This window comes from Nomascus leucogenys, chromosome 14 (genome assembly GCF_006542625.1).
Source record: "Nomascus leucogenys isolate Asia chromosome 14, Asia_NLE_v1, whole genome shotgun sequence".
NCBI classification, from domain to species: Eukaryota; Metazoa; Chordata; class Mammalia; order Primates; family Hylobatidae; genus Nomascus; species Nomascus leucogenys.
In genome coordinates, this window is record NC_044394.1 from 26,244,648 (window position 1) to 26,821,363 (window position 576,716).

The window sequence follows — 576,716 nt, forward strand, 5'->3', positions numbered from 1 at the left end:
GTATAGCATGTAATGGCTACATGCTCTGTTTAGTGCAGTTAAAGAACAGACGATTTTAAGTAGGGGAAATGGAGATAGCACAGGCAAAAAAATGTAGCTGTTTTCAGGAAACACATCAGTGATGGTACTGTTAGTGTTGCTAATAGCACTGAAACTATGAATTATTCTATCATTCCTTGTGTTCTTGAGAATCAGGATTCTTGGTGTAAAAGAAAGAAGATACAAATGTGATATAGAAGAGGGTAAGTAAAAACGCTGAGTCCTGAATTTGAATTGGAAGTGTGTGTCTGCACCAATTTTTGAGATGCTTTATCTTTAAAAACTAGATATACATTTCCAAGACCTGTCTACTGAAAAGGCCTAAAAGCATTGATCACCCTAGAAGCAATAAGCATCCCTAGCACCTAGATTGTTGTCTTGAAATACCGTCTCTCATACTGGTTGGGAAATGGCCTCTAACCTGATCCCCTAAGGGCCCTGCTGCTGCCCGGCCCTTCTCTAGAGATCCCCAAGAAATCCACACATTAACACATTAATACATAGTACTGTAGGCGGGCATTCAGGACCTTTCTCCAGCCCTGTGGCTGGTGTCCATTCTGACTAGTTGGTTTCCATACCCACAGCCATGTCGCTTCCAACTGAATATCCTCCCACCCTCATCATCATGAACATAAATATCATTTATTGAACAAAATGTACAGAACATCCTCTATATGCTAGATACTTACACTTGTCATGCAGCATGCTAGGATAGGTTGGGGATGGGTAGGACATAGAGCCTGGGAGAAGGCTGCAGTGGGAGAGCCATCATTGGAAAAGGCGGACTCTCTCTTAGCTGGGAAGACTAGAAGTCTTCACACCCAGTCCTAGGGAGAGTGGCCAAACTCCACACAGGCAATGGCACGCAAAGGATGGGGGTGGTAGCGTCTGACTTTGGGAACTCTGGGCAATTGTCATGGTGACAGGGGTCTCCCTGGAGTCTGACAAATTGGAAGTAAGGGCACCTGGAAGAGGAGTCCAGCAGTGGAGATGCCAGGTGAGAGGACAGCACAAGCTTCGGCAGGCCAGCTCCCTACTGGGTCAAGTCCTCAAAATGCCAGCTCCAGGAGGCAAAGGGAATCTTAGATGTTAGATCCTCAAAAGTCAAGGACCCTGACATGCTGCCCAAGGAAACTGTGTCTGGATAATGCTGCCCATGTCAAGAGTTAGGTTATCTGGCTTATGTCTAGCTTGGGATGCCTAGTGCAAGATAAAAATTCAATTTCTATATTTTACTTACCACTGGGAATATTTCTGTGTTCTACTTATTGCTATGAATATTTCTATTGTCTACTTACCACTTTGGAGACAGTATTATTATGCTTATTGGGGCAGACAGTAATAATAACACTACCATTTATTGCACATACCACATGCCACATACTGTTCTAGGTACTTTTTTTTTTTTTTGAGATGGAGTTTGCCCTGTCACCCAAGCTGGAGTGCAGTGGCACAATCTCAGCTCACTGCAAGCTCTGACTCCCAGGTTCATGCCATTCTCCTGCCTCAGCCTCCCGAGTTGCTGGGACTACAGGCACCTGCCACCATGCCCAGCTAATTTTTTGTATTTTTAGTAGAGGCGGGATTTCACCATGTTGGCCAGGATGGTCTCCATCTCCTGACCTCGTGATCTGCCCGCCTCAGCCTCCCAAAGTGCTGGGATGACAGGCGTGAGCCACCACGCCCGGCCTGTTCTAGATACTTAATGGAATGTATTTCATCCTAGATACTTAACGAACTGTATCTTATTTTATCCTTACAACAGCTCTTTGAACTAGGTATTCTTCTTTGCATTTACAGAAGAGGAAACTGAGCCTGGCTCAGTAATATTTGCCCAAGGTCACATAGTTGATAAATAACAAAGTCAGGATTCCTGCCATTATGTCACATTGTTCCAGTAAGGTGTTGAACTCTTAATGAGTATCACTTAAATAATGGCTGAGCTGGTCTGCTTCTTTTAGTTAGCAAAACTGGGATCACAGCCCATTTCTCAGAATCTGTTGCTAGAATGACAAGACCATGCTGCCCTCTATCAGTTTCAATGACTGCAGTCACCTGTCATTGTATATCATAAACATTCTAGCCCACACATGTATACACAAAAATTGGTGCAAAAATATGAACCCAATTTGTGGTAGTATCAGTCACTTCTTCTATAACCTGTCTTTTAAAAACAATTTTTCTTCCAGAGAAGTAAAAGAGTGGCTGGGTGCAGTGGCTTATGCCTGTAATCCCCACACTTTGGGAGGCCGTGGCAGGAGGATTGCTTGAGTCCAGAAATTTGAAACCAGCCCAGGCAACATACTGAGTCCCAATCTCTAAAAAAAAAAAAAAAAATTAGCTAGGTATGGTGATGTGTGCCTGTAGTCCCACCTATTTGGGAGGTTGAGGTGGGAGGATCATTTGAGCTGGGGAAGTCAAAACTGCAGTGAACCATGATTGCATCACTACACTCCAGCCTGGGAGACAGAGGAAGACCCTGTCTCAAATATATATATATATATGATACAATCATATACATAATGATACATATACAAAATGTATTTTTATTATATATTATATATTTTATTATATGCTATATATAATATATGTAATAAAAATTCCTTCTGAACCAGTTTTGTGGAAAAAATAAATAAATAAATAAAATTTAAAAAGAGTGGAAAAACCCAAATCGCTTCCTTACTTCTTCTTTTTTTACTTTTTGTAGAGACAGGAGTCTCACTATTTTGCCCTGGCTGTTCTCAAATTCCTGGCTCAGACAATCCGCCCACCTCAGCCTCCCAACGTACTGAGATTACAGGCATGAGTCACCGCACCAGGTCAAAATGGGATTTGAGGCTGTACCCAGTTTAATTCCACAGTCTATCCATCAATTACAGTCTATACACTCCTTCAAAAAATAAATAAAACATTTCCAGTTAAATTCTGACCCTTTTCTAAAGTCTCAAAGGATTTTAAAAGTAGATAGGATTTTTAAAATGTATGTTTTGGCCGGGTATGGTGGCTCATGCCTGTAATCCCAGCACTTTGGGAGACTGAGGCGGGTGGATCACCTGAGGTCAGGAGTTCAAGACCAGCCTGGCCAACATGATGAAACCCCATCTCTACTAAAAATATAAAAATTAACCAGGCGTGGTGGTGGGCGCATGTGATCCCAGCTACTCTGGAGGCTGAGGCAGGAGGATAGCTTGAGCCCCGGAGACAGAGGTTGCAAGTGCACTCCGGCCTGGGCAACAGAACAAGACTCCTTCTTGAAAAACAAATGAAATAAAATAAAATAAAACATATGTTTTTATCATTTTTTCCTCCTGGTTATAGTTGGTGGATGTCAAATCACCGGTACTCTGGAATTGGTTTAATATGATCTGATTGCACTATTTGCTCCCCACAGTCCTTTTTTTGTGGCCACTTACTCTAAAGTATGATAATTTCATAGATTAAGATTTACTGAGTTGTATTTTGAGCCAGTTGGCAAATTATTCGTTTTAATCCATCTAGTTAGATAATTAGCATTTTAAAGTTTTTTTTTTTTTGTAATTGCTACTTCAAACTTTTTGGATCTTGACAGTTATTCACCTTCCTAGCAAAAAACTGTTTCACATTTTGATATATTTTAATTAAAAATACCTATATCCTATTTACAAGAGACACAAATAAAACAAAATGCCAGCCGGGGGCGGTGGCTCACGCCTGTAATCCCAGCACTTTGGGAGGCCAAACCGGGTGGATCACTTGAGGTCAGGAGTTTGAGACCAGCCTGGATAACGTGGTGAAACCCTGTCTCTACTAAAAATACAAAAATTTTAGCCCGGCATGGTGGCACATGCCTATAATCCCAGCTACTTGAGAGTCTGAGGCAGGAGAATTGCTTGAACTCTGGAAGTGGAGGTTGCAGTGGGCTGAGATAGTGCCATTGCCCTGCAGCCTGGGTGACAGACCGAGACTCTGTCTCAAAAACAAAACAAAACAACAACAACAACAAAAAACAAAAATTAGCCAGGCGTGGTGGCGGGCGCCCAAAATCCCAGCTACTCAGGAGGCTGAGGCAGGAGAATTGCTTGAACTCTGGAAGTGGAGGTTGCAGTGGGCTGAAATAGTGCCATTGCACTCCAGTCGGAGTGACAGACCGAGAATCTGTCTCAAAAACAAAACAAACAAACAAACAAAAAATTAGCTGGGCGTGGTGGCGGGCACCCCAAATCCCAGCTACTCGGGAGGCTGAGGCAGGAGAATCACTTGAACCCGGGAGGCGGAGGTTGCAGTGAGCCGATCGTGCCATTGCACTTTAGCCTGGGTGACAAAGCGAGACTCGGTTTCAAAATAAAAAAAAAAAAAGGCAAGGAAAAAGTTAAAAATAAAGGGATGGAAAAAGATTCAGTAGGAAAATACTAATGAAAAGGCAGATACAGCACTTTTATACTCATTAGTCTACTTGGATAATATTCAATATAGCAGCATTACAGTATCATCCGTAGATAGCTGTTTTATGGACTAAGTAATCCGAGAAAAAACAACAACAACAACAAAAAAAACAGGTAATAGAGAGGATTTTCTAAGCCCACTGTATGACCCTTGCCTTATCCCTACCCCATTGGCTATTGCATCCTGCACAATTCAATAGGCTCTCAGTTCCAGTTTCCCCAGTATTTTTACATACACTTCCAATAGACGCTGGACACATCCAGAGTCCATTCTTCAAGTCTTTCCTTCAAAATCCAGCACTGAATAAAACCAACTACACCTGCAACTTGGGCTCAATGCACCTTAAAGTCAACACCTTAATCTTCGCCCATGCCCAGTGATACCTCAGCTTGGCCTTGGCCCCTCGCAAGCCTGCCCACATGAACTCCAGCTGGATTCCATCACAGACCTGAACTCAGGCCGAATCTCCACCTAGTGAGAGGCTTCTCAGGATCCTGGGTCTCAACAGTCTGTTGAGACCTCCAACCCTGAACTCTGGCCTCAGCACCTGGGCTCTGAGCTTTTTCTCCTCTGTGCATGATTTAAGAGCCCACCCAACTGTGGTAGTTCTTCCTCCTTTCCCCCTCAACTCCAATTACATGTATACCCAGGCTTACTTTTCCTAAATACATATTATGCTGAATGTTACCCTCTTATTCTGTGGTAAGCACTCAGTCACCAACTCTAGTTGGTTGTTTTTTGTTTTTTGAGACAGAGTCTCACACTGTCGCCCAGGCTGGAGTGCAGTGGTGCAATCTCGGCTCACTACAAGCTCTGCCTCCCAGGTTCACGCCATTCTCCTGGCTGAGCTTCCCGAGTAGCTGGGACTACAGGCGCCTGCCACCATGCCCAGCTAATTCTTTGTATTTTTAGTAGAGACGGGGTTTCACCGTGTTAGCCAGGATGGTCTCGATTTCCTGACCTCGTGATCCGCCTCCCTCGGCCTCCCAAAGCACTGGGATTACAGGCGTGAGCCACCACGCCCGGCCCCACCAACTCTAGTTTTTTTGTTTTTTTTTTTAAGTCTTGACTATGATCCACGGTTAAAATATATATATATATATATATTTTACATTGTGACAAGGTATAAAGTTTTCCCTAAATAATACTTAATCCCTTACCATGTGGCAATGCAATCTGATTATTTTCTTTTTTATTCTATTTTTACAAGTCAGCTACTAAATTGATTTCATTAACCACTAAGGGGTCCAGACCCTCAATTTAAAAACACTTGATCTAGAGAGACTCCTCCCTCGCCCCAACACTTTGTTGGTATGTTGTTGATCAGAACCAGGTCAGATATATGAAAGCATATCTAAAGCAATCACTGCCTTGTTTCCTGGATTTTCTAAGAAGGCATCCCTAACTATAGGACAACAGTTCCCAGGGTGTAAAAGATATACTTTCAGTACTATTGTTGTTGGAAATGGTGGAGACTTATTTAAAGCCTTCTAGAAAATATTCACAATTCGAAATCTTATTAAAGAACGCAGGATTGAAAGTGAGGCAACCCGGGTCCTTGTCTCATCCTGCCACTGATCAACGGGAGATAAATCACCCAGCCTCTCTGAACCAAGGGGTCTCGATCTAGAGGATTGTATATAAATCTGATGATGATTCATTCACTCATTGATTTGATCATTCATTTGACAAATGCTTTAGTAACTATGTACCAGGAAGGTAGAGACCTGGCCGTCACTGCTCATCTGACAATTCAAGCTGAGAGAGCCCCAAATTTATCACCCATTGTATGTTATCATACGCCCGGGTTCTTCGTCAAATTCATGATTCATCATTCACCACAGGGGAATAAGCTGCTTCCTATAAGCGCATTACCCAGAAAAATTATGTTCATTTATATAAACCATTTAATAAAAATCTCTCTAAGATGTTTAAATACTATATTGTACCTAATTTCATTAATGGTTTAATTAATTATAACAGGAGCCTACTTTTATTTAAATTTTATGAATTCTTATGCAAGTTTAATTTTAAATGTCCAAAATGTAATTTTTGCTCTAATTGCTTCTACTTTTTTGCGTGGTGGGGGCGGGGTGGGGGCGGTGGACAGAGTCTTGCTCTGTCGCCCAGGCTGGAGTGCAGTGGTGTGATCTTGGCTCACTGCAACCTCTGCCTCCCGGGTTCAAGCAATTCTCATGCTTCAGCCTCCCGAGTAGCTGGGATTATGGGCATGCACCACCTCACCCGGCTAATTCTTGTGTTTTTAGTAGAGACAGGGATTTGCCATGTTGGCCAGGCTGGTCTCAAACTCCTGACCTCAAGTGATTCACTCACCTTAGCCTCCCAAACATTTTATTTTCTTCTCCACCATTTGTTAACTCCTTTGGTTGAACTGTAACACCACCAGATGAGTTCTCACAGTAAATGGTAAGAATATTACTAAAAGCCATTCCTACAGCAACACAGGCAGTGATAGTTTAACTTTACACAAGAAAGATTGTGAACTACATAAACTATCACACAAAACCCAAATCAGATGTAGCCCCCAATCCCCAATTCAGCATTATCTCAAAAATGTCCACAGCCATGCCAGTGCCACTTGATAAGAGGGTATGTGTGATGGAGGAGGAGCCAGGGTGGCGAGACCACAGTCTTAACTGATGGCCAGTTTTACAGAGATACACGGCTGCAAGAACACATCACGAGGGAGACCCACTCCCAAGCTTTGGAAGGAGCTTGGACAAGTCAAGGGGCCCTTGCTTTACTAGCTTCATGGTAAATCTGCTCCTACACATATCATTTATTGAATGAAGGAGTGAATATGGTGAGGCAATCATAAGCATGGCTCCAGAGTTAAATGAATCTGTGTTTTATTTTTAATTCCACCATTTACTAGCTGTTAGCAAATTATTTTCTTTGTGCCTCAGTTTTTCAATCTGTGAAAAGGGGATAATAATATTTATCACATAGGGCTGTTCTGAATTATTAAAAGATGTAATATATAAAGTGTGTTAAAAATAAGAGCAATACTTATGTGGAGAGGATGATGATGACTGTGCTGTATCAAACATGATAAATTCTCAAGGGCTGTTGAGGGGTTAAATAGTTTTTGATGCTATAATAAATGTTCCCAAACAACTGTGACTTTTGAGTTCCTTTGACTTGGTTTTTGTTTCCAAAATTTTCAAGATTCTGCAATAAAATCTGGCAGAAAAATGACTTAAAGAAGTTTCTAGGCTGGGTACAGTGGCTCACACCTGTAATCCCAGCACTTTGGGAGGCCGAGGCAGGAGGATCACTTGAGGCCAGGAGTTCGAGAACAGCCTTGGGCAACACAGCAAGACCTTGTCCCTATTAAAAATTAAAAAAAAAAAAAAAGCCAGGTATGTTGGTGTGCACCTGTAGTCCCAGCTATTCTGGAGGCTGAGGTGAGAGAATCACCTTAGCCCGGGAAGCTGAGGCTGCAGGGAGCCACAATCACACCACTGCACTCCAGCCTGGGCAACAGAGCGAGACCCTGCCTGCCCTGCTCATCCCCCCCATTAAAAAAATATTCTATTTTGAGCAAAGAAGTACCACAAACAAACAAGAAGTCAAGGCAGAAAAAATGGCAAAACTTCAGAAAATATTTTCATATTCCCAGGATCCAGCGATACAACTACAGTTGACCCTTGAACAATGAGAGACTTCAGACACCAACCCCCAGCACAGTTGATAATCTGTGTATAACTTTTGACTCTCCCAAAATTTAGCTATTAATAGACTACTGTTAACCAGAAGCCTTATCTATAACATAGTCGATTAACACAAATTTTGTATGTTATATGCATTATATACTGTCTTCTTACAATAAAGTAAGCTAGTGAAAAGAAAATGTTACTAAGAAAATCATAAGGTGGCTGGGCACGGTGGCTCACGCCTGTAGGCCGAAGTGGGTGGATCACTTGAGAGCAGGTGTTCGAGACCAGTCTGGTTAACGTGGTGAAACCCCGTCTCTACTAAAAGTACAAAAATTAGCTGGGCATGGTGGTGCACACCTGTAATCCCAGCTACTTGGGTGGCTGAGGCATGAGAATTGCTTGAACCCGGCAGGCAGAGGTTACACTGAGCTGAGATATTGCCACCGCACTCCAGCCTGGGCGACAGAGTGAGAGTCTGTCTCAAAAAAAAAAAAAGAAAAGAAAACTGTAAGGAAGAGAAAGTTTACTATTCATTAAGTGGAAGCAGATCTTCATAAAGTTCTTCATCCTTGTCATTTTCATGTTGAGTGGGCTGAGAGGAGCAGGAAGAGGAGGAGTTGGTCTTGTTGTCTCAGGGGTGGCAATTTTATGAGTTTTTTCAAATTGTTGCAAATCTTTAAAAAATTTTCCAATATATTGATTGAAACAAATAGGCATCTAAATAGACCAGCATAGTTCCAACCTGTGCTGTTCAAGAGCCAACTGTAAGTTTCATGCTATTGTCAATTAATTCCAACAGCTGTGATTTCCCTTAGCTTGCTCTCTGCTCTGTGGCCTCCTATCCATCTTGTATCAACTAGAGTCCTTTGCACAATGTTAGCTCTAATTTCTATGAATTTTCCTATTCTATGTCCCTTTGTAAAACCTTCCTTTGTTTTGCATGACCAAAAGGTATGGTAGCAGGAAAAGCTTAGGATGGGAGAAACATTCTACCACCACTTCTCGGCTCTGTGTAGAGTGGCTTCCTCACTTCCCTCTCAGAGTTTTGCTCGTGTTTGGAAGTGGCCAGATGCTACACTGAGGCATCTTGGAGTGCTAGCACCCCTGAATGCCTGCTCATTGGTCCAGATACTCCGAGCCCTGCCCCAAAAAGTTTTTTAGAAAGGAGAGTTGTAGATGTTCCTTATTGATAAATATATATATGATTTATTATAAATATGTAATATTTATTATACTATAAAAATTTTATTTATAGACTACAAATTATTATATATGTAGTATATATATTTCAGTGTCCAGTAGATAAATAAGTTTACTGTTTTGAGAAGCTGAAGAAGTGACATTTACTATTAATGTTCTGTTTCTAGAAGCACAGATGAAAATCTTTGCTTTGGAGAAAAGTTGCCAAAACAAAACCCACAAAATGCAAATGACACACAGGAATCCATCAATTGTTCTTGGAGACAACTGTGAAGACAACTGCAGGCAGTTGTAAAGCATCTGAAGGTTTAAAATATCCAGCCTTCCATTCAGGGACGTAAGTTAGGAGTATCATTAGCAGGACTATGTGCTTTTAGAGTGAGAGACTTTAACAAGTTTTTTTTGCTTTTCTAATTGCCAGTGTAGACTGGAGTGTCTCTGAAAGTGATGGTTCTTGGAAGATGTATTTTTGTTAAAGCATTTGCTCATGGGAGATTGTAAGACTAGACCGTAGGCAGGATTATGTGTAGGTCTGAACTAGTCTTCCTCCTGTGCTAAGAGAAAAGCTCCTTCCTCCTATGCTAGTGAAAAGGACTTAGACTGGTTTGGCCGGGTACTGTATGGAATATACTGTAGCGTGGGGTGAGAGTGCGGCATCCCACACGTGGCATTATTTGAGACTGAACAATCGGCTTTGGAAATATTATCTTGGCCATATGGAGCCAGACTGTGTTTGAGAGTATCCTAAATACATAAAGAACTCTCACAACCCATAAGAAGAAGACAAGCAACCCAAATTTTTTTTTAAAAAATGGGCAAACGATTTCAAAAAACTTTTTTTTTTGAGACTGAGTCTCGCTCTGTCGCCCAGGCTGGAGTGCAGTGGCACGATCTGGGCTCACTGCAAGCTCCGCCTCCCAGGTTCATGCCATTCTCCTGCCTCAGCCTCCTGAGTAGCTGGGACTACAGGTGCCCACCACCACGCCCGGCTAATTTTTTGTATTTTTAGTAGAGACGAGGTTTCACCGTGTTAGCCAGGATGGTCTTGATCTCCTGATGTCATGATCTGCCCGCCTTGGCCTCCCAAAGTGCTGGGATTACAGGCATGAGCCACCGTGCCCAGTCTGAAAAACATTTTATAGAGAAAATATAGAGATAGCCAATAAGCACATGAAAAGATACTTTACATCATTAGTCATTAGGGAAATGTAAATTTAAATTACAATAAAATTCTACCACACTTACTAGAATAGCTAAAATGAAAACTGACCATATTAAGTATCAAGACGGATCTGGATTAACTGGTACTTTTGTACATTGCTAGTGGGAATGTAAAATGATACAACTACTTTGGAAAACTTGGCAGTTTCTTAAAAATTAAATATACATCTACCACATGACCCAGCCATTCTACTTCCATGTATTCACCCAAGAGTAATGAAAGTATGAGCCATATAAATAAAGGCATATACAACAATACTCATAGCAGCTTTATTTGTAACGGCCCAAAGCTGGAAACAATTCAAATGTCTCTTGATAGTTGAATAGATAAGCAAATTATGGCATACCCATAAAATTGGATGCTAGTTAGCAATGAAAAGGAATGAACTATTTAAAAATGAGCTACTTATAAAATTTTTTTCTAGAGACAAGCTCTCCCTGTATTGCCCAGGCTAGTTGCAAACTTCTGGCCTCAAGGGATCCTCTTGCCTCAGCCTCTCGAATTTCTGGGAGTACAGGCGTGAGCCACTATGCCCAGCCAGGAATGAACTATTGACAGACGTAATAACATGAATGAATCTCAAAATAACTATGCTGAGTGAAAAAACACAGACAAAATGAGTATATACTATATAATTCTGTTTATAGAAAATTATATAAAATGCAAATTAATCTATATTGAAAGAAAGCAGATCAGTAGTTGCCTGGGGATGGGGGTGAGGGCAGGAGAGAGGGGTTACTAAGAGGTATGAAAAAACTTTTGAGGGTGATGAATATGTACATTATCTTGATTTAGTAATGTTATCTCAGGCTACACTGAACATAAGTAAAAATATTTCAAACTGTACACTTTAAATATGTGCTTGTTTAAGGCTGAGCATGGTGGTTCACGCCTTTATTTATTTATTGAGACAGAGTCAGAGTCTCTTTCTGTCACCCAGGCTGGAGTGTAGTGGCATGATCTTGGCTCACTGCAACCTCTGCCTCCCAGGTTCAAGTGATTCTCTTGCCTCATCCTCCTAAGTAGCTGAGACTACAGGCTCCTGCCAGTACCCCTGGCTAATTTTTGTATTTTTAGTAGAGATAATGTTTCACCATGTTGGCCAGGCTGGTCTCTAACCACTGACCTCGTGATCCACCTGCCTCAGCCTCCCAAAGTGCTGGGATTACAGGTGTGAGCCACCGCGCCCGGCTGGCTCACACATCTAATCCTAGCACTTTGGGAGGCTGAGGTAGGAGAATTGCTTGGGCCCGGGAGTTGAAGACCAGCCTAGGCAACAAAATGAGACTCTGTCTCTACAAAAACATCAAACAATTAGCCAGTCACCATGGTGCATACCTATGGTCCCAGCTACATGAGAGACTGAGGCAGGAAGATCACTTGAGCCCCGGAGGTGGTGCCTGCAGTGAGCCATGTTCATGCCACTGCACTCCTGCCTGGGTGACAGAGCAAGAGCCTGTTTCAAAAAAAAAAAAAGTGCTGTTTGTTATATATCAATAATACCTGAGTAGACAGCGTGTTCAGTGGTCCTACAGATCTGTCTCTTACTTCAGCAGTGTTTGGACGCAAAAGACCTGGGGACTCATAAATAAATAAATAAAATAAAAAAAAGAATATCCGAGTAAAGCTGTTAAAAATAGTGTATTTCCCTTTGGGAGGTCGAGGCAGGCGGATCACCTGAGGTCAGGAGTTCATGATCAGCCTGGCCAACATGGAAAAACCCCATCTCTACAAAAAATAGGAAAATTAGGCTGGGCACGGTGGCTCACGCCTGTAATCCCAGCACTTTGGGAGGCTGAGGTAGGCGGATCACGAGATCAGGAGATCGAGACCATCCTGGCTAACACGGTGAAACCTCGTCTCTATTAAAAATAAAAAAAAAAAAATTAGCCGGGCGAGGTGGCGGGTGCCTGTAGTTCCAGCTACTGGGGAAGCTCAGCCAAGAGAATGGCGTGAACCTGGGAGGCAGAGCTTGTAGTGAGCCGAGATTGTGCCACTGCACTCCAGCCTGGGTGAAAGAGTGAGACTCCTTTTCAAAAAAAAAAAAAAAAGGAAAATTAGCTGGGCATCATGGCACGTGCCTGTAATCCCAGCTACTCGGCAGGCTGAGGCAGGAGAATTGCTTGAACCTGGGAGGTCGAGGTTGCAGTGAGCTGAGATCGCACCACTGTACTCCAGCCTTGGTGACAGAGCGAGACTCCATCTCAAAAAACAAAACAAAACAAAAAAACAAAACAAAACAAAACTATGTAGAATATTTCCAACTTTACTTTCTCTTAAAAAAATTTTTCTTGGCCTGGCATGATGGCTCATTCCTGTAATCCCAGCACTTTAGGAGGCTGAGGCACAAGGATCAGTTAGAGCCAGGAGTTTAAGACTAGCCTGGACAACATAATAAAACCTTGTCTCTACAATATATATATATATTTTATTTTTTTAAGGTTTTGTTTTGTTTTTTTAGGTCTAACACATACAGTATTCAGTTTCCTCTTAACCAGATCCTATAAAAGGCCCACAGCCACTCCAGTGCTTCCATAGACAGGGAGACTAGAAAGAAGTGGAAGTAGCAGAAGTCTTAACTGATTGCTCTTTAAGTATTAAAATTTGGGGGGGAAGCCAAGGCCAGAGGATCACTCAGCCCAGGAGTTCGAGGCCAGCCTGGGCAACACAAAGAGGCTCTATCTTTATAAAAAGTAATTTAACAAAATTAATCGAGTGCAGGTGCAGGTGAGCCTTTAGTCTCAGCTGCTTAGGAGGTTGAGGCAGGAGGATCACTTGAGCCCAAGAGTTCCAGGCTTCTATAAGCTCTGATTACACCACTGCACTCCAGCCTGCAAGACAGAGCAAGACCCAGTCTCTAAAGTGAGAAAGAAAGATAAAAAGACAAAATATTTACAAATTTTACAAAAACATACGCTCATTTGTATACACGGCAAGGGCTTTTTCCAGGGTCTTGGAGGAGGCCTATGTGAGTGCGGGACCGATGCAGATGAACTCCTAAGCACTCCCTGGGTTTGGAGGAGGGAGGGATGAGGGTATAGACCCAGCAGTGGAATGGACTTCTCAGCTCCATAGGCTCAGAGCTGTAGTTTGGACATTAAGCTGCATGGCCTTGTTCTGAGGTCACAAGCTAGTGAGGCCCTAGGATGTGTCCATTACACAAGGAATGGGGCAAGTTTTGAAAGGGCAGTGGCACCATCCTCTGCAGTTTATGGCTGATCACCAACACAGACCTGCCCCGTCGCTCAGGAGATGGGCTCATGTGCTCAGGCAAGGAGCGTAAGACAAGACACACAGATTCTATTACTGTGCTGCTGTGGCTACTACTTGCTGATTTGTGACTTGAGGCAGATCATATAATCTCTAGGTGTTGGTTTCAACACTAGTAAAATGAGAATCACAAGAATTACCTATTTGTGGGTAATTATTCTCCATGGAAATAATTTGAATCCTTGTTCTGAAATTTGGCTGATCTCTTCCATTATCTAAAGTTCCTTTTGCAGCTGGAGAAATAGTGAAGTGAAAGAGGATTAGATAGCACGGGCAGGGGACCCCAGGTGGAGGGGCCACTGGTGCCCTCTGCTCAGGCCGGAGGAGAACTCACTGAGCCTTCGAAGGAGCCTGTGCAAGTGAGGGCCCTGAAGCTTACGCCTTGTTTGCTTCAAGTAAAATCTGCCTCTGTCTGGAAGCCTTCTATTATAATTTTTTTACATTTTTTGAAATTACTATTTATTGGGTCCTACTTTGTGCCAGCCACATATATGCATGTTAGTTTTTCTCAACATTAGAAACACATGGAAAGCTTCAAAAAATATACCAACCTAAGACCAATTAAGGCCAAATCTGTAGGGGTGGGGCTTGAGTATCTGTAGTTTTTAAGAGCCCCCAGATGATTCTAACGTGCAACCGGAGTTGAAACTCTCAGCGCACAATGCTACCTTACATGTTAGCTTCTTAACGCCTTACACAAACCTGGAAAATAGGTCCTCTTATCCGTATTCAAGCATATGAATAAACTGAGGATCAGAGAGGTTAAATATTTTACTCAAGAGGAAATCACAGAGTCATAATTCAAACCCACACAATTTGACTTCACAGGCTGCTTTGCTATACCAGTTCCAATCTTTATGTGCCTCTCCAAGAAAGAACAAACTTTTTCATTCAAAGGCAAAATGCAGTGATGAACAAAATATCATAAACTTTTCATGGCAAATGGGACCTCCTTAATTTTAGTCCTTTAAGAGACAAAAGAATAGGCCAGGAGAGGTGGCTCACACTTCATCTGAGTCTAGGAGTTTGAGACCAGCCTGGGCAACATGGCAAAACGCCATCTCTATGTCTCTACGACAAACACAAAAAATTAGCTGGGCATGGTGGCACAGACCTGTAGTCACAGCTACTCGGGAGGCTGAGGTGGGAGGATCACCTGAGCCCAGGAATTCCAAGCTGCAGTGAGCTGTGATGGCGCCACTGCACTCCAGCCTGGATGACAGGAGTGGGAACGTGTTTCAAAAAAGATAATAAACTAAAAAATAAAAAAAGAGAGAAACAATAGAATAAAGCCATATTCCAGAGTTTAGTTCTAAGTTGGATGAGTCCTTTGTATCCAACAAAACTTCTGATGATCTGCATTGAAGAGAATCTTGTTGCTGATGAAACTCCTAAGTACCATCTGGGATTGGAATGGGTCCTGGTGGGATACGGCCTCGGATCTCCTGGATACCAGGTAATTAGAAGTCACACAGAATACAGGGCCTCAAGCCTACCTCATGTACCCCTCACATTAGTCCTAAATCCCATGTCTTCTTTTTTCTTGGATTCATTTTTCACGTTGCTAGACTTCAACCCCAAATAATTATTTCAGTAAAGATCTGTGGATGGTACAATTTCAGAATCTTTGGATATACAAAAATAAACATATTTTGCACTCTCACTTGAAAGACAGTTTTTCTCAGTCTGATTTTTCCTCAGATTGTTGTCTTCCAGCAATGATGCCAATGAGAAACCTGATGCCACACTGATTCCCATTCCTTTGAGCTTAACCTGTTTATCTCTTTGGAAGCTTTTAGGATTTTACCTTCGTGTCCAGTGTTCTAACATTTCACCATATGTCCAGGTGTTGGTTTCCATTTCATTCATCTTGGTTAACATTTCCAGTGAGAAGACTTGTATCTTTCTGGAATTTGGAGAAATATTACTTCTATCATTGCTTTAATGATTTCTCCTCTAAATTCTCTCCTTTCTTTCTTTTTTTGTTTTTTTGAGACAGAGTCTCACTCTGTCGCCCAGGCTGGAGTGCAGTGGCACAAACTCGGCTCACTGCAAACTCCGCCTCCCAGGTTCAAGCAATTCTTGTGCCTCAGCCTCCCAAGTAGCTGGGATTACAGGCATGTGCCACCATGCCTGACTAATTTTTGTATTTTTGTAGAGATGGGCTTTCACCATGTTGGCCAGGCGGGCCTCAAACTCCGGACCTCAAGTGATCCTCCCTCCTCAGCCTCCCAAAGTGATAGGATTATAGGCATGAGCCATTGAGCCCGGCCCATTTTTACTTATCTAACCCCTCAGTGAATCTCTATGAGGAATGTCCAGGGCTCATCCCACTCACTTTTCTTACCAGTTGATTCTAGAGTTGGGATGACACTGAGCTCCTACCTGGATTGCTGTCTTCTGCAAGTGTTTTGGACTGTGGTTTCCTTCAGTACTGTTCCTATATATCTGATCCTGTTAGATATCTATCTCTCAGGCACGTTGCAACATTCCTGTAAAGCCCTTTCTTGCTTTTTAAGCTGTTATAAATTGGGATCTGTGTGTGTGTGTGTGTGTGTGTGTGTGTATGTAGCATGTAGAAATGTCAACAGTCCTGGGGAATATAGTAGGTATTCAATAAGTACTGTATATTTTGAATTCATAAAAAATGAATGTATGGGCTGGACACAGTGGCTCACACCTATATCTCAGCACTTTGGGAGGCTGAGGCAGGAGGATCACTCGAGCCCAGGAGTTTGAGACCAGCCTAGGCAACATAGTGAGACCTCCCCATCTTTATTTTATTAAAAAAAAAAAAAGGGAGAGAAATAGAAGAGGAAGAAGAAGAAGAAGAGGAAGAAGAAGAAGGAGAAGAAGAAAGGAATAAAGGGGAAAAAGGCATCTATAAGGAACTTATAAAAAATTTACAAGAAAAAACATTAAAAAGTGAGCAAAGGACATGAACACTTTTCAAAAGAAGACATACAGACAGCCAACAATCAAACAATCACACAAAAAAAGCTCAACATCACTGATCATTAGAGAAATGCAAATCAAAACCATAATGAGATACCATTTCTCCCCAGTCAGAATGGCTATTACCAAAAAGTCAAAAAATAGGCCAGGTGCAGTGGTTCATGCCTCTAATCCCAGCACTTTGGGAGGCCAAGGCGGGTGGATCACCTGAGGTCAGGAGTTTGAGACCAGCATGGCCAACATGGTGAAACCCTCTCTCTACTAAAAATAGAAAAATTAGCTGGGTGTGGTGGCAGGCCCCTGTAATCTCAGCTATTTGGGAGGCTGAGGCAGGAGAACCGCTTGAATCGGGGAGGTGGAGGTTGCAGTGAGCTGAGATCGTGCCATTGCACTCCAGCCTGGGCGACAGAGCAAGAATCTGTCACAAAAAAACAGTCAAAAAATAACTGATGCTGGTGAGATTAAAAAGAAAAAGGAACACTTATACACTGTTGGTGGGAGTGTAAATTAGTTCAACCATTGTGGAAGACAGTGTGGTAATTCCTCAAAGATGTAAAAACAGAAATATCATTCAACCCAGCAATCCCATTACTGTGTATATACCCAAAGGAATATAAATTGTTCTATTATAAAGACACATGCACGCATATGTTCATTGCAGCAATATTCACAATAGCAAAGACACAGAATCAACCTAAGTGCCCATCAGTGGTAGACTGGATAAAGAAAATGTGGCGCATATACACCCTGCAATACTATGCAGCCATAACAAAGAATGAGATTATGTACTTTGCAGGAACATAGATGGAGCTGGAAGCTATTATCCTTAGCAAACTCATGCAGGAACAGAAAACCAAATACCGCATGTTCTCACTTATAAGTGGGAGCTAAATGATGAGAACACATGGACACATAGAGGGTAACATCACACACTGGGGCTTATCCAAGGGTGGAGGTGGGAAGAGGAAGAAGATCAGGAAAAGTAAATAATGGGTAATAGGCTTAATACCTGACTGATGAAATAATCCACACAACAAATCTCCATGGTGGCAGGAGGGGGGTAATCCCAGCACTTTGGGAGACCGAGGTGGGAGGATCACTTGGGGCCAGGAGTTCAAGACCAGCCTGGCCAACATGGCAAAACCCCTCTCTACTAAAAATACAAAAAATTAGCTGAGCATGTTGGTGCACCCTTGTAGTCCCAGGTACTCGGGAGGCTGAGGCACAAGAATCGCTTGAACTCAGGAGGCGGAGTTTACAGTGAGCCGAGATGGCGCCACTGCACTCCAGCCTGGGCGACAGAGTAAGACCGTCTCAAAACACACACACACACACACACACACACACACACACACACACACACACACAACTCATGACACAAGTTTACCTATGTAACAAACCTGCACATGTACCCCTGAACTTACAAGTTAAAAATAAATAAATAAATGGTAAAAGAAAAAAAGAATGAATGCGTATACGTGTTACGTGTGTTTTTTCTGTTGTTCTTCTTGTCTGTATATCATTCCTATTTCTACTTCTTCTTATTTATTTATTTATTTGAGACAAGGTCTCACTCTTTCACCCAGGGTGGAACACAGTGGCGTGATCATGGCTCACTGTAGCCTCTACCTCCTGGGCTCAGGCGATCCTCCTGCCTCAGCATCCAGAGTAGCTGGGAACACAGGTGCATGCCACTATGCCCAGCTGGTTTTTTAATTATTTGTAGAGACAAAGTCTCACTGTGCTACCCAGGCTGCTCCTGAACTCCTGGGCTCAAGCGATCCGCCCACCTTGGCCTCTCAAAGTGCTGGGATTGCAGGCATGAACTACTGTACCTAGCCCATTCCTATGTCTTTTGAAGAATGTATCCTCCTTTCCCCCAACATGTGCTTCTGGTAGGGTTATCAAATAAACCCAGGCCCTGAGACCACATGTATGGACCGGTGACCCAATCCTAACCAAATGGGAATATCTTATTTTCGTGGCTATATTTACCAATACAAAACAGAATAGGTAACCCGACATGGTCCATTAAGTCTCCTTCTGTAGGAGAGTGAATGAAGTCAACACACAGATAAGCTGAGCCAGAGTTGTGGAGGATGAGGGATGCAGATAGACAAACAGAAACCTGGAGGGCAATTGCATTTGAGCCACTAGATATGGTAGCCAAGTTCACCTTTTAACTTTCCAGGGACATAGGTCAAACAACTGCCTTTTGCGCTTAAGCTTATTTGAGCTGGGACTCTATAACTTACAACTAGAAGAGTCCTGACTAATACAATGTCTAAAGAAAGACTATTTCAACTTTGAGGAGGATTGGTAAGCATTGTAATCTCACAGCTCTGAAAAGCAGTGTACCTTCAGTATTGTCCAGGAGAATGGCTGTCACAGACATAATCCTGTAGTGGAAATGGAATCACTAAGTCTTTAAGGTCAGCCAGCTAATTTCCCTTGATCTAATTCCCAGGGCATCAAGAAGCTTCTGATTATAAATTGCCTACCCAGGTAGAACTGCCTAGAAAGAGAGTAAGCAATCAACAAGAATATCCAGTATACTCAATACTTGTTTTGTTCATTGTTAAGCAATAAGTTGTCAATGCTCTAAAATCAGATCACTTTGGTGAATGCTAATATTGAATTTTCTGAACCTAGAAAGGCCTCGAGCCAACATAATCTAGTGGTTAAAATATAGATTCTAGCGCCAGACTGCTTGGAGTTGAATCACAGCTCTGCTACTAGCTGTGTAACTTGGGTTGAGTTTTTTAACCTATCTGTTTCTTATTTTCTCATCTATAAAATGGGACTATAATAGTAATTACTTCATAGGGTTGTTAAATGAGAATTACATGCGTTAATACCGATAAAGGAATTAAAACATAGTAAATACTGTATAAGTACTTGAAAAAATAAAATAAATATACCTATGGTGAGGTGAGGAAGGTGAGGAAGGTGAGGAAGAGACCTGGAATGTGGTATCCACTCCAGGGAGACTGAATGACTGCCTCTCCAATACATGAAGAAGTTTAGAACCTATTTCAATTATTGGCTTACATTTCTAAGTGATGGGCTGAATTCTAAACTTCTAGAGGACAGGAATGTGCCATACTCATCTTTATGTTTCTAATGCCTGGGACTCGATAGGCCCAAAGAGACAGAAAGTACCCTGTTCATGAAATCCAAAGATAGGGGTTGAATCTTCACTATACTGCCTACTATTTTTCCTAGATCAATTTGGTTAACCTCCCTGACCCTCATTTCCTGCAGCAGCAGTAAAATGAGAATAATAATACCTCTCTCCATTATTGTGGAAGTGGCTGGGATGTAGTACATGTTCAATCAATATGGGTTTCCTTCCAATGTTAAAGTTTATAGTTATATAAATATTTTTCATATTATTCAAATAAAGGAGACTATATTCATTTAAGCATTCTATGACAAAGTACCTTTGCAGAGCTTATAAAGTCAGCTGTTAGCATCATGACAATAATGCTTTAAGAAAATACATAAAAGGCTGGGCGCGGTGGCTCATGCCTGTAATCCCAGCACTTTAGGAGGCCGAGGCAGGCAGATCACCTGAGGCCAGGAGTTCAAGACCAGCCTGACCAACATGGCGAAACCCCATCTCTACTAAAAATACAAAAAATTAGCCGAGTGTGGTGGTGCATGCCTGGAGTCTCAGCTACTCAGTAGGCTGAGGCAGGAGAATCACTTGAACCCAGGAGGCGGAGGTTGCAGTGAGCCAAGATCACACCACTGCACTCCAGCCTGGGCAACAGAGCAAGACTCCGTCTCAAAAAGAAAATACATAAAACATAAATGTGTGACTTTTTAGGGAAATGATTTCACTTTCTGAATCCTTGGCCAGGACTTTTAACTTTAAATGAGATAGAATCAGCTGAGATACTGGTTGGTATACTAGTTATTAAAAATCTTCCTTACAGGGGCATAGGAAAATAAATTCAAATGTATTCACTTCTTTATACATTCAAAATCTATTTTGATGAGCATCTATTATGAGCTAGGCACTTTGCTAGAGATTAACTACGCATTTTCTATGTTGAATCTGCAATGAACATAATTTGCATCTTCTTTAGCTTTAGTTCTTAACAGATGACATGTTCAAATTTCTTCAGATGCTGATTACTCATTCATTCATTCAATATACATTGAGATCTGTTCTATCCCAGTCACTCTGCTAGATGCTGGGGACATAATAGCAAACAGACAGATAAGGCCCCAGCCACCATGGAGCTTACATTTCCATTGGGGGAAGGGAAGGGAAAGAAGTAAAATAATTACAAACTGCCATGAGTACAAGAAGGGACACAAAAAAGGAAGGAAGATGTACAATAGCAGGGGAGGGAGCAAGGAATGTTCCATCAGGGTGCTTAGGGAAGGTCTCAAGGGCAGGGACGATCCCGGTTCACTGCTACGAAGGGCATGTAGAACATGCCTGGAACACTAGGCACTCAATAAATGAGTAAGGAGATAACACATAAGCTGAAACCCAAGATTGGCAACCATTCAAGGAGAAGAGCATTCCAGCCAGAGAAAACAGCACGTACAAAATCTCTGAAGTGGAGAAGAACTTGGAATGTTTGAGGACTTGAAAGAGATCAGTGTGGCTGGAGCAAAGTGATCAAGGAGGGACAAGAGTAGGAAAAGATGAGGTTGGAAAAATTGACAAGGACCAGCCAGATTATGCCGGGCCTCAGAAGCAATGGTAAGGAGTTTGTAGTTTATATAATTTTTTAAAAAATAAACAGAATAATTCTAGTAACATGGGTATAACTAAAGGGAAATATATTCACTAACCCAGACACTACAGATGCTTTTATTTTTTTTCAAGTTAATCAACCTCTTTATTTGAAGAGAGGGCAAAATAAATAAAAATGTTTGTCTTTCACTTCTGGCTCAGATTTGGCATTTCTTTTTTTTAAGTTTTATTTTAAGTTCAGGGATACATGTGCAGTTTTGTTACATAGGTAAGCTTGTATCATGGGGGTTTGTTGTACAGGTAATTTCATCACCCAGGTATTAAGCCTAGTACCTATTAGTTATTTTTCCTGATCCTCTTCCTCCTCCCACCCTCCACCCTCTGATAGGCCCCAGTGTGTGTTGTTCCCCTCTGTGTGTCCATGTGTTCTCATACAGGTGCTCCTTGATTTCCAATGGACGTAAGTTCCAGTAAAACCATCTTAATTTGGGGCCAGGCACGGTGGCTCACGCCTATAATCCCAGCACTTTGGGAGGCCAAGGTGGGCAGATCACGAAGTCAGGAAATTGAGACCATCCTGGCTAATACAGTGAAACCCCATCTCTACTAAAACTACAAAAAAAAAAAAAATTAGCCGAGCATGGTGGCGGGCACCTGTAGTCCCAGCTACTCGGGAGGCTGAGGCAGGAGAATGGCATGAACCCGGGAGGCAGAGCTTGCAGTGAGCTGAGATCGTGCCACTGCACTCCAGCCTGGGCAACAGAGCGAGACTCAGTCTCAAAAAAAAAAAAAAAGAAAAAAAAACATCTTAAGTTGTAAGTCAAAAATGCATTTAATACACTTAACCTACCAAACATCATAGCCTAGCTTAGCCTACCTTAAACATGCTCAGAACACTTACATTAGTCCAACATTACATTAGTTGTGTAAAATCATCTAACACAAAGCCTATTTTACAATAAAGTGTTGGATATCTCATATAACTTACTGAATAATGCACTGAAAGTGAAAAACAGAATGGCTGTATTGGCACTTGAAGTATGGTTTCAACTGCATGCATATTGCTTTCGCACCATTGGAAAGTCAAAAAATCGTTAAGTTGAACCATTGTAAGTTGAGGACTGTCTGTATATTTCTATGACTCGTGACTGAAGTTGACAAGAGAAGGATCATGAAGATGTACTTGATGGAATTCCAGGCATGTTAGCATAGTTCTTAGTAGGTCTTAAAATGGAAATAAAACTCAAGGCTTTATTCTGAGAAATTCTTCAAGCCTCTTTGTTAAATTCACATCAGCACTAGAAAAGTACACAAGCATAGATTTAAACAACTTTTAATCCAATTCAAAAGGGAGGTATGATAAGATCCTTAGGATTTGGGTTGTGGAAATAAAGTATTAATAATACTCTCTCTTGAGCGGGTACAGTGGCTCATGCCTGTAATCCCAGCACTTTGGGAGGCCAAGGAGGGCGGATCATGAGGTCAGGAGTTCAAGACCAGCCTGACCAACATGGTGAAACCCTGTCTCTACTAAAAATACAAAAATCAGCCTGGCATGGTGGTGAGCACATGTAATTCCAGCTACTCAGGAGGCTGAGGCAGGAGAATCACTGGAACCCAGGAGGCAGAGGTTGTAGTGAGCCGAGATCACACCACTGAACTCCAGCCTAGGCAACAGAGTGAGACTCTGTCTGAGGAAAAAAAAAAAAAAACTAGGCTGGACGCGGTGGCTTATGTCTGTAATCCCAGTACTTTGGGAGGCTGAGGTGAGCAGATCACAAGGTGAAGAGATCGAGACCATCCTGGCCAACATGATGAAACCCCATCTCTAATAAAAATACAAAAATTAGCTGGGTGTGGTGGCATATGCCTGTAGTCCCAGCTACTCGGGAGGCTGAGGCAGAAGAATTGCTTGAACCCAGGAGGTGGAGGTTGCAGTGAGCCGATATTGCGCCACTGCACTCAGCCTGGCGACAGAGTGAGACTCCGTCTCAAAAAAATTAGCCGGGCGTGGTGGCGGGCGCCTGTAGTCCCAGCTACTCGGAGAGGCTGAGGCAGGAGAATGGCGTGAGCCTGGGAGGCGGAGCTTGCAGTGAGCCGAGATTGCACCACTGCAATCCAGCCTGGGCGACAGAACGAGACTCCATCTCAAAAAAAAAAAAAAAATAATAATAATAATAATAATAATACTCTCTCTTTAATTGTCTTTAGGGGCACTTCATAGAGCCACACACTTAGATAACCTTTCATAAATATCCCCAAATTGCATTCCCTACCTCAGTTTATGGACACATAAACTGAAACAGGAAAAAGAACAAACTGGGGTAGGTTGAGTATACATTTTTTCCTTCACCTCTGTTGACCCTATCTGTATTTCTTCCACTATCAAAGGCAGCAAACAAAGGGAATAAATAAAGCCCTTCTATGACAGGTAGGACTGTTAGCCCAGAATGATTTGGGGCCACAAAAGCAGGTTGAATTACTCTGACTGGAGGGTGACAACCAATCTGATCTGACCCTTCATCTTTTTCCATCCTCCAAATCATAAAAATCTAAACATATAACTGCAATAAAATACGAACACCATTTGGAATTACTGTGATAATTGTTATAGAGATTAACATTTTAATTGAAAACTTCCTATGTGTAAAAATAGCTTAAACAGGATGTCTTAGTTCATTTTCTGTTTCTGTAACAGAATACCATAGACTGGGTAATTTATAAAGAAAAGAAATTTATTTGACTCATGGTTCTAGAGACTGGGAAGTCCAAGAGCATAGCACAAGCATCTGACAATGGTCATCCCATGGAGAAGAGTGGAAGGCAGAAGCGAGCACATTAGACAGAGAGACAAGATGGGAGCCAAACTTACCCTTTTAGCAGGAGCCCACTCCCATGACAATGAACCTATTCTTACAATAATGGCACTAATCCATTCATGAGGGCTCTTTAATCACCTCTTAAGGGCCCCACCTCTTATTTAATAATATCATAATGGCAATTAAGTTTCCAGCACATGAACTTTGGGGGGCCTATTCAAACCATAGCACAAGAGATAAGAGGAAATATCAGATGCGAACTAGTTCATTCAAAACGAATTAGTAGTTTTTGCTTTTAAAAAATTCAAATCAATTGCACTTTTTGGTATTACTCTGTAACAAACACTTAAAATACATTATATCATGTTATCCTCACAGCAACCCTTGAGGTCAGTTTTAATATTTCCATTTTGTAAAGGAGTCTTAGGTTATTTACCCAAAGTCACACAAATGATATCGTTATAATAATAATGGCAAAGTCAGAATCAAACCCAAGCTGACAATTTTTCATCATTTTATAATAGACATAACACCCTCAGTAATTATTTTACATCACCATTATCTGAAATTAGACAGCTCATCAAGGGCTCTAAATCGGATGCTTAACAGCAACCATCTTGTTTTGAAAACCATCCCAATATGTTTGTATAGCATTTGTCACAAAGTGTTTTCATTGGATCTTTATCACATCCTCTGAGGTAGGCAGGTAGATGTTATAGAATAGGAAATTGAGGTGCTGAGAGAGGCAGTCACTGCCCCAGGGTAAGGCCAAGTTGGATTCTCACAGCTCATCATCTCTATGTTGAGGAACCTCTGTTGTGCTGTGAGTTGTGTGCGTCTACATCAGGGCCCCACACTGGGCTAGAAGCTCTTTGAGGGCTGGTCCTGCCTATGTCCTGTTTGTGACCCGGATGCCTAGCCTAGTGCTGAGAGCCCATATAGAGTTATTTCACTCCATAAACATCTAAACAGCTTTATCAAGGTGTAAATAAATATGAAATAATATGAAATATGTATATTGGTCTCTGCCCCTGGGTCCTGACGTAGAGCTCTTAAAACTCTTGTCAATAGGGACACTAGGAGAATCTTTTGTTTTAATATTCAGATATATTTTTTTTGAGACAGAGTCTTGCTCTGTTGCCCAGGCTGGAGTACAGTGGCACCATCTTGGCTCACCACAACCTCCGCCTACTGGGTTCAAGCAATTCTCCTGCCTCAGCCTCCCAAGTAGCTGGGATTACAGGTGCCTGCCACCAGGCCCAGCTAATTTTTGCATTTTCAGTAGAGACACGGTTTCACCATGTTGGCCAGGCTGGTCTTGAACTCCTAGCCTCAAGCGATCTGCCCACCTCCGCCTCCCAAGGTGCTGGAACTATAGGCGGGACCACTGCACCCGGCCTTGTCTATACTTAATTTCTATTTTCTCTCCTCTCTCGAACCCACTCTAATCAAGTCTTCCTTCCACTGTTTCACTGAAACTGCACTTATGGAAATCACCAATGACCTCCATGCGGTCAAATCTAAAGGACAAATCTCAGTTCTTGTCTTGTTCTGCCTATCAGTAGCATTTGTCTTATTGGTTGGTCTCTTTTTCTTTTATGAGACAGAGTCTCACTCTCTCATCCAGGCTGGAGTGCGTGGCATGATCTCGACTCACTGCAAGCTCCGCCTCCCAGTTTCACGCCATTCTCCTGCCTCAGCCTCTCACGTAGCTGAGACTACATGCGCCCGCCACTATGCCCGGCTAATTTTTTTTTTGTTGTTGTTGTTGTTGTTGTTTTTGTATTTTTTTTTTTTGTATTTTTAGTAGAGATGGGGTTTCACCGTGTTAGCCAGGATGATCTCAGCCTCCTGACCTTGTGATCTGCCCGCCTCAGCTTCCCAAAGTGCTGGGATTACAGACGTGAGCCACCGTGCCCAGCCTGAGACCCTTTCTTCACCTTGTCTCCAAGACACCACCCTCCATGGTTCTCCTCATACCTCAATTGCATTCCTTCTCTGCATTCTTTGTTGAGGTCTCCTTTACTTTCCCAAGCTTTAAAAACTGGTGTACCTGGGTCACATTCCATAGACCTTTTCTATTCTCTGTCTACATATTCTCACTCCTTGCTGTTCTCAACCAGTCCATGACTTTAAATAACATTTATATGTTATTGTCTCCCAAATTCATATATCTAGCTGTCTTAGTCTGTTTTTGCTGCTATAACAAAATATCATGGACTGGGTAATTTATAAATAATAGAAATTTATTTCTCACAATTTTGGGAGCTGGGAAGTCCAAGATCAAGTTGCTGAAAGATTCAGTGTATGATAAAGGGCTCTATCTCTGCTCCCAAGATGCTGTCTTGTTGCTGTGTCCTTTACAAGAGACAAATGCTGTGTCCTTACATGGCAGAAGAGATGAAAGGGCCAGGCAGCTTTTACAAGGACATTAATCCCATTCAAGAGGTCAGGGCCCTCATGATCTAATCACCTCCCAAAGACCCCACCTCTTAATACCATCTCCTCGGGGTTTCAGTTCCACACGTATGAATTTTGGAGGGACACATACATTCAGACAATAGCACTAGCCCAACTTCTTACCCAAATTCTAGAAATATGCATTTATCCAGCAGGCTATGTGACATCCCCACGTGGATGTCTACGGACATCTAAACAAGCCAAAAACAAAACTCCTGATCTTCTGAAGAGCCTCATATTGCTCTTCATTCAGCTCACCATTTCATAAGAGTAGTAACTCCATTCTTCCACTTGCTCAGGCCCAAATCTGGGAATCATTCTTGGCTCTTACTCCTCCTCTCACGTCCCACATGCACACCATTAGAACACCCAGTGAGCCATTCCTGCAAAACTTATTCATAGTCGCACTGCTTCTTATTACCTCTTGCTCTGCCAGTTTAGTCCAAACCACCATCATTGCTTGTCTGAATCATTGCGATAGCCTCACAATTGATGCTCCACTTCTATCCATGGCCCCCTCACTCGATTTTTTACCCAGTGAAGTGATACTTTTAATATTCAAGTTAGATCATGTTCGTTTTCTGTTTAAAACTCTCCTGTGGTTTCCCATTCTACTCAGGATGAAATAAGCTCTTCTATGATGTGTCTATATCACCACGATCTCCACCCCCTCTTATCTCATTTCCTATAGCTCTCCATTGTTCACCCTACTCTGTCCATAATGGTATCCTTGCTATTCCTCAGTTACGCCAAGCACACCCCATCTCAGAATCTTTGTACTTCTAATATTCTCCAGACATTCACAGGTAATACCCTAACTTCCTTAATAGCTAGGCCTTTCCTAACATCTTCGAATACCTTGATTTATTATTCTTCATAGCATTATTTTATAATATTTCATTTTTAAATAATTATAGAGTCATATGTAGTTGTAAGAAATTATACAAAGATTCTGTGTACCCTTTACTCAGTTTCCCACAATGGTCACATTTTACAAAACTGTAGTAAACTATCACGAGCAAGAAATTGACATTGCTGGCCGGGCGCGGTTGCTCACACCTGTAATCCCAGCACTTTGGGAGGCCGAGGCGGGCAGATCACGAGGTCAGGAGATCGAGACCATGCTGGCTAACAAGGTGAAACCCCGTCTCTACTAAAAATACAAAAACAAATTAGCTGGGCGTGGTGGCGGGCGCCCGTAGTCTCAACTACTCGGGAGGCTGAGGCAGGATGGCGTGAACCCGGGAGGCGGGGCTTGCAGTGAACCGAGATCGCGCCACTGCACTCCAGCCTTGGGCGACAGAGCGAGACTGTCTCAAAAAAAAAAAAAAAAAAAAAAAGAAATTGACATTGCTACAGTCAAGATACAGAGTATTTCCACAGTTCCACTACCCCAGAATCCTTCATGCTGCCCTTTCATAGCCACACTCACTTCCCTTCAACCCCCATCCCCTCCTTAACCCCTGACAACCACTAATCCGTTTTCTATTTCTATCGTTTTGTTACTTCAAGAATGTTACATAGCACAGGCAAGTGGCTCACTTTGGTAATCCCGGCACTTTGGGAGGCGGAGGTGGGCGGATCACTTGAGGTCAGGAATTCAAGACTAGCCTGGCCCACACGGTGAAATCTCATCTCTACTAAAAATACAAAAATTAGCCGGGCATGGTGGCACGTGCCTGTAATCCTAGCTACTCGGGAGGTTGAGGCAGGAGAATCGCTTCAACCTGGGAGGCGGAGGTTGCAGTGAGCAGAGATCACACCGCTGCACTCCAGCCTGGGCGACAGAGCAAGATCCGTCTCAAAACAACAACAACAACAACAACAACCACAACAACCACAACAACACAGATTCCTGGGGTCCATCTCCAGAGTTATTGATTCAGTAGGTCTGGGGTAAGGGTCAAGAATCTGAATTTCTGACTAGTTCCCTGATGATGCTGATGCTGCTGATTCATGGACCACACTTTGAAAATAACTGTCTTAGAACATCTTAAAATTTCCCTCCTCATCTTCACCTGCCTGATTTATTACTTAACCTTTAGTCCTTCCCTCATCTCAATACATGGTGTTCCATGGCACACGGTACTTACCTTATCACCTATCATACTCTACTGTAAAATCTTATTTAAATGTTTCTTGCACACCAGACTGTATCCTCCACACCTAGCACAGAGTCTGGCACAGAATAGGCACTCAATTTATATGATGACTGAAGAAATTCCTTAATTTTGACACTTTAACAGATTCAACTGAAGCAATATCTGTACAGCCATAGGATATTTAGAAGGAAATGCTCCTATGTACTAGAAATAAAAAATGAAAACATCAAGGCAAGGATCTCTTGATTGATAGGTTTAAGGAAAAATACATCAAGGATTTTTTAGTTAAGATTTACTGGGAAGTTTTTGTGTTTATTGCAATTCATTTCAACCAAAACACCAGACTGAAATAATGATGGACAACAAAGGTCAAGAATGCAAGCTGATTTAAAAAAAACAACAAAAAAACTTGACCTTTTTTTTTCAATAATTGCTTCAAAGTCTGTATTTTGTTCTTCTAAAAGTGCACTCTTGCTGGGCATGATGGCTCACACCTGTAATCCCAGCACTTTGGGAGGCCAAGGCGGGTGGATTACTTGAGGTCAGAAGTTTGAGACCAGCCTGGCCAACTTGGTGAAACTCCGTCTCTACTAAAAATACAAAAATTTGTCAGGCGTGGTGGCAGGTGCCTGTAATCCCAGCTACTTGGGAGCCTGAGGCAGGCAAATCACTTAAACCCGGGAGGCAGAGGTTGCAGTGAGCTGAGATTGCACCATTGCACTCCAGCCTGTGCAATGGAGCAATATTCTGTATCAAAAAAAAAAAAAAAAAGTGCACTCTTTGCCTTCAGACTAAACACCCTAAACCACAAGACTATCTAACACAGCCAAGCCTTGAAAACAACTCTTGACTCACATCTGGCCAGATGTTGAAATCCAAACATATTTGCTTGTAGAGGTCTACAAACCATAGTCTAAAATTTCAAAACAAAGAAAAAAACTCTAGAAACCTGAAGTTTTTCATAAGTTCGTGGCAAACTCATTTAGCAGCAAAATCTGACCTGAACAGATGTGTACCTGTTTCTAGCCTTTATCCTACTTATGTTTAATACCAATGCATTTTTTGCATGCATATTTTGGTTTGATTACAAGATTCTGCTCCAGATCCTGCTGGGCTGTTACAGAATATATGGGATATGCGTTATATTCCTGTCTAAAATCCTGATAACTCTCAGTTCTGAAACACATCTGGCAAGAAAGAATTTGGATACAGTATTATGTGCCTATGCTAAGAATGAGATATGAATTTCTCTTAATCTCTGTTATTTATCTACTCTACTCTAAATATTTATCCAAATTATACCCTCTGTTATCTTATTGTTTTGTGTGTGAAAATTGGTCTTGAGAGTAGTTTTCTTCATTTTATCTATTTTAATATCAGTTAAATGTGTTGGAAATTCAATGTTCCTATTCATTTGTTAGACTTTCTTTTTAAATCAGGTTATAGGAAATTCTATACTTCTTTGGGATCCTCGTGGCTCACTTCCATCAGATGAATCATCGTCATCCTCATATGAATCATCGCCAGAACAATTTCAAAGCATAGAACTAAAAAATTTATCTAGTGGATAACATTATTTTGGAATGCATTTGGAAGATTAATGTCACATTTAAAAGCCATTGACATTTGGTAGTCTCAACAGATGAAAGCCGAATTTTTGCAGATTAAGATGTGAAGGGGGAATGACAAACTCAAATTATTGCAAAGAGCAAAAAAAAAAAAAAAACCCACCTAAAATATATTTAGGAATGAACTAAACAAGAAATGTATGGATCTATGTGAAGAAAATGCTACTGGGAAACTTTAAAAGAAAACTTGGGTAAATGGAGGACCACGTTTTCAGCTGGCATATTTAGTTTCAAAACAAAGAAAAGTCAGTCAGGTGAGCTTAAATTGAAAGAGGGGTTTATTTTATTTTATTTTGTTTGTTTTTTGAGACGGAGTCTTGCTCTGCCACCCAGGCAGGAGTACAGTGGTGCGATCTCGGCTGACTGCAACCTCCGCCTCCTGGGTTCAAGAGACTCTTCCGCCTCAGCCTCTCGAGTAGCTGGGATTACAGGCGCGTGCCACCACGCCCGGCTAATTTTTGTATTTTTAGTAGAGAGACAGGGTTTTGCCATGTTGGCCAGGCTGGTTTCGAACTCCTGACCTGAGGTGATCCCCCTGCCTCGGCCTCTCAAGGTGCTGGGATTATAAGCATGAGCCACCACGTCTGGCCAAAAAGGGGTCTATTTGAAGGAGGAGGGGGGGTACCTTGTGGAGATCCCTAAGAGTGGACAGGGCAGTAGAGCCTTAGTAGTGGCAAGCTAGGACCTGGAAAGCCCCAGAACCATGGGCAGGTAATCCATCATACCCCTCTGGGGCCACAAGACTTCACAACTGCTTCTCTGTGAATCTGCTTCTTTCTGCAGCCTTGCTTTCTCTGTACTACATACATGTAGATCAAACATCTCTCCCTCCTTTTCCCTTACTTTCTAGGTCAAGAGACCAGTTAAAACTATGTAACTGCACATTTCCAGGAAAGAGAATCTGATTGGACCAGGTTGAATCAGTTTTCTACCTGCCTCTATTCCAATCAGCTATGGCAAGGGAGAAGCGGGTTAATAAAGGATAAGGATGCCAACTGCGACGTGGGGAAGTGGTGGAGCAAACTGACTGGCATGTGCATTATAAATAGATGAGCAGTTCCATATTGTGGAGAGGCAACAGGACAAGAGGACAGGCTCTGGGGTCAAACTGCCTGGCTTTGACTTTTGACCTTGCCACTTATTAGCAGCTTCACTTTGGACAAATTATTCAATTTCTTTTTCTTTTCTTTTTTTTTTTTCTTTAGATAGAGTCTCACTCTGTCACCCAGGCTGGAGTGCAGTGGCGTGATTTCAGCTCACTGCAAGCTCTGCCTCCCAGGTTCACGCCATTCTCCTGCCTCAGCCTCCCGAGTAGCTGGGACTACAGGCCCACCACGCCCGGCTAATTTTTTGTATTTTTAGTAGAGATGGGGTTGCACCGTGTTAGCCAGGATGGTCTTGATCTCCTGACCTCGTGATCTGCCTGCCTTGGCCTCCCAAAGTGCTGGGATTACAGGCGTGAGCCACGGCGCCTGGCCAAATTATTCAATTTCTTTATGCCTTGGTTACCCCATCTGTAACATGAAGGTGATAATAGTTGTGTGGATTAAATAACACAACACTTTGTAGAAACTACATAAGTATTTATTACTTTGATAAAGATGTCCGTTTCCCCTAAATTAGTCAATAAAAGTACTGCAATCGCAATCAAAATTACCATTTTTTTTTTTTAAGACAGAGTTTCGCTCTTGTTGCCCAGGCTGGAGTGCAATGGTGTGATCTCAGCTCACCGCCACTTCCACCTCCCGGGTTCAAGCGATTCTCTTGCCTCAGCCTCCCGAGTAGGTGGGATTACAGGCATGTGCCACCATGCCCAGCTAATTTTGTATTTTTAGTAGAGACGGGGGGCATTTCTCCATGTTGGTTAGGCTAGTCTGGAACTCCCGACCTCAGGTAATCCGCCCGCCTCGGCCTCCCAAAGTGCTAGGATTACAGGCATGAGCCACCACGCCCGGCCACAATTGTTTTTTAATTTGACAAAGTTTAAAGTTACCATGGAAGAAATAATATATCTCTGGAGAGGATGGCAGGGATATGCTCTGCCATCCTGGGAAGAGCACACAGATTTATACATTATTGGTAATGTTCTAGGTTAGATTGAGGTTGGCTTCATATTATTATGCTTTTAAACTTACATATATTACAAAATTATATTTTATGTGTATTAAATATATTTTTAAGGACAATTCTTAAAGACTAGTAAGCAGAGATTTATCCCATCAGAAATTTTTAAATAATCTAAAGGTATGTTAAAACAGTATTACTGCCCAGCAATAGATAAATCAATGAAGCAGAAAAAGTACATATGTACATTTAGTACAGTCATCCCATGATATCTGTGTGTGACTGTTTCCAGGAACCCCCGTGGATAACAAGTCCATGACATAAAATGCAGTACTTGCATACAACCTACCCACATCCATACTCCTGTATACTTTAAATCACTCTAGATTACTTATAATACCTAATGCAATGTAAATGCATAGCATTTGTGCTGGGATTACAGGCATGAGCCACTGCACCCGGCAAATTATTTTTTTTTAAACTCTAAAAATGCTAGAAGAAAATACAGGTAACCATGACATCAAAGCTAGAAACAAAGGAAATGACTCATTAGACATATCTACATAAAAATTAAAAACTTCCTTCAGTAAAAAAAAAAAAAAAATCATAGGTGGTATTAAAAGATGAATTTAAAAAACAGGAAAAATATCTGTAAATATCTCAATCATAGGTTAATATTTCTAATATACAAAAAGCACTTGTAATTCCTAAAATGTGAATATTTCATTTTAAAAATATTTCTAATATACAAAAAGCACTTGTAATTTCTAAAATGTGAATATTTCATTTTAAAAATAGGCAGAAGTCATGAACTAGCAATTCACAAAAATAGAGCCAATAATTATATGAAAGATGTTCAGTTTTACACGTAGGCAACAAAATGCAAATTAAAACGAGTCTTTTTTAAAGAGATGAAGATCACGAAGAATGACAATATCTAAGATTAGCAAGGAGATGCAGACAGCATATTCATTCTCATACTGTTAATGGAAAAGTAGTAAACAGGTTTCTAGGGGAGCGTCTGGTAATATCATTTAGAGTTTTACAAAAGTGCATTTTCCTTTATCCAGTAATTTTATTGCTATGAATTTATTGTAAAAAAAATCAGATTTACATATAAGAATATTCATCTAGGATTGTAGACCTGAAAAGCTGTCAATACCTGAAAAGTCCAACAACTTGGGGACTGGTTGAACAAATTATGATATCCATACAACCATTAAAAATGATTCTGTAGGCTGGACCCGGTGGCTCATGCCCACAATCCCAGCACTTTGGGAGCCTGAGGTGGGAGGATCACTTGAGCCCGGGAGTTCAAGACCAGCCTGGGCAACAAGACAAGACCCCATCTCTTAGAAAATATATAAATATAAATATATATATGTAATCTATTTTACCTGTAAAGACATTACTGGGAGATAACGCGCTTACGTTTTTCTATTTTAAAAAAACCAAACACCTTTACGTGTATGTATTAAAACTCTAAATTTATGTAGCAATATGTTAATAGTAGTATCCACGGTGGCAAGAATGAGAGTTGAAGCTTCTTTTATAAACATGTAGGTACTATTGAACTACTGCTGCTATTACAGGGAGCAGGCATTTTTTAAAAACACTATTCTTCTTACAGTCAGGAAATACAGGACACTATTACTTCGCGGGGGAAGACGGGCACTGGGAAGAGTACACGCCGGCGAAGGCAGGTGAAGACAGGGCTCGCTGACGCCCCCGGTCGCCCGCGCCTCTGCCCACAGCTCTCCGAGGAGCCCAGCGACCGGAAACACGCTACGCCGGGCCTCAGGAATTCTGGGCATCGGACGGACAGCTCGTGACCTCAGAAGGAGGAAAACGGTCACCTTCTGAACTCCTTTTTCCTGTATCAGAACATTTCTCATTCACCTGAGCGCGGCGTTTCTATCCTGAGATGTTGGGAGGAGGTTCGAGGTGGGCGGGGTGACGGTTTTCTCTTGGAAATGAAAAACAGCCTTTCCTGCTACCCCCGCCCGCTCACACAAGCAAGGCTTGGAGTCTGCCCCGCGGAAAGCCGTTTCTATGGGTGACGACGTATGGCAACGCGTCTAAGGGAACGTCGGCGAGCGGACTATTGTGTTCCCAAAGTCGCCCTGAAAGGAGGACAGAAGTTCGGGGGAGCGGGGGGCGTAAAGGCGAGGCACGATCTGATTGGCCCGCGGCCGCGCAACGATGGGGCGGGACGGGGCAGAAGTACGGGCGTGCAGGGGCGCAGGGGCGTCCCGGCGCGCTGGCTAGTCTCTCTCACGCCCTTGAGGGTGCGCAGGTCTCTAAACTGGGCGGAGCAAGGGAAGTGATGTGTGACCTCCGGAAGGACGCGCGTAAATCCTCACCCATAAGTAATGAGTCGCCGTAGTCAAGCGAGGTCCTCCTACGATACCAATCCCGTGGCGGATGTGGCACTGCCGAACCCGAGGAATGAGAAAGGAGGCCCGGCAGGAAGTTCGGGTCAGCTGTCGGCGGCTCCCGGCGTAGCCTAGGGCGGATAGGGATTGACTCCCCGGAACATCCCGGGGTAAAGACCTCGCAGAACAGCGAAACATTAGAAAACATAAAAAGGAGCAAAAACTCAGCACTAAACCACTGATCAGAGTTAACTGCTGTTAACATTTTAGTGTTTCCTTTCTGTTCTTTTTTCCTATCTTACAAATACTGAATCACTAAACAATGCATTTGTTAGACGAACAAAAACCACCCTGTGGCTTTATCTGTGGAGTAGGACTATGGGAGACTTTCACTTTGTTAGATATTTCTGGGATTACAGGCGTGAACCACCGCGCCCAGCCGAAAAGCTAAAGATATTGAAAAGAAACAAAGGAGTACATCATGAATATTTTTTTCGTATCACTGAGTATTTTATAACTGCATCATTGATTTTAAAAGAATTCATGGCTTTGAAAACTAATATTCTACAAAGTAGCTTTTGATTTAACGTGAGATTTTATATATGTGCTTATCTTGGTTCTCTATGAAACCCCACTGAAATAAGAAAATGTAAACACCAGCAAGGACTAAGAATGAGAAAGAGACAATAGTGGATGGAAAAAATTGGCAACTACTTAGTGGAGGAAGGAAAGGGAATCCAAGAAGGCTGACTGCAGAGGGGAGTGTCAATTAGAAGTAAAGCAATTTATGGCTGGGCGCAGTGGCTCACGCCTATAATCCCAGCATTTTGGGAGCCAGAGGCAGGCGGATTGCTTGAGCTCAGGAGTTTGAGACCAGCCTGGGCAACATGGCGAAACCCTGTCTCCACCAAAAATACAAAAAATTAGCACATGGTGGTGTGTGCCTATAGTCCCAGTTGCTCTGGGGGGCTGAGGTGGGAGGATCGCTTGAGCTGGAGGTTGCAGTGAGCTGAGATTGTGCCACTGCACTCCAGCCTGGGTGACAAAGCGAGACCCCATCTCAAAAAAAAAAAAAAAAAAAAAAATAAAGCAATTTATATTTCAGAACTCCAAAGAGGCTCACAGAGGTACCACATCAGTGGCAGGGTGTGTAAGGGAGGATCAGGGGGTTGATTGAAAATCTGGCTGGTCGCGGTGGCTCACGCCTGTAATCCCAGCACTTGGGAGGCCGAAGCAGGTGGATTACCTGAGGTCAGGAGTTCAATACCAGCCTGACCAACATGGCGACACATAGTCTCTACTAAAAATAGCCGGGTTTGGTGGTGCGTGCCTGTAGTCCCAGCTGCTCGGGAGGCTGAGGCACGAAAATTGCCTGAACTCGGGAGGTGGAGGTTGTGGTGAGCCAAAATTGCACCATTGTACTCCAGCCTGGACGACAGAGTGAGACTCTGTCTCAAAAATATATATATATATTTTATTTTTTCACAGTTCTGTAGGCTATAAATCTGCATCAGAGTGCCAGCATGGATGGTTTCTGGTGAAGGCTGTTTTCTTGCCTTGCAGACATCCACCTTCTCACTGTGTCTTCACTTGAGTGAGCTCTCTGGTGGCCCTTTTTATAAAGATACTAATCCTGGCTGGGTGCAGTGGCTCACGCCTGTAATCCCAGCACTTTGGGAAGCCAAGGCAGGAGGATCACAAGGTCAGGAGATCGAGACCATCCTGGCTAACACAGTGAAACACCATCTCTACTAAAAATACAAAAAATTAGCCAGGCGTGGTGGGCCTGTAGTCCCAGCTATTCGGGAGGCTGAGGCAGGAGAATGGCTTGAACCCGGGAGGCAGAGCTTGTGGTGAGCTGAAATCATGCCACTGCACTCCCAGCCTGGGTGACAGAGTGAGACTCCATCTAAAAAAAAAAAAAAAAAAAAAAAGATGCTAATTCTATTGGATCAGAGCCCCACCCTTATGACTTTATTTAACCTACAACAAAGACCCTATTTCCAAATACAATCATATTGGGGGCTGGGTATTGTCTTAGATTTTATTTAGCTCATGTTTCTGCAGACTGTATATTCTTTTCTTGTAATTTTTTATTTATTTTTATTTTTCATTATTTTTATTTATTTATTTATTTTTTTGAGATGGAGTCTTGCTCTGTTGCCCAGGCTGGAGTGCAGTGGTGCAATCTCGGCCCACTGCAAGCTCCACCTCCCAGGTTCACACCATTCTCCTGCCTCAGCCTCCCAAGTAGCTGGAACTACAGGCGCCTGCCACCACACCCAGCTAATTTTTTTGTATTTTTAGTAGAGACGGGGTTTCACCATGTCAGCCAGGATGGTCTCGTTCTCCTGATCTTGTGATCCACCTACCTCGGCCTCCCAAAGTGCTGGGATTATAGGCATGAGCCACCGCACCTGGCATTTTTTTTTTTTTTTTTGAGATGGAGTTTAGCTCTTGTTGCCCAGGCTGGAGTGCAATGGCGCAATGTCGGCTCACTGCATCCTCCACCTCCTGGGTTCAAGTGATTGTCCTGCCTCAGCCTCCTGAGTAGCTAGGATCACAAGCACCTGCCACCAAGCCTAGCTAAATGTTTTTGTATTTTTAGTGGAGACAGGGTTCCGTCATGTTGACCAGGCTGTCTTGAATTCCTGACCACGGGTGATCCACCTGCCTTGGCCTCCCAAAGTGCTGGGGTTACAGGCATGAGCCACCAAGCCCCCATGCCTGGCCTGCAGGCTGTATATTCATCAGCCACACTGGCATCTGCTTCTGGTGAGAACCTCAGGAAGCTTCTACTCTTGGTAGAAGGTGAAGGGAAGCCAGTGTGTCGCATGGCAAGAGGGGGAACAAGAGGAAAGGAGGTGCCAGGCTCTTTTTAACAAACAGTTCTCACAGAGATTAAGAGTGAGAACTCATTACTACTGCAAGGATAGCACCAAGCCATTCACAAGAGATCTGCCCCCATTGCTCAAATACCTCCCACTGGGACTCACCTCCAGTGTTGGGAATCAAGTTTCAACATGAGATTTGGTGAAGAGAAATATCCAAACTATATTGGGATTCAGCAGGTGAATTGGGGGGTGGGGGCACAGACTTTCAATCCATAGCAGTTATTTTTGGTGACCTACCATTTTCATTTTTAGAGAAACAATTGTTTTTCACTTATACTTAGCTAACTTTTCTGATATGAATAAAATTGCATATTTGTAATAACGAGTATGAGTGACATACACAGATTTAGGAACAAACACAAACTTTCCTGGTAAGCAAAAACTCAACTGGTGAGAGCAGAAGTGCATGGGCCTATTAAGAAGTAGCGTACAAATTTACTATAGCCTGCAATGTGCTGCATGTTCTATATGAATTTGCTTTACAGAGGGAATAAGCAAGATTGATTAATCCAGGGTTAGACAAGTGGCCTCTAAAGTGAGCTTCTATTGCTCCACTATTTTTCCAAACTTCCAGGGTAGAAACTCTCATAGATATATGTGTACTTGGATATAGGAGTAAATTCATAGGATAAATTTCTAGCTTTGTACCTTTCTTTCATTTGATTAAACATTATGAAATATGTACTATATGATGAGCCCTGTTCTAAACCCTCAGGATTCAAAGATGAGTAAGACATGGTTCCTGCTCTTGAAAATTTCACTATAGTAGTATAATTCTCAAAGCTGCTCAAAGACACAATGACTACATATGGACATGTTAACAACAGGGCTACTAACTACAGTGTATACGTATAAGTCACCTGGGTGCCTGTAGAAATACTTATTCCCACTTTACTTCTGTGAACCTCCTCCCTAAAACCCAGATCTAATCACAAGAAAAAGACAAATTCCAATAAAGGAGAATCCTACCTGACCAGGGCTTCTCAAAACTGTAAATATCATCAAAAACAAGGAAAGTTTGAGATAATGGCATCATCCAAAGGAACCTAAGACAACATGCCACCTAAATGTAAACATGGTACCCTGGACAGGATCCTGGAACATAAAAAGGATGCTAGGTAAAAAGGCAATCTGAATAAACTATAAACTTTAGTTAATAATAATTTATCAATATTGGTGCATTAATTGTAATGAATGTTCCATGAATGTAAGATGTTAATAGTAAGGGAAACTGCAGTGGGTAGGGAAGGATATGGGAATTATACTCTCTGTTCAATTTTTCTGTAATTCTAAAATTGTTCTAAAAAATAAAGTTTGGCTGGATACAGTAGCTCACACCTATAATCCCAGCACTTTGGGAGGCCAAGTTGGGCAGATCACCTAAGGTCAGGAATTTGAGACCAGCCCGGCCAACATGGTGAAACCCTGTACCTACTAAAAATACAAAAATCAGTGGGGCGAGGGGGCAGGCATCTGCAATCCCAGCTACTCAGAAGGCTATGGCAGGAGGATCGCTTGAATTCAGGAGGTGGAAGTTGTAGTGAGGTGAGATCGTACCACTCCACTCCAGCCTAGGTGGCAGAGTGAGACTCCATCTCAAAAAATAATAATAAATAATAACATTTACTAGCCAGGCATAGTGGTGCTCACCTATCATCCCAGCTACTTGGGAGGCTGAGGTGGGAGGATCACTTGAGCCCAAGAGTTTGAGGCCAGCCTGGGCAACATAGTGAAAACCTGTCTCAAAAAAAAATTAATTTAAAATTAAAAAATTAAGTTTATTAATTTAAAAGTATGTGTATTCTTGTGCTCCACCTCTGGATTCAATAAGTCAGAGATGACTGGAACTCTAAATTATTGATAATGTGAGTCATTATGAGGTAGGGAATTCACACAGCACTTTGAGAAATACTGCAGATTTAGAGTAACGTAAGGTTCCACAGAAATTGGAGGTCCTAATGAATAACAATATGAGTGTGTTAGCAATAGTGACTTATTCAGGCTGTCTCAAGTGGTGGAGATTTATTACAAGACTGTGTGAGTCAGTAAGAGACAAGAATCCCACAGAAATTCTTGAGCAGTAATCAAAGCACAGACAAGTCCCATGGAGACAGAAATCACAGGATCCATCTCTAAAACCAGATTATTTTGGTAATTCCTCAGTTGCAGTTTGGAGACTCTTTAAGAGTGGTACTCCACCTTTAACATGATTCGGCTGTTCTCTTGATCTCTACTTCCCTTGGGGGCATTTCCCCCTACTTCTCTAATTGCGAACTAAATTTTCTTCACATTTCCCAGTTCTGATGGCCAAACTCAGAAAGAATCCTACTTCTTTGTCATCATTTGTCACCTCCTGCTTGGGCAGCTTAGCTGCCCTTGGTCCACTGCAAAGCAGAAGAGGAATGCAAGATAATATGGAATAAAACTTTCATACTCAAGAAATAGCCCAGCCACTCTGCTTGGCTGGAAGTGTGCCCAGAGCAGTTTCTCATAGATTTGAGGGTGTGGCAGGCGTTCCAACATTTCCTGACTAATACTTGAAAGAGAAAGATACAACCTGAGGGTTGAGGGCTAATCATCTTTGTGCCAGTTATGCTAGTGATTTAGTCATTGAACACAGTAATTTCCAAAATACCTACTGAATCAGAATATCTAGGGCAGGTATCTAGGAATCTCTAAATTTATGAAGTGATAGAATTATTTTCCGTGTGAGCTTGGAAGAGAATTGAAGGGTTTTTGTTTTTGTTGACATTCTCTTTCTTTTTTTATTTTTGTTTTTGAGACGGTGTCTCGCTCTGTCATCCAGGCTGGAGTCCAGTGGCACGATCTTGGCTCACTGCAACCTCCGCCTCCCTGGTTCAAGCAATTCTCTTGCCTCAGCCTCCTGAGTAGCTGGGACTACAGGCATGTGCCACCACACCTGGCTAATTTTTTTTTTTTTTAGAGACAGGGTTTCGCCATGTTGGCTAGGCTGGTCTTGAACTCCTGACCTCAGGCAGTTCACCTGCCTCAACCTCCCAAAGTGCTGGGGTTACAGGCCTGAGCCACCGTGCCCGGCCTATTGATATTCTCTCTTCAAGTGACCATAGTGTTAAATATTTTTAAAAGCCTTCATTTCCAATTTTACGTTAGTATTATTGTTATAGAGAATAGAAATAAAAATTGCTGGAGTAATATAAATTTAAATTGTTTTAAATTTATAAATGTATAGTTTTTGTAAAAAAATTACATTTATAAATTTATTTGAAGAGTTTACTATGAAGTCAATAATTAAAAGCTAGTTAAATGTAAGCATTTCTTTAATGCTTTGGTTTCTAGTTTTCTGTCTAGGAGGTAATATGCCCAAGATTCTTTTTGAAAGTATCTGGCCAGTGTAGGACAACAAGACAATCTTTCAAGGCTCCAGACTAGTTAACTGTTTCTCTGCTTTGCATTGACTCAAATTCTCAAGAGCAAGACTGTGGTAAAATACAAAGGGAGAAACTAAACACACGAAAAGCAAAAGCAGGAGAGAGAAGAGGCTAGAAAGGAATGTTGAAGGAAGCAAACCATGTGCAGGGTAGGCTAATGATTCTGTAGTAAGAAATGCCCTCCAATTCTCAGGGACTTAGAACAGAGATTTCTTTCCCATTTCTGCTACATTGGGACACTTGGTCATCATGGCAGAGAGAAAGCAGAACATAGCGAACCACTGGCTCTCCAAACTCATGCCAGGGAGTTGACACACATCCTGTTCACTCATATTTTACTGGTCAAAGCAAATTACATGACTGATTTCTTCAGGAAGGGGATATATAATCCCCGTTTAGGAGAGGCACCACAGAAAGGGTACCAAATATGAGCCAGTAGTAGACAGAATACCTCATAAAGACCACAGTCTTATATGGGATTATTTAAAATTACATTTAACCTTATTTCAGCATGACTACTTTGACCAAATTATTTGCTGTCCCCAGCTTCGGCATAGGACATAAGAAAGTGAAATAATATCAAGTGCTACTGCTGCCACTGTTGTATGAATATAAGAGGGTAGTTTTGTGCCAACCTGTCCTTGAGATATTCGCTCTTATCTCATTGGCTCAACTTGAAGCGTGTTCCCTTTACTGAGGGGAATATTAGGCACTGATTTGCTTAGACAAATGAGCAAAAATCTCTGTGAACACATTTTTCTACAGCTAGAACAATTTCCCCTTGATAGAATTTCATTGACTTTTGAGATAGGAAGTCATGTGGTGTCATCTGGGGCTTCTGCTTTATAAATGCTAAACATTTCTAGTATGATGTTAGTTCAGTCTTATGGACATTGTGGCTGTGTCTCCCAACTAGTGTTGCAGCCATGTGAGTATAGGATAGGGGAGACTGAGTTCTTATTTTCAGAGATTACCTCTGATTTGCTTATTTAATCAGGCAATGCTATGGCTCTTCTCACAATAATTGCCAGGTCTAAGCAAATCGGTGCCTACTATTCCCCTGGCTAAAGGGGAATATGCCCAAATTGAGCCAGTGAGATATGAGAGGTTACCTGGGGGACTCTGAAAAAGAAGGTCCTGAATCCTTCTGAGAGAGCCACCAGGTAGATAACCACCCATCATGGTTTGCCTGGGACTGCAACATTTCCCTGAACATAGAAATTTCAGTGCAAAATCCAGGACAGTCTGGGCAAACTGTGATAATTTGTCACAATAGCTACCAGAAGTGAACCCTTTCTTTCCTTCTGGGCAGTGTTATGTGCAGATGTGAAGCTTGTGACTTCTGAGGACATTTTGCCATAAAGAAGGAAGCTAGTCTTATAATGAAGTTGACAGAGCAGTAAGCTACTAGAAAAATGAAATTGGGTACAATATTAGGCCATTCTTTTGTTGCTATAAACAAATACTTGAGACTGGGTAATTTATGAAGAAAAGAAGTTTAATTGGCTCATGGTTCTGCAGGTTTCACAGGATGCATGGTGCCAGTATCTGCTCAGCTTCTGGGGAGGCCTCAGGGAGCTTTTACTCATGGTGAAAAGCAAAGAGGGAGCAGGCATGTCACACATCAAAAGCAGGAACAAGAGGGAGTGGCAGGGTGGGGAGTTCTACACACTTAAACAACCGGATCTTGTGAGTTATCACTCACTATTGCAAAGACAGCACCAAGCCGTGAGGAATCCACTTCCATGACCAAACACCTCCCCTCCCACCAGGCCCCATCTCCAACATGTGGGTTACATCTCAACATGAGATTTGCACGGGGACAAATACCCAAACTATATCAGGTACATTATGACCTTAAAAATGCCCCGAATCAGGTCGGGTGTGGGGGCTCATGCCTGTAATCCCAGCACTTTGGGAGGCTGAGGCAGGCGATCATCTGAGGTCAGGAGATCGAGACCATCCTGGCTAACACAGTGAAACCCCATCTCTACTAAAAATACAAAAATTAGCTGGGCATAGTGGCGGGCATCTGTAATCCCAGCTACTCGGGAGGCTGAGACAGGAGAATCGCTTGAACCTGGGAAGCGGAGCTTGCAGTGAGCCGAGATCGAGCCATTGCACTCCAGCCTGGGCAACAGTGCAAGACTCCGTCTCAAAAAAGAAAAATTCCCCTGAATCAAATTAGCTCTAAAGCTTCCTTTACCTCTGGTCTTTTCAGTTAAATAAGCATATATATATATATCTTCTTTTTTGTTTATGCTAATTTGAATTTAGTTTCTGCTACTTACAACATAAGGATTTCTTAAGGACACAGTCTTGGGGCAGAAAACACTAGTTGACCCTCGAAATCATTCTTCCTCTTTCAATGGTAACAGAATCCTCAACTTTTAAGTGGATATAACTGCCCAGAATATAAATACATCTCCAAGTCTTTCTTGTGGCAAGTTGTAGCCTTGTGAGTATGTTCTGGCCAAAAAGATATAAGCAGAAATATTATGTACAGCTTTCAGGACGTGTCCTTAAAAGCACACAGAGGAATTGTGTGCTTTCTCCTTTATTCTTCCTTGTTCCTGAGATGGCTGGAGCTATGTCACAATCATTTTAGATCATGAGAGAATTAGGAAGAAATCAAGGTCACGCATGGCAGAACATCAGAAAGAAAGAACTTGGGTTTCTGACACAATGAAGCACCATATCCAACTTGGGGCACTTACTTCCTACTTTATGTAAGAGAAAAATAGACATATATGATGTAAGCTACTGTTATTCTAGGGTTTTCTTTTTTCATCATTCAAAGCTGAGCCAAATCCTAGCTAACACTAAACCTTATATATGTTTCATTATGTACTTTATTTTTTAAAAATTTTTTAGACAGGGTTTCAGTCTGTCACCCCGGCTGGAGTGCAGTGGCACCATCATGGCTCACTGCAGCCTCGACCTCCCAGGCTCAAGCGATCCTCCTGCCTCAGTCTCCTAAATAGCTGGGACTACAAGTGCACACCACCATGCCCAGTTAATTTTCTTTCTTTCTTTTTTTTTTATAGAGACAGGGTTTCACCAAGTTACCCAGCTGGTCTCGAACTCCTGAGCTCAAGCAATCTGCCTGCCTCAGCCTCCCAAAGTGATGGAATTACAGACATGAGCTACTGCACCTAGCCTCACGATGTACTGTTTGTTGTTATTGTTGTTGTTTGAGACAGAGTTTCGCCCTTGTCGCCCAGGCTGGAGTGCAATGGTGTGATCTTGGCTCACTGCAACCTCCGCCTCCCAAGTTCAAGTGATTCTCCAGCCTCAGCCTCCCGGATAGTTGGTATTACAGGCATGCGCCACCATGCCCGGCTAATTTTGTATTTTTAGTAGAGATGGGGTTTCTCCATGTTGGTCAGGCTGGTCTCCAACTCCCGACCTCAGGTGATCCGCCTGCCTCGGCCTCCCAAAGTGCTGGGATTACAGGCGTGAGCCACCACACCTGGCCCTCACGATGTGCTTTCTTATAAGTCAAACTCTACCATGTAACTTATGAATCGTAAATGAATCCCACTCCAAATTTCTGAATTATTCCAGTTTTTATGTGACATTTTTGATGTGATAAATGAGCATTAGCAGTAAATGTGCTATACTGCAAGAGAAACACAAAAAATGGGAGAATGAACATGAATGTATTTTTTTTCTAATATATTGAGTGTGGGAGTCGTAAACCTTCCAATTATTAAAAGGGTCAATGATGGATCCAGTAGTTTAGATTATAATGTTAATATTTGGGCCTGGAAATATCTTTTTAAATTATTTATATTCAATCAGCTTTAAAATACTGTAAAACTAGAAAACTGTAATTCAAATTATCTTCTTGTAACATCACTGCTCTAGGAAGTTTCTAGTTCCAAGTAAGCTGGAGTGAGTAAATCCCAACCTATCTCTCCTACTGAATGTTGCTATTAACCTGGAAAGAATGCATGGCTCCCGAACTTGAGGACTCTGAAAAGTAAATCGAAACAGAAAGGTTGGAGAAGAAGGCATGAATATGAAGTGCCACTGAAGAGAGCTTACCATTTTTTCACCTCTGATATTCCTAGTCTGGACTTGTGCAGCCCAAAAGCCTAAAGTCCAAATCAGTGTGGACAGAAAGAGCTCCAGGAGAAGGCTTCTAGATCTGGCTTGAGGTGTGGGAAAAGAGTTTACTAATATACAGACAAAGTGGGGGAAATCTCATGTGCTTTGTTTTTTGTTTTGTTTTGTTTTTCTTTTCTCCATTCTCTCGCACCCAAACCTCGAGTAATCCTATAAAAGCAGAAGTGGAAGTGACAGCAATGGTAAGAGGAGCAGGCAGGTGCCTAAAACTTTGAGAAAAGAGAACTTTCCTCTCTGATCAGAGGTGCTGTGTTCCCAAAAATCAGAGTAGCGTAAATGGCAAACCCCCACTGCTTTCTTTTTTCATCTCTGTCTTCCCACTGCCTCGCTCCAGACATAAGCATAGTTACAGGAAGTGAACAGAAAAGTAGTGTATGTACTTGGCTGGGCACAGCGGCCCATTCCTATAATCCCAGCACTTTGGAGGCCGAGGTGGGAGGATCACTTGAGCCCATGAGTTCGAGACCAGCCTGGGCAACACAGTGAGACACTGTCTCTACAAAAAATACAAAAATTAGTTGGGTGTGGTGGTGCGTGCCTGTAGTCCCAGCTACTCAGGAGGCTGAGTTGGGAGGATCTCTTGAGCCCAGGAGGTCAAGGCTGCAATGAGCTGAGATTACACACCTCAGCCTGGGCAACAGAGAGAGACTCTGTCTCAAAAAATAAAATAAAAAACAAAACCCAAGTTTTCTGATCAGAGAACTACAAAAGGGAACCCCAAGGAATTGGGATAAAACTAGGAAATTGAGTAGAGGAAGGAGCAAAAGTTTATGATTTCTGAGGTAACTCCCAAGCTGTACATGTGTGGATCTGATCCTCAACACTGTACCACAGGCTGTGAGAACTGAACTACACAGTTCCTGCCTCAGACCTTGACTGACCTCTGGGTGGAGAACATTCAGGACTGATCCAAATAACACTGCAAAGCCTTTAAAAACAGAACTGATATTAAAATTACAACCTAGAGAAGTCTAATTGGAGTTTACAGTCTAATCCCAACCTGATTGATTATGGCTAACACAAAAATATCAACATTCACTCCAGGATTTAAACAAAACCTCTAGTCTCGTAGCATAATATTCAAAATTTCCAGGATACAATCTAAAATTACTCAGCATTTGAGAAACCAGAAAAATCTAAACTGGGAAAAGATAATTGATAGACACTAACACTAAGATGACACAGATGTTGCATTATCTAACAAAGACATTAAAGTAGGTGTTATAAAAATATTCCAAAACATCCTTGAAATAAATGAAAACATAGAAAAAGAAAGTCTTGGCAAAGATTTCCTTTTTTTTTTTTTGAGACAGAATTTTACTCTTGTTGCCCAGGCTGGAGTGCAATGGTGCAGTCTCAGCTCACTGCAACGTCCACCTCCCAGGTTCAAGCAATACTCCTGCCTCAGCCTCCCAAGTAGTTGGGATTACAGGCACCCGCCACCATGCCCAGCTAATTTTTGTATTTTTAGTAGAGATGGGGTTTCACCATGTTTGTCAGGTTAGTCTCAAACTCCTGACCTCAGGTGAGGCCACCCATCTCAGCCTCCCAAAGTGCTGGGATTACAGGCGTGAGCCACCACACTTGGCCACAATTTCCTATTTCTACTGTATTCAGTTTTTCCATTTGAGAACTGAAAAATACAATAGCCAAAATTTAAATCCCACTGGATGGGCTCAGGACAGAATGGAGATGGCAGAGGAAAGAGTCACCTAGAAGGTACATAATAGAAATTACTGATATGAACAACTGAGAGAAAAAATTATTTTAAAAATAGGAAGAACAGAGCCTTGGGGATCTGTAGGATAGTACTAAAATGCCTCATGTATATTATTAGAGTCCCAGAGAGGAGAATGACTGTGATGTAGAAAAAGGTGTTTGGCCAGGCACGGTGGCCCATGCCTGTAATCCCAGCACTTTGGGAGGCCAAGGTGGGAGGATCACCTGAGGTCAGGAGTTTGAGACCAGCCTGGCCAACATGGTTGAAACCCTGTCTCTACTAAAAATATAAAATTAGCTAGGTGTCATGACACACGTCTGTAATACCAGCTACTTGGGAGGCTGAGGCAGGAGAATCACTTGAACTCGGGAAGCAGAGGTTACAGTGAGCCATGATCATGCCTGTTGGGAGCTGAAAAGGACAAAGGGATCATGACCACTGGAGGCTATATGATCAAACAGCAAAGTTTATCATGAATGCAGGATGTGCGCAAACTCATGACAGTGCCTGCCGCCAGGAGGTTTGCTGAGGGCAATCACTCCCTGGCACCGGGCTCCTTGAGGTTATCTACTGGGACAGCTAGAGCCTATTGTTCAAGGAATTCGGTCTTGCAAGCCTACTCTAGACTGAGCAGCTGACCTCTTCTTCCACACGCCCCCTTCGCTCTATCTCTTTTGACTAATAAATATGGAGGGCTGTGTAAAGTTCAGGACCCTTGTCCACTAGAGGCAAGATGCCCCCTGACCCCTTCTTCCAAACATAATCTTTTGTCTTTGTCTTTATTCCCACGTTCGCCCCCCTTTGTTCAGTCCACCATGGATTGAGATCAGTTACAATGCCACTGCATTCCAGCCTAGGTGACAGTGAGACTCCGTCTCAAAAAAAAAGAAAAAAGAAAAAGGCATTTCAAGAAATAATGCTTGAAAACTTCTCAAATTTGTTGAAAGACACAAACATACAGATTCAAGAATCCCAACAAATCCCAAAAGGATAAACCCAAAGAAATCCATCCTCAGACACGTCATAATCAAACTGCTGGATAACTAAACACACATGAAAAGACTTTTTTTTTTTAAGAGACAAGGTCTCACTCTGTTGCCCAGGCTCATTGCAGCCTCAACCTCCTGGTCTGAAGAGATCTTCCAGCCAAAGCCTCTTGAGCAGCTGGGACTACAGGTGGATGCCATCATGCCTGCATAATTTTGTACATTTTTCTTTTTTTTGTAGAGAGAGGGTCTCACTATGCTGCACAGGAAACTCCTGACCTCAAGTAATCCTCCCACCTCAGTCTCCTAAAGTGCTGGAATTACAGGTGTGAGCTACTGCGCCCAGCCAAAAAACTCTTGAAAGAGATTTTTTCCAGGAATCTAGAGGGGAAAAAATGCATTACATAGGGGAAAAACGAAGATGGATTTTTTTTATAAGAAATCATGAAGACCAGGAGAGGCAAAGAATTTATAAAGTGCTGAAAGATTTTAATATTCCCCTCAATTTTATAGCCAACAAAAATCCTTCAGAATTGAGGTGAAATAAAACAATCTCAGATGAAATAAAATTAAGAGAATTTGTGGCAAGAAGGCCTGTGCTTAAAAAAAATAAGTGCTAAAGGAAGTTTTCAGGCAAAAGGGAAATGATACTAAAAGGGAACTTAGAACATTAGGAATAAAGAGGCTGGGCACGGTGGCCCACACCTATAATCCCAGCGCTTTGGGAAGCTTAGGCAGACAGATCACTTGAGATAGCAGTTCAAGACCAGCTTGTCCAACATGGTGAAACCCCATCTTTACTAAAAATACAAAAATTAGCTGGGCATGGTGGTGCATGCTACTCGGAGGCTGACGTGGGAGAATCACTTCAACCCAGGAGGCCAAGGTTGCAGTGAGCCAAGATCACACCACTGCACTTCAGCTGGGGCAACAGAGTGAGACCCTGTCTCAAAAAAAAAAAAAATGAAAAGCAACAGAAATGGTAAATATATAGGTAAATATAATGAATTATTCTTCTACGCTTGTAGTTCTTTAAAATATGTTTGATGGTTAAAAGCAAAAATTATAACAATGTCTGATAGGGTTTTCAGTGATTACAGATGTCATACATAAGACAGCAATAAGATATGGAGGGGAACTATACAATGGTAACGTTTTTAAATCTCACTTATAGTGGTAATATATTAATTTTAAGTAGACATTGAAAAGTTATATATGTTGCAATCCCTTGAGCAATCATTTAAAAATTGGACAAAGACATATAGTAAAAATGTCAATACATAGATTAAAATGGAATACTAGGCCAGGCACGGTGGCTCACGCCTTTAATTCCAGCACTTTCAGAGGCCAAGGTGGACAGATCACTTGAGGTCAGGAGTTCAAGACCAGCCTGGCCAATATGGTGAAACCCCATCTCTATTAAAAATACAAAATTAGCCAGGCGTGGTGGCACACACTTGTAATCCCAGCTACTCCGGAGGCTGAGGCTGGAGAATCACTTGAACCCAGGAGGCGGAGGTTGCAGTGAACTGAGACCGTGCCATTGCACTCCAGCCTGGGCAAAAAGAGTAAAACTTCTTCTCAAAAAAAAAAAGGAATACTACAAAATGCTGAAATAAAACACAGAAGAATGCAGGACAGGAGAAACAAAGGAATGGAAAACAGAGGAACCAAACAGAAAACAAATAATAAAATGGTTGACTGAAACCCATATATCAGTAGTTATATTAAGTGTAAATTACCTCAGTGCACCAACTAAAAACAGAGATTATCTAAATGAACCTCAAAAAACCCATGACCCAATATGCACTGTTATAAGAAAGTTATGTCACATATGATATAGAGATTAAATGTAAAAGAATGGAAAAAGATATAACATGCAAACTCTAATCAAAAGAAAACTTGGATGGCTATATGGATATAGGACAAGATAAACTTCAGAGCAAAGAAAGTGACCAGGGATAAAGAAAGTCATTTCATAGCAATAAAGGAGTCCATTCATTAAGAGGACATAAGAATTCTAATTGTTTATGCACCTAACAATGGAGCTTCAAAATACATTAAGCAAAGCCTATAAGAAGTAAAAGAATAGACAAATCCACAATTATTATTGGAGAATTCCACACTCCAGTCTTGCAAATAGATAAAAGAGACAGAAAATAAACAAAAACATAGAAGATATAGATATGGAAGAATTAAACTTCAAGGCCTAATACAATATAACACTTCACCCATCAACAGCAGAATACATATTCTTTTTAAGGGCACAAGGAGGATTAACAAAGATAGACGATGTACTGGATCATAAAACAAACAATAACCAATTAAAAAGAACAGAAAATAATACAAACTGTTGTCTGACCATAATGAAATTAGAAATCAATAACAGAAACAAGATAACAAGAAAATCTCCAAACAGTTGGATATTAAACAATGCACTTTTAAATAATCCATGGATCAAAGACGAAGTCTAAAAGAAAATTAGGAAATGTTTTGAAGTTTTTTTAAAAAAGAAAATACAACATATCAAAACTATGAGATGCAGCTAAAGCAGTGTTTAGAGGAAATTTTATAGCATTAAATGCTTATATTAGGCCAGGCAGGGTGGCTCATGTCTGTAATCCTAGCACTTTGGGGAGGCCCAGATGGGCGGATCGCTTGACCTCATGAGTTTGAGACCAGCCTGGGCAACATGGCAAAACCCCATCTCTACAAGAAATACAAAAATTAGCCAGGCGTGGTGGTGCATGCCTGTGGTCCCAGCTACTCAAGAAGCTGGGGTGGTAGGATGCCTTGAGCCCAGGAGGCAGAGGTTGCAGTGAGCCGAGATTGTGCCACTGCACTCCAGCCTGGGGGACAGAGCAAGACTGTCTCAAAAGTAATAATAATAATAATAATAATAATAATAATAATAGTAAATGCTTATATTAGAAAAGAAAGCTGTCAAATCAATTACGTCAGTTTTCATCTTATGAAAACTAGGAAAAGGAAGAGCAAAATAATCCCAAAGCAAGCAGAAGAAACGAAATAATAAAACTAAGAGCATAAAAATCAATTAAATTGGAAACAGAAAAATACAGAAAAATCGGCCGGGTGCGGTGGCTCACGCTTGTAATCCCAGCACTTTGGGAGGCCGAGGCGGGTGGATCATGAGGTCAGGAGATCGAGACCACGGTGAAACCCCGTCTCTACTAAAAATACACAAAAAATTAGCCGGGCGTGGTGGCGGGTGCCTGTAGTCCCAGCTACTCGGAGAGGCTGAGGCAGGAGAATGGCGTGAACCCGGGAGGCGGAGCTTGCAGTGAGCCGAGATCGCGCTACTGCATTCCAGCCTGGGCGACAGAGCGAGACTCCGTCTCAAAAAAAAAAAAAAAAATAGAGAAAAATTAAAAATCCAAAAGTTGATTTTTTGAAATGATCAATAAAATTGACAAACTTTTAGCAAGACTGACAAAGAGATAATACAAATTACCTATATCCAGATTGAAAGAGGCCATATCACTACAAACTCTACAGACATTAAAAGGATAATAAGAGAACAATATAAACAACTTTAGACACATAAACCGAATACACATAAACTCAACAACTTAGAAGGAGTGGACCAATTCCTCACAAACCACTGTTAAAAGAAAAACTTCAGCCAAATTAAATTTAAAGGTGTTTAATTGAGCAAGGAATGATTCGCGAATTGGGCAGCCCTCAAAATCACAGCAGATTAAGAGAGACTCCAGCGCAGCCATGTAGTGGAAGAAGATTTATGGACAGAAAAAAGAAAGTAAAGTACAGAAAATGGAAGCGAGGTACAGAAACAGCTGGATTGGTTACAGTTCAGCGTTTGCCTTATTGGAACACGGTTTGAACAGTTGGCTACATTTGATTGGCCAAAACTCAGTGACTGGCACAGGTGTGGGCTATGGTCGGTTTATACCTCCACTTGTTATGCTTCACGATGTATAGAAAAACCTTTAGGTCGAACTTAAATATTCAAGGAGGCAGCTTTAGGCTAAACTTGATTTAACACCACAAACTACTAAAATTCACCCAAAATGAAATAGGAAGGGATGAAGAGGGAAGGAGCCCCACCTCATTTTATGACGCCATCATTAGGCTGATATTAAAATCAAAGACATTATAGAAAAGAAAGCTACCCATTAATGTACCTTAATGACAGAAAAATCTTCAATAAAATTTAATTCAGTAACAAAAAATTGACTACATCATGACCAAGCAAGGATTATTTTGGGAATGTAAGACTGGTTCCATATTTGAAAATCAATGTCGGCTGGGCACAGTGGCTCACGCCTGTAATCCCAGCACTTTGGAAGGCTGAGGTGGGTGGATCACCTGAGGTCAGGAGTTTGAGATCAGCCTGGCCAATACGGTGAAACTCCGTCTCTACTAAAAATACAAAAATTAGCCAGGCGTGGTCGTGGGCACCTGTAATCCCAGCTGCTCAAGAGGCTGAGGCAGGAGAATCGCTTGAACCCAGGAGGAAGAGGTTGCGTGAGCCCAGATCTTGTCATTGCACTCCAGCCTGGGAAACATGAGCAAAACTCCCTCTCAAAAAAAAAAAAAAAAGAGAGAGAAAAGAAAATCAATGTCATCTACCATCTTAACCGCCTAAGGAAGGAAAACTACATGACTGTTAATTGATACATAATTACCAATTGTGTATCAATTGAGAAAAATAGAAAAAGGTAAATGCCAATTTATGATTGGAAGGAAATAAAACCTCTCAGCAGACTACGGGTAGGGACTTCCCTCAACATGATAGAGGGTATCTTCAAAAAAAACCTACAGCTAACATTATCCTTAGTGACGAAAGCCTGAATGCTTTCCCCCTAAGATTAGGAACAAGGCACAGCTGTCTACTCTCACCACTCCTACTCAGCATGGTTATGGAAGTCCTAGCCAGTTAGCAAGATAAAGAAAGAAAAGGCACACAGATTAGAAAGAAGAAAACAACAACAACAACAACAAAACCTTTCTTTATTCGCAGATGACATGGTTGTTTACAAAGAAAATCCTAAATAATCTGTCAAAAAAAAATCTAGGACAAATAAGTGAGTTTAGCAAGGTTGTAGGATACAAGTTCAATGTACAAAAATCAATTGTGTTTTTTATTAAATTTTTTTAATTTAAAATGTTTAAGTGTTTAGTTATTTTTTAAAGCCAGGGTCTCACTCTGTTGCCCAGGATGGAGTGCAGTGGTGCAATTATAGCTCACTGCAGTCTCCAACTCCTGAGCTCAAGTGATCATTCCACCTCAGACTTCCAAGGAGCTGGGACTACAGGCATCCACCACCATGCCTGGATAATTTTTTTATTTTTTGTAAAGACAGGATCTGGCTATATAGCTCACTGCAGTCTCTAACTCCTGGCCTCAAGGGCTCCTACCACCTTGGCCTCCCAAAGTGCTGGTATTACAGGTGTGAGCTTGAGGCCAGGGGTTCAAGACCAGCCTGGGCAACACAGCAAGAATGTCTCTACAAAAAATTAAAAATTAAAAAAATTTTTAAAAAAGAAAATTCCAGGAGAATCAGTGAATATGATTCCAAACTGAGGGACTAGGTAATATAATAGAAGACTTTGAGACAGATAGTTTTTAGGTTTAGGAGTAGGTCAGAGACTTAATGACAAGGATGCCCATCTGGGTGACACAGGGAGCAGCCAGACGCTGAAGGACAATGTGAAACAAGCAAATCTCTGGGTACTCGAGACCAGCCTGGCCAACATGGAGAAACCCCATCTCTACTAAACATACAAAAAATTAGCCGGGCATGGTGGCACATGCCTGTAATCCCAGCTACTCAGGAGGCTGAGGCAGGAGGATCGCTTGAACTTGGGAGGCAGAGCTTGCAGTGATCCCAGATAGCACCACTGCACTCCAGCCTGGGCGACAAGAGGGAAAATCCGTCTCAAAAAAACAAAACAAAACAGTTGTTATGATTGTGGAACATGCAGTGGAAGCGAGATGTAACTTCTTTATAATAATAGCCTATGTGCACATTTTAAATGAAAAGCATGTATGGTTTTTATAATTATTTTCCTTTTTTCTATATTTGTTCTGATTATATTTGTTGAAATGTAAAAATAAAAATCAGCAATTGATATAGAATACATGAGAATCAAAGGAAAATCTGATGGTGTTTCTGATGCCTCTTGAGCATTTCGAGATGTTTGAATAGATGTCTGAATTTTCATTTACAAAGTTAGATTATTATTCCAAAAATAGATTAGATTATTATTCCAAGAATAGATTAGAGAAATATTATATTTTCAAAATACAGTATTTCTAGTAATTTGAAGTTTCTGGGTGAGTTTTTACAGTGCTTGAGGAAAGAATACATTACACGAGTCATAAAGGTTTACAGCATTAGCAAGCAAGTGAAAGCATCTTCATCTTATTGCTTCCATGCATGTGTTTTAAACAAACTGTCCTTATTTGATTAGTCATATTTGGAATCAAAATTTAGACAGCTCATTGCTAGACAGCAAATGTAGACCAGAGACCTTTTTTGTACAATTGAATGACACCAGAGCAGATTATTTTATCTATAGACCAAAAACAGCAACACCACCCTTTGCAGGCTGAGTTTGTTTGTGACAGGGTCTCGCTCTGTCACCGAGGCTGGAGTGCACTGGCACCATCTCGGCTCACTGCATCCTCCACCTCCCAGGTTCAAGCGATTCTCCTGCCTCAGGCTCCTGAGTAGCTAGGATTACAGGTGTGAGCCACTGAGCCTGGCCCAGGCTGAGCTTTTCTTTCCCTTTTCTGCACTAGCAAAGAGGGAAAAAAGGTTGTTTTTTATTTGTTTGTTTTTGAGACGGAGTCTTGCTCTGTCGCCCAGGCTGGAGTGCAGTAGCGCGATCTCAGGTCACTGCAAACTCCACCTCCCGGGTTCACGCCATTCTCCTGCCTCAGCCTGCTGAGTAGCTGGGACTACAGGTGCCTGCCACCACGCCCAGCTAATTTTTTTTTTTTTTTTTTTTTTTTTTTTTTTAAGTAGAGACAGGGTTTTACCATGTTAGCCAGGATGGTCTTGATCTCCTGACCTTGTGATCCGCCCGCCTCTGCCTCCCAAAGTGCTGGGATTACAGGCATGAGCCACTGTGCCTGGCCAAAAAAGGTATTTTATTTGTTGATGTTAAAGTATGATTCAAGACATATGCAAACTTCCCTTTATATTATCTCTACATATTAATAAAAATCTTTAAAATTAATAGCAGATATTGCAATTTGTAAAAGCATCAAATATTATGTCTTTACTCCGGTGATTTTAAATTATAGTTTCCCTGAATACTCAAATATTTAGCACAGATAGCTCCATGGAGATGACAAAATGCAGCTCAAACACAATTCAATTCCTTTATTCTCCAGTGTGTGTGATCTGTTTCCATGGAAATTACATGCTGACCAGGAATTGTAAAAATACTATATGCAAACATATCTTAGAAGCAGACCCTTTTAGAGAATTATTGTGATTTACTTTGAGTCACTCCATTGAAACTGTTCAAATAATAGAAAATAAAACTGTATTTTTCTTCAGCAGAGACCCTTCTGCAATTTCCCTTAGCGCCATATGTTAATCTAATAGCATTGGAGATTATGGAGACTTTAATTTGCCTTTTGGTTAGAGTAAAATTAAATCTTAATGATTTAGGTAAATTTATTCATCCAAAAAAGATTAAGAACTTAGTCTAAGCACAGTGTTGTTCAGGGTACTAAAAAGAACACAGAGCCATATACCAATACCATAATGGTGTAAAATGAGATGACTATGGTAAAGCTGATGATCAGTGTGCTCTGGGAGTGTGAAGGAGGGTGGGAGATAAAGGAAGTCTTCTTGCATGACATGATATTTGAACTGGGTCTTGAAAATGAGAACCTGAGGCTGGGCATGGTGGCTCACGCCTATAATCCTAGCACTTTGGGAGGCTGAGGCAGGCGGATCTCTTGAGGTCAAGAGTTCAAGACCAGCCTGGCCAACATGGCGAAACCTCATCTCTTTTAAAAATACAAAAATTGGCCAGGCATAGTGGCACATGCCTGTAATCCCAGCCACTTGGGAGGCTGAGGTACAAGAATTGCTTGAACCCAGGAGGTGGCAGCTACAGTGAACCGTGATCGCCCCACTGCACTCTAGCCTGGACATTTGAGTGAGATTCTGTCTCAAATAAAAAACAAAACAAAAAAAAAAGAGCTTGAGTAGAAGATACTTCCTGGTGAGGGAAACCATCTGAGCAAAGGCATGGAGGTGGGAAAACCAAAGGCATGTTTGCGGAATGCTGAGAAATCCAACTGGCTGATGTGTAAAGGACACTGTGGGAGATAAGATGAAAATTCAAAGCCTGTGGCTAGGCCTTGAATGCCATGCTAATTTGGACATTATGCTCAAGAGCAGTATTGTTCTATTAGGGGATTATAATCTGGACTGTCAGAAGTTGAATATTAAGTGACAAAAAAGTAAGGAAAGGAAATAGATCAGTACATTGAGAAGAGTGGCCCTGAAAGGAGGAAGAAAATGAGAAATAGCTTGAAGGAATAGCTGCCTTGAAAAATGGTTTATTTGAGACATATGGTGGCTTAAAAATATGTCCACAAATTTTTTTAAATTCCTTTCTTTAAGAGGCAGTGATGAGTTCTGCTCCTTTGAATGTGGGCTGAATGTGGCAACTCACTACTAGCAAATAGAATGAGGCAGAAGTGACAGTGTGCCACTTCTGAGACTAGGTCATAAAAGGCACTGGGACTTCCTTCTTGCTTGCTTTCTCGGATCACTCGCTCTGGGGAAGCCAGCTGCCATGTTGTGAGGATGCTCAACCTTGGAAGTGGATTCTCCAGCCCCAGTAAAGCCTTTTGATGATGACAGCCCTGGGTGACATCTTGATTGCAGCCCCGTGAAAGATGCAGAGCTGGAACCACCAGAAGCTAAGCTGATCTCCTATTCCTGACCTACAGAAACCATGAGGTCATGTGTTTGTTGTTGGATCTACTAAACTTTGAGGTAATTTTTGATGCAGTAATAGATAACTAATGCAGGAGGTTGGAAAAGGAGGGTCTTTTTTTTTTTGACAGAGTTTTGCTCTTGTTGCCCAGGCTGGAGTGCAGTGGCGTGATCTTGGCTCACTGCAACCTCCACCTCCCGGGTTCAAGTGATTTTCCTGCCTCAGCCTCCTGAGTAGCTGGGATTACAGGTACACACGACCACACCCAGCTAATTTTTGTATTTTTAGTAGAGGCAGGGTTTCACCATGTTGGCCAGGCTGATCTCGAACTCCTGACCTCAGGTGATCTACCCGCCTCAGCCTCCCAAAGTGCTGGGGTTAGAGGCGTGAGCCACCGCACCCAGCTGTAAAAGGAGAGTCTTAAACATGCTTGTGGATTGAAAAGAAGGAGCCAGTGGAGACCAAGAGTGAAGATCACACAAGGAGAGGGGAAATCATAGTTAGGTCAAATTCTGGAGGAAGTTTCTAGGGGGTAGGATCATCAGTAAAGGGTGAAGTTATTTTTGGAAGGGAAGAGTGAGGATCAGAAAAATTTTCAGATTGGAAAAATGGAAGGTGATATCAAGTTCTTGGTTCCTTCATCAAAGGAGGAGATCAGGTCTTCTGCTGAGATAAAGGAACCTCTGGGATCAAGAGCTCCGAGAGAGCAGGAAAAATTGGAAGAGCTACTGTGTGATATCACATAGACAATCAGATAAAGCAAAGAACACAATTCTCTCCAGCTAGGCTTAGCACCCTGGGAGAGTAAGCTGAGAAAGTAGACAGTGGAGCTTACCCAGGGGTGGGGATTGATAAGGCAGATAGGAAAGATCGAGTGGGCAGAGGATTCCGAGATGCTAATGTAATTAAAGTGGCTGGGCATGACGTCTAGACAGGGTACAAGGGCACCCAAAATTATAAGAGGAGTAATGAACTGAGAATATAAAAGGGCGGAACTTCCACAGCAACTATAATCTGTATGACACATCTCACGCTTCATTCATAAACTCCCTTAGTATCATGAACTTTTTTAGCATGTATGCCCAGTTGCCCCAGTGAGATAATAAACTCGGGGTAATGACCCGAGTTTATACATTTTGTACCCTCTCAGAAGCTAGCAGTTTGCTTCATAAGGATTCATGTATTTGTTAAATCAATGAATAAAATCATACTAGCATTGCGTGTGTATGTTCTACTGTTTTTTTCTTCCTTCACAATAAGCATCTGATTGAAGATAAAGATATGCTCCTGTTAGATAGTTAAAGTATTCCATCCTTGCCTCTAAGAGCCAGGGTTTCTGGATGTTTTTAAGAAGTATTATATAATTATTTAAAAAGGAACAATACACGATTGGCTAAAGACAATAAGCCTAATTATGCCTATGTGAAGCAACCTTGAAATGAACCTTTGGTGATTTCTTTTCAATCTGACAAAAACAGAATAAAAGTGAAAAGGTTTAGAGGGAAATAGGAGACCAGCATTATCCTGGAAAATCAGGGGAAGTGGAGGCCTCTATTTAGAGGAATCTTGCAGAAGCTTAGATCCGCAGTGGGGGCTCTGAGAGGAGTGTCTGGTTTTTGAAGATTACTAGTACAAATGGCTCCTTAGCCTGAGTGGACATCGATGTATCCTTTACCTGGCACACTCTTCTGTCATTGCTTCCCTGGAAAAAGTAGACCTGTTAAAGTCTATTAAGAAAAAATTGAAAATAAGCTTTTAAACTACTAGATAGAGTCATTGACTGTAATGATATACAGGTAGTCCTTTCAATTTTACCACCTGCTCTTCTATGTATTATACATTCACACTCCAACCCACCTTTCATTCAGTTCAGATTTTTCTATATCAGCTGATGAATTGATATTTTGAACTACAGTATGGTGATACAGCCAAAAGTTTCAGTTCAATTTAGGCAGTCACTACCCTTGGTGATGGGTTTGTTTATGCAATTATTTGAATGTTTGATTGCATTTTGCTCCTATTTTATTCATAAAGTGAAGGGAAGTCAGCAGGCACAATGGCTCATGCCTGTAATCCCAGCACTTTGGGAGGCTGAGGCAGGCGGATCACGAGAGGTCAGGAGTTCTAGACCAGCCTGGCCAACATGGTGAAAACCCATCTCTACTAAAAATGCAAAAATTAGCTAGGTGTGGTGGCGGGCACCTGTAATCCCAGCTACTCAGGAGGCTAAGACAGGAATATCACTTGAACCTGAGAGGCGGAGGTTGCAGTGAGCTGAGGTCACACCACTGCCCTCCAGCCTGGGTGACAGAGGGAGACTCTATCTCAAAAAAAAAAAGAAAAGAAAAGAAAAAGAAAGAAAGAAAGAAAAAACTAAAAACCAAAGGGCTGATACCAATGATGGCAAGTTTTTTTTTTTTTTTTTTTTTGGATTTTTTCACCAGGGTGCAATGCGCAATTGTATGCGCCTCCAGTTCACCATTCTCCTAGCTTGAGTATGGATACAGGCCCCCCACCCGCTAATTTTTTTTTTTTTTAGTAGAATTCCCGTTCTCTCTGACCTTCCCCCCCCTCCATCTTCCTCCCCCCCTATTTTTTTACACTTAGTATGATTGAGACAAAGATAGAAATCATTTGACTATTAAAAAGAAACAGAATTCAGCTACAATCAGATGCTGATTGTCCTCATTGAAAAGGAAAAAAAAATCAACAGAAGAACACATATAAAGTGCTGGGATTAAATTACCAAAAATTGTACCTGAAACTGAGGTATAATCAGAAATTCTATGCTGGACATTGTGGCTCACAACTGTAATCCCAGCACTTTGGTAGGCAGAGTTAGGAAGATCATTTGAGCTCAGGAGTTGGAGAGCAGCCCGGGCAACATGGCAAAAACCTGCCTTTACAAAAAAATACAAAAACTAGCTGAGCATGGTGGCATGAGCCTGTATTCCCAGCTACTTGAGAGACTGAGTGGGAGGAGGGCTTGAGCCCAGTCGGAGGTTGCAGTGAGCCAAGATCATGTCACTGCACTCTAGCCTGGGCAACAGAGTCTCAAAAACCCTGTCAAAAAAAAAAAAAAAAAAGTTGAACCCTCAAGGCTACTTCCAAACACAATACCTTAATCATATTCAAGAGAATAACGATTTTTGCATGTTGGCACAACAGAGATTTCCATAATGTAACTTTAGACAGCTGTTCTCTCTTAATTAGTTTAGTAGGCCAAATATAAAAGAGTTTGTTTATACAAACATTTTACAGGAAGTTGTGAAATCATGACACTGTGTTGTTGTATGATTGATAAGGTCTTTATGCATTTATTTTGAAGCACAAAAGACTCTATATGTGGATGTCACAATGGGCAACTTCTTTTCTTCAGTGCCTCCATCAAATCCATAGAAAAGAGGTGTGTTCAGCAAACCTGGATATTTCCATAGAGATGTAGGGCAGAAAATGCCAGGATAAATTTTACAAATCAACTAAACTGATAGTGCCATAAATAAGAATGGAGAAATGAAAATTACATATTTCTCAAGTCTCATACCAAATCCAAGTGATGCTTTTTAAGTGCTTTAAAGATATCCCACTGGAAAATAGATCATGGTTTTATTTGCCTTCTTCCAATTAGAAAGGTTGCTGCTTCATTCTGTATATTGGTCCCCAGAGAGCTTACGATGGTGAGAGCATGGAAGGCAAAAGAAATACTCATCATCTGGAAAGCAGCTCAAAGTAGATGTTGTACAACGGAGCTCAGGCAAAGTCACAGCATCGTAGATAAATGAGCAGGCTTTACTGGGAAACTTATAAGCTGGGGGTCTGCAAGAGAAGGCATGGGTGATATGCTGGGACCAGGGCTGTTACAGTAGGTAGCTAGTGAGGTATGGGCAGGGCAGGAGAGGGCTCCCCTCACACACACACCAGGAGTGTCCATCGACCATCACGTGATGGTCAGGCAATTGTTAACTGTCTTTCTAAAGTAATAATTGCTCACAGCCACCACCAGGGAAAGGCAGTCTCCTAATAACTAGAAAATGCTTGACCTATAATCTCAGCTACTCGGGAGGCTGAGGCAGGAGAATCGCTTGAACCCAGGAGGTGGAGGTTGCAGTGAGCTGAGAGGGTGCCACTACACTCCAGCCTGGGGAACTGAGTGAGATTCCGTCTCAAAAAAGAAGAGAAAGAAAGAAAGAAGAAAGAAAGAAAGAAAGAAAGAAAGAAAGAAAGAAAGAAAGAAAGAAAGAGAGAAAGAAAGAGAGAAAAGAAAAAGAAAGAAAGAAAAGAGAGAGAGAGAGAAAGAAAGAAAAAAAGAAAAGAAAAGAAAAGAAAAGAAAAGAAAAAAGAAAAGAAAAGAAAAGAAAAGAAAATGCCTGAAGGCTGGGCATGGTGGCTCATGCCTGTAATCCCAGCACTTTGGGAGCCTGAGGTGGACTGATCACTTGAGCCCAGGAGTTCAAGACCAGCCTGGGCAATATGGCAAAATCCCACCTCTACAAAAAAATACAAAAATTAGCCGGACATGGTGATACACACCTATATTCCCAGCTACTCGGGAGGCTGAGGTGGGAGGATTGCTTGAGCCTGGGAGGCCAAGGTTACAGTGAGCCGAGATGGCACCACTGCACTCCAGCCTGGGTGACAGAATGAGACCCTGACAAAAAAAAAAAAAAAAAAAAAAAAAAGAAAGGAAAGGAGAGGAGAGGAGAGGAGAGGAGAGGAGAGGAGAGGAGAGGAAAGAAACTGGTGATCAGCAGCTTCCCGATAAGATCTCAGGAGTGGGAAGAAACGACATAAGACCCTGGAAGCATGCCAACATATAAAACCCCAAGTCAAGAGTTTAAACAGGCCAGGCGCGGTGGCTCACGCCTGTAATCCCAGCACTTTGGGAGACCGAGGCAGGCGGATCACGAGGTCAGGAGATCGAGACCATCCTGGCTAATATGGTGAAACCCCGTCTCTACTAAAAAATCAAAAAAAAAAAAAAAATAGCCAGGCGTGGTGGCGGGCGCCTGTAATCCCAGCTACTCAGGAGGCTGAGGCAGGAGAATAGCGTGAACCAGGGAGGCAGAGCTTGCAGTGAGCCGAGATCGCGCCACTGCACTCCAGCCTGGGCGACAGAGCGAGACTCCGTCTCAAGAAAAAAGAGTTTAAACAGTGCACTTGGTCTCTCAAGTCGCCTGCTTGGCCCTCTTCCAAGTGTACTTTCCTTCCTTTAGTTCCCGCTCTAAAGCTTAATAAACGTTCACTTCTGCTCTAAAACTTGCCACAATCTCTCCTTCGGCCTTATGCCCCTCATTCGAATTCTTTTCTTCTGAGAAGGCAAGAATTTATTCTGCGAAGGCAAGCAGATGTTGTACAACGGAGCTCAGGCAAAGTCACAGCATCGTAGATGCAGATCTGCAGGGAACTACCATCACTAACAGGGTGTTCTGTTGGATGGGTCATAGTGAGCATTCCAGGCACATCCCTCCCCTTTTGTTCTCTCTTTCTCAAGACCAAAACTTGAACATTCTTATCCGTGGGGTCCACATAGACAATGTGGCATCAGGCTGTCTGGATGTAGATGCCAAGAGTCAGGATTATCTGAGAAGGCCAGTTGCCTCTTATCTGGAAGTCTTGGGTGCCCATTGGAAGTTGCAGCCCTTCCAGCGGGGAGGGAGAAAGTCATGGGAAGCTGAGTTTGGAATAAATAGGAAGGCACTGGGTTACAGCTGTTTCCCCGTTCTGGAAGCCCAGAGTCATCTTCAGACTCTACTGTTTCACCACTGGCACTGGTCAGTGGCATCATCTTTTAATATAAAAAGCCATAAAGGGGCCCGGTGTGATAGCTGATGCCTGTAATCCCAGCACTTTGGGAGACCGAAGCAGGAGAGAATCACTTGAGCTCAGGGGCCTGAGACCAGCCTGGGCAACATGGCGAGACTTCCATCTCTATAAAAAAATATAAAAAGTTAGCAAGGCGTGATAGCGGGCGCCTATAATCCCAGGTACTCGGAGGTTATCTTACCACTGCACTCCAGCCTGGGCAACAGAGTGAGACCCTATCTCAAAATAAAAAAAAAAAAGGCCATAAAATTTAGGATTCTATTTCTATGAGCATTTTAAGATGCCTTCTTCTTGTTCGCAGCTCCTAGGACCTTTTATTTTATTCTAGTTTAAGCAAAATTTAAATATTTTTAAAGTTGGCAGTTAAAATCACGAGGTCAGGAGTTCCAGACTAGCCTGGCCAATATGGTGAAACCCCGTTTCTACTAAAAATACAAAAATTAGCCGGGTATGATGGCGGACGCCTATAATCCCAGCTACTAGGGAGGCTGTAGAAGAATCGCTTGAACCCAGGAGGCGGAGGTTGCAGTGAGCCGAGATCATGCCACTGCGCTCCAGCCTGGGCGACAGAGAGAGGCTCCGTCTAAAAAAAAAAAAAAAAAAAAAAAAAAGAATTTTAAATATTCGTGCCTTCTGGCCTCGGCGATCTTTGGAGGCTGCCACTAACTCATTGCCACCTGCTGGAGAAGAGAAGAAGTGCAGCCGGACACCTGCCGCCTTGTCAGGCCTGTGCCGCCGCCTCCGCAGCCCGAAATCATCCCGCCCTCCAAGGCACCGCCCTGGTGCTCCAGGTGAAGGCTGAAGAACTGTATGTGCGGTGGGCTCGGGCAGAGGCGGGTCCCTGCCCTTTCCATTCCTGTGGAGTGTGGTGTGTGCGACCTGCACCCATCCCTTTGCTGTGGGGGTGGGCATCCCGGCGAGCCGCAAAACAGCAGGCGGACTCCCCTGCTGGAGAGAAGCCGGGGAAGTGCAATGGTAAGAGGAGCAGCGGCTACACCTGCTGCTGTGAGGATCTGAGCAGGGTGTGTGTGTGTGTGTGTGTGTGTGTGTGTGTGTGTGTGTGTGTGTTTTAATTACACTTTAAGTTCTGGGATACATGTGCGGAACCTGCAGGTTTGTTACATAGGTATACCTGTGCCATGGTGGTTTGCTGCACCCATCAACCTGTCATCTGCATTAGGTATTTGTCCTAATGCTATCCCTCCACTAGACCCCACCCCCCGACAGGCCCCCGTGTGGATGTCCCCCTCCCTGTGTCCATGTGTTCTTATTGTTCAACTCTCACATATGGGTGAGAACATGCAGTGTTTGGTTTTCTGTTCCTGTGTTAGTTTGCTGAGAATGATTGTTTCCAGCTTCATCCATGTCCCTGCAAAGGACACGAATTCATCCTTTTTTATGGCTGCTGTTTTTTTGTTTTGTTTTGTTCTGTTTTGTTTTTTGAGATGGAGTCTCGCTCTGTCGCCCAGGCTGGAATACAGTGATGCAATCTCAGCTCACTGCAACCTCCGCCTCCAGGGTTCAAGTGATTCTCCTACCTCAGCCTCCCAAGTAGTTGGGATTACAGGCGCCCGCCACCACGCCCGGCTAATTTTTTTTTTTTTTTTTGTAGAGGCAGGGTCTTACTTTGTTGCCAAGGCTTGTCTTGAACTCCTGGTCTTGAACTCCTGGCGGGGGTACTCCGCCTGCCTCAGCCTCCCAAAGTGCTGGGATTATGAGCCATGTTGCCCAGCCTGGAGCAGCTTTGATGTGTTTCTACAGTGTGTGAACAGGTGAAGTTTACTTATTTAGGCTAATGTCATATGACCCTAGGAATAAAAATTAGAGAAAGCTATTTGCAAGCCTGCTCTTGTAGGTATAAAATTAGGCCTATAAGCAAGAGATTTGAAAACTCATTCACCACAGACCACTGACATTTTTCATGGCTCCAAGAAAGTATTTAGATGTATTAAATACCTAAGTATTTAACTGTTGTTTGTTTCAAGAATATCACTCGGGCTGCTGGGCGTGGTGGCTCACGCCTGTAATCCCAGCACTTTGGGAAGCCAAAGTGGGCGGTTCACTTCAGGTCAGAAGTTAGAGGCCAGCCTGGCCAATGTGGCAAAACCCTGTCTCTACTAAAAATACAAAAATTAGCCCCACGTGGTGGCTGCGCATCTGTAATCCCAGCTACTTGGGAGGCTGAGGCAGGAGAATCGCTTGAACCTGGGAGGTGGAGGTTGCAGTAGGGGAACCTGCTAGGGGAAATTGTTTTTCCAATCCATCCACTTATTTTCTTCCCAACTGAATCCTAGTTCAGGGAACCACACTCTCTCCCCTGGATCTGCCTCTCCCTACCCTGAGTGGTCTCTGCTTCCAGGCTTGCCAGCATCTAAGCCATTCGACAGCAACTATAATGATCATTATAAAATGCAGATCTGAGTATGTCTTTGCCCTGCTTGAAAATCCTTCAATGGCTTGGTGTGGTAGTGCACACCTGTAATCCCTACTATTTGGGAGGATGAGGTGGGAGGATGGCTTGAGCCCAGGAGATGGAGGCTGCAGTGAGCTGTGATTGCCACTGCACTCCAGCCTGGGTGACAGAGTGAGGACATGTCTAAAAGAGAAAGAGAGAGCATGAGAGAGAGGTGGGAAGGGTGGGGAGAAGAAAGAAAGGGGGGGGAGAGAGAGAGAGAAAGGTGAGAGAAAGAAAGAAAAAAGAAAGGGAGGGACGGAGAGAAGGAGGAAGGCAGGTAGGCAGGAAGGAAGGAAGGAAAAGAGGGAGGGAGGGAAGAAAGAGGAAGGGAAAAAAAAGGAATAAAAGGAAGGGATCCTTTTATTGTTTTGGAGTCCAAACCCTCTAATAAGTTTATGGGGCCACTCCCGGGCTGGCCCAGCCTCTTCTTTTAACCTGGTCTTGTGCCATGCAGCGTCTCTTTCTCAAGCACTATCTCTTCTGGGCCTTCATACACACCCCATTCCCTCATGCAGTCACTATTGGAGGAAATGGCTTTTTTCTTCTTCTTCTTCTTCAGGCCTCAGCTTCCTTTTGGAAGAGGCCCCTAGCCTCCCTGAGACTGGCTGGGTTCTGCTTCACTCTCACAGCCCAGCCCAGCCTAGCCCAGTCCCATGGACCATTCACAGCCCATGAGAAGTTGGGTCCTCTCTCCACCCCCTTACACTTCAGGCTCCCTGAGGGCAGGACCGGGTCTTGTTGACTTTTGTATCCCAGTGTCTAGTGGGCCTGGTCCATAATAGGTGTTTAGGAACTAGGAACCTATTCATCAGTGAGAACACATGGACATAGGGAGGGGAACAACACACACTGGGGCCTGTCGGGGGCGCTGGGGGAGGGAGGGGCTTCATACCTAGGTGATGGGTTGATGGGTGCTACAAACCACCATGGCACACATTTACCTCTGTAACAAACCTGCATGTTCTGCACATGTATCCCAGAACCTAAAATTAATTTTTTTAAAAATAACCTGTTCACGTTGCATGAATAAGTGGCATATTTGAAACATTTTTAATTCCCAAGAAAAAATATGTATGCCATCAATTTTATGGACTAAATTAGAATCAAATTCTTTAAAAGTAGGTTTTCTGATAAAGGAGAAATTCCCAATTTACTGTCATGGTTTGATTTAAAAAAAAAAACTGATGTGATAAATGAAATTAAAATGTTCAGCCAGGCGTGGTGGCTCATGCCTGTAATCCCAGCACTTTAGGAGGGCAAGGCAGGAGGATCACTTGAGCCCAGGAGTTCAAGACCAGCCTGGGCAAAATAGGGAGACCTTGTCTCTACAAAAAATAAAAAATAAAATGTCCCCCCAAATCTGTTATAAATGAGATAAGACCCATGAGAATCATTCAACTCTTTCTTTTCATAGACCTGACTTTCTCAATAGAATATATATTACTTAAGAATGAGAGTTTTTATAAGACCAAAGTACTATTCTGAAAAATAGGCCGGGCACGGTGGCTCACGCCTGTAATCCCAGCAGTTTGGGAGGCCGAGGCGGATGGATCATGAGGTCAGGAGTTTGAGACCAGCCTGGCCAACATAGTGAAACCCTGTCTCTACTGAAAATACAAAAAATTAGCTGGGTGTGGTGGTGGGTGACTGTAATCCCAGCTACTTGGGAGGCTGAGGCAGTAGAATCACTTGAATCCAGGAGGCAGAGGTTGCAGTGAGCCGAAATCATGCCACTGTAGTCCAGCCTGAGCAACAGCGCGAGGCTCTGTCTCAAAAAAAAAAGAAAATAGAATTACTGGATTAAGTTCTGCACATGCTTTTGAATAATGTTTTTTGGGTTTTTTGGGGTTTTTTTTTGAGATGGAGCTTCACGCTTGTCACCCAGGCTGGAGTGCAATGGCACGATCTTGGCTCACTGCAACCTCTGGTGTTCAAGTGATTCTCCTGCCTCAGCCTCCTGAGCAGCTGGGATTATAGACGCGCACGACCATGCCCGGCTAATTTTTGTATTTTTAGTAGAGGCGGGGTTTCACCATGTTGGCCAGGCTGGTCTCAAACTCCTGACCTCAGGTGATCCGCCCGCCTCAGCCTCCCAAAGTGCTGGGATTACAGACGTGAGCCACTGTGCCTGGCTTGAATAATGTTAAAAAGGGATTTTGAATAATGCTGCTAGAAGGACTCTAGGAATGTAATACAACTTTAAAAAACAAAACAAACACAAACTTCTATAATTTGCATTCTCCCACATCTCTTCATTTGTAAAATGTATTACACTGAAACAAAACACATGAGATACACAAATCAGATTTAATTTTCAATTAGAATAAAATTCCTGATCTATTCTCTGGGTAAAACTTATTAATCCCCAAAAGTTCTCTTTAAAATGAACTGTTTGTATAGCCATTCCCTAAAAACAAAAGTACTGCATTTGACTTCAGGAGAGCTAAGTGCGAGTGCCAATTCTTCCATTTATTAGTTGGTGACTGCAGGGGACATAAGACCTACCCAGGATCTGCTCTCACTTTGCTCCTTCTCTGGAGCACCCCAGTCTTGCTCAAGTATCTCCCCATCCCATACCTATGAGAAGCTGACCCCACCCCCAGCACCATAGGTAATCCGCCCTCCCTCCAGTGATTTGGGCAGAAATGGGCATTAGTTATTATAAGTTGAGATTCCAATTAATAATACTAATATTGAAAAAATTACTCACCTGTTCCACATCCCCACATTCTAATCTATTAAAACAGGGATGATGCTCTTGGCTCTATTTAACATAATCACCGTAAAATGCTTTTTTATTTCACAAAATGGAATATATTCAGAAGATGGTATTGTGTCAAAAAGAAATAGAAGTAAGTGGACTAGCTTGGGACATTTCCTATAAACTGTTATTGTTGTATTTGCAAATTATGGAAGCTATTTTCTTTTAAAAACTATTTCAAATGTGTGCATTCAAATGAGTGTCAGGTACTTTGAATTAGTCACATTGTGAATTTCTGCATATATTCATTCAGTCATCCTCCTATGCACCAGGCACTACAGTAGTTGCTACGGTACAGTAATTCGCAAGATGGTTGTAAGATGTAGCAGGGACTCCTCTTAGGGGCCTGCCATGCACTTTCTCCAAAGCATGGAAATAAAGGAAAAGTTTTCGTTATTGCAGGGGAAATTCCAGGCACCTAGTCCTGAGAAGTAAATGAGCAACTTGATAAGCAAGAAGGTAATAGTAGCTTAAAACAATAGCCAAGAAAGTTCAAATTCCGGGATGTTTTGTTCCCTATAGAACCTAAAGATAACTCTTCTCCTCCCTGGCTGTCTGAGGGTAGGCCACCATCATGAATGACACGGTAACTATCCTAACTAGAAAGTTCATGACTACTTCAGAGGAAACAGATGCTCATTGATGTCCTTCATCCCAGGAAGGCAACAGTGCCTAAGACAGAAATTCGGGAAAAACTAGCCAGAATGTACAAGACCACACTGGAGGTCATCTTTGTATTTGGATTCAGAACTCATGCTGGTGGTGGCTTTGTCATGATTCATGATTCCTTTGATTATGTAAAGTAAAATGAACCCAAACATACCAAACATAGACTTGCAAGACATGGCCTGTACGAGAAGAAAAAGACCTCAAGAAAGCAACAAAAGGAATGCTAGAACAGAATAGAGAAAGTCAGGGGTACTGCAAAGGCCAATGTTGGTGCTGGCAAAAAGCCGAAGGAGTAAAGATACTGCAAGGATGTTATCTGCGGCCATTGAGGATTTTTCACAATAAGATTAATAAGGATGGGTGCAGTGGCTCATGCCTGTAATCCCAGCACTTTGGGAGGCCAAGGCGGGTGGATCACAAGGTCAGGAGTTCAAGATCAGCCTGGCCAACATGGTGAAACCCCACCTCTACTAAAAATATAAAAATTAGCTTGGTGTGGTGGCATGTGCCTGTAATTCCAGCTACTCGGGAAGCTGAGGCAGGAGAATGGCATGAACTTGGGACGTGGAAGTTGCAGTGAGCCGAGATCCGCCTGGGCACAGAGAAAGACTCTGTCTCGAAAAAATAAATAAATAAATAAAAAGAGGCTGGGCGTGGTGGCTCATGCCTGTAATCTCAATGTTACAGGAAAGGGGTTCCCATCCAGACCCCAAGAGAGTGTTCTTGGATCTTGCGCAAGAAAGAATTCAGGGCAAGTTCACAGTGCAAAGCAAAAGCAAGTTTAATAGGAAAGTAAAGGAATAAAAGAACGGCTACTCCACAGACAGGGCAGCTCCAACGGCTGCTGGTTGCCCATTTTTATGGTTATTTCTTAATAATATTCTAAACAAGGGGTGGATTATTCATGCCTCCCTTTTTTAGAGCATATAGGATAACTTCCTGACGTTGCCATGGCATTTGTAAACTGCCATGGCGCTGGTGGGAGTGTAGCAGTGAAGACGGCCAGAGGTTACTCTTGTGGCCATCTTGGTTTTGGTGGGTTTTAGCCGGCTTCTTTACCGCAAACTGTTTTATCAGCAAGGTCTTTATGACCTGTATCTTGTGCTGACCTTGTATCTCATCCTGTGACTTACAGAATGCCTTAACCGTCTGGAAATACAGCCCAGTAGGTCTCAGCCTAATTTCTCCTAGCTCCTTTTCAAGATGGAGTTGCTCTGGTTTCACACACCTCTGACACCAGCATGTTGGGAGGCTGAGGTGGGCGGATCACCTGAGGTCAGGAGTTTGAGACCAGCCTGATCAACACGGTGAAACCCCGTCTCTACTAAAAATACAAAAATTAGCTGAGTGTGCTGGTGTGCACCTGTAATCCCAACTACGTGGGAGGCTGAGGCAGGAGAATTGTCTGAACCCGGGAGGTGGAGATTGCAGTGAGCCAACATTGCAACACTGCACTCCAGCCTGGGCGACAGAGTGAGACTCTGCCAAAAGAAAGAAGAAAGAAAGAAAGAGAGAGAGAAAGAAAGAGAGAGAGAGAGAGAGAGAGAGAGAAAGAGAGAGAGAGGAAAGAAACAAAGAAGAAAGAAAGAAAGAGATAAAGAAAGAAAGAAAGAAAGAAGAAAGAAAGAAAGAAAGAAAGAAAAGAAAAGAAAGAAAGAAAGACAGACGGAAGGAAGGAAGGAAGGGAGGGAGGGAGGGAGGGAGGGAGGGAGAGAAACTAAAGATAACCTCCTAACATAGATCCCTGAGTTGTTTTTCAGAAACATGGATGCCCAGCAAATGAATCCACTGGCACCTAGACCTCAGGTAAGGGGGAACTGAGGACTCAACTCTGACTGCCATTTTTTTTCTGAAGTTCTTTCTGAGGGGCCTGGAGGAAGTCACGCTCATGAGCCAGAGCTAATGTTCTTTTCACCTGACCCCAAATTTTTAGACAAACCTTTGCCATCGTAACCAATTGCAAATCAGAAAATCTTTGAATCTCTGACCTGTAACCTGCCCCATGCCCCACCACGCACTTTGAGATGTCCTGCCTTTTTAGGTCAAACCAGCATATAGCCTCCATGTATTGATTTATGACCTTGCCTGTAATCTCTGCCTCTGCCTTTAAAAACTCTTGCCAAGGCGGTTGTATCACCTGAGGTCAGGAGTTCGAGACCAGCCTGGCCAACATGGCAAAACCCTGTCTCTACTAAAAATACAAAAATTAGCCGGGCTTGGTGGCGGGAGCCTGTAATCCCAACTACTAGGGAGGCTAAGGCAGGAGAATTGCTTGAACCTGGGAGACGGAGATTGCAGTGAGCCAAGATCACGCCACTGCACTCCAGCCTGGGCAACAGACCAAGACTCCATCTCAAAAACTAAATAAATATAAAAACCCTTACTTGCAAGCCACTGGGGAGGTCAGGTCTTAAGTATGAGCTGCCTGATTCTTCTTGCTTACTGCCCTGCAAAGATAAATACTGTTCTTTTTCCTATTGCAAACTGCAGAGTGAATGTTTGGCTTTACTGAGCCAGGTGAGCGGACCCCAGTTCAGTCCTGTACCAGGCACGGGTCCCTGCCCTCATGGAGCTGCAACTGCCAATGATCTGTTGCAGTGCCCAAAACAGACTTACCCAGAGGCAGGTTCTGGGCAATGCAAAAACACCAATCTCGTTCTTTTATTGCTAGGTTGTTTTTTTTTTTCCTAAGCCAATACTATTAGTTTGGTTACATATCTTATTCACTAGGCTTGTTATCAAATTACTTATGTTACTTTTTTAAAATTAACCTGTTCTCAGCCAGGTGTGGTGGCTAACACCTGTAAATCCAGCACTTTGGGAAGCCGAGGCGGGATGATCATTTGAGCTCAGGAATTCAAGACCAGTCTGGGCAACATGGCAAAACTCTGTCACTACTAAAAATACAAAAATTAGCCGGGTGTGGTGGCACATGCCTGTAATTCCAGCGATTCGGGAGGCTGAGGCAGGAGAATCACTCGAATCTGGGAGGTGGAGGTTGCAGTGAGCCGAGACTGCGCTACTGCACTCAGGCCTGGGCGACAGAGCAAGATCCGTGATCCGTCTCAAAAAAAAAGAAAGAAAGAAATTGTAATCTGGAAGGATGGTTAGAACCATTCTTTTGAGGGTGCCATCACTACTTAAAAACATGCATGTTGAAGTTCTGTTTAAAAACTCACATTATTTTTTAGTCCCAGGTTAAGAGTGTGGCATTACTTTACAATGAACCACCTTCAGATGTGGCAGTGATTGCCCTTGCCCCCTATTATTCTGTTGTTGTCATTGTGAGATATTCATTTTAAACACCTAGAGAAGGGAAAATTAATCATGCTTTAAAATCAGATAAAGCATTAATGGTCGTGAAATTTTAATACTAATTCTCAGTTTTTAGTTTTCACACAGATGAACCTTTCTTATTTAGAGATAAACCTAGGGAAAGATTTAATGAGCAATTGATATTAAAAAGTTGAAATCACATGTAAGCTCTAATTTTTTCACATGAAAGCAATTTTGCTTTCCACGTCTTTTTTTTTTTTTTTTTTTTTTTTTTTTTTTTTTTTTGAGACAGAGTCTCACTCTGTTGCCCAGGCTGGAGTGCAGTGGCGCTATCTCGGCTCACTGCAAGCTCCGCCTCTGGGGTTCACACCATTCTCCTGCCCCAGCCTCCTGAGTAGCTGGGACTACAGGTGCCCGCCACCATGCCCAGCTAATTTTTTGTATTTTTAGTAGAGACGGGGTTTCACCATGTTAGCCAGGATGGTCTCGATCTCCTGACCTCATGATTCACCCGCCTCGGCCTCCCAAAGTGCTGGGATTACAGGCATGAGCCACCACACCCGGCTCCACATCTTTTTATTTGAAAGAATTGAGTCTCATATTTGTCAGATAAATTGCTGCCTAAATGATCTAAGATGATTTTCACATTCTTGTGTGGAAATCAAATTTTGCAAGGTTGTAGAATTAACTTAGAAGTGACAAAAGTGTGTTCTTTCTTTCAGGAGGGCTTGCTAATTGAAGTTGAAGCATCAGATGTCCTGAAAGCACTCAAACTCATCAGGTAACAAAAGCCCAGACAATGGAAATGAAGCAAAGCAAGTTAGTTCTTGAAATGAAACTCTGGAAATCCCAACTTGGGCAAATAAAGAGGCAGAAAAAAAAAAAAAAAAAACTAGAAAAAGAAAAAATCACAAAATAAAAGGCACTTAGGAAGGGAATTTTTTTGTTTAAGTATTTATTTAGTTTTTTCCATTATAAGCATTGTGTAGATTGTGCTATGGTTTTGAAATTGTAAAAATATGTCTGTTTGTTGTATGTCTCTTCTTTCAGTACTTGAAAATGTAAAAAAGAACATTTTCTTGCCTGTATCTTACATGTGCAGGATTACAAGCTCAGATGCTGACTGGGCCAGTCCCAAAAGAGGCTCTGCAAAGTGGGGAACCCCCCACTTTGCAGAGCCTCTTTTGGGACCCTGAAAGGGTTAGCTGCCTCTGTACTCCAGACTTTTTTTTTTTGAGTCAGGGTCTTGCCCTGTCACCCAGGCTGGAGTGCAGTGGCATGAATCATGGCTTACTGCAACCTCCACCTCCGGGGCTCAAGCATTCCTCCCACCTCAGCCTCCTGAGTAGCTGGGACTACAGGCACATGCCACCACGCCTGGCTAATTTTTGTATTTTTGGTAGAGACATGGTCTCACTATGTTGTCCAGGTTGGTCTCAAACTCCAGGCCTCAAATAAACCTCCTGCCTTGGCCTCCCAAAATTTTGGGATTCCAGATGTGAGCCACTGTGTCCAGCCAGACTCCATTTTTTACCCACAAAGTGTGGGCCCAGTGCTGCTAGACATTTGGGTATTCCAGAAAACACTGTCCTGGTTTGGGGTCCCCCAAAAGCTGACCCTGAGACCAGGGTTGGGTACAAGGATTTATTTGGGAGGTGATGGCAGGGAGCTCAGTGATGGGGTGAGGCAGTGACGTGGCCATCTGCTATCTGCCAATCTCTGAGGGGGCAGAGAGAGGAAATTGCCTTATCTTTTCAAAAGAAGTATTTTGAGGTTTCAGTTATTAACAGGAAATGTAGTTAAAGCTTCATAGTAACTGCTTACAGACAGCGGGAAAAATTATTGTTATTATTACTATTATTATTATTATTATTATTTTGAGACGGAGTCTCACTCTCTTGCCCGGGCTGGAGTGCAGTGGCGTGATCTCAGCTCACTGCAACCTCCCCTCCCAGGTTCAAGCGATTCTCCTGCCTCAGCCTCCAGAGTAGCTGGGATTGCAGGCACCCGCCACCACACACAACTAATTTTTGTATTTTTAGTAGAGACGAGGTTTTGCCATGTTGGCCAGGCTGGTCTCAAATTCCTGACCTCAGGTGATCCACCCACCTCAGCCTCCCAAAGTGCTAGGATTATAGGCATGGGCCATCTCACCCCACCTAGTGCTCTTCTTGAAACACTCTCTCCTTGGCCCCCCGGACACCACTGCTGGTGTCCTTCCCTGCTGCTTCTTCTCAGCCTCCTTTGCTGGACCCTCTTGCTCTCTGTGGCCCGTCAACACTGCAGTGGCCTGGGGCTCAGCCTTCTGACCTCTTCTTTCTACACACATTCCTTATATGCTCTTGTCCAAACTAGGACTGTCTTTGTTTACATATATTTCAATGACTCCCAAATTGAGTATCTCCAGTCCAGACCTCCCTTCTGAATTCCAGACTCATAAATCCAACTGCCAGTTCAAAGTTTCCACTTGGGTTCCTCCAGGAAGCATCTTCGTTAGCATGTCTATGGCAGAGCTTTGATTACTACCCACCCCAGCTTAGTTTGGATTCCCCCAAAGGCAGACTCTGAGACAAGGAGATCCGTAGGGAATTTGGGGGTTGGGGGAGATGGGTAGGTTGTTTGTAAAGATGGCCTTAGCATTCTTTCCTTCTCATATGACATTTCCTTTGCAATGTGACTTTGACTTCCCTGCCATCAAGAAGTGGAATTTGTCTCTTCACCCTTTGAATCTGGCCTAGCACCTGAGCCCTGCTTTGATGAAAAGAATGCAGTAGGAGCAGCACTGTGGACCCCATGAAGCTTCTCAGTGTCCATTTTCGTCCCTTTGGAACACTGCCCAAGACTGCCACGTGAAGAATCCCAGTCTAGCCTGGTGGAGGAGGAGAGGGTAGTGGGACTACATGAGCCAACCCATCTGAGGCCTTTTAAATCAGCCAGCTGACAGCTAGCATCTACCATCTACCAGTGGAGGGCATCTTAAACTTGCCAGCCCCAGTCAAGCCACCATATTATTGTAGCCACTGAGTGAGCCCAGGCAAGACCAGCAGAAGATTTGTCGCCCAGTTGAGTCCAGCCCAAATTGTTGACCCACAGAATCATGAGCAAAAATAACGACCATTGTAAACCACTAAATTTTGGGGGTGGCTTATTATGCAGCAGAAACTAAATTATACAGGAGGTTATCCCAGGAAGCACAAGTGAGGAAATAAGGGAAGTAAGACAGAGAAAGGAGGAGAGTTAATAAGGGGTACTCTAAGGAGCAGGTTATTACTGTGGGCAATTGAAGCTAAATCCTGCTGGATACCCTCTGAAGAGTCCTGTAGAAGGCATCTTAGAACAGTCTCTCCACAGAAAGAGAAACCAGATTACTCACCCAATAATTCCTTACCCTACACCTCACTGGCCAATGGTTCCCTGGGGGATTTAGGTCCCCAGCACTTCCTTTTTTTTTTTTTTTTTTTTGAGATGGAGTCTCACTCTTGTTATCCAGGCTGGAGTGCAATGGTGTGATCTCGGCTCACGGCAACCTCTGCCTTCTGGGTTCAAGCAATTCTCCTGCCTCAGCTTCCTGAGTAGCTGGGATTACAGGCATGCATCACCATTCCCAGCTAATTTTTTGTAGTTTTAGTAAAGAGGGGGTTTCTCCATGTTGGTCAGGCTTATCTCGAACTCCTGACCTCAGGTGATCTGCCTGCCTTGGCTTCCCAAAGTGCTGGGATTACAGGCATGAGCCACCGCGCCTGCCCTGGTCCCCAGCACTTCTGATCTGCTGTGCAGCCAAGCTGAACAAGGTCCCTGGCAATGGAGAGATCTTGCAGGCAGGGAAGTAGAGGAATGAGGGTGAACTTGAGGTGGAAGCCATCAGTATTTACGGGAACTATCCACCCTGGCTGCAAGTAAACTCAGAGGTAGGCCAGGAGGATGCAGGACAGGACATCACAGCATCTGCTAACTTCCCAAACCCATTTCTTCACCAATTCAGTAAGTGGCAACACCATCCTCCAATTGCTCCCCACAAAAACTTCATCCTTGGATGCATTAATTTCTTCCACACTCCACATTCAAATCCTTTTAGTGTTACCTTTGAAACATATCCAGAATCCAAATATTTCTACCTCCTCCACTACAACTCTGGTCCAAGCCACCAGCAACTCTCACTTGGATTATTGGATTATTGCAACCACCTATTTATTATTTTTTTATGAGACAGAGTCTTGCTCTGTCATCCAGACTGGAGTGCAATGATGAGAGCATGGCTCACTGTAGCCTCAACTTCCTAGGCTCAAGCAATCCTCCCACCTCAGCTTCCCAAGTAGCTGGGACTACAGGTATGCGCCACCGCACCTCGCTAATTTTTTAATTTTTTTTTTTTTTTTTTAGATGGAGTCTCACTCTGTTGCCCAGGCTGGAGCACAGTGGTGCAATCTCAGCTCACTGCAACCTCTGCCTCCCACGTTCAAGCGATTCTCCTGTCTCAGCCTCCCAGGTAGCTGCGACTACAGGTGTGATCCACCACGCCCTGCTAATTTTCGTATTTTTAGTAGAGACTGGTTTCGCCATGTTGGCCAGGTTGGTCTCGAACTCCTGACCTCAAGTGATCTGCCTACCTCGGCCTCCCAAAGTGCTGGGATTACAGGCATGAACCACCGTGCCTGGCCTAAATTTATTTTTTGTAGAAATGTGGTCTCACTATGTTGCCCAGGCTAGTCTTGAACTCTTGGGCTCAAGCAATCCTCCTGCCTCAACCTCCCGAAGTGCTGGGATTACAGGCGTGAGCCACTGTGTCTGGTCCAGAATGACCATTTAAAACCCAAGTCCCTCCTCAGTTTTCAACCCTCCCAAAGCTCCCTATCTCACCCAGAATAAAATGCAAAATCTTTACTGTGTCCTAGAAGGCCCCATAGAATCTGCTGTTTTTCTGACTTCACATTTTGCAACTCTCTCCATGTCTCACTGCCCTGGCCTCCCTGGTTTCACTGTAATTCAAAACCCCAGGCCCAGGGTACTTGCTGTTCCTCTATCTAAGATGCCTCCCCCAGTTATCCACAGAATACAGCCCTAACTTCCTTCTAGCCTTGACTCAAATGTCCGCTTATTAGAGAGGCCTTCCTGACTCTAACCAGGCAAACTCTCTCCCAGTTACTCTTCACCCCTTTACCTTGCTTTATTTTTCTTTATTAAACAACTGACATTATTTTTATACTGCTTATCTCCAATCCTCCCCCAACTGGAATGTAAGTTTTATGAGAATAGGGGCTCTCTTTTTTGTTTGCTGATGTATTCTCAGTACCTAGATGAAGTTTTTGTTAATTTAATGAATTAGTATGTATTGTGGGACAGTCTGATGATTTTATATGGATTATTTATAAGTTAGTGCTCTGGTTAAAATAAAATAATTAAAAGCCTCCAATAAAACATTCCATACTTTAGTCCAGGCGTGGTGGCTCATGCCTGTAATCCCAGCACTTTGGGAGGCCAAGGCAGATCACCTGAGGTCAGGAGTTCGAGACCAGCCTGGCCAATATGGTGAAATCCCGTCTCCACTAAAAATACAAAAATTAGCTGAGCATGGTGGTGGGTGCCTGCAATCTCAGCTACTCAGGAGGCTAAAGCAGGAGAATCACTTGAACCTGGGAGGCAGAGGTTGCAGTGAGCCAAGATCGTGCCATTACACTCTACCCTGGACAAAAAGAGCGAGGCTCTGTCTCAAAACAAACAAACAAAAAAACAAAAACAAAAACGAAACAACAACAACAAACATTCCACACTTTAAAGAAGAATACTGGCCGGGTGCGGTGGCTCACGCCTGTAATCCCAGAACTTTGGGAGGCTGAGGCAGGTAGATCACGAGGTCAAGAGATCGAGACCATCCTGGCTAATATGGTGAAACCCCATCTGTACTAAAAATAAAAAAAACTAGCCAGGCGTGGTGGCGGGTGCCACCAGCTACTCAGGAGGCTGAGGCAGGAGAATGGCGTGAACCCAGGAGGCGGAGCTTGCAGTGAGCCAAGATCACGCCACTGTACTCCAGCCTGGGCAACAGAGCAAGACTCTGTCTCAAAAAAAAAAAAAAAAAAAAGAGTGCTTAAGTGTAAAGTTGGTAGGGAATAGTCTTGTGTTATGTTCTTATGAAGATTAAAGTAACAATACCAGAAAAAGGTTATTCTAGGCAATGGCTCATGCCTGTAATCCCAGCATTTTGGGAGGCTGAGGATCACTTGAGCCCAGGAGTTCAAGACCAGCCTGGGCAACATAGAGAGACCTCATCTCTACTAGTAATTTTAAAAATTAGCCAGATGTGGCCAGGCCAAGGTGGGTAGATCACAAGGTCAGGAGTTCAAGACCAGCCTGGGCAACATAGAGAGACCTCATCTCTACCAGTAATTTTAAAAATTAGCCAGATGTGGCCAGGCTGAGGTGGGTAGATCACAAGGTCAGGAGTTCAAGACCAGCCTGGCCAATATGGTGACACTTCATCTCTACTAAAAAAACATACACTAGCCAGGCATGGTGATGCATGCCTGTAATACCAGCTACTTGGGAGGCTGAGGCAGAATAATTGCTTGAACCCAGGAGGCAGAGGTTGCAGCAAGCTGAGATCATAACACTGCACTCCAGCCTGGGTGACACAGCAAGACTCCACCTCAAAAAAAAAAAAAATGAGCCAGATGTGGTGGTGTGCACGTGTGGTCCCAGCTGTTTGGGAGGTTGAGGTGGAAGGATCACTTGAGCCCAGGAGGGTGAGGCTGCAGTCAGCTGCGACTGTGCCACTGCATTCCAGCCTGCGTGACAGAGCAAGACCCTGTCTCAAAAAAAAAAAAAAAAAAAAGAAAAGAAAAAAGTCACTCTGATAGCTGTGTTGTTGAGATGTTTGCTGAAACAGTGTGCTTGATTATTATGGATTTATGTATTGGTCATTCACTCAAAAACATGGATTAAGCCCATCCTATATACTGGGCTCTGGGCCAGTCCTGGGGATAGAAAGTTGAAAGATAAAATCTGGCCTTCAGTGATACAACATCACAACAATTGTGACCGAACCCTGAGGAGTTCTGAGCTAGCAGTGTGTATGAGGGGCCAGGCAGTCAGGGCTGCCACTCTCAGAGTGAGGTTAGAAATGCCAGAAAGATGCATCCTGGAGGCAGCAATGGGAGAGAAAATGCAGAAGCCCCTCAGACTCAGTCAGGGGGCAAAGGGGAGCTCCACTCAGACAAGGGGCATGAGGTTTGTGGGTGGCTGGAGTGTCACCTACCAGTGAGAAAATTATTGCCTCAGAAATGGATTGAAATTCTGTATGTAAATCCTGTTCATCCAGAACTTATCCCCATTTTCTCTGAGTTCCTAGGTTCCTGACAGTTTGCTCTTTGAACTTTTTTGCTTATTAGTTTTGTTAGATCTTTTAACTGCTTTCTGCTCACTCCTGAACTACAGAATGCCTTGATCATAGATATTGTCATAGCATTGAAATGCTTGCTGTAACATGAGTTGAAATGCAGTGGTGGTAATACTGTTATACAGTTATGCTCAGACAACTGTTAGCACAATTGTAATCTGTATCTCTGCTTCTCTTCCTTTCCTCTACTCGACAGGAGTTTGAGACAAGCCAGGGCAACGTGACAAAACTCCGTCTCTACAAAAAATACAAAAATTAGCCAGACTTGATGATGTGCAGCTGTAATCCCAGCTACTTGGGAGGCTGAGGTGAGAGGATCGCTTGAGCCTAGGAGGTCGAGGCTGCAGTGAGCCATGATTGCACCACTGCACTCCAGCCTGGGCAGCAGGGCAAGACAGGAAGAAATAAATGCATGTTTGTTGAATATGCATGATCAGGACCCCCTTCATGAATATTCACAGCTCCTCCTACAACCTGTTGAATGCGTAAACTTGGCCAACTTCAGTATAAATCCCTTGCCAACCTCTTCTCCTTCAAAGAGTTTGCTTTTAGTTTTTCAGCCAGAGGCGAAATCCTCTTCTTAAGAAATAAAGTTCTCCTTTCCAGGGCTGCCACTCTCAGAGTGAGGTTAGAGATGCCGGAATTTCTCATGATTTTTTAGCTGACAGTCTCTATCACTGTGAAGAGTGAGTGATCAGCTCCGTTTGTCCAAATCAGTCACTATCTGTGGGTGTGCAGCTATTCCTTGATGCCTAGGGGTCCACAAAGAAGGAGTTGTTCCCATCAGATGACTAGGAGCAGCCCTGGGTCAATTCTTTTATATAGACCTTAAGTCCACACAGCTTCCATACAATCAAGATTTTTCCTCCTCTAGGGATACTCATGGGATTAACAAATTACAGCTATAAATTACTGTTCTCTAGTAAGTCACAGCATTATCTGGGAGGACCTTTTTCAGAGATATTCCATATAATTACAAAGTTAGGTGGAAAACCCTTGTCCAAATGCCATACCAGCATGCTGTATGATGGCATGCTTGGAGAGCAGGAAAGAACCTGTTCGTTGAATCAGCCTCAAGGGAGGGGACAACTCATGACTAATGTCCTGATGGCCAATTGTGTTGCCCCAGGAAAGTGCGTACAAAGGGTCAGAAGCCTCTCCAACCTGAGCAAGGTGTCTGCTGTTTACTAGCAAAATCCTCTGTGTCCACCCTGAAAGATGTGTCCTTTTTTTTTTTTTTTTTTTTTTTGAGATGGAGTCTCGTTCTGTCACCCAGGCTGGAGTGCAGTGGCGCGGTCTCAGCTCACTGCAACCTTCACCTCCCAGGTTAAAGCGATTCTCCTGCCTCAGCTTCCCAAGTAACTGTGATTACAGGCATGTGCTACCATGCCCAGATAGTTTTTGTATTTTTAGTAAAGACTGGGTTTCACCAGGTTGGCCAGGCTGGTCTTGAATTCCTGACCTCAAGTGATCCCGCACCTCGCCCTCCCAAAGTGCTGGGATTACAGGCGTGAGCCACCACACCTGGCCTCTCTCCCTATGTTTTGTCCCTCCTTCTCCACTGTCTACCTCCTTTTACCCAAAGCAAACCAATCCTCCCAACAAAAGTAATTGAAAGCCTATCCCCTTTTTTCTGTGTCTTGCAAATTTTTCATCCTTAGGCTTCTATGGAAAATCACTGTCTTTTCTTGAGCCCTAAACCAGTTACTGCTGACTCTGCAGAGAGGTTTCCTAAGCTCAAGTCTTGCTTGCTTCCCCCACAATCCCCACCCCCTGAAAGGAGGTAAGCTTGGATCTTTGGGCGGCAGTGAGACCTCCATTGACGTTGGCTTTCTCCCATAGCATAAACTCAAACACACCTCCACGCTGAGGATGCATTTCTTCTGAAACCCCACATCTGAGCTACGCATAGAAGTCTTACTCCTGTGAACACACTTTTTTCACTTTATTACCTTACATTCACCCTCCCACTGCCTGGGTCACATTAGCTCTCTGACCTTGACTGACAACAAAGGCATCCCTTCATCCCTTGCCCAAATCTACAAGTATCATCTCGACACTGGGGGCAACGGTGGTTTGGGGAGTTTGGGCTTATTCTCTCTCTACCCTGCCCTACTATAAACTGAGGGTTTTTTGTTTGTTGTTGTTTTTTTTAAAATTGAGACAGGGTCTTGCTCTGTCGCCCAGGCTGGGGTGTGGTGGTGCAATCTCTGCTCACTGCAGCCTCAACCTCCTGGGTTCAAGCAATCCTCCGCCTCAGTCTCCTGAGTAGCTGGGACCACAGACACACACCACTAGGTGTGGCTAATTTTTTTTTTTTTTTGTAGAGACGGCGGCGGGGGTGGGGGTGGCTCGCCGTGTTGCCCAGGCTGGTCTCGAACTCCTGGATGTGATCTTCCCACTTCAGCCTCCCGAAGTGCTAGGATTACAGGTGTGAGCCACGGCGCCGGCCTGTGTGTACTTTAACTTGGAGCAAATGACCCTTCATTCTCTGCCCTACTTGCCTCGGCAATCACATTCCTACAGTCACTCTTCACTCTAGCCACACTGGCTGCATCGGCCAGAGAGGAAGCAGGGAAGGCAGCTGGGAGTCAGCCGCAGGGGCCCCAAGCAGGCATTTTCCAAGTGGGGTCACACACCCGGGGCGGGAGGGGAGCAACATGCCCCATTTGCTGCAGAAAGAAACTGCAATTCAAAACTGAAATAGGTAGAACATTGATACTAACTTTATCTAAAAAAGAAATAAAGCTTTACCAAGATTTAATATGTGGTTTGTCACTGGCTGCTCACATGATCCAGTCTCAGTCGGATGGCAGATGGCCAAGTGCCACGCGGGGACAGGGCCCTTCGCTTTCTTTGCATGGAATTTGGCCATGCCCCTCAGGTTGTGTGTGCCCTGTGAGTCGCTTCACAGATCATATTAGCAGCTTTCCAAAACCAATCCTGACAAAACAGACAAGCGGCTTTAAAAGAAAATCCTGCAGAGAAACCTCAGACTGAAGATAATACTATTAACACAGCACAAGGAAACAAGAAAACGCAAGAATGCTTCTCTGTACCTGGTACAAGCTCTTAATCAGCCATATTAGGAGGGAAAACAATGGTGATCTAACCAATTCTTAGTTTGGACTAAGCCAACAAATTCAAAATTATCAAGAAGATTATTGAAATAAGGATTTACATTCACTATAATTAACAACAAACCTCACCATATGTGAATACTGGATCCTGAGCACGGAGCCTGGTGGAGTCTCTTTTTCGCATGACAGACACTCAAGCCCAGCATTGAGATACACTCAGCGTAGGACAAATCCTTCAAGTTGTTTCGTCACAAAGTGTTAAACCAACATTTTCAAAAACAAAGAAACATAGGCCAGGTGCAGTGGCTCATGCCTGTAATCCCAACACTTTGGGAGGCCAAGGCAGGAGGATGGTTTGAGTTCAGGAGTCCAAGACCAGCCTGGGCAACATAGTGAGACCCTGTCTCTACAAAAAAAATTAAAAATTAGCAGGTGCAGTGGCTTGCAGGAGTGGTCCCAGCTACTCACCAGGCTGAGGTGGGAGGATCACTTGAACCCAGGAGGTTGAGACTGCAGTGATTCTACACTGTACTCCAGCCTGCGTGACAAAGCAAGACCCTGTCTGGAACAAACAACGAAACCAAAACCAAACCAAAACAAGAAGCATATATGTTTCCCAGACCTAGAAACAATGACACCTAATAGCAATGAGCATACCTAACATTCAGATCCTTTTTTTTTTTTTTTTTTTTTTAGTTGGAGTCTCTGTTGCCCAGGCTGGAGTGCAGTGGTGCAATCTCGGCTCACTGCCTCCGCCTCCTGGGTTCAAGCATTTCTCCTGCCTCAGCCTACTGAGTAGCTGGGATTACAGGTGCCCACCACCACGCCCGGCTAATTTTTGTATTTTCAGTAGAGATGAGGTCTCACCTTGTTGGCCAGGCTGGTCTCAAACTCCTGGCCTCAAGTGATCCACCTGCCTCGGCCTCCCAAAGTGTTGGGATTACAGGTGTGAGCCACCGTCCCCAGCTGGATCCTAATTTCTGAACACCATTTTCCATTAAAAGGCTTCAGGGTCTGTCAAATAAATGGCCAATGCCAGGGCTGGGGCAGAGAAAGTACAAGATGATCCTTGGATTTCTTCTTGTTCCAGAAAGTAAGAAAGTGCACAAAGACTGAGGGAAAGATGTAAATAAAACACACAAACCAGCTTGTAGGGGCTCCCACTGGCCAAATTTAGAACAATTTGAGCATAATTTAAAAATTTTAATGATGGTAACACATTATAACACATTGCATAAATGAAGAATTTGTGCATCATGGTGATACCTCACATAAAAGAGACTGGGAAGCTCTTCTTTACAGAGACTATCAGCTAATATAGAACACATAATAGAACTAGAAAATGACCATTTTGCAACCCCCAGCATAATAACTTATTCAGGTGAAGACCATCAAGGAATACTAAAACTGTTAGGTAAAATGTGTTGGGGAACAGGATGTTCACACCGTGTCAAGTAACCCCCTGACACTACCAGGTTATTTAAGCATCAAGGGATACAGGTGCCTTTACAATGGAGAGAACTGATGGATAGCCCTTTAACCAACTGATCAAATTTAGTATCAATAATAATGCAACAAAGTGACATTCTGTGCCTCCCCACTTAATGTCATACAAAGTACACATATTAGTTAGGTAGTATTCCTGCCCACAATGTTTAACCAGAATCCAATCAAAGCAAACAATTAGAGAAATCTAAATTATATGCCAGGCTACAGATGACTGGCCTTGACTCTTACAAAGTAACAATGAAATGAAAGACAAAAAAGGCAGAGAGCTGTCTAGACAAAATAGACTAAAGAGATATCAAAACTAAATGCACCCACCAATTTGGGAAGCTGAGGTAACCTGGAGTTCAAGACCAGCCTAGGCAACATGGCAAAACCTGTCTCTGCAAAAAGTACAAAAATTAGCCAGGCATGGTGGTGGCGCATGCCTGTAGTCCCAGCTACTCAGGAGGCTGAGGAAGGAGGATCACTGAGCCCAGGAGGTGGAGGTTACAGTGAGCCACGATCCTGCTGCTACACTCTAGCCTGGGTGACAGAGTGAGACTCTGTCTCAAAACAAAAAAACCAAGAAAACAAAATCTCATTCAAGTCTGGTGGAAAGAGAAGTCCTGAAATGTGGTGATGAGCAAGGAACAACAAAAAACAATTAATTGTACATTAATGTCATTGACATTATCTTCAGCGGACTGTTCTATATTAGTGAACATTTTTTTAAAATGCACTGACTTTGTCAGGCTTCCGCCTATCCTATTTTGATTCCTGTTTTTGTTTCCCATGAAGTGTTACAGTTCCTCAACCACACACTCTCTTGGCATGGTTTTCAGGAACATAACTTTTAGGGTTAGCAAAAGGATGCTGTGGGTTTTTTTATCCATCTGAGCATTATTATAGTGCAACAAGATAACTTATTTTCATAATGAAGTATATACCATCTTCTTTTTATTAGCATTCAAGATGAATGAATATCGTTATTTTTTTGAGAAAGGCTCCTTTATGATTTCTTTCTATTATACAATGTTAATGTCTTGTTTTGCATTTTTTCCTCATAGAGGATATTTTTTGTCTTGGAAAAAGTGAGCATTCTTCTAAGAGAAGTAAATGATGGACCTCACTGTACATCACAGACACATGTAGCTGGTGGAAATTCAGAAATGCTACTTCACACAGTATATTTAATGATGGGTTGGGTATACCTCTTAAATTAGGAATTGTGTTCTGCTGCATTTAATAGAAACCCACTTTCTGCCCGTGGCCGCCACCAGGAAGCATCATTAAAATCTCTCTTCCCACTGCTGTCATGTCTAAGTCAGTCTCCTAAAGAGCCAAGCAGCTGTGGCAGCTCTTCACTGGAGGGCTGAGCTTTGAAACGACTGATAAGAGGCTGAGGAGCCATTCTAAGCAATGGGGAACGCTCACAGGCTGTGTGGTCATGAGAGATCCCAACACCATGCGCTTCAGGGACTTTGGGTTTGTCACCTATGCCACTGTGGAGGAAGTGGATGCAGCCATGAATGCAAGGCCACACAAGGTGGATGGGAGAGCTGTGGAACCAAAGAGGGCTGTCTCAAGAGAAGGTTCTCATAGACCAGGTGCTACTCAGCTGTGAAAAAGTTATTTCTTGGTGGCATTAAAGAAGACACTGAAAAACATCACCTAAGAGACAGTAGGATAAATGTGAACACTGCTAGATAACTGGTATTAAGGGGTTATTCTTTTTTGTATTATTCTTTTTTGTATCTGTGATGATGGTATTAGAGCTGTGTAACAAGGGAAAGTTTTTATCATTTAAAGATCTATACTGAAATATTTATACATGAAATATGTCTGTGATTTGCTTTGAAACAACTAGGGACTAGAAAGTGGGAATATAGAAGAAATAAACTTAATTGTGAGTTGATAATTCTTGACATTAGGTGATGGGCACATCTAGAAGATATAACTACAAAACACCTTCCTACAAAGCTAAAGCCTCATTTATATTTTTCTTGAACATATATAAGTGTTGAAAAGGAAGAAACAAAAAAAACGAGGTCTCTCTTCCATCACCTACTCCCAGGCTCTTAGAGGCAAACTCTATTAACATTTTTATTTTCTGGTATATCTTTTCAGAGTTAGATATAAGCATGCATTTTATGCCTTGACTTTTTTTTTTCTTTTTTTTTTTTTTTTCTTAGACAGAGTCTTGCTCTGTTGCCCAGGCTGTAGTGCAGTGGCACAATCTCGGCTCACTGCAACCTCGGCCTCCCAGGTTCAAGCGATTCTCCTGCCTCAGCCTCCAGAGTAGCTAGGACTACAGGCGCCTGCCACCATGCCTGGCTAATTTTTGTACTTTTAGTAGAGATGGGGTTTCACCATATTGGCCAGGCTGGTCTCAAACTCCTGACCTTGTGATCCGCCTGCCTCGGCCTCCCAAAGTGCTGGGATTACAGGCGTGAGCCAACACACACACCTATGCCTTGACTTTTAATAGTTATATACTAATTTTTTTCCTTCTCAATTTTTTATCTCCTTCTCTTATTGACATTTATAATTTGCCAAAGACCACAGTCTTAGTTGTTACAAAAATGAAAAAATAATTAGAGTAAGTAGATATCTAAATATTAGTATATCTGCTTTCTTAACTAGAAAATTTTACAATCCATAGTTTTATTTTTCATTTATTCAATCTATATTAATTGTAAAATAGAATCTGAGTATCTTTTTTTCTTTTTTTTTTTTTTTTGAGACAAGATCTCACTCTGTTGCCCAGGCTGGTCTTGAACTCCTGGACTCAAGTGATTTTCCCACCTCAGCCTTCCAAAGTGCTGAGATTACAGGTGTAGGCCACTGCATCTGGTCAGAAATATGGTCAGAATATTGGATTATTATTTTTTTCTTTTTTTTAGACAGAGTCTTGCTCTGTTGCCCAGGCTGGAGTGCAGTGGCATGATCTCAGCTCACTGGAACCTCTGCCTCTCAGGTTCAAGTGATTCTCCTGTCTCAGCCTCCTGGGTAGCTGGGATTACAGGTGCCCACCACCATACCCCGTTAATTTTTGTATTTTTGTAGAGACAGGGTTTTGCCATGTTGGTCAGGCTGGTCTCAAACTCCTGACCTCAAGTAATCCGCCTGCCTCAGTGCTGGGATTACAAGTGTGAGCCACCGTGCCTGGCAGAATATTGGAATTTTTAAGTAAAAATTTAAAAACACACTATATACTGTGACCCTGATTATTATTTCCTCCCTTAAAAACAAACAAAGTTGCTATACTATAAAGGTTATTCCTGGCCAGACACAGTGGCTCGCGCCTGTAATCCTAACACTTTGATAAACCAAGGCAGAAGGATCACTTGAGTCCAGGAGTTTGAGACCAGCCTGGGCAACATAGCGAGACACTGTCTCTAAATTAAATTTAAATTTAAATTAAAAATTTTAAAAAGTTATTCCTATAACTTTTCTAAAAATATAGGTAAGTTAGTAAACCACAGCCACATCAGGACTACATATAAGTGACAAGAAATGAGACTATCTAAAGAATTTAGGACAAAGTAATAACTTTGACACTATAATATTATAGTCTAAATATTGTCAAATTGACAAAAACTTCATTTCACAATAACTTTCTCCCTTCTAAACAACCACTAAAACACACATATACACATATGTGATAGTTGAGAAGGGCATACATTTTTCTTTGAAGCAATGAGGTAATTTTTATAAAGTTATTTTTTACTTTTTTTTGAAATGGGATTTTCACTCTTATTGCCCAGGCTGGAGTGCAGTGGCACAATCTCGGCTCACTGCAACCTCCGCCTCCCAGGTTCAAGCGACTCTCCTTCCTCAGCCTCCCAAGTGGCTGGGATTATAGGCACATGCCACCACACTTGGCTAATTTTTTTGTATTTTAAGTAGAGACGGGGTTTCACCATGTTGGCCAGGCTGGTCTCAAACTCCTGACCTCAGGTGATCCGCCTGCCTCAGCCTCCCAAAGTTCTGGGATTACAGGCATGAGCCGCTGCACCCGGCTTGAAGTTAATGATTTTGTATTGCCTAGGTCCAAATGTTGGAATCTTTGCTATTCTCAAGTGACTAGAATTAACTTGAGAAATACTAAGAGAAAAATACCAGATATCCTTAAAGGCACGCTTATTTGTTTTATTATGTAGACTAACTCAAAAGAGTAAAAGAATAATTGCGGTGGCTCACACCTGTAATCCCAGCACTTTGGGAGGCCAAGGCAGGTGGATCACGAGGTAAGGAGTTCAAGACCAGCCTGGCCAAGATGATGAAATCCCGTCTCTACTAAAACTACAAAAATTAGCCAGGCGCTGTGGCAGGCACCTGTAATCCCAGCTACTTGGGAGGTGGAGGCAGGAGAATCGCTTGGACCTGGGCGGCAGGGATTGCAGTGAGCCGAGATCGCTCCACTGCACTCCAGACTAGGCGACAGAGCGAGACTCCGTCTGAAAAAAAAAAAAAAAAATTGCTAAATTTTCCATCACATATGTATTTTATTTTTGAGTCAGGGTCTCACTTTGTTACCTAGGTTGGAGTGGTGTGATCAGGGCTCACTGCAGCCTCAACCACCTGGGCTCAACCAATCCTTCCGCCTTAGCTTCCCGAGTATCTGGGACTACTCGGTGCATGACACCCCGCCTGGCTAACTTTTGTATTTTTTGTAGAGACAGGGTTTCACCATGTTGCCCAGGCTGATCTTCAACTCCTGACCTCAAGTGAGCCACCTTCCTCTGCCTCCGAAAGTGCTGAGATTACAGGCATGAGCCACCGCATCCAGACTTCCATCATATTTATAGATACATAAATACGTGTGTGTTTGTGTATGTGTAAAATAACTTAATCCTCCAATAAGTCCCCAGGCCATTTTTTCTGCGGAAGTAAGTGTGAAGTCATAGGGTACCCAGTAATATTACGAAAGAAAAAAAGAGCATAACCTTTTTCTTGATGTTAGGTTACTCTTGCATAAAGGAAAATCCCATAAGTAAAAAGAATTCTGGAGCCAATTCAGATGATACAAATGTAAAAAATTTTCAGTTACCTAACACCTCAAAACACGTTTGATTTAACCAATTGACTTCTGACCATCACTGTGTAATGTGACCTGCTACAGTAATCTTTCAGCTATCCATTTGATGGCTTTTTTTTTTTTTTTTTTGAGATGGAGTCTCACTCTGTCGCCCAGGCTGGAATGCAGTGGCACCATCTCTGCTCACTGCAAGCTCCGCCTCCTGGGTTCACGCCATTCTCATGCCTCAGCCTCCCAAGTAGCTGGGACTACAGGCACCCGCCACCACGCCCGGCGAATTTTTTGTATTTTTAGTAGAGACGGGGTTTCACCGTGTTAGCCGGGATGGTCTTGATCTCCTGACATCGTGATCTGCCCGCCTCGGCCTCCCAAAGTGAACAGTGATATGCATAGAATGATTTGAAACTGTCAGTGTCTCTCTCTCTTTTTTTAACTTTGGTTCTGTGTTTACCAGATCCTAACAAAGTTTGGTTTGTGTTTAACTTTGGTTCTGTGTTTACAGATCCTGTCTAACAAAGTGCTTCAAAAGTTATTTCTAACCAAATAATATTTAAATCACAGTGCATCTCATTTAAGTACAAGTATTTTAAGTTAATAGTTTCCTCAGGAATATTCTGTCTTCTGACACCATCATTTGAATATCACAGTTTGCAAAGAACTTTCCATATATGATTTCATCCAGTCCTTCCTACAGCCACTCAAGATAGGTACTATTCCCATTTTTTTTAAAGGTAAGAAAACGAGATTGATCCTGAAGCCAAGTGTTTCGAGACCAAAGCCCACACTCTCCTCATGAAATCGAGAAGGGACAGGCTGTGGAGTAAACCCTTGAAAGCAAGTAATGTTTTAAGTACTATTACAATATGTAGATTGTTTCACAGGCTCCCAGTGAGCTAGGAGGGAAATGTTTTTAATCCCATGTGTACTCATTCTGAAATAGCTGTAAGTATATAAAAACCATATTCATCTACACACTCATTCAAACCTTTATTAAGTACCTACCATATGTACAGTCCTGTGCCAAATATTAAGGGAATACAAAGATGAATTTTTAAATGGTGCCAAATCCCAAGGAGTTTACAGTATAATAATAGTAAAAAGTAATTTAACATGAACTGTAGGAAGAAAATTACAAGTAAACATTTGCCCCTGATGGAGAAAAATGACCTTATTTTTAAATTTAAAGCATAAATTGCCAGTTTGGAAACCCTGCTATTACATAGCCCTATATTAGTTCATCCTTTTAAAATGATGCTGATTGTTTTTAGAAAAGAAAATGTCTTATGCTATATTATCTTTATGATTGGCTTCAAATTTTAAAACAAAAATTTGAGAGAGATAAAGTGTGTTGGCAATAATATGTAAAAAGTTGAACACAACTGGGTCTAGCAGTGAAGAGTTAAATCTGAATTACTTTGGAGACTTGACTTAGCCAAGTTATTATGCACAATTTCATCATATAAAAAACAGGGATACTTGCCCCTAATTTAGATTATAATTCACACATGCCATAATTACTTCCATCTGTAATAATACATAGGGTTAAAAAAGCTAGTATAAAAACTTTCCTAATAATTTACATATCAAAAATAATTTGGACTAGAACTAAGGATAAAAAGAAAAAGGGATGAGGGTGTAGACAATTTAACAGTAAACTCTCAGTGCAAAAATAAATGTAAATTTGCAAGTATCCATTTTTTTCTATACTTTTAAAAACGGCTTAGAGCAGCAAAACAAGTTAGAGGATTTATTCTGTGAAATGTATTGCAGAGAAAAAGAATGGGCAAATAGTATGATTAAAAATACTTATTGATTCACACTTTCCAAAATTTTTAAAAAGTAAATCACCAAAGACCAATACTTCTCTCTGATTTCAATACTAAGCCATTTTTTCCAGTAAAATTGATGAAATAATGTATATTTTTATAACTAATCAGTTTGTGACAGCTGTGGTTCTCACTTTTTAAAAATACAAAATCATAGTTGCAAACAGATAATACACAATGATTTTAAAACTGAATAGGCAAAGCCTTACTCTAACTGATCAAATGACCAATCAGCTGGATTCAGGCTTTTCAGGCTACAGATGACTTTGATCAACAGCCCTGCACATATCAGAGGCGTCTCCACAGATGTTCTAAACACAAATGCGGCTACTGACACCCTGACGCTGCAAACAACAGCAAGGGGATAGAGAGGAGACCTTGATTCAGTGTGATTCTTCAACAGATTTCTCTTCTTCACTTTCTTCATTGGCTTCATCTTTTTCCTTGTAAGAATCCTGGCTGTTGGTATCAATAAAATAATTTTCTTCCCCATTCTCTCTTTCTTCTATTTTTTCTTCCTCATTAAAGCTAGGGGAAGAAATTTATCAGTCTTTCAAAGGAAAAATGAGTTGGTTTAAAGGTAAACAAACCCTCTGCAAGTATGGCACCGTGTAGCCTGTCTTCCTTAAGTGTATGAATTCCAATTTGTTACCAAGACAACTCAAAAAAAAGAAAGAAAACGCTATAAAAGTGCCCACTGAGAAATTTAATATTCCTGAAGACTAATTTATTTCAAAATTTGAGTGATTAGTTCTTTAAACTTCATTTGAAAGCATGCTATTATTTTTGTTACTTATGTCAGTAAGAAATCTGTTATTCTGCTTTAAAAATAAAATACTTCATGTGAACGTTAATGTGTCAAATATGTTAAAATATCAGTGTGTTGGCAGGGCACGGTGGCTCACGCTTGTAATCCTAGCACTTTGGGAGGCCGAGGGGGGCGGATCACGAGGTCAGGAAATAGAGACCACGGTGAAACCCCGTCTCTACTAAAAATACAAAAAAAATTAGCCGGGCGTGGTGGTGGGCGCCTGTAGTCCCAGCTACTTGGAGAGGCTGAGGCAGGAGAATGGCGTGAACCTGGGAGGCGGAGCTTGCAGTGAGCCGAGATTGCGCCACTGCACTCCAGCCTGGGCGACAGAGCGAGACTCCGTCTCAAAAAAAAAAAAAAAAAAAAATCAGTGTGTTTTACAACAGTTCACATGTCTTTTACTATTGGGTAAAAATCTTTTTAAAACAATAGAACAAAAAATATATATAGTATAAAATTGTGCTTTTCTGCAGGTAATAATTTTTTCAAAGGTAAGCCATTCAGACATCTTATATATGTTACCTTCCTTTGTCTTCAGTGACACTTTTCGTCTCTTGACTGTTGAAGTACTCAAATACTTTTCCACTTTGGCCTTTCTTTGAAACAAACTCATCAGATATTCCTAGTGCTTTTAGGGTATTAGAATAATGCTTTTCTGCTGCCATTCTTGCATTTTTCTATAGGAAAAACAAACCTTTTTAGACGAGAACAGAAGACTTTAAATTTTCATCAAAAATATATGGATTAGGCCGGGCACAGTGGCTCACGCCTGTAATCCCAGCACTTTGGGAGGCCGAGACAGGTGGATCACAAGATCAGGAGATCGAGACCATCCTGGCTAACACGGTGAAACCCTGCCTCTACTAAAAATACAAAAAAATTAGCCAGGTGTGGTGGTGGGCGCCTGTAGTCCCAGCTACTCAGGAGGCTGAGGCAGGAGAATGGCGTGAACCTGGGAGGCGGAGCTTGCAGTGAGCCAAGATCGCGCCACTGCACTCCAGCCTGGGTGACAGAGCAAGACTCTGTCTCAAAAAAAAAAAAAAAAAAAAAAGAAAAAAATATATATATATGGATTAAAAGTACTGGTGATAATTAAGTTCAGCAGTCACAGTTGTTTGAAAATCTGCATACCCTGTGACCAACAATTACACTCCTAGGAATATACCCAGAGAAGCTCCCACATATGTGTTCCAAGGGAGGACATGTACAAGAATGTTCAGGATAGTACTGTCCTTCAATAACCCCAAATGGGAAATCACCCAAATATCTATTAGTAGCAGAATGGATAAATAAATTGTGGTCTATTCCTATAATGGAGTGAAATAAAGCAAGGAAAATGAATGAACTACAGTTACATGCCACAACATGGATGGATCTCACAAATATAATACTGAGCAAAAGAAGCAAAGCACTGACAAGTACATACTGTATGATCTATATAAAGTTCAGAAATGGGCAAAACAACTGTATTGTTTGAGGATAGGTACACACACTGTAAAATTGCAAAGAAAAACAAGGAAGTACTTATCCTGAAAGTTAGAATGGTGGTTACGTCTTGGGGAGAGGTAGAGGGCTGTGATCTGCAAGGGCACATACGGTTTTTGGGGTGCTAGCAATGGTCTATTTGTTAACATGGGTGGTGGCCACATTAGATTGATCTATAATTATTTTTTATATTGTACCTAGGTTTTATATACTTTTATGACTGTATAAAGATATCTGAAAAAAAAAAAGATTTCATGCGATAATTGTTGTCAGAGGATTCTTTTCTTCTTCTTTTTTTTTTTTGAGAAAGGGTTTTGCTCTGTCACCCAGGCTGGAGTGCAGTGGTGCGAACACAACTCACTGCAGCCTCAACCTCCTGGGCTCAAGCGATCCTCCCACCTCAGCCTCTGGAGTAGCTGGGACCACAGGCATGTGCCACCATGCCCAGCTAATTTTTGTATTTTTTGTAGGATGGGGCTTCATTATGTTGTCCAGGATGGTCTCGAACTCCTGGGTTTAAGTGATCCACCGGCCTTGGCCTCCCAAAGTGCTGGGATTACAGGCATGAGCCATGGTACCTGGCCAATTTCTTTTATTTTATGTATCTACTGTAATTTTTACTCTTTATAAGCCATATCCCCAATCCATTAAAGATGATAAAACCACCAGTGTTGTCATCTTTACTCTGTGGAGAAAGCAAGGGATATAACAAAAAGAATATGAATTTAGAACTGGGTTCAAATCTGTAGAATGTCACTTCCCGGCTTTAAGATCTGTTGGAATTGTGATGACCCTCCCATACCTGGGTCAAGTTGGAAGTCATCACAGTTCCAGAGATGGCAGGCTTTATGGAGCCACATAGTGACTGGGTTCACACTAGTGCCTCGACTTTAGCCCATTTTAGCTCCCATGAGTGGATCTGAACTGTTAGAGGGCCAAGAATTGCCCTCTGGACATCCAACTAAAGCAAGCTTTCCTAATACTAGGAATGGCCCAGTTCCAATGTACCAATGGCATTCATACTGGGAAGGGTGTGGAGGAGTACCCAGTCTAACCCCCATATTTAATAAAGAAACCAAGTCTCCCCCGGCCCCTGTCTCAAAGGTGAAATTGATTAAGGTCACAAGGCTAGTGAGTGGTAGAACCAAGTCTCTTGACCATTTCCTAGGTCTTTTATATTACATCATGCTACTTTCTCTAAGTGGTAGTGGTCGTCCTAGAGTTTGAAGGTGATCTAAAGCCTGACTTGAGCAACGTAGTTGTCAGATATTTGCCAAATCTAGTATAATGAGGGGCCATGGAGTCTAATGTTACCACAGGAGAACCCGAAATAGCAAGGACTGATTACAATGGATAAAACTATCACCAGTGCATTTCCTGATACTCTGGAAAACTGAAAAAGAAGCACTGCTGCTAAAATGCACTCACTGTGAGTAACAATAATATTTTTTAGAAAAGTAAGTAAAAACCTATCCAAAGTCTGTGAATATCAACAGACAAGCCTTGGGGAACTGAAAGGAAAGGCAAAATGAGAAATAAGAACTATACCCTAAAGACTACAGAGAAGAATAAAGAAACCCCAAACCTAGCTCTGAATGCATTACCAACGTATATTCTGACTTCAGCAAATTAAATATATAAGACATTAAAAAGACATTAGTCAAAATTTGTGCCAGTAAGCCTTCATCTGACTGGGTTTAAAATTCAATTTAACATCTTCTCAGTTAATTAATCCTGTGATTTCCAAGAAACAGGACAACATAGTTTATTCTGTAAAGAATCACAGGCATATTGTGTTAGGGAATCACTCAGCAGCAGCGAGACCACAATTAACTCCTATAAATGGGCAAAGCAAATAACTGCAAGCAAATTTATTTAAAAACAGCTGTTAATTAGCAGCAATAGTTCCAGCAAAATAGACTGCAGCAAAAAATGTACTAAAAAAAAAAAAAGCAATGGTGATTCACTGCCACAGTAACTCTGTATATACTTTTTGAGAAGTTAATGAGAAGACCCCTTGATATCATTCATTGAAAATAAGAATAAACGGAATTGGTGAGAATGGATGATTGCTCCTGTTATAAAGGCTTATTAATTGTCTACCCAGGGTTAACATTTTGGTAGGGGAATGGAAATGGTAAGGTGAAGATATAATGAATGGTTCTGCAAAGAGCAAGGCAGAAAAATCAATCAAACTATTATGATTCAGATAGGAAATAAAGGTTCCACCTGGCATTTCACCATCAAGGATGGTGAAGGGCAGATCCAAAAATTATTTAGGAAGAAAATTTGACAGGTCTCTCAATGACCAGCTGAATGGGGAGGAATTGGGTACACACAGATATGAAGATGAGAACAGTAGGCCAGGCACGGTGGCTCACGCCTGTAATCCCAGTACTTTGGGAGGCTGAGGCAGGTGGATCAGTTAAGGTCAGGAGTTCGGGACCAGCCCGGGCAACATGGTGAAATCCCATCTCTACTAAAAATATTTAAAAAATTAGCCAGGCATGGTGGTGTGCACCTGTAATCCTAGCTACTCGGGAGACTGAGGCAGGAGAATCACTTGAATCCAGGAGGCAGAGGTTGCAGTGAGTTGAGATCACGCCACTGCACTCCAGCCTGGGTGACAGAGTGAGATCCTGTCTCAAAAAAAAAAAAAAAAAAAAAAAAGAGAACAGTAGACACTGGTCTCAAACTCTTGGCCTCAAATGATCCTCCCCCCTCAGTTTCCCAAAGTGTTGGGATTACAGGGTGTGAGTCACTGGCCTAATTTTTCTAATATAAAGATATTTCTGGCACCTCTGTCCAGCCGCCCCGTCTGGGAAGAAGTGAGGAGTGCCTCTGCCCGGCCGCCCCGTCTGGGATGTGGGGAGCGCCTCTGCCCGACTGCCCCATCTGGGAGGTCTACCACGGAGGCCAGAAGCAATGTGGGGGCTGGACGTGGTGGCTCACGCTTGTAGTCCCAGCACTCTGGGAGGCCGAGGCAGGTTGATCACTTGAGGCTAGGAGTTCGAGACCAGCCTGGCCAACATGGCGAAACATGAAAAATACAACAGACAAACCAAGCAACCAACCCAGCGACAACAAAACAGGTCTACCCTGGAGTCATACTCTAATTTTTTCTATTTTCCTCCCTTTCTGATCCTTTATCCCACTTTCTTTTTCTTCCTCTTCCTTCTCCTTCTTTGTCAAATAGAGGATTGAGTTATTATCATTGATCCATACAAAGTCCCTCTGTCATTTATTTTCTTTAATTCCCACTCCCCATTTCTATTCCCCGTCTTCCCATGTGCAACCTTCCTAATATGTTTGATATGCATCTTTTTGTTTGTATGTATTTTTAGAAAATGTTTATTGTTTTGTGTGCAAAAAAAATTAATTAAAAAACATTTACAATCTTAACTATTTTTAAGTGTATAGTTCTGTAGCATTAATTATATTCAGGGATCTCTGCAATTTTTAATCTTGCAAAATTGAAACTTTATACCTATTAAACAACAATTCCTTATTTCTACCTCTATTTTACTTTGTGTCTAGTAAACCACTATTTTACTTTGTGTCTCTATAAATTTGACTATTTTAAATACATTATGTAAGTTAAAAAAAAAAAAAAGATATTTCTGGCTGGATGTGGTGGTTCACGCCTGTAATCCCAGAACTTTGAGAGGCTGAGGTGGGCAGATCACAAGGTCAGGAGTTCGAGACCAGCCTGACCAACATGATGAAACTTCGTATCGTCTAAAAATACAAAAAAAATTAGCCAGGCATGGTGGCACGCGCCTGTAATTCCAGATACTTGGGAGGCTGAGGCAGGAGAATCACTTGAACCCGGGAGGCGGAGGTTGCAGTGAGCTGAGATCGAGCCACTGCACTCCAGCCTGGGTGACAGAGTGAGACTCCTTCTCAAAAAAAAAAAAAAAAAAAAGATATTTCATAGACAAACAGCACTATAATAAATCATTGCTGCGTATGTGTTCAATATTGGTCTTCCCAAATAATACTTCATACTTTCTTTCTTGTTTTATAGTATCACCTATAATGATTCCTTTAATTTAGCATTTATTTACTTTCTCTTTTTTTTTCTAGACCTGTTGGAACAAGCCTCGCATGTCACTAACACAAATATTAGTATTCCCAGGTTATGTACCTGCTCCCTGGAATTGAGGTTAACAGAAAAAAATAACATATCAATCTGACCATTCCCCCAACCTCCAAAACAATCATATTCACAATTTTGTCTCAACACACATCTGTAATTGCTGCAATTGTGTGTCTTGAATGACTACATTTGTCTGTCTTGTTTCTATCTGACTCTAAGGGTCTCAAGGGATTTTCTGATATTCAAAAAGCATTTGTTGAGAAGCGGGCAGGAAAACAATATGATAGATAAAACAATCACATGAAGACAGTCAGATCTGGGTTTGAATCCTGGTTCCCCTTCTTCTGGTTGTATCATCTAAGCCTCAAGATGTCCCTCATCTGTGAAATAAGAACCTCACAGGAGCAGTGTAAAGGTCAGTTAAGATAATGCATAGAAAGTGCTTAGTGGAGTGCTTGTCTTTCAGCAACCTCCCAAAAAACATTAGAAACCAGCTTCCAGATAGCTTTGTGCAGTCTCCCTCTTAAATGCAAACAGACAACCAAAGATAATCTGAGGAAAGCTTCTAATATGATAGACAAGAAGCTAAAAAAGAGAAAAAGGAACTTGAAGGAAACCGAGGCAATATCACCAGTATGCTCAGAGATATAAAAGATAGGCTGGGTGTGGTGGCTCACACCTGGAATCCCGGCACTTTGGAAGGCCGAGAAAGGAGGATTTCTTGAGCCCAGGATCTTAAGACCAGCATGGACAACACAGTAAGACCCCTGTCTTTACAAAAAATACAAAAATTAGCCTGGCATGGTAGCTTGTGCCTGTAGTCCTAACTACTTGGGAGGCTGAGGTGGGAAGATCGCCTGAGCCCAAAGGGTTGAGGTTGCAGTGAGCCGAGGTCATGCCACTGCACTCCAGCCTGGGACAGAGTAAGACCCTGTCTCAAAAACAAAACAAAACAAAACAAAACAAAAAACAAAAAACAAACGTACTGCACCCATGGAAAATACCAAAGGAATATTTAATAAATGGGAAGCATTCTGGAAATTATGTCATTTTTCATTAGATAAGCAAAAAATGCAGATTTGGAAGATAAATTTGAGGAAATCTTCCAGAATTGAATAAAATAATGGTGATTTTAAAAGAAATACAAGAAATGTGGATAAATCCAGGTTAATATCCAACTAATCCCCAGTATAACAGTGAAAAAGGTCCTAAGATGTCACTTATGCCAGAGGCCTAGAGCAGGGGTCCCTACCACAAACTAGGTACGGGTCTATGGCCTGTTAGGAACCAGGCTGCACAGCAGGAAGTGAGCAGTGGGAGGGCGAGCATTACGGCCTGAGCCCTGCCTCCTACAGCGTTAGATTCTCATAGGAGGGTGACCCCTATCGTGAACTGCTCATGCCAGGGATCTAGGTTGCGTGCTCCTTATGAGAATCTAATGCCTGATGATGTGAGGTGGAACAGTTTCATCGTGAAATGATCTATTCCCCCATCCATCCACCCCACCCCACGCAACCCTGGTCTGTGGAAAAATGGTCTTCCATAAAACCAGTCTCTAGTGCCAAAAAGGTTGAGGACTGCTGGCCTAGAGAGAAACCATTCCAAAGTGGAGCAGGACACTTGTGGGCTCCAGGGGAGGAAAGGAACTGATGAATTACCAATGTGTTTAACTGTTTAAGGGGGAGTTGTGAGAGCTAACAGAAAAGCTTAAGAATAATAATGAGGCTGGGCATGGTGGCTCACGCCTGTAATCCCAGCACTTTGGGAGGCTGAGGCGGGCAGATCACGAGGTCAGGAGATCGAGACCATCCTGGCTAACACGGTGAAACCCCGTCTCTACTAAAAATACAAAAAAAAATTAGCTGGGCGAGGTGGCGGGCACCTGTAGTCCCAGCTACGCGGGAGGCTGAGGCAGGAGAATGGCGTGAACCCCGGGGGGCGGAGCCTGCAGTGAGCCGAGATTGCGCCACTGCACTCCAGCCTGGGTGAAAGAGCGAGACTCCGTCTCAAAAAAAAAAAGAATAATAATGATACATACATTGGTGGGGAATGAGGGAAGGTGGGGGGAGGACCAAACAAAATTAGTAATTATTAACACAAGAAAAAAATTTTTTAAAGGAAATGTGATGGGCCAGGCACGGTGGCTCACGCCTGTAATCCCAGCACTTTGGGAAGCCAAGGCAGGCGGTTCATCAGGTCAGGAGTTCGAGACCAGCCTGACCAACATGGTGGAACCTCGTCTCTACCAAAAAATACAAAAAAGTTAGCTGGGCGTGGTGGTGTGCACCTGCAATCCCAGCTACTCAGGAGGCTGAGGCAGGAGAATGGCTTGAGCCCAGGAGGCAGAGGTTGCAGTGAGCTGAGATTGTGCCACTGTACTCCAGCCTGGGTGACAGAGCAAGACTCTGTCTCAAAAAAAAAAAAAAAAAAAAAAAGGAAACGTGATGATAATAATATAGGGCTCAGCTGCTAACATTGTTTACTAAGTTATAACAATGAATTCTGATCTAACTGTGATAGAGCTGACTGGGAAATGGAAGGATGGAAAGACACCGAAAGGGTAGGTAAGTGTGCTTCCGAGAGGACGTGTTAAAACAGCTAAATCCTCACCTACCATATCAATAAGCTAGTAGATAGAGTCTGTAATGAAAAAGATAAAAGAACAGTTGAAAGAATGTTACTGAACAATAAAATACCACTTTGTACCCACTAGGAAGGCTATAACAAAAAGACAGACAAAAGCTAGGTGCAGTGGCTCATGCCTGTAATCCCATCAACCTGGGAGGTGGAGGTGGGAGGATCACTTGAGGCCAGGAGTTCAAGACCAGCCTGGGCAATACAGCGAGACCCAGTCTCTACAAAAAATAAAATTAGCTGGGCATGATGGTGTGGGCCTTTGTCTCAGCTACTGGGGATGCTCATACTGGGGATCATTTGAGCTCAGGAGTTCAAGGTTCCAGTGAGCTATGATTGTACTACTGCACTGGCCTGGGCAACAGAGTGAGACCCTGTCTCTAAAAATATTTTTCTACAAAAACCAGACAGACAATAACAAGTGCTGGTGCTATTCACAACAGCAAAGACATGGTATCAACTCAGCCCATCAGCAGTGGATTGGATACAGAAAATATGTTACACATATACCACGGAATACTACACAGCCATAAAAAAGAATGAAATCATGTCCTTTGCAACAACATGGATGCAGCTGGAAGCCATTATCCTAAGCAAACTAAAGCAGAAACAGAAAACCAAACATCACACGTTCTCACTTACAAGTGGGAACTAAACACTGGGTACACATGGAAATAAAGATGGGAACAACAGACACCGGAGAATATAAGAGGGAGAGTGGAGGGAGGAAGGCAAGGGTTGAAAACCTACCTATTGGGTACTATGCTCATTACCTGGGTGATGAGTTCAATCATACCCCAAACCCCAGCTCACACAATATACCCTTTTTTTTTTTTTTTTGAGATAGAATTTTGCTCCTGTTGCTCAGGCTGGAGTGCAATGACGCAATCTCAGCTTACTGCAACCTCCACCTCCCAAGTTCAAGCAATTCTCCTGTCTCAGCCTCCCAAGTAGTTGGGACTACAGGCACGCGAAACCATGCCCAGCTAATTTTTGTATTTTTAGTAGAGATGAAGTTTCGCTATGTTGGCCAGGCTGGTCTCGAACCCCTGACCTTAGGTGATCCACCTGCCTCAGCCTCCCAAAATGCTGGCTGGGATTACAGGCGTGAGCCACGGCGCCTGGCATACCCTTGTAACAAACCTGCACATATACCCCTTGAATTTAAGATAAAAGTTGAAAAAATAAATAAATAAATAAATAAGAAAAACCCAGAAGCAGTGTAAAAAGCAAAAACAAAAAATTTGCAGTTCAGAACTGGAGATAATGTCTTTGAGCCAAAAGCCAATCACTTTATGATTATAATGTAGAACATCTTAAAATGATTTTTCCCCCTAAAGTGGAAATAAAGATGTTAAAAAAATCCATCCCTTAAAATGAAAGGCATTATATAAAATTATATCTAGATCAGTGAGCAAAAAGATTACGTAACTTTGAGAGACTGTAATGTGAAGATTCACCCACAATACATGTCCACTGTCCTCAATGAGTCACTGGCAAGTACAGTTCTGTAACTATGCTCATCTGCTACAGGTAAATTCTCCAACTGTCTATTGTCCAATTATAACAGCTTCAAATTCACAATTTAGAACCTGTAATCTCCAGTGATTTTGTCAATTGTTAAGCCATGTCACCCATACAGATGCCTCCCCTATGGGACAAAGGAGAAGATGACCTAAAATTGACAAATTTCCCTTAAGGGAAAGGTTGTAAAACTGGGCATAAACTTAGTAAAATCAGGGTCCACTGTCCGTAAGACTAGTTTGTTTTTCCTATAGAAAGGAAGTTCTTTTAGTAATTGCAGAGAAGATTGAATTACAGACTCACTTAAAAAAAAAAAAAAACTGGCAGAAATAACTCTGATTCAATTAGCCATTTTGTTTCATTTTTTTAATTCTTCAAAGACCTCTAAGTGATATCATGAAGACTCATTTTAATATCTAACCAAGTTTGTACTGAAAAAAGACCAGCCATTAGAAAACTGCTTGCAAAATTATTTTACAAACTACTGGATTGGCATGTTATTTATCAAACTTATGTGCTTCAAAAAGATTCAATGTTCAGATTATTTTTTTGAGATGAGGTCTTGCTACGTTGCACAGGTTGGACCAAAACTCTTGGGCTCAAGCAATCTGCCCACCTCAGCCTCCCAAGTAGCTGGGATTACAGGTGCACACCACCACACCTGGCTAAATGCTCAGATTTAAGCAAAATTACTCATTGGCTGATATGATGAAGCCAACACAAACAACAATAATGTATCTCAACAGCTATATAACACATAAGAAAAATGGACTGTAAATTTAGGAGCTAAAGCTGTAAAAAGAAAAAAAACTGACAATAGCTCTTAAATTCCAATAAACACAACCTGAGCAACTCTTTCAAATAGCAGTGGCCTCTTTTTTAATTTTTCTTCTCTTTCTTCTAGTTCTCGTTGGTATTCTCTCATCCTTTCCTTTTCGCTCTTTCTAAAATTAAATAAAAGCAATGGAATTTTAAAAGATCATCTAAGAAATAAGAACTTACATATGTAACATTTAACTTATCAACTTGTACAAAGTCAACGAAAAAAAAGAAGTAACATTTAGCTTAGCTGACAAATCAGAAATTATGAGCACAGTTCACAGTTTACCTCAGTTCCTCTTCTATACTGGTTAATTCTCATGGAATGCAGAATAAAATCCTAGGTTCTGAGATCACACATGTTATGCTCTAAGAATAGTCTGGACACTTTAATTTCTGAAATCCTCAAGGCATAAATATATTAAGGGACTTCAAACTGACCTGAAGAGATGAATGAAAGCCCTCTTGTCTCATTTATAAGTGTATAAAACCAAGAAAATTTTGGAACAAATTAGCTATCTTCTCTGTAAGGAATTTCTTTTGAAAACAAGACCTTGCTCTTATTTATTATTATTATTTTATTGTTGTTATTTATTTTTTGTTTTGAGATGGAGGCTCATTCTGTTGCTCAGGCTGGTGCAGTGGCGCAATCTCAGGTCACTGCAAACTCTACCTCCTGGGTTCATGCAGTTCTCGTGCCTCAGCCTCCCAAATAGCTGAGATTACAGGTGTGCACCACCACGCCTGACTAATTTTCTGTATTTTTAGTAGAGACGAGGGTTTCACCACGTTGGCCAGGCTGGTCTTGAACTCCTGACCTCAGGTGATCTGCCTGTCTCGGCCTCTCAAAGTGCTGGGATTACACGCATGAGCCATTGTGCCTGGCCTATTATTTTTGAGACAGGTTCTCGCTCTGTTGCCCAGGCTGGAGTGCAGTGGTGCAATCATGGCTGACTGCAGCTTTGACTTCCTGGGCTCAAATGATCCTCCTACCTTAGCCTCTCGAGTAGGTGGAACTACAGGGGCATGCCACCACACCTGGCTAATTTTTTTAAATTTTTTGTAGAGATGGGGTCTCACTATGTTTACCAGGCTGGTCTCAAACTCCTGGGCTCAAGCAATCTTCCTGCCTTGGACTCCCAAGGTGCTGAGATTATAGATGTGAGCCACGGCATCCAGCCTTTGCTGTTATTTTTTTCCCCTAAATAAGATCTCCTACAGGTTAGTGGCAAAGTTAATTCAATGGGAGCAAGTCAAAGGAGAAGTAAAGGGCATGGGAATATAACATAAAGAGAAACAGGAACCAAAATATATAAATTTACCATAAGTGTTCTCACTGTTTGAGCAAGATCCTATAATAAATTAAACTACACTATTTTCTCTATGTAAGATATAATTGCTACCAAGATAATAAGATTAATGGATTGGGGAAAATAATTATACTTTTAAATGATAATTAGGCTTAATTATACACAAGTTGGTGTTATGAAAAAGCTATTGTCCAGGCGTGGTGGTTCACGCCTGTAATCCCAGCACTTTGGGAGGCCGGGACAGGCAGATCACCTCAGGTCAGGAGTTTGAGACCAGCCCGGCCAACATGGCAAAATCTCATCTCTACTAAAAATACAAAAATTAGCTGGGCGTGGTGGTGAGCACCTGTAATCCCAGCTACTCTGTAGGCTGAGGCAGGAGAATCGCTTGAACTCAGGATCCAGCCTAGGTGACAGAGCGAGACTCTGTCTCAAAAATAAATAAATAAATAAAAAATAAAAAGCTATTAATAGTTTACTTCCTAAGGGTAAGTAATCTATTTCTAAGAAACATTATGTTCAAGTTCATCAAATTATGCTCCCTTTATCAATGGATTAAGGCTAAATTATAAAAGAATACTCATTGTAATTAAAAGCACATATGCATATTTAGAAATCAGATTAAAAAGTAATAAATCATATTACTTACCTGGTTCTGAGGGAGATATTTTCCTACTTAAACATCAACATTTTTATGTGCAACATCTGGAACACTGGTTTTCAAACTTTGTACTGCAGAATTCTAGTGAAGGGGTTCTAAGGATTCCGTGAATATTTTTATATTGAAACTAACAAAATGCAACACATACTACTAAACATTAACATATGTGCTAATGAACACATCACATAACCGATGTTTAATGTGTTAATCTGTGCTATCAGATTTCATCCAAACCTTAGAACAAAACTCTTTGATATATCTGTTTACTGCAATAAAAAATAATATAAAGAACAAGATCAGATATTGGTATAAGATTATAACCATTAACTAAGGCCGCAATAGAAAATGTCTGTATTCATCAACATAGCTTCATGGTTCTCACCGTAAAGGTAAGTATATATGTTGGTTCTCACCATGAGGTGAGTATGTGTGCGCTGAACATGAGTGACTGATGACAATTTAAATCCATAAACTAAAACACTAATGCTATTTTCAATCTGCTCATATTTTACTACCTACTGATTAAAAAAAAAAAAGTTTGAAAACCAGTGGTCTGGAGATTCAAGAATTTTTCATGATACCTGAGACATTTTACTCTGGATTTAGATATTTGAGCTAAACTTTGATGTGAGTCATAAGCCTTAGCCCGGGTTGTCAGGAGTTTCTGCAATTCTTTCATTCTTTGCTTCTGTTTAGTTAGGATCCGATTTCTCTCTTCTTCCAACATTTTCTTTTCCTCAAGTGATCTCCTGAGGGTAACAAACTAAGGCTTAATCCACTTTAAGCCAATGAGAATGTTGTTTAGCAAAGATTTAACATGGGATAATTTGAATTTTGATAATTCAAATTTGAAAAAAGGCAACCTTTTGAAAAGGATCTGACCTGTAAAACTAGAAATATTTATTTATTTATTTATTTTATTTATTTTTTTGAGATGGAGTCTTGCTCTGTCACCCAGGCTGGAGTGCCATGTCGTGATCTCAGCTCACTGCAACCTCTGCCTCCTGGATTCAAGCAATTCTCCTGCCTCAGCCTCCTGAGTAGCTGGGATTACAGGCACCCATCACCACGCCCAGCTAATTTTTTGTATTTTTAGTAGAGATGGGGTTTCACTATCTCGGCCAGGGTGGTCTTGAACTCCTGACCTTGTGATCCACCTGCCTTGGCCTCCCAAAGCACTGGGATTACAGGTGTAAGCCACCGCGCCTGGCCAGGTAAAACTAGAAATCTTAAGACTAATATTTTCTAATCCACCAAAATTTATAAATGAAAAATACATTCATTTCTTAGAATACCCTCTGACAAAATATATTATATAGTAAAATATCTTATAGATGCAATAATAATTTCTAAGTATTTTCAAATTTACCAACGTAAACTCCACAGAGCTGCATACACTCATCTGGCAACCATGAGTCAGTCAGTACAGTGTCCTAGTTACTTACCTTATGGCTTGTTCTCGTCCTCTGGAAGATACCGTGGGCACTGGAGGGTTGCAGTTACAAGGCACAGGCTTTACACCTGCACATCTTACTGGTGACTTACGCCTTGGAGACAAATAAGGCCAACGTGTTTCTTTTAAATTTTCTTCATCTGCTTCGATGTCTGCCAAAATTTTTTTTCTTTTAATAGATGCATGTGGAGATGCATGAAGATCAAATGGTTTACACACCGTTAAGAGTTTTGGAGACTTGTGTTCTGAGGGGTGTTTCTGATATCTCTCAGGAAGGTCCTCAAAATCAGGAGTTGGGCACCTAACCTTGTGTTTACACTTCAACTTTACAGCCTGTTGAGGACACCTGGGGTTCCTATGTCCGCAAGCTGACCTACAAGGCAGAGGAGATGAGTTCTGTAAATGCTCCTGGGCTCTCAGCTGTGTCCTAAGGTTTCGATAGAGCTCTTCTTCTTTTAACTTGTCATTGGTAGTTGAACCATAAGTAGATCGAGGAATGGGTCTGGCTTTAAATCGATTTGTTTTCTTTTTATACTTAAGGAAGTCTCTCAGCTGCTTTTCCCGGGCTGCTCGCTTCTGTTCCTCCCTTGCTATAAATTTAAATGGCTTTTGTGAGGCCAAAAGAGCTTCTTTGTTTTTCTCCCTCAGAGACCTTCTCTGTTCTTCTTTTTGCTTGACTAAATCATGGTAAAGGGGGAGAAAGACAGATGCAGGAACTGGATTGGCTCGGAATTTCTTCTTACACTCTGGATCCTCTTCTTGTTTTTTGAGCAGTTTATGTACCATTTCGATATCTGGTTTAGATTTCATGGACTCTTCTTTTTTCTTCTGTTCTCTTATCATCATTTGAAAAGGCTCCGGTACTGTAATCGTGGGCACCCATTCTTTTCGTTTCTTCCTTGTTTTTTCAGCTGTGTGGAAGCCAGTATCTTTAAAGCAAATATAATCTTCAACACAAAAGTCTGCCCACATGTTGTTGATGAGCTCCTTAGCATAGGTCATCATTATGTTTTTCCTAGGATACTCTTTTTCTAGGTTGGGTAACTCCTCTTCAGAGGAGGACACATACAAGGAGGAGGACTGGCCTAAATCAGGCTCTGAAAATGATGTCATTAATGAGACAGGGTGATAGGAGTTCTTTTCTGATACAGATCTAAATGAGAAGAATAACTATGTTATACTTTCAGTTGTATGTGACCAAATACAAAAATTAAGAGTTACATATTTTCTTTTTTTTTTCTGAGACAGAGTCTCACTCTGTTGCCCAGGTTGGAGCACAGTGGTATGATCTCAGCTCACAGCAACCTCCACCTCCCAGGTTCAAGCAATTCTCCTGTCTCAGCCTCCCGAGTAGCTGGGACTACAGGCATGTGCCACCATGCCCAGCTAATTTTCTGTATTTTTAGTAGAGACGGGGTTTCACCATGTTACCCAGGATGGTCTCAATTTCCTGACCTCGTGATCTGCCTGCCTCCGCCTCTCAAAGTTCTGAGATTACAGGCATGAGCCACTGCGCCCAGCCAAGAGTTACATATTTTCTAAGATCAGGGTATAATGAGAAGAGAGGAGCTGGACAGGGCTTGTAAGAATTATCACTTTTATTTGGAATAGAGCTGGGCAATGCCCATAAATTACCCACTTTGACTCCTTCATTTTACAGAGAAGGAACCTGAGATGGCAGAGGCTCCTTGTGTCTAACCTCTATTAAATTCTCCCCACACTTTCCAGAGTCACTGTTCTGAAGCATAGATCTGATCATGTCATTCCCCTGCTTGAAACTTTTTGATAATTCTTCACTGCTACGAAGTCAAACCTAGATTACAAGCCCTTCGAGACCGGCGCCTATGTTTTCAGTCTTACCCCTCACCACTGGCTACCCCAGTCTCCATTCTGCATTCATATCCAGTCCTGTGAAGTTCCTCACACGATATGATTTCTCATGCCATCTTGCCTTTGAATACATGTTTTCTGCTGCCTAGAAGGCCAATACTTATTCCTCCTCCAAGACTGAACTCAGATGTGACACTTCAGTGGAAAATTCTGGCCTGCATCCCTCCGAAAGCTTGGCATGACCAACTGTTTCTTCCTCTGTAACACTCTGTTACATCATGCTGTAATGCAATTTTTGGTTCTCAGCTAGTCTCTACGCTCCTTGAGGGCATCTTGTTTTTGACTCCTCAGTGCCCAGGCATAGTCTGGCACACAGGAGACATGCAAGCATTGCTAACTGACTAGATGTGTAAGTCTCAGAGCAGGTGAGTTCATAGCAGAAATGGGTCTTGAAATTGCAGACTATTTTGAAAACATAAATCAGATTCATGTCTCCTAGTCCTGAACTCTTTGTACTAGATCTTTAATGAGCTCATGTTAATCCACATATTATAAAGAGCTTTTAAAATTAAACTTTTATATTTACCATTTAAAATGGCCCAGACTAAGTATTTTGAGACATGCCCTCAGTTCTATGGGTGGGTCAGAGAGAAAAGACCAAATGGCCACCAAAGGACCCTCAAGCAAAAGGTCACCCAGTAAGCTGATAAGCCATTAAACATTTTGAATAAATTCCTACCTGTGTATATCGCTGGGAGTACAAAGGGCTATTTAAGAGAGAATATTATGAAATAACTTTGTTCTGTCCTTTTAATGATACATTTTATTTTATACTCCACAAATAACATTGAGTTACAAGCTTACCTGGAAGAGTCACTAAGAGAGTCTTCCCTGATGACCACTGGCTGAACTTCCTTTAAATGTAATTTATCCTGGTACATTTTCTCTAATTTTGCCATAGTTTCTATGTGGGCAGCCTTCAACTCTTCTACTTTCTTGAAATACTCCTCATTAGAGTGGTGAATATCAGGAAAGTTCACAAAGTCCTCATAGCTTATCGGTGCATGTTCATCCACCCCAGAAAAGCTGGTGTTCAAATCAGCCTGGTGGGGAGAAAACACTTGTTATATGGTGACTGGAGATGAAAGACAAATTAAGCTGACACTGATCCAAAATGCTGCTTCTTAAAGAGTCTACCTAGTTAGGTTATACATGAATTATGGGCTATGCATATAGAATGAGTTATAGGTTATTTGTGGGCTATGTACATTTTCCCCAGTGATATTTTAAGAACAAGAGGGAGCAAGACCAAATGGTCAGAAAATAAATGTTATTTAATCCGTTTGATAAAGGATGGTTCAATTCCCAGATCAACCAACAAAAGGTATAATAGGATAGAACCCAACAACCCTTTACAAAGTATTTCTACAAGGAGCCTCCTGAGCTGTAAGTTTTAACTGAGATGAAGGAGAGCACAGTTCTTCCTGCTGTAAACCAGGCAACCACAGCCCAATGCTCTCCCTCCAGCTGCGCTCCTGCAGTGTGGCTCCAAGGACTGCCAGTGGAGAGAAGGCAGGGAAATAGAGGGAATGGGGGCAGGGACAAAGTTCTCAGTGGCTTATCAAGGAGCCAGGGAGAAGCCCTCCTCACAGTGGGGGAAGACTTTGGGAGGGAGTAAGAGGACATGGGAGGGGGTAGCTGCTCCTGTGGGCACAAAAGCAGTAGCTCCCATAGGTGACCGGGACTTTAGGATGACAACAAAGCAAAGAAGAAAAAATGGTGTAATTATTCAACATACAGATCATGTTTAGAAGGGTCTAACTGGCCTTTCTCCCTCACTCCCTTTACATACCTTTCAGTTTTTTTTGTTTGTTTTTGTTTCTTTTTTTTTACGAGACGGAGTCTCACTCTGTCACCCAGGCTGGAGTGCAGTGGCACGATCTCAGCTCACTGCAACCTCTGCCTTCTCCTGCCTCAACCTCCCAAGTAGCTGGGCTTACAGGCGCACGCCACCACACCCAGCTAATTTTTGTATTTTAGTAGAGACGGGGTTTCACCATGTTGGCCAGGCTGGTCTCGAACTCTTGACCTCAGGTGATCTACTCGCCTTGGCCTCTCAAAGTGCTAGGATTATGGGCTTGAGCCACCATGCCCTACCCTTTCAGTTCTTTTAATTGAAGCAACTAAAGAGATAAAACCCCATTTTCTCCATAAATATAAAATTTTTATTATGTTCTCAGTTGAGAAACATTACTTATGATACTATGCATAAAAGGCTGCCAACCACAGTTTTAAATTTAGCCTACTGTCTGGAACAGATGCAAAATGAAAAAATTTGCTACAGAAAATTATAGATCCAATCTGATAAGACTCTAGAAAATAAATCTGTTTAGCTTCTCTCAAAAGAAAAATTCAGAAGAGTCAATTATAAATAGTAGTTATAGATGTGGTGTTTTTGTTTCCCACTGGAGGCTTCTCAGAAGATATGGTGTTTTTTTAAATGGGCTAAAATCAGCGTACAAGAGGACAATGTTGTACTACTTGGGGTAACTTAAAGAAAACAAATTTTAAAAAATCAGTCTTCAGGGGCTGGGCGGGGTGGCTCACACCTGTAATCCCAGCACTTTGGGAGGCCGAGGCGGGCAGATCACGAGGTCAGGAGATCGAGACCATCCTGGCTAACATGGTAAAATCCCATCTCTACTAAAAAATACAAAAAATTAGCCAGGCGTGGTGGCGGGCACCTGTATTCCCAGCTACTCGGGAGGCTGAGGCAGGAGAATGGCGTGAACCTGGGAGGTGGAGCTTGCAGTGAGCTGAGATCAGGCCACTGCACTCCAGCCTGGGTGACAGAGCGAGACTCTGTCTCCAAAAACAAAAATCAGTCTTTAATAGAACTTATATGCAGAAATTTGCTACCAACAACTCTATGAATCAGAGAACTGCTTTAAGTATGTCAAACAATTCAATTAAGAGAATTCTCTGATATCTTCTGCTGTTTCTTTATGTGCTTCTCACCATAAACTTCTTATGTGTAGGATGACTACTTTGTGAATTTCCTCATTCATTAAATATTTGGGGGCCATCCTGCAATCAGCTAGCTGCTAAAAGGTACGTCAGATATTTTTAAAACTCTACCTTTGAGGCCAGGCACAGTGGCTCACACCTATAATCCCAGCACTTTGGGAGGCTGAGGCAGCCAGATCACTTGAGGTCAGGAGTTTGAGACCAGCCTGGCCAACATGGTGAAACCCCGTCTCTACTAAAAATACAAAAATTAGCCAGGCATGGTGACACCTACCTGTAGTCCTAGCTACTCGGGAGGCTGAGGCGGGAGAGTCACCTGAACCCAGGAGGTGGAGGTTGCAGTCCGCCAAGATCATACCACAGCACTCCAGCTTGGGTGACAAAGCAAGACTCCGTCTCACTTAAAACAAACAAACAAACAAACAAAAACTCTACCTTTGAGAAGTTTCCAGCTAGCTTAGGAAAGGACTTGTATATAAATAATTGACAGCTGACTTAGAATGAGACAGAACACCTGATTCCTGCCGACAAGCTACTTCCGGCTAAGCAGGAAGACAGATGTATGTCACAACGTCAGACACTAAGAGACAGAGGCACAATTCACAGAGGTGAGCCAGACTGGAGACACATGGTTGGATGAGGACAAAGTTTGCCAGATCAGGGAGGCAGTGAAAAAGGAATAAATAAATCCGAGGCATAGTGCTAGAACATCCATCACCAGGAAACACGTGGATAAATGTCTGGAGACCTGGTGAGAAGACTGGGCTGCAGGGCAGATGCAGGAGCCACCAATCCACACAGAAGTAGCCAGTGCAGCCTTGGTTATGGACGAGGCTGCCTGGAGGGAGTGTAGGCAACCAGAGAGAAGAGGACCTGAGAATGGAGATGTTGGAGAACACCAACATTTAAATAAGCAGTGGAAGGAGGACTAATAGGAGGTAGAGAGTGGCATGAGAGATACAAAGACCAACTGATAAGGCTCTTTGGAGCCTCTGATTGAGTATTCCGACACCACATCTGTAATTTTTCTCCTAAACCATGAGAACACTCCAAACTAAAAGTTATTTAACTCTCACCCAATGCTTCACCTTTATAGGGTCAAAAGGGGGCTGAAAGCAGGTGACCAGTGACCAGGAGCCAGTGGTAGACAGGAAATGGAGGGAGCTTTTGTTTGGTTTGAGTTTGGAAGATAGGGGAAGACTTCCTGGAGGAGGTGATATTTGAGATGAGTCATAAAGAATGGAGGCCAGGTGTGGTAGCTCATGCTTGTAATCACAGCACTTTGGGAGGCTGCAGTGGGAGGACTGCTTGAGAACAAGAGTTCCAGACCAGCCTGGGCAACACAGCGAGACACTGTCTCTACACATTTTTTTTTAAAAAATTAGCTGGATGTGGTGGCTGAGGTGGGAGGATCACTTGAGCCCAGGAGGTTGAGGCTGCAGTGAGCTGTGGGCGTGCCACTGCACTTGAGCCCGGGCGACAGAGTGAGACCTTGTATCAAGAAAAAAGAAGGCTGGGCGCGGTAGCTCATGCCTGTAATCCCAGCACTCTGGGAGCCCGAGGTGGGTGGATCACTTGGGCTCAGGAGTTCAAGACCAGCCTGGCCAACATGGTGAAACCCCTTCTCTACTAAAAATACAAAAATTAGCCAGGTATGGTGGTGTGTGCCTGTAGTCCCAGCTACTCGGGGGGCAGAGGCAGGAGAATTGCGTGAACCTGGGAGGCAGAGATTGCAGTGAGCTGAGATCAAGCCATTGCACTACAGCCTTGGCGACCAAGCAAGACTCTGTCTCAAAAAAAAAAAAAAAAAAGAATGGAGAAATCTATAGGATCACAGAGTGTTTATGGGAAAGAGGGGGGAAAGTACCCTAGACAAAGGAAAGGAAATGGCATTAGCAAATGCACAGGCTGGGGTTGGGGAGGCTATGCATAGCACAGGGCAAGGTGCACATGGCTGCCGGATAAAAGGAGAGGAAAACCCATAAAGCAGTTTTGGGAAGTAAACCTAGAAAGGGAGGTTAGGGCAAGCAAGAAGGGGTTTCCATCTCCTGTCTACCACTGGCTCCTGATTACTGGTCACCTGGTTTCAGCCCCCTTATGACCCTTCAAAGAGGAAAGGGTTGGGTGGGAGTTAAACAACTTTTAGTTTGGAGTGTTCTGACAGCTTAGGAGAAAGATTTCAGATGTGATGTCAGGATACTCATACAAGCCTGGGCTCTGCACTTAGCAATGTGATGTGGGCATGAACTTCTTGAACATCAGCTTTAAGATACATAAAGTAGGTGTGCCAGGTGTTAAACTAGTGTCTCTCAGCTCCAATGCCACCCTTCTTTGACTGCTTTGCAATGCCAGAGCTGGAACTCTGCAAACCACACTTCTGCTTTGCCAGTGCTCCTCATCAGACTCTGCTAAAAGTGGAGTTAGAGGGAGATACAAGGCTAGAGAAGAGAGATGGGGACTTATTCCTTTCTGTTAGCCCTCTGTCTGCTTCCTGTCTCCTTGTGTCAGTCTAGCAATGGTTCTTCATCTGGGCAGCAGCAGTTCGTTTTAGTAGCACTGTCTGAATCCACTATGCAGTTTTCACTTGAAAAATCAACAGAATTGGCCAGGCGCAGTGGTTCATGCCTGTAATCCCAGCACTTTGGGTCACTTGAGGTCAGGAATCCGAGACCAATCTGGCCAACATGGTGAAACCCCATCTCTACTAAAAACACAAAACTTAGTCGGGTGTGGTGGTGCATGCCTATAATCCCAGCTACTCGGGAGGCTGAGGCAGGAGAATCGCTTGAACCCAGGAGGCGGAGGTTGCAGTGAGCCAAGATCGCACCACTGCACTCCAGCCTGGAAGACAGAGTGAGGCTCCATCTCAAAAAAAAAAAAAAAAGAAAAAGAAACAAAAATCCACAGAATTACTTCAAGGCCTTTGCACTTGCTGTTCCCTCTCCCTAGGACGCTTTTCCTCCAGATATCCACATGACCCACTTGCTCACTCCTTCAGGTCTTTATGTAAATGTCATCTTCTCAATAAGGTCTTCCCTGACTCTCCATTACAACTCCTCCCAGGACTCACTGTCAGCCCCCTTGTCTGTCTTATTTTTCCCAGAAGTACTCATCACCATTGACGTCCTACATATCTGTACTTGATTGTGTATTATATACATGCCCCTACCAAAAAGTAAACATTAAAAAGGCAAGAATTTGCCAGGCGTGATGGCTCAGGCCTGTAATCCCAGCACTTTGGGAGGCTGGGTCAGGTGGATCGCTTGAGCCCAGGAGTTTCAGACGAGCCTAGGTGACATGTCAAGGCCTCATCTCTACAAAAAATTAGTTTGGTGAGGTAGTATGCACCTGTAGTCCCAGCTAGTTGGGGGGCTGAGGCTTAAGGATCACCTGAGCCCAGGAGGTTGGGGCTGCAGTGAGCTATGAAGGAGGCACTGCACTCCAGCCTGGGTAACAGCGTGACCCTGTCTCAAAAAAACAAAACAAAACAAAAACAAAGGCAAGGATTTGTCTCCTTTGTTCAATGTTGTGTCCCCAGTGTCTAGAAAAGTACCTGGCTAATGGCAGATGTTCAAGGAATATTTGCTGAATGAATGAATGAATGTACAGAAAAAAAAATTCCACCTTGGGAAGAGGGCAGTTACTCCCTCCCAAAAGAATGAACCATGCAAAGAAATGCTGGCTGCTCTAAAGAGCTATATTCCACCAAGTATTAAGAAAAAGGCCTATGTTCCAAAACCTATAATTAAAACAGGGAGGGTATTCCAAAGAACTGTTTTTAAGCAAAAGAATCTATGCGCTGTCATTCATTCTTTTAGAATATCTCTTAAAAATCATGTCTTATAGCAGTCATTTACACAAGACGGATCAAATTTATTTGGACCTAGAAGAACCGTTTGAAAACCATATAGAAGAATGAGTAGCTTATGAAAGATACAGCAGGTCTGATAAATTATACTTATGTACTGATTTTGCACTGGATCCATTCTGTTTTCAGCTTAATACTGTTAACACTAGCTGGAACTTTTCAGATAAACTGATCTTACAGTGTTTAACCTAAAACAGATGAATGGCTAGTAAATGACCTCCAATTCTAATTTAATCTTTAATTGTCTCCACTGAGAAAATATTTAGTATACAAAATAACCTAGGCCATAGACATTATTTTTCCAAGAGCCTAAAATAGCATCCTCTCCCTTTAATCGGCTTTTTGTGGAATGTTGTAAATGCAGCCACCAGATTACAGGATAATCTTCCCTAGATTGGCTTGACCCATTTAGATAATGAATCCTTCCAGCACCTGTTGCTTTATTAGTAATCAGCACCCATGAAGAATTATTTGTGCTGCAGCCTATATAGTTTCATCTGCAATCTGTAAGTTTTGAAAAAAATTTTTTCACTGAATTTGTAAAGAATGAGAGAGATCTACATGTACTAACATGGCTAAACTCCCAATAAATAAGAAAAAAAAGCAAGTTGCAGAACTATCTCCCTCTCTCTGGCTTTTATAGTATGTACTGTATAATAAAATATATGGAGGAGATAGAAAACGGCCAGGGAATAGAATACATATCAATTTTGAAACAGTGGCTACCATTAGGGAGGGAGTAGGTATTCATATTTTCTCTTTTGGGGGAGAGTTGTTAAAAGGGCCTAAGCGTCATATGTAACATTTGATATTTTAAGAGAAGAATGTCACCCAGCATGGTGGCATATACTTCTAACCCGAGCACTTTGGGAGGCCGAGGAGGGCGAATTGCTTGAGCCCAGGAGTTTGAGACCACCCTGGGCAACACAGTGAGACCTTTATTTTACAAAATACAAATAAAAATAAAAAAATTAGGCCAGGCGTGGTGGCTCAAGCCTGTAATCACAGCACTTTGGCAGGTCAAGGCTGGCGAATCACTTGAGGTCAGGAGTTCAATATCATCCTGGCCAACATGGTAAAACCCCGTCTCTACTAAAAATACAAAAATTAAGGCCGGGTGTGGTGGCTCACGCCTGTAATCCCAGCACTTTGGGAGGCCGAGGCGGGCAGATCACGAGGTCAGGAGATCGAGACCATCCTGGCTAACACGGTGAAACTCCGTCTCTACGAAAAATACAAAAAATTAGGTGGGCGTGGTGGCAAGCGCCTGTAGTCCCAGCTACTCGGGAGGCTGAGGCAGGAGAATGGTGTGAGCCTAGGAGGCGGAGCTTGCAGTGAGCAGAGATAGCGCCACTGCACTCCAGCCTGGGCAAAAGAGCGAGACTCCGTCTCAAAAAAATAAAATAAATAAATAAATAAAAATAAAAAAAATAAAAATACAAAAATTAGCTAGGTGTGGTGGTGTGCACCTGTAGTCCCAGCTACTCAGGAGGCTGAGGCAGGAGAATCACTTGAACCCAGGAGGCACAGGTCTCATTTAGCCGAGATTGTGCCAGTGTACTCTAGCCTGGCGACAGCGCGAGACTCCATCACAAAAAAAAAAAAAAAAAAAAGAGAGAGAGAATGAAATCATGTCCTTCACAGTCACATGGATGGAGCTGTAGGACATAATCTTAAACAAATTAACACAGGAACAGAAAACCAAATATCACATGTTCTCATAAGTGGCAGGTAAAACAATGAGTACACATGAACATAAACATGGAAACCACAGACACTGCGGGATACCACCAGGCGGGGAGGGAGGGAGGGAGGGAGGGCGGTGTAGGTTGAAAAACTATCTATTGGGTACCATGCTCACTACCTGGATGCAATATACCCATGGAACAAACCTGCACATGCACCTCTGTATCTAAAATAACAGGTGAATTTAAAAATATAGGCCAGGCATGGTAGCTCATGCCTGTAATCCCAGCACTTTGGGAGGCTGAGGCGGGAGGATCACCTGAGGTAGGGAGTTGGAGACCAGCCTTACCAACATGGAAAAACCCCGTCTCTATTAAAAATACAAAATTAGCCGGGCGTGGTGGCGCACACCTGTAATCCCAGCTACTTGGGAGGCTGAGGCAGGAGAATCGCTTGAACCTGGGAGGTGGAGGTTGTAGTGAGCCAAGATCATGCCACTGCACTCCAGCCTGGGCAACAAGAGCAAAACTCCATCTCAAAAAAATATATGTGTGTGTGTGTGTGTGTATGTGTGTATATGTGTGTGTGTGTATGTATATCGACAGTGGAGCCAGGCACAGTGGCTCATGCCTATAACCCCAGCACTTTTGGGAGGCCAAGGCAGGTGGATCACTTGAGCCCAGGAGTTCGAGACCAGCCTGGGGAACATGGTGAAACTCTGTCTCTACAAAAAATATAAAAATTAGCTGGGCATGGTGGCATGCACCTTTAGTTCCAGCTACTTGGGAGGCTGAGGTGAGGAGATTGATTGATCCTGGGAGGTTGAGACTGCAGTGACCTGTCACTGTACCAATGCATTCCAGCCTGGACAAGAGAGTGAAACTCTGTCTCAAAATATTATAATAAATAAAAAGTGGAGTCAGAAGAAAAAAACTAGGTTCTCTCCTATTTATTTTTAATCATTCTAGGCTGTTCATTTCATTCCCAACATTTCCCATCTTATAGTTATGTGTCTGTTCGTTTTTTGTTTTTTGAGATGGAGTTTCGCTGTTGTTGTCCAGGCTGGAATGCAATGGCATGATCTTGGCTCACTGCAACCTCCACCTCTCGGGTTCAAGCTATTCTCCTGCCTCAGCCTCCTGAGTAGCTGAGATTACAGGCATGTGCCACCACGCCCGGCTAATTTTGTATTTTTAGTAGAGATGGGGTTTCTCCATGTTGGTCACGCTGGTCTTGAACTCCCAGCCTCAGGTGATCCACCCACCTCGGCCTCCCAAAGTGCTGGGATTACAGACATGAGCCACTGTGCCTGGCCCTGTTCATTTTTAATTGTCAATTTCCCTCACCAGACTAAAAATTCTGTGAGGATGTGAGCTATACACTGAATAGTTAATGACTAGCACTTAATAAATGTTCAATATTTGTTGAAAAGATAAGGTTGCCCCATTAGGAGTGAGATTTTATTTTTTATTTTTATTTTTTATTTTTTTGAGACATAGTCTCACTCTGTTGCCCAGGCTGGAGTGCAGTTTTTGCATCTCGGCTCACTGCAACCTCTGCCTCCCAGGTTCAGGCAATTCTGCCTCAGCGCCCCCTAGTAGCTGGGATTACAGGTGCGTGCCACCACGTCCGGCTACTTTTTGTATTTTTAGTAGAGACCGGGTTTTGCCATGTTGGCCAGGCTGGCCTCAAACTCCTGACCTCAAGTGATCTACCCGCCTCAGCCTCCCAAAGTGCTGGGAGGAGTGAGATTTTAACTGCGAATTACAGAATATTGCATTACCTGTGTCATCATCAGTCATATAACAGGATATGTGGACCAACATCTCTGACTAAGGCTAGATTCAAGGAACAGGCATCAGTGCCCAATATGGGCACTGCAAGGGGGCTGTGTGTGTATGCCAGAGCTGGGAGGGTGAATAGGGATGGTGCAGGGGTTGGGGGGTTGGGGGGGTAGTGTGGGGTGGGATGAGTGGTCTGGCTTTGGCAAAACCAAAGAGCTGAAAGAGGCCTATTGTGATGGGTGGTTCTCAAATCAATCTTGTGGGTTAGGTATAATATTTGACTTTACTACATTTTATAGATAATAAGGTTAAGGCAAATTAACCTTTAAAAATCAAGATGGAGACCCAAGCCGACCAGTGAAGAAAGCAGAGCCTATTTCCTGCACTCTTCCTGCCTTTTTAATGCCTCTTCCCCCAGCCCTTGCCCCCTGGCTATCAGGCCCACTGTGGCAGCTTACCCAGCTTTACTTTTGGATCCCTCATGTGTGGTGGTCTCAGAACAGTATCAAACTCTTAAGACTTGGCTTCCTTTTGTTTTTTGGTAGGATCCTGTCCTTTCCATACTAGATTATTGTATAAACTTATCCCTCCTAAGGTAATAACAGTTTCTAATACAAATTTGCAGTTTAACGGGACACTGTGGAAGCCTATCTGCAACTTAGAAGTGACTGACTCCTTTACCACAGCAAGCCAAAGTTGAGTTTAATCTTTGGGAAGGCAAACAAATGACACTCCCACTGGCAACTCGTTTATATAGATTGCTCTTTAGAGGAGACACACATTCTTTCATTTGGTTCTCATAGAGCTGAGATGGGAAAAAGAGACAATTATTATAGTTATTTTACAGATAAGGAAACTGAGATTTAAGGAAATTATGTCCTAACACCACCTACGAAGTGGCAGGGAATGGATCCTAATACAGAACTCTTCAATCCTTTTTCTCCATCACGTTGCCTTGTTGCCTACTGAAAATTGTGTTGAGGGGTAGCTTCATCATGAACAAAATCGGTCCTAGCACTCTGATCCTGGTTCACGTTCAGGGTCTCAGTCTGCCTTACTCTGGATAACTTCAAGTTGTTTGTCTGTTGGTGAAAGATTGGTCACAAAAGGTGTTGCTAAAGATGTTCTCATTAACAATTTTACTGTAGGTTAGAGATTAGAATTCCAAAATATCCAGTTATTTCAGTTAGTCCTCAATCATAAGTTTTGTGTCTGAGAAGCTTTGGACACATGGTAGTGGGAAACTTTTTCTATCTGCAGATTGCTAGTTTAAATTCAAGATTCCCATCTTTTTTTTTTTTGAGACTGGGTCTGAGATCTCAGCTCACTGCAACCCTCGCCTCCCAAGTTCAAGCGATTCTCCTGCCTCAGCCTTCCGAGTAACTGGGATTACAGGTGCGCACCACCACGCCCGGATAAATTTTGTATTTTTAGTAGAGATGGGGTTTCACCATGTTGGTCAGGCTGGTCTCAAACTCCTGACCTCGTAATCCGCCCGCCTTGGCCTCCCAAAGTGCTGGGATTACAGGCACTAGCCACCGCGCCCGGCCAAGATTCCCATCTTTTAAGTGAATAGAGCAGATGGTAGACCCTGCCCTCTACCTGCTGGACTGGTGTCCACAACAGATTTAACAATGAAAACTGATCAGTGAAAAGGCTGTCTCGCTGTACCCTAAAGAGCTGTTTAGGAAACACTGAAACCTCAGTGATTTGCTTATCTGTATCCGTGTCTGATTTAGCCAGTGAACACGTGATGGTTTTAAATACGCATCTTTAGAGCACTATGTTGAGATCCACTTATAACCAAGATCTTAAGGTAATAACGAAACACACCTGACAGAACAGTTTTCCTCAAATTACTATATATATATATAGATAGATATAGATATAGATAGATAGATAGAGGTATATCTATCTATATATATATATCCATTCCCGAGATGCTGGAGAGTAGAGAGTAAAATTCTATACTTTGCACTTGCCAGAAATAGACTAACATAAGTGTTGTCTAGGAAACTTTTACAACAGACTCTGGTGAAAATTAAAACACTTGTCAACTCCTCGATTTAGAGTATTTTTCGTGAGCGTAGAGAAGGGGCTGGGCCAGGACCACCAAGTAGGGAGTATGTGCACAGGGACCCGCGTTTACCAGGCTGCCCTCAGCTGGGCGGGGAACCGGACAGCCTTCGGCCTGCACCCAGCCCATGCGAGGTCCCAGCCCACGTCCCGCCCCAGTATTACCGATGCCTCAGCGGGCTGCGCCACTTTCTCCTCCTCTTCGTCCTCCAAGATCGCCTCCGCTGCCGCCAGGGCCTGTAAGGGATCTTCGCGTTCGTACTGGGCGACCCGCGCTCCAGTGATGGGATTTACCGGGGTCTGGAGACTGGAGGCCACCAGCTTCGCCGCTCGGTGGGAGGCGGCCATCGCCCCGCCTCCGAGGCCTGAGCGCCTGCGCTGGCCCGGGGCGGGAAAGCTGGTGCGGCCCCTGGCAAACCGGGGGCTCCTAGCTAGGGAGCCGGTTGCTATGGGCGCCGTAACTGGGGACGCTACAGGAGCCGCCAGGGACCAAAAGTCACGCAAAATCCACTCAGGCTGCCAGACACCCGAGTCGGGTGCTTACTGGATCGTGGCAGTCAGTACCGAGTCTGTTTGCTGGTTCCGAAGGTTGGCAGGCTGAACAGGGCACTTATGCCACTCCTTTGCGTCTAACCGCCTGAACGCAGACTTCTCACATTATACAATGAAACAACTGCTTTTGTGAAGAAAAGAGCGCTTTTTTATTAACTGCAATACCATGTTAGAAGGAGACGGTTGATGGAGGAGACGGCGGCGGCGGAGGAAAGCAGGAAGTGTTACTGGGTGGCGGTCTCAGAAGAGTGGCAAGGTTGGCGTCCCGCTACCTAACATGTCTCCCGCGGGGGCCAGAGTGGGAAGGAGGGAGGTACATTCTACTTTGATTGACTTGAGGGCTAGCAGGAATCCACCAATCAGAAGGAGGCTCCCAGTTGTCCCTCTCGCGTTTTTCTTGGCCTGACCAATAAAAGCCCAGAGTTGGGTGGCGCCTGACCCTCCCACTAATGAGTGATAGTGCAGGTAGTGTAAACCTAGCGTTTGCTTTGGGTTCATCAGCTTGAGAGTGACAGGATTGAACGGCACAAGTGCCCGGTCACCACAGACACATCTGTCTCCCTCATCCGTATCTTCTTTTCCCACTCGGGATTTGGACGCATCAAATGGCGCCTTCCCTCTGCACCACGTGGCAGTAAGAGAAGCCAAACCTCAAAATAGCGGACGTGGTGCAGTCTCAGGCATCTGCTCCCTAAGCCCCTGCTTACTGAGGCCGAGGCTGCCGCTCCCTATCTACTCCCTCCCTATCTACCCCCTCTCTATCCTTTGCCCTCCTCCCGCTCCCCAGCCCTACGACCGGCCTCCTCCGGTCAGTATTTTCCTCGTTATGCCTTGCACATTGTCGAGAACCCATCTCTAAGGTCTGAGCCCTTACCAAACCTTTGTTCTCCTTTGCTGGGTATGAGCACCTGCAAAGTCTCCCACGTCCCCACTTCCTTCAGGCTGCTCTTTGTTTTGGCTGAACAGTTGCTTCCCATGCTGGAACAGATGCTGACTGGGTTCTAAGCAGAAGCCAGAGCCAGAACCATGAGATATGGACTGCCAGGTGTGGCCAAGTGTCCAGGGGAGCAATTTCCCGTCAGACACAGCAGCCAGTTTTGTGGCTACAAAACTGCCTCAGCCTCCGGAGTAGCTGGGATTACAGGCGCCCTCCCGGGAGGCGGAGGTTGCAGTGAGCCGGGATGGCGCCACTGCACTCCAGCCTGGGCAATAAAGCAAGACTCCGTCTCACCACCACCACCAACAACAAAAGTATTGATAAGGAATTACAGCACACGAATTATAAATAATGAAATACACGATTCTCTTTGCTGTAAATTCCTCATAGACAATTGCTTCTCTCGGAATGCTTTCGTTGGTTTGTGCTGTACTCCTATATTTGTGGCCAACTTATGGTTGCAATTGATTAACAACCTAGTTCCAACATGAATGTTGGTTAATATTTTTGTTTTTATTTATGATTAAGATGAGAGTGACATATCCAAGATTTATGTCAGAATTTCACTTGTCAATGTTATGAGCAACTTCTTTGCTGAAATAGATTATAATTTTCTAACACCAGAATAATTTTTCTTAATTTTTTCTGCAGGTCACAATGTAAAGGCTACAGATAACACAAACTTTTAAGTTTACTCTGCATTAATATTTTCCACGTCAGTTTCTTAAGTTTAAATGTCCAATTTTTAGCATTTGCTGATTTCCATGATGTCAATACTCCCATCATGGCCAATTTCAAGCCACCAATGTGACATCACTTAATAAGAATTTGAGAAAAGATGTCTAGTAGCACACCATTATATAATATTTCCACCATACAGATACAGTAAATGCAAGGAACATAAGAGGAAGTGAAGAGTTTTAAGAAATTATCTTTGTTTTGACATAAATTGTTGTAATTAACAAAACTTAATTTTTTTTTTTTTTTTTAAGATGGAGTCTCCTTGTTGCCCAGGCTGGAGTGCAGTGATGTGATCTCGGCTCACTGCAACCTCCGCCTCCCAGGTTCAAGCGATTCTCCTGCCTCAACCTCCTGAGTAGCTGGGACTACAGGCACCTGCCAACACACCTAGCAAATGTTGTATTTTTAGTATAGGGCGGGGTTTCACCATGTTGGCCAAGCTGGTTTCAAAATCCTGACCTCAGGTGATCCGCCTGCTTTGACCTCCCAAAGCACTGGGATTACAGGCGTGAGCCACCACGCCTAGCCAAGTTAGACATTATAAAAGAAAAATAACTAGAAAAGCCTTTTTAGTTGAGAAATTTAAAACTCTTCAAAAAACAATTTGTGCGTTACTGAAAAAGCCATGGCAGAAATTATATAGAGAGTCAAATAATAACAAAAATACAATGTGTCAAAATGTCTTAAATGTAAAATGGTGCAGCCACTTTTTAAAAGTTTAGGCCTTCTTTCTCCCATAGTCCCTCATGTTCTTCCTTTCCATCTTGAGCCTGGCAGAATGGCTCCTGCAAAGAAGGGTGGCAAGAAGATGAGCTGTTCTGCCATCAACAAGATAGTGACCCAAGAACACATTTGGGTCACTAGCTCACATCCATGGGGTGGGCTTTAAGAAGCATGCTCTGGGCATTCAAAGAGATTCAAAAATTTGCCATGAAGATGAGCACTCCAGATGTGTGCATTGATACCAGGCTTAACAAGGCTATCAGGGCCAAAGGAATAAGGAATGTCCCACACCATATACATGTGCAGTAGTCCAGAAAACATAACAAGGATTAAAATTCACCAAACAAGCTCTATGCTGTGGTTACCTGTATACCTGTTACCACTTTCAAAAATCTAGATAGTCAGTGTGGATGAGAACTAACTGCCAGTCAGCATATATGTCCAATAAAGCTATAAACCCGCTAAAAATAATTGTGACGGTTCCTCTGAAAGTTGAACAATTACTATATGACTCACTCCTAGGTATATATCAAAGATAATTGAAAACATGTTCACACAAAAACTTGTGCAGTGTGGAAGAAAATGAAGTAACTAAGGTGAAGGCTTTCTAAAGTGGAGTCAGGAGATTGCTAGGGGATTGCATTCACTCCTGCTAAAAAGTCAAACCACAGAATAGACTTGTAGAAACAACTGAAGTCAGTAAGTATCTGCCAGCCTTCATCATCTCTTAGCGGTGAGTACCCTAATTAACCAACCAATCAGAATGGGTTTGCGATTTAAGGGTTCTGTCCAGCCAATGAACTGCCTCTGAAAACTTCTTGTGGGAATCCCCTATTTAAAAAACCCTCTCCTGTGCTTGCCTTGAGACACTATTCAGGGCTGCTCTGATTCAGTGTACTTGAATTGCAATTCTTTGTTTCTCAAATAAATTAAATGCTATTTCCTTTGACCTCTGTGTCTCGATCTTTTTTTTTTTTTTTTTTGTTCCCCATGCTGGGATGCAGTGGCATGATCTCAGCCCATAGTAACGTCTGCCTCCCTGGCTCGAAAGATCCTCCCATCTCAGCCTCCAGATTTTCATTTTCAATCTCCCCATCACAGAACCAAGAGGCAGAGACCTTCCCTAGCTCCAGAAAAGGAGAAAACTCCAGCGCTACCAGAACCTTTCAAGGAAGTGAAAGAACCTAGTACAAAAGGCCACTTCTACTAGTGACATCTGAAAGTTCCCAAACCTGCACTTGTACCAGAGCAAGTAACGAACCTTCTCCAGAAACAAACAAACAAATCTGAAAAGTTAAAGAACATTCAACCAAGATCTCTGTCATTTTCCAAATCATTATCACAGATGCGTCTGGCTTTCCTTATCATACTTGCTTTAGATGGCGCCATTGATCCCATCAAGATGACCTTCACCTACAAGAACAGCAGGGCCAATAAAGTGGCCATCTCCTTGAAGGATTCCACCAAGCCACAGAGGGAGCAGATCTCCAGTGAGATGAAAAAGGCACCCATCAGCATCCTGTCTAGGAGTAGCTCGTTGTCCTCTTGTTCCCAGGAACCACCAGAGAAGCTTCCCAAGACGACATCCAGCGCCCCTTGAAAAACTAGTAAGTTCTTTCCTTCAGCAAATCCTTGAAGGTGAATGTGCACTGGCTGTCGCCTCCAGCAACTCCACTGCCAAAAATGCATCATTCCCCAATACCTCAGCAGCCAAACTATACAAGAAAAAGTTGTGGTTTTGCCACTCCACGAAGAACTTAGTAAAGGGACAAAATGTGAAGGTACTTAGAAAAAAAGAGTCCCTTTCATCAGCACCCAAAGCCTAGAAAAGTTGAGTTATCCAAATCAGAAGATAAAGGTAGCAAAATGGCTGCCACAGATTCTGTGCAGCAGAGATACCAATATAGATGACAAAATTAGCAGTCTTCATCTGACTCTGCTCCTCTCCTCAGATGATGGTGAGCAACTCAAGAAGTCCCGTGTGAAAAATAGGCAGGCAGGCAGCTCCCCAGAGTGCCTCTTCATCACCGTGAAAGCACCGGAAGACATCCTCTTATGCTAGACGGAGAAGTCCCTCCCCAACATCCACCAGAAGGCACATTTTCCTTCTTTCACTCCTCCTCAGCTGCAGCGCAGGTCTCTTGATACCACCACCAGGAAGGGCTGCTTTTCCTTCCCACATCAACACTCACCTTCCTCAAGAAGATACTCTCCTCCAGAACAGAGGAGATACTCTTCTTCTCCACTTCACCTTCCAAAACAAAGGGCATCACTTTCTCCACCCACAAAGCACAGGATCTTCCATTCTTCACTTCCCAAACAAAGGATTTCCCAAGTCCCCAAGAGATGTTCTCTTTCATCATCATCAAAGCACAGGAAAGAGTCTACCAGGAAGGCACAGCTACCACAACCAAATGAAGCTCCTCAGACCTCCTCAAGTCCTATCCCGTCTTTCTCACCATCTCCTGTGCCAGAAACTGAAAAAGAAAAAACAAAACACAAACAACCCAGAACCTCCATCCTCTGTCCAATCTTAGTCATCTTCTACTCTACAAACTGGTCACCAGTGGGACTGCTCAAACATCAAGCCCACCACAAGCAAGGAATTCCTATGAAGAAGGAGTCAGAAAGAAAAAGAATGGGACAAGCAACATAAAAAGGATAAGAAATACATGAAGCACAAAAAACACGAGAAGGAAAAGGCTGTGGGGGCAGCTAGCCCTAATGGCCTAATGGCTGTAACTCCACAACAATTCTTGTGCTGTTCAGCACACGAAAAGGCCCTGAGAGCAAATGGGGAAGCCTCAAATGCTCCCACAGTCTTAGATGGAAATGTTTGTTATTGTGTAAATTTTATTTGGTTTGTGTGCAATTCATTTCAAAATTGCAAAACTGTGTTTGAGCTTTAGACTATAACATTTGTTGTAATAATTGCTGTGTTTGCTGGGTGCAGTGGCTCACGCCTGTAATCCCAGCACTTTGGGAGGCCGAGGCAGCCAGATCACCTGAGGTCAGGAGTTTGAGACCAGCCTGGCCAACATGGTGAAACCCTGTCTCTACTAAAAATACAAACAAATTATCCGGGCGTGGTGGCGGGTGGCTGTAACCCCAGCTACTCGGGAGGCTTAGGCAGGAGAATCGCTTGAACCCGAGAGGCGGAGGTTGCAGGGAGCTGAGAACACGCCATTGTTCTAGCTTGGGTGACAACGGTGGAACTCCGTCTCAAAAAAAAAAAAAGAAAAGAAAAGAAAAGAAAAAGGAAAAATTGCTATGTTGAAGTTCACCATGTTTAAAAAAAAAAAAAGAGGCAGGGGTTTACATTAAAAAAAAAAAAGGCATGAACTTCTGATACATGCTCCAAGCTGGATGAACCTTAAAATACAATGCAAAGTAAAAGGTGCCAGACACAAAAGGCCACATATTATATGATTCCATTTACACGAAATGTTCAGGATAGGAAAGTTCATAAAGACAGAAAGTATTTAGTGGTTGCCAGGGGCTGGAGAGAAAGGAAATGAGGTGTGACTGTTAAGGAGAATGGAGCGTCTGTGTGGGAGGATGAAAATGTTCTGGAATTAGATAGCGGTGATGGTAGCTGTACAACCCTGAACATACTAAAAACCACTAAATTGCATACAAAAACGAACAAACAAAACCTTAAAAAAGTGTTTTGTTGGCCGGGTGCAGCCGCCCACACCTGTAATCCCAGAACAACTTTGGGAGGCCGAGGTGGCAGATCACTTGAGGTGAGGAGTTTGAGACCAGCCTGGCCAACATGGCGAAACCATTTTAGTGTCTACCAAAAATACAAAAAAAAAATTAGCCGGTCATGTTGGCGTGTGCCTGTAATCTCAGTTACAGGGGAGGCTGAGACAGGAGAATTGCTTGACCCCAGGAGGCAGAGGTTGCAGTGAGCTGAAATTGTGCCACTGCACTCCAGCCTGGGTGAAAGGGTGAGAGTCCATCTAAAGAAAAAAAGAAAAAGTGTTTCGTCCTTTGACAATTTGACTAGGAGGGTCTAAATATGGATCTCTTTTAAGTTTCTTGAGCTTCTTGGATGAGCAGATTCATATTTTTCATCAAATTCAGGGAGTTTAAAATACTCATGGCTGGGCACGGTGGCTCACGCCTGTAATCCCAGCATTACGCCTGTAATACAGTGGATTTGGGAGGCTGAGGCAGGTGGATCACCCGAGGTCAGGAGTTCAAGACCAGCCTGGCCAACATGATGAGACCTTGTCTCTACTAAAAATACAAAAATTAGCTGGGTGTAGTGGCGGGCACTTATAATACCAGCTACTCGGGAGACAGAGGCAGGATAATCGCTTGAACCCAAGAGGTGGAGGTTGCGGTGAGCCAAGATCGTGCCATTGCACTCCAGCCTGGGCAACAAGAGCCAAACTGTCTCAAAACAACAGCAACAACAACAAAACAAAGCAACTCATTCTGCCCCTTTTTCTCTCTCATTTCTTCTGGGACTCCCATTATGAGTATGTTGGAACACTTGATGGGGGGGATTCCACAGGTCTCTGAGGCTTTGCTCATTTTTCTTCATTCTTTTTCTTCCGGTTCTTTCAAACCTGGTCATCTCAGTTGACCTACCTCCAAGTGTGCTGATTCTCTTCTGCAAGTTCAAATCTGCTGAGTGCCTTCAGTGGATTTTTCATGTCAGTTATTGTACTTTTCAACTTCAGAAGTTTTGTTTTTTAAATTATAATTTCTATCTATTGATATTCTCTTTTTGCAAGACATCATTCTCATAAATAATTTGGTTAGGTCTTTAACCCTGGTTTCCTTTAGTTCTTTGAGCATATTTATAGTAGCAGATTTAAAATCTCTATTATATGCACAGCATCTGGGCTTCCTCATGGACAGTTTATATTGACTGTTCTTTCCCCCTATATATGAGCCATACTTTCTTGTTTCTTTGCGTGGCTCATAATTTTCACTAAAAACTAGACATCTTGAACATGCCAGTCCCAGATGTTCCCAGTTAAATGCAGCCACATAAGTGATCTCAGAAGAACTGCCCATCTGTGTCCAGGTGCCCCACAAAATTGTATGAAATAATGTTTAAAGCCACTAAGTTTGAGGGAGGAGTTGGTTATATATGAACTGATCACTGATGCACCATCTACTACATAGACATTGAGTTGTTTACAGCTTTTCACTATTACAAAAACAAGTTTTTAAGCTACCCCTTGCATATTGATGGGACAGCTATATGTTGTCATCTGTGCTCCAGAGATCCTTATGGGATCAGGCTGAGGCCAGATTCCAGAGGAAACCTTAAGATTGCTTCACTTCTTCCCCTATCTTGTGCTGCTTCTTTCCCTTCTAAAACTCCGTTTTAGATTTATCTTGTTGCCACTTCCTTAATACATTACACAAAGGAGAAAAAGTTACATGGAAAATTTGAGAAAGTAATGGCTACTTTGAAAATCGAGATCTTAGTTACACTGGGATTAAGGGTGCATTGTCTCATGCCTGTAATCCCAGCATTTTGGAAGGACAAAGCAGGAAGAAATATAGCTTGAGCCCAGGGGTTCAAGACCAGCCTGGGCAATGTAGTGAGACATCAGTTAAAAAAAAAAAAATGTGGCCATGGGCCCAAGCCCATACAATTCACTGGTCTTACCATGTTCCTGACCACTCTGATACAGCTGTTTTTTTGTTGTTTGTTTTTTTTGTTTTGTTTTTTTGAGATGGAGCCTCGCTCTGTTGCCAGGCTGGAGTGTAGTGGCTCACTGCAACCTCCGCCTCCCAGGTTCAAGTGATTCTCCTGCCTCAGCCTCCTGAGTAGCTGGGACTACAGGCACGCGCCACCACGCCCAGCTAATTTTTGTATTTTTAGTAAAGACGGGGTTTCGCCATCTTGGCCAGTATGGTCTCTATCTCTTGACCTTGTGATCCACCTGCCTTGGCCTCCCAAAGTGCTGGGATTACAGGCATGAGATACAGCTGGTTTTAAAGAACAGTGGAATGGCTTTTTTTTTTTTTTTTGAGACGGAGTTTCACTCTGTCACCCAGTGGAATGGCTTTTTAAGACTCAATTACAGTGCCAGCTAGGTGGCAACACTTTGCAGGGCTGGAACGTTCTCCAGAAGGCTGTATACTCTGAATTAGCACCCAATATACAGTATTGTTCTCCCATAGCCAGAATTCATGGGTCTAGGAATCAGGAGGTGGAAATGGGAGTGGTACCATTCACTACTACACCCAATGACCCACTAACACAATTTTTGCTTCCTGTTCTTGTGACTTTGTGCTCTGCTGGTCTAGAGGTCTTAGTTCCAGAGGGACAGATGCTTCCACCAGGAGACATAACAAAGATTCCACTGAAATGAAAAGTTAAGTTGGCCACTTGGCCATGTTTGGCTCCTTGTGTACCTTTGAATCAACATGCGGAGGGATTTACAGTGCTGGCTGGGGTGATTGATACTGACTACCAAGAGGAAACTGAACTACTTCTCCACAATAGAGGAAAGGAAGAGCGTGTCTGGAATACAGGAGATCCCGTAGAGTGTCTCTTAGCATTACCAAGCTCTGTGATTACGACCAATGGAAAATAATAACCGCCCAGTTAAGGTAGAACTACTAATGGCCCAGACCCTTCAGAATGATTTGGATCACCCCACTGAGGAAAGGACCACTACCAGTTGAGGTGCTTGCTGAAGACAAAGGGAAAACAGAGCATGTAATAGGAGATAGTTATCAATAGCAGCTACAACCAAAATCACATTACAGAAACGAGTGCTGTAATTAAGTAGTTCCTCATTTGTCATGAGTATGGATGTGGATATATATACATATACTTTCCTCTCATTATTTCCTTATCCTGTAATAACATAAGGTGTATTTTTTGTATTACAGTATTTTGGTTATGGGGAATCAAGAAGAGTAAAACTTCACTCAGTGACTTTAACTCTTCTTCTGAGGAAGGGGTTAGTGTATTTTTGGTCCTACACAGGATAGTTGTATCATGTCAGCTGGATTTATGACCATGTTATTACCTTATTTGAAGGTTTAAGTATGGTTTAAGAAGATGTATGGCCGGGCGTGGTGGCTCACGCCTGTAATCGCAGCACTTTGGGAGGCCGAGGCGGGCGGATCACAAGGTCAGGAGATCAAGACAATCCTGGCTAACATGGTGAAACCCTGTCTCTACCAAAAATACAAAAAATTAGGTAGGTATGGTGGCAGGCACCTGTAGTCCCAGCTACTCGGGAGGCTGAGGCAGGAGAACGGAGTGAACCTGGGAGGCAGAGATTGCAGTGAGTCGAGATCGCACCACTGCACTCCAGCCTGGATGACAGATCAAGACTCCGTCTCAAAAAAAAAAAAAAAAAAAAAAAAAAAAAAAAAAAAAAAAAAAGATGTATATGATGGCCAAGTTGACAGTGGGTAGATTTATCATGCCTAATGTGTCAACCTGGCCAAGGGATGATATTTGGCTAAAACATTTCTGGGAGTGTCTGTGAAGGTGTTTCTGAAGATTTAACATTTGAATTGGTGGACTGAATAAAGCAGATAGCCCTCCCCAATGCTGGTCAGCATCATCCAATATGTTGAGAGGCTGAGTAAGAAAAAGGTGGCTGGGCGTGGGCTCAGGCTGGGCATGGTGGTTCACACCTGTAATCTCAGTATTTTGGGAGGCCGAGGCAGGTGGATCAACTGTGGTCGGGAGTTCAAGACCAGCCTGAGCAACATGGTGACACCCCGTCTCTACTGAAAAACAAAAACAAAAATGAGCCACGTGGTGGCACGCGCCTGTAATCCCAGCTACTAGGGAGGCCGAGGCACAAGAATCGCTTGAACCTGGTTGGCGGAAGTTGCAGTGAGCTGAGATCACGCCATTGCACTCCAGCCTGGGCAACAAGAGCAAAATTCCATCTCAAAAAAAATTAAAAAAAAAAAAAAAAAAAAAAACTACTCTAGAGCAAGCTTGTCTAACCCGCGGCCCACAAGCCACATGCAGCCCAGGACAGCTTTGAATGTGACCCAACACAAATTCGTAAATTTTCTTAAAACATTTTATATATGTATTTTTTTTTTTTTTTTTAGCTCATAAGCTATTGTTAGTATTAGTGCATTTTATGGTTTGGCCCAAGAGAATTCTTCTTCCAACGTGGCCCAGGGAAGCCAAAAGATTGGACGCCCCTGCTCTGGAGATTGTCAGAAAAATCTGAACATGGATTGGGTGTTGGACATTACAGAATTGTTTTCTTACAATTGTTTTCCTTTTTCTTGAGATGGATGTATTAATACAGTACCTCATAACCATTTAACATGGGTAAAACTTATTTTTATTAGGTTCCCTTTGTGCTAAAGTTTTTGGGTGTTGTCTCAATTTTGCATACTGCAATGACTCCTATTTGTTACATAACTATGTAACAAAAGGTCAATTAATAGCTAAATCTAAGTGGAGGGTAATACAATGTACATACTACTCTTGAAACCTCCCGAGTAGCTGGGATTACAGGTGACTGCCACCACGCCCAGCTATTTTTTTTTTTTTTTTTGTACCTTTAGTAGAGACAGGGTTTCACCATGTTGGCCAGGCTGGTCTCAAACTCCTGACCTTGTGATCCACCCACCTTGGCCTCCCAAAGTGCTGGGATTACAAGCGTGAGCGACCGCAGCTGGCTGGAAGAATTCTCTTTTAAGAATGCTGCTATATAAACTATTTGTATTATTTAGGCATAACCTAAGAACAAAAAGCTTTGTGCTGTTAGGCTGGACATGGTGGCTCATGCCTGTAATCCTAGCACTTTGGGAAGCCAAGGCAAGGATAGCTTGAGCCCAGGAATTAAACGCCAGCCTGGGTAACACAACAAGACCTCGTCTCTATAAAAAAAAAAATACAAAAATTAGTGGCATGGTGGTGTGAGCCTGTAATCCCAGCTACTAGGGAGGCTGAGGTGGAAGGATTGCTTGAGCCTTGGAAGGTTGAGGCTGTAGTGAGCCGTAGTTGTGTCAATGCATTCCAGCCTGGGTGACAGAGCAAGACCCTGTCTCAAAACATATAAAACAAAAACACTTGGCTGGGCATGGCGACTCATGCCTGTAATCCCAGCACTTTGGGAAGCCAAGATGCACGGATCACGAGGTCAGGAGTTCAAGACCAGCCTTGCCAACATGGTTAAAACCCCATCTCTACTAAAAATACAATAACTAGCTGGGTGTGGCGGCACGCACCTATCATCTCAGCTACTCAGGAGACTGAGGCAGGAGAATTGCTTTAAACCTGGGAGGCGGAGGTTGTGGTTAAGCCAAGATAGCGCCATTGCACTCCAGCCTGGATGACAGAGCAAGACTGTCTCAAAAAAAACAAACAAAAAAAACTTTTCTGCTATCTGGGTGCAGTGGCACAGGCCTGTAGTGCTAGTTACTTGGGAGGCTGCAGCAGGATAACTTGAGCCCAGGAGTTTGAAGTTATACTGAGCTATGATCTTTGCACATGAATAGCCACCACACTCCTGCCAAAGCAACGTGGCAAGGCACTGCCACTAAAAAACAAAACATCTTGTGCTGAGTAACTGACAGATGTTTAAATATGGATTAGGTATTTTGACTTATGATTTTAGGATATACCTGATTCAACTGTTTTATGGCAGCCAGAATTAACATATTTCACATTCTTATCAAAATGAGGAATAAATTGAAGTACTAAATTCCAGATAATACAAAAATCTTTATCTAAAAATATGAGACACTTACCAAGTTAGTTAACTATTTCAGTTCCATGATGAACACAAAAGGAGCTTCAAGACTGTTTGGCTGAAATCCTTTCTCCACAACGCTAGAGGGGCCTAGCTGCTTTCATGAAACTCCTTGTGAAATACCCAAGGAGATGGTAGCTGAAATACCAGATTGTGTAGGCCAAACTTTTGATCCACCTTAAAAGGTCTAGCCTTTACTCAAAGGCATGGAAGCTTTTACAAAAAGAGTGCTTGACTAAGTGCCTTTAATCCCAGGGCTTTGGAAGACCAAGGCAGGACTGTTTGAGGCCAGGAGTTCAAAACCAGCCTGGGCAGCATAGTGAGATCATGTTTCTGGAAAAAAAAAAAAATAGGGGGATGGTGGCACACACTTGTAGCTGTAGCTATTCAAAAGAATAAAGCAGGATTCTTTATTCTTAGCTCAAGTCCAGGAGTTCAAGGCTGCAGTGACCTATGATCACACCACTGCACTCCAGCCTGGGTGATGAGCTTTTCTCTAAAAAAATAAAAATATCACTAGACTTCAATGTGTGCGAAATAGATTGGAAGGTGGCTAAAGGGAAGAGACTAGTTACAGATTTCACACTCTTCATGGTGAGATGACACTGATGCTTAGATCAGGACGGTGGCAATCAAGATGTTTAAAATCACTGAAACAAGACATTGGTTAAGAATCCCTTTTGTGTAAGAAAGATTTGCTACATATAAGTATACACTTTTATTTGCAGAAGGAATCCAACACAGCAGTCATTATTACTGGGAAAAGGAATTAGGATGATAGGATAAAAGGAGGCTTTCATTTTTCATTCTCTTTCTGTATCATTAACTTATTTTTGTTTTAATTGGGCAGCCTCCCAAGCCAGAGTAGGTTCAGAGAGGTGCCACTTGTATCGTTAACTTTTAAGACAGCATATATATTACATGTTGGTAGTTTTTAATGCCAATGAGCATTTATCAGTGATGAGCATATTGGGCCATCTTTTTCCTCAACATGTAAACTCACTTTTTATGCTTCTTTTATTAGTTTTTCAAAAGTATCAGAAATAACAGAATGTTGGAAGATAAATCGATCTGCCTTTTGAAACCAAATATTTAATGTTTTCATTAAATTGTTTTAATACAACTTCAGGCAAATGCCAACTGGAAGACCAAGCCCAGAAATTCAGAGGAAATAATCTTCCAAACAAGGAACACCAAGGTGATCTTGTTCCACTCCAGCCGCAATACTGGTGATCATAATGGTGCTAGTCAGTTAGCCAGATTATCGAGTGTTTACCTGATAAGAGAAAAACTTAGATTTCAAAACCTGTAATGATATAATTTTAAGGCTGGAAAATGTTTAAGGCAATTAATAAAAGGAAAACCTGTATTAAGAACTGCTGTCACCTTGATGACTAGCAAACATTTATCAAAAGTAAAAACTTGGCTGGGCATGGTGGCTCATGCCTGTAATCCCAGCACTTTGGGAGGCCGAAGTGGGTGGATCACAAGGTCAGAAGTTCGAGATCAGCCTGACCAACATGGTGAAACCCCCATCTCTACTAAAAATACAAAAATTAGCTGGGTGTGGTGGCATATGCCTGTAATCCCAGCTACTTGGGAGGTGGGAGGCTGAGGCAGGAGAATCGCTTGAACCCAGGAGGCAGAGGTTGCAGTGAGCCGAGATTGTGCCACTGCACTCCAGCCTGGGCAACAGAGCAAGACTTCATCTCAAAAAAAAAAAAAAATAAAAATAAAAACTTTTTAAAAAACAATGGCCAGGCGTTGTGGCTCACACCTGTAATCCCAGATATTCGGGAGGCTGAGACAGGAGAATCACTCGAACCCTGGAGGCAGAGGCTGAAGTGAGCCGAGATTGTGCCACTGTGCTCCAGCCTGGGCAATAGAGCAAAACTCTGTCTCAAAAAAACCAACCAACCAACCAAACAAACAAAAAAACAACAACAAAAAAACCTTTAAAAAATATATGCCTTTTTGACCTCCTAAGAAAATTTGCCACCTGGAAACACTTACCACATCATCGATTTTCAGAATGCTCCGAACAGTTTCAGTTGCAAGAGTCAGAGCACTGACTGATACCAACAGAGGCTGGACAACCAGTTCCTCCAAAATGTTGGAAATACCACCCTGCAAATCAAATCAGCACAAGTTGCTTTTAGTGTCTGTAATAATACACATCAGCAGCCACGTGGTTACCAGTGTATCTCAAGACCTATATCTAGTTTTCTCTCTGTCTAGGAAGATTAGAATATGATACTCTACTAAGCTTTTCTCTACACTGTGGGAAGTTATTTCAACTAAAATTTGGAAAAACTGAATTAATGCTGTAGTCACCCAATCCTAACTACAGGCACCCACCACCATGCCCGGCTAATTTTTTGTATTTTTAGTAGAGACACGGTTTCACCGTGTTAGCCAGGATGGTCTCGATTTCCTGATCTCATGATCTGCCTGCCTTGGCCTCCCAGAGTGCTGGGATTACAGGCCACCGTGCCTGGCCACTTATTTTTAAATATTGGCAAAATTAGCAAAATGATCACAGTAGTTAAAAATTATGATATCTTTGCTAGGCACAGCGGCTCATGCGTGTAAATCCCAGCACTTTGGGAGGCCAAGGCGGGCAGATCACGAGGTCAGGAGACGGAGACCATCGTGGCTAACATGGTGAAATCCTGTCTCTACTAAAAATACAAAAAATTAGCCAGGTGTGGTGGCATGCACCTGTAGTCCCAGCTACTTGGGAGGCTGAGGCAGGAGAATCGCTTGAACCCAGGAGGCGGAGGGTGCAGTGAGCCAAGACTGCGCCACTGCACTCCAGCCTGGGTGACAGAGTGAGACTCTGTCTCAAAAAAACAAAACAAAACATTATCTTTTTAATGTTTAAATCATCTCTGAATTTTAATTCTTAATTAGATCAACCCCAGTCTACTCTACAGTCCCACCTTAAATTCTTCATTGCACCATCCTACTTCCCTTTATCCCAGGATTACTCCTGATGGCCTCTAACAGGCATCCTTGCTTCCAGTCTTCCCTTCTTAAAATATTCATGTCCTTAGCCTCTTGCTTAAAAAAATCTCATCCTACTTCCCTTTATCCTGGGATTACCCCTGATGGCCTCTAATAGGCATCCTTACTTCCAGTCTTCCCTTCTTAAAATATTCATGTCCTTAGCCTGTTGCTTAAAAAAATCTTTAGGCCCCGCTTAAATTCATGTCCTTAGCCTGTTGCTTAAAAAAATCTTTAGGCCCCGCGCGGTGGCTCACACCTATAATCCAAGCACTTTGGAAGGCCGAGGCGAGCGAATTGCCTGAGCTCACGAGTTCAAAACCAGTCTCGGCAAGACAGTGAAACACCGTATCCACTAAAAAATACAAAAAAATTAGCCCAGCCTGGTGGTGAGCGCCTGTAGTCCCAGCTACTCGGGAGGCTGAGGCAGAATTGCTTGAACCTGGGAGGAGGAGGCTGCAGTGAGCTGACAGTGCTACTGCACTCCAGCTTGCGTCTCCAAAGAAAAAACAAACAAACAAACAAGAAACACTTCAGTGGATCCCAACTACAGGAAGTAAAAAAAAAATGGCTGGCTCCTCATTCTACTAATAGTTGTTTTTTTTTTTTTTTTTTTTTTGAGATGGAGTCTTGCCCTGTCGTCCAGGCTGGAGTGCAATGGTGTGATGTTGGCTCGCTGCAACCTCCACCTCCCAGGTTCAAGTGATTCTCCTGCCTCAGCCTCCCATGTAGCTGAGATTACAGACACCCGCCACTTCGCTTGGCTAATTTTTTTTGTATTTTTAGTAGAGACGGGGTTTTGCCATGTTGGCCAGGCTGGTCTCAAACTCCTGACCTCAGGTGATCTGCCCACCTTGGCCTCCCAAACAGCTGGGATTACAGGCGTGAGCCACCACGTCTGGCCTATTAATAATAGCTTTCATCTGATCTTTCCAACCTTAAAGCCCACTATACCACTAATATATAATCCCAGCTCTACACAGGTGAAGAACTGCTTGGTCCTTCTCACCTGTAAAACCACTGCTTACCCATCTGGAATTTCCTCATCCCCTACCAACCAAAAGTGCATCTTCATAAAGCCTTCCCTAAACAGATACTTCCATCCTTTGGAGTTGTCTACCATACAAACAATACAATGTTGGACTGTCAGTTCTTTCCCATCATGTGTTTGTCTCCTCAACAAAACATTAGTAAAAAGCGATGTTATTACTATATGATTATCTTACACAACTACATTAGCTCATGCTAACTAGGGCAATGATTTTTTATACAGTCTTTAGTATTTGCCAAGCATCTATCTAAGAGCTTGTTAACTAGAAAAGCATTTAATTCTCACAAAAGGCCTATGAGGGAACTATTAATCATCCCTGTTTTTACACCTGAGGAAACTGAGGAACAGACTAAGTAACTTGCTAGAAGCTAGTCAGTAAGTGGCAGATTTAATGAACAAATAATGCTTCCCCCTAAGGTGTCACCATCTTCCTTCTCACTCAATGGCATAGGTAATTAACATGCAGCAGGCCTCGTATTTAAATCCAAGATTATGCTTTTCATTACAGAGCTTTCCCCATTCAACAGATGACCACAAAGCTTTTAATATTATATTAATCAACATTTTCTACATTAGAGATTAAATGATTACCTTTCGGACATTAATGCCTGCAGTTTTTTCTCCCTGGGCATGCCGGTTTCTTAGTTCTGTTACTGTAGAAATGGGATTCAGGCCAGCATTTTCAGCTAGTGTAGATGGAATGACCTCCATAGCATCTGCAAAAGCACGAACGCAGTAGGATTCCATACCACTCAGTGTTCGTGAATATTCAGTTAATCGTAGGGCCAACTCTATTTCTGGAGCACCACCTCCTGCAATAAGAGCCCTGAAATTCACAAATATATTTTTAGCTTATTTTATCCAAAAGAAAATTATTTTTAATAATTTGCTATATCTTTAAAAAATAGAATACAGTAGTTTTAATGTTCAAAATGTTACTTAATAATGTAACACTGACATTACCTCTTCTTCACTAAGCAACGAATAACACATAGGGCATCATGAATGGAGCGCTCAGCTTCTTCAATCACCAGTTTGTTAGAACCACGAACAACAATTGTAACTGTTTTTCCAGGGCTGGCACAGCCTGTAATCTTCAGTAAACAAATTCCAAATTAAGTATTTGAAGGGTTAAAAAAACCCCACACCCAGGCCGGGCATGGCGGCTCACGCCTGTAAACCCAGCACTTTGGGAGGACGAGGCGGGTGGCTAACGAGGTCAAGAGATTGAGACCATCCTGACTAACCTGACTAACACGGTGAAACCCCATCTCCACTAAAAATACAAAAAATTAGCCGGGCGTGGTGGCGGGCGCCTGTAGTCCCAGCTACTCGGGAGGCTGAGGCAGGAGAATGGTGTGAACCTGGGAGGCGGAGCTTGCAGCGAGCTGAGAGCGCGCCACTGCACTCCAGCCTGGGCGACTCTGTCTCAAAAAAAAAAAAAAAAAAAAAAAACAAAAAAACAAAAAAACAAAAACAAAAACAAAAAACAAACAAAAAAAACAACCCAAAACCCCATACCCAAACCTAAGCAAATAAAAATTTAAGTGAAATACTGTTACCTTGAGCAGTTTGCCAGAGCCATTTAAATTGACCTCCTCAGCTAACTCGGCAGAACCCAGCATGTCAGCAGTAAATTGGTCAATATGAGCAACTGGCTTGGTTCCAATTGTCTGGAAAAAATAAGTCAAATCCACAAATTAAGGCAACATTTATCTAATTATTAGACATTTCCCACAAATACAGATATTAATGTTTTACCTTACAAATAAATTCAATGTCTTCTCTTTCAATATCCTTAATCACCATGATCTTCATTTTGTTCAGAAAGTGTAATGCAAGATCACTAAGAGCATCTCTAAAATACAAAATCAGTGATTATGTCAACGCTAGGTTAAAAGAAAAATTTTGCTCTTCAAATGCCTTTAAGGTTTTAATTACTGTTTCTTAAATGGCCAATCATTATTTCTGAAGAAAAATGCTTTAGTTTACTAAGTTCATAAGGTCAAAATTAAGATTTCCAATTCTATTGGAAATTTTAGTACAATTCCAGTAGTAAAATGTACTCTGTCCCCAATGACACTATAAAACACACAAAATAACTAGGTCACTATTTTTTCCCATTTATTTCTTTTTATTTTTTTGAGATGGAATTCCACTCTTGTTGCCCAGGCTTGGAGTGCAATGGCACGATCTTGGCTCACTGCAACCTCAACCTCCTGGGTTCAAGCGGTTCTCCTGCCTCAGCCTCCCAAGTGGCTGAGACTACAGGCTCCCGCCACCACGCCTGGCTAATTTTTGTATTTTTAGTAGAGACGGTTTCACCACGTTGGCCACACTGGCCTCGAACTCCTGACCTCAGGTGATCCACCCGCCTTGGCCTCCTAAAGTGCTGGGATTACAGGCATGAGCCACTGCGCCCGGCCCATTTATTTATTTTTAATAGAGATAGGGTCGCCCTATGTTGCCCAGGCCAGTCTCGAACTCAGGGCTCAAGTGATCCTCCCACCTCGGCCCCACAAAGTGCTGGGATTACAGGCATGAGCCACTGTGCCTGACCTCATTTTTCTTAACAAATGAGCACATCTTGGTAAGTGAAACCTTATTAATACTTCATGAATTTAGAAGTATTAATTCAGACTCCACAAATTTACACTTCCCCATGAACTGTGAATAATAACAACTCTGTGATACTAGAAAGGTAGATATTACTACTATCCCTATTATACAGATAAGCAAACTGAGTTTGGGGGGCAATTTACTCAAGGTCAGCAGCTATTATGTGATTGGGATTAGAACCAAGTCTTCTGAGTCTTCAATCAAAGACTATATAAAATGAACACCCACAGTACATTCTGGCATATTAATGGAGTAAATGGGAATGTGTCTATTAGGAAAAAATACTGGCCAGGCGCAGTGGCTCATGTCTGTAATCCCAGCACTTTGGGAGGCCAAGATGGGCAGATCACGAGGTCAGGAGTTCAAGACCAGGCTGACCAACATGATAAAACCTCATCTCTACAAAAATTAGCCAGGCGTGGTGGCACGTGACTGTAATCCCAGGTATTTCAGGAGGCTGAGGCAGGAGAATTGCTTGAACCTGGGAGGCAGAGGTTGCAGTGAGCTGAGACTGCGACATTGTACTCTAGCCTGGGTGACAGAGACTGTGTCTCAAAAAAAAAAAAGGAAAAAAGGGATCTGTCAAACTTCAGAGAATTCTTTTCATCTATGGACTAGGCAGAGCATTCCCCCAAAAAGAACCTCTAAATGACAAGGCAACCAATTGCATAGACCTTTAAATAAATTCCACTTTTAACTAGGTAATTAATTCTGCAACAAACATGGCTTTTAAAAGAATGAGGCTTGATGTTTAGGACCTTGGTCTAGGTAAGATTATATATCCTACATTTAAAAGGGAAAATAGGGCCGGGCGTGGTGGCTTATGCCTGTAACCCCAGCACTTTGGGAGGCTGAGGCTGGCGGATCACCTGAAGTTGAGAGTTCGAGACCAGCCTAACAGAGAAACCCTGTCTCTACTAAAAAAACACAAAAAATTAGCCAGGCGTGGTGGCACGTGCCTGTAGTCCCAGCTACTCAGGAGGCTGAGGCAGTAGAATCACTTGTTGAACCCAGGAGGCAGAGGTTGCAGTGAGCTGAGACTGTGCCACTGCACTCCAGTCTGGGTGACAGAGTGAGACTCCATCTCAAAAAAAATAAAAAAATAAACAATAAAAAATAAATTGCTATTAGAAGTGTGGTTTAGACTCTAAAAACTGCATGCTTTCTTGGCCCTGTTCCTTAAGGGTTCCACCCTGAAGCCAATAATCTAATTAAGAAACAAGTTTTTGAAAAAGCCAAAACACAACATTCTGGCAGTTAGTTGGCTATTTAAAAAAACCTACTTTTTTTTGTAAAAGAAAATTACACCTTTATTGTTTTAAATTTGCAAGTCATATATTTGTTTAAAGTGCTTTTCCTAGACATCTTAACTGAACTTATACCATTTTTTCCCTTGGTCTGAGCAAATAATGGTACAATATTGAGGCCTAACATTTTATCTGTGCTTTTAAAATAAAAATTCTCCATTTCGTTTCACCTAAGAGTTGTCTGTTAAGAAATACCAACTTAGAGTAAGTGCTTAAATCAAATATTTTATGAGAAAAAATAAACTGCTAGTGGAGATCCAAAATTATCATTAAGGGATGAACAAAATAAATAGCCCCACACCTTAGAATAGACTTCTGTATGAGAAGGACATTACATCCTGTTTTTTTAATTTGCTTCACTAAATTTAAAATATAGGCTCTCTCTTCTCGCAGGACTCGGTCCATCTGGGCATAGTCAGAAACCACTATTTGATTATCCATCTGTTTAGAAAAAGAACATCATAATTTGCATTGTAAGATATTTTAAGTTTAAAAGTAGAATTTTAAGTGAAAATACTATGTACTGTATAAATTCAACCAAAACTATACCAAGTAATAAATTATATAGACATGCATAGAAAAGAGTCTGGATAAGATACATACCCCAAACTTGAGTCTTTTACTTTCAACTAAATACATTGGTATCTTACTTTTTTGCAAGTACATTTTTTATAACCAAAAAATATAAAATGGTTACCCTAGTTGTTTTCAAAAGATGGGGTCCCTCTCTAATCTCTGTGAATTTGTAAATTAACAGCAACAATGAAAAGATGGGGTCCCACTATGTTGCCCAGGCTGGAGTGGAGTGCAGGGACTATTCACAGGTGATGGAATAGCACACTGCAGCCTCAAACTCCTACGTTCAAGCAATTTTTCTGCTTAAATTTCCCAAGGAGCTGGGACTACAGGCATCGTTGCAATCGGCTAGCTCTCAATTTCAATATCCAAACTGAGGATATAGACTTGTCACTTGTGGCACCAACAATTTCTATTTTTGTCTCAATTCTAGTAAGTCTTTTGAGATCTATGCTTTAAATCACTAGTAGTATTTTCTATTTTTAATAAAGAAATGCCTGAGTTATTAAAAAGTTAAACACAGAGAACCAATTTCATTTGGATTCTACTTACATCTGTTTTGGGAGCAGATAAGCAAAACTGAATAAGCCCAATCTTGGCCTTTTCAACTCTGGTTATGCCAGAATTTGATACTTTTTGGGTGAGAACCAGCCCTTCCACCAACTCACAGTCATCAATTGTCCCACTAAGAATAAAAGAAAACAAAGAGGGGTAGTTAAGAGGGAGTGGACATCTGTACGTTTAATAGATTAACAGATTAAGTCATCAGTCCAATAAAATATGATTCAGCCTCACATTTATTATTGCCCCATTCCTGGATCTCTTTGATCCACTGCTGTCTTACTATCATAAGGTGACATAAACAAAATCTTCGGATCCCCATACTAATACAAATTCTCACAAAAACAAAACTGAGAAGAGAGCTTTGTGACTTTCATCTAGGTGTTTTTAACTATTTACTTTTGGCGATCTGATGCTCATTTTCAAATTTTTTATTCAAGCTGTAATTAGAGATGCTTACCCAAGCTTCTTAACTATTTTAATATCTCTAAGATCTACACTGGTGGCTGTGGCTGGGTCAATCACTTTCATCACGGCATTTACACTCATTGGAGAAAGCAGACTTGAATACTGAGAAACAACCTAGAATTATTAAAAAAAAAAAAAAAAGTTAGCTTCACAGTAGAAGAAGTCCTAATTTTTCAATGACAAAGATACTTAAGAAAGGCTCTTATAATTTTTGCAGTGGGGTGTGGGTACGAAGAGGGAAACACCCATGAGAAGACAGTCCATAAACGGTCTTTTCCATTGAGGCTGTCACCAGGGGCACAAAATAAAAACATGTATGCTTGCTTTTTTCTTTTATTAATATAATAGCCGGGACCATAGAATATCAAAGTTTTACAGGAAATCCAAAAAGCATAAATTTAATTTTACATGAATATTTCCTATCTAAAATGAATGTGTGATGAGGCATCAATGTTATGTATGTATATTCCCAATGAGGGGTTGATAAAAATTGCTAACATTTATCAATCACTTAACATATGCCAGGCAGTGGTCTTAGAACTTTACATATTAACTCATTCAATCTTCCGATGGAGAAACTGAAGCCAAGAGGTTAAGTCATTTGGCCAAACAGCATAGTTAAGTGGTGAAGTCAGTACTGAACAAACACAAGCAGTCTAGACTCAATGACTAGTGCTTGTAACCATTATGCTATACTATCTGTATTAGTTCTAGGGACATCCAACAGTATCACTTAGTGTTCCTAACACTATCTAACATTCAAACAAAATGAATGTATGGACTTAATACTGACTTTTAAAAGGAAAAAGGGTTAGGGGAAGGAAGGGATAAACACAGGACATTACAGAAAACAAGTGACATGAGTTCCAAAGAAACTTAAAAGTACAACACCACTTTAAGTTTGGTAAATAAGAAAAGCAGCATATATATTAGTTAAGGGATGGACCACAATGGGCAGCCTGTCCTGGGTTCAAATCTCGGCTCTTTCTGTTAGCTGTCCTTGGATAAGTCACTCCTCTAGATCTACTCTCTTCATCTATAAAATGGGGATATGACTATCTCTGACGGCCTTGAAGAGGATAATAAATGTAAAAAACTTATCACAGTGCCCACCATATTAAGTATTCAATAAAAAGTAGCTATACTGCCAGAGATCTATGACAGTCTTTCTGATCTGGTGGAGGAAAAGGTTTCTTACAGGCAAATTAAAATATCTAGCTTTATCAAAACACTGTTACAATGCATTAAACAGAAAAGTATAAATGGATATAGTATATATTAAATATTCTAACTCCTTTGTTAGCCTTATGGCTCATTTCCTCTCTTAATCTTAAACCAATTCAATTATACAGATTATAACAGTTACCTAGTCACTCTTGAGACTTAGTATTTATGTACCGTATAGCATCAAGAATCATAGAGTAACACACTTTAAACTAATTTGACAACTATCTGTTAGTGCTTGTCTCACCTTTGAGTTCAGTGAAGTGGTTGCACTATTTAACAAAGTTTCTCTGTCACTCAGTTCCACAGGTCGAGACATGTCAGTCAAGATTTCAATGCCCTTTTCCAGGGCCTTCTGGAATGACTCAGAAATGATGGTTGGATGAATCCCTGTAATTTGTGAAAGTCTAGTTATTTAATTGTAACGGGTAAACTACACATTTGACATGGCTTAAAAATTTTCTACTCATTAATGTCAAAGCAAGCACAAATTTAACTATTTTTAATTACAAACTTATGCTTCAGTTGTAATATAGTGGCTTGAATAACATAACTATGGCTAATAATTTACTTCCATCCAACCTAAAATAGATTACATACTTATTAATACTTAGGACTAAAACCAAATTTTATACCTTTTTTTTTTTTTTTTCCTGAGACAGGGTCTCACTCTGTCACCCAGGCTGGAGTGCAGCGGCCTGATCTCGGCTCACTACAGCCTCAACCTCCCAGGCTCAAGCAATCCTCCCACCTCAGCCTCCTGAGTAGCTGGGACTACAGACACAGGCCACCACACCTGGCTTTTTTGTATTTATTTATTTTTTTTTTTAGTGGAGACAGGGTTTTGCCATGTTGCCCAGTCTGGTCTCAACTCCTTGGGCTCAATTGTTTTGCCAGCCTCAGACTCCCAAAGTGCTGGGATTACAAGTATGAGTCACCGCACCTGGCCGATACTTTTCAAAATATCACAAATCTACATTTTAAGTAGAATAAGTGATTGGAGAGTCACTACTATAATTAAATACCATTTACTAAAGCAAGAACAATCCTGACTTTCTCTCCGAAATCTCCTTTCTTGTATAAGAGTCCAAAATTAGTAATATTTCTACCATTCATTTTTTTTTTTTTTTTGAGATGGAGTTTGCTCTTGTTGCCCAGGCTGGAGTGCAATGGCATGATCTTGGCTCACTGCAACCTCCGCCTCCCGGGTTCAAGCGATTCTCCTGCCTTAGCTGGGATTACAAGCACGTGCCACCATGCCCGGCTAATTTTTTGTATTTAGTAGAGATAGCGTTTCACTGTTGGTCAGGCTGGTCTTGAACTCCTGACCTCAGGGGATCCACCCACCTTGGCCTCCCAAAGTGCTGGGATTACAGGCGTGAGCCACCACACCCGGCCTCTACCACTCATTTTTGAACAGCAAAATTCAATTGAGTTCCATTCAAAAAGGAGCCCAGCAAATATCAGAAGCCAAAGGAAAATTTCTTCTAATTTCTATTATAAATACAGCAAAATCTACAACTTTAAAAATTCTTGGTAAAAAGATTAGTTATTCCAAATTAAATCTTAAATCCCATATTACTTACAAATAACTTGGCTTTTTCCCAAAGTTTGTTCTTTTAAACTTTTCTTTATTCAGTAATAAACTACATCCTACCCACCTTTCTGAAGAAGCTTGGTACAAGAATCTAAGAGGGAGCCAGCAATGATGACTACTGATGTGGTGCCATCTCCTGCTTCTATATCTTGAGCCTTAGACAGCTCCACCAGCTAAGGGAACAGAAAATGCCAAGGTGCTCAATGAGAAATGACAGAACCCAGTAACACCTAATTCAAATAATTGCACCAGTGTCACAAACAGAATTTGAGGATTCAACATGATTCCTGATTTCTGATTTGTTGTCTACGTTGGGTTTCATTTAAAATTAAAGACCAGTAGATGATCTCCAGTTCAGATTGTGGGTTGTCATCTCCCCCTGCCCTGCTACTCAAAGCTACTCAAAGTTCTAATCAGAAAGCAAAAATGTAACATAAATATAGACTTGGAAACTAAGAAAAGGGGCATTCCAGATGAGACTAGAGTATCAAACTTTTTTTTTTTTGAGACAGAGTCTCACTCTGTCACCCAGGCTGGAGTATAGCAGTGCAATCATGGCTCACTGCAGCCTCCACCTCCTGGGCTCCAGAGATCCTCGTTTCAGTCTCCCAAGTAGCTGGGGCTATAGGTGCACACTAACACGTCTGGCTACTTAAAAAAAAAAATTTTTTTTTTTTTTTAATAGAGACAGGGTCCCATTATGTTGTCTAGAATAGTCTTGAACTCCTGGGCTCAAAAGATCCTCTTGCTTCAGCCTCCCAAAGTGCTGAGATTACAGGCATGAACCACCATTCCCAGCCTTAGAGTATCAACTTAAGAGTCTTTTGCCAAGTTTATTTGAATAGACCCCTTGTAAGTATAACCTGATTCATTAAAAAGCCATCTTTTCATAACTGGTGGATGGCACAACATATGATGCCTCAGGACCATCCACGTAGCAGTGAAGTTTTATTTACCAATGCTTTCTTATTTTATGTTCCAAATAAGATGCTTATTTTCCAATAATAAATTATCATTTTTTTTCAACATTTTAATAGCAATATTATAGACTTTTGTCACTTCTGGATAACAAAATTTTTTTGTTGTAAAATAGTATGTGGTAATTACACAAAATTTGGAAAATACAGAAAGAAATTAAAATGTGTCAACTATTTTTGAAGCAAAGACCATTAGTATTTGTATACAGTATGTTGGTTTACTTCCAATCATTTTCTATTTTTTAAGTAAGCTCCCAGTATATATGTAATTTTATCTTTTTTTAATGTAATGTTTCATTAGTGTTTTTCCTCATAAAAATCTTCATAAACAATTGTTAATGGCTGTATGATTAACATGCTGTGGTATACTATTTGTTTAAACATTTTCCTACCATTGGATATTTTTGCCTATTCCAGGTTGTTTCTATTATAAATAATTTTGATCAGTATATTTGTAAAAAAAAAATTTTTTAAAGCCATCTTTACATAACTCAAAGGGATTTTTTTGACAGAAGTTTCTTTTTTTTTTTGAGACGGAGTCTTACTCTGTCACCCCAAGCTGGAGTGAAGTGGTGCAATCTCGGCTCACTGCAACCTCTGCCTTCCTGGTTCAAGCAATTCTCCTGTCTCTGCCTCCTGAGTAGCTGAAATTAAAGGCATGCACCACCACGCCCAGCTAATTTTTGTATTTTTAGTAGAGATGGGGTTTCACCATGTTGGCCAGGCTGGTGTCGAACTCCTGACCTCAGGTGATCCACCCGCCTCAGTCTCCCAAAGTACTGGGATTACAGGCATGAGCCACTGCGACCAGCCTGACAGAAATTTATTTCTAATGCATTTGTTTTTGCTCATATGACTTGACACCAGGTTTATGTTTTTAATCTCCTCATTCCTCAAGTGTATGACAAGTTTCCATGGACTAGTATAAGGTAAAAGTAGTAAAATAATTACTGTTTCCAGTAGATTATTTTTAGACAATGAATTTTCTTCTGTGGACACGTGAACTGTTATGCACCATACCCTAATAAGAACACAATAATCATTTGAAAGGAAAAATATTCATTTTCTGTGGACAAGTATAAGGTGACTTGTGTTTCTTTCTTTTTTTTTTTTGAGACAGGGTCTCGCTTTGTCACCCAGGCTGGAGTGCAGTGGCGCAATCACAGCTCACTACAACCTCTGCCCCTGGACTCAAGCAATTCTCCCACCTCAGCCTCCTGAGCAGTTGAGACCACAGGTGCGCGCCACCACACCCAGCTATTATCTTTTGTATTTTCATAAGAGACAAGGTCTCGCCATGTTGGCCAAGCTGGTCTCAAACTCCTGAGCTCAAGCAATCCTCCCACCTCGGCCTCGCAAAGTGCTGGGATTACAGGTGTGAGCCACTGTGCCCAGCTGTTCTTTTTTTTTTCTGGGGTTTCACTCTGTCACCCAAAATGGAGTGTAATGGTGTGATTACAGCTCACTGCAGCCACAAACTCTTGGACTCAAATCCTCCCACATCAGCCTATGGAGTGGCTGGGACTAAAGGCATGCACCACCATGCCTGGCTTGATTTGTGTTTTATTATCACCTCACACCAACAAGCACAATGTTAGGCACACATGTATCCTAAAAATATGCCTGTTCAGCACGAAAAGTGTTCATTGTGCTTAAATATCATGTGATCAAATAAATAAATTTAACTGTTTACCAAGTATCAAATACACTTAAAAAAGAAAACTCATCTGGCCGGGTGCAGTGGCTCACACCTGTAATCCCAGCACTTTGGGAGGCCGAGGCAGGTGGATCACAAGGTCAGGAGTTTGAGGCCAGCCTGACCAACATGGTGAAACCCATCTCTACTAAAAATACAAAAATTAGCCAGGTGTGGTGGCGCGCACCTGTAATCCCAGCTACTCAGGAGGCTAAGGCAGGAGAATTGCCTGAATCTGGGAGGCAGAGTTTGCAGTGAGCCGAGATTGTGCCACAGCACTCCAGCCTGGATGACTGAGCAAGACTCTGTCTCAAAAAAAAAGACTCACCTCAAATTATACTTACCATTCTGGCTGCTGGATGTAATACTTGCATTTGTTTCAGAATGGTAGCACCATCATTTGTAATGGTTACATCACCTTTTCCATCTTGAATCTAGAAAAAAAATTTTCAAGTTACATTCCAAGGTGACACCTTAATAGTTTTATTAAACTTTTACATTTCAAAATAGAGAAGTTAATTTCTGTTTGCAAAGTACTTAATTTTAAATTCTCTTCCCTTACATTAGCATAATAATTTAAGAATATGCAGTAACAGTCCAACTTTACAAAAGAAAAAAGTGGCTTTGTTGCAGGGTAATCTAAAAGTGAAGAAATGTAGACACACACACACGGAAAAATATTATAAAGAAGCACTTGCTATCTTTAATAATTTCTTATTAATCAGAAACATGATTTCCACCATGGATGCCCTAAAGGAGTACCATGCAATGCAGTGAACACAATTCTTATAGTTAACACAGTAACTTTTTTCCTTTTTTGTCCTACAAAAAGGACAATGGCATTTTTGGGAAGGATAGATTTTCGAATATCCAGAGAGGAGAATAATCTGTAGTATCATCCAGATGATCCTCTATATTGTTTTATCTTGCAGAGACCCACATCAGGATACAAAGTTACACCCATAAGGAACACTAAACTGGAGTCCTAACACCTGGATTTATAATACTTTCCACTTAACTACATAATAAATATCTATATTTGGGTGTGCATTCTCATTGTTTAAAAAGCATTAAACAAAGTATGAATTATAGTTTAGTCCTGTTGACTCCAAAGTAATCTCTCCTTCCTCTAAATTCCAGGTACCCAACACTTTTTACTTTTTTTTTTGGTTTGAGATGGAGTCTCGCTCTGTCACCCATGCTGGAGTGCAGCTGCGCGATCGCGGCTCACTGCAACCTCTGCCTCCTGGGTTCAAGTGATTCTCCTGCCTCAGCCTCCCACCTCCCGAGTAACTGGGACTACAGATGCCCACCACCATGCCCAGCTAATTTTTGTATTTTTAGTAGAGATGGAGTTTCACCATACTGGCCAGGGTGGTCTCGAACTCTTGACCTTGTGATCTACCCGCCTTGGCCTCCCAAAGTGCTGGGATTACAGGTGTGATCCACTGTGCCCCACCCAGTTTCTACTATTTTTATTTATTTTTTGAGATGGAGTTTTGCTCTTATTACCCAGGCTAGAGAGCAATGGCACAATCTCAGCTCACCGCAACCTCTGCCTCCCAGGTTCAAGCAATTCTCCTGCCTCAGCCTCCCGAGGAGCTGAGATTACAGGCATGAGCCACCATGCCTGGCTAATTTTGTATTTTTAGTAGACATAGGGTTTCTCCATGTTGGTCAGGATGGTCTCCAACTCCTGACCTCAGGTGATCCTCCCCCCCTCAGCCTCCCAAAGTGCTGGGATTATAGGTGTGAGCCACCACGCCCAGCCCCACTTTTTAAACAGCACATCTAACCCTCCATCAAGATCTTGTAGTGTGAACAGCAGTGCTCAATTAGTATTCAATGACTCAACTCTTTACCATTTTATCCATTCCTTTTGGTCCAAGGCTTGTTCTAATAGCATCAGCAACCGCTGCAGATGGGGGGAAAACAAAAGAAGAAAAGAAATAAGAACTTTTTTTTTTTTAAAGACAGGGTCTTACTATATTGCCTAGGATGGCCTCAAACTCCTGGGCTCAAGCAACCCTCCCACCTCAGCCTCCCAGAATAGCTGGGAGTACGGGAAATCAAGACTCCTTAAAGAATAGAGTTTTTTTTCCCTCTCAAATGATCATTGTGTTCTTATTAGGATATGGTGCATAACAAATCACTGTGTCCACAGAAGAAAATTCACTGTCTAAAAATAATCTATTGGAAACAGAGTAATTATTTTTCTTTTAAATGTATGATGCTTCACTTTTTTGTTAGTCAACGTACACAGTATTATTATTATTTTTTGAGACAGGGTCTCACTCTGTCACAAGGCTAGAGTGCAGTGACGTGATCTCGGCTCACTGCAACCTCTGCCTCCTGAGTTCAGGTGATTCTTCTGCCTCAGCCTGAGTAGCTGGGAACTACAGGCACGTGCTACCACACCCAGCTAATTTTTTGTATTTTTAGTAGAGATGGGATTTCACCATGTCGGCCAGGATGGTCTCGATCTCTTGGCCTCAAAATCCGCCTGCCTCGGCCTCCCAAAATGCTGGGATTACAGGTGTGAGCCACCGCGCCTGGCCTATTATTTGTAATCAGCTTATGGCAGAATACATTTTGAGGATTCATCTCATCTTCCTTCAGATGTCAAAATGATACAATCTAGTTAGGAGCTCTGAGAATTGCTATTTCCTCCATTCCTTAAAACAGGACAAGCAGCAACAGAACTGCCTAGATCTAAAATACTGATGGAGGAGTATCCTTTTTCCAAAATGATTAGGACCAGAAGGGTTTGAATTTTGGAGTATTTCAAATTAGGAATGCTCAAGTTATATATAATTCACTTATTTGTTTACTCTGTCTAGTATGTAATCTCTCAGAGCAAAGACTTTTGTTCACTAATGTGAACATGGTATATAGGTGGCCCACTAACACCGCCAAAAGGGCAAACCACAATGGAAATGCTACAGAGCAAGATACTCTTTTAAAAAAATCCAACAAGGCCGGGCGTGGTGGCTCACACTTGTAATACCAGCACTTTGGAAGGCTGAGGCGGGCAGACCACCTAAGGTCAGGAGTTCGAGATCAACCTGGACAACATGGCGAAACCCCGCCTCTACTAACAATACAAAAATGAGCTGGGTGTGGCGGTGCGCATCTGTAGTCCCAGCTACTCGGGAGGCTGAGGCAGGAGAATCGCTTGAACCCAGGAGGCAGAGGTTGCAATGAGCGGAGATCACACCACTGCACTCCAGCCTGGGGAACAGAGCAAGACTCCATCTCAACAAACCAACCAACCTAACAAACCAAACAAAAACCAAAACTCTCAAATCGTAGCTTTTGGTCATCATCAGTATGTTATAAAACATCTCTGGGGCCAGGCGCGGTGGCTCACGCCTGTAATCCCAACACTGTGGGAGGCCAAGGCAGGCCATCACTTGAGGCCAGGAGTTCAAGATATAACGGGTCATCTTCACAGATAACTTAGGTGGCCTTTCCTTCCCACATGCACACCCTCCTCTGTTGTTTCAGTTCTCTGTCCGCTTTTGTTTCAAAGGTTGCTAAATTTCCCATTTGTTGTTTGTTGAGTATCAACCATATTATAAACTCTCTTGGCCCCCAAATTAATCTTTCTTTTTTTTTTTTTGAGACGGAGTTTCGCTTGTCGCCCTGGCTGGAGTGCAATGGCGCGACGTCGGTTCACAGAAACCTCCACCTCCCAGGTTCAAGCGATTCCCCTGCCTCAGCCTCCCAAGTAGCTGGGACTACAGGCCTACACCAACACACCTGGCTAATTTTGTATTTTTAGTAGAGACGGGGTTTCTCCATGTTGGCCAGGCTGGTCTTGAACTCCTGACCTCATGTGATCCGCCCGCCTCAGCCTCCCAAAGTGCTGGGACTACAGACGTGAGCCACCCCGCCCGACCCAAAATTTATCTTTCAACATTCTGTTCCTAATCTAATAAATGTAAGCTTCAACTATGGTACCTAGACAATTATCCTACAAACCTTCGTTTCCAGGTGTATTATCTCCTTAACTTCCAAACGACTCCTAAATCTGGCCATTCTGATCTTTCCAACTCATTAGGCCCAAGTTAGAAACTATTACTTTTTCTTACATTCAGCGTTACCTATCTTAGCACCATGACATTCCCAGTTCCTTGGGCTGATGACTGCAAATACTTGTAAGGTGTACTTTATATACACGGGTCTTTATATGCTATCTCACTGAATCCTCACGGCAAGCCTACACGATGGCTAAAAAGAAATGATCCGATAGCTGGGGGAGATTAAGCCAAATACTTTCCAGGACACCAGGCCTTTAACATCTGCCCCAACCTAGCTTTCTAATCTCACCTCTTTTGTAAACATACTATTCTCCAACCCAAAAGAAATACTATACTTAATACACACTCGGACAAGATCTCTAAACCTCTGTCCTGACTTTTCCTTTCAGATTTTCCTATCTCAACTCGATTTCTCTTAATCTTAACTCTAAAAAGCAAACATTTTCCTCCTCAATTTTATAAGTAAATCTTTGGCACAGAGGTTACAGGTCACTAAGACATGAAGTAACGGAGGCAGAGAATGAAACTGTGGTCTTCCTGATTTCCAACGTGTGCCACACTCTTCTACAAAAAAACCAAATAATTGCTTCTTGATTTGCCTGTGTTTCACTGCACAAGCAGAGACGACATCAATGTAACTTTCCGCAACTATTTCAAACAAGACACGTAAGTCGGTTCCTACATCCATCCCAGCACAATGAGCACCGCCCCAATTTAGACTGGAGAGTTCACCCAATTCGTCTCAACAGTTGTGCCAAGTGGTTTATTTAATAGTTCTTTAAATAAGAATAAGAAAGCTGACAGATACTGTGAATACTGCCAGTTCCAATAAGCAGATAAGCGACAGCCCTCAAGCGTCAGATCCCTAGTGAAGACTGCATGTAATCCTCGGCATTTTGAACTGCTTTCGGCTCCAATATGAATAATGCACAATGCAGGATGAAAAACTATGGGAGACTAAGATGCAAAATGGGGCAAGTCCAAAGGTCTCCATACTCCGGGTTGGCAATCATCGGCAGAAAAACAGAAATAAGGATCCCTCCACTGGGCTGCTTCTACAGGGAGGACAAGGGGGATCATCCGAAGGAATGGGAAATGGGCCAAACCCGCTCAAGCCCGCGGTGAGAGCGCAGAGCGCAACCCCGCGGTGCCGCGGGTCAGGCCCTGAGAGTGATACCTTTGGCGGCGGAAATGTTGCTGAAGCGGATCTGGGCTGGCTTGTCGCGGTCCTGATAGGCGCCTTTCCCGCGGCCGCCGGCAGCCCCGGCAGTCGCCCCGCTCCGGGGTGCCACATTCTCGGGCATGGCAAACTCGGCTGTGTCTGGGTTGGCTCGGAAAGGACGGATGGACCCGGATTCTGGCCGGCCGCAGAGTAATAACGGTAAGCCCTGACGGCCTTCACGAACCTTCCAGAAAGGGGCGCCGGCGTCGGGAGGAGGCGGAGAAGGGGGCCTTTCTTGCCGCGCGGCGCTGGCGTGACGTAGGAGGCTGTCCGCTGCGCGCCGGGTGAGGTGGATACGTGCGGGGAGCTCCTGGCTGGCGAGATTGTACGCCCGGGGCGCTGTTGGTGAAGAGCGCCGGGGAAGCCTTTACGCGAGGCGGCAATGACAACGCGCGATTTTAAAGGCGAGTGGTGATGACATCCGCATTTTCTCACTCCACCTTGCACGGCTGTGCGCGATTTTAAAGGCGAGTGGTGATGACATCCGCATTTCCTCACTCCACCTTGCACGGCTGTGAGGTCCCCTCCTTTTTTTTCTTTTGGATACGGTCTCACTCTGTTGCCCAGGATGGAGTGCAGTGGCGCAAAATCTCGGCTCACTGCAGCCTCCGCCTCCCAGGTTCAAGCGAGTCTCCTCCTCAGCCTCCTGAGTAGCTGGGATTACAGGCGTCCGCCACCATGCCCAGCTAATTTTTGTATTTTTAGTAGAGACGGGGTTTCACCATGTTGGCCAGGCCGGTCTCGAACTCCTGACCTCAGGTGATCCACCCGCCTCGGCCTCCCAAAGTGTTGGGATTACAGGCGTGAGCCACGAAGCCCGGCCTTTTTTTTTTTTTTTGACCGAGTCTCGCTCTGTCTCCCAAGCGGGAGTGCAGTGGGGCGATCTCGGCTCACTGCAGCCTCGACCTCTGGGGCTCAAGCGATCCTCCCGCCACAGCCTCCCAAGTAGCCAGGACGACAGGTGCCCGCCACCATGCCCAGCGAATTTTTGTATTTGTTGTAGAGACAGGGTTTCGCTATGTTGCCCAGGCTGGTCTGACCTCCTGGGCTCAAAGCGGTCCATCCTCCTCAGCCTGCCAAAGTACTGGGATTACAGGCGTGAGCCACCGCACCCAGCCGGACGTCCCCTCTTTTAACTCCGGCTGGATCTATCCGCGCGGTGGGGTGGGCGCCGGAATAACTCCCTAAGGGATGTGACTGAGTCTGTTTTTGCCCGTCCACATAGACCTGCATTTTATGCAGTTTTGTTCATTTTGAAAGGGAGTCAGAAAAGGGAGATTTGGAATGAGTGGAGGTTTTTCTTTAAGTGTCGAGGTTAGTTATCTCGTATTGGTTGATACTGGGTGGTAGAGGTTTGACAGACTGCCAAATCAGGTCTGTCTAGTTACCACCACCCGCTTGTTCTACACTAGTGTCTCCTGCAGGACGTAGCCACTGACTCCTAGGGAGCTTAAACATTATAATAAAGATCATTTATTTCCGTTATCTGCTAAGCACAGTGCTAAACCTTTACACGTTTTATATCTCGTTTAGTCCTCACAATAATCCTTTACTTAAAAGGTTAGGGAACTGGAGCCCAAAGAAGGAACTGAAGCCCAGGGTAAACCAGTCAGTAGATAGAAGCAGTATTCCAATACAAAGCAAGGACCAGAAGCCATGAGCTAAACTGCTGGTCTCCTATGACCACTATATTTCAGTAGGGAAGTTTATGAAATGAGGTTCGTTGAATGTTCGCTCACAATTATTAAGCACCTGCAAAGTGACAGATACGTGTGGTAAGTTCAGAAACAAATGCTCAAAGGTACTTAATCTTGTAATCATGAGGTGGTGGTGGTGGTGTTTGTTTGTTTTTGTTTTTGAGACGGAGTTTCACTCTTGTTGCCCAGGCTGGAGCGGTGGCGCCATCTCGGCTCACCGCAACCTCCGCCTCCCGGGTTCAAGCGATTCTCCTGCCTCAGCCTCCCAAGTAGCTGGGATTACAGGCATGCACCACCACGCCCGGCTAATTTTGTATTTTTAGTAGAGACGGGGTTTCTCCATGTTGGTCAGGCTGGTCTCAAACTCCCGAGCTCAGGTGATAGGCCCGCCTCGGCCTCCCAAAGTGCTGGGATTGCAGGCTTGGCTAGAGCCACCTCGCCCAGCCGTGTTGTTTTTTAACACACCTTTAGCATATTAGCACTAGGGGCCTGGCTCGGTAGTTCACGCCTGTAATCCCAGCACTTTGGGAGGGCGAGGTGGGTGGATCGCTTTAGGTCAGGAGTTTAAGACCAGCCTGGCCAACGTGGCGAAACCCCGTCTCTACTAAAAATCAAAGCATGAACCGGGGGTGTAATCCCAGCTATTCGGGAGGCTGAGGCAGGAGAATCCCTTGAAGCCAGGAAGTAGAGGTTGAAGTGAGCCGAGATCGCGCCACTGCACTCCAGCCTGGGCGACAGAGCAAGACTTTGTCTCAAAAAAAAAAAAAAAAAAAAAAAAAAAAAAAAAAAAAAAAAAAAGGATATTAGCACTAGGAAATGAAGATCCATAAACCTCTGAGGCCGACTTCTCTTCAGAGGACCAGAATACTCCCAAGTAGCACATAAATTCTATGGTTATTTGTTTAGACGACTGATGTAATATATTGGAAACAAGTGGGTGATGAGGAAATGCATTAATTTTGGGGTGTAAAATACTGGATTTGAGTTTATTAAAAGCTCTGCTACTTATTAGCTGTGTGACCTAAGGAAGGCCACTTAAATCCGCTGGGTCTCATTTTCCTCATCTATAAAATAGGAGGGTTGAACTAGATGATCTCTAGGGGCTTACTAAACTCTACTAGTTCTACCAGTGTAAGGAGTCGACCTGTCAGCCATAAAAGACAGAGCAGAATTTGGAAGATGCCATTATTGGCTTCGTGGGACAGTCTTAAAGTTTTGAGACATGCTTTAAGTATCTGAAATGTTTCAAGTTATAAACATTTTTCTTTTTCTGTGAAATTGGAATTATTTTTGTTCCTGGGATTAGGCAGTAAATAAATGTTAAACGTCGGCTTTCATCAGAGTGTTAATGTACGTTATTTCTCCGTTAAAATGGGATTTCAACAAATATTAAAACATAAACATGGCCGGGCGCGGTGGCTCACACTTGTAATCCCAGCACTTTGGGAGGCCAAGGTGGGTGGATCACAGAAGTTCAAGACCAGCCTGGCCAAGATGGTGAAACCCCATCTCTACTAAAAAGACAAAAATTAGCCAGGCGCGGTGTCAGATGCCTGTAATCCCAGCTGCTTGGGAGGCTGAGGCAGGAGAATCGCTTGAACCCAGGAGGCAGAGGTTGCAGTGAGCCGAGATCATGCCACTGCACTCCAGCCTGGGCGACAGAGTGAGACTCTGTCTCAAAACAAAACAAAAACATAAACACTTGTGTAGAGTAATTTAAGCAAAGCACTGTTGCTAATGGAGGGTAAAAATGTTTTTAAAACTTTCTTATATTTCTTATTTATTTATTTATTTATTTTTTGAGATGGAGTCTCGCTCTGTCACCCAGGCTGGAGTGCAGTGGCACAATCTGGGCTCACTGCAAGCTCTGCCTCCCGGGCTCACGCCATTCTCCTGCCTCAGCCTCCCGAGTAGCTGGGACTACAGGCGCCCGCCACCAAACCCAGCTAATTTTTTGTATTTTTAGTAGAGAGGGGGTTTCACCATGTTAGTCAGGATGGTCTCGATTTCCTGACCTGGTGATCCACCCGCCTCTGCCTCCCAAAGTGCTGGGATAAAAGGCGTGAGCCACCGCGCCCGGCCAGCTTTCTTATATTTAAAAAAATACTTTCCAAAACCAAACAAACAAAAATACTTTCCTATCAGATCCAAGCAGACGTAAGGCATATGTGGGAATGTTGGCAATAACAATACAATTTCCTTAATAATTTGTGAAATAGGTTTTACAAAACAATAATACTTTGTCAGCCATCCAAATGAAGGTTCTGTTTAGAATGAATAGCCCACGATGTCCTAGACCCTCAATAATAGGACTGAGCCAGGCACTGGTTAAGGTTAGAAGAGAGGAGGGGCCAGGTGCAGTGGTTCATGCTGTAATCCCAGCACTTTGGGAGGCCGAGGCGGGTGGATCACCTGAGGTCAGGGGATGGAGACCATCCTGGCTAACATGGTGAAACCCCGTCTCTACTAAAAATACAAAAAATTAGCCCGGTGTGGTGGCACGCACCTGTATTCCCAGCTACTGGGGAGGCTGAGGCAGGAGAATCGCTTGAACCTGGGAGGTGGAGGTTGTGGTGAGCCGAGAGCATGCCATTTCACTCCAGCCTGGGCAACAAGAGTGAAACTCTGTCTCAAAAAAAAAAAAGAAAAAAAAGAAAAGAAAAGAAGAGAGAGCTGTATATATCTTATTTCTCTTAGGTTTTACTCCAATTCAAAGACAGTATTTGTTGTTATTTTGTATTTTTCTCTGCATTAGTTTATTATCGAAACCACCATTAAGCCCCATTTTCCTAAGCCATACTGTTTGCATCATTCTTTTCCCCCCCCCCCAAAAGGAGTGTCACGCTGTCGCCCAGCCTGGAGTGCAGTGGCACAATCTCAGCTCACTGCAACCTCTGCTCCACGGGTTCAAGTGATTGTCCTGCCTCAGCCTCCCGAGTAGCTGGGACTACAGGCACGCGCCACCGTGGCCGGCTAATTTTTTATTTTTAGTAGAGACGGGGTTTCACCATGTTGACCAGGCTGGTTTCAAACTCCCGACCTCAGGTGATCTGCCCACCTTGGCCTTTCAAAGTACTGGGATTACAGGTGTGAGCTACCATGCCTGGCCTCATTCTATGTTTTTAAGTTTAGCTTGAAATAGTAACATGAAGTAGAGGCCTTGTTTCATTAAGCATATTTTGATTTTCCTAATTTTCCTAGAAAGGTTTCTAGTTAACATTTTTGTTACTTTCTAACCTTCCCAGTTCAAATATTTGTCTGAAAATGGGAAGAGGTTGATTGTTGGCAATAGTAAAAAGTAAAAATTTAAAAGTTTAAGAAAAAGAAAAATGAAAATGGGAAGAGGAAAAGCCAAAAGAGGGTGCTGGCAAACTTATGTTTTGTGATGTGTGAGTAAACAGCCAGGTTTTCTATTGAAAAACAGGAATGAACTAATCTTTCATTATTGTAGTACTAACAAGGGTTACAGTCCGGGCACCTTGGCTCATGCCTGTAATCCCAGCACTTTGGGAGGCTGAGACAGGCAGATAGCTTGAGGTCAGGAGTTCAAGACCAGCCTGGCCAACATGGTGAAACCCTGTCTCTACTAAAAATACAAAAATTAGCCGGGCATGGTGGCGCATGCCTGTAATCTCAGCTACTCAGGAGGGTAAGGAAGGAGAATTGCTTGAACCTGGCAGGCGGAGGTTGCAGTGAGCTGAAATTACACCATTGCACTCCAGCTTGGGCAACAAGAACCTCCACTTCAAAAAAAAAAAAAAAAAAAAAAAAAAAAAAAAAAAAAAATTGAGAAAAATTGCAAATTTGTGGGCAAAAGAAATAAGTGTTGTTATTGTATTTGACCAGCCTGGCCAATATGGCAAAACAGTGTTTCTACTAAAAATACAAAAATTATCTGGGTGTCGTGGCAGGCTCCTATAATTCCAGCTCCTCAGGAGGCTGAGGCAGGAGAATTGCCTGAACCCAGAAGGCAGAGGTTTCAGTGAGCTGAGATTGCACCACTGCACTCCAGCCTGGGTGACAGAGAAAGACTTCATCTCAAAATAAATAAATACATAAATATAAATACCCAGGATATGTGTAGTGATATGCCAGTAAGTTCAAAGAGTGTCACTTTACATCCCTCCCTCCTGCACCAAAAAGCAAACTCATCCATCTAAGAGCACTCAAGACTGAAAGAAACCTTTACAGAAAAATCTAGCCTGATTCTTCTAATCAGCAGGATTGTACTGAAACCATCACCTCATGGAGATTGTCATCTTGTTCTATTTCTGAAGACCTTCGGGGAGGCAGATTCTACAAACTGTTTTGGCAGCTGATGTGCTAGCACAAGGTAGGATAACTTATACAGTCAGAGCCAAGGAGGGCCTCCAGAATGCAGCCCAGCATGGTGTGTACACTTGGAGCCCTGATTTATAGCTAAGGAACATTGTGAAAACTCAAGCCATCCCTCTCATCATTCCTCTTCCTTTTAATTGCAATTGATGCTTCAGAAATCAAGTAAATTAAGGGGGAGGGAAAAGAAGAATTTGTACCAGTAGGACAAATTCTGAAAAATGTAAAATAAATAATACCAAGCTCACAGAAATAGAATAGGCAGAAAGAAGGGGACGAAGAGGTAGAGGGAAGCATTTTTCCTCCCAGTACATAGTAGGTCCTCAATAAACATTTGTTAAATGAATCCATTCTTAGGAAGGACAATCTCCTTATCGATATGAATGAAAATGTTTTGTTGATACACTATTTGGAAGTGGCCATAGTACAGCTGATTTAATGGTAAAGCCATCAAGTCTGCATTTCATCCTTCTACCTGGGTACTGTCTCCAAGAATCTGTTCTTTATCAACACATCAAGACCCTTGACTTAGAGAGCCTCATATACACAGCAGGAATAAAAGGAGAGGAGAAATAGAGAATGAAACTCAGCCTAACCTTCCTTATCTAGCCCTTTTCTAATTCATCCAGGTACCTTTTCCAATTCTTCACAAAGACACTATGTAAGTTTTCAGAAGCTTTAGCTAGGCCACACCTGTAGGTTTCCAGGATTTGTAGAGTTATGTCAATATAGAGACCAATTTCTGGACCCTGAATAGCAAATCCAAAATCACTCTAAATTGGTGATTGTCAACCGGGATGGTTTTGCTCCTAGGGGACATTTGGCACCACCTAGAGACATTTTTTAAAATTATCACAACTGGCAGTTCTTTTTTTTTTTTTTTTTTTTTAATTTTTTTTGCACACAAAAACAATAAACATTTTCTAAAAATACAAACAAAAAGATGCGTATCAAACATATTAGGAAGGTTACACATGGGAAGTCGGGGAATAGAAATGGGGGTGGGAGTTAAAATAAGGTAGAGAGGGACTTTATGTGGATCAGTGATAATAACTCAATCCTCTATTTGACAAAGAAGAGGGAGAAGGAAGAGGAAGAAAAAGAAAGTGGGATAAAGGATCAGAAAGGGAGGAAAATAGAAAAAATTAGAGTATGACTCCAGGGTAGACCTGTTTTGTTGTCACTGAGTTGGTTGGTTGGTTTGTCTGTTGTATTTTTCATGTTTCGCCAAGTTGGCCAGACTGGTCTCGAACTCCTAGCCCGAAGTGATCAACCCGCCTCGCCCCCCAGAGTGCCAGGACCACAGGTGTGAGCCACCACGTCCAGCCCCCACATTGCTTCTGGCCTCCATGGTAGACCTCCCAGACGGAGCGGCTGGGCAGAGGCGCTCCTCACTTCTTCCCAGACACGGGGCGGCCGGGCAGAGGCGCTCCTCACTTCCCAGACGGGGCGGCCAGGCAGAGACGCTCCTCACTTCTTCCCAGACGATACGTGGCCGGGCAGAGGTGCCCCTCACTTCCCAGACAATGGGTGGCCGGGCAGAGGCGCTCCTCACTTCCCAGACGAGGGTGGCCGGGCAGAGGCGCTCCTCACTTCCCAGACGGGGCGGCCGGGCAGAGGCGCTCCTCACTTCCCAGACGGGGCGGCCGGGCAGAGGCGCTCCTCACTTCTTCCCGGACGGGGCGGCCGGGCAGAGGCGCTCCTCACTTCTTCCCGGACGGGGCGGCCGGGCAGAGCGCTCCTCACTTCTTCCCAGACGATAGGTGGCCGGGCAGAGGCGCCCCTCACTTCCCAGACATGGGTGGCCGGGCAGAGGCGCTCCTCACTTCCCAGACGATGGGTGGCGGGCAGAGGCGCTCCTCACTTCCCAGACGGGGGGCCGGGCAGAGGCGCTCCTCACTTCCCAGACGGGGCGGCCGGGCCGAGGCGCTCCTCACTTCCCAGACGGGGCGGCCGGGCCGAGGCGCTCCTCACTTCCCAGACGGGGCGGCCGGGCAGAGGCGCTCCTCACTTCTTCCCGGACGGGGCGGCCAGGCAGAGGCGCTCCTCACTTCTTCCCAGACGGGGCGGCCGGGCAGAGGCGCTCCTCACCTCCCAGACGATAGGTGGCCGGGCAGAGGCGCTCCTCACTTCCCAGACGGGGTGGCCGGGCAGAGGCGCTCCTCACTTCCCAGACGGTGGGTGGCCGGGCAGAGGCGCTCCTCACTTCCCAGACGGTGGGTGGCCGGGCAGAGGCGCTCCTCACTTCCCTGACGGGGCGGCCGGGCAGAGGCGCTCCTCACTTCCCAGACGGTGGGTGGCCGGGCAGAGGCGCTCCTCACTTCCCAGACGGTGGGTGGCCGGGCAGAGGCGCTCCTCACTTCCAGACGGGGCGGCCGGGCAGAGGCGCTCCTCACTTCCTCCCGGATGGGGCGCCCGGGCAGAGGCGCTCCTCACTTCCTCCCGGACGGGGCGGCCGGGCAGAGGCGCTCCTCACTTCCCAGACGGGGCGGCCAGGCAGAGACGCCCCTCACTTCTTCCCAGACGATAGGTGGCCGGGCAGAGGCGCCCTCACTTCCCAGACAATGGGTGGCCGGGCAGAGGCGCTCCTCACTTCCCAGACGGGGCGGCCGGGCAGAGGCGCTCCTCACTTCCCAGACGGGGCGGCCGGGCCGAGGCGCTCCTCACTTCCCAGACGGGGTGGCCGGGCCGAGGCGCTCCTCACTTCCCAGACGGGGTGGCCGGGCAGAGGCGCTCCTCACTTCTTCCCAGACGGGGCGGCCGGGCAGAGGCGCTCCTCACTTCTTCCCGGACGGGGCGGCCGGGCAGAGGCGCTCCTCACTTCTTCCCGGACGGGGCGGCCGGGCAGAGGCGCTCCTCACTTCTTCCCGGACGGGGCGGCCGGGCAGAGGCGCTCCTCACTTCTTCCCAGACGATAGGTGGCCGGGCAGAGGCGCCCCTCACTTCCCAGACGATGGGTGGCCGGGCAGAGGCGCTCCTCACTTCCCAGACGATGGGTGGCCGGGCAGAGGCGCTCCTCACTTCCCAGACGGGGCGGCCGGGCAGAGGCGCTCCTCACTTCCCAGACGGGGCGGCCGGGCCGAGGCGCTCCTCACTTCCCAGACGGGGCGGCCGGGCAGAGGCGCTCCTCACTTCTTCCCGGACGGGGCGGCCAGGCAGAGGCGCTCCTCACTTCTTCCCGGACGGGGCGGCCGCAGAGGCGCTCCTCACTTCACAGATGGGGTGGCCGGGCAGAGGCGCTCCTCACTTCCCAGACGGGGTGGCCGGGCAGAGGCGCTCCTCACTTCCCAGACGGTGGGTGGCCGGGCAGAGGCGCTCCTCACTTCCCAGACGGTGGGTGGCCGGGCAGAGGCGCTCCTCACTTCCCTGACGGGGTGGCCGGGCAGAGGCGCTCCTCACTTCCCAGACGGTGGGTGGCCGGGCAGAGGCGCTCCTCACTTCCCAGACAGTGGGTGGCCGGGCAGAGGTGCTCCTCACTTCCCAGACGGGCGGCCGGGCAGAGGCGCTCCTCACTTCCTCCCGGATGGGGCGCCTGGGTAGAGGCGCTCCTCACTTCCTCCCAGACGGGGCGGCTGGGCAGAGGCGCTCCTCACTTCCTCCTGGACGGGGCGGCCGGGCAGAGGCGCTCCTCACCTCCCAGACGATAGGTGGCCAGGCAGAGGCGCTCCTCACTTCCCAGACGGGGCGGCCGGGCAGAGGCACTCCTCACTTCCCAGACAATGGGTGGCCGGGCAGAGGCGCTCCTCACTTCCCAGACGATGGGTGGCCGGGCAGAGGCGCTCCTCACTTCCCAGACGATGGGTGGCCGGGCAGAGGTGCTCCTCACTTCCCAGACGGGGCGGCCGGGCAGAGGTACCCCTCACCTCTTCCCAGACGGGGCGGCCGGGCAGAGGCGCTCCTCACTTCTTCCCGGACGGGGCGGCCGGGCAGAGGTGCTCCTCACTTCTTCCTGGACGGGGCGCCCGGGCAGAGGCGCTCCTCACTTCCCAGATGGGGCAGCCGGGCAGAGGCGCTCCTCACTTCTTCCCAGACGGGGCGCCCGGGCAGAGGGCTCCTCACTTCCCAGACGGGGCAGCCGGGCAGAGGCGCTCCTCACTTCTTCCCAGACAGGGCGGCCGGGCAGAGGCGCTCCTCACTTCTTCCCAGACGGGGCGCCGGGCAGAGGTGCTCCTCACTTCCCAGACGGGCGGCCGGGCAGAGGCGCTCCTCACTTCTTCCCAGACGGGCGGCCGGGCAGAGGCGCTCCTCACTTCTTCCCAGACGGGGTGGCCGGGCAGAGGCGCTCCTCACTTCCCAGACGGGGCGGCCGGGCAGAGGCGCTCCTCACTTCCCAGACGATGGGTGCCTGGGCAGAGGCGCTCCTCACTTCCCTTCCTTCCAGACGATGGGTGCCTGGGCAGAGGCGCTCCTCACTTCCCAGACGGGGCGCCGGGCAGAGGGCCCCTCACTTCTTCCCGGACGGGGCGGCCGGGCAGAGGGGCTCCTCCTTCTTCCCGGACAGGGCGGCCGGGCAGAGGGGCTCCTCACTTCTTCCTGGACGGGGCGCCAGGCAGAGGCGCTCCTCACTTCCCAGACGGGGCGGCCGGGCAGAGGCGCTCCTCACTTCCCAGACGGGGCGGCCGGCAGAGGCGCTCCTCACTTCCCAGACGGGGCGGCCGGCAGAGGCGCTCCTCACTTCCCAGACGTGGGTGGCCGGGCAGAGGCGCTCCTCACTTCCCAGATGGGACGGCCGGGCAGAGGCGCTCCTCACTTCCCGACGGGGCGGCCGGGCAGAGGCGCTCCTCACTTCTTCCCGGACGGGGCGGCCGGGCAGAGGCGCTCCTCACTTCTTCCCGGACGGGGCGGCCGGGCAGAGGCGGTCCCCACCTCCCAGACGGGGCGGTGGCCGGGCAGGGGCTCGGGAGGCTGAGGCGGGCAGAGCACTCGGTGTCAGGAGCTGGTGAGCAGCGTGGCCAACATGGCGACCGCGCGCCTGCAGCCAAACGAGAAAAGCAGGCAGCGGTGGCGCGCGGCGGCAGTCCCAGGCAGTCCGCGGCGCGGGCAGCAGCGAGCTGAGTAGATTGCAGCCGGGCCACAGAGGGAAAGAAGAAACGAAGAAACGAAGGAAGGAAGGAAGGAAGGAAGGCAGGAAGGGGAGGCGGGCAGGCGGGCAGGCGGGCGGCGGGCGGGCGGGCAGGCGAAATGTCCTCTCCCTCAGTTCCTATATGTTACCACACACGCCTGCCTTGGCTTCTCCCTCTAGTTGTTCCTTCTCTGTCTTCTCTGGGCTTCTTATTGTCTGCTCACTCCTTCTTCAGTGTCCTCACATGGGCTTCCTTCCCTTCTCAGCTGACGCCATCACCTGGGGAATCACAGTTACTCAGCAGCACTGGGGCCTCTCTATCTCTATGCTGGTCATGCCTATGTGTGAGCTGCAGACCCAGTGGAATTTCCGTTTGTGCATCCCATGCCCAGCCCACCCTCCACCAGTCTCGAATGCAGCTGTTCAGCCCTACCCCAGTCCTCAGACAAGTTCCTCTCCCTGGATCCTCTTTTTCCTTCATGAGTGCCCAGTTGCCCAAGTCAAAAACCTGGGAGTGATATAAACTCCCCACACATCCAGTTAGTCATTCATCAACTCTATTGATTCTGTCTGCTAAATATATCTCAATTATATTAACTTAAACATATGCACATATTCTTCTTCACTGCATTTTTAATTGTGGGCTGCACTTACCTTTCAGATAACAATAACACTGGCCCCTCTTGCCCTTCTAGTCGGAAGTGCCAAAATGATGAGAGCTAGCCATGACAAACCCACAGCCAACATTACAATGAATGTGCAAAACTGGAAGGGCATCCAAATAGAGGAAGGAAGAGAGGAATAGATAGGAAGTCAAACTGTCTCTGTTTACAGATGACATGATTCTATATCTAGAAAACCCCATAGTCTTGGCCCCAAAGCTTCTTCTGCTGATAAACTTTAGCAAAGTCTTAGCATACAAAATCAATGTGCAAAAATTACTAGCAGGCCTATACATCAAGTCAAGCAGAGAGTCAAATGAAGAACACAATCCCATTCATAATTGCTACACACAGAAAAAATAAAATACCTAGGAATACAGCTAACCAGGGAGGTCAAAGATCTCTAGGAGATCTCCAGAAGAATTACAAAACACTGCTCAAAGAAATCAGAGAAGACACAAACAAATGGAAAAACATTTCATGCTCATGGGTAGGAAGAATTAACGTCATTAAAATGGCTATACTGTCCAAAGTAATTTACAGATGCAAGCTATCCCTATTAAATTACCAATGGCATTCCTCACAGAACTAGAGCAAACTATTTCAAAATTCATATGGAACCAAAAATAAAAGAGCCCTAATAGCCAAGCAATCCTCGGCAAAAAGAACAAAGCTGGAGGCATCATGTTACCCAACTTTAAACTATACTACAGGGCTACAGTAACCAAAACAGCATGATACTGGTGCAAAAACAGCTCGTCACTTTGAGCTATGTTTCTTCAATACCCAGATTTTTTGGAGTTTTTAGTATGGAGAGGCATTGAATTTTATTGAAAGCCTTTTCTGCATATATTATCACATGGTTTTTATCTTTAGTTTTGTTTATGTGACGAATCAGATTAATTGATATGTGTATGTTGAGGCAACCTTGCATCCTGGGGATGAAGCGTACTTGATCATGATGGATTAACTGTTTGATGTGCTGCTGGATTTGGTTTGCCAGTATTTTGTTGAGGATTTTTGCATTGATGTTCATCGAGGGTATTGGCTTGAAGTTTGTGTGTGTGTATGTGTGTCTCTGCCAGATTTTGGTATCAAGATTATGTTGGCCTCATAGAATGAGTTGGGGAGGAGTTCCTCCTCCTCAATATTTTCAAATAGTTCCTGTAAAAATGGTACCAGCTTTTCTTTGTACTTCTAGTAGAATATGGCTGGGAATCCATCATGTTCTGGGCTTTTTTTGATTGGTAGGTTATTTATTACTGATTCAATTTCAGAGCTTGTTATTGGTCTGTTCAGCAAATCAATTTCTTCCTGGCTCAGTTGCGGGAGGGTGTATTTGTCCAGGAATTTATCCATCTCTTTGAAGTTTTCTAGTTTGTATGCATAGAAGTGTTTGCAGTAGTTTCTGATGGTTGTTTCTATTTCTGTGGGGTCAGTAGTAACATTCCCTTTGTCATTTCTAATTGTGTTTATTTGAGTCATCCTCTGTATTAGTCTGCTAGCAGGCTTTCTTATTAATATTTTCAAGAAACCTATCCTGATTCATAGATCTTTTGAATGTTTTTTTTTTTTTATGTCTTGGTTTCTTTCAGTTCAGCTCAGATTTTTGGTTATTTCTTGTCTTCCTCTAGCTTTGGGGTTTTGTCTTGCTTCTCTAGTTCTTTCAGTTGTGATGTTAAGTTATTAATGTGAGTTCTTCCTAACTTTTTGATGTGGGATTTAGTGCTATAAATTTCCCTAACGTTGCCTACGTCCAGAGGCTCTAGTATGTTGTAACTTTGTTCTCATTATTTTCGAAGAACTTCTTGATTTCTGCTTTAATTTCATTATTTACTAAAAAGTCATTCAGGAGCATGTTGATTGATTTCCATGTAATTGCATGATTTTCAGCAATTTTCTTAGTCTTCTATTTTTATTGCACTGTGATCTCAGTGTGTGTTTGGTATGATTTCAGTTGTTTTGCATTTGCTGAGGATTGCTTTATGTCCAATTATGTGGTTGATTTTAGAGTATGTGGCATATGATGATGTGAGGAATGCATATTATGTTGTTTTTGAGTGCAGAGTTCTGTAAAGGTCTATCAGATCCATTTGATCCAATGTTGAGTTCAGGTCCTGAATATCTTTGTTAATTTTTTTGCCTCAATGATCTGTCTAATACTGTCACTGGAGTGTGGAAGTCTCCCACTATTACTGTGAAACATACTTTGTAGGTCTCTAAGAACTTTACTTATGAATCTGGGTGCTCCTGTGTTGGATGAATATATATTTAGGATAGTTAGGTCTTCTTGTTGAGTTGAAGCCTTTGCCATTATGGAATATCCTTCTTTGTGTTATTTTAAGTTCCAGGATACATGTACAAGACGTGCAGGTTTGTTACATAGTTAAACATGTGCCATGGTGGTTTGCTGCACCTATCAACCTATCACCTAGGTATTAAGCCCCACGTGCATTAGCTATTTATCTTGATGCTCTCCTTCCCCCCACCTTCCCAACAGGCTCCGGTGTGTGTTCTTCCCCTTCCTGTGTCCATGTGTTCTCATTGTTCGGTTCCCACTTATGAGAACATGTGGTATTTGGTTTCCTGTTCCTGTGTTAATTAGCTGAAGTTTATGGCTTCCAGCTTCATCCATGTCCCTGCAAAAGACATAATCTCATTCCTTTTTATGGCTGCATAGTATTCCATGGTGTATATGTATCACATTTTCTTTATCCAGTCTATCATTGATGGAAATTTGGGTTGATTCCATGTCTTTGCTATTGTGAATAGTACTGCAATAAACGTAAGTGTGCATGTATCTTCAAAACAGAATGATTTATATTTCTTTGGATATAAACCTAGTAATGGGATTGCTGGGTCAAATGGTATTTCTGCTTCTAGATCCTTCAGGAATTGCCACACTGTCTTCCACAATGGTTGAACTAGTTTACGTTCCCACCAACAGTATAAAAGTGTTCCTGTTTCTCCACAGCCTCTCTAGCATCTGTTGTTTCTTGACTTTTTAATAATTGCCATTCTGACTGGAATGAGATGGTATCTCATTGTGGTTTTGATTTGCATTTCTCTAATAAACACTGATGTTGAGCTTTTTTTTTTTCATATGTTTGTTGGATGCATGAACGTCTTCTTTTCAGAATGTCTGTTCATGTCCTTTGCCCACATTTTGATGGGGTTATTTTCTTGTAAATTTGTTTAAGTTCCTTGTAGATTCTGGATATTAGACCTTTGTCAGATTGGTAGATTACAAAAATATTCTCCCATTCTGTAGGTTGCTTGTTCACTCTGATGATAGTTTCTTTCCCGTTGCAGAAGTGCTTAAGTTTAATTAGATCCCGTTTGTCAATTTTTGCTTTTGTTGCAATTGCTATTGATGATTTCATCATAAAATCTTTGCCCATGCCTATGTCCTGAATGGAACTTCCTAGATTTTCTTCTAGGGTTTTTTATGGTTTGGGGTTTTACATTTAAGTTTTTAATCCGAGTTAATTTTTGCATAAGATGTAAGGATGAGGTCGTTTCAGTTTTCGGCATATGGCTAGTCAGTTTTCCCAGCACCATTTAAATAGGGAATCCTGGCCAAGTGCGGTGGCTCACATCTATAATCTCAGCACTTTGGGAGGCTGATGCGGGTGGATCTCGAGGTCAAGAGATCAAGACCATCCTGGCCAACATGGTGAAACCCCGTCTCTACTAAAAATACAAAAATTAGCTGGGCGTGGTGGCTTCAACCTGTAGTCCCAGCTACCTGGGAGGCTGAGGCAGAAGAATCGCTTGAATCTGGGAGGCAGAGGTTGCAGTGAGCTGAGATCATGCCATTGCACTCCAGCCTGGTGACAGAGTGAGACTTTGTCTCAAAATAAATAAATAAATAAATAAATAAATAAATAAATAGGTATTCCTTCCCCCATTGCTTGTTTTTGTCAGGTTTGTCAAAGATCAGATGGTTGTAGATGTGTGGTCTTATTTCTGAGATCTCTATTCTGTTCCATTGGTCTATGTGTCTGTTTTGGTATCAGTACCATGCTGTTTTGATTAGTGTGGCCTTGTAGTATAGTTTGAAGTCATATAGTATGATGCCTCCAGCTTTGTTCTTTTTGCTTAGGATTGTCTTGACTATTCAGTCTCTTTTTTGGTTGCATATGAAATTTAGTTTTTTTTTAATTCTGTGAAGAATGTCAATGGTAGTTTGATGTGAATAGCACTGAATCTATAAATTACTTTAGGCAGTATGGCCATTTTCATGAGACTGATTCTTCCCACCCATGAGCATGGAATATTTTTCCATTTGTTTGTGTCCTCTCTTATTTCCTTGAGCAGTGGCTTGTAGTTCTCCTTGAAGAGGTTCTTCACACCCCTCGTTAGCTGTATTCCTAGGTATTTTATTCACTTTGTAACAATTGTGAATGGGAATTTATTCATGCTTTGGCTCTCTTGTCTACTGTTGGTGTATAGGAATTGAAGAATATTGTCTATTGCTGGTGTATAAGAATGCTTGTGATTTTTGCACATTGATTTTGTATCCTCAGACTTTGCTGAACTTGCTTATCAGCTTAAGGAGTTTTTGGGCTGTGATGATGTGGTTTTCTAGATATAGAATCACGTTTTCTGCAAACAGAGACAATTTGATTTTCTCTCCTGCTATTTGAACGTTTTATTTCTTTTTTTTTTTAAGGGTTTTTCATGTCTCTATCTCCTTCAGTTCCACTTTGATCTTAGTCATTTTTTTTTTCTCTTCTGCTAGCTTTTGGATTTGTTTGTTCTTGCTTCTCTAGTTCTTTTAGTTGTGATGTTAGGGTGTCGATTTATTTCTAGCTTTATGATGTGGACATTTAGTGCTATAAATTTACCTCTTAACATTGCTTTAGTTGCCTCTCAGAGATTCTGGTACATTGTCTCTTTGTTCTCATTGGTTTCAAAGAACTTCTTGATTTCTGCCTTAATTTTATTATTTACCCAGAAGTCACTCAGGAGCAGGTTGTTCAATTTCCATGTAGTTGTGTGGTTTTGAGTGAGTTTCTTAATCTTGAGTTCTAATTTGATTGCACTGTGGTCTGAGAGATTGTTATGATTTCAATTATTTTCCATTTGCTGAGGAATGTTTTAATTCTAATTTTGTGATCAATTTTAGAGTGTCATATGCCACTGAGAATAATATATAGTCTGTTGTTTTGTGTTGGAGAGTTCTGTAGATATCTATGAGATTCAGTCGATCCAGAGCTGTGTTCAAGTCCTTTCTTGTTAATTTTCTGTCTAGATGATCCAATATTGACAATGGGGTGTTAATGTCTCCCATTATTGTTGTGTGGGAGCCTGAGTCTCTTTGTAGGTCTCTAAGAACTTGTTTTATGAATCTGGGTTCTCCTGTATTGGGTGCATACATATTTAGGATAGTTAGCTCTTCTTGTTGAATTGATTCCTTTATCATTGTGTGATGCTCTTCTTTGTCTTTTTTTATCTTTGTTGATTCAAAGTCTGTTTTGTCAGAAACTAGGATTGCAACCCCTGCTTTTTTCTGCTTTCCATTTGCTTGGTAAAATTTCCTCCATTCCTTTGAGCCTATGTTTGTCTTTGCACATGAGATAGGAACCCTGAATATAGCACACCTGAATCTTGACTCTTTATATCCAATTTGCTGGTCTGTGTCTTTTAATTGGTACATTTAGCCCATTGACACTTAAGGTTAATATTGTTATGTGTGAATTTGATCCTGTCACCATGATGCTAGCTGGTTATTTTGCTCACTAGTTGATGCAGTTTCTTCATAGTGTCATTGGTCTTTCTACTTCAGTACATTTTTGCAGTGGCTGGTACCAGTTTTTCCTTTTCATCTTTAGTGCTTCCTTCAGGAGGTCTTGCAAGGCAGGCCTGGTGGTGATAAATTCCCTCAGCATTTGCTTGTCTGAAAAGGATTTCTCCTTCACTTATGAAGGTTAGTTTGGCCAGATATGAAATTCTAGGTTAGAAATTCTTTTATCTAAGAATGTTGACTATTGGACCCAACTGTCTTCTGGCTTGTAGGGTTTCTGCTGAGAGGCTCACTGTTAGTCTGACAGGCTTCCCTTTGTAGGTGACCTGCCCTTTGTCTCTGGCTGCCTTTAACATTTTTTCCTTCATTTTGATCTTAGAGAATCTGATGACTATGTGTCTTGAGGGTTGATCTTCTTGTGGAGTATCTTACTGGGGTTCTCTGGATTTCCTGAATTTGAATGTTGGCCTGTCTTGCTAGGTTGGGGAAGTTCTCCTGGATGATATATTGAAGTGTGTTTTCCCAATGCGGCTCCACTCTCCTCGTCTCTTTCAGGTAGTCCAATCAGTCATAGGTTTGGTCTTTTACATAGTTCCACAGTTCTTTGAGGTTTTCTTCATTCCTTTTCATTCTTTTTTCTCTAATCTTGTCTGCCTGCCTTATTTTGGCAAGATAGTCTTCAAGCTCTGATATTCTTTTTTCTGCTTGATCAATTCAGCTGTTGATACTTGTGTTTGCATCACAAAGTTCTCCTTATATGCTTTACAGCTGGCTCCGGTCGTTTATGTTCCTCTCTAAACTGGTTATTCTAGTTAGCATCTTCTGTAACCTTTTAACATGGTTCTTAGCTTCTTTGCTGACAGAAGTAGGGTTCAGAAGGTGGGTAATAACAAATTTCACAGAGCTAAAGGAGCATGTTCTAACCCAATGCATTGATTTCTCCACCTCCCTTTCAGGGATGCCAGTGATTTGTAGAATTGGCTTCTATATATAACCCCATACTTACTGGAGGTTTTGTTCCTTCCCTTTTATTCTTTTTTATTTTTGTCTGTCTTATTTTAGAGAACCAATCTTTTTAAGTTCTGGGATTTGTTACAATGTGTTGGGTTAGAACGTGCTCCTTTAGCTCAGTGAAGTTTGCTACTACCCACCTTCTGAAGCCTACTTCTGTCAATTCATCCATCTCAACCTCTACCCAGCACTGTGCCCTTGCTGTAGAGGTGTTGTGATCATTTGGAGTAAACAAGCCACTCTGGCCTTTTGAGTTTTGAGGGGTTTTTTCATGCCTTTCTCGTCTTCATGAGTTTGTCTCATTTTGATCTTTGAGGCTGCTGACCTTTAGATGAGGTTTTCGTGGGGACTTTTTAGTTGATGTTGTTGTTGCTTTCTGTTTTCCTTTCAACAGTCAGGTACCTCTTCTGTAGGGCTGCTGCAGTTTGCTGGGGATTCACTTCAAGCCCTATTTATCTGGGTCCCTCCCACACCTGAATATGTCACCAGAGAGCGCTGGAGAACAGCAAAGATGGGACCCCACTCCTTCCTCTGGGATCTCTGTCCTTGAGGGGCACCCACCTGATGCCGGTAGAAATGCTCTTGTATAAGGTGTCTGGTGACCCATTGGGGTGTGTCACCCAGTTGGGGGGCACAGGATCCAGGACTTGCTTAATGAAGCACTTTGGTTGTCCCTTTTTGAAGGGGGTATGCTGTGCTGGGGGAAATCTCACTCATCTGGGCTACCTGGATTCCTCAGAGTGAGCAGGGGGAAAGAATAATTCTTCTGGTTTGTGGAGACAACAGTCAGCCACCCCTCCCGCTAGGGACTCAGACCTAGAGAGATCAGAGTTCTCTCCCTAATTCCCTGGCTTGAGTTGCTGGAGTTCCTGCAGGGAGGCCCCACCCAGTGAGGAGGGATGGGTCAGGGTCAGCTTAAAGAGGCAGTCTGGTCATGATCTGCCACAGCCAGTATGCTGCGCTGCGGGGAATACCTCTTGGGACGAAGCCGTCCAGTCTCCCTGGCATCAGCAAAGGAAAAACAGCAGCCTGGATCTGTAGAAATGGCTGCCGCCCTTCCTCCCTAGGAGTTCAGTGTCTTAGGCAGCTAGCAGCTGCAGTGATGGCTGCTGTCCCTTCTTGGGGAGCTCAGTTTCCTCAGGCAGCAGGTAGCTGCAGTGATGATGACTGCCCCTCTCTTGGGAAGCTCAGTTGTCTTAGGCAGCCAGCAACCAGAGTGATGACTGCTCCCCCCTCCCCCAGGGAACTCAGAGGGTTTAGGCAGCAGGCACCACAGTGATGATGACCACCCCTCCCCAACTTGGGAACTCGGTAGTTTTAGGCAGACTCCAGCTGAGTGGCTGTTGAGAATCTGCATGGCTCTGTGGTTGGCACCCAAGGCCCTGGTGGTGTGGTCTCATGAGTGGGATCTTCTGATCTGTGGATTGCAAAGATCCATGGAAAAAGCAGTTTCCCAGGCTGGGTAGCATGCTCACTCACTGCCTCCCTTGGCTGGCTGAGGGTGAGGGATCCCCTTGCCCCATGGGGCTCCCAGGTGGGCCAATGCACCAGCCCATCTTTCCTTGTTCTCTATGGGTCATGCCAACCACCTAGTCAGTCCTGATAATAGAACCTGGATATGTCAGTTGCTGATGCAGGATTTGCACACTGTTTCAGTTCTTCTCAGTGGGAGCCTCGAACTGCAGCTGCTTCTAGTTGGCTATCTTGCCCTTGCCCGCTTGTCTTTTTGAAAAATTATTGTTCATTTGAAATCTGTTTTGTCTGAAATTAGGATTGCAACCTCTGCTTTTCTTCTGTTTTCTATTTGTCTGGTAGATTTTCCTCCATCCTTTTATTTTGAGACTATGAGTGTCATTATGTGTGAGATGGGTCTCTTGAAGACGACATACCATGGGTCTCACTTTTTTTTTTTAATCTAGCTTGCCACTGTGTGCCTTTTAAGTGGGGCATTTGCCCATTTACATTCAAGGTTAGTATTGATTTGTGTAGATTTGATCTTGTCATTGTGCTGTTGGCTAGTTATTATGTTGGCTTGTTTGTGTGGTTGCTTTATAGTGTTACTGGTCTGTGTGTTTAAGTATGTTTTTATATTAGTGTGTAGTGGTCTTTCCTTTCTATATTTAGTCCTCCTTTCTAAAATCTCTTGTAAGGCAGATGTGGTGGTAATGAATTACCTCAGAATTTGCTTGTCTGTAAATGATCTCATTTCTCCTTCACTTAGGAAGCTTAGTTTAGCTGGATATGAAATTCTTGGTTGAAGATTTTCTTTAATCATTTTAAATATAGTCTCCCAATCTCTTCTGGCTTGTAGGATTTCAGCTGAGAGATCTGCTGTTAGCCTAATGGGGTTCCCTTTGTAGATGGCCTGCCCTTTCTCTCTGGCTGCCTTTAACATTCTTTCCCTCATTTTGACCTTGGAAAACCTGATGTTTATATGTCTTGAGGATGGTCTTGTGTAGAATCTTGTAGGAGTTCTTTGTATTTCCTGAATTTGACTGTTGGCCTTTCTAGCAAGGTTAGGGAAGCTTTCATAGATGATATCCTGAAATATGTTTTCCAAGTTGTTTGATTTCTCCACCTCCCTTTCAGAGATGCCAGTGATTTGTAGAATTGGCCTCTTTATATAATCCCATACTCCTTGAAGGTTTTGTTCCTTCTTTTTTATTTTTGTCCATCCTATTTTAGAGAACCAATCTTCAAGTTCTGAGATTCGTTCCTCAGACTGGTTTTTTCTGCTGTTAATACTTGTGATTGCATTGTGAAATTCTTGTATTGTGTTATTCGGCTCTTTCAGATCAGTTAGGTTCTTTTTTATTATACCAGCTACTTTGTCCTTCAGCTCCTATAACACTTTATTGTTATTCTTATTTTCCTTGGATTGGGTTTTGCCATTCTCCTGAGTCTTGATGATTTTTGTTCCTATCCATATTCTGAATTATATTTATGTAATTCCAGACAGTTCATCCAGGTTAATAACTCTTGGAGAACTGGTGTGGTTGTTTGAAGGACATATGACACAGAGGCCATTTGAGTTACTGGAGTTCTTGCATTGGTTTCTTCTTATTTCCACCTATGGGTTTTCCTTTGATTGCAGTGTAGATTGAGTACAGTCAATAGACTTATTTTTGGATGTTTTCAACAGGCTGAGGCTTTGTGCAGGGTCTTTATTTGAAGCTGACTTCTCATTTCTGGTTTCAGAGGGGAGTATATTAGTAAGGTATTTTTGGTGCTGAAGCTTTGGGATGTGATCCAGTAGGTGGCACTTGGGCTTACTGGTCAGTTGGTAGACTCTTGCTTGGTCATGTGGCTCCCCTGTGTTTCCTCACAGATGCAGCCATGTTCCCTCTCAATGATCTGAAAATGTGCTTCTCTCCCCCTTGAGTGCTGGCTGTAGATCATGGCTTGGCACTCCTAGGCTGCCCACTGCAGCTCTGGAGCAATCTCAGTGTTTATATTTCTTCCCTAACTTTGAGGCAGAAGAGGAAGGGACATTAGTAGTCGTCGTAGCCAAGGGTCTTTTGTTTGTCTCCTCAAGGTTCCACCCCCAGAGAGATACAGGTCAGCAAATGTTCATTGCAATCAGCCCAGGATGGAGAATTTGTGCTGTGGAGGCCAATCCAGGGGTTCCCTGTCTGTTATGAGCAGTGGGAGTGTGTAGAACCCATGGGAGATGGTCTTGGGTCAATTAAAGCTTGTGAAGGTGTAGATAAGGGTGTTAGCTCCTTTGTCAGTCAGAGGGTAGCAAGGACAGTTCCACTGCAGAAGCAGTGGCAGAGAGGCTTTCAGTTGCCCCTGGAGGCTCTGTCCGGGGAGTGGCTGAGTTGCTACTGGCTCGACAGCTCTGGTAGGGGGGTTAGGCAGAGATCCAGGCCTGCAAGACTTGCCTAGTGAGAAGATATAGGAATGGGAACCCAGGTAACAGTCTGGTCACTTTTCCACAGGGCTGCTGCAGTATGCCCAGGGCCCACTCCAGTCTCTAGTAGCCTCAGATTTTCCAGTACCTGGAGTTATCATCAGTGAAGGCTGTGAAACAGCAAAGATGGCAGCCTGCCGCTCCCTTTGGAAGCTTTGCCCTAGGAAGGTATGAATGAACTTGTTGCTGGCCCAAACACACCTGTAGGAGGTAGCTGGAGACCCCAGTTGGGAGGTTTTGCCCAGTGAGGAGGAATGACATTGGGAAAGTGCTTAAAAAGCAGTCTGGCCACATTTTTATAGAGCAGCTGTGCTATGCTGAGGGTCCACATCAGCCCCTGGTCTCCTTGGACACCCCAAAGACTGAAGGTTGAAGTGGCTAAGTTGCAAAAACAGCAAAGATGGTGGCCTGCCCCTCCATCAGGGAGCTCCAGCCCAGAAAAAACTGAAATCCCTGTCAGCAGGAGAACACCAGCGGGGCGGGTTAGAGGCCCCAGTTGGGAAGTCCCAAACAGTGAGGAGGAATGAATCAGGGACCTGCTTAAAGAAGCAGTCTGTATACTTTTGTATGGCTGCTGTGCTGTGCTGGGGGGCTATATCCACCCTAAGTCAGCCGGGACTCTTTAAAGCCCAAAGGCTGGAATGGCTAAGTTGCCAAAACATCAAATATGGTGGCCCACCCCTCTCTCGGGGCACTCCATCTCAGGGAGAATTCAAATCTCTGTCAGCCCGAGAATACCAGAGTGGGCAGCTAGAGGCCCTGGTTGGGAAGTCCTGCCCAGTGAGGAGGAATGGGATTGGGGACCTTCTTAAAGCAGCAGTCTGGCCATATTTTGGTAGAGTAGCACTGTGCTGTGGTGGTGGATCCCTCTGCCCCTGGTCTGCTGAGACTTTCCAAATCCCAAAGGTTGGAGCAGCTAAGTTGCCCAAACAGCAAAGATGGTGCCCTGCCCTTTCTCTGAGGAGCTCTGTCTCAGGAAGGCTCAACACTGTTGCTGGTGGCTGGCTGGAATTCCAAGCCAGTGGCTGTTATCCTGTGAGGTGCTATGGAAGTGGGGCCTGCAGGCTGTTGCTGCTCAGCTCCCTGAATTTAGCCTCTTCCCTAGGGATATGTATGAGGGTCTAACCTCCCGCTTTGCCAGAGTTGCAGCTACTTTTGCAGGAAAGCCCAGGTACCTAAGGCTCTCAGGTCTCCATGTGTGCCTGAGTAGCTGCTGTGCCAAGATTCCACGTAGCTCCATCAGACTGAAGGCCCTGGTAAAGTGGGTTCATGAGAAGATCTCCTGACCCAAGGATTGCAAAGATCCATGGAAAAAGCATGGGTTTCCAGGGTCACACATTCACTCACTGCTTCCCTGGGTGAGGGAGGTTCCCCTGGCTCTGTGGTACTCCCAGGTGGGCTGTCATTTTGCCTTTCTTTTCTTCATTCTCCCTGGGTCAAGTTGTTTCCTTGGTTAGTCCCAATGTGACTACCTGGATGTTTCAGTTGAAGATGCAGTATTGACTCTCCCCTTGTGTTCCTCTCTGTGAGAGCCAAACACACTAGCTGCTTCAATTCGGCCACCTTGGCCAGCCCACTGCCCCCTCACTGCTATATTTTTACATATAACATTTACAACTCCATAAAGTACTTCATTATACTCATTTTACAGGTGAAGATATTTTAGACACACACAGACTGAATAAGATCTAAGTCCTTTCCTTACAAGATGCAAAATCTGGAATTGACAATGTACATAACCACTACTTAAGACGTAATTAGGCATTTCTAAAGCTCTACACTTTTTAAATGTTTAAATATTTTGTTAGAGTTTTAAAGAATGATTTACTTAAAAAATATGATTATGGGGGTGTGTGGCCAAGATGACTGACTAGAAGCACCTAGGGTGCATGGCTCTCATGGAGAGGAATGAAAAGGGAAAGTCAATACAGCACCTTCGACTGAAACAACCAGGTACTCGCATTACTCACATAATCAAGGAAACAACTCCAGCCAGCCACCAGCAACAGTGTTTTACCTACCTGAGACTGAGTTCCTAGGAGACAGGGCAGGCCACCATCTTTGTTGTTTGGGTAACTTAGCCATTCCAGCCTGTTGGGCTTTTGAGAACCCAAACCAACTGAGGGCAGAGGGATCCCCCACACAGCACAGCTGCTCTACCAAACTGTGGCCAGACTGCCTCTTTAAGTGGGTCCCCAATCCATTCCTCCTCACTGGGTGGGACCTCCCAACTGGGGCCTGCAGCTACTCCTGCAGGTGCTCTCAGGCTGACGGAGATTTGAATTCTCCCCAGGATGAGTTCCCTGGGGGAGAAGGGAACCGCCATCTTTGCTGTTTGGGTGACTCAGCTATTCCAGTCTGTGGGCTTTGGAGAGTCCAAAGTGACTAGGGTGGAGGGGATCCCCAGAACAGCACAACTGCTCTACCAAATCATGGCAAGATTCTTTAAGTAGATCCCCGATCCATTCCTCACTGGGTGAGACCTCCCAAGTGGGGCCTCCACCCCTTAGTTCTGGAGCTGACAGAGATTACATTCTCCCTCAGATAGAGCTGTCAAGGTCCTGCCAATTAATTAAGAAGGAATAGGTCAGGAACCTGCTAAAAGAATCTGCCTGACCAAGATTTTGTAGAGTAGCTGTGTTGTGCTGGGAGATCCCTTCTGCCCCTGGTAGGTATGGATTCTACAAAGCCCTCAGGCTGGAGTGGCTAAGTTGCACAAACAGCAAAGATGGCAGCTCATCTTTGGCCATCTCATCCCAAGAATTCAAATATCTTTGGGCCCGAGAACACCAGCAGGAGTGACTGGAGGTCCCAGTGGGGTGACCCCTCACCAGGCAGGACCTTGAGACCTCCATGCCAGGGATAATTCAAATCTCTGGCAGCCTGAGGACGCTGGGGGAGGGGGCGGGGTGGTGGCTGGGGGCCCGAGTTGAATGGGCCTTCACTGGGCAGGAACTGGAGACCTCCATGCCAGGGAGAATTCAAATCTCTGTCAGCATGAGTACTCAGGTAGGGGTGGCCAGAGGGCCCAGTTAGAAGAACACTCAATGGGTAGGACCTCAAGAACTCCATGCCAGGGAGAATTCAAATCTCTGTCAGCCCCAGAACACTGGCGGGGGTGGCTGGAGGCCCTGGTTGGGAGGTCCCTCACTGGGCCAGACCCCGAGACCTCCATGCCAGGGAGAATTCAAATCTTTGTAAGCCCCAGAACACTGGCGGGGTGGTTGCAGGCCTTAGTTGGGAGGTCCTCACTGGGCGGGACCTGGAGACCTCCATGCCAGGGAGAACTCAAATCTCTGTCAGCCTGAGAACACCAGTGGGGGTGGCTGGAGACCCCAGCTAAAAGGACCCTCATTGGGCAGGACCTGGAGAACTACGTGCCAGGGAGAATTCAGATCTCTGTCAGCCTGAGAACACCAGTGGGGGTGGCTGGAGGCCATGGTTGGCAGGTCCCTCACTGGGCCTGACCCTGAGACCTCCATGCCGGGAGAATTCAAATCTCTGTCAGCCCCAGAACACTGGCGGGGGTGGCTGGAGGCCTCGGTTGGGAGGTCCCTCTCTTGGCAGGACCTCAAGACCTCCATGCCAGGGAGAATCCAAATCTGTCATCCTGAGAACACTGGCGGGGTTGGCATAGCATGGTGCTCTACCAAAATGTGGCCACACTGGGTCTTTAAGAAAGTCTGTGATCCATTCCTCCTCACTGGGCGGGACCTCCCAACCAGGGCCTCCAGCCACCCCAACCATTGTTCTCGGGCTGGCAGAGATTTGAATTCTCCCTGGCATGGAGTTCTCGAGGTCCTGCCCAGTGAGGGACCTCCCAACCGGAGCCTCCAGCCACCACTGCCAGTGTTCTGGGGCTGACAGAGATTTGAATTCTCCCTGGTATGGAGGTCTCGAGGTCCCACCCAGTGAGGGACCTCCCAACAGGGGCCTCCAGCCACCCCTGCCGGTGTTCTCAGGCTGACAGAGATTTGAATTCTCTTTGGGATGGAGGTCTTGAGGTTCCATTCAGTGAGGGACCTCCCAATAGGGGCCTCGAGCCACCCCCGCCAGTGTTCTGGGGCTGACAGAGATTTGAATTCTCCCTGCCATGGAGGTCTCGAGGTCCTGCTCAGTGAGGGACCTTCCTACTGAGGCCTCCAGCCACCCTTGTCGATGTTCTGGGGCTGACAGAGATTTGAATTATTTTTGGGATGCAGTTCTTGGGGTCCCTTCCAGTGAGGGATCTCCCAACTGGGGCCTCCAGCGACCCCCGCCAGTGTTCTGGGGCTGACAGAGATTTGAATTCTCTCTGGCATGGAGGTCTCAGAGTCTGGCCCAGTGAGGGACCTCCCAGATGGGGACTCCAGCCACCCCCACTAGTGTTCTGGGGCTGACAGAGATTTGAGTTCTCCCTGGCATGGAGGCCTGGAGGTCCAGCCCAATGAGGGTCCTTTCAGCTGGGGCCTCCAGCCACCCACACCGGTATTCTCAGGCTGACAGAGATTTGAATTCCTGGAATGAGTTCCCATGAGCAGGAGCAAGAAGCCATCTTTGCTGTTTGTGCAACTTAGTCGTTACAGCCCGTGGGCTTTGGAGAATCCATACCTACCAGGGGCAGAAGGGATCTATCAGCACAGCACCAGCTACTCTACAAAATCCTAGAAGGCAGATTCTTTTACCAGGTTCCTGATCCATTCCTCCTTATTGGGCAGGACCTCGATAACTCCTTCCCGGGGAGAATGTAAATTTTTGTCAGCTTGAGAACACCAGTGGGGTGGTGGAGGCCCCAGGTGGGAGGTCCCACCCAGTGAGGAGGAAAGAATCAGGGATCTGCGTAAAGAATCTGCCTGGCCACTATTTGGTAGAGCAGTTGTGATGTGCTGGGGGATCCCTTCCACCCCCAGTCGTTTTGCACTCTCCAAAGCTGGCCCCACCCTCTCCCCCAGGCCCCAGTTGGAAGGACTCCCGCTGGGCGGGAACTCCAGAACTCTCTCCCAGGGAGAATTCAAATTTCTGTCAGGCCCAGACACCGGCAGGGTAGCTGGAGGCCCCAGTTGGGAGGAACAGATAGGGAGTCCCCTTAAAGAATCTGTCTGGGGCCGGTCACAGTGGCTCATGCCTGTAATCCCAATACTTCGGGAGGCCCAGCAGGGCGGATCACTTGAGGTCAGGAGTTCCAGACCAGCCTGGCCAACATGGTGAAACCCCATCTCTACTAAAAATAAAAAAAATAGCTGTGCGTGGTGATGGGCACCTGTAGTCCCAGCTACTTGGGAGGCTGAGGCAGGAGAATTGCTTGAACCTGGGATGTGAAGGGTGCAGTAAGCCGAGATCATGCCACTGCACTCCAGCCTGGGTGACAGAGCAAGACTCCTTCTCAAAAAAAAAACCAAAAACCAAAAACCAAAAACCAAAAACAAACAAACAGACAAAAAAGAATCTGGGCATATGTTGGTAGAGCAGCTGTGCTATGCTAGGGATCCCTTCTACCCCATCAGTTTGCACTGTCCAAAGCCCACAGGCTGGAATGGCTGTGTTGCCCAAACAGCAAAGATGGCAGCCAGCTCCTCCCCTGGGAAACTCATCCCAGGGAGCTCCAGCATCCTTGGCACAAGCTGGCAAGTATTGGCTGAAATGACAGGTGCCCTGGAGAAATTTGAAAGGGTTATCCACATACGGTTGCTGATTATTTTTACAATTTTCCTGAGATGTCATTATCATTCTCTGACTCTCCTATCGTCAGACATTTGGCTCTCAGAGGTGACCTTCTGGCTGAAGAATGTGGATTCGTCACTGTCTTGTGCTCAATGTAGAGGGGGCTCTGTAATTCCAGAAATGTCCATATCTGATGAAAGAAAGCAAAGAAGAATGAAACAAAGAGAGATATGTACCATATTCATAAGTAGATTCAATGCTATTAAGATGTCAGTTCTTTCCAATGTATAGATTCAATGCAATTCCAATCTAAATGAAAATGTTTTTATGGAGAGGCATGGTGGCGCACGCCTATCGTCCCAGCTACCTGGGAGGCTGAGGCAGGAGAATTGCTTGAACCTGGGAGGCGGAGGTTGCAGTGAGCCGAGATTGTGCCATTGCACTCCAGCCTGGGTGACAAGAGCGAAACTCCACCTTAAAAAAAAAGAAAAGAAATCACTGAAGTGACAGAAACCCTTATAGAAAATGGACAAGGAAATAGGAAGGAATATAAGCAGCCAATAAATATAGTAAAAAAGTATTTACTCTCAAAATTTAAGAAATGCAAATTAAAACAGTGAGATACTATTTTTCATGTATCATATGGCAAAGGTTATAAAGAATAATATAGCTGGGTATGGTGGTGTGTGCTCATAGTCTCAGCTACTTAGCCTGAGATCGGAGGATAACTCAGGCCTGGGAGGTCGAGACTGCAGTGAGCCAACATCGTGCTACTGCACTCCAGCCTGAGCAACAGAGTGAGACCCTGTCTCAAAAATTAAATTAAATTAAATTAAATTTAAAAAAAATATCAGTCAGTGTTACTAAGGTTTCATAGAAATAAATAGGTGTAGACTTCTGGTGGGTAATTTGTAAATTATGTGTTTAATAGTGCTTTTTCTGCTTGCCACCCTTTGATTTATGCTTTTTCTTTTTCACCAACCATTCTCTGCAACTTCTGTAAGTACATGTAAAACAATCTATAGTTTGTCACTAAGTTTGGTTTACTTGGAGCCGTGGAAGCAACTCTGAATTTGCCTTTTATAAAATTATTTTAAGAAAAGAAATATATTTTTTCTATTATAAAAAATGCCTCTGGCTGGGCACAGTGGCTCACACCTGTAATCCCAGCAGTTTGGGAGGCTGAGGTGGGTGGATCACCTGAGGTCAGGAGTTTGAGACCAGTCTGGCCAACATGGTGAAACCCCTTCTCTACAAAAAATACAAAAATTAGCTGGGCGTGGTGGTGCATGCCTATAATCCCAGCTACTCGGGAGGCTGAGGCAGGAGAATCACTTGAACTTGGGAGGTGGATGTTGCAGTGAACCGAGATTGTGCCACTGCACTCCAGCCTGGGCAACAGAGTAAAACTTTGTCTCAAAAAAAAAAAAAAAAAACAAAAAAGAGAATACCTCTTTACTGGATAAATGTTAATTAAAGTAGTCTAGATGAGTAGATTCTCAACCATGTGGCACTGCTTTGAAAGGGGCATTTCAGTTGTCACTTTTTTTTTTTTTTTTTGAGACGAAGTTTTGCTCTTGTCCCCCAGGCTGGAGTGCAGTGGCACCATCTCTGCTCACTGCAACCTCAGCTTCCTGAGTTCAAGCAGTTCTCCTACCTCAGCCTCCCGAGTAGCTGGGACTACAGACATGTGCTACGATGCCTGGCTAATTTTTGCATTTTCAGTAGAGATGGGGTTTCACCATGTTGGCCAGGTTGGTCTTGATCTCCTGACGTCAGGTGATCCACCCCCCTCAGCCTCCCAAAGTGCTGGGGTTACAGGCGTAAGCCACCGTGCCCGACCTCAGTTGTCACTTTGAAGGAAGGGTAGGAATGGAATAGGTGGGAGAGAGGTCAGATATATAAGACATCTTCCCATGCAGGGTACATTCATAAAGGTGAAAAACCTGTTTGTTACTATCTAAGCCTGAAGTCAAACTCTATTTTATATATAAACACAATCTATTATTATTATTATTTTATTTTTGTTTTTTTGAGACGGAGTCTCGCTCTGTCGCCCAGGCGACAGAGTGCAGTGGCGTGATCTCGGCTCACTGCAAGCTCTGCCTCCCAGGTTCATGCCATTCTCCTGCTCCAGCCTCCCGAGTAGCTGGGACTACAGGCGCCCGCCACCAGGCCCGGCTAATTTTTTGTATTTTTAGTAGAGACGGGGTTTCGCCGTGTTAGCCAGGATGGTCTCGATCTCCTGACCTCATGATCAACCTGCCTCGGCCTTCCAAAGTGCTGGGATTAGAGGTGTGAGCCACCACGCCCAGCAACACAATGTATTTTTAGTTTAGCATTAATATATACAGAATATTCCAGCTTTGCAATGACTGTAGAGTGAGGAAAGAGTGTTTTTTGTTGTAAACTTTACCAACTGTTGTCCACATTTCAGAATATCATGTTACCAGAAGCAACTGCCCTCCCTCTGGAGTCACCAATATACCACACACCTGTATCAATTTGCATTTGTAGAGGTCACAGGTGGTTCTACATAAAGATGTAAAGATGCAGACATCTGGCTACTTTGTATGTCTTTTAGTCAACTAGTATAGGTGTACCCAAACACTTACACATATTATATTATAAATTACTTTCCTTTTCGTTTTATGATAAATTACAATTAGGTCATTAAATTGATTTTTAAATTGAGATATTCACATACTGTGAAACTAATCTTTTAAAGTGTACAATTCAGTGGGTTTTAGTATATTAACAAGGTTGTGCTTCCACTTCCAGAATGTTTTCATCATGCCCAAAGAAACTCTGTACCTACAAACAGTCACTACCCATTCGTCCCCTCCTCCAGATTCTGGCAACTATTACATTACTTTCAGTCTCCATGGATTTGTCTATCCTGGACATTTCATATAAATGGATGTCCAACATTTGGCCTTTTATGTCTGGCTTCTTTTACTAATCCTGTTTTTAAGTCTCATTCATGTTGTAGCATGTATCAGTACTTTATTCCATTTTATGGCCGAATAATATATTGATTTTTTAAAATTATATGGGTGGGAAGTTATATTAGCTATGCATTTCATTTCAGGATAGTAAATAAGGTGTTAACAAAATATTTGTCATATAAAAGAACATTGGATCAGAGCCACTGATCTAGCTGGAAAGACAAGTGTATATAAAAAGGCAATTAACAACCCAAACAAAAACATTATGTAGTCAGGAGATAGTTAAACTTTCTGAAACAGAGAATGACAGGTAAGGATTAGGCAGAGATTAAATCTGAGTGATCGATCCTATTCAGTTAATGGGTTGGCAAGTCCCGGAATGAGATACAGCCATCTAAAAATTAAACTGCCAAACTTATAGGCTGCTACCCCATCTCCAGTAATCTCTGCGAGCAATCTTTCTTTCCAGTAGGCTCTGCAGTGATGAATGCGATCGGGGAAGCAAAGTGACCCTACTGGAACCAAACGGATATTTCTGTGGAGGTATCCTAAGGGGATGGGTTTTGCAGAGCAAAGCTGTAAGCTGCCAACTCTGACCCCTGGGGAAGCCTTGCCTCCAGGTTCCCCGTCGTGGTTTTTGCACAGGCTATTTAGGTACATCTCGGCCGCCGTGGCGGGGCACGGCTCAGCTGTTGCGGGGCGGGGCCTTCGCAGAGCATGGCGGCGGGCGAGCTTGAGGGTGCTGAATGCGCTGGCCCAGGACACTTTCCACGGGTACCCCGGCATCACAGAGGAGCTGCTACGGAGCCAGCTGTATCCAGAGGTGCCACCCGAGGAGTTCAGCCCCTTTCTGGCAAAGATGAGGGGGATTCTTAAGGTACTGCTCTTTTCTGTAGTCTCCGGTTTGGAGCAGAACCCCTTGGCCGCTGGCTTCAGACTCGCCCCCCTCGCCTTCCCCCGTCCCCACAAGCTGAAAGGCTTTTCCTTCTCAGACCTCTACTCCGTGGGCTCCACATCAGGCTCCTTCAGATTTGCTCTTTCTGCCTCCCCTTCTCTCTTTCCTAAGGGTGACCTTCTTCTGCTGAAGTTCCCAGTCCCCCGGTAGACTGACACCCAGGGGGGTTTTTCCTTCAATACGATTCTGTCTCTTGGTAACCGTCGCGTTTCCTCAGCAGATCTGTGGGATCTGGAGTTTTTAAAATTAAGAGTTTTAGGTCGCTAGCTTTCCCCTGTTGTGGAAGTTGGGAGCGTTAAAATGAGCCAGTGTCTGCTGGGTAAGGGGTGGCTTAGCCCAAGTGACATCTGTCAAGCAGTCCACTGCGTGGTTAAGAGAGCATAATTACCAGCTTGAAGTCAAAGTATAGACTAGATCGTCCAATAGAAATATGTGAGCCAAAAAGGTGGAATTAATATTTTAATAATATATCTTATTTAATCCAGAATAGCCAAAGTATTATCATTTCACATGTAATCATTATACAGAATATTGACAAGATTTTTTGTTACTTTTTTCACTGTCTTCGAAATCCAGTATTTTACACTTAAAGCACATATCTCGGACTTGCCAAATTTAAGTGCTCAGTAGTCACATATGGCTAATAACCATCATATTGGACAACTCTTTTTAGACCAGGAACTAGTTATAGGAATGAATCTAGTGTCAATGTACTTTAGAGACAGACTGTAAAAAAATTACTGACTTTTGTAGGTCTCCTATGTGTTAGGAACTGTACTGAGATGTTTTACATGTTGTTTCATTTGTTTCTTGAAAAAAACCTTATATAGTGGACACCCATTGTAAAGATTTAAGAAACAGGCCCAGGGAATCTAAACGGCCTAAAATTACATTTTGATTAAAGTCAGTGTTGAAATTTAATCTACTATCCTTTTGAATTTGCTATTTTTTGAAAGCTGTTTATTCTTTAAAAGGCACTTCTGTATTTTTTAAAACTGATTTTGCTTACAGGATTTGAATCCAGAAAAAAAGCAAATGAAAACAAATATTTCACACAGTTAAATGGATTGTCTCATGGAAATGTAAGGAGTAATAGCTCAGGTGTGATCCTAGACATTCTAGGTAATCTTAGTTGATATCAGTCATAAATCACTAGTGAATGCTTCCTATTTCTTTTCTTTTTTCTTTTTTTGAGACGAGTTTTGCTTTGTAGCCAGGCTGGAGTGCAGTGGCCTGATCTTGGCTCACTGCAATCTCCTGGGGTTCAAGCCATTCTCCTGCCTCAGCCTCCTGTGTAGCTGGGATTACAGGTGTCCACCACCACGCCTAATTTTTTTATTTTTAATAGAGACAGGGTTTCACCATGTTGGCCAGGCTAGTCTTGAACTCCTGATCTCAGGTGATCTGCCCGCCTCGGCCTTCCAAAGTGCTGGGATTACAGGTGTGAGCCACTGCATCCGGCTTTACTTCATTTTAAATCCATTGCTGAATAACATCCAGGATACTTGAAGTTTTCGAGTGGCTCTGTGTTGGTGGAGCTGGCACGGCTCTCTTGGTGTTGGGAGTAGGCAACAGAAGATTTGCAGGTGCCTGGCAGCACACTGATTAGTCTGAGGAACGAAGGGATATGCCTATGCCTTTGATTGTTGTACTTAGGGCTGAAACCCTGGGCTCAGGAAGACATTCAGTTCCAATCTTTATTTAACTCTTTTTTTTTTTTTTTTTTTTTTTTTGAGACGGAGTCTCGTTCTGTTGCCAGGCTGGAGTGCAGTGGCGCCATCTCGGCTCACTACAACCTCCACCTTCTGGGTTTAAGTGATTCTCCTGCCTCAGCCTCCCGAGTAGCTGGGACTACAGGCATGCACCACAGTGCCCAGCTAATTTTTGTAATTTTTATAGAGATGGGGTTTCACCATGTTGGCCGGGATGGTTTTGATCTCTTGACCTCGTGATCCGCCTGCCTCGGCCTCCCAAAGTGCTGGGATTACAGGCGTGAGCCACCGCACCCAGCCTTTATTTAACTTAAAAGCAACACTGGGGGTTAAATTTCTCTAATTATTATTATTATTTTTTGAGACGAGTCTCACTCTGTTGCCCAGGCCGGAGTGCAGTGGCGTGATCTCGGCTCACTGCAACCTCTGCCTCCCAGGTTCAAACAATTCTCTGCCTCAGCCTCCCGAGTGGCTGGGATTATAGGCGCCAGCCACCACACCCGGCTAATTTTTTTGTTTTTTTGCTTTTCAGTAGAGATGGGGGTTTCACCATCTTGGCCAGGCTAGTCTTGAACTCCTGACCTCGTGATCCACCTGCCTCCACCTCCCAAAGTGCTGGGATTACAGGCGTGAGCCACTGAGCCCAGCCAAATTTCTAATTCTTATGGAAACATAAAAAACAAACATGATTTTAATTTATTTTTATTTCAATATTATTTTTTGAGACGGAGTTTCGCTCTTGTTGCCCAGGCTGGAGTGTAAGTAATGGCGCAATCTCGGCTCTTCGCAACCTCTGCCTCCCAGGTTCAAGCAATTGTCCTGCCTCAGCCTCCTGAGGAGCTAGGATTACAAGCATGCACTACCACGCCTGGCTAATTTTGTATTTTTAGTAGAGATGGGGTTTCTCCATGTTGGTCAGGCTGGTCCTGAACTCCCGACCTCAGATGATCTGCCCACCTCGGCCTCCCAAAGTGCTGGGATTACAGGCATGAGCCACCGCGCCTGGCACAAACATGATCTTTACACTGAAAGGCTTTGCAGATAGAACCTCTGTCTGCAGTAAGAGGGAACATACACAAATAAGCATGATGCAAGGATGTGATTGTATTTGTAAATAGAATTGTGAGTAAGCACCTGAAGATAGATTAAGAGATATCAGTTCTTTCTGGCAGGCTTCTTGGAGATGCCATTTTTGCTGCTCTTGAAGAAAGTATAGCATATTTTAGACTGAGATGAAGGGTAGCCGTATACAGGATTCTGAGTTAAGAACATAGCATGGGTGGGGCAGGAAAAAAGCAGGTTCAGGAAATGGTGAATAGTCCAGTTTGATCACAATATGGGGGTAACCAATGTGGAGTATTGGTGGAGGAGGCAAGAAAAAAATGAAACAACCTTTTATTCTTATCATCTTGCTAACTTCTATTGCTGCTCTTAAGCAGGATGTACATTTTTCGTATAAATGACAACATAGTTCATACTTTCAATGATCTATGTAAAATCATGGTCTGTGAAGAAAGTGAAAATGAAGGGTGACAAGAGGGTAGAAGCAAAGGAAGGAAGGAGGGGACATGTAGCTCCCAGCAGGGGATACAGCGGACACACGTGTTAACAGCCTCCTTATTGCCAACTGCCTGGCAATATATTTCACAGGCCATGTTTTCAGGTTCAGGTGCTCCCTGAGCTGCAGCCCTTGCCTCTGACTTTCATGTTGTGTGCCAAGGTGTTATGTAGTGATTCCTGGCTTTTATACTGGTTCTGTTTTCTGTTTAGAATGGAGCCCTCCTATCCTACTTGACTGGGACATTGACCCTCTCTAGCTTTGCCTGTTAATCACAAAAGGACAAACCTTTCATCTGCTTGTAGATATGCGAAGCTGGCCATTCACTTGCTCTAGTTTTTATTTTTGGGTAGACCCTAAGGAACAATGAAGTCAATGAATTGGGAATGGTGTGTTTATTTAGGGAGATAACATCCTATATATAAATACTCTTGTATTTATATATAAATATATAAAAGGCAGTTGCTAAACACTGCCCTTTTTTTGTTTTTTTGAGATGGAGTCTCACTCTGTCGCCCAGGCTGGAGTGCAGTGGCCCGATGTCGGCTCACTGCAACCTCCACCTCTTGGGTTCAAGCAATTCTGCCTCAACCTCCTGAGTAGCTGGGATTATAGACACCTGCCACCACACCCAGCTAATTTTTGTATTTTAGTAGAGACAGGGTTTCACCACGTTGGCCAGGCTGGTCCTGAACTCCTAACTTCAAGCAGTCCACCCTCCTTGACCTCCCATAGTGTTGGGATTACAGGTGTGAGCCACCGCGTCCGGCCCAACACTGCTATTTTAATCTACTTTTTTTGCTCACATTATAATTCAACTTCTTATAGGTATGAGTTTGCATGATCTTTATTGCTATTGCTGTTAACCTTGTGTATATGCTCAATTCCAGTAAATCCCAGTTTACTGAAAGAGCATACTCTAACTATGAAGATCAATCACCTTTTGTATACCTTAGTCTGTATTCACTACTGCCTTCTGGTGATGATTTTATATTTCCTCATTGGAATTTTAAACAAAAAATTTTAGGCTGGGCCCCATGGCTCACGCCTGTCATCCCAGCACTTTGAGAGGCCGGGTCAGGCCGATCACCTGAGGTTGGGAGTTCAAGACCAGCCTGACCAACATGGAGAAACCCCATCTCTACTAAAAATACAAAATTAGCCAGACATGGTGGTTCATGCCTGCAATCCCAGCTACTCGAGAGGTTGGGGTGGGAGAATCGCTTGAACCTGGGAGGCAGAGGTGGTGGTGAGTCGAGATCGCGCCATTGCACTCCAGCCTGGGCAACAAGAGCGAAACCCCATCTCAAAAAAAAAAAAAAAAATTTTTTTTTTTTTTTTAATTAAAATTCTCACTTTGTGTTTTCTATTACTAATTTGTATACTCTGGTACTCATTTATATCAATCAAATGTTAATTTATCCAGGCCGGGCTCAGTGGCTCATGCCTGTAATCCCAGCACTTTGTGGAGGCCAGGATGTGTGGATCACCTGAGGTCAGGAGTTCGAGACCAGCCTGGCCAACATGGCGAAACCCCGTCTCTATTAAAAATACAAAAAATTAGCTGGTTGTAGTGGCAGGTGCTTATAATCCCAGCTACTTGTGAGGCTGAGGCAGGAGAATGGCTTGAACCTGGGAGGTGGAGGTTGCAGTGAGCCGGGATGGCACCATTGCAGTCCAGCCTGGGCAATGAGCAAAACTCTGTTATTTATTTATTTATTTAGAGACAGGGTCTCACTCTGTCGCCCAGGCTGGAGCGCAGTGGTGCAGTCATAATTCACTGTAGCTCTGAACTTCTGACCACGAGTGATCCTCCTGCCTCAGTCTCCCAAAGTGCTGAGATTACAGGCATGAGCCATCCTGCCTAGATCCTATTTTAGAAGTCTAGAAATACTTGCAACAGCATATAGTGGCCTTCCTGTTCCACTCCTGCCCTCTACAGTCTGTCCTCTGCATGGGTACCAGTGATCCTTTAAAAAAGTGCATTATACCACCTTACTCTCCTGCTCTCAGCTATTTCATGTTCCTGGCTTCACATCAAACTTAGAATAAAATTCGGTCCTTTTGCCCTAGGCCACAAGTCCTTACATGATCTTACCCTTACTCACTTCTCTGACCTCATTTTCTCATTTCCAGCACTCTAATCTTGTCCTTATTTAATCAGGTGAAGTGTTTTTCCTGTAGATACTCATATGGCTTGTTCATTTGTTTAATTCATTCTCTACCTGAACGTCATTTCCAATGAGCTCTTCCCTGACTTATATTATAAAGACCCTCATCCTTCCTTCGTCTTACTTTTTACCTGGCTTTACTTTTTCTTCATACTTAGTATTACTTGAAATTATATTATGTATTTATCAGCTTATTTATTTGTTAACTATTCTACTAGAATGTAAGCATTAGGAGGGCAGGACTTTATTATTATTATTGTTTCTTCTTTATTCCTTATAGCTAATATTGTGTCTGGCATGTAGTAGGCACTTAGTAAAAGTTTGTAGAATAAGTGAATGAATTGAGAGTGTTTAAATGTGGAGATTGCTATTAAAAAGATTGGCATAGAGAGAAAACATATACCACTTACCATATGAGGAAAGCTAGGAAATGTAGTACTCTAAACCAGGGGTCAGCAAACTATGTCCTGTGGGACTAATCTGGCCTGTTGCCTGTCTTTAGAAATAAAGTTTTATTGTAGGCCAGGTGCGGTGGCTCACGCCTGTAATCCCAGCACTTTGGGAGGCCAAGGCGGGCAGATCACGAGATCAAGAGATGGAGACCATCGTGGCCAACATGGTGAAATTCCATCTCTACTAAAAATACAAAAATTAGCTGAGTGTGGTGGCATGCACTTGTAGTCCCAGCTACTCAGGAGGCTGAGGCAGGAGAATCGCTTGAACCTGAGAGGCGGAGGTTGCAGTGAGCCGAGATCGTGCCACCGCACTCCAGCCTGGCGACAGAGTGAGACTCTGTCTCAAAAAAAAAAAAAAAAAAAAAGTTTTATTGTAACATGACTACATGCTCATTTATTTACATCTTGTCTGTAGTAGCTTTAGCCACTCTAATAACAGAGTTGAATGGCTGTGATACAGGTCATGTGACCTTCAAAGCCAAAAATATTTACCATCTGAACGTTTACAGAAAAAGTGTGCTGACCCACATGGTGGCACAGGCCTGCAGTAGCAGCTACTCTGGAGGCTGGGGTGAGAAGATTGCTTGAGCCCAGGAACTCAAGGCTGTAGGGCAGCATGGTCATGCTTTTGCATAGCCACTGCATTCCAGTCTAGGCAACAGAGGGAGACTCCATCTCTCAAAATTTAAAAGAAAAAAGTGGCCAGGTGCAGTGGCTCATGCCTGTAATCCCAGCACTTTGGGAGGCCAAGGCGGGTGGATTGTGAGGCCAGGAGTTCGAGACCACCCTGGGCAACATAATAAAACCCCATCTCTACTAAAAATACAAAAATTAGCCGGGCATGGTGGTGTGCACCTGTAGTCCCAGCTACTCGGGAGGCTGAGGCAGGAGAATCCCTTGAACCTGGGAGGCAGAGGTTGTGGTGAGCCAAGATCGCACCACTGCACTCCAGCCTGGGCAACAGAGTGAGACTCCATCTCAAAAAAAAAAGAGAAAAGTGGCTGGGCGTGATGGCTCATGCCTGTAATCCCAGCACTTTGGGAGGCCGAGGCAGGTGGATCACAAGGTCAGGAGATCGAGACCATCCTGGCTAACGCGGTGAAACCCCGTCTCTACTAAAAATACAAAAAATTAGCTGGGCGTAGTGGCGGGCACCTGTAGTCCCAGCTACTCGGGAGGCTGGGGCAGGAGAATGGCATGAACCTGGGAGGCGGAGCTTGCGGTGAGCCAAGATTGAGCCACTGCACTCCAGCCTGGGCAACAGAGCGAGACTCCATCTCCCAAAAAAAAAAAAAAAAAAAAAAGAGAAAAGTGTGCTAATCTCTGCTCCAAACATCTGTTCCCAAACTCATAATGTTTATTATAATATTTGGAAACCCCCTGGGCGTGGTGGCTCACGCCTGTAATCCCAGCACTTTGGGTGGCCGAGGTGGGCGGATCACGAGGTCAGGAGATCAAGACCATCCTGGCGAACATGGGGAAACCCCGTCTGTACTAAAAATACAAAAAAATTAGCCAAGTGTGGTGATGGGAGCCTGTAGTCCCAGCTACTCAGGAGGCTGACGCAGGAGACTGGCGTGAACCCGGGAGGCGGAGCTTGCAGTGAGCAGAGATCACGCCACTGCATTCCAGCCTGGTCAACAGAGGGAGACTCCGTCTCAAAAAAAAAAAAAAAAAAATTGGAATATATAAATTATATTTTGAAGTTGGTTACTTGATAAATATCTAAAAATTGGAAATGGGGACAGTTTGCTCTTTGGTCCCTTTGAGGAATTTCACTAGCTTGTTCTTTAGACTCCTGAGATCTGTAGTAAATTAAAAATGACCTCCAGCCTGGCCAACATAGTGAAACCTTGTCTCTACTAAAAATACAAAAATTAGCCAGACATGGTGGCGTGTACCTATAGTCCCAGCTATTCGGGAGGCTGAGGCAGGAGAATCGCTTGAACCCCAGAGGCGGAGGTTGCGGTGAGCCAAGATTGCACCACTGCACTCCAGCCTGGGCGACAGACGGGACTCTGTCTCAAGACAAAAAATAGTAATAAGATGTTAAGAATGATAATAGGAAAAGATTATAAGAAATAATTGTGGTTGGGCGAGGTGGCTCATGCCTGTATCACAGCACTTTGTTTTCTGGGGTTTTTTTTTGTTTTTTTGAGACAGAGTCTCGCTCTGTTGCCCAGGCTGAGTGCGGTGGCGCAAACTTGGCTCCCTGCAACCTCCGCATCCTGGATTCAAGTGATTCTCGTGTGTCAGCCACCCGAGTGGCTGGGATTACAAGTGTGCACCACCACACCTGGCTAATTTTTGTGTTTTTTGTTGAGATGGGGTTTCACCATGTTGGTCAGGCTGGTCTCAAATTCCTGGCCTCAAGTGATCCACCCACCTGGGCCTCATGTTTGGGATTACAGGCGTGAGCCACTGTACCTGGCCAAATTCCTTTCTCTTCTTTTCTTTTTTTTTGTTTTTTTGAGATGGAGTTTTGCCCTTGTTGCCCAGGCTGGAGTGCAATGGTGCGATCTCGGCTCACTGCAACCTCTGCCCCACCAGGTTCAAGCAATTCTCCTACTTCATCTGCCCAAGTAGCTGGGATTACAGGTGTGCGCCACCATGCCTGGCTAATTTTTGTATTTTTAGTAGAGATGGGGTTTCATCATGTTGGTCGGGTTGGTCTCCAACTCCTGAGCTCAAGTGAACCGCCTGCCTTGGCCCCCCTAAGTGCTAGGATTACATGCATGAGCCACCATGCCCAGCCCGGATTATTTTCTCTCTTTTTTTTCTATTCTTGCACTCTGATTTTTCAAATGTTAGACCTCCTAGACAGACTATTCTAATTTTCTCTTATTTTCTACCCCATTTTTCATGTGTTTTTTCTCCCACTTTTTGATGGACTTCCTTAACTTTATCTTCTAGCCTTCAAACACATTTAAAAATTGATTAAAAATTTCTTAAGAGACATAGTCTCACTCTGTCACCCAGGCTGGAGTGCAGTGGCATGATCATGTCTCACTTGCAGCCTTGACCTCTTGGGCTCAAACGATCCTCCCACCTCAGCCTTTTGAGTAGCTGGAACTGTAAATGCTCACCACTATGCCTGCCTAATTTTTTTATTTTAATCTTTTTTTAGAGACAGAATCTCCCCATATCATCCAGGGTGGTCTCAAATTCCTGGGCTCAAGCGACCCTCCCTCTTTAGCCTCCCAAATGCTGAGATAACAGGTATGAGCCACCACGCTTGGCCTTTTGTAGCCTTTATTTAACTTATTTATTTTATTTAGTTTTTTTGATTATTAAAAATAAAATAGAGATGGGGTCTTATGTTATCCGGGCTGGTTTTCAACTCCTGGGCTCAAGTGATCCTCCTGCCTCAGCCTCCTAAAGTGCTGGGATTACAGGCACGAGCCACTGTGCCCAGCCTATTTATTTATTTATTTGAGACAAGGTCTCACTATGTCGCCCAGGCTGGAGTGCAGTGGTGTGCACATGGCTTACTGCAGCCTTGACCTGTCGGGCTCAAGTGATCCTCCCACCTGAACCTCCTGAGTAGCTGGATCTACAGGTGTGTGGCACCACACCTGGCTAAATTTTTTGTATTTCTTTGTAGAGACGGGTTTCACCATGTTGCCCAGGCCAGTCTCAAACTCCTGGACTCAAGTGATATTCCTGCCTTGGCATCCCAAAGTGCTGGGATTACAAGCCTGAGCCACCACACCTGGCCTCTTCTGGCCTTTTAATTGAATTTTTCATTTAATCATGTTTTAAATTTCCAAGAGTTATCTTCTCATAAGAACAATATACTACTATGTTTAGCCAACAATCTTCTTTCTTTCTTTCAGACACAAGGTGGAGTATACTGTACATAACTTTCTGCATTTTGCTTTTTAAATTTTATTTATTAAAGATAAGGTCAAGCTCTGTTGACCAGGCTGGAGTGCAGTGGCGTGATCATAGCTCACTGCAGCCTTGACTTCTGGGGCTCAAGCGATCTTCCTGCTTCAGCCCCCTGAGTAGCTGGGACTACAGGTGTGTGCCAACATGCCCGGCTAATTTAAAAAAATTTTTTTTTAGCGACAGGGTCTCCCTATGTTGTCCAGGCTGGTTTTGAACTCCTGGGCTCAAGTGATCTATCCACCTCGGCCTCCCAAAGTGCTGGGATTACAGGCATAAGCCACCATGTCTGGCCTGTATTTAGCTTTTTAAAAATTTAATCGTCTCAACTTTGATTTTAAAATGCAGTATTAGGAATGTAGTATTAGGAATTTAGTCCATTTGTACCCAGCACTCGAAGCTCTTTTTAGAGGCTTTTGACAAACATTTTATTGCTAAGACATTTTGGGGTGTGATGTAAATTGTGAAGAGGTTAAATGCCTACAGAGGAATATACCGCTTTATATTCTAGTAGTTTGATGTTTTGCATATTGTAGTGTGTATTATTTTAAAAGCATAATTTAATCCTGCTTGCTAAATACCTGGGAAGTTTTTATGGAAAGCATTTGCAGTAAAAACAGAAGCCTAGAAGTGCATTTGGGGCCGGGCACAAAGGCTCACGCTTGTAATCCCAGCACTTTTGGAGGCCGAGGTGGGTGGATCACTTGAGATCAGGAGTTTGAGACCAGCCTGGCCAACATGATGAAACCCGGTCTCTACTAATACTACAAAAAAAATTAGCCGCGTATGGTAGCGTGCACCTGTAATCCCAGTTACTGGGGAGGCTGAGGCAGGAGAATCGCTTGAACCCGGGAGGCGGAGGTTGCAGTGAGCCGAGATTGTGCCACTGTACTCCAACCTGGGAGACAGAGCCAGACTCCAGCTAAAAAAAAAAAAAAAAAAAAAAAAAAAAAGTGCATTTGATATCAAGTTTACAAAATGGCTGAAGTTCACTATGCGTTAATGATGAGTTTTTTAAAATCAAAGAATGGCATTATTAATGAATGGTATTAACATTATCATGTATTACCTTTTTGATATTTTAGAGTGAATTTAAGAAGAAACTTCACTCATACTTTTTTTTTTTTTTAGGCGGAGTCTCGCTATGTCTCCCAGGTTGGACTGCAGTGGCGGGATCTCGGCTCAGTGCAAGCTCTGCCTCCCGGGTTCACGCTATTCTTCTGCCTCAACCTCCAGAGTAGCTGGGACTACAGGCTCCCGCCATCACGCCCGGCTGATTTTATTTTTGCATGTTTAATAGAGACGGGTTTCACTGTGTTAGCCAGGATGGTCTTTATCCCCTCTCCTCGTGGTCCGCCCGCCTCGGCCTCCCAAAGTGCTGGGATTACAGGTGTGAGCCACCACGCCCGGCCTCGCTTATACATTTTGGATAACATATATTAATAAGAAGTTAACTTGAGTATAAAATAATGGATGTAAAATATATAGTCTTAAAGTGTTTATATTAGGAAACAGAAGGTCATACTTTTAGGTTTCATTTGTATTCTGTCTACATCCTTAACTATAAGCAGTAATTCTGTTTTTCTACTGTAGGTGGCAGTGGAATATTGGTTTGCCAGTGTACTGATAAAATATGCTAAAAGCAACATCATGTTGAAATGTTCTTTCTCTGGAATGTTTCTAGTTCAGAAAATGCTCAAAAGTTGGCTACTCAACAATAAAAATTTATTATCCAAAAAGATGTCTAAATATTTGACTTGGTATTTTTAATTTAGAAATACCATTTTCTGGAAAATTTAAAGTTCTATAAATATATTCCTTTTATTCTCTAGTTTATAAGCAACTAAGTTTTGCTAATTTCACTGAACGTTTTTGAGACTTTAGATGGTAATACATGAGACATATTCTTCATTCTCTGAAGAATAGACAAATGACTGATGTTACTTTTTTATATCACTGGACATCACATGATAAAGCAGCAATTGCAGATTACCCAGCTGGGATTTGTAGAGTATTTTAATAGACTCAGGTGACCTGTAATGAGGCCAAATATCCTGTAAATCTTTTTTCTTAGTTTAGGGCAAAACCCATTTAATTAATCTATTTTTGGTTTTCCTTTTCTCAAAGCAACTATTCTGGGCCTGGAAACTTGACTTAGGTTAAAGGAGTGGCTGGGTAAGGAGATTTTAAAGGAAATGTTTATCTTTGATTTACCTATTAAATACATATAAACCGCTAATATGCTGGACCTTGCTCTATACACAAGGTAAATGTCACTGTCCCTATCTTATATATGATAAATGTCATGAGAAAGGTATAAATGATGCAATCTGGTGGAGTGGATCCTTAAACTGCAGAAATATGAAAAAAAAATCATGTTTTTTTTTTGTCTTAATAGAACACCAACATTTTTAGCTCTATCTTAATTTAGAATGCAGTTTTTATAAATTTGGACTTCTGTTATATGGTTTATCTTTGACAAAAATTTATGTTTCAAGTAAATGTGTAAAACAATAATTTTAGAAATTTGGAGATGGTTTCTGTTACCTGTGATGTATTTGTAAGATTGACTTTTTTTTTTTTTTCTTTTGAGATGGAGTTTTGCTCCTGCTGCCCAGGCTGGAGTGCAATGCTGCAATCTTGGCTCACCTCAACCTCTGCCTTTCGGATTCAAGTGATTCTCCTGCCTCAGCCTCCCATGTAGCTGGGATTACAGGCATGCACCACCATGCCCAGCTAATTTTGGATTTTTAGTAGAGACAGGGTTTCTCCATGTTGCTTCAGGCTGGTCTCAAACTCCCAAGCTCAGGTGATCTGCCTGCCTTGGCCTCCCAAAGTGCTGGGATTACAGGCAGGAGCCACCGTGCCTGCCCTCGGCCTCTTTTTCTTTTTTTTTTTGAGGCAGGGTCTTGTTCAGTTTCCCAGGCTGGAGTGTGGTGGTGCCATCGCAGCTCACTGCAGCCTCTGCCGCCTGGGCTCAAGCGATCCTCCCACCTCACCCTCTCAAGTAGCTGAGACTACAGGCAGGCACTACCACACCTAACTAATTTTTGTATTTTTTTTTTTTTGTAGAGGCAGGGTTTTGCCATGTCGACCAGGCCTCCTTGCGTTTTTTTTTTTTTTTTTCATTGAGTAGAGAACCAGTTTTTATCTATTCACAGACAGGTTGATTTGACAAGTTTTATATAGTTTAATTTGGCTCTGCTTTGTCCTTACAAATAGATTGTGAGGTAGGAACTGGTGCCCTGAGTTCTGCTTCTTTTAAATGCCTTTATAACGGAGAATTGTTTTGCTTTAAAGCTGCATAGCACATAATTAAATAAATTTGAATATTTTCCTCCCTAAGTTGTATACCTCTACTATTGTTTGTCTCATCTTTTACAGCTTCTCCAATAGTTCTTTAAAGATCTAGTACAGACTGGGTGCAATGATGCATGCCTATAATCCCAGCACTTTGGGAGGCTGAGGTGGGAGGATTGCTTGAGGCCAGGAGTTTGAGACCAGCCTGGGCAACATAGGGAGACCCTGTCTCTACAAAAAAATAAAAAAATTAGCCAGGCATACTAGCCCATGTCTGTGGTCCCAGTTACTCCGGAGGCAGGAGGCCAAGGATCACTTGAGCCCCAGAGGTTGAGGATGTGCAGGAGGATCATTTGAAAAAGATCTAATACAGCTAGTACAGTATTTTTCTGTCTTCTCTCTTTTTCTTTATCATTATGTCATTTAAATTTCCACAGGCTCAGGAATTATTCTCCTGTTTAGACCTATGAATTTCAGCTGGTAGTAGGGCCACGGTTATAAGAGATGACCTCTAAGCAATTCTGATTCTTGAGCAGTAATTTTTTTTTTACACAAAAATGTTAATTTGTACAATGAAGTTGGATACTATGCTAATCAAGTACTCTTTCCCAAGAGAAGGCTCTATGGACCATCAACAGTACTGCAAAGAGAGTTCTAAAAATAAAGAGGGAAAGAAAGAACATACTTTTTTTTTTTTTAAACTTTGTAATTACTTCTGGAGACTCTCCCACACTTGCATTTCTGAGCTGGCCAAAAGTGTTCCTCTAGAAAAGGCTAAATTCTTTCCCCATGAAGTTAAAGGCTGAGGTGTTGCTTGGAGTGTTTAATAGGAGGAAATATATGTGGTGCTTCATTATGGGTTATTTTTTCCCCTTGCTGATGAAGAAAGGAGTCCTATTCAAAATGATGAGAACTGAGATGGTAAGTTAGTTACTGTGTAAAAGTAACCTGGCAGAATAAAAGCCAGTAACAATGAGCTTCTAGTACTAAAGGGTGTAATTTAGAAGCATCTTGAACATTTAGTGCTCTGCTTGTGTCATAAATAGCCACTTGACAGTGGATCCAAATCTGTTTTGATTTTCCAGTGAGTGCAGAAGGAATCCTAACCCTTTAAGATTTTTACTAGAGAAAATCCTGGAGATATATATGTTTATATATAGATATAAAAATGTGTGTATGTGTATATCTATATGTATGTGTATATATATATACGTGTGTGTGTGTGTATATATATATGTATATGTATATATATATATTTTTTTGAGACAGAGCCTTACTCTGTCACTGAGGCTGGAGTACAGAGGTGGGATCTCGGCTCACTGCAGCCTTCACCTCTCGGGTTCAAATGATTCTCCTGCCTCAGCCTCCTGAGTAGCTGGTTCTGCAGGTGTGTGCCTGGCTAAGTTTTGTATTTTTAGTAGAGACAAGGTTTTACCGTATTGGCCAGGCTGATCTTGAACTCCTGACCTCAAGAGATCCACCTGCCTTGGCCTCCCAAAATGCTGGGATTGCAGGTGTGAGCCAACATGCTAGGCCTGAAAAATATATTTTTTATCTTCAATCATAGTACAATAGAAGTAAACATTTGTAACCATTTAAAATGTGTTAAATTCTTGGGTTTAGTCATTTACAGAAATATTGAATACTGAATCTGAATATATACTGTTGGTCATTGTTTCTGAGAACTAGACCAACCCAGTATTATTTTGTTTTTGTTTTTGTTTTTTTGAGACAGAGTCTTGCTCTGTCACCCAGGCTGGGGTGCAGTGGCACGATTTCTGCTCACTGCAAGCTCCACCTCCTGGGTTCACGCCATTCTCCTACCTCAGCCTCCTGAGTAGCTGGGACTACAGGCGCCTGCCACCACGCCCGGCTAATTTTTTGTATTTTTAGTAGAGACGGGGTTTCACCGTATTAGCCAGGATGGTCTCTATCTCCTAACCTCGTGATCCGCCTGCCTCAGCCTCCCAAAGTGCTGGGATTACAGGCGTGAGCCACCGCGCCCGGCCCAACCCAGTATTATTTTGGGGAAATGGTGATTGACAGTTTGCTTTCACCTTTCTTTAACTGCCTGTTTGCATGATTAAACAAAAAACAACCTTGATCTCTAAGAAACAGCCATTGTGTTTCTTAGAGGTGCAAACTGGAAGATTGGTTTTTTAAGCTATTATTTAACTTTACAGTTATTCTTGTTCTTTGTTTAAAATTTTTTTCCAGTACCACCGGTAAGAAGACTGTTTTTCCATGGATGTATTCTGTAGAATATTTTGGATTTGAATATATTTGTTACCATTTTATTATAGTAACAGACTATACAAGAAAAATTGTAGAAAATAATTAGTTTTATAGCCCTTTTAATACAGAAAATGAGTAGGTCTTGGTTTTATAATGTTTTGTGTTATGATATTAGAAAACTTGGTGATTTTTGGTATTTAACTGTGATGTGGAATTATGTTTTGGAGAAATCTGGGCCAACGCAGGGAAAATTCTAAAGATTTACCTTAAAAGCGGACTTTTACTTTGTTAATCTGGTTTTGAAGATTGTGCTTCCATCCTATTTTGATAGGATTGTGGCAGTTTTTTTGTTTGTTTTGTTTGTTTGTTTTGAGATGAAGTTTCACTTTTGTTGCCCAGGCTGGAATGCAATGGCACGATACTGGCTCACTGCAACCTCTGCCTCCTGGGTTCAAGCGATTCTACTGCCTCGGCCTCCTGAGTAGCTGGCAGCTAATTTTGTATTTTTAGTAGAGATGGGTTTCACCATGTTGGCCAGGCTGGTCTCAAACTCCTGACCTCAGGTGATCCACCTGCTTCGGCCTCTTAAAGTGCTGGGATTACAGGTGTGAGCCACCATGCCTGGCCTAGGATTGTGGCAGTTTTATTATAAAAATTTGCGAGGTTTAGTTCTTTCCCCTTATGTAACTTTATGCAACTTGAAATTGATCAAAATAGACAAATGTGAAGTAATTCCACAGATACTATTCGTTGTAATTACTTTAAAAGACCCCACACAGGCTTCTGGCCAAAGATTGTATACCCAGTATTTAGGAGAAAGATAAGAAAGGGGGACACACATCTGTTTGGAGGAAGACAATTAAGTTAGAACCACCATTGACTTTGCTTTACGTGGTTTCTGGGTTAGCATGTAAATTTGTTTCGGAGTGACTAAAATTGTAGATCTTTTTGTTGAATAACAGTGTAATTTAATATAATCCTAATGTAATATTCTGTAATTAGACTTGGGTAATGTGGAAGGCAGCAAATTGCTTTCAAGATATCTGGCCTCAAGAGATTTTGCTGAAGCAGATACTAAACTGTTCTTTCAGGCATATGGAGTATGAAGATTTGGAAGCTTACTTGATTAGTGGACTCAAAAACAGAAACTGCTACGTTTTATGGGATATCTATCAAGATTTTTAAATTATTAAATTATAAACCTTTAATATTTCATTAGATTAGGTGTAGTCATTAATTTTCTTCTGTCTAGGTGGATAAACTAAATGATAGATGATGCAGAATTGTATTCCTTTTAGTCAGATGATAAATTGTGCTTAATTCATTCCTATATACATTAAACTATGTGCAAAGTATTGTGCTAAGTATTGAGGGGAATATACAGATGAGGAAAACACTGTGTATTTCTCAAGGAATACTAGGAGAGATGAACATCTAGCTAAATGATGAGAAATGAAAGCAAAATAAAAGCCTAATGAATGGTTTGTAATAGGATATAGCAGTTACTAGGTTATAGCAGTTACTAGGTTCTAACACTTACTAGAATATAACGGCTTTTAAGTTAGGAGTAGGCAATATTTCCACAAGCAGAATAAGGGGTTGTATATAGGAAGAACAACATTAAGACATGTAAGTATAGAATTGTGTGTTGAGTCCAAGGATACCAAGGTCACTGTGAACCATGTGAAATAAGATGATAAAGGGGATCTGCTAGTCAAGAATGCTGACACATTTGGGCTTTATTTTGTGGAGAGCAGGGAGCCAGTGAAAAAGTTTTAATTGGGCAAGTGACATAAACTCAGGTTTATATTTAGAAAGAGATTTTTGTTTTGTTTTGTTTTTTGTTTTGAGGCAAGGTCTGGTTCTGTTGCTCAGGCTGGGGTGCAGTGTGGCGTGATCTGGACTCATTGCAACTTCCTCTTCCCAGGTTCAAGCCATCCTCCCACCTCAGCCTCCTGAGTAGTTGAGACTACAGATGTGCACCAGCACACCCAGTGAATTTTTGTATTTTTTGTAGAGATGGGGTTTCGCCATGTTGCCCAGGCTGGTCTTGAACTCATGTGCTCAAGCCATCCACCTGCCATGGCCTTCCAAAGTGCTGGGATTACAGGTGTGAGCCACAACGCCCAGTCTAGAAAGAGAATTTCTTGAATAGTGTGAAGCATGAACTGTTTCAGTGTAGCTGCCAAACCATGTCACTCTGCAGTGTTTCAGGTGGGTTTACTTACAGGTGAGGAGACCATATGGAGCCACCGACTGTTACCCCTGGTAATGTTTGATGAAATTTCTGATTTCCTTAGCCAACTATACAGAATCTCTCTCTGAGGGAGAAGTGGACAGGAGAAAAATGGGAGGAAGCAAGGGAGTGGGCTGCTGGGCGTGTTGGGCTTGAGAACGAGTAAGGGGTGGTGATAGGGAGGACTCAGAGTCGGAGGCGGGATGGTTGGAGAGAGGGGGAAGAGAGGTAGAGCTGGAGTGGAGGCATATGGTGGGGGGCTCATGCCATTCGGCGGAGGATTAGGATGTTGTCGAGGAGGGGAGAAATTGGCCAGATCAAAGGAGGAGAAGTCATCGGCTAGGGCTGTTGGGGTGAGGGGAGCAGGAGGCGAGTCTGGTTTGGAGCAGGTGAGGAGAATTTGGAAAGTAGAACCGGACTGACAGAGGGAAGGGTAGTTACAGTGAGTGAAGAAAGACTGAACATAAGGAATCTCAGACCATTTCCTATTGCGATGGCAAAAGTTGTAAAGTCCCGTTTTCGGGCTATTGGGAGCCATTGTCCAATTGGTATTGGGGCCATGCGGTATTGCAGTGAAAGATAAGCCTCTTAGAACAGATCTCTGAACGGAGGCTGAGAGCACTGAGATCACAGAATGGAGGAGCGGCGGGTAGAGGAAGAAGAGACTGTCGGTGAGGAAGACTACCGGAGAGGGCGTCCCCTTTCCCGTGGAACTTGTCTGGAATAGAGGAGGTAACTGCTGTGTCAGGCGTCCCTGAAACGGAGGAACCAGAGGCCCGGAGGCCGGAGGAAGCCCTTGGCCCAGTGCTGGGTCTTTCGGAAATGGAGAGACAGACGGTCAAGGGTTCTGGGGCAAGGCAACAGTCTCTTCACTCACCCTGGTGGAGGCTTTGATGCGTTGATGGTGGAAGAAGTCTCCAGCAATGGGAGAGTCTAGGAGATTCTCTGGGTCTTTGGAAGGTTTGGGGAAAGGGAGATTGGCAGGGAGAGGGGTGTTAGGGGAGGGAGGGAGGGGGAGAGAGCGAGAGAGAGTGAGAGAGTGAGAGTGAGTCCTGGCCAGAGTCTATCTGCTTCCTGGGTTTCGGCACCAGAATGTAAGGTTAGCAGAGAGAAAGGACGAGAGAGAGACCTGAGGTCAGGCAAGGAAGTTTACTAACCTGCCGGCTGCTCCATCACAGACAGAGGAGGCAGCACCAAGCTTATGGAATGATGGATTTATATTGGGGAGGGGAGTTTGAGGGAGTTCTTTGGTATGGCTGCATCCCGGGGTTGTTTGCTGGTTAATTTTGCCACATATCATCTTGTGACGTTTATTACAGGAGGGTGTAGGTAAAGTTTGTTTATGCTTCCTACGACCTCCCCCTGTGGGTTCTGTTCTGGATGGTTTGTAATTGGGGTTTGCTTATCGCAGCAAGGTCTGATAAGTGAAGTCTGCTGGCTTCACTGTGGAACCTAGACAAGGGCTTAGAAATGTAAAGAGGCTTGGGGGAAGGGTGGGCAGCACCAAGAAGCTTTCTTGGGGAAGTTTGTCCTTAACAGTAGGACATGCTTGCTGTCTCATTTTAATGTCTCTCTAGGCCTCATAATTTAAAAGGACTCACATTCCTCAAAGTTATTTTCTTTTCTCAGTATTACTATTTTAAAATCTTGCTATGTGGTAAAGTGTTAGTTACATTATTCTTTCAGGAAAATTATTTACATTAGGGATGTGTATTTAGATCCATTGACAATATATTACAAGAGTCCTGGACAGCTTAAAGGCGATGCCAATTACAGAGTTAGTGTTTGTTTTTGTTTTTGTTAAACTCCCCTCCCCAATATAAACCCTTGCCCAGGCTGGAGTGCTGTGGCATGATCTCAGCTCACTGCAACCTCTGCCTCCTGGGTTCACGCCATTCTCCTGCCTCAGCCTCCTGAGTAGCTGGGACTACAGGTTCCTGCCATCACGCCCGGCTGATTTTTTGTATTTTTTAGTAGAGAGGGGTTTCACTGTGTTAGCCAGAATGGTCTCCATCTCCTGACCTCGTGATCTGCCTGCCTCGGCCTCCTGAAGTGTTGGGATTACAGGCGTGAGCCACTGTGCCTGGCGAGTTAGTGTTTTTTAAATTAAACATATTAATTTGCATAAATAGTGTACAAGTAAGACTGTCCCCTTTATAAGGTTAGATTTTAGTTATTTGTCTTTGAGAGCCATATCCAGCTACAGTGGAATATACTTTCAGACACAGTGATGATAATCTGTCAAAAGACAAAATTACAGCTTATTTGGTTTAAAGATCTTAAGAAAGAAAAATAGAATCTTGGAACCCCAAACTCACTGTGCAAAAGGGAAAGTTAAACTTGGGATCTGAGGCATCAATACAATTTTTCTTTTGTTGCCAAATCGATAGCTATAATATCACAACCCCATGTCATAGCCTCATTTCTTCTACTCACTTTTCATGTTTACTTTATCTTATGTAAAATGTCGATTTACTGAGCTTGAGACAATACAAAGTTGGCTTTTTCCTTTACTTCCTCTTTTCTCATGTAAAATATAGATTTTTCTGAGGCTAATTGGAGCTTCACAAGAATGTAACTATCTGCCTCACTGCCTACCTGTTCTTCCTTTTATTCCCCCCTCCTGCTTGCTCTTTCCTCTTTAAATACCAAAGTTCACAAAACCTCCTTTGGAAAAAGTATAGGCCACAGGTGCCTCTGTGATTTGTTTTTCCCTTGAGCACATCCTCAACCTTGGCTAAATAAACCTCTAATCTATTGAGACCTGCCTCAATCACTTTTGGCTTAACAATCTCAATTGTGTATTTGCAACTCTAAAATTGGGCAACACTTCATTCAATAAAATAGAATAAATGTTCCCATGAATTGAGCAGAGGTGGTTGGTTTTATAGGCAGAAAGGGCTGAATAAAGCAGAAACAAAGAATAAAATGCAGATTGGTCATTTCAAAAAGTTACTTTCCTTGTAAGGCAGCGATGGGAAGATAGAACAATAGAAAAAGAGCTGACTACTCAACATCAGGTTACTTCAGGCTACCTTTTTTTGTGTAAGGATTGAAGCAAAGGAAACCTCATTCTCATGCTAATTGAAGACTGTAACTGGCCTTTTGGGGAAATTGGCTGTTATGGCTCTGTCCTCATTCCTTGGAAGGTCAGATAACAACTTAGTTTTAGTAGTAGTGATGTGAACTTCAGTGTGGGTGACTCCATTTTTTGTTTGTTTGTTTGTTTTTTAGACAGAGTCTCACTCTGTCGCCCAGGCTGGAGTGCAGTGGTGCGATCTTGGCTCACTGCACGCTCCACCTCCTGGGTTCACGCCATTCTCCTGCCTCAGCCTTGTGAGTGGCTGGGTCTACAGGCGCCCGCCACCATGCCCGGCTAATTTTTTTTGTGTTTTTAGTAGAGACGGGATTTCACCATGTTAGCCAGGATGGTCTCGATCTCCTGACCTCGTGATCCACCTGCCTCGGCCTCCCAAAGTGCTGGGATTACAGGCGTGAGCCACTGCGCCCAGCCGGTTGACTCCATTTTGATTTGTAGTGTTGTCTGTTGAGACCTAGTGGAGTAGCTTAGTCCAAAACAGTGGCCTTCTGAAGGTTTTGTTTTGTTTTGAGACTGAGTTTCACTGTTGTTGCCCAGGCTGGAATGCAATGGCTCACTGCAACTTCTGCCTCCTGTGTTCAAGTGATTTACCTGTCTCAGCCTCTCGAGTAGCTGGGATTACCGGTACATGCCACCACGCCTGGCTAATTTTTTTTTTTTTAGTAGAGATGGGGTTTCATTGTATTGGTCAGGCTGGTCTCAAACTCCTGACCTCAGGTGATCTGCCCTCCTCCTCAGCCTCCTAAAGTGCTTGGATTACAGGTGTTAGCCACTGTGCCTGGCCAGTTTTTTTTTTCTTAGAGACCAGTGTGGTAGTAACCTTTTGTAATTTTTAATTAACAAATTCTATAAGAAGTAAGCAATATAAAGCAGGGAGCTATTTATTTATTTATTTATTTATTTATTTAATTTGAGACAGAGTTTCCCTCTGTTGCCCAGCCTGGAGTGCAGTGGTACAATCTCAGCTCATTACAACCTCTGCCTCCTAAGTTTGCAATTCTCGTGCCTCAGCCATCTGAGTAACTGGGATTACAGGCATGTGCTACCATGCCTGGCTAATTTTTGTATTTTTAGTAGAGACAGGGTTCCACTTCATCGCCCAAGCTGTTCTCAAACTCCTGGAATCCAGTGATCCGCCCACCTTGGCCTCCTAAAGTGCTGGGATTACAGATGTGAACCACCGTGCCTGGCCCAGGGAGCCATTTAATGTCTATTTTCAGTATCCTAAAGAGCTAAGCATACGTTTTTCAGTTTTGGAAAAGGAATTTGTCACACATTGACATTCTCAGGAATACAATCTTTATAGGATCCAGGACACGCTACCCCAAAATGTTGTACCTTGATATATTTTTTTATTTTTAAGGGCAGTCAAGTGAAGCAGTGGGAATGGAGAAGGAACAAATAAATTTGTAACTGGTTGTGATAAGCTATAAACCAGCCTTGAATATTTTTTAGGCTGAAGGCATTTGAGACCAAAGGAATAAGGTCTCTCACACCTTTTCCTGCCCTAGTCCCCTGAAGCAGGTCATAAAAACCCTGGAAAGATTTTCTGACCTCTTGAAGCAGGTCCCAAGATCCTCATCTGAAATGTCAATCTTAAAAAAAGGATACTAGAGAAAACTATGTCTATACATGTTGGGTTTACTCAGGAGTAGAAATAAGGATTATAACCTGGAATGCATGGAATGGCAAGCCACCAGTGCATTCCATGAGGGAAGGGTAAGGGAAGCTTTTATTAGCAAAAGAGATTTACATAAGCTGCTTAGGAACAGAGTTCATTGGTTCCAGAGGTTCAAAGCTAGAGTTGTTATCACTTCATTGGTGGAGATGCCCTTACTGGGCAAGTGTTCTTCTGAAAACATTTTATCTGAATTACATGTCCGAGATAACTGTTTCCAGTTCAGTAATTATTTGAATTACTGCAGTCCTAAAGAATGTCTAGTGATAAACCTTATCAAAGCAGGAGATGTGTGAAGGACACAGAATGACTTTTAGAAAGTCCTTGGAAACTGTTCTTATCTGACAAGCATGGGCCTCCTCTTCTTTGGGCGTTCCCAGCTCTATTTTGTCTGGGTCTAGCAAAAGTTAATTTCATCTTGCCATCTGCAACTTTCACAGAGAGGTGCCCTTCTTATACCTAGAAGAAAGGAACATCTCTAACTCTGAAGACACATAGACACCAAGAAGAGTTTCAGCAAATGGGCCTTAATAAATTTCCCCTAGTTTATTACCATTATATCATACTCTTTTTGCCCTATCATATTTCTCCACAACCCTCCTCTCTCCATCAAACCTAGCATAACAATATTCAGGTTCAACTGTTTCTTCAGATCTACACTTCCTTATGAAAGCTCCTGTGTCATATACGACTTAAATTTGTAAGGCCAGGTGCACTGGCTCACACCTGTAATCCCAGCACTTTGGGAGCCCAAGGCAGGAGGATCAGTTGAGCCCAGGAGTTCAAGACCAGCCTAAGCAACATAATGAGACCCGGTCTTTACAAAAAATTAGTTGGGTATGGTGGTGCATGTCTGTAGTCCCAGCTCTTCTGGAGGCTAAGGTGGGAGGATCACCTGAGCCTGGGAGGACAAGGCTGTAGTGAGCTAGTGAGCTGTGAGTGTACCACTGAACTCCAGCCTGGGTGACAGAGCCAGACCCTGTTTCAAAAAAAAAAAAAAAAAAAAAGATATGCTTTTCTTTTGTTCACCTGTTTTTTTTATCATAAGGGACTCAGCCATAAACCTAAGATGGGGGGAGGGAAAGATATTTTTCCTTCCCTACAACCTTTTCTGTGTAATTATGCCCAGATGTTATGAAAAGTCCAGGTGACTGCTATTGAGATTCAGTAAAAGGAGAAATTCTCTGAGAGGGGGAAGCCAGCTGACTGCCAGGACAGTCAGTCTTTGGTTGGCAGAACTTGTAAAGTGATCAGGATTCTGCATTGATACTTTATAAACCTCTTTTGCTCTGGCATCCAGAACTGATTAGTCTCTAAGACAGTGATCCAAAGAGACTCCTAAGACCAGTCATGGTGGCTCATGCCTGTAATACCAGCACTTTGGGAGGCCGAGGCAGGCGGATCATGAGGTCAGGAGTTCGAGACCAGCCTGGCCAACATGGTGAAACCCCATCTCTGCTAAAAATACAAAAATTAGCCAGGCGTGGTGGCACGCGCCTGTAATCTCAGCTACTCGGGTGGCTGAGGCAGGAGAATTTCTTGAACCTGTGAAGTGGAGGTTGCAGTGAGCTGAGATAATGCCACTGCACTCTAGCCTGGGTGACAGAGCAAGACTCCGTCTCGGAAAAAAATAAAATAAATAAAAAATAACGAGACTTCTAAGAGACTATTGGATAAACCACAGGGTTTTGTGTGTGTGTGTCTGTGTATGTGTGTGTGAGTGTGAGTGTGTGTGTTGTTTGAGCTCACCTATCCAACAGAATTATTTGTATCCATCATTTAAGATACCTTTTTTAAATGTTAAGTCACCTGGAATACTAAGATAATAGTTGGAAGGTTGCTTGATAGGCATGGAATTGAAGCTGAGGCAACTGAGGTAGTGTGTGTCTTTGGGGCTCTTGGTGGAAGAAACAAGTTTCAGATATAAGTGTTACATTAATTAGGTTCACACTGCCTAGGTATGCTAACTCAGACTGAAGCTGTGAGGTTTCTCAATGGCTCCATAGCCAATTATATATGCTCGAACTCATGGCTTATTGTGACTGTCAAATATGTAATTAACATTCAGCTTATACACAGGCAGTAATTAAAGAAGGATAGGCTGGGTATGGGGGCTGGTGCCTGTAATCCCAGCACTTTGGGAGGCTGATGCGGGAGGATCACTTGAGGTTAGGAGTTCGAGACCAGCCTGGCCAACATGATGAAACCCCATCTCTACAAAAAATAGAAAAATTAGCTGGGTGTGGTGGTGCGTGCCTGTAGTCCTAGCTACTCAGGAGGCTGAGGTGAGAGAGTCACTTGAACCCAGGAGGTGGAGGTTATAGTGAGCCAAGATCACACCACTGCACTCCAACCTGGGTGACAGAGTGAGACCTTGTCTCAAAAAAATAAATAAAAATAAAATAAGGGAGGGTAACGGACCACAGAGATGGCTTGGGAAACCAATATGCTGACAGACAAGTTGAATGGGTCTGGAAGTCCTTTGGATGCTGATCACATAGTAGGGTTGCTGCTTCTTTTTGGCAAAGCCTTCAGTGGCAGCCGCCAAAGTTGGAAGAAGTCCTCAAAGTTCTCATGGGCAGAGCCTCTAAAGGTGTCTTGGACTAGCCTTATTCTTGCTGCTTTTATGATCCTCCCCAGATTGGTCTATTCTTCATTATCTCAGCCTTGTTTCACTTTTTATGAGTTCATTTCAGGTGTTGGATGGTAATGGGCAACAGCAGGTGCTATATTATTACCGCAGTCCGTTACCTATATGTTTATGGCTTTGAGAGGGTGAACAGCTTTACTGTGGGCTCAATGCTACTTGACATAAGTGACTTCATTTTGAGACATTAGAATCACAAATTATGATATATCAGTAAGGATATTGGAGACTTGTTGACAATTGGGTAAAATTCCAGAAGGCTTAGTGAAAAATGTTAGTTTCCGTTAGGAAAGACAGCTTTGAGGAATTAGAATTTTGAGAAGATACGTACCAAAGGAACTTTGCATTTGAGGATGGTAGTTGCAGGATTTCTATCGCAGTTGTGTGCCTCTGAGACTTTGAAAGACTCCATGGTCTTTGTTTTTGTTTTTTCTGAGACAGGGTCTTGCTCTCTCACCAAGGCTGGAGTGCAGTGGCATGATCTCAGCTCACTGCAGCCTTGATCTGCTGTCCTCAATTGACACCCCCGCATCGGCCTCCCAAAGCGCTGGGATTACAGGCCTGAGCCACCGTGTCTGGCCTTTTCTTCCTTCTCTGCTTACGTTCTTAATTATTCTCTAACAGTAATGTCTAAATCTGCAAAGTTCTTGGGATAAGATGTATACAAAAGGCACAATTGGATTTATAAAACCAGTACTTCCATTCATGGCATTTCCTTGCTGTTATTTCAGTTGTCTGAATTGCCAAGAGATTCAAGTACCACTTATGTTTTACAGACCCCTTGATAATAAAACAGGCAGCTATATTCTGTGCTTGCAGCTCAGATGAGAGGTGTAAATAAAAGAACCAATGGTTTTATATTCTTTATTTTTTTTTTGTTTTTTTCATTTCTTGGTTCACCATAGACGTAGGAGAGGTTGACACTATGTCTAAGGAGTGAAGAAAGAACAAGTGAATAAGTGCTATGGTTTGAGTGTGTTCTCCAGATTTCATATGTTGGAAACTTAATCCCCAAATTTATATATTGATTGGTGGTGGGGTCTTTGGGAGGTAATTAGGATTAGAAAAGGTCATGGTGAGATGGGATAATTCCCTTGACCCCCTTGCTGGACTTGTGACAGGGATGTGGCTTGTTTACTTGGCTGCCGTGTGCCCAAACGCCTTGCATGAGGGAGCATGTGAGCGAGTGCAGGAACCAGAGCAAATGAATGCTGGAAGCGGCCAGTTGCTCCTCTCTGGTGGGAGTAGGTTCTGTGTGGACCCTGCAGCAGCATCCAAGCGTGTTACAACCAGTGCTCTTTCAGCTCTCCTGTCCAGGGATGACCAAGTGCCAGCCAGCTCAGTGGAGGGTCAGAGTGGCAGCTCCTGCCCTCTCGGCACCTGGGTTCTTGTCTGGAATCTGGGAAGAATCAGGTCACACGAACAGATTGAAGGGTAGTATATGTGGAGGATTTTACTGGGCAATGGAAGTGGCTCTCAGTAGAATGGGGAGTTGGAAAGGGGATTGTGTGGGAAGAAGTTGATGTTTCCCTGAAGCCTAGCTGTCTCTGGCTGGGCCCCTCTCCAGAGCTGCACATCTGACATTAGTTGCATCTATCCATAGTCTCTGACACTCAGTTTCTTCTCTGCTTGCCACTCAGCTGCTTGTATCCACAATGCTCAGCCGCTGGTATCCCTAACACTCAGCTGCTTGTGTTGCTCTGCCAGCTGAAGTGTTTTTTTCAGGGTGGTGGGGGTGTTGGGGGTAAGGGCGTGGCAGGCCAAAAAGTCAACATTTGGGCAGAAAACTGGGTCAGCTGTTTTCACTTAGTGCTGTGGTTCCAGGCTTAAGGGTAGGGTTTAGCCGGAGCCCAGCCTTTCTGTATCAATGTAGGGGTGAGCCATGATGGGACTGGTGGCTTTATAAGAAGAGAAAGAGAGACCTAAGATGCCATGCTCTTCCCACATGTGATACCCTCTGCCATGATATGACATAGTAGTAAGAAGGCCCTCACCAGGTACGGCCCCTCAACCTTGGACTTCGCAGCTTCCAAAACTGTGAGCTTAATACCCAGTCTCAGGTATTCAGTTATAGTAAAAGAAAATGAACAAAGACAACAAGCAACTTTTGTTTTTATTTTTTTATTTTTTTTGTTTGAGATGGAGTTTCGCTCTTGTTGCCCAGGCTGGAGTGCAATGGTGTGATCTTGGCTCACTGCAACTTCCACCTTCTGGGTTCAAGCGATTCTCCTGCCTCAGCCTCCTGAGTAGCTGGGATTACAGGCATGCGTCACAACGCCTGGCTAATTTTTTGTATTTTTAGTAGAGATAGGGTTTCTCCATGTTGGTCAGGCTGGTCTCAAACTCCCAACCTCAGGTGATCTGCCCACCTCAGCCTCTCAAAGTGCTGGGATTACAGGCATGAGCCACCGTGCCCGGCCTTTCTTTTTTGGTATAATCCAAAATATCTAAATCCAGTTTAAGCATCCAGAACTATACATGTTTAAATACAAAATGAATTTGAGATAGGGGTGTGTGTCAGGGGGTGGTGGGGGAATGTGAGAGGTAGTACAGAATGAAAAAGAAGTTCCAGTTATTAGTATCTCTTGAGTGGGATAGTTGGGACAGCTGTCCTGGAAGGGCCGTGGGGATGGTTTTTCATAAAGAATGAACCATGGGATGTCCACAGTAAATGAATTTTGCCTTAGGCTTGAGGGAAAACTCATTTAGAGCCTTGAATGCTCATCTAGAGTGTCAAAATGAAGGAAGAAACTTGTAAGTAAAACTTATTTTTGTCTTTTAAAAGGCTTAATGAATGGCCCTGTGTGATGGCTCATACCTGTAATCCCAGCGCTTGGGGAGGCAGAGGCGAGATCGCCTGATCCCTAGAGTTCGAGACCACCCTGAGCAACACAGGGAGACCCTGCCTCAAAAAAAAAATTTTTTTTTTTTTTTTTTTGAGACGGAATCTCGCTCTGTTGCCCAGGCTGGAGTGCAGTGGCGCAATCTCGGCTCACTGCAAGCTCCGCCTCCCGGGTTCACGCCATTCTCCTGCCTCAGCCTCTCCGAGTAGCTGGGACTACAGGCGCCCACCACCACGCCTGGCTAATTTTTTGTATTTTTAGTAGAGACGGGGTTTCACCGTGGTCTCGATCTCCTGACCTCGTGATCCGCCCGCCTCGGCCTCCCAAAGTGCTGGGATTACAAGTGTGAGCCACCACACCCAGCCAAAATTTTTTTATAAAGGCTTAACAAGAAAGTTCAAGTTATGGAATGAAAAAATTTCAATTAATTCAATGGTAGGCTGTGATGAAAATAAAACAGATTTCAATTAAGCAAGAAAGGGATGTGAAATTGAGAGGTAAACAAAAAGGAAAAGGGGCTAGTTAGTACAGCAGTCACTGGTTTGTCTGTATAGAGAGGGAAAATTGTTTTTCACTCAACCCTCATTGGTTCTTTTCTTTTTTATTTAAATTAAGACAGGGTCTTGCTATGTTGTCCAGGCTGGTCTCATACCCCTAGGCTCAAGCAGTTCTCCTGCCTTGGCTTCCCAAATTGCTGCCATTACAGGCATGAGCTGCTGTGCCTGGCCACCTCATAAATTCTTAATTGGAATAGATTCCTGTAACAAAAGACAGATTAACAAGAGAAGAACAAGGTTATTTCCTGGAGCAGAGCGTGGAAGATGTGGGTGTTCAGTGAACTTCCTGAGTGGCCAAAATGGTTGTATTAATAAGTTCTTTTAGTTTATATCAAGTCATCCAGCTTCAGCTTGTAGGGCTTTGGGACAAGAGAAGCTAGAGTCTCAATAAAGATCCGGGCAGTCAGGTTTTAGTTCCTAGTGACTTCAAGTCAGGAGGGTGAGAGAAAAATTGGAAACATTAATTACCGACAAGATACGCAAGACAGCAGGATCCAGTTTACAGAGTATTGAAAAATAACTCAGAGACAAATAACAGAACTACAGTCTGATAACCCAGGAGGGTAGGTTGTAGTTTTCTGTTGAAATGTAAAATTTCTGGCCGGACGTGGTGGCTAATGCCTGTAATCCCAGCACTTTGGGAGGCTGAGGCGGGTGGATCACTTGAGGTTGGGAGTTCAAGACCAGCCTGGCCAACATGGCAAAACCCCGTCTCTACAAAAATACAAAAATTAGCTGGGCATGATGGCAGGTGCCTGTAATCCTAGCTACTTAGGAGGCTGAGGCAAGAGAATTGCTTGAACCTGGGAGGTGGAGGTTGCAGTGAGCCGACTGATATCACACTGCTGCACTTCAGCCTGGGCGACAGAGCAAGACTGTTTCAAAAAAAAAAAAAGGTAAAATTTCTCTGTACAGTCATTCTCTGTTTTCACTTAGTGCCGTGGTTCCAGTTTGATCAAAGATAAAAGTAAGACTACTCTTGTTTACAAAACAAATCTAATCGTATTAAATTTGGTCTAATCATTTATATAAGTGCAGCAAGAATGATAATTGGACATATGCTTGATCTTAGGTTATCGGTTTTTTTTTTTTTTTTGAGACAGAGTCTCACTCTGTTGCCCAGGCTGTAGTGCAGTGGAGCTATCTCAGCTCACTGCAACTTCTTCCTCCAGGGTTCAAGCCATTCTCCTGCCTCAGCCTCTTAAGTAGCTGGGATTACAGGTGCATGCCACCATACCTGGCTAATTTTTTGTATTTTAGTAGAGATGGGGTTTCACCATGTTGCCCAGGCTGGTCTCAAACTCCTGAGCTTAGGGGGATTTGCCGGCCTTGGCCTCTCAAAGTGCTGAGACACCATGCCCGGCCCAGCCCAGTTTTTTTTTTTTTTAATTTTAATTTTCATTCCCATTTTACAGATGAGGGTTGTCAGTTTTGATGCACCTATTAGTGTCTCTAGTAGGGTTCTGGAAATTCCTACCCAGTCCAGTGGTATGATTTCAAAGTTGTGTAAGCAATGCCATGAGAAATCTATACCCCAGAGTACCTGTATAATTCTTTCTATGGGGCTCTGAGGCAGTCACTTATGTTGAAGATGAAGCATTCCAGCTTGTAGCTGATGGTGAGCCTTCAGGGAAGCATTTGAATATAAGAGTAATTATATGTGAATGACAAAAGACCTAAAATGGCCATGGTTAAAGATTTTATTAGAGTTCATTATCAAAATAATGGAGTTGACAAGTAAATTTGGTTGTTTCTGTGCCAAACAACATTTTAAGATAACTGAAATTATGATTGATAACATTATATCAGAATATATTATGGACAGTGAGTGCATTGACAAATTTCTAGAAACTTCATATAGTTCTTTTAAAAAGGAGACAGGGTCTTGCCTTATTGCTCAGGATGGTCTTGAACTCCTGGGCTTAAGCGATTCTCCTGCCTTGGCTCCCAAAGTGCTGGGGTTATAGGCATGAGCCACCACACCTGGCCTTCCATACAGGTTTTGGAGTATTTATATTAATAACATTTTCTCATACAGATATGAACCCAAAATGTGAGACTGGGTCTCAGTCAATTTGAAAAGTTTATTTTGCCAAGGTTAAGGACCTGCCCATGACATAATCTCAGGAGGTCCTGATGACATGTGCCCAGGGTAGTCTGGGTGTAGCTTGTTTTTATACAATTTAGGGAGACCTAATATATCAGTCAATACATGTAAGATTTACATTCGTTTGATCTGAAAGGGTGGGACAACTCGAAGTGGGGGTTTCCAGGTCATACGTAGTTTTAAAAATATTCAGATTGGCAATTGGTTGAAAGATTTATTGTAAAAGAAAGGAATGTCTGGGTTAAGATAAGGAGTTGTAGACACCAAGGTTTTACACTGCGATAAAGCCTCCAGGTAGCAGACTTTATAGAAAATAGATTGTAAATGTTTCTTATCAGACTTACAGTCTGCATTAATGTTAGTGCTGGAGGGGTATGATGATTACCCCCACTTCACCTTCATGGCCTGAACCAGTCTTTCTGGTTAAATTTTAGAGTGCCCCGGCCAATGAGGGAGTGCATTCAAATGGTTGTGAGAGCCTTCGAATTTTCCCCCTTTTGTCCAAGATTTGCCAGAGGCAACATCAGTGGCCACCAGATTTTAACTTTGTCCCATAGTGTTGCTGGGATGGCATGGCTGCCTGCCCCTGGTCCATCCTGTCCTTCAGTGGGACTCCCTGTGGCCAAGGGACTTAGAGTAAACAAGACTTATAGCCAATTAATTATTCTAAGCCAGATAGGAATAGACATGGACAGACATTCATTACCCCTTAAAATTATTATTTTGTTTTTTAAGTAGAAGGTCCACAAACAAAAAGCCAAAGGTGAGGTTACAAAACTGACTTATTTTTAACTTCTGTGCTATGCATTGAGCCATAGCTCAATCTTGTTTTTAGTTTTAGTATGTAATCTTGGTTTTAGTTACAGACTTATAGCAATTAGCTATACAAAACATACACTTTCTGAAAAAATTTAAAATATATATCTGTACAACTCATAACTGGGAGTATTATACTCAGGAGGTTTTGTCACAAGGTCTCATTATTCCTGTCAGTAATTATTTTCTTCTTTTACCAGTTGTTCAGGCGTCTTTGTACCCATCCTTGATTTGGAGGGTCTGACCTTGACCTAATTGTATCCCTCAGAACTTGCCCTTACACTCTCCTGCGACAGTCCCTGGGCCTAGAGGGAGGATGCTTGTATAGTCTTAGTAGCAAGGCATCTGCAGTGAAAAACAGATTGGGCCCAGTGGGATTGTTACAGGTAATTAGGCATGAGCTGGGCAGGAGAGAGGGCTCTCCTCTACCAACTAGAATGTCGGGTGATGGTTCAGCAATTATTGCATTGCCTGTCTAAAAATGATAATTTGGCAGCACCAGGGAGAGGCCATTTCCTGATGGTCCACACCTGTTAACATCATCAAACTGTTAATTGACTGCAGGCCCCACGGAGGAGCAACTTCCTGGGCATGCGTGTTAGGAGACCAAAAAAAAAAAAAAAAAGGTGAGGTATGATCTTCTGGGGGCATACGCCACCGGAAAAGGGAAGGAAGCCTCAGATGGTCATGTTTTTAACTCCCTAAATACATTGCGTGTGTTCAGTTCCAAAGGATAAGGAAAGCACTGGGCATGTGGAAAGCCTGCCCTAAAGGAAGAAACATGGGAAAGAGGCAAGCTTATAAAATTCCTAGGATCATGATTAAACAAGGCACTTGACCTTTTCCTTTTAACCTTCACGTGCCCACTTGGGTCTCTTCCAAACACATGTTCCTTGCTTTCCTGTTCTAAGGCCTTTTCAAATAAACTTCCATTCCTGCTCTGGAACTTGCCTTGGTCTCTTTTTCTGCTTTATGCCCCTCAGTCAGATTCTTTCTTGTGGAGAGGCAAGGACTGAAGTTGCTGTGGACTCGTACGGATTTGCTGCCAGTAACTTGGATCTCTTCCACTGGTTAGCAGGATGCCAAATGAGAGAGGTTGGCATCTCTGGTTTTGAGAATACCATAATTTTGGCTTCCTTGTAAGTAATGAGAAATAAATAACATTAATATTTTGACAATCAAAAGAGTATTTGTATGTCAGAACAGAAAAAGGAACCTCTTCCATTAGGGCACCAACTAAAGATATAAAGAAATATTATAATCTGGTACTCTCTAGAGGATTATTGTAGCCAAGAAATAATACATAATTCAATCTATACTCAAAAAAACAAAAGTTAGTGTCAAGTGTTATACTTTTCCTTTGAAACAATTTCTCCCTCTAGACTTCCTTTTCTATTAAAGAGAAATTATAGTAAGATCAATCTGTATGCAAATTAAGTTTTAGGCTTATTATACTTTGCCTGATTATTCACATAAAGTGCAGCAAGAATTGATTGGCTTGGCCGGGCGCGGTGGCTCATGCCTGTAATCCCAGCACTTTGGGAGGCCGAGGCAGGTGGGTCACAAGGTCAGGAGATCAAGACCACCCTGGCTAACACGGTGAAACCCCATCTCTACTAAAAATACAAAAAAAAAAAAAAAAAAATTAGCGGGGCATGGTGGCAGGTGCCTGTGGTCCCAGCTACTTGGGAGGCTGAGGCAAGAGAATGGTGTGAACGCAGGAGGCAGAGCTTGCAGTGAGCCGAGATCATGCCACTGCCCTCCAGCCTGGGTGACAGAGCAAGACTCCATCTCAGAAAAAAAAAAAAAAAAAAAAAAAAAAAAAAAAAAAAAAAGAATTGATTGGCTATGTAGGCTCCTTTCAAGTTGGCTTTGCTGGAACTTTACCTAAAAATACGCTATTTTAATCAAAGTCTTGGTAAAATAACCAGTGTCTCCGATTGTTTTGTTCTAAAAGACTCTTACTGAACTTATGCAAATAACTATATTGTCATAAAATCACAATTTGAACTTTGGACAACTCAGAGAGAAAGGTAAATTTGCTTACAAAAACATACTTCACTCAAATGCTCTAAACTATAAATAACTATAAAAAATTTTTTTGGACCATTCTTTAACCAGAGCAGCAGCCTTCCAAACAAGGTGTTTGTTCACCTCAGAACTGCCATTCAGAAGCCAAACAGGTCATGAGAGCTATCAGGCACTGTAGAATCTAGCAGCTCCTCAGATAGCTAGAGTCAGTCCTAGGGACAAAAAGAGGGTCCTTGCTTATGAGTATTTCCTTCTTGTATTCCCAGGTAGCAAGAGCCTGTGTATACCATTTTAATTTTATCATGGAACTCTTTTGAACACCTTTATTTCCATTAGCATAGGGGTGGCTCAAGCCAACATTCCATAACAAGGCAGTAAATGTCCCTCAAGTAGAAATTCTGTAGTCCAGCAGTTGTTATTGGGAAGTGCTCGCAGTTTTTTGTCATAAATCCCAATAAATGCTCCACAAAAGGCTACAAAGTGGAGGATTTGTCCCATCTAGTACTCCAGCTTCTCCCGTATATTTTGTGGGCTAAGGCAATCTTTCTAGTTCCCATTTAGTAAGTTCAGTTAATATTTGTCAAAGAGCAGATTTACCTGCCTTCAGTTTTATAGTACTAGATAGGGAAAACATCCCCCAGTCACATACAGTACCCATTTTCATAAGACATTTAGGTAAAAGGAGTCACAACTACCTTACATAAAGTCTGTTTAAACATCTCAGATTTCATAATTCTGTTAACCTGTATGTTTTTATGTTCTGGTCCCAGGAACTTTTCTACCCCCAGACCATTTTACCTTTTCTGGTACAAAAGGGTTTGGGTTCCTAGCAGGGAGTTGAGCCAAGGGACTCAAGCCCTTTTGTCAAATTTATATCTTAATTTGCCTCAGCATTGCCCCAGACAATGTCAGCTTTCTCATGATAACCTTTGCCACCTTAAAAAACATTTTCCAATCTAGGGCAAATAGTGAATAACCATCCAAAAATTTCTATCACTCTTCTGGGGTGAATTCTTTTTTTTTTTTTTGAGGCGGAGTCTCACTCTGTCGCCCAGGCTGGAGTGCAGTGGCGCGATCTCCTTGGCTCACTACAAGCTCCGCCTCCCGGGTTCACGCCATTCTCCTGCCTCAGCCTCCCAAGTAGCTAGGACTACATGCACCCGCCACCATGCCCGGCTAATTTTTTTTTTTGTATTAGTGGAGACAGGGTTTCACCGTGTTAGCCAGGATGGTCTTGATCTCCTGACCTCGTGATCCGCCCACCTCGGCCCCCCAAAGTGCTGAGATTACAGGCGTGAGCCACCGCGCCTAGCCAGGGTGAATTCTTTGGCTCCCTTTTTCCTTTCCCTTTTTTTTTGTTAATGGCCCCCTTTTTGGGGGGGGGGGATGGAGTCTCGCCCAGGCTGGAGTGCAGTGGTGCGATCTTGGCTCACTGCAACCTCCGACTCCCGGGTTCAAGCAATTCTCCTGCCTCAGCTTCACGAGTAGCTGGGATTACAGGCACTTGCCACCATGCCTGGCTAATTTTCGTATTTTTAGTAGAGATAGGGTTTCACCATGTTGGCCAGGCTGGTCTTGAGCTCCTGACCTTAGGTGATCCACCCGCCTCAGCCTTCCAAAGTGCTGGGATTACAGGCATAAGCCACCTTGCCTGGCCTACTCCAATGTTTTATTAAGCATGTGTAAGACCATGAGGGACAGCAGATTTGATAAGGCTTCTCAGGCAGTCATATGATTCTGTGGGAGGGGTACCCATGTAAAAGGGGCCCCTTTAGCCTTCAGATTTACCATGACCTGCGTTATGGACATATTAGGTAGGAGAATATCCTGGTCATTATAAAGCTAATTCCGTATGGCTTGCATATGAAGCATATCAACTGTTTCGTCTGCGGTGCTCCACTTGGTGTTTTATAGGGAGAGGCAGAAAGTCCCGTTCTCAGGGCAAACCTTACAGTGGCATTTATTTGGTCCACTAGGCTGGCTGTTCTCTCGGGAATAACTTCCTGTGCATTTAGATCACATACATTCATCAGTGATTGTTTAATAGTGAGCTGTGGGTCCTGCATTAACCCAAACAAGCTCTTTAATTCTGTAGCATTTAAAATTAAGGATTTTGTCCTTAAAATGGTCATTTTTACAGTCCATTACTATAAAAGTTTCTCCAGAAGCTGATGATACCAATCTATGAAACAGAACAGTTTCTTTACATTATACCCTCTGGTTTTAATAATTACTTGGTTGTGCCCTTCCACAACATTGACTGTCTTCTTGGTAACCACAGGCCTCAGAGGTAACTTCATTTGTCCTGGCTTTTTCTTTTTATCCATTTAGTTTTATTTGTACAATTTTTCCTTTATTTTAAAGTGATGCTTAAATAGTCTCTTAACTAGGAAAAAAATTTACATTTTCTTCAGCAAAAAACACATCCTCATGTTTGTTTATTTATTTTTGAGACAGTCTTGCTCTGTCGCCCAGGCTGGAGTGCAGTAGCATGATCTCGGCTCACTGCAACCTCCGCCTCCCAGGTTCAAGCGATTCTCCTGCCTGAGCCTCCCGAGTAGCTGGGATTACAGGCATGCGCCACCACGGCCAGCTAATTTTTGTCTTTTTAGTAGAGATGGGGTTGCACCATGTTGTCCAGGTTGGTCTCGAACTCCTGACCTCAGGTGATCCACGCACCTCGGCCTCCCAAAGTGCTGGGATTATAGGCGTGAGCCACTGCGCCTGGCTGTTTGTTTGTTGGTTTATTTTTGAGACAGTCTTTCTCTGTCACCCAGGCTGGAGTGCAGTGGCACTCGTGATCTGCCCACTTTGGCCTCCCAAAGTGCTGGGATTACAGGGGTGAGCCACTGTGCCTGGCCTTTTTTTTTTTTTTTTTTTTTTTTTTTTTTTATATGGAGTCTCACTCTGTTGCCCAGGCTGAAGGGCAGTGGCGTGATCTTGGCTCATTGCAACCTCCACCTCCCAGGTTCAAGTGATTCTCGTACCTCAGCCTCCCAAGTAGTTGGGATTACAGGCACACATCATCACGCTTGGCTAACTTTTGTATTTTTAGTAGAGGTGGGGTTTCACCATGTTGGCCAGGCTGGTCTTGAACTTCTGACCTCAAGTGATCTGCCTGCCTCAGCCTCTCAAAGTGCTGGGATTATAGGCAGGAGCCACTGTGTGCGGCTGTTAATTTATGAGTACTCTTTACCTGTAAGTCAATCTGGTACCTTGTGGCCAACAACACATAACAGAATATGTGTACATATACCTAAACACACACACACACACACACACACACACACACACACACACACACACACACACATAGACTCATACAAAGTTCCTGTAGTTTATGCTTCAGAACTCTAGCCGTGAGATATTAATAGAGACTTACCAGTTTGCAAACAATAGCAAAAAGAAATGGTTGGATGCACACAGTGGATTTTATCTCAGTAGAAAAGTAACGGCAGACTTAAAGCAGGCTGAAAAGAAAGCAGAGAGATAGAGAACTTACGAACTTTATAGTTGCAGATTGACCTTTGGGCTCTGAATTTTTCTTGATGTAATTTGCACATCAGTTTAAAATGTGCACAAGAACAGACCTCTAATGTGTAACCAGCTGCAGTATTAGAAAACCTGGCATGCCCTTCCATTACACAACCACTTTCAAGGAGAAGGGTCATAAAACCAAACAGGGTGCCTGAGAGAGACCACTTTTCTTGTGTTTTTTCATTCCTGGATTATTTGTTTCCCACATTCTTTCTTAAAAGGAGGAACTGAGTTGTGCCTTAAGGTTTGGTGGAGTGGGTTAAAGTGTGCTGGTTGTGGGTGGGACTCCATAGTGTGTCACCAGTGAGTCATTTCTGCCCTTTTATGTGTCTCAGTTTCTCTTTCTGGAGGTCCAGCACCACCAGGAGGGCTCAAAGTGAGGAATGAGGCTGGGTGCCTTGGCTCACGCCTGTAATCTCAATACTTTGGGAGGCTGAGGCAGGTGGATCACTTGAGGTCAGGAGTTTGAGACCAACCTGGCCAATATGGTGAAACCTGGTCTCTACTAAAAATACAAAAATTAGCCGGGTGTGGTGGCATGCACCTGTAATCCCAGCTACTCGGGAGGCTTGGATAGGAGAATTGCTTGAACTTGGGAGGCAGAGCTTGCAGTGGGCCGAGATCCTGCCATTGCACTCCAGCCTTGGCATCTCAGTGAGACTCCGTCTCAAAAAAAAAAAAAAAAAAAAAAAAGCAATGACCAGCTAGCTCCTGTATGCCCTTCCTGGACAATAATTTTTTAAACTAATTTTCTCGAGAGTTCCCTGTTGCAGGCGCTTCCACTTGGCCCCCAGTCACCCAGGGACGCCTTTTGGTTGGAAAGAGCAAAATGCCCTTTCTTTTTGGAGCTGAGGAAACTCAGTCTGTCATCTATGAAAATGACAGTTCAGTTCCTCACACAAATGTGCACACAAGCCAATCGAGATTAATTTCAGGAGGAAAGGCAATGAGAAGAGTCTTTAGAATGCACCTCTGGGCCAGGTGTGGTGGCTTATGCCTATAATCCTAGCACTTTGGGAGGCCAAAGCAGGTGGACCACTTGAGCTCAGGAGTTCAAGACCAGCCTGGCCAACATAGCAAGACCCTGTCTCTACAAAAAGTACAAAAATGAGCTGGGTATGGTGGCACACATCTGTAGTCCCAACTACTCTGGAGGCTGTAGAGGAGGATCTCTGGAGCCTGGGAAGTTGAGGCTGCAGTGAGCCATGATGGTGCCAGTGGACTCCAGCCTGGGTAACAGAGCAAGACTCTGTCTCAAAAAAATAAATAAATAAAATAAATAATAATAGTAAGAATGCACCTCTGAACTAGAATTAGGATCCTAGACAACAACTTCCTAGGAGCTTAGTTAAACCAGCTAAGACCACCTCCTGTAAACTGTCCTCAGCCACTCTTAACTTTGTAGCTCTCATCTGCCATTACACATGCCAAGGCCAAATCCTCTCATGGTACAAGGTAATTTCTGGTATCTCCAAAAGTCAAAGAGTCAGGTAGTGCAATACAGGAAAGCAGAACTGTAGACCTAAAAGAATCTGCCCATCACTCGTGAAAACTTCATAAAGAAAACAGGACATCCCAAACAGTGGCAAGTGGTGCCTTTGTTCTGAGTTCTTTAAGGGGTTCGGGTCATTAGAAGGCTTCTCTAGATTTTTTTTTGGTAGCAAAGATGGGGAAGGGGAAGGGGAAGGGGAAGTAGGAGTAAGGTGGAAGAAAAGACAGGAAGGAAAAACAGAAACCACGTGCGTGGTTTTGTTTTGTTTTTCCTTTTTGCTGCTGCAAGGAATTTTAGCCAATTCGGAGGCCTTGTTCCCCATAATTTGGAATTCTCATTCAGATTTGGCCAAGTCGTTAGAGTTGGAGCTGGTCAAACCCGATGGGAGAAAGACCAGAACAACAACAAAAACCCAACAATATGATTACTGAGTGCTCCAATAGTCAGGCGAAATTAAGACCAGCTGATTGTTAATTGTAACTTTAGCCAAATGAAAGCCCAGTTCAGCTACTTACCTAGGAATGGGTCTCAGGTTGAAGACTGCTCTCTACTATCCTACAAGCAGGAAAAAACTCAAACTCCAGAAAGGAGTTAGCTGCCTTCCATCATTATGGAAGCAGGAAAACTTGCCTTCCTTGTTGGAGCAAGTAAAACTTCAGAAAAAGGAGTTGTACAACAAAATAAACTTTAGATCTTGACCAAATTTTGGGAGATCAGGGATTCTCTGGTGTGGGGCCTCCCAGGCCTCAGCCAATTATCCTGTTGGTTTGAGAGTAAAGATAGCTCAAGCTGGTACCAAGCACCAGTAGGCGATTTGTCAAAGGTCAGGGGGACTTGCACTCTGAAGCCCTTTCAGGTTGCCAAATGTAAACCCAAAATATCTGAGATAGGTTTCAGTGAATTTAGAAAGTTTATTTTGCCAGGGTTAAGGACGCAGCCATGACATAGCCTCAGGAGGTCCTGATGACATGTGCCCAGGGTGGTCAGGGTACAGCTTCCTTTTATACAATTTAGGGAGACATAATACATCAATCCATATATGTAAGATTTACATTGGTTTGATGTGGAAGGGTCAGACAACTCGAAGTGGGGGCTTCCAGGTCATAGGCAGATTTAAAGACATTCTCATTGGCAGTTGGTTGAAAGTTACTGTCGGTAGAAAGTAATGTCTGGGTTAAGATAAGGGATTGTGGAGACCAAGGTTTTATCCTGCAGATGAAGCTTCCAGGTAGCGGGTTTTAGAGAAAATAGATTGTATATGTTTCTTATCAGACTTAAAGTCTGCATTAATGTTGATGCTGGAGGGGTGTGATGAGGCATGTCCTACCCCTACTTCCCTTCATGGCCTGAACCAGTCTTTCTGGTTAAATTTTAGAGTGCCCTGGCCAAGGAAGGAGTGCATTCAGATGGTTGTGGGAGCCTTTGAATTTTTATTTTTTGTTTTACACAGATATAACTTAAGAGAAGGTTAAGCATCACTTCTACAATGTTTCCCATGCAATTTAACATATCAAATAAACCTAATTAAAGAAAACAGAGATAAGTTCAGGAAAACCTAGTTATTTTTAACATCTCTCTTTTTAAAAGATGAAAAAACAAACCCTTTGAGACTTTCCAGGGGCCCTCTGGAAAAATCTCAGTTTGATATCAAGATTTTATTTAGGATTTGATTTTGAGAAGGCAAAATGTCAAAAGGTTTGAACATTTGATTAAATAGGGTCCCAGGTCACTTTTTTAAAAGAAGACTTGGTTCTCTTAAATAAGGATGTGATAAAGCACTGGAAATTATTCCAATAAGACACAGAATCTTTGTTTCCTAGGCAGATTACTTAAAAAGTAACAAAAAATCTTTTACACAGTCTGTTAATGAAGAGCAGACTAGTAGTCCAAGAAATTTATTCCCTTGAGAGAGAAAATTGAACTCTAGTTTTACTACACTATTACTATTTACTACACTATACATCAGTACACTATTGATATTAAAGCTTATTTTAAAACCTCATAAATAAACCCATTCAGTCTTAGCCAGCTCGACCATATAAAATACGGGTTTTTTTCTCTTGTTTTTTTCTTCCACATTTCCTTTACAACTTCATATATTCCTTCAGGTTTTTGTCCTTTCCTCCTTCTCATTCTGGAACAACCTTTCAACAACCTCTTAAACAACTACAAAAACGTATTTTGCATTCCTTGGATACTTTTCATACAGAGTTGTTTCCCTTCATGCTTATTGCTTCTAGTAGTTTTGTTTACGTATATAAATTATTTTTGACAATCTTTATTTTACAGGGAAATCTAGGAAGTAGACAGTCATGAATTGTCTGTCACATACCAGCATTTTTTTAGCAGATTAGTAAATTTTATGAATATAGCATCTCACATGTTCTAGAAATATAAACTTCTTCATAATAAAACTTCTCAATGTTGTCAAAAGTAAATGTTTACTAAGAGACCCAAATATCTTTAGTTTCTCTATAAAAATAAGTACTAAAAGCATATATAATTTAAACTTATGTTTAGTAACTGTTTCAGTATTTTATTTTACTTAGAACAATCTGTGTATTCAATGAATACCTGTCACTTAGTATAACTTAAGGTTTCAAATTTTACCAAACAGATTTTGGAAATGACTTGTTTTAAATTTTTTAAACAGCGTTTGAGCAAATAATTTTTTCTTTTAAAAAAATTTGTACTTTTAGGCCGTGCGCAGTGGCTCACCCCTGTAATCACAGCACTTTGGGAGGCTGAGGTGGGCGGATCGCCTGAGGGTCAGGAATTTGAGACCAGCCTGGCCAACATGGTGAAACCCTGTCTCTACTAAAAATACAAAAATTAGCCTGGTGTGGTGGTGGGTGCCTGTAATCCCAGCTACTCAGGAGGCTGAGGCAGGAGAATTGCTTGAACCCGGGAGGCAGAGGTCGCAATGAGCCAAGATCACGCCACTGCATTCCAGCATGGGCGACAGAGTGAGACTTTGTCTCAAAAAACAACAAACAAACAAAAATTTTTTTTGTACTTTTTTTTTTTTTTTTTGAGAAGGGGTACTGTATGTTGCCCAGGCTGTTCTCAAAATTCCATGCTCGGGCAATCCTCCCACCTCAGCCTCCTGAGGTAGCTGGGCTTATAGGCATGCACCAGGGCCTGTCTTATTTCTACTTGTAAGACTTATGAAACACAATTATTGTTGAAATAGTTTGTCAGAACAGAGACTCAATGTGATTAAAATCACATCTGTAAATTTATGATCTTAAACATCTAATAAATATATTAGCTTATTTTATCAGTAAGCCCAATAAATAAAATATGTAAATAATATAAATATAAAATATCAATAAAGTATACATATAAAATAAATGTCTGCATTATACTTAATTTGGAAAACTCTGAAGACATTGAAGACATGTCTTTTAATAAATCAATAATATTATTTTTGTTGTTTTTTTGTCACCTAGGCTGGAGTGCAGTGGTACAGTCACCGCTTATTGCAGCCTTGACCTCCTGGGCTCAAGCAACCCTCCCACCTTTGCCTCCCATGTAGCTGGGACTACGAGTGTGCACCATAACCTAGCTAATAAATCAACAATATTAAACTATTTTTTTCTTTTTTTCTATGTCCTGCAGGCATTAACTCCAAAAACACATAAATTTTAAAAATATTTAAGTTAGTTTTGTATATTTTTGAGAGTTTTGGGAATACTTAATTTATGTAAGTGCTTATTTTCTCTAAACCAATTATTTAGAATGGAGCTCTTTTATTAATTGGGTAATACCATCTGGAGGTAGGAAAATATCACATGTGCATAATATATATACACATATACAGACAAAAGTAGAGAATATTATGACTTTCACTCTAAAAGTTTAGTCTTGAGTCAAGCATAAATACAGTGATACAGAATTCAGTAGTTTAAATATAAGAGTCTGTTCTTGTCTTTGCCTCACTTTATTTTTTTATCTGAATTTCTAATGGATAGAACAAATTGCTCAATATGAGGGCTAAAGCTTTTTACCAATATTGGCAGAGGAGACTTTTAAGACTTTGTTTTGTCTTGTATTTATGGAGGATATAGACTAAATTCTGTTCCCATTTATCCTTTTTAGCCCCAGGTGGTTGCTTTCAAGGTCCCTGAGTCCCCTTCAAGATCTCCCTAGAGAAGGAGCAGGATGCCTAAAATTCCAGTGACTACAGGGACTTGAGGAGGTGGAGTCTGAAGGGATGGGTCTCAGAGGAGCCAGCTTGGGAGATATTTAGGTTTTCTCACAGAAGCCATTGAAGTGCTGGGCATGGTGTCTTTACACCTATAATCCCAGTTACTCAGGAGGTAGAGGCAGGAGGATCACTTGAATCCAAACCCAGAAGTTCGAGACCAGCCTGGGCAGCATAGCAAGACCCTGTCTCTTAAAGCAAAATTTTAAAAATGAAGCCATTGAAGTTCTAAATTATGCTTAGTAAAGTTATGCCAATAAGAAAGGAAGGGAAAGAGCTAGTGCTGCAGTGGCAGAGCATATAGTCAGCGGGGTTTTGACAAGGAAGGGTTTCAGTTGACTGAGAAGTTCCCATGAGAAGAGCAGGATCAAGTGTAGAGAACAGAGAAGCCTTGAAACAAAGAGCCAGGGAGAACTTCTAGCCTAAGAGAAGTACAGAGAGGCTCAAAACCAAAACTGGGAAGAAGAGTTCCAGCCCAACGAGTTCCTTCCAAACAAAAAAGCCTTAGATTCTAACCCAGCTTCAGAGAGCACAGTCATTCAAAACGTGACTGAAATAATAAGCCTTTTTGTTTGTGGCTTACCCACGGATGCAATAGGTGTTCCCAAAAAGTGTGCAGAAGATGGATCCTCTGTTCCAAAGTCACTCCCAAAGATATCCAAAGAGAGAAGAAGTAAAAATCTTTTTCGCCGCAGGCAATAAGAATAGTGTTTGTCAATTCCAGATCAAGGCAGATTCAGTTAAAATAAAAAAAAAAGAATGATGTTTGTGAAAACTTGTGTCTGTGGCCTCCAACAAAAGTGAGATACTTTTGACACTGGGTAGGTGATGCTGAAATGGGATTCCTCAGTACCAGCAAGGCAGCAAGGAAAGAGATGACACAGGCCCTTATGGACTGAGATCTTTTATTTAGACAGACTCCCTTGAGAGCTGGCATGGTCCATAGGAAAGTATCTCAGGCCCCCAGGCCACTGGCTGCCTGCCTGCAGAAATAGACCCACTAGCAGGTAGAAAACCAGTAACAGAATGCAGTCACTGGATCCAAGCCAAAGTCTCAGGACACAAAATGAAACAAACAGGACACTATGGCTATCCCTGAGAAGGAAAGGATCTATTATAAGAGTACTTGAACCAAGAGTGATAGTACCCAAAGAACTAGTTCCTGTGTTTTCTCCTATAAATCTGAATTTTGGAAAATCCCTTTTAGAAAAGGTAAGCAGAAGCTCTTAACATCCTTGCTCAGCTGGACCCTGAGATTTAGGGTCTGACAGGTAATATGTTTATTTTCACTGGCTGGGTCATAGGTCCTGGGATTTCATTTGCAATTTCTGGAACAAGCAGGGAATCCCAACCAGCCCAACCTCACTGACAAATCTGTTGGGAGGAAAACTTTCCCTCCTCCAACTTGGTTTTAGTTGTTGGGGACCTGCACATTATCCGGTAATAGGCAGGGTGAGAGGAGAAAAGACAGGGTTTATTTATGTGTGTCATGGGAGTGCTCAGTGATGAGTAATTCACTCAATAGTCAGAGATAAAAGGTTTATACAGTAGTTCCCCCTAATCCCCTATGGATTAATATGGGATTCCCCTATGTTCCAAGACCCCAGTGGATGACCAAAAACCATTGATAGTACTGAACTCTGGCCAAGGAACGCTAAGGTCACTTTTTCACTTAAAGGAAGCACTTTATGGCTTCTCTTTGGCATATCCGAGTTGCCAGCATCACTATTCTTGTGCTTTGGGAACGTAACTAAGTAAAACAAAGGTTACTTTAACACAGGCACTGTGACACTGAAATAATTGACCTGATAACTGAGAAGGCTACTAAGTGACCTTGGGCAGCATATACAGCGTGGATACCCAGAGCAAAGGGAGGATTCATGTCCAGGTCAGGAAGGAGTGGGAGGGTGCAAGACTTCATCACACTACTCAGATTGGCGCACAATTTAAACCTTATGAATTCTTTCTGGAATTTTCCAGTTAATATTTTCAGTTCTTCACTGACCATGGGAAACTGAAATCAGGGAAAGCTAAACTGTGGATAAGGAGGAACTACTGTTTACCAACTTAAAATGGAGGATAGGGGTTTAGGGCTTCAATCAGAAGGTGTAGATGGTTCTGTTGGCCTTTTTGCTGCCAATGGCAATGGGCAGACTGTCTCTATGGCAGCTGAATTCCAGGAAACTCCCATGGAGAGAGGGTTAATGACAGCTGGGTTTTCCAGAGGGAAGTTGGATAAGGGAAGTTCAGGTAATATGTCTTTCTGCGGCTGGGCACAGTGGCTTACATCTGTAATCCCAGCACTTCAGGAGGTGGAGGCGGGTGGATAGGTTGAGGCCAGGAGTTCAAGACCAGCCTGGCAAATGTGGCGAAACTTTGTCTCTACTAAAAATACAAAAATTAGGCATGGTGGCACGTGCCTGTAGTCCTAGCTACTTGGGAGGCTGAGGTATGAGAATCACTTGAAAATGGGAGACGGAGATTGCAGTGAGCCGACATCACGCCGCAGCACTCCAGCCTGGGTGACAGAACGAGACTCTGTCTCAAAAAAAAAAAAAAGGAAAGAAAAATGTTTCTGCATCTTCAGTTCAAATTACTTTTATTTAAAAATAATCTTTTTTCCAACTCTGTGGATCTAAGTAGGTCCCCTAATATTGAAATCTTTCTAAAATATATTAAAACTCTTACCTGGGACTTTCATTATTTTAACAGCTTTATTGCTGGATAATGGGGATATAGTAAACTGTACATATTTAAAGCATATAATTTGATAAAGGGACATATGAATGTATCCACGAAACTATCAACATGATATTCAACATGAGAGCGAACGTATCTATCACTCCCAGAAATTTCTCCAGTGTCCCTTTAAAAATTTCACCCTCTGATTCTCCCCAAACCATCCCTGTTGGGAAACCAGTGATCTTTTTGTCACTGTAGATTTGTTTACATATTCTAGAGTTTTATATAAATGGAATCATACAATACTCTTTTTTGGTCTAGCTACCTTCACTCAGCATAATTATTCTTGAGATTCTTTCATGTTTCTTGTATCAATAGTTCATTTCTTTTTATTGCTGAGCATTAGTCTACTGTATGATATAATAAGGCTGATGTGACTATTTGTGTATGTCTGTGAAACTGCCATGGCAAAATTGTGACGGTAAAAGAAGTTTGACATGGCTGACTCTGTCTTGGTTCTAACCTCAAAGCTATCTTTGCTCATTCCTGGGTATAGGCCAAGCTAACGATGGAAAGAATTTAGTTTATAGTTTAACCTGAAAGCAAGGATAATATTCCTTTCCTAAAACTTAACCCCTTCCTTGCTCAGGGACCGAAAACCACTTTTGTCAGACTAATGAAAGGCTACAAGATTAGGATTATGTGAGGGCTCTGAATTCTGCTAAAATAGAGGCATAGTTTTTATAATCCTTTACTGCTCAGGAGTCCTGTGGCCAGAGGCGACAGAATTTGTGACTTTCCCAAGAGCTCCTGTAGATAACATCACTAATGTAGAACCTAAGATTGGTCTTTTGAGATTTTTTCAAACTTTTTGGCAACTGACTGACTCCCACCCAGAACTGTGACTCTTGACTCAGCTGGTCCTGTGGCCCCACCCAGAGGCAGACTCAGCCCACAAGGAACATTTTCCATACATCTATGATTTCATCCTTAACCAGTCGGCAGCACTCATTCTCCAGCTCCCTGCCCATCAAATTTTCCACAAAACCTCTGCCTAGCTTCTGAGTTCTTGGAGAGACTGATTTAAGTGATAACTCCAGTTCCCCTGTGTTGCTGGCCATGTATTAATTAAATTCTTTCTTTTTTTTTTTTTTTTTTTTTTTTTTTTGAGACGGAGTCTCGCTCTATCGCCCAGGCTGGAGTGCAATGGCGCAATCTCGGCTCACTGCAAGCTCCGCCTCCCGGGTTCACGCCATTCTCCTGCCTCAGCCTCTCCGAGTAGCTGGGACTACAGGCGCCCGCCACCACGCCCGGCTAATTTTTTGTATTTTTAGTAGAGACGGGGTTTCACTGTGGTCTCGATCTCCTGACCTCGTGATCCGCCCGCCTCGGCCTCCCAAAGTGCTGGGATTACAAGCGTGAGCCACCGCGCCTGGCCTTAAATTCTTTCTTTACTGGACTGCTGCAATCTCAGTGAATTGGTTTTGTCCGTGCAGTGGGCAGGAAGGACCCACTAGGCAATTACATTTCTATGGGTGTATGCTTTCATTTTTCTTAGGTAAATACCTAGGAGTGAAATGGTTGAACATTTGGAAAGTGTATGTTCAACTTTTAAAGAAACTGATAAACTGCAGGAGTGATGGTGATAACTGCACCATTTTGTGCTTCTACTAACAGTTCATAATATTTTCAGTTCTTTGACCTCCTTGCCAACACTTGAAAAATATTGAGGTTAGTTTCTTTTTTTTGAGGCGGAGTCTTATTGTGTTGCCTAGGCTGGAGTGCAGTGGCATGATCTCAGCTCACTGAAACCTCCACCTCTTGAGTTTAAATGATTCTCCTGCCTCAGCCTCCTGAGTAGCTGGGATTACAGGGGCGTGCCACCATGCCTGGCTAAGGTTTGTATTTTTAGTGGAGACGGGGTTTCACCTTGTGGGACAGGCTGATCTCGAACTCCTGACCTCAGGTGATCTGCCAGCCTCGGCCTCCCAACGTGCTGGGATTACAGGTGTGAGCCACCATACCCAGCCTAGTTTTTATATTTCTGAGAGTTTTAGGATTATTTATGTAAGTATTTCTTTTCTTTTCTTTTCTTTTCTTTTCTTTTCTTTTGAGACTGAATCTCATTCTGTTGCCCAGGCTGGAGTGCAGTGGCACAATCTCGGCTCACTGCAACCTCCACCTCCTGAGTTCAAGCAATACTCCTGCCTCAGCCTCACGAGTAGCTAGGACAACAGGTGCACGCTGCCACGCCACCTAATTTCTTTTGTATTTTAGTAGAGACAGGGTTTCACCATGTTCTCCAGGCTGGTCTTGAACACCTGAGCTCAGGCAGTCTGCCCACCTTGGCTTCTCAAAGTGCTAGGATTACAGGTGTGAGCCACTGTGCCCGGCTGCATTTATTTTTCTTTGAGCTATTTAGAATAGAGCTCTTATTAATCGGTTAATACCATTTGGAGGTAGGAAAATAACACATATACATACTATCTATACATACAAACCATTCAATAATTCTGATAGATGTGTAGTAGTACCTCATAGTTTTAAAATAATTTTTAATTTTTGTGGGTTACATAGTAGGTGTATCATTATAGTTTTAATTTGCATTTCTCTAGCAATCTGAAATAATCAAAATCCACTTTAAAGAGTCTATTCAGGCCGGGCACGGTGGCTCATGCCTGTAATCCCAGCACTTGGGGAGGCTAAGGCGGGCGAATAACAGGGTCAGGAGTTCGAGACCAGCCTGGCCAACATGGTGAAACCCCATCTCTACTAAAAATATAAAAAATTAGCTGGCAGATGCCTGTAATCGCAGCTACTTGGGAGGCTGAGGCAGGAGAATCACTTGAACCCGGGAGGCGGAGGTTGCAGTGAGCCGAGATTGCGCCACTGCACTCCACCCTGGGTGACAGAGTGAGACTCTGTCTCAAAAAAAAAAAAAAAAAGTTTATTTAAGTGAAAAACTGGGAATAGCCATCTGGGAGACTCCAGAGAAATGGAGTCAGTGCTCTGAAATAAGTTTTTGCTTATATAGGCAGAAAAGAAAGAAGTTTGGTAGGAGTATAACATTTTCTATACAAGGTTGGTTTATGAGTTATAGCAGATTAGTTACATTTTGCATTTTTCCCTCCCGTGGCTTGTTTTGTTTTCTTTGTAGTTGGTTTTCATTTTCTTTCCAATTTAAAAAAATGTATTTAACATTCTGTCTTACTGTGATAGTCATGAAGTCTTTGTGTGAGAAAGGTAAGAGGGAAGTTAATCTATAATGAAGGTCAACAGTGAAGAGAGGAGTCCTCCCTGGCATCTTTTAGTCATTTGCAGCATTTTATAAACTGTAGGTAAAGATAAAGGATAGTATTACTCCAGAGGGCAGGCTAAACCATTATGCTTCACTCTCTCTCTCTGTCTCTTTTTTTTTTTTTTTTGAGACAAAGTCTCGCTCTCTCACCCAGGCTAGAGTGCAGTGGCGCGATCTTGGCTCATTGCAGCCTCCACCTTCCAGGTTAAAGCAATTCTCCTACCTCAGCCTCCTGAGTAGCTGGGATTGCAAGGGTGTGCCACCACACCTGGCTAGTTTTTCTATTTTTAGTAGAGACGGGGTTTCACCATGTTGCGCATGCTGGTTTCAAACTCCTGACCTCAAGCGATCCACCCGCCTCAACTTCCCAAAGTGCTGGGATTACAGGCGTGAGCCACCATGCCAAACCTGATAAAGGATAGTCTAATCAAAGAAACAGGTGTGCAGCTGCCTAGGTTGTAGCTACTTGTCATGTGACTTAAGCCCTATAAATCGCATGAGTTTAAGGCTCAAAATAATTTGGCATTCCAGCAGCTGAGATTTTGAATTACTTATTTCCACATCTCTAATGACTGAGTTCTGTTTATGTGCTTATTAATCATTCCCATATTTCTTTGGTGAAACGTCTATTTAAATGTTTTGCTGCTGGGTGTGGTGGCTCATGTCTGTAATCCCAGCACTTTGGAAGGCTGAGGCAGGAGGATTGCTAGAGCTGTTGAGGATTGCCAGAAGTTCCTCTCTCTCTGTCTCTCTGTTTCTCTCTCTCTCTCTCTCTCTCTCTCTCTCTCGATCCTCCCACCCCAGTCTCCCTAGTACCTAGTAGGTGGTACTAGAGGCGTGTGCCACTGTACCTGGCTTGTCTTTGCATTTTTTAACTTCATCTTTTCTTTTGAACTGCCTTCAGTTTTGATAAAGCTCAGTTTATCAGTTTGTCCTTTTATTGGTTGTGCTTTCGGTGTTATATCTAATAATTCTTTGCTAACCAAAGCTTTCAAAGAGTTCTCTTCTGTTTGTTTTTTTCTATAAGCTTTATAATTTTAGTTTTTACTTTTTGTCTTTGATTCATTTTGAGTTTGTGTGTGTGTGAGTTACAATTTTAATGCATTCTCAATAGAGACAAGAATTGATTTTTTTTTTTTTTTTTGAGATGCAGTTTTGCTCTTGTCGCCCAGGCTGGAGTGTGATGGCACGACCTCGGCTGACTGCAACCTCCGCCTCCTGGGTTCAAGTGATTCTCCTGCCTCAGCCTCCCAAGTAGCTGGGATTACAGGCGCCCACCACCATGCCCGGCTAATTTTTTGTATTTTTAGTAAAGACGGGGTTTCACCATGTTGGCCAGGCTGGTCTTGAACTCCTGACCTCAGGTGATCTGTCCACCTTGGCCTCCCGAAGTGCTGGGATCACAGGCGTGAGCCACCGTGCCTGACCTGATTCTTAGGGAATGAAAGAATATTACTGTTTTTACATATAAAGCACGGGTATGTGTAGCACATAAACAGATACACAGTTTATCTGTGGTATTACCGTTTCATGAGGGAAGGAACAATTAGGTTGAAAATGTCTGGAAAGGTTCCTTAGGGGTGCAACAATGAAAAGTTGAGAAACAAGGTCTAATTTATACTCTTTGAATGTTGGTACACAATTCTCCCAGTCCCATTTGTGCAAGAGACTATCCTTTCTCCCGTTGAATTGCCTGATCAGCTTTGTTGAAAATCAGTTGGTTGTTTATTTTTGGACTGTGAATTCTGTTCCACAGATCTGTATCAGACAACTTGGTTATAATATCACATATAGTAGATAGAATAATTGTTCAGATGCATTAAGTGTTAGCACCTCAAAATTAATTCCTTGTAAATTTTTTATTTTTTTGAGATGGAGTCTTGCTCTGTCGCCCAGGCTGGAGTGCAGTGGCGTGATCTTGACTCACTGCAACCTCTGCCTCCCAGGTTCAAGCAATTTTCTTTCTCAGCCTCCCGAGTAGCTGGGATTACAGGTGTGCGCAACCACGCCTGGCTAATTTTTTGTATTTTTGGTAGAGATGGGGTTTCACCATGTTGGCCAGGCTGGTCTCGAACTCCTGACCTCGTGATCTGTCCGTCTTGGCCTCCCAAAGTGTTGGGATTACAGCATGAGCCACTGTGCTCGGCCCCATGTAACTTTTACTCGAAAGAAGGTGCATAGTTTTTTTGTTTGTTTGTTTTGTTTTTTGAGACGGGGTCTTGCTCTGTCGCCAGGCTGGTATGCAGTGGCGCGATCTCAGCTCACTACAACCTCTGCCTCCCGAGTTCAAGCGATTCCCCTGCCTCAGCCTCCCAAGTAGCTGGGACCACAGATTCACACCACCACGCCCAGCTAATTTTTTGTGTTTTAGTAGAGATGGGGTTTCACCATGTTCGCTAGGATGGTCTCGAACTCCTGATGTCAAGTGATCCACCCACCTTGGCCTCCCAAAGTGCTGGGATTATAGGCGTGAGCCACCACGCCCCGCAAGAAGGTGCATAGTTTTAACTGAAGGAAGATGGATGTGTGTGTGTGTGTGTGTGTGTAAAATTTTTTTAAGAGATGTGGTCTCGCTTGTTGCCCAAGAATGCAGTGGGGTGTTTATAGCTCACTACAGCTTTGAACTCCCACCTCAGCCTTCCGAGTAGCAGGGATTAGAGGTGTGGGTTTATGACCTGCTTCATAGGAGACTTTCGGGGTGATTTGTGAGACTGGTCTTTCTGCTTCTGTTTTCTAAAATGCCTACATGTCATATTTTGGGGTAGCACTTCGTGTACCCCATCAACTCCGTGAAACTATATAGCTTTATAACTGTAAAATATTGCCATCTAATTTGAGTAAAGTCCTATCTTTTCTGTATAAGGATAGAATTTTCAGTCTTTTTTGTGACTGTGCTTTTCCGTTTTTTGCCAAAGATGCTTAACTCAGTTTTTGGATTGACCCCATTGCTGGTTAAGTTGGAATCTGCATAAATTAATGTTAGCCGTAAAGTCTTTGTCTCCTTTTTTTTCGTTACAAAAAAATTATGTGGCAATAGTCTATAAAATCTTTGTCTTAAAGACAAACCAACAAGAGGAAACTTATAAAGAAAGGAAAAGGACATGCCACCCGCCAGTGTTTTACTGAGTTCCTTTGACATAAAAACACAAGCAAACTATTCTATTTTAGTAATTTGAGTTCATTGTTAAATCCATTCTCTAATAAACCAAGCTCTTTTCTTCGTTCCTGTTAAGAGTTGTAAATAAAGATTTGCAAAGCATTATTTGCCCTTGGAAAAGCAGAGAACTGCTCATGGAATAACCCTAAGTGAGGGAAAGAAGAAAAAAAATTTTTCTTGAGTGCCTACAGTGTGCTTAGTACTATTGCATGCTTTAGAATCTTTTCTCATTTGAGTCTTGTGACTGTCATTTAAGATTAGTATTATTAGCTGCTTTCGAAAACGGATGAAATGAAGGCTCATTTTAAGTTCAGGGGTACATATGCAGGTTTGTTATATAGGTAAACTTGTGTCATGGGGTTTGTCATACAGATTATTTCATCACCCAGGTATTAAGCCTAGTACCTTTTAGTTATTTTTCCTGATCCTCTTTCTCCTCCCACTCTCTACCCTCTAATAGGCCGCAGCATGTGTTGTTCCTTTCTTTGTGTCCACAAACCCCGTTTTCTGTATTGTGGTTTCTTTCTTTCTTTCTTTTTTTTTGAGACGAAGTTTTGCTCTTGTTGCCCAGGCTGGAGTGCAGGAGTGCGATCTCGGCTCACCACAACCTCTGCCTCCTGGATTCAAGCGATTCTCCTGCCTCAGCCTCCCGAGTAGCTGGGATTACAGGCATGTGCCATCATGCCTGGCTAATTTTTGTATTTTTAGTAGAGACAAAGTTTAGTAGAGACCACATTGGCCAGGCTGCTCTCGAACTCCTGACCTCAAATGATCCACCCGCCTTGGCCTTCCAAAGTGCTGGGATTACAGATGTGAGCTACCTCGCCTGGCCACAAATGTTTATTTTTATTTAGTACACAGTCATAATGTATGAATTATCTGATTTTTGTACTCATATGTAGACAATTCTATCATAGATTTTCTGGGAACAGACCTTATTTTCATTATCCTGCTGTTAGAATGTGTTAGATCATAAATGTTTGGTTTTATAAATTTATATATTTTTATGTTTCTATAGGTTTAGTAATTTTTTTAGAGAAAACTTTTTTCATAGTATTTATAATGACTTTAATATTGTATAGTCATACCATATTGTTTAGTAGACAGTTGGATTGTTTCTAGAGTTTCTTGTAGATAGTACTTCAGTTCGTGCTTTTGTACAGTTTTTGCATCTGTTGAGTTATTTATTCGGGCCTTTTCTCAGAAGTGGGGTTATTAGATTAAAGGCCATGAACACTGATTTTATTTTGTCATGTTGCTTTCCATGCAGATTTTTTACTTTATACTTAACTAATTGTACTAGTTTTACTGCTCTTAGTTAGCATTGTTTGTTTGTTTTTGCTCATTTAGTTATAAATAGTGACTTAAGAGTGTTTACATCTCCTTTTGTTTTATTACTGTTTACGATGGTTTCACCATGTGCTTATTATTTGTACATTCTTTCATGTGAATTGTCTTTTCATATCATTTGTGTATGTATGCATGGAAATCTTGATGTCTTATATAAAAATAATGATATTAGCTTTTTTTCGGTAACTTGTAAAGATTATCAGGAAAGGAAATAATGCTAGGACAAGGAAAGGAAGGTCCATGTTCAATGGAAACCTTAATAGTATATATGTGACAAAGCGAGACTCCGTCTCAAAAAAAAAAAGAAAATTTTTATTTTTAGGAAATAATACATGAGTAACAGGAATAAAAGGGGAGGCACTTAGTATTTATTGAAACCCTGGTTAGTTTTAAACCTTAGGGCAAGCATGTTATAAATGTAATTTTATTTAATTTTTATAAGACTACTAGCTAGATAGTTCCCCATTTTACAGATAAGTAAACTGAGACAGAAAAATTAAGCAACTTTTCCAAAGACACACATCTTGTTCATAAAAGCTCTATTATTGAATTGGCTAATTTCTTCATGGCTGTGACATATTACCCATAATCCACATATTTTGAATGTGGAAACTCATGTCCTTTAATTATGTTGGGAATGAAGTTTTTGGTGTTGCATAAAAAAGAATTAATGCCGTGACAAGTGATCTCTCAGCAAGGTGAGCTTTACTTTCTGCAGAAAGGGTGCTACTCAAAGCTGTCCAGCCACGAGAGCACACCAAACAAAGGAGACAGAGTTATTTATAACCTGACACGTCTACCCTACTGCTGTGTCCGGTTTCCATTGGCTGGAATAGGACCTCACATTTTACACTTTACCCGATTGGCTATTAGTTTAAAACTTTTTTAATTGGGTAAGGGGAACAGAACAAAGAAAAGGAAGTTGCCCAGGGATAGTTAAGGAAGCATCTCCAAATAAGGAATGGCATGGATTATGGGCTGGGGCTTGTCTAGTTTTGTCCAGGTGTGCCAGAGAAAGCTAGGACAGCTGATTTGGAATATACGTGTGTGTGTGTGTGTATACACACACACACTAATAGTGGATAGCAATCTTATAATGAGAAATTGTGACTTTTTATAATCTTTGAAGAAGAACTTTCCCATTTCTCACAATCCCCTCTCTTTTTGTTTTATACTTCTTCAAATTTGTTTAGCATGTTTTGACTTTGTTGTTTGGCTTGATCCTCTGGAAGGAGCAGTCTTTCTGAATACGGTGGTGGGGAAGTTGGGGATAGATTAGTAAGGGTAGTACTGACGAGTTTCTGCACTAGCCTGCGAGTACAAGGTATAATACACCAACAAGAAGGAGTATACTTAATACAGTTGCTAAGGAGGTGAGAATTGAAGTGATAGTTTCCTTTCATCTGCCAAACTAACTCTTTTACCAGTTTGAAATGGGGTTATTAATGTCAGAATTTTTAGCTAATTCATCTGATAGGGCAGTAAGTCCTTGTAGAGCTTGGGTTATGCTCCCATTGGGGGCAGTGTTATTTGGAATAAATGTACAGCACTGGGTTTTAGTCATTACACAGACACCTCCCTTTTTAGCTAACATCACGTCTAGGGCTTTCCTATTTTCCCAAGCCATTTGACTGGTAGACCCTAGTTGCTCTGCAGTTCCTTTCTTTCCCCCTTGAGAGGTAACCTTCCTCCCATGCCTTTCCCTTCTGGAGTTTCTTTGCACTCGTTCAGCCCCCCTGCCAGAAATAGACCACCAAGGAAGTAGTTTGTCGCCCTTTGCAACATTTCCTACCTTGGCTCTCGGGCGAGGTTACCTGGTTGAGGCCCCTGATATCTGTGGCTTGGTAAGCCACTCCTTCTTTTTGGTGTTACTGAAAGTCCAGATAGATTGCTCGCACCAGGTGAGTCCCGGCTCTCTTCTCCCTGAGGCTGCCGCAAAGGGCAGTGGGGCGCAGCCCCACGAGGGAAGGCAAGAGACTGCCCTAGAGGGGAAAGGTAGCCCCACGTTGGAGCACCAAATTGTTGGAAATGAAGTTTTTGGTGTTGCATAAAAAAGGAATTAATGTGGGAACAAATGATCTCTCAGCAAGGTGAGCTTTACTTTCTGCAGAAAAGGTGCTGCTCAGTAGCTGTCCAGCCACGAGAGCACACCAAACAAAGGAGACAGAGTTATTTATAACCTGACACATCTACCCTGCTGCTGTGTCCAGTTTCCACTGGCTGGAATAGGACCTCGCATTTTACACTTTACCTGATTGGCTGTTAGTTTAAAACTTTTTTAATTGGGCAAGGGGAACAGAACAAAGAAAGAAAAGGAAGATGCCCAGGGATAGTTAAGGAAGCATCTCCAAATAAGGAATGCCATGCACTATGGGCTGGGGCTTGTCTAGCTCTGTCCGGGCATGCCAGAGCAAGCTAGGACAGCTGATTTGGAAAATATATATACTAATAGTGGATAGCAATCTTATGGTAAAAAATTGTGACTTTTTATAATCTTTGAAAAAGAACTTTCCCATTTCTCACAATTCTGAGAAATCTTTTTGTATAATTTATTGGATAATTTCCTCCATACCATATTTTTCCCTGTTCTACTTTTGAAACTCCTGTTATTCATGGTTGGACCTTCTTGCTTGATTTCTTTAATTTTCTTCCTTTTTTTCTTTTCTTTTATTTTTATCTTTTTGCCTTTTTGGCTATCATTATAGAAATTTTCTCAACTACCCTGCTGTGTTAATTTTTCGTTTCTGCTATTTTATTTCCAGATATTAATTTCTCATTTGTCTTTAATATTCCTTTAAACAAGTAGGGAGTTGGTACTTGTTATGTAGGTGGTCTCTTGTTTATTTCTGATAACATTAATTATAGGTCATATTTTGAATTTTAAAAAACTCCCTGAATTGTTTGTTCCTGTGAATTTCTATTTTTTTCCTATTTATTTTGTTCTCTTTCACATTGGAGTTTTCTTCAAATATTTAGTGCTTCTTTACTGTCATTTATATTTAAGAGTGATACACTAAGAGGTTGATGAGAGGCCTTGTGAGTATGGGCATAGCTTAAGGCCTACTGAACTTAGTCATATGATGCTGAGGTATATACCTTACAGTCAGTATCTCTTAAGTTTATTTTCCTGGTCGAATTGCTCCTCAGAGGGGAATTTTCCACTACTTCTGCTTGGAAGTCCTGCTGCCAGTGTTCTTGGAGCCTGTTGTATAATAAAGAATGTGGTTGGCCTTTGCCCCTGGTTCCTAAGACAGAGGCTTTAAATCCTGGAATTTCTTCAGTGGTAGAAGTGTCTTTATTTTTGACACTAGGCCCCTCAGATCATACTTTATAGTTTTTGCCAACCAGGTGACTGATAGTGAGCCCCTAGATAGTTTATGCTAATGAATGACACAGGATGGAGATTGGTAACTCCAGAAAGACTGTGATTAAGGAGTTGGGGCTTTCTCACCCATGCAGTATCACCCTGACCTCCAGGGAGGACAAGGTGGGGGTGGAGATTGAGTTAAATCATATGACCAGTTATTCAATCATTCATACCTACGTAATGCAGCCCCAGTAAGATCTCTGGACACGGAAGTTTGGGTGAGTTTCCCTGGTGAACAGTACTCTGTGGGAACCCCTGAATCCCTGGTGAACAGTACTCTGTGTATATTGTTATTGCATCTGTGTGATAGGTGGGTGATTTGTCCTGACTCCACAAGGAAAGGCCACAGAAGCTTCACATTTGGGCCCCTCCCAGACTTTGCCCTAGGTGTCTCTTGTTTTCACTGGTCCTGATTTATGTCCTTTTTGCTGTAATAAAACTATATTTGGGCCGGGTGTGGTAGCTCATGCCTGTGATGCCAGCACTCTGGGAGGCCAAGGCGGGTGGATTACTTGAGGTCAGGAGTTTAAGACCAGTCTGGCCAACATGGTGAAACCCTCTCTCTACTAAAAATACAAAATTAGCTGGGTGTGGTGGCACGCACCTGTAATCTCAGCTACTCGGGAGGCTGAGGCAGGAGAATCACTTGAACCTAGGAGGCGGAGGTTGCAGTGAGCCAAGATCATGCCACTGTGCTCTAGCCTGGGTGACAGAGTGAGACCCTGTCTCCAAAAAAAAAAAAAAAAAATAAACACACACACCACACACCACCACACATATATATTTGTAAGTATAGGTTCTATATGTTGTTCCACCAAATTATTGAACCTGAGGGGGTAGTGGGAACCCCTGAATTTATAGCCAGTTTTTTGTTTTGTTTTGTTTTTTTGAGATGGAGTCTCGCTCTGTTGTCCAGGCTGGAGTGCAATGACACCATCTTGGCTCACTGCAACCTGGGCCACCCCGGTTCAAACAATTCTCCTGTCTCAGCCTCCTGAGTGGTGCACACCACCACGCTCAGCTAATTTTCGTATTTTTAGTAGAGATGGGGTTTCACCATATTGGTCAGGCTGGTCTTGAACTCCTGACCTCAGGTGATCTGCCCGCCTTAGCCTCCCAAAGTGCTAGGATTACAGGCGTGAGCTACCGTGCCCAGCCTGGCCAGTTGTTTGGAAGTGAAGGTGGCTTGGGAACTCTCAAGCTTGTGATTAGTGTCAGAAATGGTATCTTCTTTTAGAAGGATAGTACCCTTAACTTGTAAAGTTAGGCCTAAGTCTTGGTAGTTTGTATCAGAATTGCCTTGCAGAGTCAAAGGAGAAAAAGAGGCCTGGGCACCCTGTCGTCAGCATGTAGAATTGCACTTTACCTACCAGTTTTCAGAATGAGTCTCTTTCTCTCAGTTGTGCCTGAGATCCTGGAGTCCAGACCCCTCTGCTTCACTCTCCAGAATGGAAAACTACAGTCTTCCACCAGGGTTGGTGATGGGATGGTGGCTGGGCCAAGTAAGCCGATTTTCAACCTCTTCTTCAGTTTCCAACCTGTTTTCCAAAATCCAACAGATTTTTGACCTGTTACCCTACTTTCAGTCGGAAGTAGCTAGTGTTTCCCATTTCTTATTTGTGTAGAGTTATCCAGTGGGAATTGCTTGCTTCTCAGCTGCCATAGCAATCATCTCACTTAAATGTTGCAAGAATTTGTTACTCTTTTGTGTTTTTTCATCTCTTCCCTATATTTTCTTTTTTCTTTTTTGTGACAGGGTCTTGCTCTGTTGCCTAGGCTGGAGTGCAATGGCATGATCATGGCTCACTGTAGTCTTGACCTCTTGGGCTCTAGCAGTCCTCCCATCTCATACTCTCTAGTAGCTGGGACTACAGGTATGCAACCACCATGCCTAGCTAATTTTTTATGGAGTTGTGGTTTCACCATGTTGCCCAGGCTAGTCTCAAATTCCTGGGCTTAAGCAGTCCGCCCCACTTTGCCTCCCAAAGTGCTGGGATTATAGGCGTGAGCCACTACACCCCAGTCTTATATTTTTCATTTTTGTGTTTGTGATAAAGAATTGAGGCTGTGCGTGGTGGCTCATGCCTGTAATCCCAGCACTTTGGCAGGCCGAGGTGGGCAGATCGCGAGGTTAGGAGTTCGAGACCAGTCTGACCAACATGGTGAAACCCCGTCCCTGGTCTTATATTTTTCATTTTTGTGTTTGTGATAAAGAATTGAGGCTGGGCATGGTGGCTCAGGCCTGTAATCCCAGCTACTTAGGAGGCTGAGGCAGGAGAATCGCTTGAACCTGGGAGGTGGAGGTTGCAGTAAGCTGGGATCACGCCACTGCACTCTAGCCTGGCCAACATGGTGAAACCCTGTCTCTTCTAATAATACAAAAATTAGCTGGGCATGGTGCTGCATGCCTGTAGTCCCAGCTGCTTGGGAGACTGACGTGGAAGAATTGCTTGGACCTGGGAAGGCGGAGGTTGCAGTGAGCCGAGATTGTGCCACTGCACTCCAGCCTGGGCGACAGAGCGAGACTCCATCTAAAAAAAAAATAAAAAAAAGAATTGAGAGATTGAGCACTTTTTCTGTAGCCCTTGTTAACTAACTTTTATGTTTTTAGCTAGTTGACTTTAGAGTGTTTAAGATCTATATAAATATTCTGTTGATATTTAGAATAGCAGGTGGCTGGGTGCTATTCATTTTGCTATAGATGAGTTATAATTAAAAATTTTGAAATTACTGTGATCAGGTTTTTATTAATATGGAAGCATAAACATGGAAATAAAATTTTATGTAAAATTTTTCTGAAATATTTTTTAATTTTGTAATTTCAAGATGGCAATTTCTGATAAAAATATGTTATTTATTAGCGGAGACTGTTTGGATTAACAGTGTGATCTGTCTGCTAGGCCTAGATACCAAATAGGACCTTCACAAAAACCAGAGCTAAAACTACTTCAAAAGAGAAAGTCATAGATGTCATCTGTAGGCCTCCCACTAGACTGCAAGCACAGTAAGAGTGGGTATCTCAGCATGGTATAGGGCTTTGTGGACACTTAGTAAAAATTCGGTGATCATGAACGACTCTTTCTAATCTGTATGAAATCTTGTACATGACCAAGAAAAACCTTTAGCAGTTAGAGTTAGGGATAAAGGTTTACAAATGTACCGGAGTGGTTACTAAATGTGCAAAAATGGTTGCTGCCAGGGGTTGAGTTATCAAGGGCAAGATAAATCTCAGGAGCAGGATTTGGAGCCTCAAAGTCCAGCTACCCTTCTCACATGGAGATTCTCCCTCAGTTGCATTGTTTTAAGTTAATATTTTGTTAATTCTTCGCTTTTAAGGAAAAAACTTTTTAAAGGATTTTCAGACATACACAAAAGTATCACTGATATTGAAGTATCAAGGCTTGGTTTCATTAATGATGCAAGTCAACTCTATAAAGCTGCCTTGAATATGCTGGGAAGTTGGCTAGGTTTATAGCTAAACATACCTCCTAGTACACATGATTCAAATTTATATCTGAGCACAGTGGTCATTTTTTATACATCAGAGCTGTTCCCAATTGCTTGAGACTGTTTTGAAATTGTGAATGTTCAATCTTCAGTTGTCATAGGTGTTCTGTTACATGCTATGGATATATTTAACCAGAGTCCACACCAAATCTAATACACTGTGTACTCTTTTTTTCCCATTTCCACCTATCGCCAGATTTGGGGCTTGGTTTACTGTTAAACTGCCTGCCCCTCATAGGCCATTACAGCATCCAGTAAACTGGAAATTTCCTTGCATGATGATTATTACATAGTAAGTGCACATGAAGTCATTGAGCTTTGGAAGCCATCCAGAGGTCTTCTGGGTGAGTCTGACCTTGGCCAGATTTTACTTACAAAACCAAATAAATTTCTTTTTTTAAAAATATGTAAATTTGTTAAATTAGCATGCAGAATATGGCAGTAATACCCAATTGAAACACTAGTTGGTTCTAATAATAGGAAATATGAATTTGCCTTTAAAATGTATTTCATTTCACTTCTATTTTTAGCTGTGCCAAATGAAACAAAGTTGGACTTCATGTATAAAGGCTCCAGTAATGTCCTAGGTCATCAGATAAATAGAAGCCTTATTATTTTATCACAGGTGGCAAAAACAGGACTAATTACACAGACTTGTGAGAAATGAAGTTGCCTATCTACTCCGTAGCTCTTCTTTTGGCTACAGTTTCCTTCTTTTGGTATTTTCAAATTGTTAAATTATGTAAATTGGGAAATTTAAAAGATTAGATCGTTGTTTTGTTTTTCCATCTAAGAAGACCCAGGCATACACAACAGTGGTTTTTTAAAGTTTACTGTCAACTTGAAGTATTTTCCTTTCTCTTGCATGAAGAGCAGTAACATTTTTTCTCTTTTCTTATTTTTAGTAACTTTTATCTTCCTGATTTCCATAGCCAGCATCTTATTTTCTTCTTGGTGTCCTTTTTCCCTTATCGGAATGTAACCAGGATCTTTATTATGGATCTTAAATGGGGCCAGTTGATGAAGTCTAATATGAAACGAATGTTTTAACTTTCAGATGCAGAAGAACTAAGTTGCAAAGATAGCAGAACTATCCAGTCTGTCTCCCCTCACGGCAGTGCTTTTTACATTTAAGAAGCAGTCTGTTGAGGACCAGTTTTGTTTTTTAAAAAAATGTTCAATTCTTCACCAAAAATACATAAAAACATACATTCCGATTATTTTATTAGGTTAATTGACATAAAAATAGTCATTTTGCCACAAAAGTTTCTAAGTGTTTACTTTCAGTTTGTATAATTACTTCATGGTGGACTGGTAGTGAAATTTGTGGTCTGGCACTGATATGTAGACCATACTTTGGGTAGCATTGCTCTAGATTTTCTAGCAAATCAGGAAAGCCAAGAATGTTGAGCTCTTGGTTACATAACCACATTGAAAGCTCTTCAAAAGCAGGTCCATAATGCTGTTCATCTTATTTGAGGGATTGGGACAGGGCCTGATACATAGTAGGCAGGTGGTGAAAACTATAACTTAGGCCACAGACTATAAGCTGATAATAAGTGGGGTCATGAAGCTGAATGGGCTAGTACAAATTCTGCGAGTATTCCAAAATATGAATTGTGAAATATTAATAGTAATTTAGGAGGGTTTCCATATCAGAGTATCATCTTTTTCTTTGCTTTAAAAAATATCTAATAAAGTACATTCAATCCTGAATGTCAATTGAGAACTGGCTCTCATCACTGGCTTTCATAATAATGTTAAACATTTTGCTCTATTTTAAGAAAATAGGCTGGGTGTGGTGGCTCATGCCTATGATCCCAGCACTTTGGAAGGCCAAGGCAGGCAGATCATCTGAGGTCAGGAGTTCGAGACCAGCCTGGCCAATGCAATGAAACCCTATCTCTACTAAAAATACAAAAATTAGCTGGGCATGGTGGCGTGTGCGTGTAATCCCAGCTACTTGGGAGGCTGAGGCAGGAGAATTGCTTGAACCTGGGAGGCAGAGGTTGCAGTGAGCCAAGATTGTGCCACTGCATTCCTGCCTGGGTGACACAGTGAGACTCCATCTCAAAAAAAAAAAAAAAAAAAAAAAAAAAAACACACACACACACACAAAAACAAAAGCTGCGTGATGCCAAAGATACTCTATAGGGGAAAATAAAATTTAGGAGATTTAGTAAGGTTGAACCATTTGGAATTACCATACTTGTAAGTCTAAAACAGTTGAATACTGTTGTATTTATGTGGCTCAACCTATAGATATAGCAATATGGAATGTAATTACTTGGGGGCACATGCAGCTCATATAGCAAATTCCCTTTGCTTAATTTTAGGGAAGTTGAAGCCCAGAGAAATACATTTGAAACAGTAAAACCATATTGTAATTAATTGTACAGTAAATCACATTTCACGAATTTACTGAAGGTGAAAGGAAAGGACAAACTCAGTTTGCTTTTCTTTTTGGACAATATCTACTTAGAGTTTTGGACCATTTTCCTTTTCTTGATGGGGGGAGGAGGGAGGGTATCACTCTATTGCTAGACTGGAGTCCCATGGTATAATTTTGGCTCACTGCAGCCTTGGCCTTCTGGGCTCAAGCGATTCTCCTACCTCAGCCTTTCCAGTAGCTGTCACCACAGGTGCGTGCCACCATGCCTGGCTAATTGTTTGTATTTTTTGTACAGTTGAGATTTCTCCATGTTGCCCAGGCTGGTTTCAAATTCCTGAGCTCAAGCAGTCCACTTGCCTCTGCTTCCCAAAGTGCTGGGATTACAGGCATGAGCCACCGTGCCCAGCCTCAGTCTTTACTTAAAATAATGGCATAAACAATTTGAGATTTGATTCTCAGTAAGGAAACCAATTTCAAGGGAAATCTTTATTTAGTCTTTTTTTTTTTTTTTTTTTGAAGACAGGATCTTGCTGTGTTGCCCAGGATAGAGTGCAGTAGGTATTCATAGGCACAATCATGGCACACTGTGGCCTTGAACTCCTGGGCTCAAGTGATTCTCCTGCCTCAGCCTCCTGAGTAGCTGGGACTACAGGTGCACACCACCACATCTGGCTTTGATATGTAGGTTTTTTTTGTTTGTTTGTTTTCAAACAAGAAAATGTTTAAGAGCTTTATAAAATACTTATTTACCTAAACTCTTTTGGACAGTTTCACTTGCTTTAGATCATTATATAATTTTTATTCTGCAGGCTATAGAAATACAACTAAGTTTTTTTGACCTGGCACTTGATCTTTAATTATATAAATTTATATTTTTCGAGGAAGAAATTCTGATGGAATAAATCAGGATTTAAAAAAACATTCTCTTTAAGACTCATTACTAACAATAGTCACCAGAGGCAAATTGCTTTTACTTTCTCAAGGTCTTAATTTAATTGTGCTCTCAACTTGGCAGTGTTGTATATTTTATAGGCTCCACTAAAGAACACATCTACACATTATGACATAGCACGCTCTTGGAACCTTGACAGAACTGTTGACAAGTACAGATTTGTTTTTGGTTACTGTGAGTATTTTTTGTGGTAATTGAACTGTTGTTAGTTCTTGGTAGCTTTATATGCTTGTCTGTTTTCTTCATAAGTGATGATTAATTTAAATCTGTGTGATGTGTTCCAGTTCACTTACTCGATGGAAATTGGAGAAGTGCATAACTTTCTGATATTCTTAATTACTGATTCCCATAAAGTGACTGCAGAAGCAAATATTTATGTCTCAGGTATTATCGTATTGAATTTCCAGTCATTCTTTCTTCCTGGCTATAACTTAGTCTCTGAAGAAATAACTGTCCTTTTTTCAAACAACTTCCTTGGTACAATCCAGCAATATGTTTTTTTTCTTGCAATATTAAAAACCTCCGATGTAAGTGGAAAAAGAGTTATTTCCAAGCAGAATGAGAATAATCATAACGCTGGGCACAGTGGCTCACACCTGTAATTCCAGCACTTTGGGAGGCCAAGGTAGGTGGATCACCTGAGGTCAGGAGTTCGAGACCAGCCTGGCCAATATGATGAAACCCCATCTCTAGTAAAAATACAAAAAATTAGTTGGGTGTGGTGGTGGGCACATGTAGTCCTAGCTACTTGGGAGGCTGAGGCAGGGGAATCGCTTGAACCTGGGAAGTGGAGGTCTCAGTGAGCTGAGATCACACCACTGCATTCCATCCAGCCTGGGCAACAAGAGGGAAACTCCGTCTCAAAAAAAAAAAAAAAAGAATAATGATAAATATATTATTTGTGGATAAGAGTTTTCTGCGTTTTAAAAAATTATTAAAAAGGATATACAGTTGTCCCTTAGTGTCCATGGGGAATTAGTTCTAGGATCTCCAAAATCCTCAGATGCTCAAGTCTCTGATATAAAATAGTGTAGTATTTGCATATAACCAAAATACACTCTCCCATATACTTTAAATCATCTCTAGATTACTTATAATACCTAAAACAACAAATGCTATATAAGTACTTCTTATACTGTATTGTTTAGGGAATAGTGATAAGAAAAAAAGGTTGGTACATGTTTATTATAGACACAGATTTTTATTTTGAATATTTGGCCCTCAGATGATTGAATTCCTAGATGTGGAATTCACAGATGCAGAGGGCCAACTGTATATGACTTACTAGAAATACCATGATAAAGAATATTTCCTATGATTAACTTTTTTTCTTTCTTGGAAAAATCAGATTACTTAAACTCCGGGCTGTCTTGTATTTGGATCAATAAGATATTCTAGAAGTTATTTCTTTGACAATATTTTATCTAGTTTGTTAAAAAAGAGTTGCAAGTTATTAGGCTGCATTAATTTATCTGTTATGTTTGGTCATAGAATTCATGTCCCCAGTATTTGTTTTTTTGTTTGTCTGTTTCTGACAGGGTCTCTGTTGCCCCGGCTGGAGTACAGTGGTGTGATCACTGCTCACTGTGGCCCCCTATCTCCTGGGCTCAAGCAATCCTTCCACCTCAGCCTCCGGAGTAGCTGGGACTACAAGCATGTGCCGCCATGCCCGGCTAATTTTTGCATTTTTTGTAGAGACAGAGTTTTGCTATATTGTTGTTAGGGATAGCGCTCAAAATCCTAAGGAAATTGAACACTCGAACAAAGGATTCTTACCAAAACAATTTTACTTCTGCGCAGAGGGGTGCCTCGGCTGGTTGCCGTGAGAGCACTCCTGAATAAAGGGGCGTGAGAGCCTTTATTCCTGATGCAAGTCCTGCCCCTGTACCCTTTCCGCATTTGCTGGGGTTGGGTTGTACAATCTAAACTAATCCTGGTTGGCTAAACATTTGATTTTTTTAGATAAGGTGGGCACTTAAAAGAAAGTGGAGAGGAAGGGGAAGGGGTGTCTGTAATGAGCTAGAAAGTTAGCCCTCTTTCCAAATAAGGAAAGGAATGTGAGCTGGTACTGATAATGCCTGGTACTGTGGCGTGCCTGGGCATCTAACAAAGGCAAAAAGGAAAAAAGAGAAAAAGGAGAAAAAAGGTGTGTGTTTGGGGTACTATGAATTAAAGAATAAAAGATTGATCAGATTATTTGAAGAGAAACCTCATCATATCCCACAGTTGTCCAGGCTAGTCTTGAACTCCTGGGCTCAAGTGATCCTTTTGCCTTGGCCTCCCAAAGTGCTGGGATTACAAGCATGTGTCACTGTGCTCAGTTCCCAGTATTTATTCTTGATCTTAAGAACCAAGATTTTTCTAAATAAGCTAAAATTATTATATTAGATTAGCAAGTTTTCTTTACTTTTTTGACATGGAGTAAAATTGGAGAGAGGCCAGGAGCGGTGGCTCATGCCTGTAATCCCAGCACTTTGGAAGGCCAATCAGGGAGGATCGCTTGAGTCCACGAGTTCGAGACCAGCCTTGGCAATATAGTGAGACTTCGTCTCTACAAGAAGTTTTAAAAATTCAGCCAAGTGTGGTGGCACATGTCTTTAGTTCCAGCTGTTTGGGAGGCTAAGATAAGAAGATTGCTTGAGCCCAGGAGGCAGAGGTGGTGAGCAGAGATTGTGCCACTGCATGCCAGCCTGGGTGACAGAACAAGACTCTGTTTAAAAAAAACAAAAACTGGTGAGATAAATAATTCTAAGATTATAATAACTGTAGACATAGTTTAAACAAATCTCGTTATCTAAGTAGAAAATTCTCATTAAAAAAAATTTGGGGAATGATGAAAAATGAAGAAAATAAAAATGATCTCTAATTATACTGCTGCTATTATTTTTCTTTCCCTTTTTGTGTGGAGGTGGGAAGCAAGAAGACTCAGATCACTTTTGCTGGTTTTAGTATATTATAGACCTGTACAAAATAATTTCAAATAATTTATGTAGATACTTTGTCTCCAAGGAGGTGTCGCATAACTCTCTATTCTTGTGGGTGGGTTGTGTGTAATGACTTCCTTCTAAGAAGTAGGGTATGGAAAGGTGAAAAAAGCAATTTTACAGCAGAGAAACCTGACAGGCACTACCTCAGCCAGGTGATCAAGATTAACATTAACAACCACAAGCCATGTTGATAGCACATACCCTTGATATGGTGGGATGAGAATGGCACTTTATCTCTGAGTTCTTTCTCCCCAAAACACATCACCTTTGTCTAACCAGGAGGCAAACATCAGGCAAATCTCAATTGAGGGACCTTCTACAAAATACCTGGTCAGCACTCCTCAAAACTGTCATGAATTAGGTGCTCATCAGTCTCATGCATAATTTCACGTATTTGTTATGTATGTGTTTATAGTATTTTCCATCTTATAAAATTTCTTTGTTTCGTTTGTTTGTTTTTTAGTAGAGACTGGGTTTCACCATGTTGGCCAGGCTGGTCCCAAACTCCTAACCTCAAGTGATCCGCCCGCCTTGGCCACCCAAAATGTTGGGATTACAGGTGTGAGCCTCCGCACCTGGCCCTTATAAAATTTCATATAAGTAGTATACTTATATGAAATACTACTTTATGTATTTGTCTGCAATTTGCTTTTTTTGTTATTATTGGTCAACTTTGGTATTTGTGCTTTATCCATGCTGATAGATACAGTTCTGATTTGTTTACCATATTCTAGTCCATTGTTTGGCTGTCACTATTCACTTTTTTGTTTTGGACATTTGGGTTAATTCTAATTTGTTGCTGTTACCAACATTGCTGCAATAACAATTTTTGTACAGAAACTCCTAGTCCCTAGGTACAAGGGTTCCTCTAAGGTTTTTACATTGCAGAGGAGTTGCTTTGTTCTAAAATATATAAATCTTAAATTTTTACAGATAATGCCAAAATTTCGTAGATAATCTCCAAAATGTTACATTTCCAACAACAGTATTTGAGAGATGCTGGTGAGGATGTGGAGAAACAGTATTCACTACCGTGGGGCATTTTATTTTTGCCAGTATAATGGAGGGGAAATGGTATTAATTGTCATTGTCTTGATTATTATGTTGAACTAATAAATATTTTCACTTATTTATCATTTGGGTTTCCTCTATGAATTGTCTGTTCATATTTTTGGTCAGGTTTCTATGTTGTTGTTTTTCAGTTTGAAGGAGTTCCTTATATATTTTTCATACTGCTATTTTATTAGTAGTATGCTTTGCATGTCAGTAATATGTCAGTATGTAATAGTACGTAGTACGTCAGTAGTATGTATTTTGCTTTTCAAAATCTCAGTCTGTGATCTGAATTTAAAGAATGGTACTTTTTTGTGTAAGAGGTTATTTTTATTTTTTGCTATTTAAAAAAATCAAGTGCTATTTGTATATGATAGTACTTAAGTCTTCAGTTTGAATTCTAAAAATGTGTATATCTGTATAATCCACACACCTGTCATCCCATCATCCTACGACACCCCAGAAAATTCCCTTGTGCCTCTTCCCAGTCAACCCCACCACTGCCTCAAGTAACTACTCTTCTGATTTCTGTTCTCATAGGTTAGTTTCACTTGCTCTAGAACATCATATAATGGGGCTGGGCGCGATGGCTCAAGCCGGTAATCCCAGCACTTGGGAGGCTGAGGTGGGCAGATCACTTGAGGTCAGGAGTTCGAGACCAGCCTGGCAAACATGGTGAAACCTTGTCTCTACTAAAAATGCAAAAATTAGCCTGGTGTGGTGGCATGTCCCTGTAATCCCAGCTACTCAGGAGTCTGAGGCACGAGAATCGCTTGAACCTGGGAGGCAGAGGTTGCACTGAGCTGCTGCACTCCAGCCTGGGTGACAGAGTGAGACTGTCTAAAAAAAAAGAACTTTATATGATGGAATTATGCAGTAGATACTCTGTATCTATTTTCATTTAGCATTGTATCTATGAAATTCATGTATGTTTTGTCTATTAATATTTTTTTTGGCCGGGCTCGGTGGCTCACGCCTGTAATCCCAGCACTTTTGGAGGCTGAGGCGGGTGGATCACGAGGTCAGGAGTTCAAGACCAGCCTAGGCAAAGATGGTGAAACCCCGTCTCTACTGAAAATACCAAAATTAGCCGGGCATGGTGGCAGGCGCTTGTAATCCCGGCTGCTCAGGAGGCTGAGGCAGACAATTGCTTGAACCTGGGAGGCAGAGGTTGCAGCAAGCTGAGATCGCGCCACTGCACTCCAGCCTGGGCGACAGAGTGAGACTCCATCTCAAAAAAAAAAGAAAAAAAAAAAAGAAGTTTTTTTAAAATAGAGTATTTTTTAGAGCAATTTTAGGTTTATAGAAAAAACTGAATGGAAAATACAGAGAGCTCCCATAAACCCTCCCACCTTCCTCCCCCTTGCAGTTTCCCCTATTAATATCTTGCATTGATGTGGTATATTAATTACAATTGATGACCCAATATTGATATGTTATTATTAATTAAGGTCCATTGTTTACATTAGCGTTCACTCTGCTTCAGCTATTTATCTTTCCCTCCCTCCTCCTTCCTGAACTCCTGGCAATCACTGATCTCTTTACCATCTTCACAGTTTTACCTTTTTTAGATTGTCATCTAGGTGGAATCATACAATATATAGCCTTTTTAGACTGGCTTCTTTAACTGAATTATATGTATTTAAGATTCTTTTCTGGCCTTTCATGGCTTGATAGCTCATTTCTTTCTTTTTTTTTTTTTGTATTTTAATTATTTGACTCTAATTTTCCTCTTGGGGAACTCTTAGATAAGCTCATTTCTTTTTAGTACTAAATAATATTTCTTTGTCTGGATATACTCAGGTTTTATTTATCTGTTCACCTACTGAAGGACATTTTGGTTGCTTCTAACTTTTGGCAATTATGAATAAAACTACTATAAAAAACCACGTACATGTTTTTGTGTGGATGTAATTTTTCAGTTCATTTGGGGAGGTATCAAGGAGAGTGATTGCTGGATCGTATGCATATGGCAAGAGTATGTTTAGTTTCTTAAGAAACTGCTAAAGTTTTATCCAAAGTGGCTATTCCATTTTCCACTCCCACCAGCAATGGATGAGAGTTCCAGTTGTTCCACATTTTTGTCAACATTTGATGTTGCTTTTTCTGCATCTATTGATAGAATTATATGATTTTTCTTATATGATCTTTCTGTAAATTTCTTTATAAGCACTGCTTTTGATGCATTTTACAATTTAGGTTGTATTTTCACTAAAATATTTCATTAAAATCTTTAACTTATTTCATTAAAATATTTAAAAATTTCTCTAGACTTCTTCTTTGACCTGTATATTATTTTAAAATGTGTTGTTTAATCTCCAAGTATTGTGGGGTTTTTCAGCCATCTGTTTTTGATTTCTAGTTTAATTTCATTGAGGTCTAAGAGCATACTTCGTATGATTTCTATTCTTTTACAATTGTTAAGTTGTGTTTTATGGCCCAGAATGTGGTCTGTCTTGGTCGTTGTTCATGTGAGTTTGAGAAGAATGCATCTTCTGCTACTGTTGGATGAAGTATTGTGTAGATATGAATTAGATCCAGGTGATTAGTAGTGGTGTTCATTTCAGCTGTGTTCTGCCTACCGGATCTGTCAGTTACTGATAAAAGGGTATTGAATTCTCCAACTATAAAAGTGATTTGTCAATTTTTCTTTGCAGTTCTATCGGTTTTTGCGTCTCATATGTTTTATACCAGTTAAAATGCATACTAGGGTAGCTTTAAAAAAAAAGGAAAATAAGTCAGTTAATAGAGTAACAAAAAAAAAAAAAAGAAAAAAATGCATGCTGTCAGAGTGAATCAAAAGACAAATACCCAACTAACTATATGTTGTCTATAAAAAACCCATTTAAAATACAAAGAACATAAATATAAAAAAGATAAAGATACACCATACTGACACTAACCAAGTGAAACTGGGAGTAGCTACATTAATTTGAGACTGAACAGACTTCAGAGCAAGAAAAGTTATTAGGGATCAAAGAAGAGTATTACACAATGATAAAGAGGTCAGTTCTCCAAAAAAACATGTCTTTAATGTGTATATTCTTAACAACAAGCATCAAAATATCTGAGGAAAAAACTGATAGAACTGCAAGGAGAAATAGATGAATCCACTATTTATAGTTGAAGTCTTCAGCACTCCTATCAGTAATGGACAAATGTAGCAGGCAAAAAAATCACCAAGGATATAGCTGAAGTGAACAGGATCATTAATCAACTAAATCTAAGTAACATTTATATACTACTATAGTGGGAGAAAAAGGGAGAGATGAAGAGGTGGAACACAGGATTTTTAGTAGTAAACCATAATATAAACTGTAGACTTTGGTAGATAGTGATGTGTCAGTATTGGTTCAACCATTGTAACAAATGTACCACAGTGATGTGGGATGATTTTTTTTTTTTTTTGAGACAGAGTCTTGCTCTGTTGTCCAGGCTGGGGTACAGTGGCATGGTCTCGGCTCACTGGAACCTCTGCCTCCCAGGTTGAAGCGATTCTTCTGCCTCAGCCTCCTGAGTAGCTGGGATTACAGGTGTGTACCACCACGCCCAGCTAATTGTTTGTATTTTTAGTAGAGATGGGGTTTCACCATGTTGGCCAGCTGGTCTCGAACTCCTGACCTCGTGATCTGCCCACCTCGGCCTCCCAAAGTGCTGGGATTACAGGCATGAGCCACCGTGCCTGGCCATGATGTGGGATATTAATGGTGGGGTAAGCTTTGTTTGTGTGGGAGGGTCTTTTGGAACTCTGTAGTTTTAAGCTCATTTTGTTATGAATCTAAAACTGCTGTAAAAAATAAAGTTTGCTTTTTTTTTTTTTTTTTTTTTGGAGACAGTTTCACTCTTGTTGCCCAGGCTGGAGTGCAGTGGCACAATCTCGGCTCACTGCAACCTCCACCTCCTGGGTTCAAGCAATTCTCCTGCCTCAGCCTCCTGAGTAGCTGGGGTTACAGGCATGTGCCACCACGCCTGGCTAATTTTGTATTTTTAGCATAGATGGGATTTCTTCATGTTGGTTAGGCTGGTCTCAAACTCCCAACCTCAGGTGATCTGCCCACCTTGGCCTCCCAAAGTACTGGAATTACAGGCATGAGCTGCCGCGCCTGGCCAGTCTGCTAATTTTTAAAAATGCATTTGGAACCCAATTGTTTCTAAAGGTATTCTATAGTTTCTTTTTTGTGGAAGTATTTCCATTAGATCTGTATTATTGATGTATTACTACTAGGTAAAAATATAGAATTGTTTTGCTCTGATATTAAAGTTGACATTGGGCCCAGTGTGGTGGCTCATGCCTGTAATCCCAGCACTTTGGGAGGCTGAGGCTCAAGAATCGCTTGAACCTGGGAGGCAGAGGTTGCAGTGAGCCGAGATAGTGCCACTGCACTCCAGTCTGGGCAACATAGGGAGATTCTGTCTCAAAAAAAAAAAAAAAAAAAAAAAAAAGTTGACATTGAGCCAGGCACGGTGGATCATTCCATGTAGTCCCAGAGCTTTGAGAGGCTGACGCAGGAGGATCACTTGAGGCCAGGAGTTTGAGACCAGCCTGTGAAACACAGTGAAACCCCACCTCTACAAAAATAAAGTTGACATTATATGAAAGTATATTTATTGCTAGATGCCATTTATCCATGTTTGTTTGTTGTAATCACCAAGCCTTGTTTTGAAATACTACTCTAATAAACTAAAAGCTTAGTGGAAAAAGCTACGTTTTACCTACCGAAGAGTATCAGGAACTGACTTTCTGTGGTTTATTTTTAGTGCCAACTTTAAATACTCTTCTTTTCAAGCAGCAAGAATAAATTAATGGTTGTACAAATGTGAAATTTTGGGGGACTTATTTGGGACTAAAAGACAGGCTTTGGGGTTGATTAATATCAAGGTTTTTTTCTTCAAATATTAAGCTCCCAATTTCAGTTACTTAATTAGCAATTTACTAAAAAATGGTATTATCTTGAGTTTCATTCTATTTATTTATTTTAAAATAACAGTCATTTTGCTCTTGAATCTGAACTGTAGGCAGTGCTAAGAGGAAAAGTTCCTCTCCTTAAGGTGTTTGCTTGACTGGGGGCTGAAGGATCTACTTCTAACATGTCTCATTCATCTGACTGGCAATTTAATGCTTGCTATTGACTGGGAGCTCAGCCAAGACCGAGGGATGAAGGACAGAGTTCTTTTGACATGGTTCTTCGTAAGCTGTTTTTAGCACAGTGCCTAGGTTCAAAGAGAGACAAAGGGGAAGTTGTCAGTTTCCTAAGACTTGAGCCAGAAAATTGGCATAGCATCACTTCTGCTATAATTCTTTAAAATATGGATGGATATTTTGATACAGGCATTCAATGTCTAATAATCATATCAGGGGAAATGGGATACCCATTACCTCAAGTATTTATCCTTTGTGTTACAAACAATCAATTACACTCTTTTAGTTACTGTAAAATATACAATTAAATTATGACTGACTATAGCCACCCTGTCATGCTATCAAATACTAGGTCTTATTTATTCTTTCTATATTTTTGTACCCATTAGTGATCCCCACTTCCACTGCCCCCACCTCCCACTATTCTTCCTAGCTTCTGGTAACCATCTGTCTATTCTCTTTCTCCCTGAGTTCCATTGTTTTAATTTCTAGCTCCCACAGGTAAGTGAGAATAGGCCAGAATGTAATCCCAGCACTTTGGGAGGCTGAGGTGAGTGTTGAGCTCAGGAATTTGAGACCAGCCTGGGCAACATGGTAAGACCTCATCTCGAGTAAAAATAATAATAATAAAGATAATAATCAGCTGGGCATGGTGGTATGTACCTGTAGTCCCAGCTACTCAGGAGGCTGAGGTGAGAGGATTGTTTGCATCCGGGAGGCAGAGATTGCAGTGAGCCAAAATTGTGCCACTACATTCCAGCCTGGGCGGCAGTGCAACCCTGTCTCCAGAAAAACAGAGAGAGAGAGAGCACATGAAGTTTGTCTTTCTGTGCCTGGCTTATCTCACTTAACATAATGACCTCCAGTTCCATAGATGTTGTTGCAAATGTCTGGAGCTCGTTCTTTTTTATAGCTGAATAGTACTCCATTGTGTATAAGTACCATGTTTTCTTTATCCATTTGTCTGTTGAAGGACACTTGGTTGCTTCCAGATCTTGGCTGTTGTGATGAGTACTGCAATAAACATAGGAGTGCAGATATCTCTTCGATATCCTGATTTTCTTTCTTTTGGGAATATACCTAGCAGTGGGATTGCTGAATTATATGCTAGCTCTATTTTTAGTTTTTTTTTTGAGACGGATTCTTGCTCTGTTGCCCAGGCTAGAGTGCAGTGGCGCGATCTCGGCTCTCTGCAACCTCTGCCTCCCAGGTTTGAGCGATTCTCCTGCCTCAGCCTCCTGAGTAGCTGGGGTTACAGGTACCTGCCACCATGCCTGGCTAAGTTTTGTATTTTTAGTAGAGACGGGGTTTCACCATGTTGAACAGGCTGATCTCGAACTCCTGACCTCGTGATCCACCCGCCTCAGCCTCCCAAAGTGCTGGGATTACAGGCATGAGCCACCGCGCCCAGCCTATTTTTAGTTTTTTGAGGAACTCCAAACTGTTTTCCATAGTGGCTGTACTAATTTACCTTCCCACCAACAGTGTACAAGGGTTTGCTTTTCTCTGTATCCTCGCCAGAATTTGTTATTGCCTGTCTTTTGGATATGTCATTTTAATTGGGGTAAGATGATGTCTCACTATAGTTTTGATTTGCATTTCTTTGATGATCAATGATGTTGAGCATCTTTTCATGTATGTTTGCCTTTTATATTTCTTCTTTTGAGAAATGTCTGTTCAGCTCTTTTGCCCATTTTAAAATTGGGTTATTAGATTTTTCCTGTAGAGTTGTTTGAGCCCCTTTTATCCTGGTTATTAATCTCTTGTCAGATGGATAGTTTACAAATATTTTCTCCCGTTCTGTGGATGGTCTCTTCCCTTTGTTGATTGCTTCCTTTGCTGTGCAGAAGCCTTTTGACTTAATGTGATCCCATTTGTCCACTTTTGCTTTGGTTACCTGTACTTGTTGGGTATTTACTCAAGGAATCTTTGCCCAGTCCAATGGCCTGAAGAGTTTCCCCAGTGTTTTCTTGTAGTAGTTTCATAGTTTGAGGTCCTAGATTTAAGTCTCTAATCCATTTTGATTTGATTTTTGTATATGGCGAGAGAATAGGGGTCTAGTTTCAGATCTTCTGCATGTTGATATCCAGTTTGCCTAGCACCACTTATTGAAGAGACTGTCTTTTCTCTGTTTTGGCACTTTTGTCGAAAATGAGTTCACTGTACATGGATGGATTTGTTTCTGGGTTCTCTATTCTGTTCCACTGGTCTGTGTGTTTTTATGCCAGTACCATATTGTTTTGGTTACTATATTAGTCCGTTTTCACACTGCTGTTAAAGACATACCTGAGACTGGAAAGAAAAAGAGGTTTTAATGAACTTAGAGTTCCACGTGGCTGGGGAGGCCTCACAATCATGGTGGAAGGTGAAAGGCACATCTCACATGAAGGCAGACAAGAGAAGAATAAGAGCTTGTGCAGGGAAACTGCTTTATAAAACCATCAGATCATATGAGATGTATTCACTATTACGAGAACAGCATGAGAAAGACCTGCCCCCATGATTCAATTACCTGCCACTGGGTCCCTCCCACAACCCATGGGAATTCAAGATGAGATTTGGATGGGGACACAGCCAAACTGTATCAGTTACTATAGCTCTGTAGTATAATTTGAAATCAGGTAATGTGATTCCACCAGTTTTGTTCTTTTTGCTCAGGATAGCTTTGGCAATTCTGGGTCTTTTGTGGTTCCTTATACATTTTAGGATTGTTTTTCTGTTTCTGTGAAGAATGTTATTGGTATTTTGATAGGGATTGCATTGAATCTGTAGATTGCTTTGCGTAGTATAGACATTTCAACAATATTGATTCTTCCGATCCATGAACATGGAATATCTTTTCTTTTTTTTGGTGTTGCCTTCAATTTCTTTCACTATTGTTTTAAAACAGTTTTCATTATACAGCACTTTCACTTCTTTGGTTAAGATAATTCCTAGGTATTTAATTTTATTTGTAGCTGTTGTAAGTGGGATTACTTTCTTGATTTCTTTTTCAGATTGTTCACCCTTGGCATATAGAAATACTACTGATTTTTGTGTATTAACTTTGTATCATGCAACTTTACTGAATGTATCAGTTCTAATGGTTTTTTTGGTGGAGTAGGTTTTTCCAAATACAAGATTATATCATCTGCAAACAAGAACAGTTTGACTTCTTCCTTTCCAATTTGGATGCCCTTTATTACTTTCTCTTGTTTGATTGCTTTAGCTAAGACTTTCAGTATTATGTTGAATAATTGTGGTGTAAGTGGGCATACTTGTGGTGTTCCAGATCTTAGAGGAAAGTCTTTTAGTTTTCCTCTATTCAGTATGATACTAGCTATGGATCTGTAATATATGGCTTTTATTATATTGAGGTATGTTCTTTCTATCCTGTTTGTTTGTTTTTTCAGTTAGCACTAGCCATCTAATCCCCAGTTTTTTTGACAGTTTTCATCATGAAGGAATGTTGAATTTTATCAAATGCTTTTTCACCATCAACTGAAATGATCATATGGTTTTTATCTGTTGATGTGATACTTCACATTGATTGATTTGTGTATTTTGAACCATCCTAGCATTCCTGGGATAAATCCTACTTAGTCATGATGAATGATCTTAAGGTATTATTGAATTCGATTTACTGGTATTTTGTTGAGGATTTTTGCATCAATGTTCATCAGAGATATTGGCATGTAGGTTTCTTTTTTAAAATTTTTTAATGTATCTTTGGTTTTGGTATCAGGGTAATACTGGCCTTGTAGAATAAATTTGGAAGTATTTTCACCTCCTCTATTTTTTGCAATAGTTTGAGTAGGATTGGTATTAGTTCTTCTTTAAATGTTTGATAAAAGTCAGCAGCAAAGCCCTCAGGTCCTGGGCTCTTCTTTGCTGGGAGACTTTTTATCATGGCATTTTTTTTTTTTTTTTTTTTTTTTGAGATGGAGTCTCCCTCTGTCGCCCAGGTTGGAGTGCAGTGGCACAATCTTGGCTCATTGCAACCTCCGCATCCTGGGTTCAAGCGATTCTCCTGCCTCAGCCTCCTGAGTAGTTAGGACTACAGGCGCATGCCACCACGCCTGGCTAATTTTTTGTATTATTAATAGAGACGGGTTTTCACCGTGTTAGCCAGGATGGTCTCAATCTCCTTGACCTCGTGATCCGACTGCCTCGGCCTCCCAAAGTGCTAGGATTACAAGCGTGAGCCACTGCTTCCGGCCTATAACGGCTTTTAATGCATGTTCATCTTGTTACTTGTTATTGGTCTGTTCAGATTTTGGATTTCTTCATTGTTCAGTCTTGGTTGGTTGTATGTGTCTAGGAATTTATCCATTTCTTCTAGATTGTCCAATTTATTGGCATAAGTTGTTCACAGTAGCCTCTAATCCTTCAGTTTCTGCGGTATCAGTTGTAATGTTTTCTTTTTTATCTTTGATTTTATTTATTTGAATCTTGTATTTTCTTAGTTTGGCTAAAGGCTTGCCAATTTTATTTATCTTTTCAGAAAACCAACGGCATTTTGTTGATCTTTGGTATAGTTTTCTTCATTTCAACTTCATTTATTTTTGCTCTGATCTTTATTATTTCTTTGCTTCTACTGACTTTGGGTTTGGTTAGGTCTTGTTTTTCTAATTCTTTAAGATGCATCATTATGTTGTTTATTTGAAGTTTTTCCTCTTTTTGACATGGGGACTTATAGCTATAAACTTCTTCCTTAGTACTTCTTTCACTGTAGCCAGGAGGTTTTGTTTGTTGTTGTTGTTGTTGTTGTTTGAGACAGAGTCTCGCTCTGTTACCCAGGCTGGAGTACAGCGGCATGATCTCAGCTCACTGCAGCCTCTGCCTCCCAGGTTCAAGCGATCCTCCCACCTCAGCCTCCTGAGTGGCTGGGATTACAGGCGTGTGCCACCACACCCAGCTAATTTTTTGTGTTTTTAGTAGAGACGGGGTTTCTCCATGTTGGCCAGGTTGGTCTTGAACTCCTGACCTCAGGTGATCCACCGGCCTTGGCATCCCAAAGTGTTGGGATTACAGGTGAGAGCCACCACGCTCAACCTGTTGTTTTTCCGTTGTTGTTTCAATAAATTTTTAAATTTCCTTCTTAATCTCTTTATTGACCATTCAGTAATGGTCATTACAGTACAGTATTGGTCATTCAGCAGCATATTGTTTAATTTTCATATGTTTGCATAATTTCCAAAATTCTTCTTGTTGCCGATTTCTAGTTTTATTCCATTGTGGTTAAAGAAGATACTGAATATTATTTCAATTTTTTGAATATTTTTTAGTCTTGGCTTGTAGCCTAACATATGATCTGTCCTGGAGAATGATTCATGTGCTAAGGAAAAGAGTATGTATTCTGTAGCCATTGGATGAAATGTTCTGTAAAATCTATTAGGTCTATTTGGTCTATAGTGCAGATGAAGTTAAATGTTTCTTTGTTGAGTTTTGTCTGGATGATCTGTCTAATACTGAAAGTGGGATGTTGAAGTCTCCAGCTATTACTGTATTAGCTGTCTCTTTAGCTCTAATAATATTTGCTTTATATATCTGGGTGCTCTAGTGTCAGTGCATATATATTTAAAATTGTTTCATTGTTTTGCTGAATTGGCTGTTTTATCATATAATGACCTTTTTTTTTTTTTGTCTCTTTTGTAGTTTTTATCTTGAAATCCATTTTATCTGATATAAGCATAGCTACCCCTGCCTCTTTTGGTTTCTATTTGCCTGGAATATCTTTTCCTATTCCTTTATTTTTAGTCTATGTGTGTCTTTTTTTTTTTTTTTTTTTTTTTTGAGACGGAGTCTCTCTCTGGAGTGCAGTGGCGCCATCTCAGCTTACTGCAAGCTCTGCCTCCCGGGTTGGTGCCATTCTCCTTCCTCAGCCTCCCAAGTAGCTGGGACTACAGGCGCCCACCACCACGCCCGGCTAATTTTTTGTATTTTTAGTAGAGACGGGGTTTCACCATGTTAGCCAGGATGGTCTTGATCTCCTGACCTTGTGATCTGCCTGCCTCAGCCTCCCAAAGTGCTGGGATTACAGGCATGAGCCACCGCGCCTGGCCCTGTATGTGTCTTTATAGGTGAAGTGTGTTTCCTTTAGGCTACAGATCATTGGATCTTGTTTTTTTATCCATTCAGCCAACTCTGTGTCTTTTGACTGGAGAGTTTGGTTCATTTACATTCAATGGTATTATTGATAAGTAAGGACTTACTCCTGCCACTTTGTTATTTGTTTTCTGGTTGTTTTGTGGTCTTCTCTCCCTTCTCTTCCTTCTTGTCTTCTTTTTAGTGCACGTGATTTTCTTTGGTGGTATGTTTTAATATCTTTTTATTTTTTCTGTATGCCTTATATCACAGTTTTTAGATTTGAGGTTACCATGAGCTTGCAAATAATATATCCCATCATTTTAAACGGGTGACAACATTGATAGCACACATAAACAAACAAGCAAAAAGAAAACTAGTAAAAACTCTAACTTTGTCTCCCTGCTTTTTAACTGTTTTTTTTCTATTTTATATTTTATTGTACTATATCTTGAAATGTCATTGTAGTTATTGTTTTTGATCAGTTCATCTTTTAGGCTTTCTGCTTACAATATGAGTAGTTTACACACTCCAATACAGTATTATAATATTCTGTGTTTTTTCATATACCTACTATTACCATTGTACCTTCAGATGATTTCTTATTGCTCATTAACATCCTTTCCTCTCAGACTGAAGAATTCCCTTTAGCATTTCTTGTAGGACAGGTTTGGTGTTGATGAAATCCCACAGCTTTAGTTTGGGAAAATCTATTTCCTCTTCATGTTTGATGGATATTTTCTCCAGATTACTATTCTGGTATAAAGTTTTTTTTTTTTTTTCCTTCAGCACTTTAAATATGTCATGCCAATCTGACCTGGCATGAGATTGTAAGGGTTCCACTGAAAAGCCTGCTGCCAGATGTATTGGAGCTCCATTGCATGTTATTTGTTTCTTTTGTCTTGCTGCTTTTAGGATCCATTCTTTATTCTTGACTTTCAGGAGTGTAATTATTAAATGCCTTGAGACAGTCTTCTTTGCATTTAATCTGCTTGATGTTCTGTAACCTTGTTCTTGAATAGTGATGTCTTTCTCTAGGTTGGGGATGTTCTCAGCTATTATCCCTTTGAATAAACTTTCTACACCTGTGTCTCTGTTTACCTTCTCTTTAAGGCCAATAACTCTTAGAGAAGCCCTTTTGAGGCTGTTTTCTAAATCTCGTAGGCATCATTCTTTTTCTTTTTCTTTATTTTTTTTTGGAGACAGAGTCTTGCTCTGCTGCCCAGGCTGGAGTGCAGTGGCATGATCTCAGCTTGCTGCAACCTCTGCCTCCTGGGTTCAAGGAATTCTCATGCTTCAGCCTCCCCAATAGCTGGGACTGCAGGCGAGCACCACCATGCCTAGCTAATTTTTTGTTTTTTTATTAGAGACCAGGTTTTGCCATGTTGCCCAGGCTGGTCTTGAACTCCAGAGCTCAGGCAATCCGCCATCCTTGGCCTCCCAAAGTGCTAGGATTACAGGTATGAGCCCCTGTGCCCAGCCTCTTTTTCTTTTTTGTTTCCTTTGACTGTGTATTTTCAAATAGCCTGTCTTCAAGCTCACTAATTCTTTCTTTTGCTTGATCAAGTCTGCTTTTAAGATACTCTGATTCGTTCTTCATTATGTCAATTGCATTTTTCAGCTCCAGAATTTCCTTTTGATTCTTTTTAATTATTTCCATTTTGTTGTTAAATTCATCTGAAAGATTCTGAATTCCTTCTCTATGTTCTCTTGAATTTCTTCAAGTTTTCCCAAAACAGCTATTTTGAATTTTCTGTCTGAAGGATCACATATCTCTGCCTTTCTGTGATTGTTCTCTGGAGCTTTATTTAGTTCATTTTGGGAGCTCATGTTTTCCTGGATGGTCTAGATGCTTGTGGATTCTCGTTAGCGTCTAGGCATTAAAGAATTAGATGTTTATTATAGTCTTCGCCATCTAGTACATCTTGTTTTTACTCATCCTCTTTGGGAAGGCTTTCCAGGTGTTTGAAAGGATGGGGATGTTGTGATCTAAGCTGTATCTGCATTAAAGGGCACCCCAAGTCCAACATCATCGAAGTTCTTGCAGACTTGTAGAGGTACCACCTTGGTGGTCTTGGATAAGATCTGGAAGAATTCTTTCTATTGCCAGGCAGAGACTCTTGTTCTCTTCCCTTTTTCCCAAATAAACAGAGTCTCTTTCTCTGTGCTGGACTACCTGGAGTTGAGGGATGGGTAACACAAGGACCCCTGTGGCCACTACCACTGGCACTGTGCTGGATCAGACCTGAAGTCAGCATGGTACTGGGTCTTGCCCAAGGCCCACTATAACCACTACCTGGCTCAAGGCCTAGGACTCTACAATCAGCAGATGGTGAAGCCAGCCAAGCTTGTGCCCTTCCATTCAGGGGGTTGAGTTCTCCTGAGCCCTAGTAGTTTCAGAGATGCTGTCTGGGAGCCAGGGCCTGGTTTGTTAACCTTAGGAATCTACCTGGTCCTCTGTTCTGCTGCAGCTAAGCTGGCACCGAAACCACAAGATAAAGTCTTTCCCACTCTTTCCTCCCCTTCTCCCAGGCAGGAGAGCCTCTGCCTGTGTCTGCCACCATCATAGGCCCATAGGAAGTATTGCCAATGTTCACTTAAGTCCTAAGGGCTTTTCAGTCAGCTTGTGGTGAATGCTTCCAGACCTGCAACTCACCCTTCCTGGCAGTAGGCTCCTTTCTGGCCCAAGATAGGTCCAAAAATGTCATCTAAGAGCCAGGGCCTGAAATTGAGGACCCCAAGTCTGTTTGGTGCTCTTCCCCACCGTGGTAGAGCTGGTACCTAAGCTGGAAGATAAAGTCCCCTTTATTTTCCCCTCTACTTTTTTCAAGCAGGAGTCTCTCCCCATAAACACATAGGTGGGAATGTGGTAGGTCACACCTGAAGCCAGCATGTTTCATAGTCTCACTCAAGGCCCACAACATGTTCTACCTGGCTACCACTGCTAATTATTCAGGGCTGAAAGGCCCTTTAGTCAGCAGGTGATGAATCCCGCCAGCAGTGGATCCTTCCCTTCATGGCGGCTGGTTCCCATCTGGCCCAGGGTTTGTCTAGAAATGTTGTCCAGGAGCTAGGGCCTGGAGTGGGGACCTCACGACTCTCCTTGGTGCACTGTCCTACTTTGGCTGAGCTGGTGTCCAAGTTGCATAACAAAGTCTTCTTTACTGTTTTCTCTCAAGTTGAAGGAAGGCGTCTCTTTTGGAGCTGTGAGCTATGCTGCCTGGGGTTGGTGGAGGGGTGATGCAGGCACTCCCTTAGCTACCCCAGCTAGTGTCTCACTATGTCATGTGTCCCCTGAGTCCACTGGCTCTGATCCTAGCACAGCTTTTAGACTTCCTGTAAGTTTCAGTCTTTGTGGCCTAGAGTGCCTTTTGTTTATTGAGGACCCCAGAGCTCTTTAGCCTTCTGTGGTGAGGCTTGCCAAACTCAAGTTCTGGCTTCTGAGATGAGCAATCCCACTTTGGCTAGAGCTGATCTAAATGCTCCCTCTGTGGACATTGGCTGAGTTCTGCCTGGTGTTGGCAGCACCAAGTTCCAGTGTAAAGTCCCACAATTGCTGCACTCTCCCTCTCCCAAACACACAGATTCTCTCTACTTGGCTGCTGCTAGCGGATGGGGGAAGGGTGGTGTCGGAAATGAAAGGGGCTTTCCTACCCACTTCAGTTCGTTTTTCTGCAGTATGAAGTTAAAACCAGGTATTGTGATCACTCACCTGATTTTTGGTTCTTGTGAAAGTGCTTTTTTATGTAGATGTCATATTTGGTGTTCCGACAGGGAGGACGATTGGTGGAGGCTTCTGTTTGGCCATCTTGCTCTGCCTCCCAGGGCCTAGACTGGTAATTTGTTAAACAATGGATGAACCAAAATTGGCACATGATTACTATCCAAAGTCTGTAATTTATCTTAGGGTTCACGCTTGATATTTTAACTTCTATGGGTTTTGACATGTATATAATGACATGCATCTGGCATATAGTATTATACAGATTGGGTTCAATGTCCAAAAATCTCTGGGGTCTACCTATTTATCCCTCCATTCCCTCGCCCCCAAACCCTGGCAAATGTTGATTTTTTTTTTTTTTTTTTTTTCGAGACGGAGTTTCACTCGGTCACCCAAGCTGGAGTGCAGTCGTACAATCTCGGCTCACTGCAACCTCCACCTCCTGGGTTCAAGCGATTATCCTGCCTCAGCCTCCCGAGTAGCTGAGATTACAGGCATGCACCACCATGCCTGGCAAATTTTTTTTTGTGTTTTTTAATAGAGATGGGTTTCACCATGTTGACCAGGCTGGTCTTGAAACTCCTGACCTCAAGTGGTCTGCCCACGTTGGCCTCCCAAAGTGCTGGGATTACAGGAGTGAGCCACCACACCCAGGCAACTATTGATCTTTTCACTGTATTCCATAGTTTTGCTTTCCCTTCAACATGTATTTGTAGAGCACCTACTATGTTCCAGTTTTGTAGACCTTGGGGATTAAATATTAAGTAAGAAGGCAGTGGCCTTTGGAGCAAGATACAGGCCTGGCAGTTACCCTGCATTTTAATAAATACTACTAGTTTACTAGGCAGTCTAGAAAGAGGCCCCTGTCCCAGATTTGGGAGTTAAGGAAAGACTTCATGGAAAAAGTAAGATCTGTATCGAAGCCTGAAGAAAGAGGTGGTATCAACAAGGTAAGGGGATAAAGGAATAGCAACTAAGATTTTCTAGGCAGAGAGAATAGCCTAGGCAAAAGCCAAGAGGATAGAGATAGAATGCACACTTAAGAGCTAAAAGGAGTTCAAAAGCGATGGTAGGAACAACAAATGATTGGAAGATTGTAAGAAGTAGGGGGATATGAAGAGAAATGAAGCTAGAGAAGGGGAGAAGTTTCCTGACTGTGATTCGCCTTGTAAGCCATATTGAAGACTTAGAATTTAAATCTAGAGGTCAGAGAAGTTCTTATAGATTTTTTTCTTAAATTAAGCTTTTTATTTAGAGATAATTATAGTTTGACATAGAGTTGCAAGAAATAATTCAGAGAGATTGGGCACACTGCCTGACACCTGTAATCCCAGCATTTTGGGAGGCTGAGGCGGAAGGATTGCTTTGAGTCCAGGAGTTCAAGACCAGCCTGGGCAACATAGTGAGCCCCTATGGATTAGTCAGTTTTCATGCTGCTGATAAAGACATAGCCAAGACTGGGCAATTTACAAAAGAAAGAGGTTTATTGGACTTACAGTTCCACGTGGCCAGGGAGGCCTCACAATCATGGTGGAAGGTGAAAGACATGTCTCACATGGCGGCAGACAAGAGAAGAGTTTGTGCAGGGAAACTCCCATTTTTTTTTCTCAGATAAAACAGACTTTAATTAATTAATTTATTTATTTTATAGAAACTAATTTATTCCTATTAAACCAGCTCAAAAAATTGAGGTTCAGTCCTGTACAAAATCATGAATTTAAAAACCGTCAAGAATGTGGTCATTGCAAAATGTTTTATTCTTTTTTTTTTTTTTTTTGGTCTTTCTGCTTCTAAAACCTTTTTTTTTTCTTTTTTTAAATTTTATTATTATTATACTTTAAGTTTTAGGGTACATGTGCACAACGTGCAGGTTTGTTACATATGCATACATGTGCCATGTTGGTGTGCTGCACCCATTAACTTGTCATTTAGCATTAGGTATATCTCCTAATGCTATCCCTCCCCCCTCCCCCCACCCCAAAACAGTCCCCGGTGTGTGATGTTCCCCTTCTTGTGTCCATGTGTTATCATTGTTCAATTCCCACCTATGAGTGAGAACATGCGGTGTTTGGTTTTTTGTCCTTGCGATAATTTGCTGAGAATGATGGTTTCCGGTTTCATCCATGTCCCTACAAAGGACATGAACTCATCATTTTTTATGGCCGCATAGTATTCCATGGTGTATATATGCCACATTTTCTTAATCCAGTCTATCGTTTTTGGACATTTAGGTTGGTTCCAAGTCTTTGCTATTGTGAATAGTGCCACAATAAACATACATGTGCATGTGTCTTTATAGCAGCATGATTTATAATCCTTTGGGTATATACCCAGTAATGGGATGACTAGGTCAAATGGTATTTCTAGTTCTAGATCCCTGAGGAATCGCCACACTGACTTCCACAATGGTTGAACTGGAAACTCCCGTTTTTAAAACCATCAAATCTCGTGACACTTATTCACTGTCACCGCACGGGAAAGACCCGCCCCCATGAATCAGTTATCTCCCAGTGGGTCCCTCTCACAACATGCGGGAATTATGGGAGCTACAAGATGAGATTTAGGTGGGGTCACAGAGCCAAACCATATCACTCTGTCTTTACAAAAAATAAAATATATACACACACACACACACACACATACATAATGCCAGGCATGGTGGTGCACGCTTGTAGTCCCAGCTACTCAGAAGACTGAGGTGGAAGGATTGCTTGAGCCCAGGAGGACAAGGCTGTAGTGAGCCGTGATTGTGCCACTGCACTCCAGCTGGGTGAGAGAGCAAGATCCTGTCTCAAAAGAAAAAAAAAGTGATGAATTACATCTTCATTTTTCATTCAAATTCTTTTTTTTTCTTTAGTATCCTAGCCTAATTTTTTTATTTTTTTTTGGCTATGAGCCCCTTGCTAATTTGCTAGGCTAGATTAGGCAAGCAGAAATCAGCACCCTGAATTACTTTCTACTCTTATCTTAAAGAAGTTTATGGTTCGCGAATGTATGTGAGAGAATTTTGTAAAGCAAGAAGTTGGTAGCTTTAAAGAATTCTGGACTTAATGTTGATCTGCAACATTTAGAATTTTTTATTTGAAATGTTATTGATACAGTATGAATGCTTGTTGGAATATGAATTCTACTTCAAGGTGTTAGGTGATGTATTTGCAGAGATACATAGACCCTGCTCTCAAAGTTTAGACTCTGTTGGGTCAAACAGACTTTTTGACATAATTTCGTTTCATTGAGGTAAGTGCAGGGATAGAGATATTAAGGCATTTTTGGAAGAGAAAGGGGCACTTACCTTACTAGGAGAGGAGGGGTATTGGGGAAGCCATACTTGAACTGAGTCTTGAATGGTGAATAGAAATTAATCTGTTGAAGGTGATGATAGGACATTTCAGAACATTTAGAATAGCACGAACAGAAGCAGCATCATATTGGGATTGCTAGTTGGGGAATTACAAACAGGTTAGTGGTGTTTGAGTGTCAAGTGCAGGAGGCAGGAAGTTGTAAGACACTAAAAGATAAGCCAGGGCCTGTTGTGTTGAGTTTGAACTTCATGCTCAGTGATTCTCAAACATACCCAACCCAGTGTTTCATTTTTTTATAGTAAATATTTTCTAATGGTCCTTTATGATCCTTAAAAGGAATTCTTACAATTCACATATAATAAAATTAACACATAATTTCTAATATGATGTCATAAATGTAATACAAAGGAAAAGTATAAGAAATCTGAAACAACATGATTTGAAATATATATATTAAAATATAAATGTTTAAGCATTATGTCATTAGAACATGTAATGAATTAATCAGATGCTTGTACCTATACATGGTATTGCTGTGAATGCACAGCAACAAATGCAGGTATATAAAATGTATTGTATTGGTAGGTAAGATATTTTAAATGGTATTGTCACTGGTAATGAGATTTTTCAAAATACTTAACATCCTATTTGTAAAGTTCTAACCAAGTCAAAGTACAAGTTGTATTAATTGCATTCCTGGAAAACTTGGTGTTTATTAAAACCGTGAAAAAAATACTTTTTTATGTAAAACAAAATACTTAATTTTTAGGCTCAAGTAATTATAAACAAGTTTTTCCACACATTGTCAGATGGGACATTGCAAAGTCATGTGAGACACAGGTCTTTTTGTCCTGTGGGATGTTCGTGGTCAGGGGTCTGCAAACATCAGCCCACAGGTGGTCACACTGCCTGTATTTATATAGCCCATGAGCTAAGAATAGTTTTTACATTTTTAAAGAGTTGTACAAAAAAGGGAAGAATATGCAACAGATGGTTACAACTTTTACAGAAAGCTTGCCAACTCCTGTTTCCTGGGCATTGAAGGATGCCGAGCATCCCTAGCTCCTGCCCACTTAATGCGAACAGCACTCCCTCCAATCACTGTGAAACCAAATGTAGCCTCCACCATTTCTCAGGTGCCTTTGGGAGGGCAATACTACCTGATTGAGAACCACTGTTTTGGTTTATCAGTTTTCAAATTTTTATTCCTCTGTGACACATTTAACAGATAGTAATACATGCATAATATAGTTCTATGCAGAGTTCCTGTGTTTGTAATTTTCTTTTTTTCTTCCATTCAAGTAAACAATTAAAATGAGGGAGGTAATTGTTTAATATAAGGATACTTTGAAAACCCTCTGATTTATACTTATAAAAATCTTTACAAACATTAATACTTGTACTACTACTACGGCTCCACTATAGTATGAACAACTTACGTTATACCTCATAGGAGAGTGCTTGACACTGTTCTGCCTGACCACCACTGAAGCAAATAATAGCCAGCCATGGGATAACTTTAAACAAGCAAGTGCCAGCATCCTATATTTATATTATAGATAGATCACTTTGATAGTGGTATAGAAGATAGACTTGAGGGAGTCCACCCTTAGTTTAGGTTCAAGATAGTGAGGGCTTCTACTAGCTAGTAGGGACAGACCAGAGGGGACATATTATTAGAGAATTATTTCAGATGTAACAATCAGTAGAATTTGACAATTGAAAGTTACAGGCATTTGTTTTTCTTTTTCTTTTCGAACTCATTTTACTGCCAGAGGCATTTGTTTTTAACCCTTTGTTGCCTGCCAGAATCACTTTGGAAGCTTTTTAACAATACCAGTGCCTAGGCTTTACTCCATAATTCCTAGAAATCAGAATTTCTGGGATAATAGCTGGGCACTGATATTTTAAAATCGTACTTCAGGATTCTAATGTGCAGCCAGTGTTGAAAACCACTGATTCAAGACGTGGAAGAGAGAGAAGAATAAAGGATGAGTTCCAGGCTGTCAGCCTAGGCTGCCAGTAGATGGAAGTGGTGTGCTGTGAACAGTATCTGTTTTATGGTGGCTATTCAAATATTTCTTAAGTGAAAATTGATGACTTTGAACCCAAACCAAAATCAATTTCTCATTTAATTTTTGATTGTTCTCAATTTGGATGAATTGACCCTAGTTCAAGGTATTATTGACTGGAACCCAACCAAAATAACTTTTGTCATGGATGAAATTATATCAGAATGGAAATCTCTTGATATTATTTGAGAAGAATGATACAAATTACCTGACTTGTGACATAATATTGTGAAGCAAGGTGTCAGTGGAAATAATTTGACTTAATTATAGTATATTATACAAAATAATTCTTGTCTTTTCTTTTCTCTTTTCTTTTCTTTCTTCTTTCTTTCTTGGCGGAGTCTCACTGTGTCGCCCAGGCTGAAGTGCAGTGGCGCAATCTTGGCTCACTGCAACCTCTGCCTCCTGAGTTCAAGTGATTCTCCTGCATCAGCCTCTTGAGTAGGTGGGATTACAGGCACCTGCCACCACACCCGGCTGATTTTTGTATTGTTAGTGGAGATGGGGTTTCTCCATGTTGGTCAGGCTGGTCATGAACTCCTGACCTCAGATGACCTGCCCACCTCCGCCTCCCAAAGTGCTGGATTACAGCTTGTTTTTCTTTCAGCTCCAGTCTCACTTGCTCTACCTATGTTCTACCTGGTATTTTTACCTTTACATTCTTCTGTTCCCACTGCCACCACCCTCTTTTAGTCAGGACTCTTGGTTCCAAATTATAGGAATGCAGCTTAAATTGAATAGTTGATGGAATTTTGGGTTGTCTGTAGGAAGGATGCTGAGATAGCATTATAGAATTGCAGGAAGGCCTGCAGGAACCAGGGTCTTGGGAACTATAAAACAGGGATATCACCCCATTAAAATCCACTCTCATCTCTCCTTGGCTTCATTCTATTTTCTTGCAGACATGCTTTTGCCAAAAGGTCCAAGAAAATGCTGTCTATAACCCCAGCCTCATGTCCTTCTTATACTATGACCCAAAAGGACAAGACCATTTCTCCTGCTCTAAATTGGGAAATTCATTTAGACCAGTCAGTGTGCCCAGAGAAAGGAGGATATTGTGATCTGTCTGGTTTGGAGCTTATGCCAGTCCCCATGGCCACTAAGATAGGGGCTTAGCAAAGAAGAGGCAAGGGGAAGCTTACCCTGGGGACTAACTTATTAACTGCTGCTGTCCTCTCCTAGGCTCCATTTCCCTAGCCCTCTGGAAATTTTTCACTTTAGTCCAACTACTTACTGTTATCAGATTCAGCTTAAAAAAATTTTTTTTAATGAAAAACATTTTTAAAAGAGAGACAGGGTTTTGCTGTGTTTTCCAGGCTGGTCTCAACCTCCAGGGCTTGAACAATCCTCCTGCCTCAGCCTCTGGAGTAGCTGGGACTGCAGGCATGTGACACCACACTGGCAAGATTCAGCGTTCTAAACCACACGTTGCATCATGATTTCCCAGTTACCTAGCCTTTAGTGGCCCCTCATTGCATATATATAACAATATCTAAACTTGATGTACTTTAGTCTGGTTCCAGACTGCCTTCACAATCTTATCTCTCAGTTTTTCTATTCACTGTTAAACTGAGCTAGTTGGCCTCCTAAGTTCTGATAACACTTACATATTCCTCACTCATCTAAACCTCAAGTAAACAATTTGTGGTAATACTCTTCAAATCACTGTTTGATGTCTCAGGATCTCTGAAGGCCAGCAACTGAAGCATTGTAGCTACTCGTTGGGGACTGGCATCTCTATCATTGTTGGCAGAATGTACCAGTTTACATTTTTTTCAGTGGTGGTGATACCGAGTCTACTTCTCTATGTAGTCACTTGTGACAACTAATCAGAGGGAAACCTGGCTTAACTGTTGAGGCTTTGGCCCTGCATTTATCTCATGGTGCTTTCAGAAAAATCAGTTGACTGCTTGAAGCTTCAGTTTCCTTTTCTGTAAGTTGAGAGTGAAGAGCACTATAATACTGTTGTCTATCTCATTGCCTTTGAAAATTGATTATGAGGGTCAAGTGCAGTAATACAGACATACCTCAGAAATACCTTGGGTTTGGTTCCAGGTGGCCACAATAAAGTGAATAATGCAATTAAGCGAGTCACATGAATTTTTTAGTTTCCTAGTGCATTAAAGTTATGTTTATACTATACCATACCATATCATACTACACTATATTGTAAGAGCACTGTGTCTTTAAAAGCAGTATACATACTTTAATTAAGGGATACTTTATTACTATTCAAGAGGCTGAAGTGAGAGCATTACTTGAGCCCAGGAGTTTGAGGCTACAGTGAGCTATGATTGTGCCCCTGCACTCCAGCCTGGGTAACAGAGACCCCATCTCCCAAAAAAAACCTAAAAACTTTATTGCTAAAAAATGCTAATGATTACCTGAGCCTTCATCTAGTCATATTCTTTTTGCTGGTGGAGGGTCTTGCCTTGATGTCTTGTTTTTGTTTTCTAAATATGTGTGTGTGTGTGTGTGTGTGTGTGTGTGTGTGTGTGTGTGTGTCAGAAGTGGGATTTTAATTGCCTTGATGTCAGTGGCTGCTTACTGATCAGAGTGGTGATTGCTGAAAGTTGGGGTGGCTGTGGCAATTTCCTAAATAACACAACAATGAGGTTGTTGCATCCGTGGACTCTCCCTTTCATGAAAGATTTCTCTGTAGCATGTGATGCTGTTTGATAGCATTTTACCCACAGTAGAACCTCTTTCCAAATTGGAGTCAGTTCTCTCCAACCCTGCTGCTGCTTTATCAACTAAGTTTCTGTAATGTTCTAAGTCCTTTGTTGTCACTTCAACAATGTTCACAACATCTTTACTAGGACTAGATACCAAGAAACCACTTTGTTTACTCCTTCATAAGGAGTAACTTCTTATCCATTCAAGTTTGATCATAAGATTGCAGCAATTCAATCACATCTTCAGATTTCACTTCTAATTCTTGATCTCTTGCTGTTTTCACCACATATGCAGTTACTTCCTCCACTGAAGTCTTGGACTCCTCAAAGTCATCCATGAAGGATGGAATCAACTTCTTCCAAACTCCCGTTAATGTGGATATTTTGACATTCTTCTATGAATCGTGAATGTTCTTAATGGCATCTAGAATGGTGAATCCTTTCCTGAAGGTTTTCAGTTTATTCTGCCTGGATCCATTAGAGTAATCATTGTCTATGGCAGCTATAGCCTTACAAAATGTATTTCTTTCTTTCTTTTTTTTTTTCTTTTTAGACAGGGTCTTGCTGTGTCACCCAGGCAGGAGTGCAATGGTGCCATCTTGGCTTATGCAGCCTTGATCCCCTGTGTTCACAGTGATCCTCCCACCTCAGCCTCTTAAGTAGCTGGGACCACAGATACGTACTACCCTACCTGGCTAATTTTTTTGTATTTTTTGTAAAAACATGGTCTTGCCATGTTGCCCAGAATGGTCTTGAACTCCCAGGCTCAAGCAATCTGCCCACCTCGGCCTCCCAAGTGCTGAGATTATAGGCTTGAGCCACTATGCCTAGTCACAAAATGTATTTCTTAAAAAAAAAAAGACTTGACAGTCAAAATTACTTCTTGATCCATGGACTGCAGAATGAATGCCATGTTAGCAGTCATGAAAATAACATCTCCTTGTACGTCTCCATCAGCGCTCTTGAGTGACTACGTGCATTGTTAGTAGTAATATTTTGAAAGGAATCTTTTTTCTGAGCAGTAGGTTTCCGTAAAATATTAAGCGCACTGTGAATATTTTAAATTCAGCAAGCCATGCTGTAAACAGATATGCTGTTTAGGCTTTGTTGTTCTGTTTATAGAGCACGGGCAGAGTAGATTTAACATCATTCTTAAGGGCCCTAGAGTTTTCTGAATGGTAGATGAGCATTGGCTTCAACTTCAAGTCACCAGCTGCATTAGCCCCTAACAAGAGAGTCAGCCTGTCCTTTGAAGCTAGGCATTGACTTCTCTCTAGCTGTGAAAGTCCTATTTTATGAGAACTCACAAACAAAAAATAAAGTCCTAGATGGTATCTTTTTCCACTACATGGCTGTTTCATCTATATTGAAAATCTTTTGTTTAGTGTAACCACCTTCATCAAATAGCTAGATCTTCTGGATAACTCACTGCAGCTCCTACATCAGCACTTGCTGCTTCATCTTGTGCTTTTGTGTTAATGGAGACAACTTCTTTCTTTAAACCTCATGAACCAACCTTTCTTCAAACTTTTCTTCTGTAAGCTTTCTCACCTCTCACAACCTACATATAATTAAAGAAAGTTAGGGCCTTGCCCTCGATTAGGTTTTGGCTTATGGGAATGTGGTGGCTGGTTTGATCTTTTGTCCAGACCACCAAAACCTTCTCCATATCAGCAGTAAGGCTGTTATGCTTTCTTTCTTTCTTTTTTTTTTTTTTTTTTTTTTTTTTTTTTTGAGACAGAGTCTCACTCTGTCCTCCAGGCTGAGGCTGGAAGTGCAGTCGTACTATCTCGGCTCACTGCAACCTCTGCCTCCTGGGTTCATGCATTTCTCCTGCCTCAGCCTCCCGAGTAGCTTGGATTACAGGCGTGCACCACTACGCCCAGCTAATTTTTGTATTTTTAGTAGAGACTGGGTTTCACCATGTTGTCCAGGCTGGTCTCGAACTCCTGACCTCAAGTGATCTGCCCGATTCGGCCTCCCAAAGCGCTGAGATTACAGGCGTGAACCACTGCGCCCGGCTCTGTTTTGCTTTCTTGTCATTTGTGTGTGCACTGGAGTAGCACTTTTAATTTCTTTCAAGAACTTCTCCTTGGCATTCACAACTTGGCTAGCTGTCTGGCACAGGAGGCCTAGATTTCAGCCTATCTTGGCTTCCTCTCTAAGCTTAAACATTTCTAGCTTTTGATTTAAAATGAGATATGTGTGACTTTTTCACTTGAATACTTAGAAGCCGTTGTAGGGTTATTAATTGGCCTAATTTCAATATTGTGTGTCTCAGGTCATAGGGAGGCCTGCAGAGAGGGAAAGAGAAGGAACGGCCAGTGGTTGGAGCAGTCAGAATACAAGACATTTATCAATTAGTTAGTTTATCTGTCTTCTATGGGCATGGTTCATGGCACCCTGAAAGAATTCCAGTAGTAACATTGAAGATCTCTGATCACTGATCACCATGACAGATATAAATAATAGTGAAAAAGTTTGAAATACGAGAATTTTCAAAATGTGACACAGAGACACAAGGTGAGCATATGCTATTTGAAAAATGGTACCAATAGACTTGCTTAGTATAGGGTTGCCACAGACCTTCAATTTGTAAAAAATGCAGTATCTGTGAAGTATAATAAAGTGAAATGCAATAAAATGATGCACAATAAAATGAAGTATGCCTGTAGATGTGAAAATGCTATGGTATGCTAAAGATTACTGTGCAAATTTAAGGCATGTTACTATGCTTGAGCTTATATTTAGTTACTGTGTCTTCTTGAATGCTAGAATAGAGAACCCAGATTCAATGGCAATTAACTTTTGAAAATTTATGGGAAAGTATAAAGTAGCATATAATTTCACAGTAGTATTATTGTGAATGAGCTGTTTGGCTGAAGATGGGCTTCAAAGCTAAGATAATACATTCACTTAACAATAATTTACTTAGTGCATCATATGGATAAGGCATTATACAGTTGAAGTATATCAAACCAAGCCTGGCTATAAGGCATTGTGAAATTATGTAAGGTTTTATCAGACAACCAATTTTATTCTTTTGTTTTATTGTTATTATTATTATTTTAGAGACAGGGTCTTGCTATGTTGCCCAGGCTGTACTTAAACTCCTGGGCTCCAGCCGTCCTCCTGCCTCAGCTCCCCAAGTAGCTAGGACTACAGGCACATATCACCACACCTGGCTTGTTTTATTACTTCAAAAAAATTTTCATTTTATCTCCCCGCCATAGAACTGGATATTTAAAAATTATATTCTAGTTATTGATACCAAATTGAGTGACATGGAATTTTTAACAGTAGCTTTTCTGATATTTGATGTTTCCAAAGGGAGTATTTTTGTTATAAAGAGCTTATTCTCATTACTGTCTGCACCCTCTCCCACCCACTTTTTTTTTTTTGAGTGCAGTCTTGCTCTGTCGCTCAGGCTGGAGTGTAGTGGTGCGATCTGAGCTCACTGCTACCTCTGCCTCCCGGGTTCAAGTGATTCTCCTGCCTCAGCCTCCCGAGTAGCTGGGACTACAGGTGTGCGCAGCTACACTCGGCCAATTTTGTATTTTTAGTAGAAAAACAGGGTTTCACAGTTTTGGCCAGGCTGGTCTCGAATTTCTGACCTCAAGCGATCTGCCCACCTCAGCTTTGCAAAGTGCTGGGATTACAGGTGTGAGCCACCGTACCTGGCCTCTTTACTATCCCTTGATGACCTTTCATTAAAGTTTATTTTGAGACAGGGTCTCTCTCTGTCACCCAGGCTGGAGTGCAGTGGCGCAATTTTGGCTCACTGCAGTCTCTGCCTCCCGGTTGAAGCGATTCTTGTGCCTCAGCCTCCTGAGTAGCTGAGATTACTGAGATTGCTGTTATTGCATATATACCACGCACAACTATGCCTGGCTAATTTTTGTAGTTTTAGTAGAGACAGGGTTTCACCATGTTGGCCAGTTTGGTCTCTAACTCCTAACCTCAAGTGATCTTGCTTCTGCCTCCCAAAGTGCTGAGATTACAGGTGTGAGCCATTGTGTCTGGGCTGTTTCAGTGATTTAAGAGTCACTCAAAATATGATCTGTAGTTAAGAAGCTATCTTTTTCTAGTTACCTACTAAATTCAAATTTTTTGCTTTTTCTGTCATCTTTATAGTCTATTGCGTCTGCAGACATGGATTTCAACCAGCTGGAGGCATTCTTGACTGCTCAAACCAAAAAGCAAGGTGGGATCACATCTGACCAAGCTGCTGTCATTTCCAAATTCTGGAAGAGCCACAAGACAAAAATCCGTGAGAGCCTCATGAACCAGAGCCGCTGGAATAGCGGGCTTTGGGGCCTGAGCTGGAGAGTTGATGGCAAGTCTCAGTCAAGGCACTGAGCTCAAATACACACACCTGTTGCCATTATAGAGCTGGAATTAGGCAAATATGGACAGGTGAGTTAAACTTAAGTCAATTTTCCTTTGTAAACTCTATTTTTCGCCACATGTTAGCTTGTCTGTTCAGCTTGATTTTATGCAATAACAGCAACAGGAAAAGACACTGTTTCCTAGAATCCTTTTTCAGAGGTAGAATCATCTGAAAATTTGGATACTCTCACTTGTGGACAGAGTCTGGAAACTAGCCTCAGGGTCCTGGCAGCTGTCTCAGAAGAACGGAATGGGCCAATAATGTGATTGCTCAGAAGCTGACCACTACTGCATTTGGTTAGATCTCAAAATCCTCGGCGTTTGGTCAGAATTTCCAAGGCAATAATAGAGATAATAAATAAAGACCAAGAATTTGGATTAAACAACACAATCTCATCCAGTCACCTTTAATAATCAGTCAGGTATAGGAGGCAGTGTATCTTAATTTACATTAATACATTGTTCATAAAGACCCCTAAATGTGCTATCTCTGTCCTTGAGGTCACAAATAATTCTCAGTTTAATCTTACGTACAGTGCTTCTTTTCCCAACAGTTACAGCAGTCATTATAGCAGATAATTTTAATGTCTATATGGTTTTTCTTGAAGTCATTCACTTTGTGTTCCAGATGACTGCCAGCTCAGACTTTTAATGATCTGGCTTATGTCTTTGGGGAAAAAAAAAGAAACTGGTAATTAGGAAGAGAAAACCCAGGTCAATGAATTAGCTAATCACATTTATTTTCAGATAAATAATCAAATAAGTGCTTCTATTATATCCTACAATAGAAATTTATTTCTTACTTGATGAGCTATCAGATTTTCTTACATATTTTCTTTTATAGTTTCTTTAGATTTTTCAGTGTTTGCAGTTCTGTACTGACTTTAATTTTAATTTAAAAGATAAATCAGGGCCTGGCATGGTGGCTCATGCCTGTAATCCCAGCACTTTGGGAGGCTGAGGTTGGCGGATCACCTGAGGTCAGGAGTTCGAGGCCAACCTGACCAACATGAAGAAACACCGTCTCTACTAAAAATACAAAATTACCTGGGCATGGTGGAACATGCCTGTAATCCTAGCTACTTGGGAGGCTGAGGCACGAGAATCGCTTGAACCTGGGAGGTAGAGGTTGCAGTGAGCCGAGATCATGCCATTGCACTCCAGCCTGGGCAATAAGAGTGAAACTCTGTCTCAAGAAAAAAATTTTTTTTAAATAATAAAAGATAATTCAGCCTGAGCATAGTGGCTCACGCCTGTAATCCCAACACTTTGGGAGGCCAGGGTGGGTGGATCACCTGAGGTCAGGACTTTGAGACCAGCCTGGCCAACATGGTGAAACCTTGTCTCTACTAAAAATACAAAAATTAGCCAGGCATGGTGGCAGGCGCCTATAATCCCAGCTACTTGGGAGGCTGAGGCAGGAGAATCGCTTGAATCCAGGAGGTGGAGGTTGCAGTGAGCTGAGATCGAGCCACTGCACTCCAGCCTGGGTGACAAGAGCGATATTCCACCAGAAAAAAAAAAAAAAAATCATTAAAAGTTTTTGGCCGGGTGCAGTGGCTCATCTCTGTAGTCCCAGCACTTTGGAAGGCCAAGGCAGGTGGATCACTTGAGGTCAGGAGTTCAAGACCAGCCTGGCCAACATGGTAAAACCCCATCTCTTCTACTAAAAATACAAAAACAAAACAAAACAACAACAACAACAACAAATTGCCGGACATGGTGGCGGGCACCTGTAATCCCAGTTACTCAGGAGGCTGAAGCAGGAGAATTGCTTCATCCTGGGAGGTGGAGGTTGTGGTGAGTAGGGATCACATCACTGTACTCCAGCCTGGGTGGGAGACCCTGTCGCAAAAAAAGAAAAATTTTAAATTTGGAGTACCTTTTATTCAGTTATTATAAAGTAGTGCTACTTGTACTTGTTGACTACTTTGTCTGATCCTAAAGTCAGTTCTCTTGCTGGGCACAGTGGCTTACGCCTGTAATCCCAGCACTTTGGGGGGCTGAGGCAGGTGTATCATCTGAGGTCAGGAGATCGAGACCAGCCTGGCCAACATGGGGAAACCCCATCTCTACTAAAAATACAAAAATTAGCTGGGCATGGTGGCAGGCACCTGTAATCCCAGCTACTCGGGAGTCTGAGGCAGGAGAATCACTTGAACCTGGGAGGCAGAGGTTGCTGTCAGCCGAGATGGTGCCACTGCACTCCAGTCTGGGCAACAGTGAGGCTCTGTCCCAAAAAAATAAAGGCCGGGTGTGGTGGCTCATGCCTGTAATCCCAGCACTTTGGGGGGCCGAGGCAGGTGGATCACGAGATCAGGAGATCGAGACCATCCTGGCTAACATGGTGAAACCCCGTCTCTACTAAAAACACAAAAAAATTAGCTGGGCATGGTGGCGGGTACCTGTAATCCCAGCTACTGGGGAGTCTGAGGCAGGAGAATGGTGTGAACCCAGGAGGCGGAGCTTGCAGTGAGCCGAGATTGTGCCACTGCACTCCAGCCTGGGTGACAGAGTGAGACTCGGTCTTAAAAAAAAAAAGTCGTCTGTTCTCTTAACCATTATGTTATGTGACAGATATTTTTATACACACACACACACACACACACACACACACACACACACATACATCCAACAGATTAGAAAAATTTAATAAGCACACTTGGATATCTAAGTTTTACCAGCTATTTATATTGGCTATTTAGTTTTCATCCTGCCAGCAGTGCTTATTTCATTTTGTCTATATTTAACATTTCGGCAGGAATATGAAAACATATCTATTTTAAGACTCCTAGAAAGCTATGATATTATTTCGTTAATACTATCATAGGTTTCTAGGTTACAGGTTGCTCGCTTCTGTAATCCCAGCACTTTGGGAAGCTGAGGCAGGCAGATCACTTGAGGTCAGGAGTTTGAGACCACCCTGGCCAACATGGTGAAACCCTGTCTCTACTAAAAATACAAAAAATTAGCCGTGTGTGGTGGTGTGTGTCTGTAGTTCCAGCTACTTAGGAGTCTGAGGCACAAAAATCACTTGAGCCCAGAAGGCGGAGGTTGCAGCAAGCCAAGATCGGATCACTTCACTTTAGCCTTTGTGACAGAGTGAGACTGTGTCTCAGAAAAAAAAAAAAGAAAAAGGAAAAAAGTGTGGCAATGATTGTATACATACGTCAAAACTTACAAAATTGTACACTTTATTATGTACAGTTTATTGTACATCACATACTTCAAAGTAGTAAAGAAATAGTCACAATGAAAATGATTGATGTTGCACTTTAACCCATAAAATCCTTTTTATTTGTTTTTTGAGACAGAGTCTTACTCTGTCACCCAGGCTGGAGTGCAGTGGCACAATCTCGGCTCACTGCAACCTCCACCCTCCGAGTTCAAGTGGTTCTCCTTCCTCAGCCTCCCGAGTAGCTGGGATTACAGGTGCCTGCCACTGCGCCTGGCTTATTTTTTGTATTTTTAGTAGAGATGGGGGTTTCACTGTCTTGGCCAGGCTGGTCTTGAACTCCTGACCTTGTGATCCACCCACCTCGGCCTCCCAAAGTGCTGGGATTACAGGCATGAGCCACTGCACCCGGCCTATAAAATCCTTTTTTAATACAAATATATGAAGTCAAGAAAAGTTTTAAAGAATAAAGTAAACAATAATAGAACCTAGACTGGCAGTAAAATATACAGCCCACATCCTACAGGAAATGTTTTTGTGAGAACTGGATCCTTGGTTAGTACTTATGCCCGCTTCTAGGTTAGTGTTATTTATGAAATACTCTACTAAATCAAGTTCCCAATTTTTAGAACACCTATAGGCACCCATCTCAAAGTTGTTTTCATACTGCTGACATTGGATGAGCTCGTGAGAGAATTAATGATTCTAGGATATCAAGAAGTTGCTTCCAAGAAGGGTGACCAGGTTTTTGTTGAACTCTGGTGTGTGTGTATGTCTATCTGTGTACCCCAGGGCAACTAAAGTACTGTCTTCAGTTTATATCATTTTAAAGCAGTAGTTCTCAACCATGGTCACACATAAGAATCACATTCAGAGCTTTAAACATTTTGATGCTCAGGCCTTACCCCCGGCCAATTACATAAGAATCTGTGGGGATGGAACATAGGTATCGTTATTCTTTAAAGCTCCCCAGATGATTTCAGTATCCAGGGTTGAGAACCACTGTGTTAAAGGTAGCCAAAATAATTGGATTTGATGTGTTAATAGAACTTGGTATCATATTTTTACAACAAGAATTCAATATATGTTGGCATATTGCTTGTACTTGACGTAATTTGTAGAGTGCTTGAGATTATTTTATTTATTCAGGAACTAGTGAAGGTGGGTTTCTTTCGTTTCCCTCATTCCCTATTTAAATTTCTCTCTCCTGTTCAGTTTGTCTGTATTACTTTTCTTTGGTCTAAAAAGTACATTTGAAAATCAGCAGCCAAGTACATACATAACCTTGTTTTCTAAACCACGGTATATATTGCAATATCCTTTGAGATATGAGGAAGCCAGAGTAATAGAGAAATAACAAAGGCAGTATACCTTAATGGAAATCTGCAAAGCTTGAGAAAATGAGTAGGAACTACTGACCCAATTACTTTGCTTGTAGTGAATGCTTTTTCCAATAGAAGTAAAAATTTTGCAAAAATAAAACATGATTCAATTGTAAAAACATGCAGAAAGCTTTAAGGTGAATATTTCATATCCAAAAGATGAACATCAAGTGCTTTGCTTATGAGACTGAAATCCTGTCATATTTGGCCATAAATCACTGTGAGATCTGAGCCATGAGGACTGTAGGAATCTGGCATATGTCTTTAGAAATGTTTTATATTTGCTCACCTAACACCTTTGTTGTGTTTTCCTTTCCTGGAACTTCAGTAGAGATTACGATAGAAGTGTTTTCTTTTTTTAAACACTAACTGGGGAGAAGGGATGGTAATTTATACCTTTAGCGGAGTCTCATTATGCTTATTTCTTCTTTTTAGGCTTGAATTTGGGTATTTTATAAAGATGTATTGGGTTTTCTTTTATGACTTCTTGTCCTTCAAGGCCAAAAGGACATTTTGTGAGGAAACATTTAGACTTAGTCTCAGTACTGAACCATTTAGTACTGAATTGTTCTTGCACATACATTTTAAGATGCCCTGCCCTGCATGTAGAGATCCCAAAATATAAAACTCTTTATTGTTTTTTAATTTATTTATTAATGGCAAATGTTATTGCCTTTTCTCAAGTAAGTTTTAGTTCAAGCACTTCTCCAGTTTTGGGTTGAGTTTTCAGCAGACCTATAGAGGAAAACAGATTTTTATATTTTCTGATCTAGTTGTTTTTTCTAACCAACTCATATGCTCACTCCTGTCATTTATAAACAATTAGATGAGGGGGATATTCACTGACCATACATTACAGAATCAAAATAGGTTGGGCTCTATATTAAAAACCCAGCAATTTTGTCTGAAACATAGATAAACCTCTAATCTCAAGGGAAGGTATTCATTTATTTTTAATTTCTAAATTTCTTTTGAAATAAACTAAATACAATCATGCTCTGCATAATGACATTTCAGTCACTGATGGATCACATATAGGATAGTTGTCCCATAAGATGATAACACTGTATTTTTAAGGTACCTTTTCTATATTTAGATATGTTTAGTTACACAAATATAATACTTACCATTGTGTTGCAGTTGCCTACAGTGTTCAGTACAGTAATGCCCTGTACAGGTTTATAGCCTAGAAGCAATAGGCTATACCATATAACCTAGGTGTATATCAAGCTACACCATCTAGGTTTGTGTAAGTACACTCTATCATGTTCACACAATGAATCACCTAATGGCACATTTCTCAGAAGTTATCCTCATCGTTAAGCTGTGCATAACTATACACTGATCTCCTTTTGTAATTCTAGCTAGTAAATAAGGAGTAAGAATCTGCTAAAACCTATAATTAATAATCCGTTTATGTCTGGGCGCAGTGGCTCACACCTGTAATGCCAGCACTTTGAGAGGTTGAGGGAGGCAGGTTACTTGAGCCCAGGTGTTTGAGACCAGCTTGATCAACATGGCGAGACCCCGTCTCTACAAAAAACATGAAAATTAGCCAGATGTGATAGTGCATGTCTGTAATCCAAGCTACTCGGTAGAGTGAAGATCCCTTGTGCCCAGGAGGTCAAGGCTGCAGTGAGCTGTGATTGCGCCACTACCCTCTAGCCTGGGTGACAGAGTGAGAGTGAGACCTTGTCTCTAAATAAGTAAATAAGTAAATAAATAAAATCAGTTTATACTGAGCTTGGTCATGTACCATTGTAGCTTCACAAGCCTGAGGAATGTCACCACAGCTATCTGCTTTGTGTCATAGGGGAAGCAGCAAAGTCACGTGCGCATGCACACACCCCCACAATCTTTCATACACACACACACACACACACACACACATTTGTTTATACTATGTATGTGTGTAAATACATGGAGGGATTTGTAAGGATAGGATATAGGGATTAAATAAAGTGCCATTTTATTTTATCAACATTCAGTCACCATTTTGAGATCATGTTGTCTTACTCCAAATAGCTACCAAGGGGAACAGATATCGTGCTTGGTTATATAAGCTGTAATGCAAGCAATACAGACTTGTTTCTGATAATTCTTGTATTTAAGGTTGATTTTTACTTTTAATAATGTACTAAACGAAAGCCTCCAAAAAATTAGTGAAACTAGTTTTCTGATAAGACATTCAACTATCATTTGTCAGTAGGGATTGATAAAATTTAACAGCTCGAAGATACTTAAATCAGTTTAGAATACATTATTTATTTGTTTATTTATTTATTTATTTATTTACTTACTTACTTACAGAGTCTCCTGTTGACCAGGCTGGTCTTGGCTCACTGCAACCTCTGCCTCCCGTGCTCAAGCGATTCTCCTGCCTCAGCCTCCCAAGTAGCTGGCACTACAGGCATGCACCACCACACCTGGATAATTTTTGCATTTTTAGTAGAGACAGCATTTTACCATGTTGGCCAGGCTGGTCTTGAACTCCCAACCTCAAGTGATAGGCCCGCCTCGGCCTCCTAAAGTGTTGGGATTACAGGTGTGAGCCACTGGGCCCGGTCTAGAATACTTTAAAAAAAACAGATAAAGGAGATTTTCCATTTCGTATTTTATATCAGATTTAGAACATGGAATTTACTTAAACTTTAATTCTGAATGAGTCAACTCTTTTTGTAGCTCTAAGAAGTGTTCCATAATAGTTTGTGTTCTAAAGTTATAGTCTTCAACTTACAGTTGAATTTAAAGGTATAATTTATAGAAGGCAATGCTTAAAGTTTATAACAGAAAAAAGAAAGAGTAAGACTGGGCATGGTGGCTCATGCCTGTAATCCCAGCACTTTGGGCGACTGAGGTGGGCGGATCACCTGAGGTCAGGAGTTTGAGATCAGCCCGGCCAACTTGGTAAAACGCAGTCTCTACTAAAAATACAAAAGTTTGCCAGGCATAGTGGCACATGCCTGTAGTCCCAGCTACTCGGGAGGCTGAGGTAGGAGAATCGCTTGAACTGGGAGGCAGAGGTTACTGGGAGGCAGAGGTTGCAGTGAGGCGAGATCACACCACTGTACTCCAGCCTGGGCAACAGAGTGAAACTGTCTCAAAAAAAAAAAAAAAAAAAAAAAAAAAAGAAAGAATAAGAAATTTTGTTTCCTTAGAAAGTTGTTATCATTTTTGCTTTCACACACTTGTTAAAAAAAATCTATGAAAATCCAAAACTTATTATTGAAATTCAAACTAACTCTGAGTTAGCTATTTTTAAAAATACTTTGTGGAGAAGGGAATGTTTTACCAAAATAAAATGAAATAAAAAATAAAAAAACTAAGAAAAACCCCTTTTAAAAACATTACTAGTTATAATGAATAGTGAAAGGGCTATTCTTGTGAATTCTAGTGAATGGCTAGTGAAATATTTGTAGTAACTAGTGAAATAAAAATGTAAGTTTAATGCTTTTTAGTTTTGAAAACATTAAAATCAGAAGTATTCAGTTATTGATAACTTACCAGTTGAAAAGTAGAAATTTTGGGGAATGCTTTACATAAGGATTGTAATAAGTGATATTTAATATTTTTGATGGATTGAAGATTAGACTGCTGTACTGTTAATACAGTACTTCTTTTTCTTAGCCAAGTCTTTCCTTCAAAATTTGTATATGTTTTTGCATTTATTCTCGTTTTAAATAATAGTCTGGAGATTTTAGTTACTGGATCCATAATCAACATTTGACATACTTGAATTACCTTGTCTTTGAAATATTTGTCTTCCAGAATACCACATTTGCCTGATTTTCCTGCTAGCCTTCTAGCTCTTTTTTTTTCTTTTAAAATCTCTTTTGCAGCTTCCTTCTAATCCTCACATCTAAATGTTGGTGTACCCTTGAACTCTGTCCTCGATCTTCTTTTCTTCCTTTTTACAACTCACTTCCTAGTTGATCTCATGTAATTCCTTGCATTTAAATACCATCTATATGGTAAAGGCTCCCAAATGTATATCTCCAAACTGGATTTCTCCCCAAAATTTCAGATACATATTTATGACATACTTGAGATCTTCACTTAAATGTGTAAAAGGTATCAAAAATTGAATATGCCCAAAACTAAGTTCCTCATTTATCTCCAAAACCTGTTCCCCCTGCATTTTTTCTCATCTCAGTTAGTGGCACCTCCATTCTTCCAGTTCATACCTTTTGTTTTCTCCTACCCACGTCCATTCCACCATCAAATCTTGCTGGGTCTATTTTTAAAATATATGTAAAATTTGAACACTTCTCACCACCCCCAACTGCTTTGTTTAGATCACCATCACTTCTCTCCTAGATTATAACATCCTCCTAACCGATGTCTCTTTCTGCTCTTCAGTCTGTTTTCAACACACAGCATCCAGAATGACTGTTAATGCATAACTCAGAAAATATATTCATGGCTTCCCAGTTCACTCCAGTGGCTTTCTATGTCAGTCAGATTAATAGTTCTCTCCCTTACTTTGTCTACTCTAGCTAGACCCACTGGCCTTGTTGCTAATTTCTGAAACATTCCAGGGATCTTCAGGACCTGTATACTTGCTCTTGCCTCTTTCTCAATTTGTCTTACTCCAGATATGGCTAGCCTTTTCACTTCCTTAAAGTCTTTTGTTTTTTTTAATCACCTTCTCATTAGGCCTTCACCAGCTGCCTCTCTAAAAGAGTTCTCCATGTCCTGCTTTATGTGTTATATTTACAATTTACAACATATAATACGATAAACTATTTATTTAAAGTGTACAATTTGATTAATTTTGGCTGGTGTACATGTCTGTGAAAACACCACTACAGTCAAGAACCAGAACACGTTCCTTGGCCCCTAAATGGGGACTGTATCCCTTTACAGTCATCCACAATTTGTCAACAATTGCTGGTCTGCCTTTTGTTACTTTAGTTGTTTTTCTTCTTGTTACTTATTACTACCTAGCATGCTATTTTACTTATTAATCTTGTCAGTGCTCCAGATTAGCATTTAAGAGGACAAAGATTTTTTTTTTTTCATTGCTGCATCCTCACAGTCTTGGATACCTCCCAGCACATGGTGTTCAGTTAATATTTCTTGAGTGGATAAATCCCATAACTCATCATAAAGCATCTCCTATGTGTCAGACACTACATAGGAGTTGAGGAAGTATCAGTGAACAACACAGACAAGTTCATTATCTTATGGAGCTCACAATGAAAGAAAGTTGTTAATAATTAGTGTAAGAAATTATATCAGAGATGGAAGAGCCCTACCAAAGCTCAAAAGATAGAATGGCTATCTTTACCCAGGAAGTTAAAGAAGGCAGTTCTTAAGAGGTAACATTTACATATGATTTTTCCAACATCGTAAACTCTCTGATCCAGAGCTGAGAATCATGAAATAAGAACAACAAAAAAGTTGATACAGGCAGGATGGATTCTCTAGAGTTTATGAACGTATCTTTGCATTTAATGCATAGATGTACGGCTGGGCGCAGTGACTCATGCCTGTAATCCTGGCACTGTGGGAGGCTGAGGCAGGTGGATCACTTGAGGTCAGGAGTTTGAGATGAGTCTGGCCAACATGGTGAAACTCCATCTGTACCAAAAAATACAAAAAAATTAGCTGGGGCTGGGTGTGGTGGCATGCACCTGTAATCCCAGCTACTTGGGAGGCTGAGGAATGAGAATTGCTTGAACCCAGGAGGCGGAGGTTGCAGTGAGCCAAGATCACACCATTCCACTCCAGCCTGGGTGACAGAGTGAGACCTTGTCTCAAACACACACATGTACACGCACACACACACACACACACACGTGACCTTTGGCAGTGATTTTTTTTTTTTTTTTTTGAGATGGAGTCTCACTCTTGTTGCCCAGGCTGGAGTGCAGTGGCTCTCACCGCAATCTCTGCCTGCCAGGTTCAAGCAATTCCCCTGCCTCAGCCTCCTGAGTAGCTGGGATTACAGGCGTGCACCACCACGCCCAGCTAATTTTGTATTTTTAGTAGAGACGGGGTTTCTCCATTTTGGTCAGGCTGGTCTTGAACTCCCAACCTCAGGTGATCCACCTGCCTGGGCCTCCCAAAGTGCTGGGATTACAGGAGTGAGCCACCGCACCCGGCCCCTTTGGCAGTGATTTAGTACAAGTCCCTAGTGATTGCCATTTCTTTCTCACCACCTCCCACAATGTTGGTTTTCCATTTTTTCAGCCTGCTGTCAGTAAGAAGTAGCAAGAAGTAAATTGGCAGAAAAGCTATTATAAGCAAAAGGAAGATTCACTTAGCTAGTGATTCAAAGCATCACTATATGTCAGACTCACCTGAGGAGCTTAAAAAGAAATTAAGATGCCCAGACCCGACCTCAAAGTAAGTGGCTTTATTTTAATTTGAGTGAAGGAAGATTTCTTCTCTGAGGTGAGCTGAGCTTTGAATGACAAGAAGGAGGCAGCCCCAGGAAGATCTGGGGGCACAAAATACAGGCAGAGGGGGCAGCCAAGGCAAGAAATTAGCCTTGTTAAGAATTTTAAGTGTAATGGGAAGCCATTAGAGGGTTTTAAACAAGGAAAGATGTGATGTGACTTATGTTCTAATAGGATTGCCTTGATTCACCTATGGAGAATGGATTTCTGGGATCTCAGTACTGGGACACTGAAATCCCAGGGGGAAAATATCACTAAGGTTGGAATTGCTTTTCTGCACATTAAAAGCAATTCTCTTTTGCCTCGAAACCTCCATGTGATGGTAATTAGGTAAATGGGATTTCAAGGAAAAACAAAATACAAAATAACAAAAAGAAAAACTGTTATCCTTCATTCTCTTAATAAGATGAGGTGTTCAGAAATAAATGGAGCCAATATTAATATTCCACTCCAAAAAATAGTAGAAATGAGTTTACGTGGACTTCTCACAATCTCCATTTCACATTTCCATCTCTGTTTCTCATTTATGACAGGTCCCTTCCTTTAAAAACTTTTTTTATTATAATATGTTCCAAAACTTGTTTGTCAAACCTAGGGATAACTAATAAAAATCAGTATTGTAGGGGGAGAAGTGTGAAAGCAGGAGGCCACTTACTGGGCTCTCACAGTGGTCCAGGTGAGATAACAGCATGGAAATAGAGGTAATTTTAATGAAGTGAAGTGAGCAGGTAGAGTGTATGTTTTGAATATGGGTGAGTTGCTTTGAGTTGACTTGGAAGGGATGTAGAGAATGAGAGAAAGTGAGGAATTGGGGATAACACCTTATTTTTTCTTGTAAGACTATGTTAGCATAATTTGGTAATTCTAGTCATTGTTAAACAGTCTTATTGCAGTGTTGACTATCTAATATACAACTTGAGTTTTCTGGTAGCTATAATTACCCCTTCCACTTGGGGAAAAATATAAAAGAAATCATTTAACATTTGGCAGTTAAGAAAATGTTGTTTGTGCTGAAGTAATTTTATTTTTAAAACTCTCAACTTGCAGAGAGATGCACTTGAGATTACTGAACATAAATTTTTTATAGACTTTAAAAGAAAATCATTGTTTCTTATGATGTGCCCTTTCTTATGTGTACTATACCCAATAAAATGATTTAAAGAGGAGGAGAGAAAAAGATGAATGTCTTTGCAGATTCATTGACCCTGTGAGAATAGGGCTTTGGCACTGCTGAAGTCTTCAGCCTCTGACTAGTAGCTTGCCAGCACGCAGCCCCTGGTGTTGGACTTCTTTCAGCTGTTCAGGCTGTCTGTTTCTATTCTTGCGGACAGATGGGGTGCTTGAGAGGAAGCCAGGAAGCCAAGCCTTAAGAGGACTTGGAAGCAATTTTTGGATATAAGTCCCTTGTCCTAAACTCAGGGCAACAGTGTATCCTGCCCAGCAGTGTTGAACTGCCTGTGTTTGTCTAGTATGTGTGTACTGGCTGGTTGGCTCTGGGCTTCATTCCATGTATGCCACTGCTCTATTGCCAAGATAAATGTAGAAGGCCTCTGGCCCAAGCCCATCCTTAGTACTTGAAAAAAAAAATTGTAGTACAATATACATAACATAAAATTTTACCATTTTAACCGTTTTTTTTTCTTTTCTTTTTTTTTTTTTTTGACAGAGTCTTGCTCTGTTGCCCAGGCTGGAATGCAGTGGTGCAATCTTGGCTCACTGCAACCTCCACCTCCTGGGTTCAAGTGATTCTTCTGTCTCAGCCTCCCAAGTAGCTGGGACTACAGGTGTGCACCACCATGCCGGGCTAATTTTTGTATTTTTAGTAGAGATGGGGTGTCACCATATTGGCCAGTATGGTCTTGAACTCCTGACCTCATGATCCACCCCCCTCAGCCTCCCAAAGTGCTGGGATTACAGGTGTGAGCCACTGTGCCCGGCCATTTTAGCAGTTTTTAAGTGTACAGTCCAGTGGTATTAAGTACAGTCCAGTGGTATTAAGTACAGATGGTTTTCTTTTTTAAGAGATGGCAGTCTTGCCACCCAGGCTGGAGTACAGTGGCATGATCATAGCTTACTGTAGCCTCGAAGTCCTGGGCTCAAGCAGTCCTCCTGCCTCCACCTCCCAAAGCACTGGGATTACAGATGAGCCACTGCATCTGACCCATTCATGATGTTGTAAAACCATCACCACTATCTATTTGCAGATCTTTCTTTTTTAAATCCCAAACAGAAATTCAGTACACATTAAACAATAACTCCCAATTTCCACCTCTCTTCAGCCCCTGGTAACCTTTTTTCTACTTTTTTCTCTATGTATTTGCCTATTCTAGGTACCTCACATAAATAGAACCATACAATATTTGTCCTTTTGTGTCTGGTTTATTTTACACATAGTGTCTTCAACTTTTATCCTTGTTGTAGTACATATCAGGATTTCATTCCTTTTAAAGGCTGAATAATATTCCATTGTGTGCATATACCACATTTTGTTTATCCATTTATCTGTTGATGGATATTTGAGTTGTTTCCACCTTTTGGCTCTTGTGACTAATCCGCTGTGAACATGGGTGTACAAATATCTATTTTAGTCTCTGTTTTTAATTCTTTTGGGTATATACTAGGAGTGGACTTGTTGGATCATATGGTAATTCTATGTTTTAACTTTTTAAGGAACTGACAAACTGTTTTCTACAGCGGTTGCTCAATTTTATGGTTTTTTGCAGTACATGAAGTTTCCAATTTCTGTACATCCTCACTAACGCTTGTAAGTTTCTGGGTTTTTTTTCTTTTTTTTTGATAGTTGTCATCCTAATGTATATAAAGTGGTATCTCATTTAGTTTTGAGTTGAAGTCCTTAATGATTAGAGTTGTTGAACATCTTTTTATGTGCTTATTGGGTTTGCCCTTTTTGTTTGTTTTTTTGAGACAAGAGTCTTGCTCCATCTCCCAGGCCAGAGTGCAGTGGTGCAATCTCGGCTCACTGAAACCTCCGCCTCCCGAGTTCAAGTGATTCTCTTGCTCCTAAGTAGCTGGGATTACAGGCACACACCACCACGCCTAATTTTTGTATTTTTAGTAGAGACGGGGTTTCACCGCTTTTGGCCAGGCTGGTCTTGAACGCCTGACCTCAGGCAATCTGCCTGCCCTGGCCTCCCAAAGTGCTGGGATTACACGCGTGAGCCACGACGCCCAGCCAGGTTTGCCCATTTTCAAAAATCTTTTTTATTTTTCTTTCTTTTCTTTTTGTCTCTCTTTTTTCTTTTTTCTTTTCTTTTCTTTTTTTTTTTCGAGACAGGGTCTTGCTCTATTGCCCAAGCTGGAGTGCAGTGGCACAATCTCGGCTCACTGCAACCTCTGCCTCCTAAGCTCTAGTGTTCCTCCCACCTCAGCCACCTGAGTAGCTGGGACTACAGGTGCAAGTTACCATGCCTGGTTAATTTTTTGTAGAGACGGGGTTTTGCCATGTTGCCCAGGCTGGTCTTGAACTCCTGGGCTGAAGCAAGCCACTGCCTCGGCCTTGCAAAGTGCTGGGATTATAAGCATGAGCCACTGAACCCAGCCTCTTTTTTTTTTTTTTTTTTTCTACACCAAACACCTGAACCCATTTTACCCACTTTTATTGTTTTTTTTGTTGTTGAGTTGTAGGAGTTTTTTTAGTGTATTCAGGATATCAATCATATATTAGATATATGGATTTGCAAATATTTTCTCCCGGTCTGAGTTTTCACTCCCCTCCAGATCATATCCTTTGATGCATAAAAGTTTTAAATTTTGATGTGGTCCGGTTTATTTTTACTTTTGTTGCCTTTGCTTTTGGTATCCTATCCAAGAAGTCATTGCCAAATCCAATGTCATGAAACTTTTCCTCTATGTTTTCTACTAAGAGTTCTATAGTTTTCACTCTTAGGCTTAGGTCTTTGATCCACTCGAGTTAATTTTTTCATATGATATGGGGCCATTCTTAAAATTTTGTATGGATTTTTAAAAAATGATTTATGCTACTAGGGAAACAGAAAATAGGACTTCTGAACTTGAAGCTGATAAGTTGTAAATTTATCATGTTTTTGAATTTTCTAGATAACTCTGTGTAATTAATTATACAGAGCTCTTATCACCCAAGACGTTAATGAGTGGTAGTCTCTAGGAACCAGCTCAGATTAACTGCCAAATAAGCTAAACTTCCTTTTTATTGCCAGAGTTATTAACCTAAGTGGATTATAAGTCAATAACAGAGGAAATATATCTGAATTTTAATGAGCCATTTTATAGTCTTGTGGATACAGTACAAAAGCCTGAACTGAATTATGATAAACCTAGTGAATGTAACAGTGTTGATCACAAAATGAGTTTGATCTTTGATCCTGTGATACTGGCCTCTCTCCACACACACACTTCTTAGTCTAAAGAAAACAGCCTAGTCTTCTTAGAATATCATTTAAAGGCTGGATGCAATGACTCATGCCTCTTATCCTAACACTTTGAGAGGCCAAGGCAGGTAGATCACAGATCACTTGAGCCCAGGAGTTCAAGACCAGCCTGGGCAACATGGTGAAACCCTATCTCTACAAAAAATAAAAAAAAAAAATTAGCAGGGCATGGTGGTACACACCTGTAGTCCCAGCTGCTTGGTAGGCTGAAGTGGGAGGATTGCCTGGGCCCAGGAGTTCGAGGCTGCAGTGAGCTGTGATCATGCCACTGCACTCCAGCCTGTGTGACAAGAGTGAGACCCTGTCTCCACAAAAAAAAAAAAAAAAAAAAAAAGGAAAAATGAATGTATCTTTTGGCTGTGTGGCTCTGTTCATGTAATTCTTTAAAAACGCTGACTTTAGGCCGGGCATGGTGGCTCACGCCTATAATACCAGCACTTTGGGAGGCCAAGGCAGAAGGATTGTTTGAGGACAGGAGGTCAAGATCAGCCTGGGCAACACAGGAAGACCCCATCTCTACAAAAAATTTTTAAAATTACCTGGGCATGGTGGCATGCACCTGTAATCCCAGCTACTTGGGAGGCTGAGATAGGAGGATCACTGGAGCCTGGGAGGGAAGACTGAGGCTGCAGTGAGCCATGATTGTACCTCTGCATTCCAGCCTGGGCGTCAGAGCATGACCTATCTAAAAAAAAAAAAGTCTGACTTTATGTGGAGGTGAGATCATGGGTAGCAGGCCCATACCCATCTTTTCAGGTACTTCCGTCTTCCCAACACATGTATATTGATGAAAGGTGGATTCTTATTTTCCTGCTTAGGTCACATGGCACATGGCTACCCAGGAAGAAATCATTGTTTATTGGAATTAGGGTAATTTAGGGAAGGTGTAAATTGACAGCTGATACCGCAGGGAATAAGTGAGGAGCAGTTCACCAAAGGAACTAGGCATGCTGGACAAACAAAACCAATATGATACGAAGGTACTTTTGTCAAAATAAACTAACAGTAGTACTTCGTTACTAACTAAACTCCAGATTTTATTTCTATTTCAGCAGTTTTTCCATTAATATTCCCTTTCTGTTCCAGGATTAAATCCAAGCTACCACTAAATTGCTAACTAACTAAATTGCACTTACTTATCATGTCTCCCAATCATGTCAGATCACTGTTTCAGTTTTTCATGAGCATTATGGTTATTTTCCAGCTTTATTCGGATATAATTGGCAAATTCAAATGGTATATATTTAAGGTATAAAACTCGATGTTTTGGTATATATGTACATTGTGAAATGACTTTGACAGCCTTGAAGAATACTAGCCAAGTATCCTATAGTGTGTCCTCTAATCTGTGCTTGTCTGTTGTTTTTCTCATGGTTAGATTGGTTTACAGGTGTCTTAGTGTGTTTTGTGCTGCCATAACAGAATACCTGAGCCTGGATAATTTATTGAGAACAGAAATTTAATTTCTCATAGTTCTGTAGGCTGGGAGTCCAAGATTGAGGTGCTAGTAGGTTTTGTGTTTGGTGAAGGCCTGGTCTCTGCTGCCAAGAGGGTGCCTTGAATACTGCATCCTCCAGAGAGCAGGAGCACTGTGTCCTCACATGGTAGAAGAATAGAAGAGAGCAAACCCACTCCTACAACCAACCAACAAACCAACCTCCCTCCGTCCATCCCTCCCTCCCTCCGTCCGTCCCTCCCTCCCTCCGTCCGTCCCTCCCTCCCTCCGTCCCTCCCTCCCTCCCTCCCTCCTTCCGTCCGTCCGTCCCTCCCTCCCTCCCTCCCTTCCTTCCTTCCCTCCTTCCTTTTCTTTCTTCCTTTCTGTTCTTTCTTCCTTTCTCTTTTCTTTTCTTTTTGACGGAGTTTCACTCTTGTTACCCAGGCTGGAGTGCAATGGCATGATCTCAGCTCACTGCAACTTCTGCCTCCCGAGTTCAAGCAATTCTTCTGCCTCAGTCTCCCAAGTACCTGGGATTACAGGCACCCACCGCCACACCCAGCTAATTTTTTGTATTTTTAGTAGAGATGGGGTTTCACCATGTTGGCCAGGCTGGTCCCAAACTCCTGACCTCAAGGGATCCGCCTGCCTTGGCCTCCCAAAGTGCTGGGGTTATAGGTGTGAGCCACTGCGCCCGGCCCTAAAAGCTCTTTTCATAATGGCATTAATCCATTCATGAGCATGGAGCCCTCATGATCTAAACATCTCCCAAAAGGCCCCACCTCCCGACACTGCTGCACTGGGGTTTAAGTTTCTAACACATGAATTTTGGGGGACACATTCAGACCATAGTAGTGGATTTTGGGAAAGAGCACAACAGAGGTGAAGTAGCTTTCTTGTCACACCATGTTAGGCGATAGATGCAATCCACATGTCATCACTGTTGATGTTAACCCTTACCACTTGGTTAAGGTAGTGTTTATCAGATTTCTTCACTGAAAAGTTACTATTTTTTTCTCTCCCTACTCTATTCTTCAGAATTTGCTTTTTTATTATTGTAGAAACAAGTCAGTCCAGCCTGCACTCAAGAGGAGGGAGGATTGGCTCTACATTTTGAAGGAAGTGTCAGAGAATTTGTGAACATACTCTAAATCTCTACAATACACTCTTCGGCCACAGATTATTTACATTCATCCCACGTGCAGAATACACTCACCCCCTCCTAATATTCTGCAGAATTCTCATTTATAGCATCAGCTTACAGTCCAGGATACTGTCATCTAAATTAGGTCCAGTTTTGGATGAGGTTCCTCAGATGTATGTAGTTTCTTCAGCACCTTGAGTACATTACTTCTCTATGTGAAGACATGTGAAACTAAAGAGGCAAATTGTTTGTCCCACACATAACCAAGATGCAATGGTTGGTCAGGTGTATGATAACTAGTGTAGACATTCTTGTTCAAACAGAGGGAAAATGTTGGTACAACGGTGTTGTTACATCACACCATTTTTGAAATTCAGCTGGGCACAGGTTGGTAATTCCTTGCTTAAAATTCAGGTCTGGAAATAATTCATTATGGCTCTTAGCTCGTCCTTCTGGGCTTTTGTTTCCACACTCTTGAGTTTTCTTTTCTGTGAAAAGTAGGAAAGTAGGCTTTTTTTTTGCAGCTGTGTAGATTCCTCTATCCACTTCCAACCTGTAGATGTTTGGGAGTCCAAGGCCCTCTTTTCATTTTGTACTATTTCTGTCTCTTTCAGTCGAAATGGGCAGTGTTTCTGCCAATATAACTTTCTTCAAAACCTTATGGGTCTCCTGTTAATATTGGGGCTCACTTCCTTAAACAAAAGTCACACCTAAAAATCTCTTTGAGATAAGCCATTCTCGTTCTTGAAATTCCGCTGAGGCAATAGCTTTTAGCTTCTTAGAAACTCTACTCTTTGATAGTTGAGCGTGGTGGCTCACGCTTGTAATCCCAGCACTTTGGGAGGCTGAGGTGGGCAGATCACCTGAGGTCAGGAGTTCGAGACCAGCCTGACCAACATGGAGAAACCCCGTCTCTACTAAAAATACAAAAAAAATGAACCAGGCGTGATGGCGCATGCCTGTAATCCCAGCTACTCGGGAGACTGAGGCGGGAGAATTGCTTGAACCTGGGAGGCAGAGGTTGTGGTGAGCTGAGATTGCGCCATTGCACTCCAGCCTGGGCAACAAGAGCAAAAGTCCGTCTCAAAAAAAAAAAAAAAAAGAAACTCTACTCTTTGATTAAAATAATCTGTAAGTCACACCTTTAAAATCTTTAGGAGGCCTTTTGTCTAACTGAATAGTACTCAGAGGCATGATCTGGGATCTTACCAAGGTTGAATTTTGTAGCTGTGTCCTCAACCACATCTTTTAGATCATGTTTTCTTGACAGTGCTTGAGATTTGAATTTTGCTGGGAAGCCATTTTTTGTTTTAGTATTTTTTGCATGTGAGAGACTAGGAATCTTCAAAACCAGCAAGTTCTGGCTCCTTTTTGTTCAACTGCTCTTGAGATATTTATTAGGAGTTTGGAAATTTGAGTCTTTGTTACAGTGGTGTAGACTTGGCAAAATGAGAGGTCTGGGAGTCTTGAGCATTTGTTCATTGGAAGTTGAAGAGATTGAGGAGCAAGGAAGGCTAAGGGTGGAGCTTTGAGAAATGTGTATCTTTAATAAGCAAATGAAAAAAGACTGAGAGAGACAAAGTTGGAGGGGGTCAAAGACAGATTGGAGAAATGGAAAGTACAGGATCAGAGAAGTATTGACAGTGGCCTGGCCTCCTCACTTTCTTAACATGGTTGGTTTGGTGGAAAGTTTTCCAGTTTCTCTTCATAATAAACTCTTTGAGTCAAGCAGATTAATACCTTTTATATCTTAATGTTTATGTCGTTAGCTTTTGTATTAAGCTGAAGAATGAAAACACCACTCCAGAGGCAAAGTTGGAGGGCAAGTCTATATAACTTCGCCCTGTATAACCATAAAGAATACCATGGAAAAGAATGTTACATGCTTAAAGTCATACATGCTTTCAAAAATTGGCTTGTCTTTTTGTTGTTGAAGTTTCACAGTGTTTTAATCTACTATGTTTTTAACATCAAGGTTAAACTCTAACAGATACTTGATTTGTGTTTTCTTCTGTAGAATGTCTTTTCACTTTCTCAATAATGCTCTTTGATGTACAAAGGTTTTTAATTTTTATAAACTCCTATTTTTTTTTGTTTGTGCTTTGGCGTCAAATCTAAGAATCCATTGCCAAATCTGATTCATGAAGATTTACCCCTATGTAGATCTTATATTTAGATTGTTGATCTACTTGGAGTCAGTTTTTATATAGGGAGTAAGGTAGGGGTTGAATGAATTTTCTTGTTTTATTTTATTTTAGAATATGGGAATCCCAACTGGTGAATATCTGTCTGTTCTTATACATTGAGGGCAGATAGTATACAATCGTATACAATACAGGTTTTAGGAGATTTTCTATAATGTAGTTTTTAACTCCTCTGTCAGACTCTTAAGAAAATTGCTTGACCCTAGTTCCTGGAATTTGGTTTTGCTTCTTTTATTTTTTCTTTTGAATTTTGATTATAAAGAAGGATAGTTCTAGAAACCGTAAGTTAGATATTTTAGTTAGATAGTTCTAGAAACTGTAAGTTAGATATTTTAGCATGAGTCTTCTAATATTATTTACCGGCGCTTCATTTTTTTTTTTTTTTTTTACATGAAGCCGAGACCAGTGTATGTTGAGGCACTTGGTGAACAAACAAATCATAAGGGTAAAGTATTTTTAACAATGTTTGGATGTTGTCTTTGGAATGTGTTTTAATTCTAGTTTCACCATTTTTTTTTTTTTTTGGCCAAATCAATAGCTGCATATTACTTTTTTTAAAAAACAATTAATTGGAAATACTTCTGAATAAAATGATTTTTGTAAATTCATGCTTTGTACCCCCTCTACTTTAGTAGAAATGATAGATAAATGTAGAAATTGAAAAGACTTAGCCACATTAAGGAAAGATCAACATGTCTGTGAACCTGAAATGGAATCACAGAGTGAGGGGATGAGTGAGGCTTAAAGCCAGGGATCGTTTAGAGTGCAATGTAAGTGCTAGTCACTGAGTTTCATTCCTAAGTAGTAAGGGAAGTAAATGTACTTCATGGACACCATTTATATAAAGCTTTTCAGAATATCCAGTTCACTTTAAAAATCTCACACCTGTAATCCCAGCACTTTGGGAGGCCGAGGTGGGCGGCTCACCTGAGGTCAGGAGTTCGAGACCAGCCTGACCAACATGGTGAAACCCCGTCTCTACTGAAAATACAAAATTAGCCGGGCGTGGTGGCACATGCCCGTAATCCCAGCTACTCAGGAGGCTGAGACAGGAGAATCACTTAAACCCGGAAGACGGAGGTTGCAGTGAGCTAAGATCGTGCCATTGTACTCCAGCCTGGGCAACAAGAGCAAAACTCCGTCTCAGAAAAAAAAAAAAAAGCATGAGAATGCAAACACAAAATTTAGAATAGTAGGTACCGCTGAGGAGTGGAAAATGGAAAATGGAATAAGGGAAGACATAGTAGCCTTTAACACTGTATGTAAACATTTGTTAAACTTAAATCCAAAACAAAGAGAAAAACTGAATGTGTGTATTGTGAGGAAGAAGAGGTACCCATAGGAATTTAGCCTAAAGAAACAACCCAAGATTCTACAAATATTTATATATGCAAATATCAGTGTTGTTACAGACCAGTATTGGAAAATGTTTATGAAATAATGTTCAGTGGAAGTAAAAGCAAGATACAGAATTGCATACATAGTATAATCTAAATTTTTAAAAAATGTTAATTGTGGTAAACTACATATAATACCATTAAAAACATTTTGGTGTATTCACAATGTTGTTCAACCATCATAATCCAAATTTAATAAATAAATATTTTGCATAGGAAAAAGTACCACAAGAAAATACATAAAAGGTGTTCACAATGATGAAAGGTGTTCACGGTGATGATTTTTTTTTTTTTTTTTTTTTTTTGTGGAGACAGGGTCTCCCTCTGTAACTCATGCTGGAGTGCAGTGGTGCTATCTCTCAGCTCACTGTAACCTCTGCCTCCCGGGTTCAAGCAATTCTCCCACCTCAGCCTACTGAGTAGCTGGGACTACAGGCACGCACCACCATGCTGGCTAATTGTGTGTGTGTGTGTGTGTGTGTGTATGTGTGTGTTTAGTAGAGACAAGGTTTCACCACGTTGGCCTGGCAAGTCTTGAACTCCTGACTTCAAGTAATTGCCACTTTGGCTCACCAAAGTGCTGGGATTACAGGTGTGAAACACTGCATCTGGCAGATATCTGTAGTTCTTTTTACCCCTCAGTAGTTTCCAAATTTTCTGTAGTGAAAATGCTTTGCTTGTTTTCTTTTTCCTAAGAAGATATTCAGCCTTGAAGTGGTTCGGGAAAAGCATGCGTATATGAATAGTTGAAGCAAAAATGGCAAAATTTTAGCAAGTATTGAACTTAGTGGTAGATACATGAGTGTTGCTGTTTCTTTCCCTTTCTTTTCTTTTCTTTTCTTTTCTTTTCTTTTCTTTTCTTTTCTTTTCTTTTCTTTTCTTTTCTTTTCTTTCTTTCTTTCTTTCTTTCTTTCTTTCTTTCTTCTCTCCCTCTCTCTCTCCCTCCCTCTCTCTCCCTCTCTCTCTCCCCCCTCTCCCTCTCTCTCCCTCTCTCTCTTTCTTTCTCTGAATCTCACTCTATTGCCCAGGCTGGAGTGCAGTGGTGCAATCTCAGCTGTCTGCAACCTCTGTCTCCCAGGTTCAAGCAATTCTGCCTCAGCCTCCCGAGTAGCTGGGACCACAGGTGCACGCCACCATGCCCGGCTAATTTTTGTATTTTTAGTAGAGACAGGGTTTCACCATGTTGGCCAGGCTGGTCCCGAACTCCTGATCTCAGGTGATCTGCCCATCTTGACCTCCCAAAGTGCTGGGATTACAGGCATGAGCCACCACACCTGGCCCCACTGTGTCTTTCTTAAAAGAGTTCTGTTTGAGAAAATGTTAAAACAACGTTTTATTCATCACTAGCTGGTTATAGTGGCAAAAAGGAAAAAAAAAAATTTGGAGAAGTATCACACACACACACCCGCGCGTGCACGCGCGCCCATTCCAAGCTTCAAAGTAGTAATCTATCCTTTCTTTCATTCTTTCTTTCTTTCTTTCATTTTAATCATTTTTTGATGTTTATTTTCCTTATGTTTTTATTTTAAAATATCATACAAAGGGCTAGAGGGCTTGAATAATTCATTTTTGGCATGTATCCAATCAAATGCCCTACTGAATTAGGTTAATAATAAAAACATTAAGAAATTGAATGAAGTTTGGAATTGAGCTTGTTGGTAATGTTTCCAGGTACTTTCTTGGTTGTTGAACAATATTCTAAAAATGACCATTTTTAAAATGGTGAGATTACCATTTACTCAGATTTTCAAATTTATGAATAAACATGTATATTACTATTTTCTGATCATAAAATGCTCTTCATATTTGTTTTATTCTGTAATTGGCAGCATTTAGGTGATGAAGTTGTGGAAGAAATGTACTGTGTTTGGGCTTAAATCTGCTGGAGGCACTATTTTATAGTAGTTCCCCTTTATCCTAGGGTGATCTGTTCCAAGACCCCCAGTGGATGCCTGAATCCACAGGTAGTACCAAACCTTATATGTACTGTTTTTTCCTGTACATACATGTCTGTGATTAAGTTTAATTTATAAATTGGGGGATGCAGTAAAAAATTGACAACAATAATGATGAAATAGAACAATTATTACAATATGCTATATTAGAAGTTATGTGAATGTGGTCTCTTTCTCTCTCAAAGTATCTTATTGTACCAGACTCACCTGCTTTTGGGCTGCAGTTGACTATGGGTAACCAAAACCACAGAAAGCGAAACCATGGGTAAAGGGAGACTACTGTATTTTTTTGTTTTTACTGTGCAAAAAGTAAAGGTAGACTTAGGATTTTCTTCAATTAAAGGAAATGCCTACAAGATTGTTAATGTGTTAATTGCAAGCCTAGTAAATTCCATTATAATGTATATGATTATACTCTGTAGAGTAGTTTACTATATATACATCCTTTGCTATTGATGGTTACGTTCCAACAAAGTTAAACTGGAATTTTGTATTGAATCTTTCAGGAGGAACTTTGAAGTTGTTTATGAGTATCTCCGAATATCTTTTTCGGGGCTTATATAAATTAAAAGTTATACAAGACCTTTTCGACCTAGTTAGTCTCTTAAGAGTGTTCTTTGTTTATAGGCTTCTGTAAATATGTAATGTAATGTTACCTTATGTAATTAATGTAAGCTACCGTATTTTGAAAATTCAGAATATTTGCCTTATAAGACTTTTTTTCTACACAAATTTATCTCATGCTATTGGACCTGTAATTTCTGTTTCTCTCCACTCAGGTTTAAAAATTCAAAATAATTGGTACATATAGGTAGTTAACAAGAAGCAGTCATTAATGCTATTGTAAGTTCTGTTCTTTCTTTCTTAGTGAACTAGAATTTTCCTGTTTCCTGTGCAATCTTGATGCTTAAAAAAAAAAGCCCAGGCGAGGTGGCTCACGCCTGTAATCCTAGCACTTCAGGAGGCTGAGGCGGGCAGATCACCTGAGGTCAGGAGTTCAAGACCAGCCTGGCCAAGAACCCTGTCTCTGCCAAAAATGCAAAAATTAGCCAGGCGTGGTGGTGCACACCTGTAATGCCAGCTACTTGGGTGGCTGAGGCAAGAGAATTGCTTCAACCCGTGAGGTGGAGGTTGCAATGAGCCAAGATTGCACCACTGCACTCCAGCCTGGGGGACAGAGCGAGACTCTGTCTCAAAAAACAAACAAACAAAAAAACAAACAGGCTGGGTACGGTGGTTCACACCCCAGTGCTTTGGGAGGTTGAGGCAGGAGGATCACTTTAGGCCAGGAGTTCAAGACCAGCCTGGGCAACATAGCAACACCCCATCTCTACAAAAAAATCTTAAAAGGTTAGCTGAACATGGTGGTGCACACCTGGAGTCCCAGCTACCTGGAAGGCTGAGGTGAGGGCATTGCTTAAGCCCAGGAGTTAGAGGCTGCAGCGAGCTCTGATTGTTCCACTGCATTCCAGCCTGGGGAACAGAGCAAGGCGTCTCTTTAAAAAAAAACAAACAAAATCAAACAAACTCAACCCCAAAGGCAGAAAGCAGACAACCGATGCTGTCAATAATAAAAAAATACTAATGTCATTTGCTTTCTGACAGGTAAGTAAAAGATGAATGGAGATACACTGTTTTTTTGTGTGTCGGTGTTTTAAATTATTTTGTTTTTGGAGTCAGAGTATCGCTCTGTCACCCAGGCTGGAATACAGTGGCACGATCTTGGCTCACTGCAACCTCCACCTCCCGGGTTCAAGCCATTCTTCCGCCTCAGCCTTCTGAGTAGCTGGGATTACAGACATGTGCTACCATGTCTGGCTAATTTTTTTTTTTATAGTTTTGATAGAAGTGGGGTTTTGCCATGTTGGCCAGCCTGGTCTCAAACTCCTGGCCTCAAGTGATCTGCCTGCCTTGGCCTCCCAAAGTGGTGGGATTACAGGCATGAGCTACTGCTCCTGGCCAGGATACACTGTTCTTCTTCCTACTTTGCACTTAGGGAAACAGGCATGGAGAGGTGAATTATCATACAACTAGTAGAAGGTAGAACCAGAATTCAGACACAGGCCTGTCTGATTCCAGTCAGACTTTATATAAAACTCAGCAACCCATCCAGCTACCTGTTGCTGTGTGTATTAGGCCATTCTTGCTTTGCTATAAAGAAATACCTGAGACTGGGTACTTTATAAAGAAAAGCGGTTTAATTGGCCTACAGTTCTGCAGGCTGTACAGGAAGCATGGCGCTAGCATTTGCTTGGCTTCTAGGGAGGCTTCAGGGAGTTTTTACTCATGGTGGAAGGCAAAGGAAGAGCAGGCACTTCACATGGCGATAGCAGAAACTAGAGAAAAGGGTGGGTGGTGCCACACACTTTTAAATGACCAGATCTCTTGAGAATTCACTCACTATGGTGAGGACAGCACCAAGCCATGAAGGATCTGCCCCCTCGACCCAAACACCTCCCACTATGCCCCACCTCCAACATTGGAGATTACATGTTAACATGAGATTTGGGTGGGGACAAATACCCAAACTATATCACTATGTGATTAGTAATCTCTCTCACTTTTAGCCGTTCCTCTCTTGGAACTATACCTTACCCCTTGATACCAAAGCCACTGTATTCTTTAGGGAGATGACATTGTCACAAAAGGTATAGAACAAAGATGGTAGATTCTGGATCCTGACATTCCTAGACTTAAATCCCACTTCTGATAGTAATCAGCCATGTCTCCCCACCATTATGATCCTCAGATTTCTCATTCCTAAGGCAGTGTAGTAACATATACTGTTAAAGATTGTTCTGAAAATTAAAGATAATATATATTATGTGTATAAACATATGTATATGTGTATTCATTCTTTTCAAAGCTTATCTAATATCATTGTAACTTATGATTCCTTTTAATTTTAATCATGATTGTTGGGTTTCTAATTTCATATTTTCTCTTTTGCTACTTATTTTGATGCCACCTGGTTTTGTATATATTTGAATCATTTTTGTATTTATTTAGTGATAACCATTATCTTAGTACTATTAAGATATCATGCGAAATTTTATTTACTTTTGTCAAAAAATCACTAGCCTAAAAGTGTAAATCCCAATCATTGATATGGGATAGTGTAGCAGTTTCTTTTTTAATATTGCTTATTATATCTTGCCTAAGTTCTGAATTATGTGGACTGTATAGGTGTAGCATTCTACATTATGAGCTTGTGTTTCTCTTCTGGCTAATACAAAAATCAAGAGCTGTAAGAGTTTATAAAATCATGGTTCTAATATTTACCATATCTGTAGTAATTTGATCTAATGAGTTGACTCTGTTATTACTAATGTTTATACAGCATAGGCAATTATTCTACCAAGAACAATTGTTTTTAGTAACATGCCCTACATAGGGCTGTTTTCATTCATAATTTTTTTGTCACATTTGTCAAGTAGGTAAAAGTTACTGGCAACACTGGAACACCTCTTTTAGAACCATATTGAATATGGGCATTACTCTGCATATTTTGGAGACATTTAAATCTTCAGTATAATTTTGTGACAGAAAAGGACAGCAATGCCTACAAGTCCCTATGCCTTATTTTATTTTATTTTATTTTATTTTTTTGAGACAAGGTCTCGCTCTGTCACCCAGGCTGGAGTACAGTGGTACTATCTCAGCTCACTGCAGCCTCCACCTCCCTGGCTCAAGCGATCCTCCCACCTCAGCCTCATGAGTAGCTGGGACTAACCACACTTGGCTAATTTTTGTTATTTTTTTGAAGAGACAATTTCTTGCTATGTTGCTCAAACTCTTAAACTCAAGTGATCTGCCCACCTTGGCCTCCCAAAGTGCTGGGATTACAGCCATAAGCCACCGTGCCATTATTTTAAAAATGGGTAATAATAGCAACTAAATTTAGTTCCTAATTTTTATAGTCCATGTTAGCCTGTTCAGTGCATTAAAGAAAACAGTGGAGTAGAAAGTCCTCTTCACTTTAGAATTGAAACTCAGTGACTACTGTATTTAGGAAGAATAGAGTAGCAACTAACTGCCACCATGGAGATTTGTGCTACCCAGCTGACTTCAGTGATTGTGGCTTTGTTTAAGAATCTTTGCAGAGGACAGGTTGTCAGCATGATTACTCTGTCTTTAAGCTTCTGCATAGGTTTGCAGTAAGGGCTTCTTTTTTTAATATAAAAGGAAAGTATGTTGTTTTCTGAGAGAAGATAGATGATAGCTTTCTCTGAACTGTCACTGGGTAGGGGTGAGTCTTGATACACTTTAATATTTTGTAATAATTTAGCAAACTTTTTTTTAAAAAACTAGTTTTTAATGCTTTATCCAAACTGTAACCATGTCTTTTGTAATTCAAAAGCAGTACTATTTTCCTTCTAACTGAAGATTTTGACAAAAACTTGAGTCTGTGAGGTCATGAGCCATGACTGTGTCACTGCACTCCAGCCTAGGCAACGGAGTGAGAGACTTTCTCCAAAAAAAGGAAAATAAAAAGGCTTAAAATAATGATGCTAATAAAACTATTGGATAGGTTTTTTTCCCCAAAAGGGTGTTATATTCTACTACATTGGATGGATTATAAAATTTAATATTACAGTTGTCTTTAGTGACTCTTCTTTGAATACATTTCATTAATGAGATATAGTCAAATTATTTTATTGTAGTCACTTAAAATATTTCCTGATTTTGTTCTAAATGTATGAACACTTGCTTGATGAATACTTCATTTCAGTTATTTAAGTTCATTTTTATTGTGAGGGTACTGATGTCCTAAAAACTGCCAGTTTTTGTCTCCAGGTTGCTTTTATCTAAATGGTCTTTCTTACTAGTAGCATTCTGGTTGCCAGAAAATAGAGGAAATTGGCTTCACCATCAATTTATGAGATAGGTAGGAAGATATGGTTGACTCTCCAAAGGGATGCTAGAATTCTATTTGGCTACCATATGATTATTTTGTAATGATTATAAATGGTTATAGATAGAAGATTCATATATGTGAGATACTGCTAGAATATCCACTGTACCTAAGAATAGAAATGCTAATAATATTATGAGATGTACATACTGTTTTTTAAATTCATATTGTTTTTTAAATTAGATACCCAAATCTAATTGTTATACTCTTTGGGCACAGTTACCGATTAGTATCAAGTTACAAGCCCGAGAATACAACAGGATATGTGTATGCATAAAGTTCACAAATTTAGATAAATCTAATTTCACTTTATTAGATTCTAATTTCGTCTTGATATATGGAGGCTTTTTTTAAACCCCCTTTTAGATTTTTTATTATGGAAATTTAAAACAAAACAAAATATATATATAATGTATCCATTATATGGGCATAAATAAAATAATATAATGTACCTATATTCCTATTACCCAGGTTCAGTGGTTATTAACCCATATCCCTTCTTGTTTTCATCTATATTTCTTTGCCCATTAGATTATTTTGAAGCAAATTCCAAAAATCATTTAATCATTTAAAGAGAAACTTTGTTTCTTTACATATATAACCATGATGTAGTAATCATTGTTGCATCTGAAAAGAAAATTAGAGTTTCCTGTGTTCTGGATTTTGCTGATTGCATCCCCATGAAGTTCTGTAGCATGTTTCTCTGACACCTGTATTTCCTGTTAGATCTAGAAAAGGTTCTCTCAACTTCTCACTGTTGGAATTTTGTACTGGATAATTTTTTTGTTGTGGAGGACTGTCCTGTGCCTTGCAGAATGTGTGGGAGCCAAGCCCTTCGACCCCAGTGGTTTGCTGAAAAATTACCGACAAGAAGCAGATTGATTAATAGGAAAAAAAGGCATACACATTTGTTTAACATGTTTACACGAGAGCCTTTAGAACAAAGATCCAAAGATAGAGGGAAATTGTTCATTTTTATGCTTAGGTCCAACAAAGTATGGACAGCCATGTAGAAATATGATTGGATGAAAAGGGTATGATCTAATGCTAATAGACTTAATGAGGAAATCCAGCAAAGCCTGTCTGTTCAGATTCTTCTTGCCCTCTCAGAGCATGCATTTCCTCCTTCTGGGTATGGGCAGGGCCCTCTCTGGGATAGGGGTCTTATGGCCTACAGTCAAACAAGGTAAGTCATTTCATTTCTTTATGGCCAATTTTTACACAGGGTATTGTTAGGCTTTCTGGTTGGCTTTTGAGGAAAGGGGTTCTGATTTCTATGACCCACCTTGGGGAAGGGGGATTCTAGTTTCTGTGGCTGACCTCGGGGGAGAATGGGACTGAGAGACAGGAGAGCAGTAGTCAGAAAAAAACTTAGCTTCTGCAGCTGCTTCTGAAGCCTACAGTTTAGGGATTGTTTTCTGAGCTCCAGTAGATGTTTAGCAGCATCACAGGTCTCTAGCTGCTAGTCAACAGCACCCCCTCCACCAATTGTGACAACCAGAATTGTTCCAGACATTGCCAAGTGTCTCCTGGGGGCAAAAATTGCCACCTGTTGGGAACTCTGCTAATCTAGAGGCTGATGAGGTTCAGGTTCAGTTTCTTGGCAAGAATTCTTCGTATGTTGTTGTGGTATTTTCTACCTTTTCTAAACATCACTTTTTATCTCTTTTGTCATATACAGTCTCTTAATAGACTATATACTTAAAATATTTGCTGAAGCTTTAGAAGCCTCAGTTTTAACATTTATTTGAGTATTTATATGATAATACCCAAAATCTATTAGCTATTTTACCATTTATTTTGAATTTTAGAAAAAAACACAATATATTTTACAATTTGGTAAAAATACAGTACTCTAGGTAACTGTGTAACCTCTTAAAATTTTTTCGTTTACACCCCCCAGGTTTGGATTTAGGGTTACAGTTTACAGATACAGGTGCTTCTTGTTTTAGTATTAGTTTGATAAAGTACCAATTATTTTTAAAAGGGATGATAGTATCATTAAATAGAATTCCAAATGATTAATAAGAGAGAGAATGCAGGCAAAGTAAACCTTTGAGATTTTGTGAAACATCCTCTGAATTCTCTATATCCTGGCCATACTGATCATTGCCTCACTACTCTTTTTTTTTTTAAGTTTATTTATTTCTTTTTTTATACTTTTAAGTTTTAGGGTACATGTGCACAGTGTGCAGGTTTGTTACATATGTATCCATGCCTCACTACTCTTTTATCTGTCTTGGCAATTGACCTTAGTCTCCAGCCCCTTAACCGACTAGTCCTTAAGTCCTCACATTTGTTAGACACAACCAGCCTCAATTCTAGTGAGCTAGGCCTCTGTATAACAGAAGACAAAATATAATTAAATCCTAAATAAATGATACTATGTTTATTGAGTACTTTTTCTTTTTAAATTAAGTTTACTTAGAAATTCAAATGCATTCAGTAGATACTGTTTTGTGTTTGATCTTTTAAGCGCCCAACTCTGTTGCTACAAATTATAGATACTTTTTCTATCCCATTAATGGGCTTGATTGAAGCTGTTAAGAAGCATAATACTCATTGGTAGGATACAGACTAAAAATACTGCTTGTTTCTAACTGTGCTTCACCAGTGAAAGTTGTTGGTAATTAAAATGGATTAACTCATATCTGGTTTTTTGTTTCACATTAAACTGAAGAGCCAGGGTATCTGTCATCTTACACTGGGCTCATCTTTTCTCTGGGGGCCTGTTGTTTATGTTAAAGTAAATTTTGTTTGATTACTTGTTTTCATGATGCTAGATTTGCATGAATTTCATTTTGAAGACCTTTGTGGTTATCAGTGGCTTTTAAAATAAAAATAGTTCCACATTCTCAGGAGGAGTTGGAATTTGATCTCTAACGAATCATACAGGGAAAGGCTTGTGTGGTGGGATTCCAGTGATCTTTACTCAGATTATCTCTGTCTGACATCTCAGAAACTGGGTTATTTTAGCTCCCTTTAAATTTGCTTTTGAGAACATCCACTATCGCATTAACAATACTTAGTTGATTGTTGCTTCTGTGAAATGCTCTTTTCTGCTACATTGGTCTACCTTTTCTTTATATGCCTTTAGCACTTTAGTATGTATAACACAATCCAACACTCCATACAATTTATTATTTCCCTAGTTAAATTTTTGAAAAGTTTTGAGTATAAAATCATGTGTTATATATCTTGTACTGAACACGTAGAAAAGACTCAGAATATGCTTGTGATTGATTGTTAGGTAATTAAGAGCTATCCAGAATGTATGAATTTTGTAAATATGCTCACAGGAAGAGTTACTTCAAATCTGACTGTGCCAGAAACCACTGACTCATGACCAGGTGTGGTGGCTCACACCTGTAATCCCAGCACTTTGGGAAGCTGAGGCAGGAGCATCACATGAGCCCAGGTGGCCGAGATCTCCCTGGGCAATGAAGCAAGACCTTGTTTCTACAAAAAATGTAAAAATTAGCCAAGCGTGGTGGCATGCGCCTGTAATCCTAGCTACTGAGGAGGCGTGGGTGGGAGGATCGCTTGAGTCCCAGAGTTCCTGGCTGCAGTGAGCTATGATCATGCCACTGTACTCCAGCATGGATGACAGAGCGAGACCCTGTCTCTAAAACAAAATAAAATTAAGGAAAGAACCTACAAACCATTGACTCATGGAAATAAAAAGTCATATCTGCTGTTCAAAGTTTCAGGCATGTTCTTTGAAATTGATAATTGTTTACTTTGGTGGAACCTCATACATCCCTATAGATTTCCCCCTTGCTGCTCTTTTTCTATTGGTTTAGCTTCTTTCTCTCCTCCTCTCCTTCTCTCTCTCTCTCTTTTTCTCTCTTTCATTCCTTCCTTCATTCATTCATTATTTTTTTGAGACAGAGTCTTACTCTGTTGCCCAGGCTGGAGTGCAATGGCGTGATCTTGGCTCACTGCATCCTCCACCCCCCGGGTTCAAGCGATTCTCCTGCCTCAGTCTCCCGAGTAGCTGGGATTATAGGCATATGCCGCCATGCCCGGCTAATTTTTGTATTTTTCTAGAGATGAGGTTTCTCCATGTTGGTGAAGCTGGTCTTGAACTCCCGACCTCAGGTGATCTGCCCACCTTGGCCTCCCAAAGTGCTGGGATTACAGGTGTGAGCCATGTTGCCCAGCCAGTTTAGCTTCTTTAAAACAGATATAAATAAATGTAGCTTAACTTACATCTCAGGTTTAGATTTTTGAACCATTTATGACTTAGCTGTATTTGGTTACTATTTTGTACTAGCTTAAAAAAAAAAGAAATTAATTTTACCAGACCCGATTTACTTCTTTTTTCTTTGGAAACAGGAATATCTGGTATAAAGGGTAATATCCTACTAGAGATGAATGAGGAAACCATAGTTTTAAGATGATTTCTGCTGATACAGGATATGCTTTCATTATGCTTTTACTTACCTTTCTCCTCAGTTAATGAACAAAGGCAAGTCTGACATTTTTTTGGAATGAAAATGTTGAATTAGGATAGCCTTGGGAGAGAACAGAAAAATATCTTTTTTGAAAGTTACTTTTTGGACACAGTGGCTCACGCCTGTAATCCTAGCACTTCAGGAGGCTGAGGCAGGTAGACTGCTTGAGCCCAGGAGTACAAGACCAGCCTGTGCAACACAGCAAGACTCCCATCTCTAAAATTAAAAAAAAAAATTTTTAAGCTACTTCTTAAAAAGAAGTACCTTAGATATAAATAATTCAAATATTTGTTTGATTTGCCCTGCTCTCAAGCTACTACATTTAGTTATTAAATTTGAACTCCAGGTTTCAGCTAGTAGTTATATTAGATAGCACATTAGAGAGGGTGAAACCCATCAAATGGTGTGACTGCCCACCTTGTCCTCTATCTACATTTATGATGAAAACTGAAGTTAAAATGTATCAAAAGAGGCTGGACACAGTGGCTTGTGCCTGTGATTTCAGCACTGTGGGAGACCAAGGCAGGAGGATTGCTTGAGGCCAGGAGTTCAATACCAGCCTGGCCAACATAGGGAGACCCCATTTCTACAGAAATGTAAAAAAAATAGGCTGGTGGTGTGCACCTGTAATGCCAACTACTTGGGAGGCTGAGGTGGTAGGATCGCTGGAGCCTGGGAAGTCAAGGCTGCAGTGAGCCAGCCTCAGCAACAGAGCAAGACCCTGTCTCAAAAAAAAAATATATATATATATATTAAAAGAGGTTATGGATTTGAAATTCAGCCTGTTGGGGTGGAAATGTTAGGTAGGAGACTGTTTTAGTTTGGTTTTTTGTTTCCATTAATAGTCACACTTGGCTGGGCATGGTGGCTCACACCTGCAATCCAGCACTTTGGGAGGCTGAGGCGGGTGGATCACCTGAGGTCAGGAGTTCGAGATCAGCCTAGCCAAGGTGGAAACCCCGTCTCTATTAAAAATACAAAAATTAGCCATGCGTGGTGGCAGGCACCTGTAATCGCAGCTACTTGGGAAGCTGAGGCTGGAGCATAGCTTGAACCAGGGAAGCAGAGGTTGCAGTGAGCCGAGATTGTCCCACTGCCCTCCAGCCTGGGCGATAGAGTGAGACTCAGTCTCAAAAAAGAAAAGAAAAATACAGTGAAGACTCGTGTATGTATCACTAATTTCATTACTTGCTAAAATTTTGCCATTTTTGCTTCAACTATTCATGAACATCTAAACGTTTTCAGATGTTTAGGGCTTAATTCATCATTTTATAATTGGGCCATATCTACCTTGACCAGGAAGTTGTTATAGTATAAAATACACAGTATAGTTGCCAACCACTATGTGTATGGATGACTGGTAAGGTTTTCTCAATGTACAAAATACCTGACTTGCCTTTGCCCTTTGATTTCTAAGGAGAAACAGTTTTTAAAAAAAGTCTCATCCTATGTTTCTGAATACTAGACTGTGAGAGCTTCAGTTTAGACACACATTAAAGAGAACCAAGCGATAAGTGAAGCTGTTAGCAGCATGAGGCTCAAATTACTTGCCTCATCATCATCTTTGATCTCGTGACAGCCAAAAACTGTTATCCAATGACTATTCTGTGTAAGATAATCATTTCACATGTTTAATTCTTACGTTTCCTCCTGTGAAGCATGTAGGAAGTTTGGGACATGATTTCAATATTTGATTTAGATAAAAATTTGTGCAGATATAAGCTTGCAGATCCACACTACTACAGCACAGACCTCTGCAGCACAGGGCCTTGGATAGAGTGGAGTAGGCATTCATGATAAGTTTAACCGAATAGTGTTATTTTGTATACTGATACTTAAAGAAAAAAATGGCACCTCTCATTTAATGGTTTCTCTAGAAGTTTTCACAATATACTTCTTTTCCCTTTATTCCAATACATATTTATTAGGCTAGAATTCAAAGCTCAACTGAAAACTGCTCAGGCAGTTGAAATAAGTTTTTATTGATAGTGACCTCTGATTGGTGAAGATTCCCAGTTCTATGTTTGTGTGTTGAGAGAGAGCCAGAGTATGTGTATAAGCTGTAGCAATCAAGGTGGAATGTTTTTTTGGCCAGACGTGGTGGCTCATGCCTATAATCCCAGCACTCTGGGAGGCCTAGGCAAGTGGATCACTTGAGCCCAGGAGTTCAAGACCAGCCTGGCCAACATGGTGTAACACTCTCTACAAAAAATACAAAAATTAGCTGGGCATAGTGGTGCATACCTGCAGCCCCAACTACTTGGGAGGCTGAGGTGGGAGGATCTCTTGAGCCCAGGAGGTTGTGGCTGCAGTGAGCTGTGATCATGCCACTGCACTCCAGCCTGTGCAACAGAGTGAGACTTTGTCTCCATTAAAAAAAAAAAAAACAGGGCTGGCATGGCGGCTCATGCCTGTAATCCCAGCACTTTGGGGGACTGAGGTGGGCAGATCACCTGAGCCTCGGGTTCAAGACCAGCCTGGGCAACATGCTAAAACCCTGTCTCTAAAAAAAAATACAGAAAATTAGCCGTGTATTGTGGCATGTGCCTGTAGTCCCAGCTACCCAGGAGGCTGAGGTGGGAGGATGTCTGGATCCTGGGAGGCAGAGGCTGCATTGAGTCGAGATTACTCCACTGCACTCCAGCCTGGGTGATAGAGTGAGACCCTGTCTCTCTCTCTCTCTCTCTCTCTCACACACACACACACACAAAGTTAGGATGGTTTCTTAGAAAAAAGGTGTAGGGATTTTTTCTTCTTGAGACAACAATGCTAAATTAATATGGAATCTTTTCAAGTTTAGTAAACAAAGATAAACCTATTTGCTATGATTGGTTGGTAAAATGAATATCTTTCACACTGACGAGTTACATAATAATACTTTAAATCATGTTTTATGGACATTGTTTTATCATATCCTTACAACAATACTGTGAAATAAGTAGGGCAGCTGTTAGAATCCCTTTTTTTTAACAAATGAAAAGGCTTGAGAAAAAATTACTTGCTTTTTAGCTCACATGGGTAATTTGTAACATAGGCAAGGAGAAAACAAACTTACTTTCCAGTTTGCTGTTCTTTTTGAAGACCACGTAGTCTTCATAGTCTTTAAATTATTGTGTATTACAACTGCAGGATATGATACTAGGTATAACAGCTAATTTATTGGATGGTATGTCTTTGGTAGGTAGAAAGAAGTGCAGCTGATAGTGGCTCCTCTGGAGCTGATGTAAGGGGCTTTGTTTTGTTTTGTTTGTTGTTGTTTCCTGACCTTATATGATTTAAACTTTGACCTCAGTTCTAATGTTCCTGATGCTTTGTAGACGTAACCTGTCATTGGTGGTTGCATACATAGACCATCCATCACTTCCACCTTGGTTTTATTCTGAATTTAAGATTTATTTTCAAAGATAAACTAAAATTTACTTTCCATTTGGCCCCTAGGATTAATAAACTTAACCTGCTTGTTGATTACTGCTCATACTCTTCTGGTAGGACTTTTTAAAATAATACTTTATTTTTGTTGTTTTACAAGCCATTTGTAGAAGAGTGATATATAGTGGTTCATTGGGGTGATTGGGGACAATGAGTTTTTGTTGTACCTTGCATTCAAGTGTATTTACTTATGCCTATAAATCAGGTATTATTGCCTCTCCTTTTTCAGATGTCAGTCCATCAACAGTGTATGTTCTTCACCATTTGCATTTCAAGAACCACTTGGAAACTTGGAAATAATCCTTTATTTTTGCTAGTCATGCCTCCGTCGTAATGTTCTAAGAGGCCTGGGCTGCTTTGGAGAGGCTTGTCTGGCTTTGCCTGCCCCCTACCTCATTTAACTACAGTAGAATAGCTCATAAGATGCTCTCTGCATAAGATTTTATTTGAAGGACGGTATCTGTATTTAACTTGGGAAACAAATAGCTTAGGTAGAATTGTAAATGAGATGGTAATATTGCCAAATAAATGGGATACACCCTGCCCAGCTCCTTCCCATTCTGTCACACAGTGCATAGGAGCAGTTTTGTAATGAGTAAACTCTTTGTGGTCATGATCTTTGGAATGGTATGTATGGGATATAACTTTTATTTCCATTAATATGTATTTATGATTGTGAAAGTCTTAGATATGGTAGCTGCGAGAGCTATCATTTTACTGGTTATTAGTCTTATTCATATTTGGATTAGAACTTTATGGATTTCCTTGGGCAATTAGGGAGATAACTTTTAATGGTTTACATTTTGCTCCTTGGAGTTATGATGTTACCCGGAAGTCTCAAAGCCTATCATGGGGGAGGGAGAAGCCAGCTGAAATATACATGGCTCTGGCCCTAATAGCTATTTTAGTTGCAGGAGCTCCAGTTTTATCTGTTAAATTAGTGGGGTTCTACAAAAAATTAGTTTGAAAGAGGATTCTGGGGGTAAAATAAAATTTGAAACCACTGGATTAGTAGAAAGATCTAGGAGTTAGAAGACTTATGTTCCAGTTTTGGCTGTCCCATTAACTAGTTTTGTAGTGTTAGATAAGTCACTTAACATATCTTTCTCAGTTTTTCACATATAAAATAGAACTAATTCTATCTGCCTCACAGAGTTGTCTTTGGATAGTGGTTTTAAAAACCGCTGAATCAGGCTGGGCATGGTGGCTCACTCCTGTAATCCCAGCACTTTGAGAGGCCGAGACAGGAGGATCACCTGAGGTTAGGAGTTCGAGACCAGCCTGGCCAACATGGTGAAACCCAATCTCTACTAAAAATACAAAACTAGTCGGGCATGGTGGCATGCATCTGTAATCCCAGCTACTTGGGAGGCTAAGGCAGGAGAATTGCTTGAATCCAGGAGGCGGAGGTTGCAGTCAGCCGAGATGGTGCCATTGCACTCCAGCCTGGGTGACAGAGTGAGACTGTCTCAAACAACAACAACAACAACAACAACAACAAAAATAACCAAAAAGTGATGAATCAAAATGTATTAATGAAGATATTGTTAATAACAACAATACTCCAATAACTGAGAAATTGAAAATGGCTTTGAATTTTGTTGTAGAATTTATCATAATAACGTATGGCTTTCTTTTTTCCAATTTTCTGTTATCTAGGCATGATTGTTTCTTTTTTAAATGTTTTATTTTTTGATATTTTATTTTTTATCATTTATTTATTTATTTATTTTTGAGATGGAGTCTTGCTCTGTTGCCCAGGCTGGAGTACAGTGGCACAATCTTGGCTCACTGCAACCTCAGCCTCCTGGATTCAAGCAAATTCTTGTGCCTCAGCTTCCCAAGTAGCTGGGCTTACAGGCATACATCACCACGCCTGGCTAATTTTTGTATTGTTAGTAGACACGGGGTTTCACCATGTTGCCCAGGCTGATCTTGAACTCCTGACCTCAAGTGATTTGCCTGCCTTGGCTTCCCAAAGTGCTAAAATTACAGGCGTGAGGCATCACTCCTAGCCCGTTTCCTTATTTTTCTAATGTTAGATTTGTTGGCCACCTTCCTTAAAATTTCATTTCTAATGAAAGACAGTTTATGTATACTCATATACACAGCATATATTGTTGTGTGTATGTATTTTGAAAAACTTATATTGATTTTCTTTTACAGTTTCTAAGAACATAAGTAGATAAATGAAGCTTAATTTGGAGAAAACTTTAACTTTCTCTGCCATTCCCAAGAGAAATCAAGCTCAGGATGCTTGCATTTATTTCCAGCCTTTGAAGGGCCAAAAAATTGTGCCTGAAAATTGGGTTAGCACATTTTCTGAATCTGACTGCTGTTAAGTTACTCTGTAGTTGGGTTGGATGCTATTTCCTGTCTCCTTTCCTTCAAGCAGAGAATATGCACTTCACATTTTTTAAGGAAACCATCCCTAGCTTGTATATTCATTTACATTCTACATCTTATGATTGCAAGGATACACATAAAGAGTAGGTCTTATTCAGAAATGTCCTGGCAGCTGTCCCAGCCTTAAAGGGAACAAGCCTGTGCTCTTCCCTTTTACCTGATGGAGTATCACTATGGCCTTTCTTTGAGAAGTTGATTAGCAAACTTGACTCAGAGAGGAAGTGAGAATAGCACCTTGTGGTTAGGTGGTGCTGGCTGATTTTCTAGCTCTTGCACAGCATATGCTTCTTAAATATCAGGGGGAGTAAGCTGCTCTTGCATCATACCACCATGGTTGGATAGCCCAAGTTGCAATTTCAAGTATTGCTGGCCAGTTTCTGGTACGTAGTTATGGAAATATAGGAAAGCACAATTCTGTCTGACAAAGGAACATATCTGCTTGTGGAGTATTAAGTGTGAGATATGCCAGGTAGTATTTTCTGTCTTTTGGAAGTTAAGAAAGTTAAATACCTGAAAAGAAGTGTTCTTTTTTCTTATTTAAAGCTCTTTCTACTAAACACAAATATCCTTAGAACCAAGAATTCCGTAGAAATTATGAAACCTAACTGGTCAAGTATTTTCTGGCATAGCAACATGTAATTTTATTGCCCAAAGTCCCTCCGGGGAAAAATTTATATAGCTAGCAATCCCTTTGATAATCATAACAATAGCCATTTGTTAAGAGTACCTCTTGGCTGGGCACAGTGGCTCATGCCTATAATCCCAGCACTTTGGGAGGCCAAGACTTGGGGGATTGCTTGAGGCCAGGAATTTGAGATTAGCCTGGTCAACAAAGAGACCCTGTCTCTACAAAAATTACAACAATTAGCTGGGCATGATGGCATGCACCTGTAGTCCCAGCTACTTGGGAGGCTGAGGTGGGAGGATTACTTGAGCCTCCGGAGTTGAGGCTGTAGTTAGCCATGATTGCATCACTGGCGCTCCAGCCTAGGTGACAGAGTGAGACTCTGTCTCAAAAAATAAAAATAGAAAAAGTACCTCTTATATGCCAGTTCTTAAAAAATGTATTTTAAGGTAAATAAATGAAGACAAAGGTCATACAAGTTAGTAGCAGGGCCAGAGGGTTGAGTACAATTCTCCCTGGTATAAAACTCATTTTATTTCCCTATGTTCTCTCTCAGTGAAACATCATTTATAAAATATATCTTTTACTTTTCAGAGTATGGTTTCTCTTGAAAACAATTTATGTGAAGTGAAACCTACTTGTATTTTTCATGGTGAAATTAGACATAATATCCCTAAAAATGAAAACCCAAAAGACAAAATATTTCAGGAAGAAAACTAAGGTTGGAGTTCTTGGAATTATATATCACCAAGATCAATTTGCCTTGCTGAGGGTTTTAGTATACACCTGTCAGTTTACTTTTTGCTGTAATAGTCTTTAGTACAGGAATTTTTCTTTGCCCCCTTCCCCCCCTCCTTTTTTTGGAGACAGTCTTGCTCTGTCACCCAGGCTAGAGTGCAGTGGCGCGATCTCGGCTCACTGCAACTTCTGCCTCCCGGGTTCAAGTAATTCTCGTGCCTCAGCCTCTTAAGTAGCTGGGATTATAGGCGTGCACCACCACACCTGGCTAATTTTTGTACTTTTAGTAGAGACAGGGTTTTGCCATGTTGGCCAGGCTGGTCTCAAACTCCTGGCCTCAAGTGGCCTGCCCACCTTGCCTCCCAAAGTGCAGGGATTACAGACATGAGCCACTGTGCCTGGCCTTTTTCTTGCCCATTGGTCACTATTTTCCTCTTCACAGTGCTGTACTCTACCCCCAGAACATTATGAGGATCTTACTGGTCCATGCCACCAGAAACTTTGCTCTTCCTCTAGATATTCATGACTTATATAGGAATGCAATATTACATTTAGTCAGTAGATGCCATCATCTAACATATGATAGGTTTCAGACTGAAACTTCTTTAATTCATGGCTTTAGTTTATTTTAAATTAATCCATTTCTACTCTCTAGATTAAAAATTATGAATCTCTTGATTTGTTAATGAAAACTACTTGCAGTTTTTTTTTGCTCAATAAATTACATTTGTAAAGTTGATGTGTGTTTTCTTTTGCCAGTTTTATTAATAGAAAAGTAATCATTGAGCTGTTTTTATGCATTTGGTTAGTATTTTGAGATAGGGTGTCACTCTGTCACCCAGGTTGGAGTACAGTGGTGCTATCATGGCTCACTGCAGCCTTGACCTTCCAGGCCCAAGCAATCCTCCTAGTTTAGCCTCCTGAGTAGCTAGGCACACTTGGCCAATTCTTTCTGTATTTTGTGTGGAGATGAGGTTTCACCATGTTGCCCAGGCTGGTCTTGAGCTCCTGAGCTCAAGCCATCTGCCTCCCTGTCCTCCCAAAGTGCTAGTGTGTCCGGAATTGGTGGGTTCTTGGTTTCACTGACTTCAAGAATGAAACCACGGACCCTCGCGGTGAGTGTAACAGTTCTTAAAGATGGTGTGTCTGGAGTTCGTTCCTTCAGATGTTCAGATGTGTCCGGAGTTTCTTCCTTCCGGTGGGTTTGTGGTCTCACTGGCTTCAGGAGTGAAGCTGCAGACCTTCGCTGTGAGTGTTGCAACTCATAAATGTGGCACAGACCCAAAGAGTGAGCAGCAGCAAGATTTATTGCCAAGAGTGAAAGAACTAAACTTCCACAGCGTGGAAGGGGACCTCAGTGGCTTGCTGGTGCTGGCTCAGGTGGCCTGCTTTTATTCCCTTATCTGGCTCCACCCACATCCTACTGATTGGCCCATTTTACAGAGAGCTGATTGGTCCATTTTACAGAGCGCTGATTGGTCCATTTTACAGAGAGCTGATTGGTCTGTTTGACAGAGTGCTGATTGGTGCATTTACAAACCTTTAGCTAGACACAGAGCGTTGATTGGTGCATTTACAATCCTTTAGCTAGACACAAAAGTTCTCCCAAGTCCCCTACCCGATTTGCTAGCCACAGAGTGCTGATTGGTGCATTTACAAACCTTTAGCTAGACACAGAGTGCTGATTGGTGTGTTTGCAAACCTTTAGCTAGACACAGAGTACTGATTGGTGCATTTACAATCCGTTAGCTAGACAGAAAAGTTCTCCAAGTCCCCACCCAACCCAGAAGCCCAGCTGGCTTCACCTCTCAATGGCACTCTCCGGGGGACTTTGTGGCACCTAGCCTGGGCACTCCAGCAACCCAGCGGGAGCTTGTCCCCCGATCAAGCCCAGCAGGTGCCAGCCGGCTGTGCTGAGTGCGGGGCCCGCTGAGCCCGTGCCCACCCGGAACCTGCGCTGACCCAAGAGCGCCGTGCGCAGCCCCGGCTCCCGCCTGTGCCTCTCCCTTCACACCTCCCCGTGAGCAGGAGGAGCCGTCTCTGGCCTCAGCCAGCCCCAGTGGTGGGCTGAAGTGCTCCTTGAGCGCAGCCAGAGCAGATGCCGAGGCCAAGAAGGTGCCGAGAGCGAATGAGGGCTGCTAGCACGTTGTCACCTCTCACTAGGACTACAAGCATGAGCCACCACACACCCGGCCTCTTTTATGCATTTCGTATGCTGCCATTGAGGTAATGGTGCCACTGGTAGAAGCAACCCTTTGATGTAGATGAGATAGTAGGTCAGTTAAAGCCTTTGTCTCCGAAGGTATTTACAAGAAATTGAAATAATGTCTTTTATTTTTAAGGCCAAACAATACTTCAAACCTATTTTTTCTGTGAAGTTTTAAACAGTTGAGAAGATTGTCACGTATCCTCTAACTTTGGACTAAGGAACTCTGAGTCTACAGTCTTTCACCCACTAAATACACATTGTTTTATTCAAAGATGCCAAGTCCTATCATCATCTTGAGATTTGTCCATGAGTCAGACTTTGGAAATACCAGCTAAGACAGTGACACTGGATATAGCTTCGGGCAAAGGGAATAGTTTATACCTTGGCCAGGTGGAGATTAAACAAGAACAGCAGTTACTATTCACTGAAGATGCTTCTACTTACTAATGACTAGGGAGTCTAGGGGTATCTCTTTAAAATATCAGACTTGAGTTCATTGCTATTTCATATTTCTTTGTTAGCTGCCCTTCCTTCAGTTCTTTATATTTTTATTTTTTAGGACCAAACCTTGTTGGGAGTCATTTTTCAGTCTCATAAGGAAGAAGGAAAAGTCTTTAAATTTTTATTGTTGTTGTTACAGGTATGAGCCACCAAGCCCAGCCAGGTCTTATTCCTTTTTGCATTACAGGTGCTTATGACAGTATTAGGCTTAGTGGTGCCAAATACAAACTTGTCGCATTAATGGACAAACTGAGGGTCAGGTGTTAGGAGAGGCAACTAATGCTGGGTAAGGATTTGCCTAACTGATTCTCTCCAGAATATTAGTTCCCTAAACTAATAACTCTCCTCTAAAATCTTGCTAACTACCTTAACTAAGTACAGATTGAAAGAAGAATATTAATGATGAATATGAAGAAAGTTAGCTTTTCTGAGAGATGATCTTGTATAAATTTACAAGATCAGTGGTAATTTGCGTTTTGGTAACCATGAGAACATTAAGCCATTTGTTTCTGAATTTATAGCGCTGGTGTTTTTCATATGTATAGTTCATTCTTTCTGGTTAGGCTCTATAGCTGTTTTTTCCTGATGCTATGTCAGTTTATAATAGTCCTGTATCACTCATTGTCTGTGGCATTGAGGAATATCTGTCACATCATTTTTGTTATATTTTTGTTTTTCAGTGAGGTGGGGGAGAGGGGCAATCCAAACATTTTCCACACAAAAATCATGATCCTCATATAGTAAAGTTTTATGCTTTGCTGTTTTTATGGCCTTCTTGCTGCTAATCTCCAGGTGGTGTTTTTGCCTTTTGGCTTCCCTCTTGTTTATGTTAAATATGTCAGTAATTGAATTCCAAAACCCTTGCAAACTTTGGCAGCCAATTTATAATCAATTTGTTTATTCTTTTTCTTCATTATGATTAACCAAGACTAGATTTTACTTTGCAGATTTACTTAAATTTGTGGCTGTTTAACAACTTTTCATTCTGCTCAGTTAGTCTTCATAACATTAGGTTAGAAGAGAGATGTCACTTTGAAGGAGAGATCTTTATGTTATGTCTGATAACCTAATCTACCTCCTGGTTTATCTCTTGCATTTGCTGTTTGTGTGTTCCGTGTTCTGCCTTGATCCTTTTACTGATTTCTGTGTTGACCTCTGTTTTTTAAACTACCAATTTAAACTGGAAGTTAGGCACAGAATTTAGAATGTGAAAATAGTTCTTTAATGTATTTTGCTTTTATAGTGCCTTTCCTCCAAAAAAGCTTCCTGCTTTTATAAGTAGCTTATTTGTCTTCCTGGCATCTTTGCAGAATAGATTTAAGGATTGGGATCAGTGTTTCTTTTTTTACATTTGTTTTCTGAAAGGGTGAACCAAATATTGTGGGCTAGCAGCCAGTGTCAAAGAAAAGTGAAAAGTTACATTAATGGGATGCATTCCATTCCTTCTCCCTTCACCTACCAAAGAAACAGGTGAGAATGAGATTCTGATCATTCATATGTAGAATCTTCAAGGAACAAGCTCCTAACTTAAAAAAAAAAAAAAAAGACCTGTTTTCTTCCTGAATAAACTATCAAAGAGCTTCTATCATCATAGTTTTGTTAATTTGATCTGTGTTACAGACATTGGGGAACTAAGATTGTAATTGCCCGATGGATTCTTCCCTGCCTGCTGCACAGACAAAAATCAATTCACTGAGACCATGGCCTTGCAGTAGAGAAAGGATTTAATTGACATGAGGCTGGCCATGTGGGAAAACCAGAGTAATCACTCAAGTCAGTCTCCCCATAGGCCTGGAGGTTAGGGTTTTTATGGACAGTTTGGTGGATGAGGGCTAGAGAATGGGTGCTGCTAATTGGTTAGGGATGAAATCATAGGGGTGTGGAAAAACTATCCTTATGTGCTGAGTCTGTCTCTGGTGGAGCCTCAGGACCTGTTGAGGCATGAATCACAGGTCTGGGTGGGGTAGATCTGAAAAACATCTTTAAAAAATTAATCTTAGATTGTATAGTAGTGATGTTATCTGTAGGAGCACTTGGGGAAGTTGTAAATCTTGTGACCTCTGGCCACATGGCTCTTGAGCAGTAAAGATTTATAGAAACTATACCTATATCTTAGCAGAGTTCAGGCCCCTCCCATAATCCTATTCTTGTGGCCTTTGATTAGTCTTACAAAGGCGGTTTTTGGTCCCTGAGCAAGGTGGGGGTTCATTTTAGAGAGGGACTATTATCATGCTTACTTTCCTTCTTCTTCTTTTTTTTTTTTTTTTGTATTTTTAGTAGAAATAGGGTTTCACTATGTTGGCCAGGCTGGTCTCAAACTCCCGACCTCAAGGGATCTGCCTGCCTCAGCCTCCCAAAGTGCTGGCATTGCAGGCGTGAGCCACCAAATCTGGCCTCCTATTATCATCTTTACTTTCAAGTTAAATTTTTTTTTTTTTTTTTTTTTTTTTTTTTTGAGACAGAGTCTTGCTCTGTCTCCCAGGCTGGAGTGCAGTGGCGACATCTCGGCCCACTGCAACCTCTGCCTCCTGGTTCAAGCAATTCTCCTGCCCCAGCCTCCCAAGTAGCTGGGATTACCAGTGCCCACCACCATGCCTGGCTAATTTTTGTATTTTGAGTAGAGATGGGGTTTCACCATGTTGGCCAGGCTGGTCTCGAACTCCTGATCTCAGGTGATCCGCCTGCCTTGGCCTCACAAAGTGCTGGGATTCCAGGCGTGAGCCACTGCTCCTGGCCTCGGGTTAAATTATAAATTCCTCGCAATGTTAGCTTGGCCTATGTCCAGGAATGACCAAGGACATCTTGGAGGTCAGAAGCAAGATGGAGTCAACTATGTCAGATTTCCCTTACTGTCATAATTTTGCAAAGGTGGTTTCAAGATTATTAGTATAGTTTTTACAGATAAAGAAATCGAGTCCTGGTTAAGTCATATAACTTTATTCTAACTATCCTTCAGCAAGTGCTAAAAATAGTTCTATGCTATAAAGGTACAGAAAAGTAAAGAACTTGGTCTGGCTATGGATAAGACAGGTGCTTGTGTGTGCAATTCTGACCAATAAAATTTATGATCGTGTGGACAAAAGTGCTAAGTAACTAAAAGTCAAGGTAAATGTGACTAGTCAAACAAAAGAGTTCATGAAATCGTGACTTGAGATGGGTAGAATTTATCCAGAGCCCTATGACTTGTAAGAGAATTGGGATTTGTGTACATCATGGTGTTCATTATATACTACTATTTTCTGCCCAAAAATTAAAATTAGAGTAGAATGTACGATGAAGTATTCATTAAAAAAGTTAAAGAGAAGACCTTATGAATCCTTATGCCTACTATATTGTCTTGATCCTCTGAACACAGTTTATTTTCCTTCAGTGAATTTTGACAAGATGATTCAGAGAATTTAGCAGATGGCAGTTTTGAGGAAAGAACAGATGCATTTCTTTTTTCTCTCTCCAATTTATGATTTATAAAGCAGTCACATTATTCAGTTGTTTAACTCTCTGCAATAGCTGCAGCATTGGAGTAGGTGAACTAATACATGATTTACAAAGAGAAGACTAAGCAAATGAAGTTCTTGTGAAGCAAATAAAATGTTTGGTTTCTCTCCGGTATCTTTGGATGCAAAGTAGTGGTGGTTATTCCTACCACCACCCCAAACTGCAGAAACAACCAGAGTTCCTTGCTTGAGAAAGAAGACATTAAGAAACATTTATTCAGTTTTGCTGGATAGCAAAAAGTATTCAGGAGAGTTACGCAGTCCCTACTCCCAAGTCCCTTACAATCTGGTTGGGAAGACAGAAATGAAGAACTTACCTTAAGTCTGCATATTGCTAGTACTTTACAATTTATGAGCACTTTTCTCATACACAGTCATGTGTCCCATAATGATCTTTTAGTCAATGACAGACTGCATATATGATGCTGGTCCCATAAGACTGTAATGGAGTTGAAAAATTCTTACTGCCTAGTGACATTGTAGCTGTCGTTATGTCATAGTACAATTGCTTTAGTGTAGTCTAAGTGTAGAATATTTATACATTCTACAGTAGTATACAGTGATGTCCTAGGCCTTCACATTGATGGACCACTGACAGACTCACCTGAGCATCCTCCAGTTCTGCAGGCTCCATTTATGGTAACTGCCCTTTCTTTTCTTTCTTTTTTTTTTTTTTTTTTTTTTTTTGAGACGGAGTGTCGTTGTGTATCTTTATCCAGGCTGGAGTACAATGGTGAGGTCTTAGCTCACTGCAACCTCCGCCTCCTGGGTTCAAACAATTCTTCTGCCTCAGCCTCTTGAGTAGCTGGGACTAGAGGCGCATGCCACCACACCGGGCTAATTTTTGTATTTTTAGGACAGATGGGGTTTCACTGTGTTAGCCATGCTGGTCTCGAACTCCTGACCTCGTGATCCACTTGCCTCGGCCTCCCAAAGTGTCAGGATTACAGGCGTGAGCCACTTTGCCTGGCCGGTAAATGCCCTTTTACCATTTCAAAATCTTTTTATACTGTATTTTTACACTGTATATTTTTTGCATTTTTATACTGTATTATACCTTTTCTATGTTTAGATACATAAAATACTTACCATTGTGCTATAGTTGCCCAAAGTGTTCAGTACAGTAACATGCTGTACAGGTTTATACCCTAGGAGCAATAGGCCATACCATATAGCTTAGGTGTGTAGTAGGCTATACCATCTAGGTTTGTGTAAATACACTCTATGATGTTAACACAACAACAAAATTGCCTAACAAATGATTTCTCAGAATGTGTACCTGCAAGTGACACATGACTGTATTCTATTTCAAGAGAGTCTTGGAGTCACCATCCAAGCCGCCCAGTTGACAGATTAGAAGCCACATGATTTTTAAGTTGATGTGAATGAGGAACTAAATTTCTTTTTTTTTTTTTTTTTGAGACAGAGTCTCGCTCTGTCGCCCAGGCTGGAGTGCAGTGGCGCGATCTTGGCTCACTGCAACCTCGCCTTCCGGGTTCACACCGTTCTCCTGCCTCAGCCTCCCGAGTAGCTGGGACTATAGGCGCCTGCTACCACGCCCGGCTAATTTTTTTTTGTATTTTTTTAGTACAGACGGGATTTCACCGTGTTAGCCAGGATGGTCTCGATCTCCTGACCTCATGATCCGCCCGCTTCGCCCTCCCAAAGTGCTGGGATTACAGGCATAAGCCACAGCGCTGGCCAGGAACTAAATTTCAGTACTTGAATTGCTAAATGTTATGCTATGGATTATGGACAGTAAAATATTAATGGTCATGCAAGAATGAGAGAGACCATTGTTCACTGACAGATTTTAGGGGGTTTACAAACTCCCTGAAATTATGTGGTAAAGTTTGTACGTAAGTGTGTGTTTCTAGAATGTTCATAGTTTTCAGCAGATTTTTTTCTTGTTTTTTTTTTTTTTAATTGATGTGTAATTGGCATTCATATCATCAGATTTTGAAAGTAAGTCCCTGGCCTTAGAAGAAAGGTTTCAAAACTACTTGTCTTGAGTATTTGGAAAACATTTCTTAGAGTATGAGGCCTTGGGATGAGTTCTGAAAAATAAGCCAAGCAAAGAGAGAGCAACCTGGACATACAGGTGACAGCACCTCTACTTTTCATAAAGTGTCCCTTCTTCCCTTTACTGTGCCTCCTGTTACAGGAGTCCTAATTGATTTGGATATAGTGGTTACTGGTCACATCATAGTCTTAATAATTTTTAGATGTTATTGAACTAGTATTTTTCTAGTTAAAATGGGTGAAGGAAATACATTTAAGAAATCACATTACATACAATAGAAATGCAAGTTTAACCAGAAAATTGAATAATAATTAATTGCCCAATACTAAGGATATGGTATCTACATATTTTAACCCAGAAGTTTATCATGGAGCAGAAATTTCTGAGAATATAATTACCAGGAAAAAAAAAAAAAAGACCTAGCCCTTGCTCTCCTGGAGCTTTCAAAAGGAATCCCACAAATGTGTGTATAATTTAAAAAACTCAGCTATGCTATTAGTGCTATTAGATGTCTCTTTTTGGGAAAATCCCAAATAAGATTATTGACATATATTGGCAGGCCCCCTTTCAGATAGTTGTTCTTTTATTAGATGAGTGGATTATCCTGGGGGTTTGGGAGGAGGAATTGTCCCCCAGGGGACATTTGGCAATGTCTGGAGACATCTTTGGTTGTTTCAGCTCGGGGCATGCTATTGATATCTAGTGGATAGAGGACAGGGATGCTGCTAAACCTCCCATAATGCACAGTACAGCCCCACAACAAAGAATTTTCCAGCTCAAAATGTCAGTCTTACCACGGTTGAGAAACTCTGCCCTAGGTGGACATTTCAAAGTAACTGAAAAGTTAATATTGCTGAACAGGCCTTTATAAGGTACAGGCAGCACTTACCCAGGTATTCCAGTACTGCAATATCGTATCATCTTATGGTTCTAGTGTTTCCTCATTAGTAGGTTTCAGACTTTATTAAAAGTTCCTCTGATATACTGAATTTATATTCTGCTTTTGGTCCATTTCAATGGAGTGATTAATGTAGTAGGGGATAATGGCTAAGGTTTGAAGTTGGAACTCTGCTTTTAAAAGAAAAAAATGCCCTAAATTTAGTGGTATGATTAATATATTGTTATTATTATCTGTTGTCAGTTTTACTGAAATTGCATGAATATATCTAACAGATAAATCAAAAAAACATGATCAGTTTGGACTGACATATAGGAAGGACTTAGAAAGTAATCAAGATAGGTATTTCTGGATGAATCTCTATAACAGCGCTTCACTGGCTTTAACATGCAGATGAGACACTTGGGAATCTTATTAAAATATAAGCTACTGATTCCATACGTCTGAGGGGTGGTCTGAGAGTATGCCTTTCTATGAAGCTTCTGGGTGGCAAGTCCAGATGAAGCATTACATCATTGCAAAAATAAGTATGCTTTAAGTATCACTTTAACCAAAAAGAAGACAATAATTTTTAAAAGACTTTCTGGCTTTTTATTTATTTGTAATTTCATTTTTTAATTATAAAAGTGACAAAACTAATGTTGGAGAAAATTTGAAAAACAGAATAGAAATCTCTAGTACTAATAATGTCTGCCGTCTCAATGAAGTTGCTAGTATTTTGTGTATCTTTCAGTTATTTCATCCTAAGTGCCAATTAAAAATGTTCTTAAAACACTGTATGCATTATACAACTTTTTATTTGCTTTTGTTAGGGAAAAAGGGAAGAAAAACATTCTCCTTTATAGTTTTCTCACTTGTCTTCTCTGCTACTATGTTTTGTTATTCAGCTTGAATAATTCATTTCAGGAAAGAATTTTTTACTCCTTTAGGAAGAGGCTTGCTGAGAGAGATCAAGGATCACATGCCTTGCTGTAGAAACTTCATTTTGTAAGCTGACTTATGTCATGTGGTAGTTAAAAATATATTTCTCATCATTGGGAAAACTAAAATGAGAAAAGTCTGTTCCTTTAAATTTGATTTTGTTTCTCCTTGAAGATGCATGACTGATGTTCTGAGACTTGACCTAGTCGAAGAACATGAACTTTTTTTTTTCTTAAAGAAATACCTTTTCAGAAGAAGATCAGGACTCGTGAATCAAAAACAAAAACAGAAACAAACAGAACCCCTTTTCTTCCTTAAAATTGGCAGCTTTTTGACAAATACGTAGTTAAAGTACAAGTTTACCTTGATATTTGCAGGTACTTAAAATCTGTAGGTGAAATTGTTATTACGAATCTTGTTTTCCAGTTACTTATATTATTAATTCAGAAATGCCCTCTAATGAGAAGACTATAAAGAAGTTTACAGATTGTTAGAGAAAATTACCCTTTGCTCTATGCTTTTAATGCAGCTTATTTATCTATATTTTATTTAATTATATTTTATTTATTTACCTGCTCACCTTAGATAGGTTCAGTATATCTCATGATAGGCTTCTAGACTGACAAGAAATTAACTTACACTCTGGAGGGGTTACTATTATTATTATTATTTTAAAACTCCATGTAACATAAGCCATCTGAGATCTCTGAGGGTTCAGTAAACCATACATACTTCTTTTTTTTTTTTTTTTTTTTTTATTTATTTTTTTTATTATACTTTAGGGTTTTAGGGTACATGTGCACAATGTGCAGGTTTGTTACATATGTATCCATGTGCCATGTTGATTTCCTGCACCCATTAACTCGTCATTTAGCATTAGGTGTATCTCCTAATGCTGTCCCTCTCCCCTCCCCCCACCCCACAACAGTCCCCGGAGTGTGATGTTCCCCTTCCTGTGTCCATGAGTTCTCATTGTTCAATTCCCACCTATGAGTGAGAACATGCGGTGTTTGGTTTTTTGTCCTTGCGATAGTTTACTGAGAATGATGTTTTCCAGTTTCATCCATGTCCCTACAAAGGACACGAACTCATCATTTTTTATGGCTGCATAGTATTCCATGGTGTATATGTGCCACATTTTCTTAATCCAGTCTATCGTTGTTGGACATTTGGGTTGGTTCCAACTCTTTGCTATTGTGAATAGTGCCGCAATAAACATACGTGTGCATGTGTCTTTATAGCAGCATGATTTATAGTCCTTTGGGTATATACCCAGTAATGGGATGGCTGGGTCAAATGGTATTTCTAGTTCGAGATCCCTGAGGAATCGCCACACTGACTTCCACAATGGTTGAACTAGTTTACAGTCCCACCAACAGTGTAAAAGTGTTCCTATTTCTCCACATCCTCTCCAGCACCTGTTGTTTCCTGATTTTTTAATAATGGCCATTCTAACTGGTGTGAGATGGTATCTCACTGTGGTTTTGATTTGCATTTCTCTGATGGCCAGTGATGATGAGCATTTCTTCATGTGTTTTCTGGCTGCATAAATGTCTTCTTTTGAGAAGTGTCTGTTCATGTCCTCTGCCCACTTTTTGATGGGGTTGTTTGTTTTTTTCTTGTAAATTTGTTTGAGTTCATTATAGATTCTGGATATTAGCCCTTTGTCAGATGAGTAGGTTGCAAAAATTTTCTCCCATTCTGTAGGTTGCCTGTTCATTCTGATGATAGTTTCTTTTGCTGTGCAGAAGCTCTTTAGTTTAATGAGATCCCATTTGTCGATTTTGGCTTTTGTTGCCATTGCTTTTGGTGTTTTAGACATGAAGTCCTTGCCCACGCCTATGTCCTGAATGGTATTGCCTAGGTTTTCTTGTAGGATTTTAATGGTTTTAGGTCTAACATATAAGTCTTTAATCCATCTTGAATTAATTTTTGTATAAGGTGTAAGGAAGGGATCCAGTTGCAGCTTTCTACATATGGCTAGCCAGTTTTCCCAGCACCATTTATTAAATAGGGAATCCTTTCCCCATTTCTTGTTTTTGTCAGGTTTGTCAAAGATCAGATAGTTGTAGCTATGCGGCATCATTTCTGAGGGCTCTGTTCTGTTCCATTGATCTATGTCTCTGTTGTGGTACCAGTACCATGCTGTTTTGGTTACTGTAGCCTTGTAGTATAGTTTAAAGTCAGGTAGCGTGATGCCTCCAGCTTTGTTCTTTTGGCTTAGGATTGACTTGGCTATGCGGGCTCTTTTTTAAACCATACATACTTCTTTAATCTCAACTCATAATTTGTAGAAAGCATCGTGTTTAAAGAAAAATTGTAGTGTCATTTTATAAAATTGTAAGAAATGTTATTGCTGTTCTGAAAACTAATATTTTTTCATATATGCATCTTAATTGTCAATCTAAAAGGTCAGTGACTGGTGACAAACTTTCTTCTCCTCATCTTTGGTCTTTGTCTTCTGATACTACTCTTTCAAGCCTCTTGATAGTTTCTTTAATTTGACAAATTTCTGAGGTAGATTACAGAATGTATCCCATTGGTTAGTTAGCCCTGTTGCACTGTTGAGTGATTGTTTTCCGGATTTTCTTAGGTCTGACTCTTTCAGGAATGAATTTTTAAGTTTCCTATAGTTATATCATAATTGGTTCCATTGGGACCTCCTGGAATTGATTGAAAGCAACACTGTAAATAGTCCAAAGGTTTTAAAAGCTGTATGTTCAGTAAAGCATGTTAATGGTTTAGTAAGCTCATGTATTCTGTCCAGTTACCAATGTGATTAGGCTTTATAGCAACTATTAGCATTCAGTGACTATGCCAAGGACTTAGCTCATTTACTAAGCTGAGTTCACTCTTTATACAAACGGCTCTTCAGACCTGCCACATTATATTGGAAGAATAGTAATAAAAAGTTCCTCATCTCCTTTCTCAGATAATTATCATCCACTCTTTCAGTCTTCTTCAATGAGATGACTCTACAGCTCACTCAAAAGGAATTTCTTAACCATCCTGTTTCTCCTTACCTATTGTGTCAGTTGGGATTAAGTTCAGCTGCAAATAATAGAGAGGCAAATTAACACGGGCTTTAAAAAGATAGAAATTGGCCCAGCACGGTGGCTCATGCCTGTAATCCCAGCACTTTGGGAAGCCGACGCTGGTGGATCGCTTGACCCCAGCCTTGGCAATATGGTGAAACCCTGTCTGTACCAAAAATGCAAAAATTAGCCAGTCTTATAAGCTGGTATTTAAACAAATAAATAAATAGATTAAAATTAAAAGAAAAATATAGAAGTTTATTTCCCTTTTATGTAAAAGTCCAGAGATAGGCTCTGTTCCACGTATCTTCAGGGTCCTAGACTTTTCCATCAGATTATTCCATTGTTCCTTGGGTATGATCCTTGTCCTTGTAGCCCAAGACACCATTATATCCATATCACACATCAGGTAATAGGATGCAGGAAGGGTCAAAGAAGAAAGGGTAAAGGTACATATCTCCTGACATGAGCTATTTGTTAACATATTCACATAATCTCTCTTCTCTTTTTGAATTAACATATACCACTACAGAGTTTATTTTTTCACTAATCACTGCAGTTTTTTTTTTTTTTTTTTATCATTTGGGCCAAAGGGACAGCTAACTAGTGGTCATGTTTATGGAAAATCCTTCCAGTCTTCAGAGTCCTAAGTATAAAACCCACGCTGATCAAAAAATATCATTCTTGGCCTGGGTGTGGTGGCTCATGCCTATAATACCATCACTTTGGGAGGTTAAGGTGGGTGAATCTCTTGAGCCCTAGAGACCAGCCTGGGCAACATGGCAAAACTCCGTCTCTACAAAAAGTACAAAAGTTAACTGGGTGTGGTGGCATGCACCTGTAGTCCCAGCTACTCGGGAGGCTGAAGTGGGAAGATCACTTCAGCCTTCACTGAGCCCAGGAGGTTGAGGCTGCAGTGAGCTGTGATCGCACCACTGCACTCCAGCCTAGGTGACAGAGAGACCCTGTCTCAAAAACAGAAAACAAAAAGTATCATTCTCATACTTTTTGTAATTCTGATGCCTGTCTCACCCCCTGAATACATCAGAGTATTAAAATGTGAGTCACAAAATAATGAGAGGAAGATGAGTGTAGGAGCAGGATACTATCCATAGAAACAGAACTTGGAACTTTAAGAAATTGGGGTCTCTGGAAAATAAATGAAGACCAAGACCAGCTAATAGGAAATAATTTGCTCGTATGTTTTTTGGAGGTACTCGTCTTATTTATTTGTGGGGTTTTTTTTAGTGTCAAAGGGGGAGGGGGGAGGGACAGCATTAGGAGATATACCTAATGCTAAATGACGAGTTAATGGGTGCAGCAAAACAACATGGCACATGGATACATATGTAACAAACCTGCACATTGTGCACATGTACCCTAAAACCTAAAGTATAATAATAAAAAAATAAAAAATAAAAATAAATAAATAAATATTAGTAAATGGAAAAAAAAATTTTTATTAATAGGGTTTTGTGCAATGAGAAAAAAATAGGGCAATACTTCCACCTTGCTTTCTTAGTGGATAGAAGAAACAATATTACTTCTCAACTTTGACTGATCTACATATGTTTTTGAGGCTAATGAGCTGAGGTCTAAGGTTAGAACTGTAAGAAAAAAGAATGAAGAGAGCCAGTTCCTTCTTCTGAGGTGTTCACATGAGCTCAAAATTAGGGCTGACTTACCTCAGCAGTGAGATTTTAGGGATGACTGGAATGATTGAATTGACGGTAATCATCCAGCAGAACATCTGGAAACACATTTGGCCAAATTCTAAGGATCAGTGGCCATAGAATACCACATTGATGTCACACCAGTTACCCCAGAGAAGAAGGGTTTTTGTGCATGATGTATTACAGTTGGTATAGGTACATGGAGTATTTACATATGGCTGAATGTTTCATTTTGTTTTTGTCAATTTAAAATGAGGCCTGGAAACAACCCCAAAAATAGACAGATGGAACTTAAAGTTTCTGCATAGCCAAAGAAATAACCCACAGAGTAAAGAGACAACCTGTTGAATGGAAGAAAACGTTTGCAAACTATTCATCCAATGGGGTCTAATATCAAAAATACACAAAGAACTTAAACAGCTCAATAACAAGATCCAAATAATCCTACTAAAAAGTGGGCAAAGGACATTAATAGACATTTCTCAAAAGAAGACATATAAATGGCCAACAGGTATATGAAAAAAGTGCTGAACATTACTAATTATCAGAGAAATGCAAATCGAAACCATAACGAGATATCATCTTACCCCAGTCAGAATGCCTATTACTACAAAGACAAAAAATAGCAGATGTTGGCAAGGGACTCTTGAGCACTGTTGGTAAGAATGTAAATTAGCACATCTTTGGAGATAATGCGAAGATAGTATGAAGTTATTTCAAAGAACTGAAAATGGAACTACCATTTGACCCAGCAGTGCCACTACTGGGTATCTAACCCCCAGAAAAGAAGTCAGCATATAAAAAAGGTACCTGTACTCATATGTTTACCACAGCAGCATTCATAATAGCAAGGGTATGGAATCAATCTAAGTGCGCACCAATAGATAAATGGATAAAGAAAATGTAGTACATATATACAATTGGATACTATTTAAGCCAGAAAGAAGAATGAAATCATGTCAGGGACAGCTGACTAATGGTCATTTGCAGCAAGAACTGGAGGTCGTTAAGTGAAACAAGCCAGGCATAGAAAGAGAAGTAGCACATGTTCTCACTCATAAATAGGTGCTGAAAAAAATGTGTTCAGGTGACTGTAGAGAGGTGGATAGATAATAGAGATCTGGAAGGGAAAGGAAGTGGCAGTGGAGGAGGGGAGGATGATGCGAAATTGGTTAATGGGTACAATTTACCTTATTTGGGTGATGGATACCCTAAAAGCCATGACTTGACCACTATGCAATCTATGTATGTAACAAAACTGCACATGTACTCCATAAATTAGTACAAATAAAAAGAAAAAAAATAGCTCATAGGAGCACAAACCCTATTGTGAACTGTGCATGCAAGGGATCTAGGTTGCACACTCCTTAGGAGAACCTAATGCCTGATGATCTGAGGTGGAGCTGAGATGGTGATGCTGCTAGCACTGGGGAGTGGCTACAAATACAGATTAACATTGGCAGAGAAGTTTGCACAGAGACCATAATCAGTTGCTTGCAGACTCATATCAACCCTATCAGTGAGTGGCAAGTGATAATTAAGCTGCATCTGGTGGCAGGCTTTATAGTGGCAAGTGAGCTGCATCTGGTGGCAAGCTTTAAGTCGGGCTTTATTTTAGTCTGCGCATGGCCTGCCCGCTATTTACCACTTCCATCTGGGCCTCTTTTCCTGCACTGTGCACTTACTTGTCTCACTGACAGTTTTGTTAGCCCACAAGCTAACCCTAGCCAAAATAAGTAAAAAGCAAGAGTTTATTTGAAAAGGGGGAAAGACCCAGTGATGAGACAGCAGAAGACTCTAAGACTGCCAGCAAAAAAGAAAGCTGCATTGAAAAGAAAATACCAAGAGTTCTACTTAAATTACAGGTTCATTGCAACAGGTGATTCACATTCTCCAAGCCCACTTTGTATATGTGGCGACCGGCTATCCATTGAAGCCATGAAACCTTCAAAACTGCTTTGCCACATGGAGACCAAGCACCCTGCATTAAAAGACAAGCCTTTGGAGTTTTTCAAAAGAAAAAAATGTGAACACAAAGAACAGAAGCAATTATTGAAGGCCACCCACTTCAAATGTGTCTGCATTGAGAGCATCATTCTTAGTAGCTAACTGCATTGCTAAAGCTAAGAAGCCCTTTACTATTGGTAAAGAGTTGATCCTAAGGACATTTGTTTTGAACCTTCAGGAGAGGACACAGTTCAGAAAGTAGCACGTGTTCCTCTCAGCTAGCACCATAAGTAGTTGAATTGATTAAACAGAGGATATTGAGGCACAATTGATAGAGAGCATTAATGAGTCACTGTGGCATGCAATCCAGGTTGATGAGTCTACTGGTGTTGACAAGGCAACAATGCTTGTTTTTGTGCACTATATTTTTCAGGAGGATGTGCATGAGGATATGTTATGTGCACTTTTGTTGCCAACCAACACCATAGCTGCAGAACTATTCAAGTCTTTGAATGATTACATATCAGGAAAATGGAATTGGTCATTTTGTGTCAGTATATGCACAGACAGAGTGGCTGCCATGACTGGACAGCTTTCTGGTTTCACTACTTGGGTCACAGAGTTTGCTTCTGAATATGAGTCTATATACTGTGTCATTCATAGAGAAAGGCTAGCTAGCTGAAAAATGTCACCTGAACTTAACATTTTGCAGGATGTGATTAAAATTAGCATCCACATTTAAGTACATGCTTTTACACGTTCACACAGCTCTGTGAGGAGATAGATGCAGAGCACACACATCTTCTCTTACGCACAGAAGTGAAGTGGCTTTCTAAAGGTCCATCACTGGCCAGAGTTTTTGAGTTATGAGACCCACTCCAGAGATTTCTTTTAGAAAAACAGTCACCACTGGCAGCACATTTCAGTGACACAGAATGGGTGGCAAAACTTGCTTGTGTGACATATTCAACCTGCTCAGCGAACTCAATCTGTCACTTCAGAGGAGAATGACGACTGTGTTTAAGTCGGCAGATAAAGTGGCTGCGTTCAAAGCCAAACTGGAATTATGGGGGCGATGAGTGAACATTAGGATTTCTGACATGTTTCAAACATTTGCAGAGATTTTGAGAGAGATTGAGCCAAGGCCTTCTTTCTCCCAGCTGGTGCATGATCACCAATCTCAGCTTTCAAAAGAGTTTGAGCATTACTTCCCAACCACAAAAGACCCATGAGTTGGGAAGGAATGGATCCACCACCCATTTGTGAATAAGCCAGTGGAATCGATTTTGTCCATGCTAGAAGAGGATTAACTGCTTGACATCGCAAATGACGGAGGCCTTGAAAGTATGTTTGAGACAACTTCAAATCTCCATACATTCTGGGTTAAAGTCAAGGTGGAATATTCTGAGATTGCCACAAATGCACTCAAAAGCCTGCTTCCGTTTCCAACATGCTTTGTGAAGCAGCATTTTCTGCAGTGACAGCAACCAAAACGAGATTGTTACAGAGTAGACTGGACATAAGCAATACACTTCGAGTATCACTGTCTCCCACCACCCCCAATCCTGCAACCAAATGGGACCATCTAGTTGCAGGAAAACAAGTTCAGGGCTCCCACTGATTCTGCATTATGGTGAGTTGTGTAATTATTTCATTATATATTACAGTGTGATAATAATAGAAATAAAGTACACAATAAATGTGATGCACTTGAATCATCCTGAAACCAGTCCCTGGTGCCAAAAATGTTGGGGACCACTGACCTGGATTATGTATATAATCTCATAGCCAAAAACGATAATGTAATATCCATATATATGTGCATATATATATGTGTGTATGTGATGTTATAATATTAAACTACCTTGCATTCCTGGGATAAACCCTATTAGCTCAAGATCTATAATATTTTTGATATATTGATGGATTTGATTTGCTAATGTTCTGTTAATATTGTGTGTTTATGAAGAATTTTGTTTAAAGCTTTTCTCTTTGAGTACTGCTTTAAAATTTAGCACAAAAACTTTCATATGTTGCATTTTGTCATTCAGTTCAAAATATTTTATTTATTTTTATTTATATTTAAGTTTTTTTTAGAGATAGAGTCTTACTCTGTTCCTCAGGCTAGAGTGCAGTGGCCTCAACTCCTGGGTTTGAGCTATCCTCCTGCTTCAGCCTCCCAAGTAGCTGGGATTACAGGCATGCACCACCATACCTGGCTAATTTTTTATTTTTCTGTAGAGGCACATTCTCCCTATGTTGCCCAGACTGGTCTCAAACTCCTAGGCTCAAGCGATCCTCCCACCTTGGCCTCCCAAAGTGCTGGGATCACAGGTTTGAGCCACCACACTCAGTCCAAAATATTTTCTAATTAACTTCGTGGTTTCTTCTTGACCCATGGTTTATTTTGTTTTTATTTATTTTTTTTTTCCAAACCCTGCATGTGGCATTTGAGCATGGTTTATTTTAAAATATTATGTTAAATTTCCAAATACTTGGGGGCTCTTCTAGGTATCTTACTGATGCTTTCTGATTTAATTTCATTATCCTCAGAGAACATACTCTATATAAGTTTACAATAAATCTTTTGAGATTTATTGAGACTTACCTTCTGATTTAGCATTTGATCTGTATTGGTGAATAGACCATGCACACTTGAAAAGAATATGTTTTGTGAAGTTGTTAGTGTACTATTTACAAATGTCAATTAGATTAAGTTGGTTAATAGTGGTGTTCACATGATCTATGTCCATAGTGATTCTTTTTTCATCTATTTATTATTTCAGTTACTATGAGAAGGATGTTAGTTCACAATCATAGTTAGAGATTTTTAAAAAAATCTGTTTCTCCCTTTAATTCTCTCAAATTTTCTTTGTTTTGTTTTGTTTTGAGACAAGGGTCTCACTGTGTTGCCTAGGTTAGTCTCAAACTCCTGCACTCACACAGTCCTCTCACTTCAGCCTTCAAATTTTCTTCTTAAGACTAGGCATTGTGGCTTATGCCTGTAATCCCAGCACTGGGAGGCTGAGGTGGGAGGATTGCTTGAGCCCAGGAGTTTGAGATCAGCCTGGGCAACATAGCCAGGCATGATGGTGCACTCCTGTGGTCCCAGCTACTTGAGAGGCTGAGGTAGGAGGATTGCTTGGGCCTGGGAGGTCAAGGCTGCAGTGAGCCATTATCGTGCCACTACACTCAGCCTAGGTGAGAGAGCAAAACCCTGTCTCAAAAATAAAGGTGTGGGGGGGTATTAAATAATAACACATTTTCTTTCTTTCTGTTTTTTTTCAGGTGGAGTTTTGCTCTTTTTGTCCAGGCTGGAGTGCAATGGCGCAATCTCAGTTCACCTCAACCTCTGCCTCCCGGGTTCAAGTGATTCTCCTGCCTCGGCCTCCTGAGTAGCTGGGATTACAGGCGTGTGCCACCATGCCCAGCTAATTTTGTATTTTTAGTAGAGACAGGGTTTCTCCACGTTAGTCAGGCTAGTCTCGAACTCCTGACCTCGTGATCCACCCAGCTTGGCCTCCCAAAGTGTTGGGATTGCAGGCGTGAGCCACCACACCTGGCTACAAATTTTCTTCTTAAGATTGAAGCTTTATATCAGACATATATACATTTCTGATTATATTTTTCTGATAAATTATCTGTTTTATTATTTTTTTTTTGGAGACAAGATCTTGCTTTGTCACCTAACAGGAGTGCAGTAGTGTGATCACGGCTCACTGCAGCCTCTACCTCCTGGGCTAAGGTGATCCTCCCACCTCAGCCTCCCTAGTAGCTGGGACCACAAGTGCAAGCCATGGCACCTGGCTAATTTAAAAAAAAATTTTTTTGTTTTTTGTCTCACTATGTTGCCCAGGCTGGTCTCCAACTCCTGGACTCAAGCGATCCTCCCGCCTTGGCCTCCCAAGGTGCTGGGTTTACAGGCATGAGCCACTATGCCTGTCCTGTTTTATCATTATGAAATGTCAGTCTTTATTTCTGGTAATACTCTATCTTGGAGTATAACTGAAAATAATATAGCCTCTCCCCATTTTTTTTCCCCTTAAACATTATGCCATAAGAAGCTTTTCAAAAGGAGCTAAGTTGCCTGGCTGGAGTGCAGTGGCTATTCACAGGTGTGATTATAACCCACTACAGCCTTGAACTCCTGGGCTCAAGAGAGCTTCCTGCCTCAGCCACCCCAGTAGCTAGGACTATAGACACAAGCTAGCCTTTTTATACTTACTGTTTTCATCAAATGTCTTTTTCCAACCAGTTTCCAACCTGTCTTTGTATTTGAAGTGCATCTATTGTAGATAGTTCAGTGTTGCTTTTAAAGTGCTTACTCCATTTATGTTTAGTATGTTGACATGGTTGGATTTAGATCTACTATTTTGCTCTCTGTTTTTATTCCTGTTTATCCTTTTTTACTTCTTACAGCTTAATGAATTTTGGGGGGGAATTCCATTTTAATTTCTCTCTTGGGTTTTTAGCTACATCTTTCTTTAGGATTGCACTAGAGATTACAATATACATTCTTAACATCTCACCCTTTTGCCTGGGGCGGTGGCTCATGCCTGTAATTCCAGCGCTTTGGGAGGCTGAGGTGGGTAGATTGCCTGAGCTCAGGAGTTCCAGACCAGTTTAGGCAACATGGTGAAACCCTGTCTCTATGAAAAATACAGAAACATTAGCTGGTTGTGGTGGCACACACCTGTAGTCCCAGCTACTTGGGTGGCTGAGGTGGGAGGATCCCTTGAGCCTGGGAGGTTGAGGCTGTGGTGAGCTGAGATCATACCACTGCATTCTAGCCTGGGTGACAGAGTGAGACCCTGTCTCCAAAAATAAATAAATAAAACAATACCATTTAACTTAAATTTCAAGAATTATACAACCACAGAATTCTGTTTATGACTCTTCTTTTATGCAGTGTTGTCATGGTTTTTTCTTAATGTGATAACCCTGTATTTCAGTATTATAACTTTTGCTTTAAGTAGTCATATGTATTTCCAGTAGATGAGGAGAGAATAAAACATAGTCTTATATATTTAACCATGTATTTATCAGTTCCACTGATCTTCATTTCTTTCTGAAGATCTGTTCCGCCATCTAGTTTTGTTTCCCATTAGTTTGAAGAATTTCCTTTAGCATTTCTTGTTGTGCAGGTATGTTGGGCAGGGAGTTGGCTTAGTTTTCACTTATATGAAAGTCTTGTTATTGCATCTTTATTCTTGATGGATATTTTTGATGAATATGGAGTTTCAGCCAAACAACAGTTTTGTTGTTTGTCTTCAGCAAAAGACAGTTTTTGCTCTTCCCTTTCTTTTTATTATGAGAGTCCAATTATGCAGATGTTAATTTTTTTAATACTGCATCCCATATGTTTCTCAGGCTCTGTTTTTTTCCCCCAATCTTTTTTTCTCTCTTTTCAAACTGGATAATTTCTTTCCATTTATCTTTTAGTTCACTGACCCTTCCGTCATCTCTAATCTGCTGTTTTGACCTTTTAGGGAATTTTTTCTTTTTTACCTCAGATATATTTTTTAGTTTTAGAATATCAATTTGGTTAGTTTATAGTTTATTTCTCTTTTGAGATTTCCTGTGTGTTAATTTTCAAACATCTTTTTTGTTTACATCCTTAATCATAGTTATCACTGTAGCTTTCTCTGCTAATTCCGACACCTAGGTAATTTCAAGTTTGGTCTCCAACTGTTTCTTTTGAGTGTGTCATATTTTCCTGTTTATTCATATAGCTAATAATTTTGTATTGTATACTGGACATTGGGAATGCTGCATTGTAGATATATGGATTCTGTTATTCTCTGAGAAATGTTGATTTTTTTGTGTTCGCAGGCAGTTAACTTGACTGAATCTAACACCAACCCCTCTCTTGCCTTCAGTGGGTACCTGCTGAAACTTTTGTTCACATATTTTAGCTTTATCTGGGCTTCTAAGAATCTGTCCTGTACATTCAGAGTTTACTTGTCAGCCAGAAATCTCAGTAGAGTTTATATGCAGAGTGTGGGTTTATGTGTGGCTGTCTTTCTTTTCTTTTCTTTTCTTTTTTTTTTTTTGAGACAGAATCTAGCTCTGTTGCCCAGGCTGGAGTGCAGTGGCACGATCTCAGCTCACTGCAAGCTCTGCCTCCCGGGTTCACGCCATTCTCCTGCCTCAGCCTCCCGAGTAGCCGGGACTACAGGCGCCCGCCACCATGCCCAGCTAATTTTTTGTATTTTCAGTAGAGACGGGGTTTCACTGTGTTAGCCAGGATAGGATGGCCTCGATCTCCTGACCTCGTGATCCACCTGCTTCGGCCTCCCAAATATTGTGTCTTTTTAAAGTATCTACAGTAACCTTGTATCAACTTAGTTCGTCAATCTATTAATACTAAATTTAGCTCCTTCAAAGCAGTTGGAACTATGTGCTCCATAAATTGCAGTTTCACCCAAGGGAAGAAGTGAAATTAGTGAATAGACAGTTACAGCAAAAAACAAAAGCAGAAACAAAACAAACCATAAAAATTAAATAGCTGGCTCTAGTGAAATGAGCAAGGACTTTGGAGTCAAACTGACCTGGATTTGAATCCTGATCCTACTGTTTGTAGCTGTACAATCTGGACAAATGACATTAACTCTTTCTAACCTTGATTTTCTCATCTGTAAGACGCCAGTTGTAACTCCTAAGGATACTGAGGTGGTTGTTTTTGTTTTTTGGTTTTTTTTTTTTTTTTTTTTTTTTTTTGAGATGGAGTTTCGCTCTTGTTGCCCAGGCTGGAGTGCAGTGGCATGATCTCAGCTCACTGCAATCTCCCACTCCCAGGTTCAAGCGATTCTCCTGCCTCAGCCTCCCGAGTAGCTGGGATTACAGGTGCATGCCACCACGCCTGGCTAATTTTTTGTATTTTTAATAGAGACAGGGTTTCACCATGTTGGCCAGGCTGGTCTCCAACTCCTTTCCTCAGGTGATCCGCTCAGCTTGGCATCCCAAAGTGCTGGGATTACAGGTGTGAGCCACCATGCCTGGCCTAGATACTGAGGATTTTTTTAAATGCACATACAGTTCCTGACCAGTGGTTTGTGCATAATAAATAACTTATTACAAATTGTTACCCAGTAAAAACCCTGAGACAAGAGTGAAAAAAATAAAGCTAATTAATCCATTACTTGCTAGTAAGAAAAAAAAAAGAAATATCTCTGTTCATTTATGTCTTAAGATTCATCTTAAGATTTATCAATATCTCCATATAGCTTTGCATAGTATTACTATTATAGGAGGTGCTTTTTATAAAATGTCAGATGTTAGGCCAGACACAGTGGCTCACACCTGTAATCTTAGCACTTTCAGAGGCCGAGGCAGGAGGACTGCTTGAGCCCAGGAGTTCGTGATCAGCCTGGGCAACATAGGGAGACCCTGTCTCTACCAAAAAAAAAAACACTTTAAATATTAGTAGGTTGGCCAGGCATGGTGGCTCATGCCTGTAATCCCAGCACTTGGGAGGCCGAGGTGGGAGGATAATGAGGTCAGGAGATCGAAACCAGCCTGGCTAACATGGTGAAACCCCATCTCTACTAAAAATACAAAAATTAGCTGGGTGTGGTGGCAGGCGCCTGTAATCCCAGCTACTCAGGAGGCTGAGGCAGGAGACTTGCTTGAACCCAGGAGGCGGAGATTGCAGTGAGCCGAGATTGCACCACTGCACTCCAGCCTGGTGACACAGCAGGACTCCATCTCAAAAAAAAAAAAAAAAAAAGAAAAAGAAAAGAAAATATTAGCAGGTTGTGGTGGTGCATGCCTGTAGTCTCAGCTACTAGGGAGCCTGAGGTGGGAGGATCACTTGAGCCCAGGAAGTTGAGGCTTCAGTGAGCCGTGATCTCGCTACTGCACTCCAGCCTTGGTGACAGAATGAGACGCCGTGTTAGATGCTGAAGTCTTTATTAGTGCAGGAAGGCCAAAAAAAAAAAAAAGTTAGATGCAACTTATATTAGTATTTGAAACATCATTTTGAGCCTATAGAATTTGAGTTAGAAAAAAAACTCAATGAAAAATATAAAGCAGTACTTAATGGGAAACAGAAGCTACTCATTGAAAGAAGAAAATAGAACAATGTGTTAGGTGCTTACAGTCTTATATTTCCAAGATGTATGTATATATACACACACACATATTTGGATACTGTTAATATCGGTAATATTTATCTCTATATAATTAACTCAGTTTTTAGAAAATTCCTTGATTCTCATCAAAGGTTAACAGAGGTATATTGCAGTTTGTTTTTGGATTATTTTGGTCCTAGGGAGCTTGAGAATTTATGAGATTTATTAAGGTCTTTAAACATTGTCCTGGCAGGATGCTGCTAGTAACATATCTGCTACTTGTAATATTGTGTCATCATCAACTAGTGGCTAATACCTTGTATCTCTATAGCACATTTAAGGCCTAGTCACATCTGTTGTTGTGTTTTCCTCACAATTTCTCTATGAAGTAAATATAGCAAGCAGTGTCAGCATTTAATAGATGAGAAATTGAGACACAGTTTATTGGCTACATAAATATTCTGATTTCCAGTCATACTTTTTTTTCTAAGCATAGAAATCGAAATCTCCACAATCTTGGCTCTCGGTCTTTTAAGTTTGAACCTTGACATAAAAATCAAATTCTTCTTTGTAACTATAAACTAAGTATCACCTCTCAATTTAGTACTGATAGAGGATAAATATTTCTTGATTTTATTGATGTCTAACACATAGGAGGTGCTCAATAAATATTTATTTATTTATTTAATTTATTTATTTTAGATGGAATCTCACTCTGTTGCCCAGGCTGGAGTGCAGTGGTGCAATCTCGGCTCACTGCAACTTTTGTCTCCCAGGTTCAAGCGATTCTCCTGCCTCAGACTCCCGAGTAGCTGGGACTACAGGCATGTGCCACCACGCCCAGCTAATTTTTTGTATTTTTAGTAGAGGCAGGGTTTCACCCTGTTAGCCAGGATGGTCTTGATCTCCTGACCTCATGATCCACCTGCCTCGGCCTCCCAAAGTGCTGGGATTACAGGCGTGAGCCACCACACCCGGCCTAATATTTCTTAAATGAGTGAATGAGTGACCAAGACAGCTTTTCTTATAGTGTAGCCAAAATACAAATTCCAGAGCATGGGATTGTATTTCTTAGAGTAGTTTGCTACATTAACTACTCTAATTACTTTTGGGTAAAAAATTACTTTTGGGTACTTTTGGCCTGCATGTTTCCATAATTTTCTATGCAGAAATTAACTTAAACTCTTTCGTATAAACAACAACAGTGTGGGCATTTTTAGCATTTTTCTTTGAGATTAGAGACTTCAATTTAATGATTATATTTTCATTTCAAGAAATTCTATTTGGCTGTTTTTCATATCTGGTCATTTAAAATAATATATTCTTCCAGACTGGACAACAGAGTGACACTGTCTCTACAAAATATATATATATATATATATATTAGCCCGGCATGGTGGCATATGCCTGTAATCCTAGCTACTCAAGAGGCCGAGGTAGGAGGATGATTTGAACCTGGAGGTTGAGGCTGAAGTGAGTGGTGATCACACCACTGTCACACCACTGTATGCCAGCCTGAGTGACAGAGTGAAACCCTGTCTCAAAAAATAGAATAAAATAATTTTTGTTCTGTATCTGATTATTCCATTTTGTGAAGTTCTTACAGGTCTAAATGCTGTTATTTGTTTCTGCTGATTATCACACATAGATTTTTTATTCTTATTTTTTAACTTTTTATTTACTTTGAGACAGAGTTTCACTCTGTCGCCAGGCTGTAGTGCAGTGGCATGACCTCAGCTCACTGCAACCTCCGCCTCCTGGGTTCAAGCGATTCTCCTGCTTCAGCTTCCCAAGTAGCAGGGATTACAGGTATGTGCCACAACGCCTGGCTAATTTTTGTGTTTTTAGTAGAGACGGGTTTGCACCATTTTGGCCAGGCTGGTCTCGAATGCCTGACCTCAAGGGATCCACCCACCTTGGCCTCCCAAAGTGCTGGGATTACAGGCATGTGCCACCATGCCTGGTTCATAGTAGCTTTTTTATTCCTATGTTTTATAATTTTTGATTGAGAGCTCATGTGATCTCTTTGTTATCTTCTAAGTAGATTTTTGACTTGTTTATTCTTTTGCTGAGGAGAAAGCTCTCTGAAGGTTACAGTTTCATACAGAAGTCTCAATTCCCTCTCGGGCTTGTATAGCCCTCAGGCATTGTCTTCTGTCTTGTGTAATCAGTAAAATCCATTGATTTTCAACTCCCTCTTTGTTCTTGGCCCTCTTGCTTTTTTTGTGAGCTTAGCCGTATATTTCAAAAGAGGTATTTATTTATCTAACCTTTCTAAATTTTTTTAAGTTTTTTTAAAAGAATATTTGTGTACCATGTTCTTAGAAACTATTTAGCCTTTTTGTATCAATATTTGGCATCATAAAAATCTATGCTGTGCCAGGTACAGTAGCTCATGCCTGTAATTCCAGCATTTTCGGAGGCCGAGGCAGACAGATTGCTTGAATCCAGGAGTTCCAGACCAGCCTGGGCAACATGGCGAAACCCCGTCTCTACTAAAAAATACAAAAATTAGCTGGGCATGGTGGCAGGCACCTGTAATCCCAGCTACTTGTGGCATCCCACAAGTAGCTGGAATTACAGGTGCTGAGGCAGGAGGATGGCTTGAGCCTGGGAGGTTGAGGCTGCGGTGAGCCAAGATTGTACCACTGCACTCCAGCCTGGGTGTCAGAGCAAGACCCTGTCTCTCAAAAATATATATATGGTATATTTTCCTGGGTAAGTGGGCGATGAAGCTTGAAATTCTATCAATAGCATGCAGAGATTCAGAACATATGAACAAAACTATAACTCCAGGCCACCATGACTCAGTAAAGTACAATGGTGACATTTTATATGTACTTACTTTTTTTTTTTTTTTTTTTTTTTTTTTTTAGATAGGGTCTTGCTCTGTTGCCCAGGCTGAAGTGCAGTGACGTGACCTCCTGGGCTCAAGCGATTCTCCCATCTCAGCCTCCTGAGTGCTGGAACAACAGCCATGCACCACCACACCTGACTACTTTTTTTATGTGTGTGTAGAGACACAGTCTCATATGTTACCCAGCATTGTCTCTCCTGGGCTCAAGCCATCCCCCTGCCTCAGCCTCCCAAATTGGTGGGATTACAGGCATGAGCCACCACACCTGGCTCTTATATATACTTACTTTAAAGGTAACTGGAAATTTAATTGTTGCTTTCATTTCAAATGCTTTACCAGAAACAGTACCATTTAGATCATGAAGGTATGATGTTTATTATAATTGTTCATTTGTTTTTAGTAAAAGTTTTCAGGGTGAAACTTTTGATAGATTATACCTGAAAGCAAAAATTAATGTAGATGTTTCTGTGTAATTTAGGAGGAACCATTTAACTGGAAAGCTCTGTGATGATTTGAATTCTGTTATGCAGTTTAATTATTAAATTAGAATCTTGAAAGCTATGAAAGAAAAATAAGAGAAAAAGAGAGAAATAAGAATGGGAAATAGCTAGTCACAATGGAAGGAGTGTGAGACAGACCCAGGTGTAGAAATTGGGTCTTTCCACTTAGCACCCTAAAGGTATATTAGAATGTCCCACTCAATCTGGCTGATTTTAGGCAGTGAAACTGGCATTACTGGGGTTTAATTTGAATTGACTAAGGGTACTTGTCCTTATTTCTTCTGAAAGATAAAATTGGAGAGAGGACAACTGGATTCTTGAATTATTTGTCATTTCTAATCTTACAATTATTTCCTAAAATGACCCACAGATACTCCCTACCCCACCTTTTTTTTCCCCCCCACTACTGTGCTCTAGCTCTTAAAATGATCTTTGTTTAGCATTCAGATACCTATACTTAGGTTGAGGGAGGAGAAGAGGGCAAAGTGATAATGAAAATGCCTAAACTCCCAGGGAACATTTAGGGGAAATTTTGACTACAGCTGCTTCATTTCTGTAATGACTGATCAGGGATGCAAAGCAAGATCAAATCTTTTTCTTTTTTTTCTTTTTTTCTTTTTTTTTTTTGAGATGGAGTCTTGCTTTGTCACCCAGGCTGGAGCGCAGTGGTGCGATCTTGGCTCACTGCAAGCTCTGCCTGCCGGGTTCATAACTACAGGTGGCTGCCACCATGCCTGGCTAATTTTTTGTATTTTTAGTAGAGACGGGGTTTCACCATGTTAGCCAGGATGGTCTCGATCTCCTGACCTCATGATCCACCCGCCTCGGCCTCCCAAAGTGCTGGGATTACAGGCGTGAGCCACCGCACCCGGCCTAGAGCAAGATCAAATCTATACAGATTTTTTTTGTTTGTTTTTGAGACACAGTCTTGCTCTGTCACCCAGGCTGGAATGCAGAGGCGGGATTGCGGCTCACTGCAACCTCCACCTCCTGGGTTCTAGCAATTCTTGTGCCTCAGCCTCCCGAGTAGCTGGGATTACAGATGTGCACCACCATGCCTGGCTAAATTTTGTATTTTTAGTAGAGACAGGGTTTCTCCATGTTGGCCATGTGATCTGCCCGCCTTGGCCTCCCAAAATGCTGGGATTACAGGCTTGAGCCACCGTGCCAAGCCCAAATCTATATAGATTGATGGGCTATTTGTTATTGTTAAAATCCTAGGTTCGGGCTGGGCATGGTGGCTCATGCCTGTAATCCCAGCTACTAAGGAGGCTGAGGCAGGAGAATCATTTGAACCCGGGAGGCAGAGGTTGCGGTAAGCAGAGATGGTACCACTGTATTCCACCCTGGCTGACAAGAGCAAAACTCCATCTCAAAAAAAAAAAGGAAAAAAAAAAAATCCTAGGTTCAAGTTTCAATATTAGATGTGGAAAAAAGTACGGAACTTGGTCCTTATAAGTACTTAAAATTAGTTTTCTAAATGAAAAATCGGAACAAATCTTCTATTTGCATAGTTCATTCTAGGCGTTTTCCTGTTTGCTTACTTGACCTTTAACAGTCTTTCGTTGTTAGACACTATTTTCCCCAAGCCCCATAGAGTTGTATGACTTCAAGTTAAAGGGGAGAAAAAAGTTTATGGCTGATGCCCCATAACAAGACAAAGTAACAAGAGAAAAGCTTGCAAATTTATTTAATATGAGTTTTACATGACATGGAAGCCTTCAAAAATGAAGACACAGAGACCCAGGGAAAACTGTATTTTTTATGCCTAGGTTTGATGAAGAATGGGCAGTTATTTAGAAGTATGATTGGACAAAAGCAGGGATATGATCCTATGGTAATAAACTGAAGGTAACTAAGCAAGGCCTGTTTGCTCGGATTCTTCTTGGCCTTTCTCTGTAAGATTCCTTTCCTTTGCATATAGGGCAGGACACCTGTCACTTTGAGGATCTTCTAGAGAGAGGTCAGAGACCTTTCTCCTTCTAAGCTTTTCACAGTTTCTTTCAGCCTAAAATACTCAGTATGCTAAGGTGCCGTATTTTGAGGTATAGTGTTCTGTGCCCTGACAAGGTCATTGTTGATGGGACTTTTACTAGAATTGATTTTTATTAATTCTTAATCCCATTTTCTATTTATAGAATGCTGATTACCCAATCAAATTCCCACTGATGAAGAAACACACTGATCACAATGTAGCTACCAGATAAAGCCATTCAGTTCGTGGTCCCAGTTAACTGAGAAAGGATAAATACCTAGGTCAATATAATACTATATAGAGTCCAGAGCTAGACCTACAGATATTGGGTCAATTGATTCTCAACCAAGATGATTCCACAAGGAAAGGATATATTTCTTTCAAGAAATAGGTTTGGGACAATTAGACATCTGTATGTGTTGAGGGGAGCGGGAGACCTTGAACCACATACGAACATTGACTCAAAATGGAGCATAAAACTATAAAACCTCTCCCAGATATTTTCTCCCAGTTTCTGGCTTTTCATCCTCTCAACAGTGTGTTTTGCAGAACAAAATAAGAAAGCAGAAAATGTTTGTGATTTGGGGTTAGGCAAAGAATTCTTACATATAACACCAAAAACATGATCCATAAAAGAAAAGTAATAAATTAGACTTCATCAAAATTAAAAACTTCTGCTGGAATTCAAAATGACTGCTGAAAGTTACTACAAGGATAGTAGTTACCTCTAAGGGTAAGATTGGAGAATGCAATTGGGAAGGAAGGTGCAGGGGCTTCAAAGATAGTAGTATTATAATCTTTTTTTTTTTTTTTTTTTTTTTTTTTTTGACACTGAGTCTCACTCTGTCTCCCAAGCTGGAGTGCAGTGGCGCGATCTCGGCTCACTGTAACCTCCGCCTCCTGGGTTCAAGCGATTCTCCTGTCTCACCCTCCTGAGTAGCTGGGACTATAGGTGCGTGCCACCACACCCAGCTGATTTTTTTTTTTTTAGTAGAGATGGGGTTTCACCATGTTAGCCAGGATGGTCTCGATCTCCTGACCTCGTGATTCACCCGCCTCGACCTCCCAAAGTGCTGGGATTACAGGCGTGAGCCACCACACCCAGCAGTGGTATTATAATCTTAAGACAGGTGAAAAGATACTAAAGACTTTTTGGAGAATGAGAATACCACTGTCAATCAATAAATCCAACTATATTAAATAGTTTTGTCTAGAGCTATAATGTAGAGGATTTAGGAAAACTTTGCTATATAACAAAGGCAAATATTTTATATTCTGGTTCTGTTTTTACTTTTTCTGATATTAACTTCAGATTTTTTGTTTTGGCTTTTTTTTGTTTTGTAGAGACAAGGTCTCACTGTTTCCCAGGCTGGTCTCAAACTCCTGGGCTCAAGCTACCCTCCTGCCTTGGCCTCTCAAAGTGTTGGGATTACAGGCATGAGCCACCATGCCCGGTCAACATCAAGTTTTAACGTGATGTTAATTCTATGTGTTTTAGGACTTTGTAGAATAAGGAAAGAGGCAAATATGGGAGATTTGAAGATTTTCAGTGAGACAGGCAAAATAAGTTAACAATCTGATAGGAAATAATGGACAGAAGGAGAAGTTTTCATTGATTAGGGCCAGGCACTTTATTTGACTTAAAATAATTAGAGCTCAGATAGTATTAGGAGTAGCAACTCAGGTGGGATATTATTGAAGGGGACAGAATTGATGTGGGCGGTGGGTAGGGCAAGGACTTAAAGTTGACCAAAAATACGTAACAATACATATTTCTGGGGCCTGAAGGACAAACTCTCACTGGTTGTATTTCTTGGCTTGCAGGCTTATAACAAGAAGTTTTCAAGGGAGACTACATGTTAGTTTTTTATTTTGCTTGAAGAGAGAGATCATTTCCAAGTTGACTTTTGTCTTCTCAATGTAACATTTGGCACTTCTTTTCCTAAAATTATCACTTGTGGCTGAGATACAAGCTGTTGAATTCAGACTATAAGCTAAATTGTTGGCTCTCGATTATTCTTGAGATTGAAAATCTTTCTGGCATCAACAATTTAGATCTATCAAAATGTGTTAATAGCGGTAAATCTTCAACTTAGAGACTTAGAATATACTGCAATATTTCAATTCTGATGCTAACCACTCAAAGTTAGCATAGACCCCACAAGTTAGAGGCACAGTTCCCAATAAGACTGCCCTCACTTCAGATGCCTGTTGCAAGTTGGGATTGGGGGTCCCAGGCCATCTTCATTTCTGACCAACTGGCAATAAATTAGAGGGATCCCTTAAGCCTCCTTCAGGTTGTGTAATTAGAACAACTCGCAGAACTCAGGAAAGCACTATACATTTGACCCTTGAACAACATGAGTTTGAACCGCACAGGTCCACTTACTAGTGATTTTTTTCCAACAAAAAGTAAATCAGAAATATAGTTGGCTGGGTGCAGTTGCTCACGCTTGTAATCTCAGTACTTTGAGAGGCCGAGGAAAGAGGATTTCTTGAGGTCAGGAGTTTGAGGCCAGCTTGCACAACATAGCGAGACCCCGTCACTAAAAAAAATATTTAAAAATTATCCAGGCATGGTCATGCTTTCCTGTAATCCCAGTTACTGTGGAGGCTGATCACTTGAGCTCAGGAGTTTGAGGCTTCAGTGAGCTATGATCATGCCACTGCAACCCAGCCTGAATGACAGAGCAAGACTCTGTCTCTAAAAAAAAAAAAAACAACTAAAAGATAAAAGGAAACAAAGTATTTGCAGGATGAGAAACCCATGTATATGTGTTACCAGAAAGGGCTCCTGATCCAGACCTCAAAAGGGTTTTTGGATCCCACGCAAGAAAGAGTTAAGGATGAGTCCATAGAATAAAGTGAAAACAGGTTTATTAAGAAAGTAAAGGAATAGGCCGGGCGCAGTGGCTCACGCCTATAATCCCAGCACTTTGGGAGGCCAAGGCATGCAGATCAGTTGAGGTCAGGAGTTAAAGACCAGCCTGCCCAACTTGGTGAAACCCCGCCTCTAGCAAAAATACAAAAAATCAGCTGGGTATGGTGGTGCATGCCTGTAGTCCCAGCTACTTGGGAGGCTGAGACAGGAGAATCACTTGAACCTGGGACATGGAGGTTGCAGTGAGCTGAGATTGTGCCATTACACTCCAGCCTGGATGATAGAGCAAGACTCCATCTCAAAGAGAAAGTAAAGGAATCAAAAATGGCTACTTCATAGGCAGAGCAGAGGCATGGGCTGCTCAGCTGCTTATTCTTATTGTTACTTCTTGATTATATGCTAAACAAGGAGTGGATTGTTCATGAGTTTTCTGGGAAAGGGGTGGGCAATTCCTGGAACTGAGGGTTCCTCCCCCTTTTATACCATATATGGTAATTTCCTGACATTGCCATGGGACTTGTAAGCTGTAATGTTGCTGGTGAGAGTGTCTTTTAGTATGCTAATGCATTATAATTAGCACATAATGAGCAGTGAGGATGACCAGAGGTCACTTTTATCACCATCTTGGACTTGGAGGGATTTGTCTGGTGTTTTTTACCACACGCTGTTTTATCAGCAAGGTCTTTGTGACCTGTATGTCCTGCTGACTTTCTATTTCATCTCATGACTAATAATGCCTTAACTTCCTAGGGGAATGCAGCCTAGTAGGTCTCAGCCTTATTTTACCCAGACCCTATTCAAGATGGAGTCGCTCTGGTTCAAATGCCTCTGACATACGGAGGGGCCAGTACTACTTATGATTACAGTTTCATTATAAACTATTGTGTTCCATTCACTGAAAGAAAACTTTTTAAAAATGAAAAAATAATTATAAAAATAAACTATTATAAATCAAAAATAAAATCCTAAGCCTCCCTCACCCGACGATCGACTGAGCAGACCCTCTTTTGGCCATGGGAACTGCAGAGCCACCTGAAAAACTAAATTCCCAGCCATGATAGGAAAGAAGGTTGAACACACCTCATTATACCTCCTCCCTTTTGGAGTTTAGGCACAACTGATTAGCATTAAGTTTAAAATGGAGATCATAAGACTGACAAAACAGACTCTTTATGGCAGTAAGATACCAAATTATAAATAAGACCTAAGCCCATGCAAGGCAAGTGTTAAGTCCCACCCTCAAACCGTAAAAATCTTGTTAAATTGGTTTTTTTTAAATTAACCCTGTATAATGTGGCTTACTTTCCAACCTCACTCTAGTATAGTATCACATGACAGATAGTAGACCCTGAAGAAAATAAAAATATTTTACTACACTATATATATTTATATGTATATATTCATTTATGAGCCACCTCCCCAAGCTGCTGATAGTGACAGGAGGTAGACAAATTCCTAGGCAGACAGGGGCGGGTCCCTGGTGAAACCCAACCTTCAAACCAAAGACAAATTAAAGCCTGAAAACCAAGCTTCCAGTTCTGGGTAAAGTTCTTGACCAGAGTGAGAACTTCCTCAATGCCTTTTAACCAATCAGATGGTGCTGTTCTAGGCCCACCCATGGACCAATGAGCACTCACTCCCCCATTCTGAGCCCATAAAAACCCTGGACTCATCCACACATTGGGACTGCCTGCCTTCAGGTAGGGGTTGCCCACTTAAAGTCCGTCTCTGCTGAGAGCTGTTCTGTCACTCAGTAAAACTCTTCTCCACCTTGCTAACCCTCCAGTTGTCCACATAACCTCGTTCTTCTTGGACACGGGACAAGAACCTGGGACCTGTCGAAGGGTGGGTATGAAAAGCGCTGTAACATGTTCCTGGCCAGCTCACCAAGCTGCAGGCAGTGACACGCTCTTGTCTGCCAGACCATAGGAGTGAAGAGCGGCAATGCTTCTGCTCCCTTGGGGCTCCACATTTGCTGGCATCTCTGAGTTTTCGGGCACTACCGCATTCCCCACATCTAGATGCTGGTGCCCAAGGCAGAAGCTCCTTGAGGCACACCTGGTCCAGCCACAGCCTTGTATGGAGCTCATGCCTGTGCCAGAGTCTGGAGCTGTCTGCCCTGCCACAGCAGCCGGTGTGCCTGGCTGTGCACCATGGATGGACCCTGCACTTACTTGCTCACACACCCCTTGCCACTCCATGTTTGGCTCACTTGTGGTGGGCATGGGATCCAGGCTGATAGTGCTAGCTGAGTGCAGTCCACCAGGCCATGTGGGGAAAGCAAGCCCAGTGGCGAGCCCAGCTGGCAAAGTGACACTGAAAGAATTCTGTGTCACTGCCATGTGTGGACCACCACATGGGTTCCCACCCAGCAGCATGGACAGGAAACAGCCCCACAATATATTTCTTTGATGTATTTTCAGATGGCTGCCACAGTGCTAACCTATTGAAATGGCCCTGCAAAGCCATCTTTTGTGGGGGAAATTTGCATTTGTAGAGACTCTGTTAATGCAACTGGGCCTTCCCTTTCTAGGCCTTTCCTGCATCTAGGAGAGATTGAGAATCTGATGCCTTTAAGTTCTAAAAAGAGACATTTACCATCATTCTCTCTGAGGCCTGCTACCCATGAGGCTTTATGTATATAACAAGAACCTTGACCTCCACCATCCTCTTATCTTCACCTAAGCATTCCTTTCAGCCAACCTCAAGTCTTTGGACAATAGTTTTAATCTCTCAACCAATTGTCAACTAAAGAATTCCTAAAACCTACCCATGACTTGTAAGCGCTCACTTCAAGATGTCCTGCCTTTTTGGGCTGAACCAATGTATACCTTACCTGTAATTTCCATTTCCCTAAAATGTTTAAAACCAAACTGTAACCTGACTGCCTTGGGCATACTTTGTCAGGATCTCTTGAGACTGTACCCTGAGCCATGGTCACTCAAATCGGCCCAGAATAAACCTATTTATTTATTTATTTATTTATTTATTTATTTATGAGATGAAATTTCACTTTTGTTGCCCAGGCTGGAGTGCAGTGGTGCGATCTCAGCTCCCTGCAACCTCTGCTTCCTGGGTTCAAGTGATTCTCCTACCTCAGCCTCCCAAGTAGCTGGGATTACAGGTGCCGCCACCATGCTTGGCTAATTGTTGTATTTTTAGTAGTCAGGATTTCACCAGGTTGGCCAGCCTGGTCTCTAACCCCTGACCTCAGGTGATCCAGCCGCCTTGGCCTCCTAAAGTGTTGGGATTAAAGGCATGAGCCACTGTGCTAAGCTAGAATAAACATCTTCAAAATACTTTACAGTTTATTTTTTCTCTTAACACTATACAAACCACGGCCAGCCAAATGAGGAAACATGTAGGGTGAAGTCTAGAAGGATTCCACAGAGCTTCCATGCACTCTTCCTTTGGAATCAGGGCACATCACCCTCCCATCACATCAATGTGTTAATTAACCGGGAAGCTCCATTGAGACTCTCATGTCCAAAGATTTTTATTGAGGTTTCATTACATAGGCATGATTGATTGAAGGTTGGCCGTATGATTGAACTCAGTCTTCAGCACTCCTCTGTCCCGAGGTTGGGCTAATATTAAGTGGCTCAAAGCCCCATCCCTGTAATCACATGGTTGGTCTTTCTGGCTTGGCCCAGCCCTCATCCTGAGTTATCTCATTAGCATGAGCTCCCTGGGGGCCCACAATGAATTGCCTCATTAGTTTAAACTACCAGGGCCCACCATGAATAACAAACACACTCCTAGTCACTTGGGAAGTTCCAAGGTTTAGATGCTTTCTACCAGGAACCTGGGACAAACCAGTCAAATTCTGTATTATACAACACTCTGAACCCAGGAGGCTAAACAGTATGCAGGGTTTCTTCTTTCTGTGTTTGGGATTGTCTCTGAAGAGCAGTATCTAGTTTGTCTTCTCTATCTTGTCTATTATCGTTTTCACAGCACAGGAAAAACCAAAAACTAAGTGGTAGAATCATAACTAGCCATTAACTTCCACTCTCACCAAGTCTCTGGAGCTTCTAGCAGGGGAACTATTAATATATTTGCCATTTCTCCCTTCCCTCTTAGCCATTAAGGCATAGATTGCAAGCTGATGGCTTCCAAATTTAGGCTGACAGATGTTTCATTTGGTGCACATTTTGTTTGTGTGTTTTTTGTTTTTTTGTTTTTTTTTTTTTTTGAGACAAAGTCTCAGTCTTGTTGTCCAGGCTGGAGTGCAATGGCACGATCTCAGCTCACTTCAACCACTGCCTCCTGGGTTCAAGCAATTCTCCTGCCTCAGCCTCCCTAGTAGCTGGAACTACAGGTGCACGCCACCATACCCAGCTAATTTTTGTATTTTTAGTAGAGACGGTTTCACCATGTAGACCAGGCTGGTCTTGAACTCCTGACCTCAGGTGATCCACCCACCTCGGCCTCCCAAAGTGCTAGGATTACAGGCATAAGCCACCATGCCTGGCCTGGTGCACATGTTTTTTAAAAATTTCAATTACATGTCAGTGTTCAAAAAAACAGAATTCATATTAATGTGAACTTTCTGACTTCTCTTTAAAAACAATAAAAACGTCACTGGGCCTGTGTTCCTCTATAGCAGTAATTGGCTAAGGTGGAATAGTGGCTGTTCCCTTTTAAAGGCAATTTAGAATGTCTCCAGTTTATCACAGTCACTACCCCCACTTCCTCACTCCCATCCTGCAACTTGATCTTTAAGGAATCTCTGAGTTTAAGAGTAAAATTTTAAAAGCCCATCTATAATGTATCACCCTCTGGCTAGAGCCTTTTATTTATGCTGTCTCAGTTATCTCTGGATATAATCATATGAGGTAAGCATTGTAACTCCTCTTTTGTAGTTGAACAGAATGAAACTGGATTCATGAGTTTCCCAAATGAATTTCCCAAGGCTTCATAATTCATGAGGAACTAGAACTCAAATCCCATTCATAGTTCTGCTACCCTGGCCCCAGACCTCTGGCTCCCACCCAATTCTGAGAGCTACAACTCATAATTCAGACACTAACAACACATGTTTTAAGTGTGTGGCACAACTTCTTGCTCAGTGTAGCAGCTCAATAAATGCTAACTGACATAAAAATTAGGCAAATTTCTTGACATCTGATTTGTATGAACCGTATGTTGTCACATGGCGATAAAATGGTTTGGAAGTCTTAGAGAAAGAGGTTTTCCAGCAGAATTGCTAGAATATCTGTCTGAGACCACTCTGTTTTAAGTTCCCTAGACCTTTTTCTCTGAATTCTGTTAGGGGAGAATATAATAAAGGGAATGGAAAAGACCTTGCTGTTGCAATATTCCTTTCCCAGTGTCTTAGCCACCCTGGCTGCATTTGGGAGCTTTGCAAAAGGACTCGGCTTCTCTCATTTTCTGACTGCCTGACTGTGGTACAAAGTCTCATCCTTTCATCCCTTAACAGATCAGTAATTTGTTGAATGCTTAACTATGTTCAAAACACTGTGTAGATGCAATAATGAATCAGATTCCTGTTGGAGGAAAAGAGCTGTGATGTACACAATGTTGTCTTTGTTAGGAAAGGATGATTGCCAGGAGAGTGGACAGATAAAGTGCTGAGAGGGACCAAGATGAGGCAAGAGGTGGTGAGGTTGGCATCTGAGAGGGATGTGTAAAAGAGGATGTCTTTGGCCTAAGCCTTGAAGAATAGGTAGATAGGAGACAACAGAGATGGGAAAGAGGTCAAGTTGAAAGAATAGTAAAAACAGCGGCCAGGTGCGGTGGCTTACGCCTGTAATCCCAACACTTTAGGAGGCCAAAGTGGGTGGATCGCTTGAGTCCTGGAGTTTGAGACCAGCCTGGGTAACATGGTGAAACCCCGTCTCTACTAAAAAACACAAAAACTAGCCGGGCATGGTGGCGGGCACCTGTAATCCTAGCTACTCAGGAGGATGAGGCACGAGAATCACTTGAACCCCGGAGGCGGAGGTTGCAGTGAGCCGAGATCACACCACTGCACTCCAGCCTGGGTGAAAGAGCAAGACTCCGTCTCAAAAAAAAAGAAAGAGTAGTAAAAACAAAGGAAAGGAACGAGAAAGCAGGGGCATATACCAAGACAAACAAGTGGCTTGTTGAGTATTTATTAAGAGTATTTAGGTCGGGCACAGTGGCTCCCGCCTGTAATCCCAGCACTTTGGGAAACCAAGGCGGGGGGATCATTTGAGCCCAAGAGTTTGAGACCAGCCTAAGCAACATGGCGAGACCCTGTATCCATAAAAAAAAAAAAAATTAGCCTGGCGTAGTGGCTCATGCCTGTGGCCCCAGCTACTTGGGAGGCTGAGGTGGCAAGATCGTTTGAGCCCGGGAGGTTGAGGCTGCAGTGTGCTGTGATTGCACCACTGCCCTCCAGCCTGGGCGACCGAGTGAAACCCTGTCTAAAAAAAAAAAAATTATTAGAAGGGATTGATGTAACTTGGCAGAGTCAAATGGAAAGTGTTCAGTTATTTACTGTAAACAGATTTGCTCTGTTACATTTGGTTTAAGAGAAGGAAAAAATATTATTTATTGTTCCAATTTGTGATAAAATTACACATTTATTTTGTTAGGTATGCTTGTTAGAATTAATATTATAAAAGGAACAAATAGTGAATTTTAAACACAGGGTTAACCAAATTAGTTTCCTCTTTGTATTTTGAGAAGTGACTGATGGAAGAGAAACTTCAGTTGAAGGTATTTTTATCTCTCAAATTGGGATTTTCTTTTTCTAGAGTCTGCCAACCAAACAGCATAGACATTGTTATGCATGTCATTGGCAACTTGTATAGCCTCCCACACATCCCTATTGTCATACTTTACTTCACATTGTGGACAGGATCTATTTATATTTCTCTCTCTTCTATGGGATTGCAAATTCCAGCACAAGGACCTAATCTTTGTAATAAGAAGAGCCAAACTCTGTAAAATATTTTAAGACATTTATAAGTAAATAAATATATATATATATATTTATTCTGAGCCAAAGAGAGTGGTCATGGCCCATGACACAGCTCTCAGGAGGTCCTGAGAACCCAAGGTGGTCGGGGTGCAGCTTGGTTTTATACATTTTAGGGAGACATGACATGAAGCTTCGATGAAATACATTTCAGAAATACATTGGTTTGGTACAGAAAGATGGGACAACTTGAAGTGGGGTGGGGCTTCCACTTATAGGTAGATTTAAAATTCTTCTGTTTGACAATTGGTTGAGTTTATCTAAAGACCTGGGATCAACAGAAAGGAATATCTGGGTTAAGATAAAGAATTGTGGGACTGGGCATAGTGGCTCAGGCCTATAATCACAGAACTTTGGGAGGCAGAAGCGGGCAGATCACGAGGTCAGGAGATTGAGACTATCCTAACACGGTGAAACCCTGTCTGTACTAAAAATACAAAAAATTAGCCGGGCATGGTGGCGGGCACCTGTAGTCCCAGCTACTCGGGAGGCTGAGGCAGGAGAATGACGTGAACCCAGGAGGCAGAGCTTGCAGTGAGCAGAGATCACACCACTGCACTCCAGCCTGGGCTACAGAGCGAGACTCCATCTCAAAAAAACAAAAACAAAAAAACAAAAAACAAGGTGGGGCCGGGCACGGTGGCTCATGCCTGTAATCCCAACACTTTGGGAGGCCGAGGTGGGTGGATCATGAGGTCAGGAGTTCGAGACCAGCCTGGCCAGCATGGTGAAACTCTGTCTCTATTAAAAATAAAAAAAATTAAAAAAAAATTAGCCAGGCATGGTGGCACATGCCTGTAATCCCAGCCACTCGGGAGGCTGAGGCAGGAGAATAGCGTGAACCCAGGAGGCGGAGGTTGCAGTGAGCCGAGATTGCGTCACTGCACTCCAGCCTGGGCAACAGAGTGAGACTCCGTCTCAAAAAAAAAAGAATTGTGGAGACCAAAGTTTTTATTTGCAGAGGAAACCTTCAGGTGGTAGGCTTTAGAGAGAATAGGTTGTAAAATGTTTCTTTTCAGGCTTAAACTCTGTGTTGATGTTAATGCCAGAGAGGTATAATGAGGTGTGTCTGACCCCCACCTCCCATCATGTCCTGAACCAGTCTTTCAGGTTAAATTTTATAAGTGCCATTGTTACAGGAAAGGGGTCTGGATCCAGACCCCAAGAGAGGGTTCTCGGATCTTGCACAAGAAAGAATTCAGGGTGAGTCCACAGTGCAAAGTAAAAGCAAGTTTATTAAGAAAGTGAAGTAGTGAAAGTACAGCTACTCCAAAGACAGAGTAGGGCGTTCCTGAAAGAGGAGGAACGCATCCACCCTGGGTACAGTGCTTGTTTATGTATAGGATAAAAAGATCATGGGGGAATGTGCTCTGCTACAAGCATTTGTTCTTAATTACTATATTTTGCAAGAATCAATATTATTATCTTTAAAGCAAAATTAGGAATGTCTTTGCTCTCCATATATTGGGATATTAGGACACTCCCAAGTTTGGGTCTGTTTAGTAAATATTATCAATCTGTTCCCTTCACCGGAAACATCTAGAGGCTAGATGCTGGGAAGGCAGCCCAGCAAGTCCCAGCCTCATTTTCCTAGCCCTCACTCTAGATGGAGTTGCTCTGGTTTGAACACCTCTGACACCCTGGCTGAGGAGGAAGTCCATTCAGATGGTTGGAGAGGTGTTAGAAGTTTATTTTGGGTTTACATTTTTTGTGTTTTGTGGGTAGCATAGTTAATGGACATAGTATGTACTTAGAAACAAACCATTTTTCCTTCAGACTTTATTCCTGGAGACATCACTTTAAACAAGATCTTTCCAAGCTCAAGGCAAAATTCTCTCTGCTGGTGTCTGTCAGATGTCAACAGAAAAAAATGGATTGAACTGGAAATTCACTGAGAATTGGTATATAGGGCTTTTATGTAGCATTTAAATAAATAGGGAGAGGTAGAATTGAAGCACTGGAAAGTATTATCTTTGAATATAATCTTTCCAAAAGGTCTGAATATAATCTTTCCAAAAGTTAGCACCCAAAGGATTATACTTCCTGGAAAATGTAAATAGTTGTGCACCTCAGATTTCCTCCTATAGTGATGGCTGGCATTCTATGTGATTTGCTCTTGTACCTACCTATGGTAAGAATCATATAAACAATATGCTTCCAAAGAATGTCCATAAAGAAAACCAGAATGAAGATGAAGACTTGGGCCAGGAGTAGTGGCTCATGCCTGTAATCCCAGTGCTTTGGGAGGCTGAGGCAGGAGAATGATTTGAGTCTGAGAGTTTGAGACCAGCTTGGACAACATAGGGAGACCCTGTCGCTACAAAAATAAAAAAATAAAAAAAGAGATGAATACTAGCAATATGCCTGCCTTATTCACTGCCCTGTCCCTAGTACCCAGTGGAGCTGGCTGAAAATAAGTATACTTTGAGTAAGTGGATAACGTTATCTGTATACTTGGTGTTTGTTAATTGGTGCCTGAGATGTACATTTGGGCCATGTTGTGGTCAGGGGAGAAATCATTGGGGGAGCTGTTGAATGTAATTGACTTCCAGCAGAGGAACAGGAGTTCATAGTTCCAATTCTCTTTAAACAGTCCCAAAATGAGATAAAGAACTCTTAACTCCTTTTCAAAAATTACAAAAGAATACTACTCATAAAACTACTGAAAAATACAAGAATATACAAAACTTAAATAAGATATCCCCAGTTCTACCAATATTAGTATTCTTTGACATCATTTCTCCTGCAAATGCAAACATAATCATACTTATGGAGTTCTGGGTGATAGTTGGAATTTTTTTTACCAAAATTGACTATATTATATATATTACTCAGGCAAGTTGCTTTACTGAATAGATCATGGGCAACTCTCCAGCTCAATAGATACAAGTATAACATTGTTTCTTTTTTAATAGCTGCATAATACTTATTCCATATTCTGGGCAAGGTTCTGTTAGTGACATTTAAGATGTTTCTACTTTGTTGTTTTTATTGGTGTTTTTGCTACTACAAACCAGAAAAAAAATCATTATATATGTATATATACCCTTATATACTGGTGCTTTTGTTTTTTGATTTTAGGATTAGGATTTCTGTTGCAAAGGGTATACATGGGTTAATTTTAATAGCTACTGCTGGATCACTTTTCAGAAGGTTGTAGTAGTTCACACTTCTGCCAGCAACATACCAGATTTTTCCTTTGTCTACATCTCTACCATCCCTGAATGTTACCCTCTAGTTTTTCTCAATCTAGATTTTTTCTTTTTTTTTGAGATGGAGTCTCACTCTGTCGCCCAGGCTGGAGTGCAATGGCGCAATCTCGGCTCACTGCAGCCTCCGCCTCCCGGGTTCAAGCAATTCTCCTGCCTCAGCCTCCCAAGTAGCTAGGATTACAGGAATGTGCCACCACACCCGGCTAATTTTGTATTTTTAGTAGAGACGGGGTTTCTCCATGTTGGTCAGGCTGGTCTTGAACTCCTGACCTCAGGTGATCCGCCTGCCTCAGCCTCCCAAAGTGCTGGGATTACAGGAGTGAGCCACCGTTCCCAGCCCAATCTTGATTTTTTTAAAAAATGGTATCCCTTGTTGCTTTACTCTACATTTCCTTGTCCACCAGTGAGGTTGAGTATGTTGTCATGTCTACTAGCTATCTAGATTTCCTCTTACTAATTGCCTGTGCACATCTGTACCTCCTTTTTCTCTTGGATGATTTATGATTTCCTTATTGATTTATAAAAGCTTTTTGAATTATAGGAATTTAAAATCTGTTATGTATTATAGTTTATTGATTTTTTACTTTGTTAATGATTTTTTTCTTCAGAAAAAATTTCCATTTTTATATATTCAAATATGTCAATCTTATGCTTTTATCTGAGGTTTCCTGCTTTTTTTAGATCTCTAAAACCTTTCTGTTTTGGGTTTTTCTGTTTGTTTTTGGCATTAACATTAAATTTGTAAACTACTAGGAATTTGTACAGAGTGTAAGTCAGGAATCTAATTTCCCCTTTTTGGTAGTTAGAAAATGTCATTGAAATGTATATACTACATTTATCATTGGACCACAAAGTTAACTTTGTGTCTATTAATTTGACATTTATCACTGGATGGAGGGTTAGAAATTAGATATAGGACTTCTCTCCCCTGAAAAGTGACCAAATTACAAAAGCTTGTATATATTTCTGATTTGCGATGCTGAATTTTTTATGTCTCTGTGATGATGAAGAACAGAACATAGACTTTTTCCAGTTCTAAATGCATACATGCTTTGCTGATACCCGAACCAGAATCTTGTAAATGTTCTCATACTGCATTGTTTCTGTATCCTTTTAATCCCTGTTAATTTGAAGCGGGGAGACCATAGAACACTCAAGTGGTAATCCTGGCACTAGCAGGAAGTAGGAGCTGCTGGAGGACCTGGAGCCAGGTTGTCCCCACCTCTGTCTTTCCCTTAGATGATGCGCCCCATGGTCTGTGGGCAGTGACTAGCTCTCCTAGCGAAGTTGGAAGCTTTCATTTCTTTGCTTTCTGTTCCTGTCCAGCTTTGTGATCATGTGTAACCAAAACAGTTTTAAAATTTTAGGTTGTCTTGGCCGGGTGCAGTGGCTCACGCCTGTAATCCCAGCACTTTGGGAGGCCGAGGCAGGCAGATCACAAGGTCAGGAGTTCAAGACCAGCCTCACCAACATGGTGAAACCTCATCTCTACTAAAAATACAAAAATTAGCTGGGCGTGGTGGCGCGTGCCTGTAGTCCCAGCTACTCAGGAGGCTGAGGCAGAAGAATTTTTTTGTTTTGATTTTGAACCTAGGTTGGTTGGTTTTAAATAGGTAACATATATGCACGTGTAAAAAAATCAACAATTAGAAAACCATATAAAAAACAAGTTTCCTTCCCTTCCTTGGTATCAGCTACCCAATTGCCCTTTTTAGCATCTCTCATTTTTAGGAGACATTTTTGTTAAATTTGGCCAGGCACGGTGGCTCACACCTGTAATTCCAGCACTTTGAGAGGCTGAGGCAGGAAGATGGCTTGAGCCCAGGCGTTTGAGACCAGCCTGGGCAACGTACTGAGACCCCATCTCTACAAAAAATTTAAAAAGTAGCTAGGTGTGCTGGCATATGCCTGTAGTCCCATCTACTCGACATAACGCCTAATGTGGGAGGTTTGCTTGAGCCTAGGAGGTTGAGGTTGCAGTGAGCCATGATTGTGCCACTGCACTCCAGCTTGGGTGACAGAATAAGACCCTGTCTCAATTGAAAAAAAAAAGAAAGTCCTGGATAATAAATATTTCAGGCTTTGTGTGCCACGTTGCCTCTGCTGCAGCTATGCAACTTTGCCATTGTAGCCTGAAAGCAGCCACAGATTATGTGAAAATGAATGAGCCTCGCTATATTCTGATAAAGCTTTAATGAAGATAGGAGCAAGCCAGACTTGCCCATGGGCTGAAGTTTGCCACGAACTTCTGATCTAGAATAGTCCTGCTCATTTACAGTAGTCTTTTCTCTCTGTCTCTCTCTTTCTCTCTCTCTGTCTCTCTCGAAGTGTCTAAGTCAGTGTTCTTATAGAATGCCTTACTTCCTACTTTTTCCTTTTGTCATTCAACTTCTTTTTGTTCTTCGGTTTCCTGTAAGATGAAAGGTAAGTCTAGAGATTTCATTAGATTTACATTAAACATTGTTGGCAAGAATTGTTTGTAGGTGAATTTTTTAACAAGTTTTGCCCAAGGGACAGAAGAAGAGGTTTTTAGATTATAGAGATTTATGGATGATACTCAAGTGTATAAGGGATCCAATGTCTGAGAAAGGTGTGATCAAAACAAAGGGAGTGACAGAAAATATTCTTAGTTCCTAGAGACTAGAAGAATTTTAGTTTTCATGGAGCAATTCCTGTCTATTGACCACTCATCAATGAACACATTGCTCTCAGAGTACTCAGTCTGATTGGCTACTGAAATTCTGGCTTCTAAAAAATTTAATTAAACATCTTTCTGTTTTCTCCTAAATAAAGCAATTCTTAAAACTTTGGTTCCTGGGTTGTTTTTGTATTGTTTTGTTTTTCTTCATAGGGTCAGCTCTAAACACAACTTCCATTAATAAGTCAGGGGAGCACATGGCTTAGACAATGACTTCTCAATTCATTATTAAATACAGTTGACCTTTGAGCAACAAAGGGGTTAAGGGACACCAACTCCCCCACGCCAGCATAGTCAAAAATCTACATATAATTTTGACTTCTCAAAAACTTAACTACTAATAGCCAGAAGTAGTTAAGTTCTAACCAGAAGCCTTACATAACAGATGATTAACACATATCTTTTATGTATTATGTATTATATACTATATTATAATAAAGTGAGCTAAAGAAAATGTTATTAAGAAAATCATAAGGAAGAGAAAATATATTTACTACTCATTAAGTAGAAGTAGATCATCATAAAGCTCTTCATCCTCATCCTTCACATTGAGGAGGAAGAAGGGTTGATCTTACTGTTGTAGGGGTGGCAGAGGGGGAAGAAAATTTGCATGTAAATGGACCCATGCAGTTCACACTCATATTGTTCAAGGGTAAACTGTATTCTGTTTTGTGATTTCTCAAAAACGCTCATTTGGTCTTTTTTTGTAATGAGGTAAAAATATGTCACTATCAGTTGCTTTCTGAATGGCTTTTTATTCTCTACATGGGGCCTATTATTTTTATAACATGTCTTGTCTTACTAGTATTCTTTTAAATGCTCTGCATAGTCTCCATCACTGTTATAACTGGCCTACATCTAGATTAGACAAGCTGAGATTTATATTTAAAGGGTTGTTTTTTTGGTATCCTTTTCCAAGCACAGACTTTAGGGAAACCTAAGTAGGAAAAATGACATCAGAATAATTCCACTAGTCACCTGCCAGAAAACAAAAGAAAAAGGAATAAGTCTACTGGTCATTGGTAATTAGGGCCTTTCATCTGTGCAGTTAAAAGAGCTATAAAAACATTATCTCATAATTCTCACATGGCCCTCTGAAGTGAGCAGGCAAATAACTATAACCCTAATTATAGAAGTAGTTTGTGGTCTTTAAGAGGTTAGAATCTCCTTCACATAGAGTTAAAATCAAAGGTGGGGACGAATTTTAAAAACTGTTTCTGAATCTTTCTAACTCTCTAAGTCCACAGTTGCTGTTTTTAGAACTATAAGGATTGTTATAGTTTGAATTTTTTTTTTTTTTTGAGATGGAGTCTTGCTCTGTCACACAGGCTGGAGTACAGTGGCACGATTTCGGCTCACTGCAAGCTCCACCTTCCGGGTTCACGCCATACTTCTGCCTCAGCCTCCCCAGCAGCTGGAACTACAGGCGCCCACCACCACGCCCGGCTAATTTTTTGTATTTTTAGTAGAGACGGGGTTTCACCATGTTAGCCAGGATGGTCTCAATCTCCTGACCTCGTGATCCACCTGCCTCAGCCTCCCAAAGTGCTAGGATTACAGGCGTGGGCCACCATGCCTGGTTTATAGTTTGAAATTTTTTTAGACAAAAGATAAAAACATGGCTGGGCATGGTGGCTCATGCCTATAATGCCGAAACTTTGGGAGGTCAAGGTGAGAGGATCATTTGAGCCTAGGAGTTTGAGACCAGCCTGGGCAATAAGTGAGACTCCATGTCTCTATAAAAAATTTTTAAGAAAATGAGCCAGGCGTGGTGGCACACACCTAGTCGCATCTACTGGGGAGGGAAAGGGTGTGTGGGGGTTGAGGTGGGAGGAGCGCTTGAGTCCAGGAGGTGGAGGCTGCAGTGAGCCATGATCACACTGCTGCATTCCAGCCTGGGATACAGAGCAAGATGCTGTCTCATAAAACAAAAAAGATAAAAACATGAAATTAAAATTTCCCTTCTGTGGCCGGGCGCGGTGGCTCACGCCTGTAATCCCAGCACTTTGGGAGGCTGAGGCAGGCGGATCACGAGGTCAGGAGATTGAGACAATCCTGGCTAACACGGTGAAACCCTGTCTCTACTAAAAATACAAAAAAATTAGCCAGGCATGACGGCCTGCACCTGTAGTCCCAGCTGCTGGGAAGACTGAGGCAGGAGAATCGCATGAACCTGGGAGGCGGAGCTTGTAGTGAGCAGAGATTGCGCCACTGCACTCCAGCCCGTGTGACAGAGCAAGATTCCGTCTCAAAAAAAAAAAAAAAAAAAAAAAAAAAGAAAAAAATTCCCTTCTGTTCCTGTTAGTGCCTTTTATGTTCGACTAAGCATTTCTGGTAGGTGCTTAATAAATACTAAATGATAATGGCCCCTCTCATCAAAAATATTTAAGACTTTACAAAAAACAATGGACACACTACCATTCATTATTTATAACCTAAATGTCCTCAAAGTGAATAGAGCTTTGTTCTTAAATGTTCCCCAGAACTAGACAGTGAACCTAGGATCCAGAACTTATTTTGGGTGCAGATTACTTATACTGTTAACTCTTTAATAAAGACAATTTCTATATGTAAAACAGCAATATAATATTGGAAGAATTTCTTTTTTGTTTTTGCTTTTTTTAAAATTTGAGATGGCATCTCCCTCTGTTGCCCAGGCTGGAGTGCAGTAGTGCGATCTCAGCTCACTACAGCCTCTGCCTCTCAAGTAGCTGGGATTACAAGCATGTGCCACCATGCCCGGCTAATTTTTGTATTTTTAGTAGAGACAGGGTTTCACCATGTAGGCCAGGCTGGTCTCGAACTCCTGACCTCAAATGACCTGCCTGCCTTGGCCTCCCAAAGTGCTGAATTACAGGTGTGAGCCACTGCACCCGGCCTAATATTGGAAGACTTTCTGAATAATGTTCTCCAAACAGCAAAATGTGTTTTTAAAGAACAAAATTATTGAATGATAATAGATGTCAGTTTTTCTGAAATTCTTCATAATTTTTGTTCATATACCCTAAAGTTTTAATGATTTGGAGGTAGAGTCCGTGAGGGTCACATGGCTGCTTCAGGATTTATCAAAGAAAGGCCTGAATGCAAATGGAGGGTAGATAACAAATCCTCATATTAGAAAACTCTACTTGGCATACTTGTAGAAAAACAGGACCCAATGTTACTTTCAAACATTCTTCTGAGATAAAGGTATTTTCCTCATTAAAAACCTTGATAAGTGGGGCATGGTGGCTCGTGCCTGTAATCTCAGCACTTTGGGAGGCTAAGGCGGGTGGATCACCTGAGGTCACAAGTTTGAGACCAGCCTGGCCAACATGACGAAACCCCGTCTCTACTAAAAGTACAAAAATTAGTCGGGCATGGGTGGCAGAAGCGTGTAATCCCAGCTACCCGGGAGGCTGAGGCAAAAGAATCACTTGAACCTGGGAGGCGGAGATTAGAGTGAGCTGAGATCGTGCCATTGCACTCCAGCCTGGGCAACAAGAGTGAAACTCCCTCTCAAACAACAACAAAAACCTTGATAAATTTCATAAAAATGCCTTCTGATGCATCCACCATATGTTAGTCCATATGTTAGTAGGGAGATAATATCCATGTTTTCTAATGAGAAATTGGAGACCCTTTGCCTTACCCTCAAAATTCATTAAAATGTAGTCTATACTCACTGTCTCTACTTTTTCACTTCCCATTTACTCCTGAGTCTCAGGGGTAACCATCTTCTTCCTCACACTGTTTTTCTTGAACTGTTCTGGCAAAAGTCATGGATAACATTTTAACTACCAGAGTCTGCGTCCTCTTTTATTTCTCATCTAATTCACTTGTATTTGAAACTTTGACCTCTCCTTCCTCCCTTGACTTTGACACTGCTCTCTCCTGTTTCCCCTTCCTTTCTTTTTTTCTGTCTCCTTCATTGATGTCTTCTTCAGTACTTCATTACTTGTCTTATAAATACACTTCCAGCATTAGCTTTCTTCTTTTTTCTCTGGGCTTTCACTTGAAAATCATATCCACCCTCCACCCCCCACTATCTTTGCTTTCAGTTCCTTGTGAGCTGCTTCCAAATTCATGTCTTTAGCTCTCCCTTTTTCTCAAAAACTCAGATCTACATGTTTTAACTGCATCGTAAGCACTGATGCATAAATGTACTGTGGACACTTTCAGCTCAATATGACATTTTTACTTCAAATATGTTTTTCCCCATTTCCTGTTTCAGTTAATGGCATTGCGATCAAACTTATAATCCAGGCTGGAAATATAAATGGTCTTCATTACTTCTCTCTCCCTCATCTACAGTCCATTTGGTTACCTAGTCCTATATGTCTACAGTATTTTGTGTACCTACCCATTTACTCCCATGGCTACTACCCTAGATCGAGTCCTCTTTTCCTGGTTTCTAATCATTTGCCTCTAGTCCTTCACACTGCTTTCTGAAATATATACCTGACCATTTGACAACTCTTTAATGATGTCCACGAAAAGAGCCAAACTCTGTAAAATATTTGAAGAGATTTATTCTGAGCCAAATATGAGTGATCATGGCCCGTGACATAGCCTTCAGGAGGTCCTGAGAACATGTTGGTGGGGGTACAGCTTTGATTTATGTATTTTAGGGAGGCATGAGACATCAATCAAATACATTTAAGAAATACATTGGTTTGGTTCAGAGAGGCGGGACAACTCAAAGCGGGGGAGAAGGGGGTTGCAGGCTATAGGTAAATTTAAACATTTTCTGGTTGACAATTGGTTGAGTTTATCTAAGGATCTAGGATCCATAATAAGGAAATGTTCAGGTTAATATAAAAGATTGTGGAAACCAAGGTTCCTTTGAAGTCTTATAGTGGCTGCTTTTAGAGACAATAGATGACAAATGTTTCCAAAAGGTACTAGACTTTTAGCTAATCTCTTCAGGATTGGGAGGGCTTGGAAGAAAAAGATCTAGCTATGTTAATAGAGATTCTTTACAGATGCAGATTTTCCCCTACAAGGATGACTGCAGGGCCATTTTCTCTTTCTTTTTTTTTTTTTTTTTTTTTTTAAGACGAGTCTCACTCTGTTGCCCAGGCTGGAGTGCAGTGGCATGATCTTGGCTCGTTGCAACCTAAGCCTCCCAGGTTCAAGCGATTCTCCTGCCTCAGCCTCCTGAGTAGCTGGGATTACAAGCGTGCCACCACATCCGGCTAATTTTTGTATTTTTAGTAAAGACGGGATCTTGCCATGTTGGCCAGGCTGGTCTCGAACTCCTGACGTTAAATGATCACCTGCCTCGGCCTCTCAAAGTGCTGGGATTACAGGCATGAGCCACTGCACCTGGCCTGCAGGGCCGTTTTCAAGATATGGCAGGGAAACATGTCTTGGGGCTAAATATTTTTTAGGTTTTTCCTTGTCTCATGTTATGCCAGAGTCAGATTGGAAATTAAGTCACAATATATAGGGTTAAATAAAACCCATCTGATGAGAATTTATGGTTTGTGGGGCGTGGCTCCCGAGACTCCTTTGAAAGGAATTTGGGCAAGATAAAAAATGAGAGCTTTGTCCTCGGTCCCTCCTCTTGGCCAAAAAGCATTCCTCAGAATGCATATGCAGGCCAAAAAACAGCGGCAGATCCCACGGCACTAGGAAGGCTCATTCCTAGAGTAGTCTGGTTAGTAGCAGTAGTTTTAAATACCTGTGATTTGGATCACTGGGAGATGGCACAGTCTAACCTGATGTAATAGCCAATAGTTTAAGGGGTGAGATGGAGTCAGGCCTAGGGTTTAGTCTTAAAAAAAAAAATCCCAGGTCATATTTATTTTGTGAGCTATCATGATCCAGTTCTTTAATTGTGCCTTTTCCTTTTGCTATATCTGGCATAACATTTACAAGAGATATGTAATCCTAATACAGTGACAAACACCATAAAGATAGCAAAGATTAGGCGTCCAAGAAGGTTATAGGTAGAGTCAGAGGGCAGTAAACAACCTAACTGGCCAAAAAAACCACTTCATGCATTACCATATTCTTTGATTAGACTCACAATGTGATTACTCTCCTTATCAAGGGTCATTTGAACCCTATGATAGATCTTATTTGAGGATTGTAGGACTGACACTAAATCAGAGTCCAATAAATTTAATGTCTCTTCTGGCCAATTTGTCTCCATAGATATAACATCCTGAGCAGGGTATAAATCAAATGCAAGGAACGCCTGGTCCTCAATGTCTAAAGTGTCATAGGACTTGTTAACAGTGGACAAATCTATTTTTCCAACCACTTTTGTATTGCACCATATACTGGTATTTGGAAGAGAAAAGGAAGTTTTGTTACAGGAGAAGTCATATAATTCTACAATGTTGTTTTTTTGTCCCTCCCAATAGAAGCAGCCCTTCCGCATATACCAGATGTTATGTTCCATTGGGGTGGATATTAGAGGCCAAGTTTTGGAAAAATCAGTGTTCCAAGTAGTTTGAGGGCATAGCCATTCTCCTTTTCTGTTTTCACAGTCTGAAAGGGAGATGGGATGCCGTGTGTTATTACCAGCTAAAATAGCCCACCTATTTCCCAGGGGAAGTATTCTTGTATTGTTCATAATAGTCACAATGCCTGCCAGTTGGACAACAGAGTACCTTTGAGCCTTATTTAACTTCGGTGCCTGTGCTCTGAGAATACAATGTTTAAGGTCACATTTACCGTCCAAAAATCTCCATAAGTGTGGTGGACCATATGTTTTCCACAGGTGTTTGGATTGTGCCTCAGAACTGAGGATTGTAGGCCATTGCTTCATAGCCACCTCAGATTCCATTTGTAGTAAAATAGGCATGAGCTCCTGTTGGGTAAGAGTACGTGGTTGTTCCCATCTTTGGGTTTGGAAGTATGTTTTCATGGTTTGTCTGGTTTCTTCTATCCATTTGATGAGTGCTGTATTATCTTTTAAAACAGCTTCTCATCCTTTTCCCTCTTCCTGGAATAGCATTCCTTCAACGTGGCCTATTTTTGATAGGGAATTTTTTTCTAAAGAATGTCTCTCTTCATTAGTCATGAACTCAGCTTGCCCCAATATGCCTAGCCCAGCTCCAACTCCTCCAGTGAGGTCATGCTTTAGTTTTTTGGGTGGCCAATTTTGGTGTATCCACCAGGAATGCTGTTGCCATTGTATACTGATGGCATTTGTACAATTTGGATAAATGGAGTCAATCCAGAACTGCTGGGTATCCCAGACAATTGTTAGGTGAGTGGAGGTTACACCTATGCCCATGTCTGGGTATTCCATAATGCTTCCCAGAGGCGCCCTGGTCTTAGGGTGGAATTTGTGCTGTCAGGGACCTCTGTCCACCACTTGACCATAAATAGTTCTTTAAGGGCAGTGTCAGTGTGGTTGGTGCTGGATAGGAGGATCCAGCCACAAGCACAGGGCTGGTGGTTATTTGGGCAGGCCATGCTATGGCAGTTTATACGGGAGGCAGCTAGATTTTTCCCATTGTAACCAGGCAGTTGTCTCAACTGATAATCCCCAATATCTGTTGTTATGCAGTGTTCTACCTGGTTAGACCCCCTCAGTGATCGTCCTGAGGCACTGTTAGGCAAGTATTCCTGCAGGGCATCATATTTGGTTGCAGCCCTATAATAGAGGTACCCTAAAAACTGGACACCTCGGGGAATGTTTAGAATGGTGCTGTTCCATATAACACTCTTCATTGCATCCTGATCTATATCATACCAAATGATATGGGCTTTGCCTGCAGGAAGATTGCTGAGGTTTGCAGGGGACCAGGAGAAATTTTCAGGTCTGAAGAGAGAAGGAGTGTGGGGTAGGCAGACAGAAGAGATTGTGGGAATGAGAATGAACAAGTAAAACATTTTCCTGGCTTTAGCAAGGGAATGTATAGCTGCACCTATTTAGAAAGTTATACCAAGGAAGAGAGTGCATCGATCCCAAACAGCTTCTTAGGGATCTCAGTTAAAACATTCAGGGTTTTAGCAATATTCTATAGCAGGGAAAGTAAGAATGAGAGTTATTTTAAGGTTCATGAGGACTGGCCTAGTCCAGCATCTCTGGAAGTATATCTGCTTTCATTGTAGCTCTGGAGACTGGCTGAGCCTCCAGTTTTCTCTTGATTTGCAGGCAGGTGTCAGAGAATGGTTCAGAAGTCCAGGGGTGGTCAGGAACGTGGTCGAGTGCTCGTTTTAGGAGTGAAATGTGAATCCAAGAAGTGACTTCCTTTAGCTTTGCAGTGCGAGAGTTGATTGAAAACCCCTGATAAGGTCCTTTCCAGTGGGGTTGTAGGGAATCCTTCAGTTGGAGTCTTTTCCAATATACAAAGTCACCTGGCTGTAATCTGTGGTCTTTGGGGTCGTCAGCCCTTGGGAGCTCACTGTGGAAAGATTCTGTTAACAGCTTTGTTTTATTTGTTAAGGTTTTGAGGAGCCCTTGACAATAATGGAGTATTTCCCCTTTGAGTAAGGCCAGTTTGTATAAGCCCTTAGCCAACCTCATAGGTCTCCCTGTTATGATTTCATAGGGTGATAAACAATGTTTTTGAAAAGGAGTGGATCTAAGATTAAGCAAGACCAGTGGGAGGGGTTTTGGCCAAGGGAGGTTAAAAGCCTCTGTCAACTTAGCTAATTGAGTTTTTATTGTGCTATTTGTCCGTTCCACCAACCCAGAGGATTGAGGATGGTAGGCACAATGGAAATGTTGTATTATAGGCCAGAGTTTGCAAATGGATTGAACAACTTGTCCAGTAAAATGAGTCCCATGGTTACTGTGCATTTCAGAAGGAATTCCCCAAACTGGAATGACCCTAACAAAATTTTCCCTACTGTTAAGGTGGTAGCCCTCCAAGGAAATCTTTCTACCGAATGAGAAAACATACAAACTAAGACCAGCATATATTTGAAATTTTGCGATGGCGGCATCTGGATAAACTCCAACTGCCATAATTCAAAAGGTCCTATTGACAAAGGAAAATGACCTTGGGAGCCATGTAAGGGCTTGCTAGGGTTAGGTTTTGGGCATATAGTACATCAAGAGCATACATTTTGGGCTACCGTGGGGGATGGTTTCCAGAAGTATTGTTTTCCCATGATACTATTTTTTCAGGGGCCCAATGAGTCATTTTGTGAATAAACTGAAGGAAAGGCAATTGTGCACCTATGGGAACTATGGGTTTTTTGTTAGACCCTATCCATAATTTCTTACTTGGGTCAAACATACCTCCCTTCTGTTTCTCTTGAGGGGTAGATGCCTATTGATATTGTAAAAGAATGTTAGTGAGGGTATTTGTAGGACAAAAAGTACATTGCCATACATGACAGGCCATCTTTCCTAGGGCAGCATTCTTTGCTGCAGCATCAGCTAGATTATTTCGTTTTGCTTCTCAAGTGTTATCCTTTGAGTGCCCAGAAACTTTTATGATTGCAAGTTGATTTGGCATCTGAATTGCTTCTAGTAACTCCGAGACTTGGTGCCCATTTCATATGGGCTATTCGGATGAGGTAAGAAATCTCTGTTTCTATAGCATGCCAAAATCATGGGCTACTCTGAAAGCATATTGGTTGTCAGTAAGTATATTTGCCACTTTTCCTTTAGCTAATTTACAAGCTCTGGTTAATGCTATTAATTCAGCCATCTGGGCTGGTTTGATTCCTTGGAGTTGGACACTTTCGATTATGTCTGTTATGGAAGTGATGGCATATCCTGCCCGGTAATGCCCCTGGTTGTCCCTTAAATAAGAACCATCTGTGAACCAAATTAATTCACCATTCTCTATGGGAGTTTCCTGTAATTTTTCCCTAGGGGAGAGTAAGATATTAGTTAGTAGATTGCAGTCATGTTCCTCTTCCTCTTGTTGTTCACCTGGAAGGGGGAGCCAGGTAGCAGGGTTAAGAGTGTTACAGTGCTTCAAAATGATGTTGGGGGCAGAAAGCAGGAGTACCTCATAAGAGGCAAAGCAGCAAACAGAATAGTGTTGAGTGCAGTGAGAGCTTAGAAGAGATTTCACAGAGTTGGGGGCATAGATGGTCAGAGGGGACCCTAGGACAAATTCTTTGATGTTTTTGCATAAGGTGGCTGCAGCCAGTATAGCCCTCAGGCAAGGAGGGTGCCCCCTTGCAACTGGATCTAACCGTTGACTGAAATAACCAGTTGGTCTGTGATTGTCACCATATTTTGTTGTTGTTGTTGTTGTTGTTGTTGTTTTACAAAAGGAAATTTATTTCAAAAGCATGAGGGGACATTTACATTTAAACAAGGTAATAAACAGGTGTGTTGCAAAAGAAAAAAAAAAATCCATGGCATTAGGTTTTTTATTCAGATTCGGAATCAAAAATAACCTAAATTGTGCACTATTGCCTTAGGAAAGGGAAGGGGAAGAGTGAGGGGTAAGGGAACAGTCAATCAACTCAGTATCAAACTTGAGAGAATAAAGTCACTTCTCAGCTTTGAGTTTACAAATACGCTTATAAAGAGGAAAAGTGGAAAAATTATACTTAATGTTCAAATTTATTTAGCTGTAGTCTCAATACAATTTCTGTACTTGAAATGGCTTTGGGCCACTGGCTGATCTATCTCTGAGGTCCAGATTAGCTGGTCAGTTTTCAAATGGCAATTTTATATTCCTTTTCTGTTCACATTCCAAGGGAGTTTAGGTTCAGCTCATAGTCTTTTGGAATGTTTAGAGATTATTGCCACCACTCCATAGTTAAGCTGACCAACTTCTTTTGCTCACTTGTATCATTCTAGCCTTTCGGAACTAATTTCCCCATACACATGTGCAATAATTCTCACAAAGGAGTTTTGCTTCTTCTGCAGTGTAGAGGAAATGGTAACGAAGACACCTGCATTGGAATCACAAACGTTCCTCAAAAAATACATCAAACTACTAGAAATGTCATTCAGGCATTTGATTTGAATAGCAAACTTGGGAGGGAAGATTAACTGTGAAACAAAAATATGCGAAACATTCAAATGCAGAACAAAGGGTCTACTAAAATGCCCATGACATTAAATACTCCACGACATAAAATGCTACTAAAAATGCCCATGACATTAAATACTCCACAAACCCCCCCATCTGTTGTTTTAACCTAAAAATTCTATTGGCTAACTTAATACAATAATTTTGATTAATAACCTGAGAAGTTAAAATCTTGAAAGTAGCAAACGCAAACCGAGAGAGCATCCCTTACTTATTGGTACCATGTTATCAAGTCACTTTTTCTGGGTAGCCCTGGTTATTAAATCTCCAAATTCTAAATTACACTATCCCTTCCTGTAGCAACCTATATGTACATCAGATTCAGTATTTTAGCTGTATTTCATCAATAGCAATCTCCAATTTATCTTTGAAAATGCAGCATTTATTTTTAGTTTTAAATGACAATAATCATATAAGTACAACTGACCCAGAATCCCTTGCTACTGGGAGTAAAAACCTAAATAACAAGATATTAATGGATTCAGCCTCAAAAGGATAATCACCGGATCAGACTGCCCATTCCTGGAATTTAAAAAAATGATTTATGTTGTATAGTCAACTTTCACAGCATGCATATGTGTGTGTATACATATATATATATATATATATGTATACACACACACACATGCTTCTGTATGTATGTATATTATACACGCACATTTCTATTCAAATAGTAAGATTCCATATTCAAAAGTTTGTATCACAGTATATGGAAAAGAGTTAAGTAAGCAGTGCAAAGCAACTAACTTTCTCTTAAAAATGTAATGTCATTCCTACATTTTAAGAAAGCTATGTAAGTATTTTGCTTTTAGTCATAAGGTAGGTAGGAATGCTGCACCACTGCCTAGCAGCTTAATTAAAAAACAGTGAAAACAAAATGTTAAGATTGACTGTTACTCTTCTCCATATATTGGGCAAAAAACTAAGAGGGAAGAGAAAAATCAGTAACCTTTCAAAACTGATGATCTTTATCAGCAGAACTAGATTGAATTTCACTACATTTTAGAATGAACATCTTTCAACAAGTCACCATATTTTTGAGTTAATATTCCTAGAGCATTCTCATTTATTTCATGTACAAAGAGGGTAAAAAGACTGTGGTTGAGATGGCATAGAGCAGGTGCTTGGGTGACAGCCTGTTTTAGATCTTCTATGTGTTGTTTTTTCCCCTCTTCCCAGTGGATTGGGTCCAGCTGGGTCTGTTTTAGATTTTTATATAGGGGTTGGGCCATTAAGGAGTAGTTTGGAATCCAACTCCTGCAACAGCCTGTTAACTCTAAGAATCCTCTCAATGGTTTTTTAAGTTTTGGGCAGGGGAAAGGTCATAATAGCAGAGATTCTCTCAGAGTTTATTAATAGCCCCCTTGGGGGAATCATATGTCCCAAATATTTAACTTGGGGAGGCAAAATTGTAATTTATCTTTTGACACTTTGTGTCCCCTGAAACCAAGCTGTTGTAATAGGTGGACAGTATCTTCTCTGCATTTTGGTAGGGAGGATGAGCACAACAATAAATCACATACTGAATTAGAGTAGATTCATTTGGAAATTCAGTGTCATCTAAATCTGGCTTTAATATTTGAGAAAAATAAGTAGGACTTTCTGAGTAGCCCTGGGGTAAGACTGTCCACGTGTATTGGTGATTTTCCCAAGTGAAAGCAAAAAGATACTGGCTATTTTGCTCCACAGGTATGTTGAAGAATGCACTGCATAAATCAGTAACACAGAAGTGGCTGGCAGTGATAGGAATATTGGACAATAAGGTGTGGGGGTTAGGAACAACAGGGTGTCTAGGAATTATTATTTGACTTATAGCCCTTAGGTATTGAACAAGTCTCCAGTCTGTCCCATTTGGCTTTTTAACTGGGATAATTGGCGTATTCCAAGGGCGGGTGCAGGGTATTATAAGTCCTTTGTCTAAATCGTCCTGAATGATTGGTTTGATTCCTAGTAAGGCTTCAGGTCTTCGGGGATATTGCCTTAGTTTGGCAGGGGTTTGGATTTACTTAGGGTTAGCTCTATAGGGACTGCTGACTGAATTCTCCCAGTATCTGTGGAAGAGTTTGCCCATAGGGAGTCTAGTACCTTAGATAAGAAGGGCTCTAATTCTTCCTGTCCAGAATCTTGATTAACATTCACAAGCATAATATACATGTGGGCTTTTGTAAGTCTGCATCTCCCAAGTTGAGAATCATTTCTCCCTTCTGTGAAAATGAGATGTGAGCATTATGGGTCTCTAGGAAATCCCATCCTAGTAGGTGTATGGGGGCATTATCTACTATAAGAAAAAGGTGATGCCCCACTAGTCCTCCTAATTAAAATTGAAAGGGATTTGATTTAAAGGCTATAATAAGAGAGTTTGAAGCCCCTACCATTTGGACTTTTTGTTTACTCCGAGGGAGAGGGTTTTTAATCTAGGTAGGGTTGAGGACCGACAGTGTAGTGCTGGTGTCGTCAAGGGCTCTGGTATTTTCCCCATTTATGGCTATTTCTACTTCTCCCAAAGCATTAGTTAGAAGTAGGGGGGAAACCCTCTCTGTTCCCTCAGAGCATCCCTATTCTGGTTTTTTTTTTTTTTTTTTTTTTTTTTTTTTGGAGACGGAGTCTCGCTCTGTCGCCCAGGCTGGAGTGCAGTGGCGCGATCTCGGCTCACTGCAAGCTCCGCCTCCCGGTTTCACGCCATTCTCCTGCCTCAGCCTCTCCGAGTAGCTGGGACTACAGGCGCCCGCCACCACGCCCGGCTAATTTTTTGTATTTTTTTTAGTAGAGACGGGGTTTCACCGTGGTCTCGATCTCTTGACCTCATGATCCACCCGCCTCGGCCTCCCAAAGTGCTGGGATTACAAGCGTGAGCCACCGCGCCCGGCCTCCCTATTCTGGTTTTTGAGTTGCTCTGGTGCCTTCCTCTGGGGCCCTTTGCCCCCTTTGTGCAAGCACCCATTTAAGTTTTTTGCATTCTTTTTTAAAATATTCTTTCTTTTTGCAATAGTGGCAAATTGCTTCCTCTTGGCATTGCTTGGATCTCTGGGGACCATGGGACCCTTGCAAACTCCCAACTTGGTTGCTAAGTTGTTTTAGTTGTAAACTCATAATTTTAGAGACTGTTTCCTTTCCTTTTTTTTTTTCTTTTTGAGACAGTCTCACTCTGTTGCCCAGGCTGGAGTGCAATGGCACAATCTTGGCTCACTGCAACTTCTGCCTCCTGGGTTCAAGCAAGATTCCCCTGCTTCAGCCTCCTGAGTAGCTGGGATTACAGGCATGTGCCACCACACTCGGCTAATTTTTTATTTTTAGTAGAGACAGGGTTTCACCATATTGGCCAGGCTGGTCTCGAACTCCTGGCCTCAAGTGATCCACCTGCCTCAGCCTCCCAAAGCGCTGGGATTACAGGTGTGAGCCACCGTGCCTGGCCTCCTTTTCTTTCCTAATGATTGTGACAGCTAGGTCAGCTAGGGTTGAGTAGGTGGCTGGTGGGCAAGGAAGCCCAAGCCACGTTATTCCTCTTTATTAGGGTTGCTAACTCCTTATCTAAACCTTGCATAAACCCAGAATTTAGTAAGGTATCACTTACTTTCCCCAGGGGTATTCCTGAAAACTGAATGTCTTTTCAAACCTGATATAAAAGTCAGGCACGATTTTGTTTGGGCATATTTTACATTGTTTCACCTTTGCCCAATCTATAACCGTGGAGAATATCTGTGGTACAGTTTCACAGAGGCGATTCACAGAGGCGCTGCATTTCTCTCTTCCAGCTGCATCTATTTTGTCAAAATCTTCTAAAGGCTGTTTCCAATCTGTTACTCTAAACCATTCTTCAGCTTTGTTCTGGGGACCAGCAACTCAATCAGCTGACACATGTCAGAGAACCCTGGATCATAAGTCTTAAGTGTTAGTTGGAATTCCTTAGCAAACCTAAAAGGATCTTCAGTCGAACTGGGGAATCCAGGTACCAGGGCCTTTAACTCTGATTTGGTCCAGGGGGTATACATTATGTTAGGATCCCCTCTGCCTGTAGGTTTTACCCTAAAAGGAGCAACTACTATATTATTTTATCCGGCTATTTCTGGTCCCCCTGTGGCTTGAGGCAAGGGAGTAGGGGAAGGAGAAGGAAAAATGAAATTGTCTAGACAAGGAAGTTCAGAGAGCAGAGGGTCAGGAGGAGCAGAAAGGGAGACAGTTTCTGGAGCCTTCCTGATTTCAGAAGTGGCGAGACAGTTTCAAAATTTTTTTTTGTTAACTTCCTAAAGGGAGGCAAGCTTATCGTTTCCTCTTTTTGATGATTCTAGGTGCCAGCTAAGTACGATTCCCATTCATTTTCTTTGATTCGGGAGCCTAAGTTTTCTAATCTAGCACACAAGAAAACCAATTTAGGGACATCAAAAGTTCCCCATTTTGGAAACCTTAGACCTAGGTCATCTTTAGTAAGATCTTCCTATTTACATAAATACTTGCAAGTCAAGGCACCATAATTATTAAACATAAACCCAGCTGTGGTGCCCACTGGGGACTCCTCTCCTTGCCTTTCCTCTCTTTTGGAGGGTTTATTTGCCACTCTCTTTTTTTTTTTTAAGAGCAACTGACCTGTGGCCTAAGGTTTTTGTGTGGTGGATTGATATGTGCTGCTTATGGGCAGCACTTTACAGTGTTTCAACACTGAGTCGTTTCTACCCTCTTAGGTGTCTCAGTTTCTCTCTTCAGAGGTCTATCACCTCTGAGAGGGCTCAAAACACCGGGTGACCAGCCCTTATATGCATTTCCTGGACAAGCCTTCTTAATATTTGTTGGGGAGTTTCCTATAGGGCCGCTGCATGTCACGGAGTTTCCTATAGGGCCGCTGCATGTCATGGAGAGTCAACATCCCAGACACTCCCACGAGGCCTCTGGTCACCCAGGGGCGCCTTCTGGCTGGGAGGAGCAAAATGCCCTTTCTCTTCAAAGCTGAGGAACTCTCTCATTTGCTTATGAAAAATAACAGTTCAGTTCCTCATGCAAAGTGCGCACAGACAAGCCAATTGAGATTAATTTTGAGAGAAAAGGCAATGGAGAACGACTGTTTTGAATACACCTCTGAAACCAAAATTAAGATTTTAACAAACTTACTAGGAGAAAAGAGAGAGAGAAAAAAAATACAGCTCAGAATAAATCAGGGACCATCAACCAAAATGGGAGGTCTAGGATTCAGGAGGACTTACCAGTTTCACCAGAGGAGAAGCTAGAACTTGGTGAGGCTTCAGTGGGTCCCTGCTAGTACCTTAGCTCGTGTTTCAGGCAACTCCTTCAGGGTCCTAAGTCTTCTCTGTGGCCCCACGTGTTTGGGTAGCAGATTATTGTTAAAGAGTCAAACACTGTAAAATATTTGAAGAGATTTATTCTGAGCCAAATATGAGTGACCATGGCCCGTGGCACAGCCCTCGGAAGGTCCTGAGAACATATGCCCAAGGTGATCAGGGCACAGCTTGGTTTTATACATTTTAGGGAGGCATGAGACTTCGATCAAATACATTTAAGAAATACATTGGTTTGGTTCAGAAAGGCAGGACAACTCAAAGGCAGGGAGTGGGGAAGGGGACAGTGGGAGCAGGGAGGTACTTCCAGGCTATAGGTAAATTTAAACATTTTCTGGTTGACAATTGGTTGAGTTTATCTAAGGACCTAGGATCCACAGAAAGGAAATGTTCAGGTTAAGATAAAAGATTGTGGAGACGAAGGTTCTTTTGAAGTCTTATAGTAGCTTCCCTTAGAGACAATAGATGAAAAATGTTTCCTATTCAGATCTTTAAAAGGTACTAGACTTTAGCTAATCTCTTCAGGGTTGGGAGGGCTTGGAAGAGAAAGATCTAGCTATGTTAGTAGAGATTCTTTACAGATGCAGGTTTTCACCCTACAAAGGATGGCTTTGCAGGGACATTTTCAAGATATGGCAGAGAAACATGTTTTGGGGTTAAATATTTTGATTTTTTTGCTTGTCTCATAATGTTATGCCAGAGTGTGATTGAAAAGTAAGTCATGACATATAGGGTTAAATAAAACCCATCTGATGAGAATTTATGGTTTGTAGGACATGACTCCCCAGATCTCTTAGACAGGAATTTGGGCAAGATTAAAAAAAAAAAAAAATGAGAGCTTAGTCCTCAATGGCTTTTCTGGGCTTTTATTCACAAAACCTCTGACACCAAAAGTATAGGTTTTTTCTCCCTTGCATGCCAACCAATTCTCTAATTCTCTGAATACCAACTGGATGTTCTACAATTAAATTCTGATACTACCCAGAGTTATTGGAGACCCCACAGGTCTTAACCCCATTTTGGATGCCAGTCAAAAGTATTGAGTCCTGCCAGGCATGGTGGCTCACACCTGTAATCCTAGCACTTTGGAAGGCCAAGATGGGAGGATCACTTCAGCCCAAAAGTCAAGACCAGCCTGGGCAACATAGCAAGACCCCATCTCTACAAAAAATTTAAAAAATTAGCTGGGCATAGTGGCAGACACCTGTAGTTCTAGCTATTCAGGAGGCTGAGACAGGAGAATCAGCTGAGCTCAGAAGGTCTAGGCTGCAGTGATCCCTGATTGCACCACTGCACTCCACTCTGGGTGACAGACCAAGACCCTGTCTCTCTCTCTCTCTATATATATATATATGGTCCTCAGGTTGCCCACACTTATATCTAGCTACAAATTGGGTATTCTCATGATCCCTACCCCCAGTTCAATAATATGCTAGAATGGCTCATGAAGTAAAGTTCTTTACTTACCAAGGTATGGAGGAGGAACACAAAGCTTCCATGCCCTCTCCAGGTACACCACCCTTCCAGCACCTCAGTGTGCTCATCACCTTGGTAGCTCTCTAAACACTGTTGTTTAGGGTTTTTATGGTGTCTCTCACATGTAGGCACCATTGATTAAATCATTGGCCATTGGTGATTAACTTAATCTCCATCTCCTCTCCTCTCCCTGAAGGTCAGCCTATAGGACTGAAATTTCTAACCCTCAAATCATGCTTTGATCTTTCTGACTACCAGCCCCATCTTGAAGCTATCTGGGGGCCCCCAGCCACCACTCATCTCATTAGCGTGCAAAAGATACTTTTATCATGAGATTCCAAGGATTTTAGGAGCTGTGTGTGAGAAACCATAAACAAAGACCATATATATTTACTATCATATCACTGCTTCCCATCACCTGAAGTATGAAGTCCTAATGCCTTATGACATCTCACGTTGACTATAAATCACCTGGACTCCTCTTCCATGAGACTAGACTTAAATTTATATAAACACCCTCTGTACTATTTTTGTACTTTTGATATTCCCTCTGCTTCAAAATATTCCTATATTTCTTATGAAAATCCTAGTACAGATGCCATTTCCTCCGTGAAACTCTTAATTCCTCCTGTCAGACTTAATATGCACTCAAATACCTGAACTAAACCTTTTCTCTTTTTTCTGTATCACTTGGACTATCTGAACTAAACCTTTTCTATTATATCTTTGACCTTTTACTTCAAATTGTAGTTCATTGTGTATTGCTGGGTCTCAGAAAACAATACCCCAAAATGAAAGCTTCAAAAGCAGAAGTTTTTCTGACCTTCTGCCCCCCTGCTCTCCTGACTTAGTCTCATTCTCCCCTAAGGCTAACCATAGCAACTAGAATCCCTCTTCCCCAAGGCAGGTCATAGAAACCAGAACTCCTTGTCCCCAAAGCCAGCCATAAAACCTAAGAGTATTACTCTAACATTCCCTCTGCCTTTCTGTGTAAAAACTGGCCGTAAAGAAATTATCTGACCTCCCTTATTTGACTGTAGGCCATAAGACCCTGGTACCACAGAGGATCCTGTCCCACACCCAAAAGGAAGGAATGCATGCTCAGAGAGGCCAAGAAGAATTTAGACAGGCGTTGCTGGGTTTCTCCACTCAGTCTATTAGTTTTAGATTCTTTGATGTTAGACCCTTTTTATCCAATCATATTCCTTTTTTTTTTTTTGAGATGGAGGCTTGCTCTGTCGCCCAGGCTGGAGTGCAGTGGCACGATCTCTGCTCACTGCAAGCTCTGCCTCCCGGGTTCAGGCCATTCTCCTGCCTCAGCCTCCCGAGTAGCTGGGACTACAGGTGCCTGCAACCACGCCTGACTGATTTTTTGTATGTGTATTTTTAGTAGAGACGGGGTTTCACCGTGTTAGCCAGGACGATCTCGATCTCCTGACCTCATGATCTGCCCGCCTCGGCCTCCCAAAGTGCTGGGATTACAGGCGTGAGCCACCGTGCCCGGCCTCCAATCAAATTTGTATACCTCTTCCATAGTTTGTTGAACCTACACACAAAAATGGAAAATTTCCCTTGTATCTTTGGCTCTCCATTGTAAAGGCTTCTGTGAATACAGGTTAAATAGATTTGTCTGTCTTTTCTTCTATTAATCTGCCCCATGTCAGTGATTTTTTTCAGTGAACTTTCAGAGGGCCCTTGGCCCCTACAGTATGTGGCCCCTACAGTATGTACATCTCTTCCACACTATCATAAGTTTATTTTAGGTGTAGACCATATATAGAACACAGTCACAATTTTATAACTTAGCATGTAGTCATCTTTGCTTTCAACTTTTAGTTAAATTTTATGATTCACTGGGCAGACCAATTGAGCAATTTCAAAAATTGTTCAGTTCATCTTTATACTACCCCTAAAAAATGACTAGAATAATTTTGCTTCACAGATAATAAAAGCACAGGAAAAAGTTGCTTCTTTATACATGTTTCCTGAAATCAGCAATGTAAACAGAAATGGAACCTTGTATCATCTATAGTAAATTATTCTCAATAATTGGAATTGTAATGTGTGCCATCAGTATTTTTTTTTCCAAGACAGGGTCTGGCTGTCTCACCCACGCTGGAGTGCAGTGGCATGATCTCGGCTTACTGTGACCTCTGCCTCCCAGGTTTAAGCGATTCTCCCACCTCAGCCTCCCAAGTAGCTGGGACTGCACACACATGCCACCACACTCGGCTAATATTTGTATTTTTTGTATACGCAGGGTCTCACTTTGTTGCCCAGGCTGGTCTTGTACTCCTAAGCTCAAGGGATCCACTCGCTTCAGCCTCCCAAAGTGCTAAGATTACAGGCATGAGCCACTGCCCAGCCCATCAGAATTCTTTTTGATGAAGCTTGTTATAGGATAATAATATGGGTTAGCAATATTCACTGCATCCCTTAGGCTGGGCACAGTGGCTTATGCTTATAATCCCAACACTTTGGGAGACCAAGGCAGAGGATCACTTGAGGCCAGGAGCTCACAGTGAGCCTGGGCAACGCAGTGAGACCCCATCTCTACAAAAAGTTTAGAAGAAAACAACAGGCCAGGTGCAATGGCTCACGCCTGTAATCCCAGCACTTTGGGAGGCCGAGGTGGGCAGATCACCTGAGGTCAGGAGTTCAAGACCAGCCTGACCAACATGGTAAAACCCCATCTCTAATAAAGATGCAAAAATTAGCTGGGCGTGGTGATAGGCACCTGTAATCCCAGCTACTCGGGAAGCTGAGGCAGGAGAATCACTTGAACCTGGGAGGCAGAGGTTGCAGTGAGTCAAGTTTGTGCCACTGCATTCCAGCCTGGGCGACAAGAGTGAAACTCTGTCTCAAAATAAAATAATGAATGACCAGATCTCTCAAGAACTAATTTACTGCCGCAAAGACAGCACCAACCCTCCAGCATTGGGGATTACAATTCAACATGAGATTTGGACAGGGACAAATATCCAAACCATGTCAGGGATTATATTTAAAAGACCTATGAAATCCTTTAGAGAATGAACTTTTTTTTTCTTTTGAGACAGGGTCTAGCTCTGTCACCCAGGTTGGAGCGCAGTGGTGTGAACACAGCTCACGTCCAGCCTCAAAATCCTGTACTCAAGTGATGCTGTTAACCTCAGACTTTCAATGCGCTGATATTACAGGCATGAGCCATTGTGCCTGGCAGAAAATGAACAATTTTCACTTGGGTGAAACTAATTCTTTATATATGGTACTTTGCTTGGACCAAGGGGCACATATACATCATTTTTAGTCAAATAATCAATTTGTTTATATCAGTACCATTTAATCTTATATGTGTTTGCTAATCTTAAATGGCCATCACTTCTAACTTTCTTGGTTTTTAACATTCTCTGTGTTCTTCTCAGGGTAGCTTTATTTTCTGCTCTTTCTGAACTATAGCAAAAGATACGTATCTTTGTCTGTCCTATCCTGTCAGCTTACCTAAAGGAAGCTACTTTCCCTATACCCTTGCTGTGTGAATAGTAGAGCATGCCAGCTTTTCAACCCTACCACTGGCCTCAGCTAATTAGATCAGAGGAGACCCTGAATGGGGGGTGACCTATCCACATTCTAAATAAGTATTTCATGGTTTGGTGTGATGAGCCTCACTCAGACAGAGATAATAGTTTTTGAGACATAGAGTCGTCTCAGGATTTTCAACTTATAGACGTAGGCAAGCTGCCAGGTGGTGATGAGCACCAAAACAGAGGTCGCATAGAATTTGAGTTAGGGTAGTAATTATTGGCCATCTGTATACTGCAGAAGTTTTCTGGAAGGGAGAAAAGAAGAGAATCAGTAAGCAGAAGCAGAGACTGTGTGGAAAGGAAGGGTGGAGAAAAATACTAATCTATGTGCTTGCAAGAGTAGCAACAGTTCCTGGTGGGTCCCTAGGCCCTGTGAGGCCCAGACTTGCCTCCTCACTATTCTGCAGGTCTACCATGCTCGTTCATTCCCAGCTCTACATTTGCGTACCTTGATCTTCCTGCTTCTGATCTTTCTCACCACTTCAAGCCATACTGAGTATTACCACCAGGTTAGTGTTCCTTAAAATCCTTAAAATTTTAAGGATCATGTTATTTACTTAGGCAAAATTCATTAATGCTTCCCTCATTGCCTTATAGGAAAGTTTAAGTTATTTAGCAATATGTATATTGCTTTTTCAACTCTGTCTTTTGGATGTTTTTTCTAAAAGAACAAAGTTCATTTAATTTGGTATTTTAGTGTTGCAGGTAATGGTGAGGGTCATTAGCTCTATTCTCCTGGCCATTTGTTTCGAGGAATTTTTCCTGAGAGTATCAACTGGACTGGTAGCCCTAGAATCATTTGTTGCAGAAGAAAACAAAAATGGCTCTGAGGTTGAAACGTGAGCTGGTGGAGGCATATCTCCACGTGATGAATATGGATGGCAGTGCATTCTGGGGCTGTTGTACCTGGTTGAAGACTTTTACGAGGCCAGCCTTCTTTATCCAGCTTCTTGCCAACTTTCAGGCAGGTTGAAGAGAGCTCTGCCTGATGATGAACCTGACAAAATGCCAAACTATACAGTAGCCTTTTCTTTGGGGTTTACATTCTAAATGTTTTTATTGATTAGAAAGAAATAGCCTCTTAGAAATCATTTAATTTTTGCTTTGAAAGCCTTGACCACCACATTGCCAACAGAATTTACTTATAATGTGGTTGGTTAAACTGGCATTCATTTGGGAATTTTTTAGAACTCTAAGTTTTATGTGTCAACATTCAGCTTTATCTTCTATTTTTGAAAAAATGGAAAAAACAGTAACATATAACCCTCGACAAGATATGAAATATAGTGATCCCTTCCTCTTCATAGCTCTCCGTAATCTACAGACTTTTTCCTTTAAAGGTTATAAAAAACTCTAGAATTCAATGTCTTTCACATTTTGTCCCACCTATGCCCTATTCCGTCTCAAAAAGAATCCTATCTTTCAGCAAAATGAGTCTGTTTATCCCCCAGCATGCCAGCCATATTTCTACCTCAGTATTTTTGCATATTATGTTTGCAAGGCCCTGCTTAATATTTACTTCCCCATATCAGAATGATAAAGTATACATTGGCATCACATATATTGGCATCACAATGCCTAAAAGCATTTTAGGCAAATACTTTTTAAATACATAACTCATCCTTTCACAGCCAGAGAATTCTGCACTATAATGTTTGTAGGAGAGGAGAAAACTTTTCCCTCTGCCCTCTAGTTTCAGTGTCTGGGGCCCTGTCAATTAAACTGACAGAAGACAGATTAACAGGAGAAACAGTTTATTACATGTGCATATGGAGGACTTCATAGAAAAAAAATGAAGACCTAAAGTGGTTAGGCCTGAGATCTTATGTACCATTTTTAACAAAAAGTGGTAAATTGTAGAGATGTACAAGACAAAAAGGGGTTTGAGCTTTCTAGGGGTGGTAAATTGTGGGAAGGTAAATATAGGGATTGTTTTAGGGAGGTTTGATTAGGCAGATTTCTCTCTTGCCATCTATGGGCTAATAATAATAAGACTCTAGAATCATCTCAGGTGATTAAGAGTCATTTTGCCCCTCCTGTATAAAAGGTAGGGACACTTCCACAAAGGAGATTTATGTTCTGCTTTTAGGCAAAGCATTTCTCCTGTTTATCAATTGCCTTCAATTCAAAAAAATCATTCTGTGAAGTTGGCATGTTTTGGGGTGGTATGCTCTGATATACTTCAATTTGTAGTAGACCTAGATAACTATAAGCATTGTGCAAAAAAATAAAATTTGGTGTGTGTCACAAAATGTAGTTTCTGTAATTTTTTTTTTTTTTTTTTTTTTCTTTGAGACGGAATCTTGCTCTGTCCCCCAGGCTGGAGTGCAGTGGCGCAATCTCGGCTCACTGCAAGCTCTGCCTCCCGGGTTCACGCCATTCTCCTGCCTCAGCCTCCCGAGTAGCTGGGACTACAGGCATCCGCCACCACGCCCGGCTAATTTTTTTGTATTTTTAGTAGAGACGGGGTCTCACCGTGTTAGCCGGGATGGTTTTGATCTCCTGACCTCGTGATCTCCCCGCCTCGGCCTCCCAAAGTGTTTGGATTACAGGCGTGGGCCACCGCGCCCAGCCTGTAATCTTTTGAAATAACAAAGATCTGGCAACACTGGGCCCACTTTTCTATAAATAACAGGCTAGAGCTGAGAAGTTATTATCCCTTTAGATGATACTGTACTCAGCACTTCAGTCCCACCACTCCTTACTCTCCCCCTATTGCCCCAGCAAGCTTTAACTCTCTACTTGGCCTGTCTGCCCCACAGGCAATTGAATTTAAGATAGAGATACCCAAAAGGGCAGTATTCCAAGAACAGAGATTATCAAGTTGCTTGATAATGACTTAATAGCTAAGAGAAGTGACTTCATACTTATTTCCTGTCTCTTAATTGAAAGTAATTAGCATACCAAGAAATGAAAAACCTTTCAGAAAGTAATTTTCTGATCTGGCTTGGTGAGGTTGAGGGTAATCACTAAAAAGCGTTCTGTAAGCCCTGATATCATTTTTTGGGATCCATTTCCTCCAAAGCTCTTGGGGACAATAGAATGGAAGCTAAGGTTTTAAAACAGCTAATATACAGGAGCAGGAACCCATTTGGTCTTAAATGTAGCTATGCCCATCTCTTCTCATTTGAGTCTTCTTATAAACATTTTGATTAGGCAGTTATAGTTAGCGTTTGTCCAATGCTTTAAATATTTCAGGTGCTTTTATTATATTGCCTTCTTAAAACTTTCTAAAAACCCTATGAAGTGGGATAGAATAGATGAAGAAAGTCAGGCTCCAAGAGTTTTAAGTGAATTACGTGAATTCCCATGAGTATTAGGTGATAGAATTGGAAGTAGATCCTATAACTTCAGTCTTCTGATTTCTGGTCTTGTGCTTTGTAATTTTATACTGTCTGGGTCTTCATGATCTCCCTATAAATGATGTCATCCTGTTTTTGTATGTTATCAAAGGACAGAGGTGACTCCGCTAACCCTAACAACTAGATAAGAATGTGAGAATTGAATTTTGGAACTGGGTCAGCCTCTATCTGTAATTTATTCAGTTGTCTTTATCCCCTTGAATAAACTACCTGGGAGGTGGCTAATAGTTGTCTCATGACATGAGAAGTATTAATCTACATGATCTTGATTTTTTTTTTTTTTTTTTGGTAGAGATGAGGTCTTGCTATGTTGCCTAGGCTGGTCTTAAACTCCTGACCTCAAGTGATCCTCCTGCCTCCCAAGGTGTTCGGATTATAGGTGTGAGCCACTACGTCTAGCCCTACATAATCTATTGAAATTGCCCTTTTCTGGTAAGGGTGGGAGACAGGGTCTCTGTTGCCCAGGCTGAGTGCAATGGCACAATCACAGCTCATTGAAGCCTTGACCTCCTGGGGTTAGTCTCCCACCTCAGCCTCTTGAGTATCTGGGACTACAGGGGTGTACCAACATGTCTGGCTAATTTTTGATTTTTTTTTATGGGAATGGGGTCTCACTATATTGCCGAGGCTGGTCCTCTACTTCTAGGCCTCAGCCTCCAAAGTGTTGGGATTACAGGCATGAGCCACCACACCCAGCTGAAGGGCAGACACTATTATTTAAAGCTGAATCCCCATTGTCTACGACTATGCCTGGCAGGTGTAAGACACTGAATTAGTTTTTTATGCCTAATTCACTGACTTACAGTTTTGTGATTCTTACATTGACAATTGACTGCCCCAAGTCAAACGTTAGCTGCTTTTCTGACATCCCCTTTCTCCTTGAGGTCTGACAGAAGTGAAGAGTGATCAGCCCTGTGAGGCAGTGTGGACATTGACCCTGAGCTACATGAAGTTGAGACAATTATGTTTACATGATTGAAGTCTCTGTGTTAGATGGCAAATAGGTTTATCTTTGTATACCTTTCTCTCAGTTCTGCTTGTACTTCAACCTTTTGTAGTATAAGGGAGGAAAAATAATTTTCTCCTCCACCATTCACGAGTTCTTATCTGGGACACCGTTCAAAAAATACAGATTAACAAGAGAAAAACAGATGGAAATTTAATAACATACCTCTTGTATATATGAGAAATAACCCAGAGAGATGAGTAAATCTTTAGGGTAGGTCTCAAAGGGGTAAACATCAGGCTTAAATACTGTCATTCTCTGAAACAAAAAAAGGGTGGGGAAAGGCCCAGCTAAGATGGCCACGAAAAGCACCATAAAACAAAGGTAAGGTTTATTAATGCAGATTTAAGTCTGTGTATTCTCTATTGATTGAGTCTCTAGTGATTTAGTCATCTTTCTTTACCTGGTGCAGAGAGGGAGATACCTTTACGAATGGAGATTTCCTTTATAGATGTGCATTTCACTTACAAGTTTCTCAAAATAATCCTTATGCTAATGAGGCACATTTTGGGGTGGCATGTCCTGAGCCTTGTAAAGGTGGAAAAAGTACAATACCTTTTCTCACCCATCATAAGGGTCACAGCTGACACTCCAACAAGGACAGGTTAACAAGAGAAAAGCATAATAAATTTATTTCAGCAAAGTTTTATGTGACAGAGGAGGCTTCAGAATGAAGATCCCAAGACATAGGGAAAACTGTCTGTTTTTATGCTTAGGTTTGATAAAGAATGGACAGTTGGGTAGAAGTGTACATGGGGTGTATTCTAATGGTAATAGACTGAGGGGGGAAGCCCAGCAGGGCCTTTCTGTTCAGATTCTTATTGGCCTGTCTGTATAGCATTCCTTCCTCCCAGATATGGGGCAGGACCCTCTGGAATAAGGGTTTAGAAGGGAGAGAGTGACCTTTCTAGGTTTTATGGCTTGCTTTGAGGGAGAGGGGTTCTAGTTTCTGTGACTCACCCTGGGGAAGAAGAACTCTGGTTTCTATGACTTGAAACGGGAAAGAGGGGAGGGAGACAGGAAGGCAGGAGACAGTCAGAGGCTTGGCTTCTGAGGCTACTTCTGGGGCCATCTTGTCTTTTAGTTCAAAGTACTCACCACGCCAAAGTGCCATGCTTTGGGATATTGTTTTTTGAGCCCCAATAGTCCCATTAGTAGTCATCAATACTTTCAAGTCCCTTTAGTTCAGAGCTTTCCAAGAGGTGCCATTTTTCAAGGTCTGTCTGTACCATGAAGTGAGAGAGGTTGGAAAGCACTGCCTTATTAAATTGTAGTCATAGTCTGAGATTCAGGACTTCAGTAAGAAGTCTTCTACATGGTAAGTTCTTTGGTAATGTAGGTGAGGAAAATACACAGATGTGTTTGAACCAGTACATCAACAAGTCTGCTATTTTCAAGAAAAGCAAGCGCAGAAATCCAGATTTTAAAAGGTTAAGAAGGGCTTACTGTTTAGTCCTGAGACTTTGCCAGTTTCTTCATGGTCGAACCTGGCCTTTTCTGATTCCAAATATTTGAGTGCAGTGGGTGGTCATGTTGAATAAAGACCTCTCTTAAGGGAAAAGAGGGCAAACAGTGTGCCTGATCCTTACAGGGAGAAAAAGACTCTTGGAAGAGCACAAAGCTCTCAGGATGTTAAGTAACACTGTAAAAACATGCAGGAAGAGATTTATGTTTTGGGGCTTGTCATAGCCTGAAGCAGTTGGTACTGTTCCCTAACGTGAGAACTTTTTTGTTTCTCCGGAACAATATCAGGCCCCAGGAGTCTTTCACATGACTGTTTGTCACTATTAAGAGCCAAGTGCCTGTTTTGAAGAAAACAGAGCTGGTAGTTAAAATGTTTAGCAGAACTCCTTATAAAGTGTCAGGGGACGGGATATGTGTAACAAGGTAGAAAGAAGGACTAAACAAACATTTATCGAGGGTCTGTTTCATACCTGACACAATGTTGGGTGCTTGTACATGTGCTATCTTATTTAGTCTTTATAACAGTCCTACAAGATAGGTATTATTTTTCCATTTTTTAGATTTGGAAGCCAAGACTCAAAAAATTCATTTTTTTCCCCAAGGTCACACAGCTAATAGTAGTGGGGACATATCTAAACCTATATAGTCAGACTCTTAAATCAATGATTTTTTCCCTCTTAATACTGCTTTGGGTTCCATGGGTAATGATGGAGAGGACTCACTTCCTGATTTTTTTTTAAAATAAAGAGAAAGGGAAACAGTATAAAATAACAGCATTTACATGCAAAGACTCTTTTCTAACCCTAATCTTCAAAATGTTCTAAATATACTGAACTTTTAAGCGTTATATTAAGATCTCATGAGTGATGCAGTAGAGTGAACTGAGAAGAGATTTTTCTCCTTGAATTAAAGATGTCTACAAAAGCATATATGGGCTGGGTGGCCCATGCCTATAGTCCCCCTACTTTGGGAGGCAGAGGTGGGAGAGTCGCATGAGGCCAGGAGTTCAAGAGTAGCCTGGGCAACATAGCAAGACTCCATCACTACAAAAAAATTTTTAAAAAAAGTTAGCTGGATGTCATGGTGAGTGCCTGTAGTACTAGCTACTCAGGAGGCTGAGGCAGGAGGATTACTTGAGCCCAGGAGATTGAGGTTATGATGAGCTGTGATTGTGCCACTGCACTCCAGCCTGGGCAGCAGAGCAAGACACTGTCCCAAAAAAAAAAAAGTATATATGATTTTCTGGAAATTTCCGATAAAGCCATTATGGTTTTTATTTTTATTTTTGAGACAGAGTCTCGCTATGTCACCCAGACTCACTGCAACCTCCACCTCCCGGGTTCAAGCGATTCCCCTGCCCCAGCCTCCTGAGTAGCTGGGACCACAGGCACCCACCACCACACCCAGCTAATTTTTGTATTTTTAGTAGAGATGGGGTTTCACCATGTTGGCCAGGCTGGTCTCCAACTCCTGCCCTCAGGTGATCCACCTGCCTTGGCCTCCCAAAGTGCTGGGATTACAGGCATGAGCCACTGTGCTACCTGGCCTGAGCCATTATATTCTAAGAAATAGATGCTAACATACCTTCAGGATATAGTATGTTCATTGTCATCACGTTGATTTAGCCTGCAGTTGTTTAATAAGTATTTTTCAGAGGCAGACTCAGACTTAGGACCTTTGCTCTATAAATGGCAGAATTATTGGAAGTTTCAGTTTATATTTATGTTACAGTATTTTTACTCTTCATTGATGAAGAGAAATATAAAGGCTTTGCTTTAGAATTTTCTTTTCTCTTTTCAGATGGCAAATGTAAACGCTCATCACAGCCCATTTATGAGGATATAATTTTCCATTAGCTTTGCTGGAGGCCTGTCCTCTCAGTTTGAAATGAGGGATTCAGGGATTTTTCTGGTTTGTTTCATTTTATATTTTTATCCATAGGTAGCATTTTACTTTCATTTGAAGTTCTAATTGACAGAAGGGAAAACAGAAAAATGATAGAATATTTGAATATTAACATAGAAAACCCCAAATTATATTTGATCCCAAATCTTGAGGTGGGTTTGTACTTCTGTACTTTGAAGCATTGATGCAGCTGCTGTATTTCTTGTTTTGTTTTGTTCTAATCTCTTACACAGAGGATTCACTGAACATAAGTAGAATAATTTTATTGGTATTTTCTCAGAGGTGGAGAGGATGAGATTATTATGCTAAAACAATAGGTTGGAAATGTTCTGCATACCACCTCCCTTGCTCTTATCAAGAGGGCAAGGGAATTATGGAAATGAAGTATGAGTGGCATCTTAACTGTGGAGTTCCTGATTTTTCAGTGTTATTTTTGAATATTAAAATTATCTCCCAATTTGATTATAAGAAAATTGCTTGATTTGAGTACTCTCCTCTTCTTTCTTAGGATTGCCAGTGATGGGTAGACAGGAAAGACAGAGTTTGCACCTGAGCTCTGGACCCTGCTTTTAGTCAGTGCTCATTAGCAGTCCCCTAAGCAGGCTCACGTTCTTGGCTGCTCCAGACTGGAGTCTTATTTGTGTTTGGTGCCCTGTCATACTCTTCCACTCTGCTGCACTGGCCAGTGTCACGCCCAGAGCTTGGATGGAAGGAACACACTTGACTCTGGTGCCTCTGGTATTCTTCCACTAGCTGATGCATGTGTACAAGGCAGCAGCAGGATATCAGGAGGTAGCCATTAGGAACATCCAGGAAGCAGGATACTGCTGCAGATTTCAGGCTGGTAGCGAGGTTCCTTGGTCAGACTAGATTGCTAGGGGTGCAGTGAGTTACTGTCAGAGTGAAGCACTTATTTTTCCCTTTGGGAAAATAAATAGAGATAGTGCTTAACTGGCCAACATTTTTTAATATTGTCGAGTATGAGGTATTGTGGTAAAAAATCAGAGGTGTAAGACACAGTTTTACCACCAAAAAACTGTGAAGTTGCTTTAAATGCATTATCATTAAATTCTCACAACTACCTTATTTGTTAAATCGGTTAAAACGACTGCTTTGCAGATTAGGAAACTAAAACCTAGCCAACCACACAGCTAGAAAGCGGTGGAGTCTTTATTTAGATTTCCGTTTAGGTCTGTATGATTTCAAAGCCCATGTTCACTAATCATTGGGGAGAGGAACTAGTCAATAGATTAGGCACACACACACATAGTGTGCAATATTTCTCACATTTATAAGATCATTAAATTTTCCACTGATTCAGAGGAGGGAGGCCTGTGTGGCTAGAGTATCAGGAAAATCTTCATTAAGAAAATGGAACTTAATCTAGGCCTTGAAAGATATGTGAGATTTAGAAGTAGTGAGGACGTTCAATGTGGGAATAATAGTGTGAGTAAAAGATAAAAGAGTTATGACATCTAAATCCAGTGTGTGATTATAGATTTGATTCTGGGAAAAAGTCTATTTAGGATATTACTAGGGCATTTGATAAAATTTGAATATAGACTGGATTAGATAGTTTTTATCAATATTATATAACTGTGGCCATGTGAGTTAGGAAACACACTAAGCTAATTAGAGATAAAGGGGTATGACATCCTGTACTTATGAGTGGTTGTGTGTGAGAGAACGATTGACAAAGCAAATATAGTAAAATGTAAACAATTGAACAATTGGTGAATCTGGGTAGAATATAGGAGAGTCATAATTTTGGTGGGTTTTTATTTCTTTCTTTTTTTTTTTTTTTTTTTTTTTTTTGAGATAGGGTCTTGCTATCACCTAGACAGGAGTGCATGATTGGCTCACTGCAACTTCTGCCTCCTGGGCTCAATTGATTCTCTCACCTCAGCCTCCCAAGTAGCTACAGGCATGAGGCACCATGCCCAGGTAATTTTTGTATTTTTTTGTAGAGATGGGGTTTGCCGTGTTGCCCAGGCTGGTTTTGAACTCCTGGGCTCAAGCAGTCCATCTGCCTTGGCCTTCCACAGTGCTGGGATTACAGGCGTGAGCCACTGCACCCGGCCCTGTTGTATTTTTTATGTGCTTGAAATTATATAACAACAGTATTTCAGATGTCTTAGGTTTTATAAGTGTGGCTAAAATTCTTCAGAAACCAGCAAAACCCAACTAAGGCATCTCAGCCAGGACCATATTCTGTTCTTGCCTCCTCCATTGGTAAAAAAGTTGCCAAACCAAGTTGATGAGATAAACAGAGACTATAATTTTACAGAGAAACTATGTTAAGTTGTAGTTAAGATGTTTTTCTTGGCCGGTTGCGGTGGCTTATGCTTGTAATCCCAGCACTTTGGGAGGCTGAGGCAGGCGGATCACCTGAGGTCAGGAGTTCAAGACCAGCCTGGCCAACATGGCAAAACCCCGTCTCTACTAAAAATACAAAAATTAGTCGGGCGTGGAGGCATGCACCTATAGTCCTAGCTGCTTGGGAGGCTGAGGCAGGAGAATCGCTTAAACTCAGGAGGTGGAGGTTGCAGTGAGCAAAGATAGCACCACTGCACTCCAGCCTGGGCAACAGAGTTAGACTGTCTCATAAAAAAAAAAAAAAAAAAAGGCTGGGCATGGTGGCTCACGCCTGTAAATCCCAGCACTTTGGGAAGCTGAGGCAGGCAGATCACCTGAAGTCGGGAGTTCCAGACCAGCCTGACCAACCTGACCAACATGGAGAAACCCCATCTCTACTAAAAATACAAAACCAGCCAGGCATGGTGGCACATGCCTGTAATCCCAGCTACTCAGAAGGCTGAGGCAGGAGAATCGCTTGAACCCGGGAGGCGGAGGTTGCGGTGAGCCGAGATCGCACCATTGCACTCCAGCCTGGGCAACAAGAGTGAAAACTTCGTCTCAAAAAAAAAAAAAGAATGACAAAGATGAACCTTGCCTACATTTCTGCTGCTGATGGTAATAAGTAGCTATATACTGGATCCTCCCTGCCTCCCTCTTTGCCCCCACACGTACCCACAGAAAGAGAGAAGGAATAAGAGACCACCTTGCCTCATAATAGGAACTGAGTCTCTTTATAACATGCTTCTCTGCCTGGGTCACATGCACATATTAACTCAGCCGGGCTGCTGCCCCATCACACTACTACATTCATGCTAGAAATCTACCAAAATGGATGTACTCGTTGCCTGTACATAAAGTAGTTTTTATAGGCTACTTAAGGTTGACTCTGAGTGTTAGACTGACAACACCCTGCTTTCCTTTGAGTCTTTCTTAAAGTTAACTGAATCTTAGAATAACATTTACATGTGGGTAATTAGTGACTATTAATGATGGCGTTTATGTTCTATATGAATGTGAGTCAGGATTGTGAAACAGTTAAGTGCTCAGGTCCTGAAGCCAGATAGATCTGGGTTTAAAACCAGCTCTGCTACTTACTACTTGTGTGGCTTTGAACAAATTACTCCTTATCTTTCCTCACTTTCCTCATCTGTAAAATGGGATTAAATTATTCTCACCAACTGAAATAACACATGTACAGCACTTCACATAATGCTTGGCATTTTGTATGTGTTGAATAAATGTTAGCCATTGTTAGTTATCGTTATCATTATTTTTTGTTATTTTGTGTGGTTTCTGACTCCCCCTGAATTTGCTAATGTCTTCCAATTTGTCAGACTTTTCCCACAATCTCTCCTACTTCTGTCTTCCATGCTGATTTTTCTTTAGCGGCTTTTCATTTTTTAGGCATTTCGTTTTTCCCAAGGGTCCAGAAATGATCCCTGCACCCTGCCCCCCACCCCCCTCCCCCAACTTTTCTATTCTCTCCACTTCTTTCAAAGAATGAGTGATGTCCAAGTAAGAAAGTCTGTTTCTTCCCTAGTTAGGACCTGACTACCTACTCTGTGTTTTGTAAAGGACGGAACTTTTAAACCAAGTTTATAGAATTGTGTGCGATTTTAAGTAAATGAGGTCTTACTTTCTTTTCTTCCCTAACTGAGATTAGAAGTATATCAAAGCCCTTAAAATCCATAGCATTTTCTGATAATATCTTTCTGCCAAATATGACTGGAAGAATGTGCTTTGGGTTAGATGGGCAAATTCTGTCATTTTTACAGTTATTCAAAGTGCCTTACCTTCTGGCTTGATCTCTTCCTGTTTAACAGTTCTGTTCTAAGGATCAAATGAGATCATGCTTGTGAAAGGGCTTTCTAAACTGCGAAGCACATGGTTAATGTGAGGGATGATTATTGCATTTGAACAAAGGCCCAGCAACCCAAGTGATGTCAGAATTCAACTTTAGATAATAAAGCAACCTCCTATCTTCCTGTCTGTCTAGCACTACCTCCAGAAGTTTGCATGAAGCTATTTGAGCTAGAGAGATTTGGTGACTAACTTCATGCAGTGACTACAATCCTTTCTCCTAATCCCTCATCCCCATATTATTCTCTCTCAGGATGGTGTGCCAGATCCTGAGTTAGTCTTCAGGGCTAGACTTTGGGATATAGCATGGCAGGCAAGGCACTTAATAGGATCTAGTTGTGGGGATTAGGAGAGATTTCTTTTGTGCCATTTTCTAATCCGCTTCCTCACAAGGGTTTTAAGGTTTTATCCTGGCAGTCCCCGTAAATTAAATTACATTTCAAAATCAAGTTCAATGAGGGTGAGGCCAGATATGGCTTCTGCCAAACTGGGCTGGCAGACCTGGGCAATTAAGCAGATAGCTTTGGTCTATTGTGTTTTTCTTATTTCTGGACTAAATACCAGAAATTATTATTTGTACCATGTGGGCAGCAAATCAGGAAATAGGTGTGAGATCATCACCATCAACCACAAACACTTACCAGATGCTTGATAAGCACAGGACCCTCTAAGCACTGGGGAATATTTTGTTGCATCCCCCCCAAAATTCATATGTTGAAATTCCAACTCCCAGTACCTCAGAATGTAACTGTATGTGGAGATAAACACATAAAGAGGCAGTTAAGTTACAATGAGACTGTGGGGCATGGGGAGAGGGGCTTAAATCCAAAATGACTTGTGTCCTTACATACCCACACACAAAAGACACCAGCTGTACCTGCACACAAAGAAAAGGCCATGAGAGAAGATAGCTGTTTACAAGCCAAGGAGAGGCTTCAGGAGAAACCACACCTGCTGACACCTTGATCTTGGACTTCTAGCCTCCAGATCTATGAGAAATAAAATTTCTGTTGCATAAGCCACACAGTCTGTGATATTTTGCTGTGGCAACCCTAGCAAACTAATACAGAGAATAAGAGGCCACCTTGCCTCATATATAAACAGAGATATAAAGAGATAGGAAAAGCTTTTGCAATGGGAAACCCAATAAAATTAATCCTCACAACCCATATAACTCCACCCCAGCCAAAAAAACAAAATCCAAAACTTTTCCCCCCAAAATCATCATTTTCTGAATTTGAAAGTCCTCTTATCCTTGGTCATTTCAACATTTGCCCTCCTTACATAGCTTTAGTTGCTTTCTCTAGAGAAAGGTCGAGAGAAAGGCTGCTTTCTAACTATGCCTATTTCTCCCTAATGGTGCTGTCATGAGTTAACTTAGAGAAACCACATTGAGAAGGCTGGGAATAGATAGATGGCAGAGTAAGTTGGTGATCCCTTTTGTTAGAGAAGAACTGCAATCCTGGAATTGGTTTGATTAGTACCATTTCTGCTTTCCTCCTCTGCCAAGGAGTTTCAAATTCATTGCTGATGCTGTGTTCCTATTTTTGTATTAGATGTATTATGATGTTTCCCCATCTTAATCTGTAGCTTATCATCCTTAGAAAGCAAGTACTATTGCATATTTTGTTCGGCCTATAGTAATGTGCAGATGTTCAGGCAACTCTGGATGACTTTATTTATTTTATTATTATTCTTTTTCTTTTTTTATTTCATTTCGAGACAGGGTCTCAATCTGTTGCCCAAACTGGAGTACAGTGGTCCGATCACAGCTCACTACAGCCTTGACCTCTGGGCTCAAGCAGTCTTCCTGCCTCACTCAGCCTCCTGAAGAGCTGGGATTACAGGTATGCGCCACCACACTGGCTAATTTTTGTATTTTTAGTAGAGAATGGGTTTCACCACGTTGCCCAGGCTGGTCTTGAACTCCCCAGACTGAAGTGATACACCTACCTTGGCCTCCCAAAGTGCTGGGATTACAGATATGAGCCACTGCACCCAGCTGTGGGTTTTTTTTTTTTTCTTCAATTCCTCTCTGTTTCTTTCATGTAAATATATTGTAGTTTGTTTATCAAATTTGTTTGCAAATGAGTTGTTGCAAATGGAATGAACCTCATCAGGAATGATGAGGGGCCCTCATCTGAACTTCAAACTAAAATCAACAACACTCTTTTTTTAATGTGCTAAGAGTTTTGTCATTTTGGTTTCTTTGAGATTTAAGTGAAATTTATTTCTCCTTCATTGTGATTTGCCTTTCAGCTCTTCAGTGATTTTCTTCAGGTATGCTGTCCATTGTCATATGGGAACTAGTTCTACTTAGCCAAAAATAAGATGATTTCCCATACATCAAACCAGAGCACCTAAAAATAATTTTTTAACCAAATTTCTTTCAGCCAAAGTTTTTCAAAATACAGAAAATTCTTTTTTCTTTCCTTTCTTTTTTTAGAGATGGAGTCTTGCCTTGTCACCCAGGCTGGAGTGCAGTGGCACAAACACAGCTCACTGCAGTCTTTTTTTTTTTTTTTTTTTTTGAGACGGAGTCTCGCTCTTTCACCCAGGCTGGAGTGCACTGGCGGGATCTCGGCTCACTGCAGGCTCCGCCCCCCGGGGTTCACGCCATTCTCCTGCCTCAGCCTCCCGCGTAGCTGGGACTACAGGCGCCCGCCACCTCGCCCGGCTAATTTTTTGTATTTTTAGTAGAGACGGGGTTTCACCGTGTTAGCCAGGATGGTCTCGATCTCCTGACCTCGTGATCCGCCCGCATCAGCCTCCCAAAGTGCTGGGATTACAGGCGTGAGCCACCGCGCCCGGCCTAGCTCACTGCAGTCTTGACCTGTGCTCAAGCAGCCCTCCTGCCTCAGCCTCCCAAGTAGCTAGGACTACAGGCACGTGCCACCATATCCAGCTAATTTTTGTATTTTTTTTTTAGAGACAGGGTTTTTTCATGTTGCCCAGGCTGGTTGTGAACTCCTGAGCTCGGGCAATCCACACACCTTGGCCTCCCAAAGTGCTGAGATTACAGATATGAGCCACCACGCCCAGCAAAATACAGAAAATCTTAACAGGTAATCATTAAATCCTCCCTAAAGGCCAGGCACAGTGGCTCACGCCTGTAATTCCAGCACTTTGGGAGGCCGAGGCAGACAGATCACTTGAGTTCAGGAATTCGGGACCAGCCTGGCCCACATGGTGAAACCCCATCTCTACTAAAAATACAAAAATTAACTGGGCGTGATGGCATTTGCCTATAATCCCAGCCACTTGGGAGGCTGAGGCAGGAGAATCACCTGAACCTGGGAGGCAGAAGTTGTAGTCAGCCAAGATCACGCCACTACACTCCAGCCTGGGCAACAGAGTGAGAGACTCTTTCTCAAAAAAAAAAAAAAAATATATATATATATATATATTCCTGCCTAAAATGAAAAGTTGTAAAATGAACTAGGGTGTGATGTTTTGAAAAAAACAGGACTGGGCGTGTTGGCTCATGCCTGTAATCTGAACACTTTGGGAGGCCAAGGTGGGTGGATCACTTGAGGTCAGGAGTTTGAGACCAGCCTGGACAACATAGTGAAACCCCATCTCTACTAAAAATACAAAAATTAGCCAGGCGTGATGGTGCGCACCTGTAATCCCAGCTACTTGGGAGGCTGAGGTAGGAGAATTGCTGGAACTGGGGAGGTGGAGGTTGTAGTGAGCCGAGATTGTGCCACTGCACTCCAGCCTGGGCAACGGGAGCGAGACTCCATCTCAAAAAAAAAAAAAAAAAAAAGAGAGAGAAAGAGAAAAAACATAGAAATTAGCCATTTGTTTATTTATTTATTTTGAGTCGGGATCTCACTCTGTCCACCCAGGTTGGAGTGCAGTGGCACACTCACAGCTCACTGCAGCCTCTATCTCCCGGGCTCAGGTGATCCTCCCACCTCAGCCTTCTAACTAGCTAGGACTACAGGTACCCACCACCATGCCCAGCTAATTTTTTGTATTTTTTGTAGAGACAGGGTTGCCTTGTTGCCCAGGCTGGTCTCAAACTCCTGGGTTCAAGTGATCTGCCTACATAGGCCTTCCAAAGTGCTAGGAAATACAGGAATGAGCCACCACACCTGGCCATATTTATTTATTTTTTACAGCCCTTTAATGCATGAGAAATTAGCCAATTATTTAATTGTATTTAACTTTTAGTGTTTATGTAACTTGGCTACATTTTATTTTATTTTGTTGGATGTTTCTAAAATCCCTTTGTAAATGCTTAAGTCCTGGGGCTTATGTAAATCAATACAGAATCAAGTATTTCTAATTAGTTCCCATTCTACCCTGTTAAATGTTTACCAGTTGGGTTTGAAAGTATCAAAACTCAGGAGTCAGATGTGAGTCAGAGGTTAGCCAGTGATAGGTTGAATCAAAGAGCTGGGAATTATGGACTTCACATAATGAGGGAAAATCTCTAAGTTTCTTTCTTTCTTTTTTTTTTTTTTTCTAGTAGTGAAACAAAGATTGGTGGTACCTCTACCTTTTATTATCCACTGGCCTATAACAGGAAACAGAGTGTATGTCAGACTGCTTTGAAATCTCTAGGGGAAAAAGAATAGTGATTACTCTTGGTTTAGCTGTACACAATTCATCCAACCAAAGAACCACTCATTCTTGCAAGATCAAAACTATTTTCTCCCTTTCAGAAACAAGGCAGGGTGGCCTGGGCCAAAATATATGTTCCTTTTGACCACATATTGGGAGGACAGGAATATCTATCTGGCTAAATTATGGCTCTAGCTTTTTTCTAACCAAGAAATCTCAAACCAAAAGAAGAACCTCTGGGTCCTATTCTTGGCACATTCCCACTTTCTCTCTTGGAAATTTAAACAACTTTGAGTGGATAGTGTTTTTAGAATCTCATTGCCTTGTTAACGCACAGGCCCTGAGCCTGCAGATAGAAATGGAAGCACAGCAGTAGGAGGGTATGTGTGTGTATGTGTAAATTCAGACTTTGGTTTTTATTGAGATTATCTTGCTAATGCCCCCTTTGTAAGGTTCCCTAGGTTTTCTTGATGTCTAGCAGCCTTGGTAACTGAGTGATTAGAAAGGCATGGAAGCCAGGTGTGTTGGCATCCACCTATAATCCCAGCTACTTGGGAGGCCAAGCCAGGAGGATTGCTTGATCCAAAGAATTCAAGACCAGCCTGGGCAACATACCAAGACCCCATCAGAAAAAAAATACTTTTTAATAAGAAAGGCATGGGCTGGGCACGGTGGCTCACACTTGTAATCCCAGCACTTTGGAAGGCTGAGGCAGGCAGATCACGAGGTCAGGAGTTCAAGACCAGCCTGGCCAATATGGTGAAACCCCTTCTCTACTAAAAAATACAATAACTAGCTGGGTGTGGTGGTGCACACCTGTAGTACCAGCTACTTGGGAGGCCGAGGCAGAAGAATCGCTGGAACCTGGGAGGCGGAGGGTGCAGTGAGCCAAGATTGCGCCACTGCACTCCAGCCTGGGCAACAAAGCGAGACATGTCAAAAAAAAAAAGAACAGGAAGGAAGGAAGTCAGGCAGGCAGGAAGGAAGGAAAGAAGGAAGGAAGGAGAGAGAAAGGAGGAAGGCATGGAGGGTATGGATCAGCGAATCCGAATAACTGAAAATATTTTACCTATGGATCTGTGTGTGTATCTGATAGGAATTATAGAGTAAGGAGAAGGATTTGCCTTTGTTACTTTCCTGATTCTTTTATATCTTGTGCTTTGCAGGGTTTGGCCCTACACCCCCTAGCCCCAGTCCCTCTTAATGCTTTAAGGCAGACTACATGGTTCATTCTTCCTGGGAGAAAATAAATCTCTTGATTTTTAAGTAATAGAAAGGTGTTAATGACCTCTCCTGGGAGTATTTATGTTTTTAAAACATAACCTAGGCTGAGGGCAGTAGTCCTGGTCATCAAAGGAAGGGAAATATTTGGGAATAAAAATATTTTTCGGCCTTAATTGCACCATAGGGTATGATTTTCCAAAGTAGTGTGAAGTCACAGTTAAAGTTCCTCCCAGCCAGGCACGATGGCTCACACCTGTAATCCCAGCACTTTGGGAGGTCGAGGTGGGCGGATCACAAGGTCAGGAGTTTGAGACCAGCCTGGCTAACATGGTGAAATCCTGTCTCTACTAAAAATACAAAATTAGCTGGGTATGGTGGCACACACACCTGTAGTCCCAGCTACTTGGGAGGCTGAGGCAGGAGAATTGCTTGTACCTGGGAGGCGGAGGTTGCAGTGAGCTGAGATCGTGCCACTGCACTCCAGCCTGAGCAATGGAGCAAGACTCCATCTCAATAAATAAATAAATAAATAAATAAATAAATAAATAAATAAATAAAGTTCCTCCCAATAGCTCTAATCTCCTTTTCCAGAAAATGTTTTGCAGAGCTGCTGTAATATGGTCAGATTAACCAGTTTAAGTTCACTTTATTTTTCCATCTTGTGGAAATATCTAAAAGATGGACCAACAAAGGCGGCGGAAGAGAAGCAGCAGAGGACCTGGATAATTTCTGAATAATTAAGATCCGATGTTATTTTATTTTAAAAATGCCTTTTGTTTGTTTGTTTTTGAGACAGAGTCTCACTCTTGCCCAGGCTGGAGTGTAGTGGTACCATCTCAGCTCACTGCAACCTCCGCCCCCTGGGTTCAAGTGATTCTCGTGCTTCAGCCACATGAGTAGCTGGAATTACAGGTTTGTGCCACCAAGCCCGGCTAATTTTTGTATTTTTAGTGGAGATGGGGTTTTACTATGTGGGCCAGGCTGGTCTCAAACTGCTGGCCTCAAGCAATCCACCTACCTTGGCCTCCCAATTTTGCCATTTTATATTAAACCTGTGTGTGTCCCTTGGAAAACTGATCACTTAGATTTGTTTAGCAGTAACTTACATCAGTGGTAGATCTGAAATTTCCTAGGTACCAAATGTCTCTTTCTTCCTTGAGTTTCTAGTAAGCCATTTGAAAGTTCATGTTTCCTGTAAAGTTTATTTTTCAATACAAGAATTTATGGGAATGCAAGCTTTTTAATTTTTAAGCATTCTAACACTGTCATCAGGTTGTCGTCACAAAAATCCTTTGAAATGCCTGAATGACATCTCCAGAAAAATCACTAATTGTCCAGTGATGATTAATGTTTTTGTATTACACTAATACTGTAATACTTAGTCCTTTTCTAGGAGATTGTGAGAATATGGATAAACACTTCCTCTAGAAGAGTCTGTGGCTCTGAAAGCACCTGGTAGGTGCTGAGGCACTGCTCTGTTCATTTATTAGAGTAAATTCTGTTACTTCCTGCAGACTCTATCTTAGTCCCACATAGCTCTCAGCACGATATGGGTATCTATTGAGTTTGGGGGTGAGTCATTTTAATTTAATTGCTCAGTAATTAAGTTGCAGTCCTAGACTGACTGATGTCAGTCCTTTTTCAGCCTCAGTAGGATGACTTGCATTGTGATTTGCAGTATGATTTTTTTCTCTTTTGTTAGCATGCTCTCTGAACATAGTAGATGTGGGACTTATTGGCTATTGTGTTTGAAATGAGGCTATGTCTAGACAAAAATGGCCTGAATAAGGACCATTGGTAGTAATATTTATTGCTTAAAAAAAAAAAACTTTGTCAAAGGCTAAAAAAAAAATATTATGTCACAAATTTTCTTTTTGTAAAGTATTGTTTTAACATACAGCATAAGCTATCCATTGTATAAGAACAGGTCATGTTCTTATACAAGGCCATGTTTCAGTTGTCCAGGACTTGTGATGCAAATTCTCTCTTTTTTTTAATTTTTATTTTAAGTTCTGGGGTACATGTGCAGTATGTGCAGGTTTGTTACATAGGTAAACGTGTGCCATGGTGGTTTGCTACCTATCAACCCATCACCTACATATTAAGCCCAGCATGCATTAGCTATTTTTCCTAATGCTCTCCCTCCCCCCACTTCACCCCCAACAGGCCCCAGTGTATGTTGTTCCCCTCCCTGTGTCCATGTGTTCTCATTGTTCAGCTCCCACTTATAGGTGAGAACATGCGGTGTTTGGTTTTCTGTTCTTGGATTAGTTTGCTGAGGATAATGGCTTCGTTTTCTGTTCCTGCATTAGTTTGCTGAAGATAATGGCTTCGAGCTCCATCTATGTCCCCTGCAAAGGACATGATCTTGTTCCTTTTTATGGCTACATAGTATTCCATGGTGTGTATATACCACATTTTCTTTAGCCAGCCTATCATTGATGGGCATTTGGGTTGATTCCATGTCGTTGCTATTGTGAATAGTGCTGCAGTGAATACATACGTGCATGTATCTTTTTAATAGAATGATTTATATTCCTTTGGGTATATACCCAGTAAGGGGATTGCTGGGTTAAATGGTATTTCTGGTTCTAGATCTTTGATGAATCAGCACACCGTCTTCCACAATGGTTGGACTAATTTTACATTCCCACCAACAGTGTAAAAGCATTCCTATTTCTCCACAACCTTACTAGCATCTGTTGTTTCTTGACTTCTTAATAATTGCCATTCTGACTGGCGTGAGATGTTATCTCATTGTGGTTTTGATTTGCATTTCTCTAATGATCAGTGATGTTGAGCTTTTTTTCGCATTTGTTGGCTGCATGAATGCCTTCTTTTGAGAAGTGTCTGTTCATGTCCTTTGCCCACTTTTTAATGGGTTTTTTATTACAAATTCAAGTTGCTTGTAGATTCTAGATATTAGACCTTTGTCAGATGGATAGATGGCAAAAATTTTCTCCAACTCTGTAGGTTGCCTGTTTGCTGTGATGATAGTTTCTTTTATGAGAGCCATTCATGACAAATCCACAGCCAATATTATACTGAATGGTCAAAAGCTGAAAGCATTCCCCTTGAAAACCAGCATAAGACAAGGATACCCTCTCTCACCATTCCTATTCAACACAGTATTGGAAGTTCTGGCCAGGGCAGTCAGGCAAGAGAAAGAAATAAAGGTATTCAAATAGGAAGAGAGGAAGTCAAATTGTCTTTGTTTGCAGATGACATGATCCTATATCTAGAAAACCCTATCATCTCAGCCCAAAAGCTTCTGAAGCAACTTCAGCAAAGTCTCAGGATACAAAATCAATGTGCAAAAGTCACAAGCATTCCTGTACACCAACAGGCAAGCAGAAAGTCAAGTCATGAATGAACTCCCATTCACAATTGCTACAAAGAGAATAAAATACCTAAGAGAACAGCTAACAAGGGAAATGAAGGACCTCTTCAAGGAGAACTACAGACCACTGCTCAAAGAAATCAGAGAGGACACAAACAAATGAAAAAACATTCCCATGCTCGTGGATAGGAAGAATCAACATCGTGAAAATGGCCATACTGCCCAAAGTAATTTATAGATTCAGTGCTATTGCTGTTAAACTACTATTGACATTCCTCATAGAATTAGAAGAAAGTATTTTAAAATTCATATGGAACCAAAAAAGAGTTCTCATAACCAAGACAATCCTAAGCAAAAAGAACAAAGCTGAAGGCATCATGCTATCAGACTTCAAATTACACTACAAGGCCACAGTAACCAAAACAGCATGGTACTGACACAAGAACAGACACATAGACGAATGGAACAGAATAGAGAACCCAGAAATAAGACTGCACATCTACAACCATCTGATCTTCAACAAACCTGACAAAAACAAGCAATGGGGAAAGGATTCCCTATTTAATAAATGGTGCTGGGAGAACTGGCTAGCCATATGCAGAAAATTGAAACTGGACCCCTTCCTTATGCCTTATATAAAAATTAACTCAAGATGAGGCCAGGGGGCCGGGCATAGTGGCTCATGCCTGTAATCCCAACATTTTGGGAGGCCGAGGCAGGCAAATTATTTGAAGTCAGGAGTTTGAGACCAGCCTGACCAACATGGTGAAACCCCATCTCTACTAAAAATACAAAAAAATTAGGCATGGTGGCACATGCCTGTAGTCCCAGCTACTCAGGAGGCTGAGGGAGGAGAATTGCTTGAACCCAGAAGACAGAGGTTGCAGTGAGCCAAGATCATGCCACTGCACTCCAGCCTGGGAGACAGAGTGAGACTCAATCTCAAAAAAAAAAGGATGAGGTTGGGCACGGTGGCTCGTGCCTGTAATCCCAGCACTTTGGGAGGCTGAGGCAGGTGGATCATTTGAGATCAGAAATTCAAGACTAGCCTGGCCAAAATGGTGAAACCCCATCTCTACTAGAAATGCAAAAAGTAGCCAGGCATGTTGGCATGCGCCTGTAGTCCCAGCTACTTGGGAGGCTAAGGCATAAGAATTGCTTGAACACAGCAAGCAGAGGTTGCTGTGAGCTGAGATGGCACCACTTCACTCCAGCCTGGGCGACAGTATGAGACTCTGTCTAAAAAGAAAAAAAAAAAAAAAACTCAAGGTGGATTAAAGACTTAAATGTAAAACCCAAAACTGTAAAAACCCTAGAAGAAAATCTAGGCATTACCATTCAGGGCATGGTCACGGGCAAAGATTTCATGACGAAATCACCAAAAGCAATTGAAACGAAAGCAAAAATTGACAAACAGGATCTAAATAAACTAAAGAGCAAATTCTTAATGAAATCTCATCTTAGTTGTTGATGATGTTGTTCTTCCTCCTCCTTCTCCTACTCTTCTGCCTGCCTCCCTCCCTCCCTCCTTCCCTTCCTTTCATTCTTAAGATATCAAAGTGCTACCATATAAGATATTTCAAGAACGGGCACAGTGGCTCACGCCCGTAATCCCAGCACTTTGGGAGGCCGAGGTGGGTGGATCACGAAGTCAGGAGATTGAGACCATCCTGGCTAACATAGTGAAACCCTGTCTTTACTAAAAGTACAAAAAATTAGCTGGGCATGGTGCACATGCCTGTAGTCCCAGCTACTTGGGAGGCTGAGGCAGGTGAATTGCTTGAACCTGGGAGGCAGAGGATGCAGTGAGCTGAGATCATGCCACTGCACTCCAGCCTGGGTGACAGCGAGATTCTGTCTAAAAAAAAAAAAAAAAAATTCAGTATCAAATGATAATAGAAAATATCAAATATTGGTTCTAGCTTATCCTATTATTTAATACTTGGAGGGCAACCTTCTTACCAACCTAGGCATGATGACAGTCCTTGCTCTGCTCAACCTTGGAGTTTGTATTTGGTGATTCTATGCTTCGGCAGTCTGAATAGACTTAGCTTTATGTGTGTACTGTTGGCTTTGTGAACCAGAAGAAATAGTGATTGAGAACAGTAAATAAAATAGGAAATGAAGAAACGATACCCTACATAGAAAATATTGGAAATATCAGAAGAATTAATATAATAACCTCTTTCTCCTCTTGCCTGAACCCAACTGTAAGGAGTGACACAATTTTTTAAGAACAGCCCCACAGGACATGGAATAAGACAGAGAAGGGAAGATAATGAAGATGAAAGGACAAATGGAAAATAATCAGCACAGTTTTCAGGAAAATACAAAATTTTAATTGGGGCCAGTGGTTCCTTAGGAAGGAAGTTGGGTGATCTCTTGCTACAGAGAAGCTATTTCTGGGATTCCAGGTCTCTTGAAGTAAAGGAACAGTTTCAATGATAATTGTGAGAAAGCCACAGAAGCGTGGGAATGAGTGGTGAACACAGGTTTACTTATGAAGATGTTTTGAACTTCTCTGGCAGGCAATGTTCAGTGCTACTGGGTTTCTTATTTATTATTTAATTGCCCTTCAAGGAGCCATTGCCAATTTTAATGTCTGCCATATGTGTTCATTCTTGAGTGCTTGCTCTTCCTCTTCCTCTTTCTCTCTTTCTCTCCCCTCCTTCCGCTGTGGTTAAACACAGAAGACAGTTGCAGAGTTGTGGGTCAAAGGGTTATTTTAAGCCTATGAAAGGACAGTCCAAACAGAAGATAGGCTTTATGGCCAAAGTTTGCGTTCAGTAAAGAGCACAGTAAAGAGTCCCTTTGTGTCAACAAATGAAATTAAAAGAAAAATCTGGGGTAATAAGCTTTATGAAACATAGCCAGCTTTATGTGGCTTTTTTTTTTCTTTTTTCTTTTTTGAGATGGAGTCTCAATCTGTCGCCCAGGCTGGAGTGCAGTGGCGCAGTCTCGGCTCACTGCAACCTCCCTCTCCCAGGTTCAAGCGATTCTCCTGCATCAGCCTCCCAAGTAGCTGGGATTACAGGTGCACACCTATGTGGCCTTTTTGAATCAGTATTGGTTAGTGAAATTCTAAGGCATCCCTTCCCACTCTCACCCTCCATCCCCCAACTTTTATCATTTTTAAAAGAAAACACAAGACATTAGAGCCAACATTGCCAATGTTGTATTATAATCCTAAATATGATCCATAAATTAGGGGATAAAGCTTTGTGAAAATTTTGCATGGGAAGTAGTATTACTGTAGGAAATATATTATAGGACTGTTGTTTTATTTTATGTTGAATTTGTTCTAAATGGTTCTATTTAAGTATTTAATATGTGATAAGTCTTTTTTATTTTCTATTTTAAGCATTTTGTCACTGTAGTATTGTTTTGCAGAAGAATTGCTCAGAACCTAGTTAAGGTGGTTTTTAAAATGTACAATTATACACAAAGAGGTTATTTAGTGTGCAGCTGGATAAAACCAAACATTTGCTTACTAACAGCCTTCAGTTATTCTGTAAACTAATAATCAATTATACTCTCTAACCTTGCTAGGAAGTGAGTTTAAGCTAAAGCATTAAAGATTTAGGCTTCACCAGTAAGAGTTTCCTGAGGAGTGTTGAGTGGTTACCAGGGAAGGAGTTCCTTAGGAATATGTGAGATGGCCTTGTCAGGAAGTGTCAGAGCTGGCTCAGTTTTTTTGTTGGTTTGGAGAGGGAATCTTCTCAAGGATTTTCTCATAGGATTTTGTGACTTTTTAACATTTGCACTTGGAGAGACAAAAATTTGAATATTTTGCCTTTGCTTTCCATTGTAATTTGGAATGGCTATTTAAACCATTGAGTTTAATACACTGCTGTACTCCCCAGGATCACAAAGTACATGTTCTTGATAATGATGTGCTTGCTTATCTGCTAACCACATTCTGACTCTACTCCATACTGCATCCTTTACTGAAAACAAGCTAGTTTGATTCTTGACTCAGATACTTAAATACAAGAATTTTAGTCTTGTCATCTCTTATTTTTATCGCTAGTTAAGCCCAAGATGACCATGAAAAAAGTAACAAGTGTTTCAGATTGCTCTTGTACCTTCTGCCTCTGGCTTGATAAGCATCACATCTGCCTGCCTGCCTTTCTTTCTTTTCTTTTCTTTTTCCTTTTCCTTTCCCTTTCCCTTTCCCTTCTTTTCTTGAGACAAGGTCTTACTCTATTGCCAAGACTAGAGTCCAGTGGTATGATCTCGGCTCACTGCAACCTTGACCTCCCAGGCTCAAGCAATCCTTCTGCCTCAGCCTCCTAAGTAGCTGGGACTACAGGCACATGCCACCATGCCCAGCTTATTTTTATACTTTTTTTAGAGATGGGGTTTCGCCATGTTGTCCAGGCTGGTCTGAAACTCCTGGGCTCCAGCAATTCACCTGCCTGAGCCACCACCCCAGCCCACGCCTGCATTTCTATACACACACACACACACACACACACACACACTTTTTTTTTTTTTTTGAGACAGAGTCTCGCTCTTTTGCCCAGGCTGGAGTGCAATAGCATGATCTCGGCTCACTGCAACCTCCGCCTCCTGGGTTCAAGCAATTCTCCTGCCTCAGCCTCCTGAGTAGCTGGGATTACAGGTGCCCACCACCAAGCCTGGCTAATTTTTGTATTTTTAATAAAGACGGGGTTTCACCATGTTAGTCAGGCTAGTCTCTAACTCCTGACCTCCTGATCCACCCGCCTCGGCTTCCCAAAGTGCTGGATTACAGGCATGAGCCACCGCGCCCGGCCTCTATTTTCAAGTGCATCAGATGTATTTTCCGTAGGGTACCCGAGCCAAATGCAAAATGTGAAGAAATTTTTATATGTTAAGCCCCAGTTTAAAGGCTCTTGAATTCCTTATAAAATATTTTGATAGCATAACTAGATGAAAGTAGGCCTTGGTAAGACAGTTTTAAGTAAACAGTTTCAAGTGTCATGTATGTTTACATGTCACTTTTGAAGGCTGTTAATGTGCATTATTTCAAGTGGAGAAAGGTGAAGGTTGGGATGGAAAATATATCTGTTTAACTTTGGACTTCTTTATTTATTTATTTATTTATTTTTTATTTTATTTGTTTTGAGATGGAGTCTTGCTCTGTCGCCCAGGCTGGAGTGCAGTGGCGTGATCTCGGCTCACTGCAAGCTCTGCCTCCCAGGTTCATGCCATTCTCCTGCCTTAGCCTCTTGAGTAGCTGGGACTATAGGCCTGCCACCATGCCCGGCTAATTTTTTGTATTTTAAGTGGAGACGGGGTTTCACCGTGCTAGCCAGGATGGTCTCGATCACGGACCTCGTGATCCACCTGCCTCAGCCTCCCAAAGTGCTGGGATTACAGGCGTGAGCCATCACATCCGGCCTGGACTTCTTTATTTAGCCTACTCTTTCTCTAGTATTTGGCATCCCTCAAAAATAAACTGAGCTTCATTCATACATAGAGGTCCAATCACAAATGAGTCCTGAGACCTACAACAAACTAATGATCCCTTAGTCAGAAAAGATCCTGGCTATTTTTAAATATGCCTTACTCAGTTGCTCCTATCTCTATGAATATTGTTCCTGGTAATCTCTTTGCCTATACATAGAAAACCAGGTGATTTATTACTATAACTTTCTTTCACTGAGGTGAAATATAGGCTACATCATCTTTTTTATCAATGTCCTTAATATATATGTTAGTTACTGGTAGTCACTAATTTCTAGACCATTGTGTCCAAGGCCAGATGTTTAAAAAATTGTTTTAGGCCAGACACAGTGGCTCATGCCTGTAATCTCAGCTCTTTGAAGGCCAAGGCAGGTGGATCACTTGAGGTCAGGAGTTCGAGACCAGCCTGGCCAACATGACGACACCCTGTCTCTACTAAAAAAAAAAACAAAAATTAGCCAGGCGTGGTAGTGCACGCCTGTAATCCCAGCCACTCAGGAGGCTGAGGCAGGAGAATTGCTTGAACCTGGGAGGCAAAGGTTGCAGATCGGGCCACTGTACTCCAACCTGGGCGACAGAGCAAGACTCTTGTCTCGAAAAAAAAAATTGTATTAAAGTCAAACTAAAGGCTTCAATAAAACTGAATGAAGAACAGGCTTTCACATGTGAGAGCTGTTCTGAATTTTTCCAACTGAACTGCCTAATTTGGCATAAATTTGCTTTTCTTTCCAAAAGGAGATAACCCCTCCTACAGCTTGAACACTTAATTAGTATTCTTTCTTTGTTTAAACTTGGTTTTTGCTTTGGACTAAATGAAAACTTGGCAAAGTTTCTAATCTCACATATGAGACTGCACTTCTCTCCTATCCAAATACATGTTTGAGGACAGAACTCCTGTAGGCAAGGAGAGCTGCCTTCCCTGTCTTTGGAAGTCTTTCATCCGAGAGGCCCCTTCTTTCCCTTTGTACTTATTTCTCCTTGGGGGATGTTCACTATCATCATTGTAGACTCAGCTTAGCAGCTTAGCAACAGCAAAATCAACTCCTGAATGTTCTTCTGGCTAATGGCAAAGTGATACCCTCCTTCTGAAGAAGCTTGTTGGCCTTCCTTTAACTACCACTTTGGAGATGGGGGTAGGAAATGCCATAGTATTGTAGGGGAGGAAAAACTTTTTCTCTGCCTTCTTAGGTTCATGTATAAGGCCTGCAAATTAAACTGACAAAAGATTCACAGGAGAAAAAAAATTACAAATTTTACTGATGTAAGTATTTTTAATTTTGTATGCACACAAGCTTAACAGAAAAAAAAAAGAAAAAAGAAAACCCAAAGAGGTAGTTAGACTTGAAAGTTTGCATACCATTTTAACAAAGGAAGATAAATTGTGGAGAGAAGTGACTAGACAAAGGAAGAAGGGTTTGGTCTCCTAAAGGTGGTAAATTATGGGAATTAAGTATATGGTGAATCTAATAGTAGATAAGAGTTATTTTACTAAGGTTTGGGCAGACTCATCGTGGTGTCAGCTTTCCATCTTTTTCATGCCCATAAAACTTCCCCAGAGAGGGATTTATGGCAGTTCTCACCCTCTCTTTTTTTTTGAGACAAGGTCTCACCCAGGTTGCTAGGCTCACTCCATCTCTTGGGTTCAAGCAATCCTCCCACCTCAGCCTCCCAAGTAGCTAGGACTACAGGTGCACACCACCGTGTCTGGCTTTTTTAAATTTATTTTTATTTTTATTTTTAGAGATAGGGTTTCATTATTATTGCCCAGGCTGGTATTGAACTCCTGGCTTCAAGTGATTCTCCTGCCTCAGCCTCCCAAAGTGCTGGGGTTACAGGCATGAGCCACCATGCCTGGCCTGGCAGTTCTCATTTTTTAGAAGTTTCTGCTCTTGGCCAGATAAGGGAAACTCCAAGACTTACTTTTCCATCTGTTGAGTCTCAATTGCCTTCAGCACAAAATAACCTATATGCCAACGTGGCAAAGTTGGGGCTGGTATGTTCTGATACTTTTCAGTAGTTAGATAGGAAAATACAGAGAAAAGAACATTGACTTAGTGACTGTCATCAACAGAGGGACATTAATTAGCCACATCATTTAACATGCCTGGGGCTTAATATAATTATCTAGAAAACAAAGCAATTGGATTATATGCTCTGTAAGGATTCATACTGCTCTAAAATTACTTGATTACTGTTCTGAAGATTTTGAATGTAGTTGCTCTTAGATACATAAAATTTATCCTTGTCTCTCAAGATAATGCAGATGTAGAATTTGTCCAGTGTACATGAAATTCCTGCTACCATAACTCAGAGATCTTACAACTGGGCAACATACTGATCCCCCCCCAACCCCCCTCTCTACAAAAAAAAAATTTTTTTTTTAATTAGCTGGGCATGGTTGCATACCTGTAGTCCTAGCTACTCAGGAGGCTGAGGTGGGAGGATCGCTTTAGCCCAGGAGTTTGAGGCTACAGTGAACTCTGGTCATGCCACTCACTGCACTCCAGCCTGGACAACAGAGGGAAAAAAAAAATCTTATTTTTTGATATCTACCATCTGCCTAACCTAGGATTGATTGACCAATCCTAACAGTGATTGAAGGGAATGTATTTAAGGGAGCTGTGAGGAGGGTTGGCTTGCAGCAAGTGGAAGGACCCCAGAAATGTTTGTTGCTATTTCAAGATCTGGTTATCTTTCAGTTATCTGGCTCATGTTTCTCAAGCAACTTGTCACAATTTCTGGCATAACCACTAAATCCAAGTTAGCTCACTTCCCAGACTAACTCAGAGTCCATCAGAGTCAGTCAAAATTCTCGTTTCATTTTTGTAATCCAAGGTGCTGTGGAGACAGTATGGACTTCAGTGTCATCCAGAGCTGAGAGTTCACCATCTGATTCTGCCTTTTTATGGTATTTATTTTTGATACAGGTTAACCTCTTTGTGCCTCAGGGTCCTCATTTTTAAAACAGCACTACTCAAGTTCTTACCTTAAAAATTATTAGAGGATCAAATGAGATGACAAAGAGGAAGAGCTTCTCATATGCCCCCTAGTGAGAACATCTGACATTTGTATGCCTCTTATTTATCAATATGAAACACCATCATAAAAGCACTTTTATTTAGGGCATTATGTAGATATGCTTTGCTGGGTAAAATATCACTTCGATATTAAGGTCTGAACTGGGCTTGCTGGATTGGGACCCTGGGTATTTTGAGTTTGGTCATGCCTGATGGCCTTGGCTATCTTGTGGTTTCCCTCTAAAATATCCTTTTATGTTTTCCAGGAATCTGAATTTCTGTGTTTGGAATTTGATGGGGTCAAAGTCAACCAAATTCTGAAGACGCCGTCAGAGGTAGAAGAAAGTATCAGCACACTGATCAGCCAACCTAACTGAAGATGATGTATGAAGGAGTTGGAGTTGTTGAAACCAAGGTGTTCATGATCCCTCCCCGCTGACCTTTTTTAAAAAAATTCTTGTGCCCGCATTGGTATTAAATCCTCGCATTCAATTTTCCCACCTCTGCTTGCTCAGATTTCTTTTTTTCTAGCTTTCATTTACTCTTACAGTTGTTCCAGTGCAGAGGTTCTCACCCTTCAGTGTGCATAAATGTTATAAAGGGTACTTGTAAAAGCATTCACTTTTTTGTTGTTATTATTAAATTCAGAGTCTTGCTCTGTTGCCCAGGCTGATGTGCAGTGGTGCAGTCATGGCTCACTGCAGCCTCAAGCTCCTGGACTCAAGCGAGCCTCCCACCTCAGCCTCTCAAGTAGCTGGGACTACAGGTGCATGCCACCACACTCAGGTAATTTTTGTATTTTTTGTAGAGATGGGGTTTCACCATGTTGCCCAGGCTGGTCTAGAACCCCTGGGCTCAAGTGATCCTCCTGCCTTGCCTTCCCAAAGCCCAAAGTGCTGGGATTACAGGCATGAGAAAAGCATTTACATTAAAAAAAAAAAAAAAAAAAAAAAGTAGACTTCCAGGGCCCTATCCCCATAGACTTGGATTCAATAGGATTAGGGTGAGAGGGATCAACAATGGAAATCCTTGATATAGTGTTTTGTCCTGGGTGGGGTTTTAAGAATTTATACATGATAAATCATGCAGGAATTATTTTTAAAGTAGAAAAAAAAAGCTTTTATCATGCAAATATAGGGCTGACCAAAGTGCTATGTCCTTAGCTGAGGCATAGGAGCACCTACTTAACCTAGAAAAGATGTACCTGACCCTAGTTAAAACCTGAGATCCTTCTGAAATTGATTTGGACATTTGGATTAGTTCTGCTTAAATCTAGAGCATCTGGTTTGATCTGAACTACTGAGAGACTCAGGCTTTTCTGGAACCTAGAACTAAATTGGCCTCGCAACAAAGGGACTCCCTTCACTTGCCTCAAGTCAGGATCGTGGGAAGGGGCAGATGTCTGCTAAGAGAGATGTGAGGTCTTTTATCTCAGAAAATTTTACCTGAGACATTAAAATAAAACCGCTTTCAAAAAATTTCTTTAAGAAAAAGTAGTGTAATAAAAACTAGGTCTTACTAGAGAAGTTACCAAACACCAAGAATATTCCAAAAGAGGAGGCTGTCAACCAGCATATTGAGGCTATGGTCCTTGTTGAACAGGTTTTGTCATCTGATACTGATAATATTTAGAAATCTAAGATGCCTTTGGGGTATAATATGTTCAAAAAATGTGGTTCTCTTTGTCTGTGGTTACAGCATATGTCCATGCTAAGGAGTTTGTTTCAGGACAGGAATAAGTCCTCTTCTGTTAAGCAGTTTCTCCTAAATCAGTTTGGAGACATTTCAGAAGCTCTTCTAACACCCAAGCTGAAATTATTGGCTTCTTCTCCGATTAAAACCATCCCAGCAGTTAGCAAACAATAACCAGAAGGTTTTCAATGTAGCCCTTGTGGACCCTTCAGAAAACATCTTGAAACAGTACTGTAAATAGATTAAAGAAAGGAATGTGGTTTGGAAAAAAAAAAAAACTATTTTAAACTTGCCTTCTGTTCCCAGGGCTGCTGCCATGTAATCTAGGAGAATTTTGATAAGGTCTCCTGCTGTAAAATGGAGCAATAGAATATCTCATCAGATAATCGGATTCCAGATGACATTGGAAGGAATAACTAGAGCGGCCACCTTAGTATTGACTCACATATCCCATGGAAGTCTGTGGAAGTGTGAGGGAACAGCATATGGGCCACAAGGAGAGGAGATCATTGTCATAGTCTGAAGCTCTGTTTAGGTCATCCCATGAAAGTAATCGCTACAAGAGTGGCCATGGGCTTTTAAAATTGTATTCCCAAACCCTAGGTCATTGGAAGAACTACAGTTAATGTATACTGAGTTTGCAAGAATTAAAAAGAAAACCAAAAACTGGTTGTTGAAGGTGGTCCCCACATTTAACACTAAGCACTTCTGAATGCAGGTTGTTTCTAACAGGGTATATTTTATATTTACTGATGATTTTTAATTTTTTATTATCAAAGGTATATATGTTTATTATAGTCTATTATGAAAATACAGAAACATACTAAGAACAGTTAATGACCCATCAATCTAATGTACAGAAAGAAGGCTAGAACTAGGAGAAGAGTTGACTTTCCTTGAATAAATTCCCAGAAGTGGAGTACACAGTTTTATTTATTTATTTAGAGACAGAGTTTCACTCTGTCACCCATGCTGGAGTGCAGTGGTGCGATCTCAGCTCACTGCAAACTCCACCTCCCGGGTTCAAGTGATTCTCCTGCCTCAGCCTCCTGAGTAGCTGGGGCTACAGGCACCCGCCACCATGCCTGGCTAATTTTTTTTTTGTCTTTTTAGTAGAGACAGGGTTTCACTACGTTGGCCAGGCTGGTCTCGAACTCCTGACCTCAAGTGATTCACCCGTCTTGGCCTCCCAAAGTGCTGGGATTACAGGCGTGAGCCACTGCACCCGGCCTAGTACACAGTTTTTAACTTTGATAAACATTGCCAAATTCCTCTCCAAGAAGGCTGTATTAATTTGTATTCCCTCTGAGAAAGTATAAGACTAAATTACTCCCCTCTTGCCTAATTGGCTATCATCATTTTTTTTATTTTCTGGGACTAAGTTCTTAGAAAGTTTTGTAAGGGACACTTACATTAAACCAGGACTTCTCCCTGGTAACAATAAAAGCATGGAGAAAGGACCAAGGAAGGAGAAAGCAGGCATAAAGTTCCCAGAGACCCCACTAGGTTTTCTACCTCTGCGATCCTAGATTAAAACCACTTTGTTTTGATTTCAGGAAATTAGGAACAAAATAAAAATCTCGGCCTGAACTGGACCTTGTAGAAATTATCCCTGCTTGAGCAATAAGCACTCTAAATTCAGTCTGTTTAGAAACATTCCTGCCCGTTAGCCAGGTGTGATAGCACAGGCCTCAAGTCCAAGCTGCTCAGGAGGCTGAGGAAGGAGGATGCCTTGAGCCCAGGAGTTTGGGGCTTCAGGCAACAACAGCAAGAGCCCATCTCTAAAAAAGAAAGAAAAGAAAGAGAGAGAGAAAGAAAGAGGAGAGAGAGAGAGAAAGACGAGAGAAGAAAAGAAAAAAACAGTCCAGCCAAGCTAAAAGTTAGCTTTCAGAATAAAATCAGAAAATAACTCCAGACTTTGGTAGCGTTGTGTTGATAAGAAGCAAAAGATTTGGCCTTATTCTTAGGTCAGACTTTCCTTGGAAGCTCTAGTTCTTCTCAGCTGTAACAGCAAAAGCCTAAATTCCATTATAGACTCTTTATTTCCTTTATATAACCTATCTTCCCCAGTCTTATTTTAATAATGATTCAAAAAGAGTTGCAGCATTAAAAAAAAGTAGTTTAACTCTTCGCCCCCAAATGCAAGAAGGTGGTAAAAAGCAGAGGATGACATTGAATATCTTAAATAGCTGACATCGTGTCAAACTATTAATTGTTGAAGTTTTTTTTTACACCTGAGTGAACATTTAGAAAATAATATAAATAGAAATTAAAGGGAAATAAATGCTAAACAGATGTTAGAAAATACTGTTTTCTGAAGTATACAGTAAGTATCTTTTTGTGTGTTTTTTTTTTCTTTTTTTTCTTTTTAATTTATTTATTTATTGAGTTGGAGCCTCACTCTGTCGCCCAGGGTGGAGTGCAGTGGCGCGATCTTGGCTCACTGCAACCTCCGCCCTTTGAGTTCAAGCGATTCTCCTGCCTCAGCCTCCTGAGTACCTGGGATTACAGGCACCTGCCACTGCACCCAGCTAATTTTTTTTATTTTTAGTAGAGACAGGGTTTCACCATCTTGGCCAGGCTGGTCTTGAACTCCTGACCTCATGATCCATCCGCCTCGGCCCCCCAAAGTGCTGGGATTACAGGCGTGAGCCACCGTGCCCGGCCTTTTTTTTTTTTTTTTTGAGAAGGAGTCTCACTCTGTCGCCCAGGGTGGAGTGCAGTGGTGCAATCTCTGCTCACTGCAACCTCTGCCTCCCGGGTTCAAGCGATTCTCCTGTGTCAGCCTCCCAAGTAGCTGAGATTACAGGCATGTGCCACCACACCCAGCTAATTTTTGTATTTTTAGTAGAGACAGGGTTTCACCATGTTGGCCAGGCTGGTCTCGAACTCCTGACCTTAGGTGATCCGCCTGCCTCGGACTCCCAAAGTGCTGGGATGACAGGCATGAGCCACTGCACCCAGCCTCAAAGTGTATAGTAAATATCTAAACCAATGAAAGGGACAAGATGTAGAAGGAATCCCAGGATCAGCTGAGAAATAATTGAATACTTTCCTAAAAGAACACAATACTGGAAGGGATGGGGCTTTGTGGGACAATTGCTATTTTGAATTCTTAGGTGTCCAACTTTACAACCAAGGTTTACAAATATTTTAAATGGTGATTTAGTCAGCAGAAGGGAAAACTAAAATAGAACATAATTAGCTTAAGCTTACCTCTAGTTGTAGAGTATACAGGTTTTGACCTCAAAATTTGAGAGATCGCAATTTTTATCTAAGTGCAATCAAGTTTTCCTTATTTGGGGATGGTCATAATTGTCTCTCATGGCAACCCAACTGTATGCAACACTGAACCATCCTTTGTTGCAAAGGAACCTGCCTGGGCCTGCTTCCTGTTAGATAAATGGTCCCAACTGGCATAACTTACAAGTTTGGTACATAAACTATCTGATTACAATACTAATGCTGTACATGAGCAGGTAGTAAAATATGGGCATTGACATCATTTATTCACCAAGAACTGTAATTAGGCATTTTCTTTCTCTTTTATTATATTTTAAAATTTAATATAGAGACAGGGTCTCACGCCGTCTCCCAAGCTAGAGTGCAATGGTGCAACCACTATTCACTGCAGCCTGAATTCTTGGGCTCAAGTGATCTTCCCACCTCAGCACCACCACGCCTGTCTTGTTTCTGTTTTACATGCTCTTGGCTAGTTTCTGTTTCCCGCTGGTATTAGGGTTTTAACTTCTGTTGATTCACAGGATGCAGGTGGGGGAGAGATGGCAAGGGGGAAAATATGAATTTGATTACTCAAGTGGAACAAGGTGAAACCGTTAGTTTAAAATAATTTTAGGCTGAAAAATTAAAATCGTTAAATTATTTCCTTCATGCTGTTATTACACTGTTTTTATATTAAAGAAGTAAGCATAAATATGAAGATTGTATATTATTTCTATTCTGGCTATTTTTAGAATCATGGCTAAGAATTGGTATGGATCTCAGAATGACTGATTTGGAGGCTTTAGCATCTCGTCAAAAATGAGGAAACATCTGGACAGACAGAGCAGAAGATTTGTACAAGGCCATGGTCAGGAAGGAATTTCAGGTCTACTGTCTTCCATCTCTATGTTCCACCTTTTAGACCCTTCAAAAGAATAAGTACTCATTTTAAAAGTCTGTGTCCTTGCTCATGTGTTTAAATAATGACAGTTCCTGTAGTGAGGATTTTTGATGCAGATATGACCTAGGACTAGGCCCAATGTCACTTGCATCCTGCATCCATGTTAGACCTGTCTCTGTGCTTCAGGTTGCTGTCACTCTTTGTAGAGCCTGATGCTGTTTGTGATGACTTTGGCCTCACTTTCCACTCAGTGCCACCCTTCTCTGGGTGCAGTGTGCAAAATGAGTAAGTTGGCTGCCACATGGGGCTTCCAGGCTGTCCACAGTACCCAGATAGCCAGCACATTATTCTCATCCTAGCTGGACAACCAGTGACACAAGCTTGGGTCTCGGGTTCTTGGTGACAAGTTGTTATAAATGGAGAACCGATACCGGGGCACAGTGGCTCACGCCTGTAATCCCAGCACTTTGGGAGGCCGAAGCGGGCGGATTGCTTGAACTCAGGAGTTCAAGGCCAGCCTGGGCAACATAGGGAGACCCTGTCTCTACTAATAATAAAAAAATTAGCCAGGCATGGTGGTGCATGCCTGTGATCCCAACTACTCAGGAGGCTGAACTTGGAGGTCGAGGCTGCAATGAGGCTGTGTTTGTGCCACTGCACTCAATCCTAGGTGACAGAGCTAGACCCTCTCTCAGAAATTAAATAAATAAATAATTTTTGAAACGGAGAACTGAGAAAAGGAATAGTAATACAGTTGTGTTCCCATGGAAGATAGTCAAACAAAGCTAAACATAGCTGGAGTAAGAGAACCAGTGGCTGCTAACAGACGTGGAACTGTGCAACTGAACTAACCCCAAGGCTTACTCCCTCCCTGGGGAGTTGAGGCCAGAAGCATTTTCTGTAGCATCCGTGGCAGAGCTGTGGGGCCTTTCTGGCCCAATTGGGAAAGAAGGTGACGGCTGTTATTCTTCAAGGAATCGCTTTCCTGCCTCCTGAAGGGAATCACCACGGCCTAGATTCTGGAAAGGGAAGGGAAAGTGGAGAACACAAAAAGGAAATGTTTTCTTGTTCTCCCATGAGATTCATGTGCATGTCCCCAAGCAGATTGCCAGAGGAAATGAAGGTTCTTTAAAAATAATAAATAAATAATAAATTCTGGCCCAGCACGGTGGCTCACACTTGTAACCCAGCACTTTGGGAAGCTGAAGCAGGAGGACCACTTGAGCCCCGGAGTTAGAAACCAGCCTGGGCAACATAGCAAGACCCTGTCTCTACAAAAATGTTGAACAATTAGCTGGGTGTGGTGCACACAGCTGTAGTTCCAGCTACTCAGGAGGCTGAGATGGGAGGATTACTTGAGCCCAGGAGTTCAAGACCATCCTGGGCATGATGGTGAGACCTCATCTCAATTTAAAGAAAAAAAAAATCCCTCCCATGCCTGTAATTCCAGCACTTTGGGAGGCTGAGGTGGGTGAATAGTTTGAGCTCAGGAATTCAAGACCAGTCTGGACAACATGGCAAAATCCTGTCTCTACAAAAAATACAAAAAATTAGCCAGGCGTGGTAGTGCGTGCCTGTAGTCCCAGCTACTTGGGGAGCTGAGGTGGGAAGATCAATTGAGCCCAAGAGGTCAAGGCTGCAGTGAGCTGAGATCATGCCACTGCACTCCAGCCTGGGTGACCTTGTCTCAAAAAAAAAAAAAAAAAAAAAAACCGTCAAAATCCCTCCCTTAAAACAGAGTTCAGTGAAGATTGTCACTCTGTGCAAAAATGAACTTGCCCAGTGGGTTTATATTTACTATCAACCAATATCAGCCTCTGAATAGCAGAAAAAGGCAAGTAAGACCATGTAACATTTCATTTTTTCCTGGAGCCCCAGGCTGACCCTGGTTTGGCTGGCCAGGGTGGGACTAGAGGTGAGGCTCCAAATCATCTGGGTACAGGCGGACCACATAGACCAAGAAAGTGCCTTTCAAACTGCCACACTTGTAATCCTAGCTACTCAGGAGGCTGAGGCAGGAGGATCCTTGAGCCCAGGAGTTCAAGACCATCCTGGGCAATATATTGAGACCCCATCTTGAATGAATGGACGGTACCTTTCCCCAGACCTCCTTTGAATTGAAAGAAAACAAGTCACTTCATAAGTTACTTTATGAACCATTAAAACTGTGGATACAGCCATTTGCTGGGTGGCGTACCACCACTTCAAATATCACTTATAGGGAATTTAGGGAAAAATATTTTCCCCTAATATCAGGAAGTTTAAAAATAAGTAACCAGATAATCTGGGGCCAGGAGCATGTAGTGGAAGAGTTATCAGGCCCACCCAGTTCCCTGAGACAGATGGAAAAAACTGACCCTTCTCTTCATCAGTTCTTATAGATGTAATTTCAATAAATGGGAAAGGATAATGCAAAACCCTTCCTTGTCCCTGTACACATGGGGAAGAGTTGAACAAAATGCTAGGGGAATTTGGCTCTGAAGGTCCCTGAATAGCTTGAGAGCTCTCACTGGGGACCCATCCCTGGGAGAATCAACTTGCAGCCCCTTTGGGCAACTACCCCTGGAACCATAACAGAAGGGGCAAGACCAAGCAAGTCCCTATTGCATTGAGTGAGTCCTAGGAGAAAGTGGTTACTGGGGTAACCACAGCGTGTGCCATTCTTTATAGCCCAAATGCCATCCCTAGTTTTGGACCTAGAAGTTTAGCCATTGATTGTGTTCATAGATTTAGGGGTCCATGTGCATGTTTGTTACTTTAGGTATATTGTGTGATGCTGACATTTGGCATATGAATGATTCTGTCACCCAGGTAGTGAACATAGTACCCAGTAGCTAGTCTTTCAACCCCAGTAGTCCCTAGTAGCTATTATTGCCATCTTTATGTCTGTAAGTATCCACAGTTTAGCTCCCACTTGTAACATGTGGTATTTGGTTTTCTGTTCTTGCATTAATTTGCTTAGGATAATGGCCTCCAGCTGCATCCGTGTCGCTGCAAAGGACATGATTTTATTCTCTCTTATGGCTGTGCGATTTTTTTTCCCCCCTAGCTATTCTGGGAGCTACTTTCTTTAGGGTACCTTCGCATATATAGTACGTTTTTCTCCTGTTAATCTGTCTATTGTCAGTTGATTCACAGGCCACTGGCAAATTGGACCTAAACTGGTAGAGAAGTTTTTCTTCCCAACAGTTTATATAAATTTAGTTTATTAATTTTAACTGCTGCATAGTGTTCCATTTAGAATAGGTTGGAGGTTTTTGTTTGTTTTTGAATTTCCTATTATAAACCAAAAATAAAATTCTGATCTCCCCAACCAACTGAATGGACCCCGTCAGCCAAGGGGATCCCAAAAAAGCCTGAAAAAGTTCAGGCCATGACAGGAAGAGAGGAGGAAGGTCTCATTACATACCCTCCTCTCTTTGGAGTTTAGACCCAACTGACCAGCATTAACATTAAAACAGGGATTTTAAGACCAAAAAAACAGACTCTTTATAGCAATAAGATCAAATTCCAACCTGACTCTGATGTAACATCTCATGACAGACAGCAGGCCCGGAAGTAGATCAAAGTATTTTACCCCAAAATATATTTCTTCGACATATTTTGAATGGCCCTGCAAAGCTGTCCCTTGTGGGGGAAATTTGCATTTTTTTTTAGAGAATCTCCTTCCTCTACTAGGTTTTTCCACAGAGTTTGACACCTTTTAGGTCAGATAAGAGACTGTCACATCTATTGTCTCCGAAGCTTGTTCCTTGGTGGTTTCACCTACATGACAAGAACCTTGGCTTCCAAAACATTCCCCCGCTTACCATAACTCAAGCTGACCTCAACTCTTCAGTCAGAGCCTAACTCTTTCAACCAATTGCCAGCAGGAAATCTCTCAATCCACCTGTGACCTAGAAACAGCCCCCAACTCCCACTTTGAGATGTCCCCCTATTCCAGGCCAAAACCATTGTATACCTTCCATGTATGATTTATGTCTTTGCCTGTAACTTCTGTCTCCCTAAAACCAAGCCGCAATCCAACCATCTTGGGCACATGTTCTCAGGACCTCCTGAGGCTGCAGCACGGGCCACAGTCCTTAACCTTGGCAAAGTAAACGTCTTAATCAATTGAGACCTGTCTCAGATGCTTTTTGGTTTACACTATCAATGAGTGGGTTTTTAGGTTGTCTTCAATTTTCCATTGCAAACAATGCTGCTGTGAACGTCCTTGAACATGCCTCCCTGTTTACACGTACCAATATATCTTAGAAAACAGGAATACTGTATCATGGGTTATGTGCTTTTTTTTCTTTCTTTCCTTTTTTTTTTTTTTTTAATTGTAGACACTGTCAAATAGATTTTAGAGTACTGATAAATGTTTAATAACCAGTCTTCCAAAAAGTGGAAGTGGGGTGATTTGTAGCATTTACCAGTTTCCATGGTGTGAACTCTTCCACCATGGCCGATTTCAAACTACTAATGAGACATTAATGCACAATCAGCTCTGTTAACTGGTATGAAGTGGCTCCAGCATAGTTCTCAGAATCTCTCAAACTCAGAATGCATATAGATATTGGCAAATAGCCCTCTAAAGTAGCCCAACCAATGTATACTTTCACAAGCAGTGTATGAGAATATCTACAGTCATGCTCTGCATAACGATGTTTCAGTCAATGACAGATGACATGTGTGACAGTGGTCCCATAAGATTATAATGGAGCTGAAAAATTCCGATCACTAGTGTCATAACACATTATTCATGTGTTTGTGGTGATGCTGGTGTAAACAAACTACTGCACTGCCAGTCATATAAAAATATAACACATACAATTATGTGCAATACATAAGACTTGATAATAAGTGTGTTACTGGTTTATGTACTTACTATACTGTGCTTTTTATTATTTAAGTATACTCTCTACTTATAAAAAAAAAAGTTAACTGTAAAACAGCCTCAGGCAGGTCCTTCAGGAGGGATTCCAGAAGAAGGCATTGTTATCATAGGAGATGACAGCTCTATGTGCATATTGCCCCTGGAGACCTTCCAGTGGGACAAGTTGTAGAAGGTGAAAGACAGTGATACTGATGATCCCGACCCTGTGTACACCTAGGCTAATGTGTATTTGTGTCCTGGTTTTTGACCAAAAAAACTTAAAAAGTAAATAAATTTTTAAAAATTTTAATAGGAAAAAAGCTTACAGAATGAGAATATAAAGAAAATATTTTTATACAGCTGTACAGTGTGTTTGTGTTTTCAGATAAGTGTTATTACAAGAGAGCCAAAAAATTAATTACAGTGAACTAAGGTTAATTTATTGAAGAAAAAATTTTAAATTTAGTGTAGCATAAGTGTATAGTGTAAAGTCTACAGTAGGGTACAGTAATGTCCTAGGCCTTCACATTCACTGACAGCTCACACACTGACTCACCCAGAGAAACTTCCAGTCTTGCAAGCTCCATTCAGGTAAATACCCTAGATAGGTATACCATTTTTTATCTTTTACACCATATTTTTACTGTATCTTTTCTGTGTTTAGACAGACAAATACCATTGTGTTACAGTTGTCTACAGTATTCAGTACAGCAACATGCTGTACAGGTTTGTAGCCTATAAACTCTACCATATAAGTAGGCTGTACTGTCTAGGTTTGTGTAAGTACTCTGTGATGTTCACACAATGATGAACTCGCCTAATGATGCATTGCTCAGGATGTATCCCCGTCGTTAAGCAACGATGATTGTATTTCCCATTATCCTTGTCAGTGTTTGGTAATACCATAACTTTTTGCCAGTATGATGAGTCAAAAACTCATTTTTCCATTTTTCCCAATCATTAGTGAGATTGAGTGTTGTTGTTTTTTTTATGTCTTTGCTACTTTTATTTCCCTTTCCATGAAATGGTCTTTTGCCTTTTGCCTGGTTTTCTTTTCTTTCTTTCTTTCGAGACAGGGTCTCGCTCTATCGCCCAGGCTGGAGGGCAGTGGCATGCGATCACGGCTCACTGCAGCCTCAACCTCCCTGGGCTTAGGTGATTCTCCCATCCCAAGCTTCGCAAGTAGCTGGGGCTACAGGTGTGCGCCACCATGCCCAGCTAATTTTTTGTAACTTTTGTAGAGATGGGGTTTCACTCCGTTGCCCAGGCTGGAGTACAGTGGCACCATCCCGGCTCCACTCCACCTCCCAGGTTCAAGCGATTCTTCTGCCTCAGCCTCCCTAGTAGCTGGAATTACAGGCGTGCACCACCACACCTGGCTAATTTTTTGTATTTTTAGTAGAGATGGGGTTTCACCATCTCTACTAGGCTAGGCTGGTCTCGAACTCCTGACCTCAGGTGATCTGCCTGCCTTGGCCTCCCAAAGTGCTGGGATTATAGGCGTGAAACACCGCGTCTGGCCCTGTTTTTCTTTTGGTATTTTTCTGTTGATTTGTTGCACCCTTGATGTAGCCTGGAAACAATTGTCCATCAAGAAGTTTTCAATCTGTTCTAGAGAATGAAGTGGGAGGAATATTCCCAAATGTTATTGAGCACCTGCTATATGAAAATACCTTTCAAGGACTGGGACTGAGAGAAAAGAGTATACATTGTGTACATCAAACCCTATTAATGATTTAACAGTGTGGTAGGGTCAGTTGAACACACACACACACCAGTGATATAAATAAAAACTAATTACTAGGAGTAGTGAAGAAAATAAATTGCATTTTGGCTCAGTCTGCCTATTTGTCATTTTTTTCACAAGCATCCTATTGGTCCTCATCTCTGTTGGGACACTGAGGTCACTGGATTATTTTTCTGGAGGGAATTCATCAGCACTTCCTATTCTCACTGAGGTTTCTAGGGGGTCTTCCTATGAGGCTTATCCCTCATCTCCCCACCTGTCACATTGGTCCTGATCTCAAAAGGTGGAGTGGTTTCTCTTCCCAGGCTGTTTCTTCCTGAAAATGACTGGCTGCCCCACCAGCTGGCTATCCTCTGGGATGAGTTAAGGATGCACCATTTTTCTGGGGTGTGGACAATTCCCAGAATCCCTCAAATACAGATGCAGGAGGTGGCCAGTTTTTACAAAGGCAGGGCTGTGTAGGAGGAAACATAGGTGTTATCTTAGATGGGAGTGATTATTTGCTAAATGCAATTTTGACTGCTTCTAATTTGCTGCTCAGAGACTCCGTCCTTGAACCAAACACAAAACTTTTTAAGTTGAAAAGATTGAAATAGCATCAGGTAGTAATGCAGATGTTACAAAGGACAACTCTTGCATCTTTCAATTCCTTGGTAGTTTTGCCACCCCCATCCCTCATCCTTTACTGGGTTTAGTGAATTCTGAAAGGGGACTTTGATTCTCTGAATTGCACCAAGATAGAAAATGGCTTTGGTAACATCTTAGAGCAGTGAGTAGTTCTTAACCAGGGATGGACATCAGAATACCCCAGGGAGTATCTACTAAACACCAGGCCTGCTGAATCAGAGTCTGGGTGAAAGGCAGGCACATGTAGTTAGGAAAAGCTCTGGAAATGATTCAGCTGTGCCTTCATGACTAAGAGCCACTGCTCTGTTCTACTGCCATTCTGTGATAAGATCAGTACAAACCTTCAGGGTAGGTGTTCAGAAACATTTACAGCAAATTCACAGAGTATGTCTATTAAGTGTAATAAGTTTGGGCTTGTATTTTGCATGTATTTTACTTTGTTTTGTATTTTATAAAATTACCAGTCTGTGATGAATTGGAAATGTTAAAAATCAACCTTACTCACAGTTTGAGAAGCACTATTCTTGGCTTGTTTAGTTGTATCCAAGTCAGACAGCCACAACTAAAAATTACCTGGTATTAAAGTAAATAATTAAGGCCGGGCATAGTGGATCACGCCTGTAATCCCAGCACTTTGGGAAGCTGAGGCAGACTGATCACTTGAGGTCAGGAGTTTGAGACCAGCCTGGCCAACATGACAAAACCCCGTCTTCACTACAAATAAAAAAATTAGCTGGGCATGGTGGTGGGCGCCTGTAATCCCAGCTACTCGGGAGGCTGAGGCAGGCGAATTGCTGGAGCCGGAGAGTCGGAGGTTGCAGTGAGCCGAGATCACGCCACTGCACTCCAGCCTGGGTGACAGAGCAAAACTTGATCTCAAAAATAAATAAATAATAAAAAAATTAATGAGAGGCCATTAGACTCAGACTTCTCTAGTGCCTTAGGTTCCTTTCTAAGCAAATCAAAACCCAACTCAAAGTGGCCTAGGAAAACAAAACTTAAGCATAACCAGTCAAAACCTGCTAACCTCTAACTAGAAACTACCAATCAGAAACCACCAACTAGCCTCTAACTAGGGACTTCCACTTCAACGAATCAAATTGTGGTTTGGCAATGTCCAATTCATGAATCGCGGTCTCAAGCCTTTTTAAAATTTTAACGTGTCTAAGTTTATCTAACACTGGTTTGGTAGCCTTGTGATCCTGGCGAGTAACTCTCTAGGTATCAGTGACCTCCTCTGGTGGGTCCTTGAGAGGATTAGAGATAATGAATGTATCCAAAGCACCTAGCACCATGCCTGACATTCATAGAAGTTATTGGAAGCCCATCGTAAAACAGTTCCTAACAAAACTCTCTTCCAATTAGTTGTTGAAGAACACAGAGAATCCTAGAGGTTGGTGACTGCTGCATCATATTGTAACCAACCCAGAGTGCAGGATGACAGATTTGTGCAGCCTCTCTAAACAGTTTAACTTGGAGTTCGGCCATGGGGAAGGGAGCTTAGTGTCCATGGCACTACAGGACAAACCTCTGGTTAGCAGACCTCTCCCCAGTCTCTCCTTCCTGGCTCCTCTCTCACATTCCCCTTTCCCTTCTCTTTCGTACCCTACTGGGCCTTCCCCCAAGGTCTCAACTGTTTTTATTTCTTCCCTCTAGCACAATCATTTTCTGTTCCTGATGGAACGATGAGAAGGGTGGGGGATGAAAATTTCTGGCCACATGCTCTGGCCTCCTGTTCAAGCATCTAAAAATAAGCACATCATTCATGCTGGGCCAAATGACCTCCTGCTGGCATACTCCTGTGCCCTTATTGTGCTAAAAGAGAATCTATCTCTTCCTTTGACTCTCATTACAAAAAGCCTCTTTCTCTAACCTTTGCCTTATGTAGGTGCCATTATTATTGCTGGGAGCAGTGTTGTGTGATAAATACAGGTGCTTTGGAGACAGCAACTTTGGATTGGATTCCGACTCTGCCTCTTACTTGTGTGGCTTAGCGGATTTTTTATTTTTTAGAGACAGGGTCACACTCTGTCGCCCAGGCTGGAGTGCAGTGGCATGATCATAGCTTAAGTGATCCTTCTACCTCGGCCTCCTGAGTAGCTGGGACCCGCAGGCCCGTGCCACCATGCCCAGCTAATTTTTTTTTTGTTTAAGTGTTTTGTAAAGATGAGATCTCACTATATTGCCCAGGCTGGTCTTGAGCTCCTGGGTGCAAATCATCCTCCTGCCTCAGCCTCCCGAAGTGCTGGGATTTGAGATGAGTCACCATGCCTGGCCTTAGAGTTTTTAATTCAGATCAGTATTGAATCCCCAATATTTCCTGTAAACCAGAAGTTAGATCTAGAATCTTTATTCATATTAAAATTTTTGGCAAGAATACGTCATACTTTTCTTGAACCTAAGTTCCTACACAGATTTAACTCTAGCAACTAACAGGCTGCTTTTCTTCTCCATCTTCCCTCTGCTCGCCTGCATGGACTGTCATCCTTCAGGCCTTCCTTTGGACATCACTCTCTCAGGGAAGCTGCCCTAACCGCCCATGTTTAGCATGTAGATTCATTCCTGCCATGGTGTCACCACAGGGGATTGTAATTGCCTGCCTGCCATTTGGGGAACTTCTTGTAGCTCACCTCCCTTGCCCTGCCTTCCACTAATCCTTCCCTCCCACCACACATGTACCCCTGCTTTTCTATGAGAGGTATGCTGCCCATCCTTCAGTCCTCACCTCACGTGGCACACCCCTAGGTCAGGTTTCCCATGATACAGAGCCATACTCTGCTGTGCTTTTTTTTTTTCCCATAGCATTTATCACAAGTTATTTCTGGATTTTCTTTGTTACAAATATTTGCCTTGTACTTCAGACTGTAAACTTGTTGGCCTTTGCTTAATGCTGTATCCCCAGCACCTAGCATGGTGCCTGGCTCCACATGGCAGTTACCACATATTTATTGGATAATAAAGGGTGCTATTGCATTATTTTATCTCCTTTAGGACAGAAACTACCTTATTGATGTTTGCGGCCTTCGTGTCTAGCTGGTACACCAGGCCCACCACAAGATATGGTTGCCCAGGTACACAAGTCCTTCATCGTATGAGAGAGAAATGTAGAAATGTAGAAAAATAGGCCAGTAGGGAGGCCAGTAGGAAGGAAAAATAAGTCTCTATCACCTGTGAACTATTCTTGCCAAAAGCATTTAACCAGAATCTAATCAAGCCTTTAGACCTAATTTCTAGTTTACAAGAAGTGCAGGGATAGAAGAACATATTTGGTAACACCATGAAGAAGTGATCAACCACATCCAGAATGTCGGAGATTCTGCAGTACGATGTGTTTGGACAAAGGTCATAACAAGAAAAAAGATGCCAGCCAGGTATAGTGGCTCACACCTGTAATCCTAGCACTTCGGGAAGCCAAGGCAGGAGGATCACTTGAGGCCAGGAGTTTGAGACCAGCCTGGGTAACATAGCAAGACCTTGTCACTACAAAAACTTAAAAGTAAATAAATAACTTTAAAAATTAAAAGATGCAAAGATGGCCGGGTGCGGTGGCTCACGCCTGTAATCCTGGCACTTTGAGAGGCGGATCATCTGCGGTCGAGAGTTCAAGACCAGCCTGGCCAACATGGCGAAACACTGTCTCTACTAAAAATACAAAAGTTAGCCGGGCATTGTGGCAGCCGCCTGTAATCCCAGCTACTCAGGAGGCTGAGGCAGGAGAATCGCTTGAACCTGGAAGGAGGAGGTTGCAGTGAGCCAAGATGGAGCCACTGCACTCCAGCCTAGGTAACAGAGGAAGATTCCATCTCCAAAATAAATAAATAAATAAAAGATGCAAAGATTATTCTAGATTAAGAGATTATAGAGACACACCATCCAAATACATAATATTATCCTTGACTGGATATAGTTAGAAAAAGACAATTACAAAAGACATTTTGAATACATTGGAGAAGTTGAAATATGGACTGTAAATTAGACGATATAATAATTAGAGTTATTGTTACTTTTCTTGGATATGTAGAAAATTGACCTTATTCTTAGAAGATGTATAATGAGGGGCTGGACGCGGTGGCTCATGCCTGTAATCCCAGCACTTTGGGAGGCTGAGGCGGGTAGATCACTGAGATCAGGAGTTTGAGACCAGCCTGACCAACATGGAGAAACCCCATCTCTACTAAAAATACAAAATTAGCAGCATGTGGTGGTGCATGCCTGTAATCCCAGCTGAGGCAGGAGAATCACTTGAACTCAGGAGGCAGATGTTGTGGTGAGCCAAGATTGCGCCATTGCACTCCAGCCTGGGCAACAAGAGCAAAACTCCGTCTCAAAAAAAAAAAAAAAGTGTATAAATGAAATATTTAGGTATACAATGTCCTGATGTCTGTAACTTATTTTCAAATGATTCAGGAAAAATCACATTCATATATAAAGCAAATGGTCAAATATTAGCAGCTGTTGAATCTGGGTGGAAAATATGCAAAGTTTTTTGACTGTTGGTTTTGGGTTTTTGGAAATTATTTTTGGTCAGATTAATTAGGTATAATTTACAAAGTAAAATGTACCCATTTAATTGTGAAGTTTTATGAATTTTGACAAACACATGCAATTGTATAACTACCATCATAATAAAGACATAGAACAGTTTATCATCCCTAGAATTCTCCCTTGTCCCTTTGTAGTCATCCCCTCACCCTACCCCTTGTACCACTGATCTATTCAACATTTCTATAGTTTTGCCTTTCCCAGAATGTCATACAAATGGAAGCACATAGTATGTTGCCTTTTAAGTCTGGCTTCTTTCACTTATATATTAGTTTGCTAGGGCTGCTGTAACAAAACACCACAAACTGGGTGACTTCAAACTATAGAAATGTATTGTCAGCCAGGCGCAGGTGGCTCATGCCTATAATCCCAGCACTTTGGGAGGCCAAGGCGGGCAGATTACCTGAGGTCAGGAGTTTGAGACCAGCCTGGCCAACATGACAAAACCCCATCTCTACTAAAAACACAAAAATTAGCTGGGTATGGTGGTGTGGGTTTGTAATCCTAGCTACTCAGGAGGCTGAGACAGGAGAATCACTTGAACCCGGGAAGCAGAGGTTGCAATGAGCCGAGATGATGCCACTGCACTCCAGCCTGGACGACAGAGTGAGACTCTGTCTCAAAAAAAAAAAAAAAAAAAAAAAAACAAAGAGAAAAAGAAAAGAAAAAAGAAACATATTATCTCATTATGGATGCTGAAAGTCCAAAATTAAGTTGTCGGAAGGGCCATGCTTTCCCAAAGGGTCCAGGAAGAATCTATTCCATTCCTTTCTCTTAGATTCTGGTGTCACCAGCAATCTTGGCATTTTTTACCTTGTGCCTGCATAACTCCAATCTCCACTTCTGTCATTGATGGCATTCTTCCTGTGTGTCTCTTTATAAGGACATCAGTCATATGAGACTAAGGGCCCACCTTATTTGAGTATGACCTCATCTTAAGAAATTATATCTGCAGTGACCCTATTTCCAAATAAGGTCACATTCTGAAGTGTTAGAGAGTTAGGACTTAATATTTTTGGGAGGACACAATTCAACCTTTGACACTTAGCTTAAGATGTTTGAGATTAATCCATATTTTTGCATGTGTCAGTTTATTCTCTTTTTATTGCTGTGTAGTATTCCACTGTTTGGATGTATTGCTCTTTGTTATCCATGTATCAGCTGAAAGACATGTAGGTTGTTTTCAATATTAGGCAATTATGAATAAAGCCCCTATAAACATTTGCCTGTGGATTTTTGTGTAAACACAAATTTTCACTTCTCTTAGGTAAATATTGAGGAGTGAGATTATGTTTAACTCTTTAAGGAACTGCTAAACAGTTTTCCAGGATATTTTCAGTTCCCAGTAGCGATATATGAGAGTTCTAGTTCTTCATGTTTTCACCAACACTTGGTATTGCTGGCTTTTCTAATGATAGCCATTTTAATGGGTATGTAGTGGTATCATGTAATGGTTTTGATTTGCATTTCCCTAGTGACTTATGATGTTCAGCATCTTTTCATGTGCTTATATGCCATTTGTATGTCTTCTTTTTTTTTTTTTTTTTGACAGAGTGTCACTCTGTTGCCAAGGCTGGAGTGCAGTGGCGCAATCTCGGCTCACTGCAAGCTCTGCCTTCCAGGTTCACGCCATTCTCCTGCCTCAGCCTCCTGAGTGGCTGGGACTACAGGCCCATGCCACCACGCCCGGCTAATTTAAAATACTGTTTTTAGTAGAGATGGGGTTTCACCATGTTAGCCAGGATGCTCTCGATCTCCTGACCTTGTGATCTGCCCACCTCGGCTTCCCAAAGTGCTGAGATTACAGGCGTGAGCCACCACGCCCGGCATGTATGTCGTCTTTAGTGAAGTGTCTGTTCAGATCTTTTGCCCATTTTTATCAGGTTATCTATGTTCGTATTGAGTTTTGTGAATATTAAAAATATTCTCCATATAAGTCCTTTATCAGATATGTATTTTAGTTTTATTTATTTATTTAATTTATTTTTTTGAAATGGAGTCTCGCTCTGTTGCCAGGCTGGAGTGCATTGGCGCGATCTCGGCTCACTGCAACCTCCACCTCCCAGGTTCAGGCAATTCTCCTGCCTCAGCCTCCCATGTAGCTGGGACTACAGGTGCCTGCCACCACGCACGGCTAATTTTTGTATTTCTAGTAGAGACAGGGTTTCACCATGTTGGCCAGGCTGATCTTGAACTCCTGGCCTCAGGTGATCCGCCCGCCTTGGACTCCTAAAATGCTGGGATTATAGGCGTGAGCCAGTGCGCCCACCCAGGTATGTATTTTAAAAATATTTTCTTCCAGTCCGTGGTTTGTCTTTTCCTTAACAATGTCTTTCAAGGAGCAGAAAGTTTAATTTTCATGACATTCAATTTATCTTTATGGATAGTTTTTTTGATGTCATTTCATTGTATGTGTTTTTCAACTTTTCTCTGGGTTTGAAATCTTTCATAATAAAAAGTTGAGAGAAAAAAGGCAGAAATGGCTAATTTGTTTTTAAAGCAAGCAATTACTAAAAGGCAAACAATAACATCCTCTTTACCCTCCAATTCTGCTCCTTACACAGAGGCAATCACTTTTAAACCCTTTAACTGTTTCTTCTTCAACTCCTTATTTAATCAGTCTTTGAGGGGCAGGGGAGACACCTCCAGGACATACCGGGGTTCATGACAGGGAACTTTGGATCTGCCCTGGGAGTGCCCTGAGGCTAGAGTGGGCAGTGACCCAGACTCCTCAGCAAGTTGGTTGATTCTGGCTGTGAAATGAGCACCCAGCTCTTGTTAAAAGCAAGCTCTGAGACTGCAGAAGGTCCCCTGTTGTCCTTGGCGTCTGACTTGGTGTTCCCTCAGCCATTAACCACACTCCGAACCTCAGAAAGTTGCCAGGCCTCCCTTCTTCAGCCAGACTTGGGTGGGAAGCCTGCTGAAGCTGCAGAATATGTGGCCTGAGAGGAGCCCTCAGCAAGGCAGGTAACTGTGTCATCTTATTGGATGTCAAACTCATCCAAAAACCGATGAACAATGGGAATTCCAGCCTCCAAACTGGCTTCCTCTCTGCCTGCTTCCCAGCGGTGCTGCCATACACACCTCTCTTCTCTCTCCTGGGCAAGGATTTGCCTATCACTCACCACCTCTACAGTCTTTGAAGTTGTTTTAAAGGACAATGAGAGAATAGGACAGGCTCCCTGCAGGACGTTTTCCAGGTAGTAGCCTAGGTAGAAGAAGGCTTAAGACATCTTTTTGACTCCTTGCCCATCCCCTCTGGCTTCTCTTACTGCTGCCTCACTCATTCTTCCTGAAAAGGAAAAGTTGGAAACAGATGCTAACTCAATTTGGGTCCTGGTTTCCTGGCTGAGCCTGTGTCAGATCTCCTGGGTTGGCCCTGTCATAAATTAGGCTCTGCAGGAGCTTTGGAACAGGCCCTTCTAGATGGTCTTCAGAAGACCCCAACATGCTCAAGTCTGTTTTGAGTTCAACTCAACATTATCACTGGTCCAAAAGTGGGCCTCTTCTTGGGAGAATGTGCCTCTCTTTATCAGCTAGCCTTGAACCCTGCTGCATTTCTTCAGTACGTGGGCAACAGACAGATGGAAAGTTTCTCCCACCAGCTCCAGGGTAGTTTTTGTGCATCACTGGCTTCCCACAGTTCTTTCCTTGCTAGCCTATCAGACCCTGTTTTATGCTGACTTTAACCATATTAGTTTCCCTGTGGCCCGTGTTCTCTCTCCCTCAATCAGCTTCAGGTACTTCCCCAGGACTAATTCCCGATTCTGGAGAACCTGCTGAATACAGCCGATCTCCATCTCACTATTGCCACATGGTGGCTGCTCCCATGAGAACAACAGCTGGCAGTGGCACACTACTTTTCTATTTAGAAAGCACCATTTAATAGGATTTTATTTAGTGTGCACCCTAACCTTGTGAAGTAGGTGCTGTTACTCCCTTTTTTCAGATGAAGAACCACCCAGCTGGTAAGGATTGATTTAACTCAGGCTTCCTGGGGAAAATAAGAAACATGTTTTTTATAGAGCATATCTCCAGATACAGAAGAAGTGAATTTCATGGGTGGCCTATCAGTGGAGGAGGACTGAGTGGCAGGGGGACAGGAGTGGCAGGAAGACTTCCTATCATATGCCATTAGGTAAACTACGTTACCGTATTATCCATTTAAAACAAACAAAAATGCTTGTTCCTGCCCTATTTCTTTAGTCTGATCTACTGACTCCTCTGTCCGGGACCAGCCATGAGCCACTCAGCTGAGTGCACCAAGAAAACATGACTCTGGAACGGGCAGTATTTTTGGTGTAAAATTAAAATACTAGCTCCGGTCTTCCATCACGAGTCCGCTTTATGTTACAGACATATCCAATCCCCTTTAGGAGAAAAAAGAAGTTCTATTTTTCTTTTCAAGGCAGGCCAGCGCCCAAGTTGTCTGAGCACGGTACTTCAGCCAGCCCAGTAGGCAGCCAGGACTGTGGGGTCAGGAGAACTTCCACTCTCAGACCCGGGAGGACCTGGGCCAATTATACCACTAGAGGACTTTACAGTTTTTTGGCAGGTAGGGGATTTTTCCCTCTATCGGATTCTTGGTCACATAAAGAATCAAGCTTGAGGGGTTGGGACTTCCAGAAGGGCAGAGTCAGGAGCTCAGCTGACTCTCTCCCCAACAAACAACAATTTGGTGAAAATTATTTTAAAAAAACCTTTAAAAATTTCTGAGAATTGTCCCAAGGGGACACAGCAAACAAAGAGACATTCGTTCAAGGAAATCTACTAAATCTTAGCAAGAACGAGGAGAGTCTATGGCATGTGCGACAGGAACAAGCTACTTTACCCCTTGCCCCAGCTTCATGTTCTGGAAGTTCTACCTCAGGAATGATAACGCCATTCAAGTAACGGACAAGGAGACTGGGGCCCCCTCTCCTGGAGTGCCCAGTCTGGTCTCCCAGTTTAACCCCAGGAGGAGAGGCTGCCAGTGTTTCTCTCTCCCTCCCCAGCCTTTGTTGCAGAGGCTCTGGGACAGACAAGTACGTCAGAGGGGACCAGGTGTCCCTTCCCCTGCTCAGCCTTCATAGGGCAGAAGATCTACTCTAGTGCAGCAAAGAAACTGGATCACTCATCCATTGCTGGAGGGAATGTAAAATGGCACAACCATGCTGGAAATCAGTTTGGCAATTTTCTAAAAAAATTAAATATACAACTACCATACAACTCAGCAATTTCAACCCCAGGCATTTAACCCAGATAAATGAGGACATAGATTCAAACCAAAACCTGTACACTTATGTTTATAGCAGCTTTACTTGTAATAGGTCAGAAATGGAAACAGCCCAGATGTCCTTCCACAGGTAAATGGTTAAACAAACTGGCCCATCCCAAGGTGCTCAGCAATAAAAAGCAACACTAGCACTTAACAACCTGGATGAATCTCCAGAGAATTTTGCTGAGTGAAAACAAGAACAATCTCAGAAGGTTATATACTCTATTGTTTCATGTGTATCACACTCTTGAAATGATACTATTTTAGAAATGAAGAAGAGATTAGGGGCTGCCAGGGGTGAGAAGGGGTAAGGGCAGGAGGGAAGTGGGTGTGGTTTTAAAAGGGAAACATGAGGGATCCTAGTGGTGATGGAAATGTTCTGTATCTTGACTGTATCAGTGGCAATATATTGGTTGTCACATTGTACTAGTTTTGAAGGATGTTACCATGGGGAAAACTGGGTAAAAGATACACAGGATCTCTCTATATTATTTCTTAGAACTGCATGTGAATTTATAATGACCTCAAAATAACAAGCTTATTTAAAAAAAATAGAAAAGGTTTGGAATAGACATTTGTCCAAAGAAGATATACAGATGGCCTATAAGTACATGAGAACGTGCTTACATTGGGTTATTAGGAATATGCAAGTCAAAGCCACAGTGAGATAGGAGAGCTATAATTAAAAAGCCAGACAATAACAAGTATTAGGGAGGATGCAGAGAAATTGGAACCCTTATACATTGCTGGTGGGAATTTAAAATGCTGCAGCTAATATCAAGCAACAATATGGTATTTCCTCAAAATCACAAACATAGAGTTACCTTCTTATGACTCAGTAACTCTACTCTCACATAGATACCCCGCAAAATGAAAACGAACATTCACCAAAACTGTTTTTCAGCAATAAAAAGGAATGAAGTACCAATACATGCCATAATGTGGATGACCCTTGAAAACATTATTCTTGGTGAAAGAAGCCAGTCACAAAATATTGAATTACTATATTTATATGAAATGGTCAGAATAGGCAAATCTGTAGAGACAAAGTAAATTAGTGGTTGCCTGGGGTCAATCTGTGTGACTGCTAACGGGTATGGGATTTCTTTTAGGGGGAATGGATGTTTAAAATTAGATTGTAGTTGGACGCGGTGGCTCACGCCTGTAATCCCAGCACTTTGGGAGGCTGAGGCGGGCGGCATCACCTGAGGTCAGGAGTTCGAGACCAGCCTGACCAACATGGTGAGACCCTGTCTCTACTAGAAATACAAAAATTAGCTGTGCGTGGTGGCAGGCACCTGTAGTCCCAGCTACATGGGAGGCTGAGGCAGGAGAATTGCTTGAACCTGGGAGGTGGAGGTTGCAGTGAGCCAAGATTGCGCCAATGCACTCCAGCCTGGCGACAGAGCGAGACTCTGGCTCAAAATAAATAAACAAATTGAATAAATAAATAAATAAAATAAAATTAGATTGTGGTAATGGTTGCACAACTCTGAACTTACTAAAAAAAATACTGACTTTAAATGGAATGCCAAAATGGACTTAAAGTAAGAACACTGACTTTAAATTAAATTTACCCCTTAAATGGGTGAATAGTTAGGTATGTGAATTGTATCTCAATAAACCTATTTTTATAAAGGAACAACTTTGAATCCAAGCTATGTCTTTCTCTCTTCTCTCTCTCTCGTCTTCTTCTTCTTTTTTTTTTTTTTAAAGAGATGGTGGGGTCTTGTTCTTTTGCCCAGGCTAGAGTGTGGTGGCATGATCATGGCTCACTGTAGCCTCGACCTCCTGGGCCCAAGTGATCCTCTTGCCTCACCCTCCAGAGGAGCTGGGACTGTAGGCATGGACCACCACACCCCACTAATTTCTGTATTTTTTGTAGAGATAGGATTTCACCATGTTGTCCAGGCTGGTCTCAAACTCCTGGGCTTAAGTGATCCTCCTGCCTTGGCCTCCCAAAGTGCTGGAATTACAGTGGTGAGCTACTGCACCTGGCCTCTCTCTTTTTAGAACTTTTTATTTCGAAACAGTTTCAAGGTTACAGAAAGTTGCAAGCTTTACCTCTTACTGACATTTTGCCTCTTTTTAAGGACAAATTCCATCAGCTTTGGGCTGATGCATTCACTGGCTTTTTTGTAGTCATGTATTTCAGATTGTGTTGCTTACTCTACCCCAGTGGTTCCCGAACAGGACATCTGGCAATGTTGGGAGATATTTTTGGGTGGGAGGGGCACCTCCCTGCACCTAGTGTGTAGGAGCCAGAGATGCTGCTAAACACCTTACAATGTGGAGGACAGCACTCTCAGCACAAAATTATCTGGACCAAAATGCTAATAGTGCTAAGTCTCAGAAACCTGCTCTATGCACTGTATTTATCAAAAAGAGAAGTATTGCCAGTCGTGGTGGCATGCACCTGTAGTCCCAGCTGCTTGGGAGGCTGAGGCAGGGCATCCCTGGGATCTAGACAAGGATTTTCAGAGCTGGAGTTTGAGGCAACATAGCAAGACCCTGTCTCTAAAAAAAATAAATTAGAGAAGTATAGTCTGATTAAACAGATTGGGGATTTTACTCAAAGATTAGGGTTTTGGAACATGTGGAGTGTTATCTTCTGCAATTTAGTTATTAGTTTGTCTCTCAGTCAGCTCTCCTACCCTGAATATTGCCTGTTCCCGGAGGGGCTGGGCTTAAAGCGCTACAGCATCTGAGTACTAATGGGCACTTAAGCATTAGGAAAAGATGGTAGGGCAGCAGCTAGGAAGTCAGGCGGCAGCATTAACGTGGCCCAGGAAGTCACTGGCTTGGGAGATCTGGTCCCGGTTTGAGGCAGCCCTGTCACAGCACTGGAATAAACCACAATCACAGAAGTTAAAGAACTCAAAGGGACATTTCACGTGACGTTTTGTTACTGTGTTTCCCTCAAAAATGGTAGTAGTATGGCCATTTCCAGAGGCTGAACAGCTGAAGGGATGACTGCATGCTAGAATATCTCTACCTGCAACTAGCCAAGGCTTTTCAGAGCTGCATCCCCACCTTACCTGGTGAATATGCCTCTCCCAACTCTGCACAGTGGGCCTATGCAGGGTTTCTATGGCCTCCAAGGAGGTGGTAACCACAGAGGGAATCTTGGCTCTTCCAAAAGGCCTTCGCATAGGAAGTTGAAGCTTTCACCCACCATTAGATAGATGTATGTGTCATGACAGGCCTTGGGTGGGTAGAGGGGGGCACTGGTCAGGAACCCCTGAATCCTTTATTTCTGCAAATTCCCAGAAGGTCTAAGAATAGTATCCTGCTCAGGGAAGGCACTCAACAATTTTCAGCAAATATTTGAGTCTCTACTATGTTCCAGGAATTGTATGAGGACACAGTAGCAGACAAGAGAGACAAGGCCCCTACCCTCAGATAGCATATATTAACAGGAGTACTCAATATATATTTATTCATCAGTTGATTTGGCTGTCTCAGCTCTTAATGGCTTAAACTGCATTTATTTATTTATTTATTTATTTATTTTAGTTCTGGAGTTTGGGAAATCCAAGATCAAGGTGCCAGCTGATTTAATTCCTGGTGAAGGCTCTCTTTCTGGCTTGCAGACAGTGGCCTTCTCACTGTGTCCTCACATGGCAGAGAGGGAGCGGGAAAGAGAGAGAGAGATCTGACTTCTCTTCTTCTTCTTATAAGGACACTAATCCCATTAGGAGGGCTTCACCCTCATGACCTCATCTAAATCTAATTACCTCCCAAGGTGCTGCCTCCAAATACCAGAACATTGGGGGTTGGGGCTTCAACATATGAATTTAGGGGGAGGGACACAATTTAGTCCATAGCACTGGCTTTATCACATCTTTGCAAGTTATCATCAGAACGTTTTTGAGATGAATAATGTTTGTGTGTGGGAGTAACAGAAGAGCCATCTGTATTGTTTTCTAGAAGGGGTAATAGCTATCAACTGGAGTCTTAAGACTACTGGAAAATCCTTCTTAAGATGTTTAAGTGGATAAGCCACTAAGAGCTTAGTAACTGAGAAGCAAGGAAACAGTGAAATGGAAAATACGGGAGTATAAATTGAACTTTGAAGACACCAGATTAGAGAAGTCAGAAGATGGCTTTCTAAAAGAGTGTTGTTGCATTTGAGTAATAGAAGCTAAGAGCGAGGCATGGTGGTGCACCCTGTAGTCCCAGGAGGCTGGGCTTAAGGGATCTCCCAGGAGGCTGCAGTGAGCTATGATCATGCCACTACTCCCCAGCCTGAGTGACACAGCAAGACCCTCTGTCTCTCTCTTTTATTTTTAATAAGAAAGCTAAGCATATTCTTTAAAGTACGATCATTGCAGATGATAAATGCACATTTGGCCATGTCTATTTTTCTGCTCCTTTTAACTAGTTTTAGTTCTGTTTTCCTTTTTCTTGTCCTGTTTTATAGAGGAAAATATTTCAATTTTTAAATGTCTTCAAAGCTTTTTTGGAGTAGGGTGGGGTATAAAAAAATACTTAAAAACAATCAGACTAGTATGTGAACAATAGATGTCCCCTGGGGTGAAAGGCAGGTAACAGCTGGGGCGGAGAAAAGTATGCTGGGAAGGACAGAAAGTCCCCTGATAGCATTATTCCTCTACGTGGTTCTGAGCACAGTGTTCTGTGTCATTCCAGACAAAACTGACCTTTAACTAAAGAGTTCTTTTTTAAAAACCAAGTACTTTTGGTACATCAAGGCCCTCTGCTCCTTAGATAACTGAGATCCCTTAATTGGACAGTAATATGGTTTAATCCATATTCACAACTTTCAGGAAAAGGAACGTATTGTCTTAGGCTTGATACAGTAGATCAAAGTGGAAGAAAATGAGATAGACTTGGACGACAACCTAGGAATCTGCTTGAACACAATCCACTGGGGAGGGGTAGGGTGCTATTCTCTCAGGTTGAAAATCAGTTCAGTTTTGCCACAGGTGGGCAAGGGCCTTTGTTAGCTTTGCCCTGCTTCTTTACAAAACACAGGCAGAATCTGAACCCCTTTTTGGAGATCCAGAGAGTAAATACCCTTCCTTTCACCTGAAGCTTCAAACGGCTGACTTTGAGCCTCTGCTGGATCCAGACAGTAATTTCCTTCTTTAATGCTTCCATAAAGTTGGTTTTTCCTGCTGAGCTAGGTGGTCCACAGAGAAGCTTTCCCTGACACAGCTTCCTGTTAGGGGTGACCAGGGGTCATCATCCAAAATGCATCCTGACTGCTGGGCCTGCAGGCTCTTAGGGCTAACTCTGGAGAAATGGGCCACCTCTCATGCTCTAGTCCTGCCGCTCCAGTCCCTCACATACAAGAGCTGGGTGTCCTCCATGCTCAGAAAGCCTAACTTGGAGCCAGGCACACAGGAAATGTTAGCTAGTTAGCATTGGCTCTAATACTTTAATGTGTATATAGCTTTCCAAAAGAAAGTATGAACACAGCTATCAGAATGGCTGGAACAAAATTAGTGATAATACCAAATGCCAACAAGAGTGCAGAGAAACAGAATCACTCATATATCACTGATAAGAATGTAAAATGCTACAGGTGCTCTGGAAAAACAATCTGGCAGTTTCTTACAAATTTAAACATGCACTTACCATATGACCTAGCAACTGCACTCCTGAGAAATAAAAACCTATGCTCACACAATAACCTGTATATGAATGTTTATAGCAGCTTTGTTCATAATAGCCCAAAGTGCAAAAAAGCCAGATATCCTTTCACAGGTGAATGATTAAACAAACTTTGGTACATCTATACCATAGAATACTACACAACAATAAAAAGGAATGAACTATTGGCCAGGCACGGTGGCTCACACCTGTAATCCCAGCACTTTGGGAGGCTGAAGCAGGTGGATCGCCTGAGGTCAGGAGTTCAAGACCAGCCTGGCCAGTATTGCAAACCCCGTCTCTACTAAAAATACAAAAAATTAGCCAGGCGTGGTGGCAGATGCCTGTAATCCCAGTTACTTGGGAGGCTGAGGCAGGAGAATCACTTGAACCCAGGGAGCGGAGGTTACAGTGAGCTGAGATCACGCCATTTCACTCCAGCCTGGGCAAAAGAGTGAGACTCCATCTCAAAAAAAAAAAAAAAAAAAAAAGGAATGAATTATTGATATATAGAACAACTTGGATGGAGCACAAGGAAATTATGCTGAGTCCAAAAAAAAACAAAAAACAAAAAAGAAAAGCCCATCCAAAAATCATACAGGTACATACTGTACGATCCAATTTATATAACATTTTTTAAATAACAAAATTATTTATGATACTATAATAGTGAATACAAGAATACTAGACATTAAGCATCTTTCAAAACCCATAGAGCTTCACATTTTAAGGAGTAAATCTTTTTTTTTTTTTTTTTAAAGACAGAGTCTTGCTCTGTCATCCAGGCTGTGGTGTGATCTTGGCTGTGGCTTGTAGTGTGCAGTGGTGTGATCTTGGCTGACTGCAACCTCTGCCTCCTGGGTTCAAGTGATTCTCCTGCCTCAGCCTCCCGAGTAGCTGAGATTACAGGCATGCACCACTATGCCCAGCTAATTTTTGTATTTTTAGTAGAGATGGGGTTTCACCATGTTGGCCAGGCTGGTCTCGAACTCCTGACCTCAGGTGATCCACCCACCTTGGCCTCCTGAAGTGCTGAGATTACAGGCGTGAGCCACCGTGTCTGGCCAGGGGTAAATCTTAAAATGCACATTTAAAAAATAATTTAGGAGGTCAGTAAATCCCAGGATAAAATGCAGAATATGACGAAAGTATATAAATGTAATCCAAAAATAAGAAACAACCTGACGGGCCATGTGCACTGGCTCATGCCTATAATACTAGCTACTTGGGAGGCCAAGGCAGTGGGGGATTGCTTCAGCCCAGGAGTTGGAGTCTGCAGTGAGCTATGATCATGCCACTGCACTCCAGCCTGGACAACAGAGTGAGACCCCACTAAAAAAAAAAAAGAGGAAGGAAGGAAGGAAGGAAGGAAGGAAAGAAGGAAGGAAGGAAAGAAGGAAGGAAGGAAAGAAGGAAGGAAGGAAAGGAAGGAAGGAAACAATAAAAGGGTGCAGGAGTAAGGTGCTGACCTAAGTAACTTTGGAAGTGAAAGGGGTCTATACAACTAAAAGCAAATGGAATTGCATAAAAGTCCCATACTCTTGTTGATAAAGTTGTTTTCTATGGAGGTATGGATTCAGAATTAGCAATTCTGAAAACCACCATACATGTTTACTGGAATTAAGCAATTAAGTAAATGAATAATGGACGATGGGAGTGATTGTTGGAGTGGGAGGTTACAGATAAGGGAAAGAAGCTGGAATAATCCGTGTGGCAATGGATTCATGTTGGAGACGTGAGTGTGAACTCATATTTAGCTTAATATAGGCACACATGGTTACATCTAGAAATATTTACAGATATGTGTGTATCTAGATGGGTTAGCATACACACCTCTAATTATTTGTCAACCGAGAGGGTCTATAAGAAATGACAGCCTAGCAGAAATGAATACACCTAGAGCCTATTCTCCAATTAAAGGAATCAAGACTTCTTAGAGGAAAAGGCTGATTCTAAGAATGGGCATGAAACACACAATTTGAGTCTAGAGGATCTTGTAGTGCCAGGAGGTAAAAACGTGCTCAAAAAAGAAAACACAAAAACCCCTTATATCAAAAGGATACAGAAATCAACTCAAAGAACTCCTAATGGCCAAAACTGGAACAATTTGAGCAAGAAAATGAGTAAAGTAGTATGGGATTATAACCCTAAGTATAAAATAAATATTCATGACTCTGCTGATACAAATAAATGATTGAATAAAAAAGTAAATTGGGGAGATTAGACATATCTCTATACATAACGAGGATCATTTGCAGAAAAATAAAAAATAAAAATGAATAAAAAGATATATCTCCATGCAGAATTCCAAATAATTGATGTTGATATTCTGCCCTGAAGAAGTTAGAACATAATTCCCTACTTCTTAAATATGAGTTGCACACAGTGACTTTCTTCCCAAGAGTACAGTATGAAATAGGATTAAAAAAAAAAAGAGTAACTTTGCAGTGGTGAAACCTGACAAACACTATCTCAAGACAGGTGGTCAAGGTCAACATCAACAGTGATGTTGGCCAGGCGTGGTGGCTCATGCCTGTAATCCCAGCATTTTGGGAGGCCGAGGCGGGCGGATCATTTGAGGTCAGCAGTTTGAAAGCCTGAGCAACATGGTGAAACCCTGTCTCTACTAAAATACAAAAAAAAAAAAAAATAGCTGAGCATGGTGGTGGGCACCTGTAATCCCAACTACTCTGGATGAGGCAGGAGAATCACTTGAGCCTGGGAGGCAGAGATTGCAGTGAGCAGAGATCAAGCCATTGCACTCCAGCCTGGGCAATGGAGCGAGACTCCGTCTCCAAACAACAACAACAAAGCCAGTGATGTCGATGTGATGACAATGGCACTTTACCTCTCTAGTCTTCCTCCCTAAAACACATTACCCCAATGTGATCATAAGGAAATCATTAAATAAGTCACAATTGAAGGACATTCTATAAAATACCTAATCTGTATTCCTCAAAACTCTCACCAGGCATGGTGGCTCACACTTGTAATCCCAGCACTTTGGGAGGCCAAGGTGGGCAGATCACAAGGTCAGGAGTTTGAGACCAGCCTGGCCATGATAGTGAAACCCTGTCTCTACTAAAAACTACAAAAATTAGCCGGGCATGGTGGTGCGAGCCTGTAATCCCAGCTACTCGGGAGGCTGAGGCAGGAGAATAGCTTGAAACCGGAAGGCGGAGGTTGCCGTGAGCCGAGATCACGCCATTGCACCCCAGCCTGGGCGAAAGAGCAAAACTCTGTCTCAAAAACAAAACAAAACAAAAACTCTTAAAGTCATCAAAGACAAGGAAAGTCAGAGAAAGTGTCACAGCCAAGAGGAGCCTAAAAAGATAAAACTGCCAAACAAAATATGGTATTCTGGGTGGCATCTTGATACAGAAAAGGGACATTAGGAAAACACTGAGGAAATCTCAAGTATGGACTTCAGTTAATAATAATATATCAAGATTGGTCCATTCATGGTGACGTATGTGCCCCACTAATGTTAGATGTTACTAAGAGGGAAAACTGGGCCTGGAGTATATGAGAACTCTTTACTATCTTAACAGTCTTCCTGTAAATCTAAATAATTCTGTAAATCTAAACTTCTAAAATTAAAATTTTATATTAAAAGGAATGAGTGAGGGTTGTGGTTTGCCTGGGCCAGGGTGGGGACAATGCCATTGCACTTTCTCCTTTTCTTCACTGCGTCTCCCTGAAACCCCTGGTGCAGCAGCTGCTCAGAAGATCCTCTGCTGAGATGGTCTAATGACCGGGGGACACGGTGGAAAATTCACTATCATCACTGCTTCCCAGAAGGAGTGATTTGTACCTCTCTTCCTAAGTTCCCAATTTGGTTTCCCATTCTATCTCATGTGGCTTTTATTTATTTATTTGTTTTTAATTTATTTTTCAACTGTTATTTCAGGTTCAGGGGTACATGTGCAGGTTTGTTACATGGATAAATTGCATGTCACTGGAGTTTGGGGTACAAATAATCTCATCCCCCAGATAGTGAGCATAATACTAGACAGGTGTTTCTTCTTTTTCTTTTTTGACACGGAGTCTCACTCTGTTGCCCAGGCTGGAGTGCAGTGGAGCGATCTCCGCTCACTGCAAGCTCCGCCTCCCGGGTTCAAGCGATTCTTCTGCCTCAGCCTTCGGAGTGGCTGGGATTATAGGCATGTGCCACCATGCCTGGCTAATTTTGTATTTTTAGTAGAAACGGGTTTTCTCCATGGTGGCCAGGCTGGTCTTGAACCCCCAACCTCAGGTGTTCTGCCTGCCTCAGCCTCCCAAAGTGCTGCTATTACAGGCGTGGGCCACCGCGCCTGGAGACAGGTGCTTTTTCAACTCTCCCCCTCACCTTTCACCCTCCACCCTCAAGTAGACCCAGTGTCTGTCATTCCCCTCTTTGTGTCCACATGCACTCAATGTTTTGCTCCCCCTTTAAGTGAGAACATGTGGTATTTGGTTTTCTATTCCTGTTGTTAGATATGAGTTCTAAATTTCTTTTCAAAAAATTAATATGTCAGTATGTTCAATTCTTTGCCTTCTACTTTTAAACTTAACTTCCTCCTAAAGCAACCTTTTTCAATTACCTACTCCACCCTAACTCATCCCAATTACCTACTCCACCCTGACTCTTTCTGATCATCTGCTCCATCCTAACTCATTCTGATCATCTGCTCCACCCTAACTCATTCCAATTACCTGCTACCTGCTCTGCCCTGACTCTGGCCAAAACACTCACCCCGTCATTCTCTTTAAATTAGCCAATCAAAATTAGTTTAGCCTGTACAGTCTAACCCTAGCCAATAAAAAATGACACAACAACAAAAGCCATGTGCATCAAAAATAACCCCTTCCCTTCCCTTGTCCAAGTGTGCACTCACCATTGTTCCATCTATAAAGGCACACCCTTCTGTATAAAAATACCTTGCCTTGGCTGGGCGCGGTGGCTCATTCCTATAATCCCAGCACTTTGGGAGGCCGAGATGGGCAGATCGCCTGAGGTTGGGAGTTCGAGACCAGCCTGACCAACATGGAGAAACCCTGTCTCTACTAAAAATACAAAATTAGCTGGGCGTGGTGGTGCATGCCTGTAATCCCAGCTACTCAGGAGGCTGAGGCAGGATAATTGCTTGAACCTGGGAGGCAGAGGTTGCGGTGAGCTGAGATCACACCATTGCACTCCAGCCTGGGCAACAAGAGTGAAATTCTGTCTCAAAAAAATAGATAAATAAATAAATAATACCTTGCCTTACTAAAAAAAATTTATATTCGAGTGCTATTTCTTTTGCAGCACTGAAACTTTATATATAACACTGTGTTAATTTGCTTAGGCTATTGGCATCTGGCTGCATCTATATTGTTGCTAAGGACATAGTTTTTTTATTTTTTATGTTGTGTGGGGTTTTATACCTCAATTTTTTTTTTTTTTTTTTTTTTTTGGAGACAGAGTCTCCAAAGGCGGAAGTGCAGTGGCATGATTATACGATTGCTCACTGCAACCTTGACCTCCTGGGCTCAACCGATCCTCCCACTTCAGCCTCCCAAGCACCTGGGACTACAGGTGTGTGCCACAATGCCTAATTTTTATACTTTTGTAGAGATGGGGGTCTCACCATGTTGCCCAAGCTGGTCTCGAACTCCTGGGCTCAAGCGATCCTCCCACCTTGGCCTTCCAAAGTGCTGGGATTACAGGTGTGAGCCACCATGCCAAGCCATACCTAATTCTTGACTCAACTCCCTGGGCTTAACCAATTGGCCTAACATATATTGGGCAGTTGCATTACCTGTCTACCTCCTTATTACTGCAGTAATCAGCTATGCACACTTATTTGAAATTAGCATGATTAATAACCCTCCACTTGACTCCATTCATACAATCACAGATAACTGTGGTAAAAATCAGCAGCAGAAAAATACCAAGAAGAGGCTCTCTCAACATTAAGAGATATTCCTATTAGTGAAGTAAACTAAATATATTTTTCTTGTAGCCAAAGTACATTATACCAAAAACTGAATTTGATGTAGACTTTTCTTTTTTTTTGAGACAGAGTCTCACTCTTTTGCCCAGGGTGGAGTGCAGTGACATGATCTCGGCTCACTGCAACCTCTGCCTCCCAGGTTCAAGTGATTCTTGTGCCTCATCCTCCCTAGTAGCTGGGATTACAGGTATGTTTCAACACCCCTGGCTAATTTGTTTATTTTTAGCAGAGACGGGGTCTCACTTTGTTGCCCAGACTGGTCTCAAATTCCTGAGCTCAAACGATCCACCTGCCTCAGCCTCATAAAGTGCTGGGATTACAGCGTGCACCACCACACCCAGCCAAGACATAACAATTTATATTAAAATTTTGAAATAACGAAATTACAGAGATGGAGAACAGATTCGTGGTTGCCAGGGATTCGGGATGTAGAACAGAAAGGGTGTGAGTACAAACAGGTACCATAAAGGATCCTTTGATAATGGAACCGTTATGTATCTTGACTGTCATTATTGTTACAGTCATCGACACATGTGATAAAATTGTGTAGAACTACATACACACATGAGCAGGTAAAAATGGCAAAATCTGAATAAGCTTTGTGGATTGTACCAGTGTCATTGATTTTCCTAGTTGTGATATGGTACCACAATTATGCAAAATGTTACCACTGGGATAGTCCAAATACAAGGTAAGTGGAATCTTTCATATATTTTTAAAGGCATTAGTTGTTATTTTCATTCATTCTTTTAAAATTGACATATAATTCATATACCATAATATTCGCCCTTTTAAGTGTACAATTCAGTGGGGTTTTTTTTAGCATATTCACAGTTGTGCATCCAGCATAACTATCTAATTCCAGAACAATGTCATCATCCCCAAAAGAAACCCCATACCCATTAGTAGGCACTTACCATTCTCCTGTCCTCCCATTCTCTAAAATCTATTAATCCACTTCTTGTCTCTGTGGATTTACTTATTCTTGATATTTCATAAAAGTGGAATCATACAATATATGTTTTGTTTCTGGTGAACATTTTCAGGATTCATCCACATTGTAGCATGTGTCAGTACTTCATTCCTTTCTGTGGTTAAGTAATATTCTATTATACAGATAGGCCATATTTGGTTTATTGATTGATTTGGTTTACTGATTGGTATCTAGGTTGTTTCCACTTTTTGACTATTATGAATAATGTTGCTATGAACACTTATGTACACATTTTTGTGAACATACGTTTTCAATTCTCTTGAGTATATATCTATAAGAGGAATTTTTGGGTCATATTTTAACTCAATATTTAATTTTTTGAAGGACTGACACAGTTTTTCAAGATGTACCATTTTACATTCCCATCATCAATGCACAACAGTTGCAATTTCCTCACATCCTCAATAACACTTGTTATTATCTGTGTTTTAGATTATAGACATCCAAGTTGGTATTAAGTGGTATCTCATTGTGGGTTTGATTTTCTATTTTTCTTGGCCCTGTTTCACTAGCTTTTGTCATTCTAGGAATTAATCTGTTTTATCTAGGTTATCCAATTTGTTGATATATACTTAATCCTTTATAATCCCCTCTATTTCTGTAAAATTTGTAGTACTGCCCACTTTTTCATTTCTGATTTTAGTAATTTGAATCTTCTTTTTTCTTCATCAATCTAACTAAACGTTTGTCAATTTTGTTGATCTTTTTAAGGAACCAACTTTTGGTTTTACTGATTTTCTTAATTTTTTTATTCTCTTTTTTTTTCTTTCTTCTTCTTCTTCTTTATTTTTATTTTTGGAAGAGACAAGGTTTTGCTGTGTCTCCCAGGCTGATCTTGAACTCCTGGGCTCAAGTGATACTCCCACCTCAGCCTCCCAAAGTGCAGAGATTACAGGAATGAGCCACTGTGCCCAGATGGCTTTTCTATCCTTTCTTTCATTTATTCCTTTCTAATATTTTTTCTTCTTCCTGCCACTTGCTTTGAATGTAGTTTGCTCTTCTTGTTCTAGTTTCTTTTTTTTTTTTTGAGATAGAGTCTTACTCTGTCACCCAGGCTGGAGTGCAGTGGCATGATCTCGGCTCACTGCAACCTCCGCCTCCTAGGTTCAAGCAATTCTCTGCCTCAGCCTCCCGAGTAGCTGGGATTACAAGCGCCCACCACCACACCTAGCTAATTTTTGTATTTTTAGTAGAGATGGGGTTTCACCATGTTGGCCAGGCTGGTCTTGAACTCCTGACCTCGTGATCCACCCGCCTCGGCCTCCCAAAGTGCTGGGATTACAGGCATGAGCCACCGCACCCAGCTGTTCTACTTTCTTTAGGTGAAAAATTAGGCTACTGATTTAATTTTTTTCCTTCTTTTTAGATGTAGGCATTTATAACTTCTGTATATTTATTCCAATTTCATGTGAATCTATAATTATTTCAAAGTAAAACCTTATGAAGAAAGTATGTATTAGGGGAGCCATGTATGGTGATGACTTAACTGTTATATTTACCCTTAAGTAGCTTAATTTAGTGGAGAAAGATATAAACAGAGTGATACGGAAGATGGGACGAAGAGATGGCTGGCTGCTGCAGAGATGACAGAAAACACTAAGCGATATCCAGGAAAGCCACGAAGGCACAATCAAGGGCTTATTTGAATTGAAGAGTGATGCTTTTTATCTCCTTTTTTTCTTTCTTCCTGATATCTCCTTCTAGATGAAGAGAGTGATGCTTTTATCATGAGAGTTCCATACTCAGAGGCCCAGCCTCTAGGGAGGCTGTCACTTATTTCTCCTCAGATCTTTAGAGACCACAGCTGAAGCCATTTGAGACAGGGATGGACCTACATTCTGATTAAGGCTAATGTTCCTAGCTGAGGGTTTTTCTCTGTAGCTCAAAATGTTCAAAGTCACCCCATCTCGTACCAAGTCACTTATGTGTTCTAAATGTACAGACTGACTCCCTTCACAAAAGGTAGCAAGAATGGTATTTAAACAGCAAGGGAAAACTGTAGAAAATTTGTTTGGGACTGGGAGCAGTGGCTCACACCTGTAATCCCAGCACTTTGGGAGGCTGAGGCAGGTGGATCACTTGAGGCCAAGGGTTTGAGACCAGCCTGGCCAGCATAGCGAAACTCCGTCTCTACTAAACATACGACAAATTAGCTGCGTGTGGTGGTGCACACCTGTAGTCCCAGTTACTCAGGAGGCTGAGGCATGTGATTCGTTTGAACTCAGGAAGTGGAGATTGTAGTGAGCCGAGATCGCGCCACTGCACTCCAGCCCGACGACAGAGCGAGACATTGTCTCAAAAAAAAAAAAAAAAAGAAAAGAAAAAGAAAATTTGTTTGGGTTGTTAATGCTGAAAACATTTATTATAACTTTTCATTTTGAAATAATTCTAGACTCACTGAAAAAAGTTGCAAAAATAGTACAAAGAACTCCTCTGTACCCTTTGGTCAACGTTTCCAATTCTCTCTAACAGTAACAACTTGAACTGGGTTGCTAACACTTTTTTTGATGCTTATTTTTAATTTGCTTTTTTTTTTTTACTAGGTTTTTGCTTTTAGTTTATAAAGCAAAACAATATAAAGAGATACACAAGTGAGAAAACTTGTTCTTGCCCCTACCCTTTATACCCCATCACTCTCACCCCTCACAAACACAGGTGACCATCTGTCTTTTTCTTTATGCAAACATAAACAAAAAAATATTTTTTTCACCACCCTTGTCTCTGTACACATACAAAAGCTAGCATCTATGGATACTGTTCTGGATCTTGCATTTATTGTTTAACAATATAGTTTAGAAATATTTCCCAAATTGCTAGGTGTGGTGGCTCATGCCTGTAATCTCAGCATTTTGGGAGGCCGAGGCAGGTGGATCACCAGAGGTCAGGAGTTTGAGACCAGCCTGGCCGACATGGTGAAATCCTGTCTCTACTAAAAATACAAAAATTAGGTGTGGTGGCAGGTGCCTGTAATCCCAACTACTAGGGAGGCTAAGGCAGGAGAATTGCTTGAACCTGGGAGGTGGAGGTTGCAGTGAGCCGAGATCATGCCATTGCACTCCAGCCTGGGTGACAAGAGCAAAACTACATCTCACAAAAAAAAAAAAAAAAAAAAAAAAAAAAAAAAAATCCCAAATGAGAATGTAGCCATGCTTTTTAATTTTTTTTTATTTTTAAAGAACTTCAGGGCCGGGTGCGGTGGCTCACGCCTGTAATCCCAGCACTTTGGGAGGCCGAGGCGGGCAGATCACCTGAGGTCAGGAGTTCGAGACCAGCCTGGCCAACATGGTGAAACCCCCATCTCTACAAAAATACAAAAATTAGCCAGGCATGATGGCGGTGCCTGTAATCCTAGATACTCGGGAGGCTGAGGCAGAAGAATCGCTTGAACCCGGGAAGCGGAGGTTGCAGTGAGCCAAGATCATGCCATTGCACTCCAGCCTGGGTGACAAGAGCGACAAGAGCAAAACTCTTGTCTCAAAAAAAAAAAGAACTTTAGTATTTACTCCATCTACCCTCCAGCAACATCTCAGACATTGCTTATGGCTCCCTCATTTCTGTCTAACCTGGATTGTTCAGATCTCAAATTCTCCAGGCATATTTCATTTTCTGCACTGTGTAGGCTCAGGGCTTACACAGACCTCAGGCAGTATGACTGGAGCAAAGCCATCAATCCCTTGTGCCATCAGGACTACAGGGACACATTCAGAAACAACACCAACAGGGTGATGATTGCTTAGCCTGAGCGACACCCCAAAGAGATCACTCTGGGCCAAAGAGACGAGATGGTCTGGAACAAGGCCTTGTTGCCAAGCAACCCCGGAGGGGATGAAATTAACGCAGTCTGTTTTTCATGTAACTGCATCTCAGATGAAAGCTGAGGCCAGAGTTGATCCTATGCAAAATTAATAATTACCATATGATTCTTTCTTTTAAATGGCTGTTGCCAAAAGACCGAGGACTAAAGAAACCAGTATATCCTTTATTTAAAAGGGATAAGGGAAAAGGAAAAAAAAGAACAAGTATATTCAGATCCTGTGTTTTTCCATTTGCGTCTTAGGTAGGAAATCAGACATTGCTGTCTTAGACTGCTGTTGAATCTGCCTGGTGGGAAACCTGCTTTGAAAGCAGATCCCAAGCAGACAAGATAATATGTACCAAAGAGCTGAGAAAAGACATTTTTTTAGGGAAAAGAAAAAGCTTAGGATCATTTGAGACCCTTTTAATGTCCTTTCTAGAAGATCTAAAATGTACTTTTCCCCATTAGTACATTCAGAGAGGGCAAATTGTTGTAAAAATAAAAATAACCCTACTGCTTCCACTCCACTCTCCCTAACCTCATACTTAAAGGCTGAAAAAGCACAGATTGAGATACCCAGTAATCCTTGCTTCTTGAGAGCTTATTAATATTTTTAAAAATGCAAAAATGAGACAGAAAAGAAGATTCTACCCCCACCTGCTTTTGCTGCGTTGATTTGGGTAAATTAACTGTGTGGTCAGAGCAGAGCGATGGCCTTTCTCACCAAGAGAAAATTTTTGATTATTATTTTGTGGTTATGCAATAGAACATAATTCAAAACAAAGCATTTTTTAGCCAAATAAACTATTTTTTTCTGAAAAGGAAAACTTTCTTGCCTAATGGAAGGTTGGATCCAGACTTTGTTCTGGGGAAAGTGTCCACGAAGTTCAGTGACTTCCTCTTAACATTTATGCAATGAAATTATTGGCATTGAGGGATGACTCCCTTCTCTCCCTCCTGCCACCTCACCACCCTCACCTCATACTGGGCCATCAGACTGGCAAATATCCTCCCAGCCAACTTTCCCCTGTGCAGCTGTGTTTGCTGATAAGGTTGAGCAGAGCGTACCAGTACATAGAGAAAACCAGAGAGCAAAAGGTGCATGCTTGATTTGGGGGACCTCTTATCATTCAAAGTCTCAGCAAGAAACAGATGGTACAGTCAAATTGGGTGGGGAAAGGGTGTTACGATGGGCTGGTAACATGGGTTGGGAGTCATTACCATGTCTAGGCCTGAAAAAATGAGAGAATTGGGAGGCAGAGGGGTTGTATGGAGAGGGCCGCCTCACGACAATGTCAGGCTCAGGGGGAATGAATATCCCAGTGTCACTTGCCTTCTTCCCTCTGATGTCTGGCTAGGACTCCTCATTTGGCTGAAACCCACCAGAAGTCAGAGGACAGGGAAGCCCTTTAAGGTAGTACCTGCAGAGCAGCCTCCCCGGGCAGGGAGCAGCAGGGAGATGGTGGCACACAGAAGATGGCCAACACTGAACCTTAAATAACTTTTTTGGTTCCCAGTCTATTCAATCACTCAGCCAGCACTTATTGATCACCAAGCTATTTGATCAACCAGTACTATTGATCACCAAGCTGTTGATCAGCCGATGCTTATTGATCACCAACCTATTGATCAGCCAGCACTTACTGATCACCAAGCTGTTTGATCAGCCAGCACTTATTGATCACCAAGCTATTTGATCAGCCAGCACTTACTGATCACCAAGCTATTGATCAGCCAGGACTTATTGATCACCAAGCTATTGATCAGCCAGGACTTATTGATCACCAAGCTATTGATCAGCCAGCACTTACTGATCACCAGACAGGCACTGAACTAAGAGATACAGTGGTAAAAATGCAGCCCTCATGGCTCACAATTCTTGTGGCTGCATCAGGCCCCGGCAAGCTTCAAACCATATCCAGACTGAAGGTGTAAGATCACAGCTCTCCAGCTTGTACTGTAGTTATCACATGACTTCTCTTATCTTCTTCCTGCCTGTCAGGAAGGAGTATGGTCTCTGGTTACACTTAATAGTGGTGATAATGGTGACATGTACTTGTTGGCGTATGTTAAGGTGCGGATATTGAAAGGGTGCATATACAGAAGAACCCAGAAAAAGAAAAACACTGGGTCTCAGGAAAGGCAGGAACGGTGGTAAAGCCAGGCCACAGGAGTTTCTCTCCAGCACTTGGCCCTTCATGCGACCCAGCTGCTACCCTTGCATCTGACCCTCTGCCTCCTCCACATACACCCAGCTTCCGGCTACAATTTCCATAAATGTAGCCCCGCTCATCTATCCATGCCAGCCTCACTTGAGCTCACTACCTAGTCTATGTGGGGTGGTCCTTGAGCTGGCCCCCTTGGTCCTGGCCCAATCAGTGGCCATTCCTGGGCATAGAATAGCTTGGTGCTATCTCTGAGCAGGGGGCTATAAATGAGGCAGTTTCCCCGCTCTATAGGAGATACTGGGCATGGCAGAGCCCAAAGCTGACATGCTCAGAGCCCCCTACTAGGAGATGATAAGCTCCTGGAGGCCAGGCACCTAGGACTTACACTGGTTTTCCAGTAGCATATGGCATCATTTCATGGAATTCAGCCACTCAATTGACATTAAATTAGACTGGGCAAAATAACCCCAAAGCTAAAAATTGGATGCCTCAATCACATCTGTCATAGGAATCTTTTAAAGCACCAAGACAGTTGACATTTGTTGAGAAGGACATTGTTGATCCACAGGCAGAGAAGCCAACCTGTGTTTGGGATGACAAGGAGACAGGCTGGCAAGGTGCACATCCTGCTGGGGACAATGGCTCCTTTCTCCTGAAATGCCTCCCAGCTCTGTGTGGCCAAGCCAAGGTGAGGCAAAGCTGAATTCCTTGCCCTAAGAAACCTCCTGCAGCAGCAGGAGAGTAAGGGAGGTGCTGCCTTTGTACTATGGTGACCTGCTTATTCTGTTTCAGTGACACAAGCTCATTGACATTGTATGGAGAGACTGATGTCATCAATTCTTCCCAGAGCCAAGCTGGCCTTTCTGATGGTGCACATGGTACTCCAATGCTGTGTACCATAGAGATGTTTTCCTCCTGGCTGGATGTGGGGAATTGAATTCCTTTGGCTGAAAATGAGCTATGAACCATAGTAAAAGCTGCTAGTAGGAAGGCCTTTGGACTTTACTGGCTTAGAATTTCTGAGGCAGAGAATAACTGTTTCCCTTGTAGGCAAGGGAAACAGTTTTCTACATGGCAGTTTTCCAAATCAAATTCTTAAGTCCAGAGACTTAGCTGGAGAGCATCTTGAAGGTTCTCCATGAACGGTAGGCACTGACCCTTGGGGGAGGGGAAGGTTTTAATTAACTTTGTCGGAGAAGTTTCCAAGCACTCTTCAGCTGTTTTGGAATGTTGTATTCCAAGTTGTAGAGGTTATGACTTTCTCTTTCTGGAACCCAAAAGCGACTTGTGGAAGCAAAATGAGAACAGCTTTTGGCCTCCGACACCACAATGCATCAGCCAGACCTGGATGTTGCCACTAAACCGAGGAAAAACTGTCTCTGGTGTCTCCTTATGGCCAGAATGGCATGTTCGACTTTAGACATGAAGACTTGGCAGTTTCGGAGCAGCTTGTTGAACCTCTGCTAGGGTCTGGGTCTTCTCCCAACGCCTGGGAATTTGAGAGACAGCCAGCTAATGGAGTGGCCCACTGTGCAGGGCTGGGTACCAGGAGAGGGGAAATGGTGGCTCCTTGGTACCATGAGGCCTGACATCTTGGAACAGACGGCACCTGTTGGGACTAATGTATCTAAGAATGTCAAGGAAAAGCATGTGAGAACTTTTCTGAATTGAAAGGATGTGCTGAATCTTTTCAAGAATGGGCATCCCATTCTCCCATTCAGGGAAGACTGAGCCCCTTTTGTCCAGCAGGCACCATGGTGGGTGTTAGAAGCTAGAGCAGTGAATCAGTCACACATTTTAAGGACAAGGACCACGTTCCATTCTTCTCTGTCTTGCTCGTAACAGGTACTCAGGCAACACTGCACTGAAATGGTTCTTTTTTTTTTTTTTTTGAGATGGAGTCTCACTCTGTCACCCAGGCTGGAGTACAGTGGCACAATCTTGGCTCACTGCCACCCCCGCCTCCCAGGTTCAAGCGATTCTCCTGCCTCGGCCTCCCGAGTAGCTGGGACTACAGGCAACTGCCACCATGCCTGGTTAATTTTTGTATCTTTAGTAGAGACAGGGTTTCACCGTATTGGCTGGGCTGGTCTCAAACTCCTGACTTTGTGATCCACCTGCCTCGGCCTCCCAAAATGCTGGGATTACAGGTGTGAGCCACTGCGCCCAGCTAGAAATGGTTCTTTCAAAGTCCCCTGGCTTCACCCCATCCTTCAGTGTCCATTTTTCATCTCCTTCCCCACTTTGGTCTCCTGTCTCACCAAATTAAGGAAAATGCAATGTCTTCCCTATGCAATTGCTGCCTTGCACAGAAATTCACCTTTAAGCCAAACCAATAATCTACAAACCAAAAGAAAACAAGAGGGGAAGGGACGAATAACTGATTTCCCTGTGAGCCCTACCTAGTTTTCATCTGGCACTTTCTGATTCTAAGTGGTTGCTGGTCACACTGACAGATAGCCTGTTTCTCCTTAACTCTTCCTCCTCAACCACCTACTCTCTCATTAAAGAAAAAATTAAGAAAATTTCCTCATTATAAAAATGATAAATACATTTAGAAAAGAGAACACATTGTCCCGCCCCCACTACATTTTTGGTTTTCTTTTGTTTTGTTTTTTAGCGACACGGTCTCACTCTGTTGCCCAGGGTTGAGTGCAGTGGCATGATCATGGCTCACTGCAGACTCAACTCCTGGGCTCCCTACGATGATTAAAACATGATTTTCAGGCCAGGGATGGTGGCTTATGCCTGAAAAATCAAAATTTTCAGTGCTTTGGGAGGCTAAGGCAGGAAAATTGCTTGAGCCCAGGAGTTTGAGACCAGCCTAGGCAACTTAGCAAGACTCTGTCTTTACAAAAAAATTAAAGAATTAAGTGGGCATCTTGGCATGTGCCTGTAGTCCTAGCTACTTAGGAGGCTGAGGTGGGAGGATGACTTGAGCGCAGGAGTTTGAGACCGCAGTGAGCCACGATCAGGCCACTGTACTCCAGCCTGGGTGACAAAACAAGAGTGTGTCTCTAAAAAAAAAAAAAAAAAAAAAAAATGTAGGGTGGCTTTCTGAAGCCATGCTTGGCCCTCCCCTCTCAGGGGTTTCCAGAGGAGGCAGATGAGCAACCCTTGATCTCTGACCCTCAACTCCATTGTTTACCTGCTGCCATGCAAAATGCCTCAACCGCAGGGTTTGTAACTTCGTGCAGATGATCACAGCTGCCCAGATGTTCATTTTAACTGAATTTCACTCATATAAAAGTGAAGGAAATGGGCAGGAAATGAGGAGAGGGGCCCAGTAGTGAGACTGTATGTTTATAATGGAAATAGCAGCAGCCTGGGGGCCGAGCTGTCAATTTAAGTTCAACCTTTACCAATGACTAGCTGTTCCTTACACAAGTCCCCAGCCTCTGTAAGTGTTTACTTTATCATTTGTGAAATAATACAATTGATTTTATTATCTCTAAGGTTCTTTAAGTTGCTCTGTCATAGAGTTTAAGAATAAAATGTGGGAGCTAGGCTGGGGTTGGTGGCTTATGCCTGTAATCCCAGCACTTTGGGAGCTAAGAAAAAAAGAAAGAAGAAGAAGAAGGAGAAAAATAATAAAATGTTTATTTGGCTAATCTACTTTCTCCCCCACCATGTTCTTCCTCTTTTCACCTCAAAGACCTATAAGTTTTCACCGTTTCTTGTTACCCAGCTCTGCCGCTGTTCTTTTTGGTAAAGAGTGAAATGTTTTTTCCAACTGTTCATGCAGTGGGCAAACTTGTCTTACTTCTCAGTCATTTTTATGCTTTTCTCCATGCCCTCTCTGTTGTCTTCCTAGCCTTTTATCCCAAACTAGGCCTCACACAAGCAGGTTTGCCTCTCTGATCTGTGGCTTGAATTAACATAACGAATGAGCAAACAAGTCTTTATTGGGCATTTACAATGAACAATGCACAGCTTGGTGCTGTTGAAGATAAAATAGGTTTAAGACATGTTCTCAGCCTTCAAGGAGACAAGACCTGTGGGGCTTCAAATCCCTTAGCTGCCTTATGTTCTACCGCTAACATCTGGGTGCCAACACTGATACCCACCCCCCCACACCCACCCAACGCTACTGTGCTCTGAAACCAGCTCTTCGGTGGGATGCTGTGTCTCCACACTCTGGTTTTTTTCCTTCTCTCACTTCTTCCTGGCTTCCTTTTGCTGGATTCTCCCTCTGGGTCCATCCACTAAATTGGATCCTCAGAGGCTCTATCCTAGGCCCTCCTCTTCTCTCAGTCTCTTCATTCCTTGGACGAGTTCAACCATACTCATGACTTCAGTTACCATCTATATGCAGATAATTCCCGTGTGTGTGTGTGTGTGTGTGTGTATTCTTGGTTGCTATGGTTTGTCTCCACCAAAACTCAGGTTGAGGCTTAGTCCCCAGTGTAATGATATTGAGACATGGTGAGACCTTTAAGAGGCATTTGGGTCATGAGGGATCTGCCCTCACAAAGGGATTAATGCAGTTTCTTGAGCATGTGAGAGCAGGTTGTTATAAAGTGAGGCTGCCTCTCATGTTTGCTCTTCTCGCATGTGCCCGCCTCCCCTTTTGCTTCTCTGCAATGTTATAAAACAGCATGAGGCCCTTACCGGCAGCTGGCCAGATGGGCCACCCAGTCTTTCACCTCCTGGCCTCCAGAATTGTGAGCTAAATGAACTTCTTTCCTTAGTAAATTATTCAGCTTCAGGTATTTTGTTATAGCAACAGAATATGGATGAAGACACTGGTCTTTCTTTGGGTTCCAGACCTGCATATCCAGTTGCCTCATGGGCAGCTCCACTTCAACACCACATAGACACCTCATACTCCCCATGGTCACCACTGAGTGTATCACCTTTCCCATCACCCTACTCCTTTTCCCTTGCCAGTGTTCTCAAACTCAGTAGATGGCACTGCTACTGTCTACCCAGCTGTTCAATCCAGCAACCTAGGACTCCTCAATTTCCACAATCTTCCTGTCCCTGCCCCCAAATCCAATCAAATTGCCTTATAAATATCTTGAGATAAGCCAGGCATGGTGGCTCATACCTATTATCCCAGCACTTTGGAAGGCTAAGGTGAGAGGATCAGGCCAGGAGTTTGAGACCAGCTTGGACCAACCTTGGAGGTTTGGATTAATATACATATATACATGTATGGACTAGTATACATATGTATATATGTACACACACATATATGTGTGTATATATATGTGTGTATGAACACATATACGTGTGTGTATATATGTGTGTGTACATATATACATATGTATACTAGTCCAAACCTCCAAACTTCCAAACATTATCTCAGCCAGAATATATAAAGTATGCCTACAAATGAATAAGAAAAAGACAACCCAATTTAAAATGGACAAAAGACTTCAACAGGCACTTTACAAAAGAGGGCATCCAAACAACCAGAGTGCATATGAAAGGGCATTTACTGTCATGATCAAGTTAAATGCAAGTTAAAACTGCAACGGGGTACCAATACACCTCCACTGAAACAGCTAACATTTTAAAAAACCTGATGATACCAAGTTTTGGTGAGGTGTTGGAGCAGCTGGAATCTTCATACTGATGGGAGCGTAAACTGGCACAACACTGTTGGGAACATGTTTGCCTGGAATTACTAAAAGTAAACATATGCATCCCTTGTAACCCAGCAGTTCAATGCCTGGGTATGAAGCCAACAATAATGGGTGCTTCTGTCCACCGAAAGATGTGACCTGGGTTCATGATTTTGTTGCTTTTCCAACATACAGGTGGCTGGATATGAAGGGGCTCCCTCATATCCTCATCACCCCTCACTGTGCCCAGAAGTGGCAGCATGCACTGCTTCCCTGCCAACATGAGCCCTTCAGCTAAACCTTGGTCACCAGTCCAGATGACCCAGTATTCTGTCCTGCACACTGACCTCAACTGGGATTAACTCCATCCATCAGATTCTAGTGCAGGCCCACAATCCTTATCCAGGAGTCAGAATTTTCCAGATTTTGGGAAGTAATTGTGTATATATATCATAGTCTATCTAACACCCCATGTTTCACTGCAGATATATGAATGTGTTTGGAGCAGCTCCATAATCAAACACCTCAACATATTTGTAGTGAAACATAGGATAAATAAAAACTATGCCCTCCCATAAGTTCCAGTCAGAATTTGCTGCCATGTTAGTTTTAGTGCCACCTTCTGAAAAAACTCATTTTCCAGCCCTTTATGGACTTCAGAACTGCAGACAAGATTGTGGACCTGTGGGAGGAGGGGTGGCCTTTGTCAGCTCAGGGAGGGAAAAAAAGAAAACAAAACTGTTCATTTCCATTTCCCCACAACAACCAACAGCCCTTGGCCTTATATCTACATAACCAAAGGACCCTCCAGTTTTTTTTTTTCCAAGGGGATTCAGTGTATCTACTGCTAGAATGAGGAGTGAGGAGAAACTTGTAAATAGTTTTTCTTGTTAAAAAAAAAATTTCTACCACATCTGGCTCCACACTACAGTAGGTGTAGCCCGAAGTATAAGATTCAAGTTCCTTGCTTTTATTCACTTAGCTGAAATGCTTGAGGTTTCTATAACACATATTCCCTGTGCTTCCTTAATAGACACACAAACACCCATGTGTATGGCTTTAATTTTGAGGTATTTAACTAGATATATAACAATGCACAAAGTAATTTCCCCAGCTCCTTTCCATGACAACTATTTAGATACCCTAGCATAACAATTCCTATGAGTTGGCCCTACAGCCAGAGTAGGAATACAGCCAGGGATGGGGTGGAGGAGGCAGGGCAGCCTGGAGAGGCTGGATAAAATGATATTTCAGTATTTTTAGTGAGACAGAAAAAAATTCATGCAAACAACTCTATTCCTTCCCCTTCTTTTGTTTTGTAAAATCTTTCTTTCTCCAAAGCTCAGCTTTGGATTAGACCGTTGTTGACCATGTCTGCTTAAGTCTTAGATAAAGACTTATTTATTTGACCTGTATATCCATAGTTGCTGGAACTGCTCATTTCAATTTTCCTATTGTGTACACTGTGTTGGGAAGCTTGGCAGGAAGCACACTATGGAAATGTGGAACCAAACAGTTGAATGTGTGCGATTTGGGAAGTTCAGCAGATGCCAGGGCTTAGCAGGCTCCCGGCTTGTTCAAGACTAATCCTGTGGATTTTCATTCTTGTGGGCCTCATGCCCCTTAAGTCTGAGGGCTGGGTCCCGCTGGGTCCCACCCAGACTCAGTCCACACAACTATCTCTCAGTTGTCCTACTAGTAACGACCAAGGTAGTGCTGTGCTGACTCTTAGATGCTCTCCTCTTCCCTCTCCCCAAGGAAGTGGAGGGTTCCAGAAATGGCTCTGGTCAAGGCTGCCATGTTTTCTCTGGACATGAGTGTAGACAGGTTGGATTCTAGGAGACCTGAGGGAGTGACAATGCAAATTCATCTTCCCTATAGCAGATGACATGTGTCAGCTAGATCCCCCCTCCACGACTGAAGCACTCATGCCCCCATCTACTGGTAGTGCTGATGGTGGCAACGGTCCGCTGAGTTCCTCTTTGACACTTGTCCTCTGTTGCAGAGACAGTCACCTTGCCTAAGGTGAAGCTCACATTGACGACAGGCAGCCCACATCTAATGACTGGCGGACACAGGAGTAAAAAGGCTTCGTCCTTTCACCTCAATTTGTAATAACTCTGGGCCATCCCACCACCAGAGCTCCCTGAAAGATCAGCTGAGGTCTTTACCATGACTGCATTGCAGTTCAACTTCTCTTTTTGTCCATTCCTGCCCACCTCACTTCCCCTCGGGCTGTACCCTTCAATAAACTTCCTGCTTGCCAACCTCTGTGTCCGAGCTTGGAAACCTTACCTACAGCACCCCCTTTATCGGGCGGGTAGAGCCCTGTGTCTGGGGGACCATGCCTTCTTCATGTGATTCATGCTGCCCTCCCCCTCCACCCTATCCCGCCATCCTTTGAAAACTCAAATTGGTCTAAACGATTCAGGATAGCTCTACACACTCTTGCCAGTGATTGGCTTAGGAACGGTCATGTGACTGTCTTCTAGCCAATGAGACGAGAAGGGAACTTGCGTAGAGAACTGTAGGAAAGGTTTTCTGGGTCATAACAAGAGACAAGGGAAGATAGAGTCCCTTTTCTGTCGGATGTTGGCTCTGACTGAGATGCCTGAAATAGCTGTAGAAAGCAATAGATGTGAGAAGAAGATGGAGCCAAGAGAACAGCAGAGAAGTCAGACTGAAGCAGAGCCACGACTTGCTGGGTTGGAGCCTATTCTGCCTGTGATTTTCTTGTCATGTGTGATACATCCCCTTTGACAGCACAGAAGGGATTTGTCACACAAGTACTTAATGATGAAGTTGCATCAAATTTGCAATTTTTGTTCCAGTTCCAACTGCCCATTTCATTTTCCCACCTTTTGGGGGCCTTTGTGTTTTGAAATCCTTGGTTGTCAGGATTCTTTTCTTCTTGGAAGTTTTCTAGTGATCCAAACTCTTTTTTTCCTGATTTTTGATGACTATTAACATGTCTGATTGATCAACTAACCTGCTTCCTTTTTCCATGGCCTTATGGGTGTAAAATTTATACGGCCAATGTTATGCAATGTGTATGCAGTGCTGGGGATGGAGGGCTGCTGACTCTGAAAAACCCTTTCCTGGGATGACCTTTGATAAGAAAAGAAGGAAATGGTGATGAAAAGCTTTCAAAATGTAAGGGAATGGGGCTTGGACCTAAATGGTTAGCACAGACTAGGATATTCTTAGAAAATGCCTCCCGCCTCTCTGTAGTTGATTTTGAAATGTCAGTTCGTAACTGCCGTAGAGTTTGGCACAGGGAAAATTGCCTAACACAGCAGTGGGATTGATGGGTGGAGAAGCCCTTTCTTTTTTCCCACTTGCCCATACTCCTCTCTGCCTAAAGACTGCTGCTTCCTTTTTTTTTTTTTTTTTAAAGTGGATGTACAATTTACAAACAATCAAATGCACATATTTCAAGCAGTTAACTAATAAAAAATTATTTTTTTCCAGAAAAGAAAAGCACAAATATGAAGTTTACAGTGTAAAGAGTTGTGACAATGGTATGCTCCCATGTAACCAGCATTCCAATTAAGTGGTAGAATCTTTCTCTTATCCCAGAAAATTCCCTCATGCTTTTTTTTCAGTTAATTCTCTCTTTATCCCAGAAGCAACTCGAGTTCTGATTTCTGCCACCATAGATAAGTTCTTGCCTGTTCTTGAACTTCACATGTACTTGCGTATGACTTCTTTCACTCAGCATAATGTTGGAAGATTCATCTGTGCTGTCGCATGGATCCTGCTTCCCTTTCAGACTATTTATGGGATCTGTTGCTCTCTGATTTCCCTGACTGCCGACTGTCGTGTTTGAGGAGGAGGCCCTGCCCTTCCTGGCAATAGTTTTGCTGTAAGACGATTTTGCCAAGTGAGTTTCATAAGTCACTGGATCCTAAAGATCAAGCAGGTGGCTCCTTCCAGGGACAGCCAATTGATTTTTCCATTCTACATGATTATATTGATGATGATGGTGTCAGAACCCTTTGGAATGAGGACAGAATGGCAGTTCCTCCAGTGGAGGGCCCAGGACAAATGTTGAGAATGCCAAGCATTCTATGCCAAGATACCACTCGTACTTTATCCTGATGGGGACTTGGTTCCATGGCCAAGACCAAGGAGGGAAACCAACATTTATTAAGCCCCAAATGTTTGCAGGTACTTGGCCATAAATGACCTAATTTCCTCTTCCTGAGAACTCTTTAGACGTTACTGTTCCCATGTGGACCACACTTGGCTTCTTCCCAAGGTGGGATTTGAACCTGGAATTGGGGATTTCCATACCATGGTTTTTCACTAGCAGCAGCCAAGACCTAGGCCACTGTATCCATCTGAGTTGTTGCATGCATATCTCCATGTGGTGGTTAAACCTCACAATTATGTCCACAACGGATTGCCACAAAGCAAGACTTGGAGCCAGATACACTCCCTTTCTTCCTTTCTCAATAGGAGCCACCTAGAGTTGGCAGATTGGTCTTCATTTTCTAAAAATATTCTCTTTCTCCATAGCCAGGCAGCTTTGATCTTTGGTAAAGGTCGGCAGATCTTTGTTATGCCCCCTGGAAATCACTGTTTTGTAACAGTTATGTTTACAACTGAGATGGTTTCTAAACCCTGAGAAGCATAACAAAGGGCGATGCCAGCAAAAAGGCATTAAGTTCTCTAACAGGCTTATGTCCTGATATTCATATTAATGGCACTGTCTCATGCTTGATGCTGCCATTATGGGCCTCTCCTCTTGAATATAATTTTTCAGTTTGATGATAATTAAGACTATGATTTTGCATTTCTCCTTACTGAGAATTGTATTCCCAAAACAATATGATGACTGTAATAGAGACAGCTGTTCATGTCCCTCCAAATTGTTGACCATAGGTACCACCACAATGTCCTATACACGCTGGACTTTACTAACCTGGGAATTTTAAGTTCTTTCAGCATCAGGACTCTGGGGTATGGAGCAAGTCCCCTGGGAATCATTACATTTGTTTCTATATCTGCATCTGATAATGAGGCTTTATGTTTTTCTACTGTTACAAAGTCCAAAGTCATAGTAACCTTGGGAGCAAAGGGCCTGCTTTAAGAGCCAGGTGATTTTTAACCTGTGATTTAATTGTCCAACGTTCAAAATATTATCTCCGGTATTAGGTATTTGGCTTCCAGAAAGCTACTTTTGGGGCTTCATTTGCCAGTTCCAAGGGATTGGATTAGAATTCTAAGAATTCCAGTGCCAAGCTTCCACACTTTCCATCAATAATTAATATTTTAGCCATTGAGAGAGGTGGTTGTTGTTTTCATAATTCCACGTGGGACTGATTAACAGACTAGGAAACATTGCCATCCTTCTGTGACAACCTAAGTTGGAGGATATACAAAGTTTGGGGATTTCTGCTGCTGATGCTATCTGGGTGTGCCTGGCCCTTAGACAGGCTGGGAACTTTTCTAGATCTGTGCTGAAAGGAGGAGGGAGACACAGGGCTTAGGCACCCATCTGGCCATGGGGTTTGCCACCGAGGAAGAAGGCTTTCATTCTGAACCATGTCCAAAGGGCTGCAGGGGTTGGTTCCGACAGAACCAAGAAGCTGGAAGCCAGCTCTGGGCTTATAGATGTTTGAGTTCTGGGGTGGCATCTCCATGGGTTCTGTACCTGAATGGCAGGTTTTTGGGGTGCTCCTGGTTAGGGAGGCAGAGGCAGTAAAGAACAAAGGAGGTGGGTGTGGACCAGGGCTGTGGCTCTGTGGGCATGAAGGTGTCCTAGGCTGGCCAGGTGAAGTGAGGCAAACCGCAGACCTCGAAGGCTGAGAAGGAGGGGCATTCAGGTCTGCTTGCTCAAAAGCTTGCAGTCTGGCTGGGCAAAAGTACCAGGTGGATGTTGGCACCAAAGGGGACACAGGAAACTTGTTGAAGATCAGCCTGTTTCCTCACCAGAAAAATGGGTGACAAGGCCGGATGCTGTGGCTCATGCCTGTAATCCCAGCACTTTGGGAGGCTAAGGCAGGTGGATCACTTGAGATCAGGAGTTAGAGACCAGTGTGGCCATCATGGTGAAACGCCATCTCTACTAAAAATACAAAAATTAGCTGGGCATGCTGGCGCACGCTTGTAATCCCAGCTACTCGGGAGGCTGAGGTGGGAGGATCACTTAAACCTGGGAGGCAGAGGCTGCAGTGAGCTGAGATTGTACCACTGTAGTCCAGCCTGGGGAAAAAAAAAGAAGAAGAAGAAAGAAAGAGAGAGAGAGAGAGAGAGAAAAGAAAAAAAAAAAGAAAAGAAAAAGGAGTGACATGGAAAAGTCAGACATGAGAGGCCCAGGGCAAAGCACACAGGATTCACTGTGTAGTCTGGGCTGCCTGTCCACCTGGGAGGAGCACATGAGTGTGACTGAGAGGTGGCAGGGCTACAGGAGTGACAACACGCTGGGAAGCAGGAGTGCCAAGGGAGAAATCTATGACCTAGAAACTTTTTGTAGACCCACTTCAGACTGTCAGATCAACAGTCTTCACAGCCACAAAGAAATGGGCACATTCGCAAATGTTCTCAGGATAAATGAGCAGTCTGGATGCCTTCCACTCCACCTTCTCCAGGAAGCCTCCCAGACTTTCCCAACCCTGATTAATTGTTCCCCTATCTGATCACTTCTCCTCCACCTCCCATAAATGCTGTTGTTCCTTTGGGGAGACTGTTGCCCAGCCATACTGCCTGTCCCCTGCCTGGTGCTTTTTATCTTCTGCTCTCCTGGACATTCCCTCTTCCCCACTCTCTTAAAACTTTAGCTCCTGGCTCCATGGCCTTCACACCATAACTGCCATTCCTCCTCACATCCTGGATGGCTTTCCTGTTCACACAGATGAACTATCCAGTGCCCTCTTAATCTCTTGACCTCATATTCTCCAATGACTTTCTCCTCTATGCCTCCCCATCATGTCCTGGCATTGTCATGGCCCTAAAATTCTCCACCTCCTGAACCCCTTACTTCAGATCCAGATCTCTGACCCAACTTTCTCTCCTTCTGGTGTGACTTGGTCTTGACCCCTTGACTTTTCCAGTCCTTTGGCTCCTGTCCTTTCTCTCTGATCATTCACCATGCCACCTTACTTTTGCCAAAGCTCTCAATTCCTTTGCTCCTCTGCCCTGGTAATTTCCTCATTTGAGCTGGCACCACAGTGGGCAGCTGAGCTGTTGGAAGAAACCACACAGGAGGGCCAAAGCACACCTTAAAAGTTCACAGGTACCAGCCTCAAGTGGACTGCCATGCTGCCTTGCTATCTGGCTGTTTTCTCTGGTCATCACGACCCTCTCAAACTCCTGCAGTGACTGTCATACCTTCTCCACTCTCTTCAAATCTGTCATCTCTCCTTGCCCTTTTGCTAGCCTCCTTTATGTCACAGAGTTAAGAGGAAATCATCAGGTGGAAAGATTCAACTACCTCTGTGACGGCAGCCTAGCTCAGTCCTCCTCCAGCCTCCTTCCTCCTGTTGTAGTAGAGAAGGTGGCCCCTGCCTGAGGTCAGCCTTTCCGCCCACACTCTGGTTCCATCCCTCCCATGGGCACTGGAGCCTTTGTGCTCCATCGTCCTTTTTCTACTGTACCTTTATCTTCCTCTTCTCTGTGGGATCCTCCTTATTTGCATTTAAATATACTGAAGTAATTCTATCCTAAAAATAATTAAAATATATGAACCAAAATAAACCCACTGCTGACATAACATTCCCCTCCAGCTATTTCTCTGACTTTTCACAGTTAAACCTTTCAAGAATTGTCTGCTCCTTGTGCCTTTCATTTCTTCACCTCTTGCTCATGCCTCTATCCACTCCAGTCTATTTCCCATCCCCTTTATTCCACCAGCTGCTGCTCTGTAAAAGTCCCAACGACATCAAGGTCACTAACTCCAGTGGATGTTATTCAACTTTCACTTCACTTGGGTCACTTAGCCTTTTTTTTTTTTTTGAGATGGAGTCTTGTTCTGTTGCCCAGGCTGGAGTGCAGTGGCGTGATCTCAGTTCACTGCAAGCCCCGCCTCCCGGGTTCATGCCATTCTCCTGCCTCAGCCTCCCGAGTAGCTGGGACTACAAGCACTCACCACCACGCCCGGTTAATTTTTTGTATTTTCAGTAGAGATAGGGTTTCACCGCGTTAGCCAGGATGGTCTCGATCTCCTTACCTCATGATCCACCCGCCTCGGCTTCCCAAAGTGCTGGGATTCCAGGTGTGAGCCACTGCGCCTGGCCAGCCATTTTGAAAAAAAGACATGAGGGTCTCGCTATGTTGCCCAGGCTGGCCTCAAATTGGGCTTAAGCTATCCTCCCACCTCAGTCTCCTGAGTAGCTGACACTACAGGTGTGTGCCACTAGATGCATGTTTTGTCAGCCATTTTGAGTGCTGTTGACTACTGCCTCCTGCTTAGAGTGCTTTTGTCCCTGGACTCTGTGACCCCACCTCCCCAAGCTCCTAGTTTTTTCTTTTCTTTTCTTTTTTTTTTTTTTTTTTGAGACAGAGTCTCGCTCTGTCGCCCAGGCTGGAGTGTGTGGTGTGAACTTGGCTGACTTTAACCTCCACCTCCTGGGTTCAAGCAATTCTCCTGCCTCAACCTCCCAAGTAGCTCAGATTAGAGGCACCTGCCACCACACCCAGCAAATTTTTAGTAGAGATGGGGTTTCACCATGGTGTCCAGGCTGGTCTCAAACTCCTGACCTCAGGTGATCCACCTGCCTCGGCCTCCCAACGTGCTGGGATTACAGACGTGAGCCACTGCGCCCGGCCAAGCTCCTAGTTTTCTTCCTGCCTCTCTGGCTGCTCTTCCACCTCCTCTGCCAGAGGTTTGCCTCTGTCTGGCCCTTAGATAAGAGTTCCTCAAGGCTCAGTGGTAGGTCCTCTTCTGATCTAATTGTACACTCTCATAGGAGCCCACGTGCCTCTGGTGACTTCATTACCACTGCCACACCAGCTATTCCAGCCCCAGCCTCTCCTCAGAGCACCAGACCCTGCAGCCAACCACCTGTTCAACATCTCCACCCGGACATCTCACAGGCACCTCAAACCTACTTTGACCAAATGTGAACCTTGAGAGGGTTCCCCAACTCAGAAATTGGCACCACCATCCATCTGGTTAAAGAAGCAGAGATCTGGGAGTTTTCCTTGATTCATCCCCCTTCAGCAATTACCAAGTCTTGTTGGTGTCTACTTCTCTACATTTGCTCTACTGCTTAGACAAATGACCCCTCTCACATTATAGCAACAGCCTCCTAACTGTCCCTCCACTCCATTCTTCCTCTTTCCCTATTCCTTCTTCACATTGCAGTCAGAATGATCTACTTCAAAATGCAAAATTGAGTGTATGACTCTTGTTTCAAATGTCTCAGGATAAAGTCCAAACTCTGTAATGTGGTGTACTGGCCCTGCGTGATCTAATCCCTGCCTGCCTCTCTAACTTCCTCCTCAACCACTTCTTCCTTTATAGTCTGAACCAGCCAGGAACTCCTCACGGACTCCCCACATGATCTCACCACCTTGAACTCCCTTTGGCCCATATCACAATTGTAATTAATTGAGAGTGCATTTAATTGTTAAGCCCCTCTCTCCAGCTAGACTGTGAGCTCCAAGCAGGGAGTGTGTTTGCCATGTTCACCACTCCAGCGTCTAGTCCTGTGCTGCATCTAGAGGATGGCCAGCACATTTTTGTTGAATAAGTGAGTAACACATCTCTGCCTACTGATGATGGACCTGGGTCCCAACCTAACAGTAGGGACTATAGCCAAGCGATGTGGAATCTAGCATTGAGTTACTCCCCAAAAGACACAATGTAAGTGTTGTAGATATACTCCCAACTGTGTTAAAACCACCATGGAGAAAATGCCCTTATTTATTTGAGACAGAGTCTTGCTCTGTCGCCCAGGCTGGAGTGCAGTGGCATGATCTCGGCTCAATGCAACCTCCACCTCCCGAGTTCAAGCAATTCTCCTGCCTCGGCCTGCCAAGTAGCTGGGACTACAGGTGCCCACCACCACACCTGGCTAATTTTTTTGTATTTTTCGTAGAGACGGGGTTTTACCATGTTGGCCAGAGTGGTCTTGAACTCCTGACTTCAAGTGATCCGCCCACCTTGGCCTCCCAAGGTGCTAGGATTACAGGCATGAGCCACCACGCGCGGCCTAAGAATATCCTTATTTTTAAATTTCATGGCCTGGGCAGCCTTGGGCAGCTGCGAGGGACACAAGCTTAATTTCCTAGTTGGTTGCCAGCTGACTTTGTAGCAGTTCCTTTACTAAAAACTCCTTGGCTGGCCATCCTTGCAAGCATGTCTGTGGCTACAGGGAGTGCATTTAAAGGGAAGACACATATGCATGGAAACAATATACCAATCTGATGGCATAGAAAATCTTCCTTAGATGTCCGCTTTGTCTCATCACTGCATTTAAATATCAGACAGCAGCCTGGAGTTATCTTTATTTAAACCCAGGAACATGGACTCAAGATTATTTTGATACAGAATGAAGACATAGAACTTCATTTATTAATTTATACTCCCTAGAGTTTTTTTTTTTGAGACAGAGTCTCACTCTGTCACCCAGGCTGGAGTGCAGTGGCACGATTTCGGCTTACTGCAACCTCCGCCTCCCTGAGTTCAGCGATTCTCCTGCCTCAGCCTCCCAAGTGGCTGGGATTACAGGTACATGTCACCACGCCCGTCTAAGTTTTGTATTTTTAGTAGAAACGGGGTTTCGCCATATTGGCCAGGCAGGTCTCGAACTCCTGACCTTGTGATCCGCCCGCCTCGGCCTCCCAAAGTGCTGGGATTACAGGCGTGAGCCACCGCGCCCGGCCTATACTTCCTAGAGTTCTTAAAGAATTTCTAGCTTCTGTTTCTTTAAACATGTTTTATTAGCTTTCTAAATTATGAAAGTAAATACAACTGGAAAAATACAAAATCCAAAGTCAATGGAGTAAAAAAATGTAACTCGTTTGTTTCCCCTCCCCGCGTAACCGTGGTTAACAGTCGGTGTGCACCCTTACAGATGTTTTTTCTATGAATATACAAACATTCGACTTGTTTCTTGGACTTTACGTCGCAGTCCAAGGAGAATCGTGTGAACAGCATGAAAGCAGCATGGTCCGAAGACTGCAAACCATAACATTTCCATATCTACTGACTCAGAATTCCTGTTTCTAGAGGACCGCACCCACGTGGCTCTGTGCATCCGCAGCAACTTGGTCTTTCTTCCTTTGCTGAGTTTGGTTAAGAGAAAGGGCCAATTAGTGAGTGGGCTCAGTTCACAGGTGCCTGAAATTCCTACTTAGCAATGTTCCTTTCCAGCTGATTCCGCCTCCGAGAGCCTTAGGAAAAAATGCTAACAGTTGGGAGCGAAGCGTCCTTAATTGCTCAGTCCAATTATCTAGATGGGTCCAGGTTCGGTTTCGATTCAGAGATAAGGACCAAGGGGCGGGGACGCTTCCAGGTGAGCCCCTGGTGAGGCTTGCCTCCCCGCGGAGCGCACGCAGGTCTCGCTGGCTGGGCTGGGCCTTTCAAGACCAGGTAACTTCTCCATCCGGTATCGCCAGGCTTACCTGGGGACCTCAGAATTGTGTCAGCTGCGTCTCTGAGTCACCTTGGATCCCCTCGAAGGAGCGCGGGGCTAGGAGGGCGCCTCGGTGGGCCTGGGGACCCTGCTGGTAGGTGTGGTTGGCGCCAAGGCCGCCTCTGGCCGGCGGAGCCCTGCAGTGTCCGGAGGGGGCGGTCAGAGTCCGGCCCTTTAGGCCTCGCCTGGGTATCCGCCTTGCCCGTTGGGCTGCGGCACGGGTTCGGGCCGAGCGCCTGGCATCTTGCGTTTCTGGCTTCCTGAGACGGGTGTGGGACCTCGAGGAAACCACTCTGCATGACCCCACGAAGAGAACTAAGGACCACCCCCCACCCTTCCTGTCCTGGACGGCGTCATAAGCCAGAGGATCCAGTGGCAGTGCCAAGCAGGGCACCACTCTGGGTCGTGAGCACCTAAGAGGTGGAGCGAAGGTCAGGCCCCAAGGTGGCCCAGGCCTCCCTCCCCCGCCTCCCCGGCAGGGCCATTCCTCACCCGCCCCAGCACTGGAGGGGGCGGCCGGTGTCGGTCTAGTTCCGGTTACAAACTGGACAGAAAAGGCCACTGGAGTCTGGCTAGGCGATGCGCCTAGTCCCCTAGCCTCAGACTAACCGCAAGAGGGGCCACCCACAACTGGAGGGGCGGAGGCTGGAGCTGAGTTTCATTCGTGTTTTTGGAGCTGCCGGGCATTTCCAGAGGGGTCGCCTTCCTAGAGGCCCCCTTTCCCCAGCTTAACCCTCGGCTTTGCAGGCGGGTGCGTGGGGGCTGGAGGGTCCCTGGAAGCCGCGGGGAGCGCGGGCCCGGGTAGGTCCTGGTGCCGGGTGGGGAGAGCGGAACCCTCCCAAAACTTGGGGCGCGGGGCGGGGCCGTCGGGCGTTGACGTGAGGGGCGGGGCCGGGCCCCATTGGCGGGCGGGCAGGGGCGGGGCGGGGCCGGGCGCCCGCGGCGGCTGCTGCGCCTGGAACCGGAGCGGGGAGTGAGGCGCAGCGGCAGCGGCGGCAACAAGTGCCGGAGGCCAGTAGAGTCGAGCCGGAGCAGTCCCTGCCTCCGACACCGCCGGGCCGCCCATCCGGGGCGCCTCGCATGGAGCGTGAGCTGCGGCAGTCGCCGGGCTGAGCCGCGCGGAGCGGCCGGGACGTGGATGTGGCCGCGATCTCCCGCCCTTGCCCCCGCCCCGCCGAGCTGGAGCTGCTCCCGGACAAGGTAGGGCCCGGGCGCCGAGCACCCCCGCCGGCTCCCTCCCCGCTGCCCTCTCCCCGCCAGGCCCCTCTACCGGTCCCCTCCCGCCTCCCTGCTTCCCGGCCCCACCTTCCGGACACCCTGCTACCCCCGCCTGGTTCCTCGCCGGTTCCGGCTTCGTACCCGCGCCCCGGGGGAGGAAGCCGTCCCTAGGTGGCTCCTGCCGCATTTAAGCCTCCCCTACCTTCCCGCCGTCCCAGCCACCCAACCTCAGCCCAGAGGGAGAGGAGAGGGACACCGCCCGCTGCGGGGCTTTGGAACCTCCCAACCCATTCCGTGCCCACCTCGCCCTGGAGCCCGGGGACCTTCCCCCTCCCCGCTGCACCCCAACTTCCGGGGGATCCGGCGCCAGGGTGATGCGGGCTTTGGCAAGGGGCATCTGGGGCCGGGCCTCCTCATCCGGGGCGCGCGGGCATTTCGGGGAGGGGGGCGCGCGTGATTCGTCGCTTGCACCCCCGCACCCCACCCTCGCACTGCGCCGGCCTCCCGTGCCGCATGGGGAGATCAGGTGTTTTGTGAGCCAAAGAGCCGCCGGCAGCCGCTCCCCACCCCCAACCTCTGCCACTTCTGTCTCCGGCTCCCCCAAAACTGGTTTCTGCCAAACTTAGGGAGAACCTTTCGCTTTGACCTTTAAAAAAAATATTCCACACTGCCTGCGTTGAATGATTAACCAGGCTGCTAGCCCGAGTCGTGGGGGTGGGGTGGGGCGGGGTGGGGTGGGTGCTGCCAGGCCAGGGAGCGCCTGAAGCCGAACTCTGCCAGACACCCCTCGTGGGAAGGTGGGCGTAGGGGCCCCTGCCGGGGCTGCGGGCGCGGGGCTGGCGGCTACTCCAGCACGGCAGGCGGACCCTTCTGGAGGCAATAAACCGAGTCACCTGGTTAATTTCCAGGCCACGGTATTTGACACTCGGGGCTGGGGAGCCGCAGAACCCCCTGTACCCCCATCAAGTAGAGGAGCAGTCGGAAGGCTCCCCACAAGTGTCACAGCGTCAAAGCTCATCTTTAAAAATAAGTACATTTATAACCTGGGTTGGCGAGGAGGCGCTCTCCTGCCCAAAACGTAGGGGTGGTTAGTTTGTTGAGTGGGCTTAGCTCACAGGTGCCTGAGCTGTATCCCCCGTGGCGGCCTCAGCCACGCCAACTTCGCAGAAAGATTGTTTAGAACAATTAAACCATATTCTTTTGCCCTTCTCTTGTTGGAACCCTACCGTAATATCTGATAGCGAAGCCAGTTGGTGAATATAGAATTTCTACTTGTTAAAACAAATTCTGCCGGTGTAATTATTTGTGCCTCTGGAGGTGGTAAACGAGGTGGCCGATAGGGCTGGGACTGGGAGTGGAAAGGCGGGGACCCTGGCCGAGCCAGTCCCGGGGCTCCGGTGCCGGCTCATAGTCGCACCCATGCGGATCTGACAGCTGACCGGGAGGGAGGACCGGCAGGGCAGGACAGGGCGGTCACTTCCCACTGTCCTAACTCCTGCTCCTGGTTCTTTTGAGTAGAGGATGGTTAAGCCTGGAGGAATTTGGGAGAGTTTTACTAGGAGCCCATGCGCTGTTAAACCAGATTAGATTTTAAGAACACAGAAGTGCAAGAGCCCCATAGGGCTGTACTTGAGTTAATTTGAGTAATCCTTTTCCTCCCTGCCCAGCCTTTACAAATGTGTTGATCATTAGATCTTCTGTTTGAAACTACTTTTTTAGTTCGGAATATTGCTTTTTCTCCCTACAGCAAGGGTTCACTGTTTCTCATTTACTTTTTGTGCAGACGGCATTTGTATGATGAAGGCCTAATTCTCTGTGAAACTGACCAGTTCTCACCCTTACCATTCATTAGACTTGATTCTGCCACATTTAATTCAGTGATCTTGGGCAAGTTATTCTTCACCTGAGCCTCATTTTACACATCTGGTTTTGGGGATGGTGGTGTCTGCTCTACAAGATTATTTCTGAGGACAAATAGGATGTTTGCCAAACTCCTAGCACTGCACTGGGAGAGTTAAGAAGTGCTTAATAAATGGTGGTCATTGCTGTAATCAATAGAGAAGTTCCTCCTGGCATTGACTTCCCCTTACCAAAAACAGTAACCCTGTGGTAGCCGTTTAGATTTGCCTGTTTGAGACTGAAATCAGCCACATTTGGCAGATGCACATCAGAAGGTTCTTAAAACCTAAGTAGTATTTTGAGGAAAATAAACATGATTTGCTTGTTCAAAAATTATGAATTTTTTTCTGGGCTTCTGGTGAAGGGCTGAGTACATGAAGGTTTGTAGTTTTGAAGATTTTCTTGTTTTAAAGAAAAGTCATGTTTTAGGTTTCTGATACACTAAAGTTATGCTGAAAATAGGAAAGTGGAACTGATTGATTTTCACTATACTGTTCAAATGTGTGGGTTTTTTTTTTTTTTTAAATAGTTGCATTAGTGAGGCATCATTGGTATGTTCTAGAGAGAAATATGCGGGGCTTTTTCAGCTGATGCAGGGATAAAAGGTGAATCCTCTGTTTCTCAAACTTTGAAACTTAGCTTTAAATGTTTTTTTCTTTTTTTTTTTTTTGAAATGGAGTCTCACTCTGCCGCCTAGGCTGGAGTGCAATGGCGCAATCTCAGCTCACTGCAACCTCTGCCTCGGATTCAAGTGATTCTCCTGCCTCAGCCTCCCGAGTAGCTGGGATTACAGGCATCCACCACCATGCCCGGCTAATTTTTGTATCTTTAGTAGAGACAGGGTTTCACTATGTTGGCCAGGCTGGTCTTGAACTCCTGACCTCGTGATCCAGCTGCCTTGGCCTCCCAAAGTGCTGGGATTACAGACGTGAGCCACCGCGCCTGGCCTTAGCTTTAAATGTTTTCTAGCAATTCTGGGGTTTCATGAAAATCCTAATTTAGGGATGCTGATCCACAGCTGTTAATGTTTTTGACATACTGGGTCAGTGCTTTTCATTCATTCTAACTTGGTTAATGGATGCAGTATTTGACTCTATTTTTTGTATTTTTTTGATGGTTTTATTGGAAAGTCTGTTAGAGACTTTAAAAATTAATAACTGCCTGTGGTTACTTTTATAAACATTGAGATCTTGAGATCTTGCAACCAGGATAATACTTGGTGATGTGTAATCTATTGCAACATCCCTGATGGTGGTACATACATTACCAATACTGAAAGATTCTCATAAAGGCCTTTTGGTCTCTTATGTAAGTGCCCAGGGGAAACTAAAGTCATTTGGTTGCTTGGTATTTTTGGTGTGTACAGAAGGTTAAAACATGAATTAAACTAGACTCTGAAGTGGTAAATGTTTCCTGGCTGCATCCAGTAAAGAACACAGCACAAACACCCAAAAGGTGTGGACCCAGCTGTCTTTTTCTCCACTCTCTAAGGTGGGATTGCTGTTCCTACGTACTTGCCAAATATGTCTGCAAATTACAGAATGAATACATTCCTCTCTCTGGAGAGGCAATTACTGTTTGAATAAGAGGTGTATGTGTGTGTGGGGTAAGGTTTTGGGAGAATTGATGTAATGATTTCATCATCACTCACTGGTAAGGAGGCTTTGCCAGGCTGAACAAAGCTTCAGCAAAGAGAACTTGTTACTTGATGGAGAATTTATTATTAGGGCTTATGTGGCACAATTACTTTGGAAAAAGTTATTTGTACTGAGTTTTCTATTTGTTACAAAGTTTAAGAGTTGAGATTTTTGCCCTCTGTGTGTTGCCCTGTGAGTATTAACGACCTCTGCCCACCAGCTTTGTCTTTTTGCCTTGTCTTAATTTTTGTAACAAAAATTCAGATGTCTTTTGAGAGTCATACATGTGTCTTGTGGAATTTTAGCTTTAGGTATTTTCATATATAACTTTAAGAATGTGTTACAGATTATTTTCTGTGCATCTATAAGTTAAATTAAAAAAAAATTTTCTGATGTGGCTACAGAGGGGGAAATTCCCAGTAGCCAGGAAATTGATACTTTCTACTTTTCATTCTGTGGCATTTTAAAACAGAGGGTTCAGGTGTCTTCATTCTGATATGAGTAGGATGTACGTAGCTTACCAGAATGTTGAAAAAATTGATAATCCAAGGTAATCAATTCTAGCATGTGGCTAGGTTCTGTCCAAGTGCCATGTGGTGGTTTAGTGGTTAAGAGCATAAACTCGGAGTCCATAAGATGAGGATTTTTTTTTAACTTCATGTATAACATGCAGTGAAGTGTGAGAAGTGTTAATATTAAGCATGAGCTCATGTATGTAAGCTCTCAGATTAAGAAATAAACATTTTCAGTACTGCAGAAGGTTCCTGCACCCATGTTTTGTCCGTGTTCCCACTCCCTCACCCTGAAGGAACTGTTATTCTTTCTTACATCATCATAGATGTGACTTGTGTCATCATAGATGGGTTTTACCTGTTGAACTTCATGTAAGTGGAATCAGTCATACAGTGTGGCATGTACTCTTTTGTGAAATAGACTTGAATTCTATTTTTACCACTTACTGTGTGACTATGGACAAGTTACTTAATCTGAGTCTCAGTTACGTATGGGAATGCCTAAAGTTAAAATTACACGAACTATTTCAGGATAAACTTTCTCACTTGTAAAATGGGGAAGATAAAGCCCTATGTTAGATTTACTGGGGAAAGTAATATATAGCGACACCTAAAATACCTAGCACTGTGCCTGACTGCAGTTTCCTCTTCCCCTTTTTATTTCTTTAATAGGGTGATAACTAAAGCAACTAGATCTTTTGTGTTTAAACGAGCTATTTCATTAAAAGTTCTGTAGGTCTTTTATTGAAAGTTAGAAGACAAATCTTTATTTAATACTTTGTTGATACAGCTTTAGCTTTAAGATGTATTATTTCTTAGTTGATTGCCTGTTTTTGACATTTCCTCCCCAAAGACAGTCATTGAAATGTCCCATTCAGAGCTGTTTGGCCACCTGTGTAACATGAGCTAGGATGCAGTGATGAGAACTGGTTTATGGTCGATTATGGAGCTTGTGGAAGAGTTTAGTTTGGGTAAGAGTCATCAATAAGTGCCCAAGATGCTCACAACATCTGCTTTATGTTTAGTGAAATAATTATTTCAGAGGTGAAAGCACAGGGCCAATTATTTTAATTGCTTGCTTCAGACAAGCCACTTAAAACATTTTCAGCTCTTGTAATCTTACCGTGTAAGTGGTATTACATAATTCCATGGCCTCATGTCTCCTTATTTGTTTGGTACTTTTCATTTTTGGACCCATTCTTCAAATGTAACTTGGGTAGTACTTGGCATTCTTTCTAAATGACTTTCATTAAATGTTTATTTAGAAAAAATATTCAAGATACAGTAAAGGAAAATAAAACTAATTCTACCCTCTCTCACCACTATAACTACAGTTAACTTGATGTGGGTCCTTCTAAGGGCTCATTTCTTCTTTTGTACACTTCTAGAATGACCTTAGGAAAAACATACTTCCAATACTTTATGGAAATTTAAAACAAAATATGGGCCTGCTTAGAGATGTCTAGCAGAGAAGGCAAGAGTCTTTGTAGGCCTAAGTTCAAATCTGTCCACACTGTGGTCCCTACTTGTACCTTTGTTAGTGCTGAGCAGACAGTCCCCAGAGACTCCATCAGAGGGTCCCCTGGTCTCCAGATTACAGTAGCCAACATGGAAAACCTGCCCTGGAATACTTCTCCGTTAAGACCTCAAGATGTTTGGTGAAGTGGGCAGTTTGTTCTCCGGCCAAACATGCATTGATTGAGCACTTGGTGTATGCCTAGCACTGTGCTTGGCTGTGCATGATTGCTGCCTTCAGTGGGCAGTGTGCTGGAGACAGCCAGGAACTGGTAAGATTGCCTTGGTAGAGGTGTAAGCAAATTACGTGTTGGAGGCAGCCAAGAAAGGCTTCTTAAGGAAGTGGCCACTGGGCTTGGTCTTGAAGGATGTGAATAACATTTCAGGGGCAGAGAAAGGAAGGTAGAAGTGCTCAAGGGATTGTAGGCTGAGAAAACAGGATACAACAGAAAGGCTCACAGAGGTCTTTTGGGGAAACAGCAGGTGATCCATTGGGTTTGGAGTGCATGGTGCTTAGAAAGGTGTAACAGGCCATGATGCAACCTTGGGGATCATGCAGAGATGTGGCAGTTAATAGTTATGGAGGTAGTGAGGAACCAGTGAAAGTTCTTGTGGTCAGGAGAGAGAGAGAGAGGGTGTGCTGACAAGTTATGGCCAGGCTTGCATTGAGGAAGGTGGGCCTGAGCGTGAATGAGGCGAGCCTGACCCGGGGCAGGTCATTGCAGTCCCTCTGTTCTCTGCTTCCCATTTGCCCTCTACCAGTCTCTCTCAGAAAGAAGCTGGAGGGATCCTTTAAAAACTGAAATGACTTGAGGTTACTTCTCTACTCAGAATCCTCCAGACAGAATCCCTGTCTTCTTCAGAGGAAAGCCAGAGTTCAAATGTCACCTACCAGGATTGGTGATCTGCCCTCCTCTCCTACCTCTCTTCTCTCGCTCATTTCACTCCAGGCACAAGGCCCCCAGCTTTCCTGCCTCTGGCCTTTGTGGTGACTGTTCCCCCTGCCTGGAACTATCCTCACCTCTTCTCCGAGAAGAGGTTTTCTCTGATCACCCTGCATAAAGCAGCCTTTCCTTTATCCCCTGTGCAGTGCTTCATATTTCATCTAAGTGTTTATCAACCTTACAACAATCGACTCTGACTTGATTCTTTGCTGCCTGTTTTCAACACTGCTTGGTTTAAGTAGGCGTTTGATATTTGTTGAGTTAGGCCACTTCATTAAAATTAGTCTTAGTAGAGGGGAAACTGAGGGCTCAAACCAGGGCAGGGATGGTACAAGATTGAAATGTGTATGTGTGTTATTTGGAAGAGGTGGATGAGAGAAAAAGACTCATGGTGGGTGTAAAGGAATTTGGAAACCGATTAGGGGAGGTTAGGAGAAGGGCCATGACACAGGTATATTGGGGCATTTTTTAGCATATGAGATATGGGAGTCTGTAGTGATGTCTAGGGGACAAGAATAGGGGGGAAGGGAAGACCCAGCAATAGACTTATGCCCAGAACTGTGGAGCAAGTCCATTTTGTGGGATGGGGCCAAGGAGCAAAGGCTGCCAACATGCAAGAGAACCCCGGGGGTTCCTGAGCTTGGGGTGGGGTAGACATGGAGGCCAGCAGTATTGGGTGCCCTAGAAAGTCAGGAGGGCGCAAGGACTGCAAAGATTCTAGAAGGTGAGGGGGATTGGGAGGGTCAAGGCAGGACAGATGGGCATGACAAGGAACATGTGCCTGGAGCCTTTGGAGAGGGAGAGGCTGAAGATGGGGGAAATAGTGGAGATTGCTATTGGTGCAAGACCCCAGAAGCAGCAAGAGCTGTCACAGGGAGTGGAGATCCTGGGAGTGGGGGGTTGGGGACTGGCTGAGGTAGAGAACTTGAAGTAGGTTTTGGTCCCAGAGCTGACATCAAATGTCTTTGTAACTATGGCAACCCACTTAGCTCCTGTTTCCCACCACCCTGCAAAATAGCATGAAACCTGCACAGCCAACTTCACATGTTTATTATTGGAATCCATTGAACTCATGAATATGAAAGTGTTAATACTCTGGGAAGATATTTCTATGGACCATAAACTTGCTGCAGTTTATTTGTGCTTCAGAATTTTTTTCGAGACAGAATTTCCCTCTTGTTGCCCAAGCTGGAGCGCAGTGGCATGACCTTGGCTCACTGCAACCTCTGCCTTCTGGGTTCAAGCAATTCTCCTGCCTCAGTCTCCTGAATAGCTGGGATTACAGGCATGCACCACCACGCCTGGCTAATTTTGTATTTCTAATAGAGACAGGGTTTCTCCGTGTTGGTCAGGCTGGTCTCGAACTCCCAACCTCAGGTGATCCACCTGCCTCAGCCTCCCAAAGTGCCTGGTAGAAATTTTTCTAATTGTTTATTTTCTTTGAGAAGCACTTAACATCCAACTGGTTCTCCAAAGTACTTCTTTTTTGAGTCTTGATCAGGGAATAACACAATTCTGGGGAGTTTTATGTGCACCTGTGTGTTTTTAACCCTCCAGATCTGGCTCTAGATTGTTCACTAGCAAGCCAGATGATATTTTCAGATTCAAATATATTTGTCTAATGAAAGGGTCGAAGTGTTACAAATGTTATCCTTTCTAAATAGTCAACATTTGGAACTAGTGAGATGTATTTTTACCTTTATTATTTTATGGTTGTATTTGAAGCTTGTTTATAAGGAACTTATGTAACTTTATTCTTGAGATGCAGCCATTATATTTTTCTTCTTTTCCTTTACCACATAAGGAATTATTTCCTTCAAATGAACTTAAAATATCTCTCATGAATACTCCTATTTTTAACTGAATATTTCTTTTTTTAAAAAAACTTTTATTTCTCAAAGTTCTGATGGATCGTCTTTTTTTTAACTCTATATAATGGAAATTTTCAAACAAGTGCAGATACAGAGAATGGTATCATGAAGCTTCAGGTAGCCACCAGCGGCTTCAGGGTGATGATTCTTTATTTTCCTCTCTACCCCACTCACGACTAAGGGCCCATGGGCACCATCCAGAGAGGGAGAGAGAGGAGGTCACACTGGACCACAGAATGTGCAGTCATCAATTTAGAGATAGTGGAGGCTGGGGGAGAGGTTGGATGCCCCCAGGGAGAGTGAGAGGCAGACCAGGGAGATTGGAAGCCCGTGGCATTGGGATTGCTGTGGTCCCTGGTCCCTCCACATATGTGATCATCTACGGTATATGAAGGGAACGTGCAGAGACTCGCTTAAAACTGAGGTGACTTAAATTGCTTAGTAAAAGAGGCCCAGTGTCTAAGCAGTTCAATAGGGTGCCCACATACTGAGCAAACGTGTTCTCTTTTTACCGTGGTGACAAAAACTTTTCTTGGCAGGTGGCCAGAGAAAGCTATGTTACTATTGCACTTCTTTAAATATTGAAGCAAGTCTTGGTTGAAGGCCTGAATGATGCCTCCCCTTATATAGAACATTTGGATAAAAGGCCAAAGTGTTACTTTTTTTGAGGATACGTATTTTAAAATGTATATGGTTTATTTTGATATTTAAAAAGAAACAACTTGAAAAGAACAGTCCTGAAACACTTGTCAGTAAGGTGTTGGGATTTAACCAGCCTTTGAGAAAGGGAGAAGAGGCGGGACAGGAATCCGAGACGGAGCACGGAGCAGGGAGCTGGTTTGCTTGTTTGCCACCTTGCTCTGAAGTTGCCACCCAGGGTCACACGTCACTAGAAGTGTTGTCCTCTGGGAGGAGGATGATCTCTGACTGTGGAGAAGAGGCAGCATCCTAGAGGGAGCCCAATTTAACTGGATGCTCAGTGTGAGAGGAGGAGCGCTGGCACTTAGCGGCTGGGTGCTGTGGGCGGGGCCTGCCAGCCCTTGGCTGTCATTTGCCACCTGAGGAACAGGCTGCTTAGTTCCAGCCTCCCGGCTCACCTGGAACCATTTCTCCTGGGAAGCATCATAGCCAAGAGAGTGGATTCCAGGCGGTGAGGGCTTGGTACTCCTTTTGGGGGATCCTGAGTGCCAGGAGGAGAGGATGAAATCGATGGAGTGGGGGAATCGAGGCTGTCCTCATGGAGGAGGAGACAGGATTTGAACCTGGGCCTTCAAGGATGGGGGTAAAGATGGAGAGAAGCAAGATAAGGGACGTTTTAAGCCAGGAGAAACCAGGCTGAGCAGAGGTATGGGTGGGGAGGATAGTAGTTGTTGTTAAGGGGTGCTGGTGTCTAGAGGCCTCCGGGAGGGGTTTTAGGGGTGGCCTGCCTGGATCAAGGATCAGCTTGGATGTGCTCAGCGAGAATGGGGATGCCCATTTCCCTCCATGCAGCTCTGGGCTGGCGGCGGCCCATCTGGATTCTTAGTTCCTGCCCTCTCCCGCTACTTTTTCTGGGAACATCAGACAACTTTCCGATCCAGTGAGCCAGTTTACTTCTCTGTGAAATGAAGACACCTCAGTCACCACTTGACTGTGTATCCAGTTGCGCCCATGGCATATAGACAAGCCCTCACTCAGCTAATGGGTGGGCACTAGGTGGGCAGTGGTTAATTTGTTTTATTATAAGGAGTGTCCTTGATACCTTTATCTCATTTCTCTATTTTTTTTCCCTTCCCCAAAGTATCATACCATGCACTTTAATCCAATATTATTTTTATGTATTTTTTATTCTTGTGGAGACAGGGTCTCTCTATGTTGCCCAGGCTGGCCTCGAGCGATCTTCTCACCTCCACCTCTCAAAGCACTGGGATTACAGGTGTAAGCCACTGTGCCTGGCCTAGTACAACATTATTTAAAAATCTCTACACATGCCTATTCTGCAGAACTTTCTGCACTCTTTGTGCCTCCTTTTGGAAGAGCGAGTCAGGCAGCTCTCTCCAAGCTGCTCCCCTACAAGACTCCAGATGGATAAGCCAAGGAGTCCTGCAGTCTGAAGTTGTAGTGCCTCACTTTCTGGTGTCCCCTTCACTGTAACCAAGGGCATATTCTCTTTTAAGAAAATGTGTCACTGGAAACCTTCATCCTAACTACCAAGAAATTGAGACTTCCCAAAGCAGTTTATTAAATTACTTAAAATACAATGAATGTCATTGGTATAATTGTAAATATTTATTGAAGTTACAAAAGGTTATTTTTAATATGCTATATGTAATCTCAAGTTGCAGCATGTTCAAACAATGCTTTTCTGATTTTGAGGTTATATTTTTATTTTGGAAGGAAGACAAATGTAAACGTTTATCTTGCAGGGAAATGTCAGGGATGCTCTCAAAGTCTACAGTTCTTTTTTTTTTTTTTTAAGACAAGGTCTCACTCTGTCACTCAGGCTGGAGTGCAGTGGCACCATCTGGGTACACCGCAACCTCCACCTCCTGGGTTCAAGCGATTCTTCTGTCTCAGCCTCACGAGTAGTTGGGACAACAGACATGCTACAGGCCCCCATGCCCAGCTAATTTTTGTATTTTTTGCAGAGATGGAGTTTTATCATGTTGGTTAGACTTACGGTTCTTGAGAGACAAGAATTGCCAAGTATAATTTAATAGAATTGGAAAGGCAGTGGTTGTTTTGAAAGAGTTTGTCTGTAGAGTACCTGATGGAAGTGAGGTAGATCAGTGGTCCCCAACCTTTTTAGCACTGGGGACCGGCTTTGTGAAAGACAGTTTTCCACGGACTCCAGGGTGGGAGGACATGCGAGATGGTTTTGGGATGAAACTGTCTCACCTTAGATCATCAGGCATCAGATTCTCGTAAGGAGCATGCAACCTAGATCCTTGCATGCGCAGTTCACAAAGGGTTCGCCCTCCTGTGAGGATGTAATGTCGAGCTGATCTGACAGGAGGCAGAGCTCAGGCAGTAATGCTTGCAGGCCTGCCCACCACTGCTTACCACCAGCTGTGTGGCCCTGTTCCTAACAGACCATGGACCGCTAGGGGTCCGTGGCCCAGGGTTTGGGGACCCCTGCCATAGATTATTCTTTTTGCCAGGGAAAATAATGGATTGAATTTGATTGCCTGAGTGCTTAATATTAAAGTGCTTGTTTTAAAATTTAAAATTTCTGCTTCTCTGTGTGTGGCCAGTTATCACACCAATGGAACTAGGTGATGGGGAATGGTGTACTTTTGAAAGTTGATCTTATGAATTTGAGAGGGGTCATCTTTAAATTTTGTAAATTGGTCATTAGTTGAATTCTTGTACATTTTACTATGTAAAATGACAGTAATCACTTTTTCATACCTATGTATGACATGAGGAGCCCACATAACAGACAACAGATTCCTCCTTCCTTCCCCCTTCCTTCCCCTCTTCCTCCCCACGGAATCTCTACGCCAAGACTGCCAAGACGGGGCTGATGGCCTACTTATTTCCAGAAGCACTTGTACAAGGTCACTTTGATAACAGTTTATATAATGGGATTCTGTTTCTAGTCCAGTAAATGTAATTTATGCTTGTGCGTTTCTATTAATTTTTAATTGCCTTCCTTCTCACCTCCCCCATCCCTGAGGCCTATGTTTGTTTATAGATTTATTTAATTGTATATGTTTCCTGAGTCATGTTTTTAGGTGATTTACTGCCTTGAGATGACACCACGTAATTCTGTCTTGAGGAGTGAGGCCTAGAGGGGAAAGCTCCAGAATTGGTAGATGCTTAGGATACTTAAGGAGAAGAGGGCCAGGACTGGCACAGAGCCAGGGACCAGGGGGAGGGATGCTGGGGAGGGGGGCATGTGTGAAATTACCCAAGAATGATTTGCTAGAGCAGTGTTTAAAATGTTTGATCAAAATGGTCAAAGAATACAAAATGTCCTTAGGTTAGGTCCTGGTTCCTTTACTGCCCCTCGCCTTCTTGTTCTCATATTGATTGTGTGTTGAGTGGTAGGCACTAGAGATGCAGAAGTGAATATGGCCCACTCTGCCCAGGAGTCCTTGGTGTGTCAGACCTGTTATCACACAGTGTGCTAAGTCAGATAAATGTGGGTGAGGTGGTGGTAACAGCAAGGGGGAAGAAATACAAGCAGCCCAATCTGGGTGGGGGCAGTGGGGTGGGAGGAAGAGGTGATACATTGGCGCTTTTTTTTTTTTTTTTTTTTTTGTAGAGAGAGAGAGTCTCACTCTCGCCCAGGCTGGGTTGGAGTGCAGTGGTACATCTCAGCTTACTGCAGCCTCTGCCTCCCGGGTTCCCGGGTTCAAGTGCCTCAGCCTTCCTAGTAGCTGGGATTACAGGCATGAGCCACCACACCTGGCTAATTTCGGGCCATTGGCTCTTTTGTTTTTATGTTGATAGCCCAGAATGGAAGCTATAGACTGTGAGAAAAAGACTTTGTTACTAATGATAATTTTGACTAATGGACTCCCCAGTCCCCTGCTACTCGTGGTAGTAATCCTGGTTCTCCTCCCCAGGGCAGCCTTGGGCAAGGCTCTGTCTCCCTGTGCCTTGGTCTCCTGTGCTGTAAAAGAGGTATTACAGTGGATGGTCTATAAGGCCCTGGTAAAGAAATTCTTGGAGCTTCTTTCTGGTAATGAAATTGGTCACAATCTGTGTGTGAATTCATGTGCATGTTGTTGAAAAACAAGTAGAAGAATGAGGTAAGCCAGGCGTGGTGGCACACTTGTAGTCCCAGCTACGAGCTGGTGGCTGAGGTGAGAGGATCACTTGAGCCCAGGAATTCAAGACCAGATGGGGCAACACAGAACACAGGCCAGACCCTTTACCTGCCCTCACCCCCCACACACACCAAGAGTGAGATGGTACAGTTGGTGGGTAACGCTGGTTCTTTGATCCCTTTTCTGTCACAGGAGAGCTGGGGTCTGGACCAGCCCTGTGCCACTGTCCCAACCCTGTGGCAGGTTGTAAGGCTGTGCTGGTCTCCCTTCACTGCAGGCTGTGATGTTGGAGGGAAGGAAAGGCAGATTTTCTCCACCTGTAGCCAGCTCTGACAGGTGTTTAAGACGAGGCTAGTTTAAGCCCCGGCAGTCTCTCATCCTTTTGTACGAATAATCAAAACTTAAGTCATCACAAAACACATCTGCAGGGGATTCTGCCTATGGTGCGGAAGTGTTACCAGACCAGGACCCCTGGATATGTTAAACCACTGAGTGGTTCCCAACCGGCCATTTTGTTGTCGACATTATTACTTTCTCATATCAATTTGGAAAAAAAAAATTCAATTTCCCCTGCCTTTCCTTGGAATGGTTTACATCTTCCTGGGTGGGTATCCACAAATGCAATAATTTTGGTACCTTAATTTTTTAAAAGTACAACTTTATTTGGGGATTCTCTATCCTCCTCGAGCAACGGTGTTGTGTGGTACAAAATAAGAGCTTAGACCCAGGGTTGGGGCCGAAGTCCAAACACTGGCTCCACTGGGATTAGCTCTGTGACCTCAAACTAATTGCCTCACATTTTTTAGCTTGTTGTGGAGATTAAATGAGATGAGAACATCCCAACATTAAAAATGGGCAAAGGGCATAGGGGAGTAGGAAGACCAGGAAGGAAGCATATGAAAAGATGGCGTCAATTAAAACAGGGAGATGTTCTTTTTTGGTAAAGATTAAAAAGGAGGACAGTGGCCGAGTGCGGTGGCTCAGACCTGTAATCCCAGCACTTTGGGAGGCTGAGGTGGGCAGATCACTTGAGGTCAGGAGTTCGAGACCAGCCTGGCTAATATAGCGAAACCCCATCTCTACTAAATAATACAAAAATTAGCTGGGTGTGGTGGTGGGCACCTACAGTCCCAGCTACTTGGGAGGCAGAAGTAGGAGAATCACTTGAACCCGGGAGGCAGAGGTTGCAGTGAGCCGAGATCGCACCACTGACTCCAGCCTGGACGACAGAGCAAGACTCCATCTCAAAAAAAAAAAAATAAATAGGAGTACAGTATTCACTGTCAGTGTGGATGACTTCATGCTCTTGGGTATACAACGAGAGGATAAATCAGTCTGACCTTTCCTTTTGGTGGGAGGTTAAGGGTGAGAGTGAGGGGAATAGCTTGATTCTATGCTAACTGACTTTAAAAGGTTGGGTTCCCTTCATAATGTTTCCTCCAGAAATAACCAGATGATGATGTGTCTAGGAGGGTGTTTATGTGTTTTCAGTTATAGGAAAAATCAGAAACAACTCATAATCTCATTGATTAGCAATTGGTAAAGCCGTTGGGTGGGGTGGCTCGTGCCTGTAATCCCAGCACTTTGGGAGGCTGAGGCAGGTGGATCATTTGAGGCCAGGAGTTTGAGACCAGCCTAGGCGACATGGCGAAACCCTGTCTCCACAAAAAATACCAAAATTAGCCAGGTGTGGTGACATGCCTGTAGTCCCAGCTACTCAGGAGGCTGAAGTGCGGGGGGATCGATTGAACCCAGGAGGTTGAGGCTGCAGTGAGCTGTGATTGCACCACTGCACTTCAACCTGGGTGACAGAGTAAGACCCTGTCCCCCCGCCCCCCAAAAAAATTTGATAAGGCAGACCACATTTACCTATATTCTGTCAGGGGAGTTAGAGATCCGACAGAAGACAAATGACTCTTCCCCTGTGAGCTGAATCTGCTTTAGAGAAATTAAGTCTTCGGGACAACAAAACCAACTAAAATTGTAATCAATGGGCATCCAACTTGGAGTTCTTCATTTTTTCCTTTATTTCATGTTCCTATGTGATGTGATCAGTTTTCTGTTTTAAGTAGAAGGGATATGAAAAAAAAAACACATTCCTCTAGTCCATCCAGCAGCAGCATTTGTCCACTTAGCCACAGCGTCACATACCCTCTTCCTAGCAGCCCTGGGCCCCACCAGCTCCTACCTGCCCTTCTAGTGTGGCCTCAGAACCTGTCTGTCCATGAACTGGCTGTGTCCATCTCTGCCTGCAGACACTCTGTGCCCCTACCCCATGTCTTGCCTGCCCTGCTTCTCTCTACATTTCTGAAATTTGCCCTGTTGGAAGCCCCCCCACTCAGATCCTGCCTTGTCCCCTGCTGTTGACTAAAGAGCTGTCACGTATTTATTACCTCTGCCAATTCAGTGTATAGGACCCATGTTTTATATCCCCTTTTCCCCAAACCCCAGACTTAAATAAAAATGTTCATTGTTAGAAATGACTCTGGGTTGGTGATGTAGAGATCTATAACTTGTGCCAGTTTTTAAGTATTGCCTTTCTGCTCCAAATTCACCCTCAGTTGCCTGATCTCTGAAAATGGGTCTGGGCCCTTTAAATGTTTTTTCTTTGCCTTTTGTAAGTAGAGGGCTCTGAAGGGGACCTTGTATGAGGAAGGGATTTCATGTGTGCGCACGCGCGTGCTTTTCCTGCACTCCTATATTCCTGCAGGGCACACCTTTCTCCAGCATCTGTTGCTCTGTTTTCTACAGCTCTGGCATCAGTGGTGGTACCAGGAGTCTAAGACTGGGTGGTCCTCATCCAACCCAGATCATTGCTCCCTACAGCCTCTCAGCCCCCATGTGTGTACCCCAAGCCTCCCTGGTGCTGGCCATCTGGTTAGCTAGCCACCTGATCTTTGTCCTGAGCACAACTCTAAGCTGCTCTGGCCTAGGGTATACATTGACGTGGCAAGCTCCTATGGACGGAGGCCTCTTCACTCCGGTCCAGCAGCACCCAATGACTCCCTGTGTGTGCCCCTCCTTCCTTCTGTCTGCTTGACTGTCTATACCCAGACTTGCTTGCCTGTACCCTAGAGGGTTGCCCCTGCTGCTTGGTGACTGGGGGGGATCTCTGGCCTAAGTACCCAGGAGTTTTTCTGCCATCTATACTTTCTTCAACAAATTCAGAAAAAACCCCTGCCCTACCAAATTTTGGGGAATATTTTTCATCTGTTCCCAGGGCATCCTTTAGATTGTTATTCCATCTTTATAGTTTACTCAAGTATCATATTTATTGTATTAAACTTCCCTTGCTTAGATTACTGTTTGGTTTCTACCTACTGGTTGAACCCAGACTGAAAAACATTCTGTGCAGCTCATCTAAGAAAGCAGAAGGATGAATCAGAGAGAAGTCTTTAGAGACTTCTGAGGGCTCACTGAGAGCCTCCCTGCTTGTACACAGGTCCTAGAGGTTGGAGTGGAAGCATTTACCAAGCCATGTACAAGCTCTTACCAAGGGCTTCCAAAATGCACTAAGCTCCCCAGGAAGGGACTGCTTGCCTTCCAGTATTTCTTTTCTAAAATGACTGTCAGCTGGGGCAACATGAGGAGACCTCATCTCTACCAAAAAATTTAAAAAATTAGTTGGGTGTGGTGGTGCATCCCAGCTACTCGAGAGGCTGAGGTGGAAGGATGGCTTGGGCCTGGGAGGTTGAGGCTGCAATGATCAGGCAACTGTAGTCTAGCCTGGGCGACAGCGGAGACCCTGTCTCAAAAACAAAAAATGATTGTCCCACTTTAGGTAAGTAGATGCCCCCAGGTTGCAAATCTGTACTAAGGATCTTCCTCTAGGTCTGCTTCCCATGACTGTCATGGCCTTGTAGGTTACAATTGCTGGAGGTCCATCCCTCTCCAGAAAGGAGGTAGAGATGCCCCATTTTGGGATAGGGTGCAGGAGGGATCACGGTCTGCTGCGGAAGAAGATGGCACCCTCACCTGGAAGCACTGCTGAATCCCACACACCTGCACACCCATGAGTCTGCTGCCTTTGGTGGTCTGGGGCTGACTGTGGGAAATGAGGGGGCGGCTGTACTTCTCACCCGAGTTTACCTCTTCAGATCTTATCCCCACCCTCACGTCTAACATGGAGTCAGCACTGCTGAAATTCTTATCTCCCCTAAGTCTAGCAAGTTATTTAAATTTTTCTGTTATCCTTTAGTTCTTAATAAGTGAGATAGTTTTCTATAAACGTGTCTGTAATTCAGCACACATGTGATTTTTCCATTGTCATCTCTTAGGAGAAAGGGTGTATATATATATAATCTGGTTTCTACTGAACACTGTGTTCAGTAAACTTGTCCAGATGACCAAAGTATCTGTTCCTTTAGCAAATGCTGGGTGAGTCTCAGGTACCATGTGCTGGAGTGTAATGGTGGTGCAGTGTGAAGACCTTGACTGTGGAGGGTTCCCAGGCAGAGGCATCCTGATCAGGAGCAGATAGCCTGACTCCTGGGTAGTGAGGCTGGTGTTGAGGCTGGGGCATACCCTTGGGCAGGAAATCTCTTAGAAGAGAGAAAGAAGTGATGAAGCCCTGAGTTCAACCTCTGGGAATGGAGAAGAAAGGAGTTCTAGAAAACAACAGACACATAGCTAGAGTTAGGCTCTGAGGGAGCAGTAGCATATTGGTGGTGGTCTGGGGGAACTGGGGGAACAGCATGAGCAGGGAGGGTGTGTCCAGGGGACTGAAGACTTGGGAAATAGGACATATTTGGGAGCATAGTGGGAAAGGAGGCTGTAGGCTATTGCAGGCTCTGTGGAATAGAGGAGAGATGAGGAGGGAGCTGCCAGTGGCGTTATGGAAGCACCTGGCTCCTGGCTGAATGCGCAGAGCAGGAAGCAACTCAAGGTAATGTGGGGTTTTCACCAGGTGCCTGGGAACTTGATCCATTGCACACAGAGGCCCGAGGAAGAGGGACTCCGCAAGGCATGTGGAAGCTAATATCTGGAGTTAGTTGGTTGACCCGTGAACCCTCCTTTTGGAGGTGATGCTCATGGCATTGAATGGATGAGTTTGTAGAGAGAAGACTACTAAAGAGGCAGTGAAGGACGGAACTTTGAGAAATGTGCTTCATTTAGGGTTTGGTGGAGAAAGGCAGACCCCTGAAGAGCTATTGGAGGTTGTGTCATCCCATTTTACAAAGGAGGAAAGTGAGGCTTAGAAAGGTCGGGTAACTTGCCTAAGGTCACAGAGCCAGTAGGTAGCATAACCAGAATTTAATCCTGGTCCTCTCACTCCAGATGTCAAACTGGTTTTCCAGTCTGAAAATGGATCTGGGACATCTCCATCCTCAAACATCTGCTACCCTTATTTTTAAACTGCATAATCTTTCCACCTAGACCTAAAACCCTCTTCAGTTTTACTAAAGACAGGGCAGAATGGCCTCTGGGAGGGTTAATTCCCTTCTCCTTTTTTCCCAAAAGTTCTGTATGTGTTTATTTGAAGAATACATCTGGTAGCTAATTTGATTTGAAATGATGAATATCATTTGAGAAAATTGGCCACACTGGGCTTTCGGGGGGTTGTAATCAGTGGGGACCAGAATATGTCCTGCCAGATGCTTTGATCTATAATGTCACCTGTGGGACTGTGTAGGTGAGTAGATTAATTATAAATACATTTCCCTTTTAATTTTGAACATGAAGGCTAAAAGTAATGGCTGGGAACCAAATTCCTTAAATCTAGCTGACAGTCGTTCCGTGACTTACAGACTGGAGAGCAGAGGCAGACCATCATCTTAGCTGAGTGCCAGCCTCTTGGTGAGGGAATCTGCGGAGTCCTGAGGCTCCCTTGTCCCGGCGAGGACCCAGGCCAGGCCTCTTTCCCCAATCAAGGAACAAGCTCTAGGTGTGGCCCAGCTCTTCTGGTTCCACTTTGCTGCTCCACTCACACCCTTATCACTCCACCATCTGCCAGCAGTGCTGGGAGCTGTTCTCTCCCCTAGAGCCATTTAGCTGCAAACTGTCTCTGTCTCTGTTTATCTGAGCAGAACCTGGAAAGGGCTGGCAAGGACCAGGCAACAGATGGGACAGCCAGAGAGTTGAGGACTTAGGTAAGCCACTCTTGCCAGACTCCCGGAGGTGGTGGGGAGGGCAAAGGGCAGAGTGAACATGCTCCTCTGGCCTTGTGATATGGCAGGGGACTTGGGCTCTTTCTCTCTGAGGATTTGTGTGTCCTGTTGGAGCAGGAAAGTAAGCAGGAACCAGGATGCCCCCTAGACATGGAGGCTGCTAGCTCTGATACTCCTGGGGTTTAGTCAGAAGCTTGGATTTCCAGCCCCTTTCTCTCAGCCTGAGTGGGTGGGGGTGACTGGTCATTTTATTTCACGGTTACACGGAGGCCTCGCTTTTCTTTCATCCTTAATCTTGGTAGTAGGAGAAAGTGCAGGGCAGTCTTGGTACAGGTCTTGGGTCTGGCTTGTACGTATTGCTCGTTCTGTCCCTGGCTAGTTGCTGTTGGGCATCTTTTTAGCCTGCCTGAGCCCATGGCAGGGGAGTCAGACCCTGTCTGAGTTCTGGGAGAGAGTCCTCATGGTTGTTGGTGGCCACATTCAAATGTTTTCTGGCCAGTAGTTTTGCTTCAGTGCTACAGGGCTCTCGGAATTGAAGGGAACCTTTTTAGGGTCATTGGGTTCAGCGATTCCCAGTCTAGTGTCCATGAATGAAACATTGGAATTGTTTCAGTATTTGAGTCCTAAGGAAAACAGCCTGTGTGGGCTAAGTAGGTATTGAAAATCTTTGCTTTGGTCAGAGTGAAACCAACTGAAGGTCATCTCATGTGGATGGGTGGGTGGGAGGCCTGGGGGAGGAGGGATCATAGCTTCTGATTTTTCTTTTTTTTCTTTTTTCTTTTTTTTAAAGAGATAGGGTCTCACTGTGTCACTCAGCCTGGAATACAGTGGTACAATCTCGGCTCACTGCAGCCTGGATCTTCTGGGTTCAAGCAGCCCTCCCATCTCAGCCTGCTGAGTAGCTGGAACCACAGGTGCATGCCACTACACCCAGCTAATTTTTTTTTTTAATGTAGACATGGGGTCTTGCTATGTTGCCCAGGTTGGTCTCGAACTCCTGGGCTCAAGCAATCCTCTCACCCTGGCTTCCTAAAATGTTGGGGTTACAGGCGTGAGCCATGGCACCCAGCCCATAGCTTCTGATTAATAGAACAGTGGGATAATAGGAAAATGGGTGCCTTTGAAAATCATGGTTTTGCATGGGAGAAAAAAAAATTAAAAACAGCCTCTTAGCCAAGAAACTAAGGTCTTGAGAAATTGGCTTCCCCAGGGTCATAAAGTCCACGTGAGTCACTGTCTGTTTTCACAGCTTGGTAATCTTTCCCATGTTCCAGTGCAATGTGTAGAAGAAACTAGAACTAGAAGGCCTGGGTGCAAGCCCTGACTCCATCACTTGCTGGCTGGGAACCTAGGACTCTCAGATCCTCGTTTTTTCTCATTTTCTTTTAGGCGAGAGATGAATGGGGGCTGCCTTTTGCCCAGAGCCTAGCCTGTAGAGTCACTAATGTTACTTAGGATAGTACACTGCCTCCCATATCTGATTGTTGACTCGTAGTTTTGTGGGTTAAAATGTATAAATACAGAGCTTTTAAAAAGTTACTTTAAGAAGATTAACCATGGAAAATAAGACAAAAATCCCTTCAGTTCCTGCAGTCATAACCATATGCAGCAGCGTTTGCTTCCGTGATTGTGTGATGGTTGAAAACTCACACTCTGGAGCTATCATTGCCTGGGTTTGAGTCCTGGCTCTACCATTTACCAGCTGTGTGACATTGGACAAGTTCAGTCACTTGTCCACCCACCCCGTGCCCCCTACCCTGTGCCTCAGTGAAATAAGCAGTGGGAATTTAGAGTATCTGCCTCAAAGGATTGCTGGTGCCTGGTACATATTTGTTAAGGCAGGTGTGTTCATGTTTCACTATTACATGTAGGAGCCCTTAGGACGTGGCACAGGCATAAGGGAAGGTGTGCAGGTAATAGGGATGGGTGTTATGACAGCCTCTATGCAGCACTGCAGGGGTCGAATACGGCGATGCTGACACAGGCTGGGGGTGGGCTGTGGAACAGGGAACCCCGCATGGGGCTGTGTGCTGTGTCCCGGTCCCCAGCGTGCGGCGGAAGAGGCTGCTTACAGGGCAGACCGTTGGGCAGCGTTAAAGGATGTGAAAACACCCTCTCATCCCACCTCCCTGAATAAACCCACTTTGTTTTTTTGTAGTATTTTATCTAGATTGTCACATAGTTTCAGCATCATGTCTGTACTGTTTTGTAAGCCATTTTTCAGCTAAGGTTTTCTTTGTTATACTGTCTTTCTAAATATTTTCATTTCATTAAACAAAACCAACTGAAGTTTCAAAACTGTTCTGTCCCTGTTGGGGACAAGGTAAAAAGCTAAGGTTGCTTTGTGTTTGTATATGGGGTTTTCTCTTATTTCGGTTACAACAGAAAGTCTGTGTTTCACAGCGAGAGTTTATAACATCTTCCCCCAGCTTTGGGGTAAGTTTTCTTAAATTCTTCTTACGCAATGTAATTTCCTGCTGAAGAAAGGACACTGGAATTGGGTTTTCTGTCTGCGATGGGAATGTTTAGTCAGATATTTAGAGAGCTTTTTCCCACAGATATTTTTATGGGGGTCACTGCTTTATCCTCCTTTCCATGAACTTGGCTTTGTTCTAAGAGCCTGCTAGAAGCCGAGTTCTCATGCAAGACACTGTGCCCAGGTCAGAAGTGCACGATGACATTTAACCTTGATGGAAATGTGCAGTTGAGAATCTTGTGTTTTCCACGTTCCTCTTCAGATTGGCCTGAAAGAAATACCCTTTAGCAAGTAATGGGAAGAGTTGCCTCAAATTGAGCCTTTGGGAATCTGAAGTCTTTTACAAGAAAGGCTGATCTGTTTCCTGAGGTGGGGCTGGGAGCTTGTAGGTGCCCCCATTTCTCTTTCTTTGGAGCCTCTTAGTAACTATCAATGTACCATGATCCCGTGCCATAATCAGCCTGTGGGACTTCACTGTTGACCTGGACCAGGTAACTAGAATGTGGTTGAGCCTCATAGAAAAAAGAGATCCAGAGAGTCCTGGATTGGGAGCCAGAAGGTGGTCTTGTCTAAGCCTTGTCGTGTAACTCTTCCATAATATTCGGGCAAATCATCAGTCCCCTCTGAGCTTCCATTTTCTCCTGGTAAAGTGGCGTCCCGTGCAATGAGAAATGAGTAGGAAAATGCCCTGCGGGCTGGAGGCCTTGAGCACTTAAATGAAAGTTGAGGGTGGTGTTCCCGGGAAGGCCATTCATTAATCCCTGTGTCTTGAGCCACGATGATGTGAGAACTGTACCTTGGCGTGGCCTTGATTGAGGAAATAAAAGACCGAATTGTAGCAGATGAAGTTGGAAATCTTGCCAGGGGTCAGCAAGCTTATTCCTCAAAGCATCCTCAAAAGAAGGACTGGTGTTTTACGTGATAGAGGCTTCAAGTGCTTGTGGCTGGATTCCAGTTATTCATGGTCTCCCTCATAATCTAGATGTATAAACTTGTTAAATTATCTGGAGTCATTTTTACATATTATTCACCCTGTATCTTTCCTAGGAGAATTAGCTCTGGAAGTTCACAACCTCCTATGTGAAGTACTGTGCTTCCTTTTTTCTTCCCTAAGCTGTCCTCTTTTACTCCAGAAATTTTGGTGAAGGTCTATTAATGTTTAAATCCCTTTACTGAGTTAAATTTTTGCCGGGTATTTAGCTGTTCATAGTATGTGCTGTTTTTTCCTGAGTAGTTTTGCTCTGTCGCCCAGGCTGGAGTGCAGTGGCACGATCTCGGCTCACTGCAACCTCAGCCTCCCAAGTAGTTTGGACTACAGGAGTACACCACCATGCCTTTTTTGTATTTTTAGTAGAGGCAGGGTTTTGCTATGTTGGCCAGGCTGGTCTTAAACTCCTGGCCTCAAGTGATCTGCCCACCTCGGCCCTACCAAAGCAAAGTGCTGGGTTTACAGGTGTGAGTCACTGTGCCCGGCCCCTTTGCAAATCTTTTTCTTTATTGTAGTTTTTCACCGTCACACATTTCCTGTTGCCCTTCCTTCCAGACTAGGAAAGGCCTGAGACCTAGAGACAGCAGTACTGGGTCAAGGGCTCACTTTAGCATTAGGAGAATTGTCCCAAGTTAGAGAGAATCTTTTCTTTTTGAGAAGCATTTGAGAAGTAACTGGAGTTATCACTGAAGTCTCCAAAGGTATGAGGTTAGGTTTTTCAAGAATAGTTTCATGGGCAGGAGACCAGGGAGTGGGTGCTGCTGATTGGCTGTAGATGCAATCAAAACCATGTGCTGAGTCTGCAGGGGGTTGGGGGGAGTCATGAGTCTCTAGTCTGGGTGGGGTAAGTCTGAAAAACATTCAAAAGACCAGTCTTAGTTTCTATAATAGTGGTGTTAACTACAGGAGCACTTGGGGAAGTCAAAGATCTTGTGGCCTCTTCTGGCCACATGACTCCTGAGCAATAAGGGATTATAAAAACTGTGCTTACATTTTAGCAGAATTCAGGCCCCTCTCAATCCTAATCTTGTGACCTTTCATTAGCCTCAGCCCCCTGAACAAGGAAGGGATCAGTTTTATGGAGGGACTGTTACCATCTTTGCTTCCAAGTTAAACTGTAAACTAAATTTCTCCCGTGGTTAGCTTGGCCTATGCCCAGGAATGAATGGAGACAGCCAGCCTGTGAGGGTAGATGCGCAAGATGGAGTCAGCCATGCTAGATTTCTTACTGTCCATAATTTTTGCAAAGGTGGTTTCAGCAGTAGTAAATACAAGCAACCAGATGAAGGTCTACTAGGCAGATCTTTAGAGACACACAATAGCTTGTGAATTCCTGTTGATCTCATCTGGGCTCTGTAATATGTAATAGTTTTATAGCATTCTCAGCATGACAAATTTTTCTACTTTAGTACTGTTTGTTAGAATCCAGTGAACTTAAAAATCCTCTTTTAAAAAGCAAATACTAGATTAAAATAGTCGCAAAGCTTTCTTTTAGAGGTTGGAGAAGTGCAGCTACCTTTTGGTATGGTACAGTCTTGGAATCTGTTTGCCTTGGCTGGTATTCCAGTCTGCCCTTCTTTAAATGTGTACCTCCTCAGGTATAAAATGGGAATGAGTAATAGTACCTAAGGATAAATTCCCAGTTGAATTAATCTGATAAGAAAATCCTCAGCTCTTTATAGAACATTGCCATTCTACTTTTTTGGGCTATTTGTAATGTCACCTTGGTTTAAATGTTCGTTCTTGTATAGGTCATCCATGTCAATAGTGTTAGAACCTTGGATATCCCCAGCAAACCGTCTCATTACTCATTCTTTATTCTTCCATTGCCCACAGCCTGAAATCCTTTGATATTTCACTAAAATATCATTTGTATTTCCCTTTTTCTTTTTGCTACCAACAATAGAGATCTTAAATATACACTTTAGGTTTTGACAAATGTACACATCCATGGAGCCTTCATCAGGATCAAGACCTACATGGTACATTTCTGTACCCCAGGAAGTTCCCTCCTATCCTTCTTTAAGCCCACCACCTCCATCACTTTCAGATTTCTAGAACCTAAATTAGTTTTGCCTGTTCTTGAAGTTAATATAAATGAAAATTTGGGTCTGGCCTTCATTCACAATGTAGTGTTGTAATGTTGCATTCACAATAGTTTCCCTTTCTGTTGCCGAGGGGTATACCATTGTATGCAGATGCCACAGTTTGATCATCTGTTCTGTTGATACTTGGGCTGTTGCCAGTTTTTGGCTATTGGGATAAAGCTGTCCTGAGTCCACTTTCGTTTTCTCTCTCTGAGATGCTCTGTGGTTCCTGTCTCCTGCTTCCTAGCCCTGCAACTTTGGGCAAGTGTCTTAATCTCTCTGCTTTGGTTTCCTCATCTGTAAAATGGTGGGTTGGAAAATAACTCAGGGTTGGGACTAGCATTTAAAAAAAAAAAAAAAAAGATAGGGTCAGACACACCTATAATCCCAGCACTTTGGGAGGCTGAGGTGGGAGGATTACCTTAGGTTGGGAGTTTGAGCCCAGCCTGAGCAATGTAACCAGTCCCTGTTTCTACATTTTAAAAACTTGAAGTTTTTCAAATGAAATAGAAGAGAACTTGAGAGTGAATGACATGGAACTGCACACAGTGCATCACATGTGTCAATAGTTTTGTGGTGTATGTGTATACTAAACACAGTGTAAAATGTGTTTGTTATAACTTAGGCAAATCGGTTTGTCAAGCACGGTATGTGCCTTTGTAAGCAAGGAAGTTGAACTCTCCTGAGGTTATTTAGTAATAGGTATTTCTAGCTTCAGCATGTCTAAAACAGTCATTTACATAGTGCTGCTGTGAGCCAGGCACTATTTTAAAAGCTTTCCATGTAACATCATATACTCAGAACCATCCTTTGAAGTGGGCTTGATTCCCATTTTATATATGGAGAAGTTGAGACATGGACTATCCCACTTGCCCATGATCACAAAGCTAGAAAGGAAGGGCCAAGATTTGAACCTAGGCAGTGCAAGTGTAGAGTCTTTGCTGTAAACCACTATTCCTGAGGAGACAAGTAAAATAAATTGTATGTGCAAATGCAAACTGATAATTAATTGATACAGTACTCCACCCCTTTATTCCAGATATGAGAAATGAGTGTTGGACGTCGAAGAATAAAGTTGTTGGGTATCCTGATGATGGCAAATGTCTTCATTTATTTGATTATGGAAGTCTCCAAAAGCAGTAGCCAAGAAAAAAATGGAAAAGGGGAAGTAATAATACCCAAAGAGAAGTTCTGGAAGATATCTACCCCTCCCGAGGCATACTGGAACCGAGAGCAAGAGAAGCTGAACCGGCAGTACAACCCCATCCTGAGGATGCTGACCAACCAGACGGGGGAGGCGGGCAGGCTCTCCAATATAAGCCATCTGAACTACTGCGAACCTGACCTGAGGGTCACGTCGGTGGTTACAGGTTTTAGCAACTTGCCGGACAGATTTAAAGACTTTCTGCTGTATTTGAGATGCCGCGATTATTCACTGCTTATAGATCAGCCGGGCAAGTGTGCAAAGAAACCCTTCTTGTTGCTGGCGATTAAGTCCCTCACTCCACATTTTGCCAGAAGGCAAGCAATTCGGGAATCCTGGGGCCAAGAAAGCAACGCGGGGAACCAAACGGTGGTGCGAGTCTTCCTGCTGGGCCAGACACCCCCAGAGGACAACCACCCCGACCTTTCAGATATGCTGAAATTTGAGAGTGAGAAGCACCAAGACATTCTTATGTGGAACTACAGAGACACTTTCTTCAACTTGTCTCTGAAGGAAGTGCTGTTTCTCAGGTGGGTAAGTACTTCCTGCCCAGACACTGAGTTTGTTTTCAAGGGCGATGACGATGTTTTTGTGAACACCCATCACATCCTGAATTACTTGAATAGTTTATCCAAGACCAAAGCCAAAGATCTGTTTATAGGTGATGTGATCCACAATGCTGGACCTCATCGGGATAAGAAGCTGAAGTACTACATCCCAGAAGTTGTTTACTCTGGCCTCTACCCACCCTATGCAGGGGGAGGGGGGTTCCTCTACTCCGGCCACCTGGCCCTGAGGTTGTACCATATCACTGACCAGGTCCACCTCTACCCCATTGATGACGTTTATACTGGAATGTGCCTTCAGAAACTCGGCCTCGTTCCAGAGAAACACAAAGGCTTCAGGACATTTGATATCGAGGAGAAAAACAAAAATAACATCTGCTCCTATGTAGATCTGATGTTAGTACATAGTAGAAAACCTCAAGAGATGATCGATATTTGGTCTCAGTTGCAGAGTGCTCATTTAAAATGCTAAAATAGATACAAACTCAGTTTTGCATAGAAAGGTGTATTTTGAATAGTTCCCATGTTGTTTTCTCACATTAGAGTAATTTCTATATTAAACCATGAAAATTGCCTTTGTGAGTGATATCCATTTGAGGGCCTCGAAACCCTTCAATTTGGTACTCACATGAAGAGGGAAAGCGGAAGATGGTAATTTTTTTTTACGGATGATATGGCAGGATGATTGGTTCTGATCTTACCGGCTAGTGGTCATTTTTAAAAAACTTGTACCCTCTTATCTGAAATCCTGTTTCTGGAATTTGACCATTTTAAGTTATTTTGTTTGCCCTCTTCTATAATATTCCTACTTCCCATAATAATGACTGATTTATTTGTAATTCAGGTATTTATAAACCCATAGGCTACAAAGACTTTGTTAAACATGATCCAGTGGTTTTCGTGAAATGGAATTATGTTTATGGGATTTGGGTAAATTTTAAATTGTCTAGAAAACTGAATTTTCAGTTGTCAGTTGTAGAATTCAGTTTTTCAACTGTGGAAATTTCCTGCCACCCCAACAGTATTTTCGTGTGTTAATTAATTTTGCAAAATGAGAAACATTGTGTGACACTCATCTAATTTATCTTGTTGTGATGTTATGGTCATAGTAAGGAGAAAGAGGGTTTAATTTTTCTTGTATTTGGTTTGCTGGTGGTATCATAGTGTAATTTTAGTATTTGAAAATGAGTATGATTCCTTAATGGCCAACTGAAGATTGAATTGCCCCTAACAACCATATCGTGTTAGTGGATTTTCAATATGGACCAGGAAGGCATATGTATTTTGAACTTGAGTGAAAAGATTGAAGTTGCAGACTTTTGCTTAGATGGTTTGTCAATTTAAAATTCCAGAATTGATTATTGCCATATTTTCACATGCTGCTTATACAAGATTATTATTCTGAGTAGTAATTGCTTCCCTGTCTATGTAGAAGTGCCTGTGTTTTTATTTATTGTTCAAAGACCAAAACATTTTCTTAAATATATTTTATGTAATATTTTATTTGTATACAGTGCTGTTGACGAAATATTTAACTAGAGCATGATATTTTAAATGTTAAGGTGTAACATATGTTAAATAAAACTGTTATTTTTGAATTTTAAAATTTGTTTTTTGGGGGTATGAACTACTAGAGTTTAAAATTCTGCCAAACTGTTACTTATATGTACTATTGTGTAACATACTTTCTTGAAATATTTTTGTTTATAGAATTGAAGGTTCTTATCAGATGGGATACTGGGGACTATAAACAATGGAAATAAAGCCACTGTATTTTTAATTTTTTGTGTAATGTGTAATCTATAATCCTTTTGTTTCCCATATTTGAGAACATTTTCCCTGAAAGAGGCCAGTTTCCTCCCCAGAAACCATTACAGTAGCGTTGAACTATCACTGTCTCTCAGTGCGTTATCCATCTTTGCATTTAAAATCACCAAAGTGCTTTCCCGTTTAAAGTCTTTAAAGAAAAGTGAGAATATTTACTTATGCTTCCATTTTCAGTGAGTATAAATAATTTAATTAGGGAGTGGTTTGGCATTGTAAAGATTGTGTTATCCTAAGCCATTTCTATTTTGGAGTTTGTAGCCACAAAGATGAAATATAGAGGCAGCCTTGACTACTCAATTTCCTTTCATAGACCCATGTTGAGAAGACACTACTAACGTCCAGTGGGAAACAAGTAGACAATTGATGAAGCTCAAAAAACAGAAGGGTTAGTGTTGTAAGAGCAAACAGTCTAATCCTGTTTGGAATGTAGAAGCCATTTCTGAGCAAGTATGAGGACACAGGTGCTTGATTTGAGATTGAAGACTATTTTCAGCCTGGTCTTCTTGAAGGTTTCCGGGGGCCTGCATCTGCCTTCTACTCCCATGGCTGCTAGCACACACCTCCCAGAGGGCCACATTGCCACATTACGGTTAGAGAAGTGTAAAGAAGTAAAGAAGCTCTGAGAACATTGACAGGTAATTGGATCACATTTGCATTTGTCCAAAAAACCTGACCACACATTCTCAGGTAATAGGTTTCTCCTCTCAGAGGAATTTCCATTTTTTTTATTGTTAGAGATTCCCTAATCTCTAGGTTTCAAGTCTCTTCTAGAGAAAGAAGAGATGGAGCAGATTTTGAATGAGGTGTGGAGGGCCACTGGGGGACCTTTTGTGAGCCTTCAGTCTGCATGTGTGCTGTTGTTTGAACATGAGTTCTTGGAGCTGATGACATTTGGATGAGATGGTCTCTGGCCCTTCTTCATTTGGCAGAAGTTCTTGTGCAATGGCTGCCCAAGCCCACCACACTGGTCATTGCTGCCCTGTGAGATGGACCTCATGGGCTTTTTAGCAGAGCACATTAGGTTTTAGAGCTTTACGCATGCTTGGGCTCTGTTATGGTGCAAACCCTTAAATCCAGGAAGGCCTCTCTTGGTGCCCACAATACGGGTTCTCACCTGATCCCCCATCTCACGGATGGAACTGCTGTAAGTCTAACTTATTCTTTGAGAACTGCTTAACAATTTAGGCCTCAAGGGAAACTGGTATTTTGGGCCCTTTTCTTGGCTATTCCCAAGTCCTGTTGATTTTGAATTTGAAGGTCAAAAAGGCTGAAAGCTTTGCCAGGGTTTGGACTATTCATAAACCCAAGCAGGTCTTAAAAAAAGGATGCAAGAGACAAGAATAGCTCATTCCCCTTCCTGATCCTGGTTATACCCATCTCCTTTCTTGAGATGGTCAAGAGAGGCTGGAGAGAAGAACAGGAAGTTGGGGGAGTGCTTTGTTACACTTGGAAATTGAGTCAAGAATTAAAGACACCCAAAGTGGGCCATCTCCTACTTGTCCACTCCTGATTGGTGGTGATGCGGAATATTTGATGTCCCGGGTCATCTTGACTTTCTCAGATGCAAAAAGGGAGGGTGACTTTACTAATGCAAAGGATGGGAAGCTGAAATGAATGAAGCCTTCACCTGGGCCAAAGTTTAACTTCTCCGTGATTTGCCTTCTGATGAAAAATGCCAGATGAAGTGAAAATTCTTGTTTCTTGCCTAGAACACGAAAATACATACTTTACATGCTGGGCTATTGAGGCTATGAAATTAGGTTTTCCTTAATGTAAATCCAATTGCTAGAAACATTTGCCAAATAAGATTTTTTGAACTGAACTTTATTTGCATTAATCTGAAAAATTGAAGTATTCTGACTCATGAAGTTCTCAAAGTAATACACTAAAAAAGTTTTGCCCTTAATACCATTATATCTTGAAAGGTAGAGGCCAAGAATGAGGGACTTCTGTCTTTAAAGAGTCCTAAAAATCTTGTTTGCTCACAGGATATGAATTACCATATTTGTTGTAAATGCGCAACTTTGTATACACTAAAGCACTGCCAATATGATTTTTTATCAATTGTGCCTCAGGGATATTAAAATGTGACATCTTAAATATTACATATTGGAATAATTGAAATACAGCATGAGTGTTTATATATATTTTTTAAACCCTTAAATTAAATTGGAGTCCTAGGCCGGGCACGGTGGCTCACGCCTGTAATCCCAGCACTTTGGGAGGCCGAGGTGGGCGGATCACGAGGTCAGGAGTTCGAGACCAGCCTGGCCAACACAGTGAAACCCCATCTCTACCAAAAATACAAAAAATTAGCCAGGCGTGGTGGCGGCGCCTGTAATCCCAGCTACTTGGGAGGCTGAGCCAGGAGAATGGCTTGAACCCAGGAAGCGGAGGTTTCAGTGAGCCGAGATCACACCACTGCACTCCAGCCTGGGCGACAGAGCGAAACTCCATCTCAAAAAAAAAAAAAAGAGTCCTGTTCAGGTGCATTTCCTGCTTCTGTCACTTTGACCTGTGTTTATGAATTCTCATCCCAAGCAACCCTGGTGGCTTTTGAGCTTTGTCAGTTGCTTTCTTCTTGGCTGTTGTGCATGGTGAAAGGGGATGTATTAACTGCACTGAAGCAGCTAAGAGTAGTTTTAATTTTATTGTAATCCAAGGGCTTATTTCTAAGTCAGGGGCCTGGCAGCTGAACAAAGTGTTTGCAACTTCCTGACAGCTGCCCCACACGGGATTGGAGGGTGGGCCTTTGATGCTCCTCAAGCAATAAGTCACATGGAGAACTTGCATCGTAAGTGTTAGCAAGGGCTCGCCTCACTGCCTTGGAAACCTACCATCCTGAAGACTCGCCTGTCTTCAACTCACATCCTCTCTTCCTGCTCATCACCCCAGCCCTTCCTGACGTTGGCTTTCCTAGCTATTCTACTGGGCACCAACTTCCACCACCTCTTTAAAAAGTATCTCAAGTATAAAATAAACATCCTATCCTTGGTTTGGGTTTTTCCAGAAAACAGACTTTAAGACAGGGATTCTAGCTCAGGTAGACTTTTTTGGTGGAAGTGCAGGCACAAAGTTCGGCAGGAAGTGGCCCTTGGAAGGTAGCAGATGAGGAGTGTGAAGCCACTGCCACTGTGGGACTGGAGTTCAACCCCACAGGGAATCTGGAGAACAGTGCAGAATACATGCCTCAGAAAGCACCTGTCTGAGGCTTGAAGAAGCTGAACTTTTTTTTGAGATGCAGTCTTGCTCTGTTGCCCAGGATGGAGTGGGCGCAACTAGTGGCGCGATCTTGGCTCACTGCAACCTCCGTCTCCCAGGATGAAGCGATTCTCCTGCCTCAGCCTCCCGAATAGCTGGGATTACAGGCGCCCATCACTGTGCCCAGGTAATTTTTGTATTTTCAATAGAGACGGGGTTTTGCCATGTTGGCCAGGCTGGTCTTGAACTCCTGACCTCAGGTGATCCACCCACCTCGGCCTCAGCAAAGTGCTGGGATTACAGACGTGAGTCACCGTGCCCAGCCTGAACTACTTTTTATTTCTATTTTTTAAGACAGAGTCTCCCTCTGTTGCCCAGGCTAGAGTGTAGTGGTGCAATCCCAGCTCACTGCAACCTCTGCCTCCTGGGTTCAAGCGATTCTCCTGGCTCAGCCTCCCAAGTAGCTGAGATTACAGGCATGTGTCACCCGTCCAGCTAATTTTTGTATTTTTAGTAGAGATGGAGTTTCACCATGTTGGTCAGGCTGGTCTTGAACTCCTGACCTCTAGTCATCTGCCCACCTTGGCCTCCCAAAGTGCTGGGATTACAGGCAAGAGCCACCGTGCCTGGCCTTAGTAGATTGTAGAATTCTGCTGGAACCATCACTCCACTACAAAGCCAATTTGGTTTTAAGTCCTGATGATTCTACCCGCCCTCTAGAAATATTTTATTTTGGTCATCTTTTTTTCTTTAAAAAATTTCCTAAACAGTTTGTTCTCTGATTGCTCCTCTTTCCATAGGAACCTGTTCTTCGTGGATGTAACGACTGTGTATAAGAAAATGAATTAGTTTTTTTTTTTTTTTACAATTCTTATCTCAGGGATTAGGTGAGTTGTTCACCCTAATTCTTATGGAGAAGAACAAATCCTAAGTGATGCTTGGTCCTTTAATGCAGGACTGAAACTGATTTGTAGAAGTTCCTAGGAGGTGTTTCTTTTTCTGGGATGTTTACCCACAAGGCCACTTCCTATATTGGAAGGCCGGGTGAGGGTCACTGTATGGACGTATGTCCTGGCTTCCTTTCAGGGACTGAGCAGGTGGGGGGCAGGTAGACTTGACCCCAGATCTTGGAGCTGCCTTTCTTCCCTTTGCTCTGGGTCTGTTTCGTGGTATTCTACTCAGCTGCTTCAACTTGAACCCTCTACCTCCCCTTCAGTTTAGGGAACATTCCTTAGCAGGTAAGCATCTGAGCTCATGTGCACTTAACCTGTGTGTTTGTGTGTGTGCATGTGCATGTGCATTTGAGTCTTAAGAGGAAGAGTTGGTAAAGCCAGCCCCCCAGTTAGTCACCCCTTCTGCCTCCAAGCTGGGAGCCTTTCCAGGGAAGTCTTCCTGTAAACCCATATCCCGTGCAGCCTTCTCCCCATCGTGTGCTGGGCTGCGGTTTCCTCTTCCAGTTTGTCCATTAATACAATGCCAGATGTTTCCCGTCTTTCACAAAATGAATTATTTCTCTTGGTGGTATTGTCTTCACTGCCAGTGCTGCCTTGGGCTTCTTCATTATATCTTTTGTTATTTAGGTAGGGAAGGAGGCAAACACTTCCGACCATCCACTATTCTGACCTGGGAGCCCCCAGCATTTTAAATGTATTAATTTAATTTTTTGAGATGGTCTCACTCTGTTGCCCAGGCTGGTGTGCAGTGGTGTGATCTAGATTCACTGCAACGTCTGCCTCCTGGGTTTAAGTGATCCTCGTGCCTCAGCCTCCCAAGTAGCTGGGGCTGCAGGTGTGCGCCACCACACCCGGCTAATTTTTTTTTTTTTTTTTTTTTGGTATTTTTAGTAGAGATGGGGTTTCGCTATGTTGGCCAGGCTGGTCTCGAACTCCTGGCCTCCAGTGATTCACCTGCCTTGGCTTTCCAAAGTGCTGGGATTACAGATGTGAGCCACTGTGCCCAGCCTATTTATAATTTTTAAAGACAGGGTCTCTGTCCCCCAGGCTGGAGTGCAGTGATGCAATCATAGCTCACTGCAGCCTCAACCTCCTGAGCTCAAGTGACCCTCCCGTCTCAGTCTCCTGAGTAGCTGGGACTCCAGGTGTGCACCCCCATGCTTGACTCCCCAGCATTTCTTGTCTTCCCTGACCTGAGGCCTTCACCACATTGACCTCCACAGCTGGAAATTCTCCTTCCTGCCGTGGATACGGCATCGGTTCCCCGGTTCTTGAATCTCTGCCTGAAAGCTTTCTTTGGCTGCTAAGTGCTGGGCCTGATCCCCCCACACTGCACCCACAGCCTCTTCCTGGGTCTCTTCCTTGGCCTCCCCACTCAGTCCTCAGGGTTATCTCTGTGGGCGCCCTCCCCGAAATATCTCCACCTCTCGTTCCTTTCTGAGTCAAGCCCACTCTTGAGTCCACCTCCATGAAGGGGCTGTTGGCCCTTCATACCAGGAGAACCCTTCCAGGTTTACTCCTAGCCCACGCATTCCCAGCGTCGGCGCCCTCGCCCTTCTCTTTCACTGGAGTCCATTCAACCCTCCCTTTCAAACAGTTCTGCCTCTCCAGCCCTCAGTCTCTCCCTGGATGTGCAAGTCAGCCTGTCCTTGAAGCCAGCACGACTTCCGGGGTCCCCTTTGCCCATCTGTGTACGCTTCTCAGCTTCAAACCCAGCAAGTCTCCTGCCCCAACCCCTTCCTGGGGAAATGGGTCTCTTTCGGAGGCCCCAGGCCTGAGGGAGGTCCATTTTGTAGAAATGGAAGGGGTTCCATTTTATGGTTTCTAAGATGTATTTTCCACAAATTTAAAAGGATTGTCAGTTGGGTTTGGTGGCTTACGCCTGTGATCCCAGCACTTCGGGAGGCTGAGGCAGGAGGATTGCTTTAAGGCCAGGAGTTTGAGACCAGTCCTGGTGACTTAGTGAGAATGCGCCTCTATTGCAAAAAAAAAAAAAAAAAAAAAAAAAAAAAAAAGGACTGTCCCTTGGCTCCTGATCCTTTTAAGTGCTCTTAGCTCTGGGGCAGGCCCTCAGTTCCCTTCCAAGTTGCTCTGGGTTGCCCAGGAATGTGACAGAGGTGAGAATGCTCCTCATATCAAGGCAAGAACGTGAATATCTAGGGTCGGTGCCTCCGTCGTCATTAGGATCAGAGTGCATTCTACTTTGCTTGTCCTTGTTGATATCTGCCCTTGCTCAGAGTCAGCTCCCCCACATTCCCCCACTCAAATGTAGGAGCTTCCCCTCCTCTGACTGCCTTGGGTGAGGCCCCTGCCCCTTGTCTACCAGAAGTGGGTGGAAAGGACCTGAGACTGAGCTGTCTCCCTCTGCCTTGTCCTCCTCCTTTGCCCCTTCTGTAGAGCTCAGTAGTGGGAAGGTGACCTTGGGAAGGGGCTTCTGGGGCTCGTCCACAGACACCTGACCATGCCCAGGCGGCACCCCTTCAGCTGTCAGAATTCCTGGGGTGGGTGGGTAGGAAGCAACCAGGCCCTTCCAGCCTCAGTCTGGCTCTACCCAAGACCTCCCTGGACACTACAGAAAGCCCCAGCTCTCACCTCCTTTTGACTCAGTGACCCTCTGGGGCTCTTCCTCCTCTCATTCAAGGGTTCAAGGCAACTGGGGTTTGCCTTTTCTAGTTTTCCTACTCTTTCTACCTTTCCTACTTTTCCAATCTCACTGCAAAATGTGGCATAGTAATGAGGTGTTAACTCATCACTGGATAATTTATTTATAGTCTGGCGTGGAGAGAGGGGAATGAAAATATAGACTTTTGTTGACACAACATGAAGACTGTAGTGGGAAAGGCTTGCAGGAAACCTAACTGGGCGGAGATTCGGGAATCAGGCAACAGGTGCCAAGGCACTGCGCAGGGACCTGGCCCCGGTCCTGCCTTGTCGTTTCAGCTATTGGAACATTTGAGGACAGACCTACCTGCTTCTGAGCTGCAGTCAACCAGGAGGCCAGAGCTGTGGCTACCTTGGCAGCAGCTGCCAAGCTGCTGTTTTTCTGGCTGGGGAGGTGGGAGAACCCAGGGAAAACCTCAGAAAAATAAAGAAAACCTGAATGTGGACAAGCTCAGATGTCTTAAATAGTAACAATATCACATGAATCTTTACTCTTGTGGGATATGAGAAATGAGTGCTAGACACTGAAGATAAAGTTGTTGGGCTTAAAGTTGGTGGGAAATGCCTTTATTTATTTAATTGCAAAAGTCTCTAAAAGTGAGTCACCACGGAAGGAATGAAGAAGGAGGGGTTGTGATGGACTGTCAAGAAGGCTGGGGAACTTTCCCACTCACTGTCTTGAAGAGCAAGACGAACAGAAGTTGCAAAACCACCCCACTGAGGCTGGTGCTGGAGGCCTGGGGAGAGCATTTCATTGTTGGGGGCAGCCTGTCTCACGGGTCCCTCCTCCAGAAATTGGAGAGATGCTACCTAGCTGAGTGTTTACCACTTGTCCCTGCAACTGAGTACCTGCTCAACAAATACGGGCTGCCATGGCAATAAAAAACCCAGCTGTGGCAGATGTTTGTTATGGCAGACAATTAGAAATATTCTCTGCATTATCCCAGGTCTTGGCATGGTTCATTGTTGGTAGACCAACCCAATAAATTACTTTTCTGAGATAACATTGATGTGTTGGGTGAACCTTTCACTTAGAAAGCTATTTTATTTTATTTATTTTAATTTTTGAGACAGAGTCTCACTCTGCCGCCCCAGCTGGGGGAGTGCAGTGGCTCAATCTTGGCTCACTGCAACCTCTGCCTCCCATGTTCAAGCGATTCTCCTGCCTCAGCTTCCCAAGTAGCTGGGATTATAGGCGCCCGCCACCACGCCCAGCTAATTTTTTGTATTGTTAGTAGAGACAGGGTTTCTCCATATTGGCCAGGCTGGTCTCGAACTCCTGACCTCAAGTGATCTGCCCACCTCGGCCTCCCAAAGTGTTGGGATTACAGGCGTGAGCCAGCGTGCCCAGCCTCACTTAGAAAGCTTTAAATTAAAAAGTAAACATTTTCAGTTTTGAATTAACTTTGACTTACTGAGAAGTTATAAAAATAGTATGCAGAAGCCAGGCGCGGTGGCTCATGCCTATAATCCCAGCACTTTGAGAGGCCGAGGTGGGCAAATCATGAGTTCAGGGGTTGAAGACCAGCCTGGCCAACATGGTGAAACCCTGTGTCTACTAAAAATACAAATATTAGCTGGGCATGGTGGCGGGTGCCTGTAATCCCAGCTACTCGGGAGGCTGAGGCAGGAGAATCGTTCGAACCTGGGAGGTGGAGGTTGCAGTGAGCTGAGATCGTGCCATTGCACTCCAGCCTGGGGGACAAGAGCGAGACGAAGTCTCAAAAAAAAAAAAAAAAATAGTATGCAGAGAACCCATATGCCTCTACCCACGTATTCCCAATGTTAACATCTTACATAACCGTATCATAATTATCAAAATCAACATTGGACCATCCAAGAACAGCAATGAAATCAACATTGCTATTATTCTATTACCTGCACTGCAAACCTGACTTGAATTTTACCAATGTTTTTCACTAATGTCCATTTTCTTTTTTGTTCTTTTTTAAATTTGACACAGGGCTTCACTCTGTCACCCAGGGTGAGTGCAGTGGTGTGATCACAGCTCACTGCACCCTTGACTTCCTGGGCTCAAGTGATCATACAGGTGTATACCACCACGCCCAGCTAAGATGTCCACTTTCCGTTCCCGGATGCTATTTAAGGCCCCACATGACATTTGGTTATTTTTCCTTGGTTTCCTCCACATCTGTTTCTCAATCTTTCCTTGTCTTTCATGACTTTAACGCTTCTGATGAGTACTGGGTGTTTGTAGAATGTCCTTCCATTTGGGCTTGTATGGTGTTTTGCATGATTAGAATGAGGTTTCATATTTTTGGCAAGAATACCACAGGCGTGATATTTTGTCTGTCTCAAGGCCTCACATTGGGGGCTCATGGTATCACTGTGTCCTATTCCTGGTTATATTAACCTTATGCACTGAGTTCCTCCACAGTAAGTTATTGTCTTTCTCTTTGTAGTTAAAAAATATCTTGGGGGACATTAGTATATGTAAAATGTGCAAATAATTCGGTGAGTCAATGCATGTAAGGTGCTTGGAGCCTGGCATGTGGAAGTGCTTGATGAATGAGTAGCTGCTGCTTTTGTTGTCATTATTAGTGCTGCTTCTGTGCCAGTTCTCCTCCAGCCTCCCTCCTCTGCTGTTCAGTCCTTTGACTCTGTTCATTGTCCTCTGCCTCTTGGGCTGATCCTCCTCCGGCTGGTCGCTTCCTTACATGAGGATTGACTGTCTTACTCAAAATGTCTGTGGCCTTAAGGGCCAAGAAGAGCTCTGTGCTTCTCATCAGCGTATGGGGTTGGGTGGAGGAGGAGCCTACTATTACTCAAAGGTAAGGGACAAAGCTGTGCTAACGGAACAGATGCCTCTGTCTTTGCAAGTTGTGCCTACTTCTGAGGTGACCTTGGGGGGATCCCACCTGGTCCACATCCCTGGACCAATGAAGGAATGAAGAACGTGTCCTGGAGGGACAGGTCAGAGGAGCAGCCCACCTGGCTGAGGCCTGGAGGCAGGAATGAGCCAGAGGTGAAACCCCTCCTTGGGGAGGTGGTGGAGTTTTCTCCAAGGAGAGGCTGGGTTGCTGTGCTGAGCAACCTCCAGGGGCAGGAGAGCCAGGGCGGGGGCAGAGGGAGCATCAGGCCTGCTGTGGGAGGCCTCCCCTGCCTGCGATGGGCAAGGTGGTGCCAGTTAAAGCAACTTTAGTTCCCTCTGTAGATGAGAGCAGGGGTTCCCTCCTTCCTCAGTCGGGGTTAGGAGATGCCAGCGTGCTCCAGTTGCTTTCTGGGGCTCCCATGCCCTGGTCTAGCACACACAACTCTATCTGCAGAATGGCTGTTCTTGGCAGCAATCTCAGCCTTCCAGACTCCTCTCCAACTTTGAAGCATTTGAGCTCTATTTTTATGCAGAGAGGAGAAGTTTCCCATGTTTGAAAATAGCTGCCACACAGAGGACTGTGGTAGCTCCTGTTGTTGCTTGTCTTTCCATCCTCCTTTTTCTGGAGATGGGCTGTGCCCCGGGGCTGTGGGGTGATAAACAGGGCCTATTGGAACCCTCCTGGGGACTGGGAGAGGGAAGCTCTTCTTCCATTGGTGTTGCTAAATGGGCATGGTGGAGTTGCCTGGCCCTCTCCCTAACAAGTGAGAATGAGGGCAAAACATGTGGAAGGAGGAGGGGCTGGGAATGGTGCCAGCGTCCATGAGCCCCTTGCACCTGCCTCCATCCTGGCCTTCCCAGCCAAGTGAGCCTTTTTCTTTTTTGCTTAAGCTGACTGGAGTCGGTCCAGACTGATACCATGAAGGCCTGCTTCCTTCCCTGAGTTCTAGGGTGAGCCCAGCTGCCGGTGCCTCCAGATTCCCGCCTTGAAACACCCAATTTTAAGACTGTGATATTTGCTTCCAGTAGGCAGCTGGAGAAGAAACTTGATGTACCTGCCTTAGGCCAAAAATCTAAGTGGAAAGACTTAGGAAGCAGGGAACACCTTTCTTCAGCTGTTCAGTGTTCAGTGTGGGTCTGAAGACCCCTGGGTGAGAGGTAACAGTTTCTCTTTCAGGGTCAAGTTTATACATTTAGTTTATAGATATTTGCTTTGGTGACACGTGAAGAGCTGAAAAAAGAAGCAGTGTGCATGCAAACCCAGTTCCTTGGGAGAGGAAGATGCTGGTGGGCTGAGGAGGGATTGCAAGGGGGAGACAGGTGCTTGGCTGCCTGTACAGTCATTGTGGGGTGTGAGCCAGACGTGTTGGGTCTTATGGCCTAGGAGGGAGAGCTGGGCTTAGACCCTCACTCCTCCACAGCACAGTAACAAACAGCCTGGCCCGCCCAGAGGGGAAGGTGGACGCTCATTAGAAATTTCTATGCTCCAAGCTGCCCAGGATTCTCCCGGGCCAGAGCAAGCTGGGGTCTGGTCTTGCCCCTCTGCTGAGGCTGGAACAGCTGACTGACAGCCCCCTGCTGTCACATTCCTGGAAATATGCAGGGACCCCTGTGCCCCACCTGGGGGAGCACTGGGGTCCGGCTATGTGGCAAGCACTCAGGCAGCAGGGAGGGAAGCGTAGTATGCCTGTGTGCCATGGCCCACCCATCCCAGTCCCGGCCCCTTCCTCATGTAACAGATGAGCAAAATGAAGCCAACCCAAGTTTAAACAACTAGCAAGTATTTTATACTTGGGGCCAAGATTTATACCTTCGGCCTCTGATTCCATTGCCCATGGACTTTACCCCGCTATGGGACCGTCTCCCTGAGCCTTCCAAAGGAGGACATGTGCCACCAAAGGGCTACCAGCACTGCAAGGTCTGTCAGCTCCCTACCCGTGAACTTGTATTTGCCTTTTGCCCTTTGACCTCACTGTCCAGAGATTTTTGTCTCCATCAACTGCCTCACTCAGGCGTTGTCAGCCCAGAGTCTGACCTGAGTCCCACTTGTGCCTCACTGTGCAAAGCTTGGGTTCCTACTCATAGACCTACAGTGTTTGTCAGTAAAGGGGTGGGCCACCCCAGACATGTGTTATTAGATTAGATGAGAAAACTAAGCCTCAGAGGATGGGATATTTTTTTTTTTTTTTTTTGAGACGGAGTCTCGCTCTGTCGCCCAGGCTGGAGTGCACTGGCGCGATCTCGGCTCACTGCAAGCTCTGCCTCCTGGGTTCACGCCATTCTCCTGCCTCAGCCTCCTGAGTAGCTGGGATTACAGGCACCCGCCACCACTCCCGGCTAAATTTTTGTATTTTTTAGTAGAGATGGGGTTTCACCATGTTAGCCAGGATGGTCTCGATCTCCTGACCTCATGATCTGCCCACCCTGGCCTCCCAAAGTGCTGAGATTACAGGCGTGAGCCACTGCGCCCGGCTGGATGTGATCTTTAATTTTAATTTTAAGTTTTTTTTTTTTTTTTTTTGAGACAGAGCTTTGCTCTTGTCGCCCAGGCTGGAGTGCAATGGCGTGATCTCAGCTCACTGCAACCTCTGCTTCCCAGGTTCAAACGATTCTCCTGCCTCAGTTTCCCCAGTAGCTGGGATTACAGGTGCACGCCACCACACCCAGCTAATTTTTGTATTTTTAGTAGAGATGAGGTTTCGTCATGTTGGCCAGGGTGGTCTCGAACTCTGGACCTCAGGTGATCCCCTGCCTCAGCCTCCCAAAGTGCTGGGATTACAGGCTGAGCCACCATACCTGGCTTAATTTTTATGTTTAAAAAGACAACCTCGCTCTGTTGCCCAGGCTGCAGTGCAGTGTCACTATCATGGCTCACTGCAGCCTCAAATCCTGGACTCAAGCAAGAGCTAGCAATATATATATATATATTTTTTTTTTTTTTGGTAGAAACTGGGTCTCTCTATGTTGCCCAGGCCTGTCTCAAACTCCTGGCCTCAAGCAATCCTCCCATCTCGGCCTCCCGAAGTGCTGGGGTTACAGGGATGAGCCACTGTGCCAGGCAGAGGATTTAACATTTTAATTTCAAATAGGCAGTAAAAGGTAAGGCAGGTTAGGGGATGCCTAGGTTTTGAAGTTGCTGTAGGGAAATGGGGAGTGACTACTATGGGATGTAGGGTTTCTTTTCGGTATGATGAAAACGTTCTAAGATTCACTGTGGCAATAGTTGAACAACTCTATGGATATACCAAAACCCATTCTGATACACTTTAAATAGGTGAATTATGTGGATGTAAATTATATCTCAATAAAGTTGTAATAAAAAATAAAATTCCAGCCAGGTGCAGTGGCTCACACCTGTAATCCTGGCACTTTGGGAGGCCGAGGTGGGTGGATCATCTGAGGTCAGGAGTTCGAGACCAGCCTGATCAACATGGTGAAACCCTGTCTCTACTAAAAATACAAAAATTAGCCAGGCGTGGTGGTGGGTGCCTGTAATCCCAGCTACTCGGGAGGCTGAGGCAGGAGAATCACTTGAACCCCGGAGGTGGAGATCGCACCACTGCAGTCCAGCCTGGGCAACAGAGCGAGACTCCATCTCAGAAAAAAAAGAAAATTTCACTGAATCTAAAAAAAAAGTTTAGGCAGGGCCTCAATTCCAAATCTTGTAATAACCAGAACAAATCGATCAATTCAGACTGCCCCTCCAATACCAGTAACAGACAGGGCCTTCACATGATGTGCTAATAGGCTTACTGCCCACCAGAAGTCTCCTTTTAATGTCCTCCTCTCCCCCACCCCCGCCCAGGGTGGGGGCGGACCTTCCCTGAGGTGTCCTTCACAGTTCTGATGACGAATAAAAGCCTAGGGACTCTGCTGAGACTGAAATTTTATCACTGATTCATGATGCCATGAGCCCCCTCCTGCTTGTGAGCTGGTTGCTTGGAATCCGGGGTGCAGTCTGGGGTGAAGGGCTGTAATTTACTGGGCGTAGTCACTCCCCTTCCTCACGTCATACCATTCGATCAGGTGCTCACACAGGGTAGAGACCCGTCTACTCATTCCGGAGTCCCAGTGCCTCCTGTCCTGCTACTGCACTCAAAGGGTGTATTACTTTGTTTGTACATTGTCTCCCACTCACTAAAAGTCCTGCAAGGCAGGGACGTTGTCTCTGTGCCTTGCCCAGTTGTAAGCTGGGCACAGTGGCTTTTGCCTGTAGTCCCAGCTACTTGGGAGGCTGAATGAGGTGGAAAAATGGCTTCTTTTTTTTTTTCTCGAGACAAAGTCTCGCTTGTCCCCCAGGCTGGAGTGCAGTGGCGCCATCTCTGCTCACTGCAAGCTCTGCCTCCCGGGTTCAAGTGATTCTTGTGCCTCGGCCTCCCAAGTAGCTGGGATTACAGATGTGCACCACCACTCTTGGCTAATGTTTTTTGTTTTTTGTTTTTGATTTTTTTTTGAGACAGAGTTTCGCTTTTGTTGCCCAGGCTGGAGTGCAATGGCACAATCTCGGCTCACTGCAACCTCTGCCTCCCGAGTTCAAGTGATTCTTCTGCCTCAGCCTCCCGAGTAGCTGGAAATACAGGCATGCACCACCATGCCTGGCTAATTTTTTGTATTTTTAGTAGAGACGGGGTTTCTCTATGTTGGTCAGGCTGATCTCGAACTCCTGACCTCAGGTGATCTGCCCGCCTCGGCCTCCCAAAGTGCTGGGATTACAGCCGTGAGCCCCCGCACCTGGCCATTTTTAAAATTTATTTATTTATTTATTTTTTGTATTTTAAGTAGAGAAGGATGTTCACCATGTTGGCGAGGCTGGTCTTGAACTCCTGACCTCAGGTGATCCACCTGCCTCGGCCTCCCAAAGTGCTGGGATTAGAGGCATGAGTGACCATGCCCTGCCTGAAAGATGGCTTGAGACAAGGAGTTTGAGGCTGCAGTGAGCTCTGATGGCACTACTGCACTCCAGCCTGCAGCCTGGGCTACTGAGTGAGACCCCATGTCTTAAAAAAAAGAAGTAGTTGTAGAATGCAATTGTTGAAGAAGTATGTGAGTGAATAGATAATAGTTTCAGATTCCCACAGTGTTTCTGATAACATTTTGTACTCATCAAATTGACTGACAATATAAATGTAATCTTCGTTCTCTTCCAGTGTTCATGTGACAGTAGGTGGTAAGTTCTGTAAGGGTGGGGCTGTTCCCTGTTGCGTTCACATCCACACCTTGTCCGTAATAAGTGTCCAATAGATAGCTGTTGAATGAATGGATAAATGAGCCCAGTAACATTTGTTGTAGGAAGAAAAATCACAGTGACAATCAAAAGGTCTCCAGAGAGGGGAGGCAGGAAGAGCAGGGAAGTGTTGTTCCACACAGTTGCTAACTCTTTATTACATCCTTTATGTCTGTCCCATCCTGGCGCCTCACCTGGGCCCGCACTGCCCACGCAGGGATAACCTGGGATAACCAGCTGCGGGTGCTCACTTACCTCGAGGAAGTTGCCTCTTGTACAGTCTTCCAACTCCCATTTGCCTCTGCCATTACATTTCCCCCAAATTTGCCAAAATCCTAACAATATACATGGCATTACCAATAATGCATTGTGAAGCTGAAATAGACTTTTCTAAACTGTCAATGAAAGGCAAATTTTGATCAAATGTGCTAGAGGAAAGACTGAATTATCCCTTCTGTTCTCTCTAGAGAAAATCATATCATAAGATTGTTATATGAAGTAGCAATCAGTGTGCAGACCCTACTCTCTGGTCTGAAAAAATATTATAGAGGTGTGTCAGGCAGTTTATGAAAATATTTTGTAGGCCGGCCGTGGTGGCTCATGCCTGTAATCCCAGCACTTTGGGAGGCCAAGGTGGCAGATCACAAGGTCAGGAGTTCGAGACTAGCCTGACCAACATGATGAAACCCCGTCTCTACTAAAAATACAAAGATTTGCCAGGCGTGGTGGTACAAGCCTGTAATCCCAGCTACCTGGGAGGCTGAGGCAGGAGAATCGCTTGAACCTGGGAGGCGGATGTTGCAGTGAGCCGAGAGTGCCATTGTACTCCAGCCTGGGCAACAAGAGCGGAACTCCATCTAAATAAATAAATAAATAAGCAACAAAATTGCATAAGCTTTAGGGTCCACACAGCCTGGATCTATTCCAGTCCCCTCTGAGTAACAGTGGGGAAATTCCCTGGTGCAGGAGTCACAGTTCCTTGTTTCTGCTTTCCCACATCTCATTCCAGCTGTGTCTTACGTCCTTAGGAGAGCTCACTGGGTTTTTTTTGTTTTGTTTTGTTTTTTTCTGAATTTAATTGATCTTGAGGAGAGAGGCAGAGGGGACACATGACCCAAGGTGTCCTTCATCAGAAAGGCGGCCAGGTTGCGGGGGAGTAGGGGAGTCCTGTGTGAATTCAGAAGATGTCAGAGCCGGAGTTGTGGTGGAAGTCACATTCAGAGAGACTTCAGTTAATTGAGACAAACACCTTTCTCACAGTCGACCTTCTGTTGGCAACGCTGCCTGGGCAGGCAGGTGGATTCCATGGTATCTGAAGTCTCTCCTTTCAGCACCTAGATGTCCTCACAGGAGGGACTGGTATCTGGAGGTTGGACTTGACACTGGGGCAGGGCGGAGCCTGGTGTCACAGACCCTGTGCCTTAGATGTTCTGCTAATATTAACAGGAATATATCATAAGTTCTTAGATGATATGTGAAATTACATAATACCATTTGAAAGTTGACTCTGATAAGTTGGATATATACTATAAACCCTAAAGCAACCATTAAAGAAACAAAGAATTATAGCTAATAAGCCAATAAAGAAGATAAAATAGAATCATCAAATATGCTCCATTAATCTATAAGTAGGCCGAAAAAGAAGAAAAGAGAAACAGAAAACATGTAGGACCAATAGAAAACAAATTTCAAGATGATAGACTTAATCCTAATTATATCAGTAATTACATTAAATAAAAATGGTCTAACACTCCCAATTAAAGGCAGACAATATCAGATTGGATATCAAAGCAAGACCCAACCATGCTGCCTTCATGAGGTGTGCTTAAATATAAGAACACATAAGGTAGGCCAGGTGCGGTGGCTCATGCCTGTGATCCCAGCTCTTTGGGCAGATCACCTGAGGTCAGGAGTTCAAGACCAGCCTGGCCAAATGGTGAAACCCTGTCTCTACAAAAATACAAAAATTAGCCGGGCATGATGGCGAGTGCCTGTAACTCCAGCTACTCAGGAGGCTGGGGCGGAAGAATCGCTTGAATCTGGGAGGGGGAGGGTGCAGTGAGTAAAGATCATGCCATTGCACTCAAGCCTGGGCGACACAGTGAGACTACGTCTCAAAAAAAAAAAAAGAACACATAAGGTAGGCTGGGCGCAGTGGTTCATGCCTGTTATCTCAGCACTTTGGGAGGCCGAGGTGGGTGGATCACTTGAGGTCAGGAGTTCGAGACCAGCCTGGCCAACATGGTGAAACCACATCTCTACTAAAAATATAAAAATAAATAAATAAAATAAATTAGCTGGGCATGGTGGTGGGCGCCTGTAATACCAGCTACTTGGGAGGCTGAGGCAGGAGAAGCGCTTGAACCCAGGAGGTGGAGGTTGCAGTGAGCTGAGATTGTACCATTGCACTCCAGCCTGGGCAACAAGACTGAAGCTCCATCTCAAAAAAAAGAAAGAAAAAAAGGTAAAAGTAAAAAAGATGGAAAAAGTTAGACATACAAACACTAGTCAAAAGAAAGCTGGAGTGGCTAGATTAATGTTAGACAAAGTTGATTTCACAGGGATGATGCATTTCATAATGACAAAGGGGTCAATTCACCCAGAAGACATAAAAATCCTAAATGTTTATGCACATAGATCTTCGAAACACATGAAGCAAAAACTGATAGAATGGTAAGGAGAAATAAAGAAACTTCCAATTATGGCTGGAGATTTCAATACCTCTGCTTCAATAATTGGTAGAGCATGAAAATAGAAAAATCATTAAGGATATGGAAGATTTCAACATTATCAACCAACATGGCCTGAAAGAGTCCACCCAAGAACAGAACACACATGTTCAAGTGCGTGCGCATGGAAGATTTACCAAGATAGATATATTCTGGGTTATAAACCAAGTTTCAATAAATTTTACAAGATTAGAATCATGTTAAGTATCTTCTCTGGCCACAATGAAATTAAATTGGAAATCAATAATAGACTTCTGGGAAATCCTCAAATGCTTATAAACTTAATAACACACTTCTAAATAAGCCATGGGTCAAGAAGAAATCAAAGGGACATTACAAAGTCTTCTCTGAATTGAATGAAAATGAAAACACAACATATCAGAATGTTGGAGATATCGTTAAAACAGCTGTTAGGGGAGAATTTATAGCACCAAGTGTCCATATGAGAAAAAAATAGAGGTCTCAAATCAATGTCCTCAGCTTACACATTAAGAAACTAGAAAAAAGAGACCAAATTAAACCAAACTAAGCGAAAGAAATAATGAAGATCAAAGCAGAAATCAGTGGAACAGAAAGCAGAAAAAATAATAGAGAAAATGAATGAAACCGAAAGCTGGTTATTTGAGAAGATCAGTAAAATTGATAAACTTACTACCAGATTATTTAAAAATAAAAGACTCAAATTATCAATCAGGAATGAAAGAGGTGACTTCCTTAGATATTCTGCAAATATTAACAGGAATATAAGGAACATTATTGTGGTGTTATAATATATATTGGTTTTCATCCACAGTTTCTGGCACATAACTCCCATAGCCCTTGTTACAGTCTTTTGTTGGGTGTATTAGGCCTCAGGGGCAGGCCTCTGACCTGCCCTCTTCACCTGCTCCAAGGCAGGACTCATATTTCCCAGCCTCTCTCACTGTGGGTCTTAAGACCCTCCTATGCGAACTCCCACCCTGTGCTCTGGGGGAAGGAATGCTTCCATTAAAAATGAGAGGACAGGGTTCAGGGAGCTTCCAGATGGCTGAACATGTGGAGGTTCCTGCACAGTGGCACCCAGGGAGGGCATGGAAGCTCTGCACCCCTTTCCCCATACCTCACCCTACGTGTTTCTTCATCTGTATCCTGTGCCTTTTCCTTTATAATAAACTGGTAAACTAAGTAAGTGTTTCCCTGAGTTCCGTGAGCCACTCTAGCAAATTAGTCAAACCCAAAGAGGGGGTCACTGGAACCCTGACTTGAAGCCAGTCAGAAGTTCCAGAGGCCTGGATTTATGACTGGTGTCTCAGTGTGGGAATGAACCCCCAACCTGTGGGATCTGACACTAGCTCCAGGTAGATGGTGTCAGAACTAGATTAGAGGACACCCGGCTGGTGTCTGCTGCTTGGTATGTGGAGGAAAGCCCCCACACATTTGGTCACCTAAGGCTTCTGTGTTGATGACTGTCACGGTGTGAGAGCAGAAGAAAGCACGGATAGTTTCCCCTACACAATTGTGAACGACTTTATGCCAATAAGTTTGACAACCCACACAAAATGGACAAATTCCTGGAAAGACCCAAACTACCAGGGTTCTCTCAAGAAGTAGGTTACCTGAATAGTTCTATATCTGTTAAAGATATTGAATGTGCAGTTAAAAACCTTCCCAATAAGACAGATCTAGTGAATTCTACCAAACATTTAAAGAAGAAATAATACCAATTCCACATAAATTATTCAAGAAAATTGAAGAGAAGGATACATTTTCCAACTCATTTTATGAGACCAGCATTACTCTAATATTAAAGTCAAATAAAGACATTATAACAAAACTACAGACCAATACTCATAATGACCAAAAAATTTAAACAAAATTTTAGCAAAGTGAATTCAACAGTAAATAAAGAGGGGATTTATCCCAGGATTGCCAGGTTGGTTCAATATTCAAAAATGAATCAATCTTCCAGAAATTTTTCTAGATTAAAAAAAAGAATCAAGCTGGGTGTGGTGGCATGCACCTCTAGCCCTAGCTACTTGGGAGGCTGAGATGGAAGGATGGCTTGAGGCTGGGAGTTTTCTGGCTGCAGTGCACTGAAATCATGCCTTAGAATAGCCACTGCGCTCCAACCTGGGCAACACAGCAAGGCCTCATGTCTGAAAAAAATAAAAATAAATGAATCAATATAGTCATTTTAACAAATTAAAACAGAAAACCTAGATGATAACCTCAATCTATACAGAAAACACATTGACAAAAATCCAACATCCACTCCTGATCAAAAACTTTTGGCAAAGAATAATTAGATTCAACCTGATTGGTGAAGGACGTGTATGAAAAACCTGCAGCCAAAATTATACTTAATGGTGATAGACTGATGATTTCCTCCCATGTTTGGGAATAAGACAAGGATGTGAGATCTCATCTCTTCTAGGCAACATTGTATTGAGGTTTCCAGCTAGTGGGGTTAGGCAAGAAAAAGAAACAAAAAATAGCCATCTGATAAAAGAACAAGTAGGCTGAGTGTGGTAGCTTATTCCTGTAATCCCAGCACTTTGGGAGGCCAAGGCGGGAGGATCAGTGGAGCCCAGGAGTTTGAGACCAGCCTAGGCGACATGGTGAGAACTTGTCTTTACAAAAAATCAAAAAGTTAGCCAGGCTCGTGTTGTGTGCCTGTGGTACAAGCTACTCAGGAGGCTGAGGCAAGAGGATCACCTGAGCCCAGGAGGTTGAGGCTACAGTGAGCTGTGTTCACGCTACTGCATTCCAGCCTGGGTGACAGAGCAAGACCTTGTCTCAAAAAACAATGAAAGAAACAAAAAAGTAAAAGTAAAACGGTCTTTATTTGCAGACAACGTGATCATCTATGCAGAAAGCTGACACAGTCTATTAAAAGCTACTAGAACTGGGCTAGGCACAGTGGCTCACGCCTGTAATCCCAGCACTTTGGGAGGCCGAAGTGGGCGGATCACAAGGTCAGGAGTTCGAGACCAGCCTGGCCAACATGGTGAAACCCCTTCTCTACTAAAAATACAAAAATTAGCTGGGCGTGGAGGCACACACCTGTAGTTCCAGCTACTCGGGAGGCTGAGGCAGGAAAATCGCTTGAACCTGGGAGGCAGAGGTTGCAGTGAGCTGAGATCGTGCCACTGCACTCCAGCCTAGGTAACAGAGCGAGACTTCGTCTCAAAAACAAAACAAAACAAAACAAAACAAAACACACTACTAGAACTAATGAATGAGTTTAGCAAGATTACAAGATACAAGACTAACATATTAAAATAAACTGGCTGGGCACAGTGGTTCACACCTGTAATCCTAGCACTTTGGGAGCCTGAGGCAGGCGCATTGCCTGAGCTCAGGAGTTCGAGACCGGCCTGGGCAATATGGTGAAACCCCGTCTCTACTAAAATACAAAAAAAAAAAAAATTAGCCAAGCGTGGCAGCATGTGCCTGTGGTCCCAGCTACTTGGGAGGCTGAGGCAGGAGAACTGCTTGAACCCAGGAGGCAGAGGTGGCAGTGAGCTGAGATGGTGCCACTGCACTCCAGCCTGGTGACCGAGCAAGACTCTTTCTCAAAAAAATAAAAACAAAAATAAAACTAAATTGCTTTTCTGGGTATGAACAATGAGCCATTGGAAATAAACAAAAATTTTTAAAATATGCCACTAATAGCAACAGAAAAAAATACTTATGGATACATTTATCAAAAGATCTAAGAAGACCTGTACATTGAAAAGTACAGAACACTGATGAGCAAAATATTATTTTATTTTATTTTTTATTTTTATTTTTTGGAGAGAGAGTCTTAACTGTCATCCAGGCTGCAGTGCAGTGGCATGATCTCGGCCCGCTGCAACCTCCACCTCCCAGGTTCGAGTGCTTCTCCTGCCTCAGCCTCCCGAGTAGCTGGGATTATAGGCACCTGCCACCACACCTGGCTAATTTTTGTATTTTTAGTAGAGATGGGGTTTTACCATATTGGCCACGCTGGTCTCAAACTCCTGACCTCAAGTGATCTGCCTGCCTTGGCCTCCCAAACTGCTGGGATTATAGGAAAGAGCCACTGCGCCTGACCCAATGAGCAAAATTTTAAATGACCTAAATTAATGGAAAGATCAAATTGATCCATAGATTCAGTGCAATTACAAATACAATCCCAAGAGGCTTTTCTGCAGAAAATTACAAACTGAATCTAAAATTTACATGGAAATTCAAATGATCTAGAATAGTAAGAACCATTTTAGAAGGGAAGAACAAAGTTGAAGGACTAACATTACCCAATTTCAAGACTTATTTTCAAAAATGTTGGTATGTAATAATAAAAAGTAAAAAAAAAGGAATGACATGAAAATATATGATCCTTGAAAGGATGAAATAAAAATACTAAATGTATATTTTAAAAAATTGATATATTATAGTTGTATGTATTTGGGGGGTACACGTGATATTTTGTTACATGCATACAATGTGTAGTGATCAGATGGGGCAATTGAGATATCCATCACCTCAAACATTTATGTTTTCTTTATGTTGAGAATATTCATTATTTTAGCTATCTTGAAATATACATTATTGTTAACTATAATCACCCTAGGGAACTACTGAACACTAGATCTTATTCCTTCTATCTAACTGTATTTTGGTACCCATCAATCAATCTCTCTTCATCCCTCTCTTCCCATCCTCAGCTTCTGGTCACCACCAATCTGCTGTCTCCATGAGATCCACTTTTTTAGCTTCCACATATGAGTGAGAACATTCGATATTTGCCTTACCGTGCTTGGCTTATGTCACTTAACATAGTGATCTCCAGTTCCATCCATGTTGCCACAAATGACGGGAGCTCATTCTTTGTTATGGCTGAATACTGTTTTCAATTTTGACTTCTTATGCAACTACAATAAGACAGTGTGATACTGATGTGAAGAAAGAAAATAGATCAATGGAATAGAACAGAGAGACTGGAAACAGATTTTCAATGAAGATACAAAGGCAATTCAGTAGAGAAAGGATCATCTTTTCAACAAATGGTGCTGGAACATTGGATATTCATAAGGCAGAAAAAATTAACTTCAAACCATACATTGCACCGTGTATAAAAATTAACTCAAAATGAGTCATAGACGTCAATGTAAAACCCAAGATTATGAATCAACTTCTAGAAGAAAGCATAGGAGAAAACCTTTTTGACCTCGAGTCAGACAAAGATTTCTTAGAAACGGCAACAAAAGTACAATCTATAAAAAAGTAAATTGAGAAATTGAATTTCATCTGTTCGGGCTCAGAAAACAATACCCCAAAGTGAAGACCTCAGCAGCAGCCTCAGAAGCAAAAGTTTTTCTCTGGCTTTCTTCTTCCCTCTTATCTCTCAGTCCCATTCTCCCCCGAGGTTAGCCATAGAAACTAGAAATCTCTGTTCCCTAAAGTGGGTCATAGAAACCAGAACCTCTTCTCCCCAAAGCTACTCATAAAACCTAAAAATATACTCTAATTTTCCATCCACCTTTCTGCATAAAGGCTGATCATAAAGAAACTATCTGACCTATCTTGTTTATACCTGTCATAAGACCCCCACCCCCGCTCCATCCCAGAGAGGAAGGAATGCATGCTCAGAGAGGCCAAGAAGAATGTAGACACACAGGCCCTACTGGGTTTCCCTAACTCAGCCTATTAGCATTAGATCATATTCTTTTTGTCCAATCATACTTCCTCACAGCTGTCTATACTTTGTTGAACATAAACATTAAAATGGACAATTTCTCCTGTATCTTTGGGTCTTCATTCTGAAGGTTCCTGTTTATACATGCTAAATAAATTTGTGTGCCTTTTCTCCTATTTATCAATCTGCTTCATGTCAGTAATTTTCAACGAACCTCAGAAAACAATCAAAAGGAAACACTCTGGCTCTTTGACACGCTGTTAAAAGAACAAAGGCAGGCTACAGACTGAGAGACAATCTTTGCAAACCATATTTCTCTTTTTTTTTTTTTTTTTTTGAGATGGAGTTTCGCTCTTGTCACCCAGGCTGGAACGTGATCTCGGCTCACCGCAACCTCCATCTCTTGAACCAAACAGGTTGAGGCTGCAGTGAACTGTGATGGTGTCATTGCACTCCAGCCTGAGGGACAGAGTGAGACCCTGTCCTAAAATAAATAAATAAAAAGCCTGAAAGGAGATATGTCCTGAGTAGCTGGGATTACAAGCATGTGCCACCACGCCTGGCTAATTTTGTATTTGAGTGGAGTTGGGGTTTCTCCATGTTGGTCAGGCTGGCCTCGAACCTCTGACCTCAGGTGATCCACCCGCCTCAGCCTCCCAAAGTGCTGGGATTACAGACATGAACCACCACGCCCAGCCTGCAAACCATATTTCTAATAAAGGACTTGTATCTCTAATATATAACGAACTCTCAAAGCTCAACAATAAGAAAATAAAACACCTAAACTTAAAATGGGAAAAATTTAGGCTGGGCGTGGTGGCTCACACCTGTAATCCCAGCACTTTAGGAGGCCGAGGCAGGTGGATCACCTGAGGTCAGGAGATCAAGACCAGCCTGGCCAACATGGTGAAACCTTGTCTCTACTAAAAATACAAAAGTTAGCTGGGCATGGTCGTGCACACCCGTAGTCCCAGCTACTCGGGAGGCCGAGGCAGGAGAATCTCTTGAACCTGGGAGGTGGAGGTTGCAGCGAGCCAAGATCACACCACTGCACTCCAGCCTGGGCGAGAGAGTGAGACTCCATCTTATAAATAAATAAATAAATAAATAAATAAATGGAAAAATCTGAATAGACCCCTCACCAAACAGGATATATGGATGGCACATAAGCACAAGAAGAGATGCTCAATATTATTTGTCATTTGGCTCACTAATGAGGCAATAAGCATTATGAGGAAGTCAGTTCCAAGGAGAATAACTGAAGTCTATATAGTCAGTGAAGGTATACGCATGTTATTTAGGAATGTAGAATAAATACAAACATTTGAGTGGTTGCCTCTGAGAATGGGGTTGGCTGGTAGACAGTGGAAGGGCAGGTCCTGCTGTTTTTTGTTGGAGGTCTTATAGTATTATTACTATACTTAAAAACAAAGCAAAACTATGTATATGTATTACTTTCATAAGAATAAAATTTTAATTAAAAGAAAAACATAGCAGGTGAATGTGAAAGTATAGCAATATTACTATCAGATAAGTAATCTCAAGGCAAAAACTTATAATTAACAAAGAGGGATGTTGCATATTGGTAAAAAATGCTATGCATGAAGACGATAACAAATTTCCATAAACACTTACGTTTCTAACAACATATCTTCAAGACATATAAAGCAAAATGATAGAAATATATATTCCCAAACTTACAATCACACTATGGGGAAATCAACATACAAACAAACAGGCCTGGGGAGGAATCACCGCCTGTAATCCCAGCTCTCTGGGAGGCTGAGGCAGGAGGATTGCTTGAGGCTAGGAGTTTCAGACCAGTCTGGGCAACAAAAAAGAGATCTCTGCCCTGCCCTGCCCTGCCCATCTCTACAAAAAATTGAAAAGTTAGCCAGTCGTGGTGGCAATACCTGTTGTTCCAGCTGTTTGGGAGTCTGAAGCAGAGGGATCGCTTGAGTCCAGGAGTTCAAGCCTGCAGTGAGCTGTGATTGCAGCACTGTACTCTGTCCTGGGCAGCAGAGCGAGACCAATAGATTTCACAGTAACAGTGTACAAAATATTCATTGTTAGGTTTCAGATTCCCCATTGCAAATAACTTTTAAGAAACTAGCACTTGCACTTAGAAGTTTAGTATCAAAGAAGAATATATACAATTATTGGAAAAGGCTGTTTTTGGTTTGCTTTTTAGAGATGAGGTGTCTTGCTATGTTGCATAGGCTGGCCTTGAACTCCTAGGCTCAAGTGATCCTCCCACCTCAGCCTCCCCAATAGCTGGGACTACAGGTGTGCACCACCAAGGCTGGCTTAAAACGCTATTTTTTTTTTTTTTTTTTTTTTTGAGACAGAGTCTCGCTCTTGTCGCCCAGGGTGGAGTGCAGTGGCAGGATCTCGGCTCGCTACAATCTCCGCCTCCCAGGTTCAAGCGATTCTCCTGCCTCAGTCTCACAAGTAGCTGGGATTACAGGCGCCCGCCACCACGCCCAGCTAATTGTATTTTTAGTAGAAACGGGGTTTCACCATATTGGCCAGGCTGGTCTTAAACTCCTGACGTCAAGTGATCTGCCCGTCTTGGCCTCCCAAAGTGCTGGGATTACAGATGTGAGCTGCCACGCCTGGCCAAAAGGCTATTTTTCCACCTACATATTTGTGTAATACCCATTTTTTTCATATACTTCAGCCAAAGCAATATAACGACAGATTGACTGCAAACACAGATACGAGAATCCAGCTGTCTTTTATTAAGTCAGATATTACAGAGATTTGCAAAGATGCAAAACAAGTCTACTCTTCTCACTGTTTTTTTTTATTTTTGGAAAATATTATTTTCATAAAAATATTTTATTTCTATTAATATGTAATATGCTCATTATTGTTATATATAGTTATATGTAATGTCATATATATTTTTATATTATATTAATGTCTATAATTATTTACATATTTAAAAAATAAAGTTGTTAAGAATGTAAATGGGGCCAGGCATGGTGAGTCATGCCTGTAATCCCATCACTTTAGGAGGCCAAGGTGGGTAGATCACTTGAGGTCAGCAACTCGAGACCAGCCTGGCCAACATGGCAAAACCCTGTCTCTACTAAAAATACAAAGTTAACCAAGCGTGGTGGTGCGTGCTTGTAGTCCTAGCTACTCGAGAGGCTGAGGTATGAGAATCGCTTGAACCCAGGAGGCGGAGGTTGCAGTGAGCCAAGATCGTCCCACTACACTCCAGCCTGGGCGACAGAATGAGACCCTGTCTCAAAAACAAAAAACAAAAAAAGAATGTAAATAGATCCTGAGACCAAAAAGCTTACACACTAGAATAACACAATTAATAAGCTTGATTTAACATATTATATATTATAATTATACACAATTATAATACGCTGTTATTATATATTTTGTAACAAATAGAGAATACTTTTTATTTTCAAACATTCAAGGAGCATTCCTGATAATTGACCATGTATCATCAAGAAATGTGAATTGCTTGATTGTATTATCAAGCAATCAAGAAAACTGAAACAAATTACAAAAACAAATTACAGGGACTCCATTACACCATGATACAATAAAGCTAAAAAAGAACAATCAGTAGAATAGCCAAAAAACAAACAAACAAAGAAAAACCCACCCCTACTCTCTTAGAAAACTAAAAACACCCTTTAAATAACTCTTGGGTTAAATAGATAATCAAAACTAAAGTTACAAATTACTTAGAAAATTAATGACAATGAGAACACTTTATATCAAAATTGGTGGGAGGCAATTAAAGATCAACTGAAAGACAGTCATTTCAAAACTTTTCACAAAAGGGCAAGAATTGGAAACAACTGAACAAAATAACTGCACAAAACAACTGAAGATGGAGAAAAAGACGACTCTTAGAGATGTCAGAAAAAGTTGTCTGTAACTCTCTCCAAAATCAAACAAAAAAATGTTAAGGAAAATATGTAGAAAACCCAGTCTTCTACAAAACTAGAAAATGTGCACAACCTCAGAACTCAATCACGAAGAATGCTTGGCATCTACGATGAAATCAGGATCAATTTGAAGGCTCAGCACTCACTGATTATTTGGCTATTTGGAGAAGTAAACATTTGTGGGTGGAGTTAATGGGGAGGAGGTGGGGTTTAAGATTTTGAGGTCTTAGGCCCTGTGCATTTTATTCCCCCCCGAGACAGGGACTCACTCTGTCACCCAGGCTGGAGTCTAGTGGCACAATCGTGGCTCACTGCTGCCTCAAACTCCTGGACTCAAGCTAACCTCCCACCTCAGCCTCCTGAGTAGCTGGAACTATAGGCATGTGACAACATGCCTTGCTAATTTTCTTAGTTTTGTAAAGATGGGATGCTCCTATGTTGTCCAGGCTAGTCTTGAACTGCTGGGCTCAAGCGATCCATCCACCTCTGCCTCCCAAAGCATTGGGAATATAGGTGTGAGCCACGTTGGCAGACCAGACCCTGAGCTTTAATCACACCTGCCCACTCTCCACTCTCCACTCTCCACAGAGAATCTGTCTCAGTGCGACTCAAGACTGCAGAAAGGGCGCATCCTCGGGCTGCATTGCCCCTGGTGACTTGGGAAGGGGCTTATGGTTAGTTTGAGATAAGTGGGGCCAGGCATGGTGGCTCACGCCTGTAATCCCAGCACTTTGGGAGGCCAAGACGGGCGGATCACGAGGTCAGGAGATCGAAACCATCCTGGCCAAAATGGTGAAACCCTGTCTCTACTAAAAATACAAAAATTATCTGGGCATGGTGGTGCACGCCTGTAGTCCCAGCTACTCAGGAGGCTGAGGCAGGAGAATTGCTTGAACCTGGGAGGCGGGAGTTGCAGTGAGTCGAGATCCAGCCATTGCACTCCAGCCTGAGAGACAGAGTGAGACTCCGTCTAAAAATAATAATAATAATAATAATAAGTGGAGAATGGTGGGCTGTTCCCAAACTTTATTGCCAAGAGGTTTACAGTATTTAGGAATTTCAGGAATCAAGAAACTTTGGATAATGTGTTCATCCCAGTGAAGAGATCCACTTCAGTGTGGCCAAATTCTGACCCATGAATAATGGATCCAGGTCAGCAGGTGACAGAACTTGCACTGTTCCATTTTTAATGACACTGCGTACATAGCCACCCTCCAGGCCTGGCCAAAGAAGAGTCTTAGCCTGTTTAAAATTGGAAAGGATCTGGCCTCAACACATCCCCTCTCATTCTCTCTCAAAGCTGCCAGGAAATGAAGGGTGCCCCTCTTTCTGTGTCTTTTACCTCTGTGTGCAGACTGTCAACACTCACACTGCTTTCTCAGAGCAGGAGCTTTATGCAGGCAGATTGGTGTAACAACACTTTGTATGCTACATCCAAATGGTATCAAAATGAGGTCACATTTTACTTTCATAGCCAGCTAAGATGGCCTTAAGCCACCACTCGGGATGTCCCTTCAGGGGTTCTGGGAATGCCCAGGGTTTGGACTCAGATAGCTCAGGAACCAGTCTGCTTGGATTCTTCCACTTAGTTTGAAAAAGCTTCCAGGTATGGTGCCCCTGTGATACCAGCGAGACTATGTCCAGGCGCCCCTGCTGCCCATCTCTACCAGAACTAGTGTGAGTTTTCAAGCACAGAGAATTTTCAAACCATATTTAGGCAACACGCACCGCCATACCCACAACCCGAACCCCCAACACCCACACACACCCAAAACAAAAATCACTGCCTAAGGAAACAAATTCTGAAGAGATTTGACTCTGCAAGGCATAGACACCCTATTACATTATTATAGAAAGCAATTTAGCTCAAACATTTCCTGCTTAATTGCATAAAATTAATGAACCAGGCAGGTGTTTTTCCAAGAACAAAGGGAGATTGAGTCTTCGGTTTACTGCAAAACAGAAAACTGCTCCCAGCTTTGAAATGACAGCTTTTAAAATTTTTGTTTTCCTGGCTTCTACCAAGCTGTGGGTAGCCTCCCCCAGCAATCTCTAAAAGGAGGCAGCTCCTTCCAAGCACTTAGAGTGTGTCTGGGAACTTAGTCTGAGGCATTGGCAAGAGAAGCTGTGTTAGCCCTCAGCACCTGCCCCAGGGATCTCTCCTGCCTTCTCTCAGGCCTGCAAGGGCTCCATTTCTCCAGAATAATTCATTAGAGGAAGTGTCTTGGTGAGGTTTGGGTGCTTGTGCTCAATCATAGTTTGCCAAGGTAGAACTCATTCGTCTACTGGGTATGGCCTCTGCTGGGAACTGAGGGCTACAAAAATGAACAAGGCAGGACAGGATATTTGCATGGTGCCAACATGTTACTCTGTGAGTTATTTATTAATTACAGAGGGAGATATCTGGTGATCAGAACTTTAACCATGCAATCAAATGTAGGTCACTAAGAGTGGGACACCTGACATGACATGGTATGCCCTAGGAAGTATAAAGCATCACCTATGAAATCATTTTACCAAAATAGCTTAACCTGAATCATCCAACCTTTATTTATTTACTTTATTTATTCATTATTATCTTTTTCAGACGAGGTCTTACTCTGTTGCCCAGGCTGGAGTGCAGTGGCACAATCATGGCATAAGTGATCCTCCCAGACTCAAGTGATCCTCCCCACCTCAGCCTCCCAAGTAGCTGGGACTACAGGCACTAGCCACCATGCCCAGCCCCAACCTCAATTTAATAGGAAGCGTAGGTGATAAAGGAACCAAGTAAATTGTATCACACACACAAGCTGAATCAAGCTTACTTAGGTCGGAATTTTGGCTCTCCATGTATTAGCTGTGAGCCCGGAGGTAACTCAGCTTCTCTGAGACTCAGTTTTCTCTTCGGTAAAATGTGTGTACTCAGATATAACAGAGCCTTCCTAGGCAGCTCAGATTTGGCCTTAAGGATTAATGATGCGTTAAGAAACAAAACAAGGCCGGGAGCGGTGGCTCACGCTTGTAATCCCAGCACTTTGGGAGGCCGAGGCGGGCGGATCACGAGGTCAGGATATCAAGACCACGGTGAAACCCCGTCTCTACTAAAAATACCAAAAAAAAATTAGCCGGGCGTGGTGGTGGGCGCCTGTAGTCCCAGCTACTCGGGGGGCTGAGGCAGGAGAATGGCGTGAACCCGGGAGGCGGAGCTTGCAGTGAGCCGAGATTGCGCCACTGCACTCCAGCCTGGGCGACAGAGCGAGACTCCGTCTCAAAAAAAAAAAAAAAAAAAAAAAAAAAAAGAAACAAAACAAGCCGTGTGCTGTGGCTCACGCCTGTAATCCCAGCACTTCGCTGAGGCCGAGGCGGGTGGATCATCTGAGGTCAGGAGTTCAAGATTAGCCTGGCCAACATGGTGAAACCCCATCTCTACTAACAATACAAAAATTAGCCTGGTGTGTTGGTGCATGCCTGTAATCCTAGCTACTAGGGAGGCTGAGGCAGGGGAATCACTTGAGCCTGGCAGGCGGAGGTTGCAGTGAGCCGAGATGGTGCCACTGCACTCCAGCCTGTGTGACAGAGCGAGACTCTGTCCAAAACAAAACAAAACAAAACAAAAAGACATAAACACACACACACACACACACACAGAGAGACTATGTGACATTTTAAAAGACAAATGGCTTGAATTCTTCAAAAAGTCAACATCATAAATTATAAAAATAGTTTAGGGATTCTTCTTGTAGGGGCCAAGGCAAAGCTTATCCTTCAGCCTCTGAAGAGTCACAGAAAATCAGCTGACAAAAAGCTGATTAATAGGAGAAAGGGCATATTAAAATTTTTTTAACATGCATAGCACCAAGGAATCACAGGAGAGAATGATTACCCAATAACCCAGTAGGGTACAGAAGCTTGTGTACCCTTCTTCATAAGGGAGTGGGGAGACAATTCTTTTGAGGGGTAGTAAATGATTTTCAGGGAAAATGAGTGAGTCCAAAGACCAGTGGCCTGGGAACAAGTTTCCCTGGGCTCTGGGGGAGGTGACAGTACAGGTTATGGAAGAGGATGTCAAGCAAAGGCTGTCTTATTATGCAGATGGAAATATCTCAGGTTGTCTCTGATATGGTTTAACTCTGTGTCCCTACCCGAATCTCATCTCAAAGGGTTATCTCCATAATTCCCACATGTCGAGGGAGGAACCAGGTGGGAGGTGATTGGATCATGGGGGCATTTTCCCTTATGCTGTTCTCATGACAGTGAGTGAGTTCTCATGAGATCTGATGGTTTTATAAGGCACTTTTCCCTGCTCTTGCTCAGTCTCTCTTTCCTGCCACCATGTGAAGAAGATCTTTGCTTCTCCTTCACCTTCTGCCATGATTGTAAGTTTCCTGAGGCCTCCCCAGACATGTGGAACTGTGAGTCAATTAAACCTCTTTTCTTTATAAACTACCCAGTCTTGTGCAGTTCTTTATAGCAGTATGAAAATGGACTAATACAGTCTTGGAGCTGCCCTCAGAAAGGATAGATGGTAGTCTGTGGTTGACATAATCTTTTCTAGATCTGGACAAAGGATGGGTGGAGGCACTCAGAGGAAGCATGACTGTTCATTTCACTAACCTAGATTTTTCTGTATAAATGCAAATCTCTCCTACAAAAGGCAGCTTTTCAGGGCTATTCCTTTCTGCAGGTCCTCTGAATAGCCATCTCAAAATATGTCAAAGAAGTGTATTTTGGGGCCAGGCATGGTGGCTCATGCCTGTAATCGCAGCACTTTGGGAGGCCGAGGCAGGCAGATCATGAGGTCAGGAGTCACCAGCCTGGCCAACGTGGTGAAACCCCATCTCTACTAAAGATACAAAAAATTAGTCAGGCGTGGTGGCGCCTGCCTGTAATCCCAGCTACTTGGGAGGCTGAGGCAGGAGAATCACTTGAACCTGAGAGGTGGAGGTTGCAGTGAGCTGAGATCGCGCCATTGCACTCCAGCCTGGGCCACAGGGTGAGACTCCATCTCAAAAAAAAAAAAAAAAAAAAAAGCACATTTTGGGGTGAATATGGAAATATGTTTGGTTTCTTTTAGTCTCCCATTTGAAACTTTATTTTCAGGAAGTTTTACCTATTAAAATAGGATTGCTAGTTACGGAGAGAGAAATCAGGTTAGTAATTGAGTGGCAAGGAATTTGCAAAGGGAGAAAATAACACAGATTAGGATGAGAATAAGCACATAGAAAAGAACAAACCTAAGCACTTTCCCCCACGCCCAATTAAACCAGTCTCACATTTCAGGGAATAGGCCAGTCCAATTAAGCAGTGGTATATCATTCTAGAAGACGGCATTGCAGATGGGTTGTCAAAGCTATGCCTCTATATCTGATGCGGGCAGTCTTTAATAAGAGGCATTTCTGTGGAAACAGAAGAACAAAGGTTAATGTCTGGAGTAGTCTATAAGCTAGTTTTTCTAGAGTTTGGAGGGCAGTCCACTGCAAAAATTAGTGGCAATCTGACAGATTTTTCTGGTTTGCAGTTTGCATGTACAACATTTGTCCAAATATAAGCTGTTGTGGTGATTTTTCTTCAAAGCCAAGCTGACTAGCTTCAGCTTGTAGGCCATTAGGGAAAAGACGGTTTTAATTTCTAGTGATCCCAAGTCAGAAGGATGGGAGAACAATTGGAAACATTAGTCTGGAGAGTTGCAGCCAGATATTGGAGAAAACTGACATTCTGGATTCAGCCCGGATAACAACAACAACAGCAAACCCCTCAAAAACAAATGGACAGGGCTAGAATCTCATGCACTATAGTTTTCTTCTGAAACAAAAGCTTTCTCTCGCCATTTTCTCATTTTTATCAAAGATATTTATAGCAAGACTAATTTACTTGTAAAATAAGTTTAGTTTCATTAACTTGGCCTGGTTATTTGCATAAAATGCAATAACGATAGTGACTCATCACATAGACTCTTGTTAAGTTGGCTTTGCTGAAACTTCATAAGAAATGTCAAATTAGTCTTTTAAAAGCCAGTTGAGGCTTAGGAGTTAAGCCAAAGACTGTAAGACCAATACAAATTGAGTGAATTTCTCTCTTCCTGAGGTCCCCCAAATAACTTGAGGTTCCTGGGCCTGTCAGAAAGTGACATTCTTTACTTACTTCGAGGTTAGGAACCTTATTAGAGTACTGTGTAGACAAGGTACCAGGCCAGTCTTTCTAAAGGGCTTTTTATTGGCTCCATACAAGTCAACCTCAGTCTCTCAAAGCAGTCCAGTCATATTTCAAAATATGACATTCTAGTTAAAGCCTTGGTAAAATAACCAGTTTTTCCAACTGTGTTTTGTGGCAGATGAAAACAATCTTACTGAACTTACGCAAATAACTATATTGTCACAAAATAAGAATACTCACAAATAGTTTCCAAGTTCTAGAGAGAGTAGGTAGAGAGAGAGGTAAATGTTTTAAATCTGTTATGAAAGTATACTTTACTCAATTGCTGTAAGCTATAAATAGCCTTAAATAAGAAGAAAAAAGTTTTCTTCATTCTGGGAAACAAAACATAAAAATCAGCAATATGTCAAACAAAAAAAAGTCATAAAAAGTCATTTCAGTCTTCTACCAGTTCAGTCCCATCTACTTAGTTCTCGTTCTGCTTGATGTTAGGTGGGCGGTTTTACGAGTCCAGGTTTTCTGGTTTTGTTTTGTTTTTTAGTGTTCTGAAATTTTTTGCCTAGTCCAATGGTGTGATCTCAATGTTGTCAGAAACATGTATTTGTCAGAGTTCTTTCCATCCTTTCCACAAACCTCCTTGAAGACACAACATTTAGGATTTGCAAAGAGCTTTCAGGAAAAAAGTATCAAAATAAAGCAATTAACTGTGGACAACAGGACTTAAAATGGCCATACTTAAATAAATAATCGATTTTTAAAACTTGGTTATTTTCTGTGATCTACAACAATTTTACATAATCACCATAATTATGAGTTGATAACATGTCGGATTTTCAGGATTTGCATACAATTTTGGAACACATTAATGACATGTTTATACAAATATAACTCAAAAAAAAAGGCTGAGCATCATTTTTTATTTGACAGTGCTTCCCATATAATTTAACGTACCAATAGGCCTGCTTATGAGCTCTCTTTTGGATGCTTCAGGGGCCTCTTTGAACATCTCAAAGTTAGTTTGAGGTTGAAAACACTTAATTTCAAATATAAAGTTTGATTTGGGGAAGCCTGTGAAATATGTAAAAGCTTGAAAACACTTCATCAAAATAGGAAAGGTTTAAAAGGTTTTAAACATTTTATCACAATAGGATCACAGGTCACTGTGAAACAATAGTCATTTAGCCAAAGTTATAATTTAATTATAAAAGATTTTGAAAAGCAAAAATCTTTACTTTTTGATACAGAGGAGACAAATATTCAAATAATTAAAAGATCTAATAAAGTACACAGAATCTGTTTCTGTCCTTCCTTTTTTTTTTTTTTGAGACTGAGTCTTACTCTGTTGCCCAGGCTGGAGTGCAGTGGTGCCATCTTGGCTCACTGCAACTTCTGCCTCCCAGGCTCAAGCGATTCTCCTGCCTCAGCCTCCCAGGTAGCTGAGATTATAGGTGTCTGCCACTGCGCCCAGCTCATTTTTGCATTTTTAGTAGAGACAGGGGTTTTGTGGGCCAGGCTGGTCTTGAACTCCTGACCTCAGGTGATCCACCTGCCTTGGCCTCCTAAAGTGCAGGGATTACAGGCGTGAGACACTGTGCCCGGCTTACTATCTTTTATTAGTAGTACACAAAAATTTTGTTCAAAGAGAAAACCAAAATTTACCCATGTTTCAGTGTATTGATACTAAAACTAAATTTAATAAAACTTTATAAGCTCATCTTTATGAACTTTATAAATTCATCTATTCTTTTTTTTTTTTTTTTTGAGACGGAGTCTCGCTCTGTCGCCCACGCTGGAGTGCAGTGGCGCAATCTCGGCTCACTGCAAGCTCCGCCTCCCGGGTTCACGCCATTCTCCTGCCTCAGCTTCCCAAGTAGCTGGGACTACAGGCACCCACCACCACGCCCAGCTAATTTTTTTGTATTTTTAGTAGAGACGGGGTTTCACTGTGTTAGCCAGGATGGTCTCGATCTCCTGACTTCGTGATCCGCCTGCCTCGGCCTCCCAAAGTGCTGGGATTACAGGCGTGAGCCACCGCGCGCGGCAAGTTCATCTATTCTTAATTAGCTTTGACCACACAAGATTTCCATAAGCCTTTTATAACCTAACCTGGTATGAAATTTTTTCTATTCTCTTTCTTTTCCCAACTTTCTATATTCACTCAATTTTATGTATATCATTAAAATTTTGAAATAGGCCAGGCACGGTGGCTCATGCCTATAATCCCAGCACTTTGGGAAGCCAAGGCAGGAGGATCACTGGAGCCCAGGAATTCAAGATCAGCCTGGGCAACAGGGTGAAACCCTGTCTCTACAAAAAATACAAAAATTAGCCAGGTGTGGTGATGTGCGCCTGTAGTCCCAGCTACTTGGGAGGCTGAGGTGGGAGGATCACTTGAGGTCGAGAGGCAGAGGTTGCAGTGAGCTGAGAATGTGTCATTGGACTCCAGCCTGGGTGACAGAGTTAAGACCCTGTCTCAAAAAAAGGAAAAAAAAAAAGAAACAACTTTTAACTGCAAAACTAGACAAAAGTATTTTTTAAAAACAAAAACACATGTCCTTATGCCTTTTTATAACTCTTTTCTCACCAAAAACATCTTGGGCTTTTTGTATACTTAGTATACAGGATTGTTTTCCCTTATTTCTAGTAGTTTCAATTACATACGCTTAAACCAATATTATTTTTATTTACCAAAGATTACTAAAAAGTCATATGAACTTGAAAAGCATTTGGTTTTATTTACTTAATTTATGAGCATTCATTTATTTACAAGTCAATTTGGTACCATGTAGACAATACAGAAACACAGATATGTACACATGTATACATAAAAACACAAATGTAAAGCCCTTATAGTTAGATTTTTTTTTTTTTTTTTGGTGTGAGACGGAGTTTGTGAGACAGTCTTCCTCTGTCGCCCAGGCTGGAGTGCAGTGGCATGATCTTGGCTGTCTGCAACCTCCACCTCCCAGGTTCAAGTGATTCTTGTGCCTCAGCCTCGCAAGTAGTTGGGACTATAGGTACCCACTACCATGCCCAGCTAATTTTTGTATTTTTAGTAGAGATGGGGTTTCACCATGTTGGCCAGGCTGGTCTCGAACTCCTGACCTCAATCGATCCAACCCCCTTGGCCTCCCAAAATGCTGGGATTACAGGCGTGAGCCACCACACCAGCCCTGTAGCTTTGATTTTTAAAACTAGCCATGAGACACATAACATTCACTAGCTTAAAAGGACAGTTGGATTCAAACTATGCCTTGTAAATAGAACAAATTAAAGCTTATCTGTCCCACATAAAGGGAGCCTTTATTGAGTTTTAGAGGAAACAGGATAGCAAATTTACATCTCAAAGCCCAGAGAGAGAATTTAAGCTTTTTCAAGGAGTTTGGATGTGTTAGAGGAAGATTAAAAATGGATGCCAATGCCAGGCTGAACACTTGGGGAGACCGAGGCGGGCGGATCACTTGAAGCCAAGAGTTCAGGACCAGCCTGGGCAACATGGTGAAACCCCGTCTCTACAAAAAATACAAAAAATTAGCTGGGCGTGGTTGCTTGTGCCTGTGGTCCCAGCTACTGGAGAGGCTGAGGTGAGAGGATGGCTTGAACCTGAGAGGCGGAGGTTGCAGCGCACTGCACTTCAGCCTGCATGACAGAGCCAGATCCCGTCTCAAAAATAAAATACAATAAAATAAAAGATGCCAGGCCGGGCGCGGTGGCTCACGCTTGTAATCCCAGCACTTTGGGAGGCCGAGGGGGGCGGATCACGAGGTCAGGAGATCGAGACCACGGTGAAACCCTGTCTCTACTAAAAATACAAAAAAAATTAGCCGGGCCTGGTGGCGGGCGCCTGTAGTCCCAGCTACTCGGAGAGGCTGAGGCAGGAGAATGGCGTGAACCCGGGAGGCGGAGCTTGCAGTGAGCCGAGATTGCGCCACTGCACTCCAGCCTGGGCGACAGAGCGAGACTCCGTCTCAAAAAAAAAAAAAAAAAGATGCCAAAGGTAACACAGAATCACAGGAATTTGCCACCGGATTGAATAAGGATACCAATTTTAGTTAGATAGGTAGCTTCCTATTGTCTTTTTCAGCTGGATGACTGAGCTCAGGGTGGAGGCCACTGAGGAGCAAAACCAAGCATTTGCAGCCTCTAGGGCCCAACACTCACACATGGAAAAGGCAGGTGCAGCTTGCCTTTTTCTCCTCTGTAAAACGGGTGTAACTGAAGTATAACAGACCCTTCCTGGGCAGCTCAGATCTGGCCTTGCCAGATAACGACACATTAAAAAACAAAACAAAAAGATATAAAGCTGACTGTGAAAGGAGTAAAGTATAATATATTGTATTTCTTTGAAATTGGGACACATTTTGAACTGATGGGCGCTTATAATTGGTAATTCTCTTCCTTCATACCTTTCTTCCTTCCTAAAATATGATGTGTCTTTTTTTTTTTTTTTTAAGAGGTGAGTTTTCCAGGCTGGGGTGTCTGTTTATTCACAGGCATCATCCCACTACTGATTAGCATGGGAATTTTGACCTGCTCTGTTTCCAACCTGGGTTCACCTCTCCTTAGACACCCTGGTGGTCCTCTGCTCCTGCGAGGTGACCATACTGATGCCACACTTAATGCAGACATCCAGTCAGCATAGCACACTACATCCCAGAACTCCTGGGCTTTGTGAGCTCATCCTCTCTCAGCCTCCCGAGTCATGGCACTACAGGTGTGTACTACCATGCCCAACAATGATGTATCTTGCCATCGATTCTATCTTACAGTCATTCACATCTTGGATTAGATAAAATATGGCAGATTCAATGCTGAAATTTTCCTGGAGATATGGAAGAAAGAGTAAGTAATATTTCATGTACCAGAACTTTGAAAAATCCTCTCTAAATGTCCCACTATTTCCGCACAAATCCGCCCCCGCCTCTGTTGTGGCCATGACACCTTCCCCTCCTCTTGAGCCTGCCAGCCCTTGCCAGGTTACTCTCCTCTTCCACCCCTTAATCTGCCCCCCTCCCCCAGCCCTTCCAGGTCTCCATCTCTTTATTCTAATTTAGCCTTCTCTCTCTCTCTTCGCTTTTCCACTTCCTGTCCCCAGCAGCACCCCATCAAGTAAAATGAAGCACCCTCCAAGGAATCTACCTTCTTAGAAAGTGAAGAGCAGGGAGACAATTATACGTACTTAACATTTAATATTTTTTGTGTTTCATGGATAATAATATCTACCTCATGAGGCTTTCGGGAGGATTAAAAGAGAGAGGGAAGGTAAAACACTTGGCAAGTGGCTGGTGCATGTTAAGAATTCACCAAATGTTAGCTGACATTATTTACTGTTGTTCTGTAAATGATTGTACAATCAATACTGTAACAACACAGGGAAGAGGAAAGAAGAAAAAGACCAAAGGAATAAGAATCACCTAGAGAATCAACACCATATATTTTTCTAGTAGTAATCATACACATGCCACAATGAATTTGACTTTGGTGCTTTTCCAGTGACAGAGCATTCTTATGAATCATAGCTCATAAGTGAAAATATCAAAGGGTGGAAAGAAAGTCGTGTATTTTTAATGTATTTTAACATGTAGCATTTTGTGATGTTTTTAGATCATGACAAAGAGGAAATTACTGTCATATTCATCCTTTATCTAGTATGAAGCTCTTTTTTTTTTTTCTTTTTTGGAGACCGAGTTTTTGTTCCTGTTGCCCAGGCTGTAGTGCAATGGCACTACCTTGGCTCACTGCAACCTCTGCGTCCCGGGTTCAAGCAATTCTCCTGCCTCAGCCTCCCGAATAGCTGGGATTACGGGCACCTGCCACCATGCCTGGCTAATTTTTTTTTTTTTTTTTTGAGACGGAGTCTTGCACTGTCGCCCGGGCTGGAGTGCAGTGGCACAATCTCGGCTCACTGCAACCTCTGCCTCCCGAGTTCAAGCAATTCTCCTGCCTCAGCCTCCTGAATAGCTGGGATTATAGGCGCCCGCCACCATGCCTGGCTAATTTTTTGTATTTTTAGTAGAGACGGAGTTTCACTATGATGGCCGGGCTGGTCTCGAACTCCTGACATCATGATCCGCCTGCCTCAGCCTCCCAAAGTGCTGGGATTACAGGAGTGAGCTACCGCACCTGGCCCACCTGCTAATTTTTTTTTTTTTTTTTTGTATTTTCAGTAGAGATGGGGTTTCACCATGTTGGCCAGGCTGGTCTTGAACTCCTGACCTCAGGTGATCCGCCCGCCTTGGTCTCCCAAAGTGCTGGGATTACAGGCATGAACCACTGTGCCTGGCCCGAAGCTCTTTTTCTTTAGAAGACCACGCTGCAGAAACTTCAAAATACAAAAGAATGCTACTATCTACTATTCTGGTAAAGTATTTTAAGAGGACTGCAAAAAACTAGGGTAATAGTTTTTAAAATGCTTCCTTGTTTCTAGTAATGGAATGTAAGAGGGAAACTGTGGAGTTTAAGTCATAACTTGTGGCCTTGGTCGTCAATTCACATCATGTGATTGGAAATTGAAGATACTGCCCCAAAGGCTGAGACTGGGAAACAGACCCTATGCTGTGGACTGAATTGTACCCCCGACCCCAAATTCACATGTTGAAGCTCTAACCCCCAATACGGTAGTATTTTCTTTTGGAGATAATTAGGGTTAGATGAGCTCATGAGGATGGGGCCTTCATAATGAGATTGGCATCTTTATAAGAAGAGACACCAGAGAGTTTGCTCTCCTACTACAAAGAGTCATGTGAGCCCACAGCAAGATGATGGCTGCCTGTGAGCCAAGAGAAGAGGCTTCAGAATGAAACCTACTTGCTGGCACCTTGATCTTAGACTTCCAGCCTCCAGAACTATGAGAAGTAAATTCCTGCTTAAACACTCAGCCTATAGTGTTTTGTTACGACAGCCCAAGTTGACAGCTGACTCATTACAGTCTGGTGGCCTCCGTTATCAAAGTCAGCAACGAAGTTAACATAGAGCTTTCTTAGGCCCGCTTTTCCACACAGAGGGCAATCTCCTAAAAGTAGTGTGAACACTGGGACAACGTGATCCTTCTGTAGTTCATAAGCATCATGCCTGGGTTTTCGCATTCCTGTGTGAGCTGTGCCTCCCTCAAACCTTGTTATGGCATCGGCACATTACCCATCTGATGTGAAAAAGAAAAAAAAAGAGGAAGAAAATATAATTAAAAGGAGAATCAATGTGAGAGGGAAGGACATATGCATAATACTGTAAAACCAATGGAAGGCTTGATGAAACTCAAAACTAGGAAGTTCTATTTTAAGAAATTGCAACATGCAGCTTAACTGTTTCTGGATTTCTTTGCCGGCTGAAAAGTGGGGATGATGAATTGACACCCACTACAGGGGCATTTTGCTGGCTCAGCAAGTTTCATGCAGCTGCTTCAGTGCTGACTACTGCAGTAGCCGCTGACAGCGTCTCCCGAGGGTCCCCAGCTAAGAGCCCTTAGACTACATGAGTGGACTAGGACACAAATTACCTGTGTCAAAAAGGTTTGCCTTGCCTTTGGGAAAACCTCATCTTCCCTAGAGGGAAATTCTTTTTTTTTTTTTTTTTTCTGGACAGAGCCTCAGTCTGTCACCCAGGCTGGAGTGCAGTGGTGTGATCTTGGCTCACTGCAACCTCCACCTCCTGGGTTCAAGCAATTCTCATGCCTCAGCCTCCCAAATAGCTGGGATTATAGGTGCACGCCACCACACCCAGCTAATTTTTGTATTTTTAGTAGAGAAGGGGTTTCACCATGTTGGCCAGGCTGGTCTCAAACTCCTGACCTCAGGTGATCCGCTTGCCTTGGCCTCCCAAACTGCTGGGGTTATAGGTGCGAGCCACAGCACCTTGCTGTGGGAAATTCTTAATCCAGTTCTTTTTGGGGCTCTGAGAGAGAGTATAAATATGATAAATTAAAGGCAGTTTCCCAGGGAGCTATGTGACACTAAAAAAAAAATTCTTCTTCTCTTCCTCCATTTTGCCATATATTTGTATTGTTCTTTCACATGTGATGGGAGAACATTTTGCTTCTTACTAAGAGAAATGTCTTACGTTGAGGGGAAATGGTTCTTAGTTTAGAAAATTACCTTGCTGGCCCCTAGGGTTGCTGATGGTGAGACTCAGCTTCAGGGCAGAATGGGTTGCACAAAGAGGGCATTTGGATGTGAGACCTTTGGGAGATAATTTTGAATTGTCCTGCCCAGTAAGGTGGGACGAATATTGAATTCCTGGAGATAGTTCTGGAAAGAGGGTCAGGGAAGAGAAGGGAGGGACTGTGGAAAGGTTTGCAGGGGTGTCCAAACTTTTGGCTTCTCTGGGCCACATTGGAAGAAGAAGAATTGCCTTGGGCCACATATAAAATACACTAACACTGATGATGCTGATGAACTTAAAAAAAAAAAAACTCAAAAAAAAAATCACATAATGTTTTAAGAAAGTTTATGAACATTTTCACTGCTGTTTGGTTCTTGAAGGAAAAAAAAAAAAAGAAAGTTTACGAATTTGTGTTGGGCCACATTCAAAGCCATCCTGGGCCACAGGTTGGACAAGCTTGGTTTAGACAAAAGAAGGTGGAGGGGTTGACTTAATGTGCAGGTAGCCCAGTGTGAGGCCTGAGAAGGGAGAACCAGCAAAACATGCAAAACGGCAGGGATGCTTCTGGATTCTAGCAGTCAATAAGAAAATGGTGGCTGTGCAGTGCTGTGAAGAACGCCTCTCCAAAGCTTTATAGATATCTGCTGCACACAACTGCTTTGGGCAAGTTATGGCTCCAAGAAATCAAGAGGGATCTAGGGTCCAGTGGTAGGACCAAGAGAAGGGAACAGCCACAGTGCAAGGCACAGGAATTCAGTGGGAATAGGAAATGGGAGTGGGAGCTGGCCACCAGAACAAAACCCCAGGAATGCATAGCTTGAGCTATTTAGATGCAAAGGTTAACAGAAAGGGCAACTTGCTGAGGCTGAGGACTTCCCAGCTGTCAGATCTGAGTCACGTGGAGGAGTAAGGGTGTGGTTGTACTCTTGGGCACTGGAAGAGATCAAGTCCCATCCAAGTAGGGGATGGGGGTGGGGGTTGGGGGGGGCAGTAGGGGGGGTCCAGAAGAGGGAGGACATGCCCACAGCTATCCTCGACAGTCCTGCCCATCCTCTGGGGGAAAAGTCAAACCCCAGATTTCAAAATGGCTTCAAAGCAGATTCTGATCTGCTTCATGGTCTAACTTTAGAGATGTCTGAGGGTGTGAGTGGGCAGCTGGATGGATGAGATGGTTTTTTTATACTTTTAAAATTTCTTCTGTTTATTCCCATTCTTTCATATTTAGCGAAGTCATTTTGAAAGCCTGCTACAACTGTGTTAAGGATGTCAAATATAATTTTCAAATAGTTAAGAATGTAACATAAGTGAGCCCTTGTCAAAGATGTGTTTAGCTCTCTAATGAGGACACCAGCAAGATGGCAACACCAGTTCAAAGTTTATATGTAGTCGGTGAAAAGAAGAATGCAGAAAGATGGCAGAGTCAGATACAAAACAGGTCCTGACAGAACAATAACTGTAAACTTTGGGCTTATCTTTTCTACCGGAGAGAAATCATTTACTTCTCCACCAGAAAAAAAAGAAAAAAAACTTCACAAAACATATTAATATTTTATAGATTAAATCTAGCTTTTCAGAACTTAGCCTGATCAACTGTAAATAGTAAGTCAAGAGGCCAGGCACGGTGGCTCACCCCTGTAATCCCAACACTTTGGGAGGCCAAGGTGGGAGGATCACTTGAGCCCAGGGGTCTAAGGCTGCAGTGAGCTATGATTTTGCCACTGCACTTCAGCTTGGGTAACAAAGTAGGACCTTGTCTCTATTAAAAAAAAAAACTAGTAGGTCAAATGAAGTTATATCCCTTAGAAAAGCAGATGAGTGTTAGGAAGGTTGTTACACAATAGTCAGTCATGTGGCTTTGAAAGGGCATGCGGTAATCTTTGTGCTGAATTTCCAATTTTTGGATGATTTTTCTTAAGGGAAAGCAGGGGACTAGATTATTGTCCTCACTTAACTCACAGAGCTAACGGGGAGCAACAGAGTCTTGGAGCCACCATGATGGGGTAGAAGTAATAAAGGGAAAGAGAGATGGTTGAAACTTGAGAAATAAAAAGAAGACTGCCTGCTCATCCCTCCCCTCCTGGAGAGTCTTCTTTTACTTCTAAAACCAGATTTTTCTGCTACTGATCTAATAAAGGGACTGCTGGTCTCTTATATCCATCAATACCTTCTGTGCTACCACTTGGGGACCCTTGAGTTTGCACTGGAGTCAAAACATTGTAGGGAACCCAGGCACTGCCCTATCCACTAGGGGTGACAGAGTTAAATGTTAAAATCTCTTTGGGACATTTTTGCAATATCTAGCAACATTATTTTTTTAATCGTGGTAAATTTATACATAACTTAAAATTTACCATTTTAACCATTTTAAGCATATGGTTCAATAGTATTATGCACATTGACATTGTCGTGCTATTATTACCATCGTCCATCTCTAGAAGTTTTTCATCTTCCCAATTTCTTCCCCCCACAACTATTGGCAGTCACTATTCTACTTTCTGTCTGCATGAATTTAACTATTCTACTCATGTAAGCAGAAATGTACAATATTTGTCCTTTTTGTATCTGGCTTATTTCACTCGGTAGAATATCTTCAGTCTGTCCATGTTGTTGCATGTGTCTGAATTTCATTTCTTTTTAAGGCTGAATATTCCCTTTTATGTATATACCACATTTTGTTTATCCATTTGTTATGGTTTTGCTGTGTCCCCACCCAAATCTCATCTTGAATTGTAGCTCCCATAATCCCCACATGTCGTGGGAGGGACCCAGTAGAAGGTAATTGAATCATGGGGGCAGGTTTTCCCCATGCTGTCCTTGTGATAGTGAATAAGTCTCACAAGATCTGATGGTTTTATAAAGGGCAGTTCCCCTGCGTATGTTCTCTTGCCACCAGGTAAGACGTGCCTTTGCTCCTCCTTCACCTTCTGCCATGTTTGTGAGGCCTCCCCAGCCATGTGTGAGTCCATTAAACCTCTTTTTTTGTTTGTTTGTTTTGTTCTGAGACAGAGTTTCACTCTTGTTGCCCAGGCTGGAGTGCAATGGCTCGATCTCAGCTCATGGCAACCTTTGCCCCCCAAGTTCAAGGGATTCTCCTGCCTCAGCCTCCCAAGTAGCTGGGATTACAGGCATGCACCACCATGCCTGGCTAATTTTGTATTTTTAGTAGAGATAGAGTTTCTCCATGTTGGTCAGGCTGGTCTCCAACTCCCAACCTTAGGTGATCTGCCCACCTTGGCCTCCCAAAGTGCTGGGATTACAGGTGTGAGCCACCGTGCCCGGCCAAACCTCTCTTTCTTTATAAATTACCCAGTCCCAGGTAATTCTTCATAGCAGGATGAAAATGAACGAGTACACCATTCATCCACTGATGCCTATCAACATTTAAAATGAACATACTCTTTTGATCCAGCAAGTCTATTTCAAGGACTTTGTCCTATGCATATACTTGCGTATATACACAAAGATGGTATTTGTAGAAGACCCTCTTGGTTGCTACCCAATAGACATTTCATCCTTTCTTCTTGCCAAGGACCTTGAGTTTCTTCAGGTATCAGGATGTTCTGTGATCAGGACAAGCATGTTCTTCCACAGCTCCAGGGATTAATCTTAACTGGTATAAGCCAATAAGAGTAATTATTTCCCTCTTTAACAGTGATTGGTTTATGGATGGGTATGTTCTAGCTAATGATTTGTGAAGGGAAGTCTGTGGCAGGGCTTCTGGGAAAAGTTTTCCTCCCTGAGAAAAAGAGATGTGAGAGAAGAAATTGATTTCTTGTCTTTGAACAGAGCTGAATCATGATGGGATGGCTGAAACAGTACATGCCATCTTACTTCCAAACCCAGGGCAAAAAATCAAACACTCTGAAGATGGCAAGAGAAATATGGAAAACACTTGGTCCCTTAATGATATTGTTGGATCACTAAATTAACTCATCCTGGGACCACCTAGCTGCAGATCTCTTGTTATGTAAGATAATAAATCCTATGGTTTACTTATAGTTGGGTGTTCTGTTATTTTCATTCTAAAACACTAATTGATACAGTGTTTATTGCAGCATTGTTTGTAATAGTGAACACCCTAAATGTTAATCAATAGAGGACTCATTAAATAAATTATGTTACATCCATACAATAAAATACTATGCAGTTGTAAATAAAAAGAAGTGGATTTATATGCAGATATGGACTAAGATCTAAGAAATAGTGAATAGGGGCTGGGCACGGTGGCTCACGCCTGTAATCCCTCTGCCTTGGGAGGCCAAGGCAGGCGGATCATGAGGTCAGGAGATAGAGACCATCCCGGCTAACACAGTGAAACCCCGTCTCTTCTAAAAAATACAAAAAATTAGCTGGGCGTGGTGGCGGGTGCCTATAGTCCCAGCTACTCTGGAGGCTGAGGCAGGAGAATGGTGGAGCTTGCAGTAAGCCGAGATTGCGCCACTGCACTCCAGCCTGAACGATAGAGCAAGACTCCGTCTCAAAAAAAAAAAAAAAAAAGAAAAAAAGAAATAGTGAATAGGAATAGCAAAGTACATAAACATTTCTAAGTAGGCTCCTGTTTGTGTGTTAAAAAATACACGCATATATACGTTTGTGTAAATACAGAAAATTTATGCAAGTGTATGCAACAAATTTTTAATAAGGTACCTCTGGGGAATGAGGCTAGGAGTACCAGGACGGAAGGGAGACTTACTTTTTATTTTATGCTTCTCTTTAAAGTCTGTATTTTTATACTGAGATCATGTATTACTCTTTCAATTTAAAAAGAAAGTTCAAAACCACTACCACCATAGCAAAAACACTAATATCAGTTCAGAGTGTAAACTGCCAACTTCCAGGCACTGTCTTTTGCAGTGAGCCAGCCACGGATCTGCTTAAAGCTGATAGAGGCTTGGCTTCAGAAGGTAGAGGCAGGACTTCCAAAAGAGGCACATCGTAGGTGGAATCTGGTCCAAGAAAATTTATCCCCAAACATAGGGTTAATTGAGCCCCCTGTTTTGTCTTTTGTAACTACCCTAAGGCTGATATTCAGCTAGGATACATTGGCATGGGCATATCATTTATAACTGGGGTCCATTCTGACTGGGCTGGTCCCCTTTCAGAGTATTTTGTGCCCATGAGGGACCAGCTGTTAAATATCTTGAATATCGTGTCTAACCTGTCCCACTCAGTATGCCTACCTCTTCTTGTGCCTTCAACCATCTGAATATGTCCTTAACTGTTGGTTAGTAACCTTGTCTCCTGATAGTGAACATTTTCGGGGATGTATTTGGCCGCAGGTAATATAATATCAACTAAAATAGCTTCAACAATATACAGTTTTTGGGCTGGGCATGGTGACTCATGCCTGTAATCCCAGCATCTTGGGAGGCTGAGGCAGGAGGATTGCTTGAGTCCAGGAGTTTGAGACCAGCCTGGGCAACAAAGTGAGACCTTGTCTCTATAACAAACAAAAAAAGTAGCCATGCATGGTGGCATGTGCCCATGGTCCCAGCTACTCAGGAGCCTGAGGCAGGAGGATCGCTTGAGCCTGGGAGGTTGAGGCTGCAGTGAGCTGTGATCACACCACAGCTTGGGCAACAGAGTGAGACCATGTCTCAAAACAAACAAACAAACAAACAAACAAGCAAACAATACAGTTATTTTGTATAACAAGTCTGGTTAGTAGTGGGCAGTTTTGGGGTTAGTCAGGTGGCTCAGTAGTGTCATTGGAGACCAGGAGCCTTCTCACTTTTCTTTCTGCCATCTCGGCATGTTGACAAATCTCCCCGGCGGCCATCAGATGGCTGCTGTAGCACTGAGTATTATCTTCACATGACAGCACCCTAACGAGATAGTTAAGGAGGAGGATATAGTGGACCTTTTCCTCTTGTGATTCTTTCTCTTTCTTATTTTTAACAAATGAGTAAAATCTTCCCTAACAGCCATGAGTGGGTGTCCACTCGTGTTTTGTTTTGTTTTGTTTTGAGACAAAGTCTCGCTCTGTGGCCCAGGCTGGAGTGCAGTGGTGCGATCTTGGCTCACTGCAACCTCCACCTCCCAGGTTCAAGCAACTCTTCTGCCTCAGCCTCCTGACTAGCTGGGACTACAGGCGCACACTACCATGCCTGGCTAATTTCTTGTATTTTAATAGAGATGGGGTTTCACTGTGTTGCCCAGGCTGGTCTCAAACTCCTGAGCTCAGGCAATCCACCTGCCTCAGCCTCCCAAAGTGCTAGGATTGCAGGTGTGAGCCACCGTGCCTGGCCCCACTTGTGTTTTACTAGCCAGAACTAAGTCATGTGACTACCCTTAGACCAACCAATTACTGACAATGAGGATGAGCTTTAGACTAATTATGATTAATCTTTTTCAGTTGTGCATACTGACCCCTGAATCAAATCAGGTTTCTGCCTACAAGAAGGAAGAAGAAATGGCAGCTAGGTAAGTAATCAGCTATGACTGGCACTAATACCTCTTTAGTTTGTGTCCTCTTTAACTTGGAATTCCATCAATAGTCTGTTGCTCAGCTGGGCACGGTGGCTCACACCTGTAATCCCAGCACTTTGGGAGGCCAAGGCAGTGGATAGCTTGAGCCTGGGAGCTTGAGACCAGCCTGGCCAACATGGCGAAACCCCGTTGCTACGAAAATTAGCCAGGTGTGGTAGCTTGTGTCTGTAGTCCCAGCTACTCTGGAGGCAGAGGTTGCAGCAATCAGAGATGGTGCTATTGCACTCCAGCCTATGTGACAGAGTGAGACCCTGTCTTAAAAAAAAAAAAAAAAAAGTAGTCTCTTGCTTCTGTCTTTCCGTTTTGAAATAATGTTCATGTGTTTCTTATTATAAAAGTAATGTATGTTCATTGCTAATTAAAGGGAATATAGAATACACGGAGAAAATAAATCAACACGTATGTGTGTGTGTGTGTGTGTGTGTGTGTGTGTGTGTTTGTATGTATTAGGGTTCTCCAAATTAACAGAACCTATATGATATACATGTTAATTAATTTATTTATTTCTGAGATACAGTCTTGCTCTGTCGCCCAGGCTGGAGTGCAGTGGCATGATCTCAGCTCACTGCAACCTCTGCCTGCCAGGTTCAAGCAATTCTCCTGCCTAAGCCTCCCGAGTATCTGGGATTACAGGTGCTCACCACCATGCCTGGCTAATTTTTTATTTTTAGTAGAGACAGAGTTTCACCATGTTGGCCAGGCTGGTCTTGAACTCCTGACCTTAAGTGATGTGCCTGTCTCGGCCTCTCAAAGTGCTGGGACTACAGGCGTGAGCCTCCACACCCGGCCTGAACCAATATGATATATATGGATATATAGGAAGATATATATTGTGACGGATTGGTTCACGTGATCGTGGAGGCTGAGAAGTCCCATAATCTGCCATATGTAAGCTGTAGATTGTGACATTGTGGTAAAATAAGAAATACATATTTGTTCTCTGTCCCTGGTTCCTGGCACAGAGCCCCCAATCCCTTGGAATTCCTGGGTGATAGGAGGATCTTTTGTTCTAATTAGGTGACTCTTGGTGGGCTTCTGGATGGGAGTTGGTCACCAGAAAGACCAAGCCATGATTAGAAGCTTAGAACTTTCAGCTTCAACCCCCATCCTCTGGGAAGGTGAGAAGGACTGGAGACTGAGTCAATAATCCATCATGCCTATGTGATAAAGCTGCTATAAAAATCCCTGAACTATGGGATTCAGAGAGCTTCCTCGTTGCTGAACACATGTAGGTACCAGAGGGTGGTGTGCTGACAAGGGCACGGAATCTCCATGCCCCTTCCTACATACCTCACCCTATGCATCTCTTCTCTTTGGTTGTTCTTCTGTATCCTTTTTAAGGTCCTTTATAATAAATGGGTAAACATAAATAGTTTCCCTGAGTTTTGTAAGCCACGCTAACAAATTAATTGAACCTGAGGAGGGATTAATGGAAACTCCCAATTTATGGCTGGTTGGTCAGATGTACAGTCACAACCTGGAGAACTTGTGACTGGCATCTGAAGTGGGGGCACTCTTCTGGGACTTCTTGTGGGACTGAGCCCTTAACCTGTGGTATCTGACGCTAACTCCAGGTAGATAATGTCAGAATTGAGTTAAATTGTGTATACCTAGTTGGCACCTGATGGAGAATTGGCTGATGACACACATTTTGGTGACTAGAGGTGAAGTATTGAGTGGTGAGTGTGTGAGGGTAGGGAAAGCAATTTGGTTTTTCCTGTCTCAGAGACCAGGAGAGTTGGTGATGTAGTTCCAGTCCAAGCCCAAAGGCCTGAGAACCAGGGAAGCCAATGGTATAAGTCCCAGTTCTAATCCAAAGACCTAAGAACAGGGTAGAGGGTGGGGTGTGGCGGATGGCGTGTATCCTGGTCAGAGTCTGAAGGCCTAAGAAGTGGGAGGCTGATGGTTCAAGTCCCAGTCTAAGTCTGAAGGCCTAAGAACTGGAAGCACTGATGTCTGAGGGCCTGAGAAGATGGATATCTGAACTTTAGCTGAGAGAATGAATTCACCCTTTCTCCGCCTTTTCATTCTATTTGGGTTCTCAACAGATTGGATCATGCCCACCCACATTGGTGAGGGTATCTTCTTTACTCAGTCTGCTGATCCTGATGCTAATCTCTTCCAGAAACATTCTCACAGACACACCCAGAGAGAATGTTTTACCAGTTAGCTATACATTCCTAAGCCCAGTGAAACTGAGACATAAAATTAACCATCACAGAATGTATGTGTATGTGCATATATATATGTGTGTGTGTGTGTGTATGATGATCTAGTTTAGTATCTCTGTGTGTGTGTGTGTGTGTGTCTATGATCTAGTTTAATATCCTATCTATTTTCACTTAACATTTCATGATGAACTTGCTGTCTCCCCTCTTGGTCCCAGCCCCCTCTTCACACTTGTCCAAAATAAGGAAAAGAAGCACAGAATACATCGTAAGTCTCAGTGAAGTGATTAATTAGATCAAAGTCACTTTTGATTTGGAAATGTCCTTGTTTTGTCGCTCCTGACTGGTCTCCACATGGGCATGCCATCTTAACACTGTCCACTGAAGAGCACCCTCCTGGGTTCCGAGGACATTTGGACACCTGGGTGCAACAAGAGAATGAGGGAACATACTCTTCTCCAGGCTGTCTAGAGCTTGACATTGGGACTGACCACACCTTCATGTAGAAACTTGGCCTCACCCTTGCAGGCCTGACAGAGTTTTCCGCACCTAAATCTCAGCTTGAATGGTAACTCCTACAATCTCTACGTGTTGTAGGAGGGACTCAGTGGGAGGTAATTGAATCATGGGGGCGGTTCTTTCTCATGCTGTTCTCGTGATAGTGAATAAGTCTCACGAGATCTGATGGTTTTATAAAGAGGAGTTTTTCTGCACAGGTTGTCTCTCTTTGCCTGCCGCCATCTACCTAAGACGTGACTTGCTCCTCCTTGCCTTCTGCCATGATTGTGAGGCCTCCCCAGCCATGTGGAACTGTAAGTACATTAAACCTCTTTCTTTCGTAAATTGCCCAGTCTTGAGTATATCTTTATTAGCAGCATGAAAATTCTGCTAATAAACACCTGTATCTCCAAACAAGCTGATAGCTTCAACTGTTATATAAAGTATACATATGCTCAGTGTTGGTGAGAGGGGTTAATCTCTGTCTTCATGAAACATTGCTCATTCCTTCAGTGTGTGCTTATGTTGGATTATAGGGAGCTGTGCACAGGAGTCTCTTGCTAAGCTGGACCTCTGGGAGCCACAGATGGGAAACCGTTTGCCCCTCGCATAAGTTCCCTGATTATTCAATGTGTCCCCAGTATACTGTCACTTCAGGAGGCTTTACTTTAGAAGAAACATGGTCTATGATGGTGCTATGGATTATCTGTTTTTGTTGTTGTTTATTTGTTTTTTGAGACTAGGTCTCGCTCTGTTGCCCAGGCTGTAGTGCAGGGGTGCAATCTCAGCTCATTTAAATCTCTGCCTGCCAGGTTCAAGTGATTCTCCTGCCTCAGCCTCCAAAGTAGCTGGGATTACAGGCACCCACCACCATGCCTAGCTAATTTTTGTATTTTTAGTAGAGATGGGGTTTCACCATGTTGGCCAGGCTGGTCTTGAACTTCTGACCTCAAGTGATCTGCCCACCTTGGCTTCCCAAAGTGCTGGGATTACAGGCTGTTTTTCTTAATGTATAGTTAATTTTGGTTACAGAGCTGGCAGAGACAAATGCCTGTTGGCAATAGGATTTAGACCTATTATCTGAGGACGGTTCCTCAAAGCTCAAAGTGAAGGAAAAAAGAGATAAAAGCAGATCTTTTCTTGCAATTCTATTCCTTCAGGCCATGAAACTTAAATGTCATCTTTTAGGTAATGGAAAGCCATGAAAGGCTTTAACCTTAACTCTATGAGGACCTCCTTGGCAACATGTGGCAGATTATATTTTCCAAAGATGGCCACAATGTCTCCCATCCCCCATACCTTTCTGCAATGTGACCTTGTCATTCCCTCATCAAGAGGTGGATTGAATTCTCCCATTGAATCTGGCTGGCCTTAGTGATTCCCACGTGAGGTTACCAGATTTAGTAAATGAAAATGCATGATGCCCAGTTGAATTTGAATTTCAGATGAACAACAAATGGCCTTTGTTATATAGAAGTATGTCTCATTAATATAGTTTGGATGTTTGTCTCCACGCAAACCTCATGTTGAATTGTAATCTGCAATGCTGGAGGTGAGGCCTAGTGGGAGGCATTTGGGTCGTGGGGGCAGATCCCTCATTTCTTGGTGATGTCTTTGTGATAGTGAGTGAGTTCTCAAGAGATGTGGTCATTTAAAAGTGTGTGGCACCTCCCTCCAACTTTCTCTTGCTCTTACTTTTACCATGTGAAGTGCCTGCTCCTGCTTCATCTTGTGTCATGAATAAAGGTTCCAGAGGCCTCCCCAGAAGCAGATGCCAGAACTATGTTTCCTGTAAAACCTCAGAACCCTGAGCCAATCAAACCGTTTCTTCTTATAAGTGACCCAGCCTTAGGTATTTCTTTATAGTAATGCAAGAATGGCTTAATACAGACAATTGGTAGTTGGAGTGGTGCATTGCTATAAAGATACCTGAAAATGTGAAAGCAGCTTTGGAGCTGGGTAACAGGCAGAGGTTGGAAGAATTTGGAGGGCTTAGAAGAAGACAGGAGGATAAGGAAAAGTTTGGAACTTCTTAGAGACTGGTTAAATGACTGTGACCAAAATGCTGATAGTGATATGGACAGTGAAATCCAGGCTGACAAGGTCTTAGATGGAAATGAGGAACTTATTGGGACTTGAAGCAAAGGTTGTGCCTGTTATGCCTTAGCAAAGAGCTTGGCTGCATTCTGTTCATGCTCGAGGAATGTGTAGAAGTTTGAATTAAAGAGAGATGATTTAGGGTATCTGGCAGAGGAAATTTCTAAGGAGCAAGGCATTCAAGAGGTAGCCTGGTGGCTTCTAACAGCCTAGCTACACTCAAATGTAGAAGCAAGTAAATGACTTAAAGTTGGAAGCTATATTTAAAAGGGAGACAGAGCATAGGGAAAATTTGCAGCCTGATCATGTGGCAGAGAAAGAAAATGCTTTTTCTGGAGGGGAATTCAAGCAGGCTGTGGAGCAACCACTTGCTAGAGAGATTTGCATGACTGAAAAAGAGCCAAGTGTTAATAGCCAAGACAATGGGAAAAAGGCCTTGAAGGCATTTCAGAGACCTTCAGGCAATCCCTCCCATCACACCCTCTGAGGCCTAGAAGGACTAAATGGTTCTGGGGGCCAGGCCCAGGGCCCTGCTGTTCTATGCAGCCTTGGGACACTCCTTTCCACATCCTGGCTGCTCTAGCTCCAGCCTTGGCTCAAAGGGCCCCAGATACTTCTCATGCTGTCACTTTGGAGAATACAAGTCTCTGTAAGCCTTGGTGGCTTCCACATGGTGTTAAGCCTGCGGGTGCACAGAGTGCAAGAGTGAATGGGGCTTGGCACCCTCTACCTAGATTTCAGAGAATGTAGGAAAAGCCCAGGTGCCCAGTCAGAAGACTACTGCAGGGGCAGAGCCCCACAGAGAACATCTACTGGGGCAGTGTGGAGGGGAAATGTGGGGTTGGAGCCCCTACACAGTCTCCACTGGGGCACTGCCTAGTGGCGTCGTGAGAAGGGGGCCACTGCCCTCCAGATCCAAGAATGACAGATCCACCAGCAGCTTGCACCTTGTGCCTGGAAAAGCTGCAGGCTCTCAACAACCTGTTAGAGTAGCTTCAGGGGCTGGACCCTGTAAAGCCACAGAGGTGGAGCTGCTCAAGGCCTTGAGAGCCCAACCCTCACACCAGTGTGCTTTGGATGCAGGACATGGAGTCAAAGGAGATTATTTTGGAACCTTATGATTTAATGACTGCCCTGCTAGGTTTTGGATTTGCATGGGCTCTGTAGCCCCTTTCTTTTGGCTGATTTCTCCCTTTTGGAATGGGAGTATTTACACAATGCCTATGCCCCCATTGTATCTTGGAAGTAAATAACTTCTTTTTAATTTTATAGGTTCACAGATGGGAGGGATTTGCCTTTTCTCAGATGAGAATTTGGACTTTGGACTTTTGAGTTAGTGCTAGAATGAGTTAAGACTTTGGGGAACTATTGGGAAGGCATGATTTTATTTTACAATGTGAGGACACAAGATTTGGGAGGGGCTGGGGCAGAATGATATATTTTGGATGTCTGTCCCTGCTCAAATCTCATGATGAATTGTAGTCTGCAGTGCTGGAGGTGGGGCCTGATGGGAGGTATTTGGGTCATGGGGATGGATCCCTCATGGCTTGGTGCTGTTTTCAAGATAGAGAGTGAGTTCTTGACACATCTGGTCATTTAAAAGTGTGTGGCACCTCCCCTCCCACTCTCTCTTGCTCCTGCTTTTACCATGAAGTGTCTGCTCCTGCTTCATCTTCTACCATGAGTAAAAGCTTCCTGAGGCCTCCTCAGATGCTGAGCAGATGCTGGCACTGTGTTTCCTATAAAGCTTGCAGAACCATAAGCCAGTTAAACCTCTTTTCTTTGTATTTCTTTGTAGGAATGCAAGTACAGCCTAATACACCCATGCAATATTTGTATTTTATCTGGCAACCCCTACTGGCATGTAACCAATAGAATGTGGCAGAAGGGATGCACATGACTCAAGGATGGATTACAAGAAGCCTTGAGCTTCCACTTTGATCTGTTAGAACTCTCACTCTCCTGATGCTTCTCCTAGGACACTCTCTCTAGCAGCCATGGTATGAGAAGCCAAAACCAGTCAAAGATCTCAGCTGAGTCCAGCCTTCGAGTTATGCCAGCCCAGGCACCAGGCATTTGAGTGAGGAAGCCTCCAGAACAGGCTTTCCAAAAGAACTTTTTACAGTCATGGAAATGTTTAATATCTGTACTGTCCAATGTGGTAGACACTAGCCACATGTGACTAGCAAGCCTTAAAATGTGATCAGTGCCACCTAGTAACTAAATTTTAAATTGTATTTAATTTTAATTCACATTTAAATAGCCACATGTGACTAGTGGCTACTGTACTGGACAGTGCAGTTCTCGATGATTTCAGCACCCAGCCTTTGGAGTCACCCCTACCTGTTTGCATCTTCCTAGCTGAGGCCCCAAGCACTACGGTGCAGAGAAAAGACACCCAAGAGTGCCCTGTTCAAATGCTCAACTTGCAGAATCTGGGAGCATAATAAAATGATTGTTTTATGTTGCTAAGCTTGGGGTGGTTTATTCTGTAGCAATAGATAATCAGAACAAGGCGACATGTGCTAAGAAGAGACTAAGTAGAAGAGGGTTCCAAAATTAAAGGCCCCGGGGCCAGGAAGTGAGTTAATGAAGAGAATAGGCCTGGGGACTATGGCCAAGGCCCAGGTTGGTGGAAGATCTGAGATCTGGGCTCTACTTCTTACTATCAGGGAGATCTCAAGCTAGTTGTTTTTTGTTTTTTGTTTTTTGTTTTTTAAATGAGATGGAGTCATGCTCTGTCGCCCAGGCTGGAGTACGGTGGCGTGATCTCGGCTCACTGCAAGCTCTGCCCCCGGGTTCACGCCATTCTCCTGTCTCAGCCTTCCGAGTAGCTGGGACTACAGGTGCCCGCCACCACGCCTGGCTAATTTTTTGTATTTTTAGTAGAGATGGGGTTTCACCGTGTTAACCAGATGGTCTTGATCTCTTGACCTGTGATCTGCCCGCCTTGGCCTCCCAAAGTGCTGGGATTACAGGCATGGGCCACCGCGCCCAGCCTTCAAGCTATTTTTAACTGGGCTCTACTTGTTACTAGTAGGGAGATCTCAAGCTACTTTTAACTTTAACCCTCAATTTCTTTCTTTCTTTTTTTTTTTTTTGAGACAGAGGAGTTTCACTTATGTTGCTCAGACTGGAGTGCAATGGTGCGATCTTGGCTCAATGCAACCTCTGTCTCCTAGGCTCAAGCGATTCTCCTGCCTCAGCCTCCATAGTGGCTGGGACTACAGGAGCACACCACTATGACTGGCTAATTTTGTGTTTTTAGTAGAGATGGGATTTCATCATGTTGGCCAGGCTGGTCTTGACCTCTTGACCTCAGGTGATCCGCCGCCTTGGCCTCCCAAAGTGCTGGGATTACAGACATGAGCCACCACGCCCGGCCTAATCCTCAATTTCTTAACCTACAAAGTGGGACTAAAATACCTACACAGGTTGGCTGAACATGTTGTTGGAAGATCAAGTGAGCCTGTGATAGGAGAACACATTGTTTGTTCATCACATCAGAATCTACCTCTCTTATACCTGCTCAGTCCTCAACTCTGCAATAGCTTTGAAAACCGGCCATCAAAGCTCTCATTTCACTTGCAAGAACTCGAGTCTTAGGAGCCAAATTCTTACTACACACACATTGATCTTGAATTGAGTTGCTCTGGAAAATTGTCAACTGCACCAGAAAAATCAACATTTTTTGGGCACAATTTAGATGAAAACTCACTGTTAAAAGAAATCTCATTGTTTTTCTGTGGATTCTGTGTGCTCGGTTTCTATGACACCTTCAACTCTGTGTACTTGGCTAAAGCTGGTTTCCAATAACAGTCATCCAGGTGGTCTTGGGAGGCAAAGCCCACTTGTCTGGATGGACTTGCTTCAGGGACTGGGCATCTGTGTTTGGGGTCTCAATGCCCTCTTAGATGTTGGGAGCATCAAGGGAATTGTTGCTTGAAAGTGAATTCTGGCTGAGAAGGAGGAGTGAGCTCACGTGTAATATCTAGGGAAAAACATGTGAAATGTGTATAGTCAATACACACTAGACTTTAGGAAGAATGATTTCAAAAAAGGTCAAGAGAAAGATAAATAGCCATAGGCATGATCCCATGTTTGAATGGAAAGAGCGGGGACTTTAGAATGAGGCAGCCTTGGGTTTGAACTCTGGTTCTGCCACTTACAGCTTCAATGATCTCTGAGGCAGTTTTCTTATCTGTACAAGGGGTATCATACCTACCTCATAGGGAATTGTGAAGAGTAAATTAGGACATAACAATACAGATATTTAATCATTTAAAATAAATATAAAAATATTCAATATACAATATAATAAATCAAACAGATATTCAATACATACATAGATGTTTGGTAAATACAGAACTCCCTCCAAAGAGAAGGTGGCTCAGGAAGGCTGGGGGCTCTTGAAAATAAAGTGGGACAACACAACAGCCAATCATCTTGGTGAGGAAGGAAAATGCAAGCAGCAAAAGCTGTCAGAAATCAAACAGGAATGTGGTTCCGCTTTTCCACCTACAAAGAAGCAAAGATGAAAACGAGTAAAAAAGTCCAGTGTTGAAGATGATTTAGGGGCTTGCATTCCCTCTCCCTTCTGAGTGGGAAGGTAAATCCCACATACTTCTGGAGGCCAATTCGACAATTTCTTAATATCTTAAAAATCCAGCAGTCCTCTTTCTTGAAATGTATCTTAAGGGAATAATTAGAAAAGTTAACCAAAAAGAATATTCAAGGGTGCTGTTGATTAATACCAGAAAACTAGAAACAGCCTAAATATCTAACAATGATAAATTGGCTAAATAATTGCTTTAACTATATAAGAGAATAATGTAGCCATAAACGTAGATGATGTAGATCTGTATTTATTGACACAGATTGATATTCAAAAAATGTAATGTGACAATGCAGGCTAGCAAATAATATGAATAATATATATCTAAAAGTACATACTTGTTTAATGTTGACCTGGAAATATACCCGCTATGGTTTGAATGTATCCCCCAAAGTTCATGTGTTAGAAATTTAATCCCTAATGTAGAGGTGTTGAGGGGTGGGATCTTCAAAAGGTGTTTAGGTCATGAAGGTTCTGTCCTCATGAATGGATTTATGCTATTGCCACAGGAGTGGGTTCGTTATTGTTGGAGTGGGTCCCCTATTGAAGGATGAGTTCAATCCCTTTTTGTCTCTTTCTAACTCTCTCACCTTCCACTATGGGATCATGCAGCAAGAAAACTCTCACCAGATGCCAGCCCTTCAATTTTGGATTTCCCAGCCTCCAGAACTGTAAGCCAATAAATTTCTATTCATTATAAATTCCCCAGCCTGTTGTATTCTGTTATAGCAACATAAAATGGATGAAGACAATGTCTATCTTCATATTAATTGCTTAAATTGGTCGGTGGATAGGATGTGCTTTTAACTGATATATAATTCACATACCATAAACTTCACCACTTTAATGTATACAATTCTGTGTTTTTTAGTATATTCACAGAGTTGTGCAATGATCATCACCATCTCATTCCATTTTCATCCTGAAAGAATATTTTCACAACCTGAAAAAGAAGCCCCATATCCATTAGTAGTCACTTCTCTTCCAAGTCCTTGGAAACCACTAACCTACATGCTCTCTCTATAGATTTGCCTATTCTGGACACTTCATGTACATGGAATCATACAATATGTGACCTTTCATGTCTGAATTCTTTTAGCATAATGTCTTCAAGGCACGTCCACATTGTAGCATGTCAGTACTTTATTCTTTTCTATTGCCAAATAATATTACATTGCCATATTTTGTTTAGTCATTCATCAGATGACGGACATTTGAGTTGTGTGTACCTTTTGGCTATCATGAATAATGCTCCTATAAACATTTGAATACAACTTTTGTGTGAACATATATTTCAATTATTTTGGGTTTATATTTAGGAGTGGAATTGCAGGCTCATATAGTAATTCTATGTTTAATTTTTTGACTAATCCTCAAACTGTTCTCCACAGTAGTTGTACCATTTTACATTCCCATCAGCAGCATGTGAGATTTCCAATTTCTCCACATCCTTGTCAACACTTGCCATTTTCTGTTTTTTGTTTTTTTGTTTTTTTTTTTTGAGATGGAGTCTCGCTGTGTTGCCCAGGCTGGAGTGCAATGGCATGATCTCCACTCACTGCAAGCTCCACCTCCCGGGTTCATGCCATTCTCCTGCCTCAGCCTCCTGAGTAGCTGGGACTACAGGTGCCCGCCACCATGCCTGGCTAATTTTTTTGTATTTTTAGTAGAGATGGGTTTCACTGTGTTAGCGAGGGTGGTCTCGATCTCCTGACCTAATGATCTGCCCGCCGTGGCCTCCCAAAGTGCTGGAATTACAGGCGTGAACCACCACGTGGCCCACTTTCTCTATTTTTATAATAGCAACCCTGTTAATGGATGATGTAACGTGACATCTCACTGTCATTTTGATTTGCATTTCCCTCATGACTGACAATGAGCATCTTCTCATCTCCTTACTGGTCATTTATCTTCTTTGGAGAAATGTCACAATCCTTTGCCAGTTGGTAGGATTTTGATTGTTTCCTTTTGTTTTTCTGCATTTCTTATTTGAATGCAACAGCAAGAGTTGCTTGTGTAAGAACAAATAAAAGAACCAGGATAGAGCCCCGTGTGGTGGTACATGCCTATAGTCCCAGCTACTTGGGATGCTGAGTTGGGAGGATTGCTTGAGCCCAGGAGTTCAAGTTCAGCCTCAGCAATATAATGAGACCTTGTTTCATTTAAATGTGTGTGTATATATGTATGTATGTGCGCAAAAGATTTGACCAGACTTCACAAAAGAAAATATATGAATACCTAAGGCCGGGTGAGGTGGCTCATGCCTGTGATCCTAGCACTTTGGGAGGCTGAGGTGGCTGGATCACCTGAGGTCAGGAGTTTGAGACCAGCCTGCCCAGCTTGGTGAAAGTCCGTCTCTACTGAAAATACAAAAAATTAGCCGGGCTTGGTGGTGCATGCCTGTAATTCCAGCTACTCGTGAGGCTGAGGCAAGAGAATCACTTGAGCCTGGGAGGCGGAGGTTGCAGTGAGCCAAGATTGTGCGACTGCACTCTAGCCTGGGTGACAAGAGTGAAACTCCATCTCAAAAAGAAAAAAAAAAGAAAATATATCAATAAACATACTAAAAGGTGCTCAACATCATTATTTATCAGAGGAAAGCACATTAAAACCACAATACAATACCACTACCTAACCGCTAGAATGACTAAAATTAAAAGATTGACAGAACCAACTGTCAATCTTGCTGGTAAGGATGGGGAACAACTGGAACTCTCATACATTGCTGGTAGAAATGTAAAATGTATAACCACTTTGGAAAATAGTTTGGCAGTTTCTCAGAAAGTTAAGTTAAATATATACTTACCGTGGAACCTAGCACTTCTAGGTATTTACCCAAGAGAAATGAAACATATGCCCATGAAAAGACTTATGGATGAATGTTCATGGCATTATTTATAGTGGCCCCAATCTGAAAATGACCCAAATGTCTATTAACAGAGGAATGAATAAACAAACTATGGTATAGTCATACTGTAGTTGCCTGACACGTTCTTCCTGCCCACTGCACAGACAAAACCAATTCATTAAGACCGTAGTATTGTAGTAGAGAAAGGATTTAATTAATGCAAGACCACCTAGTGGAAGGACTGGTGTTATCTCTCAAATCAGTCTCCCAAGGGCTTGGAAGTTAAGGTTTTCAAAGAATAGTTTGGTGGGTGAGGGACTAGGGAATGAGTGCTGCTGATTGGTTGAAGATGCAATCATAGGGGTATAGAAAACAGTCCTTGTGCACTGAGTCTGCCTCTGGGTGGGGGGCCGTGGACCAGTTGAGTCATGAGTCACAAGTCCAGGTGGGTGGGGTCAGTTGGGTTCCAGAATGGAAAAGTCTGAAAAATATCTCAAAAGACCAATCTTAGGTTCTACAATAGTGATGTTATCTGTTGGAGCAAATGGAGAAATCACAAATCTTGTGACTTCTGGCCATGTAACTCCTGAGCAGTAAGGAGTTATAGAGACTATACCTACAGCTGGGCACAATAGCTCATGCCTGTAATCCCAGCACTCTGGGAGGCTGAGGTGGGAGGATTGCTTGAGCACAGGAGTTCAAGACCAACATGGGCAACATGATGGGACGCCATCTCTACAAAAAATACAAAAACTAGCTGGGTGTGGTGGTGCACACCTGTAGTCCCAGCTACTCAGGAGGCTGAGATAGGAGGATCGCTTGAGTCTGGGAGGTTGAGGCTGCAGTGAGTTGTGATGGCACCACTGCACTCCAGCCTGGGTGGCACAGTGACACCTGGTTTCAAAAAAAGAAAGGAAAAGAAGGGAAGAGAAGGGAAGTGGAAGGGAGAGGTGGAGGCAGGGAAGAGGAAGGGGAAGGGGAGGGAAGGGATTACACCTATATTTTAGCAGAGTTCATGTCTCCTCTCATAATCCTAATCTCATGGCCTTTCATTAGTTTTGGGCCCTGAGCAAGGGGGCAGAGGTTAGTTTTAGGGAGGGACTATTATCATCTTTGTTTCCAAATTAAACTGTAAGCTAAATTCCTCCCATGGTTAGCTTGGCCTGTGCACAGGAATGAGCAAAGATGCCAGCCTGCGAGGCTAAAAGCAAGATGGAGTCAGCTGTGTTATATTTCTCTCACTGTCATAGTCTTTGCAAAGGCAGTTTCAATACAAGGGCTACTACGCAATAATAAAAATGAACAAACTGCTGATGCATGCAAGAACATAGATACCTCTCAAAAATATCATGCTAAGCAAAGAAAGCCTTATACAAAAGAGTGCATGCTGTGTGAGTCTATTGACATGAAATTGCCAGAGGCTGGGGGTGGGAGAAGGAATTAACTGCAAGGAGGCAGTCAAGGGAACTCGGGGGGTGATGGAAATGTTCTCCAACTTGATTGTGATGGGGGTTTCGTGATGGAGCGAGCATCTAAAAACTAATAGAACTGCACAGTAAAAAGGTACATTCAATTGTATGCAAATTATATCTGAGAAAGTTAATTTAAAAAGCAGTAGAAGTAGAGGAGGAAGAGGAGTAGGGACAGGAATAGCAAGAAGATGAACGGTAGAAGAGGAGGAGGAGAATCAGGAGAAGAAAATTACCATGTAGAAATGATAATATGCTCCCACTTAATCCATCGCCCACGATATGCCTGTCACTGTTAAGTGCCAAGGAGGGGGTATTCTGTAAAAAGTGAAAGACCTGTCCCCTGTCTCTAGGAGTTTACAATCTATTGGAGAGGTGAAATATTCTGCAGAATCCCAAAGTGTGAGAAATGACAAATCAAATTCATCTGCTCCCCCCACTAGGGTTAGTGGGAAATCAGTCTCTGTCATTGTTTAGGATTTCCTCCCTCCTCCCCCACTCCATCCACCCAGCCCAAGGTGTGCATGTGATGCCCAGGCTTACACTGTCTTAGGGAAGAGGGAAGAGCCCCTGTCTTTGGTCCAGCATTGGCTGCTTCTCCTCATGCAATTTGTCCACAGCCCTTCTGATCTCATCCATGCTCATGACTCCTTCTCTTTCTTTCTTTTTTTTTTTTTTTTTTGAGACGGTGTCTCGCTCTGTCGCCCAGGTTGAAGGGCAGGGGCGCCATCTCGGCTGACTGCAAGCTCCGCCTCCGGGTTCATGCCATTCTCCTGCCTCAGCCTCCTGAGTAGCAGGGACTGCAGGCGCCCGCCATCATGCCCAGCTAATTTTTTTGTATTTTTATTACAGATGGGGTTTCACCATGTTAGCCAGGATGGTCTCGATCTCCTGACCTCGTGATCCGCCCGCCTTGGCCTCCCAAAGTGCTGGGATTACAGGCGTGAGCCACCGCGCCCTGCCGACTCTTCCTCTTTTAAACCAAGCTAGGACACTTCTTTGCAGAGGTTCTCAGGCCTCTGCCTCTGGTGCCACAGTCGCTGACCTTCAGGATGTGTCATTCCTAGGGTGCAGATCCCTGAGTCATGAGGCCTGCAGAGGGCCGATGGCTCACGTACCTCATCCTTCCCTCCACTTTGGCTGCTTCCTTCTCTAACTTCCTTCCAAGCCATCCCACCAGCTCTTTACTCGCTTCCTAAAAATACAGCCTTCACCTCTCTGGGCAGGGGAAACCTATGCCCCAGGACTTGAGGCCTGGCTATCCAATAGGAGGAGAGGGATAGTTCATTTTTTTCATTATACGCCTATAGCCCAGAAAACAAGGGGCAGTTACTTTTTCTTTTTTTTTGTTGTTGTTGGGTCTCACTTTGTCCCCCAGGCAGTGGTGCAATCTCAGCTCACTGCACCCTCAACTTCTGGGGCTCAAGCGGTCCTCCTACCTCAGTCCCCCAAGCAGCTGGGACTACAGGACATACTACCATGCCCAGCTTTGCCATGTTGACCAGGCTGGTCTTGAACTCCTGAGCTCAAGCAATCTGCCCGCCTCGGCCTCCCAAAAGTGCTGGGATTACAGGTGTGAGCCACCGTGCCCAGCCTGGGGCAGTTAGTTTCTTAGCCTGGTTGTTCTATTAGACTGCTGCAGGGGCCTGGTTCTAAAAAGATAGAGGGTGTTGGATGTCTATTGTGGGTGAGATGGCTCAGAGGGTGATTAGTGCCTGTCAGTTGAGTGTGGTGACCTCGTGAGGGGTGGGGCTAGTGGCAGGCAGCCAGGAGCTCCTGAAACAGAGGACGCCTCAGTGTCCTGGCACTGTGCCCAGTCTGTCTGGGGCCAGTCTCTCGCCAGCTGAAATGTATGTGGTTACAGGAGAAAGGGCACCACACTGGGTGACAGAGCAGCTAGTTCCAGGAGGTGTGAGCCCAAAGAAATCCTGGCTTTGGGGAATTTGAGGGAGGTAGCAGTTTCAGAGAATCTGAAAGTCAGCCCATAATCCAATACCAAGGAGAGAAGGCACCAAGCTCCACCCAGCCTCTGGCCACTGGCTGACTCTGAATGGGAAATGGGCCTACTATTTGCTGTGCGTAACCTGCCCATCCCCCAGGATTTCTAAGAAGTGCTTGGCCTGTATTTCTTGGTTCTCCTGAGAGCCAGATGTTTAATAATTTGAGTACATTTGAACTTGAAAATGCAAAAACATCCTTCTAGCTGCATCCTCCTTTTCCTTCCAGGGCCAGAATGATGTAGTGGGAGAACTTGATTCTGAAATCAAATGGAAAGTGCTTTTGTTTCTGGAGGTTAGGAAAAAAAAAAAATTGTCAAAGAGCCAGGGCCTCGTCTCTAAAAAGAAAACGTGAAATGGGCCATGAGTCCTGCTTAATAATTCAGAGATCAAACAGAGCCAACAAGAAGCTGGAGTGAATGATCAGATATACTCACACCCTTCTCTTTTTATCAGCTTGCAAATTTTCTCATTGGCAGCTGGTTAGAGAGAAGTAGTCCATCACAAATAAGCTAAACCATTCATTCATTCACTTTTTCAACAAAATCTTCATGATCGCCTCTTATAGCAGACATCGCTAATGCTGGGGATGCAATCCAGAACCAGCATGTGTCCCTCTGCTTCAGGGACCTCAGGATCTATATCATGGTTCTTAAACTTTCATGTCCATCAGACTCCCCTGGATGGCTTGTTAAAACACAGGTTCCTGGGCCCTACCTGGGGAGTTTCCAATTCATTAGGTCTGGGATGGCCTGAGCATTTGTATTCCTGAACAATTCCCAAGTGATGCTGATATTGCTGGTCCTGGGACCACCCTTTGAGAACCACTGGGCAAAGCAGCCATGTCAGCCAACCATTTTCACCTCTCAGCATTACATGGCTCACTGTAGGAAATTTGAAGCCCTGGATAGGTTGCTAGAGGCCTGAGCTTACCAGCCCAAGAGCTGTGGCCATCCCAGGCCCACACAGCAAAGGGAATAAATATCTTAAGGCACACTTATGTCTAGGAAGACTGCCCAGAGGCCCTGGAACCCTCCCGAGAGAGGAGGAGGTACAGCTTTGAGAGATCTTCTGTTGACTTCTCAATGGAAATGGAGGCCTCATAGCACCACCGTTTCACCACCAGCCCAGTGAGAGCCTATAGCTCTGGGAGCCTGAGTCTGGGCTGTGGTGCAAGGTGTGATGCAAGGCTTCCACACTTTCATCCTTCCTCCACCTACAGCCCCTGCTGATCCCTTCCTGTCACATTCTTGACAACCCAAATAGCTCATTTCCCTTCCACGCTCATAGCTGGAGTAGGCAGGTGAGATCCCAAATGGGCCTCTGAGGCCTTTTCCACCTGAGTGGACACAGAGACATCATATATATCCACATGTAATATAGCAAATGGCAGATCATCTTGTGGGTCAAAATCTGCAAAAATCATGGGTTTTTCTTCTAACAGCTTTATTGACATATAATTTACAGTTCACCCATCTAAAGTACACAATTCAGTGTTTTTTAGTACAGTCACAAAGGTTGCCTGTTCATCTTCATAATCAATTTTAGAACATTTTCATCGCATCAAAAAGAAACCCTGTACCCTTTAGGTTACCCATCCCTCAACCATCCCCCAGCTATAGGCAACAACTCATCTACTTTTTGTCTCTATCGATTTGCCTATTTTGGACATTTCATACACATGGAATCATGCTATATGTGGCCTTTTGTGACTGGCTTCAAAATTACTTTTAACAGGGACATGGGATGACCTACATGTGAGTCCAAAAGATCATTGGCAGAAAGACAAGGTAGAGACAAATGGTTTAGGTTTACTTAATCTTGGAGTTCCTGTTGTCCCAGGGTGCTAATTCCCTCAGGAGGCTGTGGTGGGGAGTATGAAGGACCAGCGCAGGCCTGGTCCCCAGATGCTCAGGGTGGAGGAGCCTTGCTAGTGAAGAGAAGAGGCCTAGTATAATATTGTAAAATATATATTTGGGCCGGGTGTGGTGGCTCATGCCTGTAATCCCAGGACTTTGGGAGGCGGAGGCAGGTGGATCACTTGAGGCCAGGAGTTTGAGACCAGCCTGGCCAACATGGTGAACCCCCCCCATCTCTACTAAAAGTACAAAAATTAGCCAGGCATGGTGGTGGGTGCCTGTAGTCCCAGCTACTTGGGAGGCTGAGGCAGGAGAATCACTTGAACCTGGGAGGTGGAGGTTGCAGTGAGCTGAGATTGTGCCACTGCACTCCAGCCTGGGTGACAGAGCAAGACTCCATCTAAAAAAAATTATATATATATATTTTTGCAGAATATATAATATATATTTTATATATATAATATATATTTTATATATATAATATATATGATATATATATTTTATATATATTATATATATTTTATATATATAATATATACATTAAATATATATTATATATCATACATATGATATATAATATATAATATATATATAATTTATATTATGTATGATATATTATATATTATATAATATATCATATATATTATATATTATATTATATATATATATATATTCTGCTCTCCAGAAAGACCAAGACTCAGGGCATGAGAACCGTTTTCCACGCCCCTATGATTGCATCCCCAACCAATCAGCAGCACCCATTCTCTGGTTCTCTGGCCACCAAACTATCCTTGACAAACCCTAACCTCCGAGCCCTCAGGGAGACTGATTAGAGTGATAACACCAGTTGTTTCATGTGTCGGGCCTTGCATTAATTAAGCTATTTCTTTACTGCGGTACCACGGTCTCAGTGAATTGGTTTTGTCTGTGCAGTGAGTGGGAGGAACCTGTCAGGTGATTAAAATAATGGGGCTTGTGATTGACATTGGAAGTTGGGGGGCAGTCTTGTGAGGATGAACCCTCAACCTGTGGGATCTGACACTATCTCCAGGTAAATCGTGATTGAACAGCTGGCGTCTGCTGTGGAATTGCTTGCTTGCCTGCTTATTGGTGGAGAGAAATCCCCACACATCTGGTCACCCAGGTTTTCTGTGCTGGTGGTTGTGGTGTGAGAGCAGAGGAAAAACAGTGTGTTTTTCATTCATCCCTAGTGAAAAGAAGACTAGCTCTGGAGAACTCTTAGATCAAAGCAATCTCGTTATGTATCAGTGGCATGCCCTGGCTTTCGAAAAGTTGAGGTTATGTAAGAGGTATTTTCCCTGCCTCTTATCCAGGAGGTTCTGTCTGAGTGCCAAAGTCAGCAAAGCAGTCCTCTAGGCTCTTCCCACTGAAGAGGTAGAGAAACTTTCAGTCACTTTGAAACTGAAAGTTGCCTAATCTGGGGTCCTTTAAGGACTGCCGTCTCCTCTATATTCCCACATTTCTCCTGGCTGTTGTCCAGGGCTCTCCAGATTTCTCTGAAGGCCCTGAGCTGCCTGCCACCTGCCAGAGTCCCTGCTACCTGGCGATTACATTTGCCAAGGCAGAAGGCTTCTTGCCTCCTCAGTGTGAGCCCCACCACAGCAGCAGCCCCACTTCAGCTCCCCGTGAGAAGTTCCAGCTCCCCGTGAGAAGTTCCACCAGCAGGGACCCTCTCTTGTTTTGTTCAAACTCTGCTTGTCCCCAGCTGATGTACTGGGGGGAGCCTAGAACCCAGGGAGGGCAGGTTGCTGAACTGACCCTCTGCCCTAGCCAGTGTCTGAGGTGGATGCTCTTTCAATGGTCACTTTTTCTGGCTCAAGCCCATGATAGGAATGCCAGGAACCCACCAAGGGGGAATGAGGTCTCCCAGGATCCTTCTTTGCCCTGTCCAGACATTCAGGCCACAGAGCTGTCACCCCGGTTCCTACCCATACCATCATGTCAGTGGTCTGGGGCTTTCTTGACAATTGTGAACAGAGTTAGGGGTCTGGAGAAAGGGGAGCAGCTGTATTCCTGCCCTCTGCCATCCTGGTCCCCCACTTACCAGTGAGTCCAGGTCTGGGAGTAGAGGCACCTGGGGCACAGGATTGGGAATGAAGCATGAGAAGGGCATGGAGGAGGGAGGGCAATGAGAGCTTCCCTTCCTTGAACTGTGCCTGGTGAGGTGTGAATCCAGTGGCCCAGGGCAGGGATTGGGCGGCTGCCAGAGAACAGTAACCAGAGGAGCTGCAGGATACCCGCCCACCCTGTGGGCATGGGAAGCAGGCTGGGGCAGGCTGAAGGTCAGGCAGGATGCCCCCACTGGTGGGTGGCTGAGGAGGGTCTTCTTGTTGGCAGCACTGTTGGCCTAGCACTGTGGGGAGGCAGCCAGGGAAACAGAAACCACAGTTCACAGCCCTGACGCAGGCCCTGGGCCCACTGGCTGGAGAAGCCTGAATTATTAACCTCGGGAGAGGCCAGCTGGCATGAAGGCCAAGGGGACTGAATTGACTCCTCCCAGCTCCGTTCAGTCACCTAGGAGGTGAAGAATTCAGCAAGCCCTGGTTCTGGTTGCCCCAATGTGACCAGCTCTGTAAACAGGGAGCCTGGCTGGTCTGGCACAGGCTGCAGCCAGGGCTGTTTGGCCCCCGCCTCCTACAAGCTCCTCCTGGATTTCTCAGGGCCGTGGCCTTTTGTTTACAGGCTCCCGCCTCACCTTCCTCTCCCAGCCCCGAGCCTCTCTGCTGAGCACATTTTTAGCATTCCCTCAGAGCAGCTTTGCTTTTCCCCTTCCCACAAAAGAAGACCCTGCAGCTGCAGACACGCTGTGGTTTCCAGAGCCTCGGCTGTCATGGGGACAGTCACCAGGGTCCACCTGCACTCAGATGCTGTCCTGGGGGAACTGGCTGGCAAAACCCCTTCCACCCAGCTGGAGGGGTCCGGAGGAGGCCAAATCCACTCCCACATCTGCTCTGGGCTAGCTTTGGAGTTCCCCTCTGAGCAGACAGGGCTAATGTGTCCCATTTCCAATGACTGAAAAAGAAAGGTCGAGGGGCTGGGCGCAGTGGCTCATGCCTGTAATCCCAGCACTTTGGGAGGCTGAGGCGGGTGGATCACCTGAGGTCAGGAGTTCAAGACCTGCCTGGCCAACATGGCAAAATCCCATCTCTACTAAAAATACAAACATTAGCCCGGTGTGGTGGTGTGCGCCTGTAATCCCAGTTACTCAGGAGGCTGAGGCAGGAGAATCTCTTGAACCTGGGAGGGGGAGGTTGCAGTGAGCTGACATCATACCACTACACTCCAGCCGGGCGACAGAGCAATACTCTATCTCAAAAAAAAAAGAAAAAGAAAGGCCGAGGGACCCACCTGAAGTCATGGCAGTTGGAATAGTGCCCATGAAACCTAGAGGGAGAGGCCAGGTCCCAGGCTGTGCCACCTGCCATGGATCTGGAACCCTGGGGCAAGAATGAATCTGGTGGGTCTGAGGATGATCTGGGTCGTCTGTGGATCCAGACAGCCCTGTCTGGTTTTCTTTCCTGCTGTCTTTTCTATGAACGCCTATATTTTGCAAAACCACTGATGTCCCGCTAGGACGCAGGCCAGCTAGCTTCCTTAGGACCACAGGACATCCCTGGGCCTCTCCCTTCTTTGATAGCTCAGCTCACTATTTCCTCCCTGGGGACAGCTGTGGGCCTCACATTCCCGTTTCCTTTCCCCTGGGAAATAGGAATGGGAAAATTGTCCAAGACTTGAAAATGGAGCAGAGATTCCTGCAGGTCCTTTGAGTCATGTCAGCTTTGGGCGTTGTCTGGCAGGCCTGTCCGAGGAATTACCTGACTTTCTAGGGGTGTAGACCTTTGTCTAACGTGCTATTTACTACTCATTAGGTTATTTTACAACTTTATGACAAAGGCATAGGAAACTGACAGGGTGCAGGCTTGTTTTATAGTGACACAAATAAAAGTATTTTAGTCAAAAGGCCAGGGAGGACACTCATTCTATTTTATGGAATGAAGTATTGCCCCATAAAAAATTGTAAAAACAAAGGAAAAGGGGGAAAAAAAGGCTAAGTCCGGGCGCAGTGGCTCACGCCTGCAATCCCAACACTTTGGGAGGCCGAGGTGGGCAGATCACCTGAGGTCAGGAGTTTGAGATCAGCCTGGCCAACATGGCAAAACTCCCACATCTCTACTAAAAATACAAAAATTAGCCAGGCATGGTGGTGGATATCTGTAATCCCAGCTACTCAGGAGGCTGAGGTGGGAGAATCGCTTGAACCTGGGAGGCAGTGGTTGCAGTGAGCAGAGATCATGCCATTTCACTCCAGCCTGGGCAACAGAGCAAGACTCCATCTTAAAAAAAAAAAAAAGAAGAGAAAGAAAGGCTAAGGTTTTATATAAAGTGATTTAACAATATTACTTTAATATTCTTTTCTTCAGTGATTGTAACTATTTTGATGTCTCTTACATTTTTTTTTAAAACAGCTCTATCATCCTGCTGTTTCTCTCACTGATTAGTTAAACACTTTTTAGATACATGTTCATTCTATATTTGTGTGAAAGCCATGTTTTAAAATTTAATTTTGAAAAATTAACATCTGGCAAAATTGAGGGTTTTCTTCATTTACAGTTCTACGAATTCTAACCCATATATAGTTGCATACCTGCTACCACAATTAGGATGCAAAACAGGTCCATCATCCCCCTAAAAAACTCCCTTGGGCCATCCCTTACAACCATGTTTTTGACTTTTTGAAAATGACTCTTTCAAAGGATGCAGAGGGTTGTCAGTGACTCGGGAGTTATGGGTGTGCCCGTCTTACCAATCCCCACAGCCTTGCCTGTGGAGACGCCCTATCTGTCCCCCTCTGTCAAGCCCAGGGAAAGGCGTGGGGTCTGAGGATTTGGCTCTGTCACACCACTCACTGCCTGCCCTCCCTCCCAGCGCTTCCAAGATCTGGTTGAATTAAACATGAGAATGAAGAAAGGAAAACGCCTTCACCCATGGTGTGCTCTGGGGACATCTCCAGGTGTGGGTGGTGGGGTCAGCCACGGGACAGGTAAATAACCAAAGGGAACATGGGTACCCAAGTCAGATGTCCTCTTAGCTCCTTCCCTCAGGAGAACCTGCCTTTTCCTCACCAGGGAGATGGCGACGCCCAAGCTTCTCTGCAAGGGTGGGAGGGACATCGAGGTGCCGGATAGCCAAGGGAGTAGAGGAGGAAGGGGCTCTTGGAGGAAACTTGTTGGGAATTAAGATGTGCTGCTCTCATCGCCTGGGTGTTACTTCAGTTGGAGAAAAAAGAGGTTTCACCATTTGTCTTTGTGCAGTGTTATCCTCAGCAAAGAGGACTGGGAACGTGGTACATGGAGGAGGGAGCCAGGGATGTGAGTGGCCAGCCACGCCCAGGGAGGGGGAGCGAGGCACAGGGATATCTCCAGACAAAACCCCTAAATCACATGGAATCAGATACACATATTCTCTCTCTCTCTCTCTCTCTCACTGAGCTATTTTTCACTCAGCGTTCAGAGCCTGTGGTATGTGTGATACGAAGTAGGGCTTCAGGTCTTCATAGGTCTAAAGTCCATAATGCTGTCTCTAGTGCCCACCCTTTAAAATATATTTTATAGCCTTTTATTTGTCTTTACCAACAAATGGAAAAGCAATGAAGGCAGACTTTTTTGGGATTTGCTGCATCTAACCGGTGCCCTTGCCCTCTCCAGAGGCCTCCCTTTCCCTGCTGCAAGAGGCATGTGCAGGGCCTGGTAAGAAAAGGAGCCTTAGACACTGGCTCCAGGGGTCCCTAGCCAGCCTCATGGGCTTTGTGACAATCCTAACACTTAATGGTGTGTTCTACTGTGACTTCCAAGTTCTCTTTTCGTAAGAATGTGTCTTATCTAGGGTGACCTTGTAACTTTTAGCCTCCAAACCATGACATTCTTAAGAGTGAGGCCGGGCGCGGTGGCTCATGCTTGTAATCCCAGCACTTTGGGAGGCCGAGGCGGGCGGATCACGAGGTCAGGAGATCGAGACCACGGTGAAACCCCGTCTCTACTAAAAATACAAAAAAATTAGCCGGGCGTGGTGGCGGGCGCCTGTAGTCCCAGCTACTCGGAGAGGCTGAGGCAGGAGAATGGCGTGAACCCGGGAGGTGGAGCTTGCAGTGAGCCGAGATCGCGCCACTGCTCTCCAGCCTGGGCGACAGAGCGAGACTCCGTTTCAAAAAAAAAAGAGTGAAAAGAGGTGGGAATAATAATTACTCTGGGACAAAGTGTGTAAACTGGGACTGTGGCAGGCAAGCAGCGAAGTATAATCACTCTTATCTTTCAGAGTAAATTGGGAACTTTTTCCATGAAGGGACCCAGTCTGTCCATCTGTGATAAGATATACCTGGGCTTTGTCCCCAAGAGATGAGTGTCTTTTGTGTGCCAATGAGATGTCCGGTGGCCGGGGGTCCCTAGATAGCTTCAGGATGGGGGCTGCTCTCCAGAAAGACCAAGGCAGGAGTAGAGGGTTGGAAATTTCAGCCCTATCCTGGACCTCCTGGGAGGAGAGAGGGGCTGGAGATAGAGTCAATCACCAATGGCTAATGATTTAATCAATCATGTCTAGATAATGGGATCTCCATTAAAAACTGAACAGTGAGGTTCAGAGAGCTTCTGAGTTGCTGAATATGTTGAGGTCCTGGGAGGGTGGCATTCTAGAGGGAGCATGGAAGCTCCACACTG

At 42.6% G+C, this 576,716-nt stretch overlaps 4 protein-coding genes, 1 long non-coding RNA gene, 1 other non-coding gene and 1 pseudogene across 8 annotated transcripts; 5 read left to right on the forward strand and 2 right to left on the reverse strand.

The window, feature by feature from the left end:
- Nucleotides 1-67,498: 67,498 nt before the first annotated feature.
- On the forward strand, nucleotides 67,499-69,178 carry LOC115838305 (annotated as a pseudogene).
- A 1,298-nt stretch (nucleotides 69,179-70,476) lies between these two features.
- Nucleotides 70,477-90,364, forward strand: LOC115838350. Of its 2 annotated transcripts, none has more exons than XR_004033365.1 (3): nucleotides 70,477-70,560; nucleotides 72,753-72,811; nucleotides 89,764-90,364. It is a non-coding gene; the product is annotated as an uncharacterized LOC115838350 (long non-coding RNA). The 2 variants fall into 2 exon arrangements; XR_004033364.1 differs by lacking the exon at nucleotides 89,764-90,364 and adding an exon at nucleotides 74,730-75,434.
- Nucleotides 90,365-90,366: 2 nt separating this feature from the next.
- FAM161A (FAM161 centrosomal protein A) lies at nucleotides 90,367-120,807 on the reverse strand. Of its 2 annotated transcripts, XM_003262434.4 has the most exons (7): nucleotides 120,091-120,807; nucleotides 108,349-108,587; nucleotides 105,647-106,807; nucleotides 104,783-104,950; nucleotides 102,256-102,355; nucleotides 92,192-92,346; nucleotides 90,367-91,386 (listed from the first exon to the last, which is right to left on the reverse strand). In XM_003262434.4, exons 1-7 carry the CDS (start codon nucleotides 120,271-120,273, stop codon nucleotides 91,242-91,244), a joined length of 2,151 nt encoding a protein of 716 aa, XP_003262482.1. In that variant the 5' UTR covers nucleotides 120,274-120,807; the 3' UTR covers nucleotides 90,367-91,241. The 2 variants fall into 2 exon arrangements, with proteins under 2 accessions (XP_003262482.1, XP_003262481.1); XM_003262433.4 differs by lacking the exon at nucleotides 104,783-104,950.
- Nucleotides 120,808-133,599: 12,792 nt separating this feature from the next.
- Nucleotides 133,600-153,360, reverse strand: CCT4 (chaperonin containing TCP1 subunit 4). The gene is made up of 14 exons (XM_003262435.4): nucleotides 152,903-153,360; nucleotides 149,545-149,597; nucleotides 148,027-148,116; nucleotides 145,074-145,182; nucleotides 143,660-143,802; nucleotides 142,181-142,302; nucleotides 141,712-141,844; nucleotides 140,885-141,024; nucleotides 138,419-138,515; nucleotides 138,220-138,330; nucleotides 137,621-137,751; nucleotides 137,249-137,483; nucleotides 134,614-134,727; nucleotides 133,600-133,876 (listed from the first exon to the last, which is right to left on the reverse strand). The coding sequence occupies exons 1-14, from the start codon at nucleotides 153,027-153,029 to the stop codon at nucleotides 133,862-133,864; spliced, it is 1,620 nt and encodes a 539-aa protein (XP_003262483.1). The 5' UTR covers nucleotides 153,030-153,360; the 3' UTR covers nucleotides 133,600-133,861.
- Nucleotides 153,361-184,681: 31,321 nt separating this feature from the next.
- On the forward strand, nucleotides 184,682-416,892 carry COMMD1 (copper metabolism domain containing 1). Its single transcript, XM_030827897.1, is given in 4 exon segments — nucleotides 184,682-184,704; nucleotides 184,706-184,841; nucleotides 279,345-279,626; nucleotides 416,660-416,892. Coding segments are annotated over 4 exon segments (552 nt in total). The 3' UTR covers nucleotides 416,771-416,892.
- A 59,014-nt stretch (nucleotides 416,893-475,906) lies between these two features.
- B3GNT2 (UDP-GlcNAc:betaGal beta-1,3-N-acetylglucosaminyltransferase 2) lies at nucleotides 475,907-504,504 on the forward strand. The gene is made up of 2 exons (XM_030827898.1): nucleotides 475,907-476,143; nucleotides 501,994-504,504. Exon 2 carries the CDS (start codon nucleotides 502,003-502,005, stop codon nucleotides 503,194-503,196), a length of 1,194 nt encoding a protein of 397 aa, XP_030683758.1. The 5' UTR covers nucleotides 475,907-476,143; nucleotides 501,994-502,002; the 3' UTR covers nucleotides 503,197-504,504.
- Nucleotides 504,505-544,891: 40,387 nt separating this feature from the next.
- Nucleotides 544,892-544,995, forward strand: LOC115838479. Its single transcript, XR_004033504.1, has one exon. It is a non-coding gene; the product is annotated as a small nucleolar RNA U13 (small nucleolar RNA).
- The last annotated feature ends 31,721 nt before the right edge of the window (nucleotides 544,996-576,716 follow it).

Excerpts from the sequence above, each read along its gene's own strand:
- FAM161A (XM_003262434.4), bottom strand. The coding sequence starts at position 120,273 with ATGGCCGCCTCCCACCGAGCGGCGAAGCTGGTGGCCTCCAGTCTCCAG. Across the intron at positions 108,588-120,090 it reads CGCAGCCCGCTGAGGCATCG|GCTGATTTGAACACCAGCTT; the intron begins GTAATACTGGGG and ends TCTCCCCACCAG. Across the intron at positions 91,387-92,191 it reads GTCACTGAAGACAAAGGAAG|CTTTAATGAGGAAGAAAAAA; the intron begins GTAACATATATA and ends TTCTTCCCCTAG.
- CCT4 (XM_003262435.4), bottom strand. The coding sequence starts at position 153,029 with ATGCCCGAGAATGTGGCACCCCGGAGCGGGGCGACTGCCGGGGCTGCC. Across the intron at positions 149,598-152,902 it reads CAACATTTCCGCCGCCAAAG|CGGTTGCTGATGCTATTAGA; the intron begins GTATCACTCTCA and ends CCCCATCTGCAG. Across the intron at positions 148,117-149,544 it reads CAAAAGGAATGGATAAAATG|ATTCAAGATGGAAAAGGTGA; the intron begins GTAAAGAGTTGA and ends TTTTTTTTCTAG.
- B3GNT2 (XM_030827898.1), top strand. The coding sequence starts at position 502,003 with ATGAGTGTTGGACGTCGAAGAATAAAGTTGTTGGGTATCCTGATGATG.